General features: G+C 41.9%; 1 protein-coding gene across 1 annotated transcript; it reads right to left on the bottom strand.

The window, feature by feature from the left end:
* Positions 1 to 165,080: 165,080 nt before the first annotated feature.
* On the bottom strand, positions 165,081 to 442,305 carry KIF16B (kinesin family member 16B). Its single transcript, XM_028144837.2, has 26 exons — positions 442,122 to 442,305; positions 412,811 to 412,880; positions 410,741 to 410,854; positions 404,278 to 404,394; positions 402,084 to 402,181; positions 401,248 to 401,357; positions 398,347 to 398,489; positions 396,755 to 396,923; positions 396,454 to 396,585; positions 393,925 to 394,100; positions 386,503 to 386,568; positions 382,566 to 382,625; positions 304,185 to 304,304; positions 303,292 to 303,343; positions 301,364 to 301,501; positions 285,775 to 285,857; positions 284,321 to 284,409; positions 260,777 to 260,830; positions 257,935 to 259,293; positions 254,728 to 254,880; positions 252,145 to 252,241; positions 251,287 to 251,337; positions 229,314 to 229,436; positions 215,219 to 215,308; positions 196,353 to 196,436; positions 165,081 to 166,215 (listed from the first exon to the last, which is right to left on the bottom strand). Exons 1-26 carry the CDS (start codon positions 442,166 to 442,168, stop codon positions 166,057 to 166,059), a joined length of 3,954 nt encoding a protein of 1,317 aa, XP_028000638.2. The 5' UTR covers positions 442,169 to 442,305; the 3' UTR covers positions 165,081 to 166,056.
* Between the last annotated feature and the right edge of the window lie 100,136 nt (positions 442,306 to 542,441).

Here is a 542,441-nt window from a genome sequence, read left to right as displayed (position 1 = left end):
CACTGAGCAGACTGACAGATCTCAGAGGGAAAGGGGTGCACCAGGGAAGAGATTAACCAGATCACCACCTTGGAATTTTATATCTTTAGGGGGCTTTGTCTTAAAGTTTCCTTTTGTCCAAGGGGCACTAAAGGATCCCTTCATTCCGAGGGTGTCAGCTCCTCCCAGAGAATCTGCAGCCAAGGCACAAAAGGAGCCTCTTCTAGGGAGAGTAAGAGATGAAGTGGGAATAAGGGGGATGTGCTCAGTCCGTCACAGAGAAGCATCCCTTGAGACTCTGAAAGATGCTTCTCTGGAAGAATCTGAGTCTTCCTCCTGGAAGAGATCAGCATGAATGTGAGTGTAAGAAACATTCAAACCTGTGAAGAAAGTTTTTGTGAGTTTATTTGGGCCAAACTGTTGACAACTGCTGGCAAGCAGAATCTCGAGGGATTGAGATAATGCTCTGGGGAATGGCAGTTTTGCGCCTCTTTTTAATACATTACAATCAGAAGTGGAGGCAAGAGGTAAGTGGGTTACATGAAATCCATTGGTGATAGATTAGGGAGGTGGGAGAAAGCAAAGCAGTGGGTGGGGGGACCTCTGAAATTGGATAAGAAGTAAAATAATAGACACACACTTCTTTTACTTAGGTGGGTGCAGGATAGTTAACAGTCAACAATGAACTCAATAACAGAGGCGATTTGACGTCCCTGCAGAAGGTCAGAAAAAAGAAAATTACTTTGACATTCCAACAATATGTTATTTTAGATGCAAAAAGACAATAGAGAGACTTAGTTAAGGTAAAGATTGAACCTTGTCAGGGAAGATACCTGCCCACCATGACTACCCACCATGAACTGCTTTTTAGTTTAAAAAGTTTTAATTTCAGACCATCTTTTGAGGTCACTTTAGGTCTTTGGGTTTGCAAGGCCACCACGTAGGATGCAGGCCTTCCCTGAGCTAGTCGGGTGAACATGTGGCCCCTTTTTGTCCACACTAAGAAAGACAGCTGTAGTTCTGAGAACCCCGCTGCCTTTTGGAAAAAGGATAGAAATCAGGTGGCATCTTAAGATCATCTCCAGCTTCAAACAAGTATTAACCTCCCCTGTCAGCTTTGGGGATGTTCCTTTTAGGAAGAATTTTATTCTACTGCTACCCAGTAGGATGTGCCTTTCCCTGTGGAAATTGGCAAAACACTAAATACCAACCTCTCCCAGTAAACACAGCTGTAAGAAAATGAGGCTTAATCTCCTTTGATTAATAAGGAGGCAGCAAAAGGCTGACCACGGCTGAAGGAAGCAAGAAGAAAAATAAAGGACAAGTAAAAATCTGTCCAGAAAAGCAAAGAGGGAAAAAAAAATCACGAAGGTTAAACAACCTAAAAAGGCCTCTAGATTCTGATTCAATTTCAGTGCTTGCAAAAACAAGGCTCTTGGCTATTTGCATATAAATGTGCTGGGGTGGGGGAGCCGCAGGGCTCAGCTGTGCATTCAAACTTTCTCCTCAAAATCTGTTCCTAAAACAGCTGCAGAAATCAGCTGCAAATTCCCAGTCTAAAAATGAAAATCACATGGCTGAGCTGGGGAGGGCTCAGAGAGGAGGGGAGACAAGGGCACCAAGTGGTGCTCCAATTAACCCATTGTGGCCTGCAGCCCAGAGGCATTGCTGGGAGCCTGCAGACAGCTCAGTACCCAGGCTGCACCCCAGGGCAAGTAAATCAGATACTGGGGGTGGGGCCTAGGCACCGAGTGAAAATTTCCCAGGTGTGTTGAATAAACAGCCTTGATTGCGTACCAGCTTCCACTCTGGAGCAGGGTCTACAAGCCTGTTCTGGAAAGGGCCAGATAGTAAGTATTTTAGGACTGTGACCCAGGTGGTCTCTGTCCCAACTACTGGCCCCTGTCATTGTGGCATAAAAGCAGCCACAGCATGTAAACCAGTGGGCAAGGGTGTGTACAGTAAACTTTACTTACAGAAAATAATTTGCAGACCCTGCTTTAGATGGCTGTTAACTGAAGCATGGTCCTTGGGCTAGCAGCATGGGTAACCATGGGAGCTTGTTAGAAAAGCACACCTCCAGCCCCCACCCAGCACCCTCTTGTGTCAGTCTGTTTTTTAACAAGGTCTCAAGATGACCACAGCACATTGAAGCCAGAGAACCAGGCATCATCAGGAGAGAGCTCAGCAGCACTGGGAACCCAGATTGCTGGCTGAGTCTTGGACCCCCAACTTTGTCCACAAAACTGTCCTTGGGGTTCAGGGTCATCCAGGTGTTCCGGGGACATTTTGCCCATATAAGGACTTGGAAAAGTACAAGGAATTGTGGCCACGTGAATTGTGGATGTGTGGCAGTGCAGGCGTCTGGCCAGTGAGGGAGCTGTCCCTTCAGCAGGTGCTGGCCTCTCCATCATCAGTCCTGATGAGGTGGGAAGAGCTGGCCATGCTGGCCTTCATTTCAGAGTGGAGACACTAAAACCCCAGGCTCTGCCAGCCTGCCACTTATCACCGCACAGCCGCAGAGCTGGAGGGCAATTACCTTAAGAGCTGGAGCTTGGAATAGGCTGGCAAGGCTGGATGCCACCAAACTGGTTCATAACCTAACATGCGACTTTCTGCTTTTACTAGTATACCTCCCTGCCCTGCCTGTTCATCACCGCTGCCTCCCCAGTGCCCCACACAGCGTCAGAGCTCACAAATCTGTGAGGAGTGAGTGACCACAGAGGCTAAGATGCTCCCTGCAGTGGCATCAGTCTTCAGATCATGAGTGTCCATAATTGGCCACAGGCTGGCCTTCATATATTAGCATGCAGAAGAGCTGTGGCTTTTTATATTTTCCCAAATGGCCTTCCTTGCATGTACAGAATCCTGACAAATGACAGCAGAAGCTATTTGTAATCTGTTGCCTGGAGCAGAAGGCTCAAGGGCCTGTGCCCTGGCCCAGAGAGTTAATGGGACTTCTGAAGGTGCTTCGAGTGCATTCTGCTTCCATGCCAGCCTGGCCTGTGCCTTTGTGAAGAAAGTAATGAACTGAGCAGCTCGCTGTCTCCAATGCCCGTGTGCCAGTCAGCTGGGACTGGCCTGTTGTCAGAGAATGTTTGCCATGCCCTGGATAAATCCTCTCTCGGAAGCCCTGCCAGGGATTCGAGTGAGAAAGGAAGCGTGTCCACGCCGCTTCCTAAACCCTTGCACCTGCCTGAGGTGTCTCTGTGGAGCACAGTTTTGACACATGGTTTGTAGTGGACTTGGAAAGGAGGTGGGGTGGGAAGAGTGGAGGGGGGGAGAACTGGGATGCTGCCTTGGGCATCAGCAGCCAGAGGAGCCGTCTGGTGGAGATAAATAGTTCTCAAGTCTATTGTGCACAGGGATCTCCTTCACTACAGGCTCTGAGGCTAAGTTGTGTCTGTATTTCTGACAAGTCCCAGGTGATGCTGAGGGGCTGCTCTGTGGATCAGCCTTTCAGTGGCCAGAGCATATAGGAAGGAGCACCAACATGCAGTCAGGCCACCCCATAACCCCAGCCAATTCTCTTTCTCAGACTGCCCCCAAAAGCAATGGGTGTGGCCGATCTATTTTCAAAGATGGCCAAATAGTACATCCTTCCTTCCACAGGCTCTTCTTAAGTGTGGCTACAACCCTCCTCCATCAAGAGGTGGCTCTGACCAAAACTGGTTTGGCTCAGTGGATAGAGCGTCGGCCTGTGGACTGAAGGGTCCCAGGTTCGATTCCGGTCAAGGGCATGTACCATGGCTGCGGGCACATCCCCAGTGGGGAGTGTGCAGGAGGCAGCTGATCGATGTTCCTCTCTCATCGATGTTTCTAGCTCTCTAGCCCTCTCCCTTCCTCTCTGTAAAAAATCAATAAAATATATTTAAAAAAAAAAAAAAAGAGGTGGCTCTGACCTAGCCGGTGTGACTAAATGGCTAGAGTGTCAGCCCACACACCAAAGGGTCACCACAGGTTTGATTCCCAGTCAAGGTCACCTGCCTGTGTTGCAAGTTCAATCCCACTACCAGTACGAGCACGTGCAGGAGGCAACCAACTGATGTATCTCTCTCACATCAATCTTTCTCTCCCTCTGTCTGTCTGTCTCTTTCCCCATCCCTCCCTTCCACTCTCTCTAAAAATCAATGAAAAAAAAATATCCTCGGGTGAGGATTAACAACAACAAAGGTGGTCTAAAGTGGGCTGGCCTTGTGACTGCCAAAAAAGTGAAACTATGAAGTCTGAGAGGAGGTCATAAAAGGCAATACAGTTGCCTTCTGATTCTTTTGGGACACTTACTCTTGGAACCCAGCCACGATAAGGGGAGGAAGCCCGAGCATCCATGGAGAAGCCCAGGTGAAGAGGAATTGAGGGCCCAGCTGACAGCCAGCACTAAGTTGCCAGCCATAGAGGTGGACTCTACTTCAAAACTCCCCAGAGCCATCTATGGATCCTCCCCCTCCAGGCAGGGTGTCCCACCTGAAAGTATGTAGAGATGAGCCTTCCCCACTGAGTCCTGCCCACGCAGCTGATTTGTGAGCAAGTCTTTAAGCCTTAAAGTTTAGAGGTATTATTTTTCAATCTTATTTTGTACTAGAGGCCTGGTGCACAAAATTCATGCACGGAAAGGTGTGTCCCTCAGTCCAGCCTGCATCCTCTCCAATCTGGGACCCCTCGAGGGATGTCTGACTGCCCGTTTAGGCCCGATCCTAGTATCGGGCCTAAACGGGCAGTCGGACATCCTTCTCATAATCCAGGACTGCTGGCTCCCAACCGCTCACCTGCCTGCCTTCCTGATTGCCCCTAACTGCTTCTGCCTGCCAGCCTGATCACCCCCTAACTGCTCCCCTGCCAGCCTGATTGCTGCCTAACTGCTCCCCTGCCAGCCTGTTTGCCCCTAACTGCCATCCCCTGCAGGCCTGGTCACCCCTAACTGCCCTCTCCTGCAGGCCTGGTCACCCCTAACTGCCCTCCCGTGCAGGCCTGGTCCCCCCCAACTGCTCTCCCCTGCAGGCCTGGGTCCCCCCCCAAATGCCCTTCCTTGCAGGTCCGGTTGCCCCCAACTTCCCTCCTCTGCAGGCCTGGTCCCTCCCAACTGCCCTCCCCTGCTGGCCATCTTGTGGCAGCCATCTTTGTGTCCACATGGGGGCAGCCATCTTGTGTGTTGGAGTGATGGTCAATTTGCATATTACTCTTTTATTAGATAGGATAGAGGCCTGGTGCAGGGGTGGGGGCCAGGTGGTTTGCCCTGAAGGGTGTCCCGGATCAGGGTGGGAGTTCCCTTGGGGCATGGGGCAGCCTAGGCAAGGGGCCTGTGGTGGCTTGCAGGCTGGCCATGCCCCCTGGTGACCCAAGCGGAAGCCCTGGTATCTGGGATTTATTTATCTTCTATAATTGAAACTTTGTATCCTTGAGCAGAGGCCAGGGCAGGCCAGGGTGGGAGGGAAGCTTGGCTTCCTCCATCGCTGGGGGCAATCCAAGCCTGCTCTCTCCAGCTCCATGGCTGCTGCCATTTTTGTTGGGACTTATTTATCTTCTATAATTGAAACTTTGTAGCCTTGAGCGGAGGCCAGGGCCTGCCAAGGCAAGAGGGAAGCTTGGCTTCCTCCATTGTCAGGGAAACCCAAGCCAGCTTGCTCCGTGGCTGCAGCCATCTTGGTTGGGTTAATTTGCATACTAGCTCCTGATTGGATGGTGGGCGTGACTTGTGGGCATAGCGGAGGTACAGTCAATTTGCAGGTTTCTCTTTTATTAGTGTAGATTAGTTTCAGGTATACAGCTTAGTGGTTAGACAATCATATACACCAAAGTTAAGAAGTATTTTTTTAATGTAGCAATAGTATTTGGAACATGTTTTTAACTACTCCCTGGGTTTACTTTTCATGCTGTATACCCTTTTTGCATAATCTGAATGCTTCCATTATTCAGTTACCATTTGCTTGGACCCCCATTCATAGTTACAGAGATGTATATCTAATTGCCTATCAGATATCCCCAATATATATAAATCCTTATCTCCTGATCTATCCCCATCTCCACCTCTCCCCTTAAATAACTGTCTTTATGTAGACACTAGAGTCCCGGTGCACGAAATTTGTGCACTGGGGGGTGTGGATCCCTCAGCCCGACCTGCACCCTCTCACAGTCTGGGAGCCCTAGGGGGATGTCCGACTGCCAGCTTAGGCCTGCAGTCAGACATCCTTAGCACTGCCATGGAGACAGGAGAGGCTCCCACCATCACCGCTGCACTCGCCAGTCGTGAGCCCACCTTCTGGCTGAGTGGCACTCCCCCTGTGGGAGCACACTGACCACCAGGGGTCAGCTCTTGCATTGAGCATCTGCCCCCTGTTGGTCAGTGCACATCATAGCAATCATTCGTTCCACCATTGGGCTTAAACCGGCTCTCCAACATCCCCCAAGGGGTCCTGGATTGCAGGAGGGCACAGGCCAGGCTGAGGGACCCACTGGTGCACGATTGATGCCGGGGAAGGATGCGGGAGGTTGACCAGCTGGGGAGAGACTGCGGGAGGGCTCTAGAGTGTGTCCAGCCTGTCTCACTCAGTCCTGATCGACAGGACCCCAGCAGCAAGCTAACCTACCATTTGAAGTGTCTTCCCCCTGGTGGTCAGTGCACATCATAGTGAGCAGTTGAGCGGCCTTAGCGTATCATTAGCATATTATGCTTTGATTGGTTGAACAGCCGACCAGACAACCAGACACTTAGCATATTAGGCTTTTATTATATAGGATTCTCTTAAAAAGAGGAGAATGCATAAATGCATATGAAAAGATGTTCAGCATCACTAGTCATTAGGAAAATGCAAGTCAAACACAATCAGATGCAAATCAATGCAAAACCACAATAAGATACCATCACTTCCCAGCCATTCACATAACTACAATAAACCAAAAAACTTATATGCAGATATGCATAGTCCATGTACAAACAATAGTTTGGGGAAGGCTTGGGGATGGGGCAGGAGCAGGGTGGAGGGGGTCAACAGAGGGGAAAAATGGGACATCTGTAATGCTTTCAACAATAAAGATTTAAAAAACACAGATAATAACAAGTATTTGCAAGGATGTAGAGAAATTGGAAGCATCATGCACTGCTAGTAAGAATGTAAAATGGTGCAGCTGTTGTGAAAGAGTTCAGAAGTTTCTCAAAAATTTAAGTTAGAATTATTATATGACAACAGTTCCACTCCTGTGTATATATGCAAGAGAAATGAAAAAGTATATTTACAAAGAAACTTGCACACAAATGGTCATAGCAACATTTTTCATAATAGCTGAAAAGGAGACACAAACCAAATGTTTATCAACTGATAAAATGTTGCATATTCATTCAATGAAATATTAATTGGCAATAAAAAGAAATGATGCCTAGAACAACATAAATGAACCTTGAAAATATAATGCTAAGTGAAAGAAGCAAATTTATAGAAACAGAAAGCAGATTTATGGTTGCCTAAGGCAGTGGGGAGGTATGTTACAGGGAAGTGGGGAATAAAGATGGTTTTTTAGAGGGATAAAAATGTTCTGGAATTATTGGCGATTTTTGCACAATTTTGTGAATATGCTAAAAATAACTGATTTCTACTCTTTAAATGAATTGTATGGCATGTAAATTATATCTCAATAAAGCTCTTATATTTTTTTAAAAATAAGATAATATTTTTTTTGTTTCCTGTATTTCACAGAGATTTTGTTGACCAAAACACATTAAAAGCCATATAGAGAAATCAATGGTATGCAGCAATCACCATGGTTTATAGGGACGTTTTATTTTACAGCCTAAAGCCACCATTCTAGAAAAGCCGAACCAGAGCATGTTTGTTGTTGTTTTCAATAGCAAGAATTGATCTGGCCTGTATGTGCAAACTTCAGCCCTGACACAGGAGTCCTGTCCCCTTCATTTCTGATACCCAACTTCTTGATTATTATTCAGACTAAAACATGGAACGCATTACTGGGGCAGTGCTGTGCAACTGCTGAGACCCTGTCTCGGCGTCACTTCCTCCCCACCAACATACTCACACACAGTGCTGCCCTTTCTATTGACCTTGACCTCCTCCTCCTTCCTTATCTGCCATGTTCTCTGCCCAGGCAGGTCCTGGGTCCCCAGGCCAGCTACCAGCCTGGCCCACCTGGCTCTCTGGGAAAAGCCACCCTTTCTAGTTCTTTCAAGTTCTCCTGCAAACACCAGTATTCACCTGTTTAGCTTTCCTTCCTGCTCAGTAATTATACACTGTACTGTATCATTGCCTGATTTGACATTTCCATGGAAAAGTGTAATTATAGCATCGTGAAAGGCAGAAATAACCTGCTGATAATATTTGAGGGTGGAAAAAGTCTATTTCAAGATGTTCTTCAACAAAATCTCTCAGAAGAGTGTTATCAAATGCTGTTGGATGCTGGGGCCTCAGTCATTTTCCTTCATCCAATATTAAACTTGGAGCATTAAGTTTCTAAAAATCCCCAAGTTAGAAGAACTCACATTGAGCACCTTAGAACTTTAATAAGTATTTTTTTTTGGGGGGAGGAGAAGATAGAATAAGCCTATCACTGCTCTTACAAACCCAACTCATGCATGAAAGGAAAAAACACTAAATACTGATTAGTATAATATTATATTTTCCACATTTTCAATTAATAACAAAGCATATGGTAGATTCATTTCTGTTGACATCAGCAGCTGGCCAGAAACTTTCCAGAATTCCAATGATCTTTTGCTATACCTACCACCAATAGATAGGTTTTGTTTATGGTTTTTGTTTTTGTTTTTGTTTTAGCATTCACAAATGTCAGCAGAATGCTAAGTGCTTAATAGTAGTTCACATTTTGTTTTAAGCTGCACAGACCTGGGTTCAAATTGTGATTCAACAACCTGTTAGTATGACCTTGATTTTCAAGCCCCAGAATCCCCATCATTTCTTAACAACAAAGCTCTATGAATTTGAAATGTTATGACTATTTTTGCTGTGCTGTGGGACTGTCACATATGATTTGTTTGAGAGATATGAAGTCTGTCCTGGGTTTAGGTTTACAGGAGACTGATAGGTATCAGGGTATTATAAATAAAGGTCTTACATGAAGTCCTTGAGCGCCAGCCTGGCCCCAGAATTTTTAACAGGCCAGCTGCACTGATGCTATTTCCCCTGGAGGCCCTTCCAAGCATTCTTCTTCCTCTCTAGGACTATTTGTTTTTCTCTAGCCAATCATCATTGTGGCTGCAGCTCAGTCCAAAGGCAACTTTAATTAATGAGCCAGGTTTCTGGCGTTGATAAGAATTGCTAGGTTAAGGTCGAGTGTGGAGGGCAGTTTTCATTAAATACAGTAAATGTGGTTGCAATTTGAAATGATATTGTCTATCCCTTGCTGAGCTGCTGTTTTATTGCAAGAGTGATGGCCTTCCAAATTCAAAAGCATGGGGAGAGACATTTACTTGTAAACTGTTAAAGGTAAACGGTGCCTATGCTTATTTACTGGGGTGGGGCCCAGTGACATCCCACAGATAGTCTGCTGAAGCCCCCCTCTAAGCCTCGATGTCCCTCCAGACTCCCCTTGAGGATGCTGATCAAGGCTTCTCCTGCAGGATGCAGGGCACGCAGCTCTGCATGTCCTTCTACTGTGCTACCAGTATTCTCTACATTTGGGCTAAAATTAATGTAACAGGAGAAAAACATTACAACATGACATGCCCTTTCTTGCCTGTGGCTAAAATAATAATAGCTCATATTAATTGAGCCCTTAAAAAGCATCGAACTAAATATTTTTCATGCATCATTTCATGGAATTCTCATAAACCATTTGCAGTCTTATTGCCATTACCAGCATTTACACATGAGGAAACGAAAGTTTGGATATGTTCCAAAGGTCACATAGCTGGCAAAGGTGAAGCTTGCCATTCATACAAGGTAGCTCCTCTTCAGTGGCCTCCCACCCCAGTCTCCCTTAACTCATGGTGTCCCAGGCAATCTTTCCCCACTTCCCTTTCTCTTTTTATTAAGATGATACTAATTCCTCAAGGCTCTGCTCCTATTAAGACTTTCTTCATGAAGTCAGAATCGACTTCTCTTTCTTTTGCTCTTCTATACCAACTCCCTTCTACCATTAGTTAGCCTATTTCTAATGCTGCCTTTTTATGATCATTAGTTCATTGATTAAGTATTCGTTACATGCAGGGTTCATGCAGTTGTGAGTTTCAGTCCAAGTCCATCCCTTACTGTGTGGCCATTACTTATAAGCTGTCCTGAGCCTGAGTTTCTCCATCTATCACTCATTAAAGATAAAACCCAGCTTAAAAAGTTATAAAGATAAGAGTGAATGCTAGCAATAAGGTAGCTATTTTTTTTGTTACTTCTCTGTTCCACTCAATTTTAAGCTTTGTGTGGGAAGGCCCGATGCTGCATTCATATCTGTTCCTTGCTGCAACACACACCACAAGCCCTGCCACCTGCTAAGCCTCCCGTATCCACCCGTTGGCTGGAGTATGTAATCATTTAATCAGGGGTGGGCTGTGGAGAGAAGAGAAGCTTCTCTCTTGCCACTCCATGTCATTGCTTTCCCATCTACAGTCACTCGAGTATCACAATGTTTGCCCCACCCATGTACCACCACTATTGTTTTATTTCATAACTTTCCTACTACTCATTTCCCCAATATGTTACTATAAAAAATTTTATAATAACAAAACATTGAAAGAACTTTGCAAAAACATCTATATACCTTTTACCTAGCTTCTACCATCATCGTTCTATTATATTTGCTTGATCATCCCTCTATCTTTCCTTCAATTCATCTCATATGTGATGAATTTATAAGCGAGCGAGCTGCAGACAACAATACACTTCTCCCTTACTACTTCAGCATGCATATCAGTGACTAGAGTTACAGTATGTTTTGTAAATTCTCCATCAAAGGAAATGCAAAAATCTTAAGTATACTATTAGATGAGCTTTGACTCAAACTTTTTCTTTTTAAAAAAATATATTTTTATTGATTTCAGAGAGGAAGGGAGAGGGAGAGAGAGATAGAAACATTAATGATGAGAAAGACTCATTGATTGACTGCCTCCTGCACACACCCCACTGGGGGATTGAGCCAGCAACTGGGTCATGTGCCTTTGATTGGAATCGAACCCAGGACCCTTGAGTATACAGGCCAACACTCTATCCACTGAGCCAAACTGGCTAGGTCTTGACTCAAACTTTTATCTAGATATAGAACTTTACTATCATTCCAGGAACTTCTTTCATGTTAATGCCCATTCTACCTGAAGGCAACTACTGTCCTGATATATTTTCCTGCCATTACCTATTCTAAAACTTTATATAAATGAAATGATATAATCACATTTTAAAAAATTTATTTTTAAAAGTAACTTCATACTACTAAATGTAAAAAAAAATTATCACTTGCCAAAATTATAATGTACCCATTAATACACATAAACATAAAAAATTACACAGCAAAAAATAAGTATACACTACAAATAGTCATCTTTGAACCACCTGTGTTCATTTCCCATTGTGGTCCATGGGCCCCTAGGAACTCCAAGACCCTTATATGTTCACACGGTCAAAACAATTTTTGCAATACAGTATTTTATTTTAAAAAATATTTTTATTGACTTCAGAGAGGAAGAGATAGAAATAGAAACATCAATGATTAGAGAGAATCATTGATCAGCTGCCTCCTGCATGCCCCCTATTGGGGATCGAGACTGTAACCTGGGCTTGTACACTGACCAGGAATCTAACTGTGACCTCCTGGTTCATAGGTCAATGTTCAACCACTGAATCACACTGGCTGGGTGCAATACAGTATTTTCAATTCAAAGTTGAGAATTCAAGTCTTCAGAGGGCTGATTTAAGTTCTAAGCAGATTTTTGACTGTGCAGGTGGTCAGTGTCCCTAACCTCACATTGTTCAAAAGTCAACTGTAATCCTAAAATGTTATTTGCCTTTTCACTTTCACGAGTGTTATTGAGTGTACAATGGAGTTTACCAGATGCTATATATGACATGTGATATCACAATAGGTTGAAGGCAAAAGCAGATATGAGAATCCAGCTAGCTGCCTTCTATTAGGCCAGATATTAAAGAGATTTGCAAAACTGTAAAGCAAATCTGCTCTCTTCACTAATTTCTTGTGTTTTGAAAATATAGGTTATTTTAATAAAATGTTACTTACATTGACATGCTATGAGTTTATTATTACTTTAAGTGAATTAATAAATATAGTATTTTTTTTTCCATTTTAAGTTCTGATATGGTAAATGTTAGTAGATTTAATTCATATAAACAAAAGCTCTTTGGGGTCTGCAATAGTTTTTCAGAAGATCAAGAGTATGGAGACCAAATTGTTTGAGAACTCTGATGTCTTACATTTTGGAAGACTCTTCCCTAAGTGGCAGGAGAAGTTCCTGTGCAGATCATAGGAACAGAGCCCCGCTCCTGCTCCCCCATTGGAGATGCATCTCTCTCACGATGCCTAGATTGGTTTTCTAATTCTCCATACTAGTTTAATCAGGATTACCTCCAATTGAGTGAACATGGAGCAAACAGGGGACACTGGAAAAGCCAGTCTCGCCCTGGCCTCCCCTCTGAAGTTACGTGAGCTCGAATGCTAAATGCTGGAGCCAGCCTCCCACTGTGAGCAGACACTGTGCACAAGCAGGCTGGATATGCATTTTAAGCCAAACCTCTTTGTGCATTTATTTGAATGTAAAGAAAACTTTAATTACAAGATTTCAAACCAATTTTTAAAAACTAAGCCATAATTTTAACCTGCAGAAAAATCATTTCAGCATGGAGAGAAGCAGAATAAACAGAGGAAATTAGAAAGAAATCAGACCATTATGAAGGGGATGCAAGGCATGCGTTTACAAGAAGATTGATTTGAACAACCCATGTAAACAGTCCCGGCTGTGGGGGAAAGGTCCTTTATATTTATCTTCCTCTCTCAAAACCAAGGTTGTGTGTTTTTTTCCATTAGCTCTGAAGTTATAAAAAATTTGCACTCTATCTACTCTTGTGTTGAAACGACTTTCCTATTTATCCCAACTGAAGGAAAAAAAAATATTTCTGGCTTGTAGGGAATTTATACATTTCAAAAACTGTGTTTATAGTCTATTCCTGTTCTTCAGCTTTATTTTTTAAGTTAATTTTTTGGCATTAATACAGGCTAAGCTGTGTTGTTGCCTTCACTCCTTTATAACTTTAGCCCAAAATGCAAGGTCAAGAGGAAGTATTTGAAGACATCATCCCACACAGTCTTTGGTTTTATTTTGTTTCTTTTCCTTGATGATATATATTGTTTCAGTCAATGCAACTTGGAGATATTCACCTGGTAGCCTTGATAAGGTGACACATGTCACAAAAACTGAGAACTGTCCCTTCCACGTGACTGCAAGATCTTCAGCTATTCTTTTTTTTTTTTCTAGCTTATTCTTTTTTTTTATTGAGGTATTATATGTGTACATATCTTACCATTACCCCCCCACCCCACACCCATAATGCCCTCACCCCCCAGAGTTTTGCGTCCATTGTTTATGCTTATATGCATGCATACAAGTCCTTCGTTTGATTTCATAACTCCCCCACCTCTCCCTAACTTTCCCCCTGTAATTTGAAAGACTGTTTGATGCTTTACTGTCTCTGTATCTATCTTTTTGTTCATCACTTTATAATGTTCTTTACTATCCATAAATGAGTGAGATCATGTGGTATTTTTCTTTCATTGACTGGCTTATCTTCAGCTATTCTTTACCTCAAATAAGACTGATGAGAACCAGCTTCTTTAAATACAAATGATCCCTAGCAGGTTTGGCTCAGTGGATAGAGCATTAGCCCGTGGAATGAAGGGTCCCGGGTTTGATTCCCCGTCAAGGGCATGTTCCTTGGTTGCAGGCTCTCTCACATCGATGTTGCTCTTTCTGTGTCTTTCCCTCTCTTCCACTCTCTCTAAAAATCAGTGGAAAAATATCCTCGAGTGAGGATTAAAAATAAATAAATACAAATGAGTCCTTCTTTTGTCAATCTGCAGAGATGAGTTTTTGTGAATGTGGGAGTTCTCCCACTGGCCAAGTTCAAAGTAAAAGAGAAAGAACTTCAACTGTGACTTCGGAGATTTAGGCTATGCATTGGGCACAGCTTTGGGGAGTAAGTGCCCTCTAGGTAGCTGAGGAATAAGCCAAAGCAAAGGTCATGTAGGGATCTCTTCTAGAAAGAGAATGGTACCTACCATATTCAGCTGAAAGACAAAGTCAATATCAGTTGCCAAGAGTCCTTGGTTGGCAGCCAAAGTCAAGAATATCAGTGACAAAGGGACCAAAAAAGAAAATATGGGGAGGAAAGAGGGAGGAAGGTGCTATAGCACTCTCCACAGAGCCCTTCCCCCTTTTGTTATAAGTCCTCTACACTTTTCATCTTCCCTGCACACCCAACACTCCTGGAAAACGCAATTAGAAGTGAGAAATGTTTTGATTCCCAAGAGAAAAAATCTTCTGGAAGAGAACATCAAAAAACGCAACCGTATGATGATATTGCTAAAGAATAACCTTGGAGAACAGAAATTTCCATGAGGATTTTAAGTCATTTGCCTTGGAAAATGCAACCAAAACCCCTCTCCCCTCCATTCTGCTATAAATTATTTAGCAAAATCTATTAGGCCACTGCTGCTTTTGAGAGGGTAGATCCTTTAGGAAAACTCAGGGGTGTAATGAGATCTGTACTCAAGCTTGTGCAGATAGAATACAGAACAGCACATGGACAGCGAGGGCAGATGAAGGGACAGCTGACTTCAGGGTGCACACTGCTAAGGCAATTAAGAGCAATTGTTACTCCCATTAAAGGGAGCTCTCAAAGTAAGAATCCAAGCCACCTGCCTGTCCCACAAGCAGATAGCTGCCTCCAAGACTTTAGTATGTTCTCTCTTCCTCTCCCATTCCTTTTCCCACTCCCTCTCCCCCTACCCCTCCCTCTCCTTCTCCCTTTCTCTCTCTCTCTCTCCCTTTCCGTATCCCTTTCTCTCCCTCTCCCTTTCTCTCCCTCTCTCCTCTCTCCCTACCCACTCTCTCCCCTTGCCCGCCTCCCCTGCCCCACCACTCTCCAATCCCTTCTGCTGCTCCAAGCTCATAATATCAAGAGGCAGCCGAACAGATTTGTGAAATCAATCACACAGGTGAATTGCCCATCAGGGCAGCCATCCAAATCAGAGGGCTTGATTTTCTAACTTGAAGTTAAATCACTTGCACATCTCTTAAGGTCAGAGTCACTATAGAGACAGAACATTGCTGAAGTTGAGCCTGACAGTGTCAGCGGGTCAGATGCATCGCTTCATCCTCAGAGCCCCAGAGAGAGGGAAGCAGCTGGAAGAAACCAGCAAGATGATCTCACTGAGCAATGCAATGACAGCCAAAGGGGCAGGGCTACTTTTTTTTTTAAAGAATTGAATTCAATAATGCTAAATGGAAGGACTTCAATAGGCACAGGCATTTTTGAGTAAGAGCTGCCATTTGTGATATTGGCTCCTAGAAACACAAAATTCCATCTTGGACCAAGCCTCCCTGTTAAGAGAAAGTCACATCTCGTCTATCATGGCATTTGATCCTCATGAGATCCTTCCCTTTCTCTCTGTCTTGCACCAGTAAGTGATTCTCCCACACCAAAAAACTGTAGGAAATTAAAGGGAAAACAGCTTGAGTTATCAGTGGGACTGTCTCTGGTGATAGAATGTATAAGTTAATGCCAATTCCCTGCTATTCCTTGCCTATAAGACTCAATTTGCTTTTGAAATTTTTAGGTCAAATTTTCCTTTGTTATAATCTTTCTTTTCACACATCAGTAACAATTGCAATGGAAATGACCACCTGTTCATTTAGTTAATTAATGTATTCGCAGTGGTTTTAAAACACTGGCTTTCTACCTTGGCTCACCCTGGAACCATCTAGAGAGTTTTAAAAAATACTGATGCCTGGGTCTCACATCCAGAATTTTTTATTTAATTGGTCCAGGTGTCTTAGACATGGGGAGATGTAAAATGTCTCCAGGTGATTCTAATGTGTGGTCAAGTTTGCAATCTTACTGGCTTAGAGCAATGGTTCTCAAGTTTAGCATGCTTCAGACTCACCAGCAGGCTGGATAAAACATATTGCAGGGGCCCTAACTGGTTTGGCTCAGTGGATAGAGCATCAGCCTGCGGACTCAAGGGTCCCAGGTTTGATTCCAGTCAAGGGCATGTACCTTGGTTGCAGGCACATACCCAGTAGGGAATGTGCAGGAGGCAGCTGATCAATGTTTCCCTCTCATCGATGTTTCTAACTCTCTATCCCTCTCCCTTCCTCTCTGTAAAAAATCAATAAAATATATTTAAAAAAACATATTGCAGGGAGTTTCTGAATCATAGCTACAGGGTGAGTCCCTAGCTCTTAGTTCCAGGTAATGCTGATGCTTCGGACCCAACTACCACCCTTTGCAAACCATGGCTTAACACATTGAAACTTTTCCCTAAGGTGCTTTTCATTACATCGATCTGGCTCTAAGGAGGATGTCCCAAGAAGCTGACATCCAATAATGACAATTTCCACTGGAGAAAGAATCTTCCTGCCCCTTAGACCCCCCTGGAAGTTCTTGGGTTCTGAGCCTTGTTTTTACATATGCCAAGAGAATAGACCAGGCATTGCCATTGGGTATCTAATAAAGTGGAATTGGGTAGTAAAGCTTTTGCTATAGTTTCTGGCCTTGCTTCTCTCAGCAGGCACGTGAGTGCCTATTCCCCAGTTCATGGGGAGGGCTGGCTCTGGCTAGAGGCCAAGGATGAAAGCTTCTCTAGACTCTGCAACCCTGTAGCTTAAGACCAGATTGTGTGTGTGTGTGTGTGTGTGTGTGTGTGTGTGTGTGTGTGTGTGTCTTTGAAAGCACACAGTTTTTGGGGCCCAAGGAGGGACAATTCTAGAACCTGTCAAGATTGTCAAGAGCATCACCAAACAGTAAGGAGTGTCCCCTGGGCTGCTCAGATCCACCTGTGTAGTAGGAGAGGCAGAGGAGCCATGGTCCCCACTGATCCTGCTCCAGGGCTCTCTCTGAGCAGCACCTTGAAGCACATCTGATGCCTTTATTTCCCTAGGGGTAAATCTCAGACATCTGGGGTAGGGGAGGCCCTAGTGAAGAATTCCTATATTCCTTGGCATGCATGGGTTCAAACAATTAATTTATGAAATCAAAAGGATATGATTTATAACTCTGCTTTTTCCCAATATGAGCAAAATAGTCATGTCAGTTTCATGTACCTTTCATTAACATTCTTTCTACTGAAGAATAATCATAAAACACTGTGAAACCATACCTATGGAATCTTATTTGACCTACTTAGAACTGAAAGATAGATGATGCAGTTGATGCAAATCATATCTTACATTCAGGACAATGAAACAAAGACAGAGAGGTCACACAATTAACTCAGTGCAGGAGGAGGAAGTCGGGGCTGAATATCCACTCCATATTGAGATATCCAGAGGAGGGGCCTCAGGGTCTCCTTTAGGTCAGAGGGAGGCAAATGCACAAAGCCGCTCCTACATTCTAGCCTAAGAAATCTCCTTAGATCTGTACATACCTGTGTCTCTGTCAAGAAATCATGTCAGAGATTTTTGATGGAACATCCAGAACCCCATACTTTGCAAACAGTATGTCACCTCTCTAGAGCTCATCTTCCAAAGAACAGGATATTGAAAGGGCCCCTCTAAGATGGCTTTCACAGGCCCATTTCATTGGAAAAAGGTGGCGAGTCAGTTTTCTGTGCATCAGATTCACCTGGAGGGCTTGCTAAACTTCAGACTTCTGAGCCTCATCCTCTGAGTTCTTGATTCAGTAGGGCTTGGAATTTGCATTTCTAATAAGTCTGTAGGTGATGCTGCTGCTGCAGATATGGAGACAACTCTTTGAGAAGTGCTTTCATAAGACATTGGGTCTCAGCCCTGGTGTGTATTAGAAACACCCAGTGGTCTTTTTTTTAAATTAATACATTTTTATTGATTTCAGAGAGGAAGGGAGAGGGAGAGAGCAATAGAAACATCAATGATGACAGAGAATCATTGATAGGCTGCCTCTTGCACGCCCCACACTGGGGATCGAACTCACAACCTGGGCATGTGCCCAGACTGGGCACTGAACCATGACTTCCCAGTGGTCTTTTTGAAACTATAAATACCAGGGTCCACCCAGAAGAATTAAATCAGATTATCTGCAGATGCAGCCTGAGCATTAATGTCTTTAAAATGGTCCCCAAGTGCCTGGCTGGCATGGTTCAGGCGTTGAGCATTGACCTATGAACCAGGAGGTCATAGTTCAATTCCTGGTCAGGGAACATGCCCAGGTTTCGGGCTCAACCCTAAGTAGGGGGTATGCAGGAGGCAGTCAATCAATGATTCTTTCTCATCATTGATCTTTCTCTTTTTCTCTCCCTCTCCATTCCTCTCTGAAATCAATAAAAATATAAATAAAAAATAAATAAAATAAAATGGTCCCCAGGGACAGCCAACATTGAAAACCTCTGCCATAAGATTGCTGTGTAGACTTATAAGGTATTCCAACCCCTAGATCAGGAGCTCTGAGAAGGTAGTCCTGCACTGCAGTATCCGCATCACCTGACTACTTGATAGAAATGTAAATGCTTAGTTAGGCCCCATCCCAGGCCTTTATAATCAAACTCAGGGGGGTGGCGCCCAGCAATCTCTCTAACAAACTCTCCAGGTAAAACTGAGGTTTGCTAAAGTATAGAAACTACCACTTTAAGCTCTTGGTTTCCCTACAAATGATCCCCTGGACACTGGACTCTTGTCTAGGAGCAGTATAAGGCAGGGCCCACAGCAGGCCAGATGCACTGTTGCTCGATCAGTAACTGGGCTGGTGGAGGGAGGAGAAGGAAGACCGTTTTTCAGGCTATTACAGAGGCATCATGGCACATGCTAACATCCTTTCCAGGACATCTGACTTCTAAGCTCTGTGAGATTAGTTTTGCAAATGACTTTGTAACGGGTTTCACCCCTGAACACTCAGATACAGGTCCAGCTTAAGGCAATATTGGATTGTAGTTAAAACCAAGGTTGGGCCCTGGCCAGTGTGGCTCAGTTGGTTGAGCATCATTCTGTGCATGGAAAGGTTGCCAGTTCAATTCCTGGTCAGGGCACATGCCCAGATTTCAGGTTCAATTTCTGGTCGTGGCACCTGCAGAAGGCAACCTATTCATGTTTCTCTGAGATCTACGTTTCTCTCTCTCCCCTCTCCCTTCCTCTCTCTCTCTAAAATCAATAAAAACATATTTTTACAATAAACAAACAACAACAAAAATACAAGGTTGGGTTCCCCATTTGTCTCTCTTAGGCTCCTTCTCCCATGTTCCATTATCAGCAATTCCCCAATGAGGTTGCTGCCGTGGCCTTCATTGCTAATAAGGTTCCCTGCCCTAGAGGACAGCTCAAATAAGTGACCAATTACACTTGAATTTGTCATCATCTCCCAAGGGTAAATTCATTTCAAAAAAGGACACCTGGGTTGGGCAATGCTTAGCACAGCAGAACATGTCTTCAAAGATGGAGTATTGGGTGCTTGACATTTAGTTGGGAAGTAGATCCTATCATTTAGATGATTGCCTATTTCTTGGTGTCAAGCTCTCTGTGCTCCAAATTTTATAAACCTCTGCCCCTTTTGGCCCTCTACATCCTAAACATAAGCAATATGGTAGATTTAAAAAAATGGACAAAAATTATTCTGCTTCCATCAGCAAGTGAAGTCATTTTAGCACCACTTGAATCCGAGTTGGTCTTGTGACTTGCTGTGGCTAATGGGACATTTGGAACCATGATGAAAGCAGAGACTTGAGTAGCACTTGAGCATTGAGGATGGCTTTCTTGCTCAGATCACCATGTAAATGAGCCCAAATAGTGACTTGAGAGTGAGGGGCCACGTGGAAGGGAACCCATGCGCTCCAGCTGTGGGTGAGGCCATCCCAGGTCATCCAACCAGCCAGCTTGCCTAATAGGCACAGCGGAGCAGGCCCAGCAGAGATCAGTCAAGCTGGCCCAGAGAGAAGAACCACCAACCTGACCCCCAGAATTGGGAACTAAATAAATTGTTGTGGAATCGTGAATGTTTGAATTGTTTGTTAGATAGTAAAGCTGATTGATACACTTGATTATACTAAAGATGATCTTGATTACACTCAATGATTACCCAGAAAGAGAAAAAAATCTCAAAAGTATTGCTTCTTCTTCGATGCCTTCCCTGAAAATTCGCCCCTCAGTTGGTGACCCCTCACATGCCCTCCTACTGAATAAGTGTTTATGGCTGCATAATATTTGCCACCATAATTTCTAGTTGTATTTCTCCACCTGCCCTTGCCAGAGACAGTGAAATCTTTAAGGACAGAAACTATGTTCCAATTGTCTTTGTATTGCAAGCCCCTCCTCATTCATTCCCTTGCTTGTTATGCTGAGCTAAACGAAATGAAATACTTGATTAAGAAGATTGTGGGGAGCGCAGTGGAGAAAGTAGCCAGCAATGGCTCGCATTACTCACAGGCTGGAGCCTAGAATCTCCCCTGGAACAATCCATACCCTCCAAGCTCACAAGATCCAAATGAACTGATGCTTGTTTGGCCCAGGACCCATTTGGAACATGAAAGTTTTTGCCTTGTGAACCATGAACTATATGCCTCCTTCACTTCACAGGAGTTTACAGGGAAAAAAAAAATGTATTCAAAATACATTATTGCAAAGCCATCTAGTTTGCATTGTTTTCCTCATTTTACCACCCATGATGGCACAAGGAAGGGATGGGTATACTGATAATGACAGACCACAAATACAGAGTTACTGTTGTGACTCCTTTCTAAAACCTTGCTCTCAGTCACAGAGAAGAGCTGGACATAACTAATGATTTAAAAATAGCTCTCCCTTATCCAGCTGTCAGTGGGGCCCGACACTGTGCTCTGAGCTATACATGCATCACCTTGCCCAGTCCTACAACTTTCCTGGAACTTATGATGATGCCCACTTAACAGATGAGGGCTCAGAGACAGAGATGAAAAGATCCACACATTGGTAGAAGAATCAGATCTTTCTGATTCCCAAATGATGTTCTTAAAATCACAGTGATGCTGAAATGTATGATATAAATCCTAAACAGCTATCATTTTGATATGTTTCGCTAACCCACCCATGGAGCTGACTCACTTTGCAAAAGAAAGAGAGTGGGTAAAGCTTTGCCAAAGGCCCCACAGCAGGGGAAGGTGGTGGACACTGTCTGGCGATCTCGCGTCATTGTTTGGCCTGTTGCAGAGATGGGCTGCCTGGAATGGCCTCTTCAAAGCTGCCACCTGAGTACATTGTTAGCAGAAGGGGTCGATGGGCAGTGGCAGGCAGTCAGACAGGGACAGCAAAGAGGAAGATTAAAATAATTACAGCTCTAATTGATCAGCTCTGCTCATGAGGAGATTAAAAGGGAAAAGGCATATTGAAGAAGGCACTTGACATCCGCCCTGGGCCAGATTCCATCTGCCACTGTAGCCAGATCTCCTCCCTCCCTCCTGGCCCTGGGTCCAGCAGCCCCACTGTGCAGCCCCATGCTGCAGCCTTGTTGAAAGTCATTCTTTGTGGAAGGCATCAGGCCGTGCTCCCCCAAGAACTGCTTTCAAAAACAGCAGGGAGAAAGCAGCTCAGAGCGGCAGATAGTGGCCTCCTATTGGCAAAACCCCACAGCAGACTGCCAGCAGCATGGGAAGAGTGGGGAAGGAGGTGCCAAGAGCAAGGCCAGCATAGGGCAGGGGACTGGAGCAGCAAACACTTGCCTGCACCTTGGCATCCAGTAACCTCGCCCCAGCAGATGCAGCCTGAGCTCCAAGCGGCATCAGTCCTGGTTGTAGCTTAGCTTACTTCCTGACTCAGCTTTTGGCTTGTTGTCATTTGGGAGCAGGGCCAGGGAGCAATTTTGCCTTGTCCCTGGCACCCTTATGTGGGAATTGTAGAGGAAGGTCAGAAGCATGGGCTGTGGCAAGGGAGGAAATGGGAAGGCAGATTAGGAGGGAATAGCAATCCCAGCATTTTCCAAGTCCATCGGTTTAGATGGGGCCTCAGCAAGGTCAAGGGTAGGAGATGAGGGCAGAGAACAAGAAGAAACATCAAGGTTGCCTTTCCCACATATATGGTACATGACAGGTGATCTCAGCTAGAGGAAGAACTAGATTGTACGCTCCTTCCTTATGTTTGGGCTCACTTCTGACTTGTGACATGATGCAAAGGAGAACCAAAATAATCACAGGCCAGAAGCCATAAGACTCATTTTATATTATAGGAACCACAGCAGGAATTTGTGCAAAATTCAAATGAGGTCAGAGCAGGGTTGTCAGATATTCATCCACCATGGTGCTGTGAAAAAGCCGAAAACCAACTCACTCCCTGCTGGAGGCTAATTCCAGCAGGGCATAATAAAATGCAAGAAGTTCATCAGAAGGCTGATGAACCTTGGGGCTTCAGCAGGGCTGAAGATCTGCATGTTATTGCATGCTGCCAGACAGCTGAGGGCAGTTCCCTCAACCTGATAATCATTTACTGTTTACCAAACCTTACCTTTGATATGTATATCTGCTTTTCTAGAGGGAAAAATCTATATATATAAAAGCCTAAGCTACTGTCGCAGCTGAAACAACCGAACGGACGACGGAACAGGCTGTGTGGGGCGACCAGGCCAGCAGGGGGGGGCAGTGAGGGAGACCAGGCTGGCGGGGAGGCAGTTGGGGCAACCAGGCTGGCGGGGGTGGGGGCAGTAAGAGGCGACCAGGCTGGTGGGGGAGGCAGTTAGGGGTGACCAGGCCGGCAAGGGGGGGGGGGGCAGTTGGGAGCGACTGGGCCAGCAGGGCGGGCAGTTAGGGGCGATCAGGCAGGCAGGCAGGTAAGCAGTTAGGAGTCAGTGGTCAGCAGTTAGGGGTGATCAGGCAGGCAGGCAGGTGAGCAGTTAGGAGTCAGTGGTCCTGGATTGTGAGAGGGTGCAGGCTGGGTGCCAGCAGTCGGACATCCCCCAAGGGGTCCTTGATTGGAGAGGGTGCAGGCTGGGCTGCACCCTCTGCATGAATTTCATGCACCGGGCCTCTAGTGTGTGAATAAAAAGCCCTGGGTCTGGAGATTCAAGGAGCTTAGTCACTAGAACTAAGTTTCCATCTGGCACCCCAAAATGCCTTCCAAATTCATATTTCTTCTCTGTCTCTTCATTCATTTATGTACAGCCCCTTCTCCAGATTCATGAACTCCTGTAGATGTGGCAACTCCCCTCCCCTCACTGCCAAGTTTAAGCAAGTGCTTCTCAAACTGGAGCATCTATACCAATCACTTGGAGTTGCTTTTAAAGTGTGGATTATGATGCAGAAGGTCTAGAATGGGACCTGATTTTCTGCATCTCAAACAAGCTCTCAGGTGATGCTGATGCTGCTGGTCCATGGATCACAGTTTGAGTAGCAAAAGTCTAAGCCACTTTAGAAATAAAAGAACCTTGGTGGTGAGATCAAAGCACTCCTAGTAATATTAATGTGGTATTGGAAATCATGGCTGGACATAAGGCTACAATGGTCTCCATCTCTTTCTCCCTTCTCCTCCACCAACCAAACTGAGGATAACTGTGCCTGTGGAGCAGGGTATTCTGACTTATCCACGGTAATTAATAGCAGGAGAAAATAAAATAGACTTGAGACTAGGTTGGGCCTGCCAGGATCAGAACTTATTTGACCTGCTGTATCAGCCAGGATGGGCCAAATCATGCTACAGTAACAAACAAGCCACAGACTCAATGGCTTAAGAAAAAAAAAGTCTTTTTCTGACTCACATAAAACCTGCTGTGGGCATGGGTGCCTCTCCAAGAATTTTCAAAATTCTAAATTGGCTTCCATCTTCTGGCACCTTCACATGACCCTGAGCTCCCATGACCTCCATGACAAGAGCGGAGTGGGCCAGAGAGCCAAATACAGGCAATGGCATGCTTTCATCTGGAAGTGAATTTTCTCACATTCATGGGCCAAAGCAAATCAAATGAGGGAAAGCAGGGGAGAAAGAGGAAAGAAGAACAAGATAAATGAATTTCCTTCTGGGGGAGTGATGTAGAAGTTCTCTGCCTGCATTCACCCAAAACAGTTTGTTTTGAGGGTGAATCGTGATTTTATAAGACTACATTTTTTTTTTTTATTTTGCATATGATCTCTTTTGGTGAATCTAGTATAATTTTTGTATTTTAAATTTTTTCATTTACTAATAGGTTCCAACCAGAAGAGCCCAGATCAGGGAACCAGGAGAACTTAGATTCATTTCTTTTTTTTTTTTTTTTTCTGTAAAATTGCTCTATATTGAAACCAGGATTTCTATAACGAAACAATGAAATAGCAGATGAGGAAATGCTTATGAAGGTTAAAAGTGCAAATCGGCCAGGCTTTTGTTATATGCATAAGCCTGTCACCAGACATCTCTTTGGTATTTCTCTCGCCCTCCAAATGAGAACCACTAAACTATCCTCAATTGCTTGTTAAATAAATCTGGGTTTCCCAGGGGCTATCTCCTGGGTTTCCTATAGTCTTCAGACATTCCATGGCCCTATAGCAATGCCATCTTTTTTCTCTCTCCTTCCAGCCCAGGTATGAAGCAAGAGATGTGTTGAAGCTCAGAGTATGAATTCAACACACTGTGTTCATAAACCTGCCTGAGCAGAAACTTTAGTAGTTTGGGGTCTTTTAACAATACCCAGAGTCAAAAGCAAATAGACCGAATGGCGGAACAACCAAACTGGTCGCTATGACGTGTGCTGACCACCAGAGGAGGGGCGCATGCAGAACATGACGGGTGTCAGCAGCAGGAGGCAGAACATGGAACATGGCGGGCATCGACCATGGCAGGATGGTGGAGCAGGTGAGTGGGGGTGCCAGACCAAGGCAGGGTGCCAGTCGCTGTCATTGGGGTGAGCCTCTGGTGGTTATTGAAAATTCTTTGTTCCTGTGTGCTGCAGTCCCACCCGGTGCTTGCACTTGCTGCCGGCGCTGGCCCCACTCGCACCCACTGCTGGTGCCCGGTGTTGGCTCCAATCACTCGGCACTGTCAGCAGGTACAAGTGGCAGCTGCCAGCCCCAATTGCCCCTCAGGGCTTCTCCACCTCCCCCTGCACCTGAGGGGCAATTGGGGCTGCCTCTCGCACCCACTGCCGGTGCTGGCCCAGCTCGCACCAGCTGCTGGCGCTGGCCACAATCACTCTGTACTGTCAGCGGGTGCAAGCAGGGCCAGCGCCATCAGCGCATGAGGGCAGCAATGGCTGGAGCGGGGCTGCTTGCAGACAGGGACGCAGGGCTCATGGTGGGAGGGGCCAGACAGGGGCATGGAGGATGGACTGAGACCCGCCCCTGTGCCCACCACAGCCTCGTGGCCCATAGTTCCTTTCAAGGTGCACAAATTTGTGCACTGGGCCCCTAGTAGTTAATAATAAAGCAAAGCCATCCAAAATTTTCCTTCATGATGAAATGATAAATGCTTTCCTTTGAGATGGGAACTCCTTGGAATAAGTCTAATAAAAGATGTTTGAGGCTTCTACCCATAAAAGCATAAAAATTTTATTGAGAAAAATTAAAGAATACACAAATAGATGAGTTTGTAAGATAATATTGTAAAGATACAAATTTTCACTAAGTTCATCTGTAATTTTCATGTAATACCAAACAATATCTCAAGTATCTGTGTATGTCAAAATTCATAAGCTGATTTTAAAATTATAAGCAAATGTATAAAGCCAGAAAGCCAAAACAATCTTGAACAAGAGGAATAAAGTTGATTTACTTTCCCAGACATCAAAAATTATTATTAGCCTACAGTAAATAAGTGAGCAAGAATAGAAAATCAGAGCTATATGGCAGAATAGAGGTGCATAGATAGACTCTTGATTGATGACAAAATTTGCAGTACAGAGCAGTAAAAAAAGTATGGATTTTTTCATTAAATAGGACTGAATCAACAGGAAATGAGACTTTTAGACAAACTGTTCATATTCATATGAAACAGTGAAAAATGATGTTCAAAATAGATTAATCAATTCCACATGGCTGGTAGATCTAAAATAGAAAAATAAAGTAATAAAGCTTCTTAAGAACATATAAAAGAATATCTTCATGACCTTAGAGCAGGCCAAGATTATCTTATAAATACACATAAAAATCATAAGAAAATATTGTTGACTACATTAAAATTAGGAACTTTTCTTCATCAAAAGACAACATTAAGAGAGTGAAAAGTCAAGTTACAAAGTGGGAGAAGATATTTTCAATGTGTACAACTGATGGGGGGACTCATATTGAAACTAGGTAAAAAGCTCTGACTAATAATTAAAGAGCCAGTAGAAAAATGGATAAAATAATTGAGTAGGCATTTAATTAAGGCACCAATCAGTAAATACATGAAAAAAAAAAAAAAAAAAAAACACGGTCAACCTCATTAATCAGCAAGAGATTACAAACTAAAACCACAAAGAGCTACCACTCTACACACTTTAAAATGGTTGAAAATTTTTAAAAAACCAGTAAGACTAATGTTTGGGAGGATATGGAGCAACCAGAATTGGTGAGCTGCGTAACTTAGTGTGTCCATTTTGAAAGACTGATTAGAGGTATCAATTAAAGTTGAATATATATTTACCCTATGACCCAAAAATTCTATGTGCACCAAAAAAACAGGCACAAGAATGCTCACAGAGGCAGTAGTTGTAGTAGCATAAACCTGATAACAGTCCAAATATTATAAATAGTGAAATAAATAAGTACTTATAACATATTCATGCAACAAAACACCATATAGCAATTAAAATGAATGAACTACATAGCAGTATGTGTGAATCTCATGAGCATAATGTGTACTGAGAAAACCTAGCCACAAAGGAGTATATATCATCTATATATATAAAAGCCTAAGCGACCGTTATGGCAGAACAACCAGAATGACTGGAACGACCAGTGGCTATGATGCACACTGTGGCAGCCAACTGGCCTGATCCAGGCCCTGATCAGTCCCCCACAACCTCCCAAGGCCCTTCCCCCTGGCCAGCCCAGCCCCCAGTTGGCCCCCAGCACCCCAATTGGGATCAGGGCAGGGCCAGCTGGCCAACCACCTTCTGCCCCTCCCCCCGGCCAGCCCCGCCCCTGATCCTCCCCCAACACCCCAATTGGGAGTGGAGCCAGCCAGCCAACCTCCCGCAGCCCATTCCCACCACTGGCCCAGCCCAATGGGCCCCCATCAGGGCTGGCTGTCTGGACCCCACCCATGCAAGAATTTGTGCAGTGGGCCTCTAGTATGATATATAATAAAACAGTAAAAGTAATTGTGATGTTATAGTTCTGGATAATAGTTTCCTTCAGGGAGAAAGGAGGAAGTGAAAATGATGGACTAGGTTATGAGGGGCTTCTGAAATGCGAATAATGGCCTACGTTTTCACCTGGGTGTTGGCTGTGCAAGTGCCATCATTTTTTAATAATTAATTGAGTCAAACATTTACTATTTGTGCACTTTTCTGTGGGCATATTATACATCAATGAAACATTTGTTATTAAACATTTTAATTAATTTTGAAAATGTCATAGTCCCCACTGTACATTGGAGTGGGAGAATCAATAATCTATAAGACAATGTCCCAAAGGAATTTTTCTAATAAAGAAAAAACATGATGTACAAAATAACTGAGAAAATAAAAAAATTATTTTCTTCAAAAGGAGAAAATCTTCAATCTTTTATGGTGATTATTATTTGTGCAAAGATAATCATTATCTTATGCATTGAAAGAAGGTTCACTGGGCCAAATAAAAAAGTTCATTATTCTCCAACAAAGAAGACTTAGAAAGGTGAGTAAGTCCTTGTATATTTTTTACTTAGAAAGTTCATGTGAGGATGCAACTAGCCTTGTCAAAAGTCAAGTCAACAGAATGAGGAATTTGAATCCCTTAGAAGTACAGAAATTAACTGCTAGCTCTGCTGTCTTGGAATTCAGTGTTTCTCAAAGACATCCTTTTTGTTTGCCCATCATCCAGCACACCACTCCCAACATTTATTTGTTATGACTAAATTAAAGAGCACCATTCACTCACCAGGCTGTGCCCAGGCTGAGATCCCTGTTGAGGAACTGAGTAGGGTCCAGCTGAGAAGGCCTTTGTACTTCTGCCAGCATTGGTACATTCATAAGTATTGAGGAGCGATAGCCCCCGGACATGAATCCTGTGTTCTCAGGTCCTTGAGTTTCACAGAAGTGTGCTGGGAGGATCAGGATATGTGATGATAAAACTGGCAGAAACATTCTTGTTATTACCAGCAATGCCCCCCGCCTACCATCTTAATAAATGGAGGTCACAAATAGGAGTGTCTTGATACTCTTTGAGAATAATGGTGCTTCAGATATTTGGAGTACCGTTCCTATAAAGCACTCAAAATGCTTCCCACTTGGTGCTTTTTTGAGCATTTATAGCACTTAGCTCTTCTGATTTCTCAGACACCAAAGAGTAAGCATTTCAAAGAAACCAACTGAGGGTGAAAATGATTAGTATTGTTAAATACACACAGTAAATAGCCCTGGAACACTTGTCAAACATTATCCCATAAGCAATAAAATTGTACTTTCAAACATTCAACAAAAATGAGAGTTCAAGAGAAGACTTCAGTCTAATTCAATCTATAGGAAGCCAACCAAAATAGTGCTCTAAAGAGGAAAGATGTTCCCCTCCATTTCGTCTGCCACTGCCTATTTTAGGGGCCTGGTTGTTTCTCCCCAGACCACTTTAGTAGCCTCCTAATTTGCCCCAATACTGGTACTGCCCAGCAGAACATTCTGTGATGTCAGAAGACTTCTATATGTTTACTGTCCTATATGGAATCCATAGGCCACACATATCCAGTGAGCTCTAGAAATGTGGCTCATGTGACTATGGAATTAAATTTTTAATTAAATTAATTTTGAAATTAAAATGATAGCCACTCATGTCTGCTGAATTGAGCAGTACAGCAGTAGCTTCTCCATAGCTCTCCTAGTTAATGACCTCAGCAACAATGCCTACTGAGGTGAAGTCAGAGATGAAATCCACAAAAGTGGGAAGTGAAGGTTAGAGAAAACTAGAGAAACATGGCCTGGTACTCACAGATCTCCTTTTCTTTCTTTCTTAAATAAATGTTTGAAATCTGAGTTACTTTTATAATATTAAACTCTGGAACCAAACTAACCCTTCTCCCTGAGGGCCACCAGTTTGCACTCTCGACTCTGTTTACTTCCTAAGAATAGATATAACTTACACCTCTGCTTCAAAAATTGTTCTCCATCACTACAAATAAAGCCCAAGCTCCCTACATGCCCCTTGAGGCCTTCCCCATTTGGGCCTCAACCTCTCCTCCCAGCATCCCTTGTACTTGGCCATCCACTTGTGCGACATTGATCTTGGGGTAGTTCTGCATTTTACCCTCTGGAAGGATTTTCCATTTCCCCAAAACCTTTAAATAATACTCATCTCTCCTCCTATGATGCTCACTGTCTGTCTTGCCACAGAGTCAGAAATGAAACCTTTGGACTAGGCATTGGCCTCTGAAAAACAACCGTGTTCAGCTCTAATATGAGGGATGAGTCTGGCCTGAAGCAGCTCCTTCATGAGTGTTTGTCAAAGTCAAATCAGAGATTCCTTACTTCACCCCTTCACAGCATTTTCCAGAGCTCCCCAGAAAACTGTAACGCTTGATGTGTTTTGGAATGAACAAGCAATTCACATAGGGAAAGACAACACAGTTAATTTGAAAAGGAGCATCTTGTTTGAGTTATTGATCACATGATAGGACAATCCTTGGATTTTCATAGTTCAAGGTAGTCAGGGGTCCAGAAGGAAAATAAGTACACAATTTTACCAAAGAAGATAACAAAACAACTCAGTAGATGGGTAACCACCCCAATGAAAATATATAACAATGGTAGTTATTTTTCCAGAGTAAATGAATAAGTATAATTCTAGGTGGAGTTATATTATTTCTGTGTGTGTCTTTTAATTATAATAGCAATGCTATTTATAATGATAAAAGCAAGCATGATTATTGGGAGATGGGGGCAGAAAATGGTAGAAGGAAAAACAATTACTCATAATTTTACTGTCTGCAATGTAACAATAATGCATGCATTAGGCTTTCATATGTCTTTCTATATTTTTTATCTGCCATTATTTGATATTCCAATTTAAAATTATCATTATAATAGAACTTTTTCTTATTACACACATAAATATAATTTCACTTTTTCTAATATTCCCTCAAATGGATATACTATTAACCACTTCTCTTTTGTTGGACATTGAAATTATTTATAATTTGTATTTCTATAAATAAAGCTTGAGGAATATCAACATGCGTATGACTTTTTCTATATTTAGAATTATTTACTTAGAAAGACTTTTTAATTCCTGGGCCCAAATATTCAATTCCTGAATATTTTAATGAATTTTATATATAGTACTAAATTCACCACATTTAGGCTGAGACCTCAGAGGTGGAAAACAAATTTAGTGAGAGGAAGGGAAAGTAAGCTATTGTCAGCACAGATAGTCTTTCTTAGTTCCTTTATGATCTGTCTGATCTTAGGGAAATATTGCATGCTGCAGTGGATTGCAAACATAATTACAATTCTTTCCATATCTCTCTGCAATGTGAATTTAAAACTCCTCCTATCAAGATGTGGAGTCTGTGTCTTTTCCCTTGAATCTTGACTTGGCCATGTGACCTGGTTTGCCCAATGGACATCTAGATATTCGTGATATGACAGAGGTTTGAAAGTGCTCACTCCTGGAATCTTGCCTCAGGATGCCTTCAGCACTGAGTCATCATATAAAGAAATCTGGGATAGAAGACACAGAGAAGAGATGAGGCGTCCCATTTGAGTTCCCATGAAACCAACCATCTGTTGATCTCCAGGTACATAAGTAAGGCCATCCTAGGCCACCAGCTTCCAGCTGGCCACAAATGCATAAAAGAATGCAGCAAAAGTCAGTGAAGCCACCCATCTAATCCAAAGAGTCATTATCTAAATAAAGTTGTTGTTTTTAGGTCAGTAATTTTAAGGGTAGTTTGTTATGCAGCAAAAGCTAACTGATACATATAAAGAGCCAAAACAGAAAGAAATAATAATCAATAAATCTGTATCATCAAGACAGACAATTTCTCCATTTAGATATCTTTAAGACCTCAGTCTTACAACCAGTAGCACCTAGCTCCTTATGTCACAATATGTTCTTGCTACATTACAGATACCAACAAATTCATTTTAAAGTAGGGTTTAAGCAAGTCTGAAAACTGCTTCTCCCCCGCAAACAGGATTACCCTTCAAAATCACAACCCTTTACTTTGTAAATTGTTTTGACCAATTTTAGTTGCAGCTATAACAAAGACCTCTATTTTTCTCTCATATTGTCTTAGAGTCTGCTTACCTGTGGGAAGAAAGGGACAAAGAGATGTATAGATCATAACTTGAACCTATTCAAGAAAACTCTGGCTCAGCCCTTAAATACAGGTAGCACTCCATCTCCCACTTCCCCACCTCCCACCAACCACCAGATATTGTGAGCCCAAGGAGCCTATTATGCTACAAAGGCGAAGGGAGAAGTGCAGTTTGGGGATGGGATTCATATTGGCAACATGCCATTGGTAGATGATGCCAACTTGCAGAATTTATTCATTTCTCAATATATTATTACAGAGCATGTTATACTTAGTTTCCTCATGAGATTCCAGAAAGCAACCCCTTTCCAGCTGAGTGGGCAGAGCCTTTAGTTGGGTCCCTGTGTAACGGGAAGGGGCCAGAGTGCTGCCTGATGTACACCACCAGCTCAGAAGAAGAGTCTCCTGTCCCTTGGCCATGTCTTTCACAGGCTGGCAGCAGGAGGCCTGGTGATTTGGCTGAGAGTTACTACTTCTGTAGCCTCAGGAACAGCCAGTGCCCTCTCTGGCCCCTGGCAACACTCCCAGATAAAACTGGAGTCCAAGTACCAGCTCCCATTCAAAGGCTTTGTGACCTGGGGCAAGTCACCTAATGCCACTGAGTATCCATCTCCTTAACCAGTTCATTGATCCCCCAAGGGCATTGAGAATATACAAAGAAAATTTCAAATGCAGAGGGCTGAGCCAATTTTGCACTGATCTAGACAATTAGCAAAGAGTAATATGGAACAGATTCTATGTTTTAAAGTCTTCTATCAGATTCTAAAAGGCTGTCCAAATTCTTTCCCATAAAATTTTGTTGTATACAAGATTACAACACCTAATTGGCCAATTTTTGTTGTATACTGAGATGTTGCTTTAATGTGGTTTTGTTCTGCAACAGTTAATTGAACCATGATATATGGGATAAAGTTTCTGAAATGCCTTTGAGACCTATGTATTTAAGGGCCTATGATGATCAATAGTTTAACACTATCAATAAGTTCTTTAACATCACAGAAGACACTAAAACCTTCCAAAACGTTTTCCCATCCTTCTTTTCAAACCTCCATCCCAACCCTTTATCTTCATGTTCCCTAATTCTGGCAGGGACATCCACTCACCCTCCCTCGATTGCTTTAGATTCCTATTCCATAACAAGGTACCACAAAATGTGTGACTTCAAACAATACATATTCATTATCTTATTATTTTGTGGGTCAAAAATTCAACATGGATCTCACCGGGCTAAAATCAAGGTGTTGACAGAACTGTGTTTCTTTCTGGAAGATCTGCAGGAAATTCTATGGCCTTGCCTTTTCCAGCTTCTAGGAGCCACCCACATTCCTTGGCATGAGGCTCCTGCCTCCATCTTCAAAGCCAGCAACCTGGCATCTCTGACCCTTCCTTCCTCCATCTCACATTTCTTTCTGATCACAGCTGGGAGGGATTCTCTGCTTTTAAGGAATCACATAATAAGACAGGCCCACCTAGATAATCTAGGATGGCCTCCCCATCTCAAGATGTATAACATTAGTCACATCCACAAAATCCCTTTTGCCATGTAAGGTAACATATTCACAGGTTCCTGGATTAGGAACCCTAGATTGGGATTAGAATTTGAGGGACCATTATTCTGCCTTCCACACTTCTCTTTCAATTACACATGCTTTGCTCTTGGTTTCTATTCTCCTGAATGCCCAACGACTACTGGCCACCTCTAAAACTTCAAACAAACCCCCTAATGCCCCAGGTATGGTCACCTTCAGAAAACTTTCCCTGCTCAATCCAAATAGATATATTATTTCTTCTGAATTTCTTTAGAACTTTTCTACCTCAACCCCTCAGCAATAACCATTTTAGTTATATTTTTAACTCTATACCCTTAATTCTCCAACTTGACATTAGGAGCCCTCCCTCCAACTATTCCAGAGAAAGGGGAGCATGCATGTGAATACTGCAAAGATCCAAAACTCTACATTGCACAATCTTTAGAGACTCACAATATGCTTAATTGATTCATCAAAACTACTTGATGTTAAATATACTTAAAAATGCAAGGCACTCTTTTCAAAAAAAGGCAAGTAAGATAACTTGGGAAATATCTTTTTAAAGTCAAGACATTGTAGGAGAAAGCAGTGCACCACATTAAGCTTGTAAAGCAGCATGGTGTTGAGGAAGGTTGACATAGATCACAGAACCCCTTCATCCCCACCTGCAGAGAGGCTCTGGTATCACCAGCCCCAAAGCTTCACATTTTTATGGTCCTTCCTATAAATGGAACCTCAGCACCTCCAAATGTCTTCCCTCCATACCTTACTTCTTGGAAACAAAGGCCATTACATTTAAGGATCCTAAGTTGTCTCAAGTTCAATATACCACAGAAAAAAATCTAGCTCCATATCCAAGTTATAAAATGCTTTGGGCAAGCTGGAAGTGAAAAAGAGGGATTAGGAAGGGCCTAAAACAATTAGCTGGACAATGCAGGAATACCAGGAGAGTCTCATGGGTGTCTCAGAAGTCAGGTGGTCCAGCCCCTAGAAATCCCAAGTCCTTAGCGCGAATGGAACTAGGGAAAATTCTGCCATGGTCCTATCTCCCAGCATCATTTATTCCAACTGGTTTTAATTTTAGGCTTTGTATGCTTACTACAGGTTATCACCTAAAATTCAGCATCCCTTGCAAAGCAAGGCTGTGCTGCCTAGGGGCAGAAAGGCTGTGTTGTGTGTGTTCAGGACTCGGACAGGCAAGAGGATAAAGAGCTGCTTCTGCAGAACTTCAAAGAATGGACCTAGAATCAATGAGCCAAAGAAACAGAAAGACATTTGTAAAAGTCAGAATTGTCCTTGAAGTGGGCTACCTCTGGACAGGTCCCTGTGTATGTGCCTTCTGCACGGGGAATGCAGTTGACACCATGACTTCTAGGCCTTGAGCAAAGGGACTATTGCTTTTGAGGGGAAAGGACCCTACCCTGACTCTAGGGAGGCCGGGAAACCCAGGCTTCATGTGAATTGCAGATGCTGAGTTTGAAACAGCGACCTGGATCTGCCCACATCCAAAAACAGAGGCTGTGTTTAAGTACATGGCCTCAGAGATCCTGATTCTAGTGCTCTGAAGCTGGGGGCTGGGCTCTCAACACTAGTACAGAAGGAATCCAAGACTAGAAAGCAGACTCTCAAAGGGAAGACCAGCATCCTACGGGGAAACAGACTTTGCTGATAGCAGTAAAAATGAAAGATATCTTACCCTTTGAGATAGCATGGAGGGGCCTGGAGAATATTATAGTAAGTGAAATAAGCCAGTCAGAGAAAGACAATTTCACTCATATGTGGAATCTAATAAACATAATAAACTGATGAACAAAATAGATTCAGAGACACAGAAGCGTAGAACATACTGTAGAATCTTAGAGAGAAGGCGGAGGAGGGTGGGTGGGTGGGAAGAAATTAACCAAAGAACTTGTATGCATATATGCATAACCTATTGACACAGACAATAGGGTAGTAAAGGCCTGGGGCGAGGGTGGAGATGGGCTAGAATGGGTCAATGGAGGAAAGAAGGGACATATGTAATACTTTCAATAATAAAGATTTTAAAAAAAATACTTTGCTGGTAGAATTCCCAAGTCCTCTTAGTAGACACTGGATGGATAGGAAGGTGAAGACGGAGATTAAATTAGTGGACCCAGAACAGAACTACCCTGTTTCAGACATCATGGAAGTTATTTCAGTGAAGGAAACCTGAACAACCAAAGCTGAGAGGACACAATAGGACCATAAGGAAAACCCTCAGGGGAAATCTCCAAAGGAGCTGGTTCACCCTAGTCCCTTCCAACAATGCCTGTCTTATTTGAAAAGCAGGGTTTTTTTTTAAAGCAAAGATGCTACATCCTTGAATAAAATTTAGGCTGATTGCCTACTACCTACATATGTCATAGACATTAGTACATACAAGTTGATTAAAAGCAATGCCTGGCATATTGTAAGGGCTCAATGACCATCATATAACATTGTGATTGCATTCATCCTGAGGGAAAATAGGCACAACTGGCAATGCCCTAATTAAAACACCTGCATTTAAGGACCCTGCCTACTCTTTTTGATATGCACACTTTCATAGACAGACAGGGGAATGCTTGTTCTTTTTCTCCTCAAATAAGGCAAAAATAACGTATATGTCACTATGAGCCTGTGATTTCCACTCCAAGAAAGGAGAGAGAGAGAGAGAGAGAGAGAGAGAGAGAGAGAGAGAGAGAGAGAGAGAAATGTATTCTTAGCTTGATTATCCCTATCTCTCCATGGACTTGGCTGTAGGCTATGCATAAGGCCTCTCTCTACCCAGTCCCAAACACTAAGTGACCAACACCCTCTAGGGTTCAGGTAAATGATGGGCTGGAGGCAGTATGGATAGTACGCATATGTTCTTTGGCTTTATATTTGAAGGTACATATGCAAACTTTTGACCTATCACTTTCTCTTAGTCTTGCATGTGCATTTCATTGTGATCAAAGGACCCAAAAAATAGACTAGTACAGAGGAGGCCAAAGGGCCCCTCCAAGTTTGACAGATTCTTGAGCAAAACCTCTGACATTTCCCAAGCAGCTATGGAGCACTGCGTTTCATGGCCTGGGGTGTCCGGTGGTATGGGGGTGGGAGTGCTGATTTGTAGCATCTGCCAATTTCTATACTATAAATTCTTCCAACATAAACAATTTCAAGCTACCAAGAGCTCACAAATTCCTCAAAATGCAACAATCAGCTCTCATGAGCCAGAATGAACTGGCTCACACCATCTATTCTCATTTGCCTGTGGCAAAAGAAAATGACACTGTTGGTTGCCTGAGTGTTTTCCCTTCCTTTTTTGAAAATATAATGTCCTTTCTTTCACCCTCATCATTGTGTCTGCAAGGGTAAGCCCATTGCATTATCAAGTAGAAGCATTTTTCTCAGGGCTCAGAGATAATCCATGAAAAGCCTCCCAGAACTTCCTCTGCTCAATTCCTTTTGACTTAAAAACAAACAAACAAACAAAAACATCATCCCTATGGCCAAGCCAGAATTTGGCCTGTAACTCTAGTTTCAAGTAGATTCACAAAATTCAAAACAAAATCCATGTATTTGAGGCTCGCTCTTCTTTAGTCAGAGGCATAGGAAGTAACACCAGCACATACCTTTGGGACAGATGGAAGGGGGCGTGCACATGAGAACATGGTCGGAGGACACAGCCCCCATCCCTGCTTCCACCTTCTGGTTTGTTCATGCTTTTGTTCATTTCAACGAGCATGGGGGGTCAAGAGACAAGGGAATCTGGAGAATCTACTATTGCATATAAATAACATTTTCGATAATCCTGAGAAAAGAGGAAACTTCTTTCAAACTGGGAACCCAGTATTCTTCTGAATCTATATTTATTCTCATCTTTTTTATTAAAAACAATGAGGGAGTCCGGTTCTTAGAGTTCAGCTCTTGCCCAGGTGACTGCACATATTTTTCCTTACCTTTTTCTTTCTTTCTTTCTTTCTTTCTTTCTTTCTTTCTTTCTTTCTTTCTTTCTTTCTTTCTTTCTTTCTTTCTCTTTCTTTCTTTCTTTCTTTCTTTCTTTCTTTCTTTCTTTCTTTTTTTTTTTTAAGCTACGACCAACCTTTCGGTATCCAAGCTCACGGCAGGAGTTGAAGATGAGGTTTCGGTGGGGGGGCGCAGGAGCGGGAATTCCTCCTCGTCCTCGCTATTGGGCGGGCAGCGCTGGGTTACAGCACAGAGCGCGCGGCCCTTGGCAATGAGGTGCGAGCCAAAGGCAGCAGCCACACCGTGGGCCTGTCCACCACGTGGCGCCACGCGCGGCACAAAGGTGCACGGCGGCACGTGGCTCAGCACCTGCACCAGTAGCTCCGGGGCAGCAAGTCCAAGGCTATGGGCGGGTCGCCTGTGCCAGGGCCGGGCGCAGGTCTCTGGCGCCTGGAATCCTGCAGGTTGAGAGGAATTGGCAGTTCAGGGCAGTCTGGCCTCCTTCCACTTCACCCAGGACGCAGGGTCCCTGCGGCTTAATGGTGACCCCACCAGCTTTAATGGACCACAAGGGGACTGCCAGGGCCGGGGGAAACGGGCACTTAGTTCCGGAGGGCGATTGAGGGCGAAGGGCTTTCCCTCTTGGGCAAAAGACCTTTGGCCAGACCATGACTCCACAGGACTGCTAACCACGGCTTCCATCCCTCGCCTGCGCACTTGTATACAAAAGCACTTTATAGATACGACCTTAAGCACACTAAAGACGGGCTAGAAAATCCACCTAGGATGAAACCATTTCCATCCCATCCGGCTACCTGTCCCAACTCCTCAGGCCTTTGGAATTCATGGACTATGCCAATCTCTTCACTGAACATTCTTGTCACCTTGCTCTAACGAGCTCTCCTGTGGCCCTTCCTAGTGGGTAAATCTCCTTGCTCCTTGGTGCTGCTTCCATCCAACTCTCTCTCCATCCTTCCCCAATGCCCCCAGCTATGAGTCTTTCCATCGGAGTAGATGGTATCCCATCCCCCTCCGCTCCTGCCTTGTAAACCATCTGCTGGCCCAGATCACTATTCCTCACTTCTCCATGATTTTAACTTCAGGTTCATTTCCACTCCCCCTGATCCCATCTTCATTCTTGGTGATTTCCATATCCAGGAAGGTGATCCTTCCTTCTACCACCCCTGCCTCTCTGACCTGCCCTCCTCTGAGCCTCCCCACCGCCCCCCCAAATGAATAAATAAATAAATAAATAAATAAATAAATAAATAAATAAAGCTATGACCAACCTGCTTTTGACCAATTAATTGGAAAATATGAGGAAGGTAGGTAGTGGCATCCTTTGCTCACAGCTACTGATTGGCTTTAGCTTGTCCTCTAGCTTTTCATATGCCTTCTGAGTGGTGATATGGCTTTTCCATCCTGGAGGCTTAGAGCCATGTTCATCATTAATCCAATATCTAAAATGTCACTTCTGCTCCAAATTACTTTTTATGTGTGTGTTCTTGGACATGAAACATCAGAGCTGCAAAGAAGTGTTAAGAGAATTATTCAGCAAGAAAATATCCTGACACACTTCCCACACCGACAGTTACACTGCAGTGGAGCCATGCAAAGCTTTCGGGTTGTTTCCACTTGGTGGCCAAAATGCTCTTAGAAAAGTCACGAGTCTGACGTGTCTGGACCAACTCTCCCCGGTACATTTCAAGGAGATAGAACAGATGGCCACTCAACATTAACAAAGAGAATGAAGCACCCCAAAAGAATGCAGGCACAAAAAAACAAAGCATAAAAAACCTTTTGCTATTGACATTTCATTAGAAAGATAAGTCCAAAGTGGAGTCATCTGAAATGAAAATTAGAAATTCCAGTTTGTCTCTGTGAGACCAAGCAATAACTTCATCATTGCCTTCTCTTTTAAAAGCAAGGAAAATAAAGCTTTTTCTAGTTCATCACATTGAAGGTGACTTGAACAAGAAAGAAATATAGTTCATGAGTTTTACTTTTACAGGCCTTCCTAAAATGACCCAGTTCTTCCTGTACCTTGATCACTCACCACTGGAGCCCGGGCATGTGCTCTGACTAGGCCAGTCTTGTCAATTCCCTTGAACACACACTGCAGTTCCAGCCAGAGTTCACACTGTTCCCTTCCCATCTCCTGTTCAATGGTCTTCTGAGCTGGTTTGTGCTTGACACCTCCCCCACCTTTGAGGCTCCTTTAATTCATGAAGCCCTGCTTCATATTCTTCTCTGAACATCTCCCCAACCCACACAGTTCTTTTCCTTTCAGGATTTTATCTGTGGCCATTCCCTTGGTTTCACAGCCATACTAGAAGAATCCCTAGGGCAAGAACCAGATTTTAATTTATAATTTTATCTTCCCAAGCACCTAGCAAAAAGTGGAGTTTATAAGAAGTCCTTAGTTATGTTCCTGCAGTGGGGAGATGAAAACACTGAGGGTCAGAGAGGTTTAAAAGTTTGCCCAAGAACATAATTTAACAAGTGACAAGACCAGTATCCAAATCCATGTTATCCAACTCACAAGCCCCTGGATTTTCCCAAATAAAGCGATTTATTTTAAAAGTTCTCAAAATGCAATAAATCTGCAGAGTTGGTTTAGGCAGTTTGACAAAGTAACAATACTAATAGTTGTCCTTTATGGAGCCCTTACTATAGACCTGCACTAGGCAAAATCCTACAGCCCTTGTCTGCATCCCTCTTTCCTGCCTCAGCTTTTTTGAGGTATAATTCACCATTAAAAATTATATATGTTTAAGGTGTACAGCATAATGTATTGATATACATATACATTGTGAAGTGTTTACCACAATCAAACTAATTAACATATCTATCACCTCACATAGTTATCTTTTTCCTTTCTTTTTCTTTTTTTATGAGAACAATTAAGATGTACTCTCTTAGCAAATTTCAAGAGCACAATACAGTATTGTTACCTACAGTCATCATACTGTAAATCAGATCTCCAGAATTTAATTAATCCTGCATATCTGAAACTCTGTACCTTATGACCAACATCTCCCCATTTTCCCCACTCCTTACCCCCTGGTAACCAACATTCTACTCTCTGCTTCTAGGAGTTTCACTTTTTAAAATTCCAATATAAGTGAGATCATGTAGTATTTTCCCTCTCTGTCTGGCTTATTTTAGGAGCATAATGTCCTCCAGGCTCATTTATGTAGTCATAAATGTCAAGATTTTCTTTTTAAAAATATATTTTATATATATAATCTAAAATTTTCTTTATACATTCATCTTTGATAGACATTTAGGTTGCTTCCACATCTTGGCTATTGTGAATAATGCTACAGTGAACATGGAAGTGCAGATATCTTTTTGAGATCCAGATTTCTTGTCTTTTGGATATATATCTAGAAATGGAATTGCTAGATTATATGGTAGTTTTATTTTTAACTTTTTGAGGAACCTCCATACTGTTTTCCATAATGGCTCTATCAATTTACATTCCCACCCACATGTACAAGGATTCCCTATTCTTCACTTTTGCAACATTTACCTTTTGTCTTTTTGACAATAGCCTTTTATCTTGTATGAGGTGATATCACATTTGCATTTCCCTGATGATTAGTGATGTTGAACACTTTTTATATAATTGCTGGCCATTTTTCTTTTTGGGGGGAGGTGTGGGGGATATTTTTCTTAATAACCATATATCTTACCTGCTCCAGACATTACTGGCTTGGTCTCCAGTTACATATGGGAGTTTTCCAGATTACAAAAAAGATAATGCTCCCAGAATTTCTGAATTCCTTTTGGGCTTATTTAAAATCTACTTTATTATACTTCTTTTATAGACAATGTCTAAATAGTTCAGATTTTTAGATGATAATCAGGTTGAGGATAGAAACAAGATTGATAGCAAGCATGATAGATAATGCTTATAGGATGGATGGATGGATGAAAAATTATGAAAGGATGCCTTGAGCCCCCAAATTACACTGCCAAAGCTATTGTCTTCTTTGTTTTACCATAAGGGCAGTGCAAATGAATTTTTCATTACCGTTGAGAGCAGAAGTGAAGAACATAGCCTTAGGTATTTGGGCTAAAAATACAAAGAAACCTATTCCAGAAAAGGGAGGGCCTATAATATTCTCTATGAACATCTGAATACTCATTGTTCAACATACCCAGAGCAATGCTCACTATGATGATAAGATGCTCTTGATGAAGCCTTACCTGCAGGCAGGAGCTGGACCTTGTGACCTTTGGAGGCATTGCTAGGTCTGCCTGGCTTATTGCAGGAGGCAGTAGAGCACAGTGTAAGGGGGAAATGATTTTCCTGGGTTCAAATCTCAATTGGTTGTGTTTACCTGAGTGAATTATTTAACATCCCTATGAAGCAGGTCTCCCACTCTGTAAGTGGGGAATGAGAACAACACTTAACTATGTTGTAATAAAAGTGCCTGCTTTATAGAACCTCTTCAATAACTTGTGGTGGCAGTTGTTAGCACTTCTTGTTAACACTATAAAGATAAAACATAATTGCCAAGCCTGGGCAAGAGAGAGTTGACTGGATTTAACACATGCAAAGGTTGCCCTCCTCTCCTATAGGAATTGTGCTGATCACAATGCTCAGAAAATGTGGAGGGCAGATGAGAGCTCTGGCTGTTAGGGGAGACGTCCTGGCTAGCTTCTGACAACTAACCCCTGAGTGCCAACAGAGGTAAGCCAATCTCAGCTTATCTTCCAGGTCCTCTCAGGCCCATTGCCTTTCAGTTTCCTTAAGAACATCTTTCAGAGCGTAAATTCTGACTCATGTAACTAATCTTAAAATATCTTCCTCATATCTTGGAGGTGAAAAAGGACAGAGCCCAACTTTCTAGGCTGAAAATAAAAAATCAAATTGAACTCATTTACTGACTCTAGTGTCTATATAACAATCAAGCCACTTCTAAGTAAGTCTAAAATGATGATCTCCTATGAGCAGTGCTTTATTGATCACAGCCAGCTCAGTACAAATCAATTATTCTATCTAGGATTTCTGCTGCAGGCTGGTGCTAATGAATAAGGCCTCATAAAGTTTCATGGAATGTGTATGAATGCTGAGACTGTAGGCTGAGCAGTTCACTAAACGCAGGCAGAAATTTCTACCAGAGGTCTTTGATTCATTCCTCTATGTCCCAGTGAGGCCCAGGTTGCTAGGTCAGTAAAATTCTGTTCTGCAGACAAAAGAACTCCTTGCCTTCCTGGACTCAAAAATAAAAATACCCAAACCGGTTCTTCCTAACATTTCACTCAAACTCTCAATCTCCAGACAGTTAGTATGTGAATTATCTATAGCTACAAAATAAGCCACCTAAAACTCTGTGACTGAACAAAACCATTTATTTAGCTCATCATTCCATGGGTTGGAAATTTGAGCTGGGCTCAGTTAGCTGGTTCTTCTGCTAGGCTCACTCATGCATATGAAGTCAGCTGCCAGGTCACCTGGGATTTGTTTGATTTAGAATGACCTCTGCTGAAACAGCTCGTCTTTTCATGTCTCTTGTTCATCTCAACCTCCAGCAGGCTAGTTCAGGCTTGCTTACAGCAGCAGGGCTCCAACAGCTATAGGAGGGAGCAAGTGCTGGTACACAAGCACTTTTCAAGTCTCAATTTGCATAGTTTGCTTTTTTTTTCCATTAGTCAATGCAAGTTACATGGCCCAACCTAGGGTTAGTATGGGAAGGCATGATCCATAGGTGTGCATACAAAGAGGCATGAACAAATCAGGGTCAATTATTCCAACAACTTACCATAGCTGATGACTTTGATTTTCTAGCATAGTTTAAATATACCCCTCACTTCAGCTAATTTTTGTGGGACCTGGCCTGGAGTTCTTATTTCCCTCTCATTATTAAAATACTATCTTTGATGGTCTACCATGTAGTAAGCATAATTGGAATCATTTTATTTTTGTTAATATGATCCACACACTAATCCAGCAGGCAGGTGTTATTATGTCTATTTCACAAGGGAAAGACAAGGGAAATGAGGCTCAGACAGTGAAGTCACTTGTCCAAGGTTGCCTTTATTCTATTTCATCCAAAGCCAATTTCATCGAAAGCCAATTTTTAGGTTCTTAACAATCTATTTTACAACTACCCATTCCCGTAATCCACTAAATTTTTTTAAATGATTTGTCAGATCCCTTTTCAATTATGAGGCATCAGGTGATTTATTAAAGGGGGATAGAAATTACAATGCATTCATTGCCACAGAAAGATCTGTCTGCTTCCAGAAGGTTCTTCCCCAAGGACAATGGAAGCCCAAGGGTGAAGGCAATAAAAAAGACCAGCTCTGCCCTCAGGCCTCTTCCAAATTGGGGCAGGTGAGCATCTGGGATCCATGGAGGTCCAAATAGCTATGGGTCTTCTGATAGCATTAAAGGATGCTGTAGGCCTGCCTGAGGGTATAAAGGATGCTGTAGGCCTGCCTGAGGACACTCTGAAAAAAGAAAAGAGAGTATATTCCCTCATTTTCCAAGATGTCAGAGTGCCACGACCTTCGTGGTGGGGTTTAGGATCTGAAGGAGGGGCCGACACACACATGAAAATGCTATACAAGAAATATGAATTTAGAAGGCATTTGGGGGCCAGAAGGTGTCTCTTTCATGAAGAGCACACTGACCTCTGGCTGGTCTGCTTTTTATTTACTTGAATACACATTTGCCCTTTAGCAATGCATACAGGCATATCAAAGGTAAAGTTTGATAAATAGTAAAAGGATTATCAGGTTAAGGAATTGCCTAGAGCCACCACTATCTCAACACTTGGTGCTTAGCAATCAGCCTTGCTAATGCCCAAGGTCCATCGGCCTCCCACATACCTTGGTGCACTCTCATGATAGTATCAGCAGTGGGTGGCTTCCTGCATCATAGCCAGCCTTCTAAAGTTTTCCTGACTCACAGAGAACTTTGAAGAAATAACCATGACTGGCTAATAGCTTGGAAGGTAAAATTTTATGCTCTGGGACCATTCAAGTTTCTCATGTGAGAATTCTAATGAATGTCAGATTCTAAACTGCCTGTTTCTATCCACAGAAAGGAAGCCACTGTTGCATTAGTGCCTCCCTATAAGGTGAGCCCTTGGAGTATCCCTTATCTGCTCTGCCTATTCCAGCCTTGTGCTAACAGTAGCCTGCAGAATTATAAGCCATCAATTGCATATAAGAGTCTGAAAACCCAGACTGGTTGGATCTATGGGAAATGAGCAGGAACTAGAAGCAGAATAAGCCTGCTCCCCTAATTCATTGCACTGACAAGGAGACTTTGATTAGAGCATTGCAGTATATAAGGTATTTGACTTACAGCATTGTATTATATTTTTATTATAGGCCTGGAAAAATGTCAGGAAAGGACAACCACTTGTTTTTGAAGATGAAGGCTAACCTGAATAAACTCAGTGGATAATTTGCCCAAGATAACTCAATGGGTAGCTTGGATAAGAACACAAGCAGGCCTCCCAGCATCATGACTTATATTTTATTTTGCTTTATATATACTCTTGTGGTTGGCCTTCCTTGGATGCCCTTGATTCTTGAATAATTGGAGGAAATGTTTCTGTAAATTAAACATGGCATCATTTGCCTCCCCACTTTAGTTCCTACAACCACCAATATGACCCTCCAAATTCCTGCTGTGGCTATGGGGCATATGAGATATTGGACACATGAGAATCAACACAATAGTAATTACTTGCTTTTAGTCTCAATATTTTTAACAATATTGTTGTATGCCTCTCAAAGAATAAATCACTGAACAAATGGGCCTGAAGAAATGATTCAGTAAAAAGTTTTAAGTCCTCATTGATTTATTCCTGAGGCTCTAAAATCTTCTGACTTAAAAACCTCCAGTTGTCTTCCTGTGCACATAGGACAACCGCCATGTTTGTCAGCTTGGTCCACAAAATCTGCCACCATTTTTCATGCAGTTTGCTGTTCATTTTCCCTACATATGCAGCTTTGACCAATTGACTCCCCAAAGGTCTTCTCAATTCCTCTTTGTATGAAATGGACTTCCCACTGAGAATTCCTTATATCCCCCTCTGGGATGAATCCTGGCCATCCCCACAGTAAAGCCCAGAACAAGCTTCCCCCTACTGATCTACACCAATCTATAACAACTCTATTTGTCTTATGACTTGGGCAAGAAAAAACGTGGGAATTATTTTTTATTCTTTTCTCTCACACCTGTATTCAGTCCATCAGCAAACCCTTTGGTTCTATCTGGTAGCCCAGCCATTCTCACCATCGCTATTACACTGTGGCTGGTCCAAGCACAAAGCCTCCTCGGGGTTTGTTTGGCATGATCACATATCACATTTTGTGGTAGTTATTTTTTTTCTACATTGGGCACTCTTTGATGACAGGGACCATGATTTATATATATGTATTTATAACAATGCTACCACCTTATATGTGAATGCCAATTTATAGTTCACAGGCATTTTTATTCTTACATATTGTCCTCCACCATTTCACAGGTGAGGAAAGAGACTCAGGGAGGTTACCTGTCACAGCCAAAGCACAGATATTCCAGGTGGGAGAGCAAGTCCTTTGGGTTCCAAGTCCTTTGCCTTGTACTCAGCAGCCACTTGATAAACAGTCACTGAACATGTGTCTTTACCCTTTCCAAACAAGAGTATGGAGACCCTGCATCTACTTAGGTGTATATTCTCAAAGTTTGCATGAGAGAAATTTATTAAATTAATGGGCATGTTGACCAGTTAAGATATTGCCAGGGTTTTGTTTGCCTTTTTACAGACCCCTAAAAAAGAACTAAATACTTTTTCACCCCAGGAGTATTCATAATAGGCCAAAACAATCCAAATTTCCATTAACAGGAATAATGATGAGTAAATTATAGTATTGTCTTGCAATGGAATCCTACAAAGCAATAATAATAAATATAAATTAACTACTGCTACATGTAATAAAATGGATGAATCACACATACATGCTGTTAAGAAGGAAAAGAAAAAAGCCCAGCCAGTGTGGCTCAGTGGTTGCGTGTTGACCTATGAAGCAGGAGGTCACGGTTCAATTCCCAGTCAGGGCACATGCCCAGGTTGCGGGCTCTATCCCCAGTGTGGGGCATGCAGGAGGCAGCATATGGATGACTCTCTGTCACCACTGATGTGTCTATCTCTTTCTCCCTCTCCCTTTCTCTCTGATATATATATATATATATATATATATATATATATATATATATATATATATATATATTGAACAAGATACAAAGGAATATGTAATGTATAATTCCATTTCCATGTTCAAGGGAGGAATATACAGCATATATATATACTAGAGGCCCAGTGCATGAAATTCGTGCACTGGGGGGGGGGGGGGGCGTGTGTACCTCAGCCCAGCCTGCACCATCTCCAATCTGGGACCCCTCAGGGGATGTCCAACTGCTGGTTTAGGCCCGATCCACAGGGATCGAGCCTAAACTGGCAGTCAGACATCCCTCTCACAATCTTGGACTGCTGGCTCCTTACCACTTGCCTGCCTGCCAGCCTGATCACCCCGTAACCACTCCCTTGCCAGCCCAATTGCCCCTAACTGCCCTCCCCTGCTGGCCCGGTAATACCCAACTGCCCTCCCCTGCTGGCCCAGTTGCCCCCAACTGCCCTCCCCTGATGGCCTGGTTGTCTCTAATTGCCCTCCCCTGCAGGCCCGGTCGCCCCCAACTGCCCTCCCCTGCCGACCTGGTCGCCCCCAACTGCCTTCCCCTGGTGGCCTGATTGCCCACAACTACCCTTCCCTGCTGGCCATCTTGTGGCAGTCATCTTTGACCACATGGAGGCAGCCAGCTTGTGCAATGGCATGAGGGTCAATTTGCATATTACCTCTTTATTATAAAGGATACACTATATAATAAAAGGCTAATAAGCAAATAGACCGAACAACCGGTCGCTATGATGTGCACTGACCACCAGGGGGCATGTACAGAACATGGTGGGCGTTGGCCACAGCAGGATGTTGGAGCAGGTGAGAGGGGGCACCTGTTGCTGTCATTGGGCCAAGCCTCTGGTGGTTATTTGAAATTCTTTACTCCTGTGGTCCAGCCTGGCGCTCGCACCTGCTGCTAGTGCTGACACAGCTCACACTCGCTACCAGTGCTGGAGCCGCTGCTCGCACCCGCTGACAGCACTGGCCCTGCTCACACCTGCTGCTGGTACAGGCCCCAATCGCTCTGTGCCATCAGCGGATGCAAATGGGGCTGGCGCCATCAGTGCATGGGAGCAGCAGCAGTGGGAGTGGGGCTGCCGGCAGACAGGGGACCAGGGGCCACAGCTGGAGGGGCCAGGCGGGGGCACAGAGGATGGGCTGAGATCCGCCTCTGTGCCCACTGCAGCTTTGAGGCCCACAGTTCCTTTCAAGGTGCACGAATCCATGCACTGGGCCCCTAGTATATATACTAGTATATAGTGACAGATGTCAAAATAGTGGTTACCTCCAGATAGGAGGTGAGAATTACTGTTGATTATGAAAGGATAAAAGGAAGCAATCTGAGGTGCTGGGAATATTCCATATCAAGATTTAGCAAGATATGGCCATGGGCCAAATCTGACCCAGTGCCCAATCTTATAAATAAAGTTTTATTGGAACACAGCCACATCCATTATTTACTTATGGCCAACAGCTGTTTTCAAACTTCAGTGGCAGAGTTGAATGTTGCAACAAAGATTGTATGGCCTGCGAAGCCTAAATTACTTATTACCTGGCCCTCTACAGAAAAGAAGTCTGCTGACTTCTGTTCTATACCATGATCTGAGTAGTAGCTACTTCCATATTTATGTAGGGAAAATTTTATTGAGCTATGTACTTTCCATTATTACATTAAGCACTAAAAAGGAAAAAAGAAAGGGAGGGAGGGAAAGAGGGAGAATGGAAGCTTTACTAGTAAAAATACAACAGTATGTCCTAGAGCAAGTCTTTTGTAAAGGTCATGTCATGTATCACACCGGTGGATGAGAATAGCTACAACCACCTCATGAGTGCGAACCATGTCTTGAGCTTCCAGGAAGGGGGAAGTAATGTCATCTCCATATGGACTCATTCAAACAAGTCATCACAACCTTTTTTGGGTCACTGACACTGTTATGGCCATCTTGTGGCAGTCATCTTTGACCACATGGGGGCAGCCAGCTTGTGCAACGACGTGAGGGTCAATTTGCATATTACCTCTTTATTATAAAGGTAACTCCTTGCTCTCCTGCTTCTTCAATGTACAACTTTGAGCAAATAATTTTACAGCATCAGCCTCAATTTGTTCATTTGTAAAATGGGTTACTATAAGAATTAAACAGCATAAATGTACGTGAAGTGCTTAGGAAAGTACCTGGGGAAAAATCGTAGTGACTATAAATTAGAAATTGTAATGAAAAATGTGGATATTCTCACCAGAAAAAAATAAACTCCTTCTCACTCCCAGACTTTGAAACAAAATAATAGGGGAGTCAGGGCTGTCCCTAGTTCTTGCTGTTAAGGCATCATGAAGGCGTCATAAAGGCATGGCAGGCCCTGTGCTACCTCCAAAGCCTCAAGAACGCTCAGGGCTGGCTCACAGCATCCCTGTCTCGTTGCATACAACAATCAACAGTCCTGAGGGGGCCCCTGTCAGCCTCATGGCAAACTGACATATAATTGTACTGGCTTCAACGCTAACTTACCAGGTAATGGGATCCAGACTGCAATGCAGGGAAAGTATGGAATGGCACCTGCTGTGGGATGAAGCCCATCTTCCACCTGGAGCTGTGCCTGCGAGTGAGGAGATGCAGACAGTAGAGCTGGCAGCAGGAGTGCTGAAACCAGAGCAGCCGGGATAATGGCTCCTCAAATTCATTCATCTCCACCTCCTTCAGGGACTCTTTATCATTTGCTGGAGCACAGCTGGCCTCCCCAGAGGTATATTGTTTGTGAGACCCAGGGGCAGTCATGTGCCAGGCAGCTGGAGAGGGCCAGTCTCCTCCAGACAGGTGTAGTGATGAATTCCTAGGTGTGGGCACACAGACTTCTTTACACTGGCTTGGGGAAAGCATAAGCAGGTGCCTGCTGGTGCCTGCGCTGCTGGGAGATGTGTGTTTGATGTTCCCTGGCACTGCAGAGAATCACATGGGATGAGGCCACTTGCTACTCCTGCAGCCAGGCCTCACCGCATCTGGCTGAGGACCCTGCACCAGGTGCTATGGGAGGGCTGGGAATCACATAAATTGCTGCCCAACTGCATGGTGTGGTAGGGGGGAGCTTTGTGATTCCTCCGTGAAGTACAAGATTGTCTCTTAAGTTCTCACTATTTCTCCTGCAGGCACACAGTGTAGATGCCTTACTGTTTTCTGATGCCTTTTTCATATTTGAGCAGCAGGAATCAGGCAACCTTACCATCTCAGAGCCTTTTTTTTTAAAGGGAGGGATTATCTGTCTATTCTACTGAGATTTGGGGGTTCTTGTAAAAGTCATTCACTAGTGATGGATCTGCTTCCAAATCCACTCAAGTTGTTGGCAGAATTCATTTCCTTGCAGCTATAAAACAAGGCTGTTGGCTGAAGGCCACCCTCTGTTTCTAGAGATTTCTTGCCATATGGCCCTTTCCTTAGTCCACGCTGCACAACGTGAAAGCTTGCTTCTTCAAAACCAGCAATGGAGAAAAAGAGCAAGTCTTGTAGCAAGACATCCTGGGAGTAACATCCCATCACTTTGCCATATTCTATTGGTTAGAAGCAAGTCGCAGGTCCCACCACATTCACAGGGAGATGATATACAAAGGCATGAGCACTAGGGTCAGGAATCGTGGTGCCATCCTAAAGTCTGGTTATCACAGAAGATAAAAAGAGAAGTTCCAAGATTGGGAGCCATGAGGATCAAGAAGAAGTAATCACATATTCAAAGTCTTGAGATCCAGAAGAAAAGGTCAATTCATGATAGTATTATGTGCTAATCTCTTAGAATTTGCTCTGCAATCTTCTATGTCACTTAATGTCCTCCCCTGCCTCACATTCTGCAGTGGGACTTCATTTGACAGAGAACAAGCTAGGATTCTGAGAGGTTGAGGAAATTTCCACAAGGTTACCCGCTGACAAATGACTAAGCCAGAATTATTTTGTAGAACTTCTAATTGCAAAGCCCGTTTACTCCTGTGGTTATGTTGAAAGGTGATTGAAGTGACAGGCCATCACTAAGAATAATGGTGTAAGTAAAAAATTCTCTCCTCCATAAAAGCCATAAAAACACTGGCCCCCCAAAAATAAAAATAAACTTTTCAGAGCTCTGAAAATTAACCAAACCTTGCAACAATATGGAGAGTCTTTACTCAAAATAAATGTCTGAATCTTGGTAAGAATAGAGAGCTTTGTTGTGTTTCACCTTGTCCTGTGCCCATCTCCCTCTCCCCAGCTTCACGATAGTCATGAAAACTAACAACCATGATCACAGTGAAAACCGGCAGCCTAGAAGTCACTGTAGGGCAATACTCCCTAGATTGCTAAGGGTACAGGGTTCCTTAGAGATGATGAAATGTTCTGGCACTAAGTAGTAGTGGAGTTTGCACGACTTTGGTATTATAATGAAGACTAGTGTATTGAGCAATTTTTAAAGGGTAAATTTTATGGTATGTAAATTAAATATCACTAGTGGCCCGGTGTACGGATTCATACACATTGAAAGGAAATTAATTACAAGAAATATTTTAGTATCACTATTTGCCCTTTCTATATAATAGAAGTGTCAGAGATGAAAGAAAATTAGTAAAATGTATATGAAAATAACATATAAATTGATTAATAAATAAACAATAACAACATGATATAACAACAACAAAGACATAATATAAAAACAACATTGATAAAAACAATGACTGATAAATTGATTAAACTTATTCTAATATCTCCATGTATACCACATTAAGAGTAAAAACACTTTCAGAGTGCTTGACTAATTTCCTTTGTGATAAAGTATTTACAACTTTAACTTTAACATCACATGCTCTTCAAACTTGAGAGAAAGAAACATATAACTGACCATATCCGAAAATGGGTTCAGGTAGGAATATTCCTACTCTGTCTTGTGTTTGTCCTTGTGATTTATTAAGAGTCATGGCAAATGCTGGCATCCTGGGAAACTGTCTTCGAATTAATTTAAATGGGAGGCCAGTGTCAGACAGGGACAAATATTGCGTATGTGCAAGTCAACGTTTATTAAATTGCCAGTGTGTGTCATATATAACAGCTAGTCAGTCAGTCAGATGGACATGCGGTCAGTCACTTAGCCTTTTATATATATAGACTAGGGGTCAAGTGCATGAATTTGTGCACCTTGAAAGGAACTGTAGGCCACAAGGCTGCGGTGGGCACAGGGGCGAGTCTCAGCCCATCCTCCACACCCCTACCTGGCCCCTCCCACCATGGCCCCCGGTCCCCTGTCTGCTGGCAGCCCCGCTCCCACCACCTCTGCTCCCACACACTGATGGCAAGGGCCCCACTCGCACCCACTGATGGCGTGGAGCGATTGGGGCTGGTGCCAGCAGCGGGTGCAAGTGGAGACTGCTGCCCCGATCAGCCCTCAGGAGCAGGGGGAGGTGAAGAAGCCCTCAGGGGCAATCGAGGCTGGCAGCTGCCACTCGCACCCGCTGATGGCACCGAGCAATCAGGGCTGGCAGCAGGTGCAAACGGCAGTTTTGGCGCCAGCAGCAGATGTGAGCAGGGCCAGTGCTAGCAGCAGGTGCAAGCACCGGGTGGGACTGCAGCATGCAGGAGCAAAGAATTTTCAGTAACCACCAGAGGCTTGCCCGATGACAGCGACCGGTGCCCCACCTTGGTCTGGCGCCCCCATTCACCTGCTCTGCCATCCTGCTGTGGCCAACGCCCGCCATGTTCTGCACTCTGCCACCTGCTGCCTATGCCCACCATGTTCTGCATGTGTGCCCCCTGGTGGTCAGCGCACATTATAGCAACCAGTTGTTCCGCTGTTCGGTCTATTAGCATATTAGGGTTTTATATACAGAGATTTTTAAAGACAGATGGCCCTGCCTGGGTGGCTCAGTTGGCTGGAGCATCATTCTGTACACAAAAAGGTGCAGGTTCCATTTCTGGTCAGGGAACATACCTGGGTTGCAGGCGTGATCCCCAGTGGAATCACATATGGGAGGTAATGGATTAATGTTTCTCTCTCACATCAATGTTTCTCTCTCTCTCTCTCTCTCTCTCTCTCTCTCTCTCTCTCTCTCTCTCTTGCTCTCTCTCTCTTGCTCTCTCTCTTTTCCTTTCTCCCTAAAATCAATAAACATATTATTGGGTGAGGATTAAAACAAATATATATATATATATATATATATATATATATATATATATATGTATATGTATATATATATATATATACACACAAACACACATATATATAAATTCTGTTATGTGATATATATATATATATATGGCAGAATTTTCACCAATACATCACATCGGGCAAGAGAAACAAAGGGAGAATAGACACTTCTCCAAAGAGGACATACAGTTGGCCAATAGACATATGAAAAAATGGTCAAGGTCACTAATTATTAGGGAGATGCAAATTATAATTAGTGACCTTGAGAAACAAAGGGAAAAAATAAACAAATGGGACTACATCAAAATAAAAAAGCTTCTGCACAGCAAAAGAAGCCACCAAAATGAAAAGGGAACCCACTGTATGGGAGAACATATTAGCCAATGATTCATCTGATAAGAGGTTAATTTCAAAAATAAAGTACTAATACAACTCAACAAAAGGAAGACAAACAATCCAATTAAAAAAATGTGCAAGGGACCTGAATAGACACTTCTCCAAAGAGGACATACAGTTGGCCAATAGACATATGAAAAAATGGTCAAGGTCACTAATTATTAGGGAGATGCAAATGAAAACTATCATCTCACACCTGTCAGTATGTCTACTATCAATAAATCAACAAACAACAAGTACCATGAGGATGTGGAGAAAAGGGAACCCTAGTACGCTGCTGGTGGGAATGCAGACTGGTGCAGCCATGATGAAAACAGTGTGGACTTTCCTCAAAAAATTAAAAATGGAACTGCCATTTGTCCCAGTGATCTCACTTCTAGGAATACATCCTACGAATCACAAAACACCAATCAGAAAGAATATATATATACCTCTATGTTCATAACAGTGTTATTGTACAATAGGTGGGATTGGAAACAGCCCAGTGCCCATCAATAGATGAATGGATAAAAAACAACAACAAAACAACAAAAACCACAAAAACAGTACATTTACACTGTGGAATACTATGCAGCTGTAAAAAGAGAAGGATTATTACCCTTTGAGACTGCATGGAGGGACTTGGAGATGATTATGCAAGGCAAAATAATCCAGTCAGAGAAAGACAAATGTCACATGATCTCACCCATATGTGGAATCTAATGAACACACACAATAAACTGATGAATAAAATAGAACCTGAGGCATGGAAACATGGAACAGACTAACAACTCTCGGAGGGAATGAGTAGAAATTAAAAATATTATATGCATATATCCATTGCCCATAAACACAGACAATAGGGTGGTGAAGGCCTGGGACAGAGCGAGAAACAGGTGATAGGGGTCAAGGGGCAAAAAAAGGGGACATCTGTAATACTTTCAACAATAAAGATTTTAAAAATTGATGAATTAATGAATGGGAAAGAAACTTGAAGTGTAAGAAATATACAATTTTACAAATCCATGTGCTTATTATTAGCATTAGGATCTTTACTGAGATTGCTAATTAATATTTGCCTTAATAGACCATAAGTATGAAAAACTCTATTCACAAATGTTTAGAGCATTTTCAATAGTATGTCTGAGTGAAATGGAGGGCAGACATCTCTAATTTCTAAGTGCTACTCAAGAAGCTTTTTGATGCATTTCTGGTTGAAATATAAAATGATATAATAACTGTTTGGCAGCTTCTGATACAATATATACTCTATCTACCCTATGATCCAACAATTTCACTCTTAAAAATATTTACCCAAAAGCAATGAAGAAATATGTTCAGGAAGAGAATTGTACAAGAATTTTCATAGAAGCCTTAGGAAAAACGATGCCAAACTGGAAACAATTTAAATGTCCATCAACAGGATTATAGGTAAATACATTGTATATTCATGTAGTGGCATACCATTCAGCGATTTAAAAAAAATGAATGAACTTCTACAACAATAAAATTGGATTTCACCAAAATTATATTGAGCAAAAGCCAGACCCAAGATAGTATACACTGCATAGGAAAAACTAAATTAATTTACTGTGATAGAAGTTAAAATTGTCCAGGGAAGAGGACAATTAGCTGGGAAGAAGCATAAGGTGACTTTCTGGACTGACAAAATGGTTCTTTATTTTACTTTGGCTGGTGGCAATGTGATTGTTTAGAATAATCCAAATGCATCAGTTAAATATTTATAAGCTAACACATTTTATTATTTATGACTTATATATCAAACAAAACTATTACATGATTAACAGTTGTTATCAGATAATTCTGTGCAACCACACTTAACACATTGCTGACGGATCACGAGAATTCTTGCTTCATATTATACAGTGTTTTACAAAGTATCATACTTTAAAAAGATATTAGCTTGTATGAACATGTAATAAATATCTTCAAAATGCAATGGGCATTTAATTTTAAAGCGTGCCTTTAACATTTATGTAAAACATTTTGTACTCGTTCAATAGAAACTTATCTGGCCACTGGGTAAAGCTAGCAATAAAACTACGGGTCCATAATGTGTTAAGAAACACTGATTTCACCTAAGAACTAATTTTTCCTTAAGTTTCAGGAATATCCTATATAAAAATTTCTCTTCACCAACATTTTTTCCATGTTTATAATAATGGACTCTCAGTAGAATCAGCCTCAACAGCCTTATGGGAGCGCTGTTTTAAAGAATAAGTGGCATATTAATTTTTTTCTAATTTTACTGAGAAATAATTTACATTCCTTACCATATATTTTTAAGGCATACAGCATGATAATTTTATTATACACATTGTGAAATAATTACCACAATGGTTTCAGCTAACATTCATCTCTCAAGATACAATAAAATAAAAAGGAAGAAGAAAAAAATAAAAAAATGTTTTCCCTGTGATGAGAACTCTTAGGATTTACTCTGTTAACAACTTTTCTATACATCATACAGTGATGCTAACTATAGTCATCATGTTGTACATTATATCCCTAGTCCTTATTTATCATGTACCTGGAAGCTTGTACCTTTTGGCCACCTTTTATAATTACAAATCCAGTTTTCTCCTATGCCTTTAATTTCAATCATCTGTCTCCTCAGGCCACAGCCTGACTAAATTTTATGCTTATGCTATTTCTCTGAAATTTCGAAGACAGGGAGAGAATATAAGACAAAGACATGATTGATATTTTAGGGAGCACACTGGCACTGTCTCCTTTAGGACTATTGTCAGTGCACTTAGAATGGAACATGAGGTTTATGTTTATAAGCTTGGCAGAAAGAGCATCCAAGTGTCTCAGCTATAGCGGCTGGTTGCATTTATTTTATGGAGAAGTTAGTGGTACACACTGTACACAGAAAAGTCCACTCTACATCAGAAAGCCCTCCATATTCTACAAAAGACGACTTGGTCAACAGAGGATGCAGACAACCTCTCACACCTACCCTTGGAAGGTAATGATTGAATAAGCACCGTGGATAAAACGTATCCCAGAGAGCATGGGAACTGTACACCAAGAGAATTTATAACCAACTCTGCAGCTCAAAGTGACAACTTTGACCAAAAATACTGAATGACTGGAATACAGAACCCCTAAATTTAAGGAAGAAGATACAATACTCCCATGAAATGTGAGGCATTGATACTCACCCCAGAAGCAACCAACCAGATACTTCCACTCCAGGCTTTCCCCAATGTAAAAAAACAAAAAACAAACAAACAAACAAAAAACATTTAAAAAGAAATAACAGGATTCAAGTATAAGCCCTTGGATTGCAATGCAGTAACTCCTGAGTGATGTCTATGAAGTCAACTCAGTATGTTTTCCAATAAAAGTATTAATAACTTTAATTTACGGCATACTTCATTTACGGTGACAGGCATTGTTTTAAGAGCTTTAAATATGATAAGTAATTTATTTCCTCAAAGTAACTCTATGAATTTAGTATAATTATTATCAATGTTCTGTAGTTGAGAAAATTGAGGCCCACATGAAATTTAGTGACTCCTAAGGCCAGGCAGCCTGTAAGCATTCCTGCTGGGTTTTAAATGGTGTTGGTCTCACAGATTTGGCTGCAATTTGAAATCACCCAAAAAACTTAAAAATAAATTCTTCTGCTCAGGAACCACGCCAAGATTCTGATTTAACTGGCTCAGGTGCAGCTGGGGCACCTCAATTTTTAAAAATCTCCCCAGGTGATTCTAATGAGCTAGCAGGGTTGAGAACCACTGTTCTGGACCCCTCACAGTTCATGCCTCTGATCTACTGCCCTTTCTAAACTATTGACTCAAATTCTTCTAAAGCAGGGTTTCTTCACCCAGGATTTATGGACACTCAGGCTACAAACATATCCAAAATTTACCATTTGGATGTACAATTTTCTTAGTAAGATCATTTCATCAGATTTTCTGTAATAACCTTGACTCAAAAAAAAAATAAGGTTAAGAACTCTTCCAAAGGGTAATAAAAATCACAACATATTATAGCAAATGCTTCTTGAATATTTAATTTGTTGGTTGTTGTTGTTGTTTTGTTTTTAAATAATTTATCTACTTTGGTGACAGAGGAGCCATAAGTCATTGAGTTATTTTCAGAGAAAATCACAGAAGAAACACAAAGATGTCCTTTTTCCCTGAGAAGGAAGAACCACTAGAAGCAGCCAGGGTAGCTCTATGGTCTGGAAAGGGGCTAAATGAGAGTTTAGTGTGCTTGAGGGAGGAGAAGCTGCCATTCTCCTGAGAATAGAGTCAAGAGGCTGTAGGTCCATGATGGGCTGACAAGCAGTGGGCCAGCTGACTTCCTACAGGTGCAGAGTATATTTAGGACTGATAAGGTTAGCATTTTAAAATCGAGAGAGCATGCTTGGCACAGCCGGCCCTGCCCTCCCCACCCCCTGCCCACCTCAGGACACCTTGAAGCTTGGGCCCATGTTGTCCACCAGGCTGAGAAATTCTAAAAAGGGAAATGGTGCTAACCTGGTGTAACTGAATATTATCAAAAGATACTGGCAAACATAACACAGAGACTGTGAGTCACCTCAGGTCCTTTGAGGATCCATAAACAAACAAAATAGTTTTCCTTGGTGGCGCATCCAACTGCCAACTGCCACGCTTTTGGCTGCCAGTCAATCAGCCTCCTACCCAAGGAAAAAGAAACAAGAAGGGCATTGAGGTTTCCTGCGGATTTTCTGATTTGTAAGAGTGTGAGGATCAAGAGCTTGCTCTCCAGAGTAAGGTAACTCTAAAATCAGATTGCCATTGACAAGTGATATCTCTTTGAAAAAAATTCTTAGATTCTTTGAGCTCTCATCTGGGAAACGGGGATAATGATGTTATTCACCTCCCAAGCTTGTTAGGAACACTAATGAACATGCTTATAGTGTTGCCAATATCCAGCACACAGCAAGCCCCTAGCAAATGCTAGCTATGATTCCCTTCCCCTCTTGTGGTAGATGGCCACAAAGCCTTTGCATCTCTTCCATTAAACGGTGGAGTCTGTTCCCTCCCAACTTGACTCTGGGCTGGCCTTTTAAGTTGCTTTGTTTTCATGCAACTTCTGAGTTTAAGGCTCAGTGGTCATTCAGTGTCTGCTCTTTCCCTTTTGCAATGCTGCTACCATGTGAAGAAGCCTGAGCTGACCTGTATAAGACTGGTAGCCCACCTGCCAGACATAGGAGGGAGGTCATCTTAGACTGAGGCCAAAGAGTGACCTCAGGCAACACCAGCAGAAGAACCACCTGGATGTGTCTAAGCCAGATGGGTGACCCACAGCATCATAAACAAACACAGTAATTGTTTTAGGCCACTCAATTTTGGGATTCGTTTGTTACGCAGCAATAGATATCTGATTCATCTTCCTCTTTTCTTGTTCAATACCAATGAGTTTCCAAGTGATTCAAATACATTAGAAAGACTTGAGAGCTAAGGGTTAGAGGACAATGGGAGAAACCAGAATTTTCTGATAGGAGAAACTCAAATGCTTCCTGGCAGTTGCAGTTGGCTGCTTCCACTGAAGCAAGGGATGGATGTGTTTGCTTAGTTGTCTTAAGCAGGCTCAATATCACCCATTAATATCTCTGCAATTGTTCATTATCCCAACTGAAAAACAAGAAATGCAGAATTGGATAGGAAGTGATCAATGTATTAGCATTGTATAGACATTACGTATAGATAGCAGCAGCTTGAAGAGTAAAATGCTAAAGTATCTCTTAGCACCACAGAAAATGTGCTCGGTGCAATTTTTATGTTAACCAATTAAAAAAATCAAGCCCCGTCAAACCTATATCACTCAGTTGCCTGATAGGAATAGTATTAATGGTCTCATTTATCAAGGATTTTCCATCAGACACTACCTAAATGCTTTACATGTGATAAGTCCTCACAACTAATCATTAGATGGAGATACCATTTTGTCCATTTTATAGATTAGAAAACTAAAATATGCTTCATTTAACTTCCCAAGATTTCACAACTAATCACTGAATTAAGTAAATACAAACTATCAGATTATTTAATTACTTCTAAATGCTCTTCATCACTTCTAAATGCTTTGACCTGAAGGTCCAGAATAAAGTCTTTTAGGTTATTGGGTAATAAACACATAGATGTTTAGACTATACTTTCCATGTACATGCCGCCCCAACTAGGGATTGAACCCACAACCTAGGTATGTGCCCTGACTGGAATCATATCCGCATTTTTTTTTCTTTTCTTGGTGGAGGGGATGACTCTCTAACCAACTGTGCCACCCGGCCAGGGCTCCAACAATTCTTAATTAACCTGTTCATTTTTGAGCTCCTTGTCTGGCTGGCATGGCTCAGTGGTTGAGAGCTGACCTATGAACCAGGAGGTCAGCATTTGATTCCTGATCAGGGCACTTCCCAGGTTGTGGGCTCAATTCCCTGTGGGGGGCATGCAGGAGACAGCCAATGATTCTTTCTCATCATTGATGTTTCTATCTCTCCCTCTCCCTTCCTCTCAGAAATATATATATATATATATATATATATATATATATATATATATATATATATATATATATAAATTTTAACTCCTGGTAATGTCTAGGTCACAGTCACTATATAGATTGGTTTTCCATTGGTAGAGAACCTACTCTTGGTATAAGTTTTGCTCTTGGAGGTGAGGGGAAGATGTGGCAGAAATCATGGCTATTATTGTAGACATACTATCTCCTTGGAGATGCATAGTTATTTTCTTAGAAATAACTATGGACCTATCAGGCAATGTCCTACACAAGACTGTAAAGGACCCATCTTTATACATCTCGGCCTGCAGCTATATGCAATGTGTGCTTTATTTGAAGAACAAAATTTCCAAATTCTGTTAAGGAAGCTGAAATTCATGACCCCCAGAATTAGTGGTCATTCTATAGACTATATCCAGAAAATCCTATCTGTATCTAGCTCTAATTAGATCTCCTGGTATAAATCCTCCACCTCTAGGAATATTTTGCTCCAGACTAAATACAAGTTCTGCATTTAGCCATCCTTCAGGCCCAATAATAAAACCTCACAATTGTGCAAGCATCAATACATAGTTGGGCAAGACTTCATAAAACCCATACATCTTAATTCATCATGGTAGACACCTGAGCTCTAGTAAGGAACACTAAAGTTCCAGTCAAGACCCATTGCCCTATAATCATTGTCTGGGTGCCAGACTCCCCATCTGGTGCTCTTACACATCTAATACCTGAGATTTAGGATGGTGCCTGGAATTTTATGGCCACTTGTGAAACCATAGCCATCTGTCATCCTATCACGTAGGGTCCCAAACAGAGTACACACTCCATTAATATTTATCAAATTAAATACTGTTGAATGACCACACCACTGACCCCTTCACAATTCAAAGTTATGATGCAATCACCAAGGTCCTGAACACAGGTACTGAAATAGCCCAGATACTTTATAGAAGCAACTGCCCCGACCTACAGTCTAACAAGGCTCAGTCCTCTCCATATTCTAAGCTGAAATTCAGACTGTGCGCCCCTAATTCAGGCTGCAATATCACTAAAACGTCTTTTTCTTTTTCAAAGTCCGATACCAACTCCACCTCGCGCTCTTCACAGAGAAACCAAGAGAATAAATCACACCTTAAAATGTCCCTTTATATACCACTCACCACAGAATATTCATGCCTTCCCCTAAGAAACATCCACTTACTGGCTTGCTCTTAGTTTTCCCAATACAGATCAATGGTTTTGTAGAGATTTTTCCAGTCTATGAGGCGCCATCTTCTATATATAAGAGGATATTCAGAGATGTTAAGTACATTTCCCAAGACTGCCCTGCTGATCTGCAGAAGCATCAGATCTAAAAACAAGGTCTTTTGACTCCTGGTCCAAAGATCCTTTTGCCATCATCATAATTTGGCAAATTATCACCTGGAAAGGGATTGAAATTTAAAATATGTAATGGAGAAAAAAGCCACATAAAAGTGGTTTTAGTTACCATTTTTCTCTTTATCCTAGAGGAACATTATTCTAAACTGTTAGTTTTCCTAAGTGTGGCAAGAAAGTGAGCCATCTCATAATTGCTCCTCTTGTTTAAATGAGAAAAGGATCTGAGCTCAGGTATCCAGCTTGACAGCAGGAGAATAAACAAGTCCAATATAGAAGTGATCCATTTGATAAAAGATTTTCACCCATGGAGATTCTTTTAGCAAATAAAAAGAGCTAACATGTGCCAGCTTTGTTATAAATATTATAGACATATATACTCATTTTACCCTCAAAATAACTAATGGTGCTATCATAATCTCAGTCTTATATATGAGGAAACTGAGGCATAATATAGATTGTTTAACTAACTTAATAGAAGTCATGCCAAATATTAGTTAGTGGTAAAATTTGGATTCAATCTCAGGCTGTCTGGTGCCTTGAGCTGATACTGCTTCATCATGTCACAGGCAATATTAAGGTCAAGACAGATGAAGTGTTAGGGACAAGATATATTGTTTCCCCTGGATGCATTTGTTCTGACAACACAGGCCAATATTTGATTTCTGAAGTCTCATAGTCCTAAAACATGAATCATGGTGGCTTCCATCTGACAGAACAGATTGCACTGTCTTCCAGAAATACAGTCTGTAACAGGTTTTCTGAAGAACAGGATAGAAACCACAGATGCCCCCATCCTCTTCCTGCTGCCCACTTGGGATAAATTCAGCTGGTGCCATCTTGTTCCATGAACTTTTCCAGCTTGAACTAGGATTGAGTGCCCACTCATAAAATCAATCCTACATGCTAGCAGGCACACACAAGCCTTCCATTGCCTGTCCCTTTTAAGCTTCAAGCTAAAGGCAGGGTTAGTTCTTTCATTGGTTATTAAATATATTGATGACAACCAAGGAGAAAAATAGCATTTTTCTGAAGGTCAATCCTATAGAATAAGTTGAGGATTATCTTGGGAAATCCTGGCTTAAGCATGGTATGGCAGATTGAAAAAATGACCACAATTTTGCAGTTTCTACAATCTTGGTTGTCCATGTGACATGTTTTAGAACAATGGAACATTAGCAAATGTGACACAAATTGATGATTAAAGAGTATAAATTGAGGTTTTACACTGTGGTTGTGCTTGAAACCTTAAGACTACTATGTAAATGAGTCCTTGCTAGCCTGATAAATGAAGAACCACATGAAGGAACAGCTAGCAATCCCAGGAAATAGCCACCAAACCATCAGACGTATGAGTGATGCCATTTTAGATCAACCAGGTGTTAGAGAAACCATCAGCTGACCACAGATACATGAGGCAGCCCAGACCAGCTGGTCCAGTCCAGAAGAATCTCCTATCCAACCCAAAAAATGCTTAAATAAAGTAGTTAATATTTTAAACCACTAAATGTTGGGATGGTTTGTTACACAGCAAAAGCTGATACACATGGAAAACCAAGGTAAGCTAGTTTGAAAAATAAACCAGCACAGTTCAAATCAATCCATTTAAAAGATAAACAAGAAATGATAATGTAGCAAGTTTTGTTTCTTTATATCTGGATCTAGTTAAAGTTCCAAAACAGAATGATGAAGTGATTGGAATTTTTATAAAACAGAGCTTTTGTTAAAAGAAACAATGGTGTTTTGTTGTTTTTGGTTTTTTTTTTGTGTGTTTTTTGTTGTTTTTTTTTGGGGGGGGGGGCGTTAATCTTCACCTGAGGATATTTTTCCCATAGATTTTTAGAAAGAGTTAAAAGGAAGAAGGAGGGTATATATGCAACTGAGGTACATGCCCTTGACTGGGAATTGAATCTGAGACCCTTCTGTCCTTGGGCCAAAGCTCTAATCACTGAGCAAAACTGGCCAGGACCCAATGGTTTCTTTTGGAATAAAAAGAGCAAGGTCCTATATCCATCTTGCAAACTTTCAGAAGATCACCCAAGATATTCTAAACAACACTACATAGCATATGTGACTCATTGGACCTTTCCATATCAAGTATAATAAAAACATTGCTGCTTAACATTGAAGTCTTTCATATTCTATTTAGTTATATTTACAAAAGGATTGCTCCCTCATTCACATAATCATTCCACAAGTACACATCAATGCACGTTGTGCGTTAAAGCAACTGTGCTTGGTGCTAGTGCAAAACCAGTCATGGTTCTGACCCTAATGGAGCTTATTCATCAGAGAGGTTGTGAAAGTCTTCCCTTTGGAAATGATGGTTGAGTTGATATTGCAAGGATGCATATATTAAGCACACGAAAAGTAAACATTTATCTGGGCAGAGCGATCAACAGATGTAAAAGCCCTACATTGGGACAGAGAAAGTGAGCAAGAATGAGTGACTGAAAGACCCAGATGCCTGTGTCAGTGAGTGATGAAGGCCACAACTCAAGAGAAATTTAGAATAATATTGACCTTGAACCTAGGCAAGGAGGCCCAGATTTTAGAAGCACCCACCTTTAGAAGGCTGAATTAGTTCAATCTCCTTCTTCTCCCTGGGGCAAGGAGCTTCTGGAGCTAAAGAAATGTTACTCCCTCTACCCCCTAGAGTCCATGTTCCTTTATTCCTAGACCACTTTTCAGGAAGAGGATGCACAGAATTCCTCCTGAGTGACCTCTTTGCTGGGTCCATACTTCAGAGGTGGATCATATTGTTGGCAAAGTAACTCTAGGCCTGAAAAGTGACCTGGACAGTTGTTGGTGGGGCTAAGGGCAAATGGTGGGTTGTGTGATGTCCGTTCATGCTCAAGACTTCTTCAGTATGTGATGGTATGAAACTACAAAGGAAACCTAGATTTCTAGGTAATTATTAAAGTATGCTTGTCAAGATAGAAAGATAGAAAATTCCTTTTTAACAGCCAGCTTGACTTATTATTTTAAAATATTTAGGCATTGGGCTTATGGGCCTCCATTTCTTCTCTTGCCCAAGGATCCACAAATGTTAGGCAGGTTGCTAGATAGTATGTAGTGGCCAAAGAACACAAAACCTTGCAGGCCAGGTCATCTTACACTTTAACTTACTTGTGAATTACCTGGGGATCTTGCAAAATATGCAGGAACTGATTCCGCATTTGTAATAAGCTCCCAGAAGATGCCTATGTTGCTGGTATAGGGACCACACTTTAAGTAGCAAGGTTGTAGAACATGTTAAAAAGTTTTATTTTTATAAAAACAAATAGCCACTAGATGTTCTTAAGGGATTTCGAGCAGCAGATTTTTATTCTGGAAAGAGAACTATAGCTGGGATGTAAAGAGCAGATTACAGGGCAGAGGAATGTATTGACTACATTGGACAGGAAAAGAAGTAAATGCATTTAAAGATATTTGGAAGGTACCATCTACAAGACTTGTTGGATTGGATAAGGGAGAAAGAAATACACATTACCTCAGAAAAGATAAAGTTCAAAAAAGTAAATGCATTAATGGACTTGCCTCGCTGTCATTCTCTCAACAAAGGTTTCAGAATAGTAGTACTTAGGATAGTTTTATTGAATGTGTTTTCAGAGAATTGAGAGGCATTTTTCTGTCCCCTTGCAGATAGTTGGAAGCCATTTTCATCCAAATTACCTTTAACCTTCCTCTTTCTTTCCCCTAGGCAGCAAAAATAATAGAAGTGATAGCAGTTCTCATTGTAAGCATAACCATCTTCATTCATCTGCATTCTGTCTGCATTTAGTAAGGCCATCTGAACAGGTTCTTCTTTTAATTAAGTGGTTATAACTGGCACATCTCTTCTCTAAGGGATTTCTCCAGTACCCAAGTGATTAAACACAGAATTCCTACCCTTTTTTTAAGCCACAAGCTGGACCTCTGAGAGCCCAAGCATCCATAGGAAGATGTTCTCTCCCTGGGGGCTGCCCTCTCAAGAGAGGCTTGCTTGCATCCAGGTTGGGCTCTTGGGAATGTTTCCTGACTTTAGAGAAACCTCCAATGTCTTTGGGACGTGGGACTAGAATTCAAGGTCATGCTGGGTTAATCACTCCACTGTGCCAGCAGCAAAAGTCTGCTGTCCCAGGGGAGCCGGTGCCTGGGGAGAGCTGTGGTTATCTACAGCAGCATGAGGCATACAGGGCTGTAACCCCTACAAAGGTTTGCTGTCTGCTGATCCCAGTCCCATCTTCCCCTTCTCCACTGTTCTGCTGTGACACACAAAAGGCATGAGGCAATACTGAGAGGAGCTTCCAGATTAATTCAAGGAAGAAGTCTTAGCTTTTCATAAATACCCAAGGAAAAAATTTAAATTCAATACACAGCCTTCTCAGCCTCATGTATCACTTACTTCCCATTCTCTGACTCTAATGGTCCCAAAGATGGCTGGCTTGATTTGCATACATTTCAAGAGCATCTTTATCTTTTTTATCTTTTTTTTTTTTTTTTATTGTTCTATCCCTCTCCTACTTGCTGCTTTAGAACTCTGTATCAAATATTTATGTGTGTTTACTTCCTGGCTTTAACCCACTTTATCATTCTCTTCCATAGAGCTCCTCACTTCATAAAGACTGCCACCTTCCCACAACCCCATGCACACGCCCTACCTTCTCTCTTCATAGTCACCGTATGAAGCTGCCAGACTCAAGTTTTATTCATGAGAGTCCTTGTTTCTCCCTCACCCTATAATATCCTCAGAGAAAATATTTGCTTTTTTTTTTCTCAGACAAATCAACCCTTTCTGGGCTGGAACTGTAGCAAGAAAAATCACCCACCTAGAATATGAATTTTCTTCATTATTCAGAAATTCTGCTATTCCTCCATAAAGCAAGCCATCTGATCTCAAAAGAGTTTGTCCCTGTCTCAGAATGCTCCTCATCACTCACAATCCCCCGAGATTAGCCATGATCGCGCACAGTTCCCAGGAAGTCTTTCTCAACTTGAACTAATTCTCCTCAAAGCTAGTTTGCTTAATGATTAGTCATCTAATGATCAAGTTATCTAGTATTTAATCTTTTTCTGAATCTTTTTTTAAAAAAATCTACTTGGCTTTGTTTGTTTGTTTGTTTGTTTGTTTTTTCCCCAAAACTATCCTAAGGACATTTTTCCATTGCTTTTTAGAAATAGGGGATGGGACAGGGAGAGACACGGAGAGAGAAACATCAAAGTGAGAGACAACAACTATTGGTTGCCTCCTGCATGTGCCTGGGCCAGAGCCTGGAATGAAGCCTCAATCTAGGTACATGCCCTTGACCAGAATTGACCTGGGACCCTTCAGTCCACTAGCCTATACTTTATCCACTGAGCAACACCAGCCAGGGCTTTTTGGCTTTTTAACCATTTTAAACAAATTTGCCTGTGGGCACTTCTGAATTATTCTTATATTTTAAACACCAAGCTTGCACCATTCTGTAAATGTCCCTTTGGGTGTCTTTGCTATTTTGTGTGTAATTCAACATTTTAAGGTTATTTTAGCCAACTGTCTAACGATCTTTTTTAATATATAATTGATAACACATATTTATGATTTTAAAAAAGAAACTTTGTATTCTAGATGATCTCAAGGTAAAGTGATAGTTTATGGAACTTACTACACTGCCCAAGTGCGGGGGAGGGTGACTGTACTGCTGTGTGTGCCCTCTCCCTTATATCAGCCCTGCTCACTGTGCCCCCCCCCCCGCAGCCCCTACAGTCATAGGCACCCCAACCTTCTCTCCCCTGCAAGAAATTTATTGTCTCTTCTAGAAAGACATTGACCCTGTAATCAGCATCACCCAAAATTCTTTCTGGGAAACTTTACTCCTGTTATGGGGAGCCTAGCACAACAGGTAGGCAGGTTTCCCATGCCCAGGATAATAAAACATCCCATACAGCATGGATTTGATATCTACCTCAATAACTTAGCAGAGCGTGGCTTTGAGGAAGTAACTAACATCTATGAACCTCTAGTCTAGAGGTTCCTTCGTCATCAAATGAGAAGAATCATAACTACCCTCATAAGGTCCTTGTGAGAAATTTTAAAAATCTATGTAACATTCAGGTACACATGGGATAATCCAGGGCCTGGAATGGAGCCTCAACCTAGGTACGTAGGTGCCCTTGACCAGAATTGAACCTTAGACCCTTCGGCCCACTGGCCTACACTCTATCCACTGAGCCAAACCCTCAATGAGGGAGGAAGGGGAGCAAGAGGAGGTGGTGTCACTATTATGCTACAGAAAAGAGCAGTGTCCTTACCTAAGAATTAGAGAAAACTGCCCATATCACCTCGGCCTGACCTTATTTTTAAAAAGTCATTATTTGACATCTTTTCTTAAAATAGCCTGAAAACAACTATAAAAGCAATCTGTAAAATTGTGAATTAAAATTGTGGGGGGAAAAATCAACCTTTAGCTCTGTTCATTATATTAGTAACCTCTTTGTTCCAGAGCCCATGTCCTTGGAAGTATTTTGGCCGAGGTCCTGTTCAGGAAACCCTCTGAATTACTGAGTCCAGGTTATGAACACTTGTTCTTTCCTGGTTTCTTCAGCCAACCTCCTGCCCAACACACACACACACACACACACACACACACACACACACACACACACCTATCATATTTCCATCTGCATCTGCCTCAGGCAACCCCTCTTTATTAAAAGTTACAGGTGATAAAAGAAGATATGAAAGGCCAGAAGCACCTTCATGAGGCTTTTGCCCAAATGAGATGGAACTTGAAAATAAAAACGGAGAATATTGATGACAAAACATTTGAATCTTGTACTCTGTTTTCAGGGAGCTCATAATGCAAAGAGAAAATCTGTTAGGGATGGAGAAGATCTCTTCTTTCTGAGCTGCTTTTAGATACACCAACGCCATCTGGTCCCTTAGAAAGCTTTAGAAACAGAATATTCGAAGCATGAGTCCCCTCCCTCTGAGCCACCCCTAAAGCTGATCTTTCTCATTTTCCCCTAAACCAAGGAAACTCACAACCGTTAAGCTTATTCCCATTCCTCACTCTCAAGTACAGCTTCTTACCAAATAAAATTATCGCCTGTCATTGAATATGACCAACGACTGCTAAGTTTATCTCAACACCCAGTCCAATTTCCATAAAATCACATTCTGCTTTTCCAAGCCAGAAGCTTCCAGGAGTGTTGAGAGGTACAGCGCCGCAGGCAAGACACCCACTGGGAGTTGAAATGTGTCAGTCCTTCATGTAAGGCACAGGCACCTGCTGCTTGTCAGTTCACAATCAATGGCAGCAGGTAGAGAAAAAAAACCACATCCTGAACCGGGGCTGAGGCCTGTGCTCTCTGCTGAGCCCTTCACTAATTAGCCATTTGCCTTGCATTAGTCACTCCCACCTGCTTCCTCCTCCCCAAAGCCAGAGCCTGTGCATGAGGATCCAAAGACCCCTTCCAGCTTCAAACTATTCCTTGGTCTGTATGACCATCAGAGCCAACTAGGTCCTAAAAGGTCAGCTCCCTCTGACACACACACACAGTACCTTGACCCCCAATTTTTTTCTTGGTTCTTTGAAATGAATGCAAATGTCTTTAACTTTCCAAAGTTCTTTTTCTTCCTATCTGATTAATTTTTCTTTATTAGGAAAGCAGCATATGCTTGCTGTATAAATGTTTACATAGAAATGAGAAGATAAGCAGAAGAAATGAGAAATCACTCATAAAGCCAGATTTGTTTCAGTTATGATGTATATGTAGATGTTCTACATACTATCAGTCGCATTTTTCAACTTAAGAATACATTGACTCATTTATTCTTATCTTTTCTATTATTTGAAATCTTAGCTTTAGTGGCTACAATTGCTGTATCCTAAGATTGTGCCATAACTCAATTTACCAATATAGATTTTTTTCTTTTGTTTTTGTTTGGGTCATCCCAACTTCTCTTCTTTGGGTAATATACCTAGTTGCTCTAAAGACTATTAACACATGAGTAAGGTGCTAGTTACTCACTTGTGGCAGTTTTTTAAACGGCTGCAAATTCTTTGAAACTCTTCCAGCTGAGAGGTATAGAATGTTATTCCACTCTTAAATCTGGGTTGGATTTACGACTTACTTGTAACAAAGAGAACAGGCAGAAATGATGCTGTGTGACTACTAAGGCTAGATCACAAGAGGGCATGCAGCTCCTACCTGAGGGTCTCAAAATACATGCTCCTAGACTGAGTGCTCTCAATATCCATTTTCTTGGAGCATAGCCTCCTTGCCATGTGGAAGCCCACGCCACCTGGAGAGGCCACAAGTAGGTGTTCAGCCCAAGCATCAGACAAGTGAGTAGGGAAACCAACATGGAGGCTGACTCTCTAACGGCTCTACAGTAGCGGTTGTCAACCTGTGGGTCGCAACCTACAGGTTGAGAACCGCTAGCAGGGTCGCCTAAGACCATCGGAAAACACAGATATTTACATTACGATTCATAACAGCAGCAAAATTACAGTTATGAAGTAGCAACGAAAATAATTTTATGGTTGGGGGTCACCACAACATGAGGAACTGTATTGAAGGGTCGCAGCATTAGAAAGGTTGAGAACCACTACTCTAGCCCCAAATGTCCAACCCCCAGGTGATTAAGTCATCATCAGCCAGTCCAGTCTTCTTCCTGGCTGAGTCCTGTGTTATGATGGACCAGGGAAGAGTTCTCCACTTTGCCATATTTGAACTCCTGGCGCACGGAATCCCTGAGCAAGTAAGAGCTGTTGATTTACACACCAAGTTCAGGGGGTTTCAGCCAGCAATGGGACCCAAAGTACCATAGACGAAATGCGCCTGATTAGGAGGCATGATGGAAAACACATTCTAAAGGACAGAGTTAGAACAGACAAGGGGCCAAATGATGATCTTAATCTGCGAGGGAACCAAAAAGATGCAACTTAGGGAGTAGCAACTCTTAGACAATTCTGTTCGTCTCCTGTGTAAACTGATCAGCAGCCTCATGTTTTATGTTTGAAACAGCTAATCATTGATGCTTAAATTACAACTAAAGTTCTTAGAAAAGAGACGCATACAGAGAAAAAAGTCACAATGAGTTAGGAAACAAAAATAATTTCAGTATCTCTATTTGTGACTTAGTCTAAAAGGGGCAATATTGAAAAATGGTTTTATATCAACCCCGCCCCCCAAAAAAGAGAAAGAAAAGCGGTTTAGAGCAAAAGTTTGCAGTCAAATTCATCTGAGTTCAAATGGCAACCCTATTATCTCCTTATCAATTCCCTCATCTCTAAAACTGGAAGAAGACCTCCCTCACAAGGTTACTGTGAGGATTTACAGACATAATGGGTGTCATGTACTTGGCACAGTGCCTGGCAGAGTGGTGCTGGGTCCACTCTCACTGTTATTATCCATGTTCCTGTTATTGCTACTATTATTGTTAGAGTCATTCAACCAAACAGCTGCTGCATATCTGACCCAAAGGACCATTTTATGATTCTGGTCACTGTGGTAAGGGAGAGAGCTTATGGAGTAAAGGGAAAGAAAAAATAGAATGGTTGGATGGAAAAAGAAAAAGGAATGTTGTTCAGTCCATGTGGAATACTAGGGTAGAGTCTTAAGGATTTACATTTAAGTCAGGAGGCCAGAGAATTTGAGTATAGTCCCTTTCTTTACTGCACTGGTGAGGTTTAAAATTCACTCACTCAACCACCCATTCAGCAAGCAGATATGTACGTATCATTATAAACCAGGATCCCTGGTAGGCAATTACAAAATGCCCTGGAAGGAAAAAACATAAGAAAAACTATGAAAGTTCAAATAGTATCTGATACTTTACACAGCTCTTTACACATTCATCATCTCAATGAGTCTTCTAAGCAATCCTAAAAATATTTTATTATAATATTTATTTTACAGATGAGAAAACTAAGATAAAGAGTCTAAGAAGAGTATCTACTGTCACAGGGCTAGTAAATAACAGAGCTGGGCTTCAGACTCTATGTCCTTGATCTGTGCTGGGTTGGCAGGTGAATCATGTCACTGGAACTCCATCAGCTGCCCAGCTTTGTTCCACTGAGTTGAAGACACTAAGCCCTCACCAATGGCTGCCTGCTTTGAAGCCTAGCAGTCAGTTTGGGCCATGTGACCAGAATTTGGAGCTAAAGTAACATGAGTACTTCTGGGCTGAAGCAGCTAAGAGCCAGTGTGCTTCTACCATAGCTCTCTTCCTCTTGAAAAATTCTCATGGGAACCATGTGTTGATGAAGTAGCAGAACCTCTAATGGAAGGAGCCTTGGAGGACAGCCTCTGCCAGTCCATCTCAAATCTTGCACAAGAAAGAACTTGTTGTGTGAAGTCTCTGGCATTTCAGGACTTTTTTTTTTTTTTTTTTTTTTTTTTTTTTTTTCCCCAACAGAACCTCTCCTACCTGAAAAATAGAAAATCTAATAATTCTGTGCTCAGCATCATACTGGGTGCTGAAGGTAATGGGAATTGTAAGACATTCTCATATTCATATATTCATTCTCTCTCTCTCTCTCTCTCTCTCTCTCTCTCTCTCTCTCTCTCTCTCTCTCCAACAAAGTTACTGAGCCATTATTTCAAGGGAAGGGTTTTCTGAACAGATGGCCAAGCTAAGCCAGCAACTGAAGACCTGTAAATATCATTGACAAGCCCTGTCATCACACTTGTGGAGAGCTGTTACATGGGCACTGTTAGGTAGTGGCTGCCATTTGTGAGATGTTGCTGCAGGGTGAATGGAAAGGCCAGCACTGAATCTGAGCTCTTAAAATAACGTAAGTCCCCTGTGCCTCCTCCTGGAGCCCTCACATTTATCTTTCCTGATTCATGATTTTGCTTCATTTCACATCTATGGTCATAGCATCTCTCTTGGTACCTTTTGTCCTAACATCTGGTCACTGGTCTTGGCTTCATTTCCCTCCTTCATACTTGCCTCTTGCCTTGGAGCTGATGTTTGTCTGGGAGGGGAAGGAGAAAGCTATTGAGACAGCATTGCCACCATGATACCACTGCACCAGAATAACAGGGGTTGCTGCCCTGAGCCCCACACTAAACAGCAGCACTATCCAAGAAAGCCGCAAATGCAAGTCACATAGGTAATTAAAAGTTTCCTATAACCACAAGGCAAAAGGCAAAAGAAACAACTGCAATACATTTAATGAGATACTTGACTTATCTTTCTTTGTACTGTGTCTTTAAATTCAATATGTATTTTATAATCAACTTGTTTAGCACATTTCAATTTGGACTAGCCACACTGCAAGTACTCAAAAGCCACATGTGGTTAGTGGCTACCATTTGGATAGCATAGCCCGAGGGGCTCCATGTTGGTCCTCTTCTGGCTATATCCCTCACCATGGGTGAAGGAACTGGTGAGGCCAAGGGGACCTGACCACCCAGAACCCCCACACATCCCGCCAGATCACACCGCATAGCTGAGACTTTCACATTCCTTGCCCAAAGGACCCACAGCCCATTTCCAGGGTTTGCATGAATGCTTTTCCTGCGTCAATCACAAGGAAGGTCTTCCCTTCTGAGGATAAACTCTGCTGCTGCTCTGCTAACTCCTATACTTGAGAGATCCAAAGGGGTAGCCTCTCATGGAGAGGTACAGACAGAGAATGGACATGTGGGTTGGGGTGAAAAGGGAAAAGAGGCTGGGCCATCGCTCTCCACACTGCCGCATGCCAGTATAGATCTCCGAGGTGTCCGAGAATTCTATGTTGAAGCTAAATTTGACAAAGTAGAATACAACATTTTTTATTCAAGCATTTGTTAGCCTAATTTATAACATTAAAATATTTAGCTATAGTATCTGAGTCTCCATTTTTATTCCTGCCCTGGACCCCACAAATGCTAGAAACAAACCTAATGCTAGTTTTTATTATTTACTGTAACATCTGGTTATAAATTCTTATTTGTCTTTAGGAAAAGTATGAGGACATTGAACCACTTTAAAGATCAGGGGTAAAATAAACTATATGTAACACAAAAGGATAAATAAATTATTTGGCATAAGCGTTAGAGGCTTAATTGTACTGAAGGTGTTAAGGCCTCAAGAAGATGTAATTAGCCCAGCAGGTGTAGCTCAGTGGTTGAGCGTTGACCTATAAACCAGGAGGACACGGTGCAATTGCAGGTCTGGTGTTTGGACTCGATCCCCGGTAAGGGGCTTGGAGGAGGCAACCAACCAATGATTTTCTCATCATTGATGTTTCTGTGTCTCTCTCCCTCTCCCTTCTTCTCTGAAATCATATATATATATATATATATATATACACAGTTATATAACCTCAACTGTGGAGACCACCCCAATTACAAATAGCATAATTAATCACTATCTTCACTGTGTTCCTACTGAGTACTTCATCCAAAATTTATTTTTTGTAGAATATATTAGGTGTCTATATTTTCTTCAGAAACACCTGTTCTTTATTTTTGGAATCACACATCCTTTTGCAAATAGTATAGTGAACACCAAGATTCCTTTTTCCAGGAAAATAAATACAATATATGCACAATTGTGAATATAGTTTAGGAAGTCTACAAATTTGCTGTCAAAACCCCTGAGTTTGACTGGGCTACATGAGGGGAGGCACTGATTTCCTTCTGTGCCATCAGAAATATAGTATGTGCCCAAATCAGACAGGATGAAAAAGCAGCAAGGTTCAGTTATATATTGCTATATAACAAATTGAGTGGCTTAAAAGAAGAGCAACCATTTACTGATCAGGATTTTTTCAATTCAGGTAGGGCAGTGGAGGTGGCTCTGCCTCATGTGCTATTGGCTGGGTGGGGCAGTTTCATTGGAGAATGGAGGGAACAAGCTGGCCTCATTCATGCATCTGGTGCCTGCAGCCAGAACTACTGTGGGCTGGCTCCACTTCTCTCTCTCTCTCTGTCTCTCTCTCTCTCTCTCTCTCTCTCTCTGTCTCTCTCTCACTTTCCCTATAGCCTCATGGCCCACAGTTCATACCTCCATGTGAACTCTCCAGCAGGATGGTCCAAGGCTTCTGGAAGGAGACTATTCTTGTGTTGTGCTTGCTAACATCCCATTGGCCAAAACAAATCACATGACCAAGCCTAGGATCAGTGTAGGAGACACCTAGACAAGGGTATGAACACCAGGATATGTGATTTATTGGGGGTCATCAAGGAAGCAGTCTACAGCACAGTCTTCCTGAAAAGAAATGACTATTACTAAAAAGAGCAAATAACCTCTTAAAGGTACACCACAATAGGGGTACAGTGTCTACTTAATTCCCCCCATCATTTAGGTCTCAGATCAAAATCTTTCTCAGGGCATCTGATTAGATCATGCCTTCCTGTTAGTCACTATTCAAGAACTACATACTTTTCTTCCTAGATACATATAGCTTATAATGATCTGTGACTATATGATTTCTTACCACCCAAACTAAATTTTGTATTCTTTGAGGACAGGGACCATACTGTTTTATTACCATTACATACTAGCTCCTGGACCAGGATCAGGGACAGGGTAGGCTTCTACAAATATTTGAGGAAGGAAGGGATAGTTGAAGAGAGAGAAGAAGGAAGGGAGGGAGAGTGAGAAGGAAGGGGGAAGGAAGGGGGAAGAAAAGGGGGGGGGAGAGAGAGGGAGCGGGGAGAGAGAGAGAATAAAAAAGGAAGTAAAAAGAAAGGAAAAGAAAAATCCATAGATATAAGTTATAGGAATTTAAGGTGAGATTTGATTAACAGTAACATTCATTGGGTAATAGTATATGTCAGATATGTTTCTAAAGTAAATATCTCATTTAATCTCCAATAGCCCTATGAGAATTAATATTATTCACTACATTTTGTGGATGAGGAGACTGAGGTTCAAGTAGTTATGTGATTTTACCACGGCTGAAGAGCTGGCAGGTGGAGGAGCTTGCTTTTGATGCTGAGCAGTCTGACCTCGGAGCCCACACTCTTAACCAGTCTTAACCAGTATATCACCTCTAAGGATGAATTAATGTTTAGAAGCAAAAGGATAACACCTAAGAATGCAAACTAACTTGAGTGTCATCTCAAGGACTTTTTCAAAAGAAAATGAAAAAAAAATTCTCATGGTTTTGGGAGAAAAAAAATGTTTCAAAAGAATGGTGGAGATCAAGCAGAAAAATGGAGTAAAAATTTAAAGCATCAAGGAGATAACGAGGCAGAAATAACTGACAGGGAGGGACACTGGTAGGTGGACTCACATTTCATTAAAAAGGAGGTGATGCAAACATCTCCCAGGAGGGGAAAAAGGATTCATTTGCTAGATAAAGTATTAAAATTGGCTTTGCAAAAGGCAGCTCCTGAGATGAGTCATAATTTTAAAGATTACAGACAAAAGGTTTGTAAAATAGAAAATTTTATAGCCTTGCAAATTTTTATTAATCACAAAACCCTCATCTGAGACTTCTGGTTTCCTGCTGCAGAGATAAAATATATAAATCTTACTCTATAGAAAAGCCAGAAGGCATAGCCCACACCCACAAGAATAGCTAAAATGAGAAAAGGTGGATAAAACCAAGCAGTAGTGAGACTATGGAACAATGGGATTTTCACGCCCTCTTCATGGGGGTGTAATCCAGTATAGCCACTGTAGAAACCTGTTAGTATCTACTGAAGCTGAACATACACATGTATTCTATGAACCAACGATGTTACTGCTAAGCATATACCCAACAAAAATGCCTTCAGGTATTCATCAAAGATGTACTAGAATGCTCAGAGGAGCACTGTTCATAATGGGCTCCAATAGGAGCCACTCAACTGCCCATCAACTGGAGAGTGAGTAAATCCATTGTAGTTATTTACACACTGGAATACTACATAGTAATGAGCATGGACAATGCACAATTACATACAAAACTATGGATCAACCTCAAAAACATGAACATTTAAAGTAAAAACAAGAAAGAGTCAAACTATGCTGTGAGAAGTCAGGGTAGGGATTACCATTGGGGAGAGAGCTGAGTGCTTAGAGGGGCCTGAGGGAGACTTCTTGCATAGTACATGTACTTCTCTGTCTGAATATTATATTTCAATAGCAGTTTCAGAGAAGTTATAGCCTTGTTCATAAACATCTTCAAGAACTCGGAACTGAATAAAAACACAAAGAAACAAAGGACAAGAAGCAATGGGCAGGAAAAATGTCATTGGAAGTCAGGTGGCAGTCTCCTATTCACAATTAGTTTAGGAAACAGTGTGGGGTGGGGGCGGGGGGCCAGATTATTCTTGAAGCTTCTGGAAGAACCCTAAGGCTAGAGATTTTAGGAAAGTTCACATTCCTGTCTTGTGATGTCCTTGCTTTAAGTCAATTCTAAGAAGCAGGAAGGTACATTGCTCTCTTTTCTTCCTCATGCTTTACACATGGTGAGTGCAGAGTAAATGTATGGAGAATGAGTGATACATAAACAAAATGAAGTTTCTCTTACTTTAAAGGTTGTGTCTTTAGTTAGGTTCCTCTGGCATCAGATCCTAGGAACATGAGTTTATTTGGGTGATGCCCCCAGGAAGTACCTCTAGCAGAGTGGTGAAATGAGACAGGGAAGAGAATGAGCCAATTCTGGGTGAGTTCATTAGATTTACACTATGAACAACTAGGGCCCAATTCCACAGTATGAACACCTCAGAGTGGTCCCACCCCAAGGTGTAAGGAAGCTGGCATATTGATACTCCAGCTTGCATGTGTCCTTAGCTAAGGGCTGTTCCCAGAGGGCTAACTCCTTGGCTTGCCTGAAGTAATCCATTAGGGTGGTATCTTGTGCTTCCAATAGGATATCTTGGAATGTGTGTGCTGAGGGGAAAAGGAATGGGCACCAAAAGCATCTGCTACAGATGGCCTTAAAGAATCTTCATTGGACACATAATTTCATTCACCTACAATGATGGATGTGGGCCATGACTGAGACCCGGAAAGGTAGAATTGAGGTTTAAGAGCTAAAAGTAAAAATCATAAAAATCTCAGTAAGAAATAACTTTAAGACCCTCATCCGTGTTCATTCTTCCCTCTTTAAATCCTCCCTCACACTACTCACTCCATAAACACTCCTGAAGTGACCTATCTGAGAAAAACAGTATCTGAAATCCACATGTTCCTCTTTACATCTCTGGAGCCCCATACTTTTAAGTAGTCCATCTGAGAAGGGACATGGCCTGCTTGGTCATATTCTTATATAACTTAGAACATGAGCTGCTGTAAGTTTCAACAATGAGACATTATACAAATTGGCTCTGTCTTCATTCCAGAATCAATTAGATGCTGGAAGAATGCAAGATTTATTTGAAATTTCCAGAAAAGTCATTCAGGTGTCTTTTAAGATTTTAAGATGATTTTTAGCTGATCTAAGCCTTAGCTACTCTGGAAACAAAGACACTACCACCCCCATTGGCCTCTCCATAGTGACAGTGAAGTATTGACGTAAAATTTAACACTTCCTTAGTTAATCAACACAATTAGCCTCTCAAGGTAAAGAGGGGACCTTCTACTGTTTCAGTGGCATGTGATTTCAGAAAATAAGTGAGATGATGAAAGAGGATTTTTTAATGTATGATAACCAATAGAGGGCATTGAGACTGCTTGCATAAAATTTTTGAAATGCCAGAGAAGTCCAAACTACCCCACCCCCTCAAAAAAAGAAAGAAAGGAAGGAAGGAAGGAAGGAAGGAAGGAAGGAAGAAAGAAAGAAAGAAAGAAAGAAAGAAAGAAAGAAAGAAAGAAAGAAAGAAAGAAAGAAAGAAAGAAAGAAAGAAAGAGAAAAGAAGAGAAATAGCAAAAACCTAGTTCCAAGTTAAGCCTATTTGGATACTGTTTCCAGAGGGAAAGTCATCCAGGGCATAAAGATCTGGCAAGGAAAGATTATTTAGGGATGCTCTTTCATAACTGCTCCTTTGAGGAAAGCAAAGTCCTTGAACTACTTTTTGGGTTGTGATATGGTAAAAATTTAAAACCACCAAAGCTAAGACAAAAATCTCTATTTTGAAAATATTATGACTGGTTGTGAATCTAAAAAAAAAAAAAAAGTACAGTATGAGAAATAGTTGCATACTGAGAGATATCAGCCTCTTAAGGGAATGGTCATAATAATAATAAGGGTCATCGTTTACCAATCTGCAATGGTACCTGGTAGTAGTGGGGACATAATAGGTTCTCAATAAACTATTCTAAGGTGTTTTCCATGGAACTACATAAAAATATATATTTTTTACCTGGAAATAAATTTCAAACTTACAACATTTGCAAAATGAGCTACATCTTGTTAAAAATTGAAATAGTCTGGTACAACTGGGAAAGGAGTGACAGCTGCAAATCCCAGGAGCACGTTTGTAATGCCACTGCTAAGAGCTGCTTTCTTGCCCTAGAGCAGGGAAGGAGATGGTTTAGAAGACGTGACTTGCCCTGACAGCCTACTTTTATTTCTTTGTCTCTATGTCCCATGTGTGGGAAACTGCAAGTGATAGCCTTTAAACTCTGAGCAACATCCCCTTTTTTTTTCTTTTTCTTTTTCTTTAACTTTCGCACTAGCTGAACAAAATGTCCCCAGTGTCTATAAAGCCAGGGTTTCTAGATCCCACAAAAGATCTGAAAAATATGTGAGATTAATGATAAGTGCAAGGTAGGGTAGACCTGGTTGGCTCCTCTCTGCTTCCTTCCTTCTCTGGGGAGCTGGATTCAAAGCAATTCTTAGTCATGACTTTTTGTTTGTTGTTTGGTTGGTTGGTTGGTTGGTTTTTGGTTTTCTACCTCAGTGCTCTCCCAGACTTCTGAATTCCCTCATCTATTAAACATAGCAGAGCTACTCAGTAAACAGCCAAAACCCCTCTGGTCTTAGACTATTTTTTTCACCTTTCTTCCTGGATGTGCTGTTGGGTTTTGTGCTTTCCTTTGTTTTGTAACTGATTTGCTGTAGCTGGACATTGCTGGAGACAGGTAGTTGGGGGAAAGAATCCAAAGGATAACACTGTGTAAGTTCCATTAATGGACAAAAAAATGGATCTAAGTTGAGTCAGAGATTTTGCCTTTGGCCATCTGTGGCAGATTGCATTTCTAAAGGTGGACTATTTGCTTTTCTTATGATGTGACTGTGACACTCCTCCCACTGTGTTATGGGGTCTATACTCTCTCCCCTTGAGCTAGGGCTTATGACTTCTAAGGCCAGACTAGTGGGACCCTGGCTTGGAGGCCTAAGCTGCTGTGTAAGCAGTCTGACTGTCCTAAGGTATCCATGCTATGGGGAAGCCCACAATATTCCATGCAGAGACCACAGGAGAGGCTCTGAGACCACACAAAGGGAGAGAGAGATGACAGCCACCAGCTATATCAGGCTCTTTTCCTAGAGCCACCTTCTACCTATGACCATTGGACACCTGAGCCAGAACCACCCAGCCATGCCCTTCCTGAATCCCTAACCCTCAGGAACCATGAAAGACAATGAAATAGTTATTGAGAAAAGTGGGGTATTCCCTATCCTTACTAGGTGCTGGGGGTTGGGTCCTTCTGATACCTCAAGAAAAAGAATTTTCTGAGGCTTGTACAGGAGGATGAGTGATTTTTGTTTGCATGGAATTAATCTCTGAGCTTGCAAAGTACCATTTCCTTTAATCCAGTCCTAGAAGATATGCAGCTGGGGATTCATTAGGGCTAGAAGCAAATCCAGCATCCAAAATTTCCATTCCATGGAGGAGCTGGGTCTGGTATAGCATTAGGCTAGTTGCAGTCCTTTAGTCCTTTGTGTGGGCAAATGCAGGGGTGTTAAGAGGTGCCCCCTGCAACAAGAGTCCTAAGAGTGCTAAAAACACAAGATAGTGAACTTTCTTGTTTAGGGGATTAAATATCCCAAATCTCCCCCTTGCTTGCAGTGGCAATGCCTACTCTGGCCAATGACCTGTTACCAGGTGTGACTGACAAACAAGAACCTTCCCTATTTCACCCAGACTTTACTGGGCATGTGTCTATTTTCCCCCAGTCCAGTCCCTTGCCCCAGAGAACTGTGGGGAATAGACTGATGGCTTCCCTGGGGAGCATTAAACTGCAGCTTCCTGGTAGAGCTTCACAAATGGTATCTCTATAATATTTTCCCTTCCCTTTGGTTCTTTCTAGTTATTCATAATTCAGTTAATTACAATGGTATCAAAATGATTGTTGTTGTTTAAGTCACTAAGTTTTGGAGTGATTTGGAGTGATAGAAATTCAGAACACCATCCATATCTGAAAAAGCATGACAATCCCAAATTGAAGAGAAAAGTCATCAGATAAGACTCTGTTTATATTATATTATTTTCTTAGTGATAAATTCTGTAATATATTTTTGAAAACCTGAATATTGTTCATCAACCATGTGATTTTAGTTCTACTCAATTAATTAATTTATTTCCAAAACCTTGGGTTATAAGACCATTTTAGGGATATAAACCTAATATAGCAAAACATGGTAGACCCAGCAAACTGAGTTGTGATCTTATTGTACAGGTAGGAAATCACCTTTGTTCAGACTGCCAGAAATTCATAAACATGATAACATATTGTATAATTGATTTGCAATATGAATTATCCCCAGTTTTGACATTCTGATTTACAAAAGACTAACTCAATAGGGATTTGGTTACATGTATCAGATGAGCTTGACCCACCTTGATCTGTATTGTGCAAAGTAAAAGAGCAGAGTTGACATGTGGACTGAATGTTAATTTTACATTGAAAGGGGCATTAGTGATGTCACACATAAAAACAAAGGACTTGAATGAAGAGAAGTTAAATTCCTGAAAGCTAAAACCTTAAGCAGATGGATTTTCATTTTATTCAGATACTTCTTGGCATAAAATGTACCCCATTTAGGTAAGCTGCCACATGCTTTCAGAAGGGAGTATATCAGTTTGCTTTGCCTGTTTAACCAACTATTCCTAAACTTAGTGGCTTAACACAATAAGCATTTCATTTAGTTCATGATTCTGTGGGTCAGTGGGCAGTTATTCTGGTCTGGGTTACCTCAACTACATTGGTTGGATTCTCATGAGTCTATGCTCAGTCAGCAGGTTGGCTGGTGACTGGGTGATCTAGGGTGGCCTCACTCCCTGCATGGCAGTTGGCAGACTGTAGGTCAGTGATTCTCAACCTTCCTAATGCCACGACCCTTTAATACAGTTCCTCATGTTGTGGTGATGCCCAACCATAAAATTATTTTCATTGCTACTTCATAACTGTAATTTTGCTACTGTTATGAGTTGCAATGTAAATATCTGTGTTTTCCGATGGTCTTAGGCGACCCCTGACAGCGGTTCTCAACCTGTGGGTCATGACCCCTTTCACAGGGGTCACCTAAGACCATCGGAAAACACAGATATTTACATTACGATTCATAACAGTAGCAAAATTACAGTTATGAAGTAGCAATGAAAATAGTTTTATGGTTGGGGGTCACCACAACATGAGGAACTGTATTAAAGGGTCTTGGCATTAGGAAGGTTGAGAACCACTGCTGTAGGTCAACAGGGTTACTTTTGTTCTTCTCCTTATAATATCTCATCCTGTAGCAGGCTAGCTTAGGGCAGGTAACATAGGGCCTCAAGGTTCCAGGTGTAGAAAGAGCCCAAACCCTCAAATAAACCCTTCAAGCTGCTGTTAATATCCCATTGGACAAAACAAATCACATGTCTAACCCCAGAGTCAAGGTGTGAAGTACCTACTCAATGTTTTGATGAGAAGAGTCACAAAATCACATTGCAAGGAGGTGTGCATTCAGGGAAAGGGGGACTTTGGGGCCATTTTTGAAATCTGCCATAGGGAGTTGCTCATGGTCAGACCATGAACCTACAGCAAAAACCTGAAAACCACAGCTTTCATTCATTCACCAGGACCCGCTAAGAGGACACAATAAATAAACAAACCATCCCTCCACACTTTCCCAATCTATAACAGCCTGTCATCTCCCAAAAAGGATCAGAATATTTAGTTCTAGACAGTTAGTTCTGAGACACAGAGCATAATATTTTCTTAAGCACATAATGATACTGATTCACTATAACAGCTAATCTTTCAGGAGAAGTTAGGAAAAGGCCCCTCGTAAATAAGATTAAAGATGACATTGAAGCTCTGCAGCTTCACTGGGCCCTGGGAAAAGAAACACAGAAGAAAAGGTTAGTTAACTTTCTTCCTCCTAATGAACATTATGAGGACAAATATTCTGTTCACATGTACCCTTTCGGCAGCATGGTTAATTTGCTAAGCCCAACTGGACACATAAAGAGCCCCTTTATCTTCGTTAAACCCAGTGGGAATGAATGGCAAACTGCAGCATCATTAATCTGGCCTGATGGGTTTTGTCAAAGGGTCTGGAAAGCCCAGATGCCTTTAGGGTTGGTTGGGTTAGGGCAGTGGTCGGCAAACTGCGGCTCGCGAGCCACGGTTTGCCGCTCTGTTCACTAATGAGTTTGCCGACCACTGGGTTAGGGTTTGTTCATCTCTTGTAACAAACATTGGCTGCTCTTATTTCGATCCATAGACTCAAACAAGCCATAATTAGCTTCCTAGTGCAGGCAGCAGAGAAAAACAGGGGTATACATATAAGCACACGTGAGTGTATATACACACACAGAGAGATTGATCAACCAATATGATAATAGGGAGTTATAAGACAGACAAGGATGATGCAGGTGATAGTGTTCTCTCTCTGGCCACATTGACTGGATATGAGCCCATAAGGAGCTATCAGATACAGTAGTTAAAAGCATGGACTTTTAAGAAGGCTGCCTGGATTTGAGTCCTAGTTCTACCACTTTCTGACTGGGTGATCCTGGCAGGTTACTTAACCTTATCTTAACTCAGTGTTTTCATCTGCTAAAGCAAAACAACAGCAAAACTCATCAAGTTATTATGAAGGGTAAATAAGTTAATTTTTTTAAAATATGTTTTTATTGATCTCAGAGAGGAAGGGAGAGGGAGAGAGAGATAGAAATATCAATGATAAGAGAGAAAACCATTGATCAGCTGCCTCCTGCATGCCCCCCACTGGGAATTGAGCTTGCAACCAGGGCATGTGCCCTTGACCAGCCAGAATCAAACCTGGGATCCTTCAATCCGCAGGCCAATGCTCTATCCACTGAGCAAAACCAGCTTGGGCAATAAGTTAATATTCTTAAAATGCTTTGGTTAATACCTTTACCAGAGTTAGCACTATGTAAGAATTATTGAAGGGTCAGCTGCTAAGGAGTGGCTTTGGAACTCCTGAGCTGCCTTGAAGCCCAAGTGACAAAGTGAAGCTAAAATTGGGAATGTGGTTCTCTTTCCGCATCAACACTGAGTCTTCACCAACACTGGAATGTACTGGAAGCTTTGGAATCATTCCTTTTTAACAAAGACCTTGAAATGAGAGTGAGAGTAAGGACAAAGGCAGCATCACAAGCAGGAAGGGAAAGATAGGAGGAAGGTTCATGTTATAACAGTGAGAAACAGACAGAGGCTGCTTTGAGAGATCCATTGTGGACCTCCCAGAAATAATATGCTAGTTGTAACTTGATGATTGGGTTGTGGATTCATCAGGAGGTGTCTTCTTTCACGTGTCTGGCAATTGATGCTGACTTTCACCTGGAATCAACTGGAGCATCTATATATGGCCTCTCTATTGGCCCGAGCTTCCTCACAACATAGCAACCTCAGGGTATTCAAACTTTCTCCATGGCTGGTCTGTGCTCCAAAAGCAGGTGTCCCAGCTAATAAGGTGGAAGATGCAGTGTTCTCATGACCTAGCCCCAGAAGCCACTCCATATTTCTTCTGCCACTTTCCACTCATTACTAATGAGACACAAGCTTGTCTAGTTCCAAAGGAAGGCATCAGCTTGATGGATGAAGTGTCAGGATCAAAAACATATGGGATGGGAGATATTGGTATAGCGAAGATGCTAATCACCAACAGGGGATATCAAGCCAGAAGTTATCCTATATAATAAAAGGCCAGGGCCATAAGCATAATGACCGGAATGACCGCTTGACCAGTCACCATGAGGTGCATTGAAACGGGGCGGGGGGGGAGGAGGAAGAGGTGGCAGCAGGGCTGGACTGGAGACTATTGAGCGGCAGTGGGCGGTGAGCAATAGTGAACATACAGCGGCAAGTGGCTGCGAGCATCGCGTGGTGGTGGCAGCGCAGAGCATTGCAGGGCGGGGAGCAACAAGGAGCATCATAGTGTGGTGGCAGGGAGCATCGCAGAGCATCGTGGGGTGGCAGACATGGCCCTGATCACAGGCTAGGCCTAAGGACCCTACTTGGGCATGATTTCATGTGCTGGGCCTCTAGTTTGTATTATATAATATTTTCTATCTACATTTATTTTAACTTTATTTAGATGAGTAAATTATATACTTAACTTACATAATCTTTTTATATTTTTATGGAAATATTACAAAGAACAATACCAATATTATGTTGTCATTATGTGCTTTGTTAGGGAACAGAATTAGGAACCCAGAAGTCAATTGTGTCCTTTAAAGCATAGCAATTATATATGAAGAAACGTTGACAAAACTTGTTATAATAGTAAAATTGGGTTAGCAAGCACAAAAGGAAATGTATTGGCTCTCGTGGCCAGGAAAGATGCTAAATAGCTCACAGAACTGAAAGGAAGACCGATATGACTCAGAATCTCCAGAACAGTAACTGGAGTCTCAGCCCTGCCAGCAACTCTCTGTCTGTCATTTCCCATCTCTGCTTGTCTCCTTCCTCTTCCTAAGTTGTCCTGTTGTTTCCTACTAAAAACATGGCACTTTCTCCATGAGACTGGGAAGTGACCAACCAGTAACCATACGCTAAGTCAGAGCTTCTTCATTCCAATGTCAATGTATTCATTCTAAGGGAAGATTCTGATTGTCTTTGCTTGGGTCACATTGCTTGGAATTACTCTTGCTGGGGGGTGATGGTTCCTCCATCAGCAGTTGAGATTTCCAGCTAAAACCGTGTGGATGAGCCATCACACTTACCCCATCAGCCCTGTCCAAATCCCTGACCCACAAAACACTGAGCAATACAATAGTTGTTGTTGTTTAAATAGTTGCCACTGAGTTGTGGAGTGACTCCACATCAACTGAAAACACACCCACCTCTTGCTCCACATGGAGGACTTAGGAAGGCCTGCCTAGCCCAGCCAGCATGGCTCAGTGGTTGAGCATCAACCTATGAACCAGGAGGTCACAGTCCGATTCTCAGTCGCTGTACATGCCCAGGTTGCAGGTTTGATCCCCAGTGTGAGGTATGCAGGAGGCAGTCAATCAATAATTCTCTATCATCATTGATGTTTCTATTTCTCTCTCTCTCACCTTCCCTCTCTGAAATCGATAAAAAATATATATATTATATATATTTTTAAATGCCTGCCAAAAATTGGACTATTGAAAGGAACAGCATATGCTTTGTCATTATCACTGGGTGCAGAGCATTTCTCTCAGAAGACTAAAACCAGAACTAAATGAATTGCAGGGCTGAGCCATACCATTCAAAATCAACCATCTTATTTGGTCCTAAAAACTTTTCCAGCAGCCCCTTTGGGGTCAGAGAGCATCCCACTTTCCTGAGAGCCTCTGGGTGCCATTTTAGCAACCCTGAATCTCTTTGACCTTTACTAATCTTCTTCCTGAACTTGAGAAATGACTCTTGACAGAAAAAATTTAATATATGAAATTTGATCTCCCACTGGGCATAACTCTGCAATGAAGTTTCTATTGGATATCAATGGGAGCAGTCAAGCTGCTGGACTATTTGTTTCCCATGTTAACACTTACATCATGAAAGTTATAAGTTCTGTCCATGGTCTCCATGGCCTGAGGAGAACTTTCCAGCAACTTAGGCATGTCTCCTCATTATCTGGTGGTCAATAAATCATTTGCCTAGGTACATTTTACAATTGTCCCAGACACCAGTATAATAAAAGTTTGAATTAGGTAATGCTCCTTTTTATTATCAGAAACAAATTACCTCATGGGGCAGGCAGATACACAAATGCACTGCGCCCTTCCACTAAGTGGAAGGTTTTTTTTCAATCAGTTTCCCATAAATGCAGAAGGCAAAAACAAAATAACCACATTCCAAGATTGCCCGGTATCGATATAAATTCACTTTACTGGATTCATTGCTGCTCTTCATTTAATAATAAATAATGTAATTTCCATAGTAACTATGCATACCATTAAGAGCAATATTAAACATATACTTGAAACTTTCAATGTTTTCTCTGAGCACCGAATGGGAAGCTTTCTGCAGGGCATGGTGGAATGTTCATACCGGGGAAAAGTTCCATTTTGTTCCCACTAGACCCTTGAATGCTGGCAAAACAACACATTATGCTCATAAATATATGTAATAATACCAGCATCCATGTTCACCATAAAGGGGAATATCATACTTTGATATATGAGTGGTGGCATATTTAGTGACTTTGAAAGTTTATGTTTCATTTTTAACTTTTAAAGAAGATTCATCACATAGTGATTAAATGCTTACTGCACCCAAGGGACAGTCTGATGATCTGCTCACTTTTTGCAGTCCTTGGTCAGGACCAACACACTGGTCTGTGTGCTCCTCAAGGTCAAAGCCTGAGTCATTATCTCCACTCTCTCTAACACTTGGCATACAGTAGGCACTCAGTAAATGCTTAAAATGAACTTAAACTTTTCCCTCACATTGAGATAAAGATAGGGTGGGAACTTTCCTGGAATAGAAGAGCCATAAATGGAGTCTGAAAGGATGGGTGGAGTTTAGTCCAGTAAGGGAAAATGGAAGGGCATCCCAGACAGAGGGAGGAGCTGGACAGGAGAAAGAGGAGGTGTGACCTCTGATGATCAGAGCACACTGTCTGTGGTAGGCTGAGGGCTGAAATGAAGCCAGGTCATGGATCACCACAGAGTTTGGAAATCATGGAGAGTTTTAAGGAATAGGAAGCATAGAAAGGTTTTGGTTGGGTTTCTGATTTACAAAGACTATTCAGGCCCGGCTGGTGTGGCTCAGTGGATTGATCATCATTCCATGCACCAAGAGTTCATTATTCCATTCTCAGTACATACCTGGGTTGCAGGCTCCATCCCCAGTTTGTGCAGGAAGCAACCAATCAATGTTTCTCTCTCATTAATGTTTCTATCCCTCTTTCCCTCTCCCTTCCTTTCTCTCTAAAAATCAATAAAAACAAATTAGAAAGATTATCCAGGCTTCAGGATGGAGATGGATATCCGAGAGGTAGGGCTAGGGAGAAGGAGACACCTCAGGAGGCCAGTGAAGTCTGGGCCATCCTGACACTCCTTCCCTGCCACCAGCTGTGCCAAGCACAGGCTGGCTTGGGCCCTGCTTCTGTCTCATTGTCACCTGAGACTCTCAACAAGGTCAAACAAATAGCTCAGGACTCCTGTTCTCAAGACATCTCAACTCCTGGACATGGTGTTTTGATAGGGTACTTTGTTCTGCAGTAGAGTGCTGCCTTCTTTGTCCCTTCTCTCACCCCCACCCCTTCCTATCTTCCCATCAGTAGGCACAGTCAGCAGGAGGGGCAGGGTGGAAAAGTGGATGAAGTATCACCATCTCTTTCGCAGTTTCAACATTTTTGAGGACAATCTTCCCTCACGGGACAAAAAGTCTTGAGCCAGCATTGGGAAGACAAACCTTGAAGGGCTGCATTTGCCAACAAAGAGCTTTCTACAAACGGGGGAGGAAGCCACTTATCCCCTGATGACTGCTGTTAGAAGCAGATACAAAATCACAGGCGTCCGGGGTCACAGACTTTCCCAGACTAAAGCACATGGTGAACCCACATGAGTGCCAGGCATTGTTTTCAAGGTGCTTTCAAGAGCACTGTGGGTTTTGAAAGAGAAAAGCCCAAATCTTGCACTGTTTTGTGCACATCAGAAACTGCCTCCTTAATGGGGGCCCTTTCCAGACAAATTGGTGAAAATAGTAAAACGTTCTGAAGAAATATTCGAGGAATCAAAATTACTCAGAGTAAATGGAAGAAATGTCAGCAAGGACTCACTGAATCCTTTGAATTCAGGTTGCTCTTCTCATGGCAAAGGGGGCCTACGTGGTTGGCCAACTCCATCAAAAGGGAAACAACTCCATCCAGGCAAGGAAACAAGTTTGCTTTGCAGTGGAGAGATCGAATTTTCACTGAGAGAAAAACTTAGCCGATTACAAAGAAAACAAAACAAAAAACCCTCAACTCATTCCTTCTGTAAATACACACTGAGCACCCACTAGGTGCTCAGCATTGCCCTGTGCTAAGGGAACTTATGCATGAGTAAAATAAAAATTCCTGCCCAAGTGGAGCTGATATTCCAGCATGGGGTCTAAGGGAGGCCTAACCCATGAGGCTGAGCTGCCATGCACCTGAGCCCAGTGCAGACAGTGCAGTGCACAGTGCACAGTGCAATGTGGAGACGGTCAGTATGGGTACAGCCTTTGGGGCAGAGTCCATCTGATGATGAGGAGGACATGGCTGAGCTCCAGGAGAAGCCAGGATATGAATAAAGCATTTGGCAGAAAGTGAAGGTGAGCCTGGAAATGAGGTTGGGAGTCGGCACCAGGAGCAGTGACTCAGAGAATGTCTCTGGCTGCGTCATCCGTGTGTGATATGCATAAGCCCAGGTCAGATGGCTGAAGGTATGTGAGGACCCAGGACACAGGTAAATAGGAGGACACAGCCTCAGAAGACAGCAATGCAAACCTTGTTTAGGGGACCTGTGAAATCCAAAATGGCTCGCTACCTGCTGCCTAGCTCAGGAGAGCTCAATCCCGGGGTGTAGCCTCATTTACTAACCAGAACCCTTTAGAAATGAAATCCCCAAACCTCTCACTGCCCATATAACTCAAAACTCTGACTCTGGCTTTCCCTGAATGTCTAACAGTGGATTCAGCCCAGGTCCCCAGCAAACGTAAAGGGGGACCTATCTGAGTAGGGGCAACTAATCCACCTGAAAGTGATTGGATGAAACTCTCTTGACATCCAACTTCTCCAAAGAATGCCTGATTGGGGTACAGTGGATAAAAGAGAAGAACAGTATGCCCTATAAGTTCTCCAGCCCTTGACCCTCAATCCTGAAGGTGACCTGATTCATAGCCATAGCTCCCTGCTGAGCAGTCCTCTTGTAGCGGAAGCAGGGGCTGCACTAGAGTGAGTTCTTCTCCAACTGGCCATGGCAGCCTGGAACTGCCGGACCTCACAGTTGCTTATACTGCCGGAGGACACAGAGCGGGGTAGGCGTCTACTAGTGTCTCCACAGGTGGTCAAGAATCAACCGTGTTCACTCAACCCTGGTTGGCTCCATGACACTGCAATTTTGATTCCTTGCTCCTTGATGTCAAAGGTACAGGGACAGTCCCCAGACAGGTCAACAATCTATCATGCATAATCACACAAATCTCCTTCTATTCTTCACAGATTCCTAATAGGAACCTAGGGGGTATCATTGTTGTGCTTTAATACACATCCAACCAACATGAGACAACCCAAGGCATAATCCCCATGAGCTGCTTAATGAACTTTTCATAGTAACCAGGACATGCTCCCATTGGAATAACCATGTAATTTGAAGTAAGAGTAGACACCAAAAGATGATATAAAGAATGCAACAACAAGGCACAAGGAGTTCTTTCTCCCTTTACAAAGGGGTGATCAGTCACAAGTGTTGTCAAACTCCTTCTACAAAGGGGCACATATAAATGTTTTAGGCTTTGTGGACCAGAAGGTCTCTGTGAAACTGTTCTACTCTGCCATTATTTGAGCATTGATAACACAGAAACAACTGGGTGTGCTGTGTTTCTGTGAAACTTTATTGTGAAATGGTACAATGAAATAGAGTGGGAGGAAAGAGGGGACAAGCCTTTGATGACAGCATATTTAAAGGATGTCCATGTAGTAGGGGTGAACACCAGATTACAGTGTTAGAGTCATGATTACACATGCATATATATGCACACACACGTGTGTGTGTGTGTGTGTGTGTGTGTGTGTGTGTGTGTGTGTACTGGAGGATTTTAGTTTCGGGCACTTTAGAAGATTGGATATACTAAATAATTTCCCACTGAAAACGCAATCTGAATAAAATACTGCATCTCTGACCTGGATTGGGAGTGAGGAATCCTCAGAAGAACCCAGAAACAGAGTGAAAGGAGGAACCCTGTGTATCTGCAGCAAATTGTGGAAAACTTTGAGATTTCCCTTTGTCAGCTGCACGGGGCTCTGGGGAAGGGCCCAGAAGCCTCATCCAAGTAAGAGGGGAACGGAATAGGAGCCCCCCACTGTGTTATTAACCACTAATCACCTTAGGTGCTCCACTGCTGAAAGGACTCAGAAGACTGTTTATGCTCACAGAAGAGCTAACAAAGAACTTAGGTAGCAGCAGAAGGATGGTCTTGAAAGGAATCTGGAGACCACAGGATGTAGCTTCTTTGTCCTCCCACAGCTGGTTTCACAGGAGAGCCTTGTCTCTAACAAGCACGTGTGAGCACACATGTGTGTGTGTGCATGTTCATGTGTGTTCATTCATGTTCATGTGAATGTGCACATGGGCATGTATATGTGCTTTGAAGTGGGGCAGGTAGGTGAAGCACCTTGCTACCTTGGTACCAGCAAACCTGTTCACAGTGGGATCTCTTATGGACACATTCTAGATATATGACTAATGTTATCCATGAAATCCAACTCCCTTCCCAAGCCTCCAACAAATACAGGAACAAGTCATAAATCCAAATATTGTTACTAAACAATGTTTTCAGACTGCTACCTTCTGCTCTGAAACAACTCACTGATCAGTGATTATAGAACACCCTTTATCGGGGTGAACATATGTCAAAGCCTTGGCTGAGGGTCAGTAGCCCAGGAGGCGAGTATGTGTCAGTACAGCCCAATGGAGGGGACCCTATGCTGTTCACCACATCCAACTGTGATTCCTCAGTGTCAGAAATACCTACTTGGTCCAATAAACTTCAAAAGATAATCTGACTTTTGTGGCCCAAAATTGAGAAGAGAAGGGAAGAGACAAGAACAGATACGAATCCATTATGGAGAAACCCAACTTCAACCAGGGCCTTAAAGAACTCACACAGGTCAAGTTCAAGGGAAACTGGGTAGTTCACAGAAAAGCTCCCAGGAGCAAGAACAGTACAGGGCAGGAACATAATCACAAAGTCTTCAGAGACTCAAGTCATCAAGCTCCCAGTGTAAAATGACTACTTTGCATGCGTTTAAAAAAATAAAAGAGAAATTTGAATATAAAAAAAAAGAATCAGATACTCCAAGACATGGTCAAAATGATTGGAAAAGAACCAAATGAAACTTCTCTACATGAAAACTATAATAATTGAAAACTTTTAAAAATGAATTAAATGAAAGATTTGATACACACAAAGAATAAATGAAGATGGAATGGATGTACCCATTAGTTAGTCCAAAGGAACAAAGTAATGGAGTGAATGAAGGGAAGAGATAGTGAACCATTTCTGGGGAACAACCCAGACATGCTACCAAGTTGGCCCAATTTGCTAGATCTCTTGTTCTGTTTTGTTTGGGGTTTAAAAAAAATGACCTTTTCTGTGAAAACTCCTGATCTTTAAATATTGGATAGACGCTCAATTAAACAAAACAGGCCTGTAGGCATTGCATGCCAATTTGTGACCAATTGTGACCTTGGGGTACCGGTGACAGCAAGGAAGAAGTCAGGCTCTAGGTGAGCAGACAGATAACCAGTGGTGGGAGGTCACTGCAGGTCAGCAGGGATGTGGTCTCCAGAATGCAATTGGATTGTCGACCAGTGGCATTGAGTGCAGGTGCTTTTTCTTCAAGAGGCGGAGGGGGGGGGGCGAGGAGGGGGAAGAAGGCTGCACATAGATGGCAGTTCCATTTGAGAAGTTTAACCCAAGACCCTGATATTCTGTGAACAAGCTGCCCTGATCTTTAGGAAAGGACATTTGAGTCAGGGAGTTTCTGTAAAACCAAACTGAACTTTCATGTCACTGGGACAGTAAGCATACCAATTAAATAAGACATTGGAGTGTTGGATCTTAACATAGTTATGACAGCATCAGAATTGTGGACAAGAATCTTGGAAACATCGCCTCTCTTGTTGCCAGGCAAGTTGATGGAAATTTCCTACCCATAACTTATCCTTAAATAGTCACCAAAGGCTTAATGGAAATCCTGGAACAAAGTAATAAGGAAATAGATTTTCTTTAAAAAAAACAACAAACACACACACACTAAAAAACACCACACATATTTTTATTGATTTCATAGAGGAAGAAAGAGGGAAAGATAGAAACATCAATGATGAGAGAGAATCATTGATCAGCGGCTTCCTGCATGCCCCACACTGGGGATCAAGCCCATAACACAGGCATGTGCCCTGAATGGGAACTGAACTGTGACCTCCTGGTTCACAGGTCGACCTTCAACCACTGAGCCACGCCTACCAATGCGGAAATAGATTTTCTGACACTGCTTTCTGAAGGAAGACTATCTCTAACTTAAGAAGCCAAAGAACAGCAAAGTAAAAAGCAATGTAGGAACAAAGAAAGGGAAGAAGAGAAGAGAATGGATAAAATACCATCCTGGTGTTTTGAAAGTCACTAAAAACTGGCAAGGGGTATTCTGGGCCTCAAGTAAAATAGTGATATTGTTCACTGAGGTCCTCAAGACTTCCAGCAAAAAAGGTGTGATTTCACATCACCTCTGCTCCACCAGGAGTGTACCTTCAAAGCCTCAATCAGCTTGCAGCCCTCTGTGTACTGTAAATTAAATATTTAAATAAGTGGAACCTAGGTGGTGAATAGTGGTCTAAGACCAAGTATGGTGGGCAATAAATGAGAGCACAATAAGGGCAATCTCACTTTTCAGCCTCTCGGTGTTTATTTATTTATTTTTTTTTAGGAGGGCGGGCATTCTCAGCATCTACTGAGCTCTCTTGTGTGCTGTGCTAAAGTCTTAAACTTAGAAGGGAATGTATATTTGATCAAGATCTATGTAAATTCCACTCACCAACAGAGTGAATATTTTTCTTTGCTTTGAAAGTACAGTTGACCTCTGTCTGTATTTGTGTTTCTGCATGTGGCAAAGCCTTCATTCAATTTTTTCATTACCCTTTTATATTCAGCCTCCCCCTTTTTAAATCCTTTCTTGAAAAAGTAATATGTTCCCCAACTATGTAGGCCTTTACAACACACACACACACACACACACACACACACACACACACACACCATAAGATAATTTTCTGTGTCTTGAGTCCTAAATGTGAGGTGCTTCCAAGAGCATTATTGAGCCAAACAAAGCTCAATCCTTGCCATTTGTCATGCATATTGCCTTGGGTGAAGTTTTTAATCACATTTTGCCTGTGAAATTCCAAATATTTTATTGTAAGTATTTAAGTAGCATTTTAGCACATTAAAATTGTTTAATAATATAGAAGTCATTTTCACTTTAATCTCTCACATTAAAACAAAAATGACAGATTGCTGTCTTTTCTTCCTCTGTGAAGCCTTGTTACTAAATTGTCCAGAGGGACACTAGGAATGATGTGGGGATCTTGTTAAAAATGCAGATTCTGATCCAGGAGGTCTGAGACATGGGTAGAGCTAAAATTCTATACTTCTAACAGGCTGCTGACCCAAGGACCATATTTGGGAAAACGGAGCAGCAGTGGTTCTCTGCCTTGGTTTCTGTGCACAGCCCCTGAGGAGCTGTAAAAGCTGCCACTCCTGTGTTGCCCTGTACCACCCCAGAGATTCCAATCTAATTGGCCTGGACCATTAGAAGTATGTGAAAGCTCCCCAGCTGATTTCAGTGTAGCTTAGGTGGCGAATAGTGGTCTAAGGCAGGATCCAGCTGCCAGACATCCCACATCCTCCACTGTGAGCTCCTGCAGGGTACACAGTCTGTGGCTTGGACGTCTCAGCTCCATGCAAACGTTATATGTAGATAATTATGGAAGTGAAGCACTGTTCGCAACATCGTCAGTGTGCTTAAAATTAAACATGACCCCTGTGGAGTGAATGACCAAGCTCCCTACATGGAGAATTAGCACATTTGGGTCAATGGCTCCCATGGACACAATCTGAGTGGTCCAGTGTGAGAGGTTTTGGAGTCTTACATTTTGATCTCATTTAAGCATCACAAACAAAAACTCTGGAAGAAATATATAGCATGTATCTGCATTATCCAGATAAAAGGACTGAGGCCAAAGCAAATTAAGTATTTAAATAATTAAGGGCTAGTCTAAGTCTGTGTTTCCTGAAGCAGAGCAGTATTCTATCTCCACCCTGTAGAACAGTGATTGGCAACCTTTTGAGCTTGGTGTGTCAAACTTCGCCAAAAAACTGAGCATAACTCGGGTAGTGTGTCACTTTGAGGAAAAAACATTATTTCGCAAATGTTTCATCCTCAGGAGCAGCAAATGTTTCATCCTCGGCATGCGGCCGCCTCAGCGGACGCGTGTCATCAGAAATGGCTACGCGTGTCAGTGCTGACACGCGTGTCATAGGTTCGCCATCACTGCTGTAGAACAACGTAAGCACACCGCTTTGGCAAAGACTTAAGGTAAGGAAGGTATGTTGGAGAGGACTTCAGGGACACCTTGTGATTTCTCAAAGAGCCCCAGGCTTTGGCCCAGCTGATTTTATTTTATGTTTAAAATATGTTTTTATATATTTCAAAGAAGAAGGGAGAGGGAGAAGGAGATAGAAACATCAATGATGAGAGAGAATCACTGATCGGCTGCCTCCTAAACACCCCACACTGGGGATGGAGCCTGCACCCCGGCTTGTGCCCTGACTGGGAATCAAACTGTGACCTCCTGGTTCATAGGTTGACGCTCATCCCCTGAGCCATGCCAGCTGGGCTGGCCCAACTGATTTTAAAGATGGGCAATCTGAGTTATGCCCCCGCCTGGAATAATGACTCACCAGATTGGCCTCAGACCTGCAGAGACCCACCTGTGAAGATAGTTATGGTGTGACTATCAAGGTCCCAACATATGTTTAAAGGAGTACAAATACAATAAAAGCAATGCGTTGTCAAATACAGATTTAGCTCAGGACACAGGTAGAGAAAGGGAAGTTGGATTCGGAGCATTCCTTGGGCAAATTTAAAAAGCCTTCAGGCTCTACTCCCATGCTTTAAAGTTGGTGATAGCGATGCTCCTTCACTGATGCACTTTTAGAAAGCTGTTCCAGGTCCACAGTTATAACTCCTCGTATGCCTATCTGCTGGCAACTGGAGCCTAGGCTCTAGTGAAATTTTCTTATATAGTTGAACTTCTACATGAAAAGCACTATTTTCTTCATTTATTGTTATACTAGTAGCCCTGCGCATGAATCCATGTGTGAGTAACTTGCTGCTGCTTGCCTCAGCTGGCCACCTGCCCACCTCCACTGGTAGCTCTCTGCTACTCATAGCTCTCCGCTGCTCATAGCTCGCTGCCCCACCCTCCTCCTCATAGCTTGCTGCCCTGCCCCCTCCCGTGATCTGGTTGTTACACGGTAGGTAGTTAGGCCTCCGGGCGTAATGGATAATTAGCATATTCCTCTTTATTATATAGGATCCTCTTTATGCCCTCTAGGGGATTATCCATAAATACTATTGAATAGTCAGATGACTTTGCGGACACCAAAGGAAAAGTCTAGTGGCTAGATTCTGTTGGCACAGAAAACATCCAGGAGATACAGACATGGCAAGGTTCCTACTGCACACATCTCTGTTCTGCGATGTTGACGTGTTTGTAAAACAAACCACTGCAAAAGGATTGATCAATGAAGTGATCAAATTCAGGGCTCATAGTGAAGGCCAAGTGTAACCAATCCTCACAAGCATGTGAGTGCAGATGGAGATCACAACATGGAGGTGAGTGTCACTTGCAATCAGACTTCAGCAAAGCTATTCTGTGTGTTTCCGAGTCTGCAAAGGGGGTTCAGAAGTCCCTGTTGTTGTTCTGCCAGGTTTCCCTTCCCTCTCACACTGAGCCACTAAGTACTATTTCTCTGCAATCTTACCCACAGGGCACCAGGTTAACTGCATAGTAAAGAGGTCCCCAAGTTGGGCTGCTTGTATCCCAGTGTGTGCCAGTACTTCAGTCTCTGTATCTAGAATGCAGACATTCATTGTTCTCTCTGAAACACACTAAATTGGAGTCCCAACCATCACATTTATCTACAATGTCTACTCTCCTACAACATCATCTAAGACTAGAGGACTGGTGCACAAAATTTGTGCAAGGGGGTGTGTCCCTCAGCCCAGCCTGCACCCTCTTGCAATCTGGGACTCCTCGGGGGATGTCTGACCTAAACCGGCAGTCTGACATCTCTCTCGCAATCTGGGACTGCTGGCTCCTAACGGCTCACCTGCCTGCCTGCCTGATCACCCCTAACCACTTGCCTACCTGCCTGATCACCCCTAATCACTCGCCTGCCTGCCTGATCACCCCTAACTGCTCATCTGCCTACTTGATCTCCCCTAACTGCCTCGGCCCCCACCACTGCCACTTCGTCCTGAAGGACATCCGGAATGACGTCCAGAAGGTTGTTCGGCTCTCTGGTCTAATTAGCATATTACCCTTTTATCATTATTATAGATTTCTTCCAAGAGAATCCAAGTATGTAAATTTCAGTTGCACTCTCCCACCTGCTCACCAATAATTCCCAAACCTTCGGGACTCAAGCAGTGGGCACAGCTAGATGAAAACAAAGAACTGTACAAGTAGAAAGTATTTGGCCATAGAACCAAAGAAATAAATGGAGGGAATGCCATTTTTATTTAAGGCTCCTTTTTCAAAGCCAACAAGCACATGTTTAGGCTGACAAATGGTGGGGTATGAACTGCATTTGGCATTTGAAATGTAGCCCAACATTTTCAGAACAATAGGAATCTACCATGTGGTCTTGTTAAAGATGTTACTGAGGTCAGAATAAACTCACCAAATAGGAAAACCCAAATCAAATTATTATTCAAGTAAACAAATTGAAAACAAAGGCATTCCCAGATGCTTTTGACAAGGGGCAAATGGATTACTAAATCAAACATTTCATAAATAAATTAGCAAAACGCATTATGAAACACTAACATTAATGATACACTCCAGATTGCCAAATTCCTCAATCAAATCTTTTCAGTCCAGACCCTTATATTGTGAAAGGGCCAGTTCTTACAGACAGCTCATAACACAGAGCAAGTCTCTCCAATGATGTTTCTGCCATCACCAAATGTTTTCTTCTGATCTGTCTCCAGGCCTGACATTTTTGCAAATTAAACTGGATTACATTATCCATGATGGCTTAAATTCAATTATCTAAATAACTAACCAGCCAGATCCAGGACTAAATTACCCACCTGCTGCCTGAACTTCTTTGGTTTGACAACATGCTGGTTTTATTTGTATTTTAGAAAGTAAAAGTAGACCTGGATTTCTCCTAATCTACTGGAGGAAAAGGTTATTTGTAAGGAACCTAGATATTGTCTTTCTTTTGGAAAGTATGGCCAAATCTTCACTACAAAAGATCCAGTAATACCAAAGTGTTCAGAGGCAAGGGCTGGGTCGTCATCTCCCCTCTCGCCCTCTCCTCCTATGTTATTACTCTGGTCTGCCTTCTTGGCCATTCAGCTTTACATAACTGCAAACAAAGTCAGAATAGCAATCTTTGCTTTTGTGCAGATGTCTAGGTCAAAGGGAAGTTAGGTTTTATTTATGAAAATACTGGCATATTTTCTCTTCATAAAAGACTTCAGAGGTTTACATTTTCTCTAACGGTGTATATACATGCATGTTTCCCTTCACACCCATCAAACTTCATGTTACACATCATTTTACATCTTTTCAGGTTTCTGAGCCCTTTATACACATAGTTTTAAACCTGACATAGGGAGTTAGAATAGTCTTTTAAGATATAAACAAAAAACCATAAGATTAAAACCTGCCAAAATATGTGTATACATACATACACACCTATACACAGGTGTGTATATACATACAGACCTATACATATGCATGCATGTATAAATGTGTGTACATACACACATATATGAAAGACAGATATATACATACACAATAAAACAAATAATCTACTTTTTCTCCCCCAAAGTTCAAAACATTATTTTTATTATATTATTTATTCTAAATAGGTCTTTGTAGGGTACATATAAAACATTTAAGTAATATAAGACTATAATAGTCTAATTTGCCAGATCGCAATCACTAGACCTAAGAATAAGTCTTTCAGTCTCATCAGAACAACTACAGCCAGCAACTCTGGCCTAGGGCAGTACTGACCAGAAATGGGCCATCACTCTGCTTTACACAGAGCATATGCTCTAAGGAGACAGCCTATACTGTGCACTTGTCTCTAAAGGAGACTCCATCTTGGCTAAGATGTCTCCATTTTAGAATATCTTCTGTGGCCTTTCCAAAGTGGACTTGGGAAAAAGCCTTGAGAATAACAAAGCAAATAGGGTGTTAGCTAACTGTTGGCTTCCTAATAAACATTTTCTTCCCCAAAGATGGCATATGTTTCAATGTTGCAAAACTGCTAGCTTTTTCTCTCTGGAGATGAAGTGGCAGATTTGAGCCCAGTAGTCAGAGTCTACTGTGACCCCTGTTATACTGTGCACACTGGAATGGAAAGCTAAGTTAGATGGTATTTTTATACCGGAAATTCTTTTGTCTAATATGCTAAGAAAATGGAGTTGTTTTTATCAACTCAGAATCCTGGGAAATTTAGATATCATGCAGAATCATTGACAAGGCTTTCAAGTTTATCTAAACCAATGCCTTATTTCACAGAAAGTAAAACTCAACAAGAGGGAATGACTTGCTTAAGGTCATGCAGCTAATTCATGTCAAAACTGGGTCACCAAACTCCCAGTGATTCCACTGTCCTCTGTATTATGCTGCCTTTCTGTCACTCAGGGGTTCCTGAGAGTCAATGAACAAAATTAACAAGCTTTTGGTTAAAGATGACACGTGGATTACATTTTTTTTAGATCACATTCTTCCCCGAACTCTACAAAGGCAACAGTAAGGAAATACGAGAAGACAACAGAAATAAAATATTGAAATCTCAAAAGTAGACAGATTGGTGTTAATGAACTCTAAAAAATCTAAATTCCTAGCCAAGGAGACCCTTAAATATATTACAGAACTCCCAAAAGTTTCAGGAATTATTTGCACCAAGTTCTTTTGGAATTGGGATGTGTTCATGCAACACATAGAAAAAGAGAATTTGTTGGAAGTCTATTTAAGGGGCAGTTAGGACCCAGACCCCTTGCATATGCCCATGCAGCTAAGCCGCTGGCCCTCCCTCACTTCAATGGGAGAATGGGAGCTGTTAAGTGAGAATGATGGTTTGTAGATATTGCATAACAATTTTGACTACAGAGCCAAGGGCTGATAAGCCAAGATGAGGTGTCCAGTGGCCATCACTGATAATATTAACAATTGTTTTCTTAAATTGTTTGCCGGGTATCAACTCCAAATTAAATACAAGACACCTAAACAGTGCAAACCAGAGCTACCCTGCTTTAGATTCACCCTGTGTATGATACCAACAAAATCCCCCCTCTTATGCTGACTTTGGGTTAATCAAAAGTGTTTCACCTTGGATAAACCCGACTAAGTCAGAGGAGCCTTAAAAGAAGGTGAAACACCAGAAAGACATTCTCCTGCAGGACTGAGATAAACAGCTATGCTGTGAATTGTGGTAAGCAGTTGTGGGTGGGTTGCTAGCTATCACCGCAGGCCCAGGTGATAACTAGCAAGAATGAGGCCTCAGACCCGTAACCACAAGGAATAAAATTCTGCTAACAACCAGTGATCTTGGCAGTGGACCCTGAGACTCAAGTAAGAATCACAACCTTGACCAACACCTTTACTCAGCTCACTTGAGCAGAGAAACCAGTCAACCCATACCCAGACTCTCAAAGCATGGAAACGTAGAAAGTGAATCATTCTTACCTTAAGTCACTGTGTTTGTGGTAACTTGTTATGTAGCAGTAGAAAGCCAATACCTCTGGATAGTATCAATGGGGAAAATGGCCAAGATAGAATAAGGTAGGGGTAGGCCATAGGCCAAGTCCTGCTACTTTAGTAGGGGTGAATTTTTCATCTTATATTATCTGTGTCTATTCCTCCACTTCTACTTGGAGAGCAGACTATGTTTCCCACTTTCCTGACTCAAATTAGAAACAGGCTTTGAAACTTAATTATCTCAATGAGGGTGGGGAAGTTCAGACCAGGTTCTTATCACATTAGCTCCTGGGTGAGGGTGGGCTGTCAAAAGTGACCAGAGTGAAAGGAGGGTACTCTAGAAATGTGATCCTAAAATGCAAATGGCCAGAAAAAGGAGTCAGAATCGTTATCTCAAAAGAGAAAAGTCAAAGGCAAAAATAATAAAACCTGGAGCCCTGATTATAGGCACACCAAGCCAAGAGCTGAACATAGAGAGCCAAAGCAAAGGAGGCTATGGGAAAAGCCATGGCACAGTGGGCACCATGGAGGTCAGCAGGTGAGAGGTGTGGGTGAGCCAGGATATTATAAAAGTGTAAAATTAGGTGATACACAGTTCATGCAGGCCTTCATGGGTTTAGAAAGCCTCCAAGGCAAGCCCACATTAGCCTCTGGAGTGCCTCTACAGGTCTACTTTGGAAGTTGTGTGTGGGGAAGCCAGTCCCCCCCCCAAAAAAAAAAAAATAATCCATACACCTTGGCTGGGACCACTTGTGTGTAGGAAACTTCCCCCTAGAAGCCATCCAACTTAAGGCAGGGAACACACTGATGGAGGTCTCAGGTGGAACCATTATAAAGACAATTCATGTTTTTAGACACATCTCACATGGTAAGGCAATTTGTCCTGTTATAAGAACAGTAAAATAAAAAACCCAGAACATTTTGACCCATGCTAACCCTGTCACAGCCCATCCTAGAGCCTAAGAGGTGGGAGGTATTTTAGTAAGCATCTGTCTCAATGCCCCTACACAGGTAGAGAAAGTTCAAAGAAAGTATATGACTCTGGAAAACCTAATACTTATCTTCAAATATTCAAACACCACTATAGGACAAAGTGACAAAGAAAGGACTAACTTGGAATTCCAACTCTGTGTTCATGAGGGGTGAGAGTTCAGGCAAGTCACTTTATTTCTCGGAACTCAAGTTTCCGTGTCTGCAAGATGAGTGTTTTGAATATAAGAATAGGATTGCTATGAAAATTGATCAAAACAATCATGGAGAAAACCACAGCATAGTGTGTGGCATATATATATATATATATAAACAAACACACACACACACACACACATGCACAACACTAGAGACCTGGTGTATAAATTCATACACCAGTGGTGTCCCTTGGCCTGGCTTGCGGAATCGGGCCAAAACCAGCTCTCTGACATCCCCCGAGGGGTCCCGAATTGCGAGAGGGCACAAGCCAGGCTGAGGGAGCCCACGGGTGCATGATCAGGGCTAAGGAGGGATGAGGGAGGCTCCGGGCCATATCTGGTCCTTTTCGCTTAGTCCTGATCTGCCAGACCCCAGCAGCAAGCTAACCTACCAGTTAGAGCATCTGCCCTTTGGTGGTCAGTGCACATCATAGTGAGCAGTTGAGCAGCCTTAGCATATCATTAGCATATTATGCTTTGATTGGTTGAATGGATGACCAGACACTTAGATTATTAGGCTTTTATTATATAGGATATCCATACATATACATATATGTGTGTGTGTGTGTGTGTGTGTGTGTGTGTGTGTGTGTATCCTACCTAATAAAAGGGTAATATGCAAATAACCATCACTCCACTACGCCCACGATTGGGCCAGCGGGAGGCTAGGGGGCGGGACTCAGGGTGGCCTATCTGGCCATTGAGAAGATCAAGATGGCAGCGCCCAGTCCTCTTAGCCCCAGCAGAGTCCACCCAGTAGCAGCAGTCCAGGGTGTCCGGCTGGGAGGCACCAGTGCCCAGCATGAGCCGCAGGATCGCTGGCAAGTGGTGGCGGTTTGGGGATGGGGGTCTCAGCCACCCGCAAGCTGCAGGATCCCCTGGCAAGCTGGGCTGAGACCCCCGCCCCCAAGCTGCAGGATCCCCTGGCAAGCCGGGGCGGCTTGGGGACTGGGGTCTCAGCCGCCCTCAAGCCGCAGGATCCCCTGGCCAGGCTGGCTGCCTGGGCTGGGGTCTCATGCCTGCAGGGCCGGGCACCCCCACTGCATGATCACCCAGCCAGTGGCAGCAGCCTGGCCTGGAGTCTCAGGCTGGGAGGGCGTTGCACCCCCACCATGCTATCTTCAGGCCAGCGAAGGCAGCCTGGGCTAGAGCCGTGCACCCTCACCGGGCTATCCCCAGCCAGGCTGAGATGGCAGCCTGGGCAGGGGTCTCAGCCTGGCTTGGCTGAGGCAGCAGCCTGGGTTGGGGTCTCAGCCTGGCCAGGGCTCGATCCCCTTCCAGTGGTGGCAGCCTGGGGTCTCAACCATTGAGTCACACCAGCCAGGCAGATATGGAGGAATCTTAAATGTGTTTTTTTTTTTAATATAATATATATTTTATTGCTTTTTTACAGAGAGGAAGGGGAAGGGATAGAGAGCTAGAAACATCTATGAGAGAGAAACATCGATCAGCTGCCTCCTGCACACTCCCCAGTGGGTATGTGCCCCCAACCAAGGTACATGCCCTTGACCAGAATCGAACCTGGGACCCTTGATTCTGCAGGCCAATGCTCCAACCACTGAGCCAAACCAGTTAGCACTGTCCAATATGCTAAAGAAAAAAACCCTATCTAATAAAGTGGGAATATGCAAGGGAAGGCATTTCGGGGTGACCGGGGTATCCAGGGGAGGGCAGTTAGGCATTGATCAGGCTGGCAGGGGAGTGGTTAGGGGGTGATCAGGCTGGCAGGCAGAGTGGTTAGGGGCAATCAGGAAGGCAGGCAGGCAAGTAGTTGGGAGACAGCAGTCCTAGATTGTGAAAGGGATGTCCGACTGCCCAGATTGGAGAGGGTGCAGGTTGGGCTGAGAGACACCCCCCCACCCCCTCGTGCACGAATTTAGTGCACCAGGCCTCTAGTATATATATATATGACTTGATGCTGAGAATGGTTCATTTTATTTTATTTATTTATTTTAGAGAGGAATGAAGACAGAGGAAAACATGGATTTGTTGTTCTACTTATTTATGCATTCATTGGTTGGTTCTTGTATGTGCGCTAATCTAGAATCTAACCTGAAACCTTGACCTATCAGGTGGATGCTCTAGCCAACTGAGCTACCTGGCCAGGTGTACATTCTCTTGTGTGTCTTAGGACCAACTGTTCTTCTCTCTGTTCTCTTTAAACCCATTTCTCAGAATCTTCTTAGAAGAAACCAAAAGTACTGAGTTTTTTAAATCTGTAGTCCTAAGTCCTGAATCTTAGAACAAACCCATCACACTCTTGAGATCCAATATGAAGTATCACTGGTATTCCCCATGTCCCACACAGCCTCTTGGCCTTGGAGGAAAATGTGTAGTCCAGTCTGTAGAGTACATCAGGAAAGATCAAAGCCCCAAGGCATAGTCCTGAATACGGTCAGAGGAAAGCTATCTTGAAAGGGTCTGCTTGCTAGATTATGGATACTTCAAGCATGTTAAACAGGAACTGGAAAGCAACAGTGGAAATAAGACTCAGGGGAACAAAAGTGCAACCATTAAATTTTCATGATTTCAGAGGTTAGGACATGTGTTCATCACTGTGGCACTTTTTATGTCCATGAATTTATAATAAACATAGCTGTTGAAAATCAGCCCTATTCACAGAAATAGCTTAGTACATAATGCTGGTGGCATTTTAGAAATTGTCATCAAAATTATTTTACCATAAAAACTAAAGAGCCTGGCTGGCGTGGTTCATTGGTTGAGCATCAACCTATGAACCAGGAGGTCATGGTTCAATTCCTGGTCAGGGCACATGCCCAGGTTTCAGGCTCAATCTCCAGTAGGGGGCATGCAAGAAGCAGCCAATCTATGATTATCTCTCATCATTGATGTGTCTATCTCTTTCTCCATCTCCGTTCCTTTCTAAAATCAAGATATATATATATATATATATATACACATACATACACACACACACTTTTTTTTAAGAAGCCTTTAGTGAAGTAAAGGAACCTAAATTCCCTAGCATCACTCCCTGTTTTCAACAGGCTAAGAAAGTTTCGCAGCTGTCAGCTAATGCTTTCTTATCATGCACTTTGGTGAGGTCAGCCCGGCCATCTTTTCCTTCAGAAGGAAACTCGATACAGAAAGTTTCATGGTTTGTTTAATTCACGTGTAGTGAATTCTGGTTTTTAGCTCAAATCCCCCAGTCCAGAGTCATTTTCACATCATTTTAATCCCCAGCGCGCGCACACACACATTGAATAAGAGGACCAGGGTCAACTTGTGTTTTAAAAGTTTTCTTGCCTCTTTCATATCTTAGGAGCATTGTTTCAACTTGCCTCTCTCTTTTCATGTTGGATTCTCTTAGACAACAGACCCTGAAACAAGAATTTGAGTGAAAATGGTTTATTGAGGGGTGGGAAGGGGTAACCTTGGGAATCACTGGGGGAAGTGGATAATGATACAAATTGAAAGGCAGCCATCATAGGGTATTCTGATGAGCAGATTACCACTGTGGACAATGGGGGTTCAATCCCAAGGTTGAGCCCTAGGAGACTATCTAGAACACATCTCCTAGAAGTTTAAAGAGTTGAGATATTTACCCACCAACTTATTTTGTTATTATCAAATCCAGTCTGCTCCAAATAAACTCCTCTGCACTTGTGGCCTACCCCACACATAGACCAAGCCCACTCCTGCAGCCAGCAAAAACCGTCTGATTTCTTCAGGTGCTAGCCATGAGAAGTCATTCACCAGAGCATACACAGGAATGGTGAGTGGCAAGCAAATGTAATCAGGGCCCTGACCATGTCGGCTTCATGCTGTATATAAGTATCCTCAATTCTAGACTCTCCCAAGTGGCTTTTCTATTACTTGTCTTCTTTGTTCAAACAGTCAGGCCACTTAGCAATGGACCCTGGAAGCTTTCTCTAGAAGATCCTGCCTGTGACTTGTCTGCACACATTCCTGACCAGGACCAACACTGGCAAAGAAAAGAGGGGCAGATACAGATGGGCACCAATGAAAGTATACAGTATACAGAGTGGCTAAGAGCATGGATGCTGCCTGGGCAGTGTTGCTAAGTGGTTAAGTGTCAACCTATAAACCAGGAGGTTACCATTCAATTCCTAATCAGAGCACATGCAAGGTTTCAGGCTGGATTCCCAGTATGGAGGGCATGCAGGAGGCAGCCCATCAATGATTCTCTCTCATCATTGATGTTTCTATCTCTCCCTCTCCTTCCCTTTCTGAAATTATACACACACACACACACACACACACACACACACACACACTGAGTGGTCAGATTATTATGATCTCTGAACACATAATAATCTGGCCACTCAGTGTATATCCTATACAATAAAAGGTTAATATGCAAATTGTCCCCTTGACCAGGAGTTTGACCCGCAGGCAGGCCGGCCAACCGCCCATGTCCCCTCCCCCTGGCCAGGCTGGCCGGACCCCACCCATGCACAAATTCATGCACTGGGCCTCTAATATATATATACATACATACACTAAGTGGCCAGATTATTATGTGTTCAGAGATCATAATAATCTGGCCACTTAGTGTACATATCTATTTTTTTTTAAAAGATCATGAATGCTGATGGCCCATAGCCCAAGACTGGAGTTCAGATCAGATCTCCTATCTCTTACTTTGAATTTACTTCAGCACTGGATCATAGTATTTTCTATGAGCTAACCCTGTCAGCCAGATTTCTAAAAGACCCCCCAAAAAGCAGCACTAAGGATGTATCATATTAATACTCAATTTGTACAAACACCAGCAAAAACCTAGCAAGAGAGGCTTGTGCTTGAAGAGCCTAGCCATGCAGCAAGAAAGATTTTTTTTTCTAGAAGAGCCTGTAGACCTTATGGGAGGGATCTGTAAGGAATAAGCTCAGTCCTGGCAAACTAAAAGCAATGGCAGAGACTTCCAGATTCGTTATAATCGCACAGAACCCCAGCCAGGGAAGGAGAGCCATGTGGAGTTGATTAGGTGTCAGTAAGACCCAGAAGATTTTAACTTAAAGACAATTTAATTATGAAAAGAAAAGAAACAGACCATGAAAGGAAAAAAATATGGTGAAGGATGTATATAAAAGAAAATTCTTATGTATGTGTGTGTGAAAAGAGACAATGAGAAAAAAGATATAGAAAAGTAGTAACTCAGTGGGAAGGAGGATGAATGAGAGAGAAAATAAAAGAGGGGGGAAGGAGAGAAACAATTTGTCAGTTGAGATTTTTAGTTTCATACACAGTAAATAATTCTGGTTGATTCTAATTTAAAAATATCCATTGAAATAATAGTTCATAACGCAGGAGAAAGAAAAGAATTAAATAAACAGGCCTCAGGGGAGCAGCAGGAGGAAATGGACCATCTCTTCAGGTGTCTGCCCTTAGTACTCATCATTTTTGAGTGATAGCCTCCTGAAACTCAAATTCCCAGGAGTAAGATTCTGGCCTATTTTGGATCACATGACCTACCTACCTTTGACTGAGGGGTGGAGGAGGGTTCTTGATTGATTGACAGACCATGTAGAATGGGGGTGGGAGGGATGGAGGGAGTCTCCATGATGGCACTAAAATAAAGAACAAGAGATGCTAGGCAGGTGGAAGCATCAACTGTCTACTACCAGCAGGGAACACAAAAGAAAGGAAGGTGATGGGGCTCAAAGGGAGATGGAGGACCAGTTACAAACCTGGGGAAAATTAGGAAACAGGAAGGGGAAGAGATGGATGAAGAGAAAAAAAATGGTAGGAATGTGAGAAAATGATAGAGAAGAGAGAAGCTAGATAGAAGAAGAAGAAGAAGAAGAAGAAGAAGAAGAAGAAGAAGAAGAAGAAGAAGAAGAAGAAGAAGAAATAATCCAGCTTCCACATAAGAAGTAGAGCCAGACAAGGGGAAAGAAGAGAAGAAAGCAATATGGAGATGAGATGATGGCAAGGAAACATGTAGGGCTCACTTGTGACTCTATGACTCTATGATGATATTACCTATACCTGTGAAGTGGATGGCAAGTAGGAGGAGTCCCAGGCCACCTCAAGAGAATGTGATTTGACATCCACTCCATTTGGCATGGACACCCACTAAGTATTTGGTATTCATGATTGGGATTGTCCCAGGTCTCTACTGCTGGGACAATAGACAACAAACTACCCCAAAACTTAGTAGAGCTTGAAACCACTTATCTCTCATGGTTCTTAATTTGATTGGACTTGCTGAGTAGTTTTCACAGGATGTGTCACATGCAATTCAGTTTGGCATCAGCTGAGGCTGCAGTTATCTGAAGGCTCACCTGGGCTGGAATGTTCAAGTTGATGGAGTCACAGGACTGGCAGCTAAATACTGCAGCTCAGCTGAGGTTATCAATTGAAATACTTCCATGTGGCTTGGGAGTTCAACAGCACAGAAGTTGGGTTATCGCAGGGAGTCCCTCAAAAGTGAACATTCCAAGAGGCAGAAAGAGGAAGCTGTCAATCAAGTTAAGCTAAGTCTGAAATTGCCACAGCTTCATGTCTCTCCTGGTCAAAGTAGACACACTAGAATTGCAGCAATGATCCAGTTCCAATCCCTGCTAGGCTCAGACATGCCATGGGTCCCCTGGTCCTGTTTGTTGAGCTCTCCCCACTTTCATTACTACTAATATGGCAGAGATTCCTGTTTTTATAATTCCCATATATATTCTTTCAATAGATCTCTTACTTGAGGCTTATGGAGTTCTTTAAATCCCAAAATATCCTACTGGCAAATATAATTATTACAACATAATGGCCACCACTAAAGAGCGCTTACTATATTCCAGGCATTCACTAACTCATAAACCTTACAACAATTTGAAATAATTTAGAGAAGAAGAAAATGAGTGGTTAGAGAATGTCCAATACTAGGGAATTGATTGGATAAATTATTCAAATTCAGGTCAAAGTGGCCAAACTGCATTTAAAACTCAGTCTATCACATTATAAATCCCAAGTCAGTCTGGTTCTCCAACACCATTTTGTAGTGTCTTGGGGCCTTTTCTGCAGAAATATGTACCATCTTCACCACCCATCACAGCAGGACAAAGAATTAGGTGGAGAGTCCTACACCATCATTAGGATCACAGTTTTGCACTTGGTTCCAAGTTAGAAGCCACTAGCTGGTTTTCCAGTGGATTTCCAAAGGCCAGTGCTCAGGAGAGTTTGCCTCCCAGTGAATTCCTTCTTCTCTGGCAGAGTAAGAAGAGGACTGCTGAGCAGGACGACCCTGAGGAAGGCCAGCTGTGGATTCTTAAAGGAAATAGACAAAAGACTACAAAGAAAAGCCATATGGAAACACAAAAACCATTCCACACCAAAGCTCCTCTCTCTCATAGGCCATCCAAACACCTATTTACCTAATTGTGCTTCTTTGTATGCACACATAATATAGATATATCTTTTACAATAGTGCCATCTGTTTACCATAGTTATGGTGCTGCCAGTATTTCCATAAAAATGATAGTAAGTCTTTATTTTCTGAGGTTCAGAAATGCCCTATAAAAACTGGGTCTAGGCTGAAACTCATTCCAAATAGGTTCCAGCCCAGACACTAATAGAATTTGTTGGCAAATTAAACAAATATCAATTTACATGGCAGGCCAAAAAAGTCCAAAGTTTACTATTTCTAGAGGTAATATAAATTCATGAAGGAGAAAAAAAAAAACAAAATTCCCCTATAAACAAGATTAATAAGTTTTAATAAGTCTGTAGGTTGGCCATTGCTTTGATTAATTTAAAATGTTAAAAAGTCAGGTTAGTACTGTACAATCTACAGATATTTCCTGATTGCATTTGCTAGAGATCTTTTGATAACAGGCAGCAGAGATGGCTAATGGTTGCCTCAGGCAAGAAGAAAATTCATTAGAGGGCTTAGCAGGCTCTCACAGGATTGCGGGAGGAAGGGAAGGGGGTGCTGAAGAAGCAGAGCTGAAATGGATGGAAGCAGATCCAAACAGCTTTAGTAACATGAACAGCTTGGTAGTACCAGCCTATCTAATAAAGAGGAAATATGCAAATTGACCATCACACCATCACAAAGATGGTGGCACCCACAGTGGAGGCAGGGGTTTCCATAACACAAGATGGCTGTGCCCACAGCAGAGGTGGGGTTTCCATAACACAAGATGGCTGCACCCACAGTGGAGGCCGAGTTCCTGTAATGAGCCTTAATGAGCAATCAGCAGGGACCTGAGGCTGCCTGGTGCCTGGCTGGGGCAGGGGACCTGAGGTTGTGCCCCCCACCTGGTGCCGGGCCATGGGATATGAGGCTGCGGCCCCTGCCTGGTGCCAGGCCAGGGGACATTAGGCTGTTCCCCCCGGCCCAATGGGGCTTGACAAGGGTGGGGCCGGCCGGGTCTGGATCTTGCCCAATGGGGTTAGGGCCAGCTGGGTCTGGGTCTTGCGCCATTTTGAGGTGCTGCGGGTGGGTGGGGACTTGACTCTGGGTCCCATGGCGCACCCCAGACTCTGATAGGAGGAAGATTTTCATATACATTTTACTAATTTTCTGTCGTCTCTGACACTTCTATTATAGAGAAAGGGCAAATAGCAATATTAAAATATTTCCACTAATGAGTCCCCTTTTAATGTGCATGAATTTGGTGCACTGGGCCACTAGTGTCTAGATAAAGGCACTGTAACCCTTTCATCCTTCTCTGCATGTTTTCAGTCTAGATAAAAAATGCTAGGGAAAGGTTTGGTTAGCTAAGCCTCATATGGCTGCCCCCTTGGTTAGCTAAGCCTATCATATGGCTGTCTCTTATTTGTACTGTTCCTGCTCCTTGGGGTTATCACAGTGCTAGGGGGAAGCATCCAGCACCTCATTTATAACTGCAAAAAAGGAAGGAAGGAAGGAAGGAAGGAAGGAAGGAAGGAAGGAAGGAAGGAAGGAAGAGTGGAAGGAAGGAAGGAAGGAAGGAAGGAAGGAAGGAAGGAAGGAAGAAAGGAAGAAAGGAAGAAAAAAAGAAATGGAGGGAGAGTGGGAGGAAAGGAAGAGGATGGAGGAGGAAGGGGAAGGGGGGAGGCTTGGAGGGAGAGAAAAAATATAGATAGAAAAAAAAGCAAAAAGAAGAAAGGAAAGGAAGGAAGGAAGGGAAGGAGGGAGGGAGGAAAGGAGAGGAAGAGAGAAAGAAAGAAAGAAAGAAAGAAAGAAAGAAAGAAAGAAAGAAAGAAAGAAAGAAAGAAAGAAAGGGAGGAAGGGAAGGAGAGAGGGAAGGAAGAAGGAAGAAGGAAGAAAGGAAGGAAGGAAGGAAGGAAGGAAGGAAAAGGAATGGAGGAAGAGTGGGAGGAAAGAAAGAGGATGGAGGAGGAAGGGGAAGGGGAGAGGCTTGGAGGGAGAGAGAGAAAAAAGATAGGAAAAAAACAAAAAGAAGAAAGGAAAGGAAGGAAGGAAGGGAAGGAGGGAGGGAGGGAGGAGGGAGAGAGGAAAAGAGAAAGAAAGAAAGAAAGAAAGAAAGAAAGAAAGAAAGAAAGAAAGAAAGAAAGAAAGAAAGAAAGAGGAAGGGGGAAGGGAGAGAGAAAGGAAGTAAGGAAGGAAGGAAGGAAGGAAGGAAGGAAGGAAGGGAGGGAGGAAGGAAGGAAGGAAGGAAGGAAGGAAGGAAGGAAGGAAGGAAGGAAGAAAAAGAGACAGAAAGGAAAAGGGGGGAGAAAAACACATGAATGTCCAATACTCAGAGATAGGTTAGATAAAATACATTTCAAATACACAATGGAATACTATACAATGAAAAGTTACAGGAAAAATATTAAATGGCCGAAACCGGTTTGGCTCAGTGGATAGAGCATCGGCCTGCGGACTCAAGGGTCCCAGGTTCGATTCCGGTCAAGGGCATGTACCTTGGTTGCAGGCACATCCCCAGTGGGGGGTGTGCAGGAGGCAACTGGTCGATGTTTCTCTCTCATCGATGTTTCCAGCTTTCTGTCCCTCTCTCTTCCTCTCTGTGAAAAATCAATAAAATATATTTAAAAAAATATTAAATGACTTTTAATATAATAGCAAAGTAGTTTACCAAATAGTAGGTTCAATATAAACCAATTTTAGGAAGGAAAGAAGGGAGGGAATGAGAGAGGGATGAATAAATAAGAACCCATGTATGCATGAACAAATTTGTGATGGGATTTCAAGTAATTTTTAGTTTCTTATTTTAGCTTATCTCTGCAATCTAAGTTTTTGCTTTTGAAAGGATGACTTTTTAAAAAAATGTACTTTTCAGGTTTTAAAACTTCCTCTTATCTCTACTCCCATATTCATTATAACATTATTCACAATAGCCAAGACATGGAACAAACCCAAATGTCAGTTATAATGCCCTTATTTCACTTAACATATACACATACACACACACACACATATATATACACAGACATGTACATGTATACATGTATATATACATACATTACATACAAAAATGCAATATTATCCTACCTAATAAAAAGGTAATATGCAAATTGACCATACCATCGACACACCCAAAAGCCACGCCCATCAGCCAATCAGAGCAAGTATGCAAATTAACCCAACCAAGATGGCTACAGCCACAGAGAGCAAGGTTTCCCAGGTAACAGAGCAAGCCAAGCTTTCTGCGAGCCGTTGCAGGCCTAAGCCTCCACTCAAGCTACAAAGTTTCAATTATACAAGGTAAACAAATTCAAACAGAAATGGCGGCAGAACGGAGCTTGAGAGAGCAGGCCAGGGTTGCCGGTGGCAACAGGAGAAGCAAAGCTTTCTGCACACCCTGGCCGGGCACAGGTCTCCGCTCCAGGCTACAAAGTTTCAATTGTAGAAGGAAAATAAATTCCAGATACCAGGGCCTCCGCTTGGGTTGCCAGGGGGCGTGGCTGGCCTGCAAACCACCACATGCCCCTCGCTCAGGCCACCCCACGCCCCAAGGGAACCCCCACCTGATCTGGGACACCCTTCAGGGCAAACCAGCTGGCCCCCACCCGTGCACCAGGCCTCTATCCTATCTAATAAAAGAGTAATATGCAAATTGACCATCACTCCAACACACAATATGGCTGCCCCCATGTGGTCAAAGATCCTGCCCCCATGTGGACACAAGATGGCAACTACAAGATGGAGAGGGCAGTTGGGAGGCACAGGGCCTGCAAGGGAGGACAGTTGAGAGGGACCAGGCCTGCAAGGGAGGGCAGTTGGAGGTGATCAACCCTGCAGGAGAGGGCAGTTAGGGGTGACCAGGCTGGCAGAGGAGAGAAGTTGGGGGCAAACAGGCTGGCAAGGGAGCAGTTAAGCATCAACCAGGCTGGCAGCGGAGTGGTTAGGGGGTGATCAGGCTGGCAGGCAGAAGCGGTTAGGGGCAATCAGGAAGGCAGGCAGGCAAGCAGTTGGGAGCCAGCAGTCCTGGATTGTGAGAGGGATGTCCAACTGCCCGTTTAGACCCGATCCCACCGGGCAGTCGGACATCCCTCCAGGGATCCCAGATTGGAGAGGGTACAGACTGGGCTGAGGGACAACCCCCCTCCATGCACAAATTTTGTGCACTGGGCTTCTAATTCAGCCATAAAAAGAAGAAAATCCTACCATTTGTTACAACATGGATGGGCCTCAAGGGCATTATGTTAGGTGAAGTAAGTCAGACAGAGAAAGACATGTAAAATCTAAAAGATAAAATAAAACTCATAGATAGAACAGATTGGTGGTTGCCAGAGGCAGGGGAGGGATAGGGAAGTGGGGGAGTGAGTAAAATGGGTGAAGGTGGTCAAAAGGTACAAAGGTCCAGTCACAAGATAAGCAGGCCCTGGGAATACAATTAAAAACTACACACACAAAAAACCCTGACTCTCTCAGGTAAGTACAACAAATAGTATTACTGTCCCATTACATAGGTGGAGAAGTTGAGGCTCAGAGTGGAGTCACATTCTCAGGCAGAATCACAAAGCAGAACTAAGGAAACTAAAGCCTTAGTCTCTAAGTCTTGACTCTGTTTTCCTCTCTCTCCTAGGAAGTCTGGAGTCGCCTGGATGTGACCTGTGACAAAGGGGTTGAAACCAGCAGTCAACCCCCCTCCTGTGAATCAGCCCACCTCCCTGTTTTCTTTAGCTTTGAGAGCTGCCTCTCTGAAGCATGTTGAGCTTGGGCTTTTTCTCCCTTTTGCAAGAGAGGATCATTACAGTGGTATTGGAAATCCTGCATGCTGTATTGGGACTGCTGAACGTAATCTTTCACATGCCATTTTGAAATTATCTGTGTCTGAAAGGTCACTACCGCTGGCCAAATGGCATTGATTTCTAGGCATTTTACAGATGTACATGACAACTCCTGATAGGGGATTTCATGGATTGAGGAGTCCAGCCAATGGGATGTGAGTGGTTAAGTATCTCCTCTCAGCAGAGTCATTACATGAGAAAATAGACCTAGAGGCGCGCATCACCGGCAGATTTGAAATGGAGCCATGCTTTCCTCAGATGACAGTTGCCTTTGCAACATCCTCACAGCCCAGCTGCCCCAGGCCCACAGCTTAGGGGCTGGCATTTGGCTGGCCAACACCATGATGCCCACGAGCTCCTGTTTGCAGCTCCTTTCTCCCCACACCCAAGTGGCTGGTGTTCAATAATAGGGACTCAAACCAGGTTTAGTGGTCTGTGGGGGTGGGGCTGAGGCACAGGGTCCACAGATGCTGCTTTTCACTGTGGATTCTAAAAGCTCTTACAAAGAGCAGTTGTGTTCCATTTAACTGCTTTTAACTTGAGATACTTCTGCCAGTGCTGAGAGTTTGTGGTAATTCTGATTGCAGGAAGGCAGTTGAGCCATGACCTACCATTTCCTAGCATCAAATGCAATGCCATAAAGTCAGCAATGAGTCTGTCTCATGCCGCCCCATGTGCTTTTACACGATGGTCAGCCCTCATGCCCCACAATCAAGCACTTGAGAGCTTCAGATCAGGCTGTGTGTGGGGACACAGCAGACTTGCATCCCAGGGAAGAGACCAGATTGAAAGCCACAGCAAGTTAGTTTGCTAATCCCCCATACCAGTGGTCGGCAAACGGCGGCTTGTGAGCCACATGCGGCTCTTTGGCCCCTTGAGTGTGGCTCTTCCACAAAATACCACGGCCTGGGTGAGTCTATTTTGAAGAAGTGGCGTTAGAAGAAGTTTAAGTTTAAAAAATTTGGCTCTCAAAAGAAATTTCAATCGTTGTACTGTTGATATTTGGCTCTGTTGACTAATGTGTTTGCCGACCACTGCCCCATAACAAACATGATGCCAAATTAACCCAAAGAAATCTGTATTTCAGTAGGGATGACTCCTGCCAACTGTGTGGGTTTCTATGGCTGGCTCTTTTACTGGGTATTTCGGTAAAGATTCTGAATGTTTCCCTTGTAGTGCCAAGTTTTTGATAGGAAGAAAACAAACAAACAAACAAAAAAAAACACAAAAAGGAAGATGGATGAAGGGTCAGACCTGGGTTGAAACACCAACTCGAAACTTACCAGCCACGCCACTTTAGAAAGGGATAGAACCCAATAGTCTTCAAAGTATGCTTCAAGATCACACTGATGGCTAATGGAATACATGCTTATGTATTCTTTTTTTAAAATGTTTATTGAACCCAGCTGGCATGGCTCAGTGATTGAGTGTTGACCTATAAATCAGGAGGTCACATTTCGATTCCCAGGCAGGGCACATGCCTGAGTTGTGGGCTGAATCCCCAGTGGTGGGGTGTGCAGGAGGCAGCCAATTAATGATTCTCTCTCATCATTGATGTTTCTATCTCTTGCTCTCTCTCCTTTCCTCTCCGAAATCAATAAAAAAATATTTTTAAAAAGTGTTTATTGAATTTATTGGGGTGACATTAGTTAATAAAATTATGTAGGTTTCAAGTGTACAATTCTATAATACATCATCTGTAGATTATATTATGAGTTCACCACATAATGATAAAGGTCCATTCCCCTAGGCTGAGGCCCTAAGGAGGGGAGTGCTCCATAGTGTGGGAGCAGGACTCAGCACAGGGATGCTGGCAGCTGTCCCTTTAGCGCTCTCTTTCTGGAGCCACAAACTTCAGTCAGTCCTCACACAGCTCTCCTCTGCTCCATCCTCCCTCCACTGGAGCCCAGGGTGAGTGGCTGTGAAGGAGATGTTATGCACTGGCCCTTTAAAAGGGCGCTTGTATCTCTAGCAGACTTCTGTCTCTCCCTGGAGGACAGAATTCCTGCTGATTTTCATAGTCAGATGATATGGGGGCTCCACTTCTCAACTCTGGAGCTCAAGGCTAGGTTGAGACCCCACAATTCTCAGAGGGAACCTTGCAGCCGAGATATTGCACAGAATTCTCAACCGCTGTACATGGGTGTGGGGCCTGCCTTTTCTCAACCACTTTTCTTTGCCCTTCTCTCCAGTCTCAAAGTGGCTTCTTCTTTAAATCCTTGGTTATAAGGCTTTTGTTCAGCTAGTCTTCAGTTGGTTATGCAGGTTGATTGTTCTTATCCTAATAAAGAGGGAATATGCTATTGACCATCACTCCATCACAAAGATGGCTGCACCCACAGCTGAAGCCAAGTTCCCATTAGGAGCCTTAACCAGCAATCAGCAGGGACCTGAGGCTACACCCTCCCCTGCCCCCATGGGGCTTGACAGGGGACCTCAGGACGCACCCCCTGCCCTGGCATCAGGCTGGGGAACCTCAGGCCATGCCCCCTGCCCCAGCACCAGGACAGGGGACCTGAGGCCATGCCCCCGCCTGGTGGGGCTTGACAGGAGACCTCAAGGTGCGCTTCCCATCCTGGTTCTGAGCTAGGGGAACTCAGGCTGCTCCCCCCACCCACAGAGCTTGACAGGAGACCTCGGGCCACACACCCCACCTGGCAGGGCTTGATGGGGGACCTCAAGATGCACCCCCAGTGCTGGGTTGGGGGAACTCAGGCCGCACCCCCCCCCCCCGCCCAGTGGGGCTTGATGGGGGACCTGAGGCTGTGCCCCCCATACTGTGGGACTTGACAGGGGACATATAGCTAAGCCCCCTTCCCGGTGCTGGGCTGGGGGACCTGAGGCTGTGCCCCCCCACCTGGCAGGGCTTGACGGGGGACCTCAAGTCATGCCCCCCACCCCAGTCTGGGCTGAGGGACCTCAGGTCACACCCCCCATCCTGGCGCTGGGCCAGGGGACCTGAGGCTATGCCTCCTTCCTGGCACGACTTGACAAAGGTGGGACTGGCTGGGTCTGGATCTAGCCTAAGGGGGTGGCCGGCCAGGTCTGGGTCTCACGGGATTTTGAGGCGCATGTGGGTGGGCGGGGACTTGACTCTGGGTCCTGTGGTGCGCCCCAGACTCATATACATTTTACTAATTTTCTTTCATCTCTGACACTTCTATTATAGAGAAAGGGCAAATAGCAATATTAAATTATTTCCTCTAATTAATCCCCTTTTAATGTGCACAAATTTCATGCACCAGGCCACTAGTTTTAATTATAATTCCATTTGGTCTTAGGAGGAGGTGAATGCCCCTTCCACCTTATTCACTGCCATCTTGGAGCCTCTCTGTGCTTGTTCATTCTTGCATTTTTTAATTCTTATGTTTTAATTTCTAATAAGTGTTGATAGAAATAACCCACATAAACAAAAGCTCTTTGAGATCCTCAGCAAGTTTTAAGAGTGTTAGAGAACCACTGATATAGTCTCTTTGCACCTCTGCCTCCTAATAGGTCAACAGGGTGTTATGACAGTGAATTCAAGTACATGGCTTTGGGTGCAACACACCAAAATCTATCCCTCCCTGCTCAAATGCAGGCATTGGCCTCGCTTGATCTGAGCACTTTACTTTCCCGTTTGTGAGAATGAGTTTCCTGCCTGCTTAGAAACACCCAATGCACCCTCTCTGCAATGCCAGAAGCTTGACAGTCTCAGATTGAGAGCTCCAGGACCTGCTTTTTAGATTCAATTTCCTGCCTCAACCTCCCATCTCTGGCTTCTTAGTGTGTCATCTCTGTAGATATTAGGTGCACCATACCTTATTCAAGTATATCTGGTAGACACCACAAAATGATACCATACCCCTGTGGGATGAAGACAAGGTCTTTTGAAAAGTAAGAGATCAATTTTTTCCATTAAATGGAGGGTTCTCTGACAGCACCCAGAGCTTGGGGAGAAAGCCCCCAGTAGCGTCTCTGGGTCTCCCTCTTGGACCAAAATTATGAGGAGTATAGGTAGATTTGTGGTGACTCTTGGAAGTAGAGGAAAGATGGCTCCTAGCGCCTAGAGTGAGACCAAGAGCCTTGCAGAAAGAACCCCTTTGGCAGGTTTCTTAATACTTGTTAATCCCCAAATCCCCTATATTATTAAGTTTTCATTTGTTCTTCATAAAAATACAACTCCCTTATTTTCCATTCTGTCATATCTCTGATCCTGGCACATTCACTTCCCCGATGAGAGGTTGACTCTGGCATCCTATGTCAGATGAAAAAGTTTGGTGCCAGGAAAATCTACTAGAGACAGTAGGGATAGAGAGGAAGTTTAAACTGAACAGGTATTTATCAAGTAAGAATATCTGAATTAAATAGAGGTTAGGAGGGATGGAAAGGGAGGATATTAAGGATAACTCCAAGGACTCTGGCTTGGAATACTGATGTAGAGAGGTAATTCATTGAGACAGAGTAGTGGAAAGAGAACTGAATTGGAAGAGAATAGTTATAAATTCTGGTGTAAAGTTTAAGGTAGAGGTAAGCCTGAAGGTCACAAAATGGCAGTTGAATCTAGCTATGCCTCTGAGACATTTCTGAAGCAAGCAGAGTAGGGATTGCAGCTGGAACAATGACACTAGCAGAAAGCAGTATGCTTTTCTCTAGACTCCCTGTTGGCTCTTATTGTCAACTCTCCTGACACTTCTGGTATCTGACTCAATTTTCCCATTGGCCTTCCAATCTGCTTTTATAACCCTCAACTTGGTTCTCTTCTTCTACTCCAGAAATCATTTCTCTTCTCAGACTATGCCTTCCTCAATCCACCTAGAATGCTTTAAACACTGAAGTCAAATACCCATGACTGATCCTGCTGTTCAAGTCAACACATATTCTTATTCTTTGCACACTCCCCAAACCAGCCCAGGGAATCGTCTATGCTTCCTTTGCTAAATCACTTTATTAGAAACAGAGAGAGGTGTGAGATCACACAGGGTGAACTTGCAAAGCAGGGAGAGAGAAGGATCCCAGGAGAATGGGAATGATAAAGAAGCCATTAACAAACTTAAAAAACTCTCTTCTTTCTCATGTCATTTTAGAGAATTTGGTTTAGAGCCAGATCTCTTACCTTCAAAATGATTAAATTTATCATAGCAAATGTGATTTTATTCAGAATTCATATGAAGCAACATAAGCAATAATAACAACATAAGATATCTGTAACCCGTGCAATGGTTTATTGGTTTCTAACAATTGTTTATATGAATAATCTCATATATTTTAAGCATATAGGCAGTCACTTATAATTCACTATTGACTAAGTTCATTACCACTAAATTTGTTTTTTACTAAATATTTTGCAGAAAGATGAGAAATGATACTAGTTTGGGACAAAATTTGTTTTGTTTGGATCACTTGCAAGTTTTTGCTCAGTGATGGGTAAACTAAAGATCTATGGTAGCTAAGTTTCTTCCAAGGTGGTATTACAGAGTCAGAAGTGTGATTTATCTGTCAATTCTGGCCTAAATTACAATTAGTAAATTTCTCAAAATGCTGCTACTTGTCAATAATCATTTTTAAATGGTTGAAGGAAGTTGTACTAGTCAGGATAGGCTAGGTTATGCTGCAATAGCAAACAATCCCCAGGTCTCAGTGATTTGAACAGCAAAGGTTCATTTATAATGAATGTTTATTAGTTGTAGATTAGTTGTAGAGGGGTTTGCTTAACATCATCTTCACTCAGAGACTCAGGCTAGTCACAGCAGCAGGAGGGAAAGGGAATAATGAAGAATCAACACTCTTCCCCCCACCTTACCTGAGGATGTTTTGTTTTATTTTTATTTTTTTAGAGCAAGAGGAAGGGAGAGAGAGAGATCAATCTGTTCCCTCCCATATGCTCCCTGACTAGGGACTGAACTCACAACCTAGGTATGTGCCCTGACTGGGTACTGAACCGGTAACTTTTTTTTAGTGTGCAGGATGATGCTCCAACCAACTGAGCCACCTGGCCAGGGCAAGAATCATCACTTTTAATCTTAGAATTGACATGTCATTCTGCTCACACTTTCTTAACAAGTCACATAAATAGGCCTACATTCAACAGGGAATTTATAAGAAAAAAACTAAGTACTATTTGTGATCAAGTATAACATTTAATAGACTAAAAATAAAAATACCTTCATTTTTTAAACTCTAAGTTTCATCAGCAAGATATTTTGCATGAAGACAAAAGCAAAGAGAGTTATATGATTATCCAAGAACACACATTAATAATTGAAATTGTATAATGTTAGGAACAAGATATTTGGTGGGGGAAGAGCATGTGATTTATATCTTATTGTGTCAATGAGAATTAAACACTTAAGTGTCTTCTATGGTGTGGATTTTCAAGTCCTGTTTTCAAGGAAATTATCATATGCTACTAATTTAGAGAACCCAAGAGCAAACATTTTGCTGTGGCCTCCTCACTTCTAGTCTAGTAATATTTGAAGCAGAAATATATATATATATATATTTCAGAGAGGAAGGAAGAGGGAGAGAGAGATAGAAACATCAGTGATGAGAGATGTTTGCCCCACAATGCCCCACGATGGGGATCGAGCTCTGACCAGGAATTGAACTGTGACCTTCTAGTTCATAGGTCGGTGCTCAACCACTTAGCCATGCCAGCTGGGCATGAAGTAGGAGTTCTTTAAATGCTGAATTTAAAAACCACAACAGTGATAAAGGCATAATTTACAGGAGAACTTTTTTTATGTTAAAAACTGATAACTTCTTTATTCTATTTGTCAGAAACTAATTGCCACTTATTCCTATGGGGATTAAATCAAATTGCCACTCAGAGACCCCATGTGCTCTATTGTAAATTTGGACAATCTAGACAGTTAAAAAATTGCTTGTTGCCCTGGCCAGGGTGGCTCAGTTGGTTGGGCATCATCCCATGCACTGGTAGGGTTCAATTCTCCATAAAGAGGGGTTGCAGGCTCAATCCTGGCAGGGAGATGCAGAAAGCTGATTGATGTTGCACTCTCACATCTCTCTCTCTTTCTCTCCCCACTGCTCTTCATCTGTCTCTAAAAATCAATTTAAAAATGAAGAAAATGCTTGTTACTTTTTTCATAAGCTTATCCTTCAGGAAAGCCTGAGGGTAAAACTCTGAACATATGCTTAATCATATTATTGGAAGTCAAGTAGAAGAATTGGCAAATGCTATCAAAGAGACACGAGAGAGCCTAGTTCACCCCAATCAGAGTTCTCCAATAACCATGTACTCTTAATACTTCAAGGGGAAATAAAATATATGGAAAATTATTTACAGAACAAAATATCTTGACCATAAATTTAGGCATAATTAACTTTCCTTCTGAGTTTGCTTAATAATAAAAAATAGAAATGTCAATTTGACATGCATTCCTTTTTCACAAGATCTATTTTGTTGTAATCAGAGACTTGTCTCTAAGAAGCACAGAGAAACATAAAGAAAGCAAATATAATAAAGTAAATCCATGAAAAGAAATGACACTTCTATTATGGAGTCTGAATAGGTACATTTTAGGATATTTTAATAATGCTTTGATAACTTTAATAATGATTAAACTTCAAAGACTGTGATTGAGAACAAGTTAGTGAGAACTCATCCATGCAACATCCATGGTAGTAATTGTGGGTCATCTTGCTGTGATATTCTTCTAAGAGCAGAGGTACATTAATAGATCAAGGGATCTTATATGTTTTCTGTTGCAAACATGGTCCCATTGTAGGACCTTCTTCACAATTTGCTTGATGGTTATGTTACCTCAGGCCCTGTGATGCAGTAGTTCACAGCATCAAGCTTTGAGAGTTAGCAGATCTTTCTTTAAATTGAGTTGAAAATTTTCCCACCAAACTTCTACCATTTGTTCCTAGCTTTGTCTTCTTAGGTAGAACAGAAAAAGCTGTGCCTTCTTTCACCAGCCTTTCAAATATTTAAAATTAGTTTTCCTGTTACCACTCAAAATTTCATAAGACATTAAGGTACCTGCCTACTAAGAACCTTATGGATAACTCAAGTGTGTCAAGGTACTTAAGTAGCTGTACCATGTGTCTGCTCTGCTCACCTACAGACAGTGTGGCCTCTGAGATCACACATGCTGTCAGGTGTCAAAAGTTGGCTGACAGAGAGTGTAAACTGGACAGAGATTTCTGGAAAGAGAAAAAATAAATTGAAGAAAATCTGAGATTCTAAGGGCACAATTTTAATAGAATAATTTTAATCTCCTGCATGTTGGGAGTGAAAGTTTCCCTGCCATAACAATGATGGGGAAACTTTTTGCCATGTTGTTGTTTGTTCTACTGCCTTTTGGTTGTTTTTAAGAGAATAAGAGGGCTGACCTCTGCAGGAACATAGCATATTGTTTCTTGTTTAGCTTTTAGTTAATAATAATAATACAATTCATTATAAAGTTAACCTAGACTTGGAAGGAAGTACAAAAGATATGCAACCTAAAAAACGACAGCAAATGGTTACAGCCCAAAGATTACAGGATATGAGAACAACTAGGGTGGAAGGTGTTCTTTTCCACCAAAGGAGTAATTTAGTGTTTAAATACAAACAATAAATCTATGAGAGTTGCCTGCACTTAGCAATAGTGATCTCCCTCCCTACTGTATAACCAATCTTACCTGGGAGATCCAATGTATTTCATAGATTCCACAATATTCATACCAACGACCATATACTGATTGCCCTTCAGCCAATCAGTCTTTACAGTGTAGGTGAAAAACCAGGAACCATTTGTGTTGGGTCAATACTTTTTCATGGATAAGATTCCAGAACTAATATGATTCAGTGATGTTTTCATCAGAAAATGTCTTTCCATGGGTGAACTTGCTTCCAGAGTCATTATAGTGAGTGAAGTCTTTTCCCTGGCATGTACATTCTAGAATAATTTTGTGAAAGCATAATCCTTAAACTACATCTTTTTTCTCCAGTGCCAAAAACCCTTACATTTTCTGCTATCGTTTAAAACTTTGATGGAAAGCTGCTTGAAGAAGCTATAGCTTGAGCCCTACCTCAGTCTTGATGTGCTGAGTTACACAAATTGGTTGACTTCGGCTGGGAGTGGGAACAGAGTGAGCTGCCAAGACTGTGGCTCTGAGCAATGTCATCTGCAGAGCAGGGACCCACACATTTTTTAAATAGCAAATTTGAAAGTACATATATAAAAAATTCTAGAAATTTGTTAGCACGCTTAAGATTTCAATGATATCCCTCACAGAGTGAAGGATGAATTACATAACAATATTTTAAAATGTCTTAGAATTGAATTAGAAGTTTAATGTATAGAGTATATTATCATCTCAGTACTTTCTTTGTACTTTGTTTACAGAATGCCTTTGCTAATAGGAGCTGATAAAATCTGAACTTTGTCCAATCTGTAAGTGAGTAAAATGGGGCACAAATATTGACCGCCCTACTTGATCTCTCAGAAACACTCAAAACTATGGACCTTTCCCTCCTCCTTGAAATATTCTGTTAGCATAACCAGGACCCCATGGAAATCAGACAATCCTAATTTTTGTATCTATTTACCACAAGCACTGCTTCTATCTGGGGAGATCTGTTGCTAGCTTCACCTCTGGAGAAACACCAGAAGACACAGAGGCAGTTCTTTCTTGACTTTTATGACTCAACACTGTCTTAGTTTTCTTCCCACTCCCCTGACCCTTCTCTGTTTCTGCTATAGACTCACCTTCTTCCCTCTGATCAGTTAATATTGGCATTCCTAAAACTTTGATAATTAACTCTTTTTTCCCTTGTCCCTCTACACTCTCTTTATTATAATCTGTAAAACTGAGCATTCTATACAAATCCACAACATTTGGCACTGTAGTCACCCATTCCCACTGATTCCAACCTCACTCTGAGACAATATTGGCTCTAGAACCAAACATGATCAAGGCCCCATGGTGAACAATGCCAGCCCAAACCTTGCATCTGTCTGACCAGTTATCACTGTTTCTGTCTGGGAAGACCTGCTGTTGAGTTACAATATTTGGAGAGACATGAGGGATAGAGAGCTAGATTATTCCAATCACCCATAGGACTTCTAGTTGTCACCAATAATTTCCTCCATTCCCACAGATAAGTTATACCTTAGCCTGAATATTACCTTTGCCAGCTTACTTCCCCTGTCCTGGCTGCCATTGTTCTTCAAGGAAGAAATATACATAAAACTCATCTTTCTTGAGATTGGTTTTCATTTAATGCCTTTTTCTATTGAGTATAAATTGTTTTACTGTTTCTTTGTATATCCAGTGATTTTAGATTATATTCTGAGCATTGTGAATGGTATATTGAAGACACTGGATGCTCAAAACTCTATTCTCCCTGGAGTTGGTGGAAATTCAAATCTTGGATCAGTTCTTTTAACCTTAGCTGGGATACTTGGGTTCTGTCCTATATAACCATGGTTGATGGGCCAATAAGATAATTGAGATGAGTTTATACAATTATTTGGGGCTCCCCCTTTCTGGTTATCAGTTTTTCAGGATTCCCCCTCTCTTTGCAGTGACTGGGTAGCCCTTTCCTTCAGTGTCTTAAACCAGTAAGATTGTGAGTTTTATCAAGTTTTAGCCTACCCACATGGTGCTGCATGGGGCCTTTCTTCAGCTTAAAAGTTGTAAAAGTATAGAATAGTCACTTAGTGCTGGTCCTTTGTTTAAACAGTAGAATTCATTGCAGTTTCAGCCTGTTTAGGGGTCATTTTCCAATGGAGAGAGAAAGAGAGAGAGAGAGAGAGAGAGAGAAATATGCAAATTGACCCTAACTCTGCTACACCTACAAGCCACGCCCACAAGCCACACCCACCAGCCAATCAGGAGAATATATGCAAATAAACCCAAGAGGCTACAGCCACAGAGAGCGAGGTTTCCCAGGCAACGGAGGAAGCCAAGCTTTCCACCTGCCCTTGCAGGCCTAAGCCTCCACTCAAGCTACAAAATTTCAATTATAGAAGGTAAACAAATCCAAACAGAAATGGTGGCAGCCACAGAGCTGGAGAGAGCAGGCCAGGGTTGCCCCTGGCAATGGAGGAAGCCAAGCTTTCCACCTGCCCTGGCTGGCCTAGGCCTCCACTCCAGGCCACAAAGTTTCAATTATAGAAGGTGAATTAACTGCAACAGAAATGGCTGCTGGCCATGGAGCGAGCAGGAGGCTTGGCTCCGCTTCAGGATACAAAGTTTCAATTGTAGAAGGTAAATAAATTCCAGATACCAGGGCCTCCGCTTAGGTTGCCAGGGGGCATGGCTGGCCTGCAAACCACCACAGGCTCCTTGCTCAGGCTGCCCCATGCCCCAAGGAAACCCCCATCCTGATCCGGGACACCCTTCAGAGCAAACCAGCTGGCCCCCACCCATGCACCAGGCCTCTATCCTATCTAATAAAAGAGTAATATTCAGATTGACCATCACTCCAACACACAATATGGCTGCCCCCATGTGGTCAAAGATCCTGCCCCCATGTGGACACAAGATGGCTGGCACAAGATGGCCAGCAGGGGAAGGCAGTTGGGAGGCCCAGGCCTGCAAGGGAGGGCAGTTGAGAGGGACCAGGCCTGCAAGGGAGAGCAGTTGGAGGCGATCAACCCTGCAGGGGAGGGCAGTTAGGGGTGACCAGGCCGGCAGAGGAGGGAAGTTGGGGGCAAACAAGCTGGCAGGGGAGCAGTTAGGCATCAATCAGGCTGGCAGCGGAGTGGTTAGGGGGTGATCAGGCTGGCAGGCAGAAGTGGTTAGGGGCAATCAGGAAGGCAGGCAGGCTAGCAGTTGGGAGCCAGCAGTCCTGGATTGTGAGAGGGATGTCTGACTGCCTGTTTAGGCCCAATCTCACCAGAATCAGGCCTAAATGGGCAGTTGGACATCCCTCGAGGGTCCCAGATTGGAGAGGGTACAGGCTGGGCTGAGGGACACCACCCCCTCCGTGCACGAATTTCATGCACCGGGCCTTTAGTGTGTGTGTGTGTGTGTGTGTGTGTGTGTGTGTGTGTGTGTGTGTGTATTAGAGGCCTGTTGCACGAAATTTGTGCAAGAGTAGGCCTTCCTTCCCCCGGCTGACGGCACTGGCTTCCCTCTGGCACCCAGGACCCAGGCTTCCCTCGCAGCTCTGGCTTCATCCAGAAGGACATCTGGTCTAATTAGCATATTACACTTTTATTATTATAGATCTATATATTAGTCCAGACCTTCTTCATTCACATTACTCTTCCTTAGAGCTAGCAACTAGCTTCAAGGAAACCCCAGGGTTTGAATTTCTAATTCACTAGTTGTATTAGTTGTGTGACTCAGACAGTTTTCTAAATTATAAAATGAATACAATGATCTCTATCTCATAAAATCATTATAACTAATAAGAGAGTGGAATGTCAGTTTATTCTCTTCACCTCAGCCTCCAACTGAGCTCATAATTAATTGTCAAATATAGACTATTAAGTCTATTGAAATCACATGAGGAGTTTTTGTTTGTTTATTTGTCTTTTTTAATTTTTAATGGAATATTGCAAGGTTTGCAGAGACGATTCTGAAGTTGGTAAGAGATGAGGCTTGTATTTTTAAAGATCTTCCCCCATGGACTGTTTCTTAGACAGCTAAGTTATTTTGCTAATAAAATTGGTGAAGATATACTTTTCTTTCCTCTACTGACAAGATTCAAAAATTTTCTGAATAATGATTATATTTTATGAGTGAGTAATTTGCTATAGAAAATCTAGTGTCTATTTAAGGAAGAAAAAAATAGTGCCAAAAACTATTCATAATGACAACAATAAATGCAGCAGCATATAACTTTTTTAAAGTTTCCCATGGAACTGAAATACAAAGCCATAATAAAATATCCAAAAATAACTTGAGGTTTGGAGTACATAAACAAAGGCTTATTAACATAAGACCAAACTAATGTATAATTGAACATGAGAACCAAATTATAAATAGGTCCATAATTTTAACATGCCATTTTCTTACCCAAAACTGCTTATATCATATACATAACTCCTTGTAAAGACACAGCCATAAGTTAGGCAGGGTATCATTGATTGGCTTTGGGGTTGCTTGGTACTCATTGGCCATGAGGCATAAATACAATACAGCTCCTGTTCCAAGAGTAGATATTTTCTAAAAAGGGTCTCCCTATTGTGCCTGTTCTCTTAAAAGTCCCATTACTATCTACATTCCTTGGCCACCAATAAGAGGATTAGTGGTGCATTTCAAAGTGGATTAGTGTTCCCTATGCATTTAATTAAAGTGGGCCTTAGTCCATTATCTTTAAGAGCAAAATTGTGCATAGAAAAATCCCTATGCACAGACATTGACTACAAGTATGTCTCCCACTTGGATCCTTAAAGTGAATCAGTTGGCTGCAGAGTTAAGAATTTCTGGAATAACATATAAATTCAGTACTTTTTCTCCTGAGAACAGAAGTGTCAGCTCTTCCATGAGTGGGAAGGAAGTGGAGAGGGTCATGTCCCTGATATAATGTGGATCTCACACTTTCTAATAAGGTCCCCCTTGAAGGTCATTTTGTTAAATGGTAAAAATAAATAAATAAATAAAAATAAAAATAAAAATCCTATATAATAAAACCCTAATATGCAAATAGACTGAACGACAGAACAACCAGTCGTTATGACACCCACTGACCATCTCAATGCAGGAGCTGCTCCCTGGTGGTCAGTGCACTCCCACAGGTGGACTGCCACTCAGCCAGAAGCTGGGCTCACAGCTGGCGAGCACAGCAGTGGTGGCGGAAGCCTCTTCTGCCTCTGCAGCAGTGCTAAGGACCCTACAGAAAGCAGGCCTAAGCTGGCAGGTAGACATCACCCAAAGGGTCCCAGACTGCAAGAGGGCGCAGGCCAGGCTGAGGCAACAGGTCTCTAGTAAAAAAATAAAAAATAAATTTCCTTCTCAATTTGATAAACTTGCAAAAGGAGAAGTCAAATCAGAATGGACTCAGGTCATTAAGCATGCTCTCATAAGACAGTACCATCTCAGGATTTGTTAGTGTCATAAACATAGAATAAATTATTTCATAGATAGACTGAAAATGCTCTGTTCTACAGCCAGGTTGCCAGTTTTTGTAGCTTTTCTTACAATAGCAAACATTTCAGCCCTGAGCCACTTTATGCCCCAAAGTGCACGTATTGCCTGACTCTTTTCATAAGGATCATAACAAATGATCACAAAACTTCTACACCAGTGATACGAAACTATAGCTACTCATTAGAATCACCTAGGAAACATTACATGTTTATGCCTTACTCCTAGAAGCTCTCATTTAACTAGTCTAAAGCAAATCCAGACATAGTATTTTCTAAAAGCACTGCAGGTAATTCTAAAAGCACTGCAGAACCGCTGTTCTCTCCAAGTCTCTCTCTGTCTGGGGCCTGCAAAGTAAGCCTTTATGGGTTCCAAGGAGATAAAATCTTTCTTTCTTGCCTTTTGGGTTAATTTTCCTAAAAAATATTTTTATTTAGGCTAAAGAGAATATCTCTCTTGCATCTAAATCTTGGCTTTCAAAATGTCAATGGACAATGTGTGAAAACAGGGAGCAGAGGAGTCCAGGCTCACCTCATTCCTGGTACTCACTGAATTGTACATATACTTTAAAATAAATGATAGGGGAAGGGGAAGGCAATAGTGCAGAATGCCATTGCCCTCATGAATATCAGAAGAGCCCATAAGTGGTTTGTGGGCTGGTTGGGGCTAGTTGAGAGGGAAAGTCTAACAATAAAGAATGATCAAGTGAAATATCTATGACAATGGACATTGGTGACCACACCCATTGTGTGGACCAATTATGAAGGGACTCTCTGGAGAGCTGTCTCTAACTTATTGCTTCTTCTATTGTAATAACATCAGCTAAGTCCAGGGCATTTCCTTTCTCCCTCAGCTTCTTGGGCCTATTACTGTGTCAAGTTTGAGTTTTTTGTTATCATGTGTATGTACCTCACACATACACAAAAACTTTACCCTAAAGATTGGATTGGCTTTTACAGATGTTTCCTCAAAATTGATGCAATAACAGTGCCTTATCTGTGAGGGCACCTGGGAACAAAGGTAACACAAATGAGATTCTACTTGAACCACTGATGATACCAAGTTCCAAAATTATTTATGATTCAAAGTTTAGCAGAAATAGCAAGACACAGCCCAGTAGTGGTCTCTCGGAAAGATCTAAGACTATCAACACAGCTCCCCAATTGCCATTCTCTCCTGAATTGGGGCTGTTCTGGCTCAAGTTTCACATGTGAGGGTTAGGAACAGCATCTTGTATGTTGCTTGAACAGAGGAGCCATTTCAATTATGGAAAACCTCTTTCTATACATATCTATACCTTTATGCCTATATCTCTTCATACCTTACCTATGATGGCATCTGACAAAACACAAAGATAACACAAATGAGATTCAGCATCATTCACTGATCAGAACTAGTACTAAGTTTTCTTTTGATTAGTTTACAAGCAATAGCAAGACATAGCAACTTGAAAATAAATTACATAGCTTATGGAATATTTTCCAGTGAACTCTGGTCCATAAATACAAAAATTTGGGGCTTATCTATATATACAAAAAGCCAGCAACTGGAACACCATAACGACCAGAATGACTGGTCACTATGACACCCACTGCAGCCAGCGAACCAGCCCGATCGGGGGAGGGGGGCAGGGCGGCCAGCCAACACTCCCCACAGCCCTTCCCCCCTGCCAGTCCTGCCCTTAATCACACCCCCAACCCCAATAGGGGAGGCAGGGCTGGCTGGCCAACCTCCTGCAGTCCCTCCCCCCAGCCGACCCTGCCCCCGATGGGCCCCCACAACCTTGATAGGCCCACAGCCCCTCCCCAAGCTGGCCCCACCCCTGATTGTCCCCCCACCCCAATAGGGGCAGGGCTGGTCAGCCAACCTCCTACAGCCCCTCCCCCTTACCCATCCCCACCCCAGATCAGCCCCCCCACCCCAATCAGGGGCAGGGCTGGCCAGCCAACCACCCATGGCCCCTCTCCCAGGCTGCTGGCCCTGGATCAGCCCCCCCCCTTCAGGGGCGGGGCCAGCTGGTCCACCACCCACAACCCCTCCCCATGGCTGGCCCCACCCTCAATCAGCCCCTACCACCCCAATTGGCCCACGGCCTCTCTCCCCAGCCAGCTCTGCCCCTGATCAGTCCCCCCCACACCAATCAGGGGTGGGGCTGGCTGGCCAACCTCCCACAGCCCCTCCCACAGCTGATGACCCCTAATTGGTCCTCCTACCCCAATCAAGGGTGGGGCCTGCCAGCCAATTGCCCACGGCCCCTCCCCCCAGCCAGCCTGGCCCTGATTGGGCTCTGATCAGGGCAGGCCAGCTGGCCAAGCTCCTGTTGTCTCCTCCTCCTGACCCCCCCTACCCCCATATACAAATTCATGCATTGGGCCTCTAGTTTACAATAAGCAACTGACAAACTAGGTATATCGTAGTAAAAGAAGCTTACAGACAAGGATTCTCCTTCATCTTTCTGTTGGCAAATGCTACTAGTGTGTTTTCTAGGAAGTCTGGTTACTAGTGAGTTTGCAAGGGACTTTGTCCAATTCATCAATTTCTTTCCCAAATGTCCCAAGTAAAGTTAGAAAATAGGTGGCAGGCCTGATGCTAACCTTTTCATTTTTAGCACTTATTATGCTTCCATACCCATTGCCATCTTGACATCCCAAGAAACCTCTGGGGGCAGACAGGGTAAGATTCTTCTTCTGAGTAGAATGGGGGAAATTCAAACTCAGAAAAATTGAGGAAGTCATCCAGAGTCTTAAAGCAAGTTGGGAATGAAGCAACTTGAGTAAATCAGTCCTTGTTCCTTAATATTCTGTCTTATACTTCCCTTCATGAATCATGATTCTCAATCAAGAACAACATATGAATCACTCCTGAAACACACACACACACACACACACACACACTAGTATATGCAGAAAAAATTATCAGAAACACTGTTTTCAACAATAACCATTGGATAACATACTCTGTGCTCAGTAACTACTGAAAGCAACAAATCCTAGAGCTCTAAGCTGTGTGGGTGATGGAGGCACCAACAGATGTCTTTTTACCTACTGCTTCCAGGGAAAAGGTGGTAAGAATAATAATTTTTTCTCTTATGCACTCATAATATTTCATCATTTGCATAGGCAGTATATCTTACCTGTATTCATCTTTGAATCTCTGATGCCTGGCATATAGAAGATGGACAGTAAATGTTTTTGTTGCACTAAATTGTCTATATTTCTGGATACTCACAATATGATTTTGAAGCAGGCAGATCAGAAATAACTATCTTTACTCTGCAAATGAGGGGAAAAAACGCTTAAGGAAATTAAATGATATTTTCAAGTTTACAGTGGGTAGGTATCCAAATCAGGGCTGATCCTAGATATTAATGAATTAAAAGAAGGTTGAACTCCCTGCCCCCTGGGTTATGTGAATATTGTGGCAATGCCATCTTGTCTCTTTTCACAGTTACTGAATAATATCTTCATTGATTAGGTAACATTTGCCCCTAATAAATTCCATTTCAATTCTTGTGATTCAAAATGCAGACACTGAACACCTTCTAGACCCTTGAGGTCAATGAGGTTGCAGGGTGAGGAATGAAAACTGGGCACATAGTGCCAAGATTGCTAGCACTGAATACTCATGTGCCTTGAGTAAGTCCCATAACCTAATGAGCCTCCATTAACTTAACTGTAAAAGAAAAGGGCTAGTTAGAAGGCTTTGTCCCTATGCTTGCTTTGAGTTCTAACCACCCCTGCTAACTCTCCTCTTGCTACTTTATTCTTGGGCTATGTACCTATTTAGGTGGCTCTGAAGAAACTAGAATTACATTTTCTTTTATTTCCTATTCTTACAGTGAGGCAGTCTAACTTCACTACCTATAAAACCTCTGGGTGAGATGCATGGCCATCATCTTCAACCACCTGCTGGATTGATACAGAGCAGAGCAATGAATCTCATCTGGACTCAGGGTATGACTAACTCAGTGCTGAATCACTTTTGTGCTTTTTCAATGTCTCATTCAATACAGAAATTGTGGGAGACCAGAACACATATTTAATATAACTTTCACTTCAGGATAAGCCAGAAAACCTGGTGCTCCCATTGACTAACGAAAACCTGTTTGAAGTTTGCCAAAGAGATAAAGTAAATATCAAAGCATCACAAAATATAAAAGAGGGAGAGAAATGAGAACTGGGCAAGAGAAAAGGGAAAGCAAAAAAAGCGAGGGCAAGAAAAGGAAGAGAAAGGGTGATTAAGGGCTAACCTCATGCTGCATATGTTATCCACATTGTTGCATTCAATTTTCACCAAAACTCTGTGAAATAGACATCATTAGTATTTGGCAGGATACAAGAAGAATAAGGAGAATGAGTCTCAGAGTGGTTGCAGACTTACATCACTCCAGGGACAGTCAGATAAAAGATATCAATCAAGTGAGAGAGGGAAAGTTGAAGTGATAGTGATGGTAGTAGAATGGTGAACTAGAGAGGGCTTGATACACCAAGAAAAATAATAATTCTACACTCTTACTAGCTAAATCAAACATGTTTTCTGGCCAAATTCAACCATGAACTGCCAGATTTTGACCTCTGTTAAATGAAAGCAGGTATATAGAGGAACCACACTTCAAACGTGTGCTTTGGCCACATGGTGCTGCATTTTTTCATCAGCAGAGGCCAGGATCAATTTTACCAAGGTTTATTTTATTTCTCTCTCTGTTTCTAGCAGCCCAGCAGAGTCAGCATTTCAAAATGCTGCAAGTACTCCATTATAACTTGCCCAGACTCAGTAAGTGTTGGAGGAGATGGATGCACAAGTATTATTTTTTAGAATCTTTCAGTGCTGGGTCAAGCATGGCTGGGATAAGAAATCCAGCCTTTTAGGGATTCTCCTTCTGTCCACTTAGCTTTATAATTAGGGATACAGGGTGTGGTCTCCTAGAAATGCCATTGCCTAAAGTGATGATTGCCTCTCATAGCTACCATGACTCCATATAGGACAACATAGCCTAAGCCCAGATCAGTACCCCAATCAACCAGCACTGGAGCTCTATGACATGCCCTCTATGGTTCAAGTTTTCAAAAATGAATGTGACTCAAAAATGTATGTAACTTTGGAATACATATTTACAGAATGTTGCAGCAAGCATCAGACCCTGCTGGGAGCAACACCAAGGGGTCAGCTCTCACACAGCAGCTCATACACGGCAATTGAGGCCTATCCAGATAGTCAGTCAGACTGAGGGTTAACTCTACCCATGAACAGATCAATAGCATTCAAGACTAAAATACAACAGAAGGGCATACAAATATTCCTGGAGCATCTGGCTCAGGTGATCTGGAAGATTGTACCACTGAGCCCCATAAGACACATACATCATAAAGTCATCATAACAAGTTTGGGAGGCATAGCATATCTACCAAGTGCACAGAGAAAAACAAAAATGGAGATGATATGTGGAGAAAACACATGCCACAAATGAAAGAACAAGAGAAATCCTGAGAAAAATAATGAAATGAAGTGGAAGCAACAAAGGTACCAGATGGAAAGTTCAAATCAATGTTTATAAGGATGCACAAGGACCTTAGGAGAAGAATGAATGATCTCAGTGAGAATTTAAACAAAGAGATAGTAAGCATTAAAAAGGACATAGAAACCATTAAAACCAGTCAGAAATGAACATCTGAAATGAAGAACTCACTAAAAGGAATCAGCAGCAGGTTAGATGAAGCAGAGGATAGATTAAGTGATTTAGAGGACAAGTTAACAGAAAACACCCAAGCAGAGCAACAAAAAGAAAAAATGATTTTAAAAAATTAGGAAAGTCTAAAGGACCCCTGGGACAACATCAAGCATAACAACATCTATATCAAAAGGGTACCAGCAGGGGAAGAAAGAGTAAGGGATTGAGAACCTGTTTGAAGAAATAATGACTGAAACCTTCCCTAACCTGGTAAAGAGAAACACACACACACAAAGAAGTATACTACATAATACTAAAGGGATCCATCCAATAAGGGCATATAACACACATACTCTCTCTCTCTCTCTCTCTCTCTCTCTCTCTCTCTCTCTCTCTCTCTCTCTCCAGGAAGCACAGAGTCCCATACAAGATGAACCTAAAGAGACCTACACCAACACACATCATAATTAAAATGGTAAAGGTTAAAGAGAGAGAATTAAAAGAGCAGCAAGAGAAAGATAATTGCCTGTAAAGTAGCTCCCAGAAGGTTGACAGCTGATTTCTCAATAGAAATACCTTAGGTCAAAGGGATTGTCATAAAATATTCAAAGTGATTAAAAGCAAGACCCTAAAATCAAGACCACTTTATCTAGCATGGCTATCATTTAAAATGGAAGGCAAAATAAAGAGTTTTCCAGAAAAGAAAAAGCTAAAGGAGGTCATTGCCACCAAACCAGTATTTCAAGAAATGTTAAAGGACCTTCTTTAACAAATAAGAAAAATAAATATATAGAGAGAAGAGAATAGGTATAAAAAATAAAATGGCAATAAATAAGTGTCTATCAAGAATAACTTTAAATGTAAACAGATTAACTGCTCCAATCAAAAGACAGGGTAGCTAAATAGATAAGACAGCATGACCCATAGATATGCTGTCTACAAGAGATCCACCTCAGACCAAAAGATACACACAGACTGAAAGAGAAGGATTGAAAAATAATATTCCAAGTAAGTGAAACAAAAACTAAAAAAAGCTGGAATACCAACACTTATATTAAAACTAGAGGCCCAGTGCACGAAATTCATTCATGGGGGGGGGGGGTGTCCATAAGCCCGGCCTGCACCCTCTCACAATCTGGGACACTGGCTCCTAACCGCTCACCTGCCTGCCTGCCTGATTGCCCCTAACCCAGTGGTCGGCAAACTGCCACTCTCGAGCCACATGCGGCTCACGAGCCACAGTTTGCCGCTCTGTTGACTAGTGAGTTTGCCGACCACTGCTAGTGAAAAACACTTAAAAAACATTTTAATACTGTACTAATGTCTTTAACCTGAAGTCAAACTTCTGGGTAAGGGTAATGCCTTACACAGTGGTCGGCAAACTCATTAGTCAACAGAGTGGCAAACCATGGCTCGCGAGCCGCATGTGGCTCATGAGCCACAGTTTGCTGAAAACTGCCCTAACCCATCTGCCTGCCTGCCTGATCACCCCTAACTGCCTCTGCCTGCTGGTTTGATCGACCCTAACCCCCTCTGCCTTAGCCCCACCACCATGGCTTTGTCTGGAAGAAGGACCGGACAACTGGAAGATGTCCAGTAGACCCGGTCTAATTAGCATATTACCCTTTTATTAGTATAGATAGACTTCAAAGTGAAGTTCATAACAAGAGACAAAGAAGTATACTACATAGTACTAAAGGGATCCATCCAACAAGGGCATATAACACTTCTAAAGACACATGCACCCAACATAGGAGCACCTAAATATACAAAGAAAATGTTGGTGGACATAAAGGCAAAGATTGGACAGTAATATAGTCATAGTAGGGTATTTTAACACCCCATTGACATCAATGGATAAATTTTTCAGACTAAAAATCAACAAGGCAAGAGTGACAAATGACACACTAGACCAGATGGATTTAACTAATATTTATGGAACATTTCACCCCAAAGCAGCAGAATATATATTCTTTTCAAGTACACATGGAACATTCTCTAGCATAGACCATGTATTAGAACACAAAATAAGTCTTAAAAATTCAAGAAATCATATAATGCAACTTCTCTGATCATAATGGTATGAAACTATAAATCAATTATAATAAAAACACTGAAAAACACTCAAACACATTCTTCCCAAGAGTTGTTGCTAAAGGTATCTTGGCTTTGATCAAGTCTTAGTCCCATGAGCAAGAAATACTCCCAGAAGGGGGCAAAAGTATGACAATAAGCATAGGCTCTTCTCCAAGTTTTCCTTACATCAATGCTTCCTCTTTGGAAATGGGCTCTGTGGGTGATGTAAAGAACAAGGGCTGTAGAGTCAGACAGGACTGGTTGTAAATTCCAGCTTAGTCATTTATTTGTGTGACCTTAGGCAAGAGAGTGACTTCATCTCATAGAAGTTCCAGTTTTCCAACTTACAAATCAGGAATAATGTCTTTTTTAAAAATATATATTTTTTTATTGATTTCAGAGAGGAAGGGAGAGGGAGATAGAAGTAGAAACATCAATGATGAGAGAGGATCATTGAACGGCTGCCTCCTGCATGCCCACTACTGGGGATCGAGCCTGCAACTCAGGTATGTGCCTTGACTGGGAATCAAACTGTGACCTCCTGGTTCATAGGTTGATGCTCAACCACTGAGCCACGCCGGCTGGGTGGGATAATGTCTTAAGTTGGGTTTCCTAGAAGCAAATAGATCCCAAGATGAAGATTTGTATTATTACAAAAGCACTCCCAGGGGAAACTGGAAACTGAATGGGGAAAATAGGAGAGAAAAGTGGAGGGAGCCAAGCAGGAGAGTACTCTCAGGCAAAGGCCCTGCAAAGGGCAGCTTCTGCCTAAGCCTGAAGAGGCACTCTGGACTGTAAATTATGCCTCGGAGTTGGCCCTACCCAAAGGAGCTGGGCTTTCATATGTTTGTACCTGTTTATCATTGGATAAGGGATGCAGGAAGGAGGGTGGGTATAATTTCTGAGGCCCTTTCAGCTCTGCAAAGCAAGCTCCACTAGCCTGAGGGAATTCCTATGATAAATAGGTACTTACTGTTGGAAGCAAGAGCATACCCAAGCCTGTGGGTGCACAAAATGCAGGACAGGTGAAAGGGACCTGAGGTGATGTGGGTGGAGCATCAATATTTTTCACCACAAATAATAATACTTCTATTGCTGGGTAAATATAAATATATATATATATATATATATATATATATGTATATATATATATACATATATATATATACATATATATATATACACACACACACACACACACACACATACACACACACACACAAATATATCATGGCACACAGAAGACACTTAATAAATAATGTATTATTATTAATATTATTATAATACTAATCTTGCCCATAAAACCTTCCTGAGGATGGTCCTTTCCAGGTTCACAGCTGGAAGTCCCATCCACTCTACCTTGTGATGCCCATGTGCTCTATTTGGCAGCTGGGTTGATGCCTAAATGCTGAATTCACATTATTAATTGACTCTAGTTGTCACCAAGTCTATTGCCCATTCTCACAATCCCTTTAGGAGCCTCGTCTTCTCTGGCCAGAAAGGCCCCGCTTCCTGTCAGATAGGATGTTTGTGAGGGAGGCAGGTGGCCCAGAGCGCAGGTTTGACCAGTGAGTGCTGGGCCGCCAGCAGACTTCCAACCCCAAATCCTCCTCTCTCATTAAATCAATCCTTGGCCTTTTTAAGTTTTGCCTATTCATCTTTCCTCCCCCCTCAAGGGCTAGGGAATGATCCACAGTCTATGGAAGGGCTTCTTTTCCCTTTGTGCCTAAGATCCTACCCTAAAAGACCTTGTGCAGCCCTCCCTCCCCAGGGAGCCTCGGACACCCACGGGAACAATGCACTTTACTTAATTAATCTTCCCTAAGGATGGCCTTTTCTTTGTGCCAGCCTGGAGAGATCATCTAGGAAGGAGCCTCCCCCTGTGACTAATCCTCTACTTTCAAAGTCTGTGCTTAGCTGCAAAGCTACCCTTTACGCACATCATTCACAGGAGCTGCATCTTCTCACAGGCCAGACAGCCCCCTTGGCCACACTAGTCCAGGGCTGCCATCATTCCTGAAATTAATCGAAGAGGGCCCCCTTTTACAGGCATGGCAGCAAATATCCAATTCAATTTGCTTTCACCCAAGATTTCCCAGGAGTCATGCCGAATGAGATAATCAATGATGATTATCAGGCTTGGCTTGCCTGGCTGAGCCAAAGTTTTTAAAGGAGGGAGAATTTCTGCTTCGGTGCTCACTCAAGTCAGGTGCTAATTTGGGCAGATCCATTTCTGTTCTCAGCGGCTCGGAACCGTGTGTGCTGCAATAATCACACTGGGTAGGTAAAGGCGAGGTCCTCCTACCTACCAGTAAGAGAGGAGAATTCATTTTGACTTCTCCTCCCACCCCAGAAGAACAACAATAAGAATGTACAGAGCGTCTGGAGCAATAATAAGTAGGCTGTTCAAACCTATCATACCAGAGAGATTTAATTTAGACAGGCTAAACTTTCCATCTCAGAGCCAGAGACTAGTCAATGCCTCTGCTACTAATCAAATAAAAAAAAAAGTATTAAATTAGTTGTTGCTACCATCTTAACCCTGAGAGGACGGTTATCTGCTTGGCTGGCGGGTCTGAAAGACTGCAACTCCCAGAGAAGGAAGGTGGAGGCAAATGGCTCCGAGAGGCCAAGGAAATCCTCCAGATCCCTTCCCCCCACTCCTCTCTTTCTTGCCTCTGCTAGTCCTGAACTTGCAGGCTGGGTGCGGGGGCTCCTTGGTTCTGCACATGTTTCAAAAGCTGTGGCCTCAAGTGGGAATGTGGTTATTTATTAGTTACCTTAGTTACCCGTTGCTGTATAACAAATTTCCCCAAAACATAGCAGCTGGAAACAGCAAACGTATCACCTCCCAGTTCTTGAGGGACAAGAACCTAGGCAACAATCTCTGCATATAACCCCCCACTTAGGAATGACAGGGTCGCTGTAGCTTTTAAGGCCCCTGGACTTACCTTTTTTGAGTTCAACAATCCTGAGTTTCCTGTAACTGACAGTGTAAATGGCTCAGGTCACTGCAATTCCTGGTTCTACATCCATTCATATATAATCTTTCATTGTGGAGAGCGGCTACAGTGTTTGGACAGGTTCAAGCCTCGGACTAATGAGAGGGCACAGTCCTCTCATGGCCACGTACAAGTCCCAGCTTGGAGGGCAAAGCCCTCCCAGCACAATTATAGCCAGCAGTTAGAGTTGTAAGCTTGAACCTATGGTCTGAACACCTGGCCCCACGTGTCTGAGTGATGTGGGCTTGATATAGTTCAGGTGCATGTAATTGAGTAGCATCGAAACCCACGAGAATGTTGTAAACATCTTGACCACGCCCTTACTTTGCCTCATGGAATCTGGCTATAAAATAAAGATTGTAGTCTGTGGCGCTGTCACTTTCTCTCCATTAGAGGACAGCATCCCACCGAGAACCCAGCTTTCATTCTCTTGTCTGTCTTTTCTCAATCCTTCAGCGCCCCCTCTCAGGGTCACTGAACCTGGCTGAGCTGGTTCAGCGCATAAAGCACCCTGGGGCTGAGTATGCCATGGCCGTGCCGGCTCGCCACATTTTATCAATAATCTTTCCACTCATACAACAAATACCTATCATCTATTTCCTAGGTGCAAAGCCCAATGGGGGACACAGAAAAGAGTCATGCATTAATTCTGCTCTTGGATTGGCTCTAGCACAGAACATAAATATGTGCAAAAATCATGAAAATTTGAGGTAGAAAGTGAAATGCCAAAAAAGGTGCCACTGACGGGAAGGCAATCTGATGATATAAAATCCTGTTCTTCACCCAACATTTTGTGCATTGATTATTTGGCACATTTGTTGAAGTGCCATTTAGCTAATGCCAGTCACTTGACATACTTTCTCTCATTTGGTCTTCTCAGCCATTCACTGAGGTCACTATTATTCCAGCTTTGCAGATGGGAAGCCTGAGGCTCAGGGAAGTGAGATGCCTTGCTCACGCTCACATGGTTGCAGAATTGGAACCAAGACCTGTATGCATGCTTTCTCCAGGTGCTGTCTCCACACAAGGCATGCGGAACCCTTCCTCCAGCTCAGCTAAATGTGAGTCATTTCCAGGGAGCACACAGCTGAGCCCCTAAAGGACGCACACCCACTCTCTCTCTCACTGAAGGCCAGACCTCGGATTAGGATAAGGAGAGTGAGGCACTGGCCTCAGGCTCGGGATTTCAGGGAGTGCCAAAAACCTCAGTAATCAAGATAAATAATATTTTAATGCAATATTTAAAATAAAACAAATCGATAATCTACAGCACTTGGGCTGACTGCCTTTTTTAAAAATAAGGTTTGCTTGGTTTTTATATTTTTATTGATTTCAGAGAGAGGAAGGGGGAGAGAGAGAAACATTAATGATGAGAGAGAATCATTGTTCAACTGCCACCTGCACAGCCCACACTGGGGATTGAGCCCGCAATCTGGGCATGTACCCTAATCAGGAAAGGAACCGTGACCTCCTGGTTCATAGATCAACACTCAACCACTGCGCCATGACAGCTGGGCTGTAAACAAGGTTTTATTGCACTTTATGTGTCAAAACAGGCCTCATCCACTAGCCCAGCATGCTTCATTGGAAAAGAGACTTTCTCTGCTTTTTTAGACTGGAAGACAGAGCAATTGTCTGTTAATGAAGGCCATGTGGGTTGGGTCTTATACAATCACAAATTGTGACACCAGAAGGCAGATTCTTACTAAGAGCCCGAGTGGCCCTGATGTGATTTTCAGACATGAACAGGAGTAAGAAACCAGTGCTTAGAGAGCTGGGCAAGAGTAACCAAGAGGCTGGTGGGCGGTGCAGAGAGCTCAAGTTCCAATTTCTGGAGAGATTAATTCTACCATGGGGCATGCACAGAGCAGGACTTGGTGCCACATTTCCACCCCACCTCTCCACCCACCCCTTGCCCCATAAATGTGATGGGAGCTGTAGTTATTTTTAACATACAAACCTGTAGCGGCCTGGACTCCTCCATCTGTACACATGCAGTGACTCCAGCACCAACACCCAGCAAGTGTTAATGGGAAAGAGAGTGCTGGGGCCTCCCACAGCCATTTTTAACTGTGGACATTATTGCTCAATTTTGAGCTGCATCCAGGGACTCGTAAGAGGAAGACATAATGCTTGTTTGTGGAACTTTTATAGCTAATTGACATTTTTTTCAGTGCTCCCCTGACAGCTGTAGTTACTCCTGATTGGAAGGGTCGTGGAAAGCATCAAGTTGTGCACTCTCTCCAGATGGGGCCATATTTCTGATTTATCACTGGAAAAAAATAAATAAAAAGCCATCAAAATAAACACATTCAAAAGTGATAAAGAGGAGCTGAAGTGATTGGCAAAAGCAGTTCTCTTTGTTCAAAATGATGCATGCTATGTTCCTACTAATTGAGGATGCTTAAACTATCTGGGGCTGTCAGATTTCCTCCCTTCTTGGGAACATTTTCCTCCCTTCCATATCTGCTCTTTGCTTAATGGAGAAATGGGAACCAAAGCAAATTTCTCCTCTCCCAGTCTATGTGCCTCTTGGAGCTGGTTCCCAGACTGTCCTTAGTGCTAGCAGTAGAAGTCAGTGCATCATATTCTGGCTGCTCTAAGTCAAGTTCACGAGACAAACAATTAGAATCAAGCTGAGAAATTGAACTAGTGCAAGGAATTTCACTTTCTTCTCTGGACATATTCACGCACACATTACCCAGGATGATTGGTAACTAGGACAGCACAAGACACACCAATAGAAGTGGGGAATCACTTGGCATAAATGCCAGTTTGGGTTTGTAGAAACGAGTGAATGGATGTATGGATGGATGCATTTACTCTAGGCTTCATTCTAATGTTCTTGACTCGGAAAAGTCACTGCTTCATGTGGAATGAGTCCATTTGAAAACATTATTTTCAGGATAGAACAAGTCTTTTTATCCTGCTTCCCTCGTTGTCTCAGTGATTGAATCCTGTTGGAGGAAGGGTTCTTATTGGCCCAGGATATACCATCCCCAAAGCAATCACTGTGGCCAGGGCAATGCATGGCTCTGATTGGCCAGCCTAGGTCACATACCTATGGAGGCTGGGAAGGGGTGGCTTAGCTCCATTGCAGGATGGGCTGAGAGAAGGGGGTTGGGGGATACACAGAGGAAAATCCAGAGGTTGACACAAGAAGAGTGTAAGGACTCTGTTCTGGTCAAAACAGCTGATGATTGTTGCTTTATTAGCACAGTTTTCTAGAATGATTCAATGTCTGAAAGTTTTAGAGTTTTGGGTTTCCTAGGAAAGAGACTCTGAGACAGAGAATTGGGTGCAGGTGGCTTGTTGCTGAGCACTGTTAAGACAGCATCAGGGAGAGGGGGAGGGAACCTGGATGTGTTAGACTCTAACAGTTAGAGGAAGGAGTTGGGCTGTCAAGAAGTTCCAACAGCAGCCTCAGCCTATCCCACAAAGAGCTCAAGAGCCCAGATGGCCCTTCCAAGTTATCCTGAACCCAGGCAAGGAGCCAGCCCCTTGTACCTCCTGCATTGAGCAGCTGGTGGCAGTGGACTGCCCCAAGGGAAGTATCCTAGTGTTGGGGGAGGAGGCTCCCTTCAGCCAAGGGAAGCAATTCTTGGGGGAGGGGCTCAGCTACCAGCCATCACTAGGCAATATTCTCAGCATCTAGGGCAGGGGTGGGGAACCTTTTTTTCTTCCAAGGACCATTTGGATATTTATAACTTCATTTGCTTATGTAATTCACTTAATATAAATTTATGTTGCTATGAAAAAAAGCTCCCAGATTTATTGAATTTCTAGTCCTGCCTGCAATTGCCTTGGCAGAGCCAGGCCAAATGATTTTGCAGGCCTTATACAGCCCACAGGCAGGAGGTTCCCCACCCCGGATCTAGGGAAATGGGTGCCTCATGCTGGAAGGGAGGTCTGGGAGGAGCACCAGAATCTAATCTAATAATAGACAAATATGCAAATTGACCATACCTCCGACACACCTATAAGCCACGCCCACAAGCCACGCCCACCATCCAATCAGAGCGAGTATGCAAATTAACCCAAACCAAGATGGCTACAGCCACAGAGAGCAAGGTTTCCTAGGTAACAGAGGAAGCCAAGCTTTCTGCCAGCCGTTGCAGGCCTAAGCCTCCACTCAAGCTACAAAGTTTCAATTATAGAAGGTAAACAAATTCAAACAAATGGCGGCAGAATGGAGCTTGAGAGAGCAGGCCAGGGTTGCCGCCGGCAACAGGGGAAGCAAAGCTTTCCACACACCCTGGCTGGGCCCACCCACTTAAGGCAACAAAGTTTCAATTATAACCCCAACACAAATGGCTGGGGGCCTCGGAGGGAACCCCAGGCTTGGCTCTGCTCCAGGCTACAAAGTTTCAATTGTAGAAGGAAAATAAATTCCAGATACCAGAGCCTCTGCTTGCGTCGCCAGGGGGTGTGGCCGGCCTGCAAACCACCATAGGCCCCTCGCTCAGGCCGCCCCACGCCCCAAGGGAACCCCACCCTGATCAGGGACACCCTTCAGGGCAAACCAGCTGGCCCCCACCCCTGTACCAGGCCTCTATCCTATCTAATAAAAGAGTAATATGCAGATTGATCATCACTGCAACACACAATATAGCTGCCCCCATGTGGTCAAAGATCCTGCCCCCATGTGGACACAAGATGGCCACCACAAGATGGCCAGCAGGAGAGGGCAGTTGGGAGGCACCTGGCCTGCAAGGGAGGGCAGTTGGAGGTGATCAACCCTGTAGGAGAGGGCAGTTAGGGGTAACCAGGCCGGCAGAGGAGGGAAGTTGGGGGCAAACAGGCTGGCAGCAGAGTGGTTAGGGGGTGATCAGGCTGGCAGGCAGAAGCGGTTAGGGGCAATCAGGAAGGCAGGCAGGCAAGCAGTTGGGAGCCAGCAGTCCTGGATTGTGAGAGGGATGTCCGACTGCCCGTTTAGGCCCGATCCCAGGGATCGGGCCTAAACGGGCAGTTGGACATTCCTTGAGGGGTCCCAGATTGGAGAGGGTACAGGCTGGGCTGAGGGACAACCCCCTTCCATGCACGAATTTCGTGCACTGGGCCTCTAGTGAAGTAATAACAGTAATGTGAATGAGGAACTCCTGTGGATGTGAGGCCCCCGGGTTTCCGAGTCTGTTTACCCTGGTACAGCCACCAGCATGGCCTGAGTGCAGTGATGTCAGGGAAGGAGGGGGCAGCCCTGCAGACAGGCTGAGGCATGTGACAGTCTGGAGCTCTTCCTGCTGAAGTGATGGGGAAGAGCACCTCCCATGTGTTAATTTCATGCCAGTTTCTTTCTGCCACACATGGGATTCTATGAGTATCAGATGATGAGAATGAAGCATCTCTGTCATTAATACTCTATAATTAAGGGGAAAAAAGGTACGAGGATCCTAAATGCTGGTTCTTGGGGCTTTGTCTTAAGAAAATCCATTCCAAAGTTGGATTACCGAAACCACACTAATAGCTAAAGAAAGGAGGACACACAGCTTGTGCTTAATCAGTTCAAGGACAAGAAAAAGAGTAGTTGTTCAAAAGTGAGCCCCAGGGGTGAGCAGAAGTGTATTTCTGAAAGTGTGTCAAGGGGAAATTGATTCCCAAGAAGAGGTAGGAAATTGAGGGAAAGACTTAAAATGTGTAATCACAGAACTAGTCTAATTTTTGAAGGCTTTTTTCAAAAGGAGAATCACAAAGAAATCCAGAGAATTAGGTATAAACAAGGGTGAGCAGTTCTAAAACAAAGAGCCATGAGAAAACATGGTAGCAGGGCCAATTATGTGTGGTTTCTTAGAGGGAACAGTGTGAGAAACAAGTCCTCTCATTTGTCCTCCACTGTTTACTTAAAAAAAAACACACCACAAAACAGTAAAACAATGGGTACCGTAAAATTGAAAATAAAACTATGTGTATGTCTTCACGTGTGCACATGTTTACATTCTTCTGAGAAGTCCTGTGGATTTCAGCAGATCTTTAAAAGTGACCATAATTGCCAAAATATCTAAGAAGGAATGTTTCAGCCCAAATAGTGATTCTAGTGAGTAAACAGTTATCACAAGAAGAGAAAATAAATAGGAAATACATTTATTTCCATTTTGACTAGATTTCTCATTTTCATGGTTCAAAATAGAAATAGAGTATTCAGAGAAGTTTCCTTCCTTCCCCCACCCACATCATCCTAATTTTCCTCCACATAGCAAATAATGTTACAGTACTTTCCCCTCATCCACTGAAAATAACTTCTAAGACCCCCTACTGGTGCCTAAAACCGTGAATCATACCAAACCCTACAGATATTATGATTTTTTTCTTTACATACTTACACACACCTATGATAAAGTTTAATGTATAAATTAGGTACAGTAAGAGGTTAACAACAATAACTAATAGTAAAATAGAACAATTGTAACAATATACAGCAATAGGAGTAATGTGAATGTGGTCTTTCTACCTCTGATAATTCATCTGATAAGGACAGCTACTGAGTGAATAACAGGCAGCGTGGATCTGCTGGGCAAAGGATTGATTGATGTTCCAGGGACGGAGTGAGATGGTGAGAGGTTTTATCATGATACTCAGAATGGTGTGCAACTTAAAACTTATGAGTTGTTTATTTCTGAAATTTTCCATCTAATATTTTTTGAATGGCACTTGACTATAGATCATTAAAACCACAGATAAGGTTGGACCAGTGTACCAGTTTTTGTGCAACTTCCCAAATGTATTCTCTATATCTTTATGTGTATGTGTGTGTATGTTATATAGGCAAACGTATATCCATATACACATATGGGATGTACTAATATATGTAGATAAAATATGTATTACATTAAAATAGAGATTTATGTATTCATGAATGTATGTATGCTTTTAGCCAGAGAGTAGTGTACTATAGACAGTATTCTCTACTTTCTTTCACTTAATATATTCCTATTGAGGCATAAAAATATTCCTCATTATTTCTTAAGGCTCTTAGTATTCCTACTCATGGATGAACCATAATTTATTTAACCAGACCCTCAATTATAATCATCTTGGTTATATAAACATATGTTAATATTATGGCAACTGAAGAAATAAGCTTGACCATGCATAAATTTGTACATGTAAAACTATGTGGAAAATAAGTTCCAATAAATTAAATTGCTGGGCAAAACGGTATGTGCATTGGTAATTTTGATAGATATTGCCAAATCACTCTTTGAGTCTGTACTAATTTAAACTCCCTACAGCAACATATGAGGGTGCCTATTTCCTCACACACTTTGCCAACAGAATGTATTAAAACAGTCATTCTCTTTTCCAGGATAACAACTGAGAAATATATTTCAATTTTATTCTGTGTAATTTTATTCACATTTCTTTTATTTTGAAAAAGTAGCACCTTCTAATATAAATACTATTTGTATTTACTTTTCTGTGAGCATTCTATTTATTTATTTTCCCATTTTTCTATTGATTCATAAGAGATCTTTATATATTAAGGTAATCCTCTCTTTGTTTAAGATGTGCATCAGAATGGGGTTTAAGTAGCCATCAGAATGGATAAAAAAAATATCAACTATATATATATTGTCCACAATGAGTGGAAACATACAAAAAGAGCAGAGAAAAATGAGAAGGGATTAGGATAACTAGACTAAAAGGAAGGAAAAGCCAGGGATTCCTGAGAGTTAAAATTGAAAGTTGTAAGAAAGATATAGAGATATCCTGTGGAATAAGAAATGAGACATGCATCAGTTAAGATATGCTAAACAGCTGCCACAGATATACCCAAAAATGCAACAAAGCAAATATAGTAGCAATTTATTTCTTGCCCAGTAGCTGTCTGTGGCAGGTGGCTCTCCTTAATATGGTAATTCAAGGACACACATTCTTCCCCTAGGATCTTGTCCTGGTCCATACCCACTTATGGAAAGAAAAGTATATTCAAAAGCAAGTGGTTCGTACCACCTTCATTTATATTCCATTGGGAGGAAGTAGTCACAAATCTATACTTAGCTTGGATATAAAGAGCCTCCTGACTGGGTAGCCATTTCCAAGCTACAACTCTGTAAGTATAAATAAAAGTGGGGAAGAATTTTTAATGAACAGCTGGCCAGCTCCACAACAACTGGTGAGAGACACAAAGGGATACCCACAACTCTGAGACATGGGGGCAAAAGGCATTAAGAGTGAGTAGAAGCCCTTACCTAGCTTAGCAGTCCAAAATCTAAGTGGTCAGATGCTTGGAGCCTGCCCTGCTATCTGCTGTGTCACTATTCTCCCCTCAGCAAGGGCTTAATAGTGATCTGTCCAATAAACAATTTTACACCAAAGAAGAACAGAAGCTGAGGCCAGAGGTGGGGTGCTACACTGCCTATCGAGGTGTACTTTGGGGGAAGAGCCACGAGGCAAATGACAGAAGCTCAAGCCCCACTTTGTTTTTCCAAGCCCCTCCTTAGTGTTGGCCCTGGGATCTCTTATTTGACTTGGAGACTTCATAGCATCTAAGTCTGGGTTCTGTACTTCCAAAGAAGTTCAAAGTAGTTGTTATCAATCCTCACACTTCTAAAGGCTTATCTCCAAAAGTCTTGGGTTTTAGTATGAGCAAGAAGTAATTTTGATTATTTTTTATTACTTTGCACGTCTTCAGCTCCTCCTCCCAAATTCCTGTCCCTCCTCTTGACCCTAATTTGCAAAGAGCTCTAGACTCAAAGAGAGCATGAGGTTGGCGCTTTGCCATTCCCATTCCTTTCCCTCAAGTATTTTGTTCCCATTAAATAGCATGATAAGCAGCCATCAGGTTAAATTAAATCCATTTGTATTTATTGTAGCCTCAGGACCCAGTTCATGTAGCCTGAAATTCATACCATTTGTAGGACTCCACTGGCTGCAGGGACGTCCCTGACATGGCAATGTGTTCCAAGCACAGCAGCCAATGGAGGGACCACTGTCTTGCCAGGAGACCTGCCTCAGAAATTTTAATTTTTAAATTTAAATTGGTATGCTTTACACAGAGGAAGTTATTAAAGCTGCTTGAAGCTAAACAAAACAAGCCCAGGCATAGCTTGTGGCAGACTTGATGTATGTGGTAATTATTGTCAGGATTTCAACAGGGTGAGGAAAAAATAAAGACATAATCTTGGTTTCTGCTCACCGCTCTCTTGGTCAGGTAAAGCTTGGGGACCACTAACCATTGATACTGGCCAGGTGGGCCTGGTGCGGACCAGTCAGCAGAAAGTGGGAAGAGAGCAGTGGAGATTTCAAGGCACATACGCTATCCAGGGTGTGCTTGGTTTCTGGTGTGCATCGTCTCATTTAACCAGCAAAACACTCCTAGGAGTGTCTCTCCTCACCTCATAGGCAGTGTACCTGACATGAACGGCTCTACAAATTATGGATGTGAAACAGCTGCAATCCCTTCTCAAAATCTAATCTAATCAGCTGAATTCAGAATGTTTCAGATTTAGGAAAGGTAACACAATGCATTGACTCTAGATTATGACTTGCCATCAGGAACTGAGATGGAACCCCAACATGGAACAGAAATATATCTGCAGGAAAACATAAGAATATTCTCATTAAGAGGAACCAATGAAAATTATAAATACTCTTATGTCACTTCAGGTCAGGTATTGCTACCTAATGAGACTGCATTAAATTTTGACAAGGGAAAGGGGGGAACTTTCTGATTTCAGAGCATTCTTGAATTTAGAATCATGAATAAGAAATTATGGACCTCTTTGTTATCCAATCATCTATCAAAGGATACTTAGGTTGTTTTCATGTCTTGGCCACCAATTTAATTTTAAAAATATGTACCTTATTTATTTTATTTTCTATGCCATTTCCTACTTTTCTTCCTTTCTTTCATTTCTCCCTGCCTCTCTTCCCCTCCCTCCTTTAGTCCACCCACCTTTAAATTACTAGTATGTTCTGTGAAATAATAATTGGTCTTGTTTCTATCAATAATCACCTCCCTTCTCATTCTAAACAAACAAATCAATAAACAAAAGGATTTCATGATCAAATGTTTTGGGGAAATTTGGGGGGAAATGCTTCTTTAAAAGACTGCATTAATTATTGGAAATCTCAACATTATAAAATGTGTTGTAAATTTCCAAAAATAGAGATCTGACCACAACAATGGTGGGCTATTAGAGACAGAGCCACTTTCTTAAATGACCCATGTTGTGAGTTTCCAGCTCACATGGTTCTTCCTTAGCCCTCTCTAGGTCCAAAACTTTAGGCTAGCTCATATATTTACTTGGGAAAAATTAGCAGAGACTTCTAAGGATCCCTGTAGTAATGCTGAAAACTGATTCTTAAGTTTGTCCAAAAAGATCCTATACTTTAGGGATCTTTTAATGCTAATATTATAAAATTCTTAATAATATATAATAAAGTAAAATTACTTTATTAAAGCAAAAACTGAATTTGTCTACTTATTTTTCACATTTTATGTATTACAAATGACTCAATGATTTTAAAATAGCATATGTCACATTTACATAAGCAATTTATCACCAGCTTTAGGGGAGATGAGTTGTTCTAATATAGATTCTGGTTGAGAGCACAGATTCATTCAATGCTTTGGTAAGTAATATATTTACATCAACAACACTGAGACTTATTATCAATTTTAGCCCCCCCCCCCCTCATTTTTGGAACAACAGCATTACATGTGAGGAACACAGATACATACTCATACACAATCTAGGACAACTCTTCATGAATATAGATAAAATAAGTAATCAAGAAGTATGGAAAGCAAAATGCTCTTGAGGTTTGATTTTTAAAATGTAGAAATGGCGCCACACTTAAAATATATAGCCCACCATGAAAATTCTGAAAATAGAAAAAAGAAGAACAAAGAAAATGAAAACTGCTAATTTCACCATCATATATATGTATGTATTTACATATTTATATGTATATATTTTATGTATATATAAAAGCATATATTTTTATAAAAATATAGTTTATTGTATGGTTATTTATTACTTAATACTAATATAATATATTATATAATTGTATAAACCTTATTTAACATAATGAAATTATATTATTAAATTTTAAACATTAATAATATTATACTTTAATAATGGCATCATCATAATATTAGCTACCACTAAATGTATGTTAAATTTACACATACTATTAATAAGCTACTTACTTAATTACCTCATTTAACTCTTATAAGTCTCAGATAGATACAATATGACTCTCCATTTTGCAGATGAGAAAACTGAGAGCAGAAAGATAAAGTGCCTTCCCCAAGGTCACACAGCAGGTGCATGGTGGAGACTACTATTCAAACTCAGTCTAGTTCTAGGGCCTGCATGTTCCACCAATAGGCTACTCACACTCTCCTATAACCTGCTGTTTTCACTTAATTTATCATGTTTATACTTTTATGTCAATAAACATAAAATATTGAAGGATGCATTGCATTTTACTGTAATAGGGGCACCATAATTTATGAAGCTATTGCTGTATTTATAAGTGTCATTTCAGTTGTGTCCAGTGTTTTTGTTACAATACTACAATGAGTATTCCTGTATATTTTTGTATATCTTCTGATTATTTTTATAGAATTCAAAATATCTATGTCAAATGTCTATTGTTATATAACCCACCATCCGAAAACATAAGACCTTACAATAGCAACAATGTATATTTCTCACAATTACCTGGGTTGACTGGGCTCAGCTGGACAGTTCTTCTGTTCCATGAGGTACTGGCTGAGATCACACGTATAATTGCAATCTTCTGGAGAGTTGGTAGAGCTAGAACATCTGGTATCTCTCACATGTCTCATAGTTGGTACTGCCCATCAGCCAGAGTCTCTCTCCAAGTGGCCTCTCCAGTTGTGTAGCTAGACTATTTTACATGGTGGCTTAGGGTTCCAGGTGACAAAAATGCAAACTACCAGTCATCGTAAGGCCTAGCTTCTGAAGTTGTACACTTCATTTCTGCTGCATTCTACTGATCAAAGCGAGTCTCTAGGTGATCCCAGATATCTGGTAGGAGGATGGTATTCACATTGCAAAGGGCCATGTGAGATCGGAAGAATTCTGGTCATCTTTGCAAACAACCTACAGATAAGTCAAAGTAGTACATGGAAAGTATAAAGACTTTTGACAAATACTGACCCCCAGAGATAGTATGCCAGTAATAGAAGATAGAACCTGTCTCTTTTATATGTTCATTAGTAGGCTAGTAAATGACTAGTGGTGACTTCACTTAACTTTATATTTCTAGTAAAATTAAGCATCTGTTCATTGACCAATTTCTTTTGTGGTGGTAATACCATGTTCATATTCTTTGCGATTGTAAAAATCAAACAGTTTCAAAAAGCCATTTAAAAATGGATTGTGTCCCTTTTATTAATTTGAAAGAGCTCTTTACATATGTTACTGAATCTTTGTAAACACTTTTTCCAGTGTGTTTTACATTCTTTATGATGCAAACACCATTTGCATCCTTTCATACCAGCATCCCTGCCACATTCAGGCCCAGCTAGTCTAGCTTCTCCTGTGGCCACTTTCTCAGGCACAACCTCAGGGCAAGTTTCTGGACCAAACATCCACCCTGTGAAGTACCTAAGATGCTGGTTTAGAGCGCTTGCTGAGAGAAATGTGGTGGGTGACTTGGCTCATTGTGGGCTGTTTCTGGAGTCAAAAGTTCCCATCAATCATGTTGGATCCTTTAATAGTTCAGATCTTGAAAAAGGAATAGCAAGCTTAGGGCATCCCAGCAGAGTTATCACAGCCAACTAAGATTTCTCATCATCTGATAGCCAAGGTGAGCTTGTTGCCCAACCCCTGCATTTTGAGTGTTCCTGTTTTCCTCTGTGCTTGAGGAGCTGTACCTGGAGACAATCAGCTTCCCCTCACCAGCTGCAGATCCAGGCCCGCAGAAGTCAGGCTTGTTGACACTTTTTCAGGTTTGAAGCAGATTCAGCTGTGGCTTGATGGCTTGAAAGCTCTGAATTGCCAGTCATGCCTTTGTGTTGGGTTTTTGATGGTAAGGCTACAGTCCCCAGTTATGTAATCAAATACTAACCTAGCTGTTGCTGTGAAAGTATTTTGCTGATGTCATCAAAACCCTAACTAGTTGAATTTATTTATTTTTTTAGGAGTCTCTGCAAGTGTTGGGGCAGGAGCTATGTGGGAAATCTCTATACGTCCCTCCCCCCAACTTTGTTGTGAATGTAAAACTGCTCTAAAAAGTAGTCTTTATTTGAAAAAACCCTTATAAGATGATACGCTTTGACCAGGAAATCTATCTGTGACCTCTTCAGTCTTGCCTAAGGCCCCTGGTAAAATCCATGAGTTAGCTTGAGGTTCATTTTCTCTGTCTTGCTACTAGTCTAGGATTTAGAATGATAATTTTGGCATTTCCTTCAGGGCATATCTGCCTCCTGAAAATTCTTTTTTTTTTTTTTTTTTTTGGCTTTCTCTTTGAGTTTCAGCAAATTTTTAAAAAAACTATTTTAGTACCTTAGAGATTTTCCTCAAATTTTCAGGAGCCCAGCATGCAATAAAAACAATGTTTTATAGAAGCTCTTATTTTCAGTTGTTAGTATTGGAAACAGAGTTTATTTTTGTATTATTTATTAGGTAATGTATTATTTTCTATACAAACAACTGCAAACCTTGTACATTTCCCCCATCCTGTACAATTCTTCTAGAAGTGCAAATCCTCCAGATTCTTCATGTTGAAACCTTAAAACTCTGTGCCCAAAATGCCATGTTTTGAATTGACTGATGACCTTTAAAATGACATTTAAAAAAAAAAATATATATATATATATATTTATTGTTTTTTAATTTATTTTTTATTCTTGACAGTATTATAGATATCTCCTATTTTCTTCCCCTTTACCTCCCTCCTCCATACCCCTACCCCCCCCCTCCTGGTCTTCACTATATTGCCCATGTACATGGTCAGTTGGCTTTAAGTAAGGAAACTTTTCTTGGATAACTTGGGAGGCTTGACTAAATCCATTGGAACGTCTTAAAAAAAGAGCTAAGATTTCTGAGAGAGAGAAGAAATTCCATTTGTGGGCAATATGTTCAAGGCATACCTGTGGAGTTCCATTCTACTTGTGGTCTCCCTTCATTATTGCTGCCCTATGGATCTCAGACTTGCTTAGCCAGCCCACAACCACATAAGTGCCTTCTTTGGGAGACAATCTTAGCTCACTTAACCCACCCCAGTGGTCAGGATGCCTTAGCCAGTCCTGTACTCAGGGACTCCATGGGCCTGAGTATTAAATTCTGTCCCTTAGTGGAGCAGTGAAGGGAAAGAACAGAAAGGAAAGAATAAGTACAAGAAAGTAAGCTTCAGGGGCTGGGCCAATGCTAAGTCTGCTGAGGACTGAAGGGCAAGTGAGGAAGGACAGATGGACTTGATTGAGGGTGGGTCATACAAGATGAGATGAGTGAGGGTCCGGAGTTGAACTGGGGCTGTGGGAAGACTCTCACTAAGGCACTCCAGTTGCGACCTTCCTCACCACACCTCTGTTTCATTGAACACCTGGACCATCTCTGCCTGACATTCCTTACAAACCTCTGGCTGAGCATCCCTCCCCGGCCTCTGCCAAACCACACCCTCCTCTCCTTCCAAAATCTGATTTCATGCTCCACTGTGCCATGACAGTCCCCAGGTCGGGACCATCTGGCTGCAGTGTGCTGTTTTCAGACTTCCTAGAAACCCAACTGTCTCCTTCTCTTTCCCACAGACACACACGGGCACCCATGGCATCTGGAATGTCTGTGAGCTGCTGGCTATGAACCTTCGCTTTGCTATCTGCTAGGGCTCTTTACCAGAACAAGAAATAACAACCATTTAAGAGCCTAGAAGCATCTCTCACCTTTGGGGTTTGGGAGTAGCACCTCCAGGCTGTTCCTGTTAGTAAAGGAGGTCGATCAATCCAAAACCTGACATTTCCTTTTCTCCCAAATGCTAAAAGCACTAACAAGCCTGACTTCACTGCAGGCTGTTGAATGATGTTCTCCTGAGGTGCCCCAGGCTGGGCTCTGAAGCTGGCGAGGGGAAGCTGATGGTCTCCAGGTACAGCTCATCAAGCACAGTCATTGTCATTGCAGGGACTCGGCAACAAGCCTAACTAGTCTCTCCCTCCACCCCCCAATTCCCCATGATGAGAAATCTTGGTTGGCTATGATAACTCTGCTGAGATGCCCTAAGCTTGCTATTGTTTTTCCAAGATTTGAACTATTAAAAGATCCAACATGATTGGGGGGAATGTTTTACTCTAGAAACACACTTAACAACCATACATCATACCTCTGTGGACACCCATTTTTTCTTTCTTTCTCTATACAAGCTGCCTCATCTAAGGCTCCCATCACCTGTGGGCCCTAATTTTTTTCACTTCTTTCACCTTCGTCCCTCTAGTCCAGTGGTCGGCAAACCACGGCTCGCGAGCCACATGCGGCTCTTTGGCCCCTTGAGTGTGGCTCTTCCACAAAATATCACGTGCGGGCGCGCACGTACAGTGTGATTGAAACTTTATGGCCCATGCGCAGAAGTCGGTTTTCAGCTCTCAAAAGAAATTTCAATCGTTGTACTGTTGATATTTGGCTCTGTTGACTAATGAGTTTGCCGACCACTGCTCTAGTCCATTTCCAAGCAGTAACCTGAGGAATACTTTAGACCATTAGTCATCACTACCCCAAGCCCAAAATACACACCAATTCAATACATTAACCATTGAAAATGCCAGGCCCTGAGCTAAGGGCACCAACAGTGACCAGAATTTGTGGTCCCTCTCCCAGAACATATAAGAGGGAGTCAGACAGTTGTTAAATGTCCTATATTTCCCACTGAATTCTGGATGAAGTCTCACCTCTCACTGGGGCCTTTTCTTTTTCTTTTTTTAAAATATGTTTTTATTGATTTCAGAGAGGAAGGGAGAGGTAGAGAGAGAAATAGAAACATCAATGATGAGAGAGAACCACTGACTGGCTTCCTCCTGCACGCCCCCCACTGGGGACCGAGCCCGCAACCAGGCATGTGCCCATGACCAGAACTGAACCCAGGACCCCTCAGTCCATAGGCCAATGCTCGATCCACTGAGCCAAACCAGCCAGGGCACTGGGGGCTTTTCTAACTTGGCCCTAGCAGCATTGGTGTTTACCCTTCCCCTCCCTGCAGTCTCACCACACTGGCCCCTAGTACATAGAGCTTCCACTCCTGTGAGCATACTGCTCCATGCACCTGAACAGCCCCTCTGTCACTTTCCTAGTGCATCACAGGTATGTCCAAGTAAGTTCCCATATCTCGCCTCTAGAAGTCTTCCTAGAGATTAGTAGTGTTGGAAAAAACAACTCTGAATTTCTTTTCCTATAGAAAATATGCTGACCAATCTGGACCAATGGCCTTTTAGCAGCTCTTTGACTGCTGCCCCAACACCAGCCCTCAGGGCCTTGGCCTTGGCAGGGCTGGTACAGCTCAGCTGGATCCATGTCCTACACCCTCCCCACCCCTCTATCCCCACCCCCACTTTGCAGCTGCTGTGGAAGATAGAGGCAGCCTGCCGGCCCCACCAAAATGCTGGCAGGGCCACCAGGTCTGGGGGGCTGATCCCCAAGCCAGGGCTGAGCTGTGCTTCCTCCTAGGTCTGCCGAGGAGAACCCAGGGACCTTGGAGGGAGCCTGTGCATGGTAAGAGTCTTACAGGGAAACATCTCCCCTCAGGAAGAGCAATGCCCCAGGCTTTAAAAGATGCATCCCTCTGCTCACAACTCTTCGACACTGGGGCACAAGGAAGGCCATCAGGCCATTCTGTGTGCTCTCTCAGTCCTTCTGAAACATCCATTCTAACTCACAGGAAAAAAAAGGGGGGGGGCACAACACAAATTAGTAGACTGAAGATTTTTGTGATAAGGGTGATGGAGGGGGAAGATGAACCTAAGTGCTTGAACACATTTTCTGAATTACCTATATTTTGCCATTTCCAAGTAGATTGATGGCTAATTCTAGAGACTGCTTGAAATATGTTTTATCTATTCAGACTTCCCCTTCTGGAAAACCTCACTTTATTTGAGTCCCCTTAAATTTGTAGGTATGATGTTGGCTTGTCTCCACTGATAAGCCCTGTGACAGCGTATAGCTCAGATGGCAAACTGTTACCACTCATGCTCCTGGCACCTTTCCAGGATTCAGCTCTCAGCCACTGTCATCCCCACACCGACGAGCCAATGGTCTGTCAGTGGCACCAGGAACTATAATGAAAATAAATGAAGTTCTTCAAGCTTCCCGGAGAGTATTCATCTTACGAGGAAGGCAGACAAACAGCAGCCCAGCCATTGTGGGCTGGCTGGAGGGGTAAGATATTAAAGCAAGCAAGTATTAAATGTTCATTTCACTTCTTGGGGATTTTATTATGCATTTAAATAAGTCTGAGCCCCACAACCAGAAGGCTTTTCTATGTCATCAAAGTTATTTCTTGTGATTCTGGAATCTTGGGCCCGTTGTCTTCTAGAATGGCTTTCTTTCCTGCCTCCTCCACTCTCTAACCCTCCCCACTCCCCTTTGATCTACCTCCCTATATAAATGAGCAGAAAAAAAGCTCAAATGGACCCAGCCAGTGTGGCTCAGTGGTTGAGTGCTGACCCATGAATCTGGAGGTCACTGTTCTTTTCTAGGTTTGGAGCTCGATCCCAGTAGAGGGCATGCTGGAAGCAGCAGATTGATGACTTTCTCTCATCATTGATGTTTTTATCTCTCCCTCTCCCTTCCTCTCTCTGAAATAAATAAAAAACATATTTTTAAAAATTTTTTTAAAAAAGCTAAAATGGGAATACAACCTTGGAATCCATGGCTGAACAGATCTGGCCTCCACGTTAGAAAAGTAATTACACAGAAGGGCCAAACAGAGCCTGGGAAAAACAACACTAACATGACACCTGTCCCGTTTATGATCATGGGATTTTAAATGCCCTCAGGAAGTAGCTATTCCCAAGTTCTGAAGTTCAGAACAGCCAGGAAAACAGCCTTTTCAGGTCAGTGAAGTTCACTGTCATGGTCCAGTGCCAGGAATGTTATGCCTGATCTTGCCTCTCATAGGGATAAACACAGAGAAGTAATTTCTCAGAGGAGTGGCACTTCAGATCTCGCCAGCAGAAGGAATGAAGCTTCCCACCTCGAATGAAGAGTCCACAGGGAATAGAGGTGATTCCAACACAGATTAGTGAGGGTGCTGTTTGCAGGTGCAGAAAGACCGCTAGGAACGACCGCATTTCATTAACAGCATATAAACCTTGGGTCTCCACGCCCTTGCTCCCCTGCCAGATGCTCAAGAAACATCCTCATCTATGCCTGAAGGACCCAACCAGACTGCAGCTCGGCCTTCCATGGCCATAGAATTACAGCCAGTCCTCCCCAATCCATTTTCTGAGTCACCAAAGGAATTTTCTTCATCACTTAAGGGAAGAATAAAACTAACTAGTGCTTTGGTCCAGGGATGGGTGTCCTAGGATGTTTTGAATCCGTGCCCTTTAGCAATCTTTCAACAATCCTTTCATTTCCAGAACACTAGCCTGTGGCAAAGCCTAGGGGAGGTAGAAGATGCTTGTGGGTTCGTTTCCCACATGGTGAGCATTGCACTACGCAGGCACCACATGGCCATGGCTGCTTCGAGAGAGAAGACTTTCCAGTCTCTTGGGCCACCTAATAAAGATCGGAAGGAATTTTACCTTTGCAGGTGAGCTCCTAGAGGGAGAGGCCATGCAGTCTGACACCCAGTCTAGAGTGGTCTTGCCTGGCAGTTGGCATACAGCAACTCAAGGATGCCTAAGGAAGGGTTATGGAAGGGGCTGGGGGCATACATTCCCAGTTGTTCTCCCAGAATTGATAGCTGATGCATGTTAGGTCCAGGCTTCAACTGGAGCAAAAGCTCAATGTGTCGGTGTGTGAGCACTTACCTCCTACCCTCCTCTACGCCACTCTGGGAGCTGGGTCTGGGACTCTGCAAACTGATTTCTGCATTGCCAGCTGCTCACAGTTAGGCTCTGCCAAGACAGAGCACTGGAGGGAGACCGCCCGGCTGGAGGAGAGAGACTTGTTCCTTCTGTTTTCTGTTCCTGTGAGCTTCGTCCTGGCAACACTTCCTGTCTGCTTCTTCTTGCTGATTGGATTACTTCCTGTTCATGTCAGCATCACCTCAGGCTCACTTCTTCCCCCAGCAGCAGCAATGCTCCCTGGTAGTGGTAGATCAATCTAGTTTTCAGTTTTCCCAACATTTTCCAGCAAGCCTCTTTGTGGCCTGGCCCTCAGAAATGCCAGCACCCCCTCCTTAGAGGAGGTGGCACAGGGAGATGGTGAGGCAGCAGGAAGCCTAGTAACCTGAGGAAGAGTCATGTGCAGTTAAAGGCCATAACTTTAACTTTGTAGATTAATCCCTGGACAAAAGCTACTTAGGGAGACCGCCTTTGAAGGGTCCCTACCTCCAGCAAAACACTCATTCTGACTCTGAGGAAGGAGGCCTTGGAGCCAGATCTTCCCCCAGCAGCAGCAAAGAAAAAATCCCCAGGGTCTGGCTATTGAGATCACAGCATCTTCTGTGCAGCTATGGTACTCAGCTCTCTCCACTCCTCCCTGCAGGCTCAGCACAACCCATCTCCCTCTTCTGCTGCACCTTCTCCTCACCTGAGATGCATCCTGGCCCTGGTGGCCTCTTGCTTTGATAAGAAACTAGAGGCCCAGTGCACAAAATTCGTGCAAGGGGGGAGTGTCCCTCAGCCCAGCCTGCACCCTCTCTAATCTGGGACCCCTCGGGGGATGTCCCTCTCACAATCCAGGACTGCTGGCTCCTAACCTGCCTGCCTGCCAACCTGATAGCCCCTTAACCACTCCCCTGCCATCCTGATTGATGCCTAACTGCTCCCCTGCCAGCATGATCATCCCCAACTGCCCTACCCTGCCAGCCTGATCGCCTCCAACTGCCCTCCTCTGCTGGCCCAATCACCCCCAACTGCCTTCCCCTGCAGGGGTGAGGGGACTGAGGGACTGAGGCTGGATGAGGTTGGGCTGAGGGGACTGGGTGAGGCAGGGCTGAAGGGACTGGGGGACTGAGGCTGGATGAGGCTGGATGCTGTGGGGACTGGGTGAGGCGGGGCTGAGGAGACTGGGGAACTCTGGCTGGATGAGGCAGGGCTGAGTGGACTGGGGGACTCTGGCTGGATGAGGCAGGGCTGAGGGGACTGGGGGACTCTGGCTGGATGAGGCAGGCTGAGGGGACTGGGCATTGCCATCTTGTGGTTGTGGGTGCTGCCATCTTTGTGAGGGTGTGGTAGTCAATTAGCATATTCCCTCTTTATTAGATAGGACTAGAGGCCCAGTGCATGAAATTTGTGCACGGGGGCGGGGGGTGTCCCTCAGCCCCACCTACGCCCTCTCACAATCTGGGACCCCTCGGGATTTCCGACTGCCGGTTTAGGCCCAATCCTGGCCTGCAGGGATCGGGCCTAAACCGGCAGTTGGACATCCCCTGAAGGATGTAGCAGTGCGTCAAATGGCAAGTGGCCAGATCCGGGCTGGGTGCCGGGCCACTCACACTCATCTTAGCCCGGTGCTCCTGCTGCCGCTGCTTGGTAGTGCTGCTGTGGAGTCGGGAGAGGCTCCTGCTGCCGCAGCTGTGCTCACCAGCCATGAGCCCAGCTTCTGGCTGAGCGGCGCTTCCCCTGTGGGAGTGCACTGACCACCAAGGGGCAGTTCCTGCATTGAGCGTCTGCCCCCTGGTGGTCAGTGCACATCATAGTGACTGGTCGGCCAGTTGTTCCGGTTGTTCCATTGTAATGGTCACTTAGGTGTCTATATATATAGATTATCAATGACTGCAGCCATAGCCAATGGCAGTCTGTCCCCACTTGGTGAAAGTGTTGTTGTTGGAGACCAAGAAGGCCCCTTTCTGTTTGTACCCAGCAGAGAGCTGGTTCACTAAATAGCCTAGTGCATTCACACATGAAGAGCAATAGTCCTTTTTAAAAAAATATTTGCCTTTATTATTAAAAGTATTACAGATGTCTCCGTTTCCCCCATTGACCCCCTCCACCCCAGCCCACCTCCCAGACCTTCACCGCACTATTGTCTGTGTCTATGGATTATGCATATATGCATATAAATTCTTTGGCTAATCTTTCACCCTTCCCTCTGAGATTGATCAGTTTGTTTCAAGTCCTTTTGAATGACAGCCCTGAATTCTTACAAACTGGAGCAGGCTGACATTTTTGGAAGCCCTGCATTAGGGGCATCTGTCTATGAGTCATCTGATCAATAGAAACTGACCCATTTCACTGAACCAGAGTCTCAGGGTTGCTGAGGAGGTTTTGCTTTCTTTTTCAGCAAAGGGCTTCTCTGTACATCCAAGGGATGTGTTACAGGCTATGGGTTTAGTCTAAAAACATAAACTTTTGTCTTATGGGGGAGACTAGAATGACTATGTTCAGGCCCAAAAAAATAGCGAGATGACTTGACGTCCAGGCGGGGCTGCAGGTGCTGGCATCCCCAGGCTTAAGGAGGACACAGTGCCCATGGGCAATTGCTGGTCTGTCATAAACTGAGCCCACAGCTCCCATGCAGCTTCAGGACAGCTGTGCCTGTGTGGGGCTCCCTGTGCTTCTGATTCCAAAGCAAGGATTAGGTAGGAGCCCAAAGAGGAGAGGAACTTCTTCACTTGGGCCTGCTGGCTACTGCATAGAGGAGTTTGGATACACCCTGCTGGCCATCAGAGGGTCTGGGGAGATCATGTTTCTCGATGGCAAGAGCCTCTGATATCTCAGGACCCCAAACATAGCAAAGGTCAAAGTTACAAGACCCCCAATATAGCAAAGGTCAAAGTCACAGGGCAGAGCTCTTGACCCTGATCTTGTCCCTTGGTCATTAATATTTAATCAGGAAGTCATTTCTCCTTGTACATAGAATTCAAAGGATGAGCCCTAGTTGTCACATGCTCTCTGCATTTTTGTTGTTTGTGGTTCTGCAATTTTCCAGATTATTCACAGTATCAGGATGGGCATGAGAAGTGACTGATCTGAAGATGTTTCCATTCTCCTGTGAATTTAACTTGAACTCATTCCCGATGTTCCATACCCTGGCTAAAAACCATTCAGTAAATCTGCCTGTTTCAGGAAGACTTTTCATCTCATCACTCACGTGCCATTCCAAGGTTTCTTCAGGAATCTGTCCAACTTTTCTAGCCCATACCACAGTGCCTTGCAAAGGCACCACATGAATAAAGCAATAAAATTTGATTAAGCTACAATAAATACATAAATAAAAATATTCCTCCTCCAGGAATATTCTTCCAAAAACAGTGGCAACTGAGGGGAAACATGATCCATCCCATTTACAAAATTCTGACCAGCAACCTTCCAGGTGCCCTTTCATCTGCCCTCTCCCTCCCCTCTCCATCCCATCATTCTCTCTGATGTTCTCTTCAGGTTATAGCTGTGATGGGCTTTTCCCCTCCTGCTCTCTCTTTCCTTAATTTAGGGCAATCACACAGCCACCTCCGTGCTCACTTCTCATGGCTCCGATCTCAGCTCAAATGCCACTTGGTCCCAGAAACCTCGGAGCCTCCCAGATTAATTTCTCCAGCACAGGCTCTGCCAGCACCCTCCACTCTCCCTTTGAAACATTTATCAGAGTTTGCAGGCATGAAATTGTGCAATTATTGGTGTGTGTCTGAGGGCAGTGAGAGACCCTGAGGGCAGGCCCTTGACCATGCTGCTCACCTGGGTGGTGCCATCCTGTGTGGGACATAGGAGATGTTCATGAGGATGTGCTGAATGCCTAAATGGTGAAGTGTGGGGCACCACAGGGCCAGCCAGTTCTTTCACATCCAGGAGTGCAGAGAACACAGCCAGTTTGCTCTCCATTCTCTGTGCCACGCTCTGTCTCAGCTAGGACCTCCCCAGCTCGTGGCCATTGGAGTCATAAGAATAGCCAGAGTTTGTTCTGATCCTCTCTTCACCATCGCCACTGCAGGTGGTGGGGGTGGGGCAGTGGCTGTGGCATGACAGCCAGCGTCATCATCACCTATGAGCTTTCTGCCTCCCTGTGCTCATCCCTCCCACAGCCCAGCCCCCAGGGGTACAGAGCAAGAAGGGGGCTAGTGCAACAAAGAATGGCTTACACCGGGTGCTATGAGGTGGGGAGGCACTGCATTGGTGGGGTACACAGTGGGAGCTGGGCTGCCTGGCACCAGTGTTCTGCTCAGACTTGCACACAAGGGCAACGTGTCCAGCAGAACAGTGAGCCCAGAGGACCGCCAGCTCTTCAGTCGAGGAGTCAGTCACCCAGGGACGCTGCCCTCCAGACCCTGAGCGCTACAGCCTTTGGCCACGAACTCTTCACTAGGAAATCTACACGTGGGAGCTCGAGGCTGCTGCCCGCGGGTTAGCAGGCATGGAAAGTCCTTTATAAATGTAAAATGACCTTCCCCACCTGCTTATAGAGGATAAATAGCCAGTATTTTAATATTACTTGACAACCAAAGGCTTGTACCCTCTGTGAATCAACCTTTCTTATTATATTCATTGAAATGATGGCTTAAAACACTATACAAAAAAAGGCAAGTCTCCCCCCACCACTTTCCATGGCTTCTACCTTGTTTTCAGGAGAAAAGCCAACTGATTTTAGAATCAATAGAAATGCAGATATTTAAGAAGCTGGTCATTAGCACAGACTGGTATTACTGTTCACTGTGATCCTTTTCTCTGAAGATTATTCCCTGGCAGCTGTAAAAAGCAGCTGCCATCTTCCTTCCGCCCTCCCTTCCCACCTCCCTCCTTCCTGCAGGGCCAGAGAAGCAGGGGCCTCGGAAGAGCAGACTGTTCTTTAGTGAGAAGCTCTCTGGCACATCTTCAGGCGCTAGTGAAAAGACACTGACATTTCTGCAGTTATTAATTGTGCATAAGAATTTGTGACACTTGGAGGGAAATAATTCTGCTCACAAGTAATGAAGATGTTTAATTATATTTTCACGCCCCCCCTCCCCCGCCTCTATTTTTAAATTCTGGAGAAAGATTTATCTCTTTCTGGTGACCTGCCTTGAGGGTACCAAACAGCATTGTAACACTAAGCCTATGACTCTGTGCTTTCTGCTGATGCATTTTCCTCTAGGCATTTCCAATTCGGTGCCTAGTGCACTTTCCCATCCTCAAACTTTACAGAGAGATGGCTTGTGCATCTTTTGCAAACACATCTACTTGTCTCTCTCTAAATGGGGAAGATGCTGCCTTCTGAATGGAGAAGAAGCAAAACCAAGTTGATAATCTCAGATTCCCACAGAAGAGTCAGTTTTTGGAGTAGGAACCCTTAGGAAAAAAAGTCTCATTTTTACATTTTCAAATAAAAGGGTACCAAATAAGTATATTCAAAAAAGCATGCTTTGTCTTCTGTTCTTTTGCAAGAGATTCACAGAAGGGAGAACTTTCTAGAAAGGTGTAGGGAAACCTGAGGAGACAATGCCAGAGCTTAGTGTTTGTAATTCCTCAGGAAGAGGAACATGCAAATGCTATTTGCAGGGAACAGAGATAAACTCATATCCTTGAACCCCTTCAGTTCAGTCAACTGCCTTTCTGTCCCATCCCTCCCATCATTTAAAGATGTAACAAAGTTCACTGTGCCGCCCGGCCAGTGTGGCTCAGCAGTTGAGCATCCATCCAGGAACCAAGAGGTCACTGGTTTGATTCCCAGTCATGGCACATGCCCAGGTTATGGGCTCTATCCCCAGTAGGGGGCATGCAGGCAGGAGGCAGCTGATCGATGATGTTTCTATCTCATCAATGTTTCTCTCTATCCCTCTCCCTTCCTCTCTCTCTAAAAATCAATAAAAGAAATAAAATAAAAAATGTAACAAGGTTCTCTTGGGTTCCCAAATAAAAAAGATTTATGAAGAGAACAGCCTGGCCAACACCAACATAGCCCAGCTAATGCAAATTCCCAGTTACCATTGATTAATTTGAAATATGATGCTTTAGGAATTTATAATAAGAAATGGATGGATTGGTTTCAACTTGGAAATAATTCTGTATGTGCGGAATTAAAAATCTGAGCATCACAGAGTCATTTTCAACCTAATGTACTAACATCAGGAAAGCACTCCAACCAGAGGAATCAAGTCGGTAGCCAGGTCCTCTTCCACACGTGGATAAAGCCCTGGCTCTCAAAGCAGGGATATACAGGCTTCGCTTGTCAGGAATGAGTCTCCTTAGATAAATGGTCTTTAATTAGTTTTCCCAAAGCATAAATCACCTGTCAGGATAATTTAAATTGAAACAGTTGATTTGGCTGTGGAATTATTTACCTAAATTTCCTTACTCCTCTTATTTAAAATGAAGGAGGAGGAGGAGGGGGAGGAGGAGGGGGAGAAGGAGGGGGAGAAGAAGAAAGAAGTCCTTTCCAGGAACACGTCTGAACTGAATGACTCCTGCAGGTGTGTGGTGAAGAACCTGGGAGGACAAGGGTGTCAGGTGGCAGAGATGTCCCACTCTGGATTAGTGACATCATTTTACACATTTGTGAGACAGTGTACTTAAAACCTCTCACCAAAGACTGTGTGAAAAGCAGGATGTCACTGAATATTCTCTCTCCTGTTACGCTGGAGCTGTCACCTCTGAGAAAGGCTTGCCTTGTGGTAGGCCCAGAACAAGTACTGACAAGTGATGCAACAGAGCCTCCATCTCCCAGAGCAGGGAGGACACGGTGGGCGTGTCTGGGACTGTGTGCCAAGGGAGCTGTGTTCTCCAGGGGAGAAATCGCCTTTAAAAGTTGAACCCAGAACACCAACTTGTTCTGCGGTGAGGCTGGGGACTACAGTTCTGAAGCTCCACTTCCGAGTTCCCAGATGCTCTAGGCTGTGGAAGCTTCTGGAAGCTTCTGCCCAGACGCTGAAGCATATGCTGTCTAGAGCTCCGAGGGCCAAATGGCTCTTTCTTCATACGAGTACAAACAGAAGTGGCCCAGGGCCTGCGTACCCTGCTCATGAATCTTGAAAACATCTCTACATTATGGGCCAGAGAATCTTCTAGGTGTCCACGTAAGATTTGGTTATTCCCAATTCACAAGTCCAAATTGACCACAGGGTGAATTTTACTCTAATTTCAGAATCGGAGAGGTCTGCATGGGAGCCAGGCTGAAGGTTGCTAGACCACTTGTGATGATACGTAAACAAATTTGGTGCACAAATTTTAATGTGTAAGCAACACCTGGCAGGACGTGCTAAAACTACTGAAAAAATTCTGTTTACATTCCTTAGAATTGTCCAACTGACTATATGGCACCTCAGTTTGAACTGCTGAACGTGGTCAGCTTAACCTTTCTTATTTGAGGCACCTGCAAGTAATAAAATACACGTTTACGAATTTTCTTTTACTTCTTTGAGTCCAAATTATCGAAGCTTCGAGTTTGTCATCCTGACTCTGTCATCTGTCTTATCTGTATTCCAGAAGGGATTCCATTGTGGTTTAGATGAAACGTTTCATTGGCTTTTTGAGATGCCCTCAGGTTAGAGTTTGCATATCACGCCCACACACCTGTGACTGAAGCACAGTCCCGACTGAAGTGGTTACTCCCTCGTCTTGTACCCAGGGGCTGGAATGGAACCCGCAGGTCATCTGATACCACAGCTTCGTTTTCAGATGTAGACCGAGGCTTAGAGGTGTGAAATGGCTCACTCATAACTGGCCTGACCCTGAGCCAGCCAGGACTTAAACTCAACACTAATTACTTAAGATGAGCATTGGAATCAAAGGATCTTCTGATTCCTAAACATCGCACAAACATGTCTATTTATTCTTGCCGAGTTATTGTTGTACCCTGTGTAATTTTAATGAAATGCTTGCCATAGCCTGGCCTCAGATGCAGGTCCAAAAGGGCAGGAGGAGGTAGATTATCTGGCCAGCTGAGAAAACCATAAACCCTCCAGTTTACTCAGCAAACGAGGGACAATCTTTGATTCCTTTTGAGTAAATGACCTGTAGTTAATTACTATCTCCCAGCTTTTATCCTTTAATCTCTAGGTTTACATTCTCTAGTAGAAATTGCCCCTAAACCTATGCCTGTAATCCCAACTGCAGACAAAAGCTAGTCTTTCCGTAGCAATTAAAACATTTTCTCATTTTTTCCATCCATGCTAAACTATGATATCTAATTAGTGCAATAATAGTTTTCCCCCTTGTCAAGATAATCGCATCTTTAAATATATTTTTCAGGTTGGAGAGCTCTGTTTTGCAGGCATATTCTAGAAGACTGAATATAAACATGTTTTGTTACCCATTCATTTGTGATTTCAATCATTATTATAACTGCATCTTCTGCAACACAGACGCTGAATTGTATGTTATGTATTTTCCCAGGCACATTAGATAAGTTTTTAAACCTGTAAAAACGATCATGTTGCAAACTTAAAATAAACTGAGTTACATAGTACATTCCATAACTTCTTTTAATATTGACAGCAGCTCCATTTAAATTTTGAAAAGCAAATACCTTTAATAAATTTATGTGAATGATTATATACTTTGATAAAACTATTGTACAGGAGTGTGTACATATATAAATCTATAGGTAAAATTATATACATTTCAATATATTCCGCATATATATTTTTCTACTTACATTTTTCTCTTTAGTAAAGCAAAGCAGTTTTACTGTACATAAATGTGCAATGCTACATTAAGTCCTGAGTAATTTAGGGATCATTAATAAGGTACTGCAAATTCTAAGTTTTCAGCTAAAGATCCAGTAGACTTTATGACAAAAATGTGAACAAAATTATGTTTAAAAATATGCCTTCAGCTATGCATTTTGTGATTAGTGGAGAAAGCTTGAGAATGCACAGTAGCCATTTACATTTGGGAAAAAATTCATGAATATTCAAGATGAAGCAACTATCCAATTTGTATGGGTTTATAGAAGTTTTAAGTGACGTCACCTACATCCAGTTTGTCAGGCATGGAAGACTCCAGTCGTGATTGTACCGAAAATCCCTTTTGCAGAATTTGAAATTCTGTGTAAACATCAGTGTTTAGGTATTATACAAAAATTCTGACTCAAACCAGATGAAAGTCATTTAAGGGCAGTCTGGTGAGCCACTCACTTTGTGAGGTCCCATGTTGGCTTGTCTCAGAGAACCCAAGATACTCAAGCCACATCCATCTCACCGCAGGAGAAGGAAGCACTATGGGGGAAAGGCCACGATTCAACCACAGTGGGACAGTAATAGTTACCCGTCAGACACCATCAGCAAGCAAAGCACGCCAGCCCCACGCTCAGGCACTGGGTACGGACTGGAGAGGAGGCGGGAGGCTGCCGGGAGGCTGCCCCGCACCCGAAGGCCCGCTTCGACGAGAAGGCACTGCAGTGGGGGTTCCTCTGTCACCCCAGCTCTACCCGGTCCCATGGCTGCTGTAGTCAAAGACCCCTTTCTTGAAGAATGGCGAGAATTCACAAATGGTGTGTTTCGAAAGCATCAGCCCCACTTTGTTGATGTGTAGGGGAGACGTGGCTGATTGGAGCATCACGCTGAAAAAGTCCCTGAGGTATTTCTGAGGAAGAGACAAGAGTTAAAAACCTGGTCAGGACGTTGTTGGGAGTAGAAATGTCCAGAAACAACTTCCCATCCAGCTGTCGCCGTCATTAGACATTGCACCTGGGAAATCTCCTCGGCTGCCTCTGCTGTCATCAGGCCGCCGAGGACACAGAGCCATGACATCCCTTATGCAGGGGGCGGGTCTTTGGCTCTGAGCGGATTCACAGCAACAGCCTCAGGCCTCACTGCAGACACACCCAGAGGCGCCAGCAACACTGTCACTAGCTAGTACCTTTTTCTTTTTTAGAGTAATTTCCCCCGACTTACTCATTAAGTAGGCAGATGACTAAAAGGGGGGAAAGGCGAGCCATCTGCACTATGCTAAAAGTGCTGCTGCCTGGGATTTTAAATGGGACAGTCAGCCCGTGCCTTGGATCGTTCTTATAAATAAGGAAAAGAAGTACTGGGGACTAGAGGGTCAATCCCTCCTAATATTTACAGATCATTTTGCAAATCCTGTAATCATCCATGAAAAGAAATTCTGACTATGATTAATTGCTCTGGACCCTTTCTCTCCCCTGCCCCCCGCTGCTCTTGTCTCTCCCAGCATCGTCCGCCTTGCACAGCAAAGCCTGCCGGAGACTAGGACCGGAGCTGCTGGGGATGGAATCAGGAGTGGGTGCTGGCAGGAGGCATTAAAGGAAAAGAGGACACTAAAACCAGTTACAATATTTCAGGACAGGCAAATCTTACCCACAACAGAAAACAGAGGCAGATGGTGGGGGTAAGAGGAAAAGGGGAAGAGGGGGTGGTTAGGACTAAACCTTTATTACTGTCTCAGCTTGTTTAAAAAATATAAACAGTCCTGTCACAAACTTAGAAATTAAACATCATAATTACAGACTTTGAGTATCAGAAAGAATGTGTCTAAGCAACATGGCCTAGGCCTACACCAGTGATCTGCCCCGTAGGAGAAGCAGGGTGTCTGCAGACACTTTTATTGTCACTGAGAGGGAAGTGGGGGAAGGGCAGGGATACGGCTAACATCCTACAACACACAGGACAGAACCCAGTAGAGAAACCTTGATCAGAGCAAGCTGAACTCAGCTACCTCTGTGAATTGCCAACCTAGAATTTATTTCTGAAAGAAGACACTTTGCTTAAGGAAAATTTGTTAGCTACCCTCTTAAAAAGAATAACAAGGATGCCCTGCCAGTGTGGTTCAGTTGGTTGGGCATAGTCCCATGCACCAAACAGTTGCCTGTTCGATTCCCAAGCCCGAGTTGTAGGCTTGGTTCCAGTGGGGGCACGTGCAGGAGGCAGCCGATGATGTTGCACTCCCAGCTAGATGTTTCTCTCTCTCCCTTCCCTCTCCCCTCTCTCTAAAAATCAATAAAAATATTTTTAAAAGAGCTTATATAGTCAATAACTATCCTTATTTAAAAAAAGGAAAGAAAACAATAAGGATGACTAGTAATTAACATTTGTATAGTAACTTAGAGTTTCTAAAAATCTCACATCTGTGTTTTTAGGCTTTATGGAAGTATAACTGGCTCACAAGACATGTACATTTTTCTAACATGAAAACTGATGAGTCCTGACATATGTACACCCATGAAACCACCACCAAAACAAGATAAACATTTGCACTGCCTCCAAAATGTTCTTAAGTCACCTAATTCGATGGTATCATCTACTGTGCCTGGAATTACCTCTTTTTATTACTGTAATACCAATTTTCAGGAGAGGAAACTGTTGTAAGGAAGGTGAGCAAGGCTAGGAGTCAAGAGAGGAGTGTTTTAACTCAGACTCTGTTTACCGTTCAGCATCCTAACGTACTGGTCTCATGGTAATCTCTCGTGAAAGTTCTTGAAACAGCCATCAGGTTAAGATAAGAAGGTGCCAAAACCAACTGCTAAAAAATGAAGATCTTACTCCAGTACTTATTTGCATCAGAGGCAAAAGGGAACCTGACCTCAGTTTTTCTGGGGGAGGGAAGCTGAGAGTGAATATCCACTTTATAGGGACCCGAATTCCATCCAACATGATTTCTAGTAAGTAACACAGCCCGCACCTGACCAGCCAATGCTTGCAATGAAATGCAGGTGCGCAACGGACTGCTTTTGGAAGGGCAGGAGTGAAATGATTAAGGAGGAAGATGAGGAGCTTGTCCACGGTGCCTGGAGCTGCAGCAACTTCGCAGTTTAAAGCCTCAGTAGCTCCTCCGCGGTCCCCAGCTCCTGTGTCAGGTCCCCCGCAGGTTACATTAACTGCAGACTAACGCTCTGGCAAAGCTGCCTTCAAGATGAATTCTAACAGAATAGAAGGTATTGAAAACTGGGAACAGATGCTGTCTCAACATTTGTCATAATTAGTTCCCAGAGCAGGGGTCCCTTAAAGGGCCAATAAAACCTGAAGGGTAGAATGAAGAGAGAAGTGAAAGTTAAGAATATAAATAAAAGAAAAAGAGAAAGTATTGGAGACACCTTCCCTACGAAGGGCTCCACCATAGGAAGGGAACAGTAAACCAGCTGCAGGTAATGCCTTTTTATTTAAATGAGCTCATTAGCATGCCTCGATGAAAACTCCAGAAGGAAGGATCTGCCTCCCTTGTAAACATTACAGAGAGTTTTTTCTTTGCTTTGTGGAATTCAGCAGTCTTGGCTCCCTTTATACGGACTGCTTTCTTGCTCAAAGAGATGCTCCGAGTAGGAAGTATTCTCTGCCGAACCTCAAAGTGCTCTAACCTCAAAGTGTATGAGGTGAGGCGTTCGTGGTTGGCCGCGTCCAGAGCCACATGCTTGAAATGGGCTGGGCAAACTCTTTCTGGTGAATGACAAAGACAAAGCACTAGGTCTAGGGCTGGAGACAGAAGACAGAACTGAAATTCCAGAAGGGTGTGAAGGTCACAGACAGCATCTCATTCTCCTCGGTAATCCCCATCATCCCTGGCACACTGGCCCTCCTCACACTGCCTCAATGTAACTGCTATCCTGACGCCTGGCACCTTCCATTAGTTTCACCAGTGTTTGAACTTCATATTGATGGACTCACACCACGTACACTTTGTGTCTGGCTTCCACTGCTTACGATGTTTGTGAGATACATGCACACTGTTCGGTGCAGCTGCACATTGTTCACTATCACTGCTACCAGGTGTACCGGTTAATAATGCGGATTTTGTAATTAAAGAAAACATGATAATTTCAAGAGAAACATTGAAAGTGCTTTATTCAAAGTAATGTCCATCGCTAGGTACACATTTCGCCCATCTTTCAGGTAATTTGTGGATACCGTCCCAATAGAACTTTTCTTGTTTTTAGGCAAACCATTCAGAGACCCAATTTTCCACTTCTTTGTAGGTTTTGAAGTGCTGCTCAGAAAGTGCGTGTGCCATCAATTGGAACAAGTGGGAATCTGAAGGAGCAAGGTCTGGGGAATACGGCGGGTGGGTTAATACTTCCCAGGCAAGATCTTTTAACGTGTCTTTAACTGGTTTTGAAGGGTGTGATGGTGTCTTTGCCGTGTCTTCTGGCCCATTCTGGTCGTTTCACAATCAAAGTGTGTTTCAAATTGATTATTTGTTGTCAGTAGCGATCAGTATTAACGGTTTCACCTGGTTTTAGAAGCTCATAATACACCACACCTTCCTGATCCCACCAAACGCAGAGCATTGTCTTCTTTCCCAAGTGATTTGGCCTTGTAGTCGATGATGATGGTTGACCTGGATCAACCCATGATTTTTGTGCATTTGGGATTCTCAAAATAAATCAACTTTTCATCGCCAGTCACAATTCGATGCCAAAAAGATTTTCTTTCCTGCCACTGAAGCAACATTTTACTGATGACTTTTCGGTTTTCCATTTGTCTTTCTTTCAATTGATTTCGTTCAGAAGATTTTCCTTCCTTTAAAATCTTTCCCATTGCTTGTAAACGATAGGAAATTGTTTGCTGAACAACGTTTAATCTTTCTGAAAATTGTTTTTGAGTTTGACATGCATTTTCATCAATAATGCTTGTAATTGATGGTCTTCAAACGTTTTAAGTTGACCTGGATGTTCTTTGTCTTTCACATCAAAATCATCACTTTTAAAGCATTTAAAACAACATTCACAAGTATCTTGAGATGGATCATGTTCACCATAAGCTTCCTGAAGTATATGATAACTTTCAGCAGCAAAATAAAATAATGAATTAAAACCTCCCGCAAATTAAAACCTCTTTTTTTGGCACGAAATTCGACATTTTTAAGTGTAAAAATATCTATGATGTTAACACCTTCAGAAAATTTAACATATGAAGTTTTGAAGCTTGCTGTCAATACAACAAAATGGCATACATATCAAATCTCATATATATCAACATATGTGTAATTCCATCTATTGAAAAAAATCCGCATTATTAACCGGTATACCTGGATGGTATTCCAGTGCAAACATCCCACTGACTAACTTTAGCTGGAGAGCATACAACCATGGATAATTTGGTTCTTTTGTCTGAGCTTTTCTTCAATAACGAAATCTACTTCCATATAATGGTGGCTGGTGAGTCAAGTTTATTACTATTCCTCAAAAATCACACCCCCAAAAAACTTAGGGTTTCAGGCTCAATCCAAGATCAGCCAATGTACTAGTACTCTATTTTATACCAGAGGCCTGATGCAAGAAATTCATGCAAGACTAGGCCTTCCTTCCCCCGGCTGCTGGCACCAGCTTCCCTCTGGCATCTGAGATCCGGGCTTCCCTCACAGCCCTGGCTTCGTCCGGTAGGTCGTCCGGAAGGACGTCCAGTCTAATTAGCATATTATGCTTTTATTACTATAGATACTCAATATACATGGTAATTATATATAAAACGCATACTTAAATAGACACATATTTACATAATTTGTCCTGCCTGTGCTCACAATGTTTTCCACGGCACCTATAGCTGAAGGGAGAAACTAAAGTTCTTCTTGCCCAAGCCCTCCCTTTACAGTGCACCAACGACATCCCACCCTCCCTGCTACGGGAAACATCAGTCCAGGTGCCACTCGGCATCCCCAGGGCAGCACACTGTATAAAAGAGCAATATAAAACTTGAAGAACATTAGGAATTTAAGTGACTTATCAGGGTTATAAGGGCAAAGTAGAAAAAGAGTTTGTAAAATCCAATATCCAATTTCTGTTTCTTTCACATGGCATTTTTCTCCCTTAAAAAAAAGAACAGCAGCAGGCATATTTAAATATCTGTAGCCATTAGGGACCACAGAAGGCCTGCAAGCCTGCCCACCCTGGTGATGGGTATCCCACCTGACTCTGTTAAACACCCTGGATCCGGGCCACCATGAACAGAGGTCGCACCCACTGGGGCTGTGCAACATATCAAACACTTGGAGGATGAGTCAGAGGAAAACAAATTCTCTTTCAACAAGATTGCAAATCGGGAAACGGAGCAGCAGAGCAAGGAGTCTGGGAGAGGGTCTGTGGGAGTGGGAGTGATGGAGGGAAAGGAGGGGCCAAGAGGAGCACGGGCCACAGGAGATGGGTGGCTGGCAGTGGAGGGCAAGAGAGTAAGGGCTGGGGCAGAGGGGACAGAAAGGATAGGGGACACAGGGGAGAGAAGGAACTAGCACAACAATGAATGTCCGTGAGTTGTTTGTTTATCAATTTGGCAAAAAGATTTAAGAATAAGAAATATATTAGACATTTATGTAGGTTATTTACTTTTTTTTTTAAATATATTTTATTGATTTTTCACAGAGAGGAAGGGAGAGGGATAGAGAGCTAGAAACATCGATGAGAGAGAGACATCGACCAGCTGCCTCCTGCACACCCCCCACCGGAGGATGTGCCGCAACCAATGTACATGCCCTTGACTGGAATCGAACCCGGGACCTTCCAGTCCGCAGACCGACGCTCTATCCACTGAGCCAAACCGGTTTCGGCAGGTTATTTACTTTTTGCTACGTGGACCAACAGTGAAGTATATGGTTTTTTCTTATCAATATTTTCAGGAAGTCAAATTTAGATGGCTAATCTTTAAGGCATATTTCCCATTGATGGTATGTACCTTGTGGTCATAAAGTCCCTTCTTCTACAGGCTGTGGGCTTATTACAGTTCAATCTATGCAGGTTCCACTGAGCAGGGCATAGAAGTAACAGGGAGAGATGGGTCCATGGGTCTTTTCCAAAGCATTAAACTGACATGTGTCTTTAAAATCCCTTCAACACAGACAAAATCTTATAGGGACTATGAGCTGTTAAAGAGGAGGCCAAGAGAGACCAATGGAAGGATGAGGACCATACAGATTGTCAGACACCCCCTAACAGGCTCCTGATCCCTTCTTTCCAAAGTGGCATGTTTTTCCCCTTTAACTCTTATCTGCCAAGACTCCTCTGAGTATTCCCTTAGCACCGTCTTCCACATGCACACATCAGGGTGACCCAGTCATCTCATTGCTCTTACGAAAAGGCCATTTATCAAGGGCTTGCAAAGTTCTGGGCAGAGTGAAAACTTTTAATAATATATCTCATTCAATTACCACAACAACTTTAGGAGGGACCATGCTTATCTTCATCTTCTAGAAAAGAAACTGAGGTCCAGGAGGCTAAGTAATGTCCCAAAGGTCACAGAGCACAGAAGTGGGAGTTCCAGGCTACTGCCCAAGGATCCTCCATCCCCTCTCCTCCCAACGGGCGCCTTCTCCTGAGTACTCTTCTCTCTCTCTCAATGGACAAGGCCGTCTACACGGGCATCAGCTGCTTGGGAAGATACACTGCCTTTCCTGGGCCTGATGGTGCTCTCAGTGAGAGGAGACCATGGGCACAGGGTTCCAGAGCTAATGTCCACACAGACATGTACATTTCCTGTGAGTTTCTATCTTCTCCAGGAAGTCCCAGGCAGCTTTGCTCATGCCCCTCCCAAACTGAGGAGCTTGGGAGCCACACAACATTTTCAAGTGTAAGAAGCTCAGGAGCCTGGAAGGGGGGGTGGGGAGCTGCAGGAGAGCCTTGGTCTGCCCTTTTCCAAGCCTGGGAGTTGATACCCCCATTTGCTTACAATGGCCACAGGCATTTTCTACCCTTTGCAATCAAGTGAATGGAAAACCCATGGGGAGTTGGAAGCCAGTGGGCACCAGTCAGGAATAAGAGGAAACCTTCCACCTACACCACACCCAAGCTCCTGCGGGGGGGTGGGGGGGAGTGGGGGGAAGGGGGGGCTAGTTGGTTGTCAGATCAAGGCATCTGCCCAGGCATTCTTAGGATGAGGTCAATCCCAGGAGGCTTTGTGACTAACTTTCCAGTGGCCAGCATATCCTAGTGGTATATCCCAGCCAAGTGTGCAGCTAGAAGGCTCCAGCCCCAAACCCTGATATACACACAACCAATCTTTAAAATTCTAACACCACTTCAAAATGCAACAATTAAACATAATGAATCCTTTGAGGCTTGGACTGTTGGCTCAGTGGTTGAGCGTCAACCCAGGAATCAAGAGGTCAGATGTTCGATTCCTGGTCAGGGCACATGCCTGGGTTGTGGGATTGATCTCTAGTGGGGGGTGTACAGGAGACAACTGATCAGTGATGCTCTTCTCTCATCAAAGTTTCAATCTCTCCATCCCTTTCCCTTCCTCTCTCTCTAAAAATCAATAAAAACATATTTAAAAATAAATATTATTAATCTTTTGAACCAAAACACAAGCTAATGTGGTCTACTGGCTGTGTTACTGAGTTCTGAAAGGTGAGACACACTCCTCACAGTGTAATTCAGCCAGAATTTAGTTCATTATTTTAGAGTTTTAGCCTAGTACCTCAATCAATACACTACATTAGGGAAAAAATTGAGTATAATGTGCTGGTACATGCTATTTCATTTTAGACACCCTTGATGAAGGTCATTATGTTAGCATGTTTCATCATGTGTGACCTACAACACAATTTCTGTTTCAGCTCTGGCTGACAGGACAAGTACTTAAGTTACTGGAACAACCTTGGTAAAAGCTGGCTTTCACATCGCCTCTGCTGGGTGGTTTTCACCTCGGGAGCTTCTAAATGAAATTCTATTATGGTCATAGGGACTGGTCACATGCTCTATAGGCCATCCTGGCAAACACCCTGTGAGATCTGCAGGGCATTAAATGGTGTGGCCCCTCCCATCTTGTGGTCATTTCCTTTCAGGTCTGGGGTCTGGAAAGGAGGGAGGAGGATTAGTGTCTAAGACCAGAGAGAAAATGTGTACAAGGAGCAACGCCAGCATGTGGAGGGCTCTGCATAGGGAACAGTGGGACTTGAAGGAGAGCATGGGGGGCTTGAATCTGGATTTGGGTCTGCAGACACTTTGTACTAAGCATTTCCTAGTTCATGATCTTACATGAGCCCTAAGACATGCTGAAGAGGAGGAGGACAGATATGGTTATCTTTTGTTTGCAGATGAAGAAACTGAGATCCCAAGAGGCAGCAACTTAGCCAAGGTCAACAGACCATTAAGAGACTGACAAAATGACTGGCTCCTCAATCAGAAGAAGGGCCTAAGATAATTCTCATAGTGCAGTCTTTTCAGCATGAATTGTGATGTATAAATGTAAAGGCAGCCCCTGTCTCTAAGGTTGTCCATACCATGCTCATGTAGGCTCTCAGAATTTACCTTGAATTTCAGTCAACCACCGTGTGTGTGTCTAGAAGATGTGGCTATGCGAATAGAGCCTCAGAAACATTTGAAAGACCTTACCTTCTTATCTTTTGGCTCCCTTCCTTCTTCCATTTTAATTAGCAGGGGGATAAAATCATGGCCATCTTATGTTAAAAATTTCAATTTTAATAGGGCTCATGACTACAACTGCAGCCTACTGCTTATTTCATGTGCAATATATCAAACTAGTTGTGTCATTCTAATGATTTTCCCAGCCATCTCATTGTTGTGGAGCCCTCATTATTTTTCAAAATTTTAACATAAATCCTCAATGTAATTTAAAGTTATTGAAATTATTAAAATTGTAATGGTCTTTAAAAATATAATAGGGCTTTATCCACCTTTCCATTGTGACATATTAACAGGGAAGACAGTTCAATGGCATTCCTCATTTCCAGAAGTCATTAGCCACAAGTGGCAGCTTAAAGACAACTATCAGTCTCATACCACTTAAGAGGTTTCATTTACCTTGAAGCCCTAGAAAAATTCATCATCGGCTGATGGGCTCTGAAGACACATCAGGTCTGGGTAAGGACACACTAGGATATTTCTAGACCTGAGAGAGGTCTGGTCACTACTAGCCAGATGTCACGAATCAACCCAGTGGAATCAATATTATTCACCTGGTCAAGTCTTCCTCATGATAAACTCTCATAAATTCCAGTCTGAACACCTCTCTCTGGCTATCCTAGAATTTGTCTCCACTGGATCAGAGCTGCTGGATTGCTTTTCCAACATGCCCAAAACATCCTACACACTCTGATGAAATTAGGACAGTTTGGGGTATTGGGATGATGCTCTAATCAATACCTAGCCACGATAAATAAGGACAGTTTGATTCAAGCAGCTCTTTTATCTGGAACACAGTTATTGCACACCTGCTCTACAGGAAGCATTGTGCCAGGCACTGGGTGTCAGCTGTTGAAAAACAGACAGTGCCTGCCCTGACTAGGAGTCTGGGCTGGCCCACTGTTCAGGATCATTCTTATTGGTGCTTTGCTTCCAGTATCTAAATCCTACCTATCTTTTAAGGACTGGATAAAGGTTTGGTCTTTGTTGACTCCTCTCTCTTCAGGCTTTATTCCTTCACCCAGCACCTATTTATTGAGAGCTACATGCTCGTGCTGCTAGGAATTCAGTGGTGAATAAGACCAGTTCCTGTCCTGAGAAACCTGCAGGCCTTTCAGGGTGATGGACAGGTAAAGCAGCAATTAAAATCCTATACAATAAAAGGCTAATATTCAAATTGACCAAACTGCGAAACGACCAGCCGCTATGACGCGTACTGACCACCAGGGGACAGATGCTCAACACAGGAGCTGCCCCCTGGTGGTCAGTGCGCTCCCACAGAGGGAGCACCACTCAGCCACAAGCCGAGCTGATGGCTGGTGAGTGCAGTGGCGGTGGCAGGAGCCTCTCCCACCTCCGCGGCAGCACTAAGGATGTCCAACTGCCGTCTATCCCTCCCCCCCTCACCCCCTGCCACCCATGGCTCCCGGACTGCAAAAGGGTGCACCCGGGCTGGGAGGCCCCTCCTCCCCCAAAGTGCACAAATGTTGTGCACTGGGCCTCTAGTATGGCTTTAAGAAAACAGAATGAAGTGTTTTGGAGCACACAGAAAAAAGGGATACAGCCTAGTCATAGTAATTGGTGACATTTATTCTAAGAACTGAGGGGTGAGTAAAAAGTAAGAGGTGACAGTATTGGAGAAAGATACTAGAGGAGGTCTGTTCAAGGCAGTAGCGACAGCATGTACAAAGCCTCATGGTGGGGAAGCAGAGCTTGGGGCTCTCTCCACCAAAAGTCCAGCACGACTGGCCTGGACACCATGTGTGGCCCATTCAGAGTAGGGTGTGCACTCCTGGAACGCGCTGCTCACTGAGTCAGCTCTGTACCATTTCTCACAACTAGGGTTCTGCCCATGCCCTGGGGAACCTCTCTTCCTCTTGGACCAGTAGAGTACTACCAGGCCTTCAGGGTGGAGCCCGTTACATGTTTTAATGAAGGGAATACACTGGAGGTAGTGCTGAGAGTGAAGAAGTGGCCTTGCAGATTCTGGCGCCCCAGCTGGGCCCAGTCCTCAGTGAAGGCAGGATCAGAATGCAGCCACACAAGTGGCCTGACCTGACACCACCTGGAAAAATGAACCACCCAGCTGAGCCCTGCCCAAATTCCAAAACCACTGAATCCATAGCAATCAAATGGTGGTTGCTTTAAAGGCACAAATTTTGAAGTAGTTTATCACACAGCAATAGATAACCAAAATACATGTGTTTAGAAATAAGGTAAGAGATGAGGGAATAAATGAAATTAGTGAAAGCAGAATGAAACAATCTTTCTTTGGTTTTTATTTATCATTTATGACCAGCCATCAATTACAGTCCTATTCTACTTCATGCCAACCTCTTCCAACCTTTTTAGTATTTCTAATGAATAATTCTGTGTTAGCAGGTACTTTTCTATCTATCCTAGGTTGTAAAGTAAATACTTGAAGTAGTCATCATGCAAAATACAGCATTTAAGTCTTGATGTTATAGAGAATTCTGAGAGCTCCCAGTTAAAACTCATCAGGGTGAAATGTTAGTCTGTGATTACAGAATCAGAACTATTCATTACAGTGACTCAGAGAATCTTCTTTATGAGTTTAATGACATAAGCATATTGTGTTGAATTATTATGGTCCTGCATCAGTTGGACTCATAAATGTAATATACTCAGTCTGGTTCAAATATTCTAATAAAATCCAGCAAGCTTTAAAATTTTATAAGGGATGTGCACTTAAAGCCCATGTGATATTCAATTTTCACAGGCTGATGTCCCAGCTTAGGGTATTAAGTAGCTTCAATGATCATGATGACTCAGCCTGGCCATCCAGCAGGGCAGGCTTAGGGTAAACCCCCACCAACAAGCCACTTGAGAAAGACCCGAATCTGCTTAGACAGGGAGGCGAATTGAGCTTTTCTCCCTAACACAAGTCAATAGCAGTCCCATCTTTTCAGCTCATGGAGGGGGAGAGAGGAACTGAGTTTATGCTGCACCTGTGAGCCAGCAGTGACAGCACACATCAGCTCTAACAGAGTCAACAAATAGCTTCCAGACAGTCTGACAGGCCCTGCTCTAAACTTCATTTGTTTGAAGCAAAATATGGGAGGACACTGTGGGAGAAGCTCAGTTCCTGGGGCTCACCCCAGTTCTTTGACTTTTTTTTATTGGCTCTAAGTAGAGATGGGTAACAGTAAACACAGATGCATAGCAACAGCATGGCCCACCATCTGAACCACGAGGTTGGTGTAGTTTATGCACTGTATGGCATCTCCGAGGGCACTCAAGTCACTCTGCAGCCACCACGCTGGGCACAGGGGCATGACAGCACAGGGGTCTGGGGTAAGTCCCTGAACTCCTCTGCACTGCAGTTTCCTCATCTGATTATACTATCATTTTAGGATTAGAAGATTAAATGAGCTCCTCTATAAAGGGCTCAGGGCAGGTCCCAATTCCCAATATGTATTCTACATAGCTTTCTCCTCAGGGAGCTCATCTGCAAATTTGTTCATTTCCCCCTCTTTTAGTTGTTTAAAAACACATGGGCTTAAAATGTGGAAGTGTTTAACTTGAATGCTTTCTGCTTCAAAGGAAAGAAGTCAGCAAGAATCCCAGGTCACCTCCTATCAGATATTGGCAGACCCTTTAGTTTAAGAGTTGCTTTAAAGTTAAAAAAAATAATATAAAATAAATTAACCTGTTTTTCAAAATGGGAATCATATTAAAATAAGTTAAAAATCAGGTAATATATATCAGGTAAATTCATTAACCCACCTTCCCAAAAGCTCATTTTAGGATACATTTTGGCTACTGAGATTCTGAAAAGTACCATATGGAGAAAAACACAATTATTTTCTTTGTTTCTAAGCTCAAGATTCCTTTCTGTAGGTATAAACCTTCAATGAGGTCCCTGACATTTTGAAATAGAATGACGGCTCCCAGTGGCCGATTTGACTGACAGACTTTGAAATGACAATCGTGATGGCTGGTACCTCTTGGCTGTAATGTATTTAAACCCAGATTCAAAGAACCAGGTTCTGAAAAACCTGAGAACTGAATAAAGGGATAGTTGCACATTAATTACTGGCATCACAACGTTTCCCTGTTAGTAGAACCCAGAATTGGATTGGGTGCAATGCTGGAGGATCCTGGATGATTGTCTCCCTGGCTGTACCTGTGGTTGAACAGAACAGAACAATCCTTCCCCTTACTGTAAGACCTACAGCCATTTGTATATCAATCGCATGTTGTTGTTTTTTCCGGCTGGCCTAGCCCTGGGCCATCAGAATAACACTCTGTCTCTGAATTCTAGGGCAAGAGGGTAAGCTCTTGAGACTCCAGGAGAAAAGACCCAGTGCCCCTTTTTGTTGTCTGGGTCAGGAGCTCCTGATTATCCTTGTGGGACTGTTTGCCTTGCAGATTATCCTCTTGCTTTGGGAGTTACTACCCACTGTCTACACACTGTCCTAAATCCCAGGAAGCCATGGTCATGCCCCAGGTGTGATGAGAACTGTGGCCCCAAGTGGTGGGCCTGTGACCCCACCCCACAGAGAGGATTAGCTGGGGATTTGGATCATCTGCACCAATGATCCCCTTCACTGGGGACAATGACTGAGATGAATGATGTCAGGGAAGGTGGAGCAGGGAGAAAATCCAGGCCTAAACTTCTCTAATATAACATCTCTAATTCTAAAAAAGGATGGGGTAGGTGTAGATTTCATACCAGAATGGGAAAATAGAAAAATTCCTTTACCCAACAGATATTATCTACAGAATTAAGCACTAAAATATATATACACTGAAACCATGAACTTCCAAAAGCACAGTGGTGTGTGTGTTTTTTTTCCCTTAGGATCTTACACTGTAGCAAAATTTCACAGGTTTATAGTGTCTCCTTTCTCCTGAACAAGGGAAGTTTACTGAATGATTGGAAAGAAAGAAGTCTATCAAATATTAATTTATGCTTCAGAGCCAAACTTTAGAAACTCTTAAAACTGTCCTGATCTTCTGCTACCATCTGAGAAACTGCTGCACAACAGTAGTGCAGAATGTAGCAGATTAGGCAGTTGATCAAACATGGACTTCCAAGGACACTCTGGTCTGGCTGTGATAAACATCAAATGAACCTGAAACTGTGTAAGCATCAGTCTTCCAGCCCTCAAAACTTTTAGCTTCCGTTTGTTTTCAGGTGGCAGTAGTGCAGAAAGGACTAGAAAGAAGTACTGGCAAAATGTGGACAGAAAGAAGATCTGTAAGATCAAAGGGAAATCCTACTAGTTAAGGGATCTTGGAAAATGCTCTGGGACATTTAGTCTAAGAAATAATGGGCTAATTTGGACTAATTTGACATCCACAGTTTCTGCCACAAGGAAACGGCCTTTCAAAAATAAGAAATGTCAGTTTATATTGGCTGAGCTATTATTTGGATATGCCCAGAGTCTTTCAAACGAGGAACTGCAAATAAACGCAATTTTGTGAAGTGGAAGATAAGCACTATAAATGAAAAAGAAATGGTGAATCAGCAGTGACATATACCAAGAAGCATAAATACCCCAGACTGTGAAGTTCAGTAAGAGCAGACAGAGTCCCCTTGCTGTTCATAGCACTCATCCTCAGGGCTCTGAAATAAAAGCCCGATGCCCCACTGCCTTTTCCCAGTTGGCCAAAAACATCCATGCAGACAGGGTGATGGCTTCATTTACTGCCATTTTCAACTCTGATTCACAAAGGTTTTCTTGATTTCAGTATCAGTTTCCTAACTTCACTCATATAGTAAACAGGTGATCTAAATTAGAAAACAGACTAGAGAAAGCCCTCATTTCTTTTTTCGGTTGCCTGAAATGAATATCATATATATAAATGTAATGGCATTGTATTGAATTCCTGGGAATAAAAATAAGTTTATCTAAAAATTAATGGGAGCTTTTTATAGGCAAATAAGAAAGAGAAAACTACAGAATTGGAATAAACTGATGTTTTTATCCATTTCCCTCAATATTGTCTCAAAGGGCTGCAACATGTGCCATGATTCATTACCATTATGAAATATGTGATATATATAGAAGAAAAAGGGGTCGTCAATTTTAGCTGAATTCTAAAATGAAGATGTGTTTACAAAGGCAACAGAGGGCAGTATGAAGGTTCATTGGCAAAGGCCACCATGAGCACCTTTTATATAAGAAAAGCACAATTTATTTTGGGAATATAAATTAATGGAGTTAAGGGAATTGATACATTTTCAAGAAAACAAATCCAGCCCTGGTTTGGCTCAGTGGTTGAGTGTTGACCTATGAACCAGGAAATCACTGTTTGATTCCCAGTCAGGGCATATGCCTGAGTTGCAGGCTCTATCCCCAGTGTGGGATATGCAGGAGGCAGCCAATCAATGATTCTCATCATTGATGTTTCTATCTCTCTCTCTCTCTCTTCCTCTCTGAAATCAATAAAAATATATATTAAAAAAAGAGAAAGCCAAATTAAAATTTAAATGAGAAAAGATGATTCCTAAATTTTGATATAAGAAGAGAACAGAGAACTCAGTGGAGATAACACAAAGACTGTGGTTCTTAAAATATACATATCACAAGAGTAATTCTGAATATGTCTTTTGGGCTGTTGCAACAAAGAAAGTGTATGAAGAAGAACAGTACCAACATCATGGAAATAAATATAATTGACTAGAGGCCTGGTGCACAAAATTTGTACATGGGTAGGGTCCCTAAGGCCTGGCTGGCGATCAGGGTGGATTGGGGCCCTCCGGCTGCTGGCCAGGGCCTCCCTTCCCCAGCTGCCCGCTGGGGCCTTCCTTCATTCTGTGCCAACCCCTGGTGGTCAGCGCACATCATAGTGAGCAATAGAACTCCCAGTCTCCCAGTTGAACTCCCTAGGGGACACTTTGCATATTAGCCTTTTATATATATAGATTATTCCAGGATACATGAAGCTAGGCCTTCAGGTCTAAAACAGCATTAGAAGATGCAAAAGTAACAATTGCAGTCTTAACACAGGGAAGGGAGAGTGAAGTGGACTACATAGCACGGTGCTTCTCAATCTGTGGATAAGACCAATTAAGGGATGGAAGGAGGCATCGGAGGCGAGGGAGAGAAATGGAAAATAGAGGAGATAGAAAAATGAGAGAAAGACCAGGTCAGAAGATCAACACAAACAAATTTTAAGAAAGAAACAACGGGGGAGGGGGAGTAACATTGAGAGGAAATCATGAAAAGTCTCCCCAAAATGCAGGACATGAGAAAGATAATGCACATGAAGTTGACTTGATGACTGCTCCCCAAAGTAGAATTGTGCAAGCTCAGAACAAAGGGGCAGAGAGAAGGCTTTTGGAAGGGGCGAGAGAAGTATCATGTCACACACGAAGGATCAAGATCAAAATGGCTTTGAACTGCTTAGCGGCACTAGCGTTAAGACAATGGAGCAATCCCTTTGAAACTCTGAAAGACAACAATTCCCCATTTTCAGACATGTCCTCTTCACCTCTTACACATGCCTTCTCAGGAAGCTACTGGAGATGAGCTCCATCAAAATGAGGAAGTAAATCAAGAGAGAGAAAAACACAGGCACAGGAATCAGGGGGAACAAATGACGGAGAAGGGCGATCACAGTAGGTGTGACTCAGTCTGACTAGAAGAGGCAAGAGTTTCCAGGAGTTTGTCAAGGAGGCTGAATTCATGAATTACCTGATGCTTTGTAATTTTTTGGAAACTGACCAAGCATTTGAAGTTGAACAGCAACAGTATGTAATAAACTAAGCAAACTAGCCAGCAGACCGAACACTGCATGTCTGAGTGGGGCGGTAGGGCTGGGGTGCCTCTGAGGGAAGCACCCTTCACAGTGAGGTGTTGACAGATAGCACCTTGAATTGAAACAAAAATTTAAAAAGTAGCAATGCACGAATGCAATTTCAGTTTGAAGAAAAAAACCAAGGGTATTGAAAGAGTAGCTGGTGGGGAAAGGGAAACTGGAGGGTAAACAAAGACAGAGACTGCTTTTCAGAAAGGCCCGAGAGAACTATTTGAGCATACCCGTAACTGACATTTAAAAGGATGTTTTAAAAAATACACACATACATAAAACAACCTTAGGCCTGTGTGTACACCCACACACACATATACCTCTCTCCCTCCTGGCCCCGCCCCCTGGATGGTCAGAGTAGTTACCTCTGGGCAAGTGACTCTGCCTGAGACCCTCTGAAAGCAGAGACTGAGGCAGTGGTTCTCAACCTTTTCAATGCCGCGACCCTTTAATACAGTTCCTCATGTGGTGGTGACCCCCAATCATAAAATTATTTTCGTTGCTACTTCATAACTGTAATTTTGCTACTGTTAATGAATCGTAATGTAAATATCTGTGTTTTCCCATGGCCTTAGGCTCTACAGCAGGGGTTCTCAACCTGTTAGCAGGGTCGCCTAAGACCATGGGAAAACACAGATATTTACATTACGATTCATAACAATAGCAAAATTACAGTTATGAAGTAGCAACGAAAATAATTTTATGGTTGGGGGTCACCACATGAGGAACTGTATTAAAGAGTCGCGGCATTAGAAAGGTTGAGAACCAATGGATTGAGGTGATCCTGGACATAGAAGCAAAGGGGTAGGAAAGTGAGAGAAGAAAAAGCACCAATAAAGGGGACGTTGTGCAGTGCATTACCACTGTGGGAGACTGCACTCAGTCCTGCTGGGGACCCTGGGAGAAACATGCAGAATGTGCTTCCAGAATGTCCCAGTAAAGGATGGAGGCAGGCACATTTATCCATACCCTTCTGCCCCGAGAGTTATCTCCAGAACCTCACCTCCCTCCAGCCTCTGGCCTGGCACAGTCAGGGCTACAGGGAGCTGCTTGGGCTTCGGAGAAGGCTGAGGAAGGAAAGCTGAGACACCTCGTGGGACACTGTCACACACACTGCAATTGTCCATCAGGGCCAAGGCCAATATCAGGGTAGGTCAAGGGGACTTGGAATAGCATGCACTGGACAGGACTGGGTTGGTGGTGATGAAGGGGAATCCTGGCTTTAGCTGTAAGCCCTTCGCTTAGTGATGTCTGCTAAACACCCTGGAGCCAGTATAGCTGGGAGTCAGTCTTTGCTCTCGGCTCTAGCTGCTTTGTTTCATCCTGGGTATTCTTGTTATGTCTTTAGCATCCAATTTTCTGATAAGGGCTTTTTTATTCACAACAAGTTTATTCATTAGTTTCGGAAAGATAAATAAGCATGTTTAAAGTACTTAAAATGCAAGTTTTATTGCGACCTTTGGCAATATGAACACAGGTGAATGTGGCTCATGCCCTAGGTATAAGAGAATCCATTATCACAATGATTCCAGGCCATTCAGAAGATAAAGAACCACCTATGAGCTTGCAGCCTGCTCACTGTTTTAGCTAATATTCACTCAGCCGGACTATGGCCTCTCCATGGCAGAGTAAGCCAACAGTTGCAAGTGCTGAGGTCCTTGGGGACTGAGCTACGCTGTGGTCATTTAAAAGACCTCCTGTGTTTTATGTGTTTACAAGAGTGGATTTTTATCTTATTTAATTATATTGTGTAATAACTCTAGCTATATATCTACATAATTATACTTATTCTAGAGGCCTGGTGCACAAAATTCATGCTGGGGGGGGGGGGAGAGGGGAGGGTGACCCTCAGCCCAGCCTGCACCCTCTCCAATCTGGGACCCCAGTGGGATCGGGCCTTAACGGGCAGTCGGACATCCCTCTCACAATCCAGGACTGCTGGCTCCCAACCGCTCGCCTGCCTGTTTGCCTGATTGCTCCAAACCGCTTCTGCCTGCCAGCCTGATCACCCCCTAACCACTCCTCTGCCAGCCTGATTGATGCCTAACTGCTCCCCTGCTGGCCTGATTGCCCCTAACTGCCCTCCCCTGCTAGCCTGGTCACCCCTAACTGCCCTCCCCTGCCAGCCTGGTCGCCCCTAACTATCCTCCCCTGCAGGCCTGATTGCCCCCAACTGCCCTCCCCTGCAGGCCTGGTCACCCCTAACTGCCCTCCCCTGCAGGCTTGGTCCCCCCCAACTGCCCTCCCCTGCTGGCCATCTTGTGGTGGCTATCTTATGTCCACATGGGGGTGGCGATATTGTGTGTTGAAGTGATGGTCAATTTGCATATTACCTCTTTATTATATAGGATATAATAATGAATTATATCTATAATTGACATCTCTACCCATCTCTATAACCTATAGAGCTATAATCTACATCTATGGTAAACTTATATAACCTATCTATATTTATAACTATACTTATAATTTTAGCTATATATTATCTATAGAAATGAAATCCACATAATTATATATTATCACATGCTTAATCTTATGTTATAATTAATATATCATTGTATATATATCCTCCTCCAATGAGTATTTTACAGGATTGCGACTTCATTTACAACAATGCTATCTGGATGGGTCTAAATGACAATCTAGTCACCTCACAGTTCTAGGAAAGGACTAAGAACTTCACTGGTGGGCCACCCAGGACTATATGTACACATGGGGGAAAAGAATAATAGCAGGCTCTGGCAGAAATGAACAACTATAGCCAAATAAACAGGAATTCTAGTAGAAATTAATGACACAAACATGACACTATTGTATACATGATTCAAAATGGTCACTAATTCCAAAACCACTTTAATAATGCGGGTATCATCCGAACATGATCAATGGTTTTTCTAGCATCAATCATCATATCTCAAGTAGGGCTGCTCTTTTCCCCTTTTAGCTGTATTTCTATCAGACACTTTCCCAGGGGAACCAGAGCTAATTAAGTGCTTCAGTTTAAAAGACCTTTCCTTCTTACCCCGTTGTGCTGCAGCATGAATGTGAGATGTATGGGGTGGCAGACTGAGAAAATATTAAAATGGTATTTAATTAAGCAGAGTAAACAATAAGGTTAATAGTGATTTGAAGCTAACATCTGTCTCTGAACAAGGCAGGCAAGCTCCCTAGGTACAGGCAAAGGAGAGGTGAACTCAGCCGCATGCTCCTTTGTCTATGCCACTATGATATCTACTTCTGTTTCAGAGGCAATGAGATATTCAATAAAAAAAAGGACAGGTAGTGGCACCTTGCTATACCTGGAGGAGAGGAGGAACAACCCTCCAGCCTTTTAACACTTCAATGATCAGGTTCCATTTCATGTGGCTGTTAAAAGTAACCAAGGAAATAAAAAATGTTCTCTACCAACTCCATAATCAGAGCATTCACAGTTCTGAAGTCTCCCATCTTGAGCTGTGCTATGTTACCTTCAGCTGATGCTATTTCCATAGATAGGAAAGAATTTGAGAACCTCTGTTATGTATTTGTCAAGCCCCAAACACGATGTAAGTGAATATGGAAGCTGGGGAGAAGACACATGTCGCCGTTTTAGTGCTAGGACAGCACATGAATTTGGACTGTAATTGGGTTGGATATTACAATACCAAAAGCCCAACAAATGGAAAAATTACCACTGCCATTGTATCTGGGGTGAATCGAAATGGCTTCTGTCATGGTTATTTTTGTGTCAACTTGATTGGGCCACTGGGTTGCCTATGAGAGTATTTTTGGATGAGATTAACATTTCAGTCAATAGATTGAGTAAAGGAGATTGCCCTCCCAAATGTGGGTGAGCCTCATCCAATCAGTTGAAGGCTGGCAGTAAAAGGGACTGCCTCCTGCCTGACTGTGTTGAGCTGGGATATCAGTCCTTTCCTGCCTTGGGACTTGAATAGAAATACTGGCTCTTCATGGGTGTGAAGACTGATGGTTCTCAGACTGAAACTTACACTATCAGTTCTCCTGGTTCTCAGGCCTTTGGACTTGGACTAGAACAGTGGTTCTCAACCTTTCTAATGCCGCAACCCTGCTAGCAGTTCTCAACCTGTGGGTTGTGACCCACAGGTTGAGAACTGCTGCTATAGAGCCTAAGACCATCGGAAAACACAGATACTTACATTACGATTCATAGCAGTAGCAAAATTACAGTTATAAAGTAGCAACGAAAATAATCTTATGGTTGGGGTCACCACAACATGAGGAACTGTATTAAAGGGTTGCAGCATTAGAAAGGTTGAGAACCACTACTTTAAAGGCTGGCAGAGTGGTTAGGGGCAATCAGGCAGGCAGGCAGGCAGGTGAGCGGTTAGGATCCAGCAGTCCCAGATTGCGAGAGGGATGTCTGACTGCCGGTTTAGGCCCGATCCCTGTAAACCAGCAGTAGGACATCCTTCAAGGGGTCCCAGATTGGAGAGGGTGCAGGCCGGGCTGAGGAACCGCCCCCCCCCCCATACACAAATTTCGTGCACTGGACCACTAGTAAATAGAATACTGTAATAAACCCCCATGTACCCGCCCAAATCAGCCAGCTTTAATATTTAATCAGCATGTGGCTAGTCTTGTTTCATTCACACACACACACACACACACACACCCCACACACACACACACACACACACACACACACACACACACACACACACACACACGGTTATTTTAAAACAAATACTAGCCTGGGTGGAGAAAATATGCATAAAAACTATAATCTGTTTAGAGGTTGATTACTTTCCTTTTAATAGTAAAGTCATACTCCCAAGAAAAAATGGGTGATAGTGTCAAATCCCTTCACCCACCAATCCATCCATCCATCCATTCTTCTTCCCTCCTTATGTTTAGCAAAGTAATAAAGAGACAACATAAGATAAGAGAATGTAGGGAGGACATATGTGAAAGTGGAATGAAGAGAGACAAAGAGGAAAGGAAGAAGATTATAAATGCACTAGAGGCCCGATGCACCAAAATTTGTGCAAGAGTAGGCCTTCCTTCCCCCAGCTGCTGGCACTGGCTTCCCTTTGGCACCCGGGACCCAGGCTTCCTTCAGGCCACTGGCAGGCACCTGGGACCTGGGTGGCTTCTCTCTAGCCCTGGCTTCGTCCAGAATGACCTTGGTCTAATTAGCATATTACCCTTTTATTATTATAGATGATGATTGCATGATGGCATACTTTTAAATTATATTTATACTATTTTAAATTTTTTGAAATTATATTTTTATTGATTTTCAGAGAAAGGGAGAGGGAGAGAGAGATAGAAACATTAATGATGAGAGAGAATCACTGATTGGCTGTCTCCTGTACACCCCACACTGGTGATCCAGCCCACAACCCAGACATGTGCCCTGGCCAGGAATCAAATTGTGACCTCCTGGTTCATAGGTTGACGCTCAATCACTAAGCCACGGCAGCTGGGCATACTTATACTATTTTTAAGAGATGTTACAGACTCACAAAAAAATTGAGAGGAAGGTACAGGGATTCTTCCACAGCCGTTGCAGGCCTAAGCCTCCACTCAACTACAAAGTTTCAATTATAAAAGATAAACAAATTCAAACAAATGGCGGCAGAATGGAGCTTGAGAGAGCAGACCAAGGTTGCTGCCAGAAACAGGGGAAGCAAAGCTTTCCACACACCCTGGCCGGGTCCACCCGCTTAAGGCAACAAAGTTTCAATTATAACCCCAACAGAAATGGCTGCCGGCCGCTCTGAGGGAGCCCCAGGCTTGGCTCTGCTCCAGGCTACAAAGTTTCAATTGTAGAAGGAAAATAAATTCCAGATACCAGAGTCTCCGCTTGCGTTGCCAGGGGGTGTGGCCCACCTGCGAACCACCACAGGCCCCTCGCTCAGGCCGCCCCACACCCCAAGGGAACCCCACCCAGATCAGGGACACCCTTCAGGGCAAACCAGCTGGCCCCCACCCCTGTACCAGGCCTCTATCCTATCTAATAAAAGAGTACTATGCAGATTGATCATCACTGCAACACACAATATAGCTGCCCCCATGTGGTCAAAGATCCTGCCCCCATGTGGACACAGGATGGCCACCACAAGATGGCCAGCAGGAGAGGGCAGTTGGGAGGCACCTGGCCTGCAAGGGAGGGCAGTTGAGAGGGACCAAGCCTGCAAGGGAGGACAGTTGGAGGTGATCAACCCTTCCGGAGAGGGCAGTTAGGGGTGACCAGGCCGGCAGAGGAGGGAAGTGAGGCTGGCAGCAGAGTGGTTAGGGGGTGATAGGCTGGCAGGCAGAAGCGGTTAGGGGCAATCAGGAAGGCAGGCAGGAACAGTTGGGAGCCAGCAGTCCTGGATTGTGAGAGGGATGTGACTGCCCGTTTAGGCCCGATCCCATTAAACGGGCATCGGACATCCCTTGAGGGGTCCTAGATTGGAGAGGGTACAGGCTGGGCTGACGGACAACCCCCCTCCGTGCACGAATTTTGTGCACTGGGCCTCTAGTTTGTTATAATCAATGAACTGACACTGACACATCATTATCACCCAAAGTCTATAGTTCACATGTGTAGATTTTTGTGTGGACATGTTTTCAACTCACTTGGGTAAATATCAAGGAGTTTGATAAAAGCATGTTTAGCTTTATAAAAACTTCCAAACTGTCTTCCAAATTACTTTGAATTCCCACCAGCAATGAATGAGAGTTCCTGTTGTTATACATCCTCACCAGCATTTGATGAACTTAGAATTTTGGATTTGGCCATTCTAATAGGTGTGGAGAGGTATCTTACTATTACTTCAATTGGCAGTTCCCTAATGACATATGAGGTTGATGAGTATCCTTTAATATGCTTATCTGTCATCTGTGTATCTTCTTTGGTGATGTGTCTGTTCTGGTCTTTTCCCCATTTTTAAATTGGGTTATTTTCTTATTTTTGAGGTTTTAGAGTTCATTGCACATTCTGGATAAGAGTCATTTATCAGATGTGTCTTTTGCAAATATTGTTTCCCCAGATTGTGGTTGGTCTTCTCATTCTCTTCTCATTGTCTTTTGTAGAGCAGAAATTTTCAATTTTACTCATCAAGCTTATTAATTATCTCTTTCATGGGTCATACCTTTAATATTTTATCTAAAAGGTCATCACCATACCCAAGGTCATCTAGGTTTTCTCCTATGTTATCTTCTAGTTTTATAGTTTTGTGTTTACATTTAGGTCTATGATTCATTTTGAGTTCCTTTTTTTGAGAAGTAAGGTCTATGTCTAGATCCTTTCCTTTTTCTGGCACCACTTATTGAAAAGATTATCTTTGCTCCATTGTATTGCCTTTGCTCCTCTGTCAAAGATCAGATGACTATATTTATGTGGGTCTATTGGTGGGCTCCCTATTTTGTTCCATTGATTTGTCTGTTTGTTGGACAATAACACACAGTCTAGATTACTGCAGCTTTACAATTTGTCTTAAAATTGGGTAGTGCCAGTCCTCCAACTTTGTTCTTCTCCTTCAATACTCTATTGGCTATTCTGGGTCTTTGGAATTTCTGTATAAACTTTAGCTTGTCCATATTCATAAAATAATCTGTTGGGATTGTTATTGTGATTATAATGAATCTACAGATCAAGTTGGGAAGAGCTGCCTTCTTGACAATATTGAGTCTTTTTATCTATGAACATGTAATATCTCTTAATTTACTTAGTTCTTTTTTTTCAATAGTTTTATAGTTTGCCTTATATAGAGCTTAGACATATTTTGTTAGTTTTTACTTGTTTTTGAGGGTGCTAATATTAGACTATAGTGTTCTTTTCATTTTAAATTCCTCTTGTTCATTATTGGTATATAAGAAAGTGATTATAACCTTGTGTTCTGCGATCTTGCATTCTAGGAAGTTTTTTTTTGGCCAATTATTTTAAATTTTCTATATAGACAATCATGTAACCTGCAAACAAGTCAGTTTTAATTCTTCCTTATCAATCAGTATACCTTTTATTTCTTCTTCTTATCTTACTGCATTAATTAGGACTTTAACTTTTTAATTTTAAAAGTATACTCAGGTATAGTATGTATGCTTTCTCATGTAATTCCAACAATTCTACACAGGAGGTATTATTTCTGCCATTTAATAAGTAAAGAGCTGAAGTTTAGGGAGGGAAGCAACTTGCTAAGGTGATACATACACTGTTGTATCATAGAGCTGGGTTCACACTCAGGTCTCACTCTAGAACCTTCCGCATTGGTCCAGTCCCACACCAAGTTTCCTGTCTCCTTCCCAATGTTAGCCCGGGGATCACAGCATTTTCAGCCCCTCTGACTCCACGAAGCACTGAGATGGGATAGCCCCCAAATTACAGTTCCGTTTTCTCTAACTTACCTGCAGTGACATGACTTCTTTAGCAAGTGCTTTGCTACTGACACTGGTGATTATGGACGGATCCCTGCTGATAAAAATAACCAGATAACGGGGTGGGGGGGATTCGAGGGGGGGCATAAATGAGGAAGTAAATGTTGGTTTCTTTCTGCGAAGTATTTCTTGAAGCTCTGCCTGTTTGGTAATGGCTCTACCATTATCCATTTTGTAATATCAGCAGAGAGTAGATACAATGTTAAATTATGCATGGAATTGCTAGATATCTTTCATACAGCCAAATGAATGAAAAACGCAAAGATTTTTACTTCCTGAAATTAACTTTGAAACTGAAAGGACTCAACCTATAAAATGGCTAAATCAAATGATTCTACTGTTAAAAATTTAAGGTTTGAAAGTGATATAAAACTAAAGTAGAATGAGACCCTTGTTAGTCAGAAAAGCTAGACTGTATGTGTTACAGGCACCCAAGCCAGAAAAATGACCCCTGGCAGTGTGGTGGGGGTTGTGATAGAGATATGTCAACACTGATACCCTCTACTAATACCTGCATTTGTTAGATGAGGCATTTGACTCTGCTCCGAGGCCCACACTCTTGGCTATCACATCACTTTCTACCATTTTTAACAATGCTTTAGCTCATGAGATGAAAATGGAAAAGAAGCCTGGCCAGTGTGGCTCAGTGGTTTAATGTCAACCCATGAACCGAGAGGTCCCTGGTTCAATTCTGGCACATGTCCAGGTTTTGGGCTCAATCACAAGTAGGGGCGTGCAGGAGGCAGCCAATCGATGTTTCTCTCTTGTCGATGTTTCCATCTCTCTAGCCCTCTTTCTTTAAAAAATATCAATAAAACACTTTTAAAAAAATAAAAAAGAAAATGGAAAAGAAAAAAAATAAAGTGGCCTCGGGTTGCAGTGTGTTCTAGTACTTTCAAGAAAACTTCCTATAAATTTTTTAGGTTCAATAATCCAGATAGGAAATAAATTTGCATAGAAATAATGTGACACCAAGCATAAATATATGCTTTAAAAATAAACAAAGCCATAAGCAATTGAGATTCAGAACCTCAAATGAGCCATGAAGTGAATATTTAAAAATCGACACTGATAATAAAGATGTTTCTTTAAACAAAAATGATATGATTGTAATGAAAGGCCATCCCTTCAGCCACAACCAGTTAAAAGGTAGGAGACAGGAGACAGTGCTGCTCCAGTTTCTTCAGTTCTAGATGCTGCTTGGCCCAGAAGAGGTGCTCAATGATTGCTGAATGAATGAATGGTATTTAAGAACAAATAATCAGGCAATGGCTCCTGGGTAACATTGAATGGTGATAATGCTGGAAGAGGATGTTTTTTCAAAAGAAGGAGCATTTCTTTGCAGGAAGACCCAACTGCATTTCACACTTAGAGTGTGCTGATGAGTAAGAGAAGGGGCCTGCTCTGCAAGAGACTCTGGTATGACCTGAGGATTTGCTACTTACAACTTCTTTACCCTCCCCAAAACTTAATTTCCTCATCTGTAAAATGGAGATAATAGGACTCACCTCACGAGCTAGTTGGGAGGAGCAAATGACATGTTACATGACACGTTTTGTTCATGCCTGGCACTTAGTGACCACCTAGTAAATGTGAGATGGTAGCAGTATTAAGTGGAAGCATATGAAATTGCCACTATGCCACCATTTTGACATACACTGATAGTTTCTTACGATTCCACCTAATTAATAGTATGGTATCTGTCATCAAATATGGTAAAAAGCACCTTTCTGCTCAAAATAACTCATGAGGTCGAGTCTGATGTATTCTTTTCCTGTTACCTCCACAGCCTCATCTGCTGACCTCTGTCTTCTGGGCTGTCGTCTGGGTTACAAGTAGGGCTGTCACACCTGGGGAGGGTGGCTGGCTGTCAAGGTCCTCTGACTGCCCGATGTCAGGATGCGCCCGTGACCTACACACTTGCAGTGAATGGCTCAGCAGGCCATGTTGGCAGCCAGAGGAAGACCCGCCCACATTAGAAAGCTTCAAAGGCTCTATGGCATGAAACTTTGATTTGAGTATGAGATGCAAATCAATAACAGGCCAGATTCTGGAATAACTGGCTCCAGGTATAAAGTTGGCCCAATAACTTGGGGTGGAGCTGATGCTAGTTTATCCAGTCTGCTCCTTCATTTACATCATGTTCTCACTCCTCCTGCCTTTTATGGTGCAGTAGTTCAATGCTGCAGGCCTTGTGTCCCCACACTGCTATCAGCACCTCTGCCACACCACATATACAAGTAATATTCTTCTCTAAGGCAAGAGATTTAATCTCCACAATAGCTAATGGCATGGAAAGTTCTGCTACTACCCATCATTTTTACAAGTCACTATTTTAACAGATTTAATTTATATAACTTGGAAAGTGCAAACATGGTGTTTGTCTTTAATGTGGAAACATTTTTACTTTTTGGTGATAAGCTGAAACACAAGGTCAAAATCTTGGAAATATTTTAATAGCAAAGAAGATTAAAAACCTGAATGCTTGCTTAAAACACTGCTTTATACAGGTGACTCAAGGTGAGGAGGCTTATAACGTTGCACTTCTGGATTTTAAAAATTGCCAGGTAATTCCTTTTGAGTATGTGTACTGCTGTGTACCAGTGCAAATGTGTTCCAATAAAATCCACATTTCTGTATGTGTTTATATATTAAACCTCTAGATAATATCATTTAGGAATTTAAACATATGTTCTTAGAGGGAAAGCAATGTCTCATTTATATTCCATATAATGCCTAGTACTATCTTCAGCATATAGTAGGAATTAAAAACATACAATGAATTAGATAAAATAGGAAGTTCAAGAAAAGTAATTTTGTTAATTTTCACATAAAAATGCACCGAAACAGCGATTTCCAATGTTAGATTCCAAAAAAGAAAATAAAGTAACAATAGCAGGAAATTAATCCAAGAACTTCAGATCAATTTTCCATTAAAGTGAAGCTGAATTATGCTTTCTCCTTGAAAATAACCATAGCCCAGCTGGTATGGCTCAGTGGTTGAGCGTCTACCTATGAACGAGGAGGTCACAGTTCAATTCCCAATCAGGGCACATGCCCAGGTTGTGGGCTTGGTCCTAGTGGAGGCATGCAGGAGACAGCTAATCAATGATTTTCTCTCATCATTGATATTTCTATCTCTCTCTCCCTCTTCCTTCCTCTCTGAAATCAATAAGAATATATTTTAAAAAATAAACATAATATGCTAAGGTTTAATTATCAATATTAGATGAAATACATTTAATTTAAAATGTGTCTATTTCTATGAGGTGTGAGATCCATTCTATAAAGGCTAATACCACAGGTAAATAATAGTCACAGGTTACAGACGGGATCTGTGCTGGTAGAGACATTAACTTAGAACTCTGTCCATCAACTGCTGATGGCTTAATGTTTAAGTAGGAGATATTGGGAGAACAAAGGAGGTATCAGGAACGAAAGACGGCCCTGAACTTTGCTCTGACTCCAGGAGGTGGAATGGAAAGAGAAAAGTCACAGCAAGCTATGCTCACAGATGCGTAGCACAAAAATCGCCCAAGCTATTATGGCACAGCCAGGTACCATGTGAATATCATGGAGCCCTTAGTAGCTAGGAATGACAGTCTTTTTGCCGTTGTTTATAAACTTGTTTTATATGCCATCATTCTTCTTATTTTCACTAAAAACAAGTCTAGATCACTGAGGCAGGTAAGGGCTGGGTAGGGAAAAATCATCACTAGGTCTACTGTAACTTTTAAATTTCTTGGATGATACAATAAACCTTGAAGAGAACCTGATCAAGCAGGCTCACCATCATCATCGTTCCCTGGAAGGCAAATTCTTCAGCTGGATAATAGGGTCAGGCCATCTCATGGGATGACTTTAGAAGCCTGCAATGCCCCACCCAGAGCTCAGTCTCAGTAGTTCCTGGACCTCTTCAAATGTGTAACTCTATGGCTTAACTCAAATGCCTGCCTGTGAGCAAGGCCACACCCTCAAAGGATAGAGGATCTCAAAACTCTAAAATGCCCTTCATGGACTGCAATCTCCTAGTCCTCAATGTCTCCATGTTCCCCACTGGCCTCATTTGCTCTCACTGGAATATCCAGTCTCTGGAAGCTTCCCCAGTCCTTGGCTCACTGGCATTAGGTACACCACTTGGGCAACGATTTCAAAAGGGCTGTCTCTGGGAATGAGAATAATACCTAATTTTTATGTGGCACTTCACAATTCAGAAAGGACTCTCTTGGGCCTTCTTTTGAGTTAATCTGCAATAGTCTTATCATTATTCCTCTTAAGGAAGTAGCAAAGGGGACTGTAAGACACCCCCTGAAAGTTTGCCGACACATTGTACTGAGCTATTTGAACCTTATACTGTCTTGTCTCAATGGCTCACAATGACAAGAGAGTAGCCAATGACCTACGACTGCCTATGACTATGCCTCAGCACACACTCAGTGCATTAGCATCCAGTCCCAAGCAAGTAAGCAACTCTATATTGAAAAGAAATGCATGCTATATAAAGCCGTCCAGTGTGTGTATTGGCAGTGAGACCATCAGAAAACAAGTTGTCTTGAACCGAAGTTCTACATGTAGCTGGCTCAAAAGACTAAGTTAAAATAAATCAAACAAAACCTCACCATGACTAAAATAGGTATGTGTCTTTGCTTCCAACTATCTTGAAAAAGTAATGATGCAATACTCTTCAGTTAATTAATTCCAGAGTTGTGTTGTGTGTTTTTTTGCAGCAAACTTCATACCCTCATCTTGTATTACATACCATCTGTCTATAGTGAATATTTAGTTCTCACCCACAACCTGCTTCCTAACCCTTGCAATAAAAGTATCTCCTTAAAAACCAGAAAAACGATCTGCTAGACCAGGCGTCCTCAAACTACGGCCCGCAGGCCACATGCGGGTGTTTTTGCCGTTTTGTTTTTTTACTTCAAAATAAGATGTGCAGTGTGCATAGGAATTTGTTCATAGTTTTTTTAAAACTATAGTCCGACCCTCCAACCGTCTGAGGGGCAGTGAACTGGCCCCCTGTTTAAAAAGTTTGAGGACCCCTGTGCTAGACCATAGGGGGACAAGGACTTATGTTTTAAATAAACTGATATAATTAATTTATAATCTGCTGCTGCCATCTTCTGTGTCAATGAAGCAGCACCCTCACACTCATGAACAAGGTAATTGGGTTTAACAGGAATAATGCTCACTGGTCAATCAGAGGGAAAATTTTCTACACAGAGAAGGAAAAGCTTCATTCTGTTACCTCTAAGTGACTCCGCCTCTCAGCAATCACACGTTCATCCTTGTTTCCAAATAGTTTCTTTGGAGGGAATTCAAGGGTAGCAAGCTGAAATACATATTTTACAAGAGATGCATTAATATCACACTTGTGATCTCTAGGCCATTATTAACCTATCACTTGGAATGTCTATTATGGGGTGAAAGATGGGAGGCCCTGCCTTGCTTTGCCACCAATCATCTGTGTGGCCTAAACAGATCAGGCAAGCGTCCACAGTGGTCAGATGAGAAGCCAGGACCAGGGTAACCCAAAGGAAGGGCAGACACGAATCTCAATGTTTTGTCTCAGACGTTAGATAGTCTCTATGCCAGATGGTGTTTCACAATTTTTACTTTTAAAACGTACGTTTGTTCTTTTTTCCTCCCCTTATTATACTAGAATTCAATTATTTTTGTGTTGCAATGAGAACTGGGAAACTCAGCTTGCACACTACCTGAACATTTTGTGCAATAGTTCTTGGACCATTGCTAAGGGTTCTTACTACATTCCATGCTGTCTTTTTTCAACTACTACTGCAAATGAAGACTGGCCCTGTGAAAAGAGGACTTCTCTTTGAATCTCTTCACCTTGCTTCCTAAAGAATAAAGTTCAGGATTTGTTTTAGCTAAGTCTTATAATTACATAGTTATTTTCCTTACACTTTTCTTCTTGGTGGCATAAAAATCATAATAAAAAGATAAGTTTTATTTTGGATTCTGAGACAAGAAAAACACTGTAATCTGGTAAAAATCTGACTAGTCAGTGTTGCTTTGGTTGAATGAAGGCTAAGCAACATAACTGTTGGTGTTCATGGAATTCACCATTTCTTTCCTTTCTCACCTTATGAGGTTCAGACAAATTGAGAGTCCAATGAAGCATTATAAAAAAAAAAAATTAACAACCTTTCTCCCACAATATAGATCCAAAATATGCCATAAAATTCCTATTTTATACATATGCAAATCCCCTAGTTGGTTTAAATGTATATTGCCACAGCAGGAGTTAAAACTTAAGAACTAGCATTTATACATACAGTACTTCAAAAATTTAGTATTAAAGTAGAATATACATACAGCAAAATGCACATATCCTACGTGAACAACTTGGTGAATTTTCAACATCTCAATATACTAATGGAGAAACTGAACATACCTAGCACCCCAGAAACCCTTATATGCTCCCTTCCAATTGTTCCCTCCCAACCTTTACAAAGGTTGACAGATTTCTAACAGCTTGGTTTAGATTTACCTATTTTTGAATTTCATGTATATGATGCCATCAAATGAACCTAGTTACTATTTAACAGGAAAGGAGGAAAAGGAAGACCAGAAAAACGCATGCCTAGTAAAGGTCTGAGTGAACTGGGAAGGTGCTTTCCTGTCAGTCACACTAGAAAGCTGAAAGCAAGTCAGTGGCCAAGGTGGGCATGGGTACTGTAAGTTTTCCAAACCTGAATATTTAAACTTCCAAACAATGGAAGCTCCCCCCACCCCTTCTTCCTCCTGGGACTCCTGTGGTGGGGATGCTCTCTCTTGTGCCCACATGGCGTAGGGTCTGGATGCTGAACCACACCTGGCTGCAACATGGAAAGGAAGGTCTGGGCACTGCCCTGTTCTGGCTCTGCTGAACTCCCAGCTGCACCTTTCCAGGACTGGCTTAAGATGCAGGGGTCTTTGGAAGCTGAGAAATGTAACTCCACACCAATAAAATCTCCCACATCCCATCCTCCTATGGGGGCTTCTGGAAATGCTTATTTCAGCAGCACCCCAAGAACCTCCACCTCATTCCAAACTCTTGTCTGTGAAATCAGCCCATTAATTTCTCCAGCATCAGTACCATACAGCATGAACTGCCTACATCGCTCTACCTCATGTGTGTGAGATCCATCCATGTTGTGACGAGTAGCCATAGTTTGCTCATTCAGTGGTTGTATAGTATTCCATCTTGTGAACATTCCACCATTTGTCTGTTCAGTCTCTTGTTATTGGGCTTTTGGTCAGTTTCCAGGTTTTAGCTACTAGGAATTGTGCTACTATAAACAATTTCCTTTGAGTCTTCTAATGAACATGTACTCTTAGGAGTAAAAGTGCTGGGTTGCATGGTATGCACGTGTTTGGCTGTATCTGAAATTATCAAATGGTTTTCCAAAGCGGTTTTACTAAGGGACCTCCCACCAGCAGTGACTGAGAGACCCAGTTGCCCCAGATCCTCCCCTACACTTGGCACTGTGGTCTTTTTCCTCTTAGCACTCCTGGGGGGATGCAGTGATTTCTATGGTGGTTCCAACTTGCTTTGCTCTAAGGACTAAAGATGTTCAGCATCTTTTCACGTGCTCATTAACCAACTGGTTGGTCATTTTAGGGAAGTGTCTGTTCAACTCTTGCCCATTTTTTATTCAGCAATCTGTCTTTTTCTTATTAGGAATAATTCTCCCTTTCACTCTGTTCAAAGTATCTTTGATTACTTTATAGTCTCCTTTTAATGTTACCTGAAGTCAGGCAGGTGTTTGTTTCTTTCTTACTCTAGGGCTCTTTCTACTGAAGGAGAGAAACCTTGGGTGGTGTGGTATATAGCGCCTCCTACCCTTTTCTCACCAACACTGCAATTTTGTTCCTGACAGTCAACTTTAAAACCAGTGGGAGGTAACGTGAAAGACTATAAATCCTGAGGTAAAACAGACCCAGTTTGAATCTTGGATTGACTGCTAACTAGCTAACTACCTCTGTTTCTCTGAGCCTTAGTATTTACTTTCTGCTGAAGAAAAATGAAGACAATAATACTAAACTTCACCAGGTTTCTGTGAAGATTTAGTGAAGCAATGCCAAATGAGCCTTAGCTACTAGTATTATTTGTTAGACATCTGGTAAGAAAGCAGTATGCCACCTTTTCTCACACCCTCTTCCCATCCATGGACTGGTGATATGGCTTCAAGGAGCAGAGTTTTCTGGAACCCTGGCCTCACTGGCACAAACACACGCCCCGTATGTTGCAGCGTAGAGCAGACAGGTACACCAGAGCTAGTCTTTGGGCTTCATCCAGGCTCAATTTCATCTTGTACAAATGTTCCCTCCGCCTCCCGCCCCGCAATGCTGTGATGCTGAAAGCTTGGCAAGCGTGCTTTCACAGTTGGTTGTTTTGTCATTTTCTTATGTGGCTGGTGAGGTGATGTGGTTTCTGTCGGGGGAAATGTGTAGTCACTCGCAAGCTCAATCAGAGATGGTGCACTAACAGGACTTCGGGAAGCCAAACTGGGTGGGGACCAAGCATTTAAATATCCTTGTAGTCAGTAGTCCATCCTGAGATGGAGGCTAATATTTTATGCTATTAATATCCCCCTCCACCGTGAAATAACTATTTATAAATTATGTATAATACTGTTGTTCAGATTTTAGGAAGAAAAGGGCAACTTAGATAACTTTTAGGCACATGATCACAGGACTCCAATATTCAACCATCTAACTTTAGAGGTGAACACAGGTCCAGAGTCAAGTGACTTAGGAAGGTTCAAAGTCACAGATGGGATAGTAGACTCCGGACGAGGAATCAGAACTCTAGGTTTTTTGTAATAACGCTGTAAAAGATGTATACAGTACATGGAAGGGCTCTTTCTAATGGAAGCCCTTAGGATCTAGGATTCAGATAAAAGAAAGTAACCCCTCCTTAAGTATATGAAACGAACAAGTAAACAAAAAATGATGCAATGCTGCTCGGCAGTGATCAACAGTTCCAACAAAAGCTATCAATGGAACTTCCCTGAGGACCCGAACCCAACAAAGTGACAGGGTCAGCAATAGCACTGGGAATGACAGAAAAGGGGATGGGTCTGGAGGCAGGCTTCCAGAAGTCCATCTTGGGACATTTAAGATTAGTTATTCCTATCACCTTATCCTTCTCATAAAAAAACTGAAGAAGAATGGTGGCTTTCCTTACATGTAATTGAAGGGTTGGAGGGAGGGAGGAAAAAAATGAGAGTAGAAGTTCTATGTAATTCATGATAGAAATGCACACTGCTGGGCCCACATCCCATTGGTGAAGGTAGGCCACCAACAAACTAAAGTAGAAAGGCAAGACCACAAGGCAACACAGAAAAAGAAATATGGCCTCCTATAAAGTAACTAGAGGCCCAGTGCACAAAATTTGTGCACGGGGGTGGGGGGAGTGTCCCTCAGCCCAGCCTGCACCCTCTCCAATCTGGGACCCCTTGAGGGATGTCTGACTGCCCGTTTAGGCCTGATCCTGATCTGAAACGGGCAGCCGGACATCCCTCTGACAATCCAGGACTGCTGGCTCCCAACTGCTCACCTGCCTGCCTTCCTGATTGCCCCTAACCGCTTCTGCCTGCCAGCCTGATCACCCCCTAACCACTCCCCTGCCAGCCTGACTGATGCCTAACTGCTCCCCTGCCAGTCTGTTTGCCCCTAACTGCCCTCCCCTGCAGGCCTGATCCCCTCCAACTGCTCTCCCCTGCAGGCCTGGGTCCCCCCCAACTGCCCTTCCCTGTAGGCCCGGTCACCCCCAACTTCCCTCCTCTGCCAGCTTGGTCACCCCTAACTGCCTTCCCCTGCAGGCTTGATCGCCCCCAACTGCCCTCCCTTGCAGGCCTGGTCCCTCTCAACTGCCCTCCCCTGCTGGCCATCTTGTGGCAGCCATCTTGTGTCCATATGGGGGCAGGATCTTTGACCACATGGGGGCAGCCATCTTGTGTGTTGGAGTGATGGTCAATCTGCATATTACTCTTTTATTAGATAGGATAGAGGCCTGGTGCATGGGTTGGGGCTGGCTGGTTTGCCCTGAAGGGTGTCCCAGATCAGGGTGGGGGTTCCCTTGGGGTGTGGGGCAGCCTGGGTGAGGGGCCTGTGGTGGTTTGCAGGCTGGCCACGCCTCCCGGCGACCCAAGCGGAGGCCCTGGTATCTGGGGATTATTTATCTTCTACAATTGAAACTTTGTAGCCTGGAGCAGAGCCAAGCCTTCTGCTCACTCCATGGCAGCAGCCATTTCTGTTGGGGTTTATTTACCTTCTATAATTGAAACTTTGTAGCCTTAAGCAGAGGCCAAGGCCGGCCAGGGCAGATGGAAAGCTTGGCTTTCTCCATCGCCGGGGTTAACCCTAGCCTCCTACTCTCTCCAGCTCTGTGGCTGCCGCCATTTTTGTTGGAATTTATTTATCTTCTATTATTGGAACTTTGTAGCATTGAGTAGAGGCTTGGGCTGGCAAGGGCAGGTGGAAAGCTTGGCTTCCTCTATTGCCAGGGAAACCCAAGCCTCCCGCCTGCTTTCTGTGGCCGCAGCCATCTTGGTTGGGTTTATTTACATATTTGCTCCTGATTAACTGGTGGGTGTGGCTTGTGGGTGTGGCTTGTGGGTATAGTGGAGGTACGGTCAATTTGCATATTACTCTTTTATTAGATAGGATTATATCAGAATCAGCTATCCAACTCTCTTATTCTGGCAGAATTGAAACGCCCTCCGTTTCTCCCTTTTAAAGACTCTTAAAAGTGCTATTCAACCTTACTATCTATAGGGTCGTAGGATGAACTGAATGAAATTTCCAATTTTGTAAGTTAAAAATGGTTGAATATCAGAAATTTCATCTGGTTAAACCCTGTATAAAACTTTGTCATTTTTAAGCAACCACTATGAAAAAGGTACATTTCTACCTGCTTTACCTGCCAAGTATAAATATTATAATTTGATAGGTCATCAGTTGGTTTATAAATAAGCCAATATTTGTTCAAAAGAATATTTCTTAGAAAGCACTCAAAAATAATAAAAATTAAAACACCTTACATTAAAGATATATATGACATTGAAATAGTTGGGGAGCTGGGAATGCACAGGAAGCCATTTAGGGACTAACAGTTTTTGCCATAGAACATGTAGTCACACTAGGCCATCGGAATCAGCCCATCTTCCAGAAAGAAAAGACCACCACGGCCTTTACCTGGAATAGAGAAAAGAGGGCAGGAGCTGCTGCTCAATTCTTGAAATAGTAATATTATAAAGATTCTCAGGAGAGTTTGGAAACCTGACGGAGAAAAGAGGCCTGAACTTTTTCTCTCTACAAGTGCAAACCAACTGCTTCATTTATTTTAAAACAGACAGCAAAGCAATCCTCTGTAAGTTTCATTTCTGGATTGTGAATAATTTAAACTGTCAAACTATTTTAAAAAATGGACAATTTACCAAAGTTGGAAGAACTACTGATCAGGACAAATAATGTGCCTGGAGAGTAAAAAAACAAAAAACTAAAAAAACCCTTTTCCATTTTGCTTAAAGTGTTCCAGTCTGAAAAGCACTATTTCCAACAAATTAAGAATACAAGAGGCACACAGAGAGGGCGATTCAGAACTGTCCCTCACTTCTCCACGCAGGCCCTACTTACATCAACATCTTTTGTTTATTTGTTTGGTTGCTTTCTCTCGAGTTAAACAGAAATTTGAAAATCAAGCATATTACCTGGTTATTTTTATTTGTTCTCAAGTTCTTTCTATTAACAAATTTTCACTTTTGTGGCCTCATTTTTTAATCTAGCAGATGGCGGAGATTGGATTTCCATAAGTATTGTCAGGACAGTAAATCGAAATCTGTGGGTAGAGAATAGACTCCTCTTTGATTTCCTTTGTAACCTCTGACAAAGGAAATACAGTGTCCTACATTTCTAAAAATTAATGTTCCTGAAGTTCTATATTCCTCACAATAAGTAAATTCTAAAGGGACTCAGGTAAATATTTCTGATTCACATAAAAGTTATCAAGATACTTGGATTCAGTAATGAGAGAAAAATAATTTTCTTTCTTTCAATGACATTGCATTTTCATAAAGAGCAAGTGCCATATTTCCCAACTTTTGTGGAGAGAGTCCCATATTGAAAAGTGTGATTGCAACAAAATAATCTTTCTCTAAACCATAAAAGCTTGATGGAACAGCTCTGGTTAAAGACGGTGGAGCTTTCTTTGCTCCCTTCATCTCCTTCAAAAGCACCAAAACAACAAAAGAGATGAAAAGCAAAGGAAACGCTGTCTCCAAACCGGGAAACTGCCAGGCGGTGCCCAGGGAAAGCACCGACGAGAGGGATGGGATGGAGGGCTTCTGAGAGCCTCAGCTCCTCACCTCTAGACCACAGCACCGTGAGCTGTTCACCACATTCAGCAGGCAAACTCTCAGACCTTCCACTAAGCTGTAATTAAAGAGACTAAATCTGGGGACAAGGACAATGCAGGGGACACCTGAGCCAAGAGAAAGGCAGAAGGAAGGAGGGTGTAGGAGGAAGAACCCAGAGAAGTTCAGAGTGTTAGAGGGAGAAAAGGCCAAAGGGAGTATATGCCTTTATGACCATAGCCAGTGGTTGGTCCTACAGCCCTTCCAACCACCAAAAATTAACAGAGACTATGTCTTAAAATGAAGGGGGCGGGGGGGGGGAATGGGTGGAAAACATTTCAGAAAAATTCTGGCAAAAGTTGAGGCAGGTAGCAGCTTGCTGACTCTCTCCAACCCCAGTACCTATCCTTTCCTTGGCCCCATGATACACTGGTGTTTTCTCCCAACAATTAGTCCACTTCACTTAAAGATGAAAAATAATTAGAAGCAACCAAAGCTGGAACTTGAGTAACAAGGGTGGGGTGAGGTGAGTTAAATGAAACATAAGTAAAAGGCAGAAAAAGAATATACACCACAAGGATTGGTCAAAGACAGCCAGAAATAATTCAGGCAAGAAATTATTCAGAGTCTTATAGGAACCACAAAAAAAAAAAAAAAAAAATCTCTAAAAAGGGCCAAGAGAAAAAAGTGATGCACGGGTTGAAAAAAGAGAGCACCAGGGGAAAAGAGGTAGGAAAGTGAGTTAGTGCTTAGAGAAATGGCTCACTCTAGGACTGGGACAAGGAACATATAAAATAAGCTGAAGCATCTGTGGTGTCAGCAATAAGAGGGGCTCAAACCAAAAGCACTTTGGAGTGTTAGAAGGAACAGATGTGACAACCGAAAGAGTTCCTAATGGCCAAGCTGTAACAGTTAAAAAAAATAAAATATAATAATAATAATAATAATAATGGCTTATAACCCAAAACATAATGATTGGATAAACAATTAAAGAAAGAAATGGGGAAAAACAGGCAAGCCTCCCATGTAAAAAAATTCCAAAATATTTATGACACTTCACCCTCAAGGAAGTAGAACATACCTCCCCAATTACTAAAATGTGTGCTGTGCACAGTGACTTCCTCCAAAGAACACAGTATAAAAAGGAGGGGAAACCGAGTACATTTCCAGGGGAGAAAGCTGCGCCAGGTGATCAAGGTCAGTGTAGACAGTGATAAGTTGTACTGATATGACAGCGCATGTATCATTTATGTGATGTGATGAGAATGGCACTTTAGTTACCTCTCTGGTTTTTAGATTAGATTATAACTCTAATCTAACTCTGAGGAAAACAACAGACAAGTCCCAATCAGGGACATTCCATAAAACACCCGAACAGCACTTCTCAAAACTGTCAAAGTCATCAAAAACAAGGAAAGCCTGAGAAACTGTCCCAGGCAAGAGCAGCCTAAGGAGACATAATGACTAAATGTAATGTGGTGTCCTGGGTAGGATCCTAAAAAAACATCGTTAATAATATAGTTAAAAATATACTTAATCCCTTCACCTTTTGCACCTAGCCCACCAACCCCTTCCCCCTCTGGCGAAGTTAATAATAATAATGTTATCAATATCAGTTCCCAGTAATGTAGCAATCATTGTGACAAATGTACTATACTAATGTAAGTTGTTAATAATAGGGAAAACTGCGTGTGGGGTATAAGAAAACTCACTGAGCGAACTTCACATTTTTTTCTGTAAATTTGTAACTATTCAAAGAGAACTTCTGTTTTCTGATCTGATACGTAAGAAGCTTAGAAGCCATCATTCCTGTCATGACAAAAAAAAAAAAAAAGAAGAAGAAGAAAAAAGCGCTGAACAAACTAAAAATCAACAACTCTTCCTAGCTCCATCAGAGAATTGAGGCCACGCGGCAAATTACTGTCCCAAAATCGGAGAGGCAGATGGGCGGAGACAGAGAATCACAGCTCAGAGGCCTAGAAGCCCAAGTTGGAACCAGTATTGGTAGAAAGACTTTAAACTGTAATTGGTGAAATGCTGGAGGCTCAATGCAGAGTAGTATGAGAGGTAAGAGCTGGTGGGAGGGGAGCATTGGAGGGAGTTGGGGTGGTCTCCACACTTTCATGAGTTTTACCTCTAGGAGGTAAAATGATTGTGAAGACGGGAGGAAAATCCCCTCAGGTCTGGCAGGAGAAGAGAGTAACCATTTGGAAATACACCCAGAGTTCTCTGTTTTCCTTAACCATGCCTGCCCTTAAGGGAAACTCTTTTGACCAAAATCTAACCACCTTTGTTTATCAAAGCCTAACCGAGCCAGGGGAAGTTCGATGCCCCACTCAGGCTCACTAAAAGCCTGGGATATTACCACAGGCCTAAGGAGCACCTCTCTGCCCGCACACCTCCCCTCCATATCACTAGGGCTCCTGTAAAGCAACAGGGGCTACATCTAAAAGGACAGCAAGCCTCAGACTCTATTGAAGAAATCTCTAGAAAACAGACTCACAGACACAGAGAACAGACTGATGGTCGCAAGAAGGGAGGGGGTTGGTTGGCTAGGTGCAAAAGGTGAAGGGATTAAGTACAAATTGGCAGTTACAAAATCATCCCGGGGATGTAAAGTACAGCATAAGAAATATAGTCAATAACTTTGCAATAACTATGTATGGTGCCAGGTGGATACTGGAAATATCGGGGGGGGGGGGAGGGGGAACACTTTGTAAAGTATATGATTGTCTAACCACTATGCTGTACACCTGAAATTAATACAAAGTAATACTGAATGTAAACTGTAATTAAAATGTAAAAAAGCAGTCTCTAGGAAAACCCCAAATCAACAGGGGAAACCAAAACAAGAGCACTAGAGGAAATTTTAGCCTCCAACACCATACCTACAGCAAACGACACACACATCCATATTCTAGTAGTTAGAATACCTCAGTTCCTTTCACCCAATAATACATCATGCCCAGCTTCCAGCATAAATCACAAGGCATGGTGAAAAACAAAAATACAATCTGAAACTATTCTAAAACAAACAAAATTGATTGAAAAAAGAAAAATTAGTTAGCCACCACCACACTCTCCATCCCTGCCCTGCCACTCCCCTCAACTTGCTAAAAACACCACAAAGAAACAAAAACAGTATTGGAACAAAAGTAGAATGAACACAATAACACAGATTATATGTAGTATGTAGTGTAGAGAAAATAACAATGCAAAATGAAATATGCTTAGGGAAAGAAAATATGACACTAAAAGACATTTATATCTAACCAAAGTGTCTTTCAAGTATGCAGGCCACAGAGAGACATTCTCAAGCAGGTAAAATCATCAAGGTACATTTTTCAAAAACTTCCTGAAGGACCAAAACCAACCAAGAGACAGCACAATATAAAGATCTTGAGAAGAAACCACGGTAACGTAAATCCTGCCTCTATTTAAACCCACAACTAAGATGGAATTATGTCTAATTTATGTCTAAAAGAATGTGAATGTTATATATCTTGACAATATCAAAATAATATAATTTTAAGAATTTGGGAGATGGGAGTAAGTAAAGTGTGCTAATGTTATCTCTGTTAGGAGAGTCAATTGGGCATTTATTAAAACACAATTGATAATTTGTGAATTGAAAACTAGCTACTAACATTAATGTTTTGTAATCTTTTTTCATATATTTTAGAGATCTTGATACAGATTGTGGTGAAGAAACATTTAATTTGAAGTTCAGCAATTTCTTTAGTTTTACTGTATTTTCTTTCACTCCTGTTACATTCAAGTAAAATTACATATCTTTGTAATGAAAAAATGGTGTATCTAGAATGAACATCATATTATAAAGCTGTTTCATTCTTTCTATTTTTTCTTATTATAATTTTTTATCAATCTATATATCTATCCATTTATCTGTGCCTATCCACTTAAGAACTTAAAATAATGTCCATTAAATGGTAACACTGATTGTATTAGAAAATGATTTTGGGTAATCTGTTGCTTTCTTCTTGAATTATGTGTAATTTTTATAAATGAGCATGTGTCATTTTTATAGAAATATTCAAAAGTGATTTTTCTTCTACAAATCTAATGAAACAATAAAATTAATACCATGTCTTTTCATTTTGTTTTACTTATTTAAAAATATATATTTTTTATTGATTTCAGAGGGAAGGGAGGGAGAGATCTAGAAACATCAATAATGAGAGAGAATCATTTATCGGCTGCCTCCTGCACACCCTCCATTGGGGATCGAGCCCAAAACCCAGGCATGTGCCCTGACTGGGAATCGAACCATAACCTCCTGGTTCATGGGTCTATGCTCAACCACTGAGCCACACCGGCCGGGCCATGTCTTTTTATTTTAATACCCTGGGATTGGGGAAATCACATTTCAGTTTTCAGCTCAGCAAAGAGATGGTTGTATAATCTTGAACAAGGAGTACAACCTTTCTAGTTTCTACGTAGTTTTGTCATTTGTTAAAATGAAGGGCTTGAACTAAGATGTTTAAGTTTCCTTTCAGCTTTGAAATTCTGTAACTCAGGTACTGATGACTAAAATCTCTCTATACTGAGTCAGAAGTAGCACTTTAGATAACATGGAGATATTTTATTTATTATCTCTGCTATATTGCTTTTAAGGAATGTACCTTATTTCCTGTAAAATCTTTATAGTGTTCTTATTTGAAGCAAGGCAAAGATGTGTAGATGGAAACTAGAACTCAGTATAATAATAAAACATTAACTTTCAAGAGGTTGTCGAATAGAAAAAGGACAGACTCAAATGGGAATGCACTATACATGAGAAAACGCTTAAATGATACCTTTTCCTGCTACCACCATTATCTTTTGCAGCAGGAGTGAGAAATGATGTAAAGATAGTTGAGCTCTTATGGGAAAATTGTGCATTAAAATTAAAAATGATGACTGAGGTAAAATAAATTGGATATTTGTGGGAGACACGATAGGCCTAGCAAACACTGGAAAAAATTTAATAATAGCTCTATGGTCTACTTTGTATAATTTTGAAATTTGATTATACAGAATAAAACACAGGAAACAAATAAGGATTAAAATAGCACTTTCTTTGGGGCCTAAAAGAAACATAATGTCAAGCTTGTTCTGCAAATCAGTAAATAAAACACATTCTAAAAACAAAAGTAATATAAAAGTCCTTAGAAAAATATAATCACTAATTTTGGGGTTACTGTGATTTCCAATGAAATTTGTCTTTCTCCTTTTCAGTGCCTGTGAAGTCTAAAAACCCTAGTTATTAACTTTACTTTGAGTATTCAACCAACAAGCCTTTAATTTTTAAGTTGATCTACATGAAGAATTATCAATAGAGTCAGATAAGAGAATAAGTAGTTGCTTATAACTAGCATAGGCATTTTATAGACTCATTTGTGAATCTCAGCTTTGGGAAAATGAAAGTATCCATCCATTCATCCATCAAGTTAGCTAGCTTTATGCATATTAGAAATACAGTCAGCATTCTCTGCTGCTTTGCAATATTTCTTAATGATCTTAATGATCTCAAAGTGAAATTTCTATCTACAAGTTGGTTTTTCCTTTCATGATTTCCAGTGAACTGATGCAGCCAAATTATCTTTTAAGAACCATCACACTTAAATCCTAACTTCAAAGTTGATTGCATTATAAGATAGGTCAGCCAGTCTGCTGCCATCAAGAAGATAAACTAAATGTATTGGAAATGGTTGCTCCTATTAGCAGCCTTTCTTGCTTGGCCAACTTCACTTTTTAGGTTAGACAGACCCCATAGTAAGTCCGGGTGGTCTTAGAGGCAATAGACAGCACAGATTTGGATAAATGGCACTGTTATTCCTTTGGATATAAATAACGACAGCCCTCATATAGAAAATAAATTAAAGTGAGCAATAAAAAGTTTTGCCTATTATTTATGATTGTATAACAAACAAGTAAAACTGGATTATAAATCACTGAAAGAAAACTGAGAACAACTAATAAAGTATGGAACCCTTACTAATAAAAACATTTGACTTCTGTAATCACCTGATACAAGTGAACTTTATTGTCATTTACTAGGCATTTGCTTTACTCATGTAATTCTTGACTATCTAACTAGTACCCAGTTTTTAAAGATTGGAAGGAAAAATCCTATATGGTACTCTAATTGGTCAAAGCCACTCTAACCTGTCTTTTGCAAGTAGATGCACCTACATGGTAATCGACAACTTCTGAAACATTCACACCGTGCAGGTTTGTGGCTGTAAATTTCAGCCACTCCAGCTTTTGAGAAATGCAAATAATAAAAACTCATCAAAGGGCTGCCATAATTCTCACAGCTGACTAGATGGAAGCATTTCTAACTCCTCAAAATTAATAGCAGCTCCCAAGGCCTTATAAGAACAGCTGTCACTGAGAAATACACTCACAAACAAATAAGCAATTCGCCTCCAAGTATGATTTGTTAGAGGCATGAAGTAGCAACTCTTCAGCACAACCTTGGTGGATTATTAAAGGAGCAACAAGCTACCTGTATACCTCTGATATGGTAACTTGAGCATGCTACACAATATTTATGAACACCTGCTGTGTGCCTAGCCCAGAGCTGGGCACACACTAGACTCTCATCAAATACCGTATTTTCCGGCGTATAAGACGACTATGCGTATAAGATTTTCCTGGGTTAAAAAGTTGTCTTATATTGGACTGCCGGAAAATACAGCAGTCCAATATATCTAATCCATTATATCTAATCCCATCAATATAGTCCAATATACCGTATTTTCCGGCGTATAAAACGACTTTTTAACCCAGGAAAATCTTACATGCCCAGTCGTCTTATATGCCGGAAAGTACGGTAGTATCTGCTGAATGAAGGAGCAAAGTGGAAACCTTTGCTGGTGTTCCATGTGGAGTAGCTAGCAATTACGACAAGGACAGACGACCAATGGAAGCTGTTGTCCTGTTGCCACTGAAGTGCTAGACCTTGGAGTCGTTCTAGGTATAAAACCACAGTTGGAAATGCAGTTAGGACTGCACTGACTTCATTATACTCAGTATAATGGTTGCCACGTCTCCACATAAAATCTCTCTCCTCCCAAAACCAGTGTCGATTTTATTTAGGCATGAGCCAGGGAAGACAGATCAGAGGATTTTCATACATGTCACAGCGATATTTGAAAGTGACATTTCAGATCTGTGAGAATTAACGTTGCATTTTTAAAGAATAAATGCAATTGAACTAATTCAAATGCTTGTATTTCCATCTCTTACTATGATGTTAACTGTCTCAGAGACGAAGATATCACAGGAACCTGTCATTGTCATGATATTCAAAAGAAGGAACCCATTTCTAGTTACCATCCATGGGGTCTCACTATTCAGCAGATTGTTACAGGGGATATTTCCTTCTCTTTGGTCTCATTTGGAGCACTCTGAGGACTCCCCCTTCCTGAATGAAGTCCTGGAAAGGAATCCGGAGACATGAACCTTGGATATGCCCCAAGTCTTGATGTAATTGAATTAAATAAACTCTCTCTGCGTATATGATTTCTCACATCTAAAAGGAAAAACTGGACTGACCATCTTTAAGTACTTACTTTCATATTGTGCCAATGGTCCCAGACCACTGCTATTGAAGTTTCCTTGATGGCTGCAGAGGAAAGTCTGATACAGTCTGTTTCACAGTCTTTGGTGATCCAAGAGACAATCGAAGTGTTTCCATTGTTTAGGTTTAAACTAGCCTGTCATTAATTCTGACAAGATTATTTGTCACTGAAAATCACCGGTAGGCTTGGTGATGCATAATAATGAAAAATTGTCTGATGCCCCCAAGGTGGATGCAAATGAAATGATAGGCAGTGTCTTCACCAGTGGCCCAGAGAGCATCATTTTGAGGATGCTTTTGCTCCACACTCTCAGGCCCCACATCAGCTGTGCTAAATCAGGATTTCCTAGTTTAGGGCCTGGGTCCACACATCTTGGTAAAGCTTTCCAGCTAATTCTGATGCATTTTGAGCCACCACCCACCTTTAAGAACAGTGATTTAAATACTGCTTATCTATCAAGTGGAGAGAATGGTGTGACACAAATCAGTGAGATAGCTCGGCCTCTGATAACGAACCAGGTCGGGAAGCTGGCAGCAACCTAGTTTTGCCTACATAGTTGTTTGCTATTTAAAAATTCAAGCAGGCCAAGGGCTTGATGCAGCTGAATTTATCTAAGGCTTACTGGATGTTCCCTGTGGCTATGGTTGGTAGCGTTATAATTTGGGTGGTGAGTAGATTTGCAATTTTTATATTAAATTTGGAATGCTGTTTACAGAACTGTTTCAAAAGCATTTCAGTGATGGATGGCATATAGCTGTCCAAGACAAACACAAGGCCACTGGCCAGTTTCTTTTCTTCCTCTTTTCTGGTGCTGCTTTGGGGAAATTACTTGGAAAATAAAGAAGGTGAGAAATGGTTCTATCAGCACGATCTGAAAGTCTCATATACAAATTAAATAACCTCTTGCCTAATCGTTTCCTTCAGTCTCACTGGTATTTACTGGGCACCCGGACATGCCAGATGGGAGGGAGAAGAGTTGCTCTCACACAGCAATCTTTCATGTTTCACCTGAAGGCTTTGAAAATATTTTCCCCTCAGCTCTGCTAGAAGAAGCCCCCAGGGATGGGCTAATGGAGGCTGATCCTATTTGAAACTCGAGGACTCTAATGACACCATAACGAAGTTATGATACAGATAGGCAAGATGGCCTGTTCCACTAACTTATGCTCTCACCACACAGAGCCATTAAAAGTTTCCTCAGCATTTGTTTTGTTTGTACATTTGAATACATAAAATATCCCACTTTCATGGTTCATCCTTTTGACTGTAGGCGGACCAACACAACAAACCTGCTTCAGAATCACTCTCAGCCAAGATTACAAAAGGGTCCTCAACAATGGATTCCAGGGCTTATCTGCTTTCACTGTGACGTGTGTCCCAGAGAGGTAAGGAGCCTATTAGGCTCTCGCTCTCGAGGGAGGACTCCTTGTTAAAAGTACTAAAACAAAGTCCTCTAAAAACCACACAGAGGATGGCATCTCTGAACCTCTCAAGAACCCTCTGATCTTCCAGCCCCATGTCCTCCTGCTTTACCAAATACATCACAGCCTACTAGACACCCGCTCAAAAGGGGAGGAGGAGGGAACACTAGGTCTTCACTATGCATTCTGGTGGTTGAATGGAATGTGGTTTTAAACGTGTTTATTTTCAGCTTCTTGAAGAGCCATGTTTTTGGCTTGGTGGACTCTATGATGTGGACTTCATAGACACTAAACATGAATAGTAACTCTGCCTCTTCCATCGAGAGGACACTTAGTGAGGCTTTGTCCCTGAGCACATACCTTTACTGGTATTTAAAAGGATTACACTGATTTTAACAGAGTAAAACAATGACATAGTTTCTATATAGATAAAGACTAGTGTGGAAACAATTTGCTTGAGAAAATTTCAGACATGCTCTCTAGCAGATGCTGTGTACTACTTCATAGTGCTTTCAATAACATACTTTATCTGAGTCTCTCAAAATGTTTACAAACTAGCTGTGGTATTGTCATTTTATAGATGTGGAATTTGAAAACACAGGGTTTAATATGATTAAGATTCTATACAAAGTCAATGAAGGAGAACAGAGGGGAAAAAAAAGACAGAGGACTGATTATTTTGCACAATACATGTCAGTATACCAAGAAGAGAAATTAATTCAAAACTAAAGGTAAACCTATTTAGAATTCAGAAGAAACTGCTAAAAATAAGGGCAATCATAACTGATGAATACCTAATAAACAGATTACTGATCTCAATTGCCAATAAATGCTTAGCTCGTAAGACTATGTGAAGTTAGGCTACACAGAAGAGAAATCAACTTTACAGAAAAATATATAACTGATACTCAACTTGATATATAAGCTTCACCTTGGAAATGTTAAGTGGTCACTGTTATTGTCACACTGAAATAAGATTTACCTAGATCTAGAGTTAGATGCTACTGCAGTTTTAGATATTTCCCCCTCATTGTTATTTTTATATTATTGTTTGTTTAGGAATAAAAAAATAGAGTCAAACTTCCTGGAATTCTATACTAGCTTCTGCTCACCAGCTGTGTGACACGAGACAAGTCTGTCCCCATATGAATTTAAGATATATGAGAAGGCACTTTTGCTCTTGTCCACTTCTGTATTACTAGGACCTAAAAAAATATGCCCCATAGAATGGCACTGAAAACTGATATGAAATATATCACTAATTAAGAACATATGTATAGTGTTTGCGTGTGTGTGCATTTATTCCTGGTAAACTTTTTGGCCTTTTGTTTCAAGCAAATTATTTTTTCCCATTGATTAGTTTGGGAACTTTGAATGTTGATATGACTATTTGTACACTATTAAAATACTGAGGTAGTAGCTTATAACCAAGTAGTTAAGGAACTGCAAAACTCACTTTAAAAACAAGTTGATCTGTACATTTAATATGTACACAATACTCTCACTTTTTATTGTCAATATAAACTTGGGACATGAAGAGAAAATTACAGAAATAAACTTAACTTGACTTTGAAGCAGTTACTTCTGGAACTAAAGTCTCTTGGAAACACAACTATAATTCATAGCTGAAGCTTCTTCAATATTAAGTTTAAATTAAATTTTAAAAATGTGTTTTTATTGACTTTAGAGTGAGGAATAGAGAGAAACATCAATGAGAAACATCAATCGGCTCCTGCACGCCCCCTACTGGGGATGGAACCTGAAACCTGAACATCTGCCCTGACTGGGAATCCAACCAGCAACCTTTTGGTGCAGGAGAAGACACTCAACCAACTGAGCCACATTGGCTGGGCACTTCTTCAATTTTAAATAGAATACTATTATGATAGCTCAACAACAGAATTCAGATATGACTTAAACTTACCGGGACTCAATATTTTCTATACATCAAGGAATCACTTTACTTACAAAAAGTAGTTCTCTTTATACTGTGTATCAGATAAGAAAAAGTGGAAGGCATGGAAAAGTTAAGGAAATACTTAGGGAAAACAGCCTAATTAGGCAGTGTCTGTTGATTGATTTGCAGTCAGTTTAACCCCAAATTACCAAAGAGCTGTGTTTATAAGGTTTTCTTTAGTTGAAGTAAAATAATAATAATGCATTCATTTAGAAGATATGCATTAATTTTAAGATTTTTTGTTTAAAAGTATTTTAAAAACTAATCTTTGTCAAAAAAAAAAATCACTAATGTATCACACTGAATAGCTGATCTAATGCATGCCATATTTACCATTTATCTCCCTTCCCTGTCTGATGGCAATTAACTGTTATGACTTTACTTCTCATTAAGAAGTCTAAGCATTAACATAGTCTTTTTTAAGAGACAAAAAAGGGTAAATATATATCAAGGAATTTATTATTATTTCATTTTAATAGGTGTCACTCACAGTTGAGAAGTTGTAAACTGATTAAAATATTTATTTTAAATTTATGAAAAAATTCATTTACTGTCACTTTACTATCACTTTCAAAATCTTATATTCAGAAAATGTTTAAACTGTGTAAAATAGAAATGAAACAAAGGAGAAAAAGTAAAAAGATATATTGACAGATGAGTAATTGAAATAAAACCTGATGACACTTATGAGCTAATGTCTAAAGGCGGGACATTGACAATGCAATCAACTCATTTACTCTATAAAACCAATGTTCTTAATTGGAGACAGTTATTTCACACCTTACCTCTGCATACTTTAACTTCAATGTTTTATGCATTTCTCGGAAACGACTATAACGTCTGAATACAGTCCATGTCTCATCAAGGACAGTAATCTATTAACCACAAAAATAAAAATAAATCAGCATTAATTAGAGGGAAAAGTCACTAAAAACTGTTTCAAATAATTTAAAAATTAACAAAAAGTGATTAGAATGTCAAATTTCTCCAGAATTGAAAATATTAATCTAGCTGCATAAATAAGACATAAATAATATCTGCTCTCTATTTAAGCATGCACCTCTGGGTCCCAAATCTGGTTACAAGCAGCATGTGACTATGTAAAGTGAGGAACAGTTAACTTACGAAAAGTATCCCCTAGCCCTCCCCTTGGGTTGTAGAGAGAAAACCCCAGAGGTGACCTTTCTGTACCAGTGATGAGCCCATACAAAATGTTGCTGCAGGCCACCAGCCACCATAGTGGACAGCAAGGGGGGAAAGTGAGAGAAGAAAAAGCAGAGAAAAAGGAAGAGGAGGAGGGAGAAAGAAGATGAGTACAAAGAGGAGAAAAACATATTTCTGCCTCTCAATGATTATTAATATAAAAACACAACAATATATTGTGCTTTATCTCAGAAGAAGAATTCTCAGTCTGGCCTTTATCCCACAGTTCCTGTTGATGAGCTGAGTAGGTGGAACTCTGGTGCACAACAGCCCACATCCTGAGGTCACAGTGACAAGCAGAAGCTGGTAGGCACTGCCAGCCTTTGGAATCACACAGCCTAAAGCACAGGCTGATGTGTCTCAAATTCCTATCTCAGTTCCCACCTTTCTGCTGAGCTGCAGACCCAGTACCAAACCTGGAGACATCTTTCTTTAGATGTCACACAGGACCCTCAAGTTCAAAGTGTCTATAATCAAACCTGACAGTCTTGCTGGAGAATATCTAGAACACTCCATCTCAGCGCATTTCCGTACCTACCACCAAGCCAGACAGATGCTGAAGCCATCCCCATCCCCTCCTGCCCACATGCATGCCCACATTAGAACAAGCATCCCTCCTTCACCATCACTGCCATTTCAGTATATAACTGATACTACTTATATAAATGTCTCCCCACCCTACACAATTTTAAGCCTTTTAAGTGAATGAACCTTTGATACTAATTAAGGTGGAGGTGAGAGGACTCTCGTTGTAGAGATAAACATTTACTGAGCAACCACTATGTGCTGGGCACTACACTACACGTCAGTAGTCAGTAGTTTGCTGAGAGACAGTCAAGATGATTTTGATTTTCACATCAGGTAAAGGTTCCAGGTTTGGCCCAGGTCAGTCAGCGTGGAGCACAAGGCCTGCTGCAATCTTTCTATGAGGTTCACCTGAATCAGATTATTTGAATTAATGGCACAATAGTATGATTTTTAAAAACTGCACTGAGAATATGGTACATTTTCAATGTTATTTGTAACACAAGTCTACAGGTTTCCAACATTTCCACTCATGAGATTTTCACCTGAGTTCAGCTTAAATACAAGGATGACAAAGGATCATACTTCCTACTTTATATAGAGAACATTTCAACCCCCCTTTATCTATCAACATGTAAATTTATGAAGACAATGATGATGAAGAATGAAGATTATCAGTGGTCACGGCAGAAATGGGAGGAGGGGAGACAAGACAATCACAGGTGTCATCTCTCCACGGGACATGTTCAAAGCTCTTGTCCATAATGGAGACACCTTCACACCTAGAGCTGGAGAAACGGCGCATATGAGGTTTGGGAAAACTATACATAAAGGGAAACTATGTATTAAAGTCCTATTTTGCTCCAAATTAAAACTGGGCATAGGATGAGGGTTGATGCAGAGAGCAGAGACAGAAGATCAGTATGACAAATAAATCAGATCAAAGCACTTAATTATTTTCTTCGATGTTGATACTGTAGGGCATCATTACTACATATCACTGCAGAGCAAATTCATTACTTCTCTCTCGCTGAATGGTTCTGCTGATACAAACCCATCTTTTCTAGGCCATAAAATGATCAAGTACAACTTAAATACCATAAACATAGCCACAAGATGAACTGCATTTACTTATAAACAATTCTAAATTGAGTGCTGTTCACAAATTTATGTTACATACATATTTTACTGGTTTAAGGATTGTCGATTTTAAGATGTCCTCATTATATATCTGCAGTGTATATCTATCTATTGCAAGGAGGAAATAAAAGTTTTTATACAAAGAACTTGTATAAAACAATTACTTACAGAGTTTCTTTCAACAATGTTTATTTAAAAAAAAATTTAATCCTCACCAGAGGATATTTTTTTAAATTTATTTCTTAGAGAGAGAAGGAGAGAGAAACTGATCAGTCGCCTCCCATACATGCCCAGACTGGTGACCTGACCAGGTATCGAACCTGCAACCTCTTGGTGTACAGGATGATGCTCCAGCCAACTAAGCCACCCAACCAGGGCAACAACATTTAAATGGGCTAAATTTCCTTGTATTTAGCAAGTTTGGAGGAAGTGGTCTAATATCAACCTAGTATATAATAAACAAAGTTTTTTCAGAGTTTTGCAAAATATAATATTGTGAAGCAACATAATTATGAACATGTTTGAGAATATATGAAATATTTTCCAAATGTTTACATCTGTTTAGTATCATTCATTAATGCATTATACTTACTTAAAATTTCTTCAGACAACTGTTGCAAACAGAACTACACCAGAAGTAGTAAAAGAAGCCAACATCCCACTAATCACAATGACCCCATAGATACCACAGACTGCCATTCAATTACTCCTGATCAACCTCTGAGATCACCAAATCTTTCTACAGATATACAACACTGGTGATTTTGGAGACACACACACACACACACACACACACACACACACACACACACTCTAAATGAATAATGGAGACAATGGGGCCTAAATTTCTCTTTTCAATAAATACTTTTCTACTTCATTCTCCCATTTGTTTTCTATCCTGAAATGTGGTCAGTACAGTGACCTGTATTTTAGTCCTTTCCTGACTTACCAGTAACTGTTTAAAGTTTTTAAAACATAGGCATTAGGGGAGAGGTTAAAGCATTGTAAAACAAAGAAAGAAAAAATGTCATTTACCCAATTTCTTTTCTGTTGATTGAGAAGAAATGCTGTGTTAAATGCTATAGGTTGTAAAACTCCTTAAAAGCATAGCCAGAAACAAAAGGTGGCCTCTAAATTGCCTTTAGTGGGTGAGCCCCTATTAAGAGCCTTTTGTTTTTAAGTGTCATGGTCCTTAGTTGTTTTTTTTAATTAATTAATTTTAAATAATAGTTGAATTACAATATATTAGTTTCATAGTGATTTGACATTATAAATTTAACCTTATGAAGTGATCACCATGATAAGTCTAGTAACAATCTGTCACCGCACAAAGATATTCCAATACTATTGACTATATTCCCTATACTGTACATTATATCCCTGTGATTCATTTTATAACTGGAAGTCTGTACCTCTTAATCCCCTTAATCTTTTTGGCCATCTCTCCGTCCCCTTCCCCTCTGGTAACCATCAGTCTGATCTCTGTATCTATGAGTCTATTTTTTTGTTCATTATTTTTCTCTCTTAGATACCACATATAAGTAAAATCGTATATATTTGTCTTTCTCTGTTTGACTTATTTCACTTAGCATAACATCTTTTGGGTCATTCCTGGTGTCACAAACAGCAAGATTTCATTCCTTTTAGGGTCCACTGAATATATGTACCACATCTTTATCCATTCACCTATCAATGCACATCAAGTTTGCTTCCAAATCTTGGCTACTGTAAATAATGCTGCAATAAACAAAGAGTACATATTTCTTTTGGCATTAGTATTTTCACTTTTAAAAATAAATACTGAGTGTAAAGGTCCTTTGGATATGCAACTTGCTGATAAAAGCCAAGGACATAAGCTGGAGCTAAATCCCTCCACTTAGCAAGAGTCAGTACTTGGCGATCCCAAATGATATCTAGAAAGGAAGAGAGGGAGAACATAATTTCCTAATGGGGTACTTTCATTATTTGCTATTATGTGCAATGTACCTCCTTCTATAGTTCCTCTAGAGAAAGTTCAAGAACGTTTACATACCTTTCTTTTGAGGAAATCCAAAAGAGTGCTGAGGACTGTAGCCAAGTGGTCACAGAGGAACAGAGACTGTCGGTGACCACCCAGTGGTACTATTCTCTCACTCAAGGGAATAGCTGCCACTGAATCCCATCCAAAAACTGCATAAGGAGTTCCTGAACCAAGCAGACATCCCCACTCCATTGCAGTGGGCTCCATGAACCAAAGCTCCACTAACTCCACAAATTCCGTCTCAGGGGCACCTGAGGGAAGTGGGGTGCCCGCAGGAGGAGCATGGTCTTACAGCCAGTGCACTGTGCAAGGAGCAGGGAGTCGAAGCTCCAATGCCAGATCTGCCCCTGCCTGTTGGTATCATGGAGAGGAGGTGTATGGAGTTTGAAGAATGAAGATTCCTGAAAACAGGAGACCCGTGCAGATGGAAGATTATTCAGCTTTATTATCCAGGAAACTGTCCAGACATCCATCTGAGCAGATGTATCATCAACAAGCACAGAGAGTGCCCTTGGCCTTGGGCTTCTGAACCTGGTCTAAAGCTGGTGTGTCATGAAGAAATGAGCCTCGTGGTTGATACCAAGGCCCAAACTAGGAAGTGAGGCAAAATCAGACAGGGCTTTCTGGCTGACCAAAATCTCAGCCTTCTACAATAAGAGTAACGGCTGCTTTATGCTTCAACTTCAGCACCTTCAAAACAGGGATGCCATTTATGTGAGTATATTTACTTTATTTTGTAGTCTGAAGGTAAATCTGAAAGAATGCACAAAGACCCTAAGATTCTGATACAATGGATGCCTTTCAAATCCAAGATCATTACTAATAAGTACTTCTCCCTTCCCGTAACACCTCTGTGAAGCAAGTGAAGAATAAGGGAAATTATTCTACTTTGAAACTGTGGGAAATTATGAGAATGACAGCCTGAGCAATTTTCCTTCAAAGTATCCAAATACTCAGAGGCAATGCACAGAATGCACTCTTTACTGGTCACCGATGGACAATGAAAGAATATAAAGCTCTGGATGGAGACAAATGTGGATCCTGACTCAGCCCAGTCACAAATAAGCTGTGTGGCTTTGGCTAAATTAAGCAACTCCTCCAGGCCTCATTTTTTTCATCTGTAAAATGGACTCACAATACCTAACCCACAGATGAACTAAAAAAAATGTGAAGCAACCAGCAGAGTGTTTGGCTACTCAATACATGGCAATTCTTGGCTCCTAGAGAAAGGTCTTCTATGATGCAATAGTAAAAGGCAAGGGTATCTATGGGCAGCAATTGCAAGAAGGGGAGTTTAACCCATTTTATGACTTATTTTGAGAGAAATTTATTCTAGGATGAGATGTAAAACTCCCCAAATTCTGAAATTAAGAAAAAATATTAACATATTCTTATAGAAGAAAATAAAATGAAGTGGAAATTCAAGGCATGGCCACAAGGTAATGACTGCTTTTCTTCTGTGCTTGTGATTCAATCTCTTTTCTTCATCATTTCTCAGACGTGCAGCAATTACTTTGTGAAGGTAAACACACTGCCCAAGAAAAAGTAATAGAAAAGATTTGTTGCTTTGTGTGAACACAGGGAAAATAAATGTGTGTGTTTTTTCTTAACTTTTTTTAGTGAAAGACAAAGTTCTCAAAGAGATGGGAGGGGTGCCTAAAAAAACAAGGATAAAATACGATTCTTCAAATCCCAATGCTATTTCTTTCACTTGTTATTTATGTTTAAAAATAATACACAAACTGAATATTTGAATCTAAATGGACCACACCATATGCAACACTTCATTTATCTCAGCTACGCTAAAACACAGCGGGAAGATGATCTATCAAGTTACTAACAAGCAGACGTTCAGATGCCAACACACAAATCCTTCTGAACATTTGTATTACATCATGTTGGGAGTATTTCTAAAAGATGTATTAGTGCACAGTTTATCTAATAGACTGAAATGGCTCTCATTTCTGTTCTGCCAAATAAAGAGAAATTTCTCTGGCTGTAGATGTGATTGCTTTAACTCCCTAACTGCAAATTTTCTGGGCATTTCCTCCTCATGCTTCTTGACAGGCCTCTCCACCATCAGATGCTCCAGGCTGACCCAAGCCTTAGCAATTGCCCCAATTTAGAGGGTACCCATGACTCAGCCAGAATTGAAAAGAAGCAGTTAAAACACACACAAAGATAACAGCAAATTTTGGGAGCAGGCAAGGATTTGGAAACAGCCACCATGACTAGAACAAAACTGAAAGATGGCCTCAACTTCTAAAAAGTGAAGAAATCAGAGACATTTAGAAGGTGCATTAAAATGAGTAAGTTAGGAAACCAGTATGGCTTAGAAGACTTATATCTCACATGGCCATTCGTTACCTGGATGTTCTTACTAGCGGTGTGGCCTCTGGCAAGTCACTCATAATTTCCTAACTCATTAAATGCAAGTAAAACCCCCATTTTGCTTCATTTTTCTCATTTGTGGAAATGTCTGGCAAAGTGCCTGAAAGGATGAGGAAGATGTTTGATAGATGTCTGTGCCCTCCCTTGAAAAGATGCTGCAAACTCAAATGCCTATAGGGATCAGTCAGGAAGGAAACTCTAGGAGGCCCCGCGACTGTAAGATAACAGGGAGCACAGCAGGCACCTGCATATTATTTGAGCTCATTCAATCCTGCCATGCTTCAGAGGATGGATGAAGCTCAGGAGAAGGGCTAAACACAGCCAGAAAGTAAGCTGGAAGCTTATGCAATACAGGCAAATCTCACAGAATATGTGAGAACAGATAACCAGTAAGCAAGCAGCTTGTGAGACCCAACAGAATTCGTAATATGTGCTAAACATAGCCCTATAACCTATATGATATGCCAAACATAGAAGAAATAAATATGACAGAAACGACAGGAATGCTACTTAGATACAGAAAGTGTTAAGTCATGGTCATGCCTACGTTGGGCCATTATGTCAACTCTGAATTGAGGACCCTTGGTGACAACCAGCCTGGTCCCATGCTGGTCCCACGTGTGCTTTACCCAAGAAATGCATGTGAGAATTAGACCTGTTCAGCAGGCCACCGGCAGCCATGTGCCCACAGAGCAAGCGTGCATTGCCCTGGGTACCCTGTGTCTGCCGAGGCTTCTTGCTCAAAACTCTGTCCTGGTAAGCACAGCGGGAAAGGCCCTGGTGGCAGAGAGAGGACAGGTGAACATGGCGTGTCCCTGGGTCAGGTAGTGTGCTCTGCCCACCTGCCCCTCCCTCCCAGGCTTCTCTGTAGGCGTTTAAACTGATTTAATAAACTGCGTGATCAGGGACTTCATTAGGTCTGTGAGCCCCTAAGTACAGTGCCTGGGGCCTCTGTGTGAACCTAGAGGCTAGCCCTCTAGCAGGTGACCCCCTCTGGGACAGGGGGCTCCGGGGTGTGTGCCAAAGCAGAAGCACAAGCCTGATCCAAAGGGGCCCCTGTGTGCTCGGATCAGTGCTGCCCTGTGGGAATGTCGGCCCGGGGTTCCTGTGCTATCTGACATTTTACAGAAACTTGGCAAACCTGGATTTCCATGTCAGATCTCCCAAGTTTTAAATGTTGACAACTTATTCAAAACTTTAAACACCTGTTCAGGCCAAATAATAAGCATCACCCACCACCGGTTTGCTCTCATAGCCTTAAGTTAAGAAGTGCCACCAGACCTGGTACTGAAGTCCCTGTCATGTGGTCCCTCAGTTATAAAAGATACTAAAATGTGAAGTTTTGTAACTCACAGCTTCTCACCTTCAGGGGCCCCTCTGTTAGGGGGGCCCAGCAGACATGAGAGCACTGAGCACCTCCCAGTTCCAGGGCCGCGATGACTGGAATTAGAAGAGAGGGCTCCCCACAAGTTTAAGCCCATGGGACTGGAAAGGGAACAACTCCACTGCCTTGGAATTATTTGTGGATTGCCTGCTGGAAACTCCCTTTAGGTCACACTTTCATGCTATCACTCATTATCCTTGTTCTCTCTGCTTCTCCCTTTCTGTTCAGGACACTGACCAGGACTTACAGCCAAACGAGGTGGCATTTGGGGCAAGAGGAGGAGAGTGCTACTATGGTACCTTCAACAAGAATCAGATGGTTAAAATTAGGACAGGTTGGGTCTGGATGTTGTTTATTTGAGGTAAAGGGCAGCCCTGGTCAGCAGATGGACCAAAGTGATTCCAGACAAAAGGGTTGACTTCCGGCAGCCCCACAAGGAAAGGAGAGCCCTTCCTGACCTGAACAGCATGGGGGAGTGTAACAGGTGCCAGGATCCTGAAGGAGAGGATGCTATGCCATGCACTCCCAGGAGCAAGGGCTGGAGAGTGCCCAGAGGTAGACCCAGGGGTGGACAGTGAGCAGGGTGTCTACCCCTCTCTGCAGACAACCCAGAACAAAACTAAACTATACTTTGAGCGCTGGCGACTGCCAGAGCCAGGATGTGTGCACACATACTGTATGTGTGTGTGTGTGCGCGCACGCACAGGTGTGTATGTATGCGTATGTACACGTGCACAGGTATGTTGGAGGGCAGAGTGGACAAGGTGGGAGGGAGGCAGGGAGGTGGGAGGCATCAGCTGTCTTGGACTTAAACACAGTCAGGACACGTGATTTCCCCACACCCTCACCCGATGGCTAGAGAGCCAGCCACATCCTGCAGAAGGCAAGGAGCAAAAAGACTAACCAATGACTGAATCCATCTGCAGACAGAACATGAGGAGCCCATAGCAGGAAGGGGGGTGGGCTGGGGAACTGTTTACAACGGACACATGGTCACCATATCCCTGAAGCTCTAAGCAGGCTGTGTCCAGTGAGAACACCTGTGGCAGGGCTGTGGGTCATGGTACTGAGCAACCTCCCCTGGGTGACCATTTCCAGCGAGGCCCTGGGCGAGGACTGGGCACCCAATGCTGCAGACTGACGGGCCCATGGAGTGCACATCTACGGGGAAGGCAAGCAATAAACACAAGTGTGAGCAGTAAACCAGGCGATGGGCGGTACAGCAGATGTCACCGCTCTAGGGAAGGTACCCAAAGACAATCTTGAAATATTACTTTCAGTTTTCACAGGAATAAAAACTCTCAGGAAACAAAATATTTGAAAATACACACCAGTGTTGGCTTGTTTCTTTATATTACCATGTTAATATGTAAAATAAAAGGTAGGACATTTCAAACAACGCTGGAAACATCAGCTTATTTCTATAACAGGAGTGTGACAGACTTTATCAGCCTTCACCACCGAGCTCCTAGGCCGGTGTTTTGCATCACGCTGAAATGTCACTTAAAAATAAAATTCTACCCACTCTGAAACCCTCGGCAACTGAAAAAGGCAAGAATAATGCGGTGTGGTGGATTTCACATGTCCATCACTGAGAAGCACTTGAAGCAGGAGGTAAAATGACTGCTGTAGTCCAGCCAGTGGGGTCACCTGCCCTCTGGTGCCAGCATGTTCTGTGCGGGGACATTCTGCGGCCAGCGGGGCATTCGGTGATATTCAGCACGAATGTGCTCTTAGAGAGCAGCCCGCTGGCACCCCTCAGCTTCTCGGCCTGTCTCTTCCATTGGCGAGCAGGACATCCAGCTCTGGAAGTGACTGTGGACACAGTCCCAGAAGGACGTGCTATCGGGATGCACGGGAAGGTGTAACTGGATGGACGATGGGAACCGATGTCCTGACCCAGGGCTTCCCAGGCCTGTGTCCTCCAAGGACCAGTAGAATAAAGAGGGGGGTGCAACATGGAGATGACCACTTTTGTATTGTCAAATAAGGACATTAAAACAAACACCAAATTACTAATTGTGATCCACCCACATAAGACGATGCTACTTAGTGATTAAAAGAAACAAATTACTGTTATACTCAACTACACAGATGAGTCTCCAAAGCACCATGTAAAGTGGAAGCAGCCAGACACAAAAGAGAAAGTGCTGCCCGGTCCACTTACAAGGCAGGTGTGGACAGACACAACTCCTCCGACCCACAGACAGCAAATGAGCGCTCGCCTGTGGCAGGGCGTAGGCGTTGGCTAGAAACTTCTGGAATGACTGAAAAGTTCTAAATCTTCATTGGTTACATGGGTGTATACATACATCTAAACTCATCAAACTACACTTAAAATGGGTCCATTTCACTGCATGTGTATTATGGTTCAACAGAGTTGATTGAAAAAATGTGAGCAAAAAACAAAAACCTACGTATTTAGCTATTCTCACCTGTTTTTGTTTTTGTTTTCATAAAAGTTGTCTTTAATCCCCAAAATAAAAAAGCTATAAGACAGTCTTCTCGAGTTAATATCTTTTAGTTTCATGAAAAGTTATGTTTTCCTCATTTTAAAGCCCAGGGATAGAAACCCCGTCAGGCCCCATCAAGGATCAGGTGAGCATTAGAGAACCACTTTCTCCCCCAAAGTCCACTCCCGGAACCCGACCTTGAGCATCCCTTTCTCATTCCAGTCCACGGCTCACCACTGCTCCCTTCCTCAATGAACAGACCACTGAAGTCACCAGATTGGAGATGAGAATGAAAATGGCCAGGAAGAAGGAATGATTTAAATAACTAATAAATGTATCTAAATAAGGGTGGGCAGGAAAAGGTAGGAGGCTGAGGGAACCAGAGGGTTTGGGAAGAGCTGAAAGGTGAATTCCAGGGCAGCCACACATCCATTTGCCATCTCTTCCCAGGCTCCCTAGGGCCTGCCATCTGAGCTAGATGAACTGGCAGCAAACACCATCAAGTTGCACAGTCAACAGGGTGTCAAGACCCTGCCCTGCTGATCACAGAGGGCAAAATGCCCTGCTAAGTGCCTTCAGGACCTCAGAAGATTGTTAAGAGCATCATGGAGAATGGAGGAAAAACAAAATTATATATTTTTAAGGAGAAGAAGCAAAGATTTTTCTAAAGGATAGAATGTAATAGCATATCTATATACATTGACAGATTTTCTTTGTAAGAAGATCTAAAACTAAATAGAACAGACTCTTTTGAAATTAATACTTTTTTACCTTAGACTTCTTAAAGCCACTGGCTCACCAAGAGAAGAACTAGGAGTAGCCAAGCTCTTTCCTAAGTGTGACTATTTGTTTTAGAAAACACTGCCTCTGCATGTAATAGTCAAATGATGGACGGAGAAGGTTGCATACTTAATGTTAAAAGTCGGAATGTTGAGGGGGAATAATAAAAAAGAAACCTGGAAAATACAAAATCCTTATAAAGACATGATTGAATACTGGGAGTCATTAAGAGGACTCCAAGGGTATAACCTTTTTAAAATTAATTAATTTATTTCTAAGAACAAACACTTATCCAGCACTTACTATATGGCAGGCACTGCTCTAAGCACTTTCCGTAGCTAAGCTCATGCACTCTGCATACCCAGAGGTGGTTTCATCATCACCTTTGTACATGAGGTTGCCTGACTTGCTGAGGGTACCAGAGGAGATGGGACAGGATGGCAGTCACCCAGCCCTATTCTAGCAGCTAGGCCTTTGCTGGAGCTCGGCCATTTCTGTTCATTTTGTTAAGGGAGAGACAGCATATTCATGCTATGCTTGCTTCTAGTTCTGGGCCCTGACACTTCTGTGACTGGGTAACACCCAGAGAGTGTGAGGTGACACCCAGAGAATGTTAGCACCCCTGTGAACACATCAGGCAGCCCTGCTCACATGGGAGCTAGGAATTCTCCAGGCAAATCCTCCCAGACCATTCCTGGTGCTAATGAGGGGAGCAGCGGGATAAGCATAAAGAGGAAGCAGAACAGTGACATGCTTTCAAAACTTGACTTTGTTAACTTCAAAGAAAGCAAAACTCTTTGGATTTGGACTTTACATATTTTGAAGTGAAAGCCTCAATTCTAAAAGGCCTCATGTGATTTTTTGTACTTGGTTTCTCTAATTTGCCTTTACAGTAGCATCTTCATAATTTTGGCCAGATTTGCATATGGTCTGGAGTATTAATTGCCTGAAGTTTTTATTTAAATCAACTTAGTTTTTCTTTTTTAGATATAATTGACAATATAATGTATTATTTCAGGTATACAACATAGTGATTAAATACATACATATATATTGCAAATGATCACCAAATAAATATAGTTCACATGTGTTATCATACATAGTTACAAAAATTTTTCACTCTCTTAGCAACTTTCAAATATGGAATACAGTATTGTTAACTATAGTCACCATGCTGTACAGTACATTCCTCAGGACGTATTCCTTTTGTAACTGCAGCCTTTGGACTCCACCCATTTCTCTTCTGCCCGCCTCCAGGCCCCCCCCCCCCCCCCCACCCCCATCCTCTGGTAGTCAGTCACCAGTCTGTTCTCTGTCTTTATGAGATTGGGCTTTTGTTTGTTTTTCAGATTCCACCTATAAATTAGATCATACTAAATCAACCCAGTTTTAAAATAATTAAGTATCCATGTCTTAAATTTTATGCATAAAATTGGTTTAATAGTTATATTTTATTAAAACATTTATCTATTAAAATAAAATAAATCTAGGCCCATTAAAATTATCGCATGCCTTCCAGGGCTGTGAGTTCTATTTTGGAGAATTCAAAAATCTGAGCTGGTAAAAGCCAGTCTTTGTCCTCTACTTAAAAATAGGGATATAATACAAACACAACTTCAGAAATTATGTCTATATATGTATAGACCAGTACATGTATGCACAATAGGAATTCTACACACACATACACACACAACACACACATATACACACACAATTTCAAATGGCTGAAAAGGAACTAAGCAGCAATGAGGCGTTAAATCAGGGGCAGGGGGATTACTGGATCAAGGACACTGTATAGCAGCAGTTATTTGCACTGTTTCTCCAGGGAGACTGAAAGAACATGCGTGCCTAAAGGGAGGAATCACCTAGGGCCCCGGGGTTCTGGAGGTTCATTGCAGCAGGGAAGTGAGGAGGGCCGGCTTCAGGCTCCCTCCTCAGCCTCCCCCAGTAGCAGCTCCACCAAGGGCTTAGCTAAGAAGAAATTTGGAAATCAAAGGTACTATCCAATGTCCTCACTTTACCCATGAGGAAGCAGGCTCAGGGAAGATAAAACACTTAGGGTCATTCAGTAAACTTCAGGAGAATCAGAGCCTAAAAGTCAGCATCCAGATTCCCAGCCTGGTGTTTATCTGACCAAGACTCCCTCTGAGAACACCTTTGTGCAGCCATGTACTGTCGACTTTGGTGAATGTCATTACATCAGTACCCTCCTCTACCCTTGAAAATGAAGAAGCGTGATTATTCATTAATTCCTTGAGGAGGGGATGGTGGCCAACAATATTTAATGAAGTGCCTGTTATGAGTCAATAGAAATAAATTAGGAATAAGATGAAGTCATTATTTTGGAAAGTATGATGTAAGGAAACAGACACATCTCTTCCTGAAAAGTTGTATAAATTGAATAATGCCTAAAACAGATTAGGAAACATTCTGTTAGTAATAATAGAAACAACAATAAAAACAGCAATAGAAATAATAGCAATAGCTATAACCGTTTATCTCATACCAGACACTATACTCAGTACTTTATATGCACTGATATCCCATGACATAAATAGTATTACTCCCATTTTGATTGATAAGAACATTGAGCCCAAGCCCCTGGGTAGGGTGACCACCTGTCCGGTTTGCCTGACACACCAGGTTTCCCAGGGCATGGACCTTTCAATGCAGAATGCAGGAAAATCCTGAGTCCCCTGGGATGGCTGGTCACCCTGCCTGTGGAGCTGGGGAGTGATAGCAACTTCCTTGTCTGCCTGACTCCCCAACCACCAGCACCTTCTATGGGATAACTTCTCTCCATGTGCTACACAGTTAAGACTTTTCACATACTGGCTTAAAGAAGGGCATGGCCAGTAGCTTATAAAACAAGATATGCACATGTATCCTCTTCTCCTTTTACAAAAAAAAAAAAAAAGTCAAAGGAAAGCACTGCCTGGCTGCAAGCCTCCATTCCTCGAGAAAAGCAAAGAAGGGACACTTACCTTGACCTCAAACTCGAAGTGCTCATCCTTGCCTTGACCGCAGAGAACATAGCGAGGGATGCTGATTTTAATTGGGTCCTTCAGGTCATCTGGACTTGCTCCCAAAGAGCGAGAAACCATCCGCTATCAAAGGCACATCAAATGGGGAGAACAAAGAGAAGCAAGATCACTCAATTGCAAATACCCTGCTTGGGCAGACAGGAGAAAATGTGTTTCAAGTAGAGAAAAGAGCATCAAACCAGTGGAGTTTATTTAGAAAAATGATGATTGCCTTTGAAAGAAAAATGCTAAGTCTCTCTCACAACAAAAGACCGGTTCTTTAGGTATATTATTCCCAAGAGTTAGGGCAAAAGCACTTCAAAATGTTGTTTGGCTTTGAAGTTCCTTCTAATTTATAAGAACAAATGAAGAAAGGGACAGATTATATATCCCAACTTCTAAAAAAAATTGGTCTAAAACAGATTCCTCTCTGAAAAAGTCTTGATTATCTGACTTCTTTTTTCTTCACAGACTCTCAGGCTGCTGTACATAATGCTCCAAAAGCTGGAGATTTTACTCAAAATTACTTCATCTTTAACTTCCAGGCATTTTTATAAGCCAGTGTAGCATGGAAAGCTCTTTCAGCCACAATTAAAACAAATCCCAAGTATTTTCTTTAGGCTCCATTTGATTAATAATCTACTTGCCCTGACAATTATTTATGGTCTGGATGGTGGGAAGCCAGAGGGGTTTGAGGAATAGGCATTATGAAAAAAAATAAATCTTCAAAATGAGTTCTCTTGAGTGTGAATGGAAGTCTCTGAACAATCCTTATCATTTGCACTAACCTGGGGCTTTAGAAAATATATGAAAATAGGTTTTTAAACAATAGCAGTAATAAAATAAGTATGATCATAATTATAGTTGCATTTGTTGAATACCCACTATATACCAAGAACTTCACTTAATGGTTTATACGCATTGTTGCATGTAATTCTCACAATACCCTATTTATCAGATGGGATCCCAAGACTGAGAGTTTAGGAAACTTATAGGGGTAAGAGGTAGAGCCAGCATTTGAACTTGGGCTAACCTAGCTCAACTATGTCACAGCTATGCCATACTGCTATAGTGAAATTTTAAAATAATTTCATCCATCTCATACATTGAGCTACTGAACACTTCAGTATATTCAGAATTCAAGATGAAAACTCCACAGTTATGCAGTGTAACCTACTATGACTAAGAAGAAAACAGGGGGCAATTCACTCCCTTTCTCTCAGAGAGAAGGGGGTCCGGGCTCCTTGGATCCTCAGCCAGGTGTAACATGGAAGGTCCAACCTAACCGTGTGTGTGTGTGTGTGTGTGTGTGTGTGTGTGTGTGTGTGTGTAATCAAATCCCAGCGGGAGGATGTGATCACTGAGGGAGAGTGTGCTCTGATTTCTGGGTGACACAGAGGCGTACACTTGGTCGCAGATTACTGCTGTCACCTAGCAGACGGTGTAAAGGTTTGGGCATCATATGACATTCCGAGTCTTCTAGAGCACCTTGATTTCCCTGTGTGGCTGGCCACCCAAAACATGAACCATTCATTTTATCATAATGGTGCACCTGAGGTCAAAAACTGTAGTGGAAATTCTTAAAAAGCGAGTTTCTCAACATGTACATGGCCAAAAACCTTTCAATTCACTGATAGCATAGTTCCAAATTTAAGTGGAGACATTTCCTGAAACATGAAATATGTTTTTCAATTTAAAAGTGAAAAGGTAGAGAAATAATTTGGTGGTTTTTCTTTCTTTTCAAAGAACACATTTACTGTTAAGAAATGTTTTTGACCTATAAATGATGGCTTACCCATGAAGTTCTTGCTCTGCTGCCTAAGCCCTAAAACCTTCTATGCCATGCTTAATAACTGTATTTTTCTAGTAGGAACATAATCTCTCCTCAAAATCTGACACAATTACTTGGCAATTCCACTTGTTGTATGCATGTGCATGTGCATGTGTGTGTGTGTGTTTGTGTGTGTTCTCGCGCGCTGGGAGTTAGATTAGGGGTAGGGAGCACACTGTAATTTGAAACAACTTCAGGAAAAGGGAATGCCGCCGAAGGAATTTTAAGTAACAGCTACCAACTGATATTACCAGTTGAGAATTAAAGACCCACTGGCTCTACCTTAGCAGGAACCTGGATGCTCCTCAAGGTCTAGACCTAAGGGACAGCACTACAGCTGATTTGATGAGGAGCCATCTCTGCACAGTTACAGGCTCTTTTCCAATGAGGTGAGAATGAGGAAAAGGAAGAAGGAAGGTGGGCAATTCAGTATTTTTTCTTTGATCAACTAGGAACAGTGTATGTATTTCAATGTGTTTTATCAGTTCTCAAAACGGTGCGGATGACAATACCAACAAGGGTAATACACTTGGTATCAAAAGTCTACAGTTACCTGCTTCCCTGAAGCAATCAGTTGACTTCAAAAACTCAGAGCAAGAAAGAGGACATTCAGAATCAAATCCTTGTGGGAGGGTGTGGTCTCTGAGCAACACTCTCCCATAGCCTCTGTCCCTCAGTTTCTCTGTGTCTGTGGAAAGGGGGTGTATTTATCAAATCCCAATGACATGGCAGGGACCCAACCATGAACAAGGCAGTGTCTGGCCCTGTGTGACTTCTGCTGAGGCAAACTCTGACAAGTAAACTGATCATTACAGCAGGATTTTAAGTGATGGGGGCACTGAGAGAGAAAAACTATGAATATGTACATTGCTATCTAAATACCAAGAATTTTACTGAGGAAGAACTGCAGTCAAAATGGCGCAGATATACTGTTACCTAAGCAATGGAGACTTAACTTTAACTTTCTAAATGCCTTTTCTTATAGGCACCCCTTGGATACACAATCAATATTGATATCTTTCATTGAGCACCAACTACGTGCCATGCAAAGAGCCAGATCATGGAAGTACAAAGTAACTTTTACAAAGTATCTGGAATTTCTAAGACCTTTAATTTTTTTCAATTACATTATGTTTTGAACAAAGGTTTGGGTTGTTGTTTTTTTCCACTTTAGATTAATTACATTCTACAGTTAGTAAATGCTACCTTAACTTTCTCTTTTTGTGAGTTCACTTTCAAAGTGGGGTAAGACTGGAACTGATGATCTATATAGGCCTTTTAAGACTAGAAAGTTTTCTATTTCCAAGAATATGTAACTGCAAAATCAATCCCTAATGAAAAGAAAGTTGTTTGAAGCTCAGGCTCATAGATCCATTAAAGAAAAAAAAAAAAAAAACAAAAAACACCTGTGTAGTTGTGGCCAAGTGGGTAAGGTAATAGACTAGAAAAAAAATCCCTGCCTTCACTAACTGGGTGTATGAGTTAAGCAAGGACCAGTGATCTGGGAGGAATTGGATCTTATCATATTTATGCTGTTCGCCTAAACCTAGGATGGCCCCTTACACACCAGCACCTGCACAGGTAGCTTAAGCAATGGGTCTAGATGGGCTACAAGAGACACCACCCCTATCAGGATCAGACAGGAAAGTGTACCAAAGCCCTCTGCTGAGAAGAAGGACATTTCTCTTCAGAATCTTGCATGTTGGAGACTACAAATACTGTTAGACCATCTGCTCTCACCCGTTGGCTTCAATCTCAATGATTTCAAAGTAACTAAATATTAATTGTAAAGAAAAGAAAAACTGCAGACATGAATAACTGGAGAATAAAGATCTGAAGGCATCAGAGCCAAAGTATAAGCAAACAGAAGAAAAATCAAATGTGTGTGGGTGTCTACTCTAATCTCGGTTCCAACGTAAGTTTTAGAAGTTACTTTTTGGAGACAATTGCATGAGAATGTAGAAGTCTCGGATGTAGTGTGAAAGGTTCCTACCCTTTTCCTGAATGCAGGAAGGAGAACTCACATAACTGTCTACTAAATTTGTATTTTATTTGAAAATAGCTATATCTTGACTATCTTGAGTTTTATACAAGAAAAGTATACTGTATATTTTATCCCATTATTTAAGGGAGCTTTTAAACTTCCATGTAATTATTTATTTTGGAATCAGTCACAGTTTCTCTACATGTAGCAAAGAAGATTCTTGGACTTGGAAGGGGAGGTGGTGACACATCGCAGAAGGAGGCAAAGGGCCACGAAAGGCAGTGTTCAGAAGCACGACTCCTAGCAGATCTGGCAGGGGCAACTTCGTAGGACACTTCAAGGGGTTTTAAATGAACTGTGGAGCTATTTAGAAGAGAAAGGTCAAGGAAAAGCACATAATTAGTAATCGGGGTTACGTTTCTATACATTAAAAATATTATCTTTTAAGGTACAAAGAAATATTTTTCAGAAGCTTTCAAGGAAATAATGTTCTGTGGCAACAAATGTTATTTTTTTTCCAGTTGTTGGGGAAACACTGTAGTTGGTTCCTCAGATGAAAGAAGCAAGCAGAACATAGGCTACCTTGCAATATTCAGATTAGAATCTTTTCTTCCTGCTCAGGCTGTCTCCTTCAAAAGGGGGAGATTAAGGAAGTTAATAGCAAGTGGCTTCAACATCCACTCAGATCACTGTCAGCAGTGCAGAGGGCATGGAAAGGACCAATTCTCCAGGGAGTCATCAACATTTCTCCCTAAACCCTCTAATGATGTACCAGATGGCCAAATTCAATATATGCTTTGACTATGTCAAGGTCAGACTGATGTCTGATATCCTAGAGCCAAATAGCCAAGCTTTACTTATAAAACACAGGGGTGTGTGTTTTTTTCAGATTTAACAAAACTATTAATTCTCCCTTCTTTATTTTAATCCCTCATATTTTCAACCACACACACCATAGTAATAGTTCTAATTAGAGCTACTATGCATCAAGCACCTACTATGCTCCAGCACCTTGAAAACAGTCTGGGGCAGAGAAGGCAAGGACCTGTTACATTCTCAAATATAAGCCACGTTACAAGAAACAGGAAATAAAGGTAACTTGTGTGGTGTAAATTATGAATATGATAAAGAGTCAAGCAAGACATGTTCATACTTCTCTCCAGCAGGTGAAGCCTGCCGAGGCCATAAAGGAACCTGGTGCTAACACCACGCTGCTGTGATGCTGGGATGGGTACACCCTGACCAATCCTGTCAAAGTGAGGACAGCAGCTGGCATGAGGGAGTGATGCCAAACTTATCTTAAAATGAGTTTAGAATACTCACATCTGGAAATAGAAGTAAGGGTTTTCAAATAAGGAGTATTTCTTTAATTCTGATATTCATCTTTAAGTATAAAATAATCAGAAAATGATATCATGATAGACAGACATTTGTGGAATATCTTATTTATCTTAGTGGCCTTTGGGTAAATAAAAAGGGTTGGCTAACATTTCTAATCCATGACACCAGAATAGATTAATCCATCTATATAGACATGAGATGATCAACACTGTTTCAGGACTTAGAAATTCTGGCTATCTGATGAATGTTTCCATTTGAAATTATTTAAAATGTTGCCATCTTTCTCTAGATCACCAAAGACTGGTTAGTACCTTTGATGGTCATTGTTTCCAGATAACTCATCATCAAATGGATGATTTAACATATAATTAAATAATGACTGAGAACATGGTGACAATTGCTATGTGGTTCTCATTACCAAACATGATTATACTAGTAGGTAGTTTACAACCCCCTAGGAGGGAAAATCAAGTTTTACAATGTCTTTCATTAACCATGAAAAGAACCACTCACTTTCATTCACTGGTTTTTGCTGATACCTTGTTTTGATTCAAACTGTGCTGAAGTTTAAGGTCCAGAAGAAATGAAAGTGGGGAGTGGGGATTCTCTTAATCAGGTTTCTGAAGAGCATACTCTTTAACTTTCTAGTTAAGAAACAACACTGACTGTACAAGATTATCTATACTATAGTCACACTATTTTTCTTCTATAAGATTTAAAAATGCAGGGAGGAGGAAGAAGAGGAGGAGGAGGAGGAGGAGGAGGAGGAGGAGGAGGAGGAGGAGGAGGAACTGAGATCCATGCAAGGAAAGAATCCTATCTAATAAAGAGGGGAATATGCAAATTGACTGTCACACTGTCACAAGATGGCGGTGCCCAGTCCCCTCAGCACCCCCAGAATCCCCCTTTCACAGAAAATGGGTTGCCTCAAAAGTTGGTTAAGCTTCTTAGGACAAAAAGCATTCAAAATCTTTGAAAAGGTTGGAATTCCAATATTTATAATTGGACTAGACGATTCAAGGTTATATTCACTACAACCTTCTATGATTTTGTGATATTAACATTCTGAATTCACATAGTACCAGCTGTATTGTATATAAGCAGATATTATTTAAAGGAATGACCATTATTATTAAAACAACTCATAAAACCACACTGTTTGTATGTCAAGGACATTCTGTGTGATTTTCCTAATGGCTGGAGTTAATGCCCCTAAACTGGCAGTCGGACATCCCCCAAGGGGTCCCAGATTGGAGATGGTGCAGGCCAGGCTGAGGGACACTCCCCACCCATGCATGCATTTTGTGCACTGGGCCTCTAGTGGAAATATAAAGAAAGTTGTAAGGCAATTCTTAGAAAAACAAACAAAACCCCCCAAACTCATAAAAAGAATAATTTTTAATGTCTAGAAATTCCAAGGAAAAAACTTTCAAGTCAGAAAGAATCAAATTCTTCCAAATACTCATCCCTACTATAGTCACTTTTATTTTAAAAAATCAATTTAAAAATTTACCCAAAGTCAAGAATAACCATGACTAGAAGGTGACTTTGGCATTTCAGAAAGAATGTATGTGTGTGTGTGTGTGTGTGTGTGTGTGTGTGTATATGTATATGTGTGTATATATATATATATATGTATATATATATATATATATATATATATATATATATAATTAAATAAATTATATATATATATTCTGGAGAAGGTCTGGGTCTGAGTTCTAATTCTCAGTCAAGTGATGTTAAAATTCCCAAACATGAAATGGAGATCAACGATGACAATTCCTCCATCCCAGGAGAATCATCATGGGCTCCCAGGAATAATGCTTGGGACAGAACTGTATATTGTAAACCACAATACAAAGGATGCTTGAGATTATTATCATTATAATCCACTGCATCTTTAGCAACAAAATATATTAACCAGATGTCTTTCTTTAAAAGGCACGAGGAATGGTTCACAATGAATCACTTTCCTTCCCATCCACTGGATTTTCCAGTTCCATTCCTTATAAAGGCTTTACAAAATTACCAGGGTGCAAGCAACAAGAGACTGGATGGTGGTGGTTTGGAAACTGTTGTGCAAGAGACAGGAAAGGAACTGAAGGGCATTGGAGATAAAGAATTTTAGGACGTAAGATAACTGCGATCTTTGATGGGCTGTGATATAATACAGATTGTGGAATAGACTTGTTCTGCTCTGCTATAGATGAGTGCCATGGACAGATAGACTTTGAAGATGGAGATCACAAAAAGAATTATGGAATGAATGGTCCAACAATGAGATCAGTTCCCAAAGAATAAACTGCTTCAGAGGTAGACAGTGATTAGCACAATCATGGCCATATCAAGTAAAGACTGAATTGGAAAGCAAGTTGAACTAAGTAACTTGAAATGTCCTATAGCATATGTTCTGACTATGACTGACTATTTTCTGTTAGGAAAAAGTCCCAAAGTTTTATCTGAACTTTATCCTCAATAGCCTTGGAAACCTTGACATAATATGTATGTGGTCGATTGAATTATTGGTCCCAATTCTTCTCTCTTTTATAGTAGTACTATATACTGTATAGCCTTATTCACACCATTGCTACTTGGTGAATGGAGTGTATTGCCTTCTCCTTGACTTTGGACTCAGTCATGTGACTTGTGTTAGCCAATGTGACATTATAAGACATGAGGCATGATTGCCCTTTTCTGCTTCTGTCATCATCATGATGGACACTGCCCCTTCAAACATAGACCTGACAATGAGAAAGAATGTGGAGCAGATCAACTTTAGCTGACTACAGATGACTTGTAGCTTATAACAGAGCCACCTCAATCTATTTGTAAACCAACCGTGAGAAATAAAAGGGCTCTTTCTGTATGTCACTATAATTTGGGGGGGCTATTTGTTATTTGGCAATAGCTGATTGATGTAACATCTGTTACAAAATTTATTTTAAAGAATGATATAGAACTGTCCAAGATGCATACGCAGGCTCTATAAGTAAATTAAAATTAAAACGTTAAAAATTGGTTTACCAGTGAGACTGCTTGACTATCAAAGAAGCATTAATAAAAGTGGTCTAATCTATTTATCATTCAAAACATTACATCATGCAGGAAAGAGAATGTAAACAAAAATTACCATAATTACAAAACTTATGCTGGAAGACATATGTATTCTCTTCAAAGGATGCACATACATTGTTTTAAGTAATGAGAAGGAGACAAGCTGTTTGAAATGTTTTTCAACAAAGTCTAAATAAATTCATCCACTCACCACAAGCTTGCAAAACAGAGAGTTGTGAGCAAAATGGATTTTAATCAAATTCAGATGAAATCACTTCTTTCAAAAGTATTCAAAGGGGTTTTATGAAGGATGCATTAGTAAGCCACAATGTAAATGTTTATGCCTATATTATAACAATGCCAAATGCCACATAAAATATGTATGGACCTTTTTTCTTTCCTGATGCAGGAATTCATTACAATTGAGATGTCACATTAAGCTGGATGCTGAGACTCTCAGACCTTCTCCTCCACAGTAGTGCCCTGGGCTCAGAACTCCTGAGGAATGAACCCGTGGAGCCAAAGGGGGCTGCTAGGATGGAAGCCACAGTGTATAATGGCACAGACACGACTCCCCTGGCTGCTACAGGAAGTATGACAACCTTACCACTTACTCCATGGACAGTAAATCAAATTCCCATATCAAAAATCATATTTGATCTCAAAGTAAAAAGTGTGCTTAGGTGACAGAAGTGACATGTGAAATTTGAATGCCGGAGGTTACTTTTATGTGGTGAGCCACAAATGTAATCCTCATTGTGACCTACTTAGATCATAAAACAGACTGGGAAGTTATAATGAATAAGATGATTTTTATGCAATGCTTATATTTGCTGCATGCTCCATGTATGGATAATATTAAAAAACATAAGTTATCACACAATAGAATTATGCTTTTTAACTTATGAAGCCTGCTTAATATTTATCACTTCTTATAAAATTTTGTACTACCTATGTATTGTTTCCTTTCCAATCATAGCATCCCTATGCTGGAATCTTAAATTCTACTTTCTGCTTTTTGTGATCATGAAAAGAAAATACTCAACTGACAATTTTTTTAAAAGGTAGTGCAAAATGTATTAGCTGAAAAAAGTAAAAAATATGAAAATAAATTAGGAGATATATTATTAAGATATTAGAAGACTATCATGTTTTTTAAATTGTATTATTGACAGTATTGCAGATGAACCCCAATTTCTCACCTCCTATACTCCCCTCTTTCCAGCATCTCCCCTAACCAAGGCCTTCACCATACTATTTTGGGTATCCATTGGTTATGCATACTAGAAGCCCAGTGCATGAACTCTGTGCATGAGGGCGGGTGTCCCTTAGCCTGGCCTGTACCCTCTCCAATCTGGGACCCCTCGGGGGATGTCCGACTGCCAGTTTAGTCTAAACTGGCAGTCGGACATCCCTCTTGCAATCCAGGACCACTGGCTCCTAACCACTCACCTGCCTGCCTGCCTGCCTAATGCCCCCAACTGCTCTCCCTGCCAGCCTGATCTCATCCCCAACTGCCTTCCCCTGCCAGCCTGATCTTGCCCCTAACTGCTCTCCCCTGACAGCATGATCACCCCTAACTGTCTCTGCCTCAGCCCCCACTACCATGGCTTTGTCGGGAAGGAAGTCAGATGTCCGAAAGATGGCTGATCGACCCAGACTAATTCGGATATTACCCTTTTATTAGTGTGTGTGTGTGTGTGTGTGTGTGTGTGTGTGTGTGTGTTCTTTGGTTAATCTCTTCCAGTTTCCCCTCGCCCCCAACTCCCCGCTTAGATATATAATTTTGTTCTACACTTCCATGTTTCTGGATCTATTTTATTGGTCATTTTATTATCTTCACTAGTAGCCCGTTTGCACGAAGATTTGTGCAATAGACTTTCATTCACCTGGCTGCCTGCACCAGTTTTCTGCCGGCACCGGGGACCCAGGCCTTGGCTGTGGCCACCACCTTCTGCCTTCTTTCAGGGTCCGGGCTTGGCCCCTGGCCTTGGCCTCGGCTGCACCCCAGCGTCCCTGCTACGGATCACAGGAGCCAACCCCCAGTGGTTGCCTGCGATCCATGCAGGCTCCCCGCTGGTGCCCAAAGCCAGGAAAGCCTCGGGCGGAGGCTTTCCTGGCCTTGGGCTCGGCCGCACCCAGAGTCCCTGCTACGGATCTCAGGAGCCGACCCCCGGTGGTTGCCTGTGATCCGTGCAGGCTCCCCGCTGGTGCCCAAGGCCGGGAAAGCCTCTGCCTGAGGCTTTCCCAGCCTTGGGCTCGGCCGCAACCAGCATCCCTGCTATGGATCTCAGGAGCAGACCCCTGGTGGTTGCCTGCGATCCGTACAGGCTCCCCACTGGTGCCAAGGCCGGGAAAGCCTCGGGCCTTGGGATCAGCCGCACCTCAGCGTCCCTGCGACGGTTTCCTGGTGGGCGCGGCTAGGGGCGTGGCTGGTGGGCGTGGCTGGTGGGTGTAGCGAAGGTGCGGTCAATTTGCATATTACTCTATTATTAGATAGGATTAGATTCTACCTACAAGTGAGATCATGTGATATTTTTCTTTCGCTGATGCTTATTTTATTCAGCAATAATACTCTCCAGGTCCATCCATCGTGTCAAAAGGGTAAGAAATCATTTTTTTTTTAATTGCTGCATGGTATTCCACTGTGTACATGTACCATGACATTTTTATCCACTGGTCTACTAATGGCCATTGGGGCTGTTTCCAGATCTTAGCTATAATAAATAATACTGCTATGAACATAAGAGTGCATATATTCTGGCTGGTGTTTCAGGCTTCCTAGGATATATTCCTAGAAGTGAGATCACTGGGTAAAATGATACTTTCATTTTTAATTTTTTTGAGACAATTCCATACTGTTTTCCATAGTGGCTACACAATCTGTATTCCCACCAGGAGTGTACTAGGGTTCCTTTTTCTCCACATCCTTGCTAGCACCTGTAGTTTGTTGATGGTAGCCATTCTGTGAGGTGTGAGGTGATACTCATTGTAGTTTTAATTTGCATCTCTCAGATGATTAGTGATGTTCAGCATTTTTTCGTATGTCTATTGGCCATCTGTATGGTCTCTTTGGAGAAGTGCCTATTCAGGTCCTTTGCCCATTTTTTAATTGGGTTATTTGTCTTACTTTAAAAAAAAATATTTTATTGATTTTTTTACAGAGAGGAAGGGAGAGGGATAGAGTCAGAAACATCGATAAGAGAGAAACATCGATCAGCTGCTTCTTGCACGCCTCCTACTGGGGATGTGCCCAAAACCAAGGTACATGCCCCCAACCGGAATCGAACCCGGGACCCCTCAGTCCACAGGCCAATGCTCTATCCACTGAGCCAAACTTGTTTCGGTTATCTGTCTTACTTTGGTTAAGCTTATTTTTGTATGAGTTCTTTATGTATTTTGGAAATTAACCACTTATCAATTGTGTCAATGGCAAATATGTTCTCCCTTTACATTTTGATGCCACTTTCTTTTGCTCTGCAGAAGCTTTTTAGTTTGATGTAGTCTAATTTATTTTTTTCCCTTTGTTTTTCTTGCCTTAGGAGATGTATCGGTGAAAATTCTGCTATGTGAGTTGTCTGAGATTTTGCTGTCTATGTTTTCTTCTAGGATTTTTTATGGTTTCATGACTTAATTTCAGTGTTTTGTTTGTTTGTTTGTTTGTTTTATCTGAGTTAATTCTTGCGCATTATGTAAGTTGGTGAACTCCTTTTATTTATTTATTTTTGCATGTACCTGTCCAATTTTCCCAGCACCATTTATTGAATAAATCTGTCTTTTTCTCCACTGTATGTTCTTTCCTCCTTTGTCAAATATTAATTGACCATAATGATGTAGGTCTATTTCTAGGGTTTCTGTTCTGTTCCATTGACCTGTATGCCTGTTCTTGTGTCAGTACTAGGCTATTTTTGATTATAGTGGCTTTGCAGTATAACTTGATACCTGGTATTGTAATCCCTCCAACTGTAATCTTCTTTCTTAATATTTCTGCAACTATTTGGGGTCTTTTTTTGTTCCATATAAATTTTTGGAGTGTTTGTTCTATATCTGTGAAATATTCCATTGGGATTTTAATAGGGGTTGCATTGAATCTACAGATGGCTTTGGGTAGTAGGGACACTTTAATGATGTTAATTCTTCCAATTCATGAACATGGTATATTCTTCCTTTGTATCTTCCTCTATTTCCTTTTTCAGTATACTGTAGTATTCAGAATACACGTCTTTTATCTCCTTGGTTAAGCTTACTCCAAGGTATCTTATTTTTCCTGTTGCAATGGTAAATGGGATTTTTTTTTTTTAAGTTTCTATTTCTGAGAGATCATTTCCAGTATATTGATTTCTGGGTGTTAATTTTGTATCCTGCTACAGTGCTGAATTCATTTATTAAATTTAGTTGATTTTTTGGTTGAGTGTTTAGGGTTTTCTACATACAATATCATGTCATCTGCAAATAATGACAGTTTTACTTCCTCCTTTCCAATTTGGATGTCTTTTATTTTTTTCTTCCTGTCTGATTGCTGTAGCTAAGACTTCCAGTACTATGCTGAATAAGAGTAATGAAAGCAGACATTCCTGTCTAATTCCTCTTCTTAAGGGAAAGGCTTTTAGTTTTTGCCAATTGAGTATGTTGTTAGCTGAAGGTTTGTCATATATGGTCTTTATTATGTTGAGGTATGATCCCTCTATTCCCACATTCTGAGATTTTTTTTTTTAAAAAAAAGGGTGTTAGATTTTTGTAGAATGTTTTTTCTATGTCTATTGATATGATCATGTGATTTTTGTTCTTCATTTTGTTTATGTGGTGTATCACAGTTATCAATTTGTGAATATTGTATCAGCCTTGCATCCCGGAATAAGTCCCACTTTATAATCTTTTTTTAATGTATTGCTGAATCCAAATTGCTAATATTTTGTTAAGGGTTTTAGCACCTATATTCATCAGGATATTAGCCTGTAATTCTCTTTATAGTGTCTTTATCTGGTTTTGGAATTAGTATAATGCTGGCCTCATAAAAAGAGCTTGGAAGTCTCCCTTCCTCTTGGATTTCTGGAATAGATTGAGGAGGATAGGTGTTAGTTCTTCTTTGAACCTTTGGTAAAACTTCCCTGTGAAGCCATCTGGTCCAGGACTTCTGTTTGCTGGGAGTTATTTTTATTACAATTTCAACTTCATTAGTTGTTATCAACCTATTAAGTTTATCTGATTCTTCCTGAGTGACTTCTGGAAGATTATATTTTTCTAGGAATTTGTCCAGCTTGTTGGCATATAGTTGTTCATAGTATTTTGTTACAATCCTTTGAATTTCTGTGGTGTCAGTTGTTACTTCACTTCTTTCATTTCTGATTTATTTCGGTGCTCTTTGTTTCTTGATGAGTCTGCCTAGGGGTTCATCAATCTTATCTTTTCAAAGAACCAGCTCTTGGTTTCATTGATCTTATTGTTGCTGTTTTTTCAGTCTCTATGTCATTTATTTCTGCTCTCACCTTTTATTATTTCCTTCCTTCTACTAATTCTGGGAATTTCTTGTTGTTCTCTTTCTAATTCTTTTAGTTGTAGGGTTAGCTATTTTATTTGAGTTTTTTCATGTTTCTTGAGGTAGGCCTGTAATGCTATGAACTTCCCTTTCAGGATTGATTTCACTGTGTTCCATATAGTTTGGGTTGTTGTGAGATCATTTTTATTTGTTTCCAATAAGTTTTTTATTTCTTCATTGATCTCATTGGTAATCGAATTTGTTAATAACATGCTGTTTAGCCTCCATTTATTTAGGTTTGTAAGGTTTTTTCTTCTTTATTATATTTTAATCCTCACCTGAGGAGTGAGGATATTTTTCCCACTGATGTTAGAGAGCAGAAGGAAGGGGGGAGGGTAAAAAGAAACATCCATGGGCGAGAGACGCATTGATTGGTTGCCTCCTGCACATACCCTGACTGGAAGCATCAGACCTGCAATCCAGGTATGTGCTCGAAAATTGACCATGCAACCATTCGGTGCACAGGTCGATGCTCTAACCACTGAGCCATGCCAACTAGGGCAAATTTGTGTGTGTGTGTGTGTGTGTGTGTGTGTGTGTGTGTGTGTGTGTGTGTGTTTTAATTGTAGTTGATTTCTAGTTTCATGCCATTGTGATCTAAGAGGATGCTTGACATGATTTAACTTTTCTTGAATTTGTTAAGGCTTATTTTGTATCTTGTTTTGGCTTTTATTTTTAAGTCTATCTTGACAGATATGCATATTGCTACTTCAGCTTTTTCTTTATTATTTTTAAAATACATATTTTTATTGATTTCAGAAAGAGGAAGGGAAAGGGAGAGAATGATAGGGACATTAAAGATGAGAATCATTGACTGGCTGCCTCATACACATCCCCTACTGGGTATTGTGCCCACAACACAGGCTTTACCCTGACCAGGAATCAAACCATGATATCCTGATTCATAGATTAATGCTCAACCACTGAGCAATACCAATTGAGTATTACCATTTTTTCATTTCCATTTGCATGGAATATTTTTTCCATCCTTTCATGTTTAGTCTGTATCCTTTGTTCTAAGGTGACTCTCTGGTAGACTATATATATATATAATGTTTTCTTATATATTCAGCTATACTGTGTCTTCTGGAGCATTAAGTCCATTTACATTTAAGGTTATTATTGATAGGTACTTATTTGTTACCATTTTCTCTCTCTCTCTCTCTCTCATTTTCTTCTTCTTAAACTACTCCCTTTAGTAAATTTTGCAATGCCTGTTTGGTGCCAATGTATTCTGTTAGCATTTTTTTTTTTTTTTTTTTTTTGGTCCGGGAAGCTCTTTATTTCATCTTTAATTTTAAAAGATAGTCTTGCTGGATAGAGTAGTCTTAGATTCAATCCTTTTCATTACTTTGCATACTTCATGCTACTGCCTTCTGGCTTGAAGTGTTTCTACTAAAAAAATCAGCTGACAGTCTAATGGGAGCTCCCTTGTAGGTAACTTACTGCCTCTCTCTTGTTGCCTTTAAGATTATTTTTTTATATATTTATATATATATATTTTATATATTTTTATATATATTTTATTGATTTTTTACAGAGAGGAAGGAAGAGGGATAGAGAGCTAGAAACATCGATGAGAGAGAAACATCGACCAGCTGCCTCCTGCACACCCTCTACGGGAGATGTGCCTGCAACCAATGTACATGCCCTTGACCAGAATCGAACCTGGGACCTTTCAGTCTGCAGACCGACGCTCTATCCACTGAGCCAAACCGGTTTTGGCGCCTTTAAGATTCTTACTTTGTTTTTAACATTTACCATTTTAATTATGATGTGTCTAGATATAGGTCTTTGGGGTTCATCTTGATTGGGAATCCCTATGTTTCCTGAACTTGTGTGACTTTTTTCTTCACCAGGTTAGGGGCGTTTTCTGTTATTACTTCTTCAACAGTTCTCTATTACTTGCTCAGGTTCTTCTCCTTCTGGTTATCCTATGATGTGGATGTTCTTACATTTCATGTTGTCCTAAAGCTTCCTTAAACCATCCTCATGCGTTATACTTCTTTTTCCTAATTGCTGCTCTGACTGGATGTTTCTTTTCTATCTTGTATTCTAATTTGTTGATTCAGTCCTCAGATTTTTCTAATCTACTATTGATTCCTTCCTGGGTATGCTGCCATTCAATTCTGATTGGTTCTTAGTCATGGTTCTAAATTTTTAAACCATTTTATTTTTTTCCCTTTTAATCTTTATTGTTGAAAGTATTACATAAGTCCTCCATTTTTTCCTCATAACCTCTTCCAGCCTGCTCCTGTACTCCACATCCTCCCCCAAGACCCTCATCACCCGATTGTTTCATGCTGATGTAGTTCCCACTAAGTTCCTTGTAGTGCTCATTAAGATGATTGTAATTATCAGTAAGTTGTTTGAGGATACTTATACTAGTAAACATTACTCTGAACTCTAAATCTGAAAAACTGCTTGCCTCCATTTTATTTAGGTCCTTTCCTGGTAATTCCCAGTGTGGGTACTAGTGTCTAGGGATTCCATGTAGCGGTGGCAGAGCAGGGCGTGCCTGGTTGCAGTGGCGGGGCTGGGTACACTGGACTGTGACCTCAGTGCACTGGATCATAGCCACTCCCCCCAACTTCTTCCCAAGGAGGACCCTGAAAACCTCCAAAATGGCTCATTATCCAATCTCAAGCAGGAGAAGTGCCCGGCTGAGCAGCACACAGCAGCAGCCAATGGCTCCCCAGCCAGGAACACACAAACTGCCTGCCCCAACTTCTCCCACCATCAGACAGATGCCTACCACACTCACAAGCACACATACTCTCCCTCACACATGCTCATCCACTCACACTCTAACCCTCACTCTGGTACTGACTGCCATCATGTTAGACTCCTCTATCATGGTTTATTTTTTTATATTTTTCCATGGTAAAGATCTACCCATCAAGAATATGACAAACTGATTTTCATGATGTGCCCGTCATAGATTCAAAAGCCTTCATGTATATGGCAATGGGGTTTGTACAAATGTCTGTGTGTGTGGTGTTGGGGAGTTGTGGGCGTGACAAAAATAGGCTTTACCTAAAAACAATTGAATTCTATTGTCTCAAAAAGCCTCCACTTGGCCACCGCAAACAGGGCTGTAGCCACCAGTGTGTGTGGATCCTCATGCACTCTCCAGTTTCTTGCCTTTTCCTGTTCACTTCCCTACAACCTGGGTAGAGGAAAATTAATAAGGAAAGTGTAGACAAGTAGCTTGTTGTTAGCTCCGATGCTGGAAAGAGGAAGTCTCTACATTTCTTCACCAAAGGGTAAGTTTCTGGATGGGTGAAGTGTTGATACTGTCCACATGTTCAATTAGGAAGAGAAATAAAGAGGGGGTATGCTACAACATTATCATTGACCATTATCCAAAGGTCTGACCAGCGCAGAAAATAACCCCACCATGCCATGGGTGAAATGAAAGGCTTAATGGAATAGCTGACTTGCTCAACTACATACATCATTTGATGAGTAGCTACATCAGTGTGGCATGATCCTTGCTGGAAGGGGAATCAGAGTAGATGGAGCAATTAAGACATCAACCTCCTTCTTTCTAAGACTCAGTAATTTAGTAGAACACATATAGCTGAGAAACAGAAGCACACTGGCAGAGTAACCCAGGGTTAGATGACATAAAAAATAGACACAAAACCTGCAACCTGATTCCTTATTGAAATGTTGAATGGAGGTGGATAAAAAAGGGGTCAAACTGAGGAGAGAAGAATTTTGAAGAGGCTAGTTTTAAGCCTCTACAGAGGAGGAGGACAACTGACAACTGACAACTTGGTGAGGAGAGAGATCTATCAAAGGCTGACCTGGGCATGAACTCAGGTCAGAAGGGAGGCCAGCAAACAAACTGGCTCAGGTCAGTACAACACTTGGTCAGAGGTCATGAATGATGGGTTAAATGAGACGCAAGAGGGAGGACAGCCAGGGAGAAGTGTTGAATGCCTTCTGAGGTGACTCTGATAAGATGGCATAAAGAAGCTGTTAGGAAAAGACATAGAGATGAGAGCCTTTCTAGGACAGAAATACAAGCGCTCAGAGAAAGTTCTTATACATGGGGGCATGTTGCATAAGGGGGAGGTAGTCAAAGATAAACCAACAGGTAAGGAGCTGAAACCACAAATGTTGGAAAGGAATAGTCATAAAGACTGAAAGGAGAAAAAGGAAATTAACTGAGTGAAGATACTGCAGGGCACATGTAGCATCTTCATCCTATCTATTACAGTGAGGGGATGGCATTTGAAATCCCTGGGTCCTTTGGAAAGCTTGATGTATGACCAATGTGCCCTGTTACAGAGCTGTCCTAATCACAGCTAAAACAGAGGATGTCCATGAAGGCCACTGGCAGATTGGGCACTTTTCCAGGCAGCACAAATTAGTCTGACAGAATCCAGCAGGCAAAGACCCACTCCACACCCCCATACTATAAGTTGACATGAAGCCAAACACAATCTGAAATACTTTAATCACCTCACAAATAATGAGGCAGACCCACATTTACAGGTTCAAGAAAATGAAGCAAGGAGGTGATAAGGATATTTTATTAGTATGCTAAGATCTATTTTTATTTAATGTAGATATTTAATATGTTTGCATATTTCATTTTAGAGGTCTGCATTTTTCCAGTTTCAAATCAGTTAGTTACTGAGACCTTCATAGTCCCTGACTGCTTTAATTATGTTCTTTATAGATCTCAAAGAATATGCAGAGTTTTTCACAAGTCTCCTCCCTAGAGCCTTGTCAAATGTGAGATCAGCCACAGAGCCTCATCCTGAGAATTGAGGGTCAGATCCCAGACCTCAGGGGCCACATGCTGACTGCCCTGAAGATAAAATGGGCTGGTGAACAGCGGAACATCCTGGGTGTCTTGAGAGTGCTCAGACAGACGCTTTCTTGAATCTGATGGAAGTTTATGAGAGAAGACAAGTTGGACTGCTGGTAATGTTCTCTTCTCTGGAACAACGATACACCTGAATTCACTTAAAGCACGAAATCTGGTGACATCAAATTGTGTTCGTGGAGGTGGTGTGTTTAGAGACCTAACGTGTGGATAGAAAACTCGATCTTCCTTCACAAGGGCGATGTGGGTGTTCAGAAGGACCAGTGACTGACACTGGTCTTGGCCAGAATCATCTTCAACTCTCACTGTTGTGTAGAGCAGTAACTGAACCTCTGCCAGAGAAGGGATGTTGACTTCCATATTTCCATGGAGAAAGTAAATCATGTCAACCATGGTGTTCTGGAATTTGGATGACAACCAAACTCCATTTGACAAAACTAAATCAGGGATTTCTGCTTTCCAATCAAGAGAAAGCTGGACCAGATCTTGCTGGAGCAAAGGGTGACTTGAGCAGGCAGTGGCGTCAGACTCAGGCATCAGGACACACAGAAGGTCACGGCATATTTGTTGACAGAGGTTTTTGTTGTAACTAAATACAGTAAGCAGGAGACTCTCTGCAGAGCCCAGGAATCGAATGCTCTGCCCACCAAAGCCGATTTGAATCTCCCGTAGTCCTGAGAGAGACAGAGCATGAAAAATGCCCATGGAGCCCAGGTGGGTGTCTGACAGGACTAAAGCATATAAAGTTGAAGGGAGCAGGAGCAAACACGCTGGCTGGGGGTCAGGTTCTGCGCAGTTAGCAACAGCAAGCCAGTAAATGCCTCTGACTTCATGCATGTCGACCAAAAGTCCTGGTAGGAGACAAGCCACATGCTTGAGAAAGTCTTTCAAAGGGCACTCTTGAAGTTTCAGCAATTGATCTGGGAATTGCACAAGGGTCTGCTTAAATGCAGAGATCCTTCCAGCTTCTTCAGATTCCAGGCGGACAACTGAGCTTAGAGAGGCACCTGGTACCTCTGTGGCTGTGAGGCCTGGCACTCTGTAAGGACCCACGCTCCCTGCTGGCCTGACGGCCCCTGCCTCCTCGCTGGTGCTGCTGCCAACCTGATCTTCTGCAGGAAGAGAATGAGATTCTGATGATACCCAGTGTGATGTCAAGGGCAGGTGCTGAGGTAAGTGCTTCACCAATGGCAGTCTACTGATGTATGTTGTTACTTGGGAGGTGAGCCCACTGGGGTCCCACAGGCTCCCCACGTGCCTGGCTTGGCTAATAACCTTTGTGCCAGCCTGTAGCAGGTGACTGCTGGTACCTTTATAAAAGTTGGAGAACCTATGGTAGAAATATCCTAATCCACTGTTCCCTTCTGTCCTGATATTTATTGGTGACTCTGGAGGGCTAACTTTTTTAGAAGCTAACTCTTCCTCAGTGTGCTGCTCACTACACAACTTTGAGGCTGGTGAACTCTGAAAAGTGCCGGCAGATACACTCTCCTCACTAGAAACACTTTCAGAGAAGACACAATAGAGCAACTTGCTTTGCCTAGTCTGTTTGTTTCCACTATTTATAGACATTTCTCGGCATGTATGTTGCAGCAAAGTCCAGCTGGATTCAATTTCCAAGCTCTGTTCATCTTTATGAGTCATCAACTCACTGAAATTTTCGGATTTAACCTGAAAATGTTCTGCATTGCTGGTGTTGTTTTCATTAAGAGAGATTTTAGATAGACTGAAACCTTTTGTTTTACAACCACCTATGTGCTCAGGACAACTAGATTTGCAATCACTGTTCTGCAGCACCTCATGTGCTGAGAGCTGATCTCTTGGGTGGTGGACTCTCTCTCCTGTTGCTGAAGAGAAAATTGTAGAGTTTGAGATGCTCCAAGTCATGGGATCACTCTGGTGGTTGTTCTGATCCACCTCCCTCCTCTCCTCTCCGGTGAAAGGGTCAGTGACATCTTTGGGCAGCAGCGGGGCAAGATACCCTTTCTGTTCAAGATGTCAAAAACAGTTGAAATGGGGATGTAGTAGCAGCCTTCGTGATTCTTTTGCACATGAAGATTCTTGCAGTCATTGGTTTCATTGTGTGGATTGATTCAGAGGTTAAATCAAAAGCCTAAGCATTCATATTGATTGAGAATGATTTAAAAATATATGATTGGATTCACATATAGAACATCAATTTCCATATTATATCTCTAATAAATTGCTGAGTAATTTTACAGAAGTACCTTGTATGGAATTGATCTACAGTATCCATTTCCTGGTCTAATATTTCATTCACTCTAAAATAAATCCTAAGTCATTTGGGTCAGTTTTTAAAAGGTCAAATTTAGTTGTACAAATGAGTCCATGACCATATGTTCAAAATGTAAAAGTAATCAGGGCATACTTAATGAAAATACGACAGCAAGGCCAAAAGAAATTGACAGGTATTCCAACCTGAACCCTACTTCTCTTGCCTCTTGGTTCATTTTATAAGATTCCTTAATTTTATCTACCTGGTTAGATTGCTATTACCATATTTACAAACCAGCCTTGTCAAAGGCCAGCCACTATGGATACAAAAAATGAAAAGGCAACAGCATGCTCTTCGCCAGCATGCTCTTATCAGCTAAAGAGATGGATGTCCAGAGGAAGATAATGTCATGACTGGATGATTGGAAGGAGAACATGGCAGTGGCCAAAGCAGTTAAGCCTACTATGGAACATCCATGCTTCCACCTCTTACTCTCTGTTCAGTAATTTAGAAACACCATCTGCAAGATTTATATCACCTAGCAGTTTGTGTGTGTGTGTGTGTGTGTGTGTGTGTGTGTTTTCTTTAGGAATGTATGGGAAGGACAAGACCCTCAGTGGAGAAAAATAAAAGTAAGCCCTTAGAAATTGTATGCCCAATAAACCTGGGTTTGACAATCCAATAGTGAAATAAGCTTATCAACAAAGAGTTATTTCCTTTGTACTACTGCCAACTCAGTCTATAAAGTAAGCAGGATTTTAAAATATTGAGAAGTACTCAGTTTCATTTCTAAACACATATATGATTCTGGTTATATAAATCTGCCTTTCAAATGCAAACCAAGAGAAAGGATACTGTTGCCAATGAAAAACTAGGCAAAGCGCCTCCACCACCGCTACATGCCACTCAAACAAAGTCAAAGCAGTTTTGAATCTGCAGGAGTCCATTTAATTTTGAGTCTATAGAATAGCTTGCCTTCTCTATTAGCCATTAATCTCACTGCGACTTCAAATTTCTAATTATGCAACTAAACATTAAGAAAATTTAATCACATGAGCATGCTATAATTTAAGGTGACCATATCAATCTGAAAAATCATTACCTACCTCATATTTTAGCTTTCGTTGAATGGTACCATTGTGAAGTTTCTCATTATTCTGAAAAGAAAAGAAAAAGTCCTCTATATTAAATTATAGTGTGTTCATAGAGGAGGAAAAAAAACTGATTTGATTAGAAATATTTATGGGAACAAAATTCTAAAGAAACATACTTGCCATTCAACAATGACTATCTTTCTATAGAATTTATATTCCATGGTAAACATGACTATCGATCCATCTGCCTGTAAGAGAACTGAACCATTTATTCTGAATCTTAAATGTCTAAGAATAATATTAAAATCAAGGTTTTCCTTAGGACAATTCTTAAAGTTGCATGATAGAAATGCAATGCTTTTATTTTGATAAAAATCAAGTTGCAAATATGTATTTTCTCAAAGGCAAACTTTTTTCTACCTGAAATATTCATCAAGCAAATTAAATACTTACAGAAATTGGTTGTATTTATTTTTATTTAAAAAATTTTTCAATTACAGTTTTCATTCAATATTATTTTGTATTAGTTTCAGGTGAAATTGGTTGTATTTTTGGAGAAAATAGAAAAATGTTGTATGTAGACTTATTATAAATCAAACAAAGTAAATAAAACATTTTAGGAAACTTTATATTCACTTAAGAATTTCCTCCAGAAATTCAAAACTTTAAAATAAATAAACTTACTTTTGAACTCACACTACTTGTAAACTCTTAGGCTCCACCCAATATTTACTTTTTCTAGAACATTAGCATTTCAATTTTCTCACTGAGAAACAGTAACAAAAGATCCCACCACCACCACCACCAATAACTTATTGAAAGCTTGTCTTAAAAATGCATGACTGCATTACTTTGGTTCCCTCAGCTCACCTTGGTCATGTCTGCAGACACACTGCTGTCATTGCAAATCACACGACGCAAATCCTGAAGACGCCTTTGGACTTCCTCTTCAATGTAAGCACTGACCCTGGGAACAGGGAGTCAGGGGTACTTGAACACTTCTAACCACACAGAGCATTTCAGATACTGATTTTACTATGCTCTTAATAACAGGGAACTTTCTCATTTTATTTTTTAATATATATTTTATTGATTTCAGAGAGGAAGGGAGAGGGAGATAGAAACATCAATATGAAGAGAATCATTGATTGGCTGCCTCCTGCATTGCTCCCCTTCTCTTCTCCCCCCACCCACTGGGGACAGAACCTGCAACTCATAGGTCTATGTTCAACCACTGAGCCATGCTGACAGGGCTAACATTCTCATTTTTAAATGCCCAACATAACAACTCTGGACCTTAAACATTTTTCTACTTTCTAAGACATCTAGAGCCATGTGTTCACTATCTGTGTTTTCTCCAAATGAGAGAGAACTGACTGGATAACAGAATCTTGAGAATGGGAGGACGACTGAGTGATCACATCCAACTCTCTCCTGGATTTCTTTCGGAACCCCTGCTACAAGGTGGGGGAGAATCACAGACACTTGTTTCTGAAGGCTCCCAGCCTCCAACCATGAGTCACTGACTCTGAGACCCAACACTTCACGCACTGAGCCCTGGTTTCCTCACAGAAAACAGTGATAGTTATTGCTCACATAACAAAGTCATTTAAGGGGGTTAACCTTTTGCACTCGGATGTCTAGTGTGACTCGACACGGTTAGCATTAGAATAAAGGAATCCAGAGAAAAGCAAGCGAGTGCAAAGGGTTAAAGAGAAGGAGGAGAAGGAGGAGGAGGAGGAGGAGGAGGAGGAGGGGGAGGAGGGGAGGAGAGGGGGAGGAGGGGGAGGGGGAGGAGAAAGGGAGCAATGCAGGAGGCAAAGGAGGAGAAGGAGAAGGAGAAGGAGAAGGAGAAGGAGAAGGAGAAGGAGGAGGAGGAGGAGGAGGAGGAGGAGGAGGAGGAGGAGGAGAAGGAGAAGGAGAAGGAGAAGGAGAAGGAGAAGGAGAAGGAGAAGGAGAAGGAGAAGGAGAAGGAGAAGGAGAAGGAGAAGGAGAAGGAGAAGGAGAAGGAGAAGGAGAAGGAGAAGGAGAAGGAGAAGGAGAACATATACTATTCCAATGAAATAATGTCTTGCATTGTTCCTGTTCTATCTTTTCTCTCCAACTGGGTTATGTACACCTGGCCAGGAGAGACCATATTTTAAAGGTCTCTAACTTCCAAAATGCCTGTTCCAGAACCAAGACAGAGGAAACCAGAAACAGTTGACTTTTGAGGCATTTATCAGCTGAATAGTTCATACCTCATAGAATGCAGGTGAAATTGTATGAAGTACAACCATTAACCCAGAGAAACCAATGAGACCACAGATTTTTTACATCCATCTAAAATCCTTCTAGTGGTTCAAACTGCTCAGATGGAAGTCTTACTCTACTCTAGGCTCTCCTTCCCCAGGTCTGCAGACACTAATTAGGTGGACTAGTTTAAATGAACTGTTTGGCATGTTTTTATCTTACCACATTAAAAAAACCATCTGATTTCACCTTTCTAAGCACATGCGTAGTTCCATAAAATTTTTTTGTAGAACTGACCATGGCAAAATTATTTTCTGAATGCTAGAACGTGATAGGTAAGGTAGGCCAAAAGAATGGAGTTAGGGTAATAAAGTGCAGTATTTACCTTTCAGTATTGAAAAAAAAATCATGTGCAACTGAACCTGAGCCAAGGCCACTTACAAATGCATTGCCTCACTGGACTTTTAATTTTTAAATTATGCCAGTGGAATAGTAGTATGCAGCCCTAACTTTAAAGGGCTACAGAAGCTCATGATATTCTGAGAACATTTTGATATGAAGATACTTATCTCCTAATACCCAGGGCTCAGGACTGTCCAGTTTGAAATGTCCCCATGACATAGATGGGTTGAGAAAAATAATCAAGTTCCTTATAGCTAAAGAATGATTGAGTCAATTTATCTGAGGATCTAAGCTACAGAGCAATTGACAATACCACCCAAGTTGAAAGTCACTTCATTATACTAACCATCAGGTATATATGTATGCTATTTATGGTCATTCTGAATATATTGATATAGCTTTGGTAACAGACTTCATCTATTTGTAATCATGATTTCTATAAATTAACTGTCAGCATAAGGTCCTTCTTCTCGGTACAATTCAATTAATGCTATTTCTTTGTTCCTCTCAACTTGGCCTTGCATCACTACCTTCTTGATGAGCGGGTTTCCCAGGACCTTTTTATGTCTGTTTTCTCACACAAACTACTTGCACCAGCATTACTTGGATTTAGCCGGCCAGTTTTCAGATCTTTGGTTCCCTTTAAATGATAACTCAACCCACCATTGGCCAGGGAGTGGCTGATGGAGGCAAAGCACATCTTAGGGTCATGAATTACTTGTCACCTTCTATAGAGCCCTCCATATGTAAATTGGCTAATAAGAGGGACAGTGACTCATTGAATCACATCAGAAATGATGACAGTTTAATGTCCAGTACCTGGCGTCCATCAGAGGAACCAGGTGAGATTTTTCAGGATTGGATGACAAGCTGGAAGAAGCAGCCTTTCCCTCCAAGGTACCAAAATGCCCTTTCTGAACACCATCGACTTCATAGATCTTCTGCTTCAACTGCTGGATTTCATGTTCCAACCTACAAAGATGGAAGTTACATGAACTCATTCATTAACAGTATTTCCTGATCATTGTCACTGATTGGGACATTGTTCTAAAAACCATGGGGGATCCAGACAAAAAGTCTGTGCAAAGAGCTTTACCATCTCATAGAAAACATGCCACATACCTAAAAGATAAAGTATATGGTGATAATGGGCCACAAAAGGGGTTCAGAACAAGTACTGTAGGCATCCAAAAACTGGAGCATTTTACCATCATGGGCAAAGATTCCCACTGTGTTCCAAGCAAATCCTCAGAGGTAGATGTGCAATATTCTGAGCCCCCTACCCTGCCTTCAATAAAACAGTTGTTTACTATATATCGAGGTTCCAATTAATATTTCTGTTTGAGAAAAGATCTGTACTTTCAAGAGTTTTTTAAAACCACCAATCTTGGAGAACCTTCATGGTCAAGGTAGGTTTAAGTTGAATCTTCAGAGACAAGTGGGAATTTGAACCTCTGGGGATAGTGGCGGAGAGTTGTCCAGGTACAGAAAGCAACATGAACACAGAAGCTAAGCTATGGAAACCAGGAATCCTCTTTGCCTAAGCAGAGGGTGTGGAAAGGCAAAACGATGAGAGATCTAGGAAAGCAGGAAACTCATATAAACTGTAAACTGTGGAATCAAACATTTATTGCCCATGATAATGATGCCTCTAATATGAGGTCAAGTGTCTATGAGGCTGTTCTGCCACTGACCCAGGCACACTTGAATCCAGGGCCATCACTGCAATCATGTAAAACTCACAGCCGGCCATAAACGAGGCATGTGGCCTGCTGGCTGCGAGTTTGACATGCTTGGGCTAGAGGACCAAGCCTGCCAGTGAATTTGGTCCCAGAAAACACTAGACCCAGCCAAGGGCTGTGGCCCACGTGGGGTGTGAACTGGGGCAAGTTAATGAAATCTGGGTCTCAATGTCTTTAGGTATCAAGTGAGAGAGTAAACTAGTCTCTCCAAATCCATTCAGCTCCAAAAATGATGGATTCTGGCTTCATATGCTGACACACCATAACATTGCCAGCTCTCCTTTGTCACCAGCAGCAGTTTGACTGCTCTTTCCTAAACATGAAAGCCAAGTTGTGAGCTGCTGAAATTAGACTGTGGGGTCACCAGGGTTAGCACTCATGGGTTCCATGGGAGGCAATGGCCTGCTTAACTCAGCCTTTCATCTGTCTACCGATTAGCAAGTACTTACTGAGCCTCACCTTGCAGAGCACACAACATTTTCAAAGGGCAAGGGAATGAGCATAAGAGAGTGATGTTAGGGGCCAGGTGGGTGGGCCAGCAACCAGGGAACAATATTGAGAGTCTCAGAGAGCGTAAGGAAAATGAGCTGGATATAAGTAGGTAATTGCCAATGTTTATAATTAAGATGACACCCAATGGAGTTGTTCAAAGCCTTCAGAGCCAGGACTGTGGAAAAGACAGAACAGAGGTTAAAGGGGGCCCTGAAGCCCGGCAGCAGCTCTGTGTCAGCAGACAAGAGGACAAGAGGCTAAGAGACTGGAGGTAAGTAGACCTAGATTCAAGCTGCAGCTCTGCCACTTTCCACCTGACACTTGTCTCAAGTGGTTATATAACCACTGGGTAGGAAAAAAAAAAAAAAAAGACAGAAAATCGATTAAATTTTGCTCACAAACAACCAACAGGCAAAGCCAAGTTCAGTACACTGTTGTCCAATCTGGTTCCACAGGAATTTAATATTTAACACTTGTGGATTTCATGAGTGGTCAAGTCAGGCTGCATGGCAGGCCCTGGCTTAGCCATGAGAAACCCAGAAAGATAAACACTAAACAAAGCTCAGGAGCATTACAGCCATAGCAAAGAGCTCAGATTTGTTGGCCTGAATTAGGACTTAGCAGAGTCTACTCCATCCAAACACAGGAAGCTGAAAGCCTCCTCTGTGTGGCTGCTGGAGCAATGCTGACATTGGGAAATCACTTCCGCTATAATAGAGTATTAATACTAAATGGCCAGGGAGTAAAGCCAGTTGACAAAAGCCAGGGACATCAAGCTAAAAGCTCAGGCTGCATCCCTACTGCACACTGCAGGATACAAATTGAGAGCGTGTTCTCCACTACTTTAAATTTCCTGGGGCTGCAGCTTTGTCCGGCAATTTTGTTTATATAATACACCTGCAGTCCTATTCTTAAACCTCCAACCTATTTCTCTGAAGTAATAGCATTATGGTTTTTGATTGTTATTTGTTGTCGTTTTGCCTGCAGGAATTACCAGAGAGTAATTGTAAATAGAATTCACAGTAGAAGCCGGTCATTTGAAAGGAGGTTGTCCTGACCTTTCTAGGCAAAATGATGGATGGAGGTTCCGGCAACACCTCAGAGCAGGCCTTGCCTGCCATTAGCATGGATCCCAGGCCTCTGCCAATGCCAAACTGGGCTCCTACAGGGCAGCTGACTGGGCTTCTGTTGCAGCCCCTCCAGGAGGGCTCTGGATGGGAGGAATGCTGAGGTGGGGGCAGCATTCCACGCCCTCCAACCTGGGCTTCAGTTAAGATCTCAACTGACCAAAGGTTTGGAGCTAAGAAAATGCACAGACCCCCGATCTCATCCACCCCTCCCTATAAGGGTGAAAGGGTGAGGAACGCTGCAGCTCAATGATGACAGATCCCGAGCCAGAAATGATGAGGGGTGGGATGGGGAGGGAGGAGAGACAGACCAGAAGGAAGAAAGGAAAAGGAGGAAGGAATCAAGGCTAGAAGCTTTCAGTCTTCTGTATTTATCAAATATCAAAAAGTACACATTCCATAGGTCAGTGGGGTAATGAACAAGGGCTTTGTGTGTTGTTTTTAACTTTAGGCCAATGATTCTAGAACAAGGATCCTAAGGAGGAAGTAAAGAATGTTTAGAGGTATTTTTCTCAGGCAAATAAGCATTTGCCTGTGTACTGGAGAATATAAAAGCTAAAAGAATTACTTTATAAAAAGACGGTGCTAGACACACTGTGAGGGGGAGACAACGCGCAATGGCGTGGCACCAGTGCTAGGCCATGCTCTCCCTCTCCACATCTCACCTCTCCTGGTCCTTCTCCAGGGCCTCCTGCTCGGCTTCCAGGCTGGCCTGCAGCCCTGACTGCTCGCTGCTGCTGCTGTTCAGGGTGGCCAGCTTCTGCCTCTGCTCTTCCATCTCCAGGCCCAGGGTGGAGCGCCGCTGCAGGGCCCAGTGCCTCCTCTCCAGCCTGGCCACAGCGCGCTCCAGCGCCTCCCGCTGCTGCTTCTCCCGCGATTCCAGAATCTCCTTTTCCTTTTTCCTCACTTTTTCTTCCTGCCGGGCAACGTTGGCCGTGAATTCAAAGGTGGCTTGGAGCTTCTGCAGCTGGCTCGCGTTGGCTTGGTACTGGGCGAGCTGCTCTTCTTTTTCTTCCATTTCTTTTTCTACTTGATAAAGCGTGTTGTCTAAGCCCAGAGGGCCTGTATCGAGGATTTCAAACGCTCTCTGCTTTTCCTCTAACAGAGTCGGCAGATGGTTCTGCAGGAGGTACTGGAGCTGGCGCTCTTTATGGTGCAGCCTACACTCAGCTGGCTTTATTTTCTCTAAATCTTGAGCCACCTGGGGGACATATGTGACGCCATCATCATTTTTCCCCAACAACCTAGAGTCCTCCTCATTTTCAGATTTTAACCGTTCCAGGATTTCCTGTTCTTCTTCAACTTCTTTTTTCAGAAGGTCCTTCTGCTGCACCAGGTCCTTCTCCAAGTTGGCTAGCTTGACCAGCTGCCTTCTCTTGAACTCTAAGAAATGCAGCTGAGCCCTTTCCAGCTCCTCTCCGTCCTCATCGCCCTCAGCGCGGGCTTCCTTCACCCGCAGCAGGGACGCCCGGATGCCCTCCAGGTCTCTGCGCTCCTCCTCCACCCGCTGCACCTCTCCGCGCCGCAGGAGCCGGATCATCTCCTGCTTCTCCCGTAGCTGCTCCTCCAGATGGGCCACGAGCATGACCTGCTCCTTTTCTTGCTCCTCAAGCCTCTTTTTTTCCAGTTCCAGCTTGGCACACTGCTCATCCTTTTCCCTTTTGAGCCGGTCCAGTTCTTCAAATATCTGCGTCTTCTCGGCCTTCTCGCTGTGGTTGAGTTCCTGCAGCCGCTGGAGTTCCTCTTTGACCCGGAGGAAGCGCTCTTCTTCCTGCTTCTTCTTCTGCAGCTCCATCTCCTGCTGCTCCCGCAGCCTCTCCTCCTCAAACCTCTCCTTCTCGGCCAGCAGGTCCTTGAGCCGGCTCTCGATGTGGAAGCTGCGGCGCTTGAGGCTCTCCTCCTGCTTGCGGATCTGGCGCTGGACGATCTCCGTCTCCTTGCGCTGGCTTTCTACCTCCTGCTGCATGCGCTCCAGCGCCGCCTTGTCAGATTTCTGCTTCTCCTCCATTTCCTCTATGAGTTTCCTGAAATGCACAAAGTTGACTGGTCATCATTTGAACACTGTATTCAAATGTTGCTCTCGCCCCGAACTGAAATGCTCTGAAAATGAATATACAATATAAAGCCAAACCCTTCACTACAATAAAAATGAGGGAGAACAGCATTGCTTTTCATTTCCAATAGCAGGCTGTTTGATTTTTTTTTTTTTTTTTACTCTCTAACTGTCCAACATATCATTTGTCTAATCTCTAGAAGTAGCCTCTGATATCATCTCTTTGTAGAGTCTATAAGCATAATGTGTTATGCATGATATAATTTTAAAAGCCCCCTGAGCTCAAAGAGAAAGAAGCATGCCCAATTTAAATTTAAATGTGAATAATTTTATTCAGCCCAATGGTTAAAATGCAACAAATTCCGTTAACAAGATGGCATTAAACAAAAACGCTTATGTTCTCTTCAATTCATTTGGGCCAAATATCAAAGTCAAGATAATCGACAGTTCATTGTTCCTGCTCAAATAACTACATGCTATTTAGCATTTAATCACTATCTTAGAGAAATTATTAATAACCAAATGGCCCTAAATACTAGCTTATTAATACACAACACTGAATATAACAGAATCTTCATTAGAATACTTAAGTGCACGACGCCAGGGGGTTACATGTCACGTTTTGTGCCTAGGAGAACAAAGACCCCCACTGGGTGCTGCTAACTCAATGTTTCAGGGGTGGGGTGGCCTACAAAGCAGGAACATGGGTCTGTAAGAGAATGGATGATGGCCTCCATCTCAGACCCATCAAGGATCTGTCTTATATGATGCTGGAAACGAATTCATCTGTAACATCTAAACTCCAGATTCTAGAAAATAGTCACTTTGTAAATATTTCTATGGCCTTAGTTTCTACTCAAGTGTCTTAGTCCATTTCTTGAGCTGTTAAATAGAACAGGAGAAATAAAAAGAATATTTTTATCAAATAATTATATTCAGAACATATAAAAGCTCTCCAAATCAATAAATTAATCACACATTCATACACACCAGCAGAAAAGTGAACGAGGTATGTGAAGAAGAAGCTTAGAGGGAAATACCAATAGCCAACCAGCATCAGGAAAGATGTTTAAAGGAGGGAGGCATGAGGAAGGGGAATTGTCATTCTTTCAGCTTTTTAAAAACTCAGCTGATGTTTTTAAGGAAGATATATTTTCGAGTTAAATTTAAACAAGTATGTATTTGGCATAATTAAATGAGTGTACTAAAATTAACTACTGGCACTATTTCTCCTTTCTCAGAAGTATTTGAAAATGAATTATTTAAAAAAAAAAGAAATATGACATAAAACTAATCAGCTAAAGAAAATGGCCTATGGTCATTAGACATGTAAATAACAGACACAGAGAAAGAGGGAAGTATTGAAATAGACATAGATGAAATCGGTTTAGAACATTAACAAGAATTCACAACTATAGTACTAGTGTTAAAACACAATAACCCATGTTGCTTACCTTTTGCTTTCTAATTTTTCAAGTTCTTCTCGCTGTTGCCGCTCAAATTCAAGTCTAATAAAATCAAATGAAAATTAGTCACTTTTCTAAAAGAGCTTTTCTCCCTCTTACTTTTTGTATATTTAGCTATTACAAAGAACATCAGTTGAGTATGATTTTTCATTACTATGGATTAGCAAGTTTAAAAAGTAAACTTAATTCTATGACTATGATTAGAAATTAAACATACTTTATTTGGAGCTTGAGTTCAGACTAAAAAAACACACACATATCTTACTTAAAGAAAAACAAACAAAACATCATACTACTGAAAAAGCAGAATTAAAGAAAACTTCTAAATGATAAGCATGTCTATTCCATGCAGCTTAGTCACCAGTGAGTATATAAAAATGGAGAATCTCTACCTTAAACAGATGGGTCCTTTTAAAGGGAAAAGACTGCCGGGGAGGTAGAGAGAGAGAGCACAGAGATCAATTAAGAAAAGAATTGAGGAAAATATCAGGAGAAAGGCAGTAAGGTACAGAAGCCAATAACCATGAACAAATTTAAACATCATTTTTATAAATATCACATTTGCCAATAATTTTGAAGCAAACACTCCAAAGAGTTAGCTCTTTAATAGTTTATATACTTCCCATGATAATTAGAGCAATAATAATAATTGAGTGTAAGTAATAATTGCAAACAGTAGTCAAATTCATATTTTCTACTAGACAGATAGTTATACTGCAGGAAGTTTGCCAAGATCCACCTTAACTAGGAGTTACATGAGGCTAGACAGATCAAGAACAGGTTCCCCACAGCGGTAGCAAAATAAAGGGGGCTTAGGCCATTGGGAATTTTGAAAAAATTCACTAAAATATTGATAACAAAGGTTGACTTTTTCTCAAGTACTAGATTTAATTACTGCAAGATTTCACTATTTCTATTAAACAGCACGAACTGTAATTCACATATTTTCCTGTTTTGGTAGTTGGCAGATATCTAAAAAGTTGAACTATGAAAAAATTCACCATGGATTATTTTCCTTGGATAATGGGCAAGTGCAAATTGACCAGTTATCTTTATAATGAGCTAACAAATATTTCAAATAGCTCTGTTATCGATTTAATGTGTTCTAATATTGAGAATAAGATGTCTGATGGACCTTATCCTGAATGTTTCACAAGTTAGCTTACCCTGTCTCCCTTGTAAACCCGTAAAATAGCAAATAGGATCTCCAGTTCACAGGGAACCGAAGGTTGGATATGTGAATGGACTTGTCCAAGGTCATAAAGATAAGGTGTGGTGGAGCTAGGATTTGAAAAGAAGGCAGCCTGCTTCCAAAATATCCTCAATTAATTCATTTTATAAGCAATTCTTACATTTGTGATGTACAATAAAAGTATTAATTCCTTCACTGAAACTTGTCATTTAGGATTATATTTATCTTCCTATCAAATAAAAATAATCTGTAGATTACAGGCATTGTCATCTATGAGAAATCAATCATACATATATGGTTTTTGCCAGTTTCCAAGCACAGCACTTAAATCATTACACTAAGTGGGTATTAACTTCATTCAAGTTCATATATGATCACTCTCTTTCCTATTACAATAAACGAACCTTGGGAATGTTTCCTAGTAGATATTTTTAGACTTTGGTACAGTTTAGTCTTTCTAGAGATACTTATGAAATAAAAAAAAAAGAATCCCTGGATAAAACATTTTCAAAATCAGAGAATTTCCCCAATGGAATTGTCTTTATTCTCTATTTTTATTTTCTGTGAACAATAGCTCAGTGTGACTGTCCATAGACACTGCTCTGACAATGTCACAAGTGCATGGTCATAAGCCAAGTGCTACTCTGAAAGTTGGGTAGCCCAAATTCGAATGAAAACCTATCCCCTGAGCACTGTTTACAATGTGCAGGCGATGGGCTGGGCACTCAGTATGCAATACCCCCTTTGTTCTCCCAACCCCAGCAGATTGGCAGGTTTCTCATCCTCATTTAATAGAAAAGGAAAGTGAGGCTCAGAGCAGGTAAATAGCAGAGGGAGCACTTGGTACTAAAGCCAACTACTATAATTGTTGCTAATGAGCTGCATCATCTCAGAAGATCATAAAATATGAGTTTTAATATCTTCAATTCTTGTAAAAATGACACCCTGATCATCTGCTATTTTTAATGAGCACAATGTCAGGCACTGTGCTAGGCACAGGGGATTCAGCAGTCTGTAAGGGAAATGTGGTTCACTGCACCTACAGGGCTCCCACTCTGTAACAGTCAAATGAACACGTGTGTCACAAGCAAGGACTGAGGAGGGACACAGTGTAATCTCAGAATTGGTAAGTTTGTAGAACCAAGGCAAGCTACCCCAGGAAACCTATATCTAAGCTACACCATTTTTCTTTGGGCATGATACAGAAACTCAAGAGAAGCACAATATAACCAAATCTTGGCTTGCTATTGGAGAAGTGGCAAGACATAAAGCTCAAAAGAACAACAGAAGCAAGACAGTGACATGCCTTGAAGTTATATTTAGGACTTTGAACTTGACCCTATGATGATGGTAGAAAAGTGTCTTAGAATAGGGTTGCTGAAAAACAGATAGACCTTGTGTTCTGTAGAGAACAGGTAGGAGGGGAACAATATGAGAAACGAAGAAACAAAGAAGGAGGCTTTTGTAGTCATATAAATAAGAGGTGATGGAGGCAGGACCTAGGATAACTAGGATAAAGAAATGAGGACATCCTCTGATATTCAGTACGTTGAATTGATAGACCTTGATAACTGGTTGCATTTTGGGGGTCTGTGATGAGAAAGAAAGAATCAAAGATGAGTCTCAGGTCTCTGGCCAGGTTACAAATTCCAGTGGTTTTGAGACTATTAAATAAGTTAAAATTAACTCTGAATACTTAATTTTCATAGAAGTTAAAGAAAATAACAAGCCTTACCTTCAAGGACTGCAGCCAGGATCAAGTGAAATAATACATGAAAAATACCTGTAGAACATCTGCACATATTAGGTCTGTAACAATAGCCTCTAATTGTTAGGATCCACAGAGATAGGGAGGATAACTGGGGGTAAAGCCAGCTGGGGGATGGGGAAAAAAGAACCAGTGGTAGCTGTACTAGTGCTAGCACTCATGGTGGTGAAAGAAAGGGTAGTAGTTAATATCCACTAATGCTAACATCCACTGAAGATTTGGTCTATACCTGCTTCTAGGTAATTTGCATTTAACCCTCACAATGGCCTTGTGTGATACAGGTGCCATCATTACCCCATTTTACCTACGAGAAATGTCCATATTGCTAGTAAATGGCAGAATCAATCTTGATTCTAGAGCCCATAATTTTAATCTCTTCTCTATCCTATCTTCATGAAGGTAATATCAAGTTTACACATGGTGTATCTAATGATTACAGATCTTCCAAATTGAGATATCCAACAGGCAAGGGATTCAAAGGTCTGGCAGTCAGGTCTTTATCGAGGATGGAGATAGACTTGGGATTCACCAGTATCTAGACAAGAAGTGAAACCACAATAGTGGCTGAGGCTACCCAGGACAAATGTATAGAATGAGAATAAAGGAGCCAAGTGCAAAGTCTGGAAGTCCACAGACCCTGCAGTGACTGGCAGAAAAGGACAGGCCTTCAAATGAGGTAGGAGTGAGCAGTTAAAGACAGAAAGAGAAGACCAAGAAAAGGTAGACATAGGAAAGTAGAGGAAAGGGGGTGCTTCAAGAAAGAGATTAGTTATATGAAATGCTTCAGAAATGCCAATTAAGATGGAGCCCAAGAAGAATTCATTGAACTTAATAACATGGAGGTCATCAGTGACCTTGATGTAACCTCTGTGAGTTGAGGCCAGAATGCAGTGGGCTGAGGAGTAAAGTGGAGACTGAGAATGTAGATGGGGTAGAAAGCTTTCCTGGTAATTTTAGTTATAAAGGGGAGGTGGTAGTTTTAGGAGAAAGGGAGCTCATTTTAATATATAGAAGAGACTTACGCATATTTAAATGCTTGTATAAACAAGCCAAAAGAAAAGAGGGGATAAAAAATTGGGGAGAGGTTGGAGATATCTCAGGGGACCCAGATTGGGCATGAGAAGAAAGGATGAACCAATGGTTAAGAGCAAGGATTATTCTAGCCCAGATCAAATCCTGGCTCCATTGTGACTATGGAACAAGTTCTCAACCTCTCTTAGGCTCAGTTTCCACATCTGAAAATAGACTCAAAATAACCCTAGTCCCTACAAAGTAGAGGATCCAATAAGAGTACAAACTGAGAAATCAGCAGTTAATAAATATTAGCCCTGAATCCTATAGGGTCCATAGTATAAGTAAAGGAAGCTAGCCTGACAAAGGCAAAAGGGCAGTTCAGCCATTGGAACAATAAGGAAGGAGTAAAGGATGAATCTATAGCAGACATGAGATTTGATGGTGTTGTTCTCTTAGGACTTCGCTATTCTCTGTGAGGTCAGAAGCAAGGTCCTCTGCTAAGAGTGAGGAGGAAGAGTGGTTGGCTTAGAGGCTTAAATAACATGGAGATTATGTATAACAAGTGAATGAACCAGTTTCAGGACAAAAAACAGATCAATGGTTCCAGATGGGACTCTGCCAAGTGGGAGAAGCAAAGGACCATCCGAGAATTTAGGAAAAGGATGGCTAAACTGCTGAGGATGAGGACTTAATTAAACAGGTAAGTAAGTGGGGACAAGACAAGGCTAAGGGAAAAGGTAAGAAATCAAAGAAATTCCCAGGATGAGTTATCCACATGCAGTCATAGTACAGTGAAGGCCTGGGGAGGGGCTGCAGTAGGGAGGAAGGGGTTAATGTGTGTGTGTTGGGGGGGGGGACATCTGTAATACTTCCAACAATAATGATAAATTTTAACAAAGAGAGAGATACTGTTAGGATTTAGAAAGATGGTGAAGCTTAGAAGGAAATTCCTAGAAGACAAGTAGATGACAACTGTAAGGAGAGGCAAAGACTGGGAGAGGCAGATGCTAGAAGTGAATGGATCAGGAGTGCACTATGGGTCAGAGGAAGGGTGGCCTCAGAGCAGCAGGAGTCTCTGGGAGATTTCCCTTTAGAACCCGTGATTGGGGTGAGGAAGGGGAAAGTATTGAATCAGAGGTGGCTGTCACCCTCGGTTGTGTGAGCCACAGCTCTGGTTCCTCCTAAAGATTACCACCTATTGAAATACAAAGTTCTGAGTCAAGAAATCAGAACAATGTTATACCATTGAAAGTAATATAAAATTGTATGTCAACTGCAATTGAAAATGTTTTAAATATTTAAAAAGAAATCAGAGAGATTCCAATTTTAATTCTTAATGAAGTAGCATGACTTCATTTTCATGACCTGTTTCTAAATAGGAAAAAGGTTTGATTGCCTTTTACTACTGAAAGCAATATGTCTTTGATAAATAATGACTCCCGTTTACTTAAAAATAAGAGTAAAACAAAACAAAACAAAACCCATTGATTACTTTTATACCTCTGAAGTCATTTCACTTTCTAAAAGGAGGAAAATGGCTCCTCAAGTGCAGCCAACACTTTCACTGGCAGCTACAGAGTGAAATGGAAGCTGAGCTCCAGGCCACAGTATGCCTGGAAAGCTCTTACCCTGCAATGGAGGTGAGCTGAAGGTCAGGCAGTCCCTCACCTGGATATCTTCAGTAGGAATGTGAACAGGTAAGGACAGAATTCTAGTTAGTGGGTAGGCCTGGATTTTTCCTACCTGATTCAGGTTATAATAAAATATAGGAATGCCTTCATGCGTGTGCAATCCATGAGGTTGCACTGGGCCCTATATTCACTTGAAGCTCTACTGTTGTCACCTTGAAATTCTTAATATGTGAACATGAGGCCCCACATTTCATTATGTACTGAGCTGGTCTGATCAAGTATATGAAAAGAACTCCAGCCTATTTCCTGGAATGTTGGGTGAGGTTCCAGTTCAGATCCTGGTCAGGGATAGATGGAAAGGAGCTAGAAAAGGCTGGATCTCATGGTAAGATGGTTCATCTCTCCATCCTCCTCCTCGGGGATTCGTTTTTTTACCACAGTGGATTCTATAATAGTTTAGATCAGAATGTTATACCATTGAAAGTAATATAAAATTGTATGTCTTAAGCCTTTTGTATTACAAATGAAAGTGCTCAAAGAAATAAAAGTTCTTTAAAAAATAGTAAAATTTGAGCATTTTAAGTGACTTTCTCTTCAGCCTATTTCTCTTAACAGTGATATGACTTGCTCTAATAAAGATGGCCAGGACCACATGTTAAACGCAGGAGACCCCTGATCAAGCCGTTGCATCACATGCAGTTATAACTACATGGAAACTCAAAAGAGCATGCACTGAACGCATCACACACCCCTACACCTTGCTTCTGGCCCCCTTAACTTTACCAGGCAGGAGACAGAGGCCCCAAGAGTTTGAGAGAGAGGTCCACGGCCCAGGAGGACCTCCTCTTTAGAAAGCCAAGAGTAAAGCCCACATTCTCCTACTCCTCCTCCATCCTAACCTTGACTCTTACCTCCCATCTTACCTCCTCAACCACACCATGGTAACTTTTATCCCAGAAAGGGCATCCTAAAAGTTCAAGATAATTCATCATTCCAAGCTGTACTTCTCCCTGCTGGACAAGCCAGAATAGTGCAGCACAGGCAATTTTACTGTAACTCATTCAGCCATGCAAGGATTGTCAACAGGACATGGGGTGGAGGGACAGCATTCATGGCTGCAGGGAGGAGAGGAGGCCTCCCAGAAAAGCTAATGTCTGAGATGGGCCTTAACAGATAAACAGAATAACATGGGCATAGTGTGGAAAGTAGCGGGGCGGTGGGGGAGGAGGGAAATCTAGTAGAAAAAAATAGGAGAAGAAAGACAAATTATACAAGCAAAGGAAGCAGTAAAGAGCCTTGTTTGGATACTGCTTTGAATAAATACAGGGACGTGGTAAGAAATAGAAGTTAGACTGGGCAGAATGTCAAAGGGTAACCTTCCTGGGTTACCTTTCCTTTGTCTGTAGTCTTCTACAAAAGGCACGGGAACCAGTGAGTGGTGCCCACATCCATTAATTATTTTGTTCAACAGACCACCAATGTGCCAGGCACTGTCCTAGGCACTGGTGTCATAAACCTCTCATTCTAGTTAGAGGAACAGTGTGTTTTGTGGTTAAGTGCTGTGGAAAATAATGAATCCAGGAGAGAGAGTGCAGAGAGCAAGGGATATTCAGGAAAGATATGAATGAAAGGAGAGGATGACCATGAGGATGTATTTGGTGCCAATGTGAGGGAGAAGCCAGGCCAATGACTGGGAGACAATGTGTATGGCATGCTGGGAACACAACAAGACCAGCATGGAAAGAGCAGGTGGAACTAGTGGAGAGTGATGGTATGAGAGCAATTTTGACCCAAGAGGGAGCCAGGGCCAAGACCACCTGGGACCCTACAGCATTCATGGTATACAGCCTTTAGTCTTCATAGTCATACACATATACACATGGATGAGAGTCTACAACAGAGTCTTTTTTTGTAACCTTTTTCTCTTCACATATATCTTGAAAAAATCCCCAAATCATTAATTGTTATTCTACAACATAGTTTAATATCATGCAGTTTATAATATGGATGCACCATGATCTATATAAGCAATCTCATACTGTTGGAAATGTACATGGTAGGTGATTCTGACAGAACAGTGTGGTGGAATCTACACTGGGAAGCCAAAGGAGAGGTTAGTTTAATAAAAGAAAAGCTGTGCATGTTTATGGGCAGAGAGAACACAGAGACCAGAAAAGGGAAGTTTGAAGATGCAAAAAAGACTTAAAATGCCCCACAGTTCCTCTGCCTTGACAATACCTCCTTGAAGTGAAGAGCTTTAAGAATCTGCTTCACACATTTGCACTTCTTTGATGTTGCATGCTGAGAGACAAAATGTTGACATGCCCAAACAGCAATGCTTGAAATGTGTGCCAGGTATGGGACTAAGGCTGGTTTGGGAGGAGTGCCTTTTGTGCCTCCATGGGCCATCTGCCCACCCCCAGCTCTCCACTGTCATGCCTCTTCTGTGCTTGGCCTTCCAAGCTTCCTTTCCCTTTTTTCTCTCTCTGACTTCTCTCTCTTCATTCCTCCCCTTGTTGCTGGAATGTAAGCCGCAGTTCCCGTCAAGTGAACAATTCAGGGAGGTATGGATATAGGTGAAAAACTAACCAAGTGGAAAATATTTATATAAGTGGATTAATTGCAACGCAATCAACAATTTATGTGGGGAAAAAGGGAAAAATTTCCCAAAGCAATTAATGATAAGCAAACTTTACATTATGATATAAACACAGAAAGATGTGTTCAGTGGCCTAGGGAAAAGTTCACAATAAAATGTTAAAAGAAAAAGCAGAGGAGAGATCCAAGATGGCGGCGTAGATAAACATCTGGGCTGCTGCCTTTCACAACAATTTCCAAAACTACAACTAAAAGACAGAACATCTATAACCCAGAACTACGGGAAAGCTGGCTGAGCGGAACCTCTACAACTAGACCGAAAGAGACGGACGCAATCAGGACACAAACGCTGAAAAACTGAGGTACAGGGGAACAGCAAGAACCTACAACCAAGATTACTCTACCCAGCAAAGCTATCATTCAGAATTGAAGGTCAGACAAAAAGCTTCACAGACAAGAAAAAGCTAAAGGAGTTCATCACCACCAAACCAGGATTACATGAAATGCTGAAGGGTATTCTTTAAGAAGAGGAAGAAGAAAAAAAAGGTAAAGGTAAAAAATTATGAACAACAAAAAGACATCAAATACATACCTACCAACAAGTGAATCTAAAAATCAAGTAAATAAAAAATCTGAAGAACAGAATGAACTGGTGAATATAATAGAATCAGGGACATAGAAAGGGAGGGGATGGACAATTATTAGGGGGAAGGGGGTCTGAGGGGTGTGGGAAGAGATTGGACAAAAATCTTACACCTATGGATGAAGACAGTGGTGGGGGGTAAGGGCATGGGGTGGGGTGGGGAATCAGGTGGAGGGGAGCTATGGGGGGAGGGGAAGAGGAACACCTGTGATAATCTGAACAATAAAGATTTATTTAAAAAAGAAAAAGAAAAAAGAAAAAGCAGAGCCCTAGCCAGTTTGGCTCAGTGGATCAAGCATCAGCCTGTGGACTGAAGGGTCCTGGCTTCAATTTCTGTCAAGGGTGTGTACCTCGGTTGCAGGCTCCTCCCAGCCCAGGCCCTGGGTGGGGCTCCATGCAGGAGGCAACCAATCCATGTGTTTCTCTTACATTGATATTTCTTGCTGTCTTTCCCTCTCTCTTCCACTCTCTCTAAAAATCAATGGAAAAATATTCTCGGGTGAGAATTAAAAAAAATAAACATTTCTTAAAAATTAAAAAAAAAGAAAAAGCAGAATACAGAACTGTATATCTAGTGTGATCTCAATTTTACTTTTTAAATACTCTTTATAATGAATAATAATAATATATGATGTACAATTAACTATAAATACTATAAAATATACATAAATGTTTCAAATATAAACCAATCATTATTTCTTGGTGGAAGGACTATGAATGCTTGTGATTACTTTATTCATTCCTAAATGTTTTACTTTTTTGTAATAAGCATTTAAATTTATAATGAGACAAACTACCTGTTTCACCTTTTTTTAAATCTATTGTGATTACAGCAACCATTCCACTTCCTTTTTGCTTCTATGAATCTCTGGTTCATTTCTATTTATTCCCAACAAAGATGATAATTAACCTTTAGGAGATCATTAGATATGGGAGTTGTGGATGGTGACAAAACATCTGATGTCACTAATGTGGGACATAGCTATTTCAGGTTAGAATTATGGTCTGTGATAAAAAAAAGGAGGGGGAGAGTGGATGGAAGTACCTCATCATTTGGTAGGCACTTAGACAGACATGAGCAGAGCAAGTACCATGGGCCGGTACAGAAGGTCATTGGGGTGCCTAGCAACAGGCAAAACTGGAAAAACAAAGATCTCACCTCCAAGGTAACCTTTCCTCCCTGGCCTGTTGCTAGTCATGTGTCATGCAGATTAGACCCCATTAGAGGGTGAATGAACAAGGGGGCCAGAAAATAGGCCTTAAGCATTACACTGAGTGGCCAGATTATTATGATCTCTGAACGCATAATAATCTGGCCACTCAGTGTGTGTGTGTATCTATATCTATATCTATATATATATTAGAGGCCCGGTGCATGAATTCGAGCATGGGTGGGGTCCGGCCAGCCTGTCCAGGGAGAGGGAACATGGGTGGATGGGTGGTTGGCCGGCCTGCCTGCTAGTCAAACTCCTGGCCGAGGGGACAATTTGCATATTAGCCTTTTATTATATAGGATATACACTGAGTGGCCAGATAATTATGTGTTCATAGATCATAATAACCTGGACACCCAGTGTAAGTTCTCAGGATAATAAGGTTCTGACCCAAAACAAATAAATGCATCTAGGCCTCAGTTGTGTTTCAGCTCCAAGCCCAGAAAAACAGCAAAACCAGACAAGGGACTCCACAGCTGACCTCAGGACCAGCTGCATTGACTAATGACCAGCCAGTCAGTGGAGATCATGACCCTAAAGCAGTGATGGGCAACCTTTTGAGCTTGGTGTGTCAAACTTCGCCAAAAAACTGAGCATAACTCGGGTAGTGTGTCACTTTGAGGAAAAAACATTTCACAAATGTTTCATCCTCAGGAGAAGCAAATGTTTCATCCTCGGCATGCGGCCGCCTCAGCGGCCGCGTGTCATCAGAAATGGCTACACGTGTCAGTGCTGACACGCGTGTCATAGGTTCGCCATCACTGTCCTAAAGGGACACACCTGGGAAGCTGATGAATGTTCTACCGAGATTCTCTCCTGGGACCTCCCCTAAAATCTTTACCCTTAAAAACCCGTAGGAATCACCTGGCCGGTGTTGTCTAGTGGTTAGAGCATTGGCCTGCTCACCAAAGGGTTGCAGGTTGGATTCCTGGTCAATGGCATGTACTTGGGTTGCAGGTTCCATTATTGGCCCCAGTGCAGGAGGCAACCAATCAATGTGTCTTTCTCACATCAATGTTTCTCTCTCTCTCTTTCCCTGCCCCCTTCCACTCTCTCTAAAAAAATCAATGGAAATCCTCAGGTAAGGATGGAAGACCCAGGAGCACACCATGCTTTCACCTCCCTTCCCCATCTTCTTCTCCACAAGGCACATTTTCCTGTCTCTCTCAGTCTCCTAAGCTCCAAGTGCCTTTCTTGTGCCTCTGTAACTTGTTTCCTGAGCCCATTTCTTCTATTGCTCACTTCTTCTGCCTCTGTGACTTTCTAAATAAACCTTCTATTATAGTTTGAATCCTTGCTTTGAACTGTTTCTTAGCCACAACTTAAGCACCAAGGTTGCTGAACCCAGGTCTGGTCTGACCCCACCAGTCTAACACCTGATGCCATTCTCACTGCCATCAGTCAGGGCATAACAATTCACACACACACACACACACACACACACGCACTCAAAATACAGACTTAGAGTCAACAAATAGTTGCACCAGCAGACAAAATTATCAACTATTTAAAGTGCTACCAAGGAAAAATAGAGGACATAAGGAATGAATGGCCAGGGCTATGAAATTTGGATGGGGTTGGTAAGACCTCTATGAGGAAGCAGGCCTTAAACTGAGGATTCAGCCACGTGAAGTGTGGGCAAACACATGCTGAGTGTTACAGGAGGAGGAAACCCATGTACAAAGACCTGGAAGCAAGAATGGACAGGCACATCTGAAACCCTTGATTGAATCTGCAACAAGCTCCAATCAAACAAGTTAAAGTACACAGAGCTGGTGGCATGTAATCAAGTTAACTTAATGTTACTTTAAAAGAAAGCTACTAACTATAACTACCTTGGTCCATTACTACCTTTCATCGTTGCACTAGGCAAAGTCTAATTTCCTAGTTGACCTTTACAATTCAGCTTGATATTTTTGAACAATTATAAAATGAGTGAAGCACAATGCAGACCTAAAGTGACTGAATAAAGACAAATTATTCTTTGAGTTCTACAGCTCAGGTTTCTGACTACTTTGAAAACAAAAAACACTGTGAGTGGATCACTGAAAGTGGCTCCCAGTGAAATAATATTCAAGGACAAAAAAAAAAGAGCAACGTCAATAATTAACACTAGTCTCTGGTAATGGAAGGAAAGAACCCACTTCTTCCAGTTGCTTTCATCACAAGTCCCCCATGACTGTGTTTGTTAACAAGCTACTTAAGGCACTTCACAGTAACTGTAAAGTTCAGAAATGGTCCATAAAAAAGGCAAGACAACTGAGACAAAAAGCTGGAGAAGAAATCGGCCTTACAGCACAGCAAAGTTTTGAAAATGGTAAGGCCCAATAAAATAAACCAGCAGAGATAAACACAGTAAATATTCATCAACTAAAACACAGGCTAATTACCAAATCATCAGCAACATAAATATTGCCAAATACATATATAAAACTTTCATGCTCAAGGTCAGCAAGAAAAAAACAATAAGAATGGAATAATGTTTAAAGTAGCAAAAATGAAAGAAAAGCAGAGAGAAAGCAGACATAGCAGGGCACTGCATTTATAGGTAATGTGACCATTCCTCCAGGACATGCATGACCTCACGCGAGAGTACAAAATCTCACCAAGAGCATCTCCAGCTATGGCCAGACTCTGATTCTAAAACCCTTTCTACATTGGTATGAATCAAGGGGGGAAACTGTGCTCACTTAGTTCACATTTATTCGATGTCTATTAAGTTCCAGGTGTGAAGCTGGGCACAGAGTGAACAACCAATTAGATTCTGTGCCAGTTTCCTGGAAGCTTAAAGTCATCTCTAGGGAAGCTAAGACTCAGTAAAACAAAGGAGGTAACCCTGTTTTTTATGTCATCTTACTTACTCCCTAATGTGACTTATTTATCCTTTCAGTTGAAGAGAGGGAGGGAGATTGGGGAGGGGGGAAAGAACGGGGAGAGAGAGCACAAGGAAGAAATAGGGAAGAGATGGGAGGTAGAAAGGAAAATGAAACATATTTTGTTGCTGTTGTTGTTTTCATAAAATTGACAGCTGGTGATTGGGAACCTAGTTCCTTCCAGCTTTATATTCCAAAATTCCATCCCTACTCTTAGTCTGAAAGGACCAGGAAGGCTGAACCTAACTGCATGCAGCATCCCTATGACATGCAGTTCAGCAGAGGACAAGTTGAATCCTTGGTGCTCATCAGAATGCCCAGGACACACTTAGGGGATATAGCCGCTGTTAGCAGGATGCCCCCGTCTCTATTGCTGTGAATATAGCTCAGAGCTGCTTCCAGAAGGGTATCCTTCTATTGACACAGTTGACACTTCAAGAGGATTCCTTCCCAGTTTTCAAGCAGATGGAAAGTCTCAAACAGTGTCAGTGGGAAATGGTAGTGATAGGAACAACCATTCTATAGAATAATTTATAAAAATGTATCAAGACAGCCTAAAACCATATACACCCTCTGACCTAATACTTCCATTTCTGCTTTTTTTTTTCCTCCCCTGAGGAAGTAATCATGGATAAACACAAAGATATAGCTACACATATGTTTATCCCACACAATGCCTAACAATAGAAGATAAGTTAAATAGGTATGGAATATCCATACAATGGACTATCACTTGAATATTAAAACGATGTGGCAAAATATATATGAAAGGAAAAGATCTCCAAGTGTGGAAAATTCTTACAAGACCAGTTTGAATCTTCATAAAAGAATGCATATATATAAATGTGTGTGTATATGTGTGTGTATTGTATACACACATACACACACTTTGAAAAATTATAAGAGCAGTGTTTATTAAAATGCATTTCATTTTCAAAATGTAATAGAATCAGCTGTTAAAGTGTGTATACATTTTTTGGGATGCCCTGTGTATGTATATATATGTATGTGTGTATATATATACTAATATATGTATATATATAAAAATGTGTGTATATACACTATATCTATGCACATGCATGCAGAGAAAGACTGAGAAAGATGACTAGATAGTGGAATAGACAGAGATATGGATTAGAATATAGAACATGTTTAACTCCGCAGTAATTTCTTTTTTATGTGACTTCTAAATTTGTCATAATAAACACATTAAATTAAAAAGTTAGGTTAGAAATACTGATCAGTCATCTGTCTTCATCCCCTGGTCACTGATGACATCAGACATCTTCCGTTAGGCCTTCTACAACTACTAAGGTCTGTCAGCCAAGCAAACCCTACCTTAGAAAAGAAGCCGCTGGGATGGCTTACTAAATACAGGTCTAATTTTTTACTTTTGACATTTTTTGGTCCAACTGGATTTGAAACCTGGGTGTTTCTCTGCTTCAAAATTGAATTATTCAAATATATTCATTTAAATGAGTTCACCATTGGTTAGTGTTTAAAGGAAAATAGTGCACAAGTGAAAATCCCTTTCTTTATTTCAAGACTAAAATGAACTTGGATTGTAAGTAAATTTGCTTAGAGCACATTCATGAAGCTGTGAAAGCTTCACACCCTGCCAAATCAGCTGCCTGTTCGCAGTGTCAGAGCAAGACAGACGAGGCCCAAGCAGTGGCCTGGTTTCTTCTGAGACACGGTGCCGGTTGAGGAGGAATGTTTCCCCAGCAGCAAGATTATTTCCTGGCAAAGGCCCTGGCTGGGCTTTTCTCCAAAGTGAAGTTAAATCTCAAAAGAAGCCACCAGGCTGCTTTGCCTTATCCAAAAATTTTCTGGCACCAAGTACCACACATGTGTGCATACAAATCCCAACTTCCAGGGAGCCTGAGATGTGGGCCAGCAGTAAGTTCCAAAACTATGTTAGAAACGAGGCACCCAAATTTATGTGCCCAGTGGGCTGATAAAATGTTCTTAGGTAGCAAGAACTTCACTTTTAGAAACTCCATCTCTTACTTTAATTCAAAGCATGGTTTTTTTTTTGTTGTCGTTTTAGCTATTGGAGATTTAGTAGGTTGCCTACTAAACAAAGACAAAACACCGGTTGCTTTGAAGATGAGTTGGATCTTACTGGATACATTATTTTGTACAGAAGACATAATTCTTTTTTTTGAAAACTTGATTTCAGAAAGCAAGGAAGAAGGAGAGAGAGATAAAAACATCAATGATGAGAGAGAATCATTGATTGGCTGCCTCCTGCATGTCCTCCCCCGCCCCCGGGGACCGAGCCAACAACCTGGGCATGTGCCCTTGACTGGAATCAAACCCTGGGACCCTTCAGTCTGCAGGCTGATGCTCTATCCACTGAGCCAAACCAGCTAGGGCCAGAAGATATAATTATTTAAGAAAGCTTTGCTCTAAGAGGAACCAAGTACACTAAGCAGTAAATTTTTAGTCTGTTGCAAAAACGTACTTGAGTGTAGATGGTAACAGAAACAAAAAGATAAACTCTAATTCCCCAATATTTAAGAAAGCCACAAGCCATGTAAAAGTACATCTGTGTGAGTGAGAAACAAAAAGATAGGGACCAGCCGTGCACAGTACCCATCTAAAGTACAAGGCACCTGCAGACCTGGGAGCGGACACACCCTGTGTTCTGAGAGTACATCTGCTGGCCACGACCCACCACTCACTGCGTGCCTGTGTGCGGGCTTCTGCAGACTCCAACGTGAGGAAGGAATGGTTCCTGCCTACAAGAAGGCTACTGGGAAAGCAGGCATAAGCACCAGTTAAATGGAATGGAAAAGGAGATAGTAAAGATATGCACAAAATGCCTTCCAGAGAATAAAAGAAAGCACTTAGCTCAAACTGGAGATGCACAGACACTTCCCGAGGAGACAATTCCTTTATTCAGCTAAGCTTTTAATAGATGGTTTTATAAGACTGGTTTTATATGTAGGCTTGACCTGGAGCAAGGTGTGAAAGATCTGTTTTGTCCACTTAAAGCATTAAGTTTAAGGTGGAAGTGGCAGAACACAGTGTTGGAGAACAAAGTCATGGATGAATGTGTTGGAGTTTGGAAGTCATCCCATAGGTACTGAGGGGCCAGGCCACATGCTGGGAAGAGAAGGGGTCAACATGAAGGGCTGATAGGAGGTGTGGTGAGCTCCACCTGCCAGCTCAAGGCTGGGACAGGATTCCTGGGGCAGGTCCATGAGTTCCTTTGTGTCATCTCATACAGGAAGTCAGGAATCACTGTCAGGGCCATGACAGTCACCCCAATGGCTCTGGGACATTTGCTACTCTGTAAGTATTGATTACATTGGGCAATTATGGCTGAGTATTCCATTATATTTGTATTTGTGTTTATACACACACACACACACACACACACACACACACACACACACACATAATAGCCAAGCTATTGTAGTGAAAACACTAATTCAGAAAGAAAATATGCACTCCCATGTTCACTGCAGCATTTCTTACAATAGCCAAGATATGGAAACAACTTAAATGCCCTTCAACAGATGAGTGGATAAAGATGTGATACAATAAAGATGTGATATATTAGGCTGTTTCCATATCTTGGCTTTTGTAAGTGATGCTGCAATGAACATGGGAGTGCATATTTTCTTTTTGAATTACTGTTTTTGTTGTTTATTTTTCAGATAAATACACAGAAGTAGAATGACTAATGTTGGTTAGGATGTGCAAAAATGGAACCTGTGTTCACTGTTGGTGGGAATGTCAAATGATATAGCTCTTAGGGAAAACAGTATGGCAGTTCCTCAAAAAATTAAAAATATAATTACCAAATAATCCAACAATTCTACTTCTGTGTATATACCCAAAAATTTGAAACCAGGGACTCAAACAATATTTGTACACCCATGTTCATAGCAGCATTATTCACAACCCTAGTATCCATTGACAGATGAATGAATACATACAACGGAATATTACTCAGCCTTAAAAAAGGAAAAAAAAAGGTTTGATACATGCTATGATATGAATGAACTTTGAAGGCATTATGCTAAGTGAAATAAATCAGTAAAAAAATACTGTATGATTCCACCTATATGGAGTACCTAAAGTAGTCAAGTTACTGAGACAGAAAGTAGAATGGTGACGGCCAGGGCTCAAGTGAAGGAAGGAATGGGGCGTTATATTTTATGGGTACAGAGTTTCAGTTTTACAAGGTGAAAATAGTTCTGGAGATTAGTTGCACAACAATGTGAGCGCACTTAACACTACTAAACTATATACTTAAAAATTGTTAATATTGTACATTTTTATACCACAATTTTTAAGCGTAAAGAAATTAGTTACCAAGTGCTTATGAGTCCATAGAAAAATTTATCTGTTGTATTTGGGTCCATACATTTAAATCATAATCATAAATTCTGAACATGCTAACCAAAATTTATAAAAAAGTGACACATACATGCACTACGAAACCTGACCTGAAACCTCTTACTTCCAATTTACTTTTCCCAAACCCCCAAGTGTATCTCCCCAAAGAAAAGCTCTGCCTGTTTATCGAAGGCACACTACACTACCCATGCTTGGCTTTCAGCATGTTCTCAAGCCAGGCCTTCATCTGCAGCATCCTCTTATTCCTTCAGCGGGACTCACTCCTTCCAGCACTCATCTGGTTTGTTCACAAGAGTCTTCTCCCAGGCTATCCGCTCTCCAGTCTGCCTCTCCTCCTTGCAAATATCTCAGGGCCCAGAATCCAGTCCATTTGTGAATCTTGGAGAGAGAATTTTCAAGCAGAACTGAGGCCAGTAACTAGGGGTTCCTCAGGAGTTGGTGCCGAGAACCAAACTTTTGGATAATATTCTTCCCTGCTTTGTCCTTCAACATAGGCATTATTATAGACTTCTAACATCTTCATGTCCTCAACTGCAGAGAAGAAAGCACTAGACCAGAGGTTTCCAAGGGGAAGGCTCCTTGTAATACCTACCGTCCCCTCCAGACCACCCTTCCCCTGACATGGACTCTGGGCTATTCACTGTGGGCTATTTGTATTCACTCTGGGCTGTGTGTATTCACTCTGGGCTATGTGTATTCTATATATATACTCTATATATGCTATGGCCCTGAGAGTGAGCCCAACAGCATGAGAGCTGGGGAAGATGTTGGGACAGAAAAAAATGCCTGAGGTCCACAAGGTTTGAGGATAGGTGGGTTCCTGTGAATTAGGTTTATGACAGATTCCATGATGCTTGCTGGAGGTGATCTCCATGTCTAGAAAGACTTTCTGGAAGTCTCTGGCTTTCTGTTACCCAACACATTACAAGGCAGGACTACAGAAAGAGAATCTCTTCCTGTGAACTTCAACTCCCACCATTTCCTTTCCACCGGACCTCCTAGGGGATGGACCACTTACACTGCCTTTTGCCGTGAGTCACAGATCGCCTTGCCTTCACTAAATGGGCTCACGGGCAGGAGTCCATTTTCCTGGGCAGAGTATTCACTGCATTCTCCACTTATAGATTCTCCACACGCAGCAAATATGTGCTGAACTGTTAAAGCATCTCAGTGCGCATTTTCCATCGTGAGAAACTAACACGTTCTTGTGTCTAAGCAGCTTAACATCCAGATTTAAATAACAAGTATTTAGCCAGGGCCCATATTCCTCTCAATGTTCTTCCAGTGTATCTCATGGTGCTTAATTTAGGCTGAGGGTATTTACACTAGTACCATCAGAAAGGGTATAGACAGCATGGCTATAGACTGAATTCTGCTTCACTCTGCCAGGTTGCTGGAGCAGTCAGCTTCACAAGGTGTCTGCTTCCTATACCTCAGAGTAAGACATTTTTCTTCAATTATGTTTCCATTCTCAGGCGATCATTCTCTACAGCAGGTGGCAGCTGAGGGTAGCATGAAGCCAGGGAGATGAAGTATGAAGTAATTTTAATCTGAATTTTTACAAATGAGTCTTGCAGGGGGAGCAGAGACAAAATATGTCTGTTAACTGAACCCAGGTGAATGGGAGGCACGACAGTATTACCAAATGCCTCCGACCCATCTCCTCAGCCAACTGTGATGCGGTCTAAAACACACAGCTGCTCACTTCAATTCTGAATGCCCTGGCCTAATTCCTCATTTTATCATAAGGCCCTCTTCCTATCCTTTGCTTAAGGATCCTGAACATGACTTTGAGATTATTCAAAAGCTGCAGTGTAATTTGGGAATTGACCCCATGCCACAAAAATGCATTATTTTGCACAATATGCCATTTTCTGTTATTTAGAACATCGACACCCAGAGAAATTAGTAAAAAAAAACAAAAAAAAAAAAAACCTTTCCATAAAGATCCATATATCTCATTAAAACTGTATTCTAAATCTGTTTGCTAAACATTTACTAAGCAGGCTTTGTGAATGACAGTTTAGAATCTAGACATTAGTAAGACAAGTCTTTGACCTTGAAAAACTTCTGACCTAAAAGGAAAGACACTCACATAAGCCAAACTCTTACCCAAATGCAGGCCCAAGCTGCCCCCCCTCCCCATCTCCCACATCTCAGAAACAGACACAAAATCTTCCCCATGGTTTAACCCCAAACCGGGGAATCACCCTTGATTCCATTATACTCCATGTCTATGGCTACCACCCACATCCAAACCACTGTTATCTTTCACTTGGACTAAGGAAATCACTTTCTAAATGGTTTCTTGCTTCTATGATACTTTCTCCAAATTACACATATCCTGTTTGTAGTATGCATGTCTTCAAATTACTCCCCTTTTCAGGGCCCTCGAATGGCTCCTTAGGGCTGTTAGAAAGGAGACAACTCCTTCCAGCGGCCTACCAGGCCCCACATCATCTGTACAGATGCACCCTCAACCACTCTTCTTTGTACTTACTATATTCCCTCTACTCCAACCCTCTTTCAGTTTCTCGTTTTGAAGCCACTGTGCTTGCTTTGTAGTCGGCCTGAAATACTCTCCTTTCCTTCCTTTCTATTGAACATCGCCTTCTCTCCACTCAAGTCGTGGATTAAACATCCTCCCCACCTGAAACCTTTCCTGACCACAGCATCAAATACTGCCTAAGACATTTTACATTAATTTCATGTTCACTTTCTGCATTTATTCATAAATTACCTGTGCTTGCCTGTTTCCTCCGGCTGTAAATTGACCTTCTTGGTATTGTTGGAAACCAGGCCACTGTGCTAAAACCTGCCTGCCTCACAGGAGACACTCAGAAGGAACTTGTGGATAGATGAGTGTCCATTGCAAAGAACAAAATAAAGATGACAGAAATGGAGCAAAGTACTATGAAGAAGGGACACAATTTTCACTGGGGAGAAAAGCTGGAAGTAACTTTCAGAGGAGAGATGATCTGTACTAAGCCTTATAGGAGAAGTGGGTGCATCTTAAAACACATTCCAGGCTCTGAATTGAGCAAAGGAAGAGCCCAAAGGCATGGCTAGCGGGTGAGGCTGAGCACTGACTAAGGTACCAGACACATGGAGGGATGTGCTGAGAAGAGCACACTCTGTGGACAGCATTAGTGACACGGTAAAGGGTTGCACTTTTATTTTTTACTAGAGGCCCAATGCATGAAATTCATGCAAGGGGCTGGGCCCTTGCAGCTGCAGCAGCTTGCCTCGGCCCTCGCAGCCCTGGCTTCATCTTAAGGTCATCCGGAAGGACGTCTGGAAGGATGTCTGGTCTAATTAGCATATTACTAGTATGCTTTTATTATTATAGATACCACGGAAAGTCACTAAAAAGCTTTGATATGAAAATTAGTACACTCTGACCTGCATTTTATAAACACAGAAAAAACTATTTTAACTTAAAAACAAGCAAACAAACAAACAAAAAAACTGGCATCACTTTTCAGAGGGCTACACACTCACCTGTGTTTGGAGGGAAAAAGAAGGACTGAGATCCCATCTTTAAATGCAAGAGAAAGGGGCACATGGTTGGTGAGCCTATGTCTCAGAGGTTAGGTCAATTGCAGATCAATTTTTGGTTTTCAAAGGCACTGGACAGCGATATAACATTTCCTAGTGGTTTCAGAGTAGAAGGTACCGCCATCAAGGGAAAAGAAGCTGACACCTGGATTCTAAGATTGGAACTGGGTCCAGGACTGGGAGATGATCCCAAGCAAGCACTCTTCATATCCCAGGACAATTGAATTAGCCCAAAAATATCGCATAGATGGACCACACCATGTAAACTCAAATGAACCCTGAAGACCTGCATATTATATTAAAGTTAAACAAAGTGACCATATAAATGATTCAACTCAGTCACAATAAAAGGCAGTTGGTAAAATTACTATACGGCAGCATGCTTCAACCTTTTGCAACTCATGCACACATAAACAAATTATTAAAATTCTGCAGTACACCAAAAATATGCTGATCTGACCAAAAAAAGTAGGTATAATATAAATTCATTCATACTAGACGGCTACTGTTGTGTTGGCTGTTGTCATTTTTTTTTTTTTTATTTGACAATCTAAGGGAAAAGAGATCAGTGCCCCTGACTAAATAGTCAGGTATTACATGTTTTAAAAATTCTTGTGGCACACCGGCTGAAAATCACTGCTGCAAGGAATTAAAGGCCTATAACAAACATGCCTTCCAAAGTAACGGTAACCCACTGCTCTGAGAGGGTTTATTTCAAGACATATTTGTTTCATAAGCACAGCTCTCCTCAATTGACACAACAGAGTCAACTGCTTGCTTTTACTTCCAGAAGTTCTGGAAGGAGGGAGAGGCCCAGGAGCCTGCAGCAGCCCTGATGTTGCACTAACTGGCTTTTTAAAATTTTTTTAAACTCAAGCAAAGTGTCAGAACTTGGCTTCAGCTTGCCTATAAAATAAGAAATCCAGAAATGTGACCAAAGGTGCCTCCCAGGTTTAAACCCCTCTGACAATATATATATATATTGCATAACACATGAACACAGACAATAGTGCAGTGAAGGCCTAGGGAGGGGCCGAGAGGGGAGGCAGAAAGAGTCAATGGGGAGGAAAAAAGGGAACATCTATAATACTTTCAACAATAAAGATAAAATTTTTTAAAAATTCCTGTAGGCATGTCTGCTTTCCATGGACCAGTGTACTGACCTGAGCTGGAGGAGGGAATGCCGCTAGGCCCAGTGCTTGTGAGCAGTGCTGAGCCAGGGGCCACGGGCAATGGAACAGGCCCGCCCCAGGTCGGAAGTAGCCCATGGTCAGAGCATGGGTTGGAAATCAGAGACTTGGACTCACACCAGAGCACTAACTATGAAACTGTGGGTGAGCAAACCTATATAAAGTCTATGTGAAACAGGGACAGAGTAGTGAGAAGTAAAAGATGGAAGTGAGGTGCTTAGCACAGTGCTTGTTGTACAGTAACTACTAAATAAATGACAGTCCTAGAAGGTGTTGTCAATATTATCTCATTTAGCTATTAGATTTAACTTCATTGCTTTACATTGCCGAGAACCAATTCCAGCATGTAATAATTACAAGAATTCCATCAAAAGGTTGATGGGACTTGGGGGGCTCAACAAGGGTGAGCCACATATGTAGTTTACCTGTTGGAAACGGCTAAAAGGCACTTCCCCCAAACCTGAATAGGACTGTTAGCTGCCAGAAGCTCAGGGCATTTTATTGCCTCCTGTTGGCCAAACACCTGAACAGCTGTAGGCTATTCCCCAAACTGACAATGCATCTGTAAACCGTACCCTTTGAAGTGTATTATCTCCATCTTGCCTTAGGATAAATCCTGTGAATAAAAGCACGGGTCCTTGGTCAAGGGAGAGTCATCAGTTCCTTTTAGCTGAAGTTCCTCTGACCCCCAATCCCTTTCAAAAATATCTTTCGTTTTTGGACTCCTTTTTATTCATCTACGTGCAGCCCCTTTCTCCAGAATGCTGAAGCCTTTGTAAGGCTGGGAAAAGAACCCCGGCATTACATGGTATTTTCCTTAAAGAACAATAAATGTATGGAACCTCACAAAACTGAAAAGGATCCCCAAAGTCCTTTCTTTTAGCTCCCTGTTTTAAACCATTCTCATTATTACCACCATTCCGCTGATGAAACCACAAAACACCTCAGTAGTTAAGGTCAGCCCAAGGTCACCCAGCTAAGAAGTCCATTTAAAACACAACGTTTGTGTACTCAGAGGCCCCAGTGCTCAGAAGTTGTGAAGATAATTTCCTGGGTTATGCTGTGCCCTAAGAATTAAAACTGTCTCCGTTACTACAATAAATGTGTAATATGAGATGAAGGTGCTTCAGCCAAAGATAGATCGTGTACTGAGTAATCAAAGTGCCAGCTCTAAGATATTAGACAGTTATGAAAATGATAATGAAGCTCGTAACAACCCTTAGTAATGCTTATTATGCTGTTTAGCAAAAAATAAAATCAGAATATGTAATCTCATTCATTTTGTGATTATAAGTAAGTAAAATTACATACATATATAGCAAGGGCTAGAAGGGAACCTGGAAAATGACTGCGGCTGATTGGATAAGGAGGCGAGATTGCAGGGGTGTTATTTTTATCTAGAGACTTTAATGGAGTTGACACAATAGACGCCACCACAGTGATAATCACAGGGAAGGAGGCTCGGCTGTTCACTCACCCTGGGTTGTATAACATGACTGCGGAGAGGTTCTCACAGGACTTCGAGAGGTCGGTCATGGACAAGCTGAAGGAGGACAGAAGGCCACTCTAAGAGCAGACACAGGGCAGAGCGGTTACCTTAGCAGACAGAGGCCAGGGCTCTGGACTCAGTGCTGTTAACTTAGGAGAAGCAATGAAGTGCAGACATTCCCCATTAGCCTTCACACCAGCTGGTCAGTCTGAGGATGGCAACTCAGGGGCAGTCTCAACCCTAAGCCCTCACTAAAGAGAGCAGGGCCCTGGCATGCATGATCTGGGAAAACTAACCAGGAACTCCGCACCCCGATGGTCTCCCCAACCACGCTGCATTCAAGTCCAGGGAAGGGGTCAGGGCATCTGCCATCCTCCTTCTGGAGGGAGCCCTGTCCTGTTATCAGCAGCACTCATGTACACTTACGGGGTGACACAGATGGAGGAGGGCGAGGGAAGGAAGGCCAAAAAATAAGAGCTTGACCTGTTTTGTTTCCAGGGAAAGCTACTGGCAAACATATTTGTTGCAACTGTGTATCAGAAAGGACCCTCCAGGGAGACCCTGGGCTGGAACAGATAAGAGGCTTCAGGGGCTGGGACAAGCAGCCTGGAGAAGGCTGAGGTCTGCAGCTTTCTTATTTCCCATCTTCAGCACTGGCAAGCTCTGGCAGCCCTTACAAGAGCAAGCTGAGATGAGGGGCTCTGTAACTCCGCGCTGAGGGGCAAACAGTTGCGGTTGGCAGGCCAGGGTTGCAGCCCTCACTCCTCACTCACTGGCTAAGGAACTAGTTTGTCTGCTCCTCATCTCCATCATCTGTGAGATGGGAGAGTAACAGCTGCTTCACAGATAAAGCAGTAGAATATATGTGGAAGTTCCGTACAGTGCCTGGCTCATAGAAATATCATCACCCTCAGTCTACCGACAGCATGATGACCCTACATAGATCCCGCTCCCTCTCATTTCTTCCCAAGTCACTGGTCCCCATCCAGCACTTAAGTACCCTCTGGATATCCTTATCCAACCAAGATGAAGTCTCCCCAGTTGTCCTAAACTCACTCGCTGCTTCACACCCCAAGAAAAATAAAAAAAATTAAAACAGAGTAAGCAAGCTTTGGGATGATAGTGATTCTGATACTGGGTCAACTCCTAACCTAGATGCTCAAAAGTGGAAGTCACTCTCCACTTAACGCACAATGATACCCAGCTCCTCTGTGAAGAGAAGGGTCTAGGAGCTATTCTCCTGCTCAGAACTTCACTTGCTTACCCTCCCACGTCATCAGCCAATAATCTGCTGGGAAACAAACTCCCCAGAATCAATCCAGGCTACAGAACTCTTGTGGATCTGTACACAGGAAAATCAAACTCTAGGCACCAGAGTGGAGACGCCTCAGCGTAGCCCCACCCGGACCAGAGCTGGCTCCTGGGGATTTCATGCAGCTCACCTTCCTCTTCTCCCTGAGCTTGGCAGCCTCCTTTGGATGGTTAAAGCGAAACATATTGGTTCTTCCCAAGAGTATCACGGCACCTAAGAGCACACAAAAACAGGAATGAGCTTACAGTAAGCAACCTGGACCATGGGTAACATCATAACGTGGAATTTTCTCATTGAAATGCAATTTCCAGTGAACTGTAACACAATAATCATAAGGGGAAGAGTTAGTCTCAGAAAACCTGCTTTCATAAGTCACTTTTAAATGTATAAAATGTGATACTTTTTACAGCCAAGTAGCACAATGCTCAGGTTACCCAAGAAAAAAGTAATGGGCCCAAGCATTCACATATGTTATGACATTTAAAACTTACACTTTTGATTGCTGAGAAGAAAGAAAAAAAGAAATCAGTTCTTCCAAGAGATATAATACATATGGTCACAAAATTAGGGAATATTTATTAATGCCAATAAAAGTAGAAATCTCAAGGGAAAGTGCTTTCAAAAGAAAACATGGTAAAACTGAGAAAGTACTAAAGGTAACTATTACTAAATTATCCCTCAGAATTTGAGAGAAAAGAAATTCTGTACATGAAATGTGTATTTCCATTGCTTCCTGTTAAAACCCTGTTAAAACTGCGATGGTCAAATGAGACACACACAAAAAAAAAACAAACCCTTTTGATTGACTAAGGTCCTGTTTATTCAGAAAATGACTGAAAAAGGGGTGAAATAATTCAATACCAGTGCCCAAGGGTAACAAAATTATTGGGACAGGGCCGCAAATTTCAGCTTACTTAAGCAAATAAGCAAGCAAACACGTTGGAAGGTCAGAGCCAGGGAAGGCTGTGAGCTACTGGTCACTGGAGGCGCCTAAGGGAAGTGATGAGGTGTCCAGCACCTGAGTGACAGGCTGCAGTAGGTGGCGACAGGCTTTTGCATCAAGGAACTAATAATCTGGGTCTCACAGGGCAGCTAGAGGACAAAAGAGGGGTTCCCACTTGGGGTAACCACAGGGGCAGGGCTGAGCCTGCTATGTCTGGAGATGTCCACCTAAAATGCAGGATATCTGGCCCTAACAGGTTTGGCTCAGTGGATAGAGCGTCGGCCTGCAGACTGAAAGGTCCCAGGTTCAATTCAGATCAAGGGCATGTACCTTGGTTGCAGGCACATCCCCAGTAGAGAGTGTGCAGGAGGCAGCTGATCGATGTTTTCTCTCTCATTGATGTTTCTAACTCTCTATTCCTCTCCCTTCCTCTCTGTAAAAAATCAATAAAATATATTTAAAAAAATAAAATGCAGGACATCTGAAGCAGCAGGGAGGACCAACATTGGAGAGATGACACAGACTGTGAGCACCTGGAGAGCCAGGATGGAGAATCTGCACCCACGCTCCAAAATGGGTGGCCAGAACAAAATTCAGCTCATAAATATGTTTCGTGTGTTCTGGGGAATGTTTAAAAAAACACATTAGTTGCCAACAGTTCAAAACCTGCAGTTTACACGTAAGTCCGAGTTTCTTTCTGGATTCCCTTCAAAAACTGGAAGATATGGTATCAGTAGATGTGTGATGCCACCTGGCAAAAACCCCGGCTGCTGATGGCTGCTTCCTTTGGGCAGAGCATGTTACCTCTGGTTGACTACAGTTGCCAACCTCTCACCTGGACCTTGAAGGTAACACCATAACCCCAGACAGCTAGCTATTCTGGAGTTCACACCAGTATATCTGCCTGCTATTTAACATATTACCTCAGATTCTCAAAGTTTCAAATTCAATGTGATGAAAACCTAACAGGTTTAGGTCATAATCAAGGGACAAGTGAAGGGTTGGTTCTGGTGGTGGTTATTATTTAGTGGAAACAGAGTCCATATGAGAAGGGAAGCACGCTTTTAGGAGACTGAGAAGGGTAGCAGTGGATATTATCCACTCCACAGTCTGCTTATCCCCTCATATAAAATCGCTTCATATATTTTCCAATTATGGAGAGGCACCATCAACAATGTGAGTTGAAAATTACTACAATATGTTAATGGAAAAAATAGAATAGTATTGCAGAAACAGATTTCATATCATATTAAGTCATTAAAAATAATCTTGCCACCCTTGTGTTTGCATGAAATACACGTAAAAAATCCTTTTAAAAGGTTATAAAAGAAAACAAAATTACCCATGACCTTTCCTTGTTTCCATCTAAATAATGTGTGTGAACTACCTGGCACATAAAAAGGGTCTCTGCTAAGGCTGGTTTACCTATGTTTCCTCTATTGCATCCTTTACTAAAAAACTTACTGACTTTAAAAATGTGCTTCATGGGCCCAGCACGCTTCCTGTAAGTAAATTACATCTAGAAAATTAATACTTTAGAAAATGAATTGTAAGGCTAAAAGCAAGACACCCATGAAAAACATACAAGGTGTCAAAACAAGCCAGAGGAAATTCATTTGGGCAAAAAATAAAATAGGATCCCAAGTCAAATTTATAGAAAATATTCCTTTATTAACTTTTGGTCGAGAATATGTTTGTATATTTTCAGAAAACAACTCCGAGACCATGTGGATTCCAGCAATAGAGAGGAATCGACAGGACTACTCCAGCCATGAAGACAGAAGAGAAGCAGTCCAGAGATGGAAGACGCTGACGTGGCCTTGCCATACTAGCAGTTAGCAGCTGTGCATCACTGCAGGTTGCCCAGGACCAAACCAGAGAGAGTCGGACCTGCATTACCACCATTTGTCCACCATCCAGAACTGTAATGTCAGTGCTGACATGTACACATAAGGAACTGTTGGACATTGAAATTGGGTCTCAAAAGAACTGTTGGCCCAGAAAGAAACTCACTACAGACTGACTCATTTGCCTGTCACCATAACCATTATTGCTTGTCTCATTTTCGGTTCCTATAAGTGTATTTCTAATAGCACATGATCTCACTCATCTAGGGGAAATAATGAACAACATAGACTGATGAACAAGAACAGACCCAGAAACAAGGAGGCATGGATCAGACTGTCGGGCCTCAGAGGGAGGGTAGGGGAGGGGGAGGTAAAGGGAAGAGAACAACCAAAGGACTTGTGTGCAAGCATATGAGCCTAACCAGCAGTTAAGGACAACAGGGGGGTGGGGGCATGTGTGGGGAGGGGGGTGGGATGGGAATGGGGGGATGAGGACAAATATGTGACACCTTAATCAATAAAGAAATTTTTAAAAAATGTGCTTCATTTTTACATAATGCTGCTGTTCATTCATTCACTCAAAACACCTTAATGAACATTTTCCATATGCTAATCACTGTGATCAGCACTGGGGACACAAAGGTGAACAAGTCAGACATATGCCTTGCTCTTAGGGAGCTTACAAAAAAGTAGGAGAGAGAAGTAAATAATCAAATAATTCCTCAAATAAACGAAAAGCTGCAACTGAAAGAGAGCTACCCTGCCCAGTGTTCAATGAGCACATAAGGGGTTGGGGGTTGACAGCAGGTGAGGTCAGAAAAGGATGCACTTAGGGAGGTGGTGCTTAAGACAAGCTCTGAAGATTGCGGGGGCAGGGGTGGTTTACAAATCGGGGAGTAGCATATGTAAAGGTTCATTAGCAGGTAAAAATGATGATGATGATTATGATGAGTGACTGGAAGACAGCTGTATGTCTACAGCAGAGGGAACAAGGGAGGGCATTGCACAAGATGAGGCTTGAGACAGAGAATCTTTCAGGAAATAGTAAAGAATCTTGTATTTCACGTAGGTGCAACAGGAAGACCCTGAAGGGCACTGGGCAGCAGCATTACATGATTAGATGTGAGTTTCAGAAAGATCATTCTTTCTGTTGTTTGTAAAATGAATCAAAGAGGGCACAAGTAGATGCAGATAAACAAGGTAAGGAGGCTACTGCAATGGTCCAGGTCAAAGACAATGGTGGCTCAGGACTGGAAAGGTGGGATAGACAAGAAAGGAAATAAACAAATCGGGAAGATATTTAGGAAATAAGACTAACAAGATTCAATGATGGGTTAGATACAGGCACAGGGAGGTAAGGAAGTGGCTCCTGAGGTTTGGCCTGCAATAACTAGTTGGGTGTTGAGTTGTTCACACAGATTGAGAACACTAGAAAAGGACTAAGGTTGACTTACATGAGGAATCATGAGTTTAGTTTTTGACATAATGAATTTGAGATGCCTTTGGCAGGCAGAAATTTGGATCTGAAGCTCCAAAAGAACAGCCTGGAATACCTACCAATCTATCTATCTACCAACCTACATACCTACTCACTCTCAATCTATTTACCAATCTACCTACCTACTTATTGCCTACTTACATATGCATACATAACACACACATACATACACACATATGTATACATAACTACCTAATATCTGTTTATAGATACACACATATAGGTATCATATATGTGTGTACATGTGTGTATGCATGTACAAGTGCGTATATGTCACTCTCTATCTATTTGAGAGTCATCTCTAACAAAGGAAGCCACAGGTGTGGGGAAGTCACCTGAGAAGAGGATAGAGAGGTGGAACAGAATGGGCTCCTTGAAGAACACTGGCTTTCAATGGCCAACTAGAGGAGCATGAACCTGGAAAGGAAAGAGAAGGGGCCATCAGAGAGGGAGAAGGAAAATCTCAGAAACCAAGGGAAGGAGTGATCAATGATGCAGAATGCTTCAGAGAGATCTGAAAAACGCCATCGGCTGTGGTGGCAGGGAGGTCACTCGTGACCTCGGTGAGAGCATTTTGATAGCGGTCAGAAGCCAAACTGAAGAGGTTGAGGAGTAAGAACTAAGCACCTGAGCCCAGACAGACAACTCGTTCACGAAGTCTGTATATAAAGAGAAAGGAGTTGGTAGTAGCTAGATGGGGGTTATGAATCCCATGGATAGTTTGTTGTGTTTTTGTTAAAAGAAGACTCATGAGTATACATTAAAAAGCAATATGAGAGCTGAGGGAAAGTAAATAAATGGATGAAAGAGAATGGCTGAAGGTGCAGATTTCTGGATGACATATAGAGCATGCGTATTGCCCTGCTCTTTTGGTGTATCCAGAATTCAGTCTCCTCATTTAGTCATCAAACTAGATAAGGTTCCTCCCAGATCTTAAATTCTCTTTAACTATAAACAAACTACAGCAGATGGACTTTGTGTGAAGCCCTTAACTTGTAACTGTTAGAGTATGTTTAAACCTTCCTGAAATATATGATGACATCTTTGAGATAACTTCAGGGCCTGTTAAATACCTGAAGATAGTCAAATTCCAGATGGTCTTAAAAAGGGAAATGGCATTGTAAAGGGTAGACAAAGATAGTTGTTAAGAACAACAAAATAAGCTTCACTTAAATCTCTGTTAATAAAACCACTGAAGGTGGTTTCACATGAGATTTTCTATTTTAATACTTCAGGTACACTAAACATGTAAACATTCCTCATGACTTTTAAGGAGTATCTACACTAATAAAAGAGAAAGATGCAAATTGACCATACCTTTGCGACACCCACCAGCCAATCGGGAGTGAGTATGCAACTTAACCCAACAAAGATGCTGTTGCTGAGTATGCAAATTAACCCAACAAATATGCAGGTGCTGAGCGGCCGGGGGCGGGGCAGGACGCTTGCGTTGTCCCCATGGTGACAACGCAGGCATTCAGCACCGCCCCAGCAGCTCCGGGCCTCTGGGCAGCGTGGGAAGGCGGAAAGGTGGCTCTGAGCCAGAGCGAAAGCGGTGCCAGCAGCCAGAGAAAGGAAGGCCCATTCTTGCACGAATCTTCTAGTAGTGATAATAATTATCGATATCACTATCAATTTCTTTTGCACATTTCATGTCAAGTTTGTAAAACATCACTTGTAAAAAAGAAATAGATCGCTGGGCCCTATCCCTATATTTTCTGACTCAGCAGGTCTAAGATGGGGATTTCAAAAAGCTTCGAGTTAAGGCTATGTTGTTGAGTGGGGACACACTTTAAGAACCACTGACTTTGGAAATAGTCCTTAAGAACAGTTTAGGCTTTGACATTGAACAGTATCTGCTGAACCATCCATGTGCAAGGCAGACTGTCAGGTCACAAATTTGAGGAAGAAATCTAAAGTGCTTATGAGCAAGTGCAGGTGAGTCCAGTGGGGGGGTTAACACTGATATCTGCTGGCTTTTATATAGTGTGTAACAGGCCTCTTCTGTTCCCTCGATGTCCTGGCTAAACTTCTGGAAGATCTATTTCCCTTTGTAGTTCCACTAAAATTCCTTTTTAATTTGCTTCTGACCAACTCACACCAGAACTCCAGCAAATGAAAATTTTATCAAAGGCTCATCAGCTCCACTCCCCAGACAATCCCTGATCCCTCTTTCTGAGCGCCTGAATAGAGGCAAATGTATTTTGGCACTCAGGCATAACACATTCAAATGCACCTAACTGTAAACTCCCCAGATGTAGTTTCTGCAGCACTTCTAAAAGAAGAGATGAGCATTCTACGGTTCTGAGAAACCGGCAAGAAAACCAAAGGAGTCCATTGATATGAACAGAAAATTAATTACATTTAACAACTATCAGCGCTAAAGTAACTTATAGTAAAAAGAAAAATCAATCAAAATAAGAAATAATACTTCATGGCAATTGTAGAGCAAACGCTAAATTACTTTCTTAATTATAATTGAATTGATTTTTATATCATTTCATATTAAGTATACGAGGAAAAAAGAAAAAAGAAAAATCTAAGTTCTGAGACTACCAAAAACAAACTCAAGCCTATGTACTGCACACCATGGTCAAATGCACACTTTCTTCTCCAGCAACTGTCTCCTCTTTCTATGGGATTCTACAATGAAATCATACTGTGGAACCATCTACCGAATCATGGGAGTGAGGAAAACTAAGTGTCAGAGAACATGTCAATTAAAGAGCATGGTTAGATTCAGTGCTACATACCCCACACATTGTTTTTGGAAGAACTCATAAAAGCGGAGAAAAGCTTCATACACAAGGCTTTAGGCAACATGTTATATTGGTGGTCACATTGAATTCTCACAGCATTAGCAAATGCTTTTCAATTTAGTGCCCTTACCAGATAAAAACATTCCTGTAATTTAAGGCAGGGAAGTACTATTTATGCAACCCAAAAGAAGTAGGGCTGTTAACTGATACAGGTAAAAATTTCCCCCCAATGATGACAATCAGCTAAATCACCTATTAGTTAGTTGTTATTCACAAGCATCTTAAGTGATTTAGATAAAGAGGTGGTAATTACATGTGCTCTGTGATAGGACAGCCTAACTAACACATTTAAAATTAATCATAATTTATTAATGAAAAGAGACATTTAAATACCAACTATCAGCAATAAACTGGAAGCTGGTATTAAAGAAATAGGAAGTTGCTGGTAGTGCAGGGTTAATCAGGAATCCAGTCAAATGTGGAATTAATGGGGTTAGATCATGTGACCTATATGAACACCCATCTGCATTTCTATTCTTGATACCTTTACTTAAACCGCTTCATGGGTAAAAGTCAAGGTAGTTTTTGGAGTAAAAATAAAGTTCTTTGTTTAATCCTGTTTCCCAATTATTATTATGTCTTAATGAAGTAAATATACTTTATTTTTGCTTGAGTCTTTTTTTCTTTAAACCTTACAGTTACAGTTGAAAATTCTTTTGTAGACCTGTTTAATAAAAAACTTCCCTTCTTCTACAGAGGTTAACACTATACTGAAGTGTCAATGGAAGGCCACTGTCACCAATTCAACACCAACAAAAGTCCCTGGGCTGGGGTGCAGTGGTGGGGAAAGACCTTATTCAGTTAAAACAGCTCAATTGTGACACGACCTGGCTGTGGAACAACACAGCTATGAGATAGCTAAGTCGTGAAATAGTATGGCTGTAGAACAGCTCCAGCAAGGCGGTCCAGATGAGAAGTGTCACCATTCTGCTCCAGTGAGAGCTCAGCGCCATAGTTGCAGGTCAGCTCAGGTGTTGCAGCTCCAACCAGGGATAAGCGTATTCAATGGAAAATGGAAGTGTGCTTCATTGAGGCACAGGTGAAGCTGGCTTCTAAGTAGAGAAGAGTTCCCACCCCCAGTTCCGGATTGGGCCACTCTCAAGCAAATGAGGATTCAAATCTTCACTGATTGGCTGGTTCAAATAGCTGACTGATTCAAATGGAGCCACTGATTGGTTGAAGATGCAAATAAGTATATTGCAGTGCAGCTCCAACTGGCCAGGGCAAGTCTTTAGCCCATTGGTTGATTTATGACCCTCAATTCAAACAGCAGCAGCACAATGCAGGAGGCTTGGCAACTCAGTGCAGCTTTTCTCTGAAGCACAGAGAGCATGAGCGGCTCTTTAGCAATGACTACTTTACTCTGTTTACAAATTTTTGCCCAGTTAGCTACCAGGAGTCCTTAACAGGCACTTAACATTCTCAAAGTCAATAGAAGTACACATGTGCTAGTCCCATTCACATAGTTTTGTGTGTGTGTGTGTTTTGTTTTTTTTTATTCTAACCATAGGATATGTTTTTTGATTTTAGAGAGAGAGGAAGGGAGTGAGAGAGAACCATGGATTGGTTGCCTCCCATCCATCTGCATCCCAACAAGAGATCGAACCATTAACCTTTTTGGTATACAGGACAATGCTCCAATCAACTGAGCCACCTGGCCGGGGCTCATTCACTTTTTTTTTTTTTTTTTTTTTTACAATATATAGGGTGTGGCAAAAATAGGTTTATAGGTTTTCATATAGAAAATAATAAATACTTAATAAATAATAATACCAGAATAAGCTCTGTGTTTCACATACAAATGTAAACCTACTTTTGCCCTACCTTGTAATTTGTACCACAAACAATGTATCATATAGTTTGTGTTTTAAAAACATGTTCCGGTTCTCATTTTAATAAGGCTCAAAAATCAAAAAGGTTAGCTCTAACCAGTGTGGCTCAGTTGGTTGAGCTTCATCCCATGCACGAAAAGGTTGCTGGTTAGATTCCTGGACAATATTTCTCTCTCACATCATTGTTTCTCTCTCTACCTCTCCTTTCCTATCTCTCTAAAGTCAATAAAAACATATTTTAAAAAACAACTTAAAAAATCAAGAAAGTTGAGAATTCTAACCTTTAATTTCTGAAGGACTGTACATATTTTTCTCTTGATGGAATCTTTCAATTTGAGTCTTAAAAGTATGGTATTAAAAAGTCTTATTGTTACATGCTTCTCTCGTGTAATGCCTTGAAACAAAGTCATCTTGCATATTTCACTGTTCTAACATTTTGGAACAGCATTTTTATGTCAATTTTATTAATAGTGATACTGAGATAGCTGTTCAGTAGCAGAGCAGAATGCCAGAGAAACTCAAGCACATCAGATCTGGTAATCATGGCACCATGGTATTAAAACAAGAGTACCTGGGGGAGATAAGAGATCAATCAAAGGACTTGTATGCATGCATATAAGCATAACCAATGGATGCAAAACTTTGGGGGGTGAGGGCATATATGGGAGTGGGGTGGGGGGTGGCAATGGTAAAATATGTACACATATAATACCTTAATAAAAAAAATTGGAAAAAAAAAAGAGTACCCCCACAGGGAGAGGAAATTCTGACAATTAACCTTGAATGCCAATTACAGTTTCTTAGAACAAGTTATTTCTTCAATATGTAGATCAAAAATTTAATTCCAGTCATCACTAACTTGAATAGTCATATTTTTTAAATGGATTTTCAATTTAGGTAAAAGTTTCAGACAAAAAAAAAACAAACCAACACTTAATAAAAATATTACATACTCATTACCATACCTCAATTCACAAGAGAATTCAAGACATAATCATAGCTACATAGCAAATGGCAATGAAATTAAAAGCAATTTCTTTGAACTAAATAAATAAGCCATCATGTTTTGTTTTGTTTTTTCAGGGAGGAGGTAGAAAGACAACCCCAATATTAAATATTAAGTTCTAAGCAGTTCCCACATTAAACAATATGTGCTCTACACATTCCTTTTACAGTATGTTCTTTGGAACTCAGTACTGATTTTCCTACAGAAACATCATTACACATAACAGCTTCCAAGCAAATCTACAAGAGACTTGTTTAACTTCTAACACAGTAGCAGCAATGGCCACTGTAAACCACTCAATCTTCTCAGCATCCAGTGGGCAGACTGGGGTGGTATGAGGTCCAGAAGCTTCCCTAAACATGGTTGTAGCGGGGAAAGCAAACAGAGGACATAGTCTGATGGCCGGAAAACAAGGCCAGGTGGACCCAGCTGCCAATGCTGAAGTTTGCGGGCTATTTGTGATTTAAGACTGCTTCTACTAAAGAATGCCCCCACATTAATCTCAACCATAATTCCTTCTCTAACTTCCACAAACACCAGACTTCATTCTGGCTATCTGAAAAACAAAACAAAATAAAACAAAAACAATGCAAGACTTAGAAATTCTAGAGTCCAGGCACTGAATTCTTTGGGCCCCACTTTCCCCATATGGTTTAAAATTGATATTAAGAGCCTGTTGTACTTAAAAACAAACAAATAAAAAATACCTGCAACACACTATAATGAAAACATTATTATAGAATGAAGAGTTGTTTTTTGTTCTCCCTGTTTTGGGGCAGTTAATGTATATCACTTTGTACAGAATTGTGTATACATGAATAAACACAGTCTATCAAGTATATATATTAAAAGCCTTCAGTTTTATTGGAAGTAGATGAAAATTTAAAAATATAAATTTAAATTATTTTATTCTTTTACCAGTTATGTAGCCATGATTTAATTATGTTTTCCAGATCTAATTGAATAAGTAGAAGTCCCTAGCTGGAAATACATTTTTTTAAATGAAAACAAATCTAATTTCTCAAAGGGTATTTGAGAATAAAATGATTCTAAAACTTCTTTGAAAAATTGATAGACATGAATAGCAAAAATGCCACTCAGATGAGAACAGAAATTAAAGCATATTACAACACAACAAGCATTAAAATTGTGTGATACAAAAGTAGAAATACAGAGAGCTAGAACAAAGTGGGAAGCCAAGAAGTAGATATATATACTGTATGTGTTCTCATTTTTGGTAAACAGTTTATTCAAAAGGGAGGTGGGTGTAGGGTGGGGAAGGATTATAATAAAATAGAGGCCCAGTGCATGAATTCATGCACCAGTAGGTTCCCTCGGCCTGGCCTGCTGGATTGGGCTGAAACCAGTTCTCCGACATCCCCCAAGGGGTCCCAGATTGCGAGAGGGTGCAGGCCAGGCTGAGGGACACCACCGGTGCACAATCAGGGCCAGGAAGGAACATGGGAGGTTGGTCAGCTGGGGAAGGATTGCAGGAGGGCTTCAGGGCATGTTTGGCCTGTCTCGCTCAGTCCCGATCAGCTGAACCCCAGCAGCAAGGTAACCTACTGGTCGGAGCATCTGTCCCCTGGTGGTCAGTGCACATCATAGCAAGTGGTTGAGTGGCCTTACATATCATTAACATATTACACTTTGATTGGCGGAATGGATGATCAGATGACCGGACACTTAGCATATTAGTCTTTTATTATATAGGACGGTATACCAATGTCAGGGAAATTCAATTAGATCTATATGCTAAATATCAGTGAATCCCAGATGCATTAAATAATGAAACATTTCAAAATGAAATCCTTGAAAACATAATTAAATCATGGATAATAACAGAAAAAAAGAATAAAATGTTTACTAGTTCCATAGCAGCTTTTTAAATTATCAAAGAAATCCCAAAGAAAATAGTCAAGTAAAGCAAATAGAAAGTAGATTTAAAGAATAACAAAGTTATATTTAAATAGAAATCATATTATTGGGAAAATGGCTAAATCAAAATGAAAAAGTGGTTATAAAGAGATATAAGGTTACATGGAACACCCATTCAAGTTAATCTGGAAAAAAATATATGATTTATTTCCCATAATTCTGGCAGGCAATAGTGAAACTGTTCTGCTCATGTGTTAACAATGATATTAAAAACCAGCACAACCTCTTGTAAAACCCTGTAACAATAAACACAGCCATCATAACAACATCCCCTCCCTCTGACCTGAGGGACATGAAGCCAGTACAGTAATCTCTACTGGACAAATAAACACATCTCCAATCTCTCGTCATGACCCCTGTATCACCCTTAGTGCCTAGAGCAGTGATGGCGAACCTATGACACGCGTGTCAGCACTGACATGCGTAGCCATTTCTGATGACAAGCGGCCGCTGAGGCGGCCGCATGCCGATGATGAAACATTTGCGAAATAATGTTTTTTCCTCAAAGTGACACACTACCCAAGTTATGCTCAGTTTTTTGGCGAAGTTTGACACACCAAGCTCAAAAGGTTGCCCATCACTGGCCTAGAGGAACAGCAGCAGAATCTCCACCTGAGGTCCTCAGACAACAGACATGTGGTCTGGCTGGGATCTCAATCTAGTTACGTAATTCACTGGTGGGGCCATCTGTCAACTGTGTACCCTCCAATTACCCATGTTTTCTGCACTAGGGTCTGTGTTCCCAAGCAGGGCTGCTACGAAAGAGCCCTACATGGTGACTGCTTGTCTACCAGCCAATTATGGTAACTCTATGGGCTCACAGCAAAAACAGCCTCTCACCATGACTAATACAAGAACCAGTCTCTCCAACCCATATGGCCAGGGCCCTTGGACAGGTTGCAAGAAAGCAGGAAACAGTGTTTTGACAATGATCACTGGGTTCTCACTGTGTCCTGGGTTTGGGTTGTTCACCTACTATGCTGACCTCTGACCTTCCTGGCCAGCACCAGGGCACTCGAGATGTTCCCCAAGCTCAACTTACTTTAAGACTAAAAACTACTAAGAGTAAAATACAGATGAAGAGATCGATGGACGGGTGGATGGGTGGAAGATGTGGAGATGGGTACATAGGTGAGTACTCCATCAGTTGCTTTTAGAATGTCTTTGATGGACTCCATGTACCTCTTATAAAAGAATGATTGTCCTGGTCCATGGTATGTGTCCTTTGTTTCTGAGATAACTCCTTGCAACTGCTTTCTGTTTATGATTTGGCTAACACCAATAAACTACATGCTTTCCAGACCCCATCTGTCCAAATCTTTTGTCACAACAGGTATATAACCATAAAAAACTATAATTATAAACACTATCTATAATAATAAAAGTGTAATATGCTAATTAGACCGAATGTCCTTTTGGAAGCCGGGGCTGCAGCCACGGGATAGAGGGAGCCGCCGTGGCTGCAAGGGAGGATCCAGGCAGCTGCCCCCAGCTGTGAGGGAGGATTCAGGCAGCCCCCTCAGCTGCCACAGCTGCGAAGGCCTACTCTTACACGAATTTTGTGCATCAGGCCTCTAGTATATAATATACAAAAAAGGGCTTAACATATAATATCAGTGTCTTTCTTTTCCTCTCGTATAAGTCAGTCCAAAAGCCATTAGGCAGGGCTGAGCAAAGTGGGCATCAGCATGAAAATGATAGGCATGTGGCATGGGTTGAGGAAGGTTTCTGCACTAAGACAAGGGTGAGTATGCCAACATGGGTGTCAAAGCCTCAGCAGGAAGAGGAGGGACCATGCATGAAGAGGAGGAAGCAGAGACAGAGTAATGGTTACATAATGGGAGTCAGGTTTGTCACTGTAAGAAAAGAGCTACAAATAAGAAAAAGGAGAAAACTAGAATAAACTCTAAGGTATTGGGTTGAAATTAGAGGTGTTGGTGTGAATTACTGGTTACTGATATAGTGAAAAGTATTTCAACATACCAATATAAATAGAAATGTAGTTGTAAATGTTTTCAAACACACACACACACACACACACACACACACACACACACACACACACACTTTCCTTAACTCTGTTAATTGACAGGACCTAATGCCCAGATCTTGGTTTCTAAATCTTATTCTCCACTAAAAAAAAGCCAGGATCCTTGGAGAATTCACTGATTCCAGGAAAATATAAGATGAACCTGAGACGTGTTCACAATGGGACAAGCCAAAACGACAGAGAAACCAGCTTAAAAGGAACTCCCCTTTGCCAAAAATGGGACAATTTGAGTTTTAAAATACATAATGACAGAAATAAACCAAAACCTACCAAATAAAATAGCAAGCCATATGCCCCTGTGGATTTAAATTAATACATGAATAAATAAATGGCAAAAGAGAGAGTTCTTTCTTAAAGTAAAAAGCCAACTTTTTTTAAAAATAGGGTTTTTTTTAATTTATAAAAATAAATGTTTTACATTAAAAAGAGAATAAATGTAGAAGAAGGAAAATGACCATTCAGCAACCATTAGAATCAAACTTAAATCAGACAAAAAGGAAAACTCAATGGATTCTAAAACCAGAGGGTGAAAGTATAAGAATGAAACATTTATGATCTCAAAGTACCTTCCCAATATCCTTATTAATGAAAGAGAAAAGAGTAACTTAATGTGTACAATTCTATAATACAGCATCTACATATTGCATTGTATGTTTACTACTCAAAGTCAAATCTCTTTCCATCATCATATATTTGACCCTTTTTACTACCTCCCCCCAACCTCCCTTTTCTGCTGGTAGTCAACATACTGTTGTCTGTGCCTATGAGTTTCTCTTTGTTTGTTTCATTTGTTGTTTTCAGTTTTGTATCAAAAATGAAAGAGAGAGAGAGAGAGAGAGAGAGAAACTTCACAGTGAAGAAGCCTAGCAAGCTCCACTTTAATCAAATGCTAACAGGAATGGCAATAGACACCCTGTAAAGGGATGCAATAAAAATACAGCATCATTTCTCCAATATTCCTGTCAAAATGCATGATATTAGTCATGAGGAAGCATCAGATAAATATTACATTTATGTGGTGGAACATTCTGTAACATATCTGACGTGTAGTTTTTTAAAATTGTCAAAGTCATAAAAGTCAAGAAAAGACAAAGGATATCTTCCGGAACAAAGAGACTAGAGAGACATGGCAGCTAAATGTAACAGGATGCAGGACAGAAGAGTGGGCCCACAATGGACATCGGTGGGACAGATGGCAGAGGAGGGCTGAGAACCAGACGGTAGGAATATCTCAGTGTCAGTTTCCTTTGAACGGCTGGATTGTTGTTACATATAAGATGCCATTGTTTAAAGGAGATACGCACTGAGTGTTCAGGGGTGATGGGGCAGCTTGTTAGCAATTTATTTTCAAGTGCTTCTAAAATAAAAAGTTATTTGTACTAGTCTCAAAATTTTTCTATAATACTTGAAATTATTTCAAAAGGAAAAAAGATATGATACCCGATCCTTTATGTTATAATTATAATTTTTCATTTAAAAATATAAATAAGGTAATAAAATTATTAAAAGAAGCCATTGTGTTAAGGTAATTTTTAACTTAAAACAATCTGTTAAAGTCATATTTCCATTACAGCAGTAACTTCTAAGACAACTACATACATGTTCCTGTTTAATTCAATGAAGACAATGGTACTATAAATAAGTCCTTCGACAAAATGAGAGAAAAACAGCATAATGAAGCAGTCTTCACTCTTTATACCCTTATCATCAGTAAATAATTCTAAGATGCACACGTTCCCCCCTTACAGAGCCATCTAAAAAACTCTGAAAACCCAAACCCAAATACCTTGATTTAGGTGTGTGGCCTCCAAGATCTGCACACCATTCACAGAGCACTGAGACCCACTTAGGGGTATCAGCGTCACCGTCCCCCCGGCATTTTCAAAGATACAGTGCTCACTCTCCAAATCCAGACCGTGAAGAACTAAGTTGGAAAAACAGAGAAATGTTTCTTGGTATCTAGAACAATGATTCTCAAACTTTATTAATTTTGCCATATTGAATGTGTTTTCTTTTTTATGTAAATACTGTGAAGTGAACATTTATGTTTAGTGAGGAAGCTGAATTTCAGTTCATGGCATGAATTGATAGAACTGAAGGTATCCCTTTAATGTTACCTTAAAGGGTCTGAATATCACCTGTATAAGAAATACATTCTGGGATGTTTATTTACTTCATCTTCAGAAAAAAGATAATTGAGTAACTTGTCTTAACAGAACACCTTTGAGCCACTCTGTTTGATGCTGAATAAATTTATTTCGTTTGTCAACCAAAGTTCACAGTAAAATGGAGGGAACACAGGGGCTCCAATGCTCAAGAACTTATTGTGACCTCCATATTATTACAGATCCTATGTTCCAGGAGCAGAAATCAAAGATGAAGTTGGCATGACATGGATCTTGGGAGGCCCCAGGAAGTCTCCAGAAGCTGTACTGGGATGCACACTGCCACAGCCTGTGACAACCCTGAGAGAACTTGACCTCACAGACCTCTCATCGCAGAGCATGTGGCAGCTAAGCTTTCCCTAATCACACATGGCCATCCTGAGTTATTCTTGTTTAATGAATGGCCAGGCATGGATGTGAATGCCTGTCAAATAACCCTACATGATTTTAGGCACAGAACTTCACCAGCCGCTCAGGACAGGCGAAGTATCTCCCATTGTTCTCCACAGAATTGCACTTCTCTGCTCACAGAAAACACGTGTTCTTACCACTCACCATCATGTAAAGCAACCTCAAAGGTCAAACACATCATTTAACGATTGGAAGAAGAGGCCTGATGCCTAGTTCTACTCAAAAACTATTGATCCTAAGGACTTCTGGGAATTGGTTTTCTGCTCTCTCAGTTTCACAGCAAACAGTAAATACACGTAGGAATTTCTAGGGTTGGCTTGATTAACAACTTACACTGGTAGAAAACCAAGTTCATTGCCAGCAATTCTAAAAACAGCTGCGAAGATACAATTCTTTCCTGCCGACCCCACCTGGCCACACACACATATACACACCACCATCACTGACATGATTTCCCAAAGTTACGCTTGTAAAGCCTGGCATGTCCTCATCCTGCTCAGGCAGCATCACTAGGAAACCCAGGGAGCCATGCCTCCATATGTGTGCATGCTGTATGTGTGTGTAGTCTACTTCCCATTATCATCTTTGTGCAGGTACATGTCTATATCCTTCCCAGTAAGGGGCTTTTTATCCTTTATCTGTGCCTGATGACACATTTCCATCAATCAGTGTCCCACTGTGACAAGAGTAGAGTGATTTAAATAACTATACTCTTGAAAGCTATGACAAAGTATAGAATACATGGAGGGTGAGGGGGAAGAATTCATAGTTTCATTTTATTCACTAAATTAATTCTTCTGTTTTATTAATTTGAATTCCACATTATAGAAATACACATACTGATATATATCGAATTTTTAAAAGATTCCCTTTTATAATTACTTCATGTCTGTCATTCAAAAGAAAGTTCTCCATTAAATGATTTTTAAAATCATTAGTACCCTGGCTGGGTGGTTCAATTGGTTGGAGCTGCATCCCATGCACCAAAAGTTCAATCCCTGGTCGGGGTATATACAGAAGGCAACCGATTAATGTTTCTTGCTCACATCGATGTTTCAAATCTATTTTTTTTTAAATCCTTGGCTGAGGATTAAAAAAGAAAACTCACTGGTAAAAGAAAATTGATGAAGATTCTTACCAATATCTTGTTCTGTTGAAGCATCTTCTCTACCAACATAAGTCTGACCTTCCTGGGAAGAAGAGACAAGTAAAATGTATTAGTAAGGACATGAGAAGCCGTCTGTTTCTTCATTTTTCATTTAAACCCTAATGACCTGATAAGCAATGTCCCGGGGAAGGCCACAGCCTCAGAGCTATGAGAGTTCACTGAGGCTCTGAAACCATGCTCTGAAGGTTGTCGGAAAGATGACAGTAGAACTCCTGGGGCTTACTGTCCAACAGTGGGTAGGCTCCTATCTTGGCCTGTATCATAATCTGCCCAGGACAGTCATCTCAGTGATGTTGCTGATCCTTGCTGGAGAGTTTCTCCTCCAGTGAAGAGGGTTTCTTTATGTCTAAAAGTTTATGGGAGCCCACAAAGCACAACGCAATACCATTTTCATTTAAAGCCATGGATCAGAGAGAGGTTAGAAAAGTCAAGGGTACAGAGGCAACCGCTAACGCGGATGTGGAAATTCTGCTCTCTTGACATGAATAGCCTGTTCAGGACCAGGTCCAATAATGTAGTCAGGAGACACACCTTTAAAATTAAAATGATGGCCCAGAAAACATATAGCCAATCCCGGTTCCAAATACTTGTGACTTTTCTTCCCTAGTTTCTATGCCTTTTTGTTCCTTACCTGTCTTTGCTAATTCTACACATTTAGCTTTAGAACTCCATAAAAATGGGAACTTCTAATACCACAGACCCCAAGGAACTGTGGGAAATCCCCAAAAAGGACTCAAGGATTTGTTGCATATTATTTAACGTAATAGCTGTGTTCAGGGACACAGAGTATTATAACAAACCTTGCTAGTGTATAAAGGAAAATGGGAAAACAAAATTAGAATGTTCCACTCAGGCAGTTTTACCTTCAAGTGATATAAGATAATTCCAGTACTCAGAAGGTCATCATCAATGCCAATCAAATGGGGCAGTTCGGAATCCAAAACAACTCCAATACCTTCTTTCCTAAGGGCTAGAGTTTGTTCCTGAAATTAGAAGTGAAATAAAACATTGTTGAGGAAAGAGAACATCTTTTTAGGGTTTTTTTTGTTTATTTTTTTTTTTTTAGGTGTTCTCTAGAGCAGCGGTCGCCAACCTTTTGGACCTCCTGGACCACTAGTGGTCCGCGGACCACTGGTTGACCACCACTGCTCTAGAGTGTTAAAATTTTTTATTTCTCATCAAAAACACTGTAAGAAAAATGGACCTTAAACATTATCTTGCATTCCTGGCATATGACAGGCAAAGTAAACTTGAAACATAAAAGCTCAATTAAAATGAATTAAACTTATTGCCTAATTTATACAACCTCTTTGAAATCTTGCCTTCTTTAGGAAAGGTTCTACAACTACCCGACTACAAAGGAATCTTTCTCCCTCTTTAAAACCTTTATTTCATCGAATATCTAAATGTTTCCTAATTTTCTGGCTCTTCTCTCCAGTTACTATGGATAACCTGTGTATGTTCCTAAGATGAGGCCTTTCCTGTGCAATTAGTTGCCCCGGCACCACACATACCTCTGTCTTCTGCATCATCTTCTCCTATCTATGGATCATTCCTACATACTCACAAATCTGTGATGGATCTCCCACCATCCACCACCACCACCATCACTTCCCTTGGCCCTGTATCTCTGTCCAGCTGTCACCAATTTCTCTCTTGCCCTTTAGAAAAAATCACCTACAAAGAGATCCCTACACTTAGTTCTTCAATTCCTCCCCTCCTGCTCTCCACTAAACCCATTCCATGGAGTCTTTCATCCTTGGATGTGTAATATCTATGGTCATCCCTTGGTGATCTCTTCTTATCTCTTGACTTTATCTGCAATCTACATGCTAATGACTCTCACATCTAAATCTCTTGGCAGACCTCTCATGCAACAGACCTGCCTACTTCAATATACCTGCGAGGATACCAAATAGGCAACTCAGACTTAATGCATTAAAAAACCCACCCTTCTTGGGTGGGGTCAATGGGAAAAAAAAGGGGGGACATATGTAATACTTTCAACAATAAAGATTTTTAAAATAAATAAAAACCTACCCTTGTTTCCTCCTGCCTCCCAAACCTGCACATTATCCCTTCTCAGTGAATGCCAACCTTCCTTACAGTTACTTGGACCCAAAATCATGGTTCTCCTTTGTTCCTTTCTTTCTCTTAACACTACATAATTAGTATTGACTCTGCCATCAAAATATGCCCCCAATAATGTAATGTGGAATGAATATGCTATACTTATATAAAGCTACCCATATTAATCTTAGTAAATGCTAAACCAAGCTTGTTACTCTAACCTGATTTTTCTCTCAAAACTAGAGCTTACATGTTAAAAGTGTTTTTTTTTGTTTGTTTGTTTGTTTTGTGTGTTTTTTTAGTAGACTTCACAATCCAGCAGTTCATTTCCTGTGTGAACCTAAGGAGCAGCCTGACCTTTAAGGCCCTGGCTAATGCTGACTGCCCAGACATAGGAATTCATTAATTAAAAATAAAAACACATGACCAACTCAAGGACACTGACCATGAGAATCATATCAGGGCCAGCAAGGACACTGCCTGCATGTCCATAGCTCCTCCCCTGGTCTTTTTGTTCTGTTTTCCCTCTCCCTCCTTATAAAAAACCTCCACCTGCACTGAGATCTTAAGATTGTTTTTTGAGGACTGGGAAAAGTCCCTCATCTTCTTGAGATGCCAGCACTTGAATAAACCTCTTTCCTTTTACCAGCACTGGTCTCATGAGTTTGGTTTTCCTTATGACAGGCAACAGAATCCACATTTCAGTTATAATCCGATAGCATCAAGACACCAGTGCCACACTTTTCCCTGGCCCCAAACATAGCATCTTTTAACTGTATCACTCTGCAATGATCAAGGATACTACCACTCAAGCCCCAGCCATGTTTCATACTCTACTTGACAGCCAGAGGGATATTAGGGCAGGCCATTCCTCTGCTCAGATCCTTTATGTGGCCTCCCATTTCACTGAGATAACAGCCAAAGTCTTTGTATCCTTCTACAAAGTACTATATGATCACATGCCTTGATAACTTCCTGCTCTCATCTCCTGCCACTCTCCCCCTTGCTCATGCCTCTCTAGGTACCCTCAGCTCCTTGCTGTCCTCAAACTTGCCAGCCTTACCCCACTTCAGGGCCTGGTCATTGCTTTTCCATTTTTCCTTCTGCTTTTGTAGTTGCTGTTGTCTTCTCACATTATCTATTCCTTCTCTTCTCCTACAGCAGGGATTCTCTAGCTCAGCACGACTGACGTTTTGGACCAGATGATTCATCATTATAGGGAGATATTTTGTGTATTGTAGAATGTTTAGTAGCATCCCTAGCCTCTACCCACTAGATATCAGTAACACACTCTCTTTCCCCCGAGGTTGTGAAACCAAAAATATCTCCAGACACTAGCAAATGTCTAGGGGAAAACACCAGCCCTAGTTTAGAAGAATTCCCTATATACATATATAGGCCCTCACTTCCTCAGGTCTCTGCTCAAAAGCCACCTTCCCCTATTGCCCCACACAAGAGAGTAATCATCAACCTCCCTTATCCTGAACTATTTCTCTCCTTAGCAGTTATCATTATATAATATTACATACAAGTACATTACATAAATACTATAAACCAGTGCCTAATTTCATGTCTGGCACATAGTAGCTCCTCAATCAATATTTGTCAAATGAATTAATATTTAAACTCTAATAGCTCCCACTCAAACTAGAGTGAGTTCAGAGAAATGTGGGGAGGAGGGTCAATGGCAGCCCCTCAGGGAAGAGACTGGCAGGCCGGTGTCTTAACATCAGATCCATCTGACCCAAGATAAAAAATAAAAAAAATAAAAAAACAAACAAAAAAACCACAAAAACAACTCTAAAATCAGGCTTCTGGCAAGACTAAGGAAAAGCAGACAAATTCCAGAAGATTGAAGGTGAAAATTCCAGCCTTGAGACTGGGCTGTGCTGAGTTCAAAATGAGTCACATCAATGATCATGACACTATGTTCTGATTGTAGGCGCACGGGGAGCTACAGGGGAGCAAGTTCTAAGCTACATACTGAGGCTCCTGATCAGAGACCCTCCTTGTGAATCTCTTCCCCTCCCCTACCTCAACAATAAGACAGCATGACTAAGGCACAGCTCTGGAACGCCAGCACCCAGCAATGCCTAAAACATAATCGGCACTACCTGCATTCCTAGAATGGCTAAATGTATTTTATGTCATTTAAATATAAAAATGATGTACAAAATCTGCCATTCTCTAGGTGAAGGAATCAGGACTTCACAACTTTGCAGACAAGGCAGCTCCTAAGGTTCTGGGGAAGGGTGGTGGAAACAGAGAAGTCCTTCAGACCTCCCCTTCTGCAGGCATTTGAGTCTCAAAAGTGCACACGCAGAGCTGGCGTCATGCAAGAGGGCAACAGAATGAACTGGCAAAAAAAAAAAAAAGATGGTTAAAAACAAAACATAAAAAGTACCACTTGAAAGAAAGCAATTTAAATTTTTTTTTAAATATATTTTATTGATTTTTTACAGAGAGTAAGAGAGAGGGATAGAGAGTTAGAAACATCGATCAGCTGCCTCTTGCACACCCCCTACTGGGGATGTGCCCGCAACCAAGGTACATGCCCTTGACCGGAATCGAACCTGGGACCTTTCAGTCTGCAGGCCGACACTCTATCCACTGAGCCAAACCGGTTTCGGCGAAAGCAATTTAATTTAACAACCATTACATAGATGCAGAGAAAATGGCCAATGCATAACTTAGATTCAAGAAAATGAAATGAAGCCCTGACGCTGACCAGTTTGGCTCAGTGGATAGAGCATCGGCCTGCAGACTAAAGGGTCCCAGGTTCGATTCCGGTCAAGGGCATGTACCTCAGTTGCAGGCACATCCCCAGTAGGGGGTGTGCAGGAGGCAGCTGATCGATGTTTCTCTCTCATCGATGTTTCTAACTCTCTATCTCTCTCCCTTCCTCTCTGTAAAATGTCAAATATAGTCAAATATATATATATATATATATATATATATATATATATATATGAAATTAAGCGTGTCACTGATCTTCAATTACTCCTAACAGCTAGGCTCACATCCCGGGCTCAGACCTCAGGCTTTGAGGTTGGAGCTGTAGTTATCTTGATTTGCTACACCAAGGCCCTTGCAAATCTTAGCTGAAATGAGCACTCTAAATAAAGCAACCCCTGCTCCTACCTCTGGGATATTGTAGAATTCATGCTTTCCCTTCTTCCCATGGTTGAATTCCATGTAGAAATTTAAAAGTATGTGATTTTTTTAAAGTATCTATTACAATGGAGAATTTAATCATATAGCTCCATTTCATAAAACAAAGTCCTCACTGGAAGGTCTGATAGCTCAGAACTGTGGCAGTACTGCATGCAGGGTAGGTAACGAACTATTCCAGGTCTCCAGGTCCATGAGAAAAGAAGAGTGACTATTCTCATAAATCCAGAGACATATGTACTTTCTGCATAAAAGTGTACAATAATACCCCCCCCCCAAAAAATAAGGCAATATTTAAAAATGTAATAGCTCCCACTCACGCTAAAGAAATTGTTTTGGACTACATCCCAGTTTAATTTAATATTCTTTTTTTTAAACCACTGAAAAACGATCTTTTTCCTTCCCTGAAATAAGTCTCAGAGACTTTGAAAATCATAACTTGGAGCCATCAGGTCAAAAGCATTACCTGTACCCATCAATTCCCAACACACTCACACACAAACACATACCAGCATGCACTCACACATACATCCATACATGGAATGGATAAAACCTGAATTAAGAGAAAGTTTCCCAGGATTGGCCGGGGGGGGAGGGACAGATGAATTTATGATTAATGCTGCCCTAAAGCTCTAAGGCATTCAAGCTGCATTCACTACAGATACTATAAAAGTGTCACCTCATAAAACTAAAAACGAGGGTTTAAATCATTGCTCAAGTGAAAAAGTGATTTCAGACAAAAATATCTATCACATATAAAATATTTATTGAGTGGCATCTACTGTGTACATAATTTATGAAACACCTTTTTGATAAGATGGAATATTTAAATAGTAGGGCTGGTGATCCCTCCCCCAACTCCAAGCACACTGGGTCCCAAATAATGAAGGTGATAAAATATGTATAGCTGCACATATTTTGTATTGAAACAAATCTTTTGGCAACCAATATTTGCATTAAAAGGAAACTATGGCCTGACTAAGAGGGTCAAAACATAGAATCAGCTTATTTTAAACACTATGTTCATTACATTTGCAAACAATATGTTCAGTATGCTTTCCTACAACCACTGAATTTAAAACACGTGTCCAGGGCTGGGACAATTGCAGCATCACTTCTGGCAGATTCCAGTGGTTCAGGTGAGCCGCAGGCAGGGCTGCCCAGATGGGCAGGAAGAAGGCCAGCCACACATGGGCTGGGCTCACTGTGAGCATCCCATGTAACCATTATATTCATTTATAATAAGATCCAGCAGGGATTCAACCTTAGTCACAACCACATACTTTGTAACTAGCACTGTGTCTGACAAAACTCAACAGCTTTCCTGAAAGAAAAAAAAAGTGAAAACCAATACAAAAAACTTAGCAACAACAAACTATTTTTCCCTCTGGAGAAGCTTACTGGAGAGCTAGATCTTGCTTGGGAAACACTGGGAAAACTGGCAATGTGTCTGTGCCACTAGACTAGAGTAAGAGCTCGAGAAACTGGGTTTCCTCACACTATGTTAGGTGAATACAGCTGCACCAGGTTCACAGCAGTCACTCAATAATTGCTGATTATTTGGCACTGTAGGGAGTAAGTGATTTTAAGTGCATTTGAGGGTGGAGGTTGAGGGGATAGCCAAGAATTAAATATCAGAATATCTTTATGGAATAGTGTATGGAGAATTATGTGTTTCATGAACAGTGGACTTTTGTACAGATGCCTCCCAGTATAAAGTGCACCTAATTTCTGCAAACGTGACTACAGCCCCCAGCAGAACAGGAGGAAGAACGCCACATTCGGGGCGTGGAGCATATGCCCCAGGGTGAGGAGGGAGGAGGAAGTCGGGCAGGCAGGAAGACTATTGTAACAAAGAAAATCATCCTCTAGCAAAGCTGCTTTTTAATTTTTTAATGCATGTTATTTTATCTGAATTTCATATTAGAAAAATTATATGTAGTGAAGAAAAATTATATGTAGTGAAGAATAATTATATGTAGCGAAGAAACACTTGAATTTCAACCAAGTGTTTCTTCACTACAAGAGATATGTCCTAAAATATCCTTCTAAGACACGATGAAACACAGAGGCTGACAACACTGCATACATATCTGTTTCCGTTTTGAGCAGCACTACTGGAGTTTGGACATGTCTGAGACCATGTGCGTCCGGCCCTTACACCCGAATGCCAGGGAGCTGCATCACTGGGCCACATGCTGGGTCACACTACCTTTCTCGGGGAACATTGAGGTAGGACTCTACTGTCTTCAGAGACTGCATGCTGCTCTAAGGAAATATAAAGCTAGTCCAACTCAGTCCATGGCAGATCCTTTGGTTTTCTGCCTGGATCTTTGGAAAATGTTTCCTTTACACTAAATGAAAGCCAATCATTTAGTTGGGATAGATATCAGTATTGAACATTCTGTACTCTAAATTTTCCTGAAACACAATTCATTCTTCCAATCTGCAGACTCAGTTCTTTTGTTTATTTTTCATTTCATGAAAATTTTTGTTTTTTATATTTCAACTAGTGGCCCGGTACACGAAGTTCATGCACGAGGTGGGTGTCCCTTAGCCCAGCCTGCATCCTCTCCAATCTGGGACCCCTCGGGGGATGGCCGACTGCCAGGTTAGGCCTGATCCCTTAGGGCCTAACCTGGCAGTCAGACATCCCTCTCACAATCTGGGACCGCTGGCTCCTAACTACTCACCTGCCTGCCTGTCTGATCGCCCCTAACCACTCTATCTGCCGACCTACTTGCCCCCAACTGTCCCCCCTGCTGGCCTGCTCACCCCCTACTGCTCCCCCCCGCCCCCGCCCCGCCAGCCTGCTTGGCCCCAACTGACACCCTGCCAGTCTGCTTGGCCCCAACTGCCCTCCTGCCGGCCTGATCACCCCCAACTGCCCTCCTCTCCTGGCCTGATCGCCCCTAACCACCTCTGCCTCGGCCCCGCCACCATGGCTTTGTCCAGAAGGACATCCAGAAGGTCTCCCAGCAGGTCTCCAGTCTAATTAGCATATTACCCTTTTATTAGTATAGATTTCTGTTTCATTTGTTAACTATCTACTTTGGGGTCACCAATTATCCTTATACACATTGTCTTTGCTTCTCTACCTTTTAGCTTCTGATTGCTTTAATATCTTGATCCTTCCATTTGTGTGCAATGAGATTATCCAGACATTAACTTTTAGTAATTTGATTTCAATGGCATCTACTGTTTTCCTTGATAGTTCTAATTTTATTCATTAGTCCTGAAATGAATGTTGTTTTAGACCTCAAAGTCTATCTTTAGATCTTCAATCTCTCTCTCTCTCTCTCATTCTGCTTTTTATTATTATCTTGCTTTGTTTATTGAATTCCATTTTCTCATTAACTTGCTCCACTGAATGAAGCAATGGTAAGAAATTCCCTCCTAGGCCTTGAGGTATGTTTTCTTCAGGATCTGGATCTTTTGTCTTTTGCATACTTTTCTCCTTTTCTGGTATCGTTTGCCTGTCAATCCATCCATCCATTTATCCATCCATCCACCACTAGGCTAAGTTTATATAATTGCCCTACTCTTTTTCTTTATCTTATGTATGTCTTAGGTATCTCTGTCCAGAAATTTCCTATGCTCTAATACAGGATAAACAAGTCCTTGACTCTTGTCCTGCCATATCTATCATCTTTCCAGTTCAAAGCCTGAGTGGTCTGCATGCTGTCCACTCTTCTCTCAAGTTAGATGGAACAGTAGAAAACCAAATCCCAGCTGACGCACTATAAAGACTGAGTTCCTAGCTTCTGCCCTGGATTAACAAAGGTGGTTAACTATCCTCTAATGACTCCTTCCTTCTGCTGGAAAAGAGATCCCATTCCTCTAGAGAAGACTGCTCTCAGGTGTCTCCTTGTTTCATCAGGCCTTCACTTACAAAGACTCAGCTCCGCTTTTCACATCATCCCATTTCTATGATTCCTCAATAAGAATAGGAAAATCAATGTATTCCTCCAAATAAATTTGATTTGAGGGTACTGAAGAAGATTTTTAGAATCTTTACTCATTCAGCTTCTAAGGCACAAGCCTAGGCAAACCTCCTTAACAACCTTCCCTCTTCTCTTCCTCAGTGGCCAGCTCATGACCTATTTCATCTGCTTCCTATTAGTGATTGCATAGTGGTGTTTCTTTGGCAGGATGGGATGTTTGTTTTGCTTATTATTATCATCTCCTTATTTCTTTGAAATCTGTGATGTCATCTCCAACTGTCTATTTAAAACAAAGTCAAGAACAGGGTTTCAGCAAGCTACAAAAGGGAAAGAAGAAAACATTCTTAGGGGTTTCTTGAATACAGATACAGAAGAAGAAAACATATATATATATATAATTGCCCTACTCTTGTTCTTTATCTTATGTATGTCTTAGGTATCTCTATCCAGAAATTCCCTATGCTCTAATAATAATAATAATAATATATATATATATATATATATATATATATATATATATATATGTATATTATTGGTTCTCTACTGTTCCATCTAACTTGAGAGAAGAGTGGACAGCATGCAGACCACTCAGGCTTTGAACTGGAAAGATGATAGATATGGCAGGACAAGAGTCAAGGACTTGTTCATCCTGTATTAGAGCATAGGAAATTTCTGGATAGAGATACCTAAGACATACATAAGATAAAGAACAAGAGTAGGGCAATTATATAAACTTAGCCTAGTGGTGGACTATATATAAGGAACTGCTGGACACCCCGTTTGACTAATAAACCTGGGGAGATGATCTAAAAACCCAGGTAGATGGGTCATTATTTGACCCTGAAACCAGGAGGCCACTGAGACTTCTGAAAACAGGAAATGGTTGGTACTTCAGAAGATGAATCTGGCAGGATGAAGAGGAACAGAGAAAAATCCGAGGTAGCATTAGAAAGTAAGGAATAGCTTGAGAAACACTGTAGAGGGAGATAGACTCCAGGTGACAATTACTTTAGACTGGTTCACCTTAAGTGGAGACAGTCTTCTCAACTGTTTTACATACTCTTATTAAAAAGAAATAAGAAAATTGGAGACTTTGCAAGCGTTGAAAAAATCTGACAAATATCCAAAAGATCTTTATTGCTAGGGAAAAAAAATCCTTGTTATACTTTGCATACAGCTCAGCACGTGGGTATTGTTGAGTTATTACTCACCAATATGATAAGCAAGTATTGTCAACTAATTTACATGTTTCTTTTGTGATATACAAATGATAGTCATTTTTGACACAAACCAATTAGGTTTGAAATCCTGAAAATATTTCACAAGCTGGAATTCATCCAAAAGTGAAGCACTGTTTCCTGTACATTCTTTTGCACAAAGAAAGAATCCAGTCCATCTAACAGAGAAAGGAAATAGTTGCCAAGATTACCAGGAAGTCAATGAAGCTGACGGGTCAACTGCCTCAACCACCGTCCAGTGTTCCTCCACCCTTTGTCCATGCAACCTGAGCAAGCTATGATGAAAATGGACAAGAATCTCCTTCACATTACTCCAGTAAATAACTTTATTTTTACTGTGTTCCAAAAGAGAATGATGAAATGAAGAAAAAACATATTTTCTGGTTAGCAGCATGTTCTGTGTCCCTGCAAAGCTGATTGGTAACATGTAATCATTGATGTGAGAACTCTATTACACTCTTTGAATCATAATCTGATTAAAAACACACAAGAGAAAAGGGAAAGAACAGTCTGTGAAAATTAAAGACAGGAAATCTACCTAAACTGAAAAGGTCTGGCTGATAACACACACCTAGGGAGGTAAGGAAGGATCAGAGACCAGCCATCAGAATGAAGCCCCAGGAAGAAGAAGGATCAAGTGGGAAGGCAGAATTAGCAATCCACAGGTTGGGGGATAAAAGAATCAAGTGGGTAAACCTAGAGCCACTACTGATCCCTCTCTTTGCCTCAAACCCAACATCAATGGGCCCATCAGCTCTACCTGCAGGACAATCTGAATCGCCCACAGCTTTCCATCTCCACTGCTGCTGATCTGGGCTGGCTACCAACGACTCCTGCCTGGAGTCTCTGACATGCACCAGTTGGTCTTTCTGCTTCCTCTCTTACTACTCTACAACCTATTCTCCATATGACAGCCAGAGTCATCTTTTCAAAACCTTAAGAAGTCATGGCCAGGTAGCTCAGTTAGTTAGAACATTGTCCCGTTATGCCAAGATTGCGGGTTTGATCCCTGGTCAGGGTACACATAGGAATTAACCAATGATGCATAAATAAGTAGAACAACAAATAGATGTTTCTATGTTTCTCTCTTTCTTTCTTCCTCTCCCTCTCCCTTCCTCTCTCTTTCAAAAAGCATTTTTTTAAGTTATACAAAGAACTCTACAATGCTTTCCCATGCATTGTAGATTGAAATGGCCCCACATCTCAAGTAATCCACCCCCACCTATCTCTCCAATCTTTTCTCCCTCCACTCTCCACTTGATTCACAACACTTCAGCCAGTAGCCTCTCATTCCCACTGCAGGGCCTTTGCACATGCCATTCTCTTTACCTGGGAAATTCTCCCCATAAATCTTTGTGGCTTGCCCCATCTTCTCAGTCAGCTCTTACTATACACGCCGCCTGCTCTCTAGAGATCAAAGACATCATGATGTAGATGAACAAAGTCCTTGCTCTGATAAAGCTTACATCCTCCCCACCACTATACCCCCACTCCCAGACACATTCTACAACTCCACTGGCTTACTGTTTTCAGAGCACTAGATATATAACATCAAAATTATATATGTTTATTGTCTGTCTGCTATTCCAGAAAGCAAACAGTGTGGGTCCAGGACAAGTCAAGCCCAGAGAAAGAGAGATCAGATTGGAGTCATCGAGAGCCAAACTAATAAACAGCATCATGACCTCTGACCCCAGGCCTTGTTTTATTCCCCTTGCTAGGTAAAAACAGCTCTTACACCTCAAATAAATACTTAAAATGACCAGAACAAGTCAAGCTTTTAAGACAACCTTCTTTAAATGAGAAGGCTATATTCTAAAAGACTATCATAAATCATTTATGTATCCTAAATATCTATAGCTGATATCACACTAGAACCTATTACATGAATACAGAAGCCTTTGCATTTTCCCATGACTTTGAAAGAATCTACATTCCAGTACCTGTGGTCAAAAGAAACATATTTAGAACACATGGTGAGCAGTCCCAGACTCACAGGAAGAAACAAGGAAAGAAGCTGGCCACCACCTACTCCATGGTACTAAGAAACCTAAATTCCTTGGCATATTGGCAGTTGACCCGTAAACAGTAAATATAATCAATATTTTCCTATTAATGAACAGAAACTCATGGAGCAGTTCGATTTCCACTACACTTCCCACTGCAAACTTCATTCTTTATTTAAATACCGCAGAGCTAACTGTTGGCAGGCATTTAGGGAAGATGCTATGTAGATCTTTCTGATGAAATAGTCCTCTCTGCCCGGTGAGCAAATCACCCAGATGTCTGTATTTAAAATTATGCAAAATGCATAAAACCTATTAAAGAAGTTACTTGTGAAAATATGCAGGAGCAAATTTCCTCACATTAATATTTAACTAGACTCTTTAAGTAGAACAGGATCTTGTGATCACTTTAGTATATTTGACCTAAATGCAAGCCCAAAATACTTGCATTCATGAGAAGGTTCCACAAGGGCATTTCTATATACTACAAACATTAACACAAGGTAAGAAAGCTAAGTGAAAAGATTACTTTAAGGGGCATTTTATAACCCAGAAAGCTTCAATCTGACATTGACCTTAAACTTTGGTCTGTGAAGCTGACCTACTCTTGTTTCTTACCCACAGAAAGGTCGTGCTTATTATGTCCACCTCTTAGGCTTTGCTCAAGTGATCATGTCCACTTGGGAAAGCCTTCCAGTTCCTTCCTCTACCTCAATCTGACCCACAAGTCCAGCTGGGAGACACTTGGAGCCTACTTGTGTCCACGTGGACTCTTTTTCTGCACTGAACATGGTTAACCAGCCTAATCACTTGCATCTCAGTAAAAAATAGGCTAGTATCTTTACATCCATACACTGCTTGTGTCTCCTGCTAAACCAGTGGATCACCGAAGGGATTTTTTTTTTTTTAAATACCATGCCTGAGCCCTGTACCAGGCCTTTAAATGAGCATCTTAGGCTTGGATATGTTTGTAAGCTCCCAGGTTTCTCACATTCAGGGTTGTTGCATAATTTTCTGTATCCTCCAGAGGACCAATATCTCTGTTCTGTGAGGTGAATCTTGATGATGCTCAATAGATAAATACTTCAGTTTATCAAACTGACCCCTCATCCTCCACTCAGCTTCTTTTGCAACTCATTCAATTAATAGTTAATGAGCATTTGCTACTTGCCAGGTGTTAAAAGATAGTCTGACTAGGGACATTCCCTTATATATTATCTCTGTCTATCTCTATATTGTTATCTATAGATCTGGATCTACTAGTGTATGTTACATGTAAAGATATATTTATGATATTTAAGAATATATATCTATAGTAATAATAGCATAATATGCGAATTGACCGAATGACCAAATAGCAGAACGATCGTCTGGACAACCTTCCGGACTACCACGCTATGACACCCACTGGTGCCAGGCCAGCCAAGGCGGGTGCGATGTGATTGGTCAGGAGCCCAGCCATCGCCCCATGATCGCCCTGCAGCGGGAGGCTCAGTCACTGGCCGGTAGGCTGTGGCAGGTGGGCAGGGCCTCCCTCTGCAGGGGCGATCCATCATGGAGCCCCAGCTGGGTAGGCAGGGCCTACCTCTTTGGGGAGATTGATGGCGGAGCCCCACAATCGATTGCCCCAAAGAGGGAGGCCCAGGCTACCTGACCGGCGCTGCTGCATTGGGTAGCCTGGGCCTCCCTCTGCAGGGGCAATCCATTGCAGAGCCCCAGCCAGGTGGGCAGGGCCTACTTCTTTGGGGTGATCTATCACGGGGCTCAGGAACTATGAGAGGGCACAGGCTGGACTGAGGGGGGACCCCCCCCCCGTGCATGAGTTTTGTGCACCAGGCCTCTAGTATATACATACAGATATATCTATATATCAATCTGTTAATCTTTAGATAAATTTATCTATATCTATTTACCAATATTACAGACTAGAAGGCCCAGTGCACAAAATTCATGCATGGGTAGGGTTCCTAGGCCTGGCTGGCGATCAGGGCCAATCAGGGCCTTCCTTCCCCAAGTGCCGGCTGCCGGCTGGGGCCTTCCTTTGTTCCGTGCTGCCCCCTGGTGGTCAGCACACATCATAGAGAGTGGTTGAATTCCAGGTCAGTTGAACTCCTGAGGGGGCAATTTGCATATTAGCCTTTTATTATATAGGATAGTAACTACTACCACTAACATCTTGCTACCTTCCACTAACATAATTAGAATTACCAACAAAATTTCAAACAAAAAAACAAAAAAAACTGAAATTCACAACTAGCATTTCTTTTTTTTTAAATATATTTTTATTGATTTCAGAGAGGAAGGGTGAGGGAGAGGGATATAGAAACAACAATGATGAGAATCGTTAATCAGCTGTCTCCTGCATGCCCCCCTAGTGGGGCTTGACCCCTCAACCTGGGCATGTGCCCTGACTAGGAATCAAACCTTGACCTCCTGGTTCATAGGTTGACACTCAACCACTGAGTCACAATGGCCTGGCACAACTAGCATTTCTATTTAACCAAAAAGTTTCAAGAGCCGAAACCGGTTTGGCTCAGTGGATAGAGCATCGGCCTGCGGACTGAAGGGTCCCAGGTTCGATTCCGGTCAAGGGCATGTACCTTGGTTGCGGGCACATCCCCAGTCGGGGGTGTGCAGGAGGCAGCTGATCGATGTTTCTCTCTCATCGATGTTTCTAACTCTCTATCCCTCTCCCTTCCTCTCTGTGAAAAATCAATAAAATATATTTTAAAAAAAAGTTTCAAGATCCTCACAGAGTCATTCAAAATAATATAGAGGTGGGCTAAAATAGGTTTACAGTTGTAATACAAATAAATATTACAACAATTAATAAATATTTATGATAGCCAAGATATGGAAACAACCTAACTGTCCATCTACAGATGAAATGATAAGGAAAATGTAGTATAAATATATAATGAAATATTATTCAGCCATAGAAAAAGAAGAAAATTATGCCATCACAAGAACAAGGATAGACCTTGAAGGCATTATGCTAAGTGAAATAAGCCAGTCAGAGAAAGACAAATATTGTCTGATCTCACACTGAAATCTAAAAACAAACAAACAAAAAAACCCTCATAAACACAGAAAAGAGATTGGTGGTTGCTAAAGGGGGTGGGATGAAATGGGGGAAGGTAATCAAAAGGTAAAAACTTCCAGTTATAAAATAAATGTTATGGGGATGTAATTTGCAGCACAGTATTGTGTAATTTAAAGTTGACAAGTGAGTAAATCTTAAAAGTTCTCATGATAAGAAAAATAATTGTAACTATGTGAGGTGATGAGTGCTAACTAAATTTATTGTGGTGATCATTTCACAATATATACATATACCAAATCATCATATTGTATATGTATTCACCTAAAACTAATACAATGATCTTAAATCAATTATATCTCAATAAAATTGTGTGTGTGTGTGGGGGGGGGGGACAAACAAAAAGGGGAAATCAATAGGTGTCTGGAAGACAGGAATTTCAGCCATCCTTTTGTCAGCAAAAATCATGCCTAAAAGACATAATGCTTTCATCCTCAATAGGCAACAGGTACATCCTCTTGAAAGTAAAATTTAAAACTCTATGTGGAAACATGTAAGGGTGGATTTGTATGATGCTGTAATGTCACAAGGTATCTGGATTCCTAGCTATTAATTAAGCAGGAAATAAAACATTAAAACAAAGATCCTCCAGTTCACCTATTTTTGCAAGTTGTTTATCATTCTATCACATAAAACAAGAGAGAATATATATACAGTGTGGGGCAAAAGTAGGTTTACAGTTGTATTATTATTTATTAACTAGAGGCCCAGTGGACAAAATTCGTGCATGGGTGGGGGGGATCCCTCAGCCTGGCCTGCACCCTCTCCAATCCGGGACCCCTTGGGGACATCCCTCTCACAATCCAGGACTGCTGGCTCCTAACTGCTCACTTGCCTGCCTGCCTGATCGCCCGTAACCACTTGCCTGCCTGCCTGATCGCCCCTAACCCCTCTGCCTGCCTGCCTGATCGCCCTTAAACACCTGCCTGCCTGCCTGATCACCCCTAACCGTGCTCCCCTGCCAGCCTGATCACCCCAACCGCGCTCCCCGGCTGGCCTGATTGCCCCTAACTGCTCTCCCCCACCAGCCTGATCGCCCCTAACTGCTCTCCCCTGCTGGCCTGATCGCTCCTAACTGCTCTGCCTCAGCCCCCGCCACCATGGCTTTGTCCGGAAGGACGTTTGGAAGGACGTCTGGAAGACGTCTGGTCTATCTGATCTAATTAGCATATTACCCTTTTTTAGTATAGATTAACTAATGGCCCAGTGCACAGATTCGTGCACATTGAAAGTAAATTAATTAGAAAGTAGCCGGTGGGGTGGGACTGGGCGAGATGGGCCAGAGGCAACCTCCCACGGTCCTTCCCCACCCGGCTGCACCTGGGGCAGCGCCACAGCTCAAAGGGCATCTGCAGAATGAGTGAGGTGCCTCTGGCAAGTGGGGTCCCTCGGCCTGGACTGCGGGGATCGGACTGAAACCAGCTCTCCAACATCCCCCGAGGGGTCCCGGATTGCAAGAGGGTGGTTCTTGGGTGACGCACCCCGGAATCAGGCTCCCTCTTCTCTGGTTCCGGGGTGCAACACCTGAGAACCACTGCTGCCAAGTCACTACAGCTCGGCAGGCAGCTCCTGCATTGAGCGTCTGCCCCCTGGTGGTCAGTGTGCATCATAGCTACCGGTTGGACGGTCACTTAGCTATATATATATATATATATACTGGCTCAAGTGGCTGAGAAACAAATGAACTTTCTGCACTAAGCCCAGAAATTAACCTCCACCCTTCTTTCACCTTCTAATATACAGAGGTGGGCAAAAGTAGGTTTACAGTGTTTCTTAAATTAATCTTATATATATATATACAAATTAATATAAATATATATATATATATATATATATATATATATATATATATTTATATTCTGTCTTTTCATGGAGAAGACAGAATATAAACCCCCTTTCTTCTCTTTACCTAAATACCAACCCCAATCACTAAAACCAAATTAGTCTAATGAATCAGTGTTGAGGCAGCTGCTTATGCCACAAGTAGTGATAGCTTGTCAAGAGCACATGGCAATACAGGAGTTTCTGCCCTGGCCCAGCATTACCCATGGGTAAAAGGAATAAAAGTCCAACCCAGAAGGACGTGACCTGGGCACTCAATGAATAACTAAGTAAATTATCCTCTAGGAACCCAAGTAGTTAGTACTTTCCAAAGGGTCTGCCACTCAAAGCCAGACCCTAGAGAGTTCATGTCATTTACATCACAACACTTGGAATGAACACCAATCCCAAAAGAGCAGCTCCTCCCCCAATTAGTTTAGCAGGAATATAAATGTATGTCTTGCTTGTATAAATACTGTTATGGTCAACAATATTTTTCACAAGTATTCCTGTAAGCGATACATTACCCTTTGAAACATTAATATACCTTTAGTAAGATAAATTGAACAGTAAATCAATAGGGGCCATTCACTCAGATTATACAAGAGGAGAGCTTTCAAAAGCCCAAATATAATTCTGAATGTTGCTGCACATGGCCCCAACAGTTTATTAAAATAGGAAACATAATCCATTTTAAAAAGAGAAATTACATTTGAAAGTGTTTTACAAGTAAAGCATGTGTGTCTTGGGATATAGAACTGTTCAAGGAAACATAAAATTCAAAATAAACTAAAAAAACTGTTTCCTGACCTGGTCCATTAATAGCAAATCATAAACAAAATACAAGGTACATTTTCCAAAATACATGCAACACTTTCCAATCACACATTTCAAATAATTTTGCTAATAAGTGCAGTGCCAGCCAGTTATCTAAACATCTTAACTTCTGACAATCACAACCAGTCAGTCAAAAGTAAGCCAACAACTCTTTTCTAAGCCATCACGAAACACAAACACTAAAATCCACATCCTTCGTTCATTAAAAAGCAATTCACATATTGTAAACTGGGCACAATCACTTTGGGAAATTGGCAGTATCTTCTTCAGTCAAATAATAGCTTGTGACCCAGCACTCTACCCGAAGCACATGCCTATGGCAAGGGTTGGCCAACTCCAGCCAAGGGCCAAATCAGCTGGCTGCCTGTTTTTGTATGCCCTGTGCTAAGACTGATTTTTACAATTTTAGGCAGTTTTCTTTCATCAAAAGAAGAATCATATTTCATGCCATGAGAAAACTATATGCAATTCAATATCCGTAAGTAAAATTTTATTGACATACACATTCCAGGTTCATTCATTTACATCTTGCATCTTGTCTATTGCTGCTTTTGTGTGGCTGCAACAGCAGTGAGGAGCTGGGACACAGTATATAGTCCTCGAGGAGGGAACTGTTTACTCCACAGCCCTTGACGGAGCAGCGTGGTGACCTCTGCACTAAGGAAATGCATATATGTGTTCACCAAAAAACATGTTCAAAAATGTTCGGGGCAGCACTAGGCAAAATACCCACACAAAAAACTGAAAACTGCACAAATGTCCATTAAGAGTTGAGTGGGTAAATTGCCATTTACTCATGCAATGGAATAGTACATAGTACTGATAATGAACAAACAACAGATACAAAAAAAAAAAAAAACACCATAAAGCAAATGTGGAGTAAAGAAACCAGACAGAGAGGGGAAAGGGATGTGAGATTCATGAGTCTAGAAGTCATCCTCTGGTCCTAAGGCATCACTCTCGGATCCCGCCAAGTGGCCCTCACAACACAACAGCTTACTTATTCAAAGGCAGAAGGAAAATCTCTCCCCAGTCTGCTATGGCAGAGTCTCACATAGTGTACCATAATCATGGGAGTGCCATCCCATCACCTTCACAGGTCTTACCCGCACCTGAAGAAGGGGTCATACAGCATGTCCACAGGAAGGGACAAGACTCTTGAGCCATCTTAGAACTATGTCTCCCAGAAAAAAAATGAATAAAGGTTAATTTACATTATATATATATATATATATATATATATATATATATATATATTATTGACGTGTGTGTGTGTGTGTGTGTGTGTGTGTGTGTGTTTGTGTTTATTTTTAGGGAGATGTACAGAGATATAGAAACAGCTATGAGAGGAACATTGTTCGTTCTGCTGCCTCCTGCACTGCCTGGGAATCAAACCTCTTGGTGCATGGGACAACATTCAAGCACTGAACCACACCGGCTGAGCTTAATTTACTTCTTGAAGGTATTTAAAACTTTAACAACTGATATATATTTTTTTACTTTTGAGACAATTCAAATCTGAAGTTTCATAGACATAATAATATCAGCTAAAACTAACTTTTTCCTGATAGAAAAATAAATTGTTGTTTGTTTTCTAAGCCAAACAGTTGAAGGAGAATTCAGTGGCAGGAACAGATTAAAGTAGTTTTTATTATGTCTGTCCTAAAAATATCTCCCTCCCTCCCTCCCTCCCTGTCCTTCCCTTCCTTCCTTTCTTCCTTCCTTCTTTCCTTGAGTGACATGCTCTGAAAAGTGTTAAGAAGCAGAATTATCAGTAGATTAAAGAATTTGGTCTTCCCTCTCTAATCTTTTACTTCAATATTGGACCAACAAAGGATGTTAGCCTGGCAGAGAATAGAAAAAGATATATATTCTTTTCATTCATCTTATGCAGGAAATTACATAATAATAGAGGATTATGCAGAACAGAAGCTATAACAATAATCCATCAAAGAAAAGATGGCTCCTTCAGCTTTGTGAATTCCTCCAAAAGCACCCTGCAATGCTTTGCTTTATAATTAACGTACTTTTAATATGGCCAGCAAAAAGCAAAAAAATACACAAACAACACAAATATTTACCAAGTTATAGTCATTTCCATGGGAGTTAACTGAGATCAAGATGACCTATTCCTCTGCACCTCCCATGGTTTCTGACACACATAGTAGGCATTTCATCAGTGTTTGATGAATACTATGTATTGTTATAAGATGTGGCAAACAACAACATTAGTACCACAAGAGATATGAGTTCAGCCTAAACTTGCTTTCCTTTTGGAAAATAGCTATTTTTTTCTAATTCTGATATTTTTGTTGTTTGTTCTGAGCAAGGACAATATGGCACTGAGTCTTCTCAACCTGGGGCAGCATTCACTAAGGACATAAGGACTGAGTAAATACCCTTGCGCTGTGTTCTGTCTGAGACAGTACAGGTGCTCTCCCCAGAATTAAGTTGCCGAACTTGAGAATTACTAGCAACTGGGGATTTTCAAGTCTCTTATGTGCAAGCACTCCATGCTGGGCTGGTCAGGAGAGGCAGGGCTCTGTCACCACTTCCTGGATTTGGACCTGGTTCCCACTCCAGGCCTGTGGCCTTAAGTGAGTTCTTAACCTTGCTCTCTGTGGAAATAGGAACAATAGTACTGATCTCAAGCAAACGTTCAATGAATATGAACTTTTATAGTTATGTCTTCATGATTATAACAGAATTATTTCTCAACGGGACAGAACTTCCTTTAGAAATAGTTATCTCCCCTGGAATGGAGTGTTCCTCTTGGAGACAGCCTTGTCCAAACTGAGACACAGCGCACAGCCAGTCTAATATGATGACCTCAGATCTGCTTTTTAAATTATCAACAAATGGGATCTTTTGAGTCAGTGATACATTCACATGGAATAAAATTCAAACTGTATAAAGAGGATGCAGGAACAATGCTCCTTCCCACTCCTGTATCCCGGCCAACCAGGGCCCTCCCGAGGCCCCGTGCATCCTAGCAGAGACACAGCTGCAAAGGAGTGATTACTATTGCATCTCTTTTCTTTGTACACAGAGGATAGTACATCATGACTACCATTCTGAGCCCTGTTTTTCCCTTTCTCTCCCTCTCCTCCCCTCCCCATTCCCTGTTCCCCTTTCCTTCCCTTCCTTTCTTCCTTCATTCTCTACTTTTTCTCATCCCCTTCTCCCCAGTTAAAAACATTTCTGGAGCTCTTCCATATCAATATATAAAGAGCTTTTTCAAATTTTACATAGTTATACTAAAGTCCATTGTGCAGATATACCCTAATTTATTTAAACCCTACCCTCTATTCATGAGCACTTATGTGGTTCTCAGAATCTTTCAATCTCTGGCTACTGCCAACGATGCTGGGATGAACAACGCTGCACTTACAATGAACCTTTCACTCCTGTTTGAGGGGAAGGATAGACATTCTTAATTGATTCTCATTTACACTTTAGAAACAGTGCTAAACCTTCCTCAGGGCTTGGGTTCTAAATAAGCTAAGTTCTATCCTAAACTTAAATGTGGCCAACACCTCTTCTCTTTCCAGAGAGGCAAGTGTACAAGGTGTTAGTTGTCTATGTGCATTTATTAAAGTTTTTTAGAAAAAAAATTGAAAATAAGAATGAATCAGCAAACATGTATGCACATATATTCATTCACATATATTTATATACATATGTAAGTATCTGTGTATTTTCTTTTCCTCATACCTGAGGTCATTCCAACCAGGGACAAGAACTAATCTATAATAATAAAAGCGTAATATGTATTTAGACTGGATGTCCTTCTGGACGACCTTCTGGACAAAAAGCCAGGGCTGCGAGGGAAGCCTGGGTCCTGGTTGTCTGTCAGTGGCCAGAGGGAAGCCAGGGTCCCAGGTGCCAGAGGGAAGCCGGTGCTGGCAGCCAGGGGAAGGAAGGCCTACTCTTGCACAAATTTCATGCATTGGGCCTCTAGTTTAAATATATTTTTAAGTGATCAATTGGGGTAACAAACAAAAATCACAAGTGGCTTAGAATTCCAAGTGCTCTCAAGTGCCATAACTAAGGAACAGTTTTGATAGATCTGTTCTGACAATAAGGACCTTAAGGGCATGTCATGCTTTTGCCCATGTTAATACTTTTGATGAGGGGAGGTGTGCCAGGTCCTTTTTCATAGAATCACAGGTGTTTCTCAGTGAAATGCAAGTCCAGAGCAGCAATTCAGAGAGTATGGTCGGCAAACTCTTCGCTACTATTCCACAGTAAGTACAGAAATTAAATGCAAGTACTTGGAAATTTATTTTATTTTATTTTGGTTAATCCTCACCTGAGGGCATTTTTTCCATTGATTTTTAGAGAGAGTAGAAGGAAAGGAGACAAAGAGAGAGAGACAGAAAGAGAGAAAAAGAGAGAGAGAGGGAGAGAGAGAGAGAGGGAGAGAGAGAGACATCGATTAGTTGCCTCCTGCATGCACCCCAACCAGGGCTGGGGGTTACACCTGCAAGCAAGGTGTGTGCCCTTGACTGGGAATTGAAGCCACGACCCTTGGGTGTGTGGGCCCATGCACTATCCACTGAGCAACACCTGCCAGGGCACACGTACTCAGAAATTTTAAGAGCAATTTGACAGAGTAATTTTATGATCATTGAATCTAATAACAAAATACTGGGACTTGTATTTTGTATATCTTTTATTTTTCATTTTGTTATTCCAGTAATCCATTTGTATTATATTTTACCCATATAGTGTACATAGATTAAAAAAAATATACACCTGGCCTTGCTGGTGTGATTCAGTTGGTTGAAATGTCATCCTGTACACCAAAAGGTGGGAGATTCAATTCCAATCATGGCACATACCTAGTTGCAGATTTGATTGCTGGTAGGGGACGCGTACAAAAGGCAACCAATTGATGTCTCTCTTTCACATCAATGTTTCTCTCTCTCCCTCTCCCTCTCTCTCTCTCTCTCTCTCTCTCCCTCCCTCCCTCCCTCTCCCTCTCCCTCTCCCTCTCCCTCTCCCTCTCCCTCTCCCTCTCCCTCTCCCTTTCCCTCTCCCTCTCCTTCTCCCCCTCTCTCCCTGTTCCTCTCTCTAAAGTCGATTAAAAAATATTCTCAGGTAAGGATTTTGAAAAAAAATTTTTTAAAGATTTTCAAACAAACAAAAACCATCTACATTTGACCATTGATAGTGCAGACAATCTCTTCTTCATGTAGGATTCTGCCAGAATGGGCAGCCTATGGGAAAACAGGCACCTGCTGTCACTGCCTTTGATGTCACCAAAGCCCCGTAAAGAGTGGGAAAGGTGAGGCAGGGAAAAACAGATTGTCACCTTTAATTAAAAAAAAAAAAAATTAACCATGTGCATCAGTTAAACATAGAGAAAACAATCAGGGAAGCTAAAAGTCTTCTTCTTTGTTAAAAGGCAAATTCAGAAGTTTATGAGAAACCATAGGGCAATTCCATTGTGGTTTTAATGAAGACAATGTCAAACATTTGGCTGATTTCAACTTCAACAGCACTGTGGTCGTTATCAAAACACCAGATCATGGTTAGTTTGTACTTTAATTAATCTAATGAACGGTTGTCTGGCTTCAGCAGACATGTTTAAATGTCACTGCATACCTGGGGGCTGCAACTGAACCCATGGTGAGCTCTCCCACACCAGCCTGATCACATTAAGGCTTCCCTACAGGAACTTTTACATCTGCACCTCATGTGCCAATGTAATGCTGGGAATTCATGCTTTATTAACCCAATTAAAACATAAAAATATTAAGTAATGAAAATCTGCAAAATCAGAAAAATTCTTTAAAATACACTATACCCTTAATTATGTGTGTGTGTGTGTGTGTGTGTGTGTGTGTGTGTGTGTGTGTATATATATGGCCTGGTGTATGAAATTCATGCATGGGGGGGAGGGTCCCCTCTGCCCAGCCTGCACCCTCTCCAATCCAGGACCCCTCGGGGGATGGCCCAGGGATTGGGCCTAAACTGGCAGTCAGACATCCCTCTCACAATCCTGGACCGCTGGCTCCTAACTGCTCACCTGCCTGCCTGCCTACCTGATTGCTCCTAACTGCCCTCCCTGCCAGCTTGATCACCCCTAACTGCCTCTGCCTGCCAGCCTGATCGCTCCAACTGCCCCCCCCCAACTGGCCTGGTTGCCCCAACTGCCCCCCTGCAGGCCTGGTCACCCCACGCAGCCTGCTGCTCGGTCGTTTGGTCGCCCCTCACTAACTCCCCTGCTGGCCTGGTCGCCCCACGCAGCCTGTTCGGTTGTCCGTTTGGTTGCGATGGTCGCTTAGGCATGCATACACACACACACACACACACACACACACACACACACACACATACACACACACACTAGTGACCCGGTACATGAAATTCGTGCACATTAAAAGGGGATTAATTAGAGGAAATAATTTAATATTGCTATTTGCCCTTTCTCTATAATAGAAGTGTCAGAGATGAAAGAAAATTAGTAAAATGTATATGAAAACCTTCCTCCTGTCAGAGTCTGGGGCTCACCACGGGACCCAGAGTCAAGTCCCCGCCCACCCACATGCACCTCAAAATTGCGTGAGACCCAGACCCGGCTGCCCCCCCCGACCCCCGCCGCATTGAGCTAGATCCATACCCAGTCAGTCCCACCCTTGTCAAGCCCTGCTGGGCAGGGGGCATAGCCTCAGGTCTCCTGGCCCGGTGCCAGGATGGGGTGTGTGGCCTGAGGTCCCCAGCCCAGATTGGGGTGAGGGGGCATGCCTTGAGGTCCTCTGTCAAGCCCCACCAGGTGGGGAACATGGCCTGAGATCCCCTGACAAGCCCCGCTGGGTGGGGGTCATGGCCTGAGGTCCCCCGTCAAGCCCCGCCAGGCAGAGGGGTGCAGCCTCAGGTCCCCCAGCCAAGCCCCGGGAGGGGGGGCACAGCCTCAGGTCCCCCATCAAGCCCCACTGGCAGGGGGGCGCAGTCTCAGGTCCCCGTAAAGCCCCACTGGGCGGGGGCACGGCCTGAGGTCTCCTAGCCCAGCACCAGGATGGGAAGCGCACCTTGAGGTCCCCTGTCAAGCCCTGCTGGATGGGGGGTGCGGCATCAGGTGAGGTCCCCTGTCAAGCCCTGCCGGGTGGGGGACACAACCTGAGTTCCCCTGTCAAGCCCCATGGGGGCGACAGAGGGGCATAGCCTCAGGTCCCTGCTAAGGCTCCTTATGGGAACTTGGCCTCAGCTGTGGGTGCAGCCATCTTTGTGATGGAGTTATGGTCAATTAGCATATTCCCTCTTTATTAGATAGGATATACATATATATATATATATATATATATATATATGTGTGTGTGTATATATATATACATATATATATATATATATGTATATATATATACACACACACACACACACACACACACACACACACATACACTAGAGGCCCGGTGCATGAAATTTGTGCACAGAGGGGGGTTGTCCCTCAGCCCAGCCTGTACTGTCTCCAATCTGGGACCCCTGGAGGGATGTCCAACTGCCCGTTTAGGCCCGGGGGATCAGGCCTAAACGGGCAGTCGGACATCCCTCTCACAATCCAGGACTGCTGGCTCCCAACTGCTTGCCTGCCTGCCTTCCTGATTCCCCCTAACCACTTCTGCCTGCCAGCCTGATCACCCCCTAACCACTCCGCTGCCAGCCTGTTTGCCCCCAACTTCCCTCCTCTGCCGGCCTGGCCACCACTCACTACCCTCTCCTGCAGGGTTGATCACCTCCAACTGCCCTCCGTTGCAGGCCTGGTCCCTCTCAACTGCCCTCCCTTGCAGGCCGGGTGGCTCCCAACTGCCCTCCCCTGCTGGCCATCTTGTGGTGGTCATCTTGTGTGCACATGGGGGCAGGATCTTTGACCACATGGGGGCAGCTATATTTTGTGTTGCAGTGATGATCAATCTGCATATTACTTTTTTATTAGATAGGATAGAGGCCTGGTACAGGGGTGGGGGCCAGCTGGTTTGCCCTGAAGGGTATCCCTGATCAGGGTGGGGTTCCCTTGGGGCATGGGGCAGCCTGAGCAAGGGGCCTGTGGTGGTTTGCAGGCCGGCCACACCCCCTGGCAACCCAAGCGGAGGCCCTGGTATCTGGAATTTATTTTCCTTCTACAACTGAAACTTTGTAGCCTGGAGCGGAGCCAAGCCTAGGGCTCCCTCCGAGGCCGGCAGCCATTTCTGTTGGGGTTATAATTGAAACTTTGTTGCCTTAAGTAGGTGGGCCCGGCCAGGGTGTGTGGAAAGCTTTGCTTCCCCTGTTGCCGGAGGCAACCCTGGCCTGCTCTCTCAAGCTCCATTCTGCTGCCATTTCTATTTGAGTTTGTTTACCTTCTATAATTGAAACTTTGTAGCTTGAGTGGAGGCTTAGGCCTGGCAAGGGCAGACGGAAAGCTTGGCTTCCCCTGTTACCTAGGAAACCTTGCTCTCTGTGGCTGTAGCCATCTTGGTTGGGTTAATTTGCATACTCACTCTGATTGGATGGTGGGTTGTGGCTTGTGGGCGTGGCTTGTGGGTGTGTCGGAGGTATGGTCAATTTGCATATTTGTCTATTATTAGGTTGGATATATATATATATATATATATATATATATATATATATAACTAGAGGCCTGAGGCACGGATTCGTGCACCGGTGGGGTCCCTCGGCATGGCCTACAGGTGGCCAGGGAGGAGCCCGTGCCCAGGCCTGGTGCTGCACAGCTTCTGCTCATCCTGGCCCCTCTGCACCTGCCACATGCTCGCACCCAGTCAGTCCCAATCGGGAGAGGCTCTAGCCACCCCAGGGGCGCTCGCCAGCAGTGAGCCCTGTGTCTGACACCTGTCGGTCAGCTGAGTGGCGCTCCTGCTGTGGGAGTGCACTGACCACCAGAGGGCAGCTCCTGCATTGAGCGTCTGCCCCCTGGTGGTCAGTGCACATCATAGTGACCGGTCATTTGGTCACTTAGGCTTTTATATATATAGATAGCTCTCAGACCTCAGTTACCTAAAAGGTTTATGGACTCTGAATGGCTAAACAAGGAAAATGTTGATCTAATTACTAGAGATGATACTATTTAAATCCTATGTATTGTATCAATTTAGGCTTAAAACATCAGTAGGCACATTAGGCAGAACAGTGGATTTCTGAAGACTTTACAGACCAAGCAGTAAGTGTTCCTAAATAAAACTTGCAGACAAACCTAAAATATTTTGGTTTTCTCAGTCTAGCACAGGGCAGATACTCAAACATGAAATTAATGCTCCCTTGTAAACTAAGTGAACACTTTAAATCCTTCTAATCATGGTCTGTACTTGAAAACTGAAAAAAAGGAAAGAGTTTAATACATCTCTTTAGGACAACGGTTCTCAACCTTTCTAATGCTACGACCCTTTAATACAGTTCCTCATCTTGTGGTGACCCCCAACCATAAAATTATTTTTGTTGCTACTTCATAACTGTAATTTTGCTACTGTTATACTCAACCTCTGGGTCACGACCCACAGGTTGAGAACCGCTAGCAGGGTCGCCTAAGACCAACAGAAAACACAGATATTTACACTACGATTCATAACAGTAGCAAAATTACAGTTATGAAGTAGCAATGAAAATAATTTTATGGTTGGGGGTCACCACAACATGAGGAACTGTATTAAAGGGTCATGGCATTAGAAAGGTTGAGAACCACTGCTTTAGAGGCTTATCTGATTTACATTAGATGTGGGTCACTTAGAACATCTTTTCTTTTTTTCTTCTTGTTCTAAAAGACTTACTATGAACTAAAATCTCTACCCTAAAAGGAGACAGAGAAAGGTACAGATAAGTAACAAAGTACAGAGAGACTCATTCTGATGGGGAAAATATCCCAATGTTTTTGATCACCTTCCTGAATTGAGATCAGAGACCTACTGCCAACTTCAGGAATCATGAGAAGAGAGATGAAGGGATCTGCAATTTCATTAGAGAAAGAAAAAGTGTGATAGAAACTTTCACTGGGAAGGGCCATTAAAAAGGTTCATCCCAGAGGCTTGCCCTTAGGGATGGGAGGGGCCGGGGGAGTCAATGGGGGCAGGGGGGAGAGAAGACATATGTAAAACTTTAGAAAATAAAATGAATGAATAAATAAATAAATAAATAAGGTTCACCCCAAGCTAAAAGCTCTAATAAAAAGTTCTGGCCCATGATGGTGAAGGGGAGCAAAGATTGCCACCCCCAAGTATGCTTTTGGGGGGATATTAATTATATTAAACTGGTTATTTTTAAGAAACAAAACTCGTGAAGAACCTTTGACTTTCTCCCTAACTGAAAAGAATTTAAGAAAAAGGATCTGCTCCATGGAAGGAAATATCATCACAGATGACTACAGATTAATATGAACTAAGTGTGATAGGGAGGAACTGCAAGCCCCCTCTCATATCCCACTGTTAAAGATGGCCCAGCAAACATTTGTATGCCATCTCCATGCAAATGACCTCCCCGCCCCTTTAAAGTTTCAAACCACAAATCCCCTCCCCCAAATTATTCTTAGCTCAAGATGGCATATAAGCCTCAAATGCCTGTGGTTGAGAATATGGAACCCTCCTCCCGCCCCCATACAAACATACAAAATACATTTGGTTTGGTTATTTTCTCCTATTAATCTGTCTCATAGCAATTTGATTATTAGACCAGTCAGAAGAACTGGGAAGGATAGAAAAATGTTTTTCCTCTCCTACAATAGCAACCACTAAAACCAGTGGCAGCTATTCCACTCTCATTTATTTCTACACTGAAATACTAATGAAAACGCAGAAAGAAATACAAACTAACAAACACATTGAGATTTGGAAATATGAGTGATAATGTGCCAGATGCTAAGAGATATTTCTATAAAAAACAACCTTGGAGAGTAGTAATAGCAAGGTTAGACAGAAAGAAAGATTTCTACCCAAGCTTCTCCATGCCCCCCATTGCCAATTCTTCTAGGAGGGCCCTCCTTTCAGAAGTAGCCTAAACTATTTTATTATCCCAACCCAACCATCCCCATTGCTAGTGTTCTTTCTGCATTAACTGTCACTCACAGCCAGGATGGAAGGAATAAGCCATTGCACACTGTGTTTTGGCACATAAAAGAGGGGGAGAAGGAGAGAGAGGGGGAGAAGGAGAGAGAGCTACCCAGCCAGACTCTTATAAAATAAATAAATAAATAAATAAATAAACAAATAAATAAATAAATAAATAAAAAGACAGTTTTTCAGGCAACATTTATGCGAAGAGAAAAAATACAGATGTTTCTATTTATTATAAATAAATCTTCCTTAATGTAATCCCACAAAATGCAATGGGAATAGGCATCTCTCTTCAGAAATGCTAGCTTAGTTAGACAAATGACTGAAAGATACCAAATATTTGGCAAAGGGCAGTCAACTTACTGGTAGACCAGTGCTTCAGTCTTCGATCTGGCAAAGAATTCTAACAAGAAAGATAGTAAGCGCTGTTGGAAACCAAAGTAAAAGCAACAACAAACAACAAGCACAAGTAACCAGAAACATAATCAATACCAACAACATTAACAAACATCTACCACCATCACTAACAACAAACAAACAAGACCACTAGCAAACAATTTAAACAAGTAACAGTCTGCAATAAAAGCCAACAACAGGGATCTCAAGGCAAAATGATTTTGCAATGCAAAACAAGGGAACAGTGTATTCAAGATACCAGAAATAAATGTTAGCTTCTGTTAAGAGAAGTGAAGATGAGAGATAAAACAGCTGAGATGTGTGTGCAAACTCTTGAGTTAAATTCTGTATTAAAGAGGAAAGAACAAAATCTGCAATCCAAATAAACAAATGAGTGAAGCAGAGACCAACGGAATGTAGAGTGTGAAGAATGAAGAGATGAAGACAATGTAGGAAAAGATGACCAATACAGCGGAAGTAAAATGGAAAATAATAGAAATGAAAGGAAAGGGTACTGAGAAGAAGAGAAGAGAATAAATGAGAGAGAAGCTACAAAGGCTCAAATGGAAAGAAGCTGAAAAAAGGCCAGCAATTAACAAAGAAAAGAGTTTCTCTGACTAGGAAGGCAAAAGAAGAAGAATTCGGTTAAAATTTTAAATGTTTCAAATAAATTAAAAAATTCTATAAATATGAATATAAAAGTGTAAAATATTTACAATGAAAACATATTAATAAGACTAGTATTTTCTTTGGCAATATTGAACCAGAAAATAGGGAGGGCCCTCCTTTCACAAGTAGCCTAAACTACTACGACATTCATAGGTTTTGGAGGGAAAAGATCAAAAGCAAACACATTCTACACCCACATGGCTTTCCATTTGCAAAAGTAGCAAAAGCACCAAAAGACAGTCCGCAAACTCACTCTGAAAAGAATTACTCTGAGATGATAAGAGATGATATAAACAAGGAACCTAAGAATGGAGATGGGCAGGGTGGCATGGTCCAAAATGAGTGGCAGGTAAGCACTGAAGCCATTTCAAAATAAGCACTGTTCTTGCTTGGCTGGCATTACTCAGTGGCTGAGCATCGACCTATGAACCATGAGGTCACGCACGGTTCAATATCGCTCAGGGCATATGACCAGGTTGTAGGCTCAATCCCCAGTGTGGGGTGTTGCAGGAGGCAGCCGGTCAATGATCCTCTTCCTTTATTGATTTTTCTTTCTCTCTCTCCCTCTACCTTCCTCTCTAAAATCAATTAAAAAATTTTTTAAAAATAAGTACTATTCTTATTAATTGTCAGAAATAGATATATAAATTAATGTAAATGCCAAAGTACAAAGAAAAATCAAATATTATTAATAGCATATAAAACCTCTCATTACATCAACAACAGTAAAATGGATGACAGAAGGGTGAGATAATTACTAGAAAAATAGTGGCTAGATTTGAACTGAGTTCACATAATTTGGTTCAGCAAATATTCATTTAGTACCTCTATGAGCAAGGCACCATGGGACATAAAGGTGAACCAGAAACAGTTTTTAATGAGGGTAATTATGAGGCTGAACAGCAGAAATACTGAAGAAAGTTTAAATAATCAAGGGGAGAAAAAAGATTAATTTCTACCTTTCAGAAAAGCAAGCTTTATAATTGGTAGATTGTGGAAGGTTGGGCCATGGCAGAGGAGGGGCAAACATGGATTTTTTTAATTTTAATTTTAAATGGACACCAGCCTACTTCAGTATTAATCCATGGTAAAGTTTACTTGTGTGTGAGTTTTAACCTCTTCCTATTTTATAATCTTTGCTAAGGTAGATCACAAAGGAAATAAATATGAAGTTAGAAGGGACACTAACACATACACCCCCACCCTCAGCATCAGTGTTCATACAGCTTGGGACAGGCACCACATCAGAAATAGACTTTACAAATAAGCTCCAATTCTACCATTAAACATTTGCACACAGAGCTCAAAGACCCATCAGGTTTCTTCCAGCTTAAATACCAAAATGTGAGGATATTGGCTTCAAGTTGGCAAAGTTCTACTGCAGAAGCTTTCCCAACATAAGGCAGAGGAGAGCCAAAGAGGACCTGAGAACTCTGTGACTGCATTTGCAAACACACACACACACACACACACACACACACACACACACACACACACACACACCTGCCCACAGGTTCTTCCTCTGCTCAGGTTCCCCACGTTACGCTATAGTTCCTGTCTGACTAGCAGTATAATTGTGTGCTGTCTCACTCCCTGGGCTGTGAGTCCCTACAGAACAAGGAGAGCATCTCATTCAAGTTTGTAACCCCAGCACCTAACAGTGCCTGGTATATGGAATATGCTCAACCAATGATGTGGGGCTGAACTGAGCTTTAAGTGAGAAGAAACACATGACATTTGGAAACAAATATATCATGTCTCAGATCCATATTTTAATTGACAGAAGCCCAATTCTGAGGAGATTTGAATGTATCACTCTTTGGAGACAGGTAAATAGTAAAATGATGTGAGCAGGTTATATCTTACTGTTTTCCACCAAAGCATGCTGCAATTTGTTTTAAGTGACAAGTCATAGCAGAGTTTGAATAGAGTGCAGGGCAGCACAGATGATGACAATGCATCTACATTCCTGCATAGTTTCAGACAAGGTTGGTCAATCAAAAATCTCTATATCAATGTTTCCTCCACATTACATAGAAAATAAACTTGTCAGCATATATTCTGCAAGCTGCCTTCCAAGCTCAAATAGGGAGAAAAAAAAAATACAAATGAGAAAGACTGAAATAGAGTAAGTCATTTAGCATCTCATGTGGCTAATGTCTTCAGAGAAAACATTTCTATAATTGTAACTTCCTTATTTGGCCTTCTGATGGGAGACATTTATAGCAGCAAATGCAAGATGCTGCTAGAGTTGGGAGACATAAAAACACATTTCATAGAATAATGAAGAACAAGAAAAAAATGGAGCTCCTCAAGCCACCGAGAAAGTTTATGAAGCATACACAAATGCACTTTCCTAGTATTTAAATTTTTACTGATGATGATCCTTAATCTATAATAATAAAAGCATAATATGCTAATTAGACTGGACAGTTGAACGACCTTCTAGACATGCTTCCTGATGACCTTCCAGATGAAGCCGGGGCTTCGAGAGCCGAGGCAAGCCGCCACAGCTGCGAGGGCCGAGGCAAGCCACCGCAGCTGTGAGGAGTGAGCCCCTTGCACGAATTTCATGCATTGGGTCTCTAGCAAATCATAAATGTCCCAAAATAGCTCTCATAAGTAACTTGAAGACTTCCTTCTTTGGATCACTATACCATTTCCATTAAACTGAAATAAACACTACCCTGTCAAAAACATTGTTGTTTCTCAGAATATTTTAGTCAAGTTTATTTAAATCCCTCTTTTGTGAACTTAACAAGCAAGTCAGGAAAGGAAGTAATTATTAAACGAACCTTATTTCATGTTCACACTATCCAGTTCTGGAGAAGATTACATACCGATGCACAAGAAACATTCATACATGTAGAAAGGATTAAGAACCAAAATGGTTTCATTTACTTTAATAGTATTTTTTAAATAAGCTAATGTTTACCCCTTTTAAAAGGAATACCTAGGCCTGGCCAGCATGGCTCAGTGGTTGAGCATTGACCTATGAACCAGGAGGTCACAGTTCGATTCCTGGTCACAGAACATGCCCAGGTTGTGGGCTCGATCCCTAGTGTGGGGCGTGCAGAAGGCAGCGGATCAATGATTCTCTCTCATCATTGATGTTTCTATCTCTCTCTCCCTTTCCCTTCCTCTCTGAAATCAATATAAACGTATTTTAAAAAATAAACATTTACAAGATGAATGTTTAAAAAAAATACCTAATATCTATCCAAGTTCTGGCAGGAATCTTCCCACTTCTCCTAATAGCAACTAGAAGAATAAACAAAACCTTTCATTATTTTTGTTTCAAATAATGTGAAATTGTGGGGGTATACCCACACCAGCAGAATCCATGGTAGGGGAAATGGCAACTGTGTGCAGGGGTGATGATGCAAAAGGGAAGAATAGGGGGAGAGTGGGAGTGAAGGACCCAGAAAACACCAACTAAAGGCATTCACCACCAGGTAAAAGGGGGCTCATCCTTTGTGGGAAGTTCTCTGGGCAGGTCTCAAAATGAATGGGGTAGAGCAGGAAGCCCTGGGAAAGCAGGCATGGAAAGCAAAGAAACCACTCATTCTTATAGCAGTAGCAGAAGATATCTTATGCTGAGAAACCAGTAAGGTTAAGACCCCTACCTTCACAGGACCCCGCTACTAGTAGATAATTCAGGAAAACACAAATAATTCATATAGAAATAAACAAGTAAAATCACCATATCCACTATAAAAACATTATTTCTCAGCAGAGGAAACTTTACCAGAAAATATAGCTGCAAGTTAGAAAGCTGCAATAAGACTTTCCAAGAATTCGAAGATATGACTAGACAACAAAAGAAGAAAATGTACAAAACTTAGAAAAGATACTATAGAAAAAAATAATTAAGAAATGAAGACTAAAGTAAAAAGAATGCACAGTAAAAGACATAAAGAAGAGGAAAGCTAAGAAAATGAAACCAAGATAGATGACTGATTGACAGATAGATAGATAGATAGATAGATAGATAGATAGATACTAGTAGATAGACGATAGATGATAGATAGATAGATAGAACAAAAGGTAATAGATATTTAAAAAGTAACCAAATGAAAAAGAAAATATATATTTCTCCATCCAAACAAGAAAACAAATAGTTGAAATCTAATGCAAGCAAACACCCCTGAAGTAAAGTATTAACTCTTAATGAGGGGCTGGCATAGCAAAACCCAGAGGCCAAATCTGCCATGTCCATTTGCACACACATTGTCAATGGCTGCTTCCGCACTACAGCAGTAGAGCTGAGTCGCACAACACATGGCCTACAAAGTTGAAACAACACTCCGGTCCTTACATAAAAAATTTACTCATCCCTGCTCTAAACTATGAATTGAAAGGCACACCATATGCCTGGAAACATCAAGACCTACACTAGGAAAACCAACAGACTTTAAAGATGAAGAACCTTTCTTTCGGCAGCCAGTCAAAAAGACCAAGTCACTTATATGGGAACATAAATCAGGTTGGCAACTGACTTTAACATCAACATTCAATAACAGAAAACAATGGAGCAGTGCCTGCAAAGAAAAAATAAAGGAACTAGGTGCACTTGCTTTCAGGGACAATTTATCCTGAGAGCTCTTCTAGAGAAAAATATCGAAGGACAAGCTTCAGCTAACCAAGAAATGAGAGAAACTTCAACAAGGACTAAGGAAGAGCAGGAGTATTGTTTCACTGTAGAACTGAGACTTCAACAAAAATGGGGATGAAGATAACTGAATAGGTAACAGCACAAGTCCAACGCCTCACAGGAAACAGCTGAGGCAGAAAGGATGGCATTTTAAGCTGATAAATCTTATTTAAGAATAGAAGTTAAACATTAGGAAATGTCACGCAAGTGACCAAAGATGGAGGTGGGAGAGAAGGAAAAGAAACTGGAGAAAGAAATCACAAGTTAATTTCATTGTTGCTCACTGCAAGGGACCAATAAACATGCTGTAAATGAAAGGTAAACAGGAATGAGAGTCTTTTGTGATTCTATTGTCATAAAACACAACAACATACTAACACAAAATTCAGATCTCTCCCAAACACTGGAAGTATGAAGAACATATTCTTAAGCAAACAGAATATATAGGGAAGGGAAGATCCTTTAAAAATGCACACACACACGCATTGTGTAAGCCAATATCACAGAACTAAAGCTATATTACTGCTCATTTATTGTTCATATCTGTGTATCTATATCTATATATTGGCTTAATTCAAAGATTTTCAGATTCAACAAAGCAAAACTCTCTTTTACATCAAGTACAAGAGACACTAACACAAAATCCACCAGAAAGATTCAAAATAAAGTTAGAAACAAAGATATAAAAGACAAATGCAAACCAAAGGTGTGTAGGGGTCATGATCTCGACATTAAACAACACAGAATTAAATCATGTAAACAGTATAGCATAAAGAAAGTGAATAGACAAACAAGAGAAAGTGCAAAAGTTCAGAAAGAGACTAAATACATTTGGGAAGTTAACAAATGCTGGCATACCAAAACAGTCAGGTATAGATCAATTTCTAAATATATGCGGAGTGACAACTGAATAGCCATTTCGAAAAAGGTAAAGTTGACAACATACTTTACATACTTCACATGGGGTAAACTATATGTGGATCAAAGATTTAAAAATAAAATATAAAAATATATAGATGCTATAAAAAAATAAAGTATACTTCTTTATAATCTCAACATAAAGAAACCCTTTCTAATTATGACTCAAAATCCAAAAGCCATAAAAGATTAATAAATTTCACTGTAAAATCTGTGTGACTATATTATATACTTTTAATATGTATACATACATACATCTATAAACACAAACATACATAATTCACAAGTGTGAATTTCACACACACACACACACACACAAACACACACAATGAAAACACAAGTTTAAAATTGGAGGAAAATATTCATAACATCTACTACTGAAAAAGGATTAGAATATGAAGTGGGCATTCAGGAAGAGGAATGATGAAAAAGCCAAAAGAAAAAGAAAAATATATAGAAACAGATAATTCACAGAAAAGGAAATAGAAGTAACTGAACTTTAAATAATGCTTTTCTTAATTTCACTCATAAGAGACGTGCAAATCAAAACTACCATGACCCATTTCCAACCTATCAGACTGGCAAAATTTTACAGTTTGAATATATATTATGTTGAGAGTCTGTGGACAAAGCAAAGCAAAATGGTACAACCCCTACAGAAAAGAATTTGGCAATATCTTCCTAAATTACAGAATATTTTATCCTTGACTCAGCAACTTCACTCCTAGAATTTTGTCCTACAAATTTGCTGAAAAAAGTATAAAATTACTGACTTACACACACACACACACACACACACACACAGTTGTTCAGTTATTCCTTATGGTACTATTTATACTTCAAAGATTAAAAAAAAAACACACACACACCCAGCAATAGAGAAATCTTGGTGCAATCTACAGGGAAACAGTTCAATTCACACAAGGATGCATCATGCAATTGTGGGGGGGGGGGGGGGAGAGGAAAATCTCTAAGGAGAGTTAGGATATATTGCTAAGTGAATAAAAATAAGATGAACAATGTTTATTCTTGTCTTATATTTTGTAGCAAGTGTGAAGAATAAAAATATATTCATGTTTGTTTTCTAAAAACATATTCAATTATTCATATTTTCCAAAAGAAAAACTTAAAAAATAAACAAGTAACTAATAAAAATGGTTACCTGTGCAAGCAAGAATAAAAGATGTACATGGTATACCTTTCTATATTGATTTAGACTGTAGAACTAACTGTGTACATGTAATACATATATCACATACATATATAAACACATATATACACATATACATTTATATATAACATGTAATTTATAAATATATAATTTTAAATGGTCCTATATACAGATTTTGTAAATTAGTAATCCACACAATGTCACCCCAATAAAATAAAAAATAAAAAATGTAATGCTAAAATTGAAAACTGAAATAAATGAATCTAAGCATTCATCAGAATGGAAACATTACCACATAAACTACAGTATTTTCACTACATATCCTCCTTAATAAAAAGCATTCTGGGGGGGGGGAGAGTTAAAAATGTATCTTCAACTTCATTCATTATTTTTATATTAGTTATTAGTAAGAATCTTTGAAATAGATTTCGAATAAATAAAAAATTATAATCAGTTAAGGGAAAACCCTGACCTCTCTTTCCCCCTAAAAGCAGGATATAAACCTCCTATGTGATAGGTGCCCCATCTCATGCTCCCAAGGGTGAAAAGATAATCTTACCACAAGAGTTAAAAGAATCTAGAGTTCATAGCTTGTATAAAGGAGAGTAAAACATTCACTAACTTACTACCCAAATCCAACCTTTACTTAGATTCCATTCTAATGAGCACTAACTTTCTCTGTCCTGTCAACTTCTCTCATATTTATCATTACTCTAAAAAGTATTTTAAAATGCCTGGTTCTAACATTTCTTTGAGCCTCATTTTATAATCTAAGCATCAATTATTTTCCCAGGCTCACATATTAAATTGGTTGTTCTTGTGTTAATTTAGTCTTGTGCCAAGTTTATAATTTTATTATTAGTCCTGCTGTAAGAAATAAAGAAGGGTAGAAGGGGGTGGGGGTCAAATCTTCCCCTCCCTGAGAGTTTTACAATAAAAAAATTAAACACAACGATATTATTCCCGAAATGATTTATTTTGAAGCCACAACACCCCAGCAGCAATGTGCACCTTAGTATTCAGAGACTGGTTTCTAAGGCTGTTCCTTCACTAGTAGGAACCAGAGCTCCCAAAGAAATGGCTGACTTCAACACTCAGAGAAGTAAAGGCAGTTCTGGCCAGAAGGAAGAAAGCTTTCAAAGATGGGTAAGGTTTTATAGGAACACAGGCTGGAGAATAGCCACTGAACAAAGTTGGGAGAGTCTGTACAGCAAAAAGAATAATAACTAGTTGGTGGAAACACTGAATCCAGGGATTTCCATGATTCTGTAGTAATAATCAAAAAATAAAAAGCCAGGAAAAAAAATACACACTTCATTTGTCATAGCTATAAAACACAGTAGGTCCTCGGGTTACATCGAAGATCTGTTCCTACGGCACGACGTAATGCAATTTTCGCCATGTCGGAACCCACCTACATAAGTACCTACGTCACTCACATGGAGCACATACACAGCACTAATGAAGTGAAACAGTAAAAAAAAAAAATTAAAAGAAAGATAACAATTCCTGACCTTTACTTGTGGTAAATAATAAAAAACATAAAGCACATATGTACACACGTTGAAATTACGGAACTTTTTTTTTTTAAATAAACTAGAGGCCCAGTACACAGATTTGTGCACCAATGGGGTCGCATCGCCACAGCCCAGCCTTACCCGCCAGCTAGTCAGGCTCTAGTCCGCTGGCCGTGTCAATCCCACACAGCACAAAGTAGTGTGCGAAGTGGCAGGTGGCCGGGGAGGAGCCTGAGCCCAGGCTGGGTGCAGTGCCGCTCCTGCTCATCCTGGCCCTGATGCGCCTGCTGCCACCGCCTGAGCGTGCAGGGGGTGTGTCCACAGGAGAGGCTTACGCCACCACAGCTGCACTCGCCAGCCGTGAGCCTGGCACGGCATCTGGCGCCCATCTGTCAGCTGACAGCGGGAGTGCACTGACCACCAGAGGGCAGCTCCTGTGTTGAATGTCTGCCCCCTGGTGGTCAGTGCCCATCATAAATACCGGCCCGTTGTCCAGTCGCTTAGGCTTTTATATATATGGATGAGAGAGGCGACGTAACCACAAAACAATGTATGTCGAGTCCGACGTAACCCGAGGACTGTCTGTAACTCCTTACCAGCTTAAACAATATAATTGGGGACATAATAAAGAGGGGGAGAGAGAGAGAGAGGAAGAAGAGAGAGAGAGAGAGAGAGAGAGATCAATGATGAGAGAGAATCACTGATTGGCTGCCTTCTGCATGACCCCTAATGGGGATCGAGCCCGTAACTCAGGCATATTATGACCAGGAATGAACTGTGACCTCCTGGTTCATAGGTCAATGCTCAATCACTGAGCCATGCCGGTGGGGCAAAACTTATATTCTTAATTTCTACTCTACTGCTCAAAACAAGAGTCTGCATACAAGAAAGATAAAACAAACAAACAAAATAAAGGGTAAACAAACAAACAAACAAATATGAGACCACAAAGCAGTAGGGTAAATAAAAAAGTGAGGAAAGGCTACAAACCACCTGCCAGGAAGTCCTCCCTATACATTCTTTTAGGATGGACACACCTCTGACCCTAAATGTGGCTGCCAATGCAAGGGGGGAGCAAGCTTGTTTAAATGACTCACAGTGTCTATGAATTCAAAACAAAACAATCAAAAAAAACACACAAAAACCACCTTTCCTCAACACAGCTGTGATCCTCTCTGATCCCAAGAGAACTGCCCACATAGGTTCTCACAGAGAAGCAAGGACTAATCCTTAGCAACTCCTCAGATTAAACATGGCAACCTGCTTTCCAGGGCATGTCCTTCAATACAGGTTAATGGCATGTTGACAAACGTTAGTTTAATCAAAGCAATTCTACTGGGACTATTATAATCTAGTCCAGTCATGTAATTCTCATGGTCTGATCTAATCTAACAAAAGATTTCTGGATATCTAAAATCCAACTTGCCATGTTTTACTCATATAAGCACATGGCAGCTTCATAGTTCCTACGGGAGGCCCAATTTGTAGTACATAACTCTCCAATGCTTAAATCCTCAAATTCAAACTGACATTAATGTCTTTGCAGTAGATTGCTTTTCTTTGAAAAAAAAAAAAGCAAGCCAAAAAGGGACAGAAAAGCCCTTCCATAACCTTGCTAGAAATAGTCTCACTTTTTTCATACTCCAAACAAGGCATGTGCGCGCATGCGCGCACACACACACACACACACACACACACACACACACACACATTCTTTATTTCAAAATATTCAAAAATATATACACCTTATGTGTTCTTTAACCAATGTGCTGATGAAGGTGAGACCTTCTAAAACCCATATACTAATCCCAAAGAAGAACAAGAGAGGCATAAAATGATAGTTAATATCCTAACAGCTAAAATGCAAAAGCTATCTTGCCCAAATCACACTACTAGTAAATGCACCTGGGACTGAACCGTAAGTAACCTGACTCTGGAGACCAGGACATTAAACACTACACTCTACCTCTCAATAGCACATCCACCTCCAGGCATTCTTTCCCCATGTTTTGTTGTGTTTTGTTTTGTTTTGTTTTCCCCTCTCAGCTGGCTTGAAGAAGAATATAAAGATGGACCTGAACTTGCTCATCATTTTAATGACCTATGAATGCTGCAGAGTAGACAAGGCTCATCCAGCCGTGGTAGGACCTGCCTCTCCGCACTGTGCTGGGCTTCAGGGGTAGAGCTGCCCATTTCTAAAGCTTCAGGGTCGCAACAGATCTGAGAATCCCATCCATGTATCAAGACACAGAAGCATAAATGAGTGTAATCCCCTCTCTCCATGCTATTCTCCAACTATTCTCTCCAACTAGTCCAAGCGAGACAAAGTGGGTTCTGGCTTAGAACCCCAGCAACTCCTTTTACTCTTGCTGACAATGCTAAAAACAACCCTTTATTTTGGTACATGTTCCGGGAGACCTTTGGTCAAAGACCACTTGTGACAAATGCCACACAAGTGTTTTCTTTGTTGTGGCAGCAAAAATAAATAAATAAAAATTAACAAATTGTGGCAGTAACCTACTATTTCTAAATCTATATTCACTGCTGTCAAACCACAAAGTATACATATTCTGAAAAGCACAGAAAACACATAATGCTGTAAAATTTCTGAGCAATATCTCAGCCCAGAAATTATACTCATTGCTGCTTATCTGATAATGAAAATTAAAAGTCAGTGGTTGGCCCTAAATGGTTTGGCTCAGTGGATAGAGTGTCAGACTGAAGGGTCCCGGGTTTGATTCCGGTCAAGGGCACATGCCTGGGTTGCGGGCTCAATCCCCACTGTGGGGCGTGCAGGAGGTAGACAATCAATGATTCTCTCTCATCATTGGTGTTTCTATCTCTCTCTCCCTCTTCATTTCTTTCTGAAATCAATAAAAATATATTTTTAAAAAAATGTCAGTGGTTGACTTTACTCCAATGAAGTTACAGATTTACGATTTAACGTCACCATAGCCCTCCATTTCTGTCCTAGGAGATGTTTAATGGGAGTGGGAAGTGGGAAGAGAGAAAGTCCTGGACAACCCCTGCCTTTTGAAGCCTTTCCTGCCTTTTCCATGAAAAGCTCCACTGTGGTTTGTAATCCAATATTCAACAGCTGGGCAGGTCATACGTGAATGCTGCCTACCCTTGTAGGGATAGAAAACCAAGTGGACTATGAAATAATGCCTTGAAAGGTCTTTGCCTCACGCAATCTTGAAGCTTCAAGCTTTGGTGTTTAATGTCACAGTAAGGCCTCTCCGCCCCCCCCCCCCCCCCCCGCCCCTGATAAAGAACTGACCCTTGAAAGGGACAAGGACCTGAGGCGGGCATCATGAGCAGCACTGCTAAACCACCCCTGCATCATTGGTTCAAGATCATAGTAAGAAAGATGGCTGTAAAATATTTTTATTATTTTGGAAGAAAAAATATATAACCTGCACTACCCGAGTAAAGCACAAGCAAGAGGGAACTTCAGAATCAGGGTTTCAGGAGATTCGGGGGAGGGGGTGGGTATAGCGTTCTTTTGGCTTCATGAGATCCTACTACTTTAATCAATCAAGAAATCCATTAAAGATTCTGCAACAACCCAGATCAAAACAGTGTAGTTGTACTGTGAGCCAGTTTGCCAAAAAGCAGCTGCTGTGAGAGCAATCCGCAAAGGCACTGAGGGCTACAGAAGATGAATATCAATTAAAAATGACAGATGCAGCATAAACAACTGTCCAAATAAGCAAGTCTGGCAAAGAAACAAGTACAATGGAAAATTAATATAGTGACTCCATATAAAATGTTGAATTAGGAATATCCTCACCTTCTCACAATTCTCACTTTTCCTATTACTTGCTTTAGTCACTAGGCAATTGCTCATCCAAGAGTGAACATGAAAATAAAAGCAATTATTAAGGAAACAAATTCTATTATGAGAGTCAAAACAGGAAGCCACAGCTTAAATTCACATTCTAACAGCATTTCTGATACCAATTTTTTATTAATGGTCTGATATGTATGGGTAGCATATGCAGTACTTTTTTCCACAGAAAACTCCGTCTTTATGAATAAATGTGACTTAATATGCTAAAAATGGTATCCAATTGTTTGAAACATGAGGCTTAACAAAATGGCAAGTTCTAGCCAAGATAGATTCAGAAAAATAGCTTACACTAGATGAAATGAAAAGTGAAGGAATAAAGGGAAGGAGAGAGGGAGGGTAGGAGAAAAGGGGAAAGGGAGGAAATGCATGTACAAATACACACACACACACACACACAACTCCTGACTAGCTATTCTGTAGGAAAACCAGAGATTAATTAGATGATTTCTGGAAAGTGCTTTGACTCTTTGAAAGAAAGGTGCTGTATAAATGGAAGGTATTAGTTTTCTTATTATTCTAAAAGGCAATTTCATTCACTTCCGGATGAAACATCATACAACTAATATCCAGTCTGCTTTCTTCTAATAAAAAAATTAATTAAATCAGAAGTCTTTTTAGAATTTTTATTAAGCAAACACCAATTCCCCAGTCACCAACTCTAATGCTTCTAAGAGTATCATTTTTTAACAAGTTCCTGGAGTCATGAATTCTTGACAAACTATTTTAATATCAATTTAATTATAGGCATACAGATATTTCTGACTTTGGAGAATTATGCCCTCATCACCAAGACAACCATGCACAAATATTATATCGACTACCTACCCTGAGTAATAAAAGAACAACAAAATGCGGTCCCTAACCTCAAGAAGCTTGCAAATGTAGGAAGATGACATATTCATAAAATACAAAAAATATCCACGAATACCATACTTATTAACCAACACTGTGGCTAGGAGTTGGTGTCAGGTGTTCTCCACAAAAGAACTTTCCTGAAAGCCTCAGCCTTCTTTGATAATTTGCTAAACTATTTTCTAAAATGGGATTATATTCAGGGGAAATTTTCCTAAAAAGAACAGCACACTTTACTTTGCTGTCTGATGAGCTGGGGACACTGTCATCTGTCTCTGGACTCTGAGTCATCATTATGGCCTCAGATGACTCAAGTGTAACCGAACTCAGTCTCTGCAGAAGGCAGGAGCCTCTGAAGGTGCTGTGGAAGCTTCTTGCATCTGAACCAAGGAGCCATCAAAGTGCTTGGGTTTGTTTAAATTATTCTGCCTCTTTTCAAAGCAGCAGGTTGTTATTTATTCCTGCTATGTGGACCTGCTCCCCACAGCTCCTATCCCACCTCTAAAATGCTTTTTTGCTACTCTCCTGTGGGCTAGGAAACTCAGAAACCCTCAGGATGTGTGCACGGAAGGGCCTCATATTCACATAAGTCCTGAAACACTCCAAGTACTTCCCAGCCTCTCTCTGACATCTGACCTGTGCTCAAAGGGCCTGGCCTGCTTTAGTTCTCAGCTATTTTCTAGGTAACTGAGACTGTCAAATTCCCATCTCACTACTCCACTCACAAATGCCTAGTTTAAAAGAATAATGGTTCTTACCACCCCCCTCAGCTCATGCCATTTGACGTGTCCTTCCCATAACCCATGGCCCACCCTGCTGAGATGAGTCCCGCAGGGGAATTCGAGTGCTGAGATCATCTCCCTCCGAGGCTCATGTCCAGGACTCAGTTGGGCAATGGGTTGTGTGGCTACCGTGCCAGCTATGGCCACTGAGGGGCTATTCTTACACCACCCTGTGAGCTCAGCCGCAGAATTCCCCCAAAGAGACACCCATTTGACCTGTCCCTTCAAATACTGGAGGCCCAGCCCTGCTGAGCTTGCTCCTGCAGAGAAGATGGCTGGCTGCACCCAACCTGAACCAGCGGTGTGTTCCTTCTTGGGGAACTAGGATCAGAGATTAGAGTAGAGACCGAGTGGTATAGCTCTGGAGTGGGGGCCACTTTCCTTCCATTGAGTGCCTGACCACACTCCCCCAAGCAAGAGACCCACTAGCTCTGACCCCCTAACCCCAGTTCATGCCTTATGGAAAGGTCTGTGGATTGCAGTCAACCTAGGCCCATTCTACAGCCTTTTCATGGAAGACTCTCCAGAAAGAGCAGGCAACCTCAGGGGTTAGCAAAGTGGTGGACAGTTGGAGGCGGACATCAGGGTGCCTTGGATTTGATTCTGGTTAGAACTGGAGGAAGCCAACCCTTGTATACAGCTTGGCCCCTCCCAAGCACATCCAGGCCCAGTAGAGGCAACCACAAATAGAAAATTGCATGGTAGCCCCAAACAGGTAGCCCAAGGCCCGTTACAGGCAGCATCTGACATCCACCTGCACCAGGATCCCATTCAAGTAGACCCAGAGCCAACACAACCAGAGGTGGGCTTCAGACCACACCAGAGCTCAACCCAACTAACTACCCAAGTGGCACACCCCAAGAAAGGCTCAGGCAGGCACCAGACCCTACTGGAAAAAAACCCTGTCTCTGGGGGAGCACCCACACAGCAACTTATACACTGTGATTAAGATCTATCCTTATAGTCAGCCAGTCTGCGTGTTAACCCAACCCACGAACAGGCCAACAGTATTCGAGACTCAACTATAACAGTAGGGCACACATAAATTACACAAGAGACGTTCTTGGAGAACCTTGCTCAGGTGATTTGGAAGACTGCCCATTGAGCCCAACAAGACACCTACAACATAAAACCACCAAACAAATTTGAAAGCCATAGAAGATCTACCTATTACATCGGGACAAACACAAAAAGGTAGACAAAATGGGGAGATAAAGAAACATGCCTAAAATGAAAGAATAAAAGAAATACCTAGAAAAAACAAGTAAATGAAATGGAAGCAACCAAGATATCAGATGCAGAGGTCAAAAAAATGGTTATAAGGATGCTCAGGGACCTTAGGTAAAGAATGGATGATCTCAGTGAGAACCTAAAGAGATAGTAAGCATGAAAAAGAACATAAAAGCCATTCAAAAGAACCAGTCAAAAATGAAGAACACAATATCTGAAATAAATAATAAACTAGAAGGAAACAAGAGCAGGTTTAGATGAAGCAATGAATCAAATCAGCAATTCAGAGGACAAGATAACAGAAAACATCCAAGCAGAGCAGAAAAAAAGAAAAAAAAATGTGAAAAAAAATAAGGGAAGTCTAAGAAACCTCTGGAACAAAATCAAGCATAACAACATCACATCACAGATTTACCAGAAAGAGAAGAGAGAGAGGGTAAGGGATCAAGAATCTGTTTGAAGAAATAATGGCTGGAAGTTCCCTAGTTTGGTGAAGGAAAAAGATAAGCAACTCCAGGAAACACAGAGAGTCCCAAATAAAATGAAACCAAAGCCTTGGGTGGTTTGCCTCAATTGGTTGGAGCATCATCTCATGCAACAAAAGACTCCACCAAAAAAACTACCAGAATTGATAAATGAATTCAATAAAGTAGCAGTATACAAAATTAATATTCAGAAACGGGTGGCATTTTCCTACACCAATAATGAACTATTAGAAAAAGAAACTAAGAAAACGATCATATTTACAATTGCAAAAAATAAGGTACTTAGAAATAAATTTAACCAAGGATGTAAAAGACATGTGCTTGGAACATTATAAGATACTGAAGAAGATACAAATAAGTGGAAATGTAAGGACAGATAAAAGGCCTTTTTTTTTCTTTGCTGTGGCTTTCCAAAATTTATGAGGAGCACCTGGTAATTAAACCACAAGATTGCTAGCTCCTCTGATTCAAACAGCCCCTCTGTTCAAACTGCAAGAAAAGATAAGCTATTCTTGAGACTATATCCTTGCATTCCTCCTCCCTGCTATTTTTACAACTCAGGGATAATTCCCATAAAAGAGCCTCTAGTTAGTAGAAAGTTCCTTTCCCTCCTTCCCCTTCAAACAAGCCTCTTTTAAACTCTTCATAACTTTTGCTCTAAGCATGTTTTACAGGCTTAGGAAAAATACTAACAAGGTACTTCCCTAAGACATCTGGACTGCCTCCTAAAAAGCAAACTAACTTTCCAAGATAACCGACCCCTAACCCCCTGGTATCTGCTCAATTTCCCCTCCCTTCCTTGTTGCTTAGCAACAACCAGGACTTAAAAGGGGAAGCTTTCCTTTGTTTCTTGCCCTGTATTGATTAGCACTACACTGGCCCTTCCTATTTTAGAAAGTAAAATAAACTTCCTCTCTGCATCTCTACTTTTAGTTATGAATTCTTTCATAGCCCACATCACTGGCCAAATCCTAACAGGAGGCATATACCTTGTTCATGGGTACAAAGAATTAACATTATATGTCCATATTACCCAAAGCAATCTATAGATTCCATGCAATTCCTATCAAAATACCACTGGTGTATTTAAAGAATTAGAACAAATATTTCAAAAATTTATATGGAACCAAAGAATACCCCAATTACCCTCAGCAATCTTGAGAAAGAAGAACAAAGTTGGAGGTATCATGTTATCTGATATCAAACTATACTGCAAGGTAATGATAATCAAAACAGCATGTTACTGGCTTAAAAATCAATGAAAACATATCCTTAGGTGAGGATTACATCTTTAAAATTGGATTAAAAACTTAAATGTAAAACTCAAAACAATGAACATCCTAGAAGAAAACATAGGCAGTAAAATCTCAGACATTTCTCGTAGCAATATTTTTTCTGATATAGCTCCTTGAGCAATGGAAACAAAATAAAAAAATAAACAAATGGAACTATATCAATCTGAAAAGTGTTTGCACAGCAAAGGAAACCATCAACAAAATGAAAGAATAAGTGGAGAAGCAACTACAGCAAGGGGATATTTGGACTATAAACACTGAGATTTTGTGACAACTATTGCAGAATTTCCCTTTGGGGAAGGTGACTCTTTGCTGACCTAGAAACTCTCTGAAGACCTTTTGGAGCATTAGTCCCTGCCCTGGCCAAGGTGACTCTGGTTGGCAGTAGATCCATGAAAGGGATCAGCTGGACACCATCACCAACTCCATCACCGGGGTCTTCATTCCCCAGCAATGAGCTCTAGCAACAGGTACTTTCATTTTGCTTTGGCATCTGGAAATCATCTCCCATTTGATTACAACTGCCTCTCCAAGAGCCGACTCACTTGTAAATTTGACTTTTATCCCTTTCATCTCCCCTTGCCTAGAACAACAGTGGGATTCATTTGTCATTCTTTATTTGTTTTATTAAAAGGTATTATCAGATATGCTACTAGTATTTGCTTGTGAAGTTATAATTCCCACAGCAAACCTGTGTTAAATAAATGGCTGGTGAAGACAAAATCAGTCTCTGAGTAAAACTTTGTCACCTCCCCACAAACAAAATAGAAACAAAATTATGTCACCTCTGCTTAAAATAAATACCCATTTTACCCATCACTATAAATGAAAAGATTAAACCCACATAACAAAGTATATTGATCACAACAAATCCAAATGAAAGGTAATTTATCATTTATACATTTAAAAAAAAAGAATATCAGTTATTGAAAATCCCCATTGATTCAAGGCCACATGGAGGACCCTCTGAGGACTGCAGAGCTTCTCCTGAAAACTGCTGAACTACTGACCAGTAATTCCAAATGTATCCTTATCAACACCACATTTTAGTGACCTAGTAAGTTACTCACAAGTAGTTGTTAGGTATAAAAATAAAACCCAACAGAATTGTGCATAATGTGCTCAGAAAAATTACAGAAAAGACATATGAGTTTTTAGTTAAATTTCTGGGCTGCTAGAACAAAGGGGGATACTTGAGAATCCCTGCCCAAAAGCAGAAGTCTCAAACTGAAAGTTTTCTAAGGATGGCAACTTTCACAGGAGATTAAGCATGGAGAGATTTAATCAATTCCCGGGTTTCCAATTCAACATGAGCCCTTTTCTAAAGTGGATCTGCCAGAGAGGGCGCCTGAAATTCCCAGGCGGCTCCCCCAACTCCATTCTCCCCCACCTCCTTTTTCACAATTCTTCTTCTTCTGTTTTACAACAGAAAAACAAACTTGCTATCCATCTTAAATTTCCCATCGTGCTAAATGTACTAAAAGAGAAAAGTTGAATATTTGGTTTAAACGTAATCCTCCTTGTTCAAGGCGTATGATAGAGCTTGTCTTTCCCTATCTTACAGGTGCTTCTGTGAAGGCAAACCTGTGATAGAATCTGGGTACTCTGGCCCGAGTTGGGATGCTCTGACCTGAGACTCAGGAGAGTGCCTTGACAACAGGCCAGCAGGGAGAACGATAAGATATGCTGAAGATACTTTCCTTATTTCAAGTTGGCAAAGCCACAGCAAGGCCCTGTACCTCGCTCTTCCTATCTAACTATCACAGAGTTGGAAAACAGAAATGACACAGATGCCAGAGAAATAGATATTCTCATCTTGTTTGAAATGAAAAATGAAGCCAGATGTTTTTAAACAAAAGGTCTGATTTTCTAACTGTAATGACAATAGTTCTACAGCTCTAACTTTCACCACACACACACAAATATAGACACAAAACTACATTTAAAGCCAATAATATAAAAATGCATTCTCAAACTTTCCAGAGTACATGGAATTTTAAAAGGTGCCTTAAGCCAAAACCGGTTTGGCTCTGTGGATAGAGCATCGGTCTGTGGACTGAAAGGTCCCAGGTTCGATTCCGGTCAAGGGCATGTACATTGGTTGCGGGCACATCCCCGGTTGGGGGCGTGCAGGAGGCAGCTGGTCCATGTTTCTCTCTCATCGATGTTTCTAGCTTTCTATCCTTCTCCCTTCCTCTCTGTAAAAAATCAATAAAATATATTAAAAAAAAAAAAAAAGGTGCCTTAAAGTGAAAAAGCAACAGGTGTGATTAATGGTCTTCTGATAAGTCAATGGTCTTTCTGGTAAACTTCCCAGACACTGAGAAAGTGAACAATTCTCACAACTGGGCAAGAGTTTCTTTGGAAGTCAGGTGGTTTCCAATTCTTGACTTTCGACAAAACTGAAGGAGGACCAAATATCAAATTTTTGGCACAAAGAGTATTAACAATAATTTTTTTTTAAATTTATCCTCACCCAAAGATTTTTATTGATTTTGGAGTGGAAGTAAGGGGGCGGGGGTAAAAGAGAGAAACATTGATGTGAGAGAGAAACAGATCAATTGCCTTTCATATACCCCTGATAGGGGATCGAAGCACAACCTAGGTATGTGCCCTAATGGGGAAAGGAACCACAATGTTTTGTTGTACAGGAACATGCTCCAATCAACTGTGCCACCCAGCCAGGGCAATAATAATTTTTGATGACAGATCACCATGTGGCTTTTTGCTTGTTAGCTAAAACCATTTTGAAGAATTGAAGGACACTGCTAAAGCAACTCTCCTTCCATTTGACAACAGGCCAGCAGGAAGAATGATAAGATGTGCTGAAGATAGTTTCCTTATTTCAAGTTGGCAATAACTCATCAACTCATCCATGTGGGAAAAAAAATTATCAAGGGAAAATCTTTGCCCCTTTGTCAATGTCCCTGGGAAGAGTTACCAAACTGAGGTAAATGATACATTTCTAACAGCAAATTTTAATATTTAATAATTAGTTATCAAAATGTATAATACTTATGTTGCTTTGAAAAAGTGTGTACCACTAATAATTATAATGGTAACTCATTCTGGGAAATTTTTTCTTAATAATTACAGCTTCATGATTATAAGAAATATTTAATTACATTTAAATTTATTTGCATGGTTTTAGTATAAGAGATTATGATACAATTATCAAAGAAAAACTTTCAAGCATAAGGGTATATTAAGCCAGAAAAACATTTGCAGGGAAAATTGGATATACAAGTACAAAGAGAAAAGAGAACGATATAAAATTTCCAACAGTCAAAAAAAAAAAAAAGACCTTTAATTTACTTTTACATGGATGATGGTGGCTATTTAATCCCTGGAGTTTTAAATTCCACTGGATTCATTTAAGAGACTGATGTAAATTTTATTTTAAAATGTCAATATTTAAAACCCACCAAAAATTCCATCTTGTGCAGATGTTAAATGTGTGAGAAAACATAGTTGGTACCAACTTACAAATGTGCAAGGGAGTGCAGTTTTGCAAAATTTCCTTTAGAAGCTAAGCAAGAAGTCTGAAGACCTCTCCCTCCAGTTCCCAGCAGGGTTGTAGTTAAGGACAGGCATGCACCCCACTATCCAGACTCAACCACTTCTCTGTGGCACACTGGCCCCACTACTGAATCCTTCAAATGCACTGGACTCTGCATTCCTTTGTTTACTCTTTCAGAGTACTTGTCTCCCAACTGCCTACCATAATGGCACAGGACACTCATGCAAGAAGCGTTGGTTTTCAAAATGAAATAACATGCCATTTGCCAAAGGTTAGAGAGTAATTCCTTGCTCTTTGAAAACCTGTTCAAGCTGAACATTTATCAGACACAAGAGATCAGATGGGCTGAACTTTGGACTATATGGAAGAGGCCAGGAGTTGAGTTCCTAACCACCATGAATTCTAGGAGTGACCTTTGATAAATCATTTAACTGGTGGGTGCTTCACACAGGTTTCCATCTATTTAAAAATAAATGTAGAAGCAATAAGAACTCTTGCCCTGTTGTAAAAGCGGCCTCAAGTGGATTAATAGATGCCTGGAAAAGCATTTCCAACTCCTAGAAGAAAGAAATGCTTAACACTGGGACAAGAAAGGACTTCAAGTACTCATTTATTCTAGTGTATTCTCTGCCTCCAGATAAAACCAGAGCAGACCAATCCCACACAGAGCTGAGGGCAGTACAGGTATTTAACCAGAATGAATGGGAAATCAAGAGGTTCTTTAATAAAAAAGATTCTTTGCAAATGCAGTTTAGATCCACAGTCTCTCACATCATCAGAGGTGGTCTGACAACTTCAGACCATCACACAGCATCTATCCCCTCCAGTGAAGCATCCCACACACCTCCAAAGTGTGTGCGGCTATTTCTACATAATTTTTTTTTATTTCAAATCATTTCAATACATATTACTGTAAATAGGCAGCTGCATCTAGACACAATCTTATAGAAAAACATCCATGCATATGCAAAGTCACTACATGAATTATTTTACATAGTTCAACAGCTGAAGGTGAAAGAAAAAAATTATGTGCATAACATTTATCTAATCATTTCACATATTAAAGTTCTACATAGCCACGGCTGAACAAAGCAGATCTATCTTTTTTCTCACAAAAAAAACTCTAAGTGAAATTCTTAGTGAATAGATGAATCTTTCCTCCTGCACTTCTCTTCCTTTTCTTTTTGTCTTTAACTTAAGGAATTCGTAAGAGAATCAGAATGATGAAGCTCCCTGAGCGCAGAGCCCTGGTCTACCATGCTCCACATCCCCAGTGTTAGGACCCTGCGCACAGTAGGCACACATAATTACTGTTGAACAGACAATACAACAAGGATCCAAATGCAAAGCGTGAAGTCTCACACAACACACTTCAGACCTGCGGGGCAGTTAGGTCATAGTTCCACAGCACAGTAGATTTGAGTGAAGTCTGCTTGGCTTACTTGCATTGAAGTATCAATTTTTTCAGATTTGTGGATATTGTTGACATATAGCATATGTAAGTATAAGGTATACAACTTGATGGTTTGACAGCCAAATATATTGCAAAATGATTACCACAACAAGGTTAGTTAATACCTTTATCCCTTCACATAATTACCTTTTCTTCTATCCTTCTATCCGTTTATATGCCAATACCATACTGTTTTGATTACTATAGCTTTGTAATAAAAATATAAATTATTATAAGGAGAAAAACATGACTAAACACAGATGAGGGTTTGAATGAGGACCCATCTTGGAATTAATTGTTTTTAAAAAAAGAACTGAGACCTAAATTCCAGTTTCTAGCCACACAAGGAGATTAGAAGTAACCATACAATCCTTACAAGTAAAAAGCTGAAACAACTGAAAAATCAACAACACTTCTAAGATCTATAGAGAAGTAAGGCCACCAGGCAAACCTCTGCCCCACAAAATGGAGAGACAGACAAGTAGATACAGAGCAGAAACCCATGAGAAAGTGCCCAGAGAGGAAAACCTAAGATATTATTTGACAAATTGGTGGAGACTCAGAGTGGACAAGTCTAATGGTTAAAAACTCCAGGGTGACCCAGCCATAGGGATCCCCAAGCTTTTGTGAGATCTTGTCCAGGAGCTCTACCAGATCCTCATGGTGAGAAAAATCCCCCTGTGCTTCTAGCAGAGGGTGGGGACAAGGAGCCATCTAGAAATACGCCAGAGAATTTTCTTCTCCTTAATAAGGCCAGCCCTCAGGAGAAATTATTTTACCAGAGCCTAACCTACAGGTCTTATCAGAGCCTAAACCCGTGGTCGGCAAACTGAGGCTCGCAAGCCACATGCGGCTCTTTGGCCCCTTGAGTGTGGCCTTCCACAAAATACCACGGCCTGGGCGAGTCTATTTTGAAGAAGTGGTGTTAGAAGAAGTTTAAGATTAAAAAATTTGGCTCTCAAAAGAAATTTCAATCGTTGTACTGTTGATATTTGGCTCTGTTGACTAATGAGTTTGCCTACCACTGGCCTAAACTATCTGGGGCAAGGGAAAGACCCACCTCCAGTTCACAAGAGCCATCATATCCCACCTAAAGGGATGTGGAGGGAATGAATGAGAAGAACTGTGACATTCAGTCCAGGGGCACAGGCTCATCCCAAAACTGAGGCCTAATCAGAAGACAACAGAATGCTTCCCTTCCTCCCAAACCTTACCATTGCATTACTAAAGGCCTGTTTCCACAGTTCCTTACACAGTGCGTGTCCAGCTTTCACTAAAAATCACAAGGCATTCTAAAAGATAAGAACACAACATGAAGAGACTGAAAAAGCAGCAGAGCCAGTCACATATGGCAGGAAAGTTGGAAATGCCAGATTAAAACTTTTTGAAAACTATCATTAATATGCTAAGAGCTTTAATTTAAAAAAGCAGATAACATGTAAGAACCCTTCACAAAAATTAACTCAAAATGGATCATTGACCTAAATTTAGAATGCAAAACTATAAAACTCTTAGAAGACAGCATAGGAGAAAACCTAGATGACTTTCGGTACAGTGAAAACTTTTTAGATATAATGTCAAAAGCACTATCAATGAAAGAAATAATAGCTATATTGAACGTCATTAAAATTAAAAACTTCTGCTCTGCAAAAGACAATGTCAAGAGAATGAGAAGGTCAGCCTGACTGGGAAAACATATTTTCACTCTTTGGTGTTATATATTCTATGGACTTTGATATGTACCCACCATTGTAGAAGAGTTCCACTGCCCTAAAAGTCCTCTGTGTTCTGGCTACTCCCCCACCAATCCCCCTAATCTAACCTCTGACAACCACTGATCTTTTTACTATCTCCATAGATTTACCTTTTCCAGAATAGCAGATAGTTGGACTCTCACAGTATGTAGTCTTTTCAGATTGGCTTTTTTCACTTAGTAATATGCACATGGTTCCTAAAATAGTTACTATCTGGTTCTTTATAGAAAGTTTGCCAACCTCTCTCATGAGCACTGTGCAAAGCAGTTATATATATACTAGAGGCCCATTGCACGAAGATTCGTGCAATAAGCCTTCCTTCCTCTGGCTGCCGGCACCGGTTTCCCTCCGGCACCCAGGACCCAGGCCTTCTCTCTGGCCGCTGCCTTCCATCTTTGCTCCAGCCAGAGTCTTCACTCCAGCCAGAGCCTTCAGTCTTCTCTGCTCCTGCAGGAGCACCACTCCTGTAGTTCCCTCCGTCCCCCAGCCTCCCCCTCATAGCAGGCGTCCTGTCCCACCCTGCCGCTCCGTGCTTGTGTATGCAAAATAACCCACCAGTTTGTTGGGTTAATTTGCATACTCAATCCTGATTGGCTGGTGGGTGTCACAGAGGTATGGTCAATTTGCATATTTCTCTTTTATTCGTGTAGATTACCTCTTTCCATATATTATTCCAGTGAGGTAAAAATGATTATTAGGCTTAACAAGATTAAGTAATTCAGCCAAAGTCACAGATTGTCAAGCCAGGCTTCAACCCCAAACTCTCTGGTTTAGAGCAGATGCTCTGAACCACCAAGTCCTAATGGGTGAGACCTGGGGGCATAGCAGCCCTAATGTTACATAAGCAAAGAAATCTGAACTTCAGTGTACAAAGGAGAACAGCTTAAGCCAATCTCCGGAGCAGAGAGACCCCCACACACTCTGGAGAAACATTTTCTGAATCCCATTATCTGGCTGACATCACAATATCCACAACTTTCCCATGATAAAGGCATACATACATTTTGCTCTTGCCACTCAGTAAATCAATCCAGAACCTCCCAGCAAACTGATCATCAGCCTGCTAACTGCACTCTGCTCTTGCTAACCTCCTGTATGTGCCATGACCATGCCAATCACCTCTCTAAGGACTGCCTAACCCATTATCTCAGGGCACCTCATTCCTTGAGCTTTACAGGCTTTGGGGGGCCAACCTCAGAACCTATCCACAACTGAATGTCAATATTCAATGGACAGAAACAAGTTCTAGATTCTGAAAGTAAGCACATTATTCACTTTTAGGATTTAGGATGCAACCACCTTCTAAGACAGCAGGTCTTTTTAACAGAAAAAGTTTCACTACCTTAATAGCAAAAGACCAAAAGCATAAAAACCACTTGTGGTCTAAAGAATCCATTCAGGCTACACGCTTCTTAAATCCTGAACACCAAAACTGCAAAGGAACATTTGGCTTAGAGCCAAGCAGAGGTCCCCAGAACTCAGTAAGTTTGAAGTAGCAGCTCCCTCCTTACAGCCAACTGAGAACCACAGAGCATGGGACTATATTAAAGGCTCTCCCCACGTCCTAGTTAAAAAGCCCATTTAATCTGTTTAACCCAGTATTGCTCAGACTTATTTGCACAAGGATTTCTCTCTCTTTCTCGAGGAGCTGCATTAACACTGGAATAGTCTTGTCAACAAACAGTTCCTAAGTGTCTGCTGTATGTCAAGCACTCGACTAAGGACTGGAACTAGAATCCAGGGAGGGTTCACGTTAAACACGTAATAGCGAAGTATTAACTAAATTTCAGTGTGCTGTGAAAGAGATAGCAGTGGCTAGAGACCACATTTGGGGAAATAATAGTATGGTGGAAGGACTCTGGACAGGAAATCAGAAAATTGTCTCACTTAAACTCAAACAAACTCCCTATGCAATCCCAAAGATCTCTCAGCAAGGGCATACTGTGTTCAGACTCAAATACTCCCAACTAAGACATGAAAAGGTTGAATAAAATCAGCTCTAAGGCTCCATCCATTTTGAATATTCTGTGTCATTATTTCAATATGAGATGAGAGAATGGGTAAGAAATTTCAATGTACTACTTAGACACTTCAAAAGACAAACTGATGGCTCAGATAATAAAACTAAACTGGAAAAATGTCTTCAGAATATATGTTCAGAATTTAAACTAGCTCTGAGTATTTTCTGGAGGCAGCAGTAAAGCTGTAAGAACTTTAAAGGTAAAATTAAGTCCTTCATGATCTGACCCACGCTCCTTCTTCAGCCTTGGCACCTCCATCCTCCCCACCGCCCTTGCTCCAAAGCTCACTCATTTTCCCCAAAAGCCCCAATTCACCAGGATAATGGATTCTTTGGAGCTCAGGACATCAGAAAGCCTTTATTACGCAGGGCTCTCAACATCAACTCAGTACTATGGCTAGCCTCAAGGTCAAGTCTTCTCTGAGCCCCCCATGCCTAGTTCACTACCATCTTCCTGAAGGCTTGACTTGCTGGACTAAGCCCTCCTTTGTGTCTCCACCAATCCTCAGACTGACTTCAGGCCAGCCTGGTGACTCACTAGCTGTGTGACAAGTTTCTGATCTACTCCAGGCTCCATTTCTTACAGTAGAATAATGAGACTCCACATGGCAGGATTGTTAGGAGGATCTAATGAATTATGACATGGAAAGGGCTTAGGGCAGTGCCTGGTGCAGAGCCAGTGCTTGTGGTCAAGACAGCCTTCTGCTTTCCCTTTCTTCCTCACAAACAAAAGCCCAGCTGAAGTAACCATTTCCCGGCCTTCACTGCAGCCTGAAGAGGCCATACGACATAGCTCTGCAGAGAGATATAAGCCAAAGCTTAAAAGCAGGGCAAACTCAGCTAACACATACCCCTCTACCCTTCCCCATTTCTCCTGACTGAATCTCAGATGTGATCACGTGGTGGCAGAAACTGCCTCGATACCATGAGGGAAAAATTAAAAAAACAAACAAAAAAACACACACACACACACAAGGAAATGATGCAGAACCCAGCTCTGGCAACCAAGACCCACTAATCCCATGCCATCAGCAGCCCTGCCCTGCAGTTCACATCCAGTGAGGGGGACAAGGACAATTCTTAACTGGCTTAAGGACTTCTCTCAGGTCGCTATTATCTGCAGCCATATGCATCCCTGATACAGTAAACTTTTAAGGTTATTAACCTAGCACCTACAACAATTTATTTCATTATTTGTTTAAAGTTTGGTTTCCCCAGCAGATGAAAAGAATCTTATTCATGTTCATACAATATCTCTCACCAAGCTGGAGGTCAAAACTGTTAAAATGAATGAAGTGACAGTAATGGCCATCATAGTGTCCCCAGTGTTTTTGTAAGAAAAATAAAAGATTTTTCTTCTTCTTCTTCTTCTCTTCCTAATTAAACTGACTAAACTTTAGATTACTTCACATTTATAAAGTTCCCATAGAGTGCTTGAAACTAAAGTTCTTTAAGTAACAAGCCCTAAATAAGAACTTTTTTTTTCCTAAACACTACTATTAGTTGCTTTCACAGAAACTCGTGTAATGTTCATAACAACCCAGTGAGACAGGTACTATTATTTCCATTTCACAGATGAGGAAGCTGAAGCACAGAAAGGTTAAAAAAACCACCCAAGATCACACGGCTAGCAACCTGCAGAGCTAAAGGGTTCCAGAGTTCATGTGCTTACCTGTTACTCTCGTCTCTCAGTCACTAACTGGGGCAGTGCTTCCTTCTTCCTATTTCTACATAAATGAGGAAAGAGCTGGAAGAAAATTCCATCTGAACACCCATGAAGATCCTTGGCTCCAAAAACCAGCAGACACCAAAAAAAATTCTGCATCTGCTATACCAAGAGCCAAGGTTACTTTGCTGGAGTGGATATCAAAAGTACAAATAGTGATAGAAAGAGAAGATAGGAAATGTATGTTTTAATTCTCTTAAGAACGTCTAGAGTTAGAAATGAGGAAAATGCAACGTGAAATAAGAAATGACATAAAAAGGAAAGTCTTTTAATTGGCAAATATAAGTAAATGACAAAGAAAGCTTTCTAGTGTCATGCTAATCAAAATGACCATCTAAGACCCAGATTAAGAAAATTCTTGTAAGTGTAAAGTATTATCCAGGTTTTCTGTTCTCCAAGATCTGTTTTTAAAACTGAGGAAAGAACCTCTAGAAACATGAAGGCACATTTACATCTTTCAATAGCAATTCTCAATTTATTGCAAGAAGACATTACTTACAATGAATTCTTCACAATTCATCTCTCAGATTTAGCATCCAGAAATCGGTAACCAGACCCAAGTCTACTTAGCAATACCTGTCATATCCTCTCAGACAACTTCACTACCAAGGAAGGACCCTGGAATTACTAAACCTAAGTGGAACTTGTTTTTCCTATCTGCAGCGACATCTAGTGCTAAGAAAATAAAACGCACCCTACAATTAACTGCATATTATGAAATGGAAATATGTAAACTCTAAAATATGTGGTGTTTTTCATAATTAGAATTACCAAATGTTAACTGTCTCCTAATCCAAAATTTAAAATACTTCATAATATTAACCCATTGAGAAGATACATTTGCTTGTTTGGCTGAGGTAAAGAAATAATTTTGTTCTCCAATTTTTTTGCTTATTTGTTTTAAGCACAAACACGTCTTTATTTACTAACTGCTGACTGAGTTATTAGGAGATTCTGCAGACATTAAAATACTTCCTCTTAAATTTAACCAAAAGCACTCTAGCTTAACAAAATCATAAATAATAGCTATTTATACAAAACCAACTTTCCAAATCTCTGAAGGAGAATAATTTAAATGTCGATAATGGTTTGCTGATTCAAGCATGCCAAGGGCTAAATCTTTTCTCCAAATTTTACATATCAAAATTATATTCTAAAACATGCAGGCTAGCTATATTCTCTTCAAAATAAAGTGTCATTCTGGTGCTAAGAATCTGGATGTTTGGAAACTACTTTAAAAGAGTAGAAGTAAGGTAGAAAGAACACTGAATTAGGAGTGAGAAAAACAGGACCTAGCCCTGCTTCTCCCTCTCTAGCTTTAAGACCAAGTCATTTAATTTATCTTGGCTTCGATTTCCTCACTTATAATTTTTTTTTAAATGGGTTGGGACAGGGAAAGGGTTTAGCCTAAATTATTTCTTGAGTCCCTTGTTCTAAGTCTATGTGCAAAATGACCTTTAAGATCTCCTTGAGCATTTTTTACATTAATTATACGCACATAATGGTACAGCACTTTGAGAAAAACAGCGCAAAGGGCAGGACTCGGGCAACAAAGGAGATTTGAATTGAAATCGGTATGAAGTACAGAAAAATCTCTTTAAGATGTTTAGTTGATGACTCCTGACCTGGATTAGACACATTAAATCGCATCCAACATGACCTTGCACTTTCTAAGCCATAAGTATTATCTAAATCCGATAATAAATATCTTCAGAAATGATGCAATTAAAGTAGTGAGCTTTGTTGCTGCACTAGGATATCCATGAACATTCTGGTTAGGAGAGGTTTTGCCACCAGAATAAGTTTAGGTCTTGTTTAGGTTACAGGGAATGTTCACCGTAAAGGTTTTCTAAGATGAGGAAAGACATCTAAAATATACCTGGAGTTTTCTCTGCAATTTGACCTAGCTAAAAGAAACTGCCAAGCCAGTATAGCTCAGTTGGTTGAGTATAGTCCCATGCACCAGGAGGTTGCTGGTTCAATCCCCAGTCAGGGCACATGCCTGGGGTTGTGGGCTTGATACCCAGTAGGGGGAGTATAGGAGGCAGCCAATCCATAATCCTTTCTCATCATTGATGTTTCTCTCTCCTTCTCCCATCCTCTCTCTGAAATCAATAAAAACATATTTAGAAAAAGAGAGAGCTGGGGAGAGGGTGGAGCCAGCAGAATGAGTAATCCAACTCAACAAAAAATAAAGGAAATGAGGTTAAGCTGAACCCAAAAGACCCACCAGATTTGGGCTGGCTCCAGATCACCGCACTGGTGTGCCCTAAGTAACTCAGCAAGTCTCCTTGGGCCTCTGTGAAGAGCTAGTAGCTGAGTGAATGACAGCTCTCCCAAATGACTTGGGTGGCAAGTTCATGCACAAACAAAGTGAAGTGAGCTGAGAGAGCTGGAGGAGCGCCCAATGACCGAGGACATTTAAACACTGGGACAGCTCACCTGTTGACAAGGTCTGAGGTGAAGTCGCTTAGAAAATGAGGCTAATTAAAAATAATGGCAAGCTTTTTTTATACCATCAAGAAATTCAAAATAGAACTACAATGTGATGCCACTACACACCCAAGGAAAATGGTGAAAAGGAAAAGGAAAAGACAGAAAACAGCAAATGTTGGTGAGGAGGAAGCAGGTAGAGGGCCTCTGACCCACGGCAGGTTGGAGTGTAAATGACTAACTGTGGAAAACTATTTCCCGTATCCACTGAAGCTGAATGCACACCTGCTCTATGACCCAGCAACTCTATTGCTAGGTACAGACCCAACAGAAATGTGTACGTACTATTCTATAATGAAAGTAAACACAACTATGTACAAAAACGTAAATGGATCTCACAAATACAATGCTGAATAAATAAAGCCAGTTACATAAAAATGCATTATGTATCATTCCATACATATCAAGTTTAAAAGCAAGATAAATAAAGCTGTGCCAGTGAGCTGTGAGGGCAGACATCTCCCTTGGAGAAGGGAGTAGAGGGGACACAGCAGGGACCCTGGGGGTTACGTAATGTTCTGTTTCTTCAGCTGACTGCAGGATATACGGGCATGTTTAGTTTGTGCAACTCCATCAAGCAGTAGTACACTCACGGTTTATGTAATGTTCTGCATGTATGTAAATACAGAAATGCCCAGTCTGAGAACAAGCTCCCAAGACACATTCAAAAATGAAGAATGGTCACACACACACACACACACACACACACACACACACACACACAATGTCCAGCAGCAAGGGACAAAAAGGAAGTGGTCACTGAAAGCAGAGAAACAGGGGCCCCTGGGATAATCCCATGCCGTCTCCTGTGGAAGAACCCAAGTCCTTCTCAAATAGAAGAAATCCTTAGAGTTCACCTAAACCAGCCGCCCCATTTATGACTGAAAACACTGAGAATGAAAGGGAGGGAAGGTGTAATCTGGTCAAGGTCACACAACTAGCTAGGGGTAAATCCAACTGTAAAAACCAGGTCATCTCAGTTAGTAAGACTTAATTATTACAAAGTCAAGTGATTTAAAAAGAATGAATTATGTGGTCACCCAGACTACAAATTCAAGAAAGAAAAAAAACCACAGGGCTTTAATTTAAATGAGATAAGCCATGGAAAGGCTGAGATGCACACAGCATCCACAGAGAGAAGGGGAACTCAGAAAGAGGAAAGAGGAAGCAGTCATGGAGAAATCTGAGAACACAGCACACTACCGATGAAACATAACTATCACTATATCTCTACACTTCCTTTCTTCAAATGCAGCACTCAAAATAATAATACTGTGGGATCAGAGGGAGCTGTGACCAGAGAAGAATGTTCAGGGAGAGGCACTGTTGGCTTTAAAGATGGAGAAAGGGGACTACCATCCAAGGAAATGCAGTTGCCTGCTGGAATTAGGAAAAGGTAAGGAAATGAAATCTCCCTAAAGCTGCCAGAAGAAAAGCAGCCTTGTCAACACTCTGAGTTTAGGCCGGTGATTTCTGAGACAGACTTCTGACCTAAAGAACTGTATTTACTCAGCCATAAAGAAGTTGGGGCCTGTAAAAAGCCTCAAGTGAGACCCTTGATAAATGAGGTAGGAAGTCCTCCACTGCACATTCTGAAGGGATACTGACTGTTCTCAAGAAGCAGAGGTGATGTTTGATAGACAACTTTTTAAAGACATCTAAAGTGACATCAGAGGAAAGGCAGCATGAGATATCCCCTAAGTCGCTCCCCTTGAAGTTTCAATAATTTGAACAGCTATACCATCAACAAAGGATTCCCTGTTCAACACACAAACACACCTGAGAGATCTGCACATTGAAACATCTAAAGGTCGCCAAGTGGGAGCAAACCGAGGAGGTGAGAAGGATGAAATGCTGAGAGGAGCCAGGGCTACAGCCCTGTAGCCAGGAGCTCATGACAGGGCTCACCCTGGAGAGAGGAGGACTCGGGTTGTGGCTGGTACTCCCTTCAGCCATAGGAGCAGAGAGATTCAGTGGGCATCCCTGCAGAAATGGGCAGTATGAGCTGCAGTTGAGCCCAGAGACCTTGGCAAGAGCAAACCATCTTATGATGGAGGTTGTCAATCAGTCCACATTCCAGACAGAGAAACAAAGCCATAGCAGCATGCTGTCCTGTAACCTCCCTATAACCTCCTAGAGCTCACCTCCCTTTGCCCTTGATGTCAGGTTGTGAAGCACATTATCTGCAAACCCGAGAACTGGCACTACAGAAATGCTTTTTTCCCTGAGCAAAGGGTGCACACCATGACTGGTCCCGGGGTCGGGTGCAGGCGGAACCCCACAGAGGTCCGAGGTCACCATTACCAGGAGGGCAAAACACAAAGCCAATGGGGTTTCCTCAGCCCAGCCCACCCCTATGAATTGTTGCTATACTAACGGCAGCATCTGGCTGAGAAAAACAGAGCTGGGATTTCATGGATTTGGAACCCCATCATCTACCACATTCCCCAGCAGGGTTGGTCCCCTAGGACCAAGGCAACCAGAGCACAGAAGAGGAAACCACCTACCTGGGAACTTACAAAAAAAAAATTTGTAATTCAGCACCACCTACTGAAAAATAATAGAAAGACCTCTTCATAGTAATCTGTTAGAGAAGTGCCACTCATATATAGATGCCTAGACAGAGAGAGAAAAAAAAAAATCTAATTCCATGAATAATCAAGGTAGTGAAGCACCTCAGAAAGAAAATAAATCTCCAGAAAACAAACTTAAGAACATGGAAATATGTAATATAAATGACAGAGAATTCAAGATTTCAGTTTGTAAAAAATTCAGTGAGATACAAGAAAACACAGACAGGTAATTTAATGAGTTCAAAAGACAAATCAATAAATTAATCCTCCAGCTCTCTTTAGCAAAGAAATTGAAAATTTAAAAAAGAACCAAAAAGAAATTCTGGAGATGAAAAACTCAATAAAAGAGATCAAGAATAAACTAGCAAGCACAGGAAATAGAGTGGATGAGATAGAGGAAAGGATTAGTGATATTGAAGACAGAAATCTAGAAATGATGCAGAGGGAAGAAGAGATTTGAGCATTAAAAAAAAAACACAAAAAAAAAACCTCTAGAACTATCTGACTCCATTAGAATGAGCAATATAAGAATAATAGGCTTACCAGAAGAAGAAGAGAAGGAGAAAGAAATGAAAAGCGACTGAAATAAATAGCTGATGAGAACTTCACAAATCTATGGAAAGAGCTAGGCCCTCTTTCCAAGAAGCAAACAGAACACCTAATTACCGCAATTCAAAAAGGCCTTCTCTAAGGCACAATGTATTAAATCTATGAAAAATTAATGACAAAGAAAATTCTCAAGGCAGCCAGGAGAAAGAAAAAAAGTAACTTATAAAAAAAAAAAAAAAAGCCAATTAGGTTATCATCAGACTTCTCAGCAGAAACTCTACAAGCTAGAAAAAAAAGGTAGAACCAAATATTCAAACTATTGAAAGAGAAAAATTACCAGCCAAGAATAATATATTCAGCAAAGTTATCCTTTAGATATGAAGAAGAAATAAAGACTTTTCCAGACATACAGAAGCTGAGGAATTTATCAACAGAAGACCTCCACTGCAGGAAATATTCAAGAGGGTTATTCTATCTGAAATAAAGAACAAAAGGTAACAAAATTACCAGTAAGACCACCAGCAAACTTATATAGTAAACAGGGATAATTTGTGACAACAAAAACATTAAAGGAATGGAGATAAAGGTCTGAATTTGCAAAGGAAGGTGGAGATCAGATGCATTCAAAATAAAAAGGACTGCCCTAGCTGGTTTGGCTCAGTGGATAGAGCGTCAACCTGTAGACTGAAGAGTCCTGGGTTTGATTCCGGTCAAGGGCACATGCCCAGGTTGCGGGCTAGATCCACAGTAGGGGGCATGCAGGAGGCAGTCGATCAATGATTTTCTCTCATCATTGATGTTTCTATCTCTCTCTCCCTCTCCTTTCCTCTCTGAAATCAATAAAAATATATTAAAACACAAAACAGAATAAATAAATAAAAATAAAAAGGATTACTGTAAATATAAAACTTTATTCTTCATAAACCTAAGGGTAACCACACACTAAAAACCCCAAACTGAGACACATAACTTAAAAAAAGAAGAAACAGTAGAAAGAAATATGGAATACCACCAGACAAAAACACAAAGGAAATAAACCAATGGAGGTACAGAGCTACCAGAAAACAAAAGATAAAATGGCTGTAGGAAATCCTCATACATCAATAATTACCCTAAATGTAAAATGGACTGAATTCACCAATAAAGAGTCACAGAGTAGCAGATTGATCAAAACAATAAAACCCAACCATATGCTGCCTTCTACTGTAACATAGAGCCATTTGGGGCCTTTATAACCAACCACCCATCTATTCAGTGTTCAGACCTACTGAGCAGTGAAGAAAACTGATAGAAACTGTGTCCTTATGGACTCTCTATCCTAACGAATATAAATTTTAAAACTTCTATGTTTCAGGGACTTTGTCTAAGCTGCAAAGAGAAAGTTAAATTCAAAGTAAAAGGGTGGAAAATGATTCTACAAGCAAACAGCATCCACGAAAAGCAGATACAGCCAGACTCATATCTGACAAAATAGATTTCAAGATAACACAGGTAACAAGAGACAAAGATGGACATTTTATAATGATAAAGGGGACACTACATTAAGAAGACAGAACACTTTTTAATATACATGCACCCAATCAGGAAACAACGAAACATATTAAGCAACTACTCACAGAATGAAAGGGAGAAACAGACAAGAGCGCATAGTTGTAAACCTTCACACTCCACTGACAGCTCTAGATATGTCATCCAAACAGAAAATCAATAAAGAAATATCGGCCTTAAATGACACATTAGACCAAATGGATATGATTGACATTAACAGGGCCTTTCATTCCAGAACCTAAGATTATACATTCTTCTCCTATGACAAAAGCCATAGGCTAGGCACGATGGGAACCATCTCCTGGCTCCCAGGCTCACTCCATCACCACCCACTCCTCTCCAAACTCACAGCTCTTAGAACTCCTCCAAGCTGAGTTATATGTGTTCCTGGGTGACATGAACAATAAACTGACTATACCATAAAAAGGTCACTTCTTAAGCCTCCCTGTCAACTAAACCAAGTCCCTAGAGTTTAGCATACCCAGTGAACCAGGTGTACATAAAGCATACTTCCATACGACCAGGCAATCTCTTCCTCCCTGACTGTGGCAATAAATATGCAGTAAGAGCCCGTCAGTGCACATGGCTCACTGCAAAAGATCAGAAGGAAAATCCCACGTGTATTCAAAATTTATTGCATGGTACCAACATTTAACAGGATGCATTTGACTTCTTTCTGAGCCTTTTGCTCCAGAAACGCTATTCAAAAGGAAGAACCAGCATATCCTTGCAATGCCTTTATTTATGAGCAGTTTCCTCAGAATGAAAACTGCCATGGAAAATATGGTAGGCTTGTCATTATTAACAACATCAGAGCTGGTTTTGTGAATAGTTTGCTTAGCCTCCGACCCTGCCAAGTTCTTCAGGCAACCTCCAGTGCTGGAGCCCGGACAGTCATCTATTAATTATCTAGCCCCAGTTTCAAAGAACAATGAACTTTATTATTTTGCCTTTCATCTTAAAAAGAAAAAGAAAAAAAAAAAACAGTTGCAGGAGCAGAAAAGGAAGAACACACAGTTTGATATAAATTAACAGCAGAGGTTGACTTTAATGAGAGGCTGACAAATTAACAACTTTATATTATATAAAGTGCAGTGACATCTTTTTTTTTTCTTGCTTTAGATCAAGAAAGAGCCAATGAGATAGTATGTGTGGATCCACTAAAAAAAGATAAAGGTCTTGCACATTGGGAGCACTGACAGCGACTTGTTCAAATAGACACGAAGTCATCCACATTCATCTGCAGGGGTGACCGGGCCAGCAGAGGAGGGCAGTTAGGGGTGACCGGGCCAGCAGAGGAGGCTTAAAAAGTGACCTTTTTATGGTATAGTCAGTTTATTGTTCATGTCACCCAGGAACACATATAACTCAGCTTGGAGGAGTTCTAAGATCTGTGAGTTTGGAGAGGAGTGGGTGGTGATTAAAGCAGAGAGACACATAATTTCTCATAAGGTTCTCTCAAATCATCCTTACTGCATCACCCCATCACAAATCCTCTCTCCTTTCAAAACCCTGTTCTCTGGAAAGACAGGAACGCACACTCACACATACACACACAGTTGTAAATTATTACGGCTAGTTGGGAAGACAAAGAAGAATGGAGACAAAGATTCTTGTGGTTGATTTTTTTATAAAAATGGAAAGAATCATTTCTCTCCCTCTAGCTCTCCCTCTACACGTACGTTTGGGTAATTCCCTCACACCTAATCCCTAAGCCATATGACTAGCTTTGGCCAATGGAACATTAGCCAGTGAGGTGCAAGTGAAGGCTTGAAAAATTCTTAAACATTAGAGCTTATCTCTTTTGTTCTTCCTATGACCCTGAGGCACCATATAAATGAGCCTGAGGATGAGAGACACAAGGCCAAATCATCCCCGGCTAGTACTGAACCAACCACTGGCCATGTGAGTGAGGCCATCCTAGACCAACCCGAGAGCAGCAGAAATTCCTTGAGCCAGCCTGGTCCACAAAATCATGCGAAATAATAACAGTTTCTTTAGACCACTAGGTATTAGGGAAAATGGTTATGTAGCCTCAAACTTGTCCTGAAACTTCTCAGAAATGAAGGAAGACAGTTGAGTTCAACAATAATTCACTGAACACTTATCCTATCTAATAAAAGAGTAATATGCAAATTCACCATCACTCCAAGACACAAGATGGCCTCCCCCATGTGGTCAAAAATGGCTGCCCCCATGTGGACACAAGATGGCCACCACAAGATGGCTGGCAAGGGAGGGCAGTTATGGGCAGTTGGGGGTGACCAAGCCAGCAAGGGAGAGCAGTTGGGGGGACACCAGGCCAGCAGGGGAGGGCAGTTGGGGGGACCAGGCCTGCAGGGGAGGGCAGTTGGGGGGACCATGACTGCAAGGGAGGGCACTTGGGGGCAATCAGGCAAGCAGGGAGGGCAGCTAGGGGTGACTGGGCCGGCAGAGGAGGGCAGTTGGGGGAGACCAGGTCTGCAGAGGAGGGCAGTTGTGGGTGACCGGGCCAGCAGAGGAGGGCAGTTGGGGGAGACCAGGTCAGCAGGGAGGGCAGTTAGGGGTGACCAGGCCAGCAGAGGAGGGCAATTGGGGGAGAGCAGGTCATCAGGGAGGGCAGTTAGGGGTGACCGGGCCGGCAGAGGAGGGCAGTTGGGGGAGACCAGGCCAGCAGGGGAGGGCAGTTGGGGGGGACCAGGCCAGCAGGGAAGGGCTGTTGGGGGTGACCAGGCCTGTAGGGGAGAACAGTTAGGGGCAACCAGACTGGCAGGGGAGGGCACTTAGGGGTGACCAGGCCAGCAGGGGAGGGCAGTTAGGGACAATTGGGCCGGCCGGTGAGCAGTTAGGCATCAATCAGACTGGCAGTGGAGTGGTTAGGGGTGATCAGGCTGGCAGGCAGAAGCGGTTAGGGGCAATCAGGCAGAGGCAGGCAAGTGGTTGGGAGCCAGCAGTCCTGGATTGTGAGAGGGATCCCAGATTGGAGTGGGTGCAGGCTGGGCTGAGGGACACCCCCACCACCACCCCTCGTGCACTAATTTTGTGTACCGGGCCTCTAGTTATCAATAAAGAACTAGCATACAAGACACTAGAATTTATGAGAGATACAAAGATGAGTGAAAGGTGTTCCCTGACCTCAAGGAGTTTATAATCTAACTGAAGGAACGATGGATATAGAGATAGTTACAATGCAACATGAAGAAGCAAGCATCATTCCCTCCCATTTCCAAAAATGCCTGACATTCACATTACATTTATAAACTCATTTCTTCAAACATCTTCTCCACTACCATAGAGCCAACTGGGGCCTTTATAACCAACCATCCATCCATCCATCCATCCAGTGTTCAGACTGACCGAGCAGTGAAGAAAATTGATAGAAACTGTGTCCTTATGGACTCTATATCCTAATGAATATAAATTTTAAAACTTCTATGTTTCAGGGACTTTTCAAAGTGCTATAGTACAAACAGATAGATTAAATAATTTAGCATAAATTACCTTTTAAGTGAATTTAATTAATAAAATACTAGAACTGAAAATGTAAGACATTTATTTTATATAATCTGATGCCTCAAACATCAGTCTGAGAGATAAATTATATTGTTTTATTAGCAGATACATTTTTAACTGACCAAAAATTTATTGAGGTAAAATTAGGAAAGAATTAAAAGCACACACCTAAAATGCTGTGTGGTAGGTTTTGACAAATGGCATACATTTGGCACCACCACCATCAAGACATTTCCAGCACCCAAATGTTCCCTTCCCAGTCATTGATCTGATTCCCAGCATTATTGATTACACTTATTTCTTATCAATGAAATTGTGCTGTATGTGTTTTTAAAGGGACAAAAGAAGAGATGAGAAAAGTACTAGGTTATGGGAGCTGTACAAAATGCCCAATTGTGTGAAAGTCTTCTAGCTTATGGATTTGATCCCCATGATGGCAGAGATTTTCTCTGCTTACTGGATATACTTTGAGTCTATAACTATGTCTAATACTGTACATAAGAAGTGCTCAATCACTCAATAAGCACATATTTAATGAATTAGGGAAGGAGATAGGGATGGAAGGATGAGTGGATGATTGTGTGAGTGGGTGGATGGGTGGGTAGGTGGGTGGGTGGGTGAGTGGGTGGGTGGGTGGATGTATGAAAAAGATAAAATGAGGCAAGCTGGGCAAACCATTACAGGGAGAATATTTTCAAACTCACAGTAATGCTAGGAATTTCTTTCTGGATATGGACAGAAATCCTAGTTTATTCACCACCTTTTACCTTTATTTGCCAAAAAACTTCCAAACATTTGAAAATAAAGTTTCTTAAAGTTATTAAGAATGGCCAACCAGGAGGCAAATACTGAAAGGCATCACCTGCACATGGATGCAAGTGCCGAGTTGGACTGACTCTTTTTACAATGAAAACCAAAGGGGTACCCAGCCGGTGTAGGTCAGTGGTGAGCATCAACCCATGAACCAAAAGGTCAATGGTTCGATTCCCAGTCATGGCACATGCCCAATTTGAGGGTTTCAATCCCTAATAGGGGGCATGCAGGAGGTAGCCCATCGATGATGTTTCTTTCTCATCAATGTTTCTTTCTCTCTATCCCTCTACCTTCCTCTCTCTATAAAAATCAACAAAAACATATTATTAAAAAAAACACCAAAGGGGAAAAAAACACTGACTTCTAAAATTCCCACTTCGGCCAATCTCTGCTTCAATGAACACTTGGAAATTCAATGCATTATCTTCATGTAGCCAAATGAGCTCCAAAGATAACGCTTTGTATTTTTAAGATGGCTACACCTAAACAATAAATAGTATGTGTGACTGTCTGAGGTCAGAATTTTTAAACAGCAAATGTCCTAACAGTTGCTGATAAGGAAAGTAGTGACCCTTGGTTGAAAATCATGCCTCCTCCTTAATCCAAAATCTGAGCAAAACTGCTGTCCATAAATAAAATTATATCCTCGAGCTACCTCCCAGCTTCAATTTTTGTACCAGGAAAAGATCAAGATTAACTGATTCTAAAGGAGGCACAGGCCACAAAACTGTTGTCCCTCCAGTGCTTTATTCATAAGTGATCTGGACACCAGATGATTCAGTGCCCTGAGCATCAGGAAGCCAGAGGACCACACACCTGGCCCCACACAGTGGCTGAGCAACAGCCCCAGTTACTAGTGCTGCTTCCAAATCAATGCTGCCCCCTAATACAAGTCTTCTATGCAAAATGGAAAACTGCAGACAGTAGGAAAAACGCATTTTATAAGTTGCCATCATTGTCCAGAGACAAAAGTTCAGAGGACTGATTCTATCATAAAACAGAAATAAATTGGTTTATAATGCCTCTCCATAAAATTTAAACTCAGTAAAGAATTCCAATTTCATTTTACATTTCTTATTAGTCAAAACATTCTGAAAGACTAAAATATTTTCTTTCATCAATGTGTTACCCACTTCTGCCACAGACTTGTAGCAGCCTTCTCTATTGCCAGAAAATGGAATATTAAGACACCAGTACAATTTAAACTTAAATCATTTGCATTAGTATCCCATCATCACATACACTGAGTGGCCAGATTATTATGATCTCTGAATGCATAATAATCTGGCCACTCAGTATACATATATATCCTACCTAATAAAAGAGTAATATGCAAATTAACCATCACTCCCCTACACCCACCAGCCAATCAGTGTGTGTATGCAAATTAACCCCAACTAAGATGGCTGCTGCCACAGAGAGCAGGAGGGAGGCTTGGGTTTCCCCAGCAATAGAGGAAGCCAAGCTTTCCACACACCCTGGCGGGCCCAGGTCTCCACTCAAGAATACAAAGTTTCAATTATAGAAGATAAATCCCAAGAAAAATGGCGGCAGCCACAGAGCTGGAGAGAGCAGGCTAGGGTTGCCCCCTGTGACCGAGGAAGCCAAGCTTTCAACCTGCCCTGGCTGGCCCAGGCCTCCGCTTAAGGCTACAAAGTTTCAATTATAGAAGGTAAACAAATCCAAACAGAAATGGCGGCAGCCACAGAGCGAGCAGAAGGCTTGGCTTTGCTCCAGGCTACAAAGTTTCAATTGTAGAAGATAAATATATCCCAGATACCAGGGCCTCCACTCGGGTTGCAGGGGGAATGGCCAGCCTGCAGACCACCACAGGCCCCTCGCCCAGGCTGCCCCACGCCCCAAGGGAACCCCCACCCTGATTCGGGACACGCTTCAGGGCAAACCAGCTGTCCCCCACCCATGCACCAGGCCTCTATCCTATCTAATAAAAGAGTAATATGCAGATTGACCATCACTCCAACACACAAGATCAAGATAGCTGTCCCCATGTGGTCAAAGATCCTTCCCCCATATGGACACAAGATGGCCACCACAAGATGGCCACCACAAGATGGCCAGCAGGGGAGGGCAGTTGGGAGGGACCAGGCCTGCAAGGGAGGGCAGTTGTGGGTGATCAAGCCTGCAGGGGAGGGCAGTTAGGGGTGACCAGGTCAGCAGAGGAGGGAAGTTGGGGGCAAACAGGCTGGCAGGGGAGCAGTTAGACATCAATCAGGCTGGTAGGGCAGTGGTTAAGGAGTGATCAGGTTGGCAGGCAAAAGTGGTTAGGGGCAATCAGGAAGGCAGGCAGGTGAGCAGTTGGGAGCCAGCAGTCTTGGATTGTGAGAGGGATCCCAGATTGGAGAGGGTGCAGGCTGGGCTGAGGGACACCTCCCCCACCCCGCCCCGTGCACGAATTTCGTGCACCGGGCCTCTAGTGTGTGTGTGTGTGTGTGTGTGTGTGTGTGTGTGTATGAGGCCCGGTGCATGAATTCGTGCATGGGTGGGGTCCGGCCAGCCTGGCCAGGGGGATGGGACATGGGCGGTTGGCTGGCCTGCCTGCTGGTCGAACTCCTGATTGAGGGGACAATTTGCATATTAGCCTTTTATTATATAGGATATACACTGAGTGGCCAGATTATTATGCGTTCAGAGATCATAATAATCTGGCCACTCAGTGTAGACTCAAATATGCTCCATCCTCCAATTCTAATTCAACAAACATTGTTCACTGTGTTTAAGAAAAAAAAAATTAATATAATTAGTGTCTGGAAAAAAACACAACTTTAATTCAGCTTTTATACAAATAGCTCACTGATGTTCAAGGACAAGACTCTCCAGTTAGGGACTCCACACATGAGCGGCCTGCTCCCTGACTCCTAGCCCGGTGCGAGCCACAGTCAGATGCCCTGAGCAGGACAACGAAAACACAGAGCAAGTCAAGCACAGGAGTAATCCAATGTATGTATCCCGTAAGAAAGAGAACCTATATATTAAGAAGTGGGAAGAATAACCAATGCTGGAGGGATTCAAGCTGAGAGCACTGTCGGGGCTGCAAGCCCCGCTCTGCAGTTGGGCTCTGGACAGACACTGCACACAGGCGGCTCCCCTTCTGGCGCACCATCTGTCAGTCAGCGTGACGCTGCAGCCCAAACTCTCTGTGATTTATTCTGAAGCACAGAGCTTAGGGAGTATCTGGAAGTCAGATAGCATATCTTTGAGCTTTTTTTAAAAAAATCATTTATAAAACCCTAGAACAGAGAAACCAAAATGTGTACAGAGCAGACACACCAAAAAGGTGTATAAAGGATGGGGTGGGGGGAGACAGGGAGTGTGGACAAAGAATTTGGGTATCCTTCATTATGAAAAACTCATCGGCAATAAGACATTTATAAAAAGCCAGGCCAAAAGGTACACGAGAAGGGTATTTAGCAGTCACTTCATAAACCACTTCAATCACAAAGCAGTCAGTGCACTATTGATGCTATGCAAAAGGGGACTGACAGTAAGGTCTCAGGAATGCACTGAGCCCAGGGCCCGGAGAAGCTGGATTTATCTCAACAGTAAGTTCCAAGTCCCAAGAGAGAGATGGCAGTTTAATGCAAGTCCAGCAGGATGAGCATTAAACTCATGGGGCAGCATTCCAAGGGACTATAGAGGGATAAGCCAAAAAGAGAAGTTAACATGGACTCGGAGGACCTGGCAGCATGTGTCAAAAGACTAGGATGAGGACTCTGACATGACACAGGTCTAGCCATGAAACAGAAGCTACTCCAATGTCTAAGTCCCAACAGCTTTAACATGGGGAATTGGTCATTCGGTGGAAGGAAGACAGGAGAAGCCATCTGGATGGTGAGGCCACCCACAAGGTGACAACAGCAGGAGACCAGCATCACCCCTGGGCAGGAGGGACAAAAGGACTAGGAGTGTTTTTGGAGGCAGAACTGTTCACGGGAGGGGCCATGTGGATGCAGCAGAGGCCAATGGGGCAGGGACTGGTTTCCCCCACAGTGCTTCTCACAGGAGCCCAGGGAAGGACAGCTCACAGGGGCCAACCCCAGCTCTATAGGGCAGATCAGGAGAAGGGGGAGAAAGGATCTAATCCGAGGCTGCGCCACCTTTCCTCAGCTTTTCTGACTCAGCACTCAAACTTTAAGGAGCAGAAGCATCACCTGGGAATCTTATTAAAATGCAGATCTGCTGCAGGAAGCCTGCGGTGGAGCCCAGGGCTTGCACTTTCAACCAGCTCCCGGATGACGCTGAAGCTTCTGGTCCAAGAACCACGCTTTGAACAGCAAAGATCTAACTGACCTAAAGGAACGACTGGACTACATTCAAGAGGAATTAAGCCACATTCTTTTGAAGAATAAAAATACACAAGGATATATAAGCCTTTCAAATAGAAATAAGAAAAATAAGATGGAATGCATAGATAGGAGCATTACTAGGGCCTAGGGTGAGGCCGCTGCCTGCACAACAATCCCTGCTACTTTTCCCACTGGGTCATCAGATCTGAATGGTCCAAAGTTGCTATGAGCTGAAATGTGTCCCCCTAAAAGTCACATGTTGAAGCCCTACTCCCAGTACATCAGAATGTGACTGTATTTGGAGAGAGCACATTTGAAGAGGTAATTAAATTAAAACGAAGCCCTTAGGGTGACCCCTAATTCAATCTGACTGGTGTTCTTATAAGAGGAGATTAAAACACCGGCCAGGGGTGCAGCAGGCATGCAGAGAAAGGGTCATGTAAGGACACAAGGAGAGAGGCCATCCACAGCCAAGGAGAGAAACCTCAGGAGAAACCAACCCTGCACACACCTTGATCTTGACTTCTAGCCTCCAGAACTGTGAGCAAATACATTTCTGCTGTTTAACCCACCCAGTCTGTGGTATTTCATTCTGCCAGCCCTAGCAAATAAAGCACGGTTTTTGTTTTTGTTTCTTGATACTACTTTAATCCAGCAAATTTTCACCACACACCTGCTTGGTGAGAAGCAGAGTAACAGAAGTAGGTACACAGAATGACAGAACCAGTCTTTGCCCAGATCCTGCTTCTGTTTAGAGGGAAATACCAAGACCACCAAACTCAGATGATGCCAATTCATCAGATGATGAATACTGTGACAGAGGTAAAACCAAACGCTGTAAAAGCTAGAGGAAAACAAAATCATTCTACTGGGAAGTGGGAGAGACAAGTGATCAGAAAGCTTCAAAGTGGAATCTGACAGGCACAGAAAGGGGAAATACCTCAGATGATAGAGAAACATAGTCAAAAGCCAGAGACACCAAAACACACACTGCCCGGTTCCTACAGGGACCAGCGAGACATCTGGCAAGGCAAGGGGAGGGATGCTGGAGGTGTGGGGCACAGAGAACTGTGTGATAGAACCTGTGAAACGGAGATCACTGCCTTTGGGGACCAGGCAAGAAAGTTTGGACTTTAATTTTCTAGAAAATGAAGATTAATGAAAAAAAGGAAGGTAGATGAAGAGGCAAGAGAATACATTGTAGGGGATAATAAAACTCTCATTATCTAACTGCCTGAGAACTACCTCTTGAAGATAAACACACTTTCCACCGTCGTTAGCTACTTTCATAGCAACCCCGAGTACTTTATTATCTCAGACCCCACTAACTGGGATGTAAGGAAGAGGTCGCCATCCACCCTGATTTTCAAGCTGGGAACTAGGGTATGTGACAACTGTGGGTTGGTGGCAGGACCCAGGGAGTGAGAAAGACACCTAAAGCCTAAGATCCAAGTTCCGAAGGACAAAGCTGGAAGCCTCATCCTTATCACCACGGTGCCACCAGTTTGGCTGAGAACAGCCAGTGCCTTTTGTCAGACACGTGTCCACCCAGCAGCCTTTCACTCTCTCTCCACCCCCATTCAACATGACCTTGGATTTCACTCATCCAGAGCAAGCAAAGCCACAGGTTAGATTAAAAAGAAAGGAAGGAAGTTACTCCTTAGCTTTTGAGCATCCAAGGGCTCAGGATCTGGTGATTTCCTGGGAAATGAAGGGACTTTTAAGAGTAACTCAGACTTTAAAGGATTTTTGCCTTCCATACCAACTTGAGACTCTTTACCCTGCATGTTTGGGCTCCCATATATTCCTGAGGCAACTGCTCACGATGCATGCTGACAATCTAGTCTCAAGTCTCAGAACTGAATAGAAAATGTAAGCAGTCAGCACAGACAGCTCAACAATTATGAAGCTCACTCTGGTGGCTGAGAAGGGTTATACTCTTTCCTTATTCCTCTCTACAAGCAATACCTATGAGTCTCCTCCTATGAGTTGGGCAACAATACAAAATAATATTTAAGGTAAACTGTAATTAAAAAATAAATTTAAAGACATATAAAAAATAAAAATACCCTATCTAATAAATATGCTAATTGACCATCACACCATCACAAAGATGGCTGCACCCACAGCTGAGGCCAAGTTCCCATAAAGAGCCTTAAGGAGCAATCAGCAGGGACCTGAGGCTATGCCCTCCCCCACCCCCATGGGGCTTGACAGGGGACCTCAGGCTGTGCCCTCCACCTGGCAGGGCTTGACAGGGCACCTCAGGCCGCACCCCCCACCCTGGCGTCAGGCTGGGCGGCCTCAGGCCACATCCCCCACCCCAGTGCCAGGCCAGGGGACCTGAGGCCATGCCCCCCGCCTGGTGGGGCTTGACAGGAGACCTCAAGGTGCACTTCTCATCCTAGTGGTGGGCTAGGGGACCTCAGGCTGTTCCCCCCACCCCAGCGCCAGGCTGGGGGACCTCAGGCCACGCCCCCCACCAGATGGGACTTGACAGAGGACATCAGGCCATGCTCCCTACCCCGGTACCAGGCCAGGGGACCTCAGATCGCACCCCCCGCCCCAGCACCGGGCCAGGGAACCTGAGGCTATACCCCCCCTGCCTGGCTGGGCTTGACAGAGGACCTCAGGCTGTGCCCCCCACCCAGTGGGGCTTGACAGAGGACCTCAAGGTGCACCCCCAGTGCTGGGTCGGGGGAACTCAAGCCGTGCCCCCGCCCAGTGGGGCTTGACAGGGGACCTGAGGCTGTGCCTCCCTCCCGGTGCTGGGCCAGGGGACCTGAGACTGGCCCCCCTGCTTGCCGGGGCTTGATGGGGGACCTCAGGCCATGCCCCCCCACCTGGCAGGGCTTGAGAGAGGACCTCAAGGCACACCCTCCACCCAGGTCTGGGCTGGGGGACCTCAGGCCACGCCCTCCGTCGTGGCGCCGGGCCAGGGGACCTGAGGCTATGCCCCCTGCGTGGCAGGGCTTGACAAGGGTGGGACTGGCCAGGTCTGGATCTAGCCCAATGAGGGGGGAGGGCCGGCTGGGTCTGGGTCTCACGCGATTTTGAGGTGCATGTGGGTGGGCGGGGACTTGACTCTGGGCCCCATGGTGTGCCCCAGACTCTGACAGGAGGAAGGTTTTCATATACATTTTACTAATTTTCTTTCACCTCTAACACTTCTATTATAGAGAAAGGGCAAATAGCAATATTAAATTATTTCCTCTAATTAATCCCCTTTTAATGTGCACGAATTTCGTGCACCAGGTCATTAGTTAAACTATAAAAAACATAATCAAGTTGGGCAAGAAGAAGGAACAAGACAGGTTCTTACTGTGCCAAGAAACAACAAACTGGTCCTTGTATCTCCCTTTAATGCCCAAGGTATTTTGCTCTCTTCAGTCTTCTCCCCAGAGGTCTCTTTCTGAATGCTTAGAATTTGGGTTTGGAAGGAATAATAATTAACAAACTGGCAGAGTAAACAGCCAGGTTCTGATGAAGAAGCTATTCCTGGAGATGTAGTGCTTCACTGGCCTGCCTCTACAAAAAGAACAAATTCCAGGAACTGAAAAGATTCATATTTTAACACAGTGTGTACAGAGTAGACCACTGATCTCAAAGTAGGCTTATACATTTACACCTTTGCCACGGCCTTATTAGGCGACATACACTTCTTTCCCCCTTGACTTTCAGTTCAGCCAAGTGATTTGCTGTGGGATGCTAGCGGACATGATGTAAACAGAAGTCTGAAATGTGTTTGCATGATGAGGCCTGTCTGCTTGTACCTTGGCCAAGACCATGAGAAGAGCATGCTCTGGACAACCAGCTGGTTAGAGGAGAGAGACATGTGCAGCCGACCTGGAACTCACCCACAGCCTGGATCCAAGCCCGGCCAAACCTACTTGAGCAGCCAACCCACAGCCAATCTATACAAGCCTGAGAAAATAAATGTGGTTTTAAGCCACTGGGTTGGAGTGGGTTCTATGTAGCATCATTGAAGGGTAAGATGGCAGAAATATGGGAAAGGATTATGTGAACCACACAGATATAAACTCATTCAGATTCATCCAGTAACACTTTCCCCATCAATTTCCACAGAATGTTTTCAAAGACATCTGAGTAGCCCTCTTCTTCACCTCAGCCCTCAGGCACGGTCTTCCGGGAAGAGATGAAGACAGCCCTTATCAAAGGTGAGCAGAAAACAACCGCAGGTTGAAAGCACAGACACCAGCAGAGAAATCCTAACAGGGCTTGCAAGGTCAAAAGAAGGGAATAACTTGAAATAGCATCCACCTTTCTCATAACCTTTAACACCTAGCACATACCACATTTCTATTTTCCTCATCTAAAAAGTGAAGAAAATAATAAAATTTATTTTTTAAAAATAGAATTGGAATTGGAGGAAGATTTTAGTGTCGGGGTCCATAGGAAAAAAGCAAAAGGAAAAGTTCCGGGTTCAGCACAGTGGTGCTCCGGGAGGATCTCTTTGCAGAAACCACAACCCCGATTACAGCAGCGGGAGAGGCTGGGCAGCGGGAGAGGCGCGGCGGAAGTCCTTCAGTTCACTGCGGCGGATCCTCCTGTGCTAACAGGCACTATGTACACTGATGGCTTTTCAAATAGCTAACTATTTGCTTTCTCTTCTCCCTAAATGGAACAGATCTGAGCCCTCTCTCTTTGGCAATTTACTGAGCAAAGTGTACATTGTGCCATGAAAGGTCAAACGACTTGGATTCATAGCCTAGGGCTGCGGCATCACTCAGGACGGCTGATGCCACTTAAACGATGAAAAACATTCACATCTTTGGTGGTGCTTACTCCATACCTGACTATTCCAAAATGTGAGTCAGGTCTCTGTTCAGTTTCCTGCACAAAAATCTCTCAACAAAGGAGAAGCTGAGGAAATAATATATTATCATTATAACCAGAAGGAAAGAAAAGAAAGCCCGGACCATCACAACCCACCACCACTGAGAATTGCAGCACAACCTCTGGCTGCATGAGAAACAGTCTTTTAACCCTCAGAACAGAATGAGCTGCCGAAACGGTACATGGAGAACCTTATGTAAAAAGGCTGACCCCACTTTTCAAGAGAGGGTTTAGACACACAACTGAATGGCAAGCCAGGCCTTCAAAAGTTTACCCCCATGAAAGGGTAACTCGGTGCCCCATTTTCATGTGAAGTGGATCCAAATTAAGGTTTTTGCCAAGACGTGCAGCCTAGCTAATATTACAGGGGGCCTCAAAAACAAGCCTAGGATTCCATAGTCTCTGGATCAGTCTCTCATGTATCAAGTCAGACAGATTCATTCAAAGCACAAAATTCAATTCTGAACCCCAAACCTGGTGCTGCTGACCCTCTACAGATGGTACAGATTTTTGATCAACTCAGCAAAAAGGGAACATAAAGAAACATGTACTTTGAAGCAGAGAATGGAAAATGGTGTCCTTTCACGAGTCTTGTCAAATATGCAGACTATCAGTGTCTAACCCTTGAGACATACAGAAAAAAAAATCCAATAAGAAATCACTGGTTTAGGAGTTTCTGAAATCTAACCATGCTCTGCACACCTATTCTACAATATTGCCATGGGGAGTTTTCTATGGTTGTTGTTGTTTTAATTTAACACATCACTCTATACTGCGTTTGACAAAAGCAGAAAGGCAAAGTGGAATGTTAAATGGAGTTTAATATGTGCTGAGTCAAAAATGGAAAAACTCCAAGTGAAAGCAAACACCTCAGGTATCAACATCACCTCCACGGGTTAAAACACACACAGCTCTAACAGCTCCCCTTCCCCTTTCTCCAAAACCAAACCAGAACCCCAGTCCCCCAAGAGTCACTAATCAGCTCCACGAGCTTACCTTCAGCAAAGCACACAACAGCCATATTTGAAGGAAAAGAAACTTTTACCTATTTAAACCAGCACAGTAAAATTAAGGAACCTTTTTATAGTCCTTACTTTCAAAATATTTTGGGTTTCATTCCACTTATTTGTCCATTCCTTGGTCAATTCTTGAACCTAAAAGAAAAAAATATACATTTGTGATTGCTCCATAAGAAAATATTGTGATTTTCTTATACAAAGTTTCCAACTTTCATAGCTTTATGAAAGGATGTACTGTAATGTTTTAAATTGCATGGCAATTTCTAGCTCTGAAAGAACCACCACTAAATATAAATGAAACAGCTGATCTCATCCTACATTAAATGGGTTAATTTTTCCTGATTATACTTTAGGTCCTAAGAAGTAATGACTGACTTTTCTTTCTCATTACATGTGTGATTAAATCGCCTGGGATGCTGCAGTTTTCTTTTTAGGAGATAATCTGCTTTTGTAGCTAATTAATAGAACTTACAAATCTCATTCTATCTTTAAAAGGGGGGAGCTCTTTAATTGACTCTTAGTAAAAGCAAAAATCTTTTGATAAGAATCAGCTTCTTTCCAGTCTGCTGAAACTAGGGAAGAAAATGTGCCCAGCTGTCCAACAAAGCAAGACTGGAAGTGGCTTCTCAAAGTAATAAAAATATTCTGCTAGTTCCATAAAACTTTTAAAATAATCCTCGTGAGTAAATCATTAAGAAGCAAAAAAATGATTCCTTATGAAAACGTAGAAAAAAAATGAATGAACAATGTGTTCTATGAAACGGGGTATATCTATGGCTGAAATAGTGACTTCCAAGAGGCAGAGTGGGGGGAACACGTGCTTTCAAAGCCTTTCCCCCTCTTTACCCCAGCACTCCTGCCACCTCCCCACTCCCAATGGCAGACCATCCCACTGACACTGCCCGGTCTTCCCTCTGATAAGCTGCCTTATTTAACCAGGCCAAAGTGGATGCACCGAATATATCTGCTTGTACTCTTACCACACAGAGGAAGATCCTTTCCACACACTTAATATCAATTATAGTAACAAGAAAGGGCTTTCGTGTCTGTAATCTTCCTGAAAGTGTTTGCAACTGAGGCGAAATGGAGGAACTGGACTCACTGTTTATCGTGGAGGAAAACCAAAACATATCTCATGCATCTAAATTGAATTAGCTATTCCTTTTACTCCTCAATTTACCTCTGATAGGGATGTACTACTTCTAAGTTAAAATAATGTTTCTTCTTTTTTACTAATAATGTCAAAGTCTCTCATCTTCTTGGTGAAAGAAAGAAAGAAAGAAAGAAAGAAAGAAAGAAAGAAAGAAAGAAAGAAAGAAAGAGAGGAAGGAAACCTGACAGAGCCTCTCTAACTTTGTTTTTACTTGTTTTTAATGGTTTGGTAAGACTGTCCTGATCTATCTGGAACTGGCTGTATACTCCAAACCTTCATCACATGAGTGATGTCAGCTCCACAGGCTCTGACAGCAGTAAATGCACATAGCTCTCAGAGCTTTTGTTTTGCAAAAGCTTTCAGAGAGGAAATATTCTTATGCCTTTTCTCCCTACAGAAGGGGAGAGATCAGTGTGCTGAATTTACTAATTTATAGTAATAAATTAACAGATTCCCACTAGCAATTTCTCTGAGAAACACTGAGCATTCAACAATAAATGCTTCTTTATTTCACCAACATAGGTATATGCCCTCCCTGAAGAAACATAAGTCAACCAATTCTTTTCCAATTCAATCAAATAATTCCAGCTTTAAACAAATGGTAAGTATGCCTTGAGTTTATTTTACTATTGAATTTAAAGCAAATAATCTCAATTCATAAAATTAAGAAAAATGAATACATATGATATCACCTCTAACAATGTGATCAAGTAATAAAGATTTGTAGCCTAGCAGATGACAAACAATTTTAAAAGGTCAGCAAAAAAAAATAGGTGATAATTTAGAAAATGTTATAAGAGACAGGCAGTCACTTCTGTCACAGCATGTATATATAATGCATTCAAATTTAAATGTATATTGGTTTCTATTAACTTGCTAGGTATTCCTGAAAACTATTATTAAGAAAAAATTTAAGATTATATCCAGACATTTCAAAGCACTCAAAATTAGAAGATGAAGTACTAAATACAAAATTTCATGAGAAAAATAGGGATTAAGAAACTAATGATATTACTAGTGCTATTATCATCAAATTATTCATCATAATTATCCAGGGAAGTGTCAACAAGTTCCTAACAACACCCAATTTATATCTTCAATATTGTGTATTCTTGAAGGAGCTTCACCAAGAGAATCCAGTTTTCATTCTCAGTCTGTTTTAACCATTCAGAACAATAAACAAAATCCAATCCAAAGTATTTTCTTAATGCCCATTTCTCTTTTCAAACAGCTATTTGCCCAGCTGGTGTGGTTCAGTGGTTGAGCATCAACTTATGAACCAAGAGATCATAGTTCGATTCCCAGTCAGAGCACATGCCTATGTTGCAGGCTCAATCCCCAGGAGGGGGCGTGCAGGAGGCAGCTGATTAATGATTCTCTCTCATCATTGATGTTTCTATCTCTCTCTCCCTCTCCCTTCCTCTCTGAAATCAATAAAAATATATTTAAAAAAATAATAAATAAATATAAATACATATATATGTATATACACTGAGTGGCCAGATTATTATGATCTCTGAACACATAATAATCTGGCCACTCAGTATATATATATATATATATATATATATATATATGTATTAGAGGCCTGGTGCATGAATTCGTGCATGGGTGGGGTCCAGCCAACCTGGCCAGGGGGAGGGGACATGGGCGGTTGGCCGGCCTACCTGCTGGTCGAACTCCTGGTCGAGGGGTAATTTGCATATTAGCCATTTATTATATAGGATATACACTGAGCGGCCAGATTATTATGTGTTCAGAGATCATAATAATCTGGCCACTCAGTGTGTGTGTGTGTGTGTGTGTGTGTGTGTGTGTATATGTGTGTGTGTGTGTGTGTGTGTATGTGTGTGTGTGTGTGTGTGTGTGTGTGTGTTATAGGCTGGCTTCAGCCTACAACAGCTCTTGGGATAACCTCTCTTCTGGTCACTCACTGCCACTCTGTCCCTGCCTCAGACCTCACCTAGCTTAACCCTTTGCACTCGCTTGCTTTTTTCTCGATTCCTTTATTCTACTCGGGATTTAATTTTTTAAATACCCCAGACTTTACAAAGCGCGGCAGTAGAATAAAAAACTGGAGTTTCTTTTCATACAAACTTATTTATTTGGATTTTTTTATATTTCAAATTATTGATACATTCAATAACCGTCACACTCGACATCCGAGTGCAAAAGGTTAAGAGAAACTAAGCATCTGCCTAGAGCAGGGGTCGGCAAACTCATTAGTCAACAGAGCCAAATATCAATAGTACAACGATTGAAATTTCTTTTGAGAGCCAAATTTTTTAAACTTAAACTTCTTCTAATGCCACTTCTTCAAAATAGACTCACCCAGGCCGTGCTATTTTGTGGAAGAGCCACACTCAAGGGGCCAAAGAGCCGCATGTGGCTCGTGAGCCGCAGTTTGCCGACCAGGGACCTAGAGTATCTCACAATTCCCCAAGTGCTGCATTTCCCTTTGAAAACAAAGTAAAAGAATGACAAAAAAAACAAAAGGGTGGACATGATTATAGAGGTGGCTAAGCCATGGGGACCACTGCTATTTCAGGAATGCTGAGCAGGGCCGCTCTCCGCCCAGGCCTCCTGTCTGCTCTGAAGGCCCATGGTCTGAGTGTGAATTTCAGTTGCACTTCATCATGTGCCTGACAGACCCCATTTATTCAGTCAGAGAACATGATGAGATACATAAAAAGTCAACTATTTTGCTTCTTTAAAATTTATCACAGGTTGGGGTGGGCGGAATATTAAATGTAATGAAGAGAGAAAATGAGTCTCAAAGACAAGAACTAAAAAGCATGTCCTTAAAATAATAGTGAAAGTTATAATTTTGAAATAACAAGAAATCAAGGTATCACTTACTCTTGCTTCATTCTGCTGAAGTTTTTCCTCCATACTTAAGGCTGTGGGGGAGTCTAAAAGGGCAATCTACAATTTAAACCATAAGAAAGCAGCAATTAGTAAACAACAATAATGTAGAGGAAGGATTGCTCCATGATACAGTAAATTACCAGAAATTGTCAAATAAACTATTAAATAGCAGTAAAAAGTATTGTCCCAGACCCCACAAAAAGTGTCAATCATACCACCACCTCTTTACTGCATGGGCTACATATCTCATAATATTCAAAACCATGGTAGCCTGGTAAACCTACATTGGCAATACAAATCAGCAAAGTGAGAAACAGCCATACATGTAATATAACTAACATTTCCCCAAAATCACATATGACCTAAATAAATAGAGCCTAAAAAATTTGTTCACTTTGAATATGCACAAACTACAATAATTCAACATATAAAAAGCTTAATTGTTCAACCACAGGCTTCTGAAATCCATCTTTGTTGGCATATGCAAAGAAAACACATTTATTTTCATTGCTGGGTGACATCCCATGTCCGGTATGGCTACACCACAATCTATTTACCCACTTCTTCACCCATGTTGCTCAAAGGTATAAAGATTGATATGAGAACGATAAACACCAAAATCAGGTTAGAACTGGGAAGAAGAAGGTAGATAGAGAAAGGAGAGGCAAATGAAGCCAGGTGGGGCGGGGCACACAGGGGCTTTAACTACTTGTAACTCATCTGATAGGTAGGACACGGTGCTTCCTCAGATATCATAAGAAAGAATAAAGGGGGTCTTGCTCCCTCCCCTTCCCACAGGCAACCACCTCTACCCAATTTGCTGTGTAAACTTGCAATTATTCTGGTCATATGCATGCATGTTTTTGCTGTTTATTTTTAAACATGAACACTATTCTGATTATTGCCTTTTTTACTCAACAATATATCTTGGGGGAAATTCAGTACAAATAAAACCACTTCATTCTTTTTAACAATTCCAATTCCACCATGGAGCAGAATTGTATGGATATTCTATAATTTATGTCAGTGCTCTACTATTAATGGAAATGCAGTTTTTTCTAATCTTCTGCTCTACCAGCAATGCTACAATGACTATCCCTATACTCGCTGCCTACAGTATGCATGGTTGTATCAACAGAATAAATTCCTAAGGGAAAATCTGTGACTCATCTATATGTACGACTTTTTTAATAGCCAAGTTGTCTTCCTCAGAGGCTGAATATTTTTTTCATTACTATTTACTTTTCAATTTCTATTTGAACAAATATAATTCCCATGAGGTGATCTCACTAGGCTCAGTTAAACATTCAGACTAACAAGACTACCATGGGCCACTCTTGCTATCTATGTACTCAGCAGAAGGCAGAGCGGCCAGCAGGGAAGGGCAAGGTATCATGTGCTCTCTGCAGTAGTCCCCACAGCCGTCCAGGAGTACTGTCTTTGGACCTCTTGAGGGGTCGAGACATGTGTGGGGGACCAACATCTCTTGTAACAATGTCATAGGCATATCCTCCAGGGTCCCCACAAGGAAAACACCTATTATAAGATTCACTGCTCTCAGGGAAACCCAAAGCTAAGGCTTCTCAGCAGCACATTTATAGCTTATATAGTGTTCATCCTAATCCAGATGCAATTCACCAAGCAGGGGATATTTTTATCATTAGAGATGTTGCCTGGTTATACAGCTGGCATCCCACCTTTATCCAGTTTACAGAGAATAAAACCAGCAAGTTAATTCCAGGTCAAATTCATCCTTAATGGAGGAAAAGAAGCTTTGCTAACACATTACTTCAGTACATCACTGCACCTAGCATGTCCATGTCGTCTTACACATAGATGATACTCAATAAGTATTTTTCACTGAAGAAATGCAAGTGGCAGGTATTGTAATGACTGCATCATTGTATACAGTTGACAATTTTCAAAACAATTAGTAACCCCCTTTATAACATGGTTCATTTTAAAGACTCCACTGTTAGAATGTTTCATCGGCAATCAAAGCTAAAACATTCCTACGACATCATCAACTCAGTAGATAATAACTGATTAAATATATGCATGCAGGCTACCATGATCACCATAACTTTTGGAAAATTATTTTAAAGCACACATAAATAAAGACCTACCTAAGTCCTTTCTAAAAGAAATCTTCGGTAAAACTAAAACTTTTGCAATTAACATATTCTTTGCAAAGTGTCTTTTTTGAGGAAAAGTGTTCAGGATTAAATAATACTGATATTAAGTTTATGTGTTAAATCAACAGTAACACTACATCAAAACTTCAGCAATATCAACTCTACTAACGACATATACAAGAAATTCTTGCCTCTAACCCTTGCCAATATACTGTCCAATCAAGTGTTTTGATTTTTGGCCATGTGAGGTGAAAAGGGCATCTCATTGTTTTTTAAGAACTTTGAGGTATAATGTACATATAGTAAAACACTCAGCTTGATAATTATGTATCTATTTACATATACATATTTATTTCACTATTCTTAATATTTGCATTTCTATATTTCAAATGACATTGAGCATACTTCCAGATGTTTAGAGGCCATTTGTAACTTTTTTCCTATGAATTATGCTCATATTCTCCTATTCACTTTTCTGTTGGATCATAATCTTCTTAGTTTTTAATGGCACTTCTCATAAGAAAAGTAGTCTTTTGTTGCATGAGTTGGCAATCTTCTAACTGGTTTGTACTGATTCCAGATTTTCATTATGCAATGTAAACATGCTGTCTTTACTTATTTTTGTCTATGTGAGGTCTCATAAAATGAGAAAGAGGAATACAAGTTCCCTGTGACAAATATGTATATGGCTCTGTCTCCTGCAATTTCCTACAGGTTTTTTTTTTCTATTTGTTTCATTATTATTATTTTTTTACTTTATTTTTCAATTAGTTTACATTCAATATTGTTTTGTATTAGCTTCAGATATACAGTATAGTGGATAGACAATCACTTACTTTACAAAGTGCTAGCCCCAATATTTCAAGACCCACCTGGCACCATACATAGTTATTGCAATATTATTGACTATATTCCCTATGCTGTACTTTACACCCCTGTGATTATTTTGTAACTACCAATTTATAGTTCTTAATCTCTTCACCTTTTTCACCCATCTCCCCAACACCCCTTCCTCTGACAGCCATCAGTCTGTTCTCTCTGTGTGTGTTTCTATTTTGTTTGTTCATTTATTTTGCTCTTTAGATTCCACATATAAGTGAAATTATATGGTCTTTGTCTTTCTCTGACTGACTTATTTCACTTAGCTTAACACCCTATAGGGCCATCCATTCTGTCACAAATGGTAAGATTTCATTATTTTTTATGGCCAGGTAATATTCCATTGTATATATGTACCACACTTTTTATCCATTCATCTACTGATGGGCACTTGCATTGCTTCCATATCCATATCTTGGCTATTGGAAATAACTCTGCAATAAATATAGGGGTGCATATATTCTTTCAAATTAGTGTTTCTGGTTCCTTTGGCTATATAACCAGAAGTAAAATTGCTGGGTCATAAGGCAATTCCATTTTTAATTTTTTGACAAACCTTCATGCTATTTTCCATACTGGCTGAACTAGTCTGTGTTCCCTCCAACAGTGCACTACGGTTTCTTTTTCTCCACATCTTCGCCAATATTTATTGACTTACTGATGATGATAGCCATTCTGACAGGTGTGACTTGGTATCTCATTGTGGTTTTAATTTGCATTTCTCTGATAGTTTGAACACCTTTTCATATGTTTATTGGCAATCTCCATGTCTTCTCTTGAGAAGTGGCTATTACCTAGAGTTTTGTTTTTCTTTTATGAAAGCTGACATCATACTTGATTTTAATTATGAATTGCAATCTTTGTTGTGATAAGGTGCTTTTTTTAAGCTCATATAATACTGCTTTTACTTTCCCCTTGAATTAGCTGGTAGATATTTGTCCATCCTTACAAACATCATATAACTGAGCTTTCCTGTGTGACCATAAGAGTTATCTATCTTAATATTGATATTTCCATTACCTATCTACTATTTAAAGCTTATTGGTGACTCCAGATACAAAAATGAGGAATTCATCCTACTTTCAACTTCTCTCATTGTGTTTTTTTTGCTTCCTGACTTTTGTTGTTCATTTCTATATTGTTTCATTTTCTTGTTACCTCAATATAAATTCAAGAGAGAAGAGTTAAGAGACATTTTCTCTCTGCCAAATTCAAAGCACAAGTCTGAAAATATGCTTTAAATATAATAAAAGAGAACATTTGAAAATACAAAATATCCAAATGCTCAATTTCATTAATCTTCTGCGAGGTACAAACTAATATAATCAGTGATACCACTATGCATCCATCAGAATGATTACAGTGAAAAAGGGACAGTACCAAGTGTTGACAAGGACCTGAAGGAACTACACCTGGCACTTTCATACACTGATGGTGGAGTATAAATAGGTATCCACTAAAACTGGACATACGTATACTCGTAGGAAATGTATCTGCATGTTCACTAAAAGACATGTAGAAGGAAGTCCACAGCATCACAACAGCACAAAAAAAGAAACTCCCCAAATGCCCATCAAAAATAGAACATACAAATGAGTTGGGAAACATTTATATGATAGAATACAATATAGAAATGAAAATAAACAGCTCTATAACTACATGCAACAAAGTGGATGAATCTCACAAATACAACAGTGAGTGAAAGAAGTAAGGTCAAGAATATATACTGCATGATTCCATTTATGTAAAGGACAAAAATGGGCAAAACTAAAGACTAATCTATGCCTTTAGAAGTTATGATATGGTTACCCTTAAAGGGAAGGGTGGATAGTACCCAGAAAGGAACATTAAGGGGGACTTCTAGGCTGCTGGTAATGTTCTGTTCCTCGATGTGGGTGCAGGATAAAAATTCACTGACCTGTATACTTATATAAATGTAATTTTTGCACATATATAATACTTCAATAAAGAGTTCACATACATATATAAATGACTACATATATATTTACCTATATCTATGTAGTAGGAGAAGCAAATCCAATATATGTCAAAATATTTTGTTTTATTAAAATTGTGATTTTAAAACTCTATGCACATGACATTTTGATTGGCAAATAAATAAAATTATTAAAAGAAGTTGATTTTTATTTAACTGTGCCAAAATGACCCTAGAAATGGAACTTTGATTTGAGTAACATTCTCAATGAACCATGGCAGCATTTGGAATACAAAAATGTGGGAATAGAGCAATATCATCAGAAAAATGTAAACAGATTTCTTAATGGGCACTTAAGAACACCTGCTTATTTTATTAGGCATCACAAATTTAATTAATCTTGAGTAAGCCTATATTATCTCACAATTTATAGCTTCATAGTGTGATAAATTATTTTAAATTGGACTCCCGTTTTTATTTTAATGTATTGAGTTTATCAAGGAATTTTATCTTCAGTGTGTTATAAAATAGACTTAACTACCTTTTCCATCCTCACCCCAAAAACTACAGCAACAAAAATACTTCTTTAATTACAGTAGTCTTTGGTCATGCAAAAAATAAAATAAAAGACCACAAAATATAAGGCAACTGGCATACACAATATCTCTGAAGACATTCCCCAGGAGCTTTTCTGCTCATATGATAAGGCTCCTTTCAAAAATTTCCTCTGTTTAATTTTAAAAGGCTAATCTTCATTTTCCTTCACTCTCATAACTTAGTAAAGCATTAAAAGAAGTTGCACGAGAATTTCCCAAATACTTTCCTTCACATATAGTAGTTTGGGTGATCCCATAAAATCAGACTTAAATGCTTACTTCAGTGTTTTAATGTTTTTAAAACACTGAAAAAGATCCCAATGACAAGGTGTATAAGTAAAAATAACTATTGGGTTCATGTCATAAGTTATATTGCCTGATAACAACACATACAGCTGAACTATTTGTTCTGACAACTTCCTTACACACACAGGATAGCTCCCCATCTAAAAGTAAAATGAATGAGGACATGTTTTTAAGTGTAATGAGCAATTCCTGCACAAATGTTGTCCAGCATCTTTTGGGAAATAACTTCAGTTGTATTTCAGGTCACAGGAAACTCAGTAAGATTTTCATCCTGTCAATATCTTCATAGGTAAAACCACTTATGTCAAGGGCTTCACGGGACATATATTCCTAGATAGGAAGCTGCTCTAGAGAGGGCACTTGGCATTTAAAGAAAACTAATATTTAGTGATACACTTGACACCTACTCATAGGTTAAGAAAGTGAGAAGAAATGTATCTTCGTTTATTTCTAACTCCAATCTAACGGAAACATTTTGAAAAGTTATCTTTGATTTTAAGAGTGGCCTTTTGTTACAAGTGTCTAGACCTATAAGAACCTAGTTCACACTATTCATCAAGAATGTAACTCTTGCTCTGGACGATTCGGCTCAGTGGATAGTGTCGGCCTGGGGACTGAAGGGTCCCGGGGTCAGCCAACCAAGACTCTCTCTTACCATTGATGTTTCTATCTCTCTCTCCCTTCCTCTATGAAATATATATATATACGCTCTGACCTGGCCAATGTGGCTCAGTGGTTGAGCATCAATCTATGAACCAGGAAGTCCTGGTTCAATTCCCGGCCCAGGGTACATAACTGGGTTGTGGGCTCAATCCCCAGTGTGGGGCATGCAGGAGGCAGCCAATTGATGATTCTCTCTCATCATTGATGTTTCTCTCTCTCCCCCTCTCCCTCTCCCTTCCTCTCTGAAATCAATAAAAATACAAAGAATGTAACTATGAATGAAAGCTCTGGAGACTGTAAGTAAATTCACTGTGAAAAATGCAAAGGGACAAGACCCCTTCCTTAGAATCCCCAAAGATGCTGAAGTGAGGCTGTTCCAACAATCAAACAAGGCCCCAGGAATGTCGTCTCAGCCAGGCTACAGGTGTGCCACACATGTCACTGTGTCACCATAACCACCTCTGCAAAGGACAGTACAGAACAAAAACTCAGAAAGGTGTTCAAGCTAGTCTTTCCTTCCTTCCGTTAAAATACATCTTCAAGTCACAAAATGCACAAACAGAATTTTAAATATAACTCCAAGCACCTTCATTTCCTTCCACTAATGGAGATTATGCTGCTAATCCTATTGCATGCTAGATTTCCATCCATAATTGGTAACTATTAGATAATCATTTCGGATTTAGTGGATAAAATCTTACTTACATAAGAAGCACATAATAAATGTAAAGACAATGGAAGAGTGATGTAAAGGAGAGACTGGCTAACTCATTCAAGCTTTACTTAGCACTTATTTACTCAAATCAATACAATAAGTGAGATAATTATCTCATTAAGATCTAGAAATAGATGCCATTACTCAAAGAAAATTACCCATAAATCTCAGAAAAAACCCGACCTGATTTCCTTGAGCAAGCAGCGTTTTCAGTCTGGCTATTTCAGCTCGCAGCTCACGGATGAGTTTGACGTTGGCGTCCTCATTAATGGTAGGCTTGTTGATGATATTTTTGGCTCTATTTGCATAGCGAAGAGTACTTAGGGTTTCTCCATAATTGACATCAGCAGGTGAAATGGCTATGAAGAATGAATTCAAAAAAATAATTTATCCGGCACTCCGTGTTTCCTTTAACACAAAGTTGGCTTGTAATTTAAAAGTCAGATTAACCCCAGGTCATTAAATAAATATTCCCTGCCACAGTAATGAATATTAAAAATTATCTAAGATTTATAGGAAAAGCACTCACTATACTAAATTAAATGTCATTTGGCACTTCTTAAGTGTAGAATCAGCCACCGAACAACTCTAAAATGAGATATGAGGTCCTTCACTGTAGGTTAGGGAGCTTTCTCTGTGAAAAATATTAGGAGAATGCCCGGCTGGCGTGGCTCAGTGATTGAGTGTTGACCTATGAACCAAAATGTCACGGTTTGATTCCTGGTCAGGGCACATGCTGGGGTTGCAGGCTCGATCCCCTGGTGGGGGTTCAGCCGATCAATGATTCTCTCATCATTGATGTTTCTATCTCTCTCCCCCTCTCCCTTCCTCTCTGAAACCAATAAAAAAATATTTTAAAAAATATTCTGGAAGAAGAGGAATTCAAGAGTACAGTAGTGACCCCTCTTCATTGGGGTGGGGCACATGTTCCAGCCCCCCAGTGGATGCCTGAAACCACTGAGAGTACCGAACGCTGCCTGACACCTTCATCTCTTCTGGAAATGTGTCGGCAGCTTTATGGGCAGACACAGCCTCTGCAGTCATTTTTATATTTTTCAGTTCAACCCTACTCCTGAATCTGTGTAACCATCCCTTACTTGCAGTAAATGGCTGTTGTCACCTGTTTCAGGGGACACCTTGCTGAAGTCTGTATATAGGGCTCAATGATTTCTGGTGCAACATGTTGCCGTAAGTGGGAACACATTCTCTGCTCATATCTTCCAGCCACAACTGTATGCCTTTTCCATCCTAACTAAGCGCTTATTACACACTGTGGTCATAACTATGAAGTCTGAGGTGCGACAGCAAAAGTAGCATGAATTTCTTTTCTTTCTCCACAGTTTCATGGATAGAAGATTCATTCTTACCATGGATATAATATCAGCATAAGACTTTTTTTTATTTATTATTAAGCTGAGAACTTTCACTTTTCACTTAAAAGAAACCCTTTATGAAGTCTATCTGGCATACCCAAATTACCAGCCTCAGTACTCTTACACTTTGGGGTCATTATCAGGTAAAATAAGGGTTACTTGCACCCAAGCACTGTGATACCAGGACAGTGGATATGATAACTAAGAGGGCTACTAAATGACATATATAGTGTGGAGACGCTAGACAAAGGCATGATCACATAGAGATTCTGTCACTGCTACTCAGAATGGTACACAATTTAAAACTTATAAATTGTTTATTTCTGGAATTTTCCATTTAATATATTCAGACCAAAGTTGACCATGAGTAACTGAAAATGCAGAAAGCGATTAGGAGAGACTACTGTATTTGTACTTCTCAATATTAAGTAGAAGTTAAAATATTTTTTGAAGTTCTGGTAAAGCCTACCATCTATAAAAATCCAGAGCCTGAAATTTTTGGAAGAGTCAGTGTATCAATTCATTCTTTTCCTCATAAAGCTGTGGTTAATTGCACCCTCTTCCCCTCCACAAAATGTAGGGCTTAGGTGGATACACAATGCATCTGGGGTGCACATACCAGAGTAGATCCCCTGCCCAGTTAATACATGGCAAGCAGAGTCAGGAAGACACGGAGATAGGGAAAGGGAAAAGGAGGTAGAAAGTGGGGGGGATGGGGGGGGCAGGTGGCAGGAAGTAGGGTTAGGAGGGAAACAGGGTTTAAGATGTCCTCAAGAGTTAGCTTCCCTTTGTACATTTTTCTCTGTTCTGTTTCTTTCAGTTAATTAGTGAAAATATAGAAGTAAAGTATATTGCTGTTGTTATTATTATTTATTGTATTTATTGGGTCTTTTCCTTCTCAATTCTTAATATTAAATTCCACATGTATGGCTTTAAAGTTTTTAAGTAAAAAGCAAAAATCTAACAAAAGGTAAAGATGTGGAGAATTTATCAATTGACCTGGGTTATTTTTACTTTACGTCCCTATAATGATTTTCTTCTATGAGTTAGTGAAGTAAAAGTTTCTATCTTGTACTTTAAGCAGAGAAAAGCTGAGAATTATTCTGCACGTATCCCAGCTTGCGTAACCATGAACATGGAAAGTTTATGGAGCCAGCAAGAGGGAGAAAGAGTAATACGGTACTGCAGACTAGGGCACAGTTAGTGGTTTTCTGCATGATAGAAAAACTATTCATTTTTAACATAAAAAGATGCTATTTCCTAATGAGACTCTTTAAACTTAAAAATGTAATTAATTCACGTGAAACACTATGTTGAGGAAAAGAACTTAAATTCTTACTGGCAATCATGATAGTTTTAGAATTTCCTCCAAGGCTATCTTTTAACAACCATGTCAAAACAGAATCCCTGTAAGGCACAAAAACTTGCTTCTTCTTTACAGAAGGGTTGGCTGCATCCTGAGATAAATCAGCTGCAGGGAGGCAAAAAAAAAAAAAGACAATTATTAAAGATTTTTCCTTCTGATTTGGCTTCAGAAAACTTTGAGGATATAACCTCAGTTTACAACACAAACATAATTGCTTTGGACTAACACAGGACCACAAAGAATAAGAGGAGGCAGGAGACAAGTGTAAACCTACCTAAGGCAGAGATGACATTGCCCAGAGTCACGAGGGACTTGTTAATGTTCCCCCCTTCCTTCAGTCTGACCCCTGTGGCACCAGTGGCATCGGCACGCTCACTTCCAGCAAGATCGACCAAGTGGATCTTACTCACGGTTTCACACGGCATTTCAGAATCAAATTTTGCCTGCAGCAAAACATAAAAGCAAAATTAAAGAAGTATAATCTTCTCTGATGTTTTTAATTATACAAATGCTAATTATTTTCTACTCCTATGATCTCTCAGACTAGGTTTTGTTTATTTGATTGTTCCATTGGCCTTCTCATAAAAATTTCCAAAAGTAAACTGAGTACCATATGTGACTCCTAAATTTTCTGAAGAACTATTCCATTATTCAAATCACTCAGTGTCTCTCAACAAAGGCATACTGAGTCTGACCATAGCAGAATAGGAACCTAGACACTGAGGGGCACTCAACAAAGAAAAATATAAGTAAATAAATAATTAGTTTTGTTTTCATCTAGAATCTTCAACATTCCAAGCGAGCACAATGGCTCTCCAAAATAGGACAAATGTAGACAATGATGTAAAAGATCATTTGACCATTATTTGATGTTCAAACTTTTGTTTCATAAATTATAACAAAATGATCATCTGAAATACTGTATTCCTTGATTCTGATTTTTACCAAAATTTTACTTTCCGAAAGACTTTTAACTTACACTTGATAGTCTGAACCAAAATTATAAAAAGAAATCACCATGTTTTGACAGAAATGTAAACCTGTTAGAAATTGGGAATGGCCAGATCCTACTCTGCATTAAGTAGAACACAGGAGAAAAACCAGTGGAGTAAGTAAAAAGCAAAGGTCTAGCAAAAGGTAAAGATGTGGAGAATTCATCAATTGACCTAAGAGAATTTTTTTCTTTTCTTTTTTTTTCCTCTCTCTCTGAAAATGCTACCTTTTTGTATCTGGTATGTTCAATGGCTAATATAAGCCAAGACATCTCCAAACTCCTAACATACTATTAAGCCCTGAGAGGACCCTACATTTTTGCATTCATCTATTCTATCAGCCTAGGTGTTAAAATACTTGCCTTCAATAATTTCCAAACATATTCAAAATGCCCTCTACCCTCTGATCAGAGTGATTCTTACATTACTACTTTAAAATGTTCCTTGTCCTTTAATATCATTCAAATAACCATAATCAACATTGTCAGGTGAGCTCTGTGGAGCGATAATGCACCCCAATGAGTTACTTACATTGGCCTCCAGCTGGTCTGACTAGGAATCCATTATCTCCTTCAGAGCTTGCAAGATGAAACTTTTGCTTAATTAAGCACAAAGCAAGACTTTTTGTGTCTTGAACAGGGCAGAAGCCTGCTATATATTTCTTAAGAGCACACATCAAGACATTTCAAATTTCTGTGACTGTGACCACAGAGAAACTCAGCACAGAGCATGTGCTCAAGTCTAATTAACAGCAACGTGACAGTCACCTTTGCCTGCTGCTGATCCTGGTTCAACAATAATGGGTCCTCAGCTGGTGCTAATCAGCAAGTAAGACCTCAGGGATGCAGCCAGCTGTTCCCCGAATCTGCCTCACCTGAGTAAACTTGATGGTGAAGATGGCATGAGACCTGCTACTGACGTCATTCATCCCAGTCGCTGCAGTGGTACGATTGATATTTCCTGCATCCATAAGTTCTTCTACATCACCGTAATTCTGTACTAAATGTTTGGATAAATCTGAAAAAAAGGGGATGAAACAATCTTCCTAATATATAGTAAATGGGATAAGAAATCCACCTCTATGAAATAAAACACAACTGGACAAATCTGTTGTTGGCAGATCTTACTTGTTCCTATAGAGGGGTAGTTTATAACACACTCAGGAGCTGAGCCTCCTGGGATCAAGTCCCAGCTCTGCTGCTTGCGAATAGACTTACATGGTTATGGCCAAGTCACATAGCCCACCATGACTCAGTCATCTGGTCTGAATAAGGCATGCCTAACACAGGATAAATGTTAGCTATTATCATCAGCCTCATTAGCATCAGTCATGGCACCCAGAAGAGAAATGTAAACACTAACTTCAGGCAAAACAAAAAAGTACTTTTTTAAATCCTCTTTTAAAAAAAACTCTCTATTCAAACATTCTTATAATTCCAAAGTCAAATACTACAAAAGATACACTGTGTAAAGGGTGTCCCCCTACCCCTATTCTATAACCCATCACCCATGTCCTCTTCTGTCAGGCAAGCCAATGTTATCAGTTCCTCCATACCCTTCTAGAAATAACCCATACACATACAAGCATTTACATATTTTAAAAACATATTTTTCCCCTTTCACACAAATGGCAGCATACCAAAAACACAGTTCTGCATCCTGCTTTTTTCTATGTAATAATATAATGAAGAATATTCTGTACCAGTTAAGGTGATGCCTCATTATTTTATTTTATTTTTAATTTAAATTCTTTATTGTTAAAAGTATTACCTATGTCTCCGTTTTCCCCCATTGACCTCTCCCCGACTGCTCCCAGCCCCAGCACATGCCCTCGCCCCTCCCCCTACTGTCTGTGTCCATTGGTTATGTTTACATGAATGCATACAAGTCCTTTGGTTGACCTCTTATCCCCTCCCCTCCATCCTCACCTGCCTTCCTCTGAGGTTTGACGGTCTGTTCAAAGTTTCTATGTCTCTGGGTCTATTTTTGTTCATCATTTTTATAGCTTCCAGAGTATTTGACTGTATGCCTGTGCCATAACCAATTTAACCAGTTGCCTATTGAGATTACAAAGGTTGTTCACATTTTGTTTCCAATTACAAATAATGCTGCTACAAATAATTTTGTACACAGGTCTTTTCAAGTATGTGGAAATATTTCTACAGAATAAATTCTTAAGAGGTGAAGTTGCTTGATCAAAGCACATTTGAAATTTTTATAGATACTGCAAAAATTGTTCTCCACAGAAGGCAATTTACACCTGGCAGTAGCGATGTACAAAACTGTGCATCTCTCATCACTGTCATTCAGGCTTTCTTACATCTGCCAAAGACGGGTAACAAATGTAATCTGAAGAATTTTTATTTTGCTTTTCTCTGACTATGAGTGAGGCTGAGCATTCTTTCCTCTATTTAAAAATTATCTGTATTTCTATTTCTGTGAACACCCTTCATTCATGTTTCTACTTGGTTGTTGGACCTGTCCTTATTGATTTATAGGAGCTCTTTATATATTAGAAAAATTAGTCCTTTGTCTGAAACTGGAATTGAAAATATTTTCCCCATTTTGGAATTTTCTTTTTACTTTGCTTATGGTATTTCTGCCAAGTATAAAATTTTATTTTTTTACCACTTCAAATTTAACACATTTATTTCATGGTTTCTGGGTTTTAAGTAAAAATTATTTAAAGCCTTCCCTTCTCCAAATTTCTGGAAATAATTAACTTAATAACCCATACTCCCCCAAAGTTTGAATAGCAAATTTATTAGAAACTAAATCCCCATGTGTACCTACATCAAATTCTGGATGTTTTACCCTGTTTGATTATTCTGTCTCTTCACAAACCAGCTTTATAATATGTTTTAACATTTGATAATACGTTAAAGGGAAAATCTGAAGCACAAATAGGCTAACTCTATTAACAATAGTAGCTATTCCACACTCCACAAAACAAATACATAATCACACACCTTACTTTGGGCATAAAAGGCAAAAAGTTCAATTGGAAATTTAATAAAATGCAGATGGGGTCCCATTGGTGCACATGATATCTGCAGGTAAAACTAATAACCATAACAGAACATCTTCAAACCCATGACCAGATCTCAGCCTTGCCTCCAAAAAGACACACACGAAAGACGACAGCCACACTAAAGCACATCCCTGTGTGTGATTCCGACAGGCCAGCCATTACTCAGCCACCCCACTCAGAATAAGTGAAAGCCTTTTTTTTTTAATAAGAAGAGCATTAAATTCAACCTATTGTTCAAGTAATTAGCAAGGGTCATCCCTTTACCCATCTATACTTGTGACATTCCTCACAACTGACTGTGATAGCTATCAGAACACCAATGCTGAGAACCTCAGCACAAGAAACTCTGTAAATGACCTTCTCAAAAGGCAAGATGTCTCAGAATCTCTTTATGGTCAGGCTACATTGGTGTCGGTAAAAATATACCACCAAAATGCAATGCCATTCAAAAAGACAGGTTATAGGGTTGCTGATCTTGCCTAAGAACATTGGAAAACAATTTCCAGAGAGTTCTTAAAGCCAGAGGAAATCTATTGGCAAGCCCCAGAAATCCAGTAAATGCCCAGTGAAGTACAAATTCATTAAATAAACATTATGTAGTAACAGCATGGCATTTTTACTATAATAAGCTGCCAAAAATAAATAAAATTTTTATATCTCACCATTATCCTATTTTTTTCTTTGAAACTATTATTTTTGAACAAATTCCCAATAAGAATAGGGCTGTGAAATATTCATTCTTACCCTCAACATAAGGTCCTTCTTTTGGATGCTCCCGGACTCTTAAATTGAAGGTTTTGGATGACTTCCGCCTAAGTAGATCTCGCACACGTTCATTATAAATCTCTAAGTAGCTAGAAATTTTAAATAGAACTGAATTCAGAAAAATTATTTCAGATATTAATAGTAACAGTAATAACAGCAGCAACATGCATTTATGGGTGCTAACGATGCATCTGGCACTACATTAAGTGTAATATGTCATTTAATCCCGACAACAACCCAGAGGTAAGTGGTACAATTATCCGCATTTTATAGGTTAGGCAATGGAGCTTTACGGTGATTTAGACAACTTGTCCAAGGCCGTACAGCTACTGAGAGGTCAAGCACACTTGACTGCTACATCTGTTCTCAAAACCACTGAAGAGCCTGGCTCCTAGGAAAGGTTTAATTTCAAGGAGGAAATAATCACCTCAACCATGCAGACTTATTTAAAGAGTACATTTATAGTGATCCTACCAACATAAAGAAAAACACAAACCATATTCAGCTAAAAGAATAAGGTAAGTGAACTGGGTATACACTTAAAACTCAAAAACTCACTCCATTTGAGCAAAATATCCAAAAATGAGTGTTTCTGACCAATCTGGGTTATTTCTACCAGCCTCCAAAATCCTAAAGCAAATTGTACTCAAGAAAGTCACTGAAAGTAAACGAGTGTTAAGGTTGATGTCCTACTATCATGCTTCAGGAGAGGGTAGGGGCAGATTCTCCCTTCAGAACCCAGAGGTGTTATGTATTCCGGGTGCCTAAAGGCAAGCTCCAGCCAAACTCATAGGCACTCAGGCCACGGGCCCTACCTGACTTCAGTTCGAAAAGAGGCTTCATCCCATCTGGTGGTTTCACTTATCCGACTGAAAAGCCCTTCACATATCCGAGGTATTAAGCCAGAATCACCCTGCAGTGGGAAAGAGGGAGGGCAACAGCTGTCACTTGAAACAAAAGCAACCGATGACTGAATATGTAGATTGCTGGAGGGGACTCAGACTCAAGGTCCGCATGCCACCCTGAAGCTTACCACCCAGTGCTCAAGTCACACCATTTCCCCCCAGAATTGCTTCCTACTCTCTGAAATAAGAGAACTGAGCTTTCTAATTTCTATGCACTGAGATTATGGTAATATGTGGTTAGCAGCTGTTAAACAGTTAAATCATGGCATGCAAACATAAGAAAACAAGAGGGTCTACAGCTATAGAATCAATGTTAAAAATCAGATCTATAACCAAGGAAGTTGAAATTCTTCTGATGCACTAATCCCTACCCTGGCCTTCCCAGAGAGGAAGAGCTTAATACAGTGTATTACTTATACAATGGGGATATGATCAACAATTTGCATGTTCAGTCAGCATTAACAAGCTGATGAACATCAGATCGATATGAAAGATGAGGCAAAATGTTGTTAGAAAACAAAACTTCAGAGCTTCAATGTTTTCTTCCGAAGTCCATCCCCATCTTTCCTCAATCCCCACCCCCCGCAAAAAATAAAAGAGATCATAGCTGTAAGAGATTTATTTCTTTATACCATTAAATCAGTACAAATTCTTATCAAGAAAAACAATAAAACTTTTACCATATTGTAAGTTCTTACTTTACAAAATAAATTTTTAAAAATACACAAATAGTACTCAACTGTAAGGTCAGAGCAAATAGTTGTAATTTATGAGTACTTTATAAATGTTTCACTTACAGAAAATAGCTCCAGGGAAATTTAACTTTTAGATAAGGTTTTTTCCAAAGGCACAGTAGGAGAGCAGGAAGAGAAAATTAATGATAGAAAGCAAATGTGTCTGTTTGTTCTTCCCTGTTTATTCTTCCCTGCTTTTCAGCACTGGGGACTCTCCTCACAGCATCATCTACTAATCTTGTCAAGGAAAAGCCTGGAGTCAGAAGTCAAGACACAGGTGCTGAAATGCTGTCCTAGGGAGTGACCCAGCCTCCTGACTGCACTGCTACTTCCTTGCGCCACCCAACCATTAGCACTAAAGGCACCACTGTGCCGCCAGCAGGAGCCTGCCGTCCTCTGCCAGTATCTCTATCTAGAACAGGCCACAGGCCTGAGAGTCAGTGAACAGTTTTCACCAGGACATAAGAAAAGTAAAACATAGCACTACTAGATCTGGAGAAAACACAGACAAGATCAAGTTCCAGCAATAATGCCTAGTTGTTGTTTTTTTGTTTGTTTTTTATATATTTTATTGATTTTTTACAGAGGAAGGGAGAGGGATAGAGAGTTAGAAACATCGATGAGAGAGAAACATCGATCAGCTGCCTCCTGCACACCCCCTACTGGGGATGTGCCTGCAACCAAGGTACAGGCCCTTGACCGGAATCGAACCTGGGGACCCTTCAGTCCACAGGCCAACGTTCTATCCACTGAGCCAAACTGGTTAGGGCCCTAGTTTTGGGGTTGTTGTTTTTTTTAACTCCTCCATATTTTGGGGCAAATATAACTCTAAAGTTTGTTCATTTATATAGCATAACTACTAAACTCTACATACTGTGTTTATAACCATATACACTCTATATAAACTAGATCATTCTAATCCTTTTTATGTATTTGTTTGATTTATAGAGTACCTTTCTACCAAAGAGTTAGATTTTTTTTTTTTACATTTTTCTTGGGGGGAAAATGTTTTAAATAATTTTAAAAAGAAGAGAGTTCAGTAATTTTATTCAAACTGTTCTGTTGGCAGAAAAGAAGAATAAATTACTTAAGGGCCCAGTACACTTTTTTGATAAGATTATAAAGCCTTTAAAAATGGAAAATGAACTGAGGCTTGATCCATTATTCATGCTTATAAACTTAAAACTGTTTCTAATTTAAAATCTCTGAAAGGACATTTAGTCCAACTTATTACTGAGTTTTATCTTATTGCAGAAGAATGATCAGAACATGAAAAGCAAGTTAGTACAGACCAAGCGGATAAAGAGACAATTCTATCAGCCCAAAGAGAGAGAATGAAAAATGTTCTTCCCACAGTATAAACAACGTACAGAGTTTCCCATCATCGTGTATGACTTTCCCGATCCAGTCTGTCCATATGCGAAGACACAAGCATTATAACCTTCAAATGCAGACTTCACAACATCTGTGCCAAGGGTTTTGAAAACCTGAAAGCCACAAAAACACAAAAGATATTACCATGGATTTTAATAAAAGCCCCTTCAGTGCTGACAATATTCTTGAATGCTACTTTTATCCCAGAAGGATTATACCACATAAATAAATCACTGCAGAACAGTTAACAACAATATATATGTGTACCCCACTTTTTAATGAAAAGGAAAGTTTTTTAAGCAAGCAAAAAGCAACCCCCATTCTTTTTCCTACTTACATTAACAAAAAACTCCTTTAAGTAAAAAAATGTAAATAAGGCAAAGTGACAATTATGTACAGAAGCAAAGATAATTTAAAAGCATGATGATTTACCATTTCAGAATTAAATAAACTTATAGTTATTCATTCTATCAGAGCTTCTAGAAACTAAATATTCAAAACCTGAAAGTCACAGCAGCCAGAAGTTATGCCCAAACTATGCCAAATCAATGCCATCATTTTAAGGGTCCGGCTATTCATCAAAGCAAGTGTCTGAAGGTGGATGAGGCAGAATGGCTGAGCTTCCCAGAGTCAGTCCAGATGCTTTTTTCTACTTGGATGTTTGCCCACCATGGAGAGGACATGAAGCCGAGCTGTGTGGGGCCTGTGTCCGTTGTGTCTGCTGCGCCATATAACTGCAGTGGACACTCTGGGTGAAGGACAAATATTTCACCCAGAAAACTGATATAAATGAGGCAAGTCAAGATGTGTGGTCATCCTACTCACACCTGCCTGGGAAGTGGACCGAGCAAAGCTCTCCAAATCCCCACAGCCCTCATGTTGCCCCCACCCTCCTGGATTAGCACACGAAGGGCACAAAAAGCATCTCCCTGCTTTAAAAACAATACACATCAGCCGCTGCAGAGATATCAACGGAGGGACTGCGATCAGATCCCGTCAGAGCCAGAGAAAAGTGAGACACTGCCCTGTGCGGCCATCACAGTCCAAGGTGGGAGCCTCATCACCCCCTCCGGAGTGCCCAGACCCATCACCTCCCCTGCAGAGAGCTAGGGCCCTCCGGTGGAACACCTACCTCCTAGGAAGGGCTACTACACACTGGCCATCTCCAACTCAGCTCCACAGAAACCATCCCGGCTAACCAGGGCCTGCCATCCAAGGCCAAGACAAATTACAGCCAGCTGGACTCCTGCTGGCTTCAGCCACCATTTCCCGCCATTTTGTTTGGACTGAGTTTCCTCAGTCTTGTCCGTCATTTCACAAATTATCATTTTAATCGAGTCATTTCCACAAATGACCAGTCTCATTCATTCTGACTTCATGCTTACCATTTCAGCTTTTAGGAACTGATGTTTTCTGTTATTATTTTCAAATTCTGATGACTCACTCAACTCTCAACTGTAATAGCAGCTCACACTGTGCTCATGTGTTTGGCCTCATAAAAACGCTACAGGGTGAACAGTGTTGCTAGATCCATTTTTCAGGGGCAGAGGTTAGGTCACTGGGTGTGCCGAGTGAGTGGCAGAGTTAGGATTTGCCACCTGGACCTTCTAACCTAAAAGCCTCTGCATCTGAAGGCCTCATAGCCATGGGTCCTCTTCCCATACCCTGGACACCAACCACAAGGCCCCTATCCTACCTGGAAAGATGCCTTTCCCCATTCTCCTCCTCCTCCTCCACCACCACCACCATTACCACCACCCCCTCAACTTCTGTAAAGAAGTAGAAGCCAGGAATCTCAGGGAGACTCAGGGCTCCAGACCCCCCACTGGTTTTCACCATGATATATGGAATACGAGGAGAAATTCTCAATCTTTCTTCAATTCACTCTGATTAAACAAAAGGAATGCATCATCTTGACCATTTCACAGAGTGCCAATGGATAGGAAGAACAGCCTTCCATAAGTTCCCTAAGAATAAAGGAAGACGCTCCTCTCGTACTTTTGTCTGGGCTAAAACTAAGTCATGGAAAATATCATGTTTAAACCAAACTCAAGTTATCCAAATGAAATTCTTCCCTAGGGTTAAAATCCACACCCACCATTTTGCTTCTACTTTATTTTCCCCAAAGCTAACTCAGCTGGAATTCTCTGACAGCCGGTGGGGTGGCGGGGTTAGAGCTGGTGGACATGACTGTAAAACGAGCCTACACAGTGCAGATCTGGAGGCGCTGAGACCCAGGCCTGGCTCAGTCTCAAGTAACCCACCCAAAGTTGGCTTGGGACCCAGAGAAGCAGCCAGACACTGCCCACATCTCCCAGGTCCTTGGCAAGGAAAAGAGGGACCCATCGCAGCTCCCACAAAGGAGTTATTTACCATCATCTACCACACAGGGTAGGGAGGGAAGGGCTGCTTTAAGAGACTGCTTTCCCTACTGGCATCAACCCCACTGAGCACCTCACTTGGCCAGGTTATCCAAAAGCCACCTTGCTCCTTGACTGCGTAGACTGTACAGCTGATTTCCAGAGTAACCCAACTTATCACAGGACCTGACTTTAGGGAAATTGCCCACAAGAGGGCACTGTTAAAAAGACTTCCACCCAGCTTGTCAACTGGGAGATTTTAGGTTTCAAGTTTCTCCAGAGGTGAAACAAGGAACAGGTTGTGTGAGATCAAAGCCTCCCTCAGGAGTTTTTGAAGAATCATTAAGAAAATAAGACCTTATTTAATGGACTTTAATTTACATGAGTTTAGCTTTAAATAGCTCACTGATTTTTTTTTTTTCCTGAATCTAAAATGAATTTGGTCATCTTGGTATTTGATTAACATTAGGGAAACTTGATTTGAACCAGAGTAATTTGCATAATATATTTTCTCAAGATGTCTTTTTTTATTTTTTTTATTGTTTTTAATCTTCACCCAAGCATATGTTTTTATTGATTTTAGAGAAAGAGGAAGGGAGAGGAAAAGAAACATCAATGTGAGAAACATCAATTGATTATCTCCATATGTGCCCTGACCAGGGATCAACCACAACCTAGGTAGGTGCCCTGACCAGGAATTAAGCCTGTGTCCTTTTGGTGTACTGGACAATGTCCAATCAACTGAATCACTGGGCCAGGGTGAGATGTCTTTTTTTTCTTTAATTAAATTTGTTGGGGTGACATTCGTTAATAAAATTACATAGGTTTCAAATGTATAATTTTATGATACATCATTTGTATATTACATTGTGTGGTTACCACCCAAAGTCAAATCTTCCATCACCACATATTTGAACCTCAATACCCTTTACTAATGCCTAACCCCCTTCCCTCTGGTAACCACCATACTGTTATCTGTGTCAATGAGTTTTTGTTCATTTTTCTTGTTTGTTCATTTGTTGCATTCAGTTTTATATTCCACATATTAATAAATCATATGGTTCTTGACTTTTTCTATCTGACTTATTTCACTTAGCATGATATTCTCAAGATCCATCCATGTTGTCACAATTGGCAGTATTTCATCTATTCTTATGGCTGAGTGTATATATATGTGTGTATATATATATATATATATATATATATATATATATATATCTTCAGATCTTATAAACCTTTCAAAATACCTTTATATTGAAATGGAAAAGAGGAGGAAGAGGAAAAGAAGGAAGCGGAAGAGAAGGAGGAGGAAGAGAGGGAAGAGAAGATGAAGAAAAAGGAGGAGGAGGAAGGGGAAGAAAAAGAGAAAGAGAAGAAAGAGAAGGAAGAAGAGGAGGAAAAAGGGAAAGGAAGAAGATTAAGATGATAAACATCATGCTAAGTTTGCATCTTGCCCTGTTTATAGCAAGAATACAACCTGTCAACTCAATTCCTATGCCAAGTATGGCGGCATGATAACTTTAGTCAATATTTGACATTGAAGCCACTTTTAAAACAACAGCTATGAAAATTAGGGATGAAGGCCCTGGCCAGTGTGCTCAGTGCTCAGAGTGTAGGCCCTTGCACCAAAGGGTCACAGGATTGATTCCCAGTCAAGGGCATATATCTGGGTTGCAGGTAGATTCCCAGTCCTGATCAGGGTGCCTGAGGAAGGCAACCAATTGATGTGTCTCTTTCACATCAATGCTTCTCTCTTTCTCTTCCTCCCTCTCTCCTTCCTGCCCTCCCTGCCTTTTACTCTCTCTACAAAATCCAATGAAAAATTACCCTCAGGTGAGGATTAACAAAACAAACAAAAAATAGGGATGAGGGAAGATTACCGTTTTTTAATAGAGTTCTTAAAAAATAGGAATTTTCCTACATCTATGCTGGTTTTATTAACACCTGGTTATACTATAAAATAGTGTTTACTAACATATTTCAAGGCTTTTTTACTTTTGTAATGTAATGGAACAATCTCAGATTATTTCAGAGAGTTGTACTCAAAGCATCTGAGAAGAACATTGCATACACACCTGAACCATGAAAATTATCTTTATCAGCTGAAAGCTTTCATGATCTAAAACTATTTTAAAATTCTGGGCATTTATTTTTATCTCCCAAAAGAGTAAACCACCAATCTTAACTCTTGAGGAACATGAAAATGTCATACGTTTCTGTAATTTAACCACCATCCGAACGAGTTCTTTCAGTCAGCGAATGTTTACTGAGTGTCTCCAGTGTGCCAGGCATGAAGTCACACACCACTCTATTCGCTGTCCCTAAAAGGCCTCAAATTCAAGTTAAATAAGAGGGACATACAGCTGCTCATTAGGTAAGTTAGAAGTGGAGACCTTCATGGCTCTTCATTCATCCTCTATTGAAGACATTCTTAAGACTATAGAATAAACTATTTTCCCTTAACAAATTCCCTCATACCAGTCACTTCATTCTCATTGCTATATTAAAGCCAAAATCTGGATTCCAATATCTATAACATTTGATTCCTCACCAGACTCCTAGCTACCAACACTGATTAATCCAATGACCTAAACACCAACATTATTGTCACTCACTCACTCACTCATTTATTCATTCAACAGGGCTGCCCTGTCCATCTGTCATTTAGAACACACCAATCCTTTTCTCTTATCCCCTAGATACCACCAGCCCAGGCAGGATCTCAGTTCTACTACTGTCAAGTCGATTCAGCCTATGGGCTCCAGCAAGTTATTTGAGCTCACTGGGTCTCTTCAACAAAGAAAAATGGAGCTACTGTTTACCTCATTCGGTTCTTGCGAAGATTAAGTGAGACAGTGTACTTGAGCACCAAGCAGTTTCTGACACCAATACAAACTCAAGCAGCATCGGCTCATCTTTCCTCTCCTGGCACCTCTTTCATACCAGGCACTTCATCTCTCTTTACAGCTCCCATTCTCATTGTCCTTTCTATATTTCCCTGATGCTGAATCGACATCTTCTGGATACAACCACTCCAGTCCTCTCCTTTGAACAACTTATCTACGTTCACAACCTATCTTCCTCCAACATTTACATTGCCTCAGAAAGCCAATCCCTTCCACAATCCATTTGTAAACCAACTCAATTTCTTAAATGTTAAGGTGTGTGTAAATAACTTGGGGATTATGCTCAAAAATGCAGTTTCGGATTCAGAGGTCTGAAATAGGTCCCGAGATTCTGCATTTCTGAGATGCTCCCAGGCAAGGCCCATGATTCAGGTACATGTACACATCAAATTGCAAGAAACCAGACAAGATGCCATCACATGAATTACTACGCAGGACACGATGAAATTCTTATCCTTGTTTAAACACGTGAAGACCTGAAGCAGTTAACAAGCCAAGAAGAGGCCCAGCCAGGCAGCCCATGTTCTCCCCCACACATTGGTGCTTCTGTATCCCCACTCGGCTCACACACCCTCGTTGACCACCTAGGGAAATACCCTTGCTCTTCTGATCCATGAAACGTTGCTATGACAGCCTCGTGGGAGGATCTTTGAGTCTGTTCTCTCTGCCCATGTCATATCTACATTTTAGGCTACAAAAGCCTACAGGAGCAGTTTCTTGGACAAATTCCAGCTTTACTCCAGGTTCTATAAATATTTTTGGACAAATGTTCTTTCTAGAATCCTTCTTCCCAGAACCTATAATGATCCATTCCCACAGGGAGATGTGGCCTGTATTTGAAGTCTACTTCTTAAAGCTCTGTCCCATACAACACTTAGGGCTAAGTGGCTTATTTGCTAAGATAAGCAGCATATCAATGTCTCCCCACAAATGCTTTATTTACAGAGCTCCTGCAAATCAGTAGCATCAAAGTTTTGAAACAAAAGTTATGATCATCATGCTTAGATAAGAAAAAAAAATAAACTCTTTAGGGATTAAATTCTCAGGCTTAAGATATATAAAAACCAAACAGCAATGACCAATTTTATATAAATTTTACTTTTCAAAAATTAGATGTTTTAAGGGGTGTAGGATAGGCATGTTTTTCTTGGTATGAAAAATAAACCAAAATAAAGATTCTGAAAATATCTTACCATTTCTTGTGAAACATAATCTGGACTTTTTGTATCAGCAGAATAAAAAGAAAAGTCATAAGTGAAGGTCTTGGTCCGTTCTCTCCCTGAGTCCCCAGATCCTCCTTCAGGTATCTAGAGAGATATGATAATGATAATAATAATATAAGAAGAGCACTGTCAGTTGACAAATAATCTAATTTTTTTTTCTTTGTAAAAAATATACAATGACCACCATTTCTCATATTTACATCCTAAAAGCATTTAATTCCTCCTGACTGTGGGCTACCCACCCCCACCAAATGGAAATAAATCCAGAGTCAGTCTATGATATGACCCAAGGCTACTTCCCTGGATGTTTTACCATGATTACTTTATATGAACCCAACACTCCAGCCAGACTCTATTTTATGCCATCGTCAGTGCTTTTCACTGTTCCCTCTACCAGAAACCACCAGCGCCGTGAGGCTGCATAACTCCAGGGGGTGCTATTCACATAGATCCTGATGGGACTGGAGTTCCCTAGAGTTGCGTGATTTTGTGGCCCCACTGAGAACTCCAGATCAGAGGCTTCCTCTTCCATGAAGCGTCCCTTGGGCACTCCCACCTCTGAGAGCCTAGACTCTCCAAGATATATCATATTATTGCAAACGTTTGCATATATCTTGTCTACCTTGGTCCATACCTAAAGTGAACCAAAACCCATGTTTAAAAATCTTCATATGATACTAAAGCCTCACACAGCTTCCAGGACACATGCTGAATAAATTCAATGAGCATCATATTTTTCCACCATAATTCAGACACTATAAAGAAAAATTGTCAAGGTTCTTATTATTAAAATGTTAAAAGTCTGGGCATATGTTCTGATTATATCAGTTGAGGAAATGCTTGTAATCTTGAAAAAGCAACAGAGTAATCAAGGAAATAGACTCCACTATGCACAAAGAAAGGAGGCCTCTCACTTTGTTTCAGTAAATGCAACTTTTTAATGATTCAACTTTTACCACAGCACTGTGAATACACAAAGATACATGAAGCAAAACCAAGCAAAGATAACTAACAACAGGGAAGGGACGAGTGGTGACTGGCAGAAACTGAGAAGATGTGGGAGGTCAAAGGAGGGAAAGCTAAGTGTGAGCCAGCCAGAGCTAGAAAGTACAAGGACTCAGGTCAGCGGAGGAAGAAAGACATTCCAGTGGAGAATGCCTCAGGCAAAGGGACACCAGAGCTTCAAAGGAGGCCTATCAAATTATCTAGGGCACGGCCCACTGGAAGACAGGAGCATTCCCTAGCTCCTATCAGAGAGCAAGTCGCACCACTTTGAAATCAGATTTCAAAGTGTCCAGTCCCTGGAGCCACAAATTAAGAGAAATCCAACCTGAGACTGACCTGAACTTGACCATGGAGCAACAGGCCTCAAAAATGCAAACCTGCAAGTTTACCATGAGTATCTAAGGAGGAAGGGGATGAGTCTATAAAGCTCCTGACTTCTTATTAATATTATATCCTTATCTCCCCCCCCACCCCCAAGTAAAAAGTATTCAGGGACTTAACAAATTCACTGATCAAAGATATGAACAGGACATTTTAAGTGCAATAGGAAGAACTTGTCATCTTAGAAAATCATTTTTTCAATCATTTTTCAGAAAAAAAATTCAGTGTTTTTATCTTTCATCCCCTAAATTTTGAATAATACCAGCTCCTCTTGCAAAGTTTATAAACATCATTTTTTTTCATTAAAAATAAAAACAAATCAAGGGCCAAAGCTTATTTAATAATTCATAAAATGTAGTCAATGGCCAGGCTAAGGATCCACCACAGGATACAGGATAAAAACGCCAGCGTCTAGACTAAGCCAATGAGCTTCCATGCCAGAGCGAGAGCTTGGTCTGGTTTTTCAGATCAAAGGAAACCAGGGGTGGGAGAGGAAACGGGATCAATCCTCTTGCTTCGTGATGGAGCCCAAAGCCAAGAGCAAGTTGACATGCCTAACTGAACTGAAATGGCAGAAGCGTCTTATTTATCCACAAGTCATTATAACAGACATGGGGGCTAATGGAACAGGAGCAAGGGCAGGTTGCTACTTGCCTTTAAGTTTGTGATTGTTGTTTTGCTTTTCTCCATTTGTATAATGAATTTGGCTTCCAAGTCCTTTTCCCTACAACACAAAATATTCAGTTTGGTTAGGAGAGAAAAGATGGTTAAAAAACAAACAAACTGTGTTACTTACTTTTTACATATAGGAGTTTGTTTTTAAATGGCATCTGAAGCACAATCACTGATACCACTCCTTCCGAATCCTTACAAATATAAACATGAAGACACACAAAACAGATAACATACCACCATCAAAAAGTAAGACTGACAAATAACGAGTTGTTCAAACCTAGAAAAACGTCTAACTGTAAGTTAGAAGGAGTGGAAATGAGATGACAGAAACTAGAGAGGCCTGTGAACCATGAAAAAAGCAGCCCACTCAACTGGGTATAAAAAGAAAGACACTTTATCCCTCCACCCAAGATGAGAGCTAAGAAGAAAATGGAGTGAGTGGTCACAACCAGGTGCTACTTCTAGAAGCAGCCAGGGCACTGCCCCTACTTTCCACCTTCTCCCATATCCATTCAGAAGAGGAAGTCAAGAGAACGCCTGAAAAAGTATCGTTCCCTAGAATAAATGCCCACATCTACACAACAGAGTGTTACATCATTGAAAAAGAAATGAGTTCTATACACAGCTATAGAGTGAAAGCCAGAATCAATTTATTGTTGAGTAGGAAATGCAAGGGGGAGAAAAACATACAAGGATACTACCTCTTATATTTAAAGATAAGAAGGATAATCTAATTATTTTTCAAAAAGCTACCTATGAAGCCCTGGCCAGATAGCTCAATTGGTTGGAGCATTGTCCTGATATGCCAAGGTTGAAGGTTTGATCCCCAGTCAGGGCACATACAAGAATCAAACAATGAATACACAAAAGTGGAACAATAAAAATCTCTCTCTCTCTCTCTCTCTCTCTCTCTCTCTCTCTCTCTCTCTCTCTCTCTTTTTCTCTTTCCTTCCCTACCTTCCACTCCTTCTCCCTCTCCCTCTCCCTTCTCTCCCTCTCCCTTCTTCTCTTCATCTCTTTCTTTCCAAAAATCAATCAATTAATAAAAAATGTTTTAATAAAAGTACCTATGGGAAAAGAAGAAAATGTAGTGGAGGGAGCAGTAATAAAAGCTAGATTTCTAAAACAACAATAACAAAAATATACCTTTATCTCTAAATCTTCTTTAGAATGCAAAAGTAAAATGAAATCTTATACATTTAAAAAAAATTTATAAGGGTTTATTAGAGTTTATTTGAGCCAAACAGAAGATGTGCCAGGAAGCAAGATCTCAACAAACTGAGAAAAATGCTTCCCAAAGTTGTGTTTTAAAATAAACTAAAACGGAAACTTGTAAGTTGAAGCAAATAAACCTAACTGTGCACTGCATAGTAACAAACAATTTTAATTATGACTGTATAGAGGAATTTGACAGTAGAATGTAGTGGGACATAGCAAAAGGAGAGAAAGAACTATAAAAAAATTAAAGCATTTTCAGTAATCATATTTTTGGTGGGGAAGTATCATCATTCTGAGATGTGTTTGTGTACTATGGGATAATCATGAGTAATTATATCAGTGCCACTGAGAAAGAAAGAGATACAAACATAATATTCATGAGGTTAAATAAAAGCTCCATCATCCTAAATCTGAATGGAAAGAAACTAGCATGAACTTTATCTAAAACTGATAGAGCCTGGCAGTGGGGAAGGTCAGCTGCCCGTGTACTGAGGAACTGAGGGTTGCCAGCAGCCATGTGGTGAGCATGCAAAGGTCCCACCCCAGCCACAACAGGGGGTAACTGTGGAGCAGGCTGGCACCTTAGAGTGCAATCTTGAGAGACACCGGACTCTTGACCTACAGAAACTGTTAGATAATAGTGTTTTAAGCCCCTACATTTGGGGTAGTTTGTTACACAGAAAGAACTAACTGATACAAAGGCCATGTCAAAAGGACCCAGGAGTCAACCTGAGTAAGTTTCTACCGGCCAAAGTTGAGCAGCAGGAAGAAGAATAACTGCAAGAGAAAGACACAAAATATGCATAAGTTCATGAAGTCATAATTGAGAAATAAAAATGAAATGGTCCCCTTTGGAGGATCAAAAGAATCACCTCATTATTTTGAAAGCTAGAAGATAAAGGGAAAGAATCAAGCATTTCCCTGGCATTTCCTGAACAATCTGCATGCCAGAGTAACCAAACAATTGTTACAGTTGTTGAGGAGAAGTTCCTTTTGTCAAGATTTCCAGCTAATAAATGAGGATGGAATAAAAACACTGGAATATCACCATTTTGCAACCCCTGGTGAATTAATGGCACCAGGGAGTGACCATCAATGGCTGCTAACTGTACCCTCTAGGAGACAATCAGACATGCTGTGCATGCTGACTGAAGGACCAGCACTCCTGCCCAGTAGTCTCCTCCCTCGGGAGCCACCAGGAAATTCGGGGGCAGGGGGAACAACACCAACAGTGCCAGGGGGCAATCAGCACAATCCAGCTTCTGGGAAAGCTGACAGATAAATGAACTCATTTACTCAACAACAATAACAAGTTGCAAGGAATATAAAGATGGAATAGTAATCTATGTAAAAAGACTTTAAAGACATAACCAATTGGATCTCAATTCAAACAGAAAAGGGTGTTTGAAATTATATGTAGAGAATGTTAGCACTGACCAGATATTTGATGATATTAAGGAATTATTATTACTATTTTAAATATGATGATTTATTTAAAGTCTTAATCTTTTAGACATGCTTACTGAAATATTTACAAATAAAACTGATATGATGTCTGGGATTTACTTCCAAATAACCCAGGGCTGGAGGAAACAGGTGCTGGTGGCATCCTGGCCACCTCCAGATGAACAGGCACAGAACATGTTGTAAACACCACTCAGAAACTACAGTGGACTCACAAGAGTACCCATTTGACTTTTCCAATCCAGTGTGAAGAAGGGTGGCTATATGAAGCGAACAATGGCTTTAGAGACATACAAATGAAACCCCTCCCATGTGCAAGGTGCTCCCACTCCTGCCCTCCAGGGACACCCCATGATAAGCAAATATTTCACAAACTAGCCCCTTTCCTGCAGCTTTCTCCTGCGGAAAGTACTAGTATATCCTGCCCAGCAAGAGAAATGCATGGGTGAGGTGAATACCAAGCCGGCCACATCTAAATTCTTCCCATTCCTACATGAGTCATTTATTTCTCAGCCACTTGCTAACCTAATTTGTCTAGATCTCTCATTTCAAAACCACTATGGAGGTTCAGATCCTGTGGAGGTACAGAACCTGTAGAGGTACAGAACCTGTAGAGGTACAGAATTATCCAGGGATCTAAGAGTAGAAGTAACCCTGATGGGTGACCACTTGTCAATTCTTGTTTATAACAGGAAGCAATGCAATGCAGCTGCTACCATCATGCCTGCTGCCTGGGTTGGAAGCCAGAGGTTAAGTAATGCCCCAGCTCAGAGCCTTACAGGGCTTTCCATGCTATCATTTATTCTAACCTGGAGGTCAGCACAAAAGCACTTTCCTAGTTTTAAAGTAACATCTATTCTATAAAAATAACTAGGAAAGATACTAACTGACAGACCATTATATAATGAGAGCATCTTTCTATTCGCACTCCTGAAATCAAAACTGAAGATGCGAGGTGGGTTTCAAAGGTTTCACCACCTCCTTGACATTGTATGATTCAGGTGTGGTGGTGGGGGAAGGGAATAGTGACAGGTTCACTGTTCTTTAGGATCCCTAGTTTTCCTCAGTTTCTCAATAATAACATCTCTGTGCCCCAAAAGATAGGCACCCCGGCTCAGACCCTTATTAGTCAAAAAGTAGCCCAGCAGCAGCATCGGCCCTGGGGAACTTGTTAGAAATGAAGGATCTCAGGCTCCACCTCACGCCTACTGAATGGGAGGGGACCTGCCTTGTAACAAGAGTTCCAGGAGATTCCAATGAACACGGGTGTGAAAAGCACTGCTCTGACATTGCATTAATATGACAGAGTGATAACTGGTCTTACTTTTACTTTCAAGAAGTAAACTCCACAATGTTTGTACTTTGTACACTGGGAAACTCACCAACTTTGTACTTTGACCTTTAAAGTTAGTTTTTAAATTTCATGGGGGAATATGCATACAGCCTAAGTCAGCTGACACTGTTTTCACCCTTTGCTCTTAAATTGTACATTAGCTTCTGACCAAGAGTAACAAATGCTAGATATATCGATCTAAGTAGTCACCTGAGTGCCATCACCTCCAGGCTCTCCCATTCTCACCACTCCGCCCTGCTGTCAGCCTCCAGCCCATTCCAGTATCAGTGTCGGCTGCTAACAGCTTGAATTCATTTTAAAAGTAATCACAGGCCATCAAGATTAGATAGAGGCCATCTGTTCCAGAAAGGAAACCTCACAAATAGCAATGTCCTATCTATACTGTTTCCTTCTTAAACAAAAAAACTAAAAGAAAAAAGATGTATCTTTACTCCAAATATAACCTAGCAGTACAATATTTATAACAAAGATGCTAGCTAGAATTTTAGCCATAGAGAGCAATTCTCACTCTAGTTCATGAAAATACTTATGGAAAAGCCAGTGTAATCTCCATAGCGGTTATGAAGGTTGAAGTGATTAAATGTTGAAACTAACCCTTTAGTGCCGTCATTCCTTGTAGATTGCAGGAGGGTTGTCAAACTTTCACATATTTCAGAGAGGAAGAGAAGAAGAAAAGCTCCAGGCCCTTCTTTCCCTCCACACCCTGCTGACCAATCCTGCTCAGCACCCTGACTCACCGGAGACTGTTGACTGCTCTTGGCCTCCCCTTCACCCCAGGTGACTTCAGGGCCCATCCAAAAGCCTTATCTCCCACTCTCTCACTCCCACAAAACTCTCAGTTATTTAGTCCTGCCCAATCTACCCACTATTTGCCAACCTCAGCCACAGCTCCCCACTCTGTAGCTACTGTCTCATGTCAGGCTACCATCACCTCTCCCTCGTCTCTTTGCCTCCAGCCTTGCCCCCTCCCATCCACACTCCACTCTTACCATGAGTCTTCCGTGCTCTAAACGTCTTCAGTGATTTCTCAAAGGCCACAGAATAAAATCTAACTCTCTGCGGTATACAAAGTCCTTTGTGATCTGACGGTCAACACTGTGTCTGTCCTAGCTCCTCTCCTGGCCAACACCCAGCCATCCCTCCAGACTCAGCTGAGGCCCCAAACCCTTAGGAGAGCCTTCAAAAGCCCTCTGCCCCATCCCCTCATTAGATGGCCCACCTGCCTGTTCACCCACCAGAATGTGAACGTCTCAAGAGTAAGAACTCTGCCAGCTTGGGTTTACAACCCCAGACCCTGGCATAGTACCTGCAACTTTGAGGGGCTCATGAAATCGTCTTGCATGTGATGGACTGACTGACTGAAAGGCTAAATGAATGGTTCTACCCCAGCCTACTCTTCACCGCGTGCATCTTCTGCTTAATGCCATGTCTCTTACTAGTTCCCCTAGCATTCTTTGTTCTTGCTTTCCCACACTCTACATTATCTTCCCAACCACATTGTCAAGGAAGGATTGTCTCAGGTCTAGTGTGATTCACTTACCCTTCAGATACCTACCTCACTTAGCCCACTTATATGGGTTTTATTCCTGCTAATGCCATCCCTCCAATTATTCTAGACTCTAGAGAATCCCAGAGAAGAACCCAGATTCCTTCACACTCCACCGAGCACAAGAGGGCAACATTCGCAATCTCGCTCAGTGCTTTGTCTCATTCCTTCAGCTGAACACCGTAAAACACCAGGCACTGAGAGTTCCCCCGGCTCGGGTCAATTTCCTCTGACATTTAAGAAACATGGGAAATAAATCTTGACATTTTTCTCATATTGAGGAAAATAAATAATCCTAAAATACTATTTGAACATTGATTTGATAATAGAGCCAAATGAACTATGTCTCTCCCTGGCCACTTTAGTGAATTGGGTTTCTCAACCGAAAAGTCAATTATGGTCCCTTCATACAAATAAGTAATTTATTTGAAAGGTCTGCAAACTAGATCATAAGATGCCATAAATGAACCAGCTGGAGTACGTATACGGAGTTACTGATCAATATTGGGGTGGAGTGAGGTAGGAAGGAAAGAAAAAGATGTAAAATATCCAATCAGAAAAAGTGATAAAAATTATATTAGCTCTCAAATATGTGAGTAGGAGAAAGCTTATTGGAAAAAACAACAACAACGACAACAACCCTATATTAATTCAAATATTTTTAAATGTTTTTAAATTATCCAGCAATTCTAACTGGTTCCACTTGCTCACTGGTGGCCATTCGCTTGGAAGATACTAGAGATGGGCTTATTCACCCCGAGTTCTGAAGTCAATCAGTACCCCCCAAATTCACCTTAATACTTATATTCTAGGAACCAATATTTAACTGACTTCATATTGCTGGACAACCAACAGCAAAAATAAAAATAAAAAAACTCTGATGTAAAAAAGAACGTGTGACCTCCCCAGGTACTACGTGGGAAGAAGCCCAGGGAACACTGTTGAGTGGGAGAAAGAACAAGTAGCAAAACAGTCTGCCCATGCTCCAGTCTGTAGTGCCATAAACACAGTGAGGCAGAACATGCAGACCCATGCTCCCGATGCCCAGAACATCTCGGAACATTCCAGAAAGGATGAGGAGGAAGCATTAGCGGTAGTTACCTCTGGACCTTGCCCGGTGGGGGGAGGCGGGGAAAGAAAATGAAGTGAATGTTTCACTGCTGGAATTTATTGTAGCATGACTTCATATTACTTTTATACTTAAAATAAGTTTAGTTAATTCAAAGACCCAAAATCCCTAAATTAAAACTTTGGGTGGCTCCTCGGTGCTCTAGGGCTGAGTCCGCATTCTTACATACATGTAAAATGAGGGCTGGCTTATCAGCCTCCTCTCCTGACTGCCCAGCCATAACGAGGACAGCCCCCACCATAGGTATCCTGGTGGCTGCCCTGATGTGCCTCTCCCCTCCCCTGCCTCTCTGTAGATGGTGCTCAACATTCAAAGCCAGCCCAGATGCCCCTCTTTTGGGCAGTACCCCTGATCCCCAACGCTCAGTGTTTTGCTCGGTCCCTCTGCTAGACCCAACAGCACTTCTCTTCTTCTCTTTTATTAGGGTTCCTGAGAAAATACAGGATGCCCGATTAAATCTGAATTTCAGATAAACAAATAAATTGTTAGTATAACGATATCCCAAATATTGCATGAGACCTACTCATCCTTTACTGTTGGTTGCTAGCCCCGAGGAGGACACCATCTCTTACCCAGGGGTGTGCACCCAGAGGGCAGTTCCTGTGAAATGCGTTTGTACCGACCTCCATTTCTCAAGCCCAGGGAGTGACTGAGTCTTCAATGACACCCTCAGCACCCACTGGAGTACTGGAGAGTCCATAAATATGCCTCCTCACTTACGTTAAAGTGTGGAAACAAACTCAGGGAGAGCTGTTCTCCTGAAGCCGTGTTTCCCATACCCTTCATGGCTGGTTCCGAGCCCTCAAAGACTCTGGGGTCTGCTGACTACACTTAGTTGCTCCTCTTGGTATCCATAAAACCCACAACTCAGTTTTTGAGAAAAAACCCTGGGGAGACAGATACTGAAAAAAATTACAGAGTGTGTTTTTCGGGCAATCACCCTGACTTCCCTTCGGCTCCTCAGAATGTGTCTCACCACACAGACGTCAGAGAGAGGTCAGCAGCACCATGACCTACTGGTATATCCAAATGCCAACCTGGAGAGGCAGCCAGTGAGAAGTATGTGCGGCCTCCACTCCATTCCCCGTGAGTGGCCACGATGAATGAGCCAAGGACAACAGTGCTATCAGGCTCAGATGCTCTGAGTGCCCCATGCTAAGTGAAATCCTCCGCTGACCCCTGAGAAAACAGGAGGGAGCTATTAAGCTGAGTCTTTTACGATCTTCCCTGGTCTAGAGAGGGTATAATAAACCTAAAACACTAGGCAAAGAGCCAGCTGTTAAGGTTGGGATCCCAGAGAGGCAGACAATCGGGGGGAGTTGAGCATGCAGGGTGCTCATTAAGGTGCCCTTGGGATGGGTCAACACCTGGAGGGAGGGGGAGGCAGAAGCAGGACTGGGCAGCTGCAGCGCAGGCCTAAAGACAGCCTAGGCAGACCCCGCAGGCAGTCCTGGAGCTGTAGCAGCCCTTCAGAGATGCCCAGGTTGGGACAAATGACCAGGTCTTTACACCCCCACAATGAGCAGTCACGGACTGTGGGTTGCCTGGCGAGAGGCTGACAGTGAGGGCCAAGCCCACAGTACCACAGGAGATGGACAACAAGCTTCAGCAAAGGAAGCTCTGGGCAGCAGGCATGGGAACCACCACACTAACCCTCCTGAAATGCATGCTGTAGGGCATACTGACAAGTGGCAGCCATCACCCCAACTCCCCAGCAGAGTGCGATGGGCAAGAAAGAAGGCAGCTACTTCCTCTGTTTCCAGCTGAAGTACAGATAGACTAACAATCAGAACTGTCTCAATACAAATGAGTTGCCTTGAGATGTGCAGAGTCATCACTAAGGAGGTTTAGTCGGAGGCTAACAAATGCTTAGCTGGGTCACTGTATGGGAAGATGTGTGTATTCATTCCGTCCACAAGTAGTCTGTGAGTACTGTTGACATGCCAGATAATGCTCTCGGTGCAGGGAAAAAGTGGTAAAGGATACAGACAAAGTCCTTCTGGAATCTGTACTTCAGTGAGAGGGTGAGGAAAAATGAATACAATAACATTCTGGATACTACTAACTACAGTAAAGAAATGAAAGGGTGACCAGGGCAGAGGCAGGGAGACGGGTAGTCAGAAAAGACCTCATCCCAGGGAATGTGGGAGCAAAGACCTGACTGGGATAGTGCTGAGGGCCAGGCAAGATCTGGGGAGAGCATTTCAGGTAAAGAGAACAGCAGGTGCACAGACCCTGGCGCAGGGACCAGCCAGAGGTTTGGGGGACAAGCAAGAAGGCCTGTGTGACTGCAGAAGAGAAAGGGGATGCCAAGTGGAAGATGAGGCCAGAAAAGGAGGCAGGCATTAATGGCCTTGGTTCAATGGCTAAGACTTTGGGACTAAAATGGGATATGAAGCCATGGATATGGGAAGGTTTTGGGTACAGGGGAATGGCACAATCACACTTAAGTTTCCAAATGATCCCTTTAGCTGCTGTGCACAAGACTCTGGGGGGGAGGGGGGTGCGAGTGGAGCTGGAGCCCGGTGAGGAGGGCCCACAGGAGATGCTGGGGCATGGGCGAGAATGAAGATGCACCCAAAAGACGACGGGGCCAGATTTGGATTCCCAAGCCCTGCTGATCAACAGAAGCATCTGAAGAGCCTAACCCACACCCACCAAGTGAGAATCCCAGGACGGGGGACCAGGGATCTGTATATTTAACCTCCTAGATGCTGATGACCAGCCAGGCCTAAGAGTCACTGCCCAAGTCAGTCAGTGATCCCTCCTCACCTCTGCGGAGCTGGGCCTCTATACAGTGAGAAAGCGTAAATGCCTTTCAGCTCTGAGATGATGCTTCGCTAGGTGATCTCAGCCTGTCCTCATATGAAGCCCAATTCACCTGTCCCCAACTCCAGAGAGAAATCCAGAATGAGACTGCCTTCTGGGTTACCACTGTCGCCCTTCACCTGGGGCCTCTCATCTGAGCCCTACAACACCAAAGTCGCCGAGAAACACTGTGAAGTGGGGACAAAAAGCAAGGAGCAAAACAGTATGAAAACCATCATCCAGTTTGTGGTAAAACAGCAATCAGGGATAATATATGCATTCTTGAGTATGAACCTGAAGAAGGCTCATAATTGGTACCACTCTAGAAGCACGGGAGTGAAGTTAATTCACTCAGGGTATCAGGCTTACTTCTGTCGTGCAAGCCTGGTCCCAGGTGAGAAAACCTGAAGAATTTCAAACATTAGAAAATTCAAGCCCCAAACCATAAATAACTAAATGCTGCTCAACACTAAAGACGATGACACTTTCACTGGTAATTGTGGATACTCTGCAGGGAGGACAACTGGAGCCAACAATGTGAAGGGCTTGAGAGCCAAGATGAGGCTGGGGAAGTGGAGCACTTGACAGAAAGAGGATGAACTCAGAAGACAGGAAGAGACCTAGTCTAGGACCTCCCCTCACACAGAGAAACTGAGGCCCCAGGGGGTTAGGTGACTCACTCAAAGTTGCTACTAGTCAGCATTGTGAAAGGTTAGGGGAATTAAGCAAGAATCAATACTTCAAAGCCAGAGAAAACCGCTGAGAGCAAAGCCAGCCCCCTAACTTGATTTCAGCTATGTCCTCCCATGGGAACACAATGGGCCAGTCAACACATTTAGGGAATCCATACAATAGTACTCTCCAAACAGGGCACTTAGTCACTCAAGCGCCCAGTCCCCCTCGCCCCTGCGCACCTCCCCCCCCCCTCCGCGCCCCCCGACTCCCATCCCATTCCAAAGAACTCCTCCTTTCAGGACTCACAAAGACCCTCATCATGCTGGTCCCTCTGCCTGGATTATCCTTTTTTCCTCCCTCTCACTTTTCCTTCACGGCCCTTAAGGATGTATCCTCCTCCAGGAGGTCTTCCCAGACACCTCCTAGTCAAACAATTCTGTGAAGTATTCCTTAACACACCACAGCAGTTTCACATTCTGTTTCTGTTGGCCAACATATTTGTCTTTCCCACCAGTCCCGCTGCTTCCTGAGGGAAGATAGTGCCCTAGTGCCCTACCTTTTATATATCCACAATACCCAGCAGTCCTTCCATACAGCCAAGCACTTGGATGAATGAAGGAATAAGCAGTCAGGGAATAAATAAAGAGCTGACATAAAGAAAAAAGATACTATTCTTGAACTCAAAAACTAAAATAAAGTCAGTGCTTCAAAATTTAGCCCTGTGGTTGGCAAACTGCGGCTTGCGAGCCACATGAGGCTCTTTGGCCCCTTGAGTGTGGCTCTTCCACAAAATACCACGGCCTGGGCGAGTCTATTTTGAAGAAGTGGTGTTAGAAGAAGTTTAAGTTTAAAAAATTTGGCTCTCAAAAGAAATTTCAATCATTGTACTGTTGATATTTGGCTCTGTTGACTAATGAGTTTGCTGACCACTGCCCTAAGTGGGTCAGTTGGTTGGAGTGTTGTTGCATGCACCAAAAAGGTTGTGGGTTTGAATCCTGGTCAGCCCACATACCTAGGTTGCAGGTTCAATCCCCAATCAGGGCGCATATAGGAGGCAACTTATCAATGCTTCTCTCTCTCTCTCTTCCCCTCTCTCTCAAATTAGTAAAGCTATCCTCAGATGAGAATTTTTTTGTTAAGTTTACTATATACATTTTCAATTTTTAAATGCAGATGTGTTTTTTCTATAAATATCAGTTAACTTGGCAGATGCCAACTCCAAAAACAGAAGCGAAGCTTGGCTCTTCCTGCAGACCCACAGCTGTGTCTTTGAGTCCAGGACCAAGGCATAGGGACCTCTGTCTCTTCTGAGACTCAAAAGGAGGGAAAAGGATGTGCATATGACCAAATTTCTTCAATATGCTTCTCCAAAACACACAAACAACATATTCTTAAAAGTGGACGTTTAAGAGGAGTGATATAAATATAAATATTGAGAACATAAGAAGACTTACTCATATTTCCTTTTGTTTCCTGTGTTCAGACATTGGACCAACTATGGAATGCCCTGAGATATTCCTGTTTAGTACTGCAGCACCAGGAAACACCAAGGAATTAGCGTTCTCTGCCCTTACCCACTCCATCCTTGCAACCCTCCTTCCAGATTTATCTGTTTTAGAAAAATGTTCTCAGTGACAGCTTTTGGGAAAAAAATATATATATAGCTGGCCTGTAAAAAGAAAATTGACTCCTTTTACTATACTGCCAGCCAAATATACCAGCTAGGAGAAAGATATGCTTCAAAATACGAAATTGCAGGACTTTTTCCTCAAAGACTTTCATTTGAGTCAGAGTGGAACAAGATGCAATCGTGGTCTAATGTGTTGTCGCTTTTTCACCAAGCACAGCAGCCGATGTCGCCAAGCAGACTGCTTTAGTAATTGTGGAGCGGAAGCACTGGGCTTCAGGGACCTGGGTTCTAAACTTGACTCTCAAACACTCTGTCACTTTGGCACCTGATTTAACTTTGCCAAGCCTTGGTTTCCTCACCTGTAAAATGACTGAATAAAACCTACCAAACACGGCTGCTAAAAAGTTCTAATTCTGCAGCAATGCTGTGAGTATTAAGCTATCCTGGTGTATAATTTTTTTGCTGATGGAAGTGATAGAACAAAATAGGTGACACAATGCCAGGTGTGCAACAGATAATCAATGCTTTTATTTCCACCACAAATCCAAGATCCATCCATTCGTTGATCAAATACTTACTGTGCCTCTACTGTTGGAGGCAGTCGACAAAACCAACAAAAGCCCTGTTCTCTTGCAGCTTCCATTATGCAAGAGATATTTATTTTCACAAAACCTTGCCAGTGTTTTCCCAAAATGGGTGGAAATGGAGGGAATTCAGAAAACATATTTTGCCAAATTTTCTAACCGGCTCTCAAAAAAATGAAGAACCACCATAGTGTTGATTTTCGTAAGTTTTATTTATGAATGCTTTATCTTCAACACAACCCAGAGGTCACAGTTCATTAAAAAAATAAGAATATCAGAAATCCAAAATTATTTCACTTATTTGCAAATACCTGTGAATTATATCTAGTAATTCTGACTATACGCTGAATGTACAATGTGAAGATATGTAATGCATGCTGCCCTTGCTCCCCGAGGGCAAGCTTGCAATGTTCACTCCCATGTTGATTAAAGAGAACATTAGCCCTAGCTGGTTTGGCTCAGTGGATAGAGCATCAGCCTGCAGACTGAAGGGTTCCAGGTTCGATTCTGGTCAAGGGCACATGTCCAGGTTGCGAGCTCGATCCCCAGTGGAGGGGGGGGGGGCACGTACAGGAGGCAGCTGATCAATGATTCTCTCTCATCATTGATGTTTCTATCTCTCTCTTCCCTCTCCCTCTCTGAAATCAATAAAAATATTTTTTTTAAAAAGAGTAAAAGAGAGCACCAGTAACCAGAGGCAGGAGTGGGCAGTGGACAAATGCAGATGTTTCCCCTTTACAAGGCTTTCTGGGGGATACAGGAATGTATAATCATGTTCTTACCCTTCAATGGCCCATGACCATCCCACATGGGTAAGAACAAACAAGCTGTAAAAGCCCATTTGGCGGGGGTGGGGCGGGGGGAGGCATGGGAGGGCAGGCCAAGGGGAGACCTGATTTCGAATGGCCTGGTAGTGAAACATAATCAGTACAAAAAGGAAGTCCGATCAGTGCCTAGGGCACAACCACATTTTGTATACCGGTAGAGAAGGGCCTAGGTCACCAAAACTCCCTTCAAGAATATTCTCGCCGAAACTGGTTTGGCTCAGTGGATAGAGCGTCGGCCTGCGGACTGAAGGGTCCCGGGTTCGATTCCGGTCAAGGGCATGTACCTTGGTTGCGGGCACATCCCCAGTGGGGGGTGTGCAGGAGGCAGCTGATAGATGTTTCTCTCTCATCTATGTTTCTGGCTCTCTATCTCTCTCCCTTCCTCTCTGTAAAAAATCAATTAAAAAAAAAAACCCATAAATAAAAAAGAATATTCTCAGAACACCAAACTGAGCCACCCTGCCTTCCTCGGAGCTAAGCAGCCCTGGGCTGGACAAGAGCTGTTCCTTCTGCCTTTTCCCTCCGTTTTGGACCACAGAGAATGCCACTCCTCGCTGTGCTTTCTGAGCAGCGAGGTAACTCACACAGCAGCAAAGAGAAAAACAGGAGGAAGAAGCCACAGTCTCCACGTAGGCAGATATTTATTTTGCCACCACCTGGAATTGTGTTGTATTGTATGGTATGTATGTATGTGTCTATTTATTTATTTACAAAACAGCATCAGAAGGAGAGCACGCTGACCATTATCCAGGGTGTCCAGTACCTGGAACGTGTCCAGTAAATCAAATTCCAGGCAAGGAATCCCAGCCCATGAGTTCTCCAACTTGCCTGCACACATAATCTCCTGGGGTCTTTAAAATTCCTGATGCCGCCCTGGCAGGTAGCTCAGTTAGCTGGAACGTCTTCCCATTCACCAAAGGGTTGCAGGTTCATTTCGCAGTCAGGACACATACCTACATGCCTGGATTATAGGTTCAATTCCTGATCGGGGAGCATGCAGAAGATGACTATCAATGTTTCTCTCTCACATCAATATCTATCTCCCTCTCTCTCCCTCCCTCCCTCCCTTCCTTTCTCTCTTTCTCGAAATCAATAAAAACATACCTTGAGTGAGGGTAAATAAATAAATAGATACATACATACATACCATACAATACAACATAATTCCTGATGCCCTGCTGCACCCCACACCAGTTAAATCTGACTCTATGGGGTGAGAAGCCATCCGTTGAAGACATAAGGCCAGTGTCCTAACCTCCTGGTTTCTCCACCACCCCATGTCAAATACAACAGGTCCAAATGAAGTCACATGTGCTAAGCCCAGGTCAGTAAACCAAGACTTAACACCTAACCTACCTACAGTGCCAGCCTCTCCAGGAATGGAGTCTTAAACCAGTCAGTGGGGAGTTTCCTGGTCAACACCAGTGAGGCAATCTGCCTGAAAAAACCTGCCTGCCATGCTGATCTCTAAGGAAAGGTGACGGGTACCTGAAACACTGCTGTATCTTCCTGTCCCACCTGCTTCTGCCTGTGAAAGTCTGTCATTTCATACAGCTCCTCAGAGTTCCTTTCTATTTCAGAGATGGGATCCTGCCTGATTCATGAATTGGTAAATAAAGTCCAAGATCTTTAAATTTACTCAGTTGAAGTTTGTTTTTTTAAAGGTCTCAGAGGGACCACCTGGGGTTCCTGCATATTCAGATGTCACTGGAAGCCCAAAGGAGAAAACGAACCATGATATGGACCTGGGCTAAGTCAGATGTGAGAGAGGGAAAAAGACCAAGCAGGCCACCAAAACCATCAGCAAAGAAGGCAGGCAGCATGCACAGAACCAGAGCAGAGTGGCCAAGCATGTCAGAGGCCAAAGAGCAGTGGAGGCTCTGGATTCCTAACTGACCGGTGCCTAGTTAACCACTGAGCCTGTCTCCCCACGTGGAAAATCGACTGAGTCCTGCCTGCTCTTCCTACCTCAGAGGATGGACGTGAAGCACTCAGTGGAGGACACAGCTCACACAAACGCCATCACTGTCCTTATTCAGCATTAGCAGCACTACCCGCAGAAGCCCCTGAAGAGCTGTACCTTATCTTTCAGGGGCCCCCGTCTCCCATGGCCCCTCTCTCCTGATCTTTGTGGCATCCAGGAAAGGAGCAGTCTCTGGAGGCATTCAATGAAATTCAAGGATGCTGGGGGCACAACTATGAAATGAGCAAAAGGTACTCAAAGATATTACCTCCCAAAAATACCAAAAACACTAATACTGTAGGAGAGTGGTATGGGGAAATGGTCTGATGCAAAGTTTTAAATAAAGCAAATGAAGGAGAAAGATTTTTAAACATTCATTCTAAACTGGAAGTTTTACAATGGCATCCAGGGCTAGGACTGTTGCATTCTGTGTTCTAAAACTCTTTAATTCGTTATCAGTGTTTTAACAATCAGAGGATTTTACATAAAAATCTGGATTTCTGATTCTCTGGAAATATGGAAGGACAGGGCACTCCTGTGTCCCATTCCACAGGACAGCAGGGGTGACTTCCTGCCACCGTCCCACCCAGCCCACTGGGGTCGGCTGCACCCCACCTGGCTCCTCAGGCCCTGGAGTTGGGACCTACCTAGGAATTCCAGAGATTTCAGAGAAGGGATTATGCATTTAACAGGAAAAAAAAAAATTTTTTTAAATGACTAACTGGCAACAAATTTAAAGGATCTGATTGTCACTTCTCAAACTTCATGTACTTTCTGTTGAGTTGTGTTTTCTCCTCCCACCCATGGTCTCTAAGGGAGAGAAAGCAATGAGGATGCTGGCTGAGGTGATGAAACTAATCAAGCTTAATATTAACAAAATAAAGGATGACTTAACCCAGCTAGGAGCAAACAAGGTTTGTTTGATTTGTTCAGGTCTTCCAATTTCTTATTTAGGATTTATTACAGAAACCACCAGTGAGGGGCTTTCTCTCTCATATCTTTCTGTCTTTTCAGTGTGGGCTACCCCTCCCTAATTTACAATCCCTGGGACTCTTTGCCAGTATTTTCCCCTCTGAGGCCCTTTGGAGAATGAAGCTGCTATTGCCCAGAGCTGTAATGCAGAGGCACTATCAGCAGGTTCTTAACACTCAAGAATTCATCCATCCCAGATTCCTTGAAATTGAGCACACTACCAAAATTTCAGGCAGAAATAAAAGAAATGATCTTGTCATCAAGCCAAAAGGGCCTGAGGTAAGAAAGTCCTCTGATGTCATCATGCTTTTTGCAATAAGACAGAGACAGAGCAAAACAGTCTGGCCTCCTTTCTGTGGCTCAACTGATCAGTCTCTGCACAATAACACAGGCCGGCTCCTCAGACAGCCATATGAGGTCGAAGGAAGTCTCCAGTTGCACCTGGCATAATCCTTACACCTCTAATTTGGACCTCCTTTCAAAGAAGATGAGGAGGAGGGGCGGGAGCCAGCACATAATGTAATGGCACTCACTGTCTAAGGCCAGAGGCCTCATCTTGAGATAACAAGATGACATCAAATGAGCAGTTCTACTTGTTTCACTCAAGTCCTCACCTCTCAAGTGTCGCCTTTCTGTTCTTGTTCTTTCATGATTAGTCATGCTTTTAATTCTGCCTCCATTCTCCTGCAAAACTGACCCTTCCTCTGAGCCCCCTGCGTGTTTCCAGGCTCTATTTGCATTTCCAAAGCTTGACAAACCCAGTTCAACACCTGCAATAGGAAGCTCTCCAACAGGAGTCCAAAGAAAGGAGACCCTTAACTTCCATAAGCCACACAGGAAAGGGACTTGAGAACAGCTATGAATGCCTCTGAAAAGAAATAAGTGGATAAAATCACATCACACTGAAGCCACACAGAGAAAGCAAACTGCTGGGGCATCATTCTAGCGAAGGCAGTCTAACAGGCAGCCATAATGAACTCTTTCTAGTCCCAACTCCCACCACAGGTGTCCGCAGCACCCCAAATCCTGGTCCAACAGAGGCGAGGACTGTGCCTGACTTATGCATCACTGTATTCTCAACATGTGTCCCCAGCGGCTTTTAAAGGTTTCAGGGGTATAGGGACATGTGCAAGGTCAAACTATTCTCATAATGAAACCAGGATATCATCTGCCTTTTTCACTCTCACTCTCTCATGACTGCACAGGGAGTTTTCCAGAGGCTACAGGACTGTGATGACAAATCATTCTGATGACTAAGGGAAGGTATGCTTACGGACTCCGATGTTTAAAGTTTTTTAGTTTTAATTCTAATGTGATAATATAGTATATTGATATAACCCACAAAAGTAATAGCTTTTGGGGCGCCTCAATAATTTTGAAAAATATAGGGGTCCCCAAAAGCAAACACTTTGTGAACTGCTGGTCTAGTAAAAGGCCTGGCATATACCTGGCAACGTTTAAACACTGCGCAAATAATCCATCAACTCTTTCTATCAATAGACTAATGTCCAGTTAATGGTCTGTTATAAAATATGGAAAGAAGAGGTTACCAGGGGTCAGTTCCCACTCTCTCAGCTAAGAAAGAAAAGAAACAGATTTGAGGGAACCATCAAATGAGAAAGAGCCAGGACCATCACAAGACCGTGACTCCACACCAATTCCTCCCATGGTCTATCCAGCACGTTCTGATGTGGTGAATACTTACATTCTGGGTTATTTAAAAATTGGCCAAAGACAGTGTTATCCATCCCATCCCCCAGCCACCCAGGAGTTGTCACCCACTCCTTCCCCCACCACCACCATCTTGTCAGTCTTAAACTATTAACTCTTAAATATCTCTTGAAACCTTCAAGATTTAGCTTGGCTGTCCTTCCTCCAGGCAAATTTCCTGGGGCCTTCTCCCTACCCAAGTCCCTCTATCATAGGTTTCTATAGAAGCTTTTTCCTTTTTTCCCACAGCACTTTCGTCAGCCTCTAAATAAACACCCATTTGTGGGATTTTCATGTCTGCCTCCCCAACTAGATCACACGCTCTGGAAGAGCTGGAATGTGCTGGCCTTGGTCACCACAGTATCCCATGCACCTGCCACAGGAGTCTAGGACAGAGCAGGAGCTTAATAAATGACGAATGGATTATTGGTTGGGTTGGTAGGTGGGTGAGTGATGGGGTTTGTGTGATTGGACAAGTGGTTGGTTGTCTGAGTAGGTTGGTAGTTGGATGAATGAGTGGATGAGTGAGTGGGTGGGAAGGGGTGAGTGGGCAATGAAGATGGTAGTGGGTGGATAGATCACTGACTTGCTGGCTGGCTGGAGCCTGAATAGGTGAGTGGAAAAGTGGATCCACTCTAACTGCAATGACTAGTTCAGGCTCCTGTTTGACCAGTTATATCTGATGACCTCCCAAATAGGTCTGGCAGCTGTCTCACTCCCTGGCTTTCGAATACACAAATCTCATCATGTTAACCCATTTATGAACTGACTTCCATTTCTTACAGAATCAGTTTAAAGTTAAATCATTTTTAGAAAAATGGAGAGGAAAAAAATAATCAAGTTGAAACTTCACAACTGGTCAAACCTGACAACACCATAATCTGAACCTCCCACTTCTCCAGCCTCCACTCTCATCAGCCATCTGAAGTTCAGCCATGTCATAATACTGTACTTTGCAGTTCCCTAATCATACTCTACAGTTTGGGGCCTTTATACCCTTTCTGTTTAAAATGCTATTACTCAACTTGTCTGCTTGGCTGACGCATTCTGCAGAGTCCTGCCCTCAGTTGTGATATCCTCAGAAGTCCTCAGTAGGAGCTCCTATCAACACCTCCCCATCTCCACCTGCCGTGCCTGGAGTACACCATTATTACTTTGAGAACCTGCAAGGGTCTCTTTGTTCCCGTTGCTCACACGAGATCATGAGCTACTAGAGAATAGGGATCATGCAACTTTTTTCACTTTTGAGATAGTCTCTATCACCTTGAATCATTTTATCTTGAAAACTCCCTGGGGAACTTTTAAGTCCTACTTAGACCTCAGAGAGTGATTTACCTGTGCCCCAAGCAGAATCTCCAAGCAGAACCACTGTGATGGCTTAGATTCTTATTAATAGAAGCCTTAAAATAAGAACCAGCAGGTGCAACCAGCTGATAAACCATGAGGCCAAAAGGGCTCAAGAATGAAAGCTCATGAGAGTGAATATCCCATGGTGGGTTCAGAATCCTGACTCTTAAAAGGTTAAAATTCACATTCAAAGCTTTTCCTGAGTCCCCACTCCCTACCTACAAGCTCCCAAGAGGCTTGGGACTCACTCTAAAGGCAACCTAATTTCAGCCTTCTTTCATGTAACAAAATCAGATTTTACTAACTTCTGCTCTGGATAGTAACTTCAGTACACTAGGGTTTTTCAAACTACAGATCATAAAATCAATTTAGTGGGTAACAACCATCTTTTCTTTTTTAATAAAACTAGAGGTCTGGTGCATGACATGGGTGCACTGCAGGGGAGGAGGGGCGGTCCCTCAGCACAGCCTGCTCCCTCTCGCAGTCCAGGGGGATGTCTGCCTGCCGGCTTAGGCGCAATCCCCTGAGGGGTCCTTAACACTGCCATGGAAGTGGAAGAGGCTCCCACCACCACCGCTGTGCTTGCCAGCCATGAGTCCAGCTTCTGGCTGAGCAGCGCTCCCCCAGTGGAGTGCACTGACCACCAGGGGGCAGCACCTGTGTTGAGTGTCTGCCCCCTGGTGGTCAGTGCGTGTCACCGCAACTGGTCGTTCCACTGTTCGGTCAATTATTAGGGTTTTATTATATAGAATAGTAGAGAGTAGAAAATATCAGCATGCATTGGCTGAGAAACCTCGTACTCTGGGTCATGTTTGAAGTAAATAGTCCTTGTATAATCACCATCAGCCCTCCAAAACACAGATGGCCTTCATTTTAAATAAAATGAAAATCCTTTCTCACTAAAAGTCAGATGTTTTAAATTAATCTCCATGGGAGAAAAATTCTCTTACAAACTAAAGTCAAAAACTTCCTGCAAATGTCTCCCCAAGATATTTATTAATTACAAAGAGGAAAAATACGTAACATTACAAAAGAGAAACTCAGCAGACACCACCTTAACCATGTGATGAAGGCCAACATCACCAGTAATAAGACATGTTGATGTCATGTAACCCCTGAAATGATATGAGGGAAAAGAGCACAATATTACTTATGTGGTGTTCTTATCAAATTTGTATAACTTCAATTTAATCATTATACAACATCAGAGAAACCCAAATTGAGGGTCATTCTACAAAATGGAAAGATTTTACATGGGAGTCAAACTTTACACAGGCGAACAGGGGTCAGCTCTCTTCTTCCTTTAATCCCTCCATTACCACAAGGGCAGTCAACAAGTGCCACCAACAAACTCCCAAGCTTGGCAAAAAAAAAGATCTCACAACACCCTCCTACTTTCCTCTCAACTAATTCTTACAAAAAGCTGCAGTAAATCTAAAAACTCTGGTAACTGCACTCAACCCTACCACCAGCCATCCCTGCCTTCTTCTCAACCAATCCTCTAGATATGGAGGGGCTTTAGAAGTTGGAGTACGAGAGACTTGGGTTCAAACCCTGGCTCCACAGACACCTGGCTGTGGGATGTGGAGCAGGTTGTTTTAGCCGGTGAGCCCTTGAACCTCATCTGTAGAATGGGGTGACAGTGACACCTTTCAAAGAGCATCTGGCATGATACATCTACCATCTAAATGTTAGCTAGTAATATACCTTCAGGGCTCAATTCAAACTCCACCCTCTCCTCTAAGACGCCAATGGAAGCCTGGGGGTTCCCCCTCCTTCACTCCCAGGCTCCACTTCAAATACACACAGATTCTACAGTTGTTTGTGTGCTGGTGTCTGTGCCTTCCGTGCAACTAGACAGCAATCCCTTGAGGCCAAGGGTTTGTCATCAGTGAGCTTCCCCGGCAACAAGTCCCCATACAAGGGGCTCTAGAGGGAACTGGAGCCAGCTCAGCCAGTATTACTTACTATCTGAGGGGTCTCTGATTCGCTCTGTAAAACGGGGATAAAAAGCCCTCATTCAGTCAGTCAGTTAGTGGGAGGAGGAAACGAAGTTGCCAACATAAAGAAATAAGCATGGTAGCCCTGCTGGCTTGGTTCAGTGGTTGAGTGTCATCCTATGAATCAGGCCTGGTCAGGGCACAGGTCCAGCCCAGTGGGGGGCATGCAGGAGGCAGCAAATCGATGATTCTCTCTCATCACTGATGTCTCTATCTCTCCCTCTCTCTTCCTCTCTGAGATCAATAAAAATATATTTTTTAAGAAATGAGTTTGATGCCAGGTGCAGCCAGCACCTCAACAGAGATCTCCCATCCTTAGTATAAGTGACATCCGTCGCCATCGTCACAGACTTAAGAGACAAACATGAACTATTTCTGCTGATACTAGCTGCTCTTAAAATGGGAAGACTTCAGTACATCCTAAGCATATCACTCCCAGTCAAAATACTACTGAGGTTTTCCTTCTCTTTTTAACTTGGTAGACGTGACACTAAATTCCACCTGAGAGGCTCATCAGGAGGAGAGGCGAGAACAGTCAGAAAATGGAAGGAATGGGGAGGACATGCCTGATCAGATAAGAAAGCACGTTACAAAACTACCACATGGCCCCTTGCCAGTACTCAGTAAATATATTTTTTTGGTAAACCATTTATAAATACTTGTTATTAAATAAAGTTACAGAAATTAAATTGTAAAAACAACAGTAATAAAAATAACCAATCAATAGTGAGCCCTTGCCAGATGTCAGCATGTGGAGAGCTTTATCCGCATGTATCACCTCATTTGAACCTCATGACAGTGTTTTTCACACTGCCAGCTGCAGCCCCTTAATGGATCTTGAAGTCAACTTAGTAGATCTAGAAATAGCATTTTTTTTAAAGGAGACAGAATAGAATAGGATAGAATAGAAAATATAAGAGTAAGTTGCGTGAAACAACCCATGAATATTTTACATTATCTACAGAGTTTCAATTTAAAATATTTGTTATTGTGAGTTATAGTAAAAACTATTTGAAAAAAGATCTCTTCTCATAACCTATGAGGTATATACAATTATTATCAGCATTTTACAGATGCAAAAACTGAGCTTACAACAATTAAGTTACTTGCTCAAATTTACCCAGTTCATAAATGACAGTCAAAATTGGAACCCAGGCAGGCTGCCCTCAGATCCTGACCCTGTGAATACTGGCAGATCATTGGAATAGGGCCCTGAAGATCAATTAGTGTTTCCATGGGGGGAAAAAAAAATAGCAAGTGAACCCAACAGAAAATGGGGAAATTAGTTACCAAATTATTATTTTGTTGTCTCATCAGAGGGAAACAAATTATCTTAATATATAAAAAGCCAGGGGCCGTCACGACCGAAACCGGATGGACGACCAAACAGCAGGCTGCGTGGGGCAACAAGGCAGGCAGGGGGGTTAGTGAGGGACAACCAAACAACTGAACAGCAGGCTGCATGGGGCAACCAGGTTGGCAGGGGGGCTAGTGAGTGATGACCAAACAACTGAGCAGGCTGTGTGGGGCAACCAGGCCGGCAGGGGGAGCAGTTGGGGGTGACTAGGCTGGTGGGGGGGCAGTTGGGGGCTACCAGGCCAGTGGGGGGGTAAACAGTTGGGGGCAACCAGGTTGGTGGAGGAGGGGCAGTTGGGGGTTATCAGGCCAGCAGAGGGGGGCAGTTGGGGGCGACGAGGCCAGCGGGCGGGGTGGGGGCAGTTGGAGACGACCAGGCCAGTGGGGGGCGGGGGCATCTGGGGGCGATCAGGTAGGCAGGCGGGTGAGCAGTTAGGAGCCAGCGGTCCTGGATTGTAAGAGGGATGTCCGACTGCCGGTTTAGGCCCAATCCCGGGGATCGGGCCTAAACCGGCAATCGGATATCCCCTGAGGGGTCCCGGATTGGAGAGGGTGCAGGCTGGGCTGAGGGGACCGCCCCCATGCACAAATTTTGAGCACCGGGCCTCTAGTATGTTATAAAATTATAGAAAATGATCATTAAAAAGACTAGTCATAAAAACAATGGGAGAAATCACAAAGAAAAAGGTATACAGATAATACATAAATGTTAAACTTTTGCCCATAAAAGTTATGGATGATCACATTTCTGCTAATGTTTTACTCATTTTAAAAAGCAGAGCTATGACTAGCCCAAGAAACTGACTTTGAACAATTAACTATGTTTCCCAATCTGTAAAATGGTATGACAATAATAGCATCTCCCTGCTAAGCCTGTTGCAAGTATTAGATTTTGTACCTCTGGCACAGAGCAAATTCTCAATAAAGGTAGCTGCTATTATGTGATGCAACACAATGGCTCTTTGGAATGTGAAACTAATACTCTGCCACATAACCAAAAGCCACAAAGTAATAAAAGCAAATTCATCACTTCTTAGCAAACATCAGGTGTCCCTTACAAGAAGGACTGTTTACTGCCAAGGCTCCTAGCTCAGAAACTCAGTATCTTCCCACCTCGCGCCCATCCTTTAAGAGCCTGGCTGCAATAGCTGCCCTCACTTTCCAATCACTCCAGGCCTTTCCTTTCTGTTGGTTGCTTCCTCTTTGCCTGAAGCTCCTCTCTTCTAAAAATTAACATTAAAAAATTTATATATGCACCCCTATGTTCACAGCAGCAGTATTTATAAGACATGGAAAACAACCTATGTGTCCATCAACAGATGAATGGCTAAAAAAACTGTAATCGAAACACACACACACACACACACACACACACACACACACACACTGGAATATTATTCAACTATAAAAAGAAAGTCCAGAGGGTGGAGGAATTGGATGAAGGTGGTCAAAAGGTACAAGCTTCCAGTTATAAAATAATTAAATATTGGGGATGTCAATGTTCAACATGATCATAGATAACACTGCCATATGGTATATCTGAAGTTGTTAAAAGAGTAAACCCTAAGAGTTCTCACCAGACCAAAAAAAAAAAAAAAAAAAAACAGTTTTTTTTTAAATTATATGAGACTAGAGTTCCGGTGCACGAAATCCATGCACAGTAGAGTCCCTAGGCCTGGCCACAATCAGGGCCAATCTGTGGGGTGACTGGCAGGGCAATCGGGGGTTGGGGGGGCCCGCTCACACTCACCTTGGCTGGCCTGGCACCACCCACTCGCTGGCCCTGCCTCCTGCCACCGCCACCGGTCGCCTCCCTCTGTGGGGTGACCAGCAGGGTGTTGGGAGAGTGGGGGGCCCTGGGGCCTGTGGGCTGGGGGCAGCTTCTGCATTGAACATCTGCCCCCCTGGTGGTCAGTGTGCATCATAGCGACTGGTCTTTCTGCCCGGCTGTCAATTTGCATATTAGGGTTTTATATAGATAGATGATGGATGATAACTAAACTTATAGTAGCAATCATTTCACAATATATGTAAGTCAAATCATTATGCTGCACACCTTAAACTTACACAATGCTATATGTCAATTATATCTCAATAAAATGGGGAGAAAATAAACGTTGATCAACTTTCTTCAATCCTCCCAAACAACCAGCTAAAATTTTTTTCTCCAGTGCCAATGACTTTTTAGGTAACTTTTAAAAATTATATAAACAATTTATTAATTATTAATTGTAAAACGATTCCTGAGCAAAGTAAAAATTTAAATTGTAAAAAGAGAAAAAGAAAAGCTTTCTATCTTCACCTAACAAATTCTTCATCAATCCTCCTCTTGAGGAGTTACCACTGTTAGACTTCTTATGAAATGACTAGGGGCCCAGTGCACAAATGTGTGCACCTTGCAAGGAACTGTGGGCCGCAAGGCTGCAGTGGGCAAGGGGGCAGGTCTCAGCCCATCCTCCACGCCCCCACCCAGCCCTTCCCGCCACAGCCCCTGGTCCCCTGTCTACCGGCAGACCCACTCCTGCCGCCACTGCTCCCATGCACTGATGGCGCCGGCCCTGCTTGCACCCGCTGATGACACGGAGCAATTGAGGCTGGCACCAGCAGCAGGTGCAAGCAGAGCCAGTACCGTCAGCGGGTGCAAGTGGCAGCTGCTAACCCAATCGCCACTCAGGAGCAGGGGAAGATGGAGAAGCCCTAAGGGGTGATAGGGACCTGCAGCCACCGCTCATACCTGCTGATGGCACCAAGCGATCAGGCTGGTGCCGGCAGTGGGTGCGAGTGGCAACTCCAGCACCAGCAGCGGGTGCAAGTGCCAGGCAGGACCGCAGCGCACAGGAGCAAAGAATTTTCAGTAACCACTAGAGGCCTGGTCTGGCACCCCCGCTCACCTGCTCCACCATCCCGCTGCAGCTGACGCCCAACATGTTCCGCGCACACTCCCCTGGTGGACAGCGCATGTCATAGCGACCAGTTGTTCATTTGTTCGGTTGTTCCTCTAGTCGGTCTATTTGCATATCAGGGTTTTAGATAGATAGATAGATAGATAGATAGATAGATAGATAGATAGATAGATAGATAGATAGATTCCACACAGACATAGCATGTGTGTGTGCATATATGTGTATATTTTTTAACACACATTCATAAAACTCTATTGTAGTATATGTGAATCTCTTGCTTTTCTCACTTAATCCCCTATCCTGGAATTCATTTAAGATGAAAACATTCTTTTATAAGAACTTTATATCATTCCATCAAAGGAATAGGCCATAACTTAAATCCCCCATCTTTGTACATTTAGGTCAGTGGTCGGCAAACTCATTAGTCAACAGAGCCAAATATCAACAGTACAACAATCAAAATTTCTTTTGAGAGCCAAATTTTTTAAACTTAAACTTCTTCTAACACCACTTCTTCAAAATAGACTCGCCCAGGCCGTGGTATTTTGCGGAAGAGCCACACTCAAGGGGCCAAAGAGCCACATGTGGCTCGCGAGCCGCAGTTTGCCGACTACGGATTTAGGTCATTAATGGTTTTCTGTTACAAACATCCTTACACATACACCTTGGTAGGCAGGAATATAATCCATAAAATAAATTCTTAGAAATAAAAATGCCTGATCAAAGGGTTCATTAAATTCTAATCTGACAATTACTATCAAATTTTCCAATATGCAAGTTTTCAAGGTTTTAACCTTTATGCGTCTATCACCACTCCTTCACCAGCACTTGATGTTCTGATTACAGTCACCAATCTCACTGGTAAAAAATGGTTTCTTACTGCTATTATAATTTGTATGTCTTTCCTTAGGAGTTAGGTCTAGTACTTCTGGTTGGCCACTTGCATATATCTTTCCATTTCACTACCAACTTCTGGATCATTATCTCTCCTTGATAAAGCTCTTTGAAAGATAATCAATGCCCTTCTCTTCAAGACCAAGGATGTTATCTTCCTCCAATCATCAGAGCACCATCCTGGCGACATCTGACATCAATAACCACCTCCTCCAGGAGACACTTTTTTCCCTGCTATGACAATTGGCTGTGCTGGTCCTCCATGAGGGGTGAGCCTATTCCCCCCTGGAATCCTAAAGAGGAGCAAATCCCAGTGTCCAATTCTGGTTCCCTTTTCTTCTCACTATAGCATTCTTAAAATGTCATCTAATCCCTGGATGGTGTGTTCAGTGGTTAGAGCACCAGCCCACGCACCCAAGGGCTGTGGGTTGGATTCCTGGTCAAGGGCACATACAATGGTTGCAGGTTCCATCCTGCGGGAGGCAACTAATAGATCTCTCTCTCTCTCTCTCTCTCTCACTCCCTCCCTCCCTCCCTTCCACTCTCTCTAAAAATCAATGAAAACATATCCTCCGGTGAGGATTAACCAACAACAACAAAAAATGTCACCTATGTGCAAGACTTCCAAATGTCAATCCTCAGATCATCTGAGACCTAAACCCATGAGTCTCTCTGCTAAAGACCAGTAGAGAAATGGATGTCTTTACCACATTCCAGATAAAAAACAGGGTCAACACGTAGGCAGCACTCTGTGCTGGACACTGTGCTTGTACTTGATACTTACTGTATCTCATGTAACTTTACATATCCAACAGAGAACATGCCAACCTCGCTGCCCACCTTCCCAAACCTCTTCTGCTTCCTTGATCATCAAACCTCAGTTAATGGCTATGTTCTTCCCTTTTCCCCTCCTTCCCACCCAAGAAGCTGCCAAATCCTGTCAATTCTACCAGTAAATGTCTTTTTTTTGTTGTTAATCCTCACCCTCACCCCAGGACATGTATATTTTTTCCACTGATTTTTAGAGAGGGTGGAGGGGAGGGGGGAAAGAGAGAGGGAGGAGGGGGAGAGAGAGGAGAGAAAGAAACATAGAAAGAGACATAAATTGGTTGCCTCCTGCACTCGTCCCAAACAGGGCCAGGGATGGAACCTGCAACCCAGGTATGTGCTCTTGACCAGAAATCCAACGCGCAACCCTTTGGTGAACAGGCTGATGCTCTAACCATTGAGTGCACCAGCCAGGGCGAACACTAAATGTCTTGATGTATCTATCCAGCCTTCCGATATCCACCTCTGGCCTGAACCCCTGCTTCCTTACCTTTTATCCCAATCTTGATGTCACTACCAGAGTTCTCTGCTGACAGCACAAATATCATCACTTCAACTTACGTCCTTCAAGCACATGACTTTTGGACATGTTTCCTGCCATCCCTCCGTAAGCCTGGGCTCCAGGCCTACAACAGCAAGGCACTGCACTTGCAGTCCCCCCTAGATAGCCCTCACCAGACAGAACTCCTAGAAGGCACTGATCAGGCCTCAACACCTTGGCCCCCAGACAGCACCCAACACAATGCTGTGCATGTGGTGGGTGCTTAATAAATGCTTTCTAAAATTACTCGAACCAATCTAGCAGGTGCTCATATCATTCCAAAGAAGGAGACTATATACTACATGTAAATCCAGAACAAATAAAAATCTTTTAAATCATCTAAATGCCTTTAGGGTCTGTTTGTCTTATATGACTGCATATATATATAGAAACATACATATTCTCTTAGAACTTACAGAAAGGTCAAACTCCCTCCTTCCCTAAAAAACTTAGAAATAACTTGAAAATCACAAAAGTACTGGTTCCCAATAGTTACAAATTATAATAAAAGTCGCTATTTGCCAACAGAAACAGAGATTCAGGTGAGTCAAAGAAGGTTCTGATTTTATGATCTGGTGCCCCAATCACCTGTCAGAACTACCAAACAATGACCTCCACAAATCAATACGATGAAAGGGGAAGACCTTATGGAAAGTCAAATGTCCAACAACTTGACTGAGAGCCAATTAAAAACGAATGGCCTTGGTCAACTGTGCCAGTCAACTGGGAGGAAACACCATTTAGGCCTACTTCATTCTTTAAAGTTAAAACAATTTTAAAAGTAACTCTTCTAATGCATCTTTCTAAACAGATTATGAAGAGGTCACTGAAAAGCAAGTCCAGATTATTTTTCCATCAATTAAGAGTCAAGTCATTCTGAAAAGCATGACTTTGTAGAAATATAGAAGATCAATTGTGCTTGTAACTCTCCCCCTCTGTTAATGCCAGCATATTTCAAACACGTGTACTTAAGTGTCCTTTGTGTGTGTGTGTGTGTGTGTTTCTCCTACAGGAGTCAAAACTGTGTTAAAGTTTTCTCATGCACTTGTTAATCTGAAGTAAACTGCAAATTACTGATTAAAAGGTAGGGCTCCTATTCAGGGAATCGAAATAATTTCTTGAGATTTTTTTTTTTAAAGGTTATCATTGTTAGCACTTAAAGAACTTCTGAGTTGGCAGAACTGGAGGAGAGTTCGCCTGACAGCTCGTGGCGCCCCATGACCACTCGCACGCCCCCTGAAGGATTTTTCACCTTCACGAAAGTGATCACTTCATTTTTTTAAAGGGGGAACAAGCAAACCTCAAGTTCATCTTCTCCGTGGCCACGTGAACTCTTTACCCCCAGGGTCTCCTCCAGGGCAGCGTGAAGGGGGACAGCAAAGCATAAAGGGTGCCAGGCCCCCAGAGGCCGCAAGCAGGGCCAGGCGGGCCAGGGACCAGCCCCCTGACACTAAGCCCAGGCTGGCCTGGGAGGGGAGTGGGAGACCAACTTCCTCGGGGTGAGCGTCCAGAGGGGAGCCGCCTGCACCGCCCCCACTCACCTGCGATTCAGGGGCCGGACCCTCACGGCCACCTTGACCGATGCCATGGCTCATCCCGGCCCGGCCCGCGCGGGGTCCCACTTGCTCAGCTCCCCGCGGGCGCCGGCGGCTCTCGCGACTCCGGCCGCCGCTCCCGCCCACTTCCCTCTCGGCCCCCGCCCCTCGGTTCCCGGCCGGACCTGGCGTCCCGTGGCGGCCCCACCTGCCCGGCCACTGAGCATGCCCAGAGCAGCTCCGCCCCGCGTGATCCGGCTCGGGCTTGGCGGCGGCCCGGAGGCGCGGAGGGGCGGGACCGCGCGGCCCGGGCACCGCCGCCTGAGGTCGCGAAATCGGGAAGATCCCGCGCAGGGCAGTGACCTGGAGTCCCCCAGGGCGACCAGGGCAGAGTGATTTCAGGAAAACTGGAACCCCGACCTTCTCCCGTGGAAAACTGGGGAGAAGGAGGTGGTCGCAGTAATCTAGGGCCAGAGCAAGGACCACAGTCCTGGAGGACAGATTTCCAGGAACAGTATTTCAGCCTTTTCACAAGGACCTGGCTTGGCCCCACAGGGCAGGAGGCAGCTCATCCAATTCAGAGAGCAAGAAGCTGAGGCGCAGCGACGGTCGCAGCTTGCTAGTGGGGACCTCCTCCAGGCCCTTCTCTGCTGCTCTGTGTGTTCCGGGCGCCGCCATTCAGGGATACAGAGAAATTAAAAGTTAAAAAGGTCCTAGATGTTTTTAATGCGGGCGAAAATTGCTATTTTGGCTGAAACCAGATCTTAATTATACTTTCTTACACTTATTCACAATTTAGTAGTTTAGTTTTAATTATAAGGGATTTACGAGTGTGGATGACCCTCTCTTTATAAGTGTTAGGGCCTCTAGTAGAAGTGAGGTCCTACCCAGCCTTTTTTTTTAGTGAGTTACCCCTTCTCCCCTCCCCTTCCCCACCCCTCGTCCTCCAAACCCCACCCACCTGCGCCCAGCCATCACCAGAATGTAAATACATTCGTGCAAGTCCTGCATGCATTTGTGCAGTGCATTCACTCACACACCCAAGAGTCCACCTAGGAGCCACAGGATTACCTGCAGCTCATATTTAACCGAGGCATCAGCTCTGCCTTCCTCCCGCTGCCCTGCTCTGGGAGGCTCAGCACCACAGCCCAGTCCCCCACACACACACACCCCCAAACACCCCATCTTTCAGGCCCCGTGGCTGACAGTGCTCAGCCCTCAAGATCCACTTTGGCCCCCAAGCCCCTAACGAGGCCACAAGGGGATAATCTGCCCTCCCCCCTCCCGCTCCCCGCCAGTATTTCACATCCCGGGACACCCCGAGCTGGCTGGCTGCGGCCCTAGTTCAAATGAAGGGAAGAGGGCCCGGTAACGAGGGGCTGCTCCTCCAAGAAGCCACGCTATAATGGAGGCCGAAAGGAGTGCCGGCTGGGCTCCAGGGTTTGAGCCCAGCTCCAACACTAGCTTTGGGAGCCCTGCAGTCTGAAATCCTGGGCGCCTCCGAGGCTTTTCCCTTACTGAAAATCAGCAACAACTCCAAGGAGTTGGTGAATGCACTGAGATGTTGCCTACAAACATGTGACTCACTCAGACTAAAAATAAAAATAAATCACTCTATCATCAGCTTCCCTAGAGCCCTGCGGCCAGCGTAGCATCGGCGTCCCTTGGGTTCCTAGAGCTCTGAAAACCCGATTAGTCTTCCCTTGCGCCGCGGATTTGACCGCCGGGCGCGGAATTGACCGCGGGGCTGCGGTAAAACCCGGAGCGCAGGCCCTGGGAGCGAGCGGAGCATGCGCAGAACTGCTTGGAAGCGGGGGAAGGGGCGGGCGCAGAGCCTATGCAGCCCCAGGCAGGGGCGGGGTCCGCCTTATATGGGAGCCGCGTGGGGACAAACTGCCTGGGCCTCCCACCCAGCAGGGCGTGACCCGGCACCCCAGGGTGTCACCTGCGTGGGTCGGGGCCCTCAGCGCACGCAACACCAGAGGTCCCCACACTCGGCAGAACGAGCCTAATTCTAAAAGACCACGAATCAAACGTCGTGGTTCTAGTTTGCTCATCAAAGCGATTCTCTGTGCCTGGGTTTTGGTGGTTGGTTGGTTGGGAGATTTCCTTCCTCATTTGTTAATGTGTTTCCAGCAGCCTACACGTGCCTGTAAACCCCATCCTTCAGTGGCGTTGCCATTGGACACAGAGACCACCGCAGACCCGCAGACACTGTAGACCCCAAACAGCGCGCCTGGTGCCTATGAATAGGGACGTGGCAGTAGGGCTTCAGCTCATCCCAGGTGGGGAGGAACAGACACTAAGCCAGAGAATATTTCTAATGGAGAGTAAAAAGACGTTTTTGAAAGGGAAGATTAATTATAAGATAAGGGGTTGGCTCAAACTTTAATATGCATACTTTCAAGTGCTTTGCAAACTTTAACCCATAGGAATCATCTGCGGATCTTGTAAAACTGCAGATTCTGATTCGGCAAATCTGGAATGAGCTGCTGCATTTTCAACAGGTTCCTGGGATTATGGATGCTAATAGTCCGCCACCCACACTTAAAAGGAGCGAGGGATTAGTGATCTCTTAAACAGTGTGGGAGCTTTGAAATACTCACAGTGAAAAACACTCATGGGTCTCAATGCAGAGTCCAAAGGGTCAGTGAATAGAATTCAGGAGTTCATATCAGTTATGTATCCTGACCTAAAAGTCCAAAATTTAGCGGCTTAAAAATGAGAACCATTTATTATCTCTCACTGTTATTGGGTTGCTGGTCTCACCTTCTCAACTTCTGTATGGGGCTAATGGCTGGAGGTGGGTTCAGTTGGGATGACTGGCAAGCCTTTTGCCACTTTCTCTTTTTCATCCTAAAAAAGCTTAGACCAGTTTTCTATTTTTTAATATATTTTAATTGATTTTGGAGAGAAAGGGAGAGGAAGAGATAGAAACATCAATGATGAGAGAGATTCCTGATTGGCTGCCTCCTGCATGCCAAACCTGTAACCTCCTGGTTCAAAGGTTGATGCTCAACCACTGAGGCACACTGGCCATATGAAATTTCTTTGTTTGGCAAGGTAGCCTTCTTGCAGGGCATGCCCAGTGACTGATGTCCCATTGGCCAAAGGCAGCAAATCTAACATCAGTGTGGGAGGTGTCTCTCACTGGGAGGGGGTGCTCATGGGAGCCACTAAAGTTACAAATTTGTCAGAAGGTCCATAAACTTTGATGAGAAAAAAATATATATTTCTGTAATAGCCTCTAAGTAAAATAAGGTAGTTGTTGTAGTAATATCAGAGATTTTGACACCTCTAAATATCACAAATATTTTCATGTCAAATTAGAATTGCTGCATCTTTCTCAGATTGTTAAAATCATTATTACTTTGAAATTATGCTAGTCATTAGACTGACACTAAATGTTATTTGTGTTATATTTTAATATAACTACATGTTCTCAATCACAAATTGTTTTTCTTATATCTTGATAATTGTATTTCATTATAATTTTCTTTTTAATCTTATGTATTTTATTTTATGCATTTAAAAATGTTATTCTGAAAATGTTGTTTCCACCAGACAACCAAAACCATCCATGGCACAAAAATGTTTAAGAACCCATAATTTAGAAATTCATTTGGATGAGTAAAGGGCATTTCTATTTTCCTAAAAAGGTTGAATGGTGCCCTGGCCAGTGTGGCTCGGTTGATTGGAGTGTTGTCCCATACACAAAAAGGTTCTATTCCCGGTCAGGGTCAGGGTACATGCCTGGGTTGCACGTTAGATCCCTAGGGATGAGTGTGGGAGGCTGACAATTGCTGTTTCTCAACTTGATATATATATATATTTCTCAACCCTCCCTACCCCCCCACCAAAAAAAAAAAAAAAAAAGAAGAATCAATAAAAAAGATTGAATGGTGATGGAAAGGGAAAGAAAAGATCCCAAGCCTGGGTTAAAAACCCAAATGGTGCTAAATGAGATTGAAGTATTGACCCAGTCACCAATAAGGTACGTGTGTGTGTGTGTGTGCGTGTGTGTGTGTTTTGTTTGCTTGTTTTGATGTAGTTTATTTGGGTATCCATTTATTGTTGAATTCTTTTTTCTCTCTAATGTTCAGCAATCTTACTACTGCCAAATAGTTGTGATTTAAACTCCCTGAGTCTTAGCTTCTTCATTTCAAAGTGAGATAGCACTGGAATAGAATGTTCACTGCACCTCAACGAAATACTTGAGTCATCTTGAAATACCATTATCAGGGAAAAAAAGACTATATCCCTATCAGCTATATATATACAGCTATGTATTTTCCCTCTAGCCTCCAAGGAATAAAATTGATTACTTTCTCACAAGCATGACTTTTAAAAAACCTTGATAAACAGCAACCTGGCACACTTAAATTGGAGTAAATGATACAACTGACATCTCAGAAACTCATCTGTTTTCCTGTGTGCTGGAAGCACTGACCTCAAGCTTTATATCACACAGTGCACTTAGTATCTCCTTGTTGGGGTACTTTATACCATGGGACTCAAGTTGAATTCGGGAGCTATGAAGTGAGCCAATAAACAAAAGTAAGTGTTCTCCTTGTTTTCAAGCAAACGCATAATAGTATCAACGACAGAAATCATAGATATTAAATCCAAACCCATTTATGTTTTCTAAGTCAAAACATGTAAAGGTAAATTTAGGATCTTCTAAAATACTAAACATTAAAATCAAAAGTAATTTGAAAAAAAAAAAGTGTTCTTTGGGGCCTGAGAGTGAAACCTGAACTCCAGAGTAAAGTAAAGATAATCACGAAAGTCATGCATAGTAATTTTGCTACAAAACCAGAGGCAGGCAGCTATGAAGGCAGGCTTTCTTTTACAGCAAAAGTGAATAAAGAAATGACACCAGATTCAATTTAATAGAAACTATCACCCTATACAATAGTCATTTATAAACTAAGATGAAAAAAAGATTGCTTTCAATTGCATGTAACTATACCTATGGTCACAAATAGTTCAAAATTGATGGACTTTGTAGAGTCTATGGCAGCATTTCAACTTCTTCAGAGTCAGAAACCGCAGTTAGTTGAAGTGATGTGGAAAAAATTCATGGATGGATTAGTTTTGAAGATGGGCCTTGCAGAAGGGATGGAAATCAAACCCCAATATGGGTAAGGGGCTGACTTTCTGAGAAGAGAAAATACCTTAAACAAATGTTGGGAAAACAAGAGTCCTGCTCTGGGAATAGTGAGAAAGCCTCTTTACCTAAAGCAAAGTGTGAGCAGTTTAAAGATAGTTATTGTTGACCTAAGAAATGTCCAAACCTGTAGAGAATTTTTATGAATTTACATATTTGAGCCAAACTGAGAACAATGGCCGAGAAGCAAAACCTCAAGGAATTGAGAAAATGCTCCAGAGGATGACAATTTTGCAGCTTATTTTATGCATCAGGCTCAAGGAGGAGACTTAAAGAAGGATACACAAAATTCATTGGTGGTAGATTAAGGGGGCAGGAGAAAGCAAAGCAGGAAAATCTCTGGGATTGAATAAAAAGTAAAATGGCCCTAGCCGGGGGGCTCAGTGGATAGAGTGTCAGCCTGCAGACTGAAGGGTCCCAGGTTCAATTCCGGTCAAGGGCACATGCACGGGTTGCGGGCTTGATCCCATTGTGGGGTGTGCAGGAGGCAGCCAATCAATGATTCTCCCTCATCACTGATGTTTCTATCTCTTTCTCCCTCTCCCTTCCTCTCTGAAATCAATAAAAATATATATTTTTTAAAAAGTAAAATGGAGAAACACATACTGGGTACAAGATAGTTGTGGGAACCCTAATCAAGTATGCTGGATGTTCAAGGCCAAGGCCAATTTCCCAGATGCAGGTGCAAAAGCAAGGACACAGAAGTCTTACTGTACTACGCAAGCGTGCCCTTCTGTAACCCAAAAGACTGATGTCACTATTTGGGCAAGAAGCCTCTTTGGTCTAAGTTAGTATACAGATGTGTTACTGACCAGCCAAGGCTAGGCTGCTTTTATGTAAGACTGCTGTACGTACAGCGGCTGCTTGGTGGGGCTACTTATGTTTGTACAGCTCCTATAGTGGAGGCTGCTTTGTAAGAAAGATGTATTATTGAACAGCCCGTGTGCAGCTGCCTACTTTATGGGACTACTATGAAGAACAGTTTTGTCTGATAGCTCCTTGTTAGCAATGGCTACTGGGGCTACAGTAAAGACTCTCTTATATACCCACAACTTCTCATATCTTCTCCATCTAAAACCTGGCATCCAAGGAAGTCCAGTTCTTGGCAGGGGAACTGAGGACCCCAAAATAGTTTAAAATTAGCATTTACAACATGATGGTATTCTGTGAACTCATGCTCTGGTGTGTGGGTGTGCCCTGAGATGGTCTGGAAATGGAGATTACTCTGACATTTCAAAGGTATAGACAGTAGACAGGTTCACCTGAGATATAGATTTTGTCTAGGAAGCTATAGTCCTAAGATATGATTACACACTTTTAGTAGGAATTTTAATGTTAGAGCATCCTATGTGCTTCCTTTTATGGTAGGTGCTTAGACAGACATGGGCAGAGCAAGAATGATAGCCCAGGTACAGAGGTCACCAGGGTGGAAAGCCTCAGGTACCTAGCAACTGGGAAAAACTGGGCTGGGACCTCACTCCCAGGGTGACTGTCCTTCCCAGAGCATATGCTGGTCATGAGGTTTAGACACCTTGACTTCTCATATGGCTCATTATGGGGTTCAAACCCTCCCCTGACCTTTCCTCCCCTGGCATGTTGCTAGTCATGTGGGTTAGACCCCCTTAGAGGAGGAATGAACAAGGGGACCAGAGAATAGCCCTTAAACATTAAGCCTCCAGGTCAATGAAGTTCTGATCTGAATTAAATACACCTAGGCCTCAGGTGTGTTTCAGCTCCAGGCCCAGAGAAGCAGCAAAACCAGAGGAGCGATGCCATCACTGACCTCAGGACCATCTGCACTGACTAATGAATGACCCCCTCCCCTGGCACCAACCAAGCAGTAGAGACCATGACCCTGAAAGGACACACCTGGAAAGCTGATGACTATTCTATTGGGATTCTCCCCTGAGACTTCCAGATAAATACCCTTTAGATGGAGGACCCAGTGCTGCTCTCCCTCTGGGAGCACGCCTGTGCCTTTCCCGTCCTCCTTTCGTTCCCCTCCCCCCTACCCAGGGGAGTTACCTTTACCTTTACCCTTCTCTTTCTCTCTCCTAAGCTCCAAGAGCCCTTCTTTTGCCTCTGTAACTTGTTTTCTGAACCTATTTCTTCTACTGCTCACTTATTCTACCTCGGTGACTTTCTAAATAAACTTTCCCTTATAGTTTAAGTCTTGAATCTGAATTCTTTCTTAGCCAGAACTCATGTACTCAGGTCCCGTCTCACCTGGTGCTGTTTCACCACCAACACTTTTGGTCTTTGGGTTTGTAAGGCCTGCCATATAGGCTTCCTGTGAGCTTGTCGGGTTTAGTATGTGGCCCCTTTTTCATTCACATTATAAAATCTTCCTTGCAATGGCACCTTTGCAGCAAGCCTCAGTCCAGTGTGGGATTCTGTTTCTCTTTCTCTTTAATATGGTTGACCTTGTAACTTGGTCTTGTCCATAGAATGCAGCAGAATTAACTTTGTTATTACCCATTCTGGGCCTCAAAAGGCCTTGCTTGCTCCAGGGCTCCAGCTGCTGTCATGTGAGCAAGCCCAGACTAGCCTGCTGAATGATGGTGTTGTCAGGGGCAGAAATAGAATATTGAGGACTAGCTATAATTATAAGAAATATTAATCTTGGCAAATATGTTCTCCCATGCAGTGGGCTTTCTTGTTTTGTTGATAGTTTCTCTTGCTGTGCAGAAGCTTTTTATTTTGATGTAGTCCCATTTGCTTATTTTCTCCTTAGTTTCTATTGCCCTAGGAGCTGTATTGATAAAGATATTGTTACGATATATGTCTGATATTTTGCTGCCTATGGATTCTTCTAAGATTTTTATGGTTTCCCATCTTACATTTAAGTCCTTTATTCATTTTGAGTTTATATTTGTGTATGGTATAAGTTGGTGGTCTAGTTTCATTTTTTTTGCATGGATCTGTCCAATTTTCCCAACACCATTTATTGAAGACACTATCTTGACTCCATTGTATGCTCTTGCCTCCTTTATCAAATATTAACTGAGCATAATGGCTTGGGTCAATTTCTGGATTCTCTGTTCTGTTCCATTGGTCTATATGTCTGTTCTTTTGCCAGTACCAGGCAGTTTTGAGAACAGAGGCTTTGTAATATAGCTTGATATCTGGTATTGTGATCCCTCCAACTTTGTTCTCCTTTCTCAGGATTGCTGTAGCTATTCAGGGTCTTTTTTTATTCCATGTGAATTTTTGGAGAGTTTATTCTAGGTCTGTGAAATATTCCATTGGAGTTTGTATTGAATCTATAGATTGCTTTGGGTAGTATCGACATTTTAATGGAGTTTGTATTGAATCTATAGATTGTTTTGGGTAGTTTGGACATTTTAATGATGTTGATTCTATCAATCCATGAACACAGTATATTCTTCCATTTGTTTATGTCTTCCTCCATCTCTTTTTTCAACGTCCTATAGTTTTCCAAGTACAGGTCTTTTACCTCCTTAGATAAGTTTATTCCTAGGTATCTTAATTTTTTGATGCAATTGTAAATGGGATTGTTTTTTAAATTTCTCTTTTTGTGAGTTCATTATTGGTGTATAAAAAAAGCCATAGATTTCTGGGTGTTAATTTTGTATCTTGCTACAAATTCATTTATTAAGTCTACTAGTTTTTGAGATAAGGGTCTAATCTGCAAAATTTACAGGGAACTCATACAACTTAACAAAATGAAGATAAACAATCCAATAAAAAAATGGGCAAATAATTTAAATAGACGCTTTTCGAAAGAGGACATACAGAAGACCAAGAGACATATGAAAACATGCTCAAAGTCACTAATCATCTGAGAGATGCAAATCAAAATGACAATGAGGTACCATCTCACACCTGTCAGAATGGCTGTGTCAACAAATTAACAAATGACAAGTGCTGTCGAGGATGTGGAGAAAAAGGAACTCTCATGCACTGCTGGTAGGAATGCAAACTGGTGCAGCCACTGAGCAAAACAGTATGTAGTTTCCTCAAAAAATTAAAAATCGAACTCCCCTTGGACCCAGTAATCCCACTCCTGGGAATATATCCCAAGAAATCAGAAACACCAATCAGAAAGGATATATGCACCTCTAAGTTCATAGAAGCACAATTTACAATAGCTAAGATTTGGGAACAGCCTAAGTGTCCATCAGCAGATGAGTGGATTAGAAAACTGTGGTACATCTGTACAACAGAATACTACACTGCTGTAAAAAAGAAGGAACTCCTACCACTTGCAACAGCCTGGGTGGACCTGGAGAGCATTATGCTAAGCGAAATAAGTCAGTAGGAGAAAGATAAATATCACAGGATCTCACTCATTTGTGAAATATAATGAACAACATAAACTGATGAACAAAATAGAGCCAGAGAAAAAAAATTTAAATATAATAGAAGTAATCCTGTTATATGCAGATTTTTAATATTTCCTACAACTTTTGTGATATTATACTATGTTAGTACAGTTTTGGTAATATTATTATATTTAAAATCTTTTTTCTTGAAATATTAATGTTTATTGCATGTAATATTATTATATTTAAAATCGTTTTTCTTGAATTACTAATGTTTGCTACATGCAACATTATTATATTTTAAATATTTTTTGAAATATTAACGATTATTGCATGTAAAAAAAGAAATATTAATCTTGCTTTGTTAACCATGATTGTTTTGTTCTGATTAAAGAAAGCACATTCTAGCCTGGCTGGGAATTGTATGCTGGGGACCATGGAGCTAACCTGGAAATGCAGCACATCTTCCTCATCCCAGAGCTGCCTATTATCATGGAAAGATTAACAACCTTGTTGCAGAAACTAGAGGCACTAGCCCTTTGCAAATTCCCAGCTGGCATTGTCTGTCATCTGTAACCATTATACCCATTTTATTCCTTTTTGCCTACTTCCTCATGTAATCTTTGTCACTGTACCCCATATAAGCAGCTGGCTTATAGGGGGGTGCAGAGCAGATTTTCAAGGATGACCTGCTGCTCTCCCATACTGTCTGTATTATTGGAATAAACACTCATACATGATTCAACCCTGTCTCTGCTTAATTGGCTCAAGTAGTGACAGGCAGCCGGGACACATTGGTTGTCCTGTTTCATTATGACCCAGTCAAACCTAGTGCCAAAGCCAATAGCCAGTCAAGCACCAGATGTGAGAGTGGGGTGACAGTGCACCAGCCAGCCCCAGGCAACTCATTAGCTGATCACAGATATATGAGTGAGGGAGCCCAGAATGACAGAGCCCATCCAGACCACCAAGCTGACTTGTAGACTGAATATGTCACCTCAAAGTATGCCACTTTGGCATAGGAATTACTTTAAGCTGAAGGCCATAAAGAAGAAGCAAAAACACAAGAGCTTTTTGCCCTCCCTCATCTTCCTAAAAGCAGGACATAAATTTCCCTCTGTGAAAGTGTCCCTTCTCGCTTTCCCATACCAAGAGAAGAACAACTCCTACTACTAGAAACAGAAAGTCAAAGCTTACTAAAATAACCCTTATCTTCCATTAGTTCCCCCCTCCATATATTTGCCACAGTATATTGCCCCTAGAAACCCAAACCCTCTTTCCTTTGTCTAGTCATTTCTCCGTAATTTGTTGCAATTTGTTAAAGTGGTATATAAGCTCCCAAGCTTAATTACTTTTGAGGTTTTCATTTCTTTTCTGTGATGCCCTTTATGTGCATATAAAATAAACCCTTCATCCTGTTAATATTTCTTTTGTCAGTTTAATATTCATGCCCCAAATAGTAAACTTAGTTTGTTGTTCCTCCCTAACAAGACTCATAAGCAATAAACCAATGGTTCTTGTTTAAGTCATTTGGTTCAGGGTATATGAGAACAGTTTCAGATTAGGGATGTGGAATAGGCCCTCAATATCATTTGGCCTGGCCCTGACAAGGCATTAGAGGTGAGTTAATTAAATGTTTGACCAAATCTTGCAGGCTGAATTTTAAGCTGATAATTTTGTATGGCCCACGAATGATGTTATAAATATCCAAATGGACTTGGCAGAAAAAAGGTTCTCCACCCCTGTTTTAGATGGATATAGTAATTCAGGAGTCTTTTTAATTATACAGAAATATGTGTGACATAAAAAAAAATCAAAACCAGAAATCTTGTGAAACAAGGGCTGTTAGAGTTGTATTTTGCCATTGAAAGGGCCTTAAAAGTCATTTCTTACTTACATATAAGGAAACCAAGGCTCAAACAGGCAACTGACTGTGGATGCCACTTGCCTCACTATCACTCCATTCAGAGGAACTTAAATCAATGACACAGACGTATGGAAGAATGAATGCTCTGAACACATTGTCTGCATTCCCACTGCCACACCTTTGCTTCAGCTGTGCATCCAGCAGAAATGCCATCTCTTCCACGCCTCTTCTACCTCCAGTTTTCCTTTGAGTTCTACTGTTCCTAGTTTTTTCCCAGTTCACCAATCACTCCTTATTCAAAATGCTTTGTAGTATGGTGGACACCACTCACTTGTTACTCATTGAATTTTAAATCTTGGTTTTCTGTGCCTCTTTTTCATTCATACTAGATGCCCAGTGTGCGAAATCGCACGGCCCGGCTCACCTGTGCACGCCTCGCTGTGCTCACAGCCCTGCCCACCCTTCGTGCACCCCACCCACCCGCTGCCCAGCCGCACTCGCAGTCCCGCCCAACCCTGTGCATAGCCTCACCCATCCACCCACGTGTGCCTCGCCACACCCACCTGCCCACTGCCCCACCTGCCCACTGGCCGCCAGCCTTGCTGCAATTGGAGCCTGCGGGCCATGGGGCATGAGCCACAAGCCCCGCCCTGCTGCCATGAGAGACTTTCAGGCCAGGGTGGGGCGGGACCAAGAGGTGCTCCATGTACCTCCTGGTGACCAATCTTTGGTTGTTACAGCATTACGGCGTTACAGTCGCTTGCTTTTTATAAATATAAAGAGGCTCAGTGCACGAAATTTATGCATGGGGGGGTCCCCTCAGCCCAGCCTTCACCCTCTCCAATCCGGGACCCCTCAGGGGATGTCCAGTGGATCTGGCCTAAACCAGCAGTCGGACATCCCTCTTACAATCCTGGACCGCTGGCTCTTAACTGCTCACCTGCCTGCCTGCCTGATCACCCCTAAATGCCTCCCCACCAGCCTGATCACCCCTGGCTGCCTCTGCCTGCTGGCCTTGTTGCCCCTAACTACACCTCCCTGCTGGCCCCTCACTGCCTGCCCCCTTCCAGCCTAGTCACCTCTAACTGCTCCCCCACTGGCCTGGTCGCCCCTAACTGCCCCCTCTGCTGGCTTGGTCACCTCATGCAGCCTGCTGTTTAGTCGACTGGTTGTTTCAGTAGTCTTGGTCACTGCCTTTTTATATATATAGATTATAAATCCTTTAAGAATATAGAACAGGTCTTATAATTCTCAGCTCTCCCAGATTGGTAAATGCTGCAGTTGACTATTGGCAAAACCAATAAAACTCATTACATTATTCAGTTTTTTAGATAGGCAGTATATAATTATGAATTTCAATGCGATGATTCTTTGGCCCATTTTGTCCTGTTTTGTTCCTCTAACCAGGTCTTAACATAAAGGTTAAGCCATTTGTTACTGTCAAAGTTAATTAAGCCCATTATAATTTGTTAACCCCTGTGCTTGCTTTGTAATTAACATTGATTAACACAAACAAGTACAAAATAGGCCATCAGCACTTTCCAAAAGAGCTGATTACAATTATATTGGTAATTCAATACACTATAGAAGATGGTTAGTAGTTTGCACTCTCTTTACACAGAGGCAAATGGTACCAGGCAAAACTAAGCCTAGAAACAAAATACTTTGTTCACCAGGTTCACCTAGTTAAACCCCGCTAACAATGGTTAAAACCTTGGGTAGGATTACTGAAGGCACAGCTCCAAGTAACACGTTTCATTGCATCACTGGACCACCGAGAGAGGAAGTGTTTCAAAGCTGACAGACATGGTGGAGTGTCCAAGCCCAGCAAAGCAGCCTCCAAGGCTTATGACAGACAATGATGGGGCCAACATGGCTTTTTGTTCTGAGATAAGCCCAGGGTTTGATGGCAGCAGGTTGAAGATGCACAGCAATGAGCACCCAGAGGCATTGGATCCAAATGCTCAGAGTGATTAATAACCTTAAATTCTATCTCCTACTCAAAATGCAAAGTACAAAAACCAAAAATGTCCCCCACCCCATATTCTAATGTATTCGAGAGTGTGTTTATGTCCCTTTCTCCCTGACCTCAGAAGTCAGGTACTCGATCCTGATATCCAGGTGAAGAGGAGTCTACCATGCTCACATGTGACTGTGGTCGACTGCCAGTAGGGATGGGCACACGTTTGAACTTTTGCTTATTTTTAGGGGAAAAAGCTGGGATGCATAGGAGCTGCCACAGTTTGTTCTGTATAAAATAAATAAGTGGGACTCTGCCCCACGGCACTCCTGGAAAGGATTAACAAAATTGATAAGATCCAAATCAATTGGCCCTGTGCAGATGACTTGATAATGAGGCCATGAGGTTCTCACAGTTCCCTATTACTGCTCCAGAAAGTGTGCTATGGAAATCATTCAAACCCTCTAAAAGGAGTGTTAGTACAAAATGGGGTGTTTCAAAGTCGTTGCTGAAAGATTTGTAATGTTCATGAAGATTTCTGAAATACTAAGACTTCTGTATAAAAGTGTGAATCCTAGAGAAAAAATCTGCCAGATGGAAAAAAAATATGGAGAAATTTGCTGAAAGTCCTATAGCATCTAAGCATTGAACCTGGGGGTCTGAACCCAAATCTCTGTGGCCTCATAGGTAGGTCTTCTCTTTTCACCCCCTTCTCTTCAGCAGAGGAATTGTTGGACAAAGTGTTAGGAATATAAAGCATCTGTCAAAAGCGCCATTGAATAGATAGGAAATAAGAAAACCACAAACACACATTGATACAAATGATCAGCCTTAAGCAAGACTATGACATTGATGACGTGTGTCTTTGGTGTCCATAGCTTTCCTTCCTGCCATTATCAAACATCATACTTAGGGGCTTATATCAATCCCACCAGGGTTGAACAGTCATTTAATCCTCTCTCTTCCAGTATTCATTCTCTCTCTCTCTCTCTCTCTCTCTCTCTCTCTCTCTCTCTCTCCCTCTCCCTCTCTCTATCTCACACACACAATAGGTATGCCCAGACATTTTTTCTTCTTTATTTTTGAAAATAATATATAAAATACATTCAGCAGGGCATAAAGTATACAAATGCTAACTGTACAGCTTAATGAACGTGTGTGTGTGTGTGTGTGTGTGTGTGTGTGTGTGTGTGTGTGTGTGTAACCACCATCCAGATGAGGTTCAGAACATTTCCACCATCCTAGAAACCTCCCTCTTGAGCTACAGGTTTCTATTGGAAAGCCAGGTTTATTGAGGTATCCTTTTCAAACAGTGATATTCACCCTTTTTACTATGCAGTTCTACAAGGTTTGACAAGTTGTGTGGCCATCAATATAATTAAGATCTAGAAATGTGCCACCACCACCACCACCTCCCCTGGCCCCTGCCAAATTTTCCTCTGTGCCTTGTAACTGATGCCTTCCTCTAGCTCCACCCCCTGGCAACCCTAATATGCTTTCTGTCCCTATATGTAGTTTTTCATTTCAAGAATACCATATAAATGGAATCATACAGTATGTGGTCTTTTAAGCCTCATTTCTTTCACTTACCATAACACATTGGTGATTCATCCATGTGTTTTTATGTGTCAATAATTCCTTCCTTTTAATTCCTGAGTAGTACTTAATTATACCACAGTCTGTACTAGTATATCCATTCATCAGTTAAAGGACATTTGGATTGTTTTCAATTTTTGACAACTATGAGTAAAGCCACTCTAAACATTCATATGCAGGGTGTTGTGTGAATCTACATTTTCATTTTGGGGTCAGAGGGTAGAAACCCAGGAAGTGGATTTCTTGCTCTATGCTAAGTGCATATTGAAATATATATTTTTTAAAAAGCCAAACCAATTTCCAGAGTGCTTGTACCATTTTGCATTCCCACCAGCAGCATATAAAGCTTTTAGTTGCTCCATATTCTCACCAGCACTTAGCAATGCCAAAAATTTTAAAAGTAATTTCACTAGGCATGTAGCACAGCTTTTTAAAGCTGAGCCAATATGTTCATAGGATTTATTGCTGTCGTCAGAGTAGACTTGAAATCAATCTTAAACATCTAACTATATATATGAGAGCTACTTGGCTGCATACTAATTAGGCAGTTAATATTAATGATCCTGGCTAGAGTTACTTCTCATTCAGTCTGATTTTGATTAGCTATCTACATTTCAAGCATCATTGATGCCAATTTCCTTAGCACGCTTGTTAAAGGCAAGGATCTTGCATCTTATTTGCGGCTGCCCTATGGGTTATGCCTAAAGACTATGGGTGCTCACTTCCTTTTGGCATCTTAAAAACAATCAACAACCTAATTCTAATTACCCGTAAGTGTGTTTTCTATACCCATAAAATCAAACATTCCTCCAGCTTCTACTTTGAAGAATATACTTACCAAAAACACTCTAAACTGGGGGGGAGAGGGGGAAATGCTTCATTGCAGTAAACAAATTGTCACACTCAGGGGATTGCTAGAGAATTCAATCACTTTCCTGCTCTGCCTTCGCTACGCACAGGGCTGCACATTGCTATTCTTTGGAAGTAACCGCTGCTGATTTTTCTGACTTATGCAGAAAGCATAAGTCAGAAAAATTGTGCTTGAAGGTGGCTTGAAGGTAGTCAGAACCTCGTCCTCTCAGACGTGTCACAGGAATGCCTCCCTGGCCTGTTTTCAGATTCTCTCTGGATCTCAGTGCTAATGCCTTATTCATTTGCATCCGTCTGCCCCATCTGCTGGTTCTAATGGTGTGCTGTCAGCAATTAGACTGTGATGCATGGGCCACCTCCTGTACATTTCTTATATCCCTCCTCCCTCCCTGCCCAGCCTCAGCTATTTCCATCTTTCTGCCTCATCCCCCAATAGAGGAACATACCAGACAATTCAGCTGCATCTTTTCATTTTTCTCACTTTAAATAGATAAATGAGCACAGAGAATAAATTCAACATGTACAGAAGGGCATAGAGCTAGAAGACTTTCATTCTCTTCCCCAATTCTCTAAGTCTCGTGCTCAGACTACTACTGGTCACCAGTGTCTTGTGCTTTTTACTCTTTGCAGAAATGGTAACAAGCTATAATACCTTTTTGCATGTAGCTTTTTTTTTCCATAAAACATATATCTTATAAAGAATTTCTTCTCAGTATATCTGCATATACTTCACTAGATTTGCCTCAATCTTTTTAAGAATTGTTTAATGTTACATGTTGTGTATCTAAAATGGTTTATTTTACCAAAGTCTCCTTAAAGTATGTAAAATAATGACTCAGTGACCTAAATGAGACAGAAGCTTCTGTCATAAAAAAGATAAGCAGCGTTAAGAGGCTCAGGGCTGGTATTGGTAGCTACAGTCTCAGAGACTAAAGAGCCTTCTATCTTATTGTTCCTCTGTTCTTAGCATGTGAATTTTTCCTTGTGCTTGAAGGTGGCTGCTTAAGGTCCAGCCTTCAATTCTGCATTCCAGCCGAAAGAAAGATCAACATATTCCCCCTCAAGAAGGACACTTTTTAGCTCACAAATTCCTTTCAGTTATATTCCATTTTCCAAAACCTAGTCACAAAGCCACACCTACTAGCTATAAGGGAGGATGTGAAATGTAGTCAGAATCCAGGAGCCTGTTAAAATGTTGGGGTTCTATTACGAAGGAAGGGGGATAGAATTTTCATTGGGGTACAAAAATCAGTTTGTGTTCTGGAATTGTTGCCAGTTCATTTGCTCTTAGATACAATGCCAAAATAAAGCTATGTGAACATCCCATTTCAGACAATGTGGAATGCTTTCTAGAATTTCTGGATCACAGGGTACGTACATTTTTATTTTCATGAATATTATCATTTGCTAACTGTTGACAATTTAACAATTCATACCTATGTTGACATATGAGAGAGTCTATTTCCCCACACCCTCAACAGCCCTAAGTGTGCTCACATTTTTTTAAAAAAAATTTGTTCTTTATTGTATGATGGCTAAAGTACAGTACCCCAAATTGTCTTAACTGGACTCAGTGGAACTTTCTCTGATGGTTAGTGAAGCTGAGTACTTTTCCAAATGTCTGGGAACCATTTGTATTTCCTTATCTCTGAACTGTTTCCATCATTTGCCCGTGTGTTCATTGAATTATTTCCTTGTTTTCTGTAGAAATTCTAAATCGGGGAAATTAGCATTTTCAGTAGTATTCATTATACTTTCCCACAATTTTGGCTTTGTTTATGTTTCTATGCGGATTTTTAAAAGAGAAATAGTCCCTTACTTCTTTGTTTCATAAACAAAGCTGGCTGAGTTGGTTGCTTTTTGGTGATTAGGCAGAGATCAAATCCCACATTCTCTTCCTGCTCCTCAGACTTCCCTTTGCTCCAACCTCGGCCTAGGTGTTGTCAGCACCAGGAGCAGCCATGAGGGCAGCAGCCACACATGCAGCTGCATGAGCCAAGAAGGCCTAACATTTATAGCAAGTGGAAAGGTGTAATCAGTCTCCACAGACAAAGCCAGGACTTGCTTGTACCCATTGATGATAGAATGGGGTTCCGATGCAACAGGTGGGTAACCTATCTGCAGACATATGCTGGTAATATGGCAGACACCCCCTCCATGATGTCCAGTACTTCGGGTGGTAGGTGCTGCCATTGTCAAATGGCTGCTGGATGATCAGTCCGAGGAGGAAGGGGTCTCGTTCAGCAGTGTGGCTTTCTCTCCAGTCTTAATCAGCTGCACAACTCTCAGGATGTCAATGGTGATTTCTTTATGTAGGTAGATATATTCCTTTTAAAAAATTGCTACTGGGTTTTGTGACATTCTTAGGATGGTACTTCCCATACCAAAATTATATTAAAAATTCTCTCATGGTTCTCTTTTTCATACCAATAAAAATTACAAAGAGGCTCTAACTTGATTTATTTTGACATGACTTCTCGTTATCCTGGTCCCACTGACCCATCCATCTTCCCCCACTAATTTGATAGCTTGGCTGCATCATAAAGGGAGGCAGCGGTTCTTTTTTTGCTTAATATAGGGCATAGTAATTCCACTTTCTATTTCATGTATTTTGTACTGCTATTGATATTAGTCATTACATTTTAGTTACATATTGCAGTTGGTCCAATTTGCCAATGAGTGGGGTTAAGCACTTGAGATTCAAGCATTCAGACTCTGCTCACTCTGTAGAGTCTGGCCATATAATTCTAAACTGCAGGGCATTGTGGGGGGAGAGAGGCAGGCTTTGGAGGTGGTTGTGGGCTGACCTGTGTCCTCCTCACGTTTATATGTTGAAATCCTAACACCCAGTACCTCGGAATATTACTGAATTTATCAATTATCTTTAAGCAAGCAATTAAGTTAAAATGAGGTCATATAGGGTGGGCCCTAATCCAAAATGACTGGTGTCTGTATATGAAAAGAAAATTAGAACACAGATGCACACAGAGGAAAGACCATGTGAATACATGGGGAGAAGACAGCCATCTACAAGCCAAGAAGAGAGACCTCAGAAGAAACCAACGTGATGACACCTTGATCTCAAACTTCTAGCCTCCAGAACACTGAGTCAGAAGTTTAGTCAAATCTGCTGTGTTAGGTCATGTCCTCTGGACTCTGCAGTGGGGGCCTGTGTATAGCAGGTGCAATGGGAGTGGTCATGTAGCCACAGTTGTGAGGGAGTAAAAGAAATGGGAGGAAGAGAACTTGAACTGTGACATGTGATGAAATTGCAGCTGGGGCCTCAACCGATCCTAAGGAGTTCTGGACCTAGGGTGGCTGTCAGGGTCTTTGTCCCGGGAAGAGGATCTAAACTTAGGTGAGAAAGCTCCATGTGGCTGAGGGCAGTTGCTAAGAGTACCTTAGCTGTGAACCATCAGAGGCCAGCACTGTTGGCAGTGTGAGAACCATACCCTGTTCTAGAGAATGGGCCTGGGGGGTGCACTCCTGCACCCACAACACCCATGTATGCACAAGGGAAGCTCATAGCATGAAGGGATACTTTGAAGAAGCAAAACTCAGGACAGACATGGCCCAGTGTGACCAGGAGGGTTTGGAATGCAGGAACAATGGGACAGTTTCTCTAAGCAGCTAGGCAATAATCACTGGGATGAATTAGCTCCAATTATCAATATGCCATTTTTTCCAGGATTCAGATTTATAGGAGAAAAAGTCTACTTAACCTCACTTTGATCACCTATTTGCCCTTTGGTCAGAGGAGGGCATGGCCCATTGATTGTAAGTCCCCAAAAGGCAGCACAATATGGGAAAATGTTGGTCCCCAAAAAAGGCCGATTACAATGTCATCACCAGAAGAAAAGATATGGATACTGATCAGGAGAAAGCAACATCCACTAGGCCCAGGCCATCTCAGTTGGAATCTCAGTTTTGGGCATCCTTGGACAAGGGGCTTAAATCCATAAAATTAAGTGTTTCATCTGTAAAGTAGAAAAAATATTACCTACCTCATGTAATAGTTCAGGTTTAAATTATATCTCTATATCTATCTATTTATCTATCTACATGTGTATGTACATAAACAAATTATGCATATATACATGAATCTGAACAATTATATAATGTATTTATGATGCCTATATAATTATAGCCACCATTTAGTTGAGTGTCTATAGTTGCTAGGATCCATCAATTGTTTGCTATCATTTTATCTAGGAGCATTTTGATTCCCTGCCCCCCCCCTTTTTTTTAGAGAAAGAGGAGTGTTTTATTTGTCTTTTTGAATGTGCTAATCCCCAAACTCTAGACCTGAAAAACCTCTTAGAGTTGTTGTCTCTTTTTACAGACAGAACTGTGGAGTTACAAAGTTTTACAATTTTATATTCCTCATATTGGGTGTGGGATGTGCATAATTTTGCATTTAAAGATATAAACTAAAAATAGGAGTGGAATGAGAAAACCAAAAGGAGAGTTTGCCTGATAGATCTTCTGCTCTCTGGGGTGCACCTTCTCATGGGGTTCTCAAGACCAGATGGTCTGAGGCAGGGGCAAATAAGGGCAAGACAGCCAGGTTTCCACACAAATAGGCTACCTGAACAAAGATCAGACACCAGTGGTGTTCCAGAGTGGGGCTCCCAGTCCCATTTCTTTCTTTGCTGACTGTACACAGACATTTGTCATGGAACCAGGCAGAACTTGAATGGAGAAGAGAGTGGTGAAGAGAGGGTAGGGTGAAGAGGGAGGGGATGGCATTTTTTCCCATTCATCTATTTTCAAAAATAGATTGAATCCCAGCAACAACATGCCAACTTCACTCCCACACACAGGCACCAAGAGGGATGGCTTCTGTGGACACTTCTCAGCTTGCAAATGTTCCCTCCCCGAGGTCACACAAATCGCTGGTACATTCATTTCCCTGAAATAAATGCCATCATGCAGGTCCTCGTCTCTGTCAGAGGTTATGAGCAGCCTTGATGGAGTGGGGTAATCACATTGCAGAGTGACTGAAAGGGTTTGGGATGTGATTTCCTATTTGGTTCAGACAAAATAAAACCATTATCTGTGCTCTATCTTTTTTAAAGAGATTGTTTTCTAAACTCTTTCATGCTTGAAGCCTGTTGCAGCACAAGGAACAATATCAGCCTGTCACAATTATAGATCAGCTCATCACTACAGTCAGCCTCCAATCTCCTTGAACTCTTTCCCAGGGAAATGATTTTTCTGAGTCTACCTTATCCCTGGGCATTTTGCCTTTTGAAAAATATGGTGCTGTAATTATCCATTAGCTCCACAGAGCTTTCTGATAGCACAGACCCAGGCACCCTGGGGAATGGGCAGGGAGCCATTTATGAGGGGCAGGGACCCTCCCCCGGCCCATTCACTCAGGGTTCAGCAGAAATGAAACACACAAGTGGGTGTAATGAGGGCAAGTGTTTGCTTTAAAAGGTCAAGGATATACTTAATGTTGACACATACAGAGTCCCTGGGTGCATTTTTTAACCACTGCTGAGGCCTGCCCAGGTCAGTGGGCTCATGTGGCCAGGCCACAGTGAGGATATCAGGAGAGCTCTCAGTAGCCTCATTCTTACTTACACTTTTACCTCCTGCTAACCTAGGAAGCCATGCCATTAATGTCCTGACCCCTGACCACGCATTACTCAACAATAGCCTATCACTAGACCCACTAACTAATTTTCAGGTATCATATTGCTGACTCTACACTGCTAGGAGTTCCCATCTCAGGGGCTTTCCAAGCAGCAGGCTTCAGCTCTGCCCTGCACACCTCCACACAGGGATAGGAGACAGTCCTGTGGCCTGTTGCTTCTTCCATGGTCAGCCACCAACTTGTGTGTTGGTTCTTTTTAATTGTGGCAAACTAGACACAACCTCACATTTACCATTTTAACCATTTTTATGTGTACAGCTCAGTGGCATTAAGTACACTCACATGATTGTACAACCATCTCCAGAACTTTTCCATCTTCCCAACTTCACTGGAGTAGACCTAGAAAGGTTGGATCCATTGTCCAGCAGAACTTGGTCATCTTCACCAAGATAAAAGGTCTTACTTCCACTTCTTTGTTGTGCCTCACTCAAATGTGGAATCTAATGAACAAAATAAACTGATGCACAAAATAGATTCTGGATGTGTATTTGTCAGGGGTGTGTTTTACCTTAGATAATTTTTTATATAACTATCATATAATATCACTTCATTAAATGGTCATTCATTTGCTTACTGAATTCCTTCATTCACTGACTATTAATTCGCTGACTTATTATATGGCAGGACATTGCTGTAGGTCCTAGGTATAGATGCTGAGTGAAGAAAATGTTTGTCCTCATAATTATATAGTTTAATAGGGAAGACAGTCTTTAAATAAATGAAAAACAAATGCATAATTGTCATTATTACAAATCGGAAAGAGAGCTACATGATGGGATAATAACAGCTCCTCTTGAATTCTTTTTAAGGATTAAATGAGATACCATATGTGAAATACTTTTAAACCATTAAGTTGTTAGTGGTCATTAATATTTGGGGTTGACGTGGTAGTCAGTTGTCTTTTAAATTCAGTCCTTCACATAGTGCCCCGATCACTAACACTTTTTAATAGTTTCATCCATATTTTTGGCTGGACATCCTTCCCCTATCCCACTGCCCTGGAAACTTCAGATGCCACCTGCCCATACAGCCTGGAATGTACACTGCACGGAAGTGTAACCTGGCACAGGCCCCTGAAAAGTTGGCTTCAGATTCTCTGAGCAGCTGGCTTTCCTCACAGATTACTCCAGGGCAGTCGGAAACCAGCTTGTTTGGAGGGCCTGCTGGCATGGTGTTGGGGAGGATCCAAGCACTTTTGAGGAATTGCCAAGTTCAATTTTCAAAGAGTGGCACATCTGCAGATTCCAGTATCTATTCCCAAAAGAGAAATTTGATACTTTCCTGTCACTGAAATCCCTTGGGACTATCAGTGTGGTGAGAGTCATTTACATTTTAGACACTGAAATGATTTTCAACACCTAAGCTGAGAGGTGTGAGGCAGACACATGGGTTGTAATGCAGGGACCAATATTACTAAGAATGAGAGGGCAAGAAATGTCAGCAGAGTCTCCAAGGGGACTCTGGGAGCCACACCATCATTAGATAAGAACCACAGGATTGAAGCATCTTGGGATTAATGCAATCAACTCACTTAAGGTTGGGGATGGGGAAGTTGAAGTTAAAATTCATGCCATAAATGGTGATGAGAGAACAGGAAAGAAATAGAAGATGGGATAAGGAAGATGATGAGTGTGGTCCTACTGAGCTTGAAGAGCTGGATAACATTAGGTAGAGGTGTCCAGAGACAGCTGGCCATTCATACCTGAAACTTCGACAAGGGGCTGAGATGAGAGCACATCCAAACAGAAGAGGCCATTGAAGTGGTGGCAGCAGTCAAGCTGCTCAGAGAAAGCCAGGATCCACTTGGTACCAACCTCACTGCTCTCCCAAGCTCAGTACTTGTGGTGCAGGTTGAATCGTTACCGCATCCTTGCTCCCTGCATCTCCATAAGGAGCCTGCACACCTCTGCCTTCCAAGGGATCTATTTCTCTACATGTCTGATAAGGACAGACAAAAGCAGAGGGCTGAAGACACGAACTGCCACGGCTGACTTAGGACAAGGTACTGAACTCAGCTTGCTGCAGTCCCTCGTCTGGAAATGGGGTAATGGTAGTTTCTGCCTCAGAGTGTTTGGGGGAATATTCAAGCTTTTAACACAGTGTTTGTTAGTGCTCAACAAACATTAGCTATTATTAATGGTTGGAAAGGAGCAAGAGAAGAATATACAAAAAGAAAGAGTGGTCATCTATTTTTTTAATCCTTACCCAAGGATATGTTTTCACTGATTTTTAGAGAGAGAGGAAGAAACATGGATCAGTTGCCTCCTGTACAGACCCTGACTGAGGACCATACCTGTAACTTAGGTATGTGCCCTGACCAGGAATCAAACCCACAACCTTTTGGTGTACGGTCATGATGCTCCAACCAACTGAGCCACCCAGCCAGGGCTGGTCATCTATTTCTGTACCAATACTACATAAAAGTAGCAGTTTGGTTTAGGTTGTAACTGTTGAACAATAACATTCATGACACCCCACATTTAAAAACATATGGACATTTGTGTATGTCCATATATGTATGTAAGGATACATGTGTTTACACACATACATGCATATATCCACATATGCACATATACATATGCCTTAGTTCTTCAGGGATTGTTATTATACCTGTTTTCAGAGCACTGATTGTAATTGCAATTATGCATTTCTTTGTGTGATTATTTGAAATCTACCTTTTCATTAGGTTGTATGCATAATGAGTTTATGAAACATGCATGCAAAAACATGCATGTAATATGCAGCACCGTGGATCTGTTGCCAAGCACTGACAATGGCACACAGTAGGAACTCAATGACAATTTGGTGGATGAATGGATGGGTGAATGGAGAGTTAGTAATAAGTAGAGAATGGCATCCAAACATTAGCTACAATAAAAGACTTTCTTGGACAAATATTATTCCAGCATCAAATAACTTGAGGGAAAAGTGGATTTGTTTACTTCTCCAATTCCCTAATAGACTTTTAAATTGAGTTTTGTTTTTAAAAACTTGAAGAATAAAATGAATCATGAATGAACCAAAGATTTCTAGATCATGAATATGTGCTGTAAAGTCTAAAAAACAAATTTCTCCCCATTTCTTCTTTCCAATTTTATGTGTAAGCCAACTCCTTAAAGGGGGTCTTAAACTCAACCAACTTAACCAGCAAGTGTTTACTGAGCACTGATTAGTCATACGTTTCACTCACACTGTGTGAAAACGGTAAGATACATGCCCACAAAAAAAGCTATAATGTTCTAGAAGATACAGGCATTTTGAAAATTAACCAACACTAATTGAATTCTTTTTATCTTTCAAACCCTGTCCTAAGGCTGATCACTTTTAAACCTCATGATGACTCTCTGAAGTAGACAAATTATTACAATTTTATAATAAAGAAGTTGAGGCACAGAGAGACATAGTTAATAGCTCAAGATCACACAGCTATTCAAAGCCAGTCCTTGAGAGCCTGTGCTGTTTAACTACCACATTTTATTTGCAGCCAACGGTGAGAATGGGATGGGTATTCAAGAAATTAAGTGTACAGTTTGGCTTATCTTTTTCATTTTTAATTTTCCTTTGGGACAGTGTACTCAAGAAATAAAAACATTTTCCTGTTTGCGTTTAGAAATTGCACAGCCTTTTTGGAGCCTCTAAATGTAAGATGTGTCAGACGATTTGAATGCAGAATGCAACATTGGCCCAAGAACACTATTTTTTCATTATTTCTGGTTATAGCAATAATTATCAGATGCAAGGTGATCCTTTATGATGTATATTGGTTTCATTCTCTGGCACTTGGGATGACCACATTATTATAAAATATGTTATTATAAAATGAAGTCAAGCCCTAGCCCACTTGGTGGAGCATCATCCCATGCACCAAGAGGTGGCTGGTTAAATTCCCAGTCAGTGCGCATGCCCAGATTGCGAGCTCTATCCCTGGTAGGGATATGAAGGAAGTGGCCAATCAATGTTTCTCTCTCTCTCACTCTCCCTTCCTCTTTCTCTCTGAAATCAATAAAAAAAATATTTAAAAATGAAGTCAAGAATGTGTCATTATAAAATGAAGTCAAGAATAACATCATTGGCATAATCATGGAATTAAGATGCAGCATCATTGACTAAGGTGTAGACATTTTCCAAATCAGCTTGAAACTCTCTGAGTAATTCTTGACCGTTTACACAGTTAAATAATAAAATACCCACGTGCTACCTACCCTGCCTCTTCATTGTTGAAGTATCGTTATTTCTACCTCTGGAATTATCCTATCTAATAAAGAGGGAATATGCTAATTAACCATCACTCCATCACAAAGATGGCTGCACCCACAGCTGAGGCCAAGTTCCCATAAGGAGCCTTAATGAGCAATCAGTAGGGACCTGAGGCTATGCCCTCCCCTGCCCCCATGGGGCTTGATAGGGGACCTCAGACCGTGTCCCCCACCAGACAGGGCTTGACAGAGGACCTCAGGCCGTGCCCCCCACCCAGCGGGGCTTGACGAGGGACCTCAAGGTGCACCCCCAGTGCTGGGTCGGGGGAACTCAGGCCAAGCCCCCGCCCAGCGGGGCTTGACAGGGGATTTCAGGCCGTGTCCCCCACCTGGTGGGGCTTGACAGAGGATCTCAAGGCATGCCCCCTGCCCCAATCTGGACTGGGGGACCTCAGGCCACGCCCCCCATCCTGGAGCCAGACCAGGGGACCTGAGGCTACATGCCCTGCCTGGCAGGGTTTGACAAGGGTGGGACTGGCCGGGTCTGGATCTAACCCAATGGAGGGTGGGGGGCGGCCAGGTCTGGGTCTCGCGTGATTTTGAGGTGCACGTGGGTGGGTGGGGACTTGACTCTGGGTCTCGTGGTGAGCCCCAGACTCTGACAGGAGGAAGGTTTTCATATACATTTCACTAATTTTCTTTCATCTCTGACACTTTTATTATAGAGAAAGGGCAAATAGCAATATTAAATTGTTTCTTCTAATTGATCCCCTTTTAATGTGCACGAGTTTCATGCACCGGGTCACTAGTCAAATATAATTTGCAACTAGCCGCCACTGAAAAATCCCTAATATATTTTCTTTCTCAAGAGGAAGTTATGAAGTGTCTTCACCATAAACTTTGCCTCTTTGTTGACATTTTAACCATACTATTCCCTTCGAATGGAATGTTCTTCCTTGCATTGTTCACCTGGTAACCTCCTACTAGGTTTAGCGTATGCTTATAAAATTATGGCTTTATAAAAATAAATGCCATATTCTCCTTTCTGTAACTCTTTCTCTCCTCTGTGTCAGTTAGGGATTGATTTTGTTTACAGAGATTGCCAAATAAGACCCATATAAGAGGCTTGGTTTTCTCTCTCATGACATGAAATTCAAAGGTAGAGTCAGTGCTGACATATGGGCTCCACTGTGTCTACCAGGTCTTCTTTAATTTCTCTACTCTGACATCCTTTTCCATCTTTAAGGTTGCCTTGTGACCTCAAGATGGCCACTGGAGCTCCAACTATGTCACTCCAGTCAGGAAATACAAAGAAAGGGAGGAGAGAACAGGGAATCTTGTCAGAGGAGTATAACCTTAAAACACTTTCCAGGAGGTCTCATCCGATGACTTCTACTTACCTCTCACTGGACGCCACCATCTTCAAGGGAGGCTGGGATATGTAGATTAATAAATAAATAAACGGAGGAGCCAACTGTTTAACAACTTAAGGGTTCTGTTACTAAAAAGGTAAAAATAGAACCAAATTAGACAATTAGCAAGCTCTGAACCTCCCTTACTGTGATGGTTTTATGTAAAACATGTTTGCAGCCTTAGCCAATTTGGCTCAGTGGATAGAGCGTCAACCTGCGGACAGACTGGTCCCAGGTTCGATTCTGGTCAAGGGCACACGCTCAGGTTGCAGGCTCCATCCCTAGTGTAGGGCATGCAGGAGGCAGTCGATCAATGATTCTCTCATCATTGATGTTTCCATCTTTCTCTCCCTTTCCCTTCATCTCTGAAATCAATAAAAATATATTAAAAAAAAATAAAATGTAGCCCTTGCCGGTTTGGCTCGGTGGATAGAGTGCAGGCCTGTGGACTAAAGGGTTGCAGGCTCTATTCCAGTCAAGGGCACATGCCTGGGTTGCGGGCTCAATCCCCAGTGGAGGGCGTGCAGGAGGCAACTGATCAATGATTCTCTCTCATCATTGATGTTTCTATCTCTCTCTCCCTCTTCCTTCCTCTCTGAAATCAATATATATGTATGTATTTGCAAATTCTTGGAAACACCTTTCATTAAGAGTGACTTCTCAAATCTGGGTTGGCCTAGTGACCCACTGATAACCAATAGAATGCAGAGGAAGTGACACTACAAGCCTTCGGAGTCTAGGTCACAAAAGGCTCTCAAGTCATTGAGAAGCAGAGATAAGCCATCCCTGCTGTGCTCTGCCTCCACAGTGGCTATTTTAAGCCACAAGGTTTTGGAGTGTTTTGCTAAAAACAACCATATCTAGAACTCCTCCTTTCCTCCAGAAAGAGACACTTGCTCTTAAATGTTTCTAACACATTCCAATCATATATGCACACTTTCTATAAATTTTATCTAGGACCTGATGGTTTTTGATAAATGTCTATTGAATGAATGTTTTCATATTTTGTTCTAGTTAGTTTTCAATGTGCCATCTTCTCTGCTAGACTGTGAATGCCAATGCAGGAACCATTTCTAAGGACATATAGGGGGTTCTTAATAAAACTCTGTGGAATTAAGTTTACAATGAATAACTTTGGGGCTCTGTTTGAGAACATACAAGGATGGATTTGGCTTCCCCCTGTAACACTGATTGCAAAACTTTATATTTTATTTTCAGTAAAAAGAAATATATAGGTTGTTTATAGGGAAAAACCAAATCAAGGTAAAGAAATGCCAATTATAATTCAATAATGTACACAGCCTGGGCTTATAGTCATACTACATCATCTCCTGAGCCTGACCAATAGTCTCTACCTGGCCACACACACACTTGGAGGTGTTTGGCCCAGAGGAATGAAGGGTGTTTGGTAGTTTGGGCTTGCATTCTAGTACTGATTCTGTCCCTACATAGAAGTTCATGGAAAGACCCTTCTACTTCTTAGGGCAAGCATGTCAAACTTAAAGGCTAACACAGGCCAAATAAACAAGGTTTAAGTTTATGTGGGCCACAAAAAAAAAAAAAAAAAAAGAAACTTCACTTTTCATAGAAATGTAGGTTTATTTCAATAGAGACATGCTGAATACAAAGGGCTGAATAAATGAGTAATCGTTAACATAAAATAATAGAACATTTTAATAAAAATTAATATTTTTTCTTGAACATTAACTTACCAGACACTGAATAAATGCACAAATTAATAAGCGTAACACAAATAAACCTATTTTTCTTGTTCTTCAAAAGCAAAATGTTTCCTGTTGGGCACACCAAACAAGTCAGTACAAGACTAATGATGTGGCAACTGACTGCTAAAATATTTGCTGCTAGTATTAGTGGAGAGAAATGGTGTGCCTGTGCATAAGGTGCGTAAGGGAAATGAATGCAACACAATTATAGTAATCAGTCACATTAGTGAACATTGTAGCTCGTTATTAATAATTATGTATAACAGGATATTGTCAAAATGAAGTTACAAATTTTTTATTAAAACATTTCTTACATACCATTATATTGGCAGAGGCTGTGAGTTTGGCATGCTCTTCTTAGGGTCTTGGCTCCCTATCAGTAATCTAAGGCTACTGGAGGATGGTATTTCTAAGCTGCAGGCTACCGTGCCAATATATTAGACTAGGGGCCCAGTGCACGAATTCATGTACCTTGAAAGGAACTGTGGGCTGCCAGGCTGTAGTAGGGAACAAGGGAGGGTCTAGGCCCATCATCTGTGCTCCCGCCTGGCCCCTCCCACCACGGCCCCTGGTCCCCTCTCTGCTGGCAGCCCCGCTCCTGCTGCCGCCACTCCCACATGCTGATGGCGCCTGCCCCACTAGCACCCACTAACAGCGCAGAGCGATTGGGGCTGGTGCCAGCAGTGGTATCAAGCAGCAGCTGCTTCCCCGATCGCCCTTCAGGAGCAGGGGGAGGTGGAGAAGCCCTCAGGGGTGATCAGGGCTGGCAGCCGCTGCTCGCATCTGCTGTTGGTGCCAAGCGATCGGGACTGGTGCTGGGCGCTGGCAGCAAGTGCGAGTGGCAGCTACGGTGCCAGCTGCAGGTGAGAGCAGGGCCAGTGCTGGGAGTGGTGCAAGCAGCAGCTCTGGTGCTGGCAGCGGGTGCAAGTGGGGCTGTTGCCAACAGCAGGTACGAGAGCGGGCTGCCAGCCCCAATCACCCCTCAGGAGCAGGGGGAGGTGGAGATGCCCTGAGGGGCAATCGGGGCTGGCAGCTGCCACTCGCACCCACAGGACCGCAGTGCACGGGAGTAAAGAATTTTCAGTAACCACCAGAGGCTCACCCTGATGACAGCAACTGGCGCCCTGCCTTGGTCTGGCCGCCCCACTCACCTGCTCCTCCATCCCACCGCGACCGACCCCTGCCATGTTCCATGCTCTGCTGCCTGCTGCCGACACCGGCCATGTTCTGTGCATGCCCCCTGGTGGTCAGTGCGTGTCATAGCAACCAGTTGTTCAGTTGTTGGGTCGATTTGCATATTAGGGTTTTATTATATAGGATTAGATTTACTGACAAGGAAACCCAAAGAGGGAGAGGGTGAAGGGAGTGAGGGGAGGGGAGGAGAGGGAGAGAAAAGAAGAGGGAGAGGGAGAAGGGGAAAGAAAAGGGGAGGTGGAGAAATATGGTACAGCAGTAGACTGAATGCCCTCAAGAGAAAAAGTATATTTTCGAAACAAGGAGTCATTGTCTTTCCAGATCCCCCGGCTTACTGCTGCCTACAAGGCACTCAGCTCTACAGGATTTACACCAGGGTCCCTTCAAATATCAGGTCAGGTCTCAAAACATTTTTACTGTCAACAAAGAACAAATCTTCATTCTAGGTAGAGAGGGGAAAGAGCCAGTTCTCTTTACATCTAGGGCTGCCCTTAAAAATATGAGCTTATTAACCTCTGAATAGGTGAGTGAAAGAATAAAGGACTCCTAGGACCAAACTCAGCCAAGAGACACTCTGAGAGGGTAGGTTTTATTAGTAATATAACCTCTTCCTTCAGGAATTTTATGGGGAGCTGTCAGGCAGCATGGACCTTGGCAGCAGAAACCGCCCAACTGCTCATATCGGAAGGCCTTGGTTTGAAAGCATATTCTCAACAGGGTCTTGATGTATTTTTAAGAAGACAGGCGGGAATTACTTATTCCTCCCAGTGTATGATTTCTCATTTTTCTTCCAGCAGAAATAGAGAATGGATTGCTTTGGGATTTGCAAGCTTCCTAAGCATTCGAGAGGCTGGCAGTTAGAATGACAGTAATGACTTAGGTCTCCTCTGAGGGTGGTCCCTTCATTACCGGGACAGCCTGAGCTCCAGATCCATCATTCACACCCTGCCACTCTATCCCTGCTCCACCTCCCACTCTGTCCATCACAGTTGTACACCCTGCAAGCCGGGCTCTCTCTCCCTGGGACAGAGAGCCTGACCTGCCACCCTCCCAAATGAGGCACAGTCTGGATCAAACCCTATAGGGTTCTCTTCCCCTCCAACACACATGCATGCACACAAACACACCCATGTAGACAATGTGCACACATGGACTTAAAAAAAGGAAACTTGCACTTAAGTGAACACTGTAAGCAATCTGAGAAATGAGTAACAAGGCTTAAGAAGAGAGGTGTGGAAGTTGGGTGAGCCAGCACCATCTATTTCAATTTGGTGAAGGCTAAGGAACCAAGGTTATTGGTTAATTATATGTACCAGGATTGTAAAGCAAAGGAAGGAACTGAGTTTCATAATACACTCATCATATCTTTGTCACATTTTTCTAAAAGACAGTTCTGTGAGTGACCAACTATATGCAGCAATATGGAAGAATCTCATAGATGTAATGTCAAGCAAATACAGAAGACACAAATGAGTATTATATATTCTTCTTTATATTAAAACATACACACACACACACACGCACCCCAAAAAGAGTGGGGGCAGACAAGTCATGAAAATGTTGGGCTAGTAGCTGAAAAAAGACCCAAGGGACTTCTATGGTCTGATCATGCCCCATTTCTTAATCAGTGAGCTGGGTATGTGCAAACAGTGTTTTTGTGAAATCCATCACTTTTATGCATAAAATAACAAAAGTCTGGTCATATCGCTTCCCTGTTTCAAGGGGTTTCTTGGCTGGCCTTTCACTGTCTATACATGTAGAATTCACAGTGTATTTTCTCATTGAAACAGTGTAATGAATGTTGGTTGTAAAGACCCAAGTAAAGCCAAATAAGGGCTGGACTGCTCCAAGTGTGGAATCACTTACTTTTTCTGGTTCCCCTTAAGTCTTGCTAAGCTCTATAGGCTGAGCTCAGGAATCAGAGGGCCTGGGAAGACATCAGGGACATGGAGTCGGCCCATGGCCAGCTTCTATGGTAGGGAGACTGGGTATGAGAAGAGTTAGGGAGTCAAGGGTGCAGGGCTGGATGCTCTGAGAGTCAAATATTGTTTTGCTTTGTAAAGTACATTCCTGTTGCTTCTGGTATCAACACCCCATTTCCATGGGGCACTTACCCTTTCCCTAATCTCAGCCCATTTAGAAGAGATAGAGCTGTCCCACCACATTCAGCAGCCTGGCTGAGCATGTGATTCTGGACTAGCCAATAAGAGCAGACCCTGGCCAGAGGTACTGGTGCATGAACCAATCACAACCCAGGAAGGGCTCAATTCTAGGACTTTTGATATGATTATTAAGAAAGGAAACTTAGCTTGCCAAAACCGGTTTGGCTCAGTGGATAGAGCGTCGGTCTGCGGACTGAAAGGTCCCAGGTTCGATTCCGGTCAAGGGCATGTACATTGGCTGCGGGCACATCCCCGGTAGGGGGTGTGCAAGAGGCAGCTGGTTGATGTTTCTCTCTCATCGATGTTTCTAGCTCTCTGTCCCTCTCCTTTCCTCTCTGTAAAAAAATCAATAAAATATATTTAAAAAAAAAAAAAAAAGAAAGGAAACTTAGCTAGAGTTGACTGATGGTTCCATCTGGTCAGGATAAGGAGAGCTTACCTGGAGATAGAGCCAATGCTGGGGGCAAGCTGGGTTCAGAGGTGAAGGGCAGGGGACTGAAACCTGATGACATCATTTGAGACCCTATAGTTGTCAGCTCCTCTGAAATGTATGATTCTGCCATCCTAGCCTGAATGACCTCTTCTCCAAAGCCTTCCTAGCACAACCACCACAAGCAAGCACACAGGCATTCCTCTCTCTCTCTCTCTCTCTCTCTTCCTCTCTCTCTCTCTCTCTCCCACCCCCCTCTCTCTTTCTCTCTCTCTCTCCCTGGAGTTCCCAACTTAAATATTAAAATGGACAGTTAGACACCTTAAACTTCTTAATCAAATGCCACAAGAAGGCAAAACTGAGCAAAATTCAGTCCACTGTTCTTAGCCCATGGCCTGATAAAAGGGTGAGAACAAATACAGCTAGTTGAAGAACCTGAGTACAGATACTGGGGTTTGTATTCAAACTCAGACTCTGATTCCAAAGCCTGGCAAATCTAACCTACTCATGCTGTCTCTGAACTGTGAAAGATGTTGGTACAGGCATTTTCCTTAGTGGATTTCCTCTTGGGGAGAGTTTTTAATTGGGAAAGCTTTGCCCAATGGCATACAGAGATGTGGGTGAAGGTGGGGGCTGGAAAGAGATGGTCCTTACCCAAATGTGTCCTTCACTGGCCTGAGGCTGTGAGGTGGTTCCTGGAGACAATTATTTGTTTGGCGGGTCTACATCTCACAATCTAAATGGATTTGGAGACTTCCAGCTCCTACTTTGCCAAGTTCAGCTGAAAGTCAAGTTGGATGAATGGCATTTGTGACATGAACTCTAGCCCCTCCCTACCCTAGCAGAGCTCCTTGAGGAACTGGGAGAAGCCACTGATTTCTGCCACCACAGCCGATGTTCCTCAAAACGCCACCACTTCTCCAACGTTTTCAATAAACTCACGTTACCCTCCCCCTTGTCCTGCCTTCTTTGCAATATGCCACATCCAGACTTACTACAGCAGAGACTCTCGGTACTGGCAGAGTGGTACAGAGAGGAAAACTCTGAAAATCCTAAAATGGGATGAGCTCCCTCTTATGACTTCATTACCTAGGAGAGGAAAGCAGTACATCCTAAATCATGCCTACTTTAAAGCTGGCCCGTTTTTATATTGCCTTGACCTCAATAAAAAATTAAAACAATGTCTTTTTGATGCTGGGTAGCACCCAGAGAGGCCAAAGGAGACCTCAACCCAATACAAGAATCCAGGTTCTTGTCACAGCCTCAGAAAGAATTTGAGAACATGGCAGAAGGATTTAGCAAAACACAGTACATTTATTAAAGCAATAGTACACACTTGAGAAGTGAGACCAGGAGACCCTGAAGAACGAGATGTGCTGATGGGATCTGGGTCCTCCTCTTCAGATAGCAGTTTCTTTGTTGGGGTGGGGCATTCCCAATCCACAATGCAAATTTATTATAAAGATATCATAATGGCCTTGTTGGTGACTTTTAGGTCAGCATGGCTGCCAAATCTGATTGAGACCAGTTTTGTTTATCTCAATTACAGAAAATTGGGGAGGGGGATGGGGGAGCATGGAAGGTAGTCAGTGAAGGTCACATATGGGATGTTCCAGTCAAGACAGAAAAGGGGAGCTTGAGGCATTCGTTTCCTATTCTAACTTTCCTGCCTCACTTTAAATAATGCCACTGAATTGACTCAGCCTTCTGTAGGCCAAAGCAGCCAATTTCTTGATAGCTTTCTCTCTATACATTATTTCTCTACTGCCTCAACAACAGGTTCTCTTATCTTGATCCTTTCTACTCAAAGTGTGGTCCATGACCAGCAATAGCCGTATCCCCTGAAGCTGCTTAGACTGGCACTCTGCACCCTCAACTCAGATCTCCTGAATCAGAATCTCCACTTAGTAGAAACCTCAAAGAATGCACATTTACATCTGAGAGACACAGAATAGATCAGTGGTACTCAAACTATAAGAGCATTAGAAGTCCTAAGAGTGCTTGTCAAAACCCAAATTAGGTGTCCCATGCGTTTGTTAGTGGAGTGATTGATTCTGGGCTGGAATACCAAGGATGAATTCTTTTGGAAACCAGCCAAATCCTTTGCGCCCAACAGCCTTGCCATCAGTAGCAAATATGACTGTCCACCTTTATTTCCCTCTGCCCGCCTTGCTTTGGCATCTTCTCCTTCAGCTACCTGCCCATTGCTCTTGTCCTGCCATATCTTTCCACAAAACTTTAGAAGTACCAACCAGTGAACGGAGAACTGGCTTCAGTTGTTCCCTCCACCTCTGGCCTTACTGAGCTCTCCCTGACTCTGTCCCAGGTTGACCATTCCCCAAGTGCTCCCATATCATTGCTTCTCCTTCTTGTACAACCCTTACTCTTCAGAGCTTGGATGTGGTATGGCTTCTTCTCCCTTTTAGATCCTTTCACCTTCCTGGGATCTCTTTCCATTTTCTGAGGCTCTTGATTACCATTTCCTTTCCCCTGCGTGACAGCATCAGTAATTCTTCACCCAAACCTCCCCTCCCCATCCATTCTCCACTGGAGTAATAAAATAGACTGAAATGCAAATGGACTGCTCCATTGTCCTAAGGATAAAAATCGGGCTTCTTACTTTGGATGTAGTATTAAGATTTGTACCAAGCCCCATCTCCTATAATCCCTGTCCTCTTTCTACACTACTGCCATTCTATACTCCAGGCATTGTAAACTGCCTCTCCCCTGAACCATTTATACTCTCCAACTCCCTTTGTCTCCCTAATCCCTACTTACTTTTCATAACTCAACCTAAATGTTGTTTCCTCTAGAAAATCCACTCTGATCCCCAGGCTCTTGTGGGTTGTTCTTGAAATATGTGCCCAAAATACTATGTTATCTCCCTATGCACTATCACCATTTTGTAATTGCCTTTTACTTAGCTGCTTTCTGCCCATACACAGTTTGGGGTTTATGACTCATTCTCTGTTTGCACCATTGAGGATTCTGTTGAGCTGCAGGTTACAGAGACTGTTGGCAGTGAAACAGCACCAGGTGTTGGATCTCAGTTCAGCAATCTTGGTACTTGAGTTCTGGCTAAGAAAGGCTTCAGAGTCAAGACCCAAACTATAAGAGACACTTTATTTAGAAAGTCACAGAGGAAAAAGAAGTAAGCTGTAGAAAAATGGGCTCAGAAAATTAGTTACAGAGGCAAAAAAAAAAAAAAAGCACTGAGAGAGAGAGAGAGACCTTGACAGATAAAAGAGGGAGGAAAGGTGAAGGTGTGATCTGAAAAGAGAGAGAAAGAAAGCACATATCTTAAGTTATCTGGAGGTCTAAGGGTAGGATCTCAATAGAATAGTCATCAGCTTTCCAGGTGTGCCCCTTCAGGGTTGTGGTCTCCACTGATTGACCAGTGCTAGGGCAGGGTGTCATTCATTAGTCAATGCAGCTGGTCTTGATATCAGTCTTGGCGTGGCCCATCTGATTTTGCTGCTTCTCTGGGCCTGGGGCAGAAATACAGCTGAGGCCTAGATGTCATCTCCAGGAGTTAATGCTTAAGGGAGTGGTCGTGCAAGGGTTTGTAGTTTTGCTCATTGTTAGGCACCTGAGGCTCTCTGCCATGTTGACCCCCTGTACCTGGCCTATCATTCCTACTCTACTCGTGGCCATCTAACCACCTACTACAAAACCACCCAAACAGTGGTTTAAACAGATTAGGAGGTTTGTTTTCCTCACATAACAAGAACTTTGGAGGAGGTCCATTCCAGTGATTTGATAATACAACTGATATTTCCAGATTTTTGCTCCAACATCTTTAATATATGGTCTTTGTTCCTCATGTTCATTTCCTGGTCCTAAGGTGACTGTTTTGTCGCCAGCATCCATCTACTATCCAGAAATGGTTAAGGGTGAAGGACAAAGATGCCTGCTAATGGAGTCACCCCATTCCCAGCTGCAAGGAGGGGTTGGACATATGGTTTAGAACCAGACACCCTGCTGCCTGAACAAAATCAGGATTCTTTTCAATAAGGAAAAAGAAGAGAATGGATGTTGAGAGTCAACGGTTAGTTTGCCATATCCAAGAATCCTTATAACTTAGCAGCATTAAGGACTAGTTAAGAATAGGACTCAATAAATATCGATTGAATGAATGAATGAAATAATGAGCTATAATTAATACATTTAGCTCAATATGAGGACATAGAAGAAAGACATTAGAAAAGGGTAGATGGGGTGAGGGGAGTAGTAATTGACTAATCTACTCTTTGATAAGGGAGAGAGACCCTCCTACACTCCTCTGGGGCCTTTTCTCAGGTCTTCATGCTCCATTTTTCCAAGTTCCCATCACCCTAGGCCCCTGGTACTTGTTGTCACTTCATTGGGTAGCCCTGGGGCTCTGTGGAATCTCATGCCAGCATGATCTTCTCAAAGTGCTCTAGGCTCTAACTTGCTCCTCTTCCAGGCTGAGACTATTTTCATCATCAGATAACTTGAAAATGCAAATGCTCACAAAAGACAAAAACAAAACACCTGCAAACCAGTCTTAACATTTTGATGTAGAACCACCTAAACTTTTTCTATAAATACATTTTTGAGAAACAAATGTGCAATACACATTACTTGCTGTTTTATAATTCCTCCATCTACTTTATCATAAACATCTTTCCATGTCAAGTAACAAAAGTTTGCCAGGATTTTAAGTGTTGCTACCTTGGATTCCATTGTAATGTCTTGTTAGTACTTGATGTTCATTTTCCACCCACAGCTTTACAAATTAGACCTCAGGCTGAAATCCAATGTGTCAGCTTGGGTTCTATGAGAAGCAGATGCCAGGATGGAATGATAAGTGCAAGTAATTTCCTAGGGGAAATGCCTTTAAAGGATAAAAGGGAGGAAGAACAGAAATAGGCAGGGACAGTCTTCAGGGCAGATATAGGCCTGAGTTCTATGAAAAGACAGAGGGAGGAGGGATGGGGATTGATTGGGAGGGTGAGTCTCAGATCACAATGCAGCTCTGAGAAAGAAGCAACAAAGCCAATGAAGAGCCTGTGAACAAGGGTTGTCCATTTGGAGAATCCCGACAGACACAACCTGGGTCTAATACACCCCACCATGTTTTACCATTTGCTGGCAGCAGCATGACATAAGTGTGAACATTGCAGCAGCTGGAGACTCTCAGCCAATACCGTGCCTCTTGATAGGTTCTTTTAGAAACTTCATGGATGCCATATGCATGCTCTCAGAGGTTCAGTCGTTTCCAGCAGTGTGTGAGGATGGAGCATTACCTAATTAGTCTAAAATAATAAGCTAGCCATTCTGTGCCCAGAAATTAAGCTCTTCTGCTAGGGCAAGTGTCAAGGAAGGCACTCCCATGAGCTGGCCCTTCCCAGCAGCAATTGGAGGTCATGCTGCTCATAGTGTTTACTGTGGATGAGCAGTTTGCCTAGCTGATGACAGAGGAAGGACACCCAAGTCAGGATAAGCAATAATTAGGAGATAAGTGAGCCCATGGTGTATGGTATGAAGAATCATGTGCTTTCTCAGAACAATTACTCTTGTAGGCTACTGCAGGAATGCATTCTGGGTTCCTTATGATACCCATCAATCTCAGTCTGTATTGATCTCTGAAGATTGTGACTATTTGAAGTATGCCTCTTCTGGGAAGCTACTTCAGCCCTCCTTGGCGGAGAACTTCTACTATAACTGTTTCAGTACATGTCAGTTCTCCCTTTAATCCTAGAATTGAGAACTCACATTTTTACAAAAGGCTTGTTCCCTAGAAGCTGAGTCTGGTTTGGGAACTTTGGTGCATTTGCTTTGTTACAGGAGCACTCTCAGGAGAGCGAGGGAAGCCGGAGAGAGGAGGGAAAGAAGCTGAGCTAGGAGTTGGCCTCAGCTGGAGTGGAGCTTCAGCTTGTGCCCACAGGGAGCTCTGAAGTATGAAATGCACCAGAGTTTGTCCTGCCTTGAGGCAAGGAGGCCAGCCTTTCATATACCTGTGTCAGTTAATCATTGGCTATGAGCTGACTCCAGTGGAAAAGGGTATACAATCTCCTGGGGAGTCAACTCCCATTTGGCTGAAAATAATGATCTGTAGTGCTCAAAGGAAGTGGAGGAAGGAAAGACTCGATCAGATCATAACCAGTATCTATTAACCATCTTTGAATAAGGTACGCCCATAGTTTAAAAGAAAGGGGTGGGTGGGTGACTGTGGCAAATGGAGAATATAGGCCCTGTGTGAAGGGTCCACCTGGACCTCTGCCTCAGCCAGCTATAGCTGGCTTAGCATTGCCAGTTTATCTGATATTTTGAAAGAAGCTGAAAGACTGGATTATTGCTGATTTTTAAAAATGTTGAACAAACACTGGAAAGGCCAAACAAAACCCTGATGTGGGTCCCCAGTGTACCCATCTCTGTGAATTCTTCCTGCTTAGCACAGCAGAGCCACTTCCCCTAACAAGCATACTTCAGATCAAGGGTAGGAGCTGAATGGGGACACAGGGTAAAACACAGTAGAGTGATCAACTGGAATTAGGTTCTGCTCTAAGTGGCAGAAAATCAAAAGTAGAGATAAGCTATGCACTGCTGGCTAATAGGTCCATTCCATAATATTCAGGGACTCAGGCTGTTTATATTTTGGGATCAGCCATATTTAAAGTATGGCTTGTTTCTTGTGATCTAAATCTGTGCTGTTCAATACAATAGCCATAGAATAGGCACTCTGTTGAAATGTAGCTAGTCCTAACTGAGATCTCAAAAACTTAGTGTCATAGAACAAATATATTGTTAGAACATAATTTGCCTGTTTATACTTTAAAAAATGTGGCTACCAGAAATTTAAAAATTGTGTGTTTGGCTCAGACAGAACTGATCTTAGATAACAGCCTGAGTTTAATCCATCACATACTTCCACATTCCAACAAACGGAAAAGAGAAAGGGCAAAGAGGGGCATTCCCCTGCCTTTTAAGGATGTTTCCTGGAAGTTGCATGTGGTAATTTTACTTATATTCCTGTTACCATCAAGTCACCTGAGTGTGAGGGGGTGGGAGCTCTCCCTTCCCTGGCTCTTATCAGATCAAGAGAAAGAATTAAGATGAGTGACATACAGCAGTGTTGAAGCAAAGCAAGGGAAGTTACTAAGGAAGCAAAGCAAGTAAATTTATTAAGAATACACTTGGTATAAAGTATAAGCAAGTAACTCAACTAGTCTGAATGCACTGCCTAGTGAGGGTTCAAGGGTTTTATACTTTTCCCCCCTATAGGTTTCAAGGTTCCCCTGCCAGATAGACTAGATGTCCCCTTTTACATTGTTGCAGCTTTTCCCAGAATTTGTTAGAACATCTGGTAATTTTATCTTGTCAAGTCCCAAGACCGCTGACCTCTTTGTTCAGTGGATGAGATAAATACCCCTTTTTTACTTTTTCCTTCCCCTCCTCCTGCCCTAGCAGCTATCTTTCCTGCCTAACATCCCCCAAGAGATGTTTCTGGGATTTTGTTGTTTGTCCACCAGATTTTATCTGTCCTTGGGTTTAGCTGACCCAAATGGCATTAATTGGGTCTTTGTTCTCTAGTCTACCAGGCCATGGTGATTGAAGCTATGTACTCTCTGGTTGGGGAGGAAAAGTATAAACCATTTGCTCTGAAGTGTCCTTGATTGGGGAATATACGGTCTTGCAATTCACAAGCTGGTTGCAAGCTGCCCAAACCGATTGTCCTTGTTTAATTATCTTGTTCCAATTTCCCCCATTCCATTTGCCTAGGAATTTTTCACTTCTTACTATCCTGCCTCAGAACTTAATCACATAACCAAATTGAAATGCAAAGAAGACTGAGAAAAGCTCTGCACAAAATTTTGTGCAGAAGGAGCTACTGTTTCTTCATTATTTCCTACTACCTATCTGCATGAGTTTGCTTATTCACTAACTCCCTTGTACACTCACCTACACTCACTCATAAAATATGTATGTGTAGTAATCTCTCCTTAGTAATCTCTTCTACTTGTAGCAGCCACTAGGTATTAACGGGTAGGTGAGGGTCCTGGCAGTCAAGGAGTTTCCATTTAATAGGCATGGTCAGTCTTTTGAAAGTGATAAACTCTTACAGGTTCTAAAATGGACATCTGTAGAAGGAACAACGGCTGGAAAGGTCAGTTTTTCTGGAGGAACCAGAAAATACTCATCAAGGAGGTGATCCATGAGCTAAGTTGTGGCAGAGGCTTAATTAACTATTGGAAGGGCTTTTCAGGCAGAAGAAATAACATAAATGCTGGGAGTTGTAACCAGTGTGGTCCATTTTAGAAATGGTAAATTTCTGGTGAAGTGAGTGAGAGCCTTTGATGCACCAGGGCTGGGAGTAGGGACTGAGAACTGGGCTGAGGATACAGGCAGGGCCAACTCCTGACCTTGAAGCCATGGTGAGGTTTGGGAATTATACCTGCCAGCGCCAGCATCTCTTTTGAGGGCTTCCTGATCTTGGGAGTTTGGTTGGCCCGTGTGTATGGCAAACTAGAAATGCTAAAAAATTATTACCCTCCCTCCCCCAAGCAGCTTTCAACCAATGATTGAAAGGAGCTGGTGAATAAAACCCCAGCTCCTTCCTCCTATCACAGGAGGTGACTTTGAGACACATTCTTTATTGTCCCTCAGAGTTCCCAGCAGGATTGAGCCCCAGCTGGCCAAATGATAAATTACTTGGTGTGATATTGTGATTTATAATAAGAAATATATATTTGGTTCCCAGTTCCTGGCACAAAGCTCCTAAAACCTTCAGAATTTCCTAAGTGATGAGAGCAATACAGGTATCTTTTATTATGTTAATGAGGTGAATTTTTGAAAGCCCCCAGGCAAACTAACCATGCCTCTAGTTGGAACTTTTAGATGCAACACCTGACCTCCTGAGAAGGGAGAGGAGCTGGGGATTGAGTTCAATCACCAGTGGTCAAAGATTTAATCAATCATACCTATGTAGTGAAGCCTCCATAAAAGCCTAAAGAACAAGTTCAGAGAGCTTCCAGATTGGTGAATCGGTGGATATTCGGGGAGTGTGGCTTTCTGGAGAGGGCAGAGAAACTTCGATTTCCCACACACCTTGGCCTATGCGTCTCTTGCGTCTGACTGATCCCAAGTTACATCTGGTAATCTATTAAGTAAAATGTTTCTCTGAGTTCTGTGAACTGCTCTAGCCAATGAATGGAATCTGAGCAGGAGTGGGTCAGAAGCACAAGTGCCATCCTGAATTTGTGAGTGGCATCTGAAGGGGGAATGGGCAGTCTTGTAGAACAGAGCCCTTAAATTGTGGGATCTGATGCTATATCTATGTAGATAGTGTCAGAATTAAGTTAGTTGCTCATTGGTGTGAAAAACAGACACACATTGGACTTGGTGACTCTTCCTTTATTGGTTTATATCACTTCCCTCTTTCATTTTTGTATTTGTGAGCATTTTCTGAGATTGACCCACAAATACTTTCCTTACATTAGAATACTGTCTCCAGATCAGCTTTTCAGGAAACCACACAAAACAATGTGCCACTATTACTAAAGATACATTGGTACCAGTGGGGTGACTACATTTACCGACTGCATTAGCAAATAAGCTCCTTAAAGCAAGAACTTGGTCTCTTCTGGAGTGGATGTGACTAGAGGGGTGGAAACGAGGAATTAATTTTATTATTTTACACAAGTTTTTAAGTGTGGGGGGGAATTATGAATGGGTTTACTGAAATTTTTGTGGGTTTTTCTGTGTTTTTAAAAACAAAAATCTTAAAAATTCATTATGAACACATTTAGTGGAAGTCCTTGCTCACTATACTCTTAAGTTTCTGCTATTATAAAAGGTTTAGATAAATCGAAAACGAGGTATACCCAGTGCTGGAGCTTTGGGCTTCATTTTTATCATGAGGAATGTTTGTCACTTAAATTAGACCATTAGTGTTAAGTTTCCTGAAAGAGAAATAAAAATCACCTCTCTCTGCTTTCCAATTTCAGGCAAGAATGTTGACTGGAGAAAGATACGTAAGGGAATAAATGAAGAATAGGTGCTTGTGGTTGACATCTAATTGCTACAGGACTAGGGAACAGAAAAATGAGAATGTCTCTGAGGAATTTCCTCCTTCCCCCCCATTCCTCGCCTCACATCAGTTGAAATGGAACAATTTGTTGGTTTGCTTTCTTAACTGTACCAGGGAGATGTTTTAACAACTCTTTGCTGGTAAGCTCTTGGTACCCCCCATATATTTCCCCTATCAGCCAATTTTGTCTCCATTGTTTGCAGAACTGTTGCTATGTCTTTTGAGAAATGGGAGCGGTGTATAGTCAAGTAATAGAGATAATGCTGGGTGACGAATGCCTATGGCAGCAAGAACCAAAAAGATTTAATAATATCTGGTGAGTTATGACTATAATCATGTTTCCTATTTGAAACAAACAAAGAAAACTGGTAGCAGGAATCCTGTAGCAGATCTTCATTATCTCTTCTCCTTCTAGTATGGCCTGTCTGGTTCCTGACTCTTAGATCAGGACAGGGGTGGAAGGGAGGGGACCACACTGAGGTTGAAGGTGTTGGGTGGGTTTGGATGGTGTCTTAAGTTGGTTGCTCACCTCCCCCAGCAGAACTTAAGATAAGGATTTGAATGCACTGGGCTGCTTCCCCAGTGGGTGACTGAGACTCGGTCTTGCTGGAGACACCTGGAAGATAGTGGAGAACATGCCCCAGAATTGATATACCCAAGAGGCAAGGAAACTGGGGCCCTTATCCTCCAACTCTCATTTCTCTTGGTGGATAGCTTCTCCTGAGTGTCTCCCTACCACTTCCCGACAGTCGTGTGGGTGGACTGAGCATTCCATAGAAAGCCTGTAGGGTGTCCCAGGCTCCCAATGCATGCATGGAACAGGTGAGTGCCAAGAGGATTCAGGTGGACACAGCACCTTTCACAGGTCCAATGCATGAGAGGTAGATCTGGTAGGCTTTTACATAATCCTTCTAATTGGATTAACCTATCTTTCTATTTACATTGAGCTCAGGGAAAAAAAGAGGTGAAAAAAGGAAGAAGAGGGGAGACAGAAGAGTAATGGAAAAGGGTAAGAAACGGGGAGAAGGAACATAATAAAATGGTGGAAGTCCCAAGTGGCAGATGGTATTATGAAATGTCTTTATACTGTAGGCCAGTTGTATTGCCAGTATTTGTACTTATCCTACCTAATAATAGACAAATATGCAAATTGACCGTACCTTCGCTATGCCCACGATTGGCCAGGAGGCGTGGGGGGGCGGGACTCAGGGTGGCCGGGGTGGCTGATTGGGCTGGCAGGAGTTGAGCTCGCATCGCCAGCAGCGGCTCGAGCTCAGCGTCTGTGCCATGGCTGTGCTGCGGCACAGAAGGGGCCTTTGGGGCAGCAAGCCCACGTCCTGCTGCGGACCATCAAAAGCGGGGAGCGAAAGCGGGGGAGCTGGCTGTCTATCTGCTCCGGCACCAGGCCTTTCGAAAGCCTCCGCTGCGCCAGAGGCTTTTGAAAGGCCTGGTGCACCAGTGGACAGACAGACAGCTCCCCCACGATCAAAAGCAGGGAGCTGTGTGTCCGCTCCAGCACCAGTGGACCCCCTGCCATCAAAAGCGGGGAGCAGGCTGCTAGCAGTGTCCGCGGAGCATGCTAGGCTTTGTGGGGCAGTAGATATGGCCTGGATGGCAGATTAGGCCTAGGGGACTCTACATGTGCATGATTTAATCATGCACTGGGCCTCTAGTTCTATCTAATAAAGAGGGAATATGCTAATTGACCCTCACACCATCGCAAAGATGGTGGCACCACAGCCAATGAGGGAATATGCTAATTGCTGCCCCGCCCTCAAAGATGGCGGTGCCCACAGCCAATAAGGAGGGAATATGCTAATTGACTGCCATGCCCCCAAAGATGGCGGCACCCACAGCCACAAGATGACAGTGCCCATTCCCCTCAGCCCCGCCAGGGTGGCAGCCATGCAGCAAGGCCGGGCCCGCCCTCAGGCAGGCCCAGTCACTCCGTGTGCCTGCCTCTGGAGTCCCCCAGTCCCCTCAGACCCCCAGCTGCCGGGGCCAGCCTGAGACATAGGCAAGCCTCGGATGGCGGCTGCCCAGCCGCCCAGGGCCGCCCAAGGCTTAGGTAACCAGGGCCGCCCAAGGCTTAGGTAACCAAAGCTTGCACTGCCAGCAATGGCAGCAGCAGAGGTCTGATGGGGCGTCTCCTTCCCCTGATCACCGGGTCGCCTCCTGCCCCTGAGGGCTCCCAGACTGTGAGCTGGGGCAGGCCGGGCTGAGGGACACCCCCCCCCACCTCCAGTGCATGAATTTTCATGCACCGAGCCTCTAGTTTATATAATAATAAAATAGGTAAAACAGAGATAGGAGTGATGACTATGCTTGCAGTTAAAGTAGTTGTTGCCCCTTAATAAGAACCTACCATGCTGATACTTAAAAACAAACAAACAAACAAACAAAAACAGACCTCATGTTAGTTGTTTCACAGAGATGAATTGTAATTTTCACAAGAAATTGGTGATGTGGACATTACTGTCCTATTTTATAGATGAAATCATTGAGGCACACAGAAGTTAAGTGATTTGTAAGAGAACTAGCTATTCATACAGAACTAGCTAAAAAAAAATCATGTTCTTTCCCCTACCAAGTGTTACACAACTCAAAATCACTAGGAAGAAAGAATCTGTTATGCATACATTGAACTTGCAGGAAGATTGAGCACTTTGGCTCAAGCATCTCTTGACAGTAAGTCTTTGGCTTTGACACAGGATTTGACCAGGGACTGAAGGACTTCACACAGAATGAGGGCCTGCTTAGCCCTTTCAGGATGTCCATGCATGCTGTTTTGCACTCTCCTTCACCCACCCCCCTCACACACACACTTTCCCCGCACAGAACCCAGATCCCTGAGTGAGGATTGTAAGGTCTGAGCACATCTGGTGATGTCCTCCTTGTGGTGCAGAGTGATGTTCTCATTATGAAAGAGAACCCATCCTCTCTGAGGGCACCTGTAAGGATTCACTTTGAGAACTCATAGGAATACTGATGTCCTGGCCAGGTTCTCTGGAAGCAGAGCCTGACACAGGCTTCAACTGGAAGGCAATTTATTAGGATGGGGAAAGAGGTCTTGCTTGAATGTAAGAGGAACTACTAAGTCTGAAGACATTTTGCCTACAGTTCATAATAAACCAGCTAGAGCAAATGGAATGTTCCTAAAGCTGGATAATTGAGTCAAGTCAATACATTTATAAAGATTGCTACATGCACATCTATCTGTGTAATAAGCAAAAGGCAGCTGGACTTCATCTTTAGTCTAAAAGGGGAATCTGCACTTTTTAGACCTTTTTTTTTAGGAACTAGGATGGATCCAGGAGAGACCACTTGGGGTCCCAACAATATTTAGCCAACAAGGATTCCTTTTTTGCAACTCAAATTATTGAACCTGCCCATCTCATTGAGTAACCCAGGGATGTCAGAAGAACACAAAGACTCAGAGTGTCATACAGAGTGATGATGTGACAGCTTTATTGCTCCAAGCATCTGACACCTGGAATATATGATTTCCCCATGGAAAGAGTCCTGTATCTGATTATAATACCCAATCTAATAAGTGCACCAATATCCCTGCTGAACTTTCTTCATTTTTTAGCTTGCTTATTTTGTTTCAGCTTCTTAAGGATGGAGCCTTGCCTATCTGAGTATCTGATCCTCAACAGATACTGTTTGATTTTTCTGTTTAGCAATTGAATAAATGAATGGATGCTGAGTATTTGCCTCTGACTTAGGTTCTCTGGTCCAAATCCACCCTTCTGCACTCTGCCTTGAGATGCTGCACCTTGCAAGTGTCATGGCTCCTTGTCGGTTGGTTTCCAAAGTAGGTCCTGCCAATAAGAGGCTTTAAGGGGGATTGGAAGACTGGAGGTAAAGCTTGGCAGGATGTGGGAAATAGTCCTATTTTGCTGCTATTTCTGTCAGCATGGCACCACCATAGCACCTTTCCCTGTGGCATCAGTTGGCTCTAGTTTTCAGCTTCATTCTATACTCCCGGAACCAGCCTTAGCTGGGTGGCATACCCTTGGTCTGGGTCAAATTCCATGGGGCTTCTCCTAGTTTCTAAGTCCTTTCAGAACTAGGATTTCTTCCCTCTGTTTTTTTGCCCTAAGCCTCAATTGTATTTCAGCTCCAGACTCAGAAAAAAGCAGCAAAACCAGACAAGTGATGCTATGGCTGCCTCAGGACAGGCTGCATTGAATATGACCTCCTGCCATTCCTCCTTTCCTTCTTCCCTCTAAGGGACCCCAGGATACTTGCAACCAGGGGAGCAATGGGCAGTGGCAGCTTATCCAGGGCAGCTGTTTCCAAGGCCCCCTTTTCTGTGAGTTCCCAGTAAGTCAAAGCAGCTCAGCCTAGGCTTTCCTGTTGCTTCTTCTATGTCCTTCCTTGTTTCACTAACCTAATTGTGTTTTTGCTGCAACCAATAAATTCTTGCTTGCTTTGCTATACTTTGTCTCTTGACTGAAACCTGTCTTTCAAGAAGACAATCAAATCTTGTCATGTCACTGGTAACAGATGTACAATAATTTTTCTGTTTAGCAATTGTGAGACATGTGGATTGTTTCTAGTTCGGGGTTTAAATGAATAAAGCAGCTATAAAGACCTGTGGGTTTTTGTGTGAGTGTGAGTGGTTTTTTTCCCTTGGGTGAGTACCTAGACGTAGGATTTCTGCATCATTAATAATTGTATAGTTAACTTTATAAGACTGTTAACATAAAATAAAATAAAAACCTTTTAACCTGTAAAGAATTTTTGTGAGTTTATTTGAGCCAAACTGTCAACATATGCTGGGAAGCAGAACCTCAATGAATTGAGATAATGCTCCAGAGATTGGCGGTTTACATCTGTATTTATACATTGCAATCAAAGCAAAGGGACATAGGTGGGTTACCTGTAATCCATTGGTGATAGACTAGAGAGGTGGGAGAAAGCAAAGCAGGGAAACCCCTAGGATTGGATAAAAAGTAAAATGATAGACACATACTTAGGTGGGTGCAGGAACAATTAACATACCAATGAAGGAATTTGTGGTATCTGTCCTGGCGCCCAGCACATTAGGTTGTACCCCAAGGGGTCCAGAAAAAGGGGAGTTACAAGTTACCCAGACATTTCAAGGGTATGTTATCATAGATGCAAAAAGACAGATAGGCTCAGTTAAGGTAAAGGTTGACCTTGTGAGTGAAGGTATGGGCCTAGGATGTAACTACTCACCATAACAGCTTTTAGTTAAAGTTTAATTTCAGACCATCCTTTGTGGTTACTTTAGGACTCTGAGTTTGCAAGACCGCCATTCAGGCCTCCCCTGAGCTTGTCAGGTTAGCATGTGGCCCCTTTAGTCCACAAGACAACTAGCCAAATTGTTTTTCCTAGGGCTTAATCATTGTGCGTTCTCACCAAGAGTGTCTGAGAATTCCAGTTGCTCCACATCCTCATCAGCACTTGGCATTATCAGTTATTGTTTTTGTTTTGATTTCAGTCATTCTATTACAGACATTCCAGAAGCACCAGAAAAGGTGTTATCAGACAACCCCAAGTTAGAGGAAGAAGACTGTCCCTTCCTCGGTTCTTGCCAGTCTCTTAGGAATGAATTCAAATGAGTGAGTGACAACAGCATTATCATAGAGCTAATTTATTAAAAAAGAAAAGCAAGTAATTTTATCAAAATACATCTGGCCTATAAGGCACAGATGGCTCTCTCAGCTAACCTTAGCAACATGACTGGTGAGGGATATATATATATATATATATATATATATATATATATACCCTTCTGCCTACAGGTTTTTAAATACTTCTGCTGAATATCTTGGTACAGATTAACACTCAAGGTTTTCCTTTTACTTTGTTATTTATAGCTTTCCCAGAATTTATAAGAATCCCCTGGTAATTTTATTTGGACAAGCCCTGAGAATGCTGACTTCTCTGTTTAAACAGTGAGATGAAAACTCCCTTTTCTCTCCTCCTTCCCCAAGACGGCTGTCTTCTTTGTTTAGTAAGACAAGCTCTCCCTTCTTTCCTTCCCTTTCCCCTCCTGCTTTAGCAGGATGATGTATTCTCTGTTTAGGGAGAAGGGCCATTTGCTCTCAAGATGAGGTTTTGCAGCAAGCTGGCTGCACGTTTGACCCTGTTTAATTTTCTTGTCTCAGTTTCCCTATTTCTCCTGCCCTAGAATTTTCCTAGTTTTTCACTATCCTGTAACAATTCCAATAGGTATATACTGATGTGGTACATCATTAAAGCATGTGGCTGGGACTTTGGACCATGTAAGTTCACCTTGGAAGGCTGTACAGAATCATGGTGAAACGTCCGGGGCCTGTAGCCAGTTTTGGTACTCTCTACCTTTGCAAAAATGGACCTCAACTTCCTTATCTGTGAAGTGAGGATAATAATAGGATATCTACCTTAAAAGGTTGTTGTGAGTTACATGAGTTAATGTATGTAAAGCGCTGCTATGGAATAAGTACCATCTCAGCATTCATTATTATTGCTATTATTTTTCTTAGAGTTGATCACTCTGCTTAGCTACATGATACCCAAATTTGCATAAAAACAAAGCTGAGAAGTCATCCCTTGGACTCCAAACATCAGATCCTGAAGCCTTTCGATTGTGTCTTCCACCTTCTCAAATTGCTGCACCACAGTTCTTTTTAGAAGCCATTTCATGTGTAATGCAATGCCCATCTTTACTTTGTAAAAGTCCAATTTTGAAGACAGCATTTGAACTGCAGTGATTAAAGAACGCATTTGAATTGTTAAAGATTTCCTTCTTTGCCCAAACAATGTGCTTTTAATAGAAGCACAGCTTGTGATTTGTACTATTTTACTTTGATCTGCAGTGCGGTATGCATCATCAACGTTAGGATGAAATTACTCTGCAATCACACAGGGAGCTCAGACTTGCAGTAATTTTACAAAGAAAATCTGATTATCCTGCAGTATGCACTTCAAAAACAAACATACAACCTTTCCTCCCTCTAGTGGCACATTTAAAAAGCAACCTCAAATATCAGAGGCCAGTGTTGCCTATTAAAACCAAGGGAAAGAGATAGTTTACGCAAGACTTGGGAGATTCATATTTGTTTATTATTGATTGTGGTGAAAGTTTGCATTTTATTTATGCAAAGTGATATTGCTGTCAAGATAACAGGCTGGTTCTTAGCTGTAGGAGTTTTGTGATTTATCCTCACTTGGCACTTTATTTTTTATTAAAAACAATAAACTAGAAGTCTACAAATATTGGGTAGTCAGGGATTCTGATTCCTGGATGCCTCTAGGGAGAATAAGATACTCCCCATTCCTCCCCTGGCCTTTAAATGTTTATGAGAATTAGAGATGAATAATAATGCCTTAACTCAGTGGGTTGAGTAGTGTCAGGTCGCCAAATATGGATCCACCCTGGAACTCCAGAGTATCATCTTATGTAGAAATAGTGTCTTTTCAGATGTAAATAGTTGAGATTTATTTTATTAATCCTTTATTTTATTTTTTTCTTACATTTCTTTCTCCTTTTTTTATTGTTTAAGATATTACACATAGTAGTACATGTATCTCTTTTTTTTTTTCCCACTGACCTCCCCCCAGCTACCCCTAGCCCCTAGCACTTGCCCTCATCCCCCCGACCCCAGTGTCTTGCGTCTGTTGGTTGTGCTTATATGCATGCATACAAGTCCTTTGGTTGATCTCTTATCCCCCCAACCCTCCCCTACCTTCCCGCTGTAGTTTGACAGTCTGTTCGATGCTCTTTGCCTCTGTCTATTTTTGTTCAACAGTTTGTAATGTTCTTTATTATCCACAGATGAGTGAGATCATATAGTATTTATCTTTCACTGACTGTCTTATTTCACTTAGCATTAATGCTCTCCAGATCCATCCATGCTGCTGCAAATGATAAGAATTCCCTCTTTTTTACAGCAGCATAGTATTCCATTGTGTAGATGTGCCACAGTTTTCTAATCCATTCATCTGCTGATGGACATTTAGGCCATTTCCAAATCTTAGCTATTGTAAATTGCTCCTGAATCCAGTAACTGGAGTCCTTATAAGAAGAAGAGGGAACACACGGAAAGACATCCACATGAAGATGGAGGTAGATATTGAACTGATGCATCTTGTTAAAAGATAAACTGAGGCTTATTAAAAATTTGAAGAGTTTATTTGAGCAAAACTTGATTCTAATCAGGCAGCACCAAACTGAAGTGGTTAGGAGCACCATGTTTATGGAAGGTGGGGTGGAGAGGAAGGTTTATAGAGAAGGTACAGAAGCAAAGAAAGGAAACTGTGGGGTTGGCTGGAGTTTAAATTTAATCTAGTGGGCTGTGATTGGTGGTCCCTACATTTCCATTTCTTAGCCTTGAGGCATTTACAGGCTGTGTTCTGGTTTGCTTACATAGGCCACCAAACCATTAGAGCCACTTCAGTTTAATGGCCTCTTTAATTAATTCAGTCCACAAACGAAGGAATGCCAAGCCCCAGAAGAGAGAGAGGCACGAAACAGATTCTCCCTCAGAGTTTCCAGAAGAAAACAACTGTGGACACTTTGCCTTTGGATTTCTGGTCTCTTGGAAGTATGAGAAGATAAATGTCTATTGTTTTAAGACATCTAATTTGTCGTCCTTTATTATGGCAGCCCTAGAAAACTAATACACTTACTTTGATAGATAAGAACAATGGATCTCTTCATAATTACTATTTTGTGCTTCTTATGGGTCAGGCACATAATATTGTATACAAATTAATTTATTTAGTTGTTACTATAATACTAAGATAGCAACAATTATCATACCTATTTTATGAATGAGTAAATATGAGCTTCTGAGAAGTTGAATAACTTGCCTAAGGCCACATGGCTTGAAATTATTTAGGTGTGGCTGCCAGCTGTTTTCTTATATCTTGGAAGTGTCTGAGATTGTAACATCTTTGATCTATTTCACCTAAATTGGTTCTTTTTTAGTTTTAAACTTTGTTTTATGGAAGTACAAATCACATACAGTAAACTATGCAAATCTTATGTGTACAATGAATTTGTATCTGTAATGAATTTTTAGATATGTAGGTATCCATGTGACCACCACACAGAATAGCACCCTGGAAGATCCTGCCATGGTTCTGCCCTGATGAAGTGGTTTCAAGACTTTTAATATTACAATATTATAAAAAGTCATATAGAGTCTTTATAAAACTTTCAAACCTTACAAAGCTATAGAAATTGAAAAGTTCTCTCACTATCCCTTGTTGCTACATCCAGAGTTAATCATTATTAATGGGTGAGGTGTGTATCCTTTTAGACCATTCTATGTTATACTTTTATTTATGTATGTGGAAACACAAACATAATTCTTATATACACATATATTTTTGTACATGTATATATATATATATATTTGTGCACATATGCACAAACAAACACATACACATAGTTTTTCTAATATGGTATAATATATATATCCTGAAGCTTGCTGTTTGTTTGTTTTTTTTTTCACTCAACTTAGAAGAGCTATTATTTTTTATTTTCAGTTCATAAAGATCTGCCTGGGAAGACTGATTCTTTGAGTGCCATCAGTCATTTCTACGTCAGTGTGAAAGAAGTTTCTAATGGAAGGTATCATTGATCAAGAAAGGATTGCGGAAGGACATTCCAGTTTGGCCCACTCTACTCCATTCTACCCATAGACTTACTGGTGGAGGTTGGCAAGGAAAAGTTCATATTCACCAGACTCCCTTGCATCCTGGGGGACCAAGATACTTCCGGTAGACATCTGCAGGGTCTGGAAGGCAGCATGACAGAGACTGTTCCACTCCTCTTTCCCGCTGATGTTTCTTCAGGGAAGTGTGGCCATGGCAACTGTACTTTGCCTATAGCTGTGGCAACTGAGGTCAGGGTCTCAGAAGGTGGGGCACTGAACCCCACTTATGAGCACGGGTCATAGCTGAGGTGACGTGTTCTTAGAGTTAATGGTATGATGGTGGTTTTCTGATACCAGATCAATATAGAGACTGTGTTTAGGGTCTGTGGCTTCCTGTCAGTGGCCAAGGCAGCAGCTCCTTTGGGAGGTCTGTTCTGGGAGTTATTCCTGCAACTTAGCCCAGAGCCCTCTGAGTCCTCCCAGTGTTTTGTAAGCACCTACTTCCTATAGTAAGACCCTTTCTGTTTAAAAAGGGTGGCTTCTGACAACCACAATTAAACTACTATTGAATCAGAAAGAAAAGGAGGAAGAACAGAGAAGGGCAAAGACTGGAAAGGTCTGCTTGGGGACACCATCTCATTTATTCACACGCATTAATGGAAATGAGTCATTTCAATTCATTAATCAATAATGAAATGAATAATAACCAAAAGAAGCTGGCCTGAAACATTTATATTTGGCTTTTAATATTGTGTTAGAACTTCTAATTTAATATAAATGTTTCATGCCCTAAAGTTCATACTGTTGGGGAATAACAAAGCCAATCTAGAAATGTGTGACATCCCTGCCTCCCAATGTTTTTCCTCATTGAATATTTCTCTGGATAAAGGTAATAAAAGTAATATCTCAGACTAAATTCTCAGCTCAGTGAGCTGTAGGTAGATTTCTAACAAATGTGGTATCCCAGTATCCCAATACCCCAGGTGTCTCCTCAGTCAGTTCTATCTTTTTGTTCCTTTAAAAAAAAATTAAAGGGAGTCATTTCCACACCAAAGCACCTGCATGCTGGGACTATGCCAGACTCACAATCTGACTTACCTTTATTTTTATTTCTTCTAGCCCTACACAGAGGAAAAAGGGAGGAAAGAATTTGCGGGACCAAACTTGAAGATCGTATGAAGTGGGTTCTTGAGTCAACACATGTGGTATCTACAATGGCTTGAAGTGCTTTTGAAAACCTCTTGAGTCCATTTAAGTTCCTGCAGCTTTCCAAAATAGTGTTTTCCCCTTGTCTTAAAGTGTGTAAGCAAAAGCAATTTTCCAAAAGAGTAGCCTTAGAAAGTTAATGGAGTATAACAACTACAAAACTGCTTTCCATAAGAATTCTACATGTGTTGGATTTTGTTTCATTGTGAATCTCACTTTTGGAAAGAGTAAAAGCAAGAGGTAATGGGGAGATGATAGATGATAGATAGATAGGTAGATATATAGGCAGATAGATAGATAGATAGATAGGTAGGTAGGTAGGTAGATAAATAGATAGATAGATAGATGAATAGATAGATAATAGGTAAATTCCAGGCCCTAGGCTTTCTCTGTCTAGGTGCCATGCTTTGAGCTATAGAATTTTTGAGTGCCCTGTTTTGTGCAGTCTTTGAATCAGATCTAGACTCATGTCTGGCACTAGAGAGGAGGAATCCATCCTCTTACTGCATGTCCCCAGGGTCATCTCTGAAACCCAGCCTCCACCAATCTTCTTTCTTTCCTGGTTGATTTTGGAGGCTCAGCCTTTCCCTATGTGTTTTGGCCCTGCCTTTACCCATTCTCTTTGGGAGTCCCTGCCTGATAGTGGGTGGAAGGGAGGAAGACATGTTCTTCTCGGCCCTCTTCTTCTCTGGTGCCTCTGAAGACAAGAATGTAGATCTTTTAGTGGTTTTGCCACTGATTTCACAAAAGAGAAACCAACTAGGAGAGACAAAATGACTGACAAGATTAAGTTGTTGACACCATGTTCTCTGGACCATGGCTTCTAACTTTTCCATTGCCATGCTAATTAGAATTGAAGCATGCTGACCTCAAGCATAGTGCTCACCAGCCACCCTCACTCTTTCTGTGTGGGGTTTTAAACATACACTCTGCCAACTTTTCCTCCAGGGAGACCCTTAGGTCTTAGTATCCCTAGTCATGGAAAGCCCAAAATATTCCAAGTTGCTCCCTGTGTCCTGCACCAAAAATTACATTATCTTTTGTTTAGCTTTTATTCACCAGAGTGTTTAAAAATAACTTTTAAAATTTAGAGCAGGGATTGAAAATCTACGGCCCAATTTGGGCACAGCCTGTTTTTGTACAGTCTTCAAACTTTGCATATAGATATAGATATACATATTTTATAAATATATTTTCTAGCTATCTAAAGGTAGACATATATGCCTAAAAGATATCATCTGATGTGCCAATGCCAATAATTTGGTAGTGGATTTTGGAATGCTTTAAGTTGTGTTTTGGCTTGGCCTGCATTGCCCTGGGATTGATTAGTGATGTCTGAGAGTGTCTGTACTCTTGGACAGACCCTGTGAAAGACATTAATTTGGAAGCTTTTCCCCCCATAATTCATTCTATGGGACAGGTTGCCCAGCACATTATGAAGGACTGGATACTGATAGTCATCTCACTGTGACTGGAGTCATGGCTCTTAACTCTGCAGGTTGTATTCACCTGGGAGAGTAACCCCTATGTATGACAAAAGTCCTGGGCTAATCCTGCCAGTATGAGACATTGCAGAATGTCCTATCACCATGATATGCCCATGGCAGATTTTGTAATGCTTGCACATTCTGTTTTTCCTTTCTTAGTATGGATACACAGGGACTTCCAATGCTCCACTTGTATCCCCTCAGCGCTCACCATTCTGTGCCAGGAGACAGATTTCTTCTTCCTATTACAAGCACTGGGACTCTCTTCCTGAGGGCTTTCTGTGGCTTTAAGAGCAGGTTTGGCCTACATGCCTGACAGGGTAGAAAATGCTGGGGAGTTATGGCCTAAGGAATAACCCAGAGCCAACAAATCTCCCCGCTTCCTCACCCCTTGGGTGTGACACTGCTGATGTGTGTTCTACGTGATCTCCCAGAATTTGCAGTAGTATTAAGCTGTATTTGCCCATGCCTGTAACCTGCTCATTAACCCCACCCTTTCCACTCTGAACTGACTTCTGTGGTGTTCATGAAAATGCATCTCTTTGAGCTCTGACTACACGGAGTATGAAAGACCCTGGTCCAGCTAAACACTCTGGAATCCATCACTGTGTTGGCCAGGCATCTGCACTTCCCATAGGCTGTGCACTGGCCCACATCTCAGCACAACAGGGATGTTTAGGCAGGCCCAGGCTTGGGAGGCACCAGGCTCCTCTGACTGCTGAATGTGGCTAATGGACTTGCCACTGATTTTGCCAAAACGTTTTTAGAACAGCCCTGCAGTCTAGGATTTTTTCTATCCAACCCTCTTCCTTCTCTCTCCTCCACAGGAGTGAGGCCTTTCTCCATCTGCATTTTCACCTTACAGGTGTTTTCCCCAATGAACCTCTTACACGTCTAAACCTGTCTTTCTTAGAAGACCCAAACTAACGTAGCTTCCTTTTTTTCCTCATCTCACCGTCCCGTTCCCACCCCCCCCCCTCGCCACTTCCCTCCTAATGCTTTCTGTGGTTACCTTCAACATCTTGGGTTTGGCTTCTGTGGGACTCCAACTTACATCACATACCAAGAATATTTTTCACATCAGGTTTAAGAGGCAAGCCCAGGATGACCAATGATATAGTCTGCTATACTTCAGATGCCCAACCCAGGCTTTCACTGGGAAAACCACATATTGATGGCCCTGATGAGACAAATAAAACTAGTAGCACTCTGAGTTTTAGTGTTGTAATGTTTCTTGTGGTCTTAGCTTCAGATTTTGCACAAACCTATTAAATTGTGGCCCTACTGTCATCTTCTTGTGTGAATTGAATATAAAAAATTGTTATTAATAGTTTTCTACATGTGTTGACTTACAAAGCTGACTTACAATAGTTGATTTACAAAACACTCATCTTTATGTCACTCTAAATAATTAAATGACAAACATCCATTGTCCATATTTTCCTTGCATTAAACTCATTGGCATGGGGCAGAGAAGCCCAGAATATTCCATACAGGACAGATCTGTGGGTGTTAAAATTGTGAACATATTCTCTCAAGAAACTTTTGATTATGTGCCCTTTTTAATGGTTCATAGAACCCTGGCTTAATTGCAGACATAATAAAAACTAGCTGAAAAGCTATTACTCTAGCTGTATTATGTTATTTCCTGTTGATTTATTTTTGAGCTTTCTCTCAATACATCTGTTTGGTACTCAAAACCCCAAGTGTTCTGAATAAACTGAAACATAGTCAGCAGGAGCATAAATCTTGCATGGTACATAAATTTCTAAATAAAAAAGGAATTGTAATTCATGAGAAAAATGGTATTTAAGAATCAAAACATTATCTGATGTTAAGTCTAAATAATTTTTGGAGTTATTGTTAATTCTCAAGCAGTTAGCACCTAATTCAAAGAAATCAATATAATTCTTTTCTCATGTGAGAACTAAATATTTGCCTTGTGTCTGTGGGGAGGATATAGGTCTTAATATGGCTGATTTTCTCCATGAGTTGGCATGTTAGTTCAGCCAACGAGTTCTCTTTGGTGAAGTGGCAGTGCCCTTAAGAACCCAAAATACTCCATTAGAGTTGTTGGTTGGTTGGTTGGTGTGTGTGTGTGTTGTGGTGTGTGTGTGTGTGTGTGTGTGTGTTATTAGCCAGGATTGCTTAAATCACTGACTAGGAGATTCCCCTTTTTCTTGCCATTTGAATGCCACGTGCCCTGTATGCATAGTTTTGCAGAGAAGGATAAATTCAAGAATAGATTCAGTAATCTTGCTTGAAGGAAGAAACACAGAAGGAAGGAATTAGATAAAGAATCAACAGCGGGGTCTGGAATCCAGAGCTCAGGAACCTTCGAGATGGGAGCAAAGTTTACTCCAGTTTGAGGATAAGTTCAGTAAATGTCATTGGGCATTCAGAACAATGTTTTTGGGTGATGAGGCTGAGATATTTTCTGAATTACTGAAAGGACTCAAGACTTGTCACCCAGACTCTTATCAAGAAGGTGTTACTGGTTTGGCGTTGGATAGAGCGTTGGCCTGTGGACTGAAGGGTCCCAGGTTTGATTCCGGCCAAGGGCACATGCCTGGGTTGTGGGCTTGATCCCCAGTGGGGGGCGTGCAGGAGGCAGCCAATCAATGATTCTCTCTCATCATTGATGTTTCTATCTCTCTATCCCTCTCCCTTTCTCTCTAAAATCAATAAATATATATTTAATTAAAAAACAAAGAATGTGTTACTTGCCCAACCAGCATGGCTCAGTGGTTGAGTGTCAGTTCATGGGTTTGATTCCTGGTCAGGGCATATGCCCAGGTTGTGGACTCGATCTCCAGTAGGGGGTGTGTAGGAGGCAGCTAGTCAATAATTATCTCTCATGATTGATATTTCTATCTCTCTCTCCCTCATTTTTCCTCTCTGAAATCAATAAAAATATATTTTTTAAAAAAGAAGGTCTCACTTAACAGACAACATTTTGGTGGTTGCCAGATGGGAGGAGGGTTGGGGAGCTGGATGAAAAAAGGTGAAGGGATTAAGAAGTACAAGTAGTTACAGAATAGTCACGGGGATGTAAAGTACAGCATAGAGAATATAGTCAATGATATTGTAATAACTGTGTATGGTACAAGATGGGTACTAGATTTATCAGGATGATCACTTTGTAACTTATATAAATGTATAATTATTGGGTTGTACACATGACACTAATATGATATTGTACATCAACTATAATTGAAAACTAAAATAATTATTAAAAATAAAATTAAAAAATAAAAACGAAGGCATCACAACATTTAATTATGTAAGATAGACTACATTCTTGGAGACTGTAGCAAGTCCATGACTAGGGGCTGTTTGTGGCTGATAATACATTTGAAAGTAAAAAAGTAGAAATTCTTCCAGGTTTCACCCATATGAAGGACAGAAGTATGCCTACCTTAACTGGCTCCAGGTTTGTGCCTGGCAAAGGGCCTTCTGTGGCATACTAAATCTGCTAGTCTCTTCCATGTGTGGAATAAATGATTATATAAGACCTCCCGTCCCTCTTTACTCAGATGCTCTTGACTCCCACAACCTTCTAATGATTTCTTTGGCTTTCCAACTACCTTAATCCTGGGAAAGTGGTGTCTTGGATGGAGAACTTGAATACTTTTAATACTGAAAAGACATCTCTTCTACTGCAAATTAAAAAACTGGCATCATTCTGATATGCATACCCATCTTTGATGGGCTGGGTTTGTGATCAAAAGTGGAAAATGAACAAGTAAAATCCTGGACATCTGGGATGAGGATCAGACCAGAAGCCCATGTTGTCCATGCCAATGGCAGAAATGTTGGGGGTTCCTATCAGGGCAATCAGCCTGCCACCCCTTGAGCCTGACTTCTTCTGTTGCTTCTGTCCCTTTCACTATTGCTTGGTCATCACTGCATCTTGGAAGAGAGCTGCTATAGATCAAAACTGAGTTAGCTGCTGGTGGCGAGGCTTCCTAATCCCCTCCTGCCACATTCCCCTCTGCTGTCCTGGTGGCCCAGCTTCAAACTCTCAACTCCCTAGCCTTGCCTGCGGGTTGTGCAGACTCAAAGATTGATGAATTCACTGGGCTGCAGGGAGCTCCACGGAGCTCTGGACCCTTGGAGAACATCAGTTTGACTCCCCCATTTCCCTTTAGTGTAATTGAATGTCAGGAAAATAGATGGAGAGTGGGGAGAATGAATAGCAGACTCAATTTCAGCAAGTGGGGATAGGTTTTATGGAGGAAGGAAGGATTAAGATTTCAAGATTTTGAAAAATGTATGTCAGTTTGGTGTCCACTCTTCTTAACATTTTGGAGAGAATTTGGAAAGTAAAGAGAATACCTAATTTCTCAACTCTGGTTTCTAAAAATGTCTCATTATGGGAATTGGCATTGACCCATCCTAGGAAAACAAAATCCGAGACAGTGGTTAAAGCAGCTACTTAGATATTAATTTATCATTAGAATTCTAAGTAAGTCAACTTGACTTGTCCACAAATACTAAAATATTTGTTTTACTTACTTATCATATGACACTTCGGTTAATTTGATCTTCCTATTATTCATTCCCCTCTAAGTAAAGCTTCTTTTGTTGTTGTTATTGTAAATCGTCACCCTAGAATATTTTCCCATTGATTTTTAGAGAGAGTGGAAGAGAGAGGGAAAGACAGAGAGAAATATCAATGTGAAACACATCGATTGGTTGTCTCTTGCATGAGCTCTGACCAGGGCCTGGGCTGGGGAGGAGCCTCAACCAAGGTACATGCCCTGGACTGGAATCGAATCTGGGACCCTTTGGTGTGCAGGCCGATGCTGTATCCACTAAACCAAATTGGCTAGTACAAGACCCCTTTTTTTTTTTAGGAAACCATCTCTTCCCAACTCTTGGCCTCTGGGTTTAAGTGAAGATGACTCTCTTCTACCTTTGGCCTTAGAGGGGGGCAGATGATCCAGTACTAGCCAACCAGAGTGTTTTGTGGATCTCCCAAGAGATTGTAGGGGAGGAAAAAGGTTTTCTTCAATCCTCTTAGGGTCACTGACTAGGTCTGAGAATTAAAGACAAAGACAAATAAGCAGGAGAAAAGCATACACATTTTATTAAGTTTTTATGTGTACATGGGAGCCTTCACAAAAGAATGAAAATCCAAAGATGTGACCAGAGCAGGAAGCTTTTATACCTTTTAGATAAAGAAATAATACATTTGTGAAGAATTGTAAAGACACCGGGGTCTGGGCTCAGGATGGTGAATGGTGAAGAAGGACTAGGAAGATTAGGGTGAGTTTTAAAAGGTTTCTATGCAGATTCCTCTGGTGCTGTCTTTGGGCTGATAGAGTCTCCCCATATCTAGTAAAAGGAGAAAATAATACCTGTCTTTAGGCAGAAAGAAGGAGCTTTTACTGCATTTACTGCTTCTTTTTATTTCTCTTTCCTCCCCCATTTATTGCTTCTTAATTGTCTTTAGCTCAAAATAAATTTCTAAAAATATATTTTTATTGATTTCAGAGAGTGAAAAGGAGAGGGAATGAGAGACAGAAACATCAATGATGAGAGAGAATTGGATCGGCTGCCTCCTGCATGTTCCACACTGGGGATCAAATCTGCCACCCTGGCATGTGCCCTGACTGGGAATCAAACCTCCTGGTTCATAGGTCGACACTCAACCACTGAGCCATGCCAGCCTGCATCAAAATAATTTTTATGTCAAAGAGCCATATTTGGGAGTGACACATTTTAGTTTTCTTCAAAGTTAATACAGCAATGGGAGCAGGAACCAAAGATTAGCTTAATTACTTAATTCTGGGGAAGAGAAACCTTCTTTCCTATGGTATTGTTAGCTGTAAAAAGGATGTAAGCCTGAACATCCTGTGGCCAACCTTAAAATGCAATTATGGAGGCTGGCAAGTCCAAAATGTGTAGGCTGGAGACCCAGGGAAGAGCCCATGCTGCAGGTTAAGTCCAAAGGCTGTTTGCAGGCAGAATTCCTCCCTTGCTCCAGAAACTCAGTGTTTGGTTCTAGTTAGGCCTTCAACTGATTGGATGAGCCCTACTCCCCGCATTTTGGAGGGCAATGTACTTTACTCAAAGTCCAGCAATTTAAATATAAATCTCATCCTAAAACATTCTCCCAGAAACATCCTGAATAATGTTTGACCAAATATCTGGGCACTGTGGCTCAGCCAAGCTGACACATAAAGTTAACTGTTAACTATCAGGAGTCCTGATCAAAGCCTGCAGGCCCCTGTGATCAGACTCCAGTCACCAACCTTCCTTCTCACCATGCTTCTCCTGGATAATTGTGCTCAATCTAGACCAGTGGTTCTCAAGCTTCCCTGTGCAGCAGAATCACCTGGGGGGCAACTTAAAAACAGATTTTTGGATCCCATCCCCAGAGTTTCTGATTCAGTAGTTCCGAGGTAGAGCCCAAGAATTTGTAATTCTAAAAGCTTCCAAGTGATGAGAACCATTGTTCTAAACATACTGTTCTTGATATTTCTCAACAAATAAGGCACTCTTCCAATCCAGGGCCTTCATACTGGATGTTCCTTCTGCCAGGAAGATTCTCTGTCTGGCTGTTGCATACAATTGGGTGTTGATAAATACTTGGTAACTGACTCTTTAAAAAAAAACAAAAAAAAAACCTTCTGATTCATAGCATTTGCCAATTGCTAGCTTGCAGATCTTCCCATCACAGCTGATTTTAATCTACCAACGAAATGTCACTAAGTGTGGAGTCAGGAAGAGATGTGCCCCATTGATTCTCAGGAGCCAATGTGTTCTGGCTAAGTGCACCAGTGTTTGGGTGACTTCCTGTTTCTGCTTAGTATCACCTCCTCTGAGAGGGCTTCTCTGATCACCAGATAAAACAGCACTACCATCCTTTAATCATTCTCCTTCTCTAATTTTAGTTCATTGCATTAATTTCCACCTATGATACATTTCTGTTTTTAAGTTTTCATTGTCCCCTACTGAATCATAATCTACAAGAAGGCAGAATTTCTGTCTCATTCCATGCTATATCTCGGTGTCTAGAGGAATGCCTGGCACACATTAGATTTTCAATAACTATTTATTGAATATATAAGTGAATAAATTTATGTCCATATTTGTCCATTGTCTGTGCTCCCCAACACCCAACTGGAATGCAATTCCATGAGGATGTGAACTTTGTCGAATTTTGTTCACTACTGTGTCCTCATCCACACAAAAATTCTAGGCAGTAAAATAATTTATGATTTTTATGAGACCATAAAAATCCTAAGCAGTAAAATCTCAGACATCTCATGTAGCAGAATTTTTGCTGATACATCTCCTATGGCAAGAGAAACAAAGGAAAAAAATAAACAAATGGGACTACATCAAACTAAAAAGGTTCTGCATAGCAAAAGAAACCACCATCAATATGAAAGAGGAACCCACTGTGTGAGAGAATGATACATCTGATAAGGGATTAATTTCCAAAATATATAAAGTACTCATACAACTCAACAATTAAAAAATGGGCAAAGGACCTGAATAGACACTTCTCCAAAGAGGACATACTGATGGTCAATACACATACGGAAAAATGCTCAAAGTCACTAATCATCAGAGAAACGCAAATTAAAACCACAATGAGTCATCACTTCACACCTGACAGAATAAATAAATCAATAAATCAACAAACAACAAGTGCTGGCGAGGATGTGGAGAAAAGGGAACACTAGTTCACTGGTGGTGGGAATGCAGACTGGTGCAGCCACTATGGAAAACAGTATGGAGTTTCCTCAAGAAAAAAAAAAAAAAGAATGGAACTGCCATTTGATCCAGTGATCCCATTTCTGGGAATATATCTTAAAAATCCCAAAACACCAATCAGAAAGAATATATGCACCCTATGTTCATAGCAGCATTATTTATAATAGTTAAGATCTGGAAACAGCTCAAGTGCCCATCAGTAGATGAATGGATAAAAAAGCCATGGTACATTTACACAATGGAATACTAAGAAGCTGTAAAAAAAAAATGAAGGATCTCTTATCTTTTGAGACAGCATGGATGGACCTGGAGTGTATTATGCTAATTGAAATAAAACAATAAAAAAAGACAAATATCATATGATCTCACTTACTTGTGGAATCTAATGAACAAAATTAATTGACCAACAAAATAAGTCCCAAGGCTTTGAGGCATGGAACAGACTGACATATCCTAGGGCCATGGTCGGCAAACTGCGGCTCGTGATCCACATACGGCTCTTTGGCCCCTTGAGTGTGGCTCTTTCACAAAATACCACGGCCTCGGCAAGTCTATTTTGAAGAAGTGGCGTTAGAAGAAGTTTAAGTTTAAAAAATGTTGGCTATTAAGGGAAATTTCAATCGTTGTACTGTTGATGTTTGGCTCTGTTGACTATTGAGTTTGCCGACCACTGTCCTAGGGGATTGGGGCAGGGGGTGAGAAGAGATAAACCAAAGAACTTATATACTTACTAGAGGCCCGGTGCATGAAATTCGTGCACGGAGTGGGGGGCGGTGTCCCTCAGCCCAGCCTGTATGCTCTCCAATCTGGGACCCCTCGAGGGATATCCGACTGCCCGTTTAGGCCTGATCCCACTGGGGGCAGGATCTTTGACCTCATGGGGGAAGCCATATTGTGTGTTGGAGTGATGGTCAATCTGCATATTACTCTTTTATTAGATAGGATAGAGGCCTGGTGCAGGATTGGGGGCCAGCTACTTTGCCCTGAAGGGTGTCCTGGATCAGGGTGGGGGTTCCCTTGGGTTGTGGGGCGGCCTGAGCAAGGGGCCTGTGGTGGTTTGCAGGCCAGCCACGCCCCTTGGCGACCCAAGTGGAGGCCCTGGTATCTGGAATTTATTTACCTTCTACAATTGAAACTTTGTAGCCTGGAGCGGAGCCAAGCCTCCTGCATACTCCACAGCCAACAGCCATTTCTGTTTGGGTTAATTCACCTTCTATAATTGAAACTTTGTAGCCTTAAGCAGAGGCCTGGGCCCGGCCAGGGTATGCAGAAAGCTTTGCTTTCTCCATTGCCGCAGGCAACCCTGGCCTGGTCTCTCCATCTCCGTGGCTGCCACCATTCTGGTTGAATTTGTTTACCTTCTATAATTGAAACTTTGTAGCTTGAGTGGAGGCTTAGGCCTAGCAAGGGCATGCGGAAAGCTTGGCTTCCTCTGTTGCCTGGGAAACCTTGCTCTCTGTGGCTGTAGCCATCTTGGTTGGGTTAATTTGCATACTCGCTTCTGATTGGCTGGCGGGCGTGGCTTGGGCGTAGCGAATGTGCGGTCAATTTGCATATTACCATTTTATTAGGTAGGATATGCATAGCCTATGGACATAGATAATATTGTGGAGAAGGCCCTGTGTGTGTGGGGAGGGAATAGGGGCTAAGCAGAGGGAGGGTAAAGTGGGGGAATGGGGGACATCTGTAATACTGTCAACAATATTTTATATATATACTAGAGGCCCCATGCACAAAATTCATGCCAGAGTAGGCCTTCCTTCCCTGGCTGCGGGCACTGGCTTCCCTCTGGCACCCAGGACCCGGGCTTCCCTCGCAGCCCCAGGTTTGTCCGGAAGGTCGTCCAGAAGAACATCCAGTCTAATTAGCATATTACGCTTTCATTATTATAGATACTCTAGGCCCAGTGCGCCAGATTCATGAACCAGTGGGGTCCCTTGGCTTGGCCTGTGGGGATCGGGTCAAAACCTGGCCAAGGGATCCCGGATTGCAAGAGGACAGTTCTCAGGTGATGCACCCCAGAGTCTCGCTCCCTCCTCTCTGGTTCCAGGTGTGTGCGTCACCCCAGAACTGCAGCTGCCAAGTCACCGCAGATTGGCAGCTCCTGGTGGTCATTGCACATCATGCTACTGTCCAGTTGCATGCATATCCTATCTAATAATAAAAGAGTAATGTGCAAATTGACCATCGCTCCAGCACACAAGATGGCTGCCCCCATATGGTCAAAGATGGCTGCCACAAGATGGCCAGCAGGGGAGGGCAGTTGAGAGGGACCAGGCCTGCAAGGGAAGGTAGTCAGGGGCAATAAAGCCTGCAGGGGAGGGCAGATAGGGGTGACCAGGCCGGCAGAAGAGGGAAGTTGGGGGTAACCGGGCCTGCAGGGAAGGGCAGTTGGGGGGGTCCCAGGCCTGCAGGGGAGAGAAGTTGGGGGGACCAGGCCTGCAGGGGAGGGCAGTTAGCGGTGACCATGCCTGCAGGGGAGGGCAGTTAGGGGTGACCAGGCCTTCAGGGAGGGCAGTTAGGGGCAATCAGACTGGCAGGGGAACAATTAGGCATTAATCAGGCTGGCAGGGTAGTGGTTAGGGGGTGATCAGGCTGACAGGCAGAAGCGGTTAGGGGCAATCAGGAAGGCAGGCAGGGGAGCAGTTGGGAACAAGCAGTCCTGAATTGTGATAGGGATGTCCAATAGGATCGGGCCTAAACGGGCAGTCGGACATCCCTCAAGGGGTCCCCCCTCCATACACAAATTTTATGCACTGGGCCTCTAGTGTGTGTGTGTGTGTGTGTGTGTGTGTGTGTGTGTGTATACACAAAAAAATTTTTTTAAATATATATATTATTGATTTTTTATAGAGAGGAAGGGAGAGGGATAGAGAGTTAGAAACATCGATGAGAGAGAAACATCGACCAGCTGCCTCCTGCGCCCCCGCTACTGGAGATGTGCCCTCAACCAATGTACATGCCCTTGACTGGAATCGAACCTGGGACCTTTCAGTCTGCAGGCCGACGCTCTATCCACTGAGCCAAACCGGTTTCGGCCAAAAATTTTTTTAAGAAGACAGAACTTTGCAAAATGTTCTGAGGATCAAGAGCAGATACCCAGCTCCCTCTATCCCTGTTTGAGTTCCTTGTCAGATAGCGTCCCTGAAAAGGCAAAGCTGTGTAGGGAACCTGGTGGGTGTCAGCTCAAGAAATATGAGCAGCTCATCTGCATATCTTTTAGTGACCTTCCGGAATGACAGCCAAGCCACCAATGCCTCCCTGTTTGCAAATGATAGAGATCTCATTTCTGGGGACGGCAGGATTGATGTGGCAGCTGCAGTGCCATTAGACCTGGAAGATGCTCTGTTCTCATTACTGTCTCCTGGCAACATAGCACCAGATGCCGCCGTGAATATTAATGACCCTCATTCAAGTAACCTTTAGTGGCATCCTCCAGCTCCTCCAGGCTGCAGCCAGGGACCGCTGCTATCTGCTTCTGTGGTCTTCATCTCAACAAATCTTTCCCTTTTCTCGTCCTGTTTGGGAAGATATTATTAATGAGATTTTTATCTAAGGAGTGGGTTGCTACTTCTCTATGGAGATGCTCACTTTCTGAGCCATTTTCTAAGAACGATAACAGCACTCGAATTCTGCTGGAGCTTGTCGGTGACAGCTTTCATTGACTTTATCTGCTGGGTGGAATATGTAATTTGTTTAATATTTTTGCTTCTTCATGTGCAGGGTTTAAAAATAAACGTGGAATTGGGCAAAGGGGAAATCAAATATTACTAAACTCTCAATGGGTTTCAGAGTTCTTATCAGCTTCCAACAAGTTCAGGGCTGGAGTAATGTGTGTGATGGCAGTAGTCATGCCAGGCTTGCCTGTCTGACTTCCTTTGGCTCCTCATGCTAAGAGCTATTCTCTTGAAAAGCCAGGGCATATTGAACTGCTCCAAGTTAGGCTGCGTATTTCCTTTAGCTCTTTGCTTTGTTTCTCTACACCAGAGGTTGTTCTTGAGAGTAATTCATGGCACTGCTGAGAGTAAAATCTTCTTCCCTTTCCATTCTCCTCCTTCCCTAATATTTAGTCAGAGCAACAATTAGTGATTTCAGAATACAAACTTGAGAGAAAGCCAGGATGATGTGTGGCTCCTGGCTCTTTTATTTACTAGTTGTGGAATCCTGGGCATGTTGCTCAATCTTGCTCAGCCTCAGTGTCATATCTGTAAAATATTGCTAAAGCCAGAAACCTCCCCAAGTTATCAGTAAGTTAAATGGTATCACATATGCAAATTACTTAGCACAGTGTCTGATATATAGTAAGGACTCAATAAATGGTGGCCTGGTATGGTAGGCTGTTAAATCCATAGCTTCCAGTGAAATATGTCCCCTGGTGTGGACACCTCTCGCAGTGATTCTAGACATGGCCATGTGACACCCTTTCACCAATGAGATATCAGCAAATGGGACTGAGGTAGAGGCTCGACAAGTGCTTGTGCATTGGGGCTTTCCCTCTGGGAATGCTGCCACCACCATATGAGGTGTTAAATAACAATAATTGAACTGACAATTAGATCTTTAAATAACAACAATTTAAAGATCTAATTGCTTTTTTGAATGATTCATAAATCAGGCATTATTCCATCTAGAAAGCAAAAAGGAGCTCCAAAGAGCTGCAGAAAAAGAAAGGTTTTTAAAGGCAAAGAAGGAACAGAAAAAGATAGGTAATTATTAGCAAAGAATGCATTGTTTTTAGGCAAGGTCTCCATCGTAAGGGGATGGGGTCTACCCGTGGATTACCTCCTAGTGCGGACCAGGAAATTCCAGGTTGGCTGGTTAAAGATCACATTCCTGGGGAAGTTTGAAACTAATTAGGTTAGGTATTAAGTCTTGGTCTGCTGCCCTGGACCCTTACACAAGTGACTCTATTTTGGGTCTGTTTCCTCCTTTCTAACAGAGAAAGCCCAGTTTCCCTCAGAATGTAGGACTCCATGGAGAGAGAGGCCCAGTCAATTCTGAAGCTGAATGCAGCTGCATGAGTGAGCCTAGCCCAGCACAGAAAAATTGCAAGGCTAACCCTGGAATTTTGATAAAAAGTAATTTTCAAGACACTAAGTTTTGAAAGTATTTGTGATGCAGCAGAGGCTAACTAATAGTTATTACTTTCATAACTTGTCTTATTTAAATTGCACAATACTCTCACGAGGTAGGTGATCTTATCTCCACTTTACTGATGATGAGTTGAAAGTTCAAGGACATTAGGTAGATGTCTCCTTGATTGTCTAGATCTTTAAAATAATTGCTGAGAAAGAAGTACAAGGGACAAAGCATATTTAAACACTGTTCTTAGGTGAGAAAAATTTTTTCATTCAGATAGAATCCTATGTTGGATCTCTTTAGGTCTTTAAAAGCCTCCTAGATACAAATTGGTGGTTACAAAATAGTCATGGGGATGTAAAGTGCAGCATAGGGAATATAGACAATAATATTGTAATAACTATGTATGGTGCCAGGTGAGCACTTGAAATATTGGGGGAACACTTTGTAAAGTAAATGATTGTCTAACCACTATGCTGTACCCCTGAAACTAATATACAAAATATTGAATGTAAACTATAACTGAAAAATAAAATTAAAAAATAAATGAGTTTCCTAGAAAATTCAAATATTCCCAAAAGGACAGCCTATCAATCCAGTTAATTCCTCATTATGAAGTGGGACATATGACAAACTTATATTAGTGGGCCGCCACCACTAATAGACAGCAGCACTGTCCAGTAGAAATATAAAGTGAGCTGTGGATGTAATATTACATTTTCTAGTAGCTACATTAAAAAGTATAAAAAACAGCCGAAACCAGTTTGGCTCAGTGGATGGAGCGTCTGCCTGTGGACGCAAGGGTCCCGGGTTCGATTCCGGTCAGGGGCATGTACCTTGGTTGTGGGCACATCCCCAGTAGGGGGTGTGCAGGAGGCAGCTGACTGATGTTTCTCTCTCATCGATGTTTCTAACTCTCTATCCCTCTTCCTCTCTGTAAAATATCAATAAAATATATATATTTTTTTAAAAGTATAAAAAACAGGTGGAATTGATTTAATTTTTATTAATCTTATTTAAATTCTTTTTATTTCAACATATGATCAATATTCGTTTTAATAAGGCATTTTACATTATTTCTTTTTTAAACCGAGTTTTCAAAATCTTGTGTGTTTCAGACTTATGGCACTCCTCAATTCTGTCTCACATTTCCAGTGTTCAACAGCCACACAGGGCTAGTAGCTACTGTTTAGAAAATTTTTTTTTCTAAAGTGGGGACAGTCACCTGACTTCATGGTGCTCTGTGCACATTAAATCCAATCATGTGTGAAAGTTTTGGGTCATCCCTGCAGGACCACACGAGGTGTCCCAGAAGTCCTTGTGCAGTCTTAAGCTTGAATAACTTCAGAAGAATCAGTGCTACAAAACTACCAAAAACATCCTTAGATAGTTTGCTTGCTTAAATTTATTTTACATTTATGTACTTTCACACATTGTAAATAATACATTTTTAATTGAATTTTTTATACTTAAGAGCTTCTTGGTGACAATTTCTTAGGCCGTGGATCTATAGTGGGTTTTCTTGCTTGGCAATGTCATAACCTGATGTAGCTTTATCGTGCTATTTCATGTGAGGGTCACGTCCAACTATCATGTATGTAATGAAGCCTCAGTTATTGGATGATTACTGAACAACAGCTGATTAAAATTTACAATGTCCAAAAATTGACTAGAGTGATACATAGCACAGGATCATGGTTATGTTGAATTTAATAAGAGCATATTACTATTTACAAATTTTATTAATTAACCTTTCAAGTTGCTATTGCTGTCAGTTTATAGCAATTATACTTTGGAAGTAATTAACACTTAAAGTAGCACTAGCCTTCTGGATATCTCATATTTATGTTACTCACCATCCATGTCAAGATGATAAAAATTGCTTTTTCCCAACCGATACTAACCTGTCTCCACAGAATTGTCCCCAAAGAGCTGTGCTGCAGAGGTTGTTATGCTAGCTCTGAGGGTCAAGAAACCTGTGGTGGTGGACATTTCCTACATGGCCTGGAAAATTCTCCACCCCAATTCGTCCATGAGAATTAAGACCTCCTACCTGCCTCAGATATTTGGCAGCCACTTTTCTTGCACTGTGAAACAACTCAACTGTTTTCCATTTTTTAGAGACATTGAAGGGAAAGGGCCATGCAGCAATGCACAGAGAGCCTGGATAGCACTATTTATAAACTGCCACATCTTGGTGAAGCACAGGAGTGGAAATGGTAAAAGTGAGAATGCAGCCAGAAATGCCTAAATAACTTGGTTTCAAAATTAGAAGAATCCCATGCCTTTTGAAGACTATGCTCAGATTTTTATTAATCCACTAGAGGCCCAGTGCATGAAATTCATGCACAAGTGGAGTGGGGGGGCGGGGTCCCTCAGCCCGGCCTGCACCCTCTCAAATCTGGGACATCCCTCTCAAAAACTGCTGGCTCCTAACCATTCACCTGCCTGCCTGCCTGATCATCCCTAACCACTCTGCCTGCCTGCCTGACTGTTCTTAACCCCGCTGCCTGCCTGCCTGATGCCCCTAACTGGTCCCCTGCTGGCCTGATCACCCCTAACCATTCTCCCCTGCTGGCCTGATCACCCCTAACAGCTCTGCCTGCCTGCCTGATCACCCCTAACCACCTCTGTCTTGGCCTCCGCCACCATGGCTTTGTTTGGAAGGAAGTCCGGAAGGACGTCTGAAAGACATCTGGTCTACCCAGTTTAATTAGCATATTACCCTTTTATTAGTATAGATTTGACCACTTTTGTGAGAAAAAGTGGTCCTTCCTCTGAGAGTGAAGTAGCCCTGCCTCAAGGCACATAGCTTGGGAAGTGAGGTGTGGCTGGATTTCCACCACAATTCAACTCCTTGTAGATAACCTGAACGATTGTGCTTGGTGGCCCTGCCTACTGACTGTTCACATTGCCTCTGAAGACAGAAATGGTGCAAGTGAGGAAGCAATTGAGCTAGCTCATAGACCAGTTTGGATAGACTATGGTTTGTTGTCCAGCTATGGTCTATTACCTTGCCTTTAAAAATTAATCAAATAAAATATTCACCCCCTAGGACAGGGAAAAAAAAAGACTCTAAATGTCCTTAATGCTACTTAGAAACAATTGAAACTCAACTTCCAACCTCTGTCACACCACATAAAGACTTTTCATTTTATTAATATTTTATGCCTTTCCCTAAAGTAATTCAATATGTCACATGCCACAATACCAATTTACATTTATTCCCAATAATTTAAAACTGGAATTTGAGCCACGAGATCCTAGAAAGGAAGGAATGATTTCTGACCACTGTCTAAATGAATTGCATCGTGCCCAAGGGATGCCATGACCCTTCCGACCAAAGGAATACACATATTTACCCATTGAATGCAGAAATAACATTGAAATCATGCCTAGTTCATTTTTTCTGGTTTTGATTAGAGATTCAACAATTCCCAGAGAATGGTAAAAACAAAAGAAAATATGCCTTCCCCATGTGTTAGAGCAGATGGCATATGAAAACTCAATGAACCGATGATAAAAATACACACCCATAGTATTGACACTTATTGGTATAAAGAGAATTTTGAAAATCGAATTGGCCTTGATGATGGAGAGACAATCGTTTGGCTTCATTATTCTAACTGAAAATGAAAAGAGAACTTGTTCCATGGTTTCAGGAAGAATTTTAGAACTACCCAGACACTTCCTATAACTGCACCATTACCTTTGGTGAAAATGACAGGTCAGGAAATCTTCATTTTCTTATAGCATTTCCGGAATAGTAAACACTGCCTTTCCTCTCTTCCTGTCACACATACAAACACACACTCTTTAGTCTGTAATAATTTAATGTAACAGTTGCTTTCAGCCTAATTCTCTCCTCCACATCCTGTGGTCATAATCTGAACTCATGCAGAGAGATGTGTAAAGACAAAGTTGTCCTTTCATCTAACTTTGCGCTCAGGGGTTTAGAAAAGCTCCAATTTTAGCTGCTGTATGTCACAGAGCCCACTGGTGCCCTGCCCATATCCTGTGGCATTCACTATTCCAATACCTGTTGAGAGCATTCTTCTGCAAGATTGCTGCTCTCTACCTGATGACTTTGTGTTAGCCTGTACCTGTCAAAGAGTTAAGGTCATCAAGAATATGACTTAGTTGGCAATAGATGAGAGTTAAGGGTAAATACCCCCAGCTTCCTTATCCCTGGAATAGGATGACTTTAAGCCTTGCTCAAGACTTTCTGTTTTCTAGAAGCCTGCAGGGAAGGTTTGCTAGATAAAATACAGAATGGCCAGTTAAATTCGGATTTCAGATAAACAGTGAATAATTTTTAGTTAAGTATATCCTAAATATTTTATGGGACATTCTTGAACTAAAAAGTTTATTTGTTGTGTGTCAGACATTCAAATGTAATGGAGTGTTTTTAATTTGCTAAATTTGGCAGCCCAGCCCTGGAAGAATTGAACCCCAGTTACTCACATGGTGATCTGCTGATATTGCAGGCTGTTTGACCTTCTTCCCTGTATCTCTCCTGCCCAGGCTTTCTAAGATTCCCCCTGTCCCCTCCAACTCCTCCCCACCACCACCCTAGGTTCCCTAGAAATAGAATCTGAGATAGGAATTATTATACAAGTGCTCTTAGGAGAAATCTGAAAACATGCAAAGGAAGCAGGATAGGGCAGAGAAAGGAGCTGAGCAAGGATGTGGTTTTATGAGAAGTGTAACTTCAGTCAGATCCCCTGGGGGACTCTGGAGCATGATTGACATCACAAGGTTGTCATACCTTGAGTTCAAAGGGACTGACCTTTTGTCCTCCCTCCCCTCCCCCAATATTCAGTCGTTGGCTATGGTTTAACCTGATGAGTGCAAGGTCAAGGGATATGAGAAAGACCCAACAATATCTAAAACACCTTCCATGCAACTTGCCCTCACATCTTTGTCTAGGGTTTGTTTCTGGGCAAGCTGAACCCCCAAACACTAACTGCAGTAAAATCCTTGATGGCTCTCCTAATTCCTCAAGGTCAATCATTTCCCTAAGGACTAAATTCTATAATTCCCTTGAGAAGTGAGAACTGCAACTTATTTGCCATACTTTACACATAATAAAGTATGTGTAGGCAAAATGTGGTTTAACCTGATGTCAATGAAGTACATAGCAATGCCAGAACCCTTACCAAGGGCCAAAAGCCCACTTGTCAAAGTTGCCATTGTCTAGATATCAAAATGCTGCCTCTCCCAAAGAAGCTACCTAGTCTCATTGACTCTTCTTCACTAGCACCAAATCTTCAGGGATGGGCACCAGGAGTGAAAGGCCAACAGAAGGGACACTGAAGCACCCTGTGTGGTTTCACTCTGTTTGGACAAGGGCAAGGCAACCTGGCTCTTGTAGGGCACTCGCAGAGGGCTTGGGACACAGCACACACTAGATGTGATGGAGCTCAGTCAACATTGGATCAGGTCAGACACAGATGAGAATGATCAGAACTCTAGGCATGGGAACCATAGCAAGAACAGGTATAATGAGCCTTTGAGTCTTCAAGTGTCGCTAGGTCTTCAACACAGACTTGATTCTAGAGGCAATTAGCTAGTCTGTTGGGGGACTAAAGGTACAGAGGCAGGCTTTCAGAAAAAAAATTTTTTTTCAAATGAAAGGTTCAGAGTTTTTGATGTTGTGCAAGGTTTGAGTGGGAGTGTGTTCAGAGGCAAGCTTGAAGTTCAGTAATATGGAAAGTGGGTGATGGGAGCGGGAGAGGGCTGGGCAAAAGCATAGGCAACTATTAGCAGAACTAAGGGAGCATTAAAAAGAAAGCTAATAGTCAATCACTGTGGGACATTCTTTGGTAGCATCCATGTAAACTAAGCATTTGCATACTTGATTATCCAGAATTCCACTCCTTTTTATGTCCAACAGAAATGTAACATGTGTTCAGCAGAAGTTATATACAGGAATGATCATAGCAACAGCATTCACGATAGCCTCAAGCTTCCTCAAACTGAAACAGCCCAAATGTTCCATAGTAGAGTGGATAATTGTGGTATATTCACATAATAAAATACTGCACATCAATAGAAATCTACAGTCACAGGCAACAATAGGAATGAATCCCACAAGCATACTATTGAGTGAAAGAATCCAGGCACTCCAAATTACATACTTTATTATTCATTCATATAAAGTGGAAAAGCAGGCAAAAGTGCTGGCAGTGACTGAATGTGGGTGAGGGGGGCTGTTAACCAGCTGGTGGTGTACTATTTCTTGATCTGAGTTTTGTTTACTTTGTGGCATTGGTGAGTATAGTTTGTGAAAATTCTTGGGGCTATATACTAAAGATTTATTCTTCAATAAAATATTAAATATAATGTAAAAATAAGAACTATTGAACAAAGAAGACAACTAGGTCTTAACTTTGGCCAGTGGCAAACTCCACCTCATTCTGTCAATATTTTCTGTAGGATGTACAAAGGGGGAAGGTGACACTGAATTTAGGTAGTCATATAGCCATTGACTTTAGAGTGGTCAACTCCTCTAGCTCTCTGCAAAGCAGACACCACCACTAGATCATTCCTGACAAGTCATCCTAGAGGTGCATTTAGACCTTGTTGTTTTAGAGATGATCATTTTTAGAAATCTGCATAAGCAAAAACACAGATTCATAAGGCAGCTGCAGAGACATTAGCAGCAGGGCGCCCAGATCTCTATTCTGCCACTAACTCAGTTATGTTCATTTTCTTCAGATTTTCTATTCCCCAATAATTTCTGCTGGCACATGGACCAGTAAGGCTTTTTTGGCTTTCATTCTATTTTGTAAATAAGTGTTTCTCCTGGGTATTTTCTTCAAATTTCAAGAATTCCAAAACTCAACTTTTCATAGGTTGAGGGCAAGTGTATGAGATGACAGCATTTGAATCAGGCGGCTTCCCTTGGACTCATCAGCCAGGGTGCTGGTGAGTCCTGGTCACACAATAGAAAACATCTGGCCACTTTGGCATCACGGGCCTATGGCAGTTTTTTTTTTTTTATAGAAGAGGGTGGTCTTCCCTGTGCTCAGACCCACTACATTTCCATCTCTCCTTCCTCTTTTAGTGTCCAAAGTCAAATTCTCAAAGCAATCAGTATAAACTTACTTTTTGCCTGGCTGGTCTGAGTGTGGCTTGATTTCTGACTTATGTATATATAGCCAGCTGTCACATTTCCATGTGACAGTGATAGAATTTTTCAGAATATCCAGAACCTGGGGCATGAGTTTTCACCTCCCTTTCAGCCCAATTATTCATCAGTCTGCTTGGCAGTAGCAACAATGGTAGGTTCACAATTTAACTCCTTCATTTTCCCGTGCTGTCTACCTTCTGGCAGTAAAGGGTCAAAAAGTGTCAGAGTGGAGGCAGAAGCCAGGGTGCTGAATAATGAGCCTTTGAGTAGCAAGACCTGCCTGAGCCAGGGGCTTCCTGAGCAGACTGGAAGGGGAGGACGGGCCCCTTGGCTGGCAGCATGCGTGCCAATCCGTGGGGGGAAACACCACGGGATTCATTGGCCTTGGCACGGTTATAAAGGCGCTGCTTTCATTTGAATAAACTCTTCTTGAACACCATCTCTAGTGTATTTCCACAAATCTGTTTTCTCAGAGTGTTCAGAATTTATTCTTTTTTTGGCTCTACTGCTGCTCAAAGCAAGTAGGAGCCCCAGGGATCCAGCTCCTCAAAGTAAAATAAACACAGTTCTTCCTGGACCAGCTGAGCCAGAAGAAAATGGGACAAAAGATGAATAAGACACAAGGCTAAAGCAAATCAAATTGTCATGAGTCCTCTCTCTGCTTGGTTGAGAGAATAGATGAGCATATCATATGCTCTTTCCTCAGTTACCAAGAGTTGGTCTACATGCTCTTACTTATACATTCTTACTTACATTTTCTTATAGTTTTTTTGTTTGTTTGTTTGTTTGTTTTGCTTTCAACGGATTACCTGTCCAAAATCATTGTCCCTCCCCTTCACCTATACCACTCTGGGCTTTCATCACCTTCCCCATATCCCTTCTAATCTTAGTGGTGATCTATTACACATTTGCATGTAAAGGGGCCAATGACTGATGAAGTTATAAATTGTTACTGTTCAGGGTCACTTTCAGCATCCAGGCACTGCCAATTGCTCTTAAGAATGAGCCTCGACCCTCCAGCCTATTCCAGACCACTCTAAGGACTCAGATGCTTTGGACAGACCCACTAGAATGCGCTGCCAGCCACTGCTGGGTTTCAGATGCCAGCCAAGCTTTGAGAACCATGCTTCCCTAAACCCAAGTACCACCCCCTCCACCATACACAATGCCTGACTACTGACCTCCTCTTCATCTTGTCTTCCTCATCAGCCATTTGAAAGCTGGTATCTGGAATCTTCAGGTGCAGTGACACCCATTTCCTGAGCCAGTTCTGACTGAGGGCAAACAGGCTGTGAGCAGCCATGTCCCACCAGGGGCATGTGGTTGGTTTTGCTGCCCTGGCCACATGTAGCTGGAGGTAGCTCAGCACCCAGAAGTGGAGTATACAGGTGACACAGCAGTGAGTCAAAAAGACGTGCTTCTGCCCTCCTAGAGCTCTGACATAAACTCTACTGAAAACTTGGGCTGTGAAGGGAGGTATGTGGTAGTAGGAGGTTTGGAATGGAAGGATTTGACCTGCTCAGGGAAGTCAGAGGATGTTTTACTGCCAAAGTGGAAACTGAGCTGATATCTGAAGGAAAGGGTTAAGAGGGAACAGGGAGGAAATGAGAGTGCCAAGCAGAGGGAAAAGGCTGCCCTGGGGAGGGATGGACACAGTTATTCTGGGAGCTGAAAGAAACACTAGTTGGAGCACCCAGAGAGAGAAGGGTGGGGACACATCACAGAGGTCCTTTTTTGAGGTGCCACAAAGGCTGGTCCTTATCATAAACACACCAGGGTTTGGCCAATGAAAAATGACAGCGGGTCGGGGGAGCTTCCAGGATGATCAAGAGCATTGCTGCGATGGAGGGTCCTGAGATATAAACTGGATAATGAGGACAGTGAGTCAGAGAAGGCTAATAGGAGAGGGAGGGGCCCTGGACTTGGCCTCATAAAATAGAAATGTGGTTATAGGGAAATAACTCAACAAGCAAGTCAGAAGTGCAGGGCATCTGCTGAATCTACTTTGGCCTCCTGAGATGGTCTATTAGGAATTTCCTACTGGAGATCCAGAGCTGGAAAGGGAAGTGGGGTCGGGGGGCATGCATGGGAGATCCATGAAGAACTAGCACCTAGAAGGAGGGGCTGGAAGAGAGTGGATGCAACAGGGGAAGAGATTTTAGCAGGAACCCATTTGCTTGGCCAGCTAGAGCTAGGGACAATTTTTATAATTTGCATATTTTTCTCTTAATATTAATGAAAAATATAAAAATACTTCTTTCCATTCACATACTATTTTTGACTATCATTTTTTCCCTTGAGGGACAGTCTTTTAAAAACACTTTGGAGATTGTATAAAATTTAAAAATGTTGAAAAGTAAAAATATTATAAGAAGCATCCATGTTCTCTTTATCATGATTCATCTGTTGTTAACATTTTACTTCATTTTCTTTATCTTTTGTTCATTCTCTCTAGATAGGTAGGTAGATAGATAGATAAAAAGCAGGTATCCCATGCTTTTCAAAAGTTTGCTTTACCCCACTTTGCTTTTAGGAAACACCTACGTTATTACCTGTTTTTGCTAACTTAAAGAAATCCCAAGAGGATTTTCGCTTTTGCAAAAAGATTGAAAAGTGAAAATAGCATCCAGTGTTTCCTTTGTGTGAGCCACTATAGAGGCAGCACGAGGTCTGAGCGGTGAGAGTGGCACCGCCCAGTTCTTTCCTCTGGCACCACACTCAACGTCTCAGCATGCAGCTGCCAGAGCTCTGAACTGTGTCTGTGAGCATCTGCGCTCTCTCTCACGTATTCGGTGCATCGTTAACAAGATGTGCCCTAAAGTAATTGCTTCTTTGTTTTATGCCAGTTTGACTTACAAAAGGTTTCATAGGAACATTCTACTTTGGGATAGTGGGGGAAACCTGTAGGTGATAAGTAGATAGATAGATAGATAGATAGATAGATAGATAGATAGATAGATAGATAGATAGATAGATAGATAGATAGATGATAGAGTGTCTCTGAACCACTTGAAGTCAGTTACATACACCATGGTTCTTTACTCCTAATAATTCAGGATGCATTCCTGAAGAATAGGTATATTCGCTCCCATAACCATTAGAGGGTTATCAGCCCGTGAACATACATTTCCATTGTAGCATTAGTTTTTCCCTCAAATACAGGATCCAGTCTAAAGTATGATATTGCATGTAGTTGTCATGTTTCTTTAGCCTTCTTTAATCTGAGCCATATATTTTGGCTTATCATTTTTAATATCCCAATGTTTGCCGAGTTGTAGAGAGTTATTGGAGCAAAGGCTATGAACATTTAAGCATCTTTCATAATATGGCCTTTCATGCTTTCCCCCAAACAGCTACCAGTATATGTTATATGTACTCTATGACTGTGTTTGTCTTAGTGCACATCTTACAGCAACGGTATTACCATATTGTTGTTGGTGATGTCCATTTAGCAGATGTAAAATGAAATGGTGCCTCACCCTTATTCTGCTTTGCATTTCCTTCCATATAGGCATGTTTCCCCCTCAGCCTTTGCTACTGGATTTTCTCTTGTTTCTATATATTTTGCTGAGGTTTGGCCTTAAATCTGTTTTTGTTTGTTATTTCATCCCCACCCAAACAACTAGCATAGTATTACAGAATAAGTGTTTTCTAGAGATAAAATTTTTTTTTCTTAGAAACTGTTATTAAAATACGGAATAGGAGGGATATAGAGAGGATGTCAGTGGCTGTTGTGAATGAAACAAAAGAAACAACACAAAACATCAAAACCAAACACATTTTGCTTTTAATTAGATTTCATCTGCAACTGGCCACCTGTTGGCAGTTTGACAGAATTGCAAGCAAAATGGGAGAAAAATAGAGCCCTCATAAACCCATGGGTATTGTTTTTGTTTAATTGCTTTTTAGAGGGAGGAAGGGAGAGGGAAAGAGAGAGAGAAACATCTATGTGAGATGAGAGAGAGACATCCATCAACTGCTTCCTCTGTGCCCCCTACTGGAGATGGAGCCCACAATCCGGGCTTGTGCCCTGACCAAGAATTGAACCAGCAACCTTTTGGTACAAAGGACTACATCCAAACAGGCCAGGGAATGAATATTGTTTTGATAGAAGTGTTACATATGCAGTTAAAGATATTGCTTGCTCACATTTGGTGTATTGGATTAACTGATTTTGGATGCTTTTCTTTATACAAACTTCAATGTCCTTTAATTTAAACAAAAAAGCAATATTTAATAGAATATTAAAATGATCATCTTTGCCTCAAGTTTCCATCAAAGCCTCCACAGGCTTAAACCAAAGCAACAGATGGCAAATTCTCCACATTTCACAGTGAAGTTCTAGGTCATCTATGCAAAAGAACTAGTTGGTGATCCAGTCAACAGCCACCTCTTGGGTATTAAAGAAATATGGCATTTTTCCTCCTCCTCAATTTTCACCAATATCCTGGGGAGGGAGTTGTTGTTTGCCCTCATCTCCAGCCTAGTGAGAAGAAAAATGAGGGATCCTCTGAGAACTTTACATCTTGTGGAGATTGAGGGTAATAAACATGTAAATTATTGTTTTAAACTCCTAGTTCTGGCCATATCTTTCTGTTGATTACCTACATCTGAGGACTACCTACTGCCTAATTAGGGCTGCTATTTTACCAATGGACAAAACATACGTCCAGCTTAGGAAGTTGGGTAGCACAGCCAGCACATGCACTAATTGTATCTAGGGTCAGGATATATTAGAGTTGGCTAATTTGCATACAGTCAATCTCAGTAAGGGTCTGAGCAGCAAGACCCTGGAGGAAACCAATCACAGAGAATAAGAACTATGGGTATGCACAGCTTGGTGACCCCTGCTCTCATGGCAGGTTACATGCCGATTGCTTAGTGCTGGGTGGTCAAATTGCTGACAAGAGTCCTGGATTTCATGAATACAAGCACTCTTGTACAAGACTCAGTCCACAGTGACGGGCATGGCAGATATGAGGGAGGGGGTGACATTCATACCTACAAGGTGACTGATTACCAAACTCATCAAATTGAAAAGTTGTGACTTAAGCATTTCCCTTAAAACATAAACAAATACAGTGTGAGGCAAAAATAGATTTACAGTTGTGAATATGGGAAACACAGAGTTTATTCTTGTATTATTATTTATGAATTACTGTATTATTTTCTATATAAATAACTTTTTACCTACTTTTCCCTCCACCCTGTATTGATGTCTAATTAATAGTACTTATGCTGAAGTGTTTAGGGGTAAAGTTTACTGATATTTGCAAATTATTAATAAATGAATCAAAAAATAAAATGGACTGATAAATGGATTTGTGATAAAGGAAACAAAGAAAAGTGTCAACAATTGTAGAATATAGATGGTGGATGTCTGGGTGCTCATTGTGTAATCCTTTCAGTTTTTTGTATGTTTGAAGATTTTCATAATAAGATGGTAGAAAAAATGTCAGCAAAATAATTATTGTGTCAAATAAAGGTCTACAAAAGTACAACAGAGGAAATAAAAACATTTAGTGATGAATAACACATTTGGCTATGTATGAATGTTTAGGGAAACAAGTTACCAAAATGGACTCGAGAGAGATAGAAAACATTTAAATGGATATTTATTTAAAAACTAGAGACCCGGTGCATGAAATTCATGCATGTGGGGGGGTGTCCCTCAGCCCAGCCTGTACCCTCTCCAATCTGGGACCTCTCGAGGGATGTCCGACTGCCCGTTTAGGCCCAATACAGGGATTGGGCCTAAACGGGCAGTCGGACATCCCTCTCACAATCCAGGACTGCTGGCTCACAACTGCTCGCCTGCCTGCCTTCCTGATTGCCCCTAACCACTTCTGCCTGTCAGCCTGATCACCCCCTAACAACTCCCCTGCCAGCCTGTTTGCCCCTAACTGTCCTCCCCTGCAGGCCTAGTCACCGCTAACTGCTCTCACCTGCAGGCCTGGGTCCCCCCCAACTGCCATTCCCTGCAGGCCCAGTCACCCCCAAATTCCCTCCTCTTCTGGCCTGGTCACCCCTAACTGCCCTCCCATGCAGGCTTGATCACCCCCAATTGCCCTCCCTTGCAGGCCTGGTCCCTCTCAACTGCCCTCTCCTGCTGGCCATCTTGTGGCAGCCATCTTTTGTCCACATGGGGTCAGTCATCTTTGATCACATGGGGGCAGCCATCTTGTGTGTTGGAGTAATGGTCAATTTGCATATTATTATTTTATTAGATAGGATTAGATAGGATAGAGGCCTGGTACACAGGTGGGGTCCTGCTGGTTTTCCCTGAAGGGTGTCCCGGATCAAGGTGGGGGTTCCTTTGGGGCATGGGGCAGCCTGGGTGAGGGGCCTGTGGTGGTTTGCAGGCTGGCCACGCCCCCCAGTGCCCAAGTGGAGGCCCTGGTATCTGGCATTTATTTATCTTCTGTAATTGAAACTTTGTAGCCTTGAGTGGAGGCCTAGGCCAACCAGGGTGTGCAGAAAGCTTGGCTTCCTCCATTGCCGGGGAAACCCAAGCCTCCTGCTCTCTCTGTGGCTGCAGCCATCTTGGTTGGGTTAATTTGCATACTCGCTCTTGATTGGCTGGTGGGCGTGACTTGTGAGTGTAGTGGAGGTACAGTCAATTTGCATATTACTCTTTTATTAGATAGGACTAGAGGCCCGGTGCACAAAATTCATGCATGGGGGGGTTGTCCCTCAGCCCAGCCTGCACCCTCTCCAATATGGGACCCCTCAAGGGATGTCCGACTGCCCATTTAGGCCCGATCCCACTCAGGCCTAAACGGGCAGTCGGACATCCCTCTCACAATCCAGGACTGCTGGCTCCCAACTGCTCGCCTGCCTGCCTTCCTGATTGCCCCTAACCGCTTCTGCCTGCCAACCTGATCACCCCCTAACCACTCCCCTGCCAACCTGATTGATGCCTAACTGCTCCCCTGCCAGCCTGTTCACCCCTAACTGCCCTCCACTGCAGGCCTGGTCACCCCTAACTGCCTTCCCCTGCAGGCCTGGTCCCCCCGAACTGCTCTCCCCTGCAGGCCTGGGTCCCTCCCAACTGCCCTTCCCTGCAGGCCTGGTCACCCCCAACTTCCCTCCTCTGCTGGCTTGGTCACCCTTAACTGCCCTCCCTTGCAGGCTTGATTGTCCCCAACTGTCCTCCCTTGCAGGCCTGGTTCCTCCCAACTGCCCTCCCCTGCTGGCCATCTTGTGGTGGCCATCTTGTGTCCACATGGGGACAGGATCTTTGACCACATGGGGGCAGCCATCTTATGTGTTGGAGTGATGGTCAATCTGCATATTACTCTTTTATTAGATAGGATAGAGGCCTGGTGCACAGGTTGGGGCTGGCTGGTTTTCCCTGAAAGACGTCCCGGATCAGGGTGGGGGTTCCCTTGGGATGTGGGGCAGCCTAGGCGAGGGGCCTGTGGTGGTTTGCAGGCTGGCCATGCCCCCTGGCAACCCAAGCAGAGGCCCTGGTATGTGGGGTTTATTTATCTTCTACAATTGAAACTTTGTAGCCTGGAGCAGAGCCAAGCCTTCTGCTTGCTCTGTGGCTGCCGCCATTTCTCTTTGGATTTATGTATCTTCTATCATTGAAACTTTGTAGTCTTGAGTGGAGGCTAGGCCAGCAAGAGCAGGTGGAAAGCTTGGCTTCCTCCATTGCCGGGGAAACACAAGCCTCTCTCCTGCTCTCTGTGGCTGTAGCCATCTTGGTTGGGTTTATTTGCCTATTCGCTCCTGATTGGCTGGTGGGTGTGGCCTGTGGGCGTGGCTTGTGGGTGTAGCAGAGTGATGGTTAATTTGCATATTACTCTTTTATTATATAGGATGATTTTTAAGCTATGTCAAGTATGAGTTAAGTGGTTACCTGAAAGTGTGGGTACGAACTAGGAGAGATTTGAGAAGAATGGAAGAGATTTGGTGCATTGAAGATAGAAAAGGAAGTGGGTACAAGAAACCTGACCTTTGTTAATAGCTTGGTTTCCTGGTCTGTAATAAAGGCCCTAAATAAGTGACTGCTACTATTTCAGTAAATTAACTCACAAATACTTTCTCTTGTCATTCTCAGCAGCTCAACAAATAAACAGAGCATTTGTTCAGGCAAGTAATTATAGGCAGAGACTCAGAGGTGAGGAAACCAGCACATAATTAATCTTCAAGGAGCATGAATATAATAATTATGGTCATCTTATCTGTTTTATATCCTTGCATTTCTATTAAAATACTATAATTTTTCCTTTTTTGAGGAGTAAAAATAATATCACTTATGTGGGAAGGTACTTACTGTATTTATATTAAAGCATTAATCATTCATGTTAATTATATTAAAAAGCATTTTGAGAAGCAGTGATTAGTTTTGAAGGGTATATCTTTTTAAAACTGGCAAAAGGGAGAAATGCCCACTTATGTAATCTTTTATAAATGTTACATGTAAGTGGAAATCTGTGCATGCATGTTATATAAACACACACCCAGTACCTTAAGGCAGAGGGTCTCCTTGTTTAAAAATCATGTTTTCTTTTCTACATCCTAATTTGGAGGTAAAAAAATGTTAAATGTGTTGCCTATCCCTATCCCATGCACACACATACACACAACCCCTGCCCCAGTGAATAGTCAAGTCAAAAGAAGGCAATAGTCACTGCTGGCAATTGAATTAGTGGCTGCAAAGATAATGTACAAGTGATAAAATCTTTCTCAAAAAAGAAAGAATAATACAGAAATAGAAATCACAAGGGAAAAGATTTGGAGGCCAGATCTCAGAGATCTAAGTGAGACTAATGGGCATTCCAGATGGAGTAGATGGAGCAGATGGAAGGGAGTTAATCACACACATAATTGAAAAATTTACTCGTTTGTCAAAAGACTTGGTTTGCAGATAAAAGTGCTCACAGAATTCTAAATGTGATTAATGAAAAAGACACACACTTCAGCAACATCCTTGAAAAATTGACAATTAAAGATAAACAGTAAAATGTTACTTTTTTAAGCAGAGGAAAAAGGATGACATCAGCATTAAACTGAAGCTTCAGCCCTGGTATAGGCAGATCCCACATTCCCTCTGAATGAAGTTTCTCTTCTACTTGGCCTCACTCTGTGTGGTGGATTAATAAAAGCTACAGATTCTTTGTCACTCTCTTTTGAGAGGTGAAATTTGTTCTCCTCTAGTATCTGGGCTGGCCCAGCGGCTGTTTAACTAGTAGAATGTGACAGAGTGATGTTGATCCCTTTCCAGGCCTTGTCTGTAAGGGGACTAGCTGTTTCTACTTCTTAGAAAGCTTTCACCTGGGATAGTTCATTCTCTGAACCCAGATGCCATGCTGTCAGGAAGCCCAAGCCACCTGGAGAGGCAACTAGCCAGCTTTCCAGTTGATAGCTCAGCTGAGTTTAGATTCTGGGCAAGATAATGAGTGGCCAGAATGAGGATCTGAGAGGAAAAATTCTGAAATAGATAGACTTTAATCATCCTATCAAATTTCACCATCCTCATTAACAAAGTGGGGCTCCATAAAGTAGGTATCCAATAGATCCTCTATATTTAGAGAATTGTCTCCTCTTCCTAGTTAATCCTTTATAATGGAATTATGAATAGTTATTTTTATGTACCTCTGGGGTCCTTGTGATAGCATTTAATCCTCTTTATTGTGAAGACGTAAATCTTGTCTGGGTTTTATAAAATGCAGTTTGGGGGCAAGTGGCCAAGAGATGCCCTTGCTTGTCTAAGACAAAGGAGAATGTTGGGCTATTAGACCATGAAGTGACAGGGGTTATTAGCTGAATGACTAGACTGCATGAGGGTTGCTACCATAATGAGATCTTTAAAAAAACCTAGGAAGGACATGAGTCCTCTAGCAGTCTTGTATTAACCATGTCTTTTATTTTCTATATTCTGATGCTTTGCCAATTCCTATAGATAGTAAACAACTCACCCATGAGTACACTTTCCAAATACAAACCAAACAACCCAGAGCCTGCACGCCTACCTCCCTTATCAGGCTCTCACACTTGGGGCCTCTACCCACCTGCCTCATCATTCCAGGGCCAGATACCAACAACCACAGACAGGTCGAAGTCCCAGAGCCCACTGAAATTATTCAAACCATCCAACCCTAAACCTGCTTACCTTGCCTCTCCTATTCCCTCCTGTGGAAACAACAATAAAGGCTCTTGCCCGTATTCTCCTCACTTTCTGCCTGTGACCAAACTCGTGTTTTCTCCTGTAGTACCTATGATGTGGCATTTCACCTCCTCTTGGGAACTGTGAGTAGCAAACTCTCTTTCCAGTGACAACTGTCTCCTGATATGTTGGTGTTTCTATATCTCAAATTTTCAGTTAATACACTATATTTTAAAGCAAGTCTCTAGATATTAGAGCCTGGCTTTACCTTCTTCTGAATATTGAAAAGTTTTTTATCTTAGTGATCATGCTGATGATAGCCTTTGTCATTGATAATTTTATCATTATATGAACATGTTTGAAGTAATCTGTGGAGGCTTATATTTTTCAAAGATGGTTGCAATACTGTCATCCATTTATCATGCTCTTTTTAATAATGTGGCTTTGTATTCCTTCCATGTATTTCCTCCCCTTGAATCTTGTGATCATAGCAGAAGTGATGCAATATGACTTCTGAGGCTAGGTCATAAAAGGCAGAATGGCTTCTGTCTGGCTCTTTTGTGGAACACTCACCCTAAGAACTTGTCCACCATACTGTGAGGAAGCTCAAGCAGCTTGGGGAGAGGACCACGGGGAGAATAACCAAAGCTTCCAGTCCACACCCTGGCTGAGCTCTCAATGGACAGAGAACCTCCTTGACAGCCACGTGAGTGCACTATTTTAAAAGTGAATCCCATAGTCCCCAAGTGAGTTGTCCCAGCTGATGCTGATTGGAGCAGAGATTAGTGGTCCTTGCTGACCCCTGCCAAAATTGCAGATTTAAGAGCTCAATAGTATTTATTGTTTTAAGCCATTGAGCTTTCAGGGTCGTTTATAATACAGCAGTATATAATTGGAAAGCAACCCCATCAAAAAGGCTCCTTTCATCCAGCACTAAAATAGACAGAAGATTGTGTACTTAAAAGTTTTATACTTGTCTGTTTGGTATACTTCATTGAAACATTTTGTACTAAAAAAGTGATACTAGACAGAATGTTTGGGAAATAAAGGGAAAAATTAACCCCTAAACTCACTTTTAACTCTTATGCCAGGTGTAAGTCTCTTAACCTCAGTTTTCTCATGTTTAAAAAAGAGGTAATAATAGTTACCCTTGTAACTATTTGTTTTGGGGGGAACATGGGATCATGGAAACGATGCTTAGAATATGGTATAGTAGAGATTCTCGCTGCTAGAGCCAGGCCATCTTTGTAAAGAAAATGGTCAGGAGAGTACTACTCGGGTCTGCTTAGCCAGAAAGGGAGGTCAGAATAATGAGGATTAAGGCAAATTTCTTTTGCAAGAATCTGAATTTGAGGACTTCAAGGCTGATTAAGATTTATGTAAGTGAGCTCATCATCTAAGGGGAGAGAAACATTTAGACATAGAAATAACTATAAGAAAGTTTATAATATTATACATCATATTTGCATTTCACTTATGTGAGTTCAACTATGCACATTTGGCAAATTTACACAAACACGGAGCTCTGGAAGGGAACATGAGTTAGGAGTTGAGCATCATCTGTTCCCAACTCCCACTCAGCTCTCTCTGTGAGACCTCTCAGTGACAAGTGTAATTCCAATGTTTAAAGAAGCAAGTATTTTCATACCACACAGCCTCTAACTGCACACCAATGACTCTATTTCAATCACTTGTGGCAAGGTGGTAGCAGTAAAATGGGCATCACTGTTGGGTGCATGTATCAAAACTTACAGAATTGGTAAATAAAAGAAAGTTTCTCTTTATAAAACTTCCAGCCATTAAGTGAAGACGAATTATGAAATTGGAATAGCACCTTTTGTTGCAACTGCTAATGAACTGATGGATCTTGGCACCTAACATCAATGGTGACTAACATCACAAGAAGAGACGACCAGACATCTGTGCCTATTGATGGAAGAATTCAACACTCCCTATAAAGTGTTACTGGCAAAGAAAATCAAACCTATCTGTGATCAAGCCTTTAGATCAAAAAAACAATTTACAGGAAATACAAGGGACAAAGGGGCCTTTTAAATTACACCACAGGGATAACATCAACAAAATTCAGAAGGTGACAATCCAATTTCTTCAATAAATAAATCACAAGAAAAAAAAAAGGAGAGAAAATGAAGGGGAGCCTCTAGATTTAAAAAGAAATCAAAAGACATATCAATAAACTACCATGTGTGGACTTTATCTGAATCTTTATTTTATTTTAAAGGTTTTTAAAAAGGCTCCGACATTTATGAGATTATTGGAAATTTGAACGTTGCCTGGATATTTGATGATGCTAAGGAATTATTAATTTTCTTTGTGTTTGAAAAGGTACCATATCTTTTAAAGAGACATACTGAAAGATATATACATGAATGTGTCAGACATGTTTCAGAATGAGGTGTCACATGAAATGATTTGTCAGACATGTGTTTGAAAATTATGTAAGAGGAGAGAAAGTTCTTGCCAACTCCTATAGTCATATGTCTCCTACAAGCCAGCAGAACCCTAATATTTCTGTTGTAACTAATGTATACACTGTAAAACTTACCGCTACAGACAGGAGTTCTTAGCTGACACCAAGCATCTTTTCTTATATTTTCTTCTCCTGTTTTAAGTGGGTAAGGAACAGTGCTGGTTGATGGTTATTGGTGATGGATACACAGGGCTATGGTTCATTATTCTATTCTGTTGCTTTTATTTATGTTTGTTCAAAATTATCCATAAGGAAAAGTAAAAAAAAAAACATAAAATAAAACAAAAAATAAAAACAACCCAAAAAATAAACCAGCCAACCTTATAATATGGTGTTAGTGGCATGGAAGAAAATCTTGTGGACAATAGTGGAGCTCATGGTTTAAAGATTGCTTCATCACCATACTCTTGGTACAAAGCACTGCCAAAATGGAGTTGAAAGGAGTCAGAATTAAACTCCAGATGTGATGAAGTCTTAAGAATACCTTAAGTATTTTTTTCTGTATACTTTCCTTTTCTAATGCATGAGAGTAACAGATAATAAAGAATATGCTTAAAAGCTCAAGCCAATTTGGCTCAGTGGATAGAAGGTAGGCCCACAGACTGAAGGAACCTGGGTTCAATTCTGATAAAAGGGCATGTACTTGGGTTGCAGGCTTGATCCCCAGCCCCGGCTGAGGCATGTGTTGGAGGCAACCAATTGATGTGTCTCTCTCACATTGATGTTTCTCTTTCTGTGTCTCTCCCCCTCCCTTCTATTCTCTCTAAAATTCAATGGAAAAATACCCTCAGATGAGGATTAATAAACAAACAAAAAAGAATATGCTTAAATGAATCAAATTCATTTAACAGGGATAAAAAATTCAATAGGAACAAAAATTCTCTTTCATTAGGATAAAAAACTTCTGATAGAATGCATCATGTCTAAGGGAGAATTGGTGGTTTTTTTTGTTTTTTTGAGTGGTACATAAAACAGTAGTGTTCTTTAATAACTTTTTAGTTTTCATGAAATACAAAATATCATTCAGTGGGCCAATTAGCTTTGGTGACTTATTCAAATGCCAGATGAAGGAAGAAACTGGTTTAATAGATTATGCTATTCTTACTTGGCAATTTAATATTTTAAGGGATTCTTTGGCTAGTGACTGATTTGAGTACATACAACCCTCCTTCTTAAAGTCTGGTAGAGATGGGAAGGCTCTGGGGGACTCTATGGTGGCAACCTTGGTGGCAGCTTTTCTACAGACGCTTATCATCTCTCTTGCTTACCCACTTAAATCTGGAGAAGAAAATATAAGAAAAGATGCTTGGTGTCAGCTAAGAACTCCTGTCTGTAGCGGTAAGTTTTACAGTGTATGCATTAGTTACAACAGAAATATTAGGGTAAGGCTGGCTTGTAGGAGACACATGACTATAGGAGTTGGCAAGAACTTTAGAGGTCATCTAATCTTCCATCATCATTTTACAGAGGAGGAGAATGATGCTTAGACTTCTGAAGGTTAAACAGCAAGTTGAACTATGGCTAGAAATGGGTCTCCTGGATTCTAAGAATCTGCTCTGTGCTAACGAACACGCTTCTGAGGCTCCCTAGAGGCAGAGCCTGAAATGGGTGTTCTAGTGAAGGTGATTTGTTGGGGAAGAACTCTCAGGAGAAAGGAGTAAGGGGAGCAGAACAGAGAATAAAAACTAAGCAAGAAGTTTCAGGTGCAGAAGAGCTTCAGACTGAGCCCATGGGAAGTGCCAAGGGACGGATTCACCACAGAGTGGGTCTGGTCATAGGCAAGAGAGCTGGCCTTTGGAACGCTGTGCCAGCAGTTGTCTGTGGGCAGCTGGGATTGGGCAGTCACAGTGCCCTGTAATTATGGGTTAAAATACCCGCCCCCCTAATTCATATGTTGAAGTCCTAACCCCCAGTACCTCAGAAAGTTACTGTACTGGTATTTGCAGACAGGGTCTTTAAAAAGGTAACTAAGTTAAAATGAGGTCATTAGGGTGGGCTCTCATCTAATATGACTGGTATTATTATAAAAAGAGGAAATTTAGACACAGACATACACACAGAAGGAAGACACCAGAAGAAGACGATCATCTACCAGCCAAGGAGAGAGGCTTCAGAGTGAAACCAATGCTGCCGACACCTTGACCTCAGACTTCTAGCCTCCAGAACTGTAGGAGATAAATTCCTGCTGTCTAAGTTTGTGGTACTTTGTTATGTCAGCCCTAGCAAGCGAGTGCCCCTTGGACCAACGGCAATTCTCTGGAGAAAGGAGCAGCTGTCACAGTGTTATCCACCAACTCTCCCAGCAACTGCAGGATGGCTGCTCTGGTTGGTAAAGGGACCTACTATCTAATGTTATGGGGCAGTACCAAGGGATCTCTTAAGAGGGTGCTCTGTAAGCCTTTAGAAACCAGCATTTATTCAGCTTCTACTCTGGGTCATTCTCAGAGGATTCAGGAGAGAAGGGGAGATGCAATGGATTATTTGATTGCTGTGATCTTGCAGTGTGATGCTTCCAGCGTTTTCCCAAAGCAAAAATGGAAGGAAGATGGAGTCTTCCAAAAATGGAAGGAAGATGTGAAGCAGGGGAGGGAAAGGAGAGTACGGCACTTTTCTTAATTAGGAAGTAGCAGAACCTAATGGGTAAAGAGGGGCTTCTAGAACAATCTACTACCTCTCTTCAGATCACCAAATAAAGTATGAATCATATTAATGACACAAGTTGGGCATTATGGGGCAGACTGCCTTTCCTCATTACTGTCATCCACTCTCTCCTCTAATGTTTTTACCACAGTTTTTACTCTTGCCTGCTGGGTGAAGATTTTTCAAGAAGGCAAATTAAATTATGGCTGAGGTTTATCAAGTCAATTTTTCCACCCACTCACTTTCTGTGCTTAATAAAGTGAAGGAAACGTTATTGATTAAAAAACTTCTGCAGGACATGTTATGAGCAGGATAGTGAAACATAATTCTTCTTAATAGTTAGAAAGTTGGCTACTTCAAACCTGCCGTATGATTTGCATCAGTGAAACAGAACTCACCTTTTCAAGTATTTATTCCATTTTGCTTTCTACCAGCTGTATTAAATTGCTACTAAGCAAGAAAAATTCCTTCCATAATTTGGATAGCATATTTTTGGGCAAGATCACATAAATTTTACTGCAACAAGGAAGCTTTCTTCACCTGGCATAGCAAGGCCATCATAAAAGAAAACGGTTATGTCACCAGAGGGGGAAGAATGCTCAATGGTTCTACCAAAACAGCGTCAAATCTTCCTATGTGAATAAGACAGGCAGAATCCTAACACTTTTCCTATCTGTACAGAAGTGGATATACTATAAAGTAAATTAAACTTAAGTTTAGGGGTCCCTCACTTACATGATCACTTTCAAGGCTCAGAACCTAATTTTGTGTTCATTAAAGTTTTCTGTTCATTTCTTCTAAAATGGACCCCAAATTGAATCATCACCAGGATGGAACTGCCCATATTTTGCCAAAAGAAATTATTATAGGTAACACACGTAGACCAGTGCTTATGGGGCACCACAGCCTGCAAGGGGAAATATCCAGTAAATACACCCATTGCTTTGAGTACATAAGACAAACCTCTCTCCTCGAAAGTGATCATTGTGGGGAGCCCTCTATCAACTACTTGCTGGTACACATTATAAATCTATTTAGACAGCTACATGAAGATAACACTTCCTAAAATACATTTATAAATACTGAGTCTCTTTGTTGACCAGTGTTTCACAAATGGAGGTGATTTTGCTTCTCAGAGGACATTTAGTAAAGACTGGAGACATCTTTGGTCACTGTGACTGAGAGAGTGCTACTGGCATCTGGTGGGGAGAGAGAGGCCAGGGATGCTGCTGAGCATCCTACAACATGCAGGACAGCTCTCAGAACCAAATAAGCATCTGGTCCCAAATGTCAGTGTTGCCACAAGCGGAGAAAGTGCTGCAGACAGCAGAGGTGAAGATTCTGGCCTTGGAGTTTATAGATCTGAACTCAGGCTCTTTCACTTGCTGGATCTTGAAACCTCAGTTTCCTCACCTGAAAACAAGGGTAATATTAGTATCTATCTCATAGTGTTGTTGAGAAGGTAGCAGGAGGTAATAGAGGTAGGCTAGCTTGTCGTGCTCATAAAGTGCTGGCCATTCGTGCTATTATTATATTTATATCTTACTATTTTATGTACTTTGAACAATTATAAATCTTTACTTCTTTCCAAGCATTAACCACTTAAAGAATCAATTTATTTAAAATGATAAGAAGGAACTTAATATTGGTACTTAAACTTGGCTCAAAGGAGTCAGGAGATTTAGTAACGATGCTCCTTCTCCCCTCACCCAAGAAGTTTCCAATGGGGGAAGGGTCAGAGGGAGCCAGTGAATGGAGTTAGAAATCCCCAGCTCTAATTCAGGTAGATCACTTAACTTTCATCTGATTTGTTTTTGCTTTGAGTAAGGGTTTAAAAAATAACTTTGAAACATCATTGAACTAAAAGGGTCATTCCAGCTAAAACATTTTATGACCATGTGATAATTTTAAAGACTTTCAACATCTGTAAGCACACATAAATGTCTGAAGCATTTGAGTATGACAAAAGATTTCGAGGGACATCTTTTTCCATGGAACTTTAACAAGTTTTTATGTGAAGCATAATAAATTCCGAGAGAAAAAGATCTTGGCCAAAATCTTGATCCTTATCTTCATACAGGAATCACCTCATCCAGGTAACCATGTAGAAACACGCAAACCGTGGTTCGTTGGCACATGAGTTGTTGTCTGGAAGAAGAAATCTGCCTTGTGTTGAGTAAACAAACATCACCAAATAGAAAGATCTTACAGTGGGCTCTGGTAGGCGTCTCCTGTCTTTAAGCAGGGACGTGCCCTGGGCTGAGCTGGACTTCGGTGTATTTCCCAGTCTCACAGGTCTGGTCTGCTGGGGATCATCTGCTTTGTGCTGCTTATCACCCATGTTAAGGGCTGTGCCTATGGCTCCAGGAAAGACTAATTCTGCAGATGCTGACACGGCTCTATGTCTGCTCTCTTTTTGGAGGGACAACTATTCTCTGGAGCTACACCTCTCAGTATGCAATATTCTAAAGACTCTCTTCTGGAAACAGTTTCCTCTTCCTGAAGACTGAACAGAAAAAAATCATGCCTTTGTGCAGAACTTGATGCCTCCTGGGCAACAACATTAATTACCTTCACAGCCACACTGGCTCAGGGTGTCCTGGTCATTGGTCCAATGCACCATGCCTGTGATGGCCTGCTTTTCATATTTGTAGGACTGCCACAGGGATACAAAAGGCCCTCGGCTATGGTCTGCCCTTTCTCTTCTTACCCCTGCATTCATCCTGCACAGAAATGGGCCTTGTGCGCGTAGTTGTGGACAACCCAGCCTACAAGTCTAAGCCCCATCCATATCCTCACATTCTGCCCACTGATGTATAACCTAGCATGGCCATCCTTGAGAGGAAAGACTAAGGGAAGAGGTTCATGCTGACCTTGAAACTGGGTCAGGGTCATTTGAGCAAGAAATTACAGGAACCCAAAGTCTGAATGAAGACATATGGGCTCTGGGTGGGCATGTTCCTTGAGCCATGCCCATCCACTTTGTAGAGAGGGTACACCTGGAAAAGGACCAGAATAAAGTCCTCCAAATCACAAGGCCCAGAGCAAGGAACCCTCTTGCCTAGGTCTAAGGATGGTACTGTACTCCAGAAATAAGATTATATTGTACCTACTTTCTGCTTCTTACTTTAGTCATTCAGTAACCACAAGTAAATCCTTACATGGCCTCTGTTATAACTCTAATTTGTTCTTTTTCGTGCCTGTATAATATTTGGTCACATAGATGTATCATAATTTAGCCAGGCATTTCTCTGTTAATGAACATTGATCTTGTGTTCAAATTTTAGCTATGAACACTGCTGCTATAAATAGAATTATTTACATGTCATGGTGTTATTTCTTTGGGGTGTATTTCTAGGAGTGGAACTGGTACATGAAGAATATATAATTTAAATTCTATGGATGCTGCCAAATAGTCAACAGACATACAAAAAGATACAAATTCACTAGTTATCTGGGAAATGCAAATTAGCCTAACTAAGAAGCATTATACCCTTCACCTTGGAAAACTGTAAAAAGGAGTTATAACATCTGTATACCTCTGGGGAGAAGCATAATATCATGCACTGCTGATGGGAATATGAAGTGCACCAGCCTGCCTGGCAGGCAGCTTGAAGATTATGAATAGGGTCATAAAAATAAAACCAAAGTCCCTCATCTTTTCCTGTTTCTTTCCACTTCTGTGAATACATACACGGCGACACTACGAATGGTCTCCCTCACAGTGAGTGCAATGGAAAGGCTGAAGAAGCAAGGACCTTATGGACATTCAGTATACCTCACATGGGCTCTTAGAACCTCTTGATATTGTTCTGTGGGACACAGAGGAATGAAATGAAAGTGAAAAACTACTGAGGAATGGGGACTTGACAGGTAAGTTCTGAGGAAAGCCCTCCTTTCCTTGGTTTAGCACATTTTCTGTGCAAAGGTCCTCTCTTGCCAGGGTTCTTTTCCCAGCCTTACAAAGGGTTCAGGATTCTGGAGAAAGAGGCTGCACATAGATTCAAGATGGAGTCCAAAGATGAAAGATAATTTTGAAAGGCATTGGGGGTCAGAGAATCTTAAGGAACTAAAGGAGCTAAAGACTCCCTTCCTTGACTCAGGAACCTGCTTTTATTAGTACAATTTGTCCTAAGGCAAGGTGTAGATAATACACTTCAAAGGGTAAGGTTTCAAAGGGTATACAAAAGCATTGTCAGTTTGGGGAATAGCCTACAGCTGTTCAGGTGTTTGGCCAATAGGAGGCAATAAAATGCCCTGAGCTGTCTGGAAGCAAGCAATCCTATTCAGGTTTGGGGAAAGTGCCGTTTAGCCATTTCTAACAGGTAAACTTCATATGTGGCTCACCCTTGTTGAGCCCCCCAAGTCCCATCAACCTTTTGATGGAACTCTTGTACTTATTACATGCTGGAATTTGTTCCCTGCACTCTCTGGACATGTGGAGGCCCATGGTCCTTTTCCAGAGGAGTTTCCAACTGACTGAGACATTTCTAGCCATAAGTGAACAGTGTCCTGTGTTTTCTTCTGGGTCAAACAGGCTCCCAGCCTTGAACCCCCACCCCCTCCACTCCACCCAGTCTAGCAATGCTATTGATTTTCAGCATGGTTGATAAAACACAGAGACCAAAGGCCCAATTTAATTTTTATGATAAATATGACTAATTAACTATAAATGTCAAGTATTCACAACTTAATTAATTCCAGTTTATTTAACTACTATAATTAGATATTTTCACAAACAAAGCAGCAGTCTGTTTTCGAAGGTCATAGACTAATACTACAATGAAGAAGGCTGAAAGGCCTGCTCATTGGATGAAAAGTAATGGATGGCTGGTGCCTGTGGGGAAATTAGCACACAAAATAAAAAATAATTGGAAGGCTGGTTAATAGAGTTGGTTTGAATTGTATACATAATGCATCTTTGATTAATAGCACCAATGAGCACTTGAAAGTAAACCTTTAAAAATTTTAGAGACTTTTCATTATAATGAGAAGTTTTTAAAAATCTGACTGGAATTTGAGTCAGATGGACCAACAAGAAGCCAAAATCCCAATTAGTGAGAAATGTCTCTTTTGTTTCAGAAAAGCAACTTAAATGGGCATATTCTATTACATAAATCCTCCAGGATAAAGAGAAATTTGGATAAAGAGAAATTTAACCAAGGAAGGGTTAACTTGTTTGCCTTAAAAAATAAAAAGTTTGGTCCAGCCAGTATGGCTCAGTGGTATGAACCAGGAGGTCATGGTTCAATTCCCAGTCAGGGCACACATGCCTGGGTTGCAGGCTCCATCCCCCAGTACAGGATGTGCAGGAGGCAGCCTATCAATGATTCTCTCTCATCATTGCTTTTTTTATCTCTCTCTCCCTCTCCATTCCTCTCTGAAATCAATTTTAAAAAGTATATTTTTTAAAAATCTTTTTTTTAAAATAAAAAGTTTGAAGAGGCTGGTGGAGACTTCTGGTGCCTGGGAGGGGGGTTTTGAGGGATATTTGAAAGGAGGCAAAGGAAGGGGAGATCTGAGCTACATGGATGGCAGCAGTGAGAATCTGCAGAAAATAAGAAAAATTCCCCAAGGAGTGAGTGTAGTCAAAAAACTTGAAAATAGAGATACCTTTTATTTAATTTTAATTAGTTTGCTTTCTGGGCTTCTTTCTGCCACAATTTCCCTAAGAATTCAATTGAAGTCTCCCAAATGGAACTGGCTTGTTCAGTAGTGTGTTTGGGGAAAAGGAGGAAACCTGTATCCATCATGGGCTGAAGACCTGCAAGGAAGATGGCAGCCGTGGGGACAGGAGGAGCTGGGTGCAGAGGCAAAGGGGAGACAGAAAAACATCTGGCAAAGAGAACCAGTTCAGCAGAAAGATTGCCTCTCCAGCATCCTCAGAGGTAACTGGCCAGGATCCTGACCTCGGCATGGGGCACAGGACTTTTTTCATACCTCTTTATGGACTCATCCCCAGTTTTTAAAAGAATGTGTTGGTTTACTTTCATTCTCTCATGGTTTCCAATTAATTTTTAAATGATTATGAATTTATGTATTTAAATATATTTGTTAAGTTTTCATCATTTGTAGTTATCTCAGATTGGCCCATCTCTGGCCCCATGGGGCCTCTTGAAATTACACAAGCCATTTTTTTTAAATATGAAGAGAAGGTGTAACTGTATAAGGCTAGAAAGTGAAGGATATCAAGGCAGCAGACACTTGGGTTACCTTATTTTTCTGTGAACTGGAATTCTCATGGCTATTTTTCATCAGCTCTTTCCTTCATCCCTTAAAAAAAAAACCACATCACCTTAGCCCAAGCATCTTATCATACTTAAAGGAAAACATGATTCAGTTTCCTTTATGCATATTTATTAAGTGCCCATTATAGTCCCAGGCTGTGCCCGACAATGCTCACTTCTCTGGTGGCCGGACTTTTGACTCCCATTCTCTGATGTGTTACATCATTTCGGAAGGCAGTCACAGTGATGACATTGTCAACTTGGTGTAGGCTGTAACATCTCAATACGGATTGACACACCAGATTAAATGGGGTGAGGTGTCAATGACAGCTATCCTGAAGGTAATCAGCCTTCAACAGTTCAGGTAAATGGTTTCTTCCTGAAATGGTTTGCATGGTTGCTATATAAGGGAACTTCATCCCTGTGGGAATTTTCCAAACATAGGTTATTAGTTTCATGGCCCATGACCAGAGTGGGCAAATGAGATGCCACTGTTGATGGCATTGCTGGCTATCCTATAACTATGATTAAGGTGGTGAAGCAGAATAGAATTTCTTCTTCCTAACAACTCTAGCTGTTTATAAGAGCAGCCCTGAGACATCAAAGATGAATTATGTTTCAAGCTTCTAGAAACCTTCCCTCTAAACTCTTCTTGGATTCTCAGGAAGGGTATCTGTCTGTCATACTCACTTTCCCAGATGTTCAAGGGCCAAGACCTCTTCCTGGGCATATTTCCTGTGGGCTGCTGCCTTTGTAAGAACCAGATCAAGGCCCCAGAGAATACAGGGGTCATCAGTGAAGACAATGACTTCCTACTCTAATCTTCTTTCTTCTCTGTGGCCTGTTCAATGTCCACCACAATGGCCTGGAGTGTAGATAATAGACCAATTCAAAGTTTTCTCCTCCTTGATGTAGAAAGAATAGTCAGGAAAATTTGAATCTTGGCTCTACCATTTGTTGATTATATAGACTTGAACATTGTCTGATGTTGGGTTCTTTCTTAAGCAGACTCTTAAGAAAAAGTTTACTTGGGAGGCGATTCTTGGATTCCCAGAACTCATATGGAAGTATGGAAGTGAGGCAGGGAAGGGAAGGGAAATTCTACAAGATATATTAATGAGCAATTTACAACTGTGGGTAACTGGTCTTATTTCCACAGGAGAACTCTGGGAGTTTGTGAAGAGCATGTCTCAGTATTATGCCACACAAGAAGAGAGGAAGCTGACATCTATCTATGGGATGACTGAGGACTACTCTCAGGGGCATTAACAAGATCTTTAAGCTTTGGTTTCCTGTAAAAAAAAAAAAGAGAGAGATAAATACTAGCTATTTTGCAGGACTCTTATGAAGTTTAAAAATCTAATGTGTAGGGAAAATGCTTGGCATGTAGCACTCAAAGTAGACACCTGATGCATATTTATTTGCTTCCTTTTTCTTATAGACTCTCCATAGTATGGCTTCATATAATCTGGCAAACAGGTTCTATGCTTTACATAATTGGGTGGTAGGAGGAAGCGGGGTGGGAGCAGTGGGTAGACATTAGACCCAGCAATGTTGACAAATAGGAATAAAAGCATCAGGTACAATATTGTATACTTGTCCATGGGGATGCTTCAATATATTTGCATAGAGATATAAGATTTCCGCAGTTTCTTCATAAAGTTTTCCCACTGGCACCTCTTTAGTATAATCTGCAATGTGTTTCAAAAGCTAAATTGCTGCCTGGCATTTTAAAATGGAATCTTTGCTTTGGGATCAGGCAGCAGAACATGAATAATAATTTGTCCTAACATATCTTTCATTCTTCCAAAACTAAGTACTTCCTGTTATTTACTCAATAAACCTCATGCTTCCATTTGGGAGGGAAAATCATCTCCGTAGCATTTGAGATGCCTGTCAGTCTTCTTTCTTCTCCATTTTATAGTTGAAGAGACCAAGAAGTCTACAAGTACATTCTGGTAAATGGTGTCTGAACTCGCCCTGGAAAACTCAGGATCCAGTTATACCAACTCTAGTCCTCATGAAATTGTAACATCCAGGGCTTCATAAAAGAAAGTGATAACATTATACTCAGCATCTAAAATTGGGCTGTGGTAAATGGGTTACACATGGCTTCGAATCTTCTCTTGTCAAGGAAATAAGGCAGAGCGGCTTGCATGCCCTGGAGGGGTAGGTGGGGGTGCACTGTATATTTTTGTTTTTTTTCCATTTTCATTGCATGTGCATGTAGATTTGAGTATGTGTGTGGTGAATGGCCAGGGCTAGAGAATAACTGATCAGAGACCTAAACCATCATGTTTCCTTTTGTTCCTACCTTCAGAATAATGTATCAGTTAGGGCCGTGGTCGGCAAACTGCGGCTCGCGAGCCACATGCAGCTCTTTGGCCCCTTTGAGTATGGCTCTTCCACAAAATACCACAGGCCTGGGTGAGTCTATTTTGAAGAAGTGGCGTTAGGAGAAGTTTAAGTTCAAAAAATTTGGCTCTCAAAAGAAATTTCAATTATTGTACTATTGATATTTGGCTCTGTTGACTAATGAGTTTGCCGACCACTGAGTTAGGGTAATATAGGCTATGCCAAAATAATAATCGGCCTCTAAAGTTTAGTGGCTTACACAAAGGTTGATATTTTGTTCCTTTAACTGACAAGGCCCAGCTGGGAACTGTTCCTGGGCCTCTGTGTCTGTATAGTTATTCTCTCCTCAGGATCCAGGCTGATCAACAGCCATTACCTGGAATGTTTCCTGTAACTGGAAAAAATGGAGAGCCCTGGATGGTTTTCCATCAATAATTAAAGTTCAACATACATCACTTGTCCTCTTAGCTTATTGAGCAGAATTGGTCATAGTTCCCAATCAGCCACAAGGGCCTGAGGAAGTGCAATGCTGGAATGTGCCCAGAAAAGAAAGAGAACTGGAATATATGAACACCACAACTTGAGTTTTCACTGGACAGCTTAGGGTCATTATTGTTTTCCTGATTTTATATAGAAATGCCCCCCACCTAAAAGACATATTATCACTATCTTCAAGATATAAAATTTCAATCACTTATTTCTAAACCAGCTCTGTCCAATAGAACTTTCTGCAGTAATGGAAATGTTTTTTGCATTGTCCAATAAGATAGCCATTAGCCATGGCTGTTATTGAACATTTGAAATGTGGCTAGAGTAGGACTGAGGTACTGATTTTTTTAAATTTTATTTAACTTTAATTAATTTAAGTTTAAATTTAAATAGTCATTGATGGCTACAATATTGGCCAACATAGTTTGAGACTGCTGAAATTACACTATAGATTCATTTTTTGTCTATCAGCAATAATAACAATAGCAATACCTACTCCTCATATTTGTATTGCATTCTATAGTTTTCACAATGCTTTTATATATACCACTCACCTTATATGATTATACTAATATCTCTAGGATATAGATAAGGAAGGTAATATTATAATACCCCTTTTATAGATTTGAAAACCAAGATTCTGAGAGTTTAAGTGATTTGCTCATGATAATGGGACAACTAGTGGTGCAGGTACTAGAAACCAACTTTCTAGGCAGAAGTATGCCTTGTTTGACATTATATACCCTGCTCAGCACTAGGCTTGTCCCTCAATAAATAATTGACTAAACACTTGAAACTTCTGAGAACTTCAAAGAAAAACATCTCTCTTTCCTTTGATGCACTTATTTTCATAAGCATTTCCATAGCACTTTTTTTCAATATTACACATTATTAATCATAGACTAAGCTTATATTTATCGTATTTTTTCTTGAATTGGTATCTGTCAGTTTCATACGTGAATTTCTTTGCTTTTAACCCACTTAAGTTGTGAGCTTCAAGTTTAGTAACTTTCTTTTTTTGGTAACTTCCTCAAATCCAAGTAGAGTGATTATTATTTCAGTTTGCCTGAGAGTGAGGGATTTCTCAGGATGCAGGACTTTTAGTGCTCAAACTAAAACAGTCCCAGGCACACTGGGATAACTGTTCACTCTGCACAGGCTGAGTTCAC

The sequence above is a fragment of the Eptesicus fuscus genome, chromosome 12 (genome assembly GCF_027574615.1).
Source record: "Eptesicus fuscus isolate TK198812 chromosome 12, DD_ASM_mEF_20220401, whole genome shotgun sequence".
Classification (NCBI taxonomy): domain Eukaryota; kingdom Metazoa; phylum Chordata; class Mammalia; order Chiroptera; family Vespertilionidae; genus Eptesicus; species Eptesicus fuscus.
The sequence above is the reverse complement of the archived record's forward strand: the minus strand, read 5'-3'. Positions and strand labels throughout refer to the sequence as shown.

Bases quoted from the DNA above. Each gene is read 5' to 3' on its own strand.
- KIF16B (XM_028144837.2), bottom strand. From the start codon at position 442,168: ATGGCATCGGTCAAGGTGGCCGTGAGGGTCCGGCCCCTGAATCGCAG. The intron at 402,182-404,277 runs GTACGTTGTTTA...TTCCCACTGCAG, and splicing joins ACACGATGATGGGAAACTCT to GGTGATTCTGGCTTAATACC. The intron at 396,924-398,346 runs GTGAGGCAGATT...GTTTTGCTGCAG, and splicing joins TCACCATCAAGTTTACTCAG to GCAAAATTTGATTCTGAAAT.